The sequence below is a fragment of the Cydia splendana genome, chromosome 1 (genome assembly GCF_910591565.1).
Source record: "Cydia splendana chromosome 1, ilCydSple1.2, whole genome shotgun sequence".
In the NCBI taxonomy this organism is placed as follows: Eukaryota; Metazoa; Arthropoda; class Insecta; order Lepidoptera; family Tortricidae; genus Cydia; species Cydia splendana.
In genome coordinates this window covers 34,002,246-34,578,961 of record NC_085960.1, presented here as the reverse complement: position 1 = coordinate 34,578,961, position 576,716 = coordinate 34,002,246, and the positions used below count along the sequence as shown (strand labels likewise).

The window sequence follows — 576,716 nt, the reverse complement described above, 5'->3', positions numbered from 1 at the left end:
ACATTTCTTTCTTGTATCCATTGAAGACTAGAGCGACCTTAGCAGCAAATTCTTGAGATACGGCCATCAAACAGGAGTGTTGAAGTATTGAAGTCAGAGGTTCTTGGTAGCCTGGAATAAATTAGGCAAGTATTAGGAAACTTCAGAGAAAAGAGTTGAATAAGTACAGTAATAGTAGTAAAATATCAACAGTCATTCATTAGAGGGGGCGCGTCATTATTTTATTGTCAAATACACTCATAGGAAATATTAGGTTTCACAAAAGTAGACTAGACAGTACTTAAATTCTTCAAAATCCAAAAAAGTTTGAGAATCTTTGCCTTACAGGGCACATTTCCATAAAGTGAGGTCACAAATAAGCTAGATTAAGTTACTTAGTCAACAAAATCATAATAGGATGTAAGGTTAATGGCAGTTTTCATATCTCCGATCTTTCATCCGGAACCTCTTCGCTCATTATTTTGAAATATTAGAGTCAGACATAAGTTAAGAGTTTTTATAGCTTATGATAAGTTTGGTATTTATATAATGAAATAAAATACCTGTCATGACTGGAGACAGTCTATAGAAGTACATTGAAGGCAGGCATATTGTTACTGCGGAGCGATGCCATTTCTCCGGGAACTCTGAAATTGATAAAGTATAAAAGTTAGCTAAAGTAGGGTATATTTAAGAGAACCTATTCATAAGTCTCATTAAAAGTGTTTATTATTTAGTACAAGTAGGGTCTTTACAGTCAAGTTAAAAATAAAATCAATTTTTATTTTATTTTTGAGAGCGATGAAAAATTTTGAAGTTTGTTTTTCTAGGTACATATGTATATGTTACAGTAGTTTTTTAGTAGCATGGGTGTTATACTTACTAGGGGACTGTTGAAAGGCTCGGAAGAACCCATGAGGGCATCAATGGAAATTTGCTCCGCTCACTGACAACTAGGTATTGGGTTTCGGTTGCTGAAAAATAAGGGTTAGGCCCACAAATTATATTAAATTTACCGGAAGACTGCGGGATCCTTTTGTAAAGAAAATACATATTTATTAACAAATTTTCATTACCATGCAAGAAATCCTGTTTATTTTTAGTTGACATTATCATATAATTATGATTTTTATAATATGTTGCACTTCCAAATTTAGGAAGCTAGTATTTCCGAAAGAAATTGACCAGGGTCATCTTTTTAGAGCGACAACATTTTTCAAATTCCAAAAGCAGTATGGTCAAACCAGTGAGTAAATGTCTAATAGTAGAAATATCATACTTACGTTTCACAGTTGTTTTGATTTATCGAAAATAGCAAGGGAGTCTTCGCAGCAAAATTTCAACTTCTTTTCTTTCGATAATGATATATTTATACCGGGGTTCATTCTAATAAAGTTGTCAGTTTGCTGAAAAATCAAATATACTTTGTAAATCTTATTGCAGCAGAAAACAAACATGTAGTGAAGAACAGATATTACATTAGACAGACAGCATAAAATCAAAAATCAACATGTCATTCCTTTAATACTGATTTTTACTTTGATCACTTTCAAGTTTTGCAGAAAAAAATGTGTTTTGTTGCTGAACAAAGAATAAAAATAAGGCAACTCACTACATTAGGTAAAAACATTACAAGCGTAATGATATGAAATTAGGGAAACCTTAATGTTTGTCTGTATTCGATAAGACCAAATAGAAAGCAGATTTATTGATAGATAGGTCAATTTGTGATCAATTACTTTTCACTAGTTGATATTCTAATAAGCGAAACAGTTTTTAAATAGGAGCAACTTGTTTAATGAAGGAAAAAGAATAAAATCTTACCTTGCTCAAAGCAACAGTTTCCACATTTAAGTCCAATCCATTCGCACTATCGACAGCTAGACTCATTACACATCCTTTGTACTAGATAGTTCAAACACTAGGTCATAGTTATGGACACTAGGTTCACAGAAAAATAGAAGACGCAAGCTGAGAAAAGGTCAGCCATGCGGCGACGAAACAGAACTTTCACTTCATTCGTTTTATAGTAAATTCTTCAAGGGGCTATATTTTGGAAACCATTAGGGCATTCTTGGAGGCAATCCTTACTCGCTACATCGGGTAAAGCTTGCGTCGTGGTATTTTACTGTAGGAAATCATTGTGAAACAAATACAATGGCTTGTATTCAAAATGGCGTTTTAATTTTGTTCTGAGCATGTTTTGAGCGATTGTCAGATGTTTAGGTATTTGATCAAAATGTCACCGGAAACTGAAGTAATTTTAATCATTAACATCACGATTAGTTTACTTGTATTAAGGATAAATTAATTACGTTTCAAAAAATAAGCATAATCTGAAATGACAGCAGTTATAATTTGCCAAAGACAAAATTTCGTTTCACTCATGTTTCACTGTTGAACGTTTATAATTCAGTCTCGAATAGTTATTCAAAACCACTTAGTTATTCACGCCATCTATCGGAATTGTTACTTAAGAAGTCGTACTAAGAACCCAACCAAATTGAGTGGGTTGTGCTTGGTATGTTGCCGGGAGTATTAGAATGTGTTTTTGATTTTGTCGCATTGCATGGACGCACGCGCACCCGTTTACACTCTCGTTCCGTGTCTCGTTTCGCGGCTCGTCTCGCCGCTTGTCTTGTACGCGACTGTAAATTGGTTATTAGTATTTTGTCTATGCGTAAAAACTTGTTCACACGAACGATTTCGTTTAGTATTGATAATAATTGCAAAAATCAATAGATAACGATGGTAATGGTAGCCCATCACTAGGTGACAGAACGGGACAGTCTTACGTATCTTTCAGTAGGAGTGGCAGCGAAAGCGCTATTATTGGTTGTCCTTGTTACGGTCTCGTGTAGTTGCGTATGATTTGTCCCTCACGGACGCGCGAGTATAGCACGTCTATAGGATTCTACCATCTATGACGGAAGATCATAGAATCGGAAGATAATGGATGACAATCGTAATGGTGTTGCTACTTACAAAAACAATTATTGAAGAGTTATAGTTAAATTTATTCGCATTTCTATAGGATCCTATTCTAAAGCCCCTGCTACACGGCAGCCGACAAGCCTACTAACCGTCTGACCTTGGTCTGTCCTTGGTGTGTGGGTCCGTCTGAGTTGTCTGGCTAGACGGTGGCAAACCACAGTGTGTTCAGAACTCGCGGACGGACAACACGTATTGCAAGCGGACAAAATGGCCCCTAACCTTTCAGAAAGTTGGCGTGGCATTAGTACCTACTCAGTGGCGTATGGCCCTAAGGGCGGCGTATGCCACCCCTGGCCGATTGCATATTGTTTTTCTTCCTTCACTTCTGGGGCGGCAAAACTTATTGGCCGCGGCGCCAAATTTCATAACCTACCTACTCATACTAGTGCAATGACAAAAAAATAAGTTTTTGGCAAAAAATAAATTGTTGGTACAAGCTTTTATCGCTGACTGTACTTTTCTTTCCATAGGCAACTAATACTCGTCGAGACAATTCTAAAAACCCCAAACACAATTAGGTCGCGTTGTTCTATCACAGGGTTCCTATGGCCACCTCCTGTCTCCATCATCAGATCAGCTCTATGGTACCATAATAATGCATTGTCACCCGACTTATATATGTATGCAAATTTTCAGCTCCATCGGAAACTAGAAAGTGGGTCTAATTTAACTTGCAAGATTTGACCCGTACAAACATATTTATATACTTACGATTAGGTATATTGCAAGTTAATAAAAAGTTTGTTAAAAAAAGAAAAGGGTATATGAATGAAACACTGGCTCAAAAAACGGCATTTGTTGAGTCATTTCAACTTAATGAATTCGCTGGACTACGCTACGGGGACATACATAACTTTCTGAGAATGAAGAGGAAAGTATTTGATAAATTATTAGAAATGCTACTGAGTACCCATGGCATGGCTATTAACCACACGAGCGCACACGGCGCGTCCTCCAAGCGAAATGGCCTAGTGCGGTCGGCGTCGGGCGGCTACACGGTTCCGGACCGACCGCTCAGACCGCGGTCGCTGGCGCGCGCTCGCATGCCAAGGGCGTCCGGAGGTCAAACGAAATTTTGTTGGTAACAACTGTCTACACGGTCCGGGACAGACCAAGGCCACGCGGTTTGGGGGCTTGTCGGCTGCCGTGTAGCAGGGGCTTAATCGTAAAATGAGACTGTAGATGGTTTAATAATGGAAATCTTTATGTGAGATAAATGAAAATCATTGTGACGTTTAGTTTAAGTGCATATCAACAAACCGTGGCCATGTTGTCTGGTCAAAACGTGTTAAAATAAAATATTGCGGTTTCGTAAACGAAACAACTTTGGTTTGGACGGAAATATTTATGTTATTAAGAAGTGATAAAATAGAATGGACAGTGTTTAAAGCGAAAATAAATATAGATACTAACCTGGAAAAGGTCCATAATTGAGTGCAAATGTGTATTTGAGCGAGAAATGGTTAGTTTTACGTGCATTTTGCGGACGCAAGTAACGAGTGCATTTTGAAAACAAATAACAAAAATCATGTAGTTTTCTGTAGTAAATCTATATTGAATTAGTAGAATAGTGTAGTGGGTGAAATTAGTGACGTGATAAAGTGGTGAAAATAGTATTCATCTGCAAGAAACGTGCGTTCAACAAATAAACACGTGAGTAGAAATTTTGGCAAGCCTAGAACAATTGTAGGATATATTAGTATATAAAACGCATTATAGCTTGTTTACATTATATGAAATAATACTAAATTGACGTTCAGATCTTTCAAGCGTTTCAATATGAATATAATCACATGCTTTCTTGGTTTTTCTAAATGGAATTCGGTTAGTAACACGTTTTCAATGGATTCCATAATAATGTGTTCGTAGGTATATACATAGGTATTTGCATTATATGACATGGTTTTCATGTGATAAATAAAATTCTTTGTTAGTAATTTAGTGCGAAAAACACTTGAAAAATAAAACAAAACAATAAAACACTTTGTTATAAAAGCCATTGTTAAATTTGTCGTCACTTGTAACCCTCCCGTGGTCTAGTGGCTCTCAAGGTGGACAAATGTATGAAGAATATTTTAAGAAGGACTGGGTTCGAATCCTGGCGCGTAAATATTTTTTTTGTTTATTTTAGTCCTGTGGTCTTATGTTCAGTAGGCTATTTTTTTTTAATTATTTACACAAACTAATTGTTGCACAATGTTTAGATAAATACTTACCTACTTACTCTTTATATCTAAGGTGGACTTATTACCTACATAACCCTTCCAATGCAGTTGTATTTGTATTAGGAGCACCTGGGTACTTAGTTCTTAAAATACCTAGATGTTCACTCACGTATTTTTAATCACTGGCGCGGATGTTTTAGGGTGCCTAGGCCTCCATTTTTAAGCACTAACACTAACAGTGCATAAACGAGTTAGTACATCTCACAATAGTAATTTGAATAACATGGCTAATAATATTATGATTTGGATTTTTTTTATAGGTACGTTAAGTCAAACGGTGTGTGTTTTATAATGTAAATAGGCTGGTAAAAATGCATTAAAACGGATAATAATTTTATAAAAATTTAAAAAATTATTTAAATATGTTTTGCAGCATTTATGTTACTATACTTTATGATTCGTCGCTACTATAATTTTTGATTTATCATCATCATCATTCATAGAAATCATCATTATAAATGTCTTATAAAATTTATTTTTATTTATTTGTGAGCATGTTTGCATTATTTTGGCTGGCCAATGGGCTAATTATATAAAAACAACGTACAAGTAGAGTCTTTCATTATGGTTTTAAATGTATTAATCGCATAATCGCTTTAGGTCAGTTTTTTATATATTCGTGGCTGTGCCTGGGTTTTGGGGTATTGAGATTAGGGTCGTTTAAATGCCATACAATGTACGGTTATGGGCTTCTTATAGAGTGATAGTTAGACGTTACAAACAGCCGCGTGGACTGCCATGGTTTGGCAGCGGAATGGTTAAGCGCGTATCAAGTTCGACTCGTCATTGTCTGTATACTTCCGCGGTGGTTTATTGCATAGTAGGTTGTCGATGCTGCGCGTTGAACGACAGTAAGAGAGCGAAAGATAGGTATTATATAGAAATTAATCGCGAAGCGTTATCATAAAATCTAACAACAAAAGTGCAGATTTTTTTCTTTATGTGCGAATCATTTGATTCTAATACTTAGTCAAAGTACTTTTAACTAGTAATTACTAATTAAAATAAACATAAAATAAAATAATTAATTGGAAAATTGAGGGATTTTTAAATCATCTGGGCATCATCTAGAAATGTTGGGCTAGTAGGTATGGGGTTAGGACAAATGGAGTAAGTTTTTTTTCAAGTGATTAAGTGACTATATATTCTCATTTTGATTACTAATCGATGCGTTGACTGTCTGTAGAAATCAGTGTGAAAGTGTAATAGAGGAGGAATGAAAATGTGTGTGCATTGAGTGCTTATAGTTATGACTTTGTGGTGATCTATGAAAGAGATGTATGATATGAGATGACGGATGTCAAGTTGATGGGTGTACCTTTTTGGAAAGAACGGATTGATACAGATAGACAAAGGCTGGAGGGTAATCAAACTAGATTTGTCGGTATTTGCAGGGGAACAAACTGGGGGGGAAGGGCATACACAACTAGCCAGAAAAACCTTATCGGTAGGTTAAAATTTCGACCCATTCACAAGGGTAGGCTTTTATGGCTAGTACTACACAAGGTAATAAGACCCTTACGAAACCCACACACTCATATTGGGTGAGATATATCTGACACTCGACATATTTTAAGGGCCGTGAGCGTCTAAAAGGACGAGGCACTTTTCAAGAGGTTAATTAGATACAATTACATATATTATGTTGCTTTCAATATGAGGTATAATAATAATAAGCAAATATTTTGTTTATTTTGGTATATTTTTTTGAAACAAAAGTATCTTTATCATACCATATTGGGGTATTTACTTATGTCAATTTTAAGTTTGTTTATATATAAAAAAAAATACACATCCAAACAAACTTAAAGGTCGGTATATTTTATTCAAGTATGAGACACGCGCCAAGAAAACGTGGTTGAGGGTGATAAGGCAATGAAATTGGTTCGAATTTTGGCGATGGAACTTGAAAGCTTCGTACTTATAAAAATTAAAGGTCTCTTCGTTTTGCTTGGGGAGTTTTTGCTGTCTCATCAGATGCTCTTCTACGGAAGTGTACGGCGCAATTCGGGTATAGACAAGAGTAATACTCGACGCGGCCGGGTTGAGCTGGCAAGGACGGGTTAACTAGTAGCCTATTAGATTCACAACCTAATATCTTTGGTGGAGCGAGGTGACTGGGGAAAAAGTTGTCATGGTTCATTGACAGAATTCTGATGAACTAATTTCAGAGCTGAGTCATTAGCGGTCACTTAGTATTGAGACACACACTACACGTTTAGAAAAGGGGGGATATATCCGACTAATCTAGAGTAGATTGAAGTCTTTTACAAATTACTGTAGTAATTCATAAAACACTTAAATCGGGGGCGAACTGTGACTAGTCGTATGCCTATTGCCTAGTATTAACCACATTTTTCATTGAAACACAGAAAATAAAAGGAAATACCTTGTAAAACTAAAGACGTCTTCAGTCGCATATTTCATTAATGATTCCATCGAATATTCTAACAATTGAAACTTGAAGCAATTCCATGGTAATCCATAATACTTATCACGTGTCTTTCTTTTTTTTTATTCTCTATTTTAACTTAGAAATAAACAAAATAAACCCTCAGGAAATAATCAACAACAAATTGGTATTGACGTTGACAATAAAACTGATGAAGACAGCTCAACGTTCCGTTACGCTGATGCTCTAGTACAATTTCGAAACATACAATCTAAAAATTCATAAGATAAATAAAAATATTAAAATAATTAATTCTCTAAATTCTGGATGTCTTAAATAATATATTAGATACTAATAAACATAAAAAACTTCAATACAGGAACGTTTTTCAGAAGTAAACTAAAAATATCTCAAAGTAAAATAATGCTTACAAATTCGTACGCGATGAGTTTTCGAACGTTCCCTTTTATCGTAATTTAGTCTACTCCAACTGACTACTCGACTATTGCCTATGAATGTGTGCGTAGATGTCATTAAAAATAGCTCCGTCTTTCTCTAAACTGCGTGAGTAAAAAGGACATGATTTATACTCTGAAGTAAGCAATAATGAACGTTAATATTTAGGACATATGGTTCAGTAAACAACCTGTAACTTATGATCTTTCTTCTTGAATCGAACCTTGTTACACGCCACGAGGTTAATGACATCTTCCTCAGTTCTGGTATCCTGGTACTTTTGGTAAACGTTTGTCTCAATAAGACACCAGTTGTCGGTTACCCGCCCGAGGCAAACGACCTCTTCTGCAATTCTGGCATCCTGGTACTTTTGGAATAGTGTTTATGCCATTATGTCGCCGTTATGTCGCCGTTATGTCGCCGTTATGTCGCTATTATGTCGCCGTTATGTCGCTATTATGTCGCCGTTATGTCGCTATTATGTCGCCGTTATGTCGCCAATATGTCGCTATTATGTCGCCGTTATGTCGCCAATATGTCGCCGTGATGTCGCCAATATGTCGCCGTGATGTCGCCAATATGTCGCCGTTATGTCGCCGTTATGTCGCTATTATGTCGCCGTTATGTCGCCAATATGTCACCGTTATGTCGCCATTATGTCGCCAGTATGTCGCTGTTATGTCGCCGTTATGTCGCCATTCAGTAGTCGTTCAGTCGCCATTCAGTCGCCGTTATGTCGCCATTCAGTCGCCATTCAGTCGCCGTTATGTCGCCATTCAGTAGCCATTCAGTCGCCATTCAGTCGCCACTCAGTCGCCACTCAGTCGCCATTCAGTCGCCATTCAGTCGCCACTCAGTCGCCACTCAGTCGCCACTCAGTCGCCACTCAGTCGCCAGTATGTTTGTTTTGATTCAGTCGCCTTTCAGTCGCCATTCAGTCGCCGTTATGTCGCCATTCAGTCGCCACTCAGTCGCCATTCAGTCGCCATTCAGTCGCCACTCAGTCGCCATTCAGTCGCCGTTCAGTCGCCATTCAGTCGCCGTTATGTCGCCATTCAGTCGCCACTCAGTCGCCATTCAGTCGCCATTCAGTCGCCACTCAGTCGCCACTCAGTCGCCATTCAGTCGCCACTCAGTCGCCATTCAGTCGCCACTCAGTCGCCGCTCAGTCGCCGCTCAGTCGCCGCTCAGTCGCCGTTATGTCGCCGTTATGTCGCCATTCAGTCGCCATAGTAAAAGGTATAAAAGGCCGGTGCGGAGCGTTGGGAGAGGCATTCATTCTTCGACCGGGCTAGCAGTGACTCTGGTTTTCGGGTGTAACGTAGTGCGGGGAGGTGAAGTTTCTCCGCGACTTTTTCTGTGTTTGTTTTTTACTTGGAATTATCCTAGTGAATTTAAACTTAGAATTTGTGTCTGTGCTTGGTTTTGCGGGGATTTTAATCGTCGTAACGCTAAGTTTAGACTGTTGTGGAGATTCTTTACTACCATGTGTGGGTTTTTAGTTATTGTGAAGTTTTCTCTACGCTGTGTGTTCTAAGTGCCGTCATGTTATGCAGGGACAATGTCAATGCATAGCCGGGGCTAGGAATAGTGTCTGTGTTTGGTTTTGCGGGAAGAAATTCTCGTAACGTTAAATATAGATGACAGTGTTTAGGGGAATTTCACTTTTCTGTTGAGTTAGTTTAATTTAGTGATAACTTAGTTATTTTAGTGTTTTTCTATGGGGTATTTTTGCTATTTTAAAAGCCAGATCATTGTTTGGACTGACAGTTTGTCCAGCTAAGCATTCACTCCGCCTAACGGTGCCAAAGGATTGGATGGTTAGGAGTCTATTGCTCCAAGTTTGAGAGGACTTGGCGTCTCTTTTATATCAACATAAGAGACGAATTATCTCACTAGTCTCAAGGCCCAGCTGTTTAGATGGATGTGGGGACGTCACGTGCGCGTCATCCGGAGTAATCTGGGCCCACTGAAGTCGACAGTAATTGAGACTAGGTCTCCTATTAAATTTATTTATATATTTCGGTGCTCCGGTTCATGCTAGTGCTGGTTGCGGGGACAGACTTCTGTCGTGACTGATATTACACTTAGTCTTTGTTGCGGCAGAGTTTCCCTCGTGATTGGTGCATGTGTGTGCTAGGGTACTGGTCCACTTATATACACGGAATAGGGCGACTTATTCTTATCCACCATGCCCGCGGGCGATAAGGAGGGAGTCAAATACACTGGCCTGTAGGTTGCCTTCTCGGTTTCGCCTGCCGAACTTTACAGCTTCTCGTAGGGACCACACTTGCGTATATTACAAAGCATTAGGTCGATGGTAAGAACGAACTATGCTTTGAATGTACTAGATTAGGGACAATGGGTAGAGTTAGGGTAGAATCACACACTCATTTTATTGTTTATTAGGGTTCTTTTTTTAGTTCTGATCTATACAATTGATATGGTTGATATATATTTCTCTTTAAGGGTTTAAAAATATGGTTTCTTTATCCTAAAATATGCGTGTTTAAAAGGTAAAGGTTCAACTGCCTAAATCTTCCTAATTTCTAATTTATATGGGGAAAGAATTAATGCTTCTATAAAATTTTATTTCTACTTTTCATTTCTGGTTGTCTGGTGTAGGAACGAGGTACTGAGTAATAAAATCAGGTATTTACAACATGATCTCTTAATTATCAATCTGGATTTAGGAATGCAGACTATTCTGGGATTGAAGAACGGTTTGCTTTAGGGAACCTTTGTCAGGCAAGAGCAGTACAAAGCATATATTGAGTGAATACTCAATTTCGACCTCTACTAAACATAATAGTTAACAAATAAACTCGGTGCTTCGTTTATACATCTAGAGAACTAGGAATTCTGTCTAGATTATCAGCTTTGGGGAATGGGACTATGGGATTAGCATCCCTAGCTTTTGAATATAAAAAAGATAAGTAATTATGATGATTGATGGATACTTTGACACTTCTTTTCATCATCATCTAGGTGCGTTTAGGTTACGAAGTGTTGGTCATAGCCCGTCTGGCTAAACTGGTAGGGTAGGTGTTCCGATTAATACTTGCAAATCGGACTAAGAGCTTCCAGACCTGCATCGGGCGTACGGAGCAGCACGTGTGATTAAATCACACATCGTTTAGAAGATGATAGTTAATTATAATTAACCTTGAAATGCTAGGGTGTAAAAGAGCTTATCTCAGGAGTGCTGCTTCTATGTTATCCCGGAAGCTTAATAGGTGTGGCAGGATTTTACCAACAACATTTTTATATATTTTATATCATCATATATGCTGCAATACTTAAATACATCATAGTAAATTTACACCACCATTTACGTTGCACTAATAAATTCTGAATAATTTTCTATTTCTCTGAATAATTTTCTTTAGGTTATTTCTTACTTCCATAAATAATTATATTTATTACCATAAATATCTGTTCTCAAAATCTAGGTAATAATAAATAAAGTCAGAGTCCAAAATTTAGCTGATACTCATTAAAGAATTTGAGGTTGCTGCGGTTCACTTCAAGGGGTCCTAACTACTAGCTAGACGATCACATGGCCATATTTTAAGGGTAAATCTAAAGGGGATGTTATATTAAGGTAGGTAAGTAAGTAAGTTAGGGGGGAGGTACATGGTCTATTTTAAATCGGCACTTTTTAATGTAATGTGGGTGCGTCATTTCGTTTGCCGTATAAAGGGAAGAGATGCAACACAAACGTTTGGAAAACCCCGATAACGCGATAACAAACCACGGCGTAAATTGAAAGGCGCCGCATGAGAGGTATTTTCATGAATCGAATGACATCAATACTCTCAACTGAGCAGAGTTAGACCTTACGTCTTTGTAATAAGATTTATGAATTATCAGCTGTACTTTAAGTACCTAACAATGAGATGAACACGCCACGATTGCGACAAGACAAGTTATTGATAAGGGATTTATATATCGGATTGTTAAAGTTAGTTTGCAGCGTGCATGTACATGTTTTAAACATGCTTCCCTGGGTATACGCATGACTTAGTGACGATGGAGGTGAAATCAGTTTTTAGTGGGCTGCCTCGCTGGTTTTTGTGGTTCAGGACCTTATTTGGCTGTAAGGTAAGTTTTTCTTCTTCTTTTGAAATATTATTTCCGTCTATAAAGATTTCGCTAATGTCGTAGACTTCGTAGAGCATGACGTTGTTTGGTAGTTGCTTTTAGTAAATACATAGCTGGACTTTACACATTTAATAGCCACGACAGATTGCCGGGTGTTGACTAAAGAATACCAACGAACGTTGAACGTTTTCAAGCTGCGCGTTACAGTTGAGTCGCTCGCAGGCCTCGCAGCACAATACACGTGGTATCGCTTTTGAGCTCTAGTCAGAGTTTATAGTTTTTCTATTTCGTTGTTCAGGCTAAGAAAGAAGATGCCACAGCAAAAACCCGTCTTATCGCAGTCGGCGCGACAACACCTGGTAGACGACACAACGAAATCAAAACGTCCCAATACACGCTGCTTACTTTCGTGCCTAAGAACCTGGCTGAGCAGTTCCGTCGAGTCATACATGTTTACTTCGTGATAGTTACCATCATCTCTTTGGCTATCGGTAAGTGCTTATCCCAAAAACTGTGTGGAGATGACGAGTTGGGAGGGGTCAGGTATACTTACTTAGTATAAAAACTAGGGTCGAGTCCAAGCTCCAGATTCTTTTTGAAACCTCAATCATACATGTACTAGACAGCATATTTGCCAATTTAGATGTAGGGGTTCACCAGCAAGTATCTCTTTAATATATTTTCGTGTTGATTTGACCCACTTACAACATTTTACAGATAGCCCAGTGTCGCCACTCACAAGTATCGTGCCCCTCGCCTTCATGGTGATGGTTACGGCGGTTAAGACTGCCTACGAGGACTGGCGGCGGCACAGGAACGACGGCCGTGTCAACAACCAGACGGGTGAGCCAAAATATTAAGTTTTTAAAGTCAGTACTTGTTGTACTGAGACGACTGAAGTAGCATAACAAATACGAACGTTTCCGAGAAAATACGATGGGAAAAAAATATTCATTACTTCTGTAATAAAACAAAGCAAACGGAACCAGCGTCCTCTGCATTTGCGGCAGATACAGAAGGCCACCCGGACCACGGTGACATGGATCGAATTTTCACAAGTACCTATATGCAATCTCCTAAGCTACGGCGCCTTCTGACTAAACGGCCAAAGTGCCTATATTATATTTATTTCTGTTTATAGAGATAATTTATAGTAGTTTTCCTACTTGAAACAACACAAATTAAAATATTTTCATAAAAATACCTATTATGTGTACGAAAATCAATGCACTTCTTTTCCAATTTTAATTGCAGTGGAAGTACTTCGAGAAGGAAAGATTAAAGAGGTTCGCAACTCCGCCATCTCTCCCGGCACTCTGGTCCGCGTGAAGGAGGGGTCCGAAGTCCCAGCAGACTTGGTTCTGTTATGCTCTGAGGGAGTCAAGGGCAAGTGCTTCGTGACCACGGCCAATCTGGACGGGGATACGAATCTGAAGACGCTGAGGGTCCCGCTACCTCTTGTGGGATGCACTCCTGGTAAACAAAAAACTTCTATCCATCTGAGGATATTCCTTGACACTTTAAATTACTTATTTAAAAGTTGCGTTAGAGTGGTTCTAATTTGATTTGAGAAAGTGTCAGGTGTTCTGGGTGTCATAATGGTAGGAGACACTTAGATTATCAAGATTGTGATGGAACGCCCAAATTTTTCTCTGAGTTTTCATATTTCTAAATCTTTTTTCCTTCTCTTACAGAAAATTTACCTCTAGGTTTACGCATAGAAATACCGAATCCGATAGCAGACCTGTACACATTTTACGGGAGGCTGGAAATCCCTGGGACAGACAGTCTACCGCTCTCAACTGATAAGCTGATGATGCGAGGATCTAGAGTCTTGAACACGGAGTGGGCTCTAGGATGTGCAGTCTATACAGGTTGGTTTAGTACTTAAGTAAATTGATTTAGATGCTAATTGCCAACGCAAGGAATGAGAACTGTTTTGATTTATTAAAATATGCCACCTGAACACCCTTGCTAAAACAGAATAACCCACTTAATTTGACAACGAAAACAAACTTGAGTCATAGTTGATACACATTTTACTTTATGCTTATCTATTCGCGTCATTCCTGTAGACATCGCAAAGATAAAAGAATCATCACCTAATTTTTACGCTGCAGCCGTAAGACGCCTGTAAAGGCGGGAGACATTTTATCTCTATGTACTCGAGACAGTCGAGACTCAAAAAGAAAAACGTGATATACGAGTATATGTCGGGACAAGAGAACTTTTTTTGTATTTCACCCACTTTGCAAATGTAGCAACGTCTGTCAGAAAAAGAAGAAATAAAAAAGCTTTCACCAGAAAGTTCTGATAACTAAGCACCAGTTATGGTCTTAAATGTGTCACTACAAAGACTGTAAAATGGGTCTCTAATTAATTTCTCGCGGGTAAACCGTTCAGCATTGAAGCAAATACTTTGGTCCACTTTACGTGAAACAGAAATTACCAAATACCTATATGGGAATCAATAATTTCCGCGTGTTTCAGGGGAAGAAACGAAATTGGCTCTGAATGCTAAATACGTCAGCAACAAGTTCGCCTCCTGTGAATCCGCCACCAACCGATGCCTCTACATTTTCATCGGCATAATAATCTTACAGATTGCAGTTTCTTACATCGCCAAGAGATATATCGACGTTAACCAACAATCCAGAGATCTATATCTAGGATTGGGAGCCACATTTCCGCAACCATTTTCTGGTGTCATGCAAGACGTGTTCTCTTTCTTGTTGTTGTATTACTACATCATTCCAATGTCGCTCTTCGTTACCATTGAGATGTATAAGTTTATTGGTAAGTTTAGTTTGAAACTGTTTTTATGTAGATAAGAATACATGGGTAATTATTCTCAACCAATTACTCTTCAGGTGCCTTATATATTGGATGGGATGAAGAACTCCGTTGTAAAGACACTGGTCTAAGAGCACTTGCAAACACCTCCGATCTAAACCAAGAACTCGGACAAATCGAGATACTCTTCTCCGACAAGACGGGAACGCTCACAAAAAACATAATGGCTTTCAAAGGTTGTTCTATAAAAGGAAATGTGTACGAAGAGAGGAAAAAGTTGCTATACGACATAAGTATTGAAGAGCTGGTGGATACGGGGCAGGTCAGGCTTATAATTATAATTATGTTCGAATACATGTTATACCGGTGAGGACCACTTCTTATTAAAGAGACTGACATGTATTTAAAGTAGATCGTTTATTGCAAAGTTAACCACCGACTTTTCTTTCAGGCAGATATCAAATTATTTTTCTTGATTCTCGCTCTCTGCCATACTGCACAGACTTCCACGGCAGACATGCGTAAACTCAGTCAATGGCTCTCGGGGTCAAGCAAACAACAACCCAAAAACCAAACCAAATATGTGAAAAATGGTACAATCCCAAATGGACATGGGTTTCTAAATAAATCTTCAAGGGACATGATGAATAATATCTATAAGACTAATGTTCAGTATCAGGCTACCAGTCCGGATGAGAAGGCTCTTGTTGAAGCGGCGGACAGATTTGGTGTAACATTTCTTGGAGAAGAAGGAAACAATGTTTTCGTGAAAACTAAAGAAGACACTGAAGTGTACGAGAAATTGGGATCGGTTGAATTCACCTCTGAACGAAACATAATCTCTGTTCTTTTTAGAGATAAAAATGGAAAGGTATACATAAAGTATGTAATATTTGGAACTCCTTTCCAACAAATACAAAGATAATCTAAATTACGTCCTAAATATTTCTTCAACTTTATTTTCGATCGAATATAACTCCTTAGTGTCCTAACTGAAATATCCAAGATTTCTCTGAAGATATTATGCTTGTTTTCAGATATGGCTATTCTGCAAAGGGGCAGAGAGCTCAGTGTTTCCGCTTTGTCAAAATAAAGAAATGGTTGATAAAATAAACCATGATATTAATGCATTTGCTATTAAGGGGCTCCGGACGCTGGCCGTAGCATTCCGAGAGATACATGAGGAGGAATATCAAGAAATTCGTGAATGTATGTATCTTATGTATATTATAACTGAAAAGTCAGTCCTGTATAATACTACTCCAAATTAAAATCAGATGACACGAGGATTTATAGACTTATGAAAGAGCTTGAGGCTATTGCAGAATACATTTTTGAATTTAGAGGTCACAAAAATGTATTCTGCAATAGCCTCAAACTCTTTCACAAGTCTATAAGGGTGAATCAACTTTTATGTGTTCAACATCACACGTACAGAGAGAGGAATTCATTTTACGATTTTTATTTTATTTTTCAGCAATAAAAAAACAAACTGTAAAAAGTATTGAAGAGCTAGAACAAATAACTCAACAGTTCAGGATATTAGAGCGTGACCTGATCCTCCTTGGAGCAACAGCAGTAGAAGATTCTTTACAGGATGATGTTGTTGAAACAATAGCGTCACTGCGGAGTGCTGGCATCAAGTTTTGGGTGCTTACTGGAGACAAGGTGAGCTGGTAAGGAGCTGCTTAACTCAATCCCAATGTTTGACAATAAGTAGCTTAGAATTCAGAATGATTTTAAAAATAACGAAGAAAGAATTTTGGTACGTAATTTTAGGTAGAAACAGCATTGAATGTAGCACAATCATGTGCCTACATTTCGGAAAATACCAAGCAAATGTTCATCTTAGGCGCGAAAGCAGAATCGGATATAAAAGCCCATTTAGAAGAATGTAAAAGAATAGCAGACGAGGGTCAATCACTGGCCTTGGTTGTAGATGGAGCCAGTATCAACCAGATTCTGGAGAAGTCAGTAGAAGCAGATTTTGTCGAACTTGCGATGAAGTGTAATGCCGTACTGTGTTGCAGAATATCACCGATACAAAAAGCGAAGGTATGTGCCTATTCTAAGGTAGACGTTCGAGTGCCAGTACATGTTATCTTTAAACTTACATCATTAGTAATGGAGGTGTCATCTATTGGGAATTAGCATGTGGAACACTGGGACATTTAACTTAAAAGATCATTATTAGAGATTTTGGGTGGATTTTTATAAATAATACTTTTTCTATAGGATGGTGACATTTACTACGATAGGAAGGTCTGTCTTTTGGTCTTCTTTTAGGGTCAAACAGATCACTGTGTTATGTCTTTTCTGTAGACATACACAAGAGTTAAGGGCTATAAAGGTTAATTTTCTTATTTAACCCTTATCCACGTGAAAAGGTCCTCCTTTTATTTAGAGAACTATGATAAAATCATTGCTTACATGCCCACAAGCTGTTAACTATTGCCCACAGGAGACAAAAATGTACTGTTCGCGATAACACACTAGTTTTCTCTCCTGTGGGCAATAGTTAACAGCTTGTGGGCATGTAAGTAATGATTTTATCATAGTTCTTTAAATAAGAGGAGGACCTTTTCACGTGGATAAGGGTTAAATAAGAAAATTAACCTTTATAGCCCTTAACTCTTGTGTATGTCTACAGGAAAGACATAACACAGTGATCTGTTTGACCCTTTAAGACTACGTACATTGCCAAATTCCTCTTATAAGCCACTTTCTTACTGTTGAGAATCATGACTGCTCGGCAGTTCGCTATAAATTTTATAAGAAACTAAGCATCGGCCTGGTCAATGTATGATAAATATACATAATATATAGATACAATCGTTAATTTGATGAACTTGTTCTAGATAGTAAAATTAATAAAGAATAGTCCTGGTCGACCGATCACAGCGGCGATCGGTGACGGAGCCAACGACATCTCTATGATTCAGGCGGCGCACGTCGGCTTCGGGATCTTCGGCAAGGAGGGCCATCAGGCTGCCAGGTATGGGCACATTATTTTAATAAATACTGAAAAATTCATTGGTCGAAGTAGGTGTATCCCTATCTGATTATGGAGATCAGATAGATGAAATCTGATCTTTGAATGTTGAGGTTCAGACCCAGATTCAGTTCAACGGGAGAACTGTCATAATTGTGAACTGAATAGAACTGTGTACCTACTTACGTATTGTTTTCTAGGCAAGGGGAAATGTAGCCTGGAGGTATGAAAGCTTTCGGAAATATGATAAAGCTGTCTTTTAGAATACATATGCCTTTAAGAATAATTCACGTAGACAGTAAGCTGATGTAATATTTAAGAGGCTGACATGGCTCAACGAAAAAGGCCTTTTTTCCTAAATAAATTTAATAAAAGGGATATTTCAAGCACAACTCTCCTACTTTTTTACAGATCTGCAGATTACGCCTTCACGAAATTTTCGATGCTGAAGAGGATTCTACTGGTGATGGGTCATTGGTATTATCAAAGATTCGCCACTTTAATACATTACTCGTTCTATAAGAATCTAGTTCTAGGAAATTTAATGGTAAGGAAACTAGTAATGGATCTACAGCAGTTCTCATTGCGTTAGTAGCTCAGTTAATTATTATGTTATCGCAATAATTAAAATATTTTCAGCTAGCTTTTGCTCTTAGCCTCTTACCTATGGCTTAGGCCACTTCATTGGCCTAAGGTCAAAGCTAACTACCAACTTTTTATCATCAATATTTTGATAACCATTTACTAAGATACCGCGTTTTGTTTATGATCTTCTGTTATGATTGGATTAAAATCACTATCAGTGGCTTGTTTCTTTCAGTTGTTCTACCAAATAAACTGCGCGTTTTCTACCCAGTCGATCTACGATTCCATGTACCTGACCATATACAACTTGTTCACGGCATTGCCGTGTATGGTGCTCTCCGTGACCGAACAGAGGTGGCCTGCTGATTTACTTCTTAAGTTGGTTTTGATTATCTACCTAACACACACTACACTTTCTTGTCTTTAATCTCAGTCTATGTATTATTTAGAAAACCGGGTTACTAATGGATTACTGATTTTTTTTTGCCAGATTTTCATATCCCAAAGAATTTATCCCAAAAATATAAAAGCCAACTAACTAATCATTTCCCAACTAAACAAGTCGCATATAAATATTTTCCAAGAGAACGATATGCAAAAAAATATTTTGACATTTCCTTACTTTGGCAACATTTATTTTACCAAATTTTAATTGCTCGAAATTATTAGTTGCCAAAGAATACAAAAACTATAACAAAACATGACAAACGTAACAGTTATAAAAAAAAAGAAAAATGGTAAAATTTGGTTGGGAAACGAAATTTGGTCAAAAATTCACAGATTTCGTGCCTCACACGACTATCGAGCACATTGGAAATGAATCTACGGAATTCGAAAAAATATTGTCGCTGAGCGACGAGAAAGTCTGGATAAGGAAAAAGTTAAAAATAAAACTACAACGTTGAATGATAATTATTTTATTCTTAGACTAACACAAGTATCCTGGACATAACGCATGTGAACAAACAAATTGCAAAATTTCCACACGCGGATCGAAGTTTGAATAATTGTCGCCGTGGCGCATAAGTATAGGTACATATTTCATTTTTCGATTAATAAGCAGGATATATTAATTTTCAAGGTTCAAGAAAATTATTACACGGCAAATCCGTAGTCAACTCGAGAAGTGGTAGCCACATCGCCGTTATCGTCACTCGAGTCTTGATCGGCAGCGGCCCATTTGCTGCAAGATATGTATTTTTCTTGACAGCAGTTTGACGCGACGAGAGATGACCATAACAGCGTGTGCCTATGTTGCAACAAACCTGAGTTCCTTTAGGTACAGCCAGGGTTCAGCATCAGCTCTATCTTGGGTACTACTACTCTCCTAAGTGCTCATCGAGATGAGTCCGATGACCAAAACAGCAGCCTCTCCCTCTCCCTCTCCCTCTCCCTCTCCCTCTCCCTCTCCCTCTCCCTCTCCCTCTCCCTCTCCCTCTCCCTCTCCCTCTCCCTCTCCCTCTCCCTCTCCCTCTCCCTCTCCCTCTCCCTCTCCCTCTCCCTCTCCCTCTCCCTCTCCCTCTCCCTCTCCCTCTCCCTCTCCCTCTCCCTCTCCCTCTCCCTCTCCCTCCTCTCCCTCTCCCTCTCCCTCTCCCTCTCCCTCTCCCTCTCCCTCTCCCTCTCCCTCTCCCTCTCCCTCTCCCTCTCCCTCTCTCCCTCTCCCTCTCCCTCTCCCTCTCTCCCTCTCCCTCTCCCTCTCCCTCTCCCTCTCCCTCTCCCTCTCCCTCTCCCTCTCCCTCTCCCTCTCCCTCTCCCTCTCCCTCTCCCTCTCCCTCTCCCTCTCCCTCTCCCTCTCCCTCTCCCTCTCCCTCTCCCTCTCCCCTCTCCCTCTCCCTCTCCCTCTCCCTCTCCCTCTCCCCTCTCCCTCTCCCTCTCCCTCTCCCTCTCCCTCTCCCTCTCCCTCTCCCTCTCCCTCTCCCTCTCCCTCTCCCTCTCCCTCTCCCTCTCCCTCTCCCTCTCCCTCTCCCTCTCCCTCTCCCTCTCCCTCTCCCTCTCCCTCTCCCTCTCCCTCTCCCTCTCCCTCTCCCTCTCCCTCTCCTCTCCCTCTCCCTCTCCCTCTCCCTCTCCCTCTCCCTCTCCCTCTCCCTCTCCCTCTCCCTCTCCCTCTCCCTCTCCCTCTCCTCTCCCTCTCCCTCTCCCTCTCCCTCTCCCTCTCCCTCTCCCTCTCCCTCTCCCTCTCCCTCTCCCTCTCCCTCTCCCTCTCCCTCTCCCTCTCCCTCTCCCTCTCCCTCTCCTCTCCCTCTCCCTCTCCCTCTCCCTCTCCCTCTCCCTCTCCCTCTCCCTCTCCCTCTCCCTCTCCCTCTCCCTCTCCCTCTCCCTCTCCCCTCTCCCTCTCCCTCTCCCTCTCCCTCTCCCTCTCCCTCTCCCTCTCCCTCTCCCTCTCCCTCTCCCTCTCCTCTCCCTCTCCCTCTCCCTCTCCCTCTCCCTCTCCCTCTCCCTCTCCCTCTCCCTCTCCCTCTCCCTCTCCCTCTCCCTCTCCCTCTCCCTCTCCCTCTCCCTCTCCCTCTCCCTCTCCCTCTCCCTCTCCCTCTCCCTCTCCCTCCCTCTCCCTCTCCCTCTCCTCTCCTCTCCTCTCCCTCTCCCTCTCCCTCTCCCTCTCCCTCTCCCTCTCCCTCTCCCTCTCCCTATCAATAATTCACAACAAACACCGATAACGAACTCTGCGAAACATGAAGTCATAAATGTCATGTGAAAAATGTCGTTCTGACTTTTTGACTATTTAAAGGTTAGGCTACAGGGCAAACCCTTAACCCGATCGTCTATGTTTTAGGCTCAAATTGTAGCTGACTAAATTGTCCAGAGCCGTTTTTCTCAAATTTTTGATATCATTCTTCGTTTCCAAATTTTCGAGCACCAAAATCAAAAATTCGGAAAAAATTTAATTTTATTTTCACTATTTCGACCATAACTTTTTTTGTTTTTGACTTTCTCGAATAATTATTTTTGCACCTTACAGCTCTCGTGATTATGCGTCTTTTGAGCCTATTTTTTAATATCATATCTTCACAACTTTCCGAGATATAAGGGGATCGCACTTTTTAGTGAAATCGGAGCCTATACTGGAGCGAACGAAAAGACATTTCCAATGTCAAAAAGTTTCGGTAAATTAAAAGGATCCCTAGAAAACCTTATATATAGGGCGTTTTTAACCCCTAATCATACTTCAAAAGGTGAATAATATTAATTATTAATTATACTACAGAAGCGCAAAATGGCAAAAAAATGCCAGTTTCGTACATTTTAGCTAATAAAATCTCGTCAAGTTCGAGATGGGACATTCAATTCTTTTCAAAGGAAGAAAGAAGAAGTGATGCTTCGGATCCTACCGACTGCGCCATTTAATATGAGCAATATCTGGGGGACCGAGCTTTGCTCGGGAAACATATATCAAAAATGCGCGTTTTCCCAGAGGTAAGACCTAGCTGAATCGATTTTTCGCGCCCAAAAACCCCCATATAGCAAATTTCATCAAAATCATTAGAGCTGTTTCCGAGAAGCCCGAAATATATAAATAAATAAATATATACCTATACAGGGTGGCTAAAAAATAACGGCATTCCCGTTGCCAGGGAGGTTTTATAAATAATTGCTCGTTTAAAAATATAAGATAAAAAATGAATCTGCAATCACTATACCAAGCTTCCACTTGTAGGAGCCCTATGCTGTACAAGTCCATCAGTAAGAACAGCCTCATGTCCTGGTCCCGGTTTAGCGGCTGGATGTTGGCAGCGGTGTACCATTCTGTGGTGATTTATGTAGCTGCAGCGTTGGCCGTGGGTGACACAGCCATCAGTGCAGACATGAAGCCTGTGGATCTGTGGTAAGCTAAGTATAGCCCTTAAACAAAACTGTTGTTAAGGAGTTCTCATAATATCAAATACTTACTATTCAAATTTGTAACTTGTGTAAAGAAGATAATATTAAGGTCAATGTGGCTAATTCCGTCGTAGGAACTATTCCGTCCGTCAGTCCGTAGAATGTTTAACATTAAACAGTACACGTAAAGCAAAATCTGGCGCATTTCCACGACTCCATAATTAAGTGAAAAATTCGTGTGAAGATCACATGGTTTTATAAATAATATGTTATATGATTGATTATATTGTTATTGTCAAGCGCTGGTGGCCTAGCGGTAAGAGCGTGCGACTTTCAATCCGGAGGTCGCGGGTTCGAACCCTGCTCGATCGTGCCGGCGGCGATGAGTCTTTCGGAACTTATGTACGAAATGTCATTTGATATTTGCCAGTCGCTTTTCGGTGAAGGAAAACATCGTGAGGAAACCGGACTAATCCCAATAAGGCCTAGTTTCCCCTCTGGGTTGGAAGGTCAGATGGCAGTCGCTTTCGTAAAAACTAGTGCCTACGTCAAATCATGGGATTAGTTGTCAAGCGGACCCCAGGCTCCCATGAGCCGTGGCAAAATGTCGGGATAGCGCGAGGAAGAAGAAGATTGTTATTGTCAATAGAGTTAGACCCAGAAAAGTCTACAACTATTTTGATAGCACACACAGTGCAAGTGTTTTTCAAAGAAGTTTGACGGTTAAAATAACACGTGCACTGCGTGTGCTATCAAAATCGTTGCAGAATTATCTTGGTCTAACTCTATGTTATTGTTTCAGGTCTTTCGGAGCAGTACTGTACCACCTTTTAGTCCTGATAGTAAACCTAAAGCTGTGGCTGCAAGCCCGCTACCATACCGTCGCTTTAGCCGCGAGCGTCGTATTTTCCGTGCTCGTCTACGTCGCTTGCAACACCCTGTATGCTGCAATTAATGTGTGAGTAGAATTATGGATAAAGTAAATTAGATTTGTATTATTTTTAAGAAGAAACAGCTACATTAAATTATAAACTGAAACAGGTTGTCATACACGAAAGAAAACGTGACCTGAAGCTCTAGCGCGAAAAACAAAAATCTCACTCTCGCTCAAATATGCATGAGCAATAGAGAGGCAGATAAAGAAATATCAATTTCGAAAAATAAATTTACCTGTTCCAGAAACATCCACGGTTCAATCCTCGGCACGTACACACGCCTGCTTGCTTCTGTCACATTCTGGACCCTCAACTGTCTGGTCATAGTCGCTACGTTGGCACCGGATTACTTGTACAGATATCTTTCCGATAGAAAAGGAAAGAGATTTGAAAGCAACTCCATGGAAAATGTGTGACAAAAGTTAAAAATTTTGTTTGTAACTAGGGTTTGCACGACGGATCCGAAATGTATGGAGTGATCAGCGGATCCGTATCCAGATCCGGATAATTTCATACATTTCGGATCGGGATCGCAAACCCTATTTGTAACCCTGGCCAAAGGCTTGTCATTACGCGTTGGTCGTTGGCAACTGTCATAGGTTTCACCTCTCTCGTTTTGTTCTATGAGAGTTGGCTTAAAGGGCATCAAGGCGATAAAAAGTTAAAAACTGGACAGAGTGACTCGGACTCGCCCACCGAGGGATCCGTACTTTTTAGTATTTGTTGTTAAAACGGCAACAGAAATACATCATCTGTGAAAATTTCAACTGTCTATTAGCTATCACGGTTCATGAGATGGATACAGCCAGCCTGGTGACAGACAGACATCTTAGTAATAGGGTCTCGTTCTTACCCTTTGGGTACGGAACCCTAAAAACAGGAATTTAACACTTTTCATAGGATTGATAGGTAAAACCGGTTCTGGCGCCATCTGTGAAATACTTTGACCTGCCAACCCATTAATCAATAGGGGTTGCTGTTAGCTCGTACATCTCTTTAACATGTAGAGACCGTATGTAGCTATCCAGACACTCTCTTCTGTGAATGAGAGGGACTAAAAAACAATGTAATATATATATATAAAATCTGCCTTCCTTGCTCTTTCCTGGCTGCAGGAAGACCGGGTTATGATGGGATTATGTTATATAGATAGGTTATAGTCATGGACCTTTATAAAACGGACTTAGGTTTGCCCACTCTTTCTGCACTGCATATAATAGAGCTCTGCAAACTAGTTCGCCGGCATGTAAATAAATTTCCTGCAAAAAATAACTTTAATAGCGACAGACTAAACTTAATATTTGCTCGCGACATCCGGGCTCCTGTTGCTACGACAGCAATCTACCAGCGTAGCACTATCTATGTTGCTGTTAAAGTGTTTAATACGTTTCCCGTAGAAATTAAGTCACTCAATGACTTGAAATTTGTGACAGCACTTAAAAAAATTGACATTGAGTTATGCCTCTACAGCTTAAGTGAATATTATAATATAAACGGTTAGTTATAAGTATGTAAGTAAATATTATGTAGCTACACACCCACTGGGTAAAATTGTATTGATTCTCACTGTATTGCCTAACATCAACATGTACACATACAATTTATGACTTATAAATAATAATAAAAAAACCTTATTAAAGTTAAGAAAGAATTAAATTATTTGCTGACATGTTCCATCGTTTTTAGGGTTCCGTACCTCAAAAGGAAAAAACGGAACCTTTATAGGATCACTTGTGCGTCTGTCTGTCCGTCTGTCACACCCTATTTTCTCGGAAACTACTGGACCAGTTAAGTTGAAATTTGGTACACATATGTAAATTAGTGACCCAAAGATGGATATGTTTTTTTATAATTAAAAAAAAAAATGAAAATGAAAATATTTATTTCAGACACCAGGTATCCATATTAAAATACATAGGTTCGAAGTTATTTAAGAAAATAGCCAAAAAATGACCATCCCCCCCCCCCCCTTTTATCTCCGTAACTACTGGCTCTAAACTTGTGAAAAAAATACACAAAATAGTTCTTAACCTGTAGATAACAGGAAAGCCTATAAGAAATGTGCAGTCAAGCGTGAGTCGGACTTATGCACGGAACCCTAGAAACGCGAGTCCGACTCGCACTTGGCCGGGTTTTTTTAAATTACGCATGTATTAGTTCGTAAGTTTTCTAACACAATGCAACCAATACCAATAAGTTTTCGCAAAGCTCGCTTAAAACTTATAATTAATTAAATGGGTATTTGTTTATGTATGTTTGTTATTATTCCTTCTTTTCCCTATTTTATTTAAGATTTTATAAAACAATTCGTTAGCGTTTGGTGTTGGTTCCAATTTTAATTTAAATTGCCCACTGTACTTCGTGTAGAACTAATGGGTTCTATTAATAATAATTTAATGAAATTCAGTGTTTAAATATTTCTCAATGCAAGCGTTTTTTACAATTTTATTGAACGTAACTAAACAATTTCAATTAAGTATAACTAGGTAGTGGTAAATTAATTATTTTTTTACGAGCCTTCTTTATTAGTACGAAAGTTATGAAGTGTACAAAGCAAACTGACATGAGAAGGACAACGGTCAAAACCTTTCGGTCTTGTCAAGCAGTGAGTCTTCTGTGCGTAGAACCAGTATCTATTCTGATCTACTGATCACGAAGTCACAATATATTTTTTAAGAGGATAGAGAAAACTGCAGCGACACCACGGTGTAAGTGCCCACTATGAGCAGCAGGCGGAGCGGCGTGGTTGCGTCCACCACGCACACGCCGAACACGGACAGCCGTCGGAACACGGAGCGGTTGTAGCGGACCACGTTTTTACATGTTCTGCGCGTTTCTGTGAACAAAGTCAGAAAGTCGAAATTTATATAGGTTTTATCTGTCCCTATACTTAACGATACGGTCTTTAAGTATATCGTGTATGTTTGTATAGGTATACTGAGGTCGTAAAAAAATTCGTTTATACTTAAATGACCTTGGCAAGAGTGAAAGAAGTGGACTGAAATATCTGATGAATAATGATGTAACTTTGCTCGACGTCTTGATACTTGAAAAAAGTCGCGCATAAGATATGTTGTATTACTTATCACTGAACGAACTGTAGGTACAAAATTTTTAACTAGTATAAGCTTCGTTCAAGAATAATCCAGCCTAAAAGTTTAGGTAATCATTATCCGGTTTATATATAAACCGGATAACCTATAGGTAGGCAGAATCGAGAAACTTATTAAAACACTGAAGGCATACAAAATAATTCACGACTAAAACATAAATTATGAACTCGGTACGATACTCCATTTTTATTGCCTTCTTTTTCTGCAGGGTAATTCTCTTGATCAGTTACTTTAGGACAATGTAGCTTAAGGACTCAATTTTCGGTTCTACCCTAACTTACCCTCATTCACCTTCGTTGAACCATCGAGTGTCGTCGCTCTCACGCACACTAGCATGCTATCCCGCACGGCTTGGTAGAACCGCTGGCAAGCAGCACTCAGGATGGCTAGGACTAAGGCGCTCTTGAAATTCCATGCAAAGATCACCAATTCTCGTTGAATTTTATTTTCATCCTTAAAATGGTTCAAGTAAATTAATATTGTCTCCGGTTACTGGAATAGTTTTAAATAAAACTGAAACAATCCAGGGTTCGAAACCTCGGGATGTATTATAATAATTCATTAAAATAATTTAATTTCTAATAAATTACTTAAAACTAAACTTTTCAAGTACAAATATAAATGCATTTATTTCATTAGTTTTTTACAGCTGGACCTTTAGATATAAGGGTTAGTTAGGTAATTAGTCCACTTTTCCTTGTAAATCCCAGGTGCCTTCTAGAAGAACAAAATACATAGGTACATACTTAGTTTTCAACATTGAGTCGCTGCGCTGGTATTCGTAGATATATATTTTTAAATTTTCTTTACATTAAATAGGAGGAATGGTTATCATTTTGGTATAAAAAAAACTAAAGCTAATTCTGTCATTTGAACTAGTATGTATATGTAGCCGAATAAAACTGGACAGGACGGGGACATAACATAAGTATTACCTGCTCATAAGTTGTAGATTTTGAGATCTCCACATAGTACAGAGAGTTGAAAAACAAACTGATGAATTGGTACAATATCTAAAAAAAAATCACATGCATATATAAGGTTTTCAAGCAATTAATAAACAGGAGAAGTGTGATGATAATGTAAGCGTAGATAGTAGGTAAAGACATTAAATGTTATTATTATTTACACTCCTAGAGCTAAACCAAGATAGATAGCTCAGACTGTGCAAGTGTTATTTTAAACGTGAAACTGCTATGAAATTATGACATTTAAATTACACTTGCACAGTCCTGGGCTAACAAAATCACTGCAAACTTAGCAACAGTAGAGGTACCTAGGTATTAATTATTATTGTGGTAACTTACCGTGTATTGATATATTTTATTGCAGATACCAAATGCATTGATAATGTGCACATATGCTTCAAACATTGATTTCATCTCTTCTCTGTGCATACAAAGATATTTTTCATCACATTCATCAGTTTCATAAGTTTCATTAGTATACATCATCATCTTGCGATTCCATGATGCTAATATACTAGCACCAAATGAAATGGTTCGAAATGTGCAAATGAGTTGTACATCAAAAACTAAATAGCCCAATATTCTAAAAATTATTATATTTTGATTTTGTACAACATATATGACGCTCATTGCGAAATTAAAGCAAAAAACACTTATGATGCAAACGTAATTCCAAACCATGTAATCCTTTAACATTTCTTGCTTTTCCAAATTTATAATAAGCATAGCTTGACGTAACTTCAATAAAATTTGTAGAGCATTATGACTTTGTACTATATTAACAAAATAAATGCATATTACTGAGATACAGTATGTAATTGTATTCACAATTGCCAAGTAGACAATACTCGGAATAAAACGAATTCTCGTAAATACATCGTATATACCCGAGAAATAGATAATCCGAGCAATAATATGTATGCAAATTCCGAGAAGTGTTTTGATGCCACAAGTTTTGTCAACTGGAGTTAAGAACCCATTATGTACGCAAAATGGGGTAATTAAGAGCACGGATTGGAAAAGAAATAATGGCCTGTATGCGTTAAAGATTTCCTTTTCGATGTAATTATTAAGAAGGCACATTATGTTTGGTTGAACGCGCGTGTTTCCTTGGGGTTAAGCAACGGAATTAAGCATTATTGGAGTTGGAGTTGTTTAGGTAGCTGCTGTATTAGTAAAATATGTTTGTTAATATGATAATCATCATATATATCATTTGTTAATGAGTTGTACAATCATGTTTGTTTTATCGGTTAATATTAGATTATATCTGATAATAATACACTAAACTATAATCGAACGAGCGAGCGAAGCGAAGCGAAGTTCTTACATTCGACTTTGAACACGCGGCTGGCTAGCGGCACGTCCCGGCATTTCAATGTTTTTAAGCTGAACTGTCAGAAGATAGTTTGATACTCAATAACTTTAGTAAATTTGTTCTAATTTAAATGAAATTGGGTAAACGTGTAGTCGAGGGCAGTATATTTTAGTCATTAATTTATGAGCAGGCCCGATCAAGGGGTTATTGAGCTAGAAGAGCTTAGAAGGCCAAAAAGCTGTTTGTAAGAGGTCTTGCTATTCTGGTAATTTTTTGCAAGAAACATGGTCGAGTTTAGTATCAAATGAAAGTGCTCGACTTACACTTTTATAATATCGTTTTTAAATTTACCATTTTGAAATAATTAGGAAGATAAAAATAAAATAGAATAAACATAATATATGATGTATTTGACATTTGACAGGAAATATTTCGGCTTAATAGCACAGATACAGTTTATTTTAATCTCTATGGCGGTGACTTAAATCCACGGGAGGGACAGCCGTATAAAAAGCCCTTTATTCGAAAAAATAGCGCCATTATATTACTTAACGCTAAACTTGTAAATGGCGCTTCAAAATTGATACAAAAAAGCAAATCTGGTCAGTAGAAAAAGGCGCGAAACTCAAATTTTCTATGAGACCATATCCCTTCGCGCATTTTTTCTACTGACAAGATCTGCTTGATCAACTATATTATACATACTACTTTTTACTTAAATCTATCAGTTAAGGGCTTTATAGACCTTGCAATAAATCCACGCGATCTTTGATCCATTGCCGCCTATAGAGCGACATAAAATAGTAGAAATTAAATAAAATGGAACTCAAAATGTCCATACTAAATTGTTGCCATGTGTAAGCATTTTAAATACGTCAAAAATGTGACAGTTAGGTAGAAAGTGGCGCCCTCATTTATTTTCTATTATTTTATGTCGCACTATACGAGTACCTAAGTAGGTGCAACAAAGTCAATCGCTATATAATTTTTGGTTAACCGCGAGTTCTCAGTTCGGGGCGAACTACTAGTATTATAATTACTTAAAACGGGTCGATCGTCGCTCTCACTAGCCAGTGCGGCGAATGGGTAGGTATACATACCTAGTATACCTACCCATTCGCCGAGGCCGAAACCGGCTAGACCAGGATGATGATGATGAAAACGGGTCACTTAGGTACGTATTATTAATAGCTTGACATGTGTCGATCCAATTTTCGAGGATCCTCTTCACGGAGCAACGACTCGCCTTCACTGGTCGGGGGCGCACTGTGAACAGTTGATATGGCCGATGGCCGAGGGGAGGGGTAGGACATTCATTTTATTACAAATTTTATTCCCTAGGAGGGGGTGGCTCAGGTGGCTGCCCTGGCGACGCCCTTGAATTCCATGCAGACGTCAGACGAAGTCGCGGGCAAAAGCTAGTACATATTACATAGGTATATTATTTGTAAATACGTAGAAAATACCCATTAATTCAGAACAAATATTCAATAAATCAAAATTCAATCCCGCTTATCCTTACACTCACTAATACAATAAATAAAGTAAAAATACAAACAGTTTCTACTGGTTTCATTACCTATAGTTAAATTACCCATAACTATTAAAGTCTTGGACTTTGGACTACTCTTTGCCGTTTACAGTTGGCCTTGAACAAAAACATAACGATCGAAACTGTTAATTTAAAATCAAAACAATTCATTTGATTGATTACTTACTTCATTTGATTAATGACTTTACAAACATAATACCTTTTATTTGTCAATGCCTCACACCTCCTGCCTCCTCCTGCCTCCTAGCTTGAAAGTAGGTAGGTACCTACTATTTTAATATTGTTTAAGATTGTGTTCTTAGGATGGTGAGCAGTGATCGTTAATTTTCCAGCAATTTTGGTGCAGCATTGTTGGTTAAAAGCATTTGTATGCCCTACTCTAGGTGGAATAGATAATTAGGGTTAATAAAAGTAATATTAACCTTAACCAATCCTCTCCCTAGAAAAAAAGTGAAGATAATTCTTTATTTAGGCATTTTCATTTAACTTGTACTTTAAAGCGCGACTTATTAAGTCGTGTTTCAGTAACGTCTAAGGCCTACTGTCCGCGGAAGCGTAGCTGCATAGACGCGTATTCGTCATTGTACGCTTGGTGTACGCTGTACGCTTGCTTGCAGCCTACATACAAAACCGCACAACTCTGTCCACGGAGCGGCAACGTCGCGTCAGCCGCTCCGTGGACAGAGTTGTGCGGCAATAGGGGTAGTCGTAGATCCCAGTGTCCTCGCGCCCCAATGCTTTAAGCATAATTCGGCCACCAAAGGACCTTAAGGATGTAAGTAACTAAATTACTGATTTAAAATAATTTTCAGACATCCAATCCAACCAATCATAGTGAGTATCACGTTAGTTAAGTAGCCAAATACGTAATTCTATCAGTAATATCGTCAAGTAACCTATTTGGGATCAATAAAGCTTTCAAAAACAATAAAGTATCTGATATTGCGTGGAACGACCAATTTGATTAAATTGTCTCATCAAATCAGTGGACACAAACGCTAAAGGCCCCAGTACACAATGGGCCATCGCCGGCCACTCCAAGGGACGCAGCCATGCGGTAGAATGAGATAGCAATATCACTTGCTCCCTCTAACGCATAAATGCGTCCCTTGGAGTGGCCGGCGATGGCCCATTGTGTACTGGGGCCTTAAGGCTGGCCGATTTCGTCCGTCGTTTATGACTTTAGAGGATATAACCAACGGAGACGCCATGTCTAAAATTTTCGGTACAAAATAGTCTGCCGTTTTTTGCGGGGGAGGGGCACATCAAATGTATAGGTACGTCATGTCAGATAAACGTCAGTCCATACATATGGTTGACATGTGGTTGACCATTGGTCGCCTATTTTCGACAGAGGGGAACGCCTGTTAATGGCGGCTCCATTGTTAATTACTCCGAGTTTATGACCGATATTACCGATAAAATGGAGGTGCGTACGCAAGAATACCAATGCCCTGGGGACGGGAGGCGCGTGGGCTATTTAGAGAGCTCGGCAAGCGCCTAAGGGAAAAGGGGAATCACCCCCGTTCTGAGTCATGGCTTAAGGCCGTAACACACTATCGCACCGCACCAAGGTCATTGTGCGACGCACCGATAAGTAAGAGATATCGCTTTCTCGCTCTTACTTATGGGTGCGTCGCACAATGGCCTTGGTGCGGTGCGATAGTGTGTTACCACTATAAGTCCAACAGGTCTCCATGGCCATACAGCGGGGTAACGCTGCAAGTGTGATGGGGACCTTTGGACCCGGCATGGCTCAGAATGGGTTTTAGTTCTTAAGTTTTATATTATCAAATAAATACCAATTTGTGACGCTAGTAAGTATTCGCGCTTGGGGGCATTTTTTTATTTAGAGCGCATGAATATCACCATAAATCTAAAATTGATGATTGACGGCAATTTCTTTTCTGGTCAAATCGGTCGATTTGATCATCGGATCTCGACTGGCCTTATTAAGACGAATAATTTTTTGTTATCTTATTTTAATATAGTAACATTTTTGACAAACAACTGTCAAAAGTGTCAAATTAGGCTTGATTTTAGCTTGGCTTTCGCCTGCCGAAATACAATTTTATCATTACAATTGTTGAAAAAGAGAAGTAATCATTCAATTAAATGCTACAAATATAATGGCAGACTCGCAGTTTTGTTTGGAGTGGGACTCCCACAATAAAAACATTTGTAATGGTTTAAGTGCTCTACAACAGGTGAGCGTTAATGCAATTTATAGATACTTTCGGGATTATAATATAATATTATTGTTTTTATCCCTCTTATTTATTTTGGAAGCTTCTGGTTACGTTTAGAAGAAAAATAATGAAATGGCACTGAGCTTGACCTACGGTTGACGATTACTATCTCAATAAATTTCCGTGTCTTTCTATTTTGTTCGTTCTTTACAAACAATAATATTATTAAGTGTATTGAAGTCATCACTTAATAAACACGCAATAAATATATCATTGACTGTTCATTAGGAACCTGCAATATATAGCATAATGGAAATTTTGAACAGTAACGAACGATTTGTGAGACAAATGCAGAAGAGATGCAGTTGGTGTCCTCTGGTGATTGGTGGTCTTAGGGTGTAAGCAGACAGACTTTTGTCTTTAAATCTTGGCTTTTGAACAACATAAGGTGTTTTTGTAATTGTTGACTTTAGGTAAAAGTTGTCCCAATATAATATGCTCATTAACCTTTCAAGTCCCAGGCATAGACAATGTCTAAAGCTTCTGTGTGAAAAGTTATAAATCCTTTTTTACTTCTATATAAAATATTGTGTGCAATATTGCATCCATGGAACTTAAGGGTAATCTTTCTGACAATGTGGACAGCTGTAAGCTGTAGCTGGTGTAAGGGGTTAAAGGCTGGCGTCCACTAGACTCGCCGAGGCGAATCGCAATAATTCGCCTCCTATATTTCGGGATCCTACACAGGAATCGGCGCGCCGCGGCTCTTTGTCAATGGACGCAGTTGCATAGAATATATAGGAGGCGAATTATTGTGATTCGCCTCGGCGAGTCTAGTGGACGCCAGCCTTAAGATTACCCTTTCTCTACTGCTTATTAAAGTTGTGTATTTCTGGTATTGTTTTCTTTTTTTGAGGTGAGCTTTGTATTCCTCATTTCCGTTGTTTAACCATTTTCCACATATTCAGTATGTCTGTGTCTGTCTGTCTATAACCACAATTTGGTATGGGCCGTTTTCAGAACGCAGTAGAATTCAGTCATTCAAATATCTTTTTTGTTCAGAATGGGGAGTTTGTGGATATGACGCTGGCGGCGGACGGCCACCATGTGAAGGTGCATCAGATGGTGATGGCGCTTGCTAGCCCGTACATTAAGGAGCTCATCTCCACCGCCAACTGTCCGCATCCCGTTATCTTCTTAAATGTAAGTATCTGCTCAAACATGTATACAAGGATGATATTCAATTATTCAGCCACCCTTGCTGTAAAAATTAAATACTTATTTGAATATCAATAATTCTTAGTTCAAAAATTTCTCACACTCACCAATATTGGTGACTTGGGTAGGTATTGCAAGTTTCAATAATATTCATTCCCGTTATTATTTCAGAAAGTGTCATACAAGACGCTATGCTCAATACTGGAGTACATCTATACGGGACAAGCATTGGTTGCCGTTGATGACATCAGTGACCTGATCATCGCTGCCAAAGAGTTGCATATCAAGGGGCTGGAGGATGTGGTACATATTTTATTAATTACCATATGTTTACTCTTAATAAACTTGTATATGATGAAATTGATAAACATGCTCAAAAATTTATTAGTGACACATGTATATGTGTACCTCTTGGTAGATTAGATTTACCTATTCTAAAGTAGTTCACATCCCAAATATGGGCCACTGAAAAAACTATCCCATAATAATTGGCAACTTATACAGGGTACAGTCAGCTGCAATAATATGTTACACAACAAAGGCCGCAAAAATATCTGACACAATATTATTTGTAGAGCCATAAGACCGTGTCACATATTTTTACGGCCTTCGAAGAGTAACATATTATTGTAGGTGACTGTACATTCATTTAACAATGTTTACTTATAATGGTGTCATACAAATTGTAGTAAATCTACCAGAACAAAATATAGGCAAAAACAGCAAACCATCAACCTTGTGGTCCATAATAAAAGGAGACCACCAGGAAACGCAATTGCCAGAATTGACAACCCAAGACTGAACAACATGGCGCTAATATGTCATGAGATCCGACCCGACCCCAGGTAACGGGAACAGGGATGAAAAAAGAGTTTACTTATGATGGCATAAAAGTAATTCAGCTCTTATGAGCTATATTTAAAATGAGTCTTTAAACAATAGCTGTAAAATCTTTTAAAACAGCGCATTTTTCATTGACAGTAAAATCTTTCAGAAAGCAGCCGGCGGCGCACCATCCGTAACAGAAGTGGAAGTAGATTTCGAAGCCCCAAAAGAGGTCCCTGAAATACAAATTAAGCTCCAACGACCCGACACATCCACACCACAATTCTCAGCGTTAAACACTTTGAAGAGAAAACTCGAAAGTAACAAGTCGTTATCCAGTATGCCGATACGAAAAAGAGTTTTACTAAACAAGTCGGAGACAGAAAACAGAGATATGCCCGTGTTACAGAAGGATGGGAAAGAAAAGGAGGTTGATTATGATGACCCGTTGGATGGAGATGACCGGGATGATTATGATGATGATGGAGATCACGATCAGGACACAACTGTGGCAGTTAGTAAGCCGTCAGCTGATAACCCGCAAAGTAAGTGATCTTCTTGTATTCGTATTCTCAGTATCTAATAGATACATGTCTTAAAGTAATACAGAAAAGAAGTAACTGAAGAAAAACAGGTGCCCTATTCTACTCTAATAGTTGATCAACATGGACGAATGTCGAAATATTTATTTAACCTTTTGAATGCCAAGAACACCTAAAGTCGTCGTTACTAGTCGTGCCCACAGCGCCATGGAGAACTATAGGCGTATGCTGTCAAAGTACCCTTCACACTTCACACTTTCAAGGAAGATTTATAGGAACCTGGGCGTTTGACTTTCAAAAGGTAAAAATAATCCATTGTTTGGATTGAGACATTTAGAAGTGCTGCGATCCGAAGGGTTAATTTCGCAAAAGTGACGCTGCCATATTTGAGCAAATACCATAACGCAATGTGTTTTTTAAGGCATAATATTTTCAGCATGTTTGAAATGGTTTATCTTCTGATGGATGCATTGTGATATTTGTGATCTATACTTGTTTCGCATATTCCAAACATCATTTGTTTGGACCTTGACTCTAAACAACACTTTTATCTTCTTGTAAAATCCGGTTACTAAGAAGATTCTGAAGGGACCACATAAAAACGCATCTCAAGCGGGAAAACGTCTTAACCGTGAAAGTATGAAAACAAGTTGGAGGAACCATTGTAAAATGACGTATTACGCGGGAAATCGTATTAAACGTAATACTATTAAGCGAGTTCTACTGTATCCGGGTTATTTCGTAGTCTCCGCACACAGTCCCGTTCGCCTGTGTTTTACAATATCGACAGTTGTCTGGAATTGCTTTCTTTCCACACTTCTAATCACAAAATCTGATCAAATAAATACAGTATAGGTATGCGGTATGCGGTTGGATATTTTCGCATGATTCTGTTGGTTCAGATTCACTGCTTTTAATAGTAGTTTATGTGACTGCTACATAATGAAAGGCATTAAAATACGGGTGTGGGTTTATGAAACGAATGAAATGAGTTTCATAATAGTATCACACGAGTGTTTTAATGCCTAATTATGTACAGTTACATACACTGCTTTATCTACACACATATTATAAACTTTCTATGATATATTCACTAACCTCATATTACAGCCGAGTTCAGCCGACATTGGGGCACTTTCCTCTCTGGCGGATCTCGCGGATATGAGCTGGCGTCTCCGAAATATCTTTATCGCACATTTTACACGAAACTTTTGTTATAGTTACTTTAAAAACAAATTATTTTTACTTTAAAAACAACAAAACAAATTATTTTTTACTTACAAATTAATTAAAATATTAACTGTACGTCAAATGGCGGCAAAAGAAAACTTTTTTCACGCATGTCACGCATCCATAGTTTTTTTTTTAATTCAGAGACAAACTAGAGTCGGGGTCGATTACCATATCGTCCGATACCAACTTACATGCGGGATTTGTCAATATTATATGCAATTGTCATTTGATTTCGAATAAAACGTCATCTCGACTGATATTAGAATAGGGGTCAAATCAAATTGCTTTTTTTTTCAGAGATGTTCGAAATTTGAATGCATTACCAAATCGATTTTGATATAGTAATGAAGCTATTACCACATTTTCACAGATAAGAAATTTGCTAACAAAACAGTTTATCGTAATGTGGGCCATTATTTACGGATTTTGATTGCGTCATAGAGAGTTTATGATATGACTGTAGATAAAAATACTTAATCGCGTTTTTTTTTGTTTTAATGAAAAGTGTGCGTTTATTATGTGAACGGAGACGTAACTTCACCTGCCTTCCGGTAGCTGAAGAGGCGCTGTGAAAGAGCAACAGATAAGTACAGCTTTTTATTACTCTTTCACAGCTTAAACTTGCCTTACATTGAGCTCTTATATAAACATGGAATTTGTTTTAGCGAAATGAAATAAAATTTAAACCTCTAAGCCTTCAAGAAAAGAGCGTACTCCCATATTCAAGGCCAGCAACACACTTACAACCCATCTAGTGTTACGGGTGTCCATGGGCGAAGGTAATTGCTTACCATCATGCGATTCGCCTTCCACTGTTCCTCTGCCTCTTAAAGGCCTCTTATATCATAAAAAACTAAACTACTTATCTAATTCAAATTCGTACCGGCAAATTCTATTATAAGAGTTCAATGAGACGTGGTTTAGCGAATGATCCAACGATAAAATTTTCCAATTTTTGACAAAAATTCAACAATACCATCACGAATACAATAGTCTTTCGTTATTACCCACTAAACTTTGTCGAAATGTTTTATACTTTGGATCTTTAGCTAGCATGCGTATTCTTCAGCTACCTTAATTTGTTGTTTATTATTAGATTCATTAGAGTGATAACTAACGGCAGTTTAAAAAACAGGACACGTGAAGTGAATGTGTTAGTTATAACAACTTTACTTATGGTGGCAATTTGATCGCGAAAATGTTAGAAGCCTCATACAAAACATCTACATCTAATCAACCGCAATGTAACAGCAAAATAGTTTTACTAGTTTCGAGGACTCCAGTTTAATTTCATAGGTAATTGACCAATCACCCTTGTTGCAGTGTCCGTTCAATACACAGTATCCAACCAAGGCAGCCTCCAACTGATCTTGAACCGGTTCCTCTACTTCCTATACTACCAATATCGCGACAAGAGCCGGCAGTGGCGCTGCGTGGACAACCGTAACAACAAGTGCATGGCCTCCGTCTTTACTAAGGACAACATTGTGTTGAGGAGGTAGAGTATCTAACTATCTAATGTTAAAAAAATTACCTACTCATTATATCTCTTTCCTCATTTCCAATTTTTATTACAAGTATTTTCGCCTCAGGTTTACTTTTTTCAAGTACAGTAGAGTCCGGTTATAACGACGCCCAAGGGACCGCTGATATTACGTCGTACTAACCGGACGTCGTACTAAACAAACTGATAATTGTAATATTTTTTACTTATTTAAATTATTACATAATTTTGTATTTATCAGTATGTAATTTATCCGACCATCAAAGAAAAAAAAACATTTCAATGAAAATATTTGTGTAATAATTTTATTGTCATGTCATTTTCAGAGTGGGTGCCCATAATCACACATTCCACGACAAGAACATCCTAAAGAAAGTCCGCGCCGGCTCAGTCTATTCAGCGCTACAAGAAGCTGAGGCCAAAAGTACGCGCAACCTCCGCGGCCGCGGACAGAAACCGCGCAAATGTGACGAGGTGGATCAATCAGACAACCAGGACGCTGACGTTACTCAATAAATAATGCAACCAATAGCAACTGCTCATAGATTCAATATATTCAGCCCTACAAGAAGCTAAAAGTACGCGCAACTGCCGCGGCCGCGGACAGAAACCGCGCAAATGTGACGAGGTGGATCAATCAGACAACCAGGACGCTGACGTTACTCAATAAATAATGCAACCAATAGCAACTACCCATAGATTCAATGTATTCAGCCCTACAAGAAGCTAAAAGTACGCGCAACTGCCGCGGCCGCGGACAGAAACCGCGCAAATCTGACGCGGCGGAACAATCTGACAACCAGGAAGCTGATGTCATTCAATGAATACTGAAACCAATAGCAACTACCCACAGATTCAATGTATTCAGCTCTACATAAAATCAAAAGTACGCAAATGTGACGCGGCCGATCAATCTGACAACCAGGATAACCAGAAAGCTGACGTCATTCAATAAATACTGAAACCAATAGCAACTACCCATAGATTCAATGTATTCAAAAACCGCGCAGATCTGACGCGAACGATCAATATGACAACTAGGATAACCAATAAAATAAAATAAAACTATCCTATGCCCTTCCTTGAGATTCCGTCAAAAGGGAACTGACAGACACATACGGTAGATTTATTACCTGTCAAAATCGAAGCACTACTATTTTCGTAGCGTTTAGACATCTTATACACTAAATGATTTTTGCCCACACATTTAATATTACGCGATTTGATGTAAATACTCTCAGTATAAGTCAGTTTAGAAGTTTGGAAATTTAAGTCTTAAAACTTAACGTTTTTCTTTCCGACTGTATATTTAAACGTAAAAACGGTCACTAAAAAATATGTCTGCCGTCTAATTGCCTCAACCTATATATTTCCATACAAATTGTATGAAAAGAGTCGTGGCAATTAGACGCAACTGCAGATTCGACCCCAGAGAATGACCCAAAAAACATTACTGTTACGGACAGTAACCAGACCGGACGAAACCAGATTTTTTACCGAAATCAAAGGAGTTTTGATATTATTTCGGCCGAAGGTTTAGTTTCGATTTATGTGTGCCGAATCGCGCTAAAATCGGAACTTATTTCGGACACTATCGAAAATACAGTTTAAGCGCGGCGGAAAGGTTCTGCAAGTTTTTTGGCCGAAACTGAACCTTCGGCTCAAACATGATTTTTATGCCGAGACCTAAACTTTGGTTCGGACATTACAGTAGCAATCAATGCTATAGGTACACACCGTACATAAATAAGTAGGTATGTATGTACTAGCAAACATCCTAAGGGCCACCCCACATCTAGCGTCTTTCGAGCGTCGGCGTCTACAACTCTATGGCCCTGCTCGACGCAACGTCGACGCAACTGCGCAGCGACGTCATTTTCCATAGCGCTGACCGACGCCGACGCCCGAAAGACGCCAGATGTGGGGTGGCCCAGATCTTGATGTAATTGTAGGCACTAGTGATAGTTATTTACGAAGTATTGTATATCAATTTTTTATTGTGTTTTATGTGAGTAGTTTTAAATAAATACACAAAAGTATATTGTTGTATTTTTTATATAATAATATAAAAAAGCGTTCGGTTGGTAACCTCCCATCCAAAGGCCGTGGGTTCTAATTTGGTTCTAAGTGTTCAAACCCTGGAGAAAAATGGAGTTCTTCGGAAGTTAGTAAATAGCATACCAACATCTAATTCTACCTCATGGCTGCGTCCCTTGGACTGGCCGGCGCTGGCCTATTGTTTACAGGCCGGCATCGCACTTGCACCCCTCTGGTGGCCGTGGGCGACGGTAATATGCTTACCATCAGGCGATTCGTCTGCTCGTTTGCCACCGATATCTAAAAAAGAAGTGTCTGATTTCTCTTGGTTGGAAGTTCAAATCGCTTTTGTAAAAACTAGTGCTTGTTAGTACCAGTTCATGGGATAAAATACCCGAGCGTAGTCTGCGCGGAAAAAGAAGAGATGTGGAATACTTATACCAATACATTGTGTGACTATTCTCTTCCCGCATCCGACGACGTGGCCGATACGAGCCGTGGCTCTTCATAAACAAAATCACTTACACTCCCAGATCTCGGGTGCAATCGAGCTAATGTAAACCTTATTTGGAAGTATAAAGGTTACTTTGACAGCGTCCGCCATAACACTTAGGGCCGATGCAGGCGGACTGCAACCCGACTGCAATTTGTATGGAACTACACGCCGACGTTGCAGTCCGTCTGTACCGGCACTTATAGTTGTCCTTGGCGCTGTGGGCACGACTATAGTCTGTAATCTTAGGAATTTAAATAAAAGTAAACAAACAATTTGTACATTTTCGGGTAGTTATAACATTTATTGGTTAACCGACCAAATACAAAACCGCCTGGATCAGTCACTGAACGACCTGACTTTAACCTACATTATTTGATCGTGTAATGTTTTCTTCTACCCTCAACTGGCTTAAGGAGCCATTTGAGGGTAGATTTTGTTTACTTTTATATAAATACCTGTGACGTTCCACGGGAAAAGGTACCTTATGAGGGTTTCTAGTTTCGGAGATATGAAATGTTTTGTAAAGAGGTGAAAAAATGCTCAATTTTTTTTTATTGTGTGATCTGAAACCTTAATGCGTAACGTTTGTTTACCTGTTTTTATTTTTGTTATAAGTTAGTTATAAGCCTAGTAATGTCGTCTCAGAGTTTAGTAGAAAAGGTACCTTATGGAAAAAAGATTGAAAATTCCCAAAAAAACTAGTCAATACGGGAAAAGAAGTTTGGTAGAGAACTGTATTAGCATTCTGCAAAACTAATTTGATAATTTCAGTTCTGGTTGGGGCGCCTCGCAAATATTATAACCGTACATAGACCGACATCACAAATCCAAGTAGCCTGCTATTATACCAAAGTTACTCTCGTCAAGTCTTTCTTAACTAGAATAATCTTCTTTGGTTTGGTCGCATGCAGTAAATCAGCCATTGGTTTGCTGAAAAATGCCAATACCCGACGCATTACCTTATGGAATATCTGAGGTCATTGAACCTCAATGCCGCTTATCTTCAATAGCAACCGAAATATATTATTGATAAGAAATAGACGATTTATACCATTACCAAAATATTATTAGTTTATCCTAACTGTTCCATCATCATCATGCCTCATCATGTAACTTAATCACAAGGTACCTTTTCATTACATACAAATTATTGGTCTTTTTTAAGATTATTATGACGAAGAACTAATTAAATTTGGGGCAGTTTAATGTAAATTAATATTTTCTATTCATAAAAGATAAACTGTAATATGATTGATATTTTGTAGTGATGTATTATTAGATTTATTTCCATAAGGTACCTTTTCGTAAATGTATGGAGCAAATACTGTTATTGTTATGTAAGTTTAAAGTGGCATAAGGGGTTAAATATAGTATTTAGTTGGGGTTTTAGGATTTATTTCATTTGAATGACAGAATTTCTTTCATATGTGCTCAGAAAAATTGATTGTGTGTCACATTAAAAGTAAAAATATTCAATTTTGTGATTTTATATGAAAAAGTCAGAAAATACATTTTCACCTCTAAATCGGTATTGTTTTTTGCTTAAACTGTCTGTCAGTGTTGTTTTCTAATAGATAAAATTGAAATCTTGAGAGCTCATTGCAATCAATCGTGAAAATGAAATAAAACTTTATTTTCAAGAGATTGGTTAGTATACACATAAATCAGTCGATATCAAAAGTTTCTATTTGCATTACAGAACAAGTCGCAATATTTTTTTAATCTCAGATATATAAGGTATTATTATTTGTAGTCAACTATGTAACTTACTTCAGGAACATAGTTTTTTAGGCGGCTAAACTTAAAACTTCTCTATCGTAAAGTTGCTCATTTCACAACATTATTTTCAAAAAATCATATCTCTGTAACTACGCAACCTAGAAGGTTGATCTTTTGTGGTATCGATAGCTTATTTATTGTAGATTACTGAGGTATGCATAACTCCATACCCGCCATAAGGTACCTTTGACCGTGGGACGTCACACCTAAAGATACAGAGTATAGTTACGACTACTTTAGGTGCTCTTGGCGTTCAAAAGATTTAAATAAAAGATTACGAGCGACATCAAAAATGTTGATTCTGGCGCTGGCATGACTTATTCGAATTTAATTGACATATTACGTTCTCAATCTTGCTTGTGATCTTCTGATCTTACTTAGGTACATGGTACATGTGCCAAATTGTTTATCCAAGTGATTTAGTGACTGACAAGACGAGTGCTTTAAAACTATTTTTTTTTTGAATTTGCTGTGTCCATCTAAATCCACCACCAACCGCTGTTTTGCCTTTCTTTCGAGCTCCCATTTCAGACTTATTTCTGTGGAATGCTCAATTTTATGAATATATTGAATTGCTCATTGATTTAAAAATTAAAGGGCCTACCATCATCATCAACATCGTTATTTATCTCTCTATCGCTCAAATATGCGACCGCAATAGGGAGGCAGATAACAAAATTTCGGAGGTCGTGATAGGCCCTCGCCCTCGGTTTAATATAACAGTAGCCAAACAAAATTACGTCTATGTAAATGATCCTTTGCCTTTATTTACAATCTCAGTAACACACATAAAAATAGGTTGGTAGTCGAAAGTCGAAACACATCGACTCGAATCAGCGAAATTGGCCCATACTTATTTTGGGACCTAACGTGTACAATCGCTTGCCCGATAGTATTAGAAACGGAGCTACCACCGCGGGCTTTAAAAATAAATTAAAAATGTGGCTCGGACTCACTTATTTTATAGCTATGAAGAGTTCTATAACCTACCAATTTTAATATAAGTCAGTGTTGCGAACGTGTATTCAAAAAATGTATGTCTAAATTATGTATTATACCAAAAATGGTACCTATCTGCTATCTGACATGTAACTATTGTTATTAATAAATTATTTCATTTCATTTCTCAAATCAATCTTATTGTTGTAGGGCTATTAGACACGTCATTGCAATACACGCTATCGAACCAAGGCGCTGCGCAACTAATATTAAATCGGTACATGTATGTACAAGCGTACCGGTACACAGACAACAGAAGAAAGTGGAAGTGTATTGACACGAGAGACCGCAAGTGCCCTGCTAATGTCGTGACTCGAGACAACGTCGTCATACGGAGGTAAGTCGAAAATGGACCTTAAGCCCGCTCCACACTCGTGCGCGAATCGCGGATTCGCGCGGAGGGGGTTTTATTGTTGTCGAAATAAGCTCTATTATACCAGTACATGTATTCACAAACGTACCGGTACACAGACTACAGAAGAAAGTGGAAGTGTATTGACACGAGAGACCGCAAGTGCTCTGCTAATGTCGTCACTCGAGACAATATTGTCGTGCGGGGGTTCGTCGAAAATCAACCTTATTGTTGTCATAATAAGCTCTTTTATACCGGTCTGACACACGTGGAGGTATCAAGCTAAAATGAAAATCAATTAATCAAGTAGGTACCTATTCCAACACTTGGAGCACTGAAAAAGTCAAAGATCGTTGGCCAAGCAATCTGAAGATATTAAGGCCATTTATGACGCATTTTTTGACGCACGCAAGGGTATCAAAATCTACTTATAAAAAAAATTGGCTTCCCGTTGCCCTAGTTCCCACCAACAGCGCTGCATTACGGATGTTCTGTCTATTCTGATTTTGACACTTCATTTGGTTTTTTTTTTTCAGAATCGGCGCCCACACGCACCCCTACCACGATCAGAAGATTCTGAAAAAAGTAGTAGCTGGCTGCGTATATAGCGCTCTGAAGGACGCAGAGGAGAAATCGATGGAATTAAAACCGGAACCGAAAGTGTAGGGCCCCTGTTCTTATAGATATTGAATACACTTTTGAACTTAAGTATTTTTGTATTTTTATTTAACTAGCTCGAAACCATATGTACAAGATTCAAGGGACTGTGCTAGACGACACCTCACTGTTTTAGTTAGAAAAAATTAAAAATAAAATCTAGTTTTTGGTGAACATTTTTGTCAAAGGTGAGTTTCCTTGTGTCTTCTATAGTATAGTTTCGTGTTGTTTCTTCTTTAAAAAAGTCCTGTTTTAAAAAAAGATCCTAAAGTTACAATATACACATCGCAGAGTAGGGATAAAATGTTTACCTTGCGGCACGGTCCGTTCCTTTGAGTTTTCTCCATAAATACAAATCAATATAAGTTTTTGGCAAAAATTCCATTTTTGGTACAAGCTTTTATCGCCGACTGTACTTTTTTTTCCACAGGCAACTAATACTCATCGAGAGAATTCTAAAAACCCCCAAACACAATTAGGTTTCGTTGTTTTATCACAGAGTTCCTATGGCCACCTCCGGTCTCCATCATCAGATCAGCTCGATGACACCATAATATTGCATTGTCACCCGACATACGTATGTATGCAAAATTTCAGCTCAATCGGAAACCGGGAAGTGGATCAAATTTAACTTTCAAGATTTGATTACACACAGTCAGACAGACAGACAGACAACGGTCAGGTGAAACTAAATAAAAGCTTGTAAAAAGGATGTAAGTGCCGCAAAGTGCGTCTAATTGCCAATGAATTGCCACGACTCTTTTCATAAATTTTGTATGAAAATATGTAGGTCGCGGCAATTAGACAGCTGACATATTTTTGAGAATGATCCTACATAGGTAGGTACGTAGTTTTATTGTATTTTGCGTTTTTGTGTCAGTTTAAATTATGGATTCCCCCAGCCTTATATTACTAAAGAATAAGGTTACTTTGACAGCGTACGCCATAACATGGCGTTGTGGGCACTCACTACTATTAGCTATTAGTTACAACGCCTTTAGGTGTTCTTGGCGTTCAAAAGGTTAAAGTAAGTTTAATACAGTCCAAGAAATTTTAAAAAAAATATAGAAATACTCTAGATATATTATGTTATTTCAGAAACAGAAACGACAATGAACTATTCAGTATCGAAGAACGGCGTTCTCCGTCTGATATTGAATCGGTTCGTGTATTCCGCCGAGTACCGCTACAGCGACGGTCGACGCAAATGGCGCTGCAGTAATAGGAACCTTAACTGCAAAGCCTTTGTCGTTACTAAGGATAATTTGGTAGTAAGGAGGTTAGTACATACCTACACTACAACCTATTTAATAATAGATTACCGATACAGCGACTGCCGACGCAAATGGCGATGTATAGGAAGAGGAACCTGAATTGCATCGTTTGTTGTTATTACTAAGGATCATTTGGTAGCGAGGTTACACTACAACCTATTTACCTATTATATAGAGTAGGTACCGCTACAGCGACGGACGGCTACACGCAAATGGTGATGTAGGAGGACTGCAAAGCCATTGTTGTTACTAAGGACAACTTGGTAGTGAGGACCGCGACGTCACTTGTGCTGTTTTCATTTAGATTCCATAGTGGCTAATCGTTTTGACAGTTTAAAAAAAACAGCTAATTTGAATTTTTTAAAATACAACCAATATTATAAGATACACACTTATATTTTATTTTTATATTTCCAGAATGTTTAACCACATACATGCATTCCACGACAGGAAGATTTTAAAAATGGTGGCAGCAGGCAACGTTCTTGCCGCGTTACCAGAAGATTGTATAAAAGACGCCAACCAAAGTACTTTATCTAAGAAACCCTGCGAGCAGGAAAAGAAAATTAACTTTGCCGAAAGACCTTTGAAGAAAATAAAAGCTAAAAAGCCCAAAGGGCAGGGTGACCGAAGCGATGGGTTTGAAAGGGCCAGTGAACATTTTAAGCAAGGTCTGGACGAAAAGCCTTGTAAGAAAAGTACAAAGACAAAAAAGCCATATGGGTGCAAGCAAAGCGCAGAGGCTCAGATACCCTTTGAACAAGGAAATCAAAGCGTAGATAGCAAAAGACCCTTTAAACAAAGGAAGAAATTTGCAGAGCCCGAGCCATTTGAGCAAGGAAACCATAGTTCTGCAGCTAAGATACCCTGTGATCAGGGAAGTGTGCCTAAGTTACCTTGTAGCCTAGAAGAGAGGGCAGTGGCCGAAAGGCTTTGTGAACTGAAAAGTGCCGGGCAACGAGATAGTAACTTAAAAGTGGTTGAAAAGCAGGACAGTGGTTTGTCAATGCCTGTTTTATCCCCGGGTGGAGACAGGTTGTATAGGGATAGGATAGCAAAATGGTAAATTAGATAAGTACTGTGAGTAATATACGTAAAACAGATAGCCCCATGCAGCAGAGCGTGTATTAGTGTACGGAAACATAGGAAACTAATGTTCTTAATTTTTGTGTACTAAAAAATCTAATGTGAACAATAAATCTGTGCGCAACCCTTATTGATTTCAAATTTATTTTAACGAAGTGATGTTTATGAACCCTTTTTATTTTTAATTACATAAATGACCTTTATAAATTTTGGCGGATCATGGTTCGGTAACATTAAAAAACAGCAGTTAATTAACAGGTACATTCAGTTATAGGATTTTATTATTTAGTGCTAACTTTACAAATTTAACTACATACCGCAGAAGTGCCGCACAACACTTGCTGTACTGTATGTAGGTTGTATACAAGTAAATCCTAACTATCACCATCCTTCTTATATACCTACTGTCGGTAAAAAAGACGCACTAAATTACACTGAGATTCATAAAGTTTGCCGAGATGAAACTATTACTTCAAAACCCCGATTTTTTTGTGTTTACTCGTGACACGCACACATTCACAACTCGAAGGTTTTGTAGTGAATCTTATGGTTCAAAGCCGAATAAATGAATGCGTGCAAAATGAGCTTGCCATGAAGTGACACTTTTGTAATTTATAATTTTATAACTGTCTCGGATCTCTTGTGCCCTAATGGATTATTCCTCTTGTTAGGCTGTTAATTGCTGAATTCCTGGTTTTCAGAAGACTGCTGGGTACTGAGGGATTTGCTTTTGGCAGTTTTGACCAATCAAGCCCAGTTAGGTGCATTATTTGCTGGTCCAGGTTGAATTGGTGGGGTAATAGGGTTGATATCAATGCAGTGGCACCTGTGAAATAAATTGAAAATAGATGTCATATATTAAAGGAAAACTTACAAAGGCTTCATCTGAATTTTAACCAGCCAGCCAGCCAGTCTCACAACATAACAGGAGCACACTAGACCAGTGTGCAGACCAGTTTCCGTGTTCCGCCTTAGTTCAATGGGCTCAAAGTCATCATCAGATTTTTTTCAATCAGTCACCAAAAATTCGCAACACTTCCTGTCCAATGAAGACATTATATTTACTTAATAAATTCGGAGATAGCGAGAAAAATTACAATATTATGAAGATACATTATTTGGTTTGTCCATAATTACCACTTTTCCCAGTTTGGTACATTATGTACTTGCTCGGTGCTCATGTCATTAGCTTCATTTCTTCCATTATTTAGAGATGTCACTTCTGCGGTGCTTGCTTCGTTTATTAAAAGAGACTTGCGTAGTCACAGGAGCTCCGGGGCCTTGCGTTGGCCGAGGAAGAAGTGGCTCTAGAATTAATATTATTAATTTTATTTAAACTTTAATGAATAATTTTACAAAAACGAGTACAGACCAATGGCGGACTTAACGCCTTAAGGCCATTCTCTACCAGTCAACCATTGAGAAACAGTTTGGTGCAAGATTGTAGAGAGTGGATATGAGAGCCACTAAATAATTAATTATTGATCCAATTTCCAACCCTTTTTATGGAATTGATTACAAAATAGGTAGTTCTAAATTGAATGATATATATTTTACGCTACCTGTATGTATATTATTTACCTCCCAACATGACAGATATTTCATCAACGAGGCGCATCATCTCTGCCTTTAAAGCAATTTGCTGTACAGTCCTCAGTGTTGGGCGAATTTGGCCCGACGTCCCCCATTCATCAAACATAATCTTTGCACATTTTTCTTGAGTATCTCCAGCATGTTGTTCAATTTTTCTACATAAAAATATAATACAAATAAAATATATGGTTAATTGGAAGATTACATAAAATGTTTTACTACTTACTACAAACTTAAACAAAAATGTTTTACTATAAATCATCTCAAAAATATGTCCCATAGCTCTTATGTCAGCGAATTAAGAACTATGGGACATATTTTAGATAAGTTGTGTTCACCCATATTTTTACACTTGACTGTACAACATATTATGCTCGACTATGATATGGTTTAATTGTGGACTGTTAACCTATATTGTGTTATGATTATATTTTAGTGGTTTCTAGTTACTACTACAGAATGGTATCCAAGAGACAGCAAAAGAAATAGAGGCAGACAAACCAAAAGATAGGAAGACGACTTTAAGAAAATCGCTGGTCCGTATCGCTTAGCAAGAGACAGGAATACGTGGAAATCTTTATAGGAGGCCTTTGTCGACATACAAGCTGTTCTACACAAACATCCAGTTGCCGATAACATTGATATAAGTTAGGATTAAATTAATTTAGTTAGTTTTATTAGTAAGTAGGCACATATTAATTGTAAGGAAAGAAACAGCAATAAAGGTCATTTTATTTTTATTTATTTATTATTTATTTTTTAGTTACAATGAATGTAGGTAAGTAATTGAACTAGAATCAAACCCAAATTAAACTACTTTACTGGGTTACCCTACTACAATTTTGGAGGGATTTAAATCTTCTCAGGTTAGAGCCGGCGTAGCTTATCCAGTTCATAAGCGCATTGTAGTATGCCTACTTGAAAAATAAATATCTTTATCTTAAAACATTGAAGTCTCATTTAAGTGGTGGGGTTATATTAAATATATAGTTATTGGTAATCTGAACAAAATTCAGTATCTGCAACTATCCAACAAATAGTTAAGAAAAAGCGTGCACATCTTTCAAATTTTATATACAGCACAACATAAGTATCAGTTCAAAAGAGCCGCTTTTACTAACCTTATATCCTCACTGTTGTATTTTCGTTCGGAATTTTCGTTTCGAGGATTCTTAGGTATAAGAGACATGAACATTTTCCAGTCATCTACAGCGTGTAAGATTTCTACTAGGGAGTATATTTCACCCGGTCCTAATTTGCGAATTTCCTTATCTGTCTTTACTAACATCTTGCTGAAAGGATTCAAAGGATACCACTATCCACTATAACCAAAGCACTTAGTTTAATACGCACTACTTGTCTAATAAAAACAAAGAGGATATGATCACAACGATGTTAAACATTTACTAAATATGTTATCATTATCACTTATCAACTACAGCCATACGAATAGTCCAAATAAATATAAACAATTGGGATGTCAATGTCATGGGGAAATCCCCGTAACGTTTTGCTCTGGGTCACGTTCGTTCAGAAACACGCTAAGTATAATTTTAATTTAAGTGGATAATAAAGTTATATTTTATTTTGTATCACTCAATTATATCACTTATTTACTCAATTATATTTTAAACTAAGTATATACCCACTAACATATTGCTACTTAGATTCACCTTTATAATTAACGCAATCGGTTAGAAAATGTTTTTGGTTTCGGAACGATTCCACAGATAAAGGGCTAGACTGGATCGACCGATTTGATCAGAAAAGAAATGAAATTGGCGTCAATATCTAATTTAATCACCAATTTCAGATTTATGGTTATATAGGTATATTTAAGCGCTCTAAATTAAAAAAATGCCCCCAAACGCGAATATTTAGCGTCACAAATTGGTATTCTGACGTCCGTCCTCCGCGAAGTCGCGCCGCGATTCACGCACATAGTCTGGAGGGGGCTATATATTGCGGTATTTGATCGATCAATTGAATTCATATCACCTACTTAAATAGCTGGCAATATATGGAAAATCGCATATCATAATTTGTTGTTCGACACCAACCATGGCCTACTAAACTAACCTAGGGACCAAGTCAGGATGACAATCTTACACCGACAAACACCAAAGAAAAAGAACGAGTGGCAAATTGGCTATATGTTTAAAGTACAGTGACAGCGACGCCTCTCTGCCCTCAGCTCAGCCCAGCCCTCAGGTACACCGGTGTTGCCTATGAGCCATCCTAGATGTCGCTTTTTGTGGGGGCCTATCTTGTGGGAGCGAGTCACCGTCTGCCGGAAATAAAATTGTATACCGTTTTATTAGGCAGGCGTCCAGTTTTACATTCAATAGCCCAGTATAAATTTAGTCCATCGCTTTCACCCCAATAGCCTAGTTCATTATAGATTGTATCATCTCTCCATAGTCCTTATACACCCTGGCGGGTGTAGGCTCTGCGTGCATCCCATGACACGGGTAAGGGCAACATCCGATCGGTGTACCCCTTACATCTCATTAAAGTGTCATTCTTCTAAAATGTCCGGAACACCATTGTTCTGTGATCCGTAAAGACTTTTATAATAATAACTTTTGCTTTTTAGCGATACGATCGCCTGTTATTTACCTCTACTTGTGTCGCTGTTTTGTTTCTGTTGGTTATGTCTGCAATAAAGAGTACATTTATTTGTATTGTAATAATAATAGAAACATAAACTCCGCGCACGCCTCCCAAAGGTCCGGAACACCATTGTTCCGTGACGGGAAAGACACAGAAACATGAAATATTAAAGAAAACAACGTTGTTTCCATACTTTTGGCCTGGGCTGTATACGTCCGTCATCAATTATACCGACCCTATTTAACTATTCGCATTCCATCGTCTAATGCGCTGCCGATCGCCCAGTCACTCTCACTATCAACGTACGGCACAGTTTTTCTCGAGTGACCGTAGCGAACAGTTTGATAGTGAAACTGTTATATTTAAGCAGTTTTTATCTCATCATTATATGATAAAAGACTTTTGTCGATGGGAGTCTGCTCTCCGATAAAAGACTTTTGTGATGCTTAGATAAAAACTATTTTTCTTGTGCGTGTAAATAACAAAACAAAATAAAATTAACGGTGAGTTTTAAATATCTACCTACACCACTTAAAAGTAAACTATTTTTAAAGTTTTATGAGTCAAAGGTAAACATAATACCTAGGTAACACACATTTTTAGTGCTTCCAAAATTAAAAGCGAAAAGAAAGTCCTACCGATTTTAGTCAAAGAATATAATTCACCTGCCATTTCGTATGTACGAGTATAATAGGATTAATAGGTACCTAGGTCATCAGTTCATCACTCATCACTTTGTCACAGTGACATGGTACATACCTAATGAAAGTCGCATATATTTCCGTAGCTAGCTCTTAGACCAATAAGGGATCTTAATCTTATCCTAAAAATGTCAGAGAATATAAATATCTCCAACAAAAAAATCTTGGAGCAAAGCAAAGTTACCTAGGACTATTATTTATTCTGTGGTTGTGTTTATTCCCTTAAATTGTGTTAATGCTAATATTGATATGAGTAGCGGGTGGTTAAAAAAGTAGAATTTTAAAGTTCCGAGGATATCAAGGCACGAGATGGTTTAAAAAAACAAACTTTGGGAGTGAGTGAATCACAAAAAATTTCACCACACTTAACAATGTTCCCTTAGAATTAGAAGACCAAGACCAATACCAAAGCTAAGTTGGCAGCGGTTTTCATAGCCCAGCCAGACTGTGCAAGGGTTACCTATTTTAAACAATGGATTAAATGAATAAATGAATATGAATAAATGAAATAAAATAAACGTCAAGCTTCAATTAAATTACTTATGACGTTTAAATAACACTTGCACCGTCTGGGCTATCAAAATCGCTGCTAACTTAGCTTGGTCTAACTCTAGAAGTAGTCGGGTCACAAGTGAGAGTGTCCAGCGGCGTTGCACTTGCAACATCATTATTTTGCAAGGCGTTCATTGTCGATGTCGAATAAAGATACCTAGATATTCTATGACCTCTACGTAAGACGGTAGACTGTTGATTTATGTTGTAGTTTGTCACTCTTGTAGGTTTATTAGCCATTCAACATTGACCTCCAATGATGTTTACCGATCATTACAGTCTGTTCTCTGTCAGTATTGTTCTTATGACTTCTTAGTTAACTATATATATATGTGTATAGATTCTCTATATCCACCTCTGTCAGTCCGTCTACGACTTGGATCGGTGAACGTTAGTAAGTACTAGAAGATTGCAATTCTGGGGGCTTATCCAGTTGGCAATCGTTGATAGAGTCTGTGCGGAAAGAGAAGATCGTGGAATATAAAGGAACCAATACGTTCTACTACTACGACTCTTCTCTTTCCGCAGACTCTAGAAAACGCATGTATCCATGACATTCACATGACTTTTCCTAGCATAATGTGTCATCCCGATACATTTTTCGTTTGGCATTTGTCGATGTAGTGAGACCAAGCTAACTCTGCAGCGATTTTGATAGCACATACAGTGCTAGTGTTATTTTAAAATCCAAACTTCTATGAAATTATGACATTTAAAATAACACTAGCAAAGTCTGTTCTATGAAAATGGCTGCAGAGTTAGCTTGGTCTGATTTTACTTGTTTCTTTACTTTACTAGATGAAGCCACGGCGCGTCAAGCAGTGGGTTGGCAGTAATAAGTTGCTGATCGTGGTCGGATTGCTGGCGTTGTGCTTTTGCATATCCACGGTAGCACTCGCTGCGAGGGGAACTACTTGCAAACGGGACCTAGATGGGACAACTCGAATTAAACTTTCCCAAGTGAATAATAATGCTGTGGTGAGTGTTTTTTCCTAGAAACGAATAAGTAAAATGTTACAACTAATGAGATTACTCCTCAACTTTTTTTATTTCCCGGTTATATCTTAACCCCTGAGAGCCTACCGGGAAAATCTCTCTCTATCGCTTCTCCACATTCGTACGATAAAAGGCGTTTTCGATATTAGAGGTTCTCGTCCGAAATAAAAACCAAAATTTAGTTTTAATTTAAAAACTTCAAGGTGTTTTTTTTGGTTGGCAAGTACAGGTCCCTATTAGGCATCTCGACTAGGGGTGAAAAGAGGCCTAGATTGGTAACATAATAGGTACTATGATTTGGCACATGCACTAGTTTTTGCAAAAGCGAATGAATCTTGCCCTAATTCCTGGACGTGGACTTCGACCTGGAGAAACTATTGGGATTAATTTGCTTCGGTGATGTTTACTTCATGGTATGGTCATGATATTTTGTTTATTATACTTATATACCTATTAAGTAATACATATTAGTATTAATCATATTACGAGTTATATATGGTTCGAAAAATATAAGGTTGATGTTACTTATCAAGTTATCACATTAAATCTGTTGCACAAATTGACTGATAGTAGCTATTCCATTGTTTTGTTAATAACTTACAAATAGAATGCATAAAGTGTAAATTTTCCTTTGTCGACTACATACATGAACATAATAGATTAACACGATTAATACATACGTTGAGTTTTTATTTAGTATACCATCTCTAGTACCTACGTATTGTATATGTATAATATGGCGTTATGGTTATTAATGTTATTTATGTGATATGAAATCTAGTGTGAATTGGCCATAATTGATATTTTATTGTAATTATATAAATAGGTAGTTTTAATAGCATTTTTTAAAACTGGTTATTATTTAACTAAAATATCCGTTGCTTATACTAGTCTAATTCTTATACCAGTGGCCTATTTTATAAAGCTACAAGTTACAATTTACAAGCGGAAGTCTCTTTCTAACCCTATGTGTTAGAACGAGACTTCCGCTTGTAAATTGTAGCTTTATAAAATAGGCCACAGGTTGTATACTAGTTACGGCCACCCCACACTAGCGTCTCCCGAGCGGCGGCGTCTAGTCAACTCTTTAGCCCCCTCCAGACTATGCGCGTGAATCGCGGGCGAAGCCGCGAACGCGAGTGTGGAGTCGATTACGCTGTCTCCGAACATCGACGCCACACTCGCGTTCGCGGCTTCGCGCCGTGATTCGCGCACGAGTGTGGAGGGGGCTTTTGGCTGCTGCTGGCGCAACGTTGGCGCAACTGCGCAGCGACGCCATTTTCCAGCGCTGAGTAGACGCCGACGCTCAAAAGACGTTAGTATGGGGTGGCCCTTATACCTAGATTATGCCGGCTACACACGTAACTATAAATCGTAGCGATTAAACTGTGCAGTCCGACTGTGCAGATAAATCGAACGTTCCTAGTGTGTAGTGTAGTTAGTAGTGTGGAGGCACACGCCTCCGATATCGGAGTCGATCATCAGTTCTCCGCAGAAGCTCACGCAAGAAACATGTTATCCATGTCATCAAAGTTAATATGGTAGTTAAGTTTTCTTAAATTTTCCAATGTTCTGCGCAACTTTCTTATTTTTTTCTGTCATAAGAAACTTCTCCTGACAATAACTAACATATAGACAGTCAAGCAAATCTTGTCAGTAGAAAAAGGCGCAAAATTCAAATTTTCTATTAGACGAAGTTCCTTCGCGCCTACATTTTTCAAATTTGCCGCCTTTTTCTACTGACAAGATCTGCTTGACCAACTTTAAGACAACAAGAATTAGCGAAATTGATCCAGCCGTTCACACGTGATGCCGTGACCAAGAGAAATATGGATTCATTTTTATATTTTTCATTATTTACTTGAGGAACGAACGTGCGCAGTGCGCACACAAGCAAGCTACGTGAAGTACTGCCGAAAAGACCGATTGCCATCCACACGCAACGATAAAACTGTGCAAACGCATCGACAACGATTTTTCTAATAAGTATAATTTGCAACTGCCACCGATCAACGATAATCGACAACGATTTGTCATACACACGGCAGATAAAACTGCGCAAATCGGACTGCATAGTTTAATCGCTACGATTTATCGTTACGTATGTAGCCAGCATTAGACTTTATGTGGCGATATTGGAATTTTTCAATTTGATTTTATACTTCCAATGTAGGTAAATACACCGATATAAAAACCGTAGGCATATCAAGATCGAAGTTTTCCTATGTCCGTTTCTATCGCTCGAATATAGCCAAAGCGATAGATATCTATAGAAATGGACTTAGTCGTTAATAAAGAAATAAATCCTTATGACATGAGTAATAATTATTATGCCAATTTATTGCATTGCTGCCAATTTTATTGATATTTTTTCCTTATCGTATCTTCTCACCTGCAAGGTGAGAGTGATTAGGTACCTATTATTCTCTTTGGAGTAAGCCCCCATTCGCACGACAGCTTTTTCAACGCGCGTTAAAAAAGCGCTTGAATCTGTCCGCACTCTAAATTCGATTTAACGACCAAGGCTTAAAGTCGAAAATCTAACAACGCTTGATAAAAAGCGCCACCGCTGTCGTGTGAATACATACATGGTTATCCATTTGTGTCATTCAAACGCTTTATTAACGCGCGTTGAAAAAGCTCCCGTGCGAACGGGGGCTTAAGGTTTATGAGACTAGACTCCGACCATTGCAATTGGCAGTGATAAGAGGTTAAATAAAGCGTAGGTACATATCACATAGGAGAGCCATACTTGAAGTATAGCCTCCTCCACACTCGTGCGCGTATCGCGGCGCGAAGCCGCCATTCACGCGCATAGTCTGGAGGGGGCTTGTCACTTGGCATGCTTGGCGAGTTGGCGATCTTGGCTTGGTCGGACTATACTTATCTTTCATCGATATCGATGGTTTGAAGGATCAATCCCTCAAGATTGATCACTGTGATCGCTCAAATAGTATCTTTTATAGTCTGGCAAGCCAACGTTAGTAAAAAAGGGGCAAATTTGAAACATGTAGGCGCACAGGGTGAAGTTGCAATTACGCGCCTTTTCCCATTGACAACTTGGTTCGCCAGAATACATCTTATATTTAATTTACTCTCTTGTAAGTCTAATGAAATACTAATATTTCTGTTGTTTTGTAGAGCATGAATTACAGGCTTCCAAGACACGTAATACCGAAAAATTACAAATTGAGACTGGAGCCAACATTGAAGGGCCGCAACAAAACATTTACGGGTTCCGTCAAAATTCAGCTTGATATACTACAACCCACGCAAAACGTGACTTTGCATTCTAATAAACTCCGTATTACATTCGTGGATTTAAAAAGAGACGATGATTTGAATAAACATAATATCAGAACAGAGAATAATATCGACGACACAAGAGATATGTTAATAATAAGAACGGAGGAAGAGTTATCAAGAGGCCTTTATACGTTGAGGATAGTCTTCTCGGGTAAGCTTGAGGGATTGGTTGGATTCTACGGGAGCACACTAAAAAACGGCAGGTATGTTGGATTGGATCCCCCCTTCCCCCCTATGATATTAATATAGGTGTTGAAATTTAAAGAGAGGCGAATGAAACGAAATTATTAAATCAAGATATGTAAAAACATTATGGATAGAAAAATGAAATGTTTACTAACGCTCTATACTTACTACTTTATTTATCCAAAATAAATAAAAATGAAAAATGTTTCCTTTAACTAAAATGAGCTAACTAACTTAAGGCATTTTCCCTCCAGGACCCATTAAAATTTTCCACCCTGTATACCTACTACTAGGCTGCTACTTGGCTGCTACTCTTCAGAGTTGTCTCCAATGCAAAGTCGCATGCGATTTGTTGCAAGGTCTGTAGAGACCTATTGACAAAAATTAATGTTTAATTTAAAGACCAAATTTATAACACTTATAACACTCCTCTTTACTGTCAGCTTCAGGATTCTTTGGCGGGAATTTAAAAAAAGTAGTCGGAAAATTTTCGCTCCAACTTTTAAAATAGTTATTTATTAGATTAAAGTTGTTTAAACTAACTTAACTTGTATATATTTAATGTAAAAAGTTGTAAATAATTATAGTTAGTGTTTTAACAATGGCAGGTGACGAGGGGGGCGGGGAAAACCCGCCCACCCTCAAGCGCTCCAAAACAGACGGCCACGGCGGCACGGACGATGGCGGTGGGGGTGAGCAATCTAATAGTGCTTATTTACCGTACTTTAAACCGGACTACAAAAGACTATACCCTGAGAACTCGGGAAAACTAGAATTTAAAGTTTTTGTCGAGCATGTGGACGCAAAGGACAGATTGGGAAATAAAAGTCCAATATTTCTCAACCACATATTCACAAATGGCATTAAAGGTGTAACGGCTATACAGCGCGTAAACGCTAACAAAATTGCAGTTGTTTTCAAGCAATATAATAATGCAAACAATTTTCTAAACAACACTGCATTTTTGACCCAAAATAACATGAAGGCGTACATACCAGCGACCCAAATCGAAAAAACTGGGATAATCAGATTTGTGCCAGTCAATATCTCTAACAAGGATTTATACACAAAGTTGAGCTCTATTTATGAGATCATAGCGGTTCGCCGCTTCACCAAAAAAGTCGGACAGGATCGTGTTCCCTTACAGACAGTGAGCATTACGTTCTTGTCGCATGTACTACCGGACAATGTACAGTACGATTTATTCTCGTACAGAATCTTTGAATATGTGCCTCCACTACTGCAGTGTTTCAAATGCTTTAAATTTAATCATGCAGCTAAAGTATGTAACGGAAAACAGCGTTGCTCCATTTGCTCGGGCGACCACTTCTATAAGGAGTGTGACAAACCGAATGAGTTATGTTGTGCCAATTGTAGCGGACCTCACTTGGCAATTTCAAAAGCTTGTCCTGTAAAACTTAAAAAAATAATGGAAAAGAAGACAAACATCACATATGCTTCTAAGGCTGAAACGAGAAAAGTCGAGTTTCCGGCGATACTTGACAAAAACAAAACTGTAAGACCTGAAAAATCACCAAAAACACAATCGCAAAAGACTGTTCCTTCTACACCAGCAGAAATCCCGAAATTTGACATCAAAAAAGAATTGTTACAGAATACAGATTTAATGAATGCACTGGTTAACACTCTCATAGAATTAGCCAACAAGACTGATTCCAACCCAATCACTAATAGTTCTATTAAAGATATGCTTATTAAAAACATTAAATAATGGATCCTACACACATTCGTATTGCTCAATTCAATATTCAATCTCTTTCAAATAAAAAACCGTTGCTAATTAACTTTTTAAAACTAAATAATATTGATGTTTGTCTTCTTAATGAAACCTGGTTAAAACCAACTACTGCTTTTAGAATACCTAATTATAATATTTACTGCAAATATGGTAAAAATGGACATGGCGGAGTTGCTATACTTGTTAAAAATATATATAAACATACTTTTATACAGACTAACTTTTATGAAAGTATTCAAAATGTAGCAGTCTCAATAGTGACTGAACGCGGGCCTTTATCAGTTTTATGTGTGTACTGTCCTCCGAATCGTCCACACATAAGACTAAATAGACTTAAAAATATAATAGAAAAATTACCAACACCTATAATAATATCAGGAGACTTCAATGCACATCATACAGCGTTTGGTTGCGCTACTAACCAATCTCGAGGTAACACCCTGTTCGATATTATAAGTGACTTAGACTTATGTATCTTAAATGACGGAAACCCAACTACAGTTACTTACCCCAATCTAAATCCTTCAGCGATCGATGTTAGCTTGTGCAGTGCAAGTGTAGCACCTCTGTGCGAGTGGCAAGTCCACGATGACCCTATGGGCAGCTATCACTACCCGACTATAGTCAGTATATTGACCTCTCTTGAAAAATATCAAATAAGTGATCCAATAGATAAATTTATATATACTAAAGCTGACTGGAATAAATATAAAGAGCTTTCAGAAGAGGTATTCTCGAATTTTCCTTTAAATGAGAATGATCCTATACAATTATATGACAAATTTAGTTCTGAACTCCACCTATTAAAAATACAATGTATCCCAAAACTTACTAAAAATACAAACTTTATTAGCAGACCGCCGGTTCCTTGGTGGAATAAAAAATGTGAGGATAGTGTCATTAAAGCCTATGAGGCATTAAAATATTACAGGGCGAATCCATCTTTAGAAAACTATATTACGTACAAGAAACTTGTTGCTCTTAAAAAACGCACAATAGCAGAGGAAAGAACTAGTAGTTGGCGTAGTTTTTGTGCTTCTTTAAATCGATGTACACCTATTGGGTTAATATGGAATAATATTAAACGTTTTAAGGGATTAAAATCTAAGCAGATAATTAAAAATGATGAATTTATAGAACCATTTATAACTAAACTAACCCAAGGTTGTAGTAACGATTCTAGCTCTATAGAAAGTTTATTTGAAAGTAACAATGATAATAATGAGTCTAAGTACCTTATTGAACCTTTTACTTGGGAGGAATTCGTTGTAAGTCTGCAATCTAGGAAAAATACTACCCCAGGCTTAGATGATATACCATACCTGCTTTTAAAGAAGCTGCATGTTAATGGTCAAAAAGTTTTGCTAAGAATTATGAATCTACTTTGGGTACATGGGAAAATACCTCAATCTTGGAAAACACAATGTGTAATACCTATTTTAAAACCAGACAAACCTCCTAGTGAGGCCAATTCTTATAGACCAATTTCTCTATCATCATGTATTGGTAAGGTTTTTGAGAATATGATAAAGACTCGACTTGATTGGTATGTCGAGGCAAACAACATATTGCCTCCATTTCAAAACGGCTTTCGACGAGGTAGAAGCTGTTCTGACAGCTTCATATCTCTTATATCGGATTTAAAATTAGCTAACTATAACAAGTCAAATGCTGTTTGTATATTCTTAGATGTACAAGGAGCATTTGACAATGTTGATCCTACAATACTAGTAAAAGTTCTATCTAATATTAACATCCCTGGGAAATTATGCAATTGGATATTTAATTTCTTAGATGATAGAGAGCTATATGTAAAATTTAATAACATATTACATGGACCACGACAAGTTTTCAAAGGCACAATGCAAGGAGCAACGCTGTCTCCTTTACTGTATAATTTGTATACTAGCGAGATAAAGTCATTTGTAAATAGTTCTAATGTTAATATACTGCAATTTGCAGATGATCTTGTAATATATTCTATTAATTCTAATCTAGATGTAGCTAAAGCTCACATTAATAATGCGCTAAATGAACTTCATGTTTATTACAATAATTATTTAGACTTAAAGATAAATCCTGACAAAAGCAAGTTATTAATATTGAGCAAAGACACTACAAATGTAAATATTGTATATAATAATGAGATTATTAGAGAAGTCCCTTCTCATAAGTTTCTAGGTGTAGTCATAGATAATCATTTAAATTTTGACCTACATGTTAAACACATAATTTCTAATTCTGTTAAAGGTTTAAATGTTATGAGATGTCTTGCCGGTATATCTTGGGGTGCAGACCCTAAAGTACTGTCCTTACTGTACAAAACCCTAGTCAGAAGTCACTTTGATTATAGTTTTCTTGTACATATGAATACTGATCACACACATAAGTTACAAATAATTCAAAATAAGGCAATGCGAATAATATCAGGGGCAATGTGTTCAACCCCAATAAGAGCAATGGAAGTAGAGACTAAAACAATGCCTTTACCTGTCAGATGGGTGTTGTTAGCTTATAGATATTTAATTAAGATATATGCTAAAAATAATCAAAGTATAATAAGAAGAATAAAGGGTCATCCCAGAATTCCTAAGTTAACAGCATTACTCTTACAGGTGGAAGCTAAGTTTAGTAATATATATAAAAATGAAATTTGGCCATGTTATGAAGATAGCTTTAATAGTAAACTTTTAAACATTACAGTATGCACAAAATCTATCAATAATAATACTGATTTTCTACATTTCTTGTCACAAATTCCCAATTTTTACAAATTATACACAGATGGTAGTAAAGCAGAGTCTCATGTCCGAAGTGCAGTGTATGATCCTCAGACTAAATTTGTACAAAGCTTTAGGTTGCATGATTTATGTTCGATATTTACGGCTGAAGCATATGCTGTATTTGAAGCCCTGAAAGTTATAATAAGAGTGTCAGAATATAAGCATTTCTTTATTTTCACTGATTCACTTAGCTTAATTTATGGAATACAGAATAATCAATTGCATTATAAAGATAATTTTATTTTGTACAGAATTAAAAAGATGTTATTACAATTGAAAAATAATAATGTAAATATTAATTTTATGTGGATTCCATCCCATACTGGTATAACAGGGAATGAAGTTGCAGACAAAGCTGCTTATTTAGGTATTAATGAATTAGATGTAAGATGTAGTACTAGAATTCCACTAACTGATTGTCAAGCTTCTGTTAAGACTGTTGTCGCTAAGATGTGGATAGATTTATGGACCAAAGATAGAGAGACAAAAGGAAGATGGTACGCTAGTATTCAAACCGACTTACCTGGAAAGCCTTGGTATGAGAAGATAAAGATGGGAAGTCGTAGCTTTATTACCACCATCAATAGATTGAGGTTTGGTCACAACTGTGCACCAGCGCACTTAGCCAGATTTTCGATTATAGCCGATGGTACATGTCCTCACTGCCAGAATGGTAGCGTTGCAGATGTTGAACACCTTATATTTAAATGCCAAGTGTTTGCGTTTGAAAGACTCATCCTTGCAAGTGAATTAAGTGAAGTGTTTGATAATAATGTCCCCCGCCGCCTCACTGATATTCTTAAAAACGTTGACAGTTACGTTCCATTATACAAGTATATCAAAAATACAGTGTTGAAGATTTAAAGTGAAGTGTGTTTTGATAAAATTACTAGTGCATTCTCTGCCATTTAACTCTTTAAATGAAGTGTTCGAACAAAAGTAAAATAAAGACTTGGCTTAAAGGACTCGCATCCAGGCCATAATTGTTAAAAAAAAAAAAAAAATGTCAGCTTCAGCTGTCTTAACGTCACTGTCACTGTAGCGTCAAAAATTGTTTATCATTACTATTATACGACCATTCTTTTCTTTTCTCGTTTTATTTGTTAACTCGACAAATCAAGAGTAGCTGCGTGTTTGTACAGTGTTTAATAATGGGTCCGCCATTAAATATAACACTTTTCGAAAGGCTTTCTTCCCTAGTTCGTCCGGTGAACTACAAGCTGCTGTTGAAGCCTAACTTGGACACCGGTATTTTCCAAGGAAACGTTAAAATCAACATCGTTTTAAAGCAGGAAAAGAACTATGTGAACTTGCATACCAAGTTTTTAGATATAAGTAAAGTTCAAGTGTTCAGAGGCGATAGAGAAATACCGGTATTTAAATACATGGAGGTAGAGAAACTTGAACAACTTTTGATTGAGTTTAATGACCCTTTGAGCCCGGGTAGTTACCAGATAGATATTGATTTTGAAGGCAAATTAACACAGAAAATTGTTGGATTTTATTCGTCACGCCTAAGAGATGGCAAGTACGTAATGTTGATGTTTATAGTTCATAAAAATTTACAATATAACATTCCTATGTTTGCGATTTCCAGTCTTTCCTGAGAAGAAATTGTCGTATATCTTTAAAATTAAGTTTCATTATACAGACACCTATAATAACCATACAAAATGTAGACAAATTCTTACTAAACAACAACTAAAAGTGAAATCTGTGGGAATGGGAAATAGTATTTATTAGTTTTCTTTTTAAACAAAACAAAAGTACAGAAGACATAGAGTATGCAGAATATTATGTAATTTATTTCAATTTTAGGACAATGGTGGCAAGCAAGTTTCAGCCAACATATGCTCGGCAAGCGTTCCCCTGCTTTGACGAGCCAGATTTCAAGGCAACTTATGATATCACTCTTGTAAAACCGGAGAATTATATAGCCCTCTCCAATATGAATGTAAGTACTATAACTACTGTTTGTATGCTACTGCTGGAAATACTGTTAATCAACATAGATTTTAAAGGAATTCTGATGCACCGCCCATGATAGGCTTGGCGTTCGAAGTGTTAATAATATAAAATAAAAATAATAATAATTTCAGCCTATATACGTCCCACTGGTGGGCATAGGCCTCCTTTCATGCGCGAAAGAGCTTGGGCTATAGTCCCCACGTTAGCTCATTGCGGATTGGGGACTTCACATACACCTTAGAATTTCTTTTCGCAGATGTTATGCAGGTTTCCTCACAATGTTTTCCTTCACCGAAAAGCTAGTGGTACATATCAAATGATAGTTTGTACATAAGTTCCAAAAAACTCTTTGGTACAAGCCAGGATTTGAACCCGCGACCTCCGGATTGAATAAAATAAATTAGCTTAAAATTAAAATGTATTTTCTTAATCCTTTCAGGAAATATCCAGATCTCGTGATGATAAAACATCCTCAGATGTTGTGACATTTGCAACTAGCGTTCCCATGTCAACATACTTAGCCTGCTTTGTGATCTGTGACTTTGCCTCCAAAGAAACAGAGATCAACTCCAATGGTATAGGAAGCAACTTTATATTGAGATCATTTGCGCAGAAGGATCAGACACACAAAATTGATTTTGCTCAGAGTATTGGGAAGAGAGCGACTGAGTTCTATATACAGTATTATGAAGTGCCATTTCCCCTGCCAAAACTAGGTTTGTTAATACTTTCTTATTATGTACAGGTGGTGAAATTGCTCCATTAGGCTTCCCGCAAATGTGTACTTTGTGTAGAATTAATAAGCCGCTCGCGTCCAATCAGTCTGCGGCCTCAGCCAATAATTCTCCTATTAAATTGCAGACATGATAGCCATCCCTGACTACATATCGGGAGCCACGGAGCACTGGGGCCTGGTGACGTACCGCGAGACCTCGTTCCTAGTTGACGAGGCCACGGCCTCGGCGCAGAACAAGATCAGCGTGGCCAACACCATTGCGCACGAGCTGGCGCACATGTGGTTCGGCAACTTGGGTACGTGAAGGTTAATGGGGATGGCAACCTGGCAAAGGCCATATATAGGTGGCCAGTTTCCCGCGTTTCTAGTTTTGTGCTATGGGATTTGACCGCGAGCCGCTGGCATGTAGAGTTAGACCAAGAAAAGTCTGCAGCGATTTTGCTTGCACTGCGTGGGCTATCAAAATCGCTGCAGACTTTTCTCGGTCTGACTCTAAATGTTTCGCGCGCTGTTACATACATGGCTCCCGCGGCGCTCTTCGCACTAAAAGGTTGGGACATTCACAGCGTGAAGCGCGCTCATACAAACAGGGTGCCTGTGGCGCCCTCCATTCGAAAAGGTGGAGCGTGATTTCGGGCTCTAATATACAGGGCGCCTGCGCTGCGGCGCCCTTTACACTGAAAGGTCGGGTCAGCTCGCTCTTACATGAAAGGCGCCTGCGGGGCTGCGGTCAGAGCCCGGGGCAATGATTTCTCTGTTTATTTTTACCTGTCATCTTTTATCTTTTAGTACAAGAAATATTCAACATTTTCAAACTTCTAGAGTTCAGCGTTTCTATAATTAAAAAGAATGTCATTTAGCTGGACCTCCAAGTAGGTAGGTTATTAATAGGTACAATAGTGCGTATTTGTGGCCACCAGGGAAGGGTCGTTATGCTCCAATGAGGGAAATGTTCCTTATGCACATGGAGCAAAAGGACCCTTTTCTAATGGAAAGCGATATTTACCTTTATCTGTTCGCAGTGACTATGAAATGGTGGGACGACTTGTGGCTGAACGAGGGCTTCGCGTCCTACATGCAGGCCAAGTGTTTGAACGCCATCGAGCCTTCCTGGACTATGGTGAGACCTATTATTTTTTAACTAGAAAACTTACGTGACTCAATATTGAGATATTTAAAATGCATCACTCATGTAAATTATTGAATATCGTCAATAATTTACATGAGTGATGTCGAACATGTCAAGTATTTTACCGGGGCAAGTTCTTAGAGCGTTTTTCTCGTGAAATGAAAAAAAAAATATGTTAATTTTCAGCTGGATCAATTTTTGAAAGGAATGCACACGGTGATGGTGACGGACGCGAAGCTCTCGAGTCATCCCATCGTGCAAACTGTAGAGACGCCCGATCAGATCACTGCCATATTCGACACCATTTCTTACAAGAAGGTAAAACCATATTTGTATTATTTGCCAGCCCTACAAGGGCACTCCGTGATGGATGTCTGACATCCTGAAGACGCTGGACCAGGTCACTGCTATATTCGAGTTCATTTCCTATGACTGTTGTCTCACCCCATCTGAGGACGCCCGATCAGACCACAGCCATATTTGACTCCATTTCTTACAACAAGGTAAATTGCAATCATATTAGGATTGGCATTTCATAGCCCTACAAAGTTAAGGAGGACCTTAATTCAGAACCTAAATAAATAACCCTATACAAGTCTCTTTTAAAGCTGTATTCCAATAAGTCGTTGGCTAAAATGGCTAAAAATGTATTTAGTTCTATAATTATACTCACTGATTGGCTGACGCTCAACCAATCTCAGTAGGCCAAGCACATGATTGGCGCGACAGTATCTCGCCGCGAGATAGACTACCCGTCTTTCTCAAGAAATTGTATTTAAGAAAATAAAAGTATAAGTTGCTTATCTGTGTTTCTACGATTAATTACGAGTGCAAAATTTCAGTATACTAATAATTTCCACAGGGTTCATCAGTATTACGTATGCTGGAAGGTTTCATAGGCGAGGAGAGCTTCCGCAGGGGTGTATCGGACTATCTCAAGAAGCACAAGTTCGGGAACACGGTCACCCAGGACCTGCTCGCCTCGCTGGAGCCCTACTTCAAGAAGGGCAACCCCGATCTTAATCTTAGGTGAGTTTTTTATATGAACATTTAGAACCTGTCCTAATAAGTAACCCAGCCCTCCAGTGGCCGAGGCCGGAATTGAACCGGCGTGTTCAGCTTACGCGGCTAACGTCCTGGCTAACGTCCTGACCACTAGACTACCCGGCTACGTAGATGTAGATGTAGTGTAGGGACGCCGGCCGGAAGTAGGCGGGCTGTAGATCACGTGTCGCGTTCATTCAGCCCTGTTCCCTGGAGTTGGAGCTGCAGCTTACTGTTCCAGCGGCATTCCCATACTATTCTCCTCAAATCTTCTTGTTTTTCTTTAGAACAGGACATCTTTAAGTTCGACATCCTTTAGTTCGTTTTCTTTCAGTGTGTCGCTACCGAATGTATTATATCGCGGTACCGCATACATTTGATACTACATTCTGCTAGTAAGTGTGAGCTAGTCTCCTCCTTACCACAATGTGGGCAGGAGGCCACGGTGGTACCCGTCTCAAATTCTATAGTATATGCAATCTTTGAAGGGCGCTTTTCAAAAATCTTTGTTCATCCTCTTACTAAATATGAAATATGAAACCTTACTAAGTATTTACGTATTTCCCTAAGCCTGTTGGTTTAAATATGAATATTTTCCAGATACATAATGGACACATGGACGCGTCAGATGGGCTACCCGGTACTGACGGTGACCAGGACGAACACGTCCTACCGCGTCACGCAATCGCGGTTCCTCTTGGACCCGGAGGCTGAGTCACCTAATGATTCCGAGTATAAGTAAGATATTACATTTTATCACCCCCGATGCAAAAAGAGCGGTGTTGAGGGCTGTCTGTCTGTGGCACCGTAGCTCTCCAACGGATGGGTCGATTTTGATGCGTTTTTTTACGTGAAAACGAGTTTTCTTACGGTTCTCGTTTCCTAGGTTTGCGGGGTGCGAGGTTTAGTTTTTTTGTATTACCGATTGCATTGATTTTTTTTTCTACAGTTACAGGTGGTTCGTGCCTGTTACATACAAAACTAATAACGGCGTAAACGAAAAAGTCATCTGGTTCGGAGACAAAAAGGAAAACGGTATGTTATTGATTGAGTTTTATTTATTTCTAGCGTTTATAATATTTCCATATCACTTTTAAGTTTTTTTCACTAGTGGCTCTGTGAGCTGTACATCTCGCGAACCTCAATAGCTCCGCCACTATGAAAAAAAAAGCGACCTGGAAAGAAAAGTCGGACGAATGAAAACATTAATGCCCAAGCTGACACTAAGTCACGTCGCTCGCGCTTTGTGCTTGTTCGGTCAATAAACTGACTATCACTATTCTGTTGCAGTTGAAATATCGGAGCTAAACGCTACCTGGCTCAAGATAAACAACAACCAAGTGGGGTACTACCGGGTGAACTACCCGCAGGAGATGTGGCAGAGCTTGGTAGACCAGCTGAAGGCGAGATCTGATCAGGTAGGTGTCTACCGTTTAACTCGGGCGGTTGGTAAGAAGTTATTATGTCAGCTACGGCCTGGTTGACGGTTTGTCTGCATGAAGTTGATTTGTTAAGTAAAATGTAATGTATGTATAATATAACCTATAGCCGCCCAGAGGCTAATAAAATGGACTCCCGTTCCATTCTAATTTGAATCTGTATTGTGACAAATCAAAATTGCATTTGTATTGGCAAGTTTTATTTTCGATGTCTGGGCGGCTAGAGGATAAGGTTGGTATTCCACCTGTTCAATTTCTTGGTCCAATGTGTATTTGCGTCTCAAATTTTGCTTAATGAGAGAGTGAGACGCAATGCAAATTGGATAAAGAAATTGGACTGGTGGAATACCAACTGAACTGGTGTAAGACTCAGTCCCGCTACTGTATTTTTTTTCTTTTGCCTCCTGATCAACAGTCGACGTGATTTGACGTCCTTGGCGCTGTACAGGGCATTGTATTCTACATATATTGTTCCAGCTAACGATATCAGACCGCTCGCACTTGCTGGACGACGTGACGGCGCTGGCCGAGGCCGGCCTCGTGCCGTACTCGCTAGCCCTCCACCTGACCACCTACCTCAGTGTGGAGGAGGCCTATGTGCCGTGGCAGACCGCCGCCGACATATTCGGCGATCTGTCACTGAGGCTACTTAATACGCCCGCCCATGACGATCTCAAGGTATTTAAACTATTATTTATTTAGCTAATCAATCAATATTATACCAGGCGTGGATTACTCGGCGGTTTCATCGCGTCGCTACAAGTTGCGGCCATATGCGGCCCACACCAATTTTGGTGTCTAGCAGTAATAGTTGCCGCGCGCCGATACGGAACGGGCGCCTGCTCGCGCTTGCGCCACCTTGCGGTCATATCTGTCGTAATAGACGCGTTTTGTTAGAGTGAATCTTCTGTACCTAGTACTATTATTTATTCTGTGATTCTACTGGGTGATTTGAGGTCGAGATCACGAATGGCAAAAACGTATTAACCTCATACTGCAAACATATAAAATTATTTGTTTAAATTTGAACTTTAATAGCTGTCAATAGAGTTAAATATAAATGCCATATATTCGTATGCACTAAAGGTATGATCATCTTAATACATTTTTGATATTCGAGATCACCCGAAAAATCACCTAGCATTCAAAACAAATTACTTAATAATACTTTATCTCCCTAACTTTATTAAATATGTATTTATTTTATCTCCTTCCTCGTCAATTATTCATTTGCATAAAACGAAGAAATTCATGAAAACAGTAATATAATGTAAGAAAAACTAATTTATTATTATTATCGTTGACAGCAATACATGCATGAACTTGTCAAGCCAATTTTTACTAAAGTGGACGAAGGATCTGGCAATTCGGGAGTGAATGAGGGGTGAGTAACTTTCATAGACTAACGGCCAGATTCGAACTTTAATATACATCAAATATAGATACGACATGGATCGGAAATGTTAATTGTCAGTGTCAAAAGTGACGTTTTTTACAAGCTTTTATATTACTTTCACCTGGACTTCCGGTTCGAGCGCCATCTTGATGGCCCGCGGCGAGATTAATTGATTCTTTTTTTGCTCATTAATATTGTTTAAAGTGTAATATCGATAGCCTATTATACAGTAAACTAATGTGGTAGTGTGCAGTGAATGGAGAATTTATCTTGAAGCACGTTTAACCATCATTTTGGAGTCGACGGCCGGTTGTCCACGTGTTTCTTGTAAAGCCCGCTATCGCTTTACAAGAGCTAAATCACCGTACACTGTCTTGTACTAACCGTACAATTTCAATCGTTTTACCCTGCTACTACGACCTTGACACTGGCGAAATAGCCCCAATGGGCTGAAGCCATAATTTTAAAAGAATGAATGAATACTTTCACCTGTCCCGTTGTCTGTCTGTCGGTCTGTAATCAAATCTTGCAAGTTAAATTTGATCCACTTCCCGGTTTCCGATTGAGCTGAAATTTTGCATGCATGTATAAATCGGATGACAATGTATTGCATTATGACATAGAGCTGATCTGATGATGGAGCTGGAAGGTGGCCATAGGAACTCTGTGATAAAACAACGCAACCTAACTGTGTTTGGTGTTTTTGGAATTGTCTCGATGAGTATTAGTTGCCTGTGGAAATAAAAGTACAGTCAGCGACAAAAGCTTGTACCAAAAATGAAATTTTTGCCAAAAACTTATTTCAAATGTGGGCTGAGCAGAACTAAGTTTACTAACTAATATCAATCAGTAATCACACATATTTTACAGCTCTTTATATGAAGTGCCGTAAAATTTCCATACACATTTCGTTCATTCGATTACCGTCATGCAAAGTTTATGAAAAATATTAAAGGAATAAACTTTTCTTCATTCTCTTAGGATCGAAGAGATCGTCATTTTGAATAGAAACAACAACTAAAATACAAAATAAAAAAGTGTAGTGTGTGTCTGTGCGAAGCCTGCGCTGTAGATTAATATTGTTTTTAATTTGGTTCAATAAAAAGTGTGATTTATGTGCATTAAAAATAGTGTAGTGTACAACATTGAATACAATTTCCTTTTCCATTTTTATTACTTAGTTTAAATTTTAAACCTCAACAGTCTCCTACGTACCACGATCCTGTCGCTGGCCACTAAAGTGGAGCTCCCGGAGGCCCAGAGCAAGGTGCGACGGATGTTCCTCGAGTGGCTGAACAGCCACGGCTCCGGGCCCGTGAAGACTGTCGAGACAGACTTGAGGGACCTAGTATATTACCACGGTAAGCCAACGACGTCATATCACGTCAGAGCAAGGTGCCTGAACAGCTTTTTACTCAAATTTTCAATACATGCACTACAAAAAATTTACAACATATTTTTGGGCCATCCTATATTTATCGCATACAGTTAGAAGCAGAAGTGATTATGTCACTTTATTTTAACTTTTCCCATTCATTCTCTGTTTCTTGCAGGTATGAAACAGGGTACACAGGCAGAGTGGGACAAACTCTGGCAGATCTACAAGAGAGAAGAGGACGTACACGAGCAGTCTAAGATTAGGCAAGCGTTGGCGGCGCCGCGGAATACGGCTATACTCAGAAAGTATGATAATAAATCGATTTTCTCAGTAACAGTCGAATAATACACATGTACTCAGTACTAGTAATACTCGCATAAGAAAAGACAGTATGATTCTCTTTGCCTATGCTCCACGGGCAAACGACTCTTGCTATTTAGATCTTGAAGTCTGATTTACATGCGCGCCAAGCATCAGGGACGCAGCTGTGCGGTGGAATGAGTTAGCAATATCGTTTGCTCCCTCTAACGCATAACTGCGTCCTTGACGCTTGCCAATTCTTGGCACGCATGCCATTTATATTCGTATTTTCCTTCAAATCAGCAATATGTTTTCTGCCATTTTGGTGTCTTAAATTGACAACATTTTAGAATTTTAATTCGGCAAATAACATAATTTCACGAGAATCGTTTGATAAATACCTGCAGGGTAGAACTATTACTATTATTATTGTAATAAGTAATTATTTTAAGGTATCTCGACCTCGCGTGGGACGAAACCAACGTCCGCGCCCAAGACTACCTGAACGTCATCCAAACGATCAGCAACAACCCATCAGGCACCGATTTGATATGGGACCACATCCGCAATCGTTGGCCCTCGCTAGTGGAGCGCTACACGCTCAACAGTCGGAACCTGGGCGCCGTTGTACCGGGCGTCACTGACTCATTCAACTCGGAAAGGGACCTCAAAGAGGTGAGAACACTACAACCCTTCAGGCACCGATCTGATATGGGACCACGTCCGCAACCGCTGGCCCTCGCTAGTGGAGCGCTACACGCTCAACAGTCGGAACCTGGGCGCCGTTGTACCGGGCGTCACTGGCTCATTCAACTCGGAAATGGACCTCAAAGAGGTGAGAACACTACAAACCTTCAGGCACCGATCTGATATGGGACCACGTCCGCAATCGCTGGCCCTCGCTAGTGGAGCGCTACACGTTCAACAGTCGGAACCTGGGCGCCGTTGTACCGGGCGTCACTGGCTCATTCAACTCGGTAATGGACCTCAAAGAGGTGAGAACACTACAACCCTTCAGGCACCGATCTGATATGGGACCACGTCCGCAACCGCTGGCCCTCGCTAGTGGAGCGCTACACGCTCAACAGTCGGAACCTGGGCGCCGTTGTACCGGGCGTCACTGACTCATTCAACTCGGAAAGGGACCTCAAAGAGGTGAGAACACTACAACCCTTCAGGCACCGATCTGATATGGGACCACGTCCGCAACCGCTGGCCCTCGCTAGTGGAGCGCTACACGCTCAACAGTCGGAACCTGGGCGCCGTTGTACCGGGCGTCACTGACTCATTCAACTCGGAAAGGGACCTCAAAGAGGTGAGAACACTACAACCCTTCAGGCACCGATCTGATATGGGACCACGTCCGCAACCGCTGGCCCTCGCTAGTGGAGCGCTACACGCTCAACAGTCGGAACCTGGGCGCCGTTGTACCGGGCGTCACTGGCTCATTCAACTCGGAAAGGGACCTCAAAGAGGTGAGAACACTACAACCCTTCAGGCACCGATCTGATATGGGACCACGTCCGCAACCGCTGGCCCTCGCTAGTGGAGCGCTACACGCTCAACAGTCGGAACCTGGGCGCCGTTGTACCGGGCGTCACTGACTCATTCAACTCGGAAAGGGACCTCAAAGAGGTGAGAACACTACAACCCTTCAGGCACCGATCTGATATGGGACCACGTCCGCAACCGCTGGCCCTCGCTAGTGGAGCGCTACACGCTCAACAGTCGGAACCTGGGCGCCGTTGTACCAGGCGTCACTGACTCATTCAACTCGGAAAGGGGCCTCAAAGAGGTGAGAACACTACAACCCTTCAGGCACTCTAATATGGGACCAGGTTCGCAACCGCTGGCCCTCGCTAGTGGAGCACTACACGTTCAACAGTCGGTACCTGGGCGCCGTTGTACCGGGCGTCACTGGCTCATTCAACTCGGAGCTGTACTTCAAAGAGGTGAGAACACTACAACCCTTCAGGCACTCTAATATGGGACCAGGTTCGCAATCGCTGGCCCTCGCTAGTGGAGCACTACACGTTCAACAGTCGGTACCTGGGCGCCGTTGTACCGGGCGTCACTGGCTCATTCAACACGGAGCTGTACTTCAAAGAGGTGAGAACACTACAACCCTTCAGGCACTCTAATATGGGACCAGGTTCGCAATCGCTGGCCCTCGCTAGTGGAGCGCTACACGCTCAACAGTCGGAACCTGGGCGCCGTTGTACCAGGCGTCACTGGCTCATTCAACTCGGAAAGGGACCTCAAAGAGGTGAGAACACTACAACCCTTCAGGCACCGATCTGATATGGGACCACGTCCGCAACCGCTGGCCCTCGCTAGTGGAGCGCTACACGTTCAACAGTCGGAACCTGGGCGCCGTTGTACCGGGCGTCACTGGCTCATTCAACTCGGAAATGGACCTCAAAGAGGTGAGAACACTACAACCCTTCAGGCACCGATCTGATATGGGACCACGTCCGCAACCGCTGGCCCTCGCTAGTGGAGCGCTACACGCTCAACAGTCGGAACCTGGGCGCCGTTGTACCAGGCGTCACTGACTCATTCAACTCGGAAAGGGACCTCAAAGAGGTGAGAACACTACAACCCTTAGGCACGCTAATATGGGAGGATGTTCGCAATCGTTGGCCCTCTCTGGTGGAGCATTACATGATCAACAGCCGGTACCTGGGCGCCGTTGTACCGGGCGTCACTGACTCATTAAACTCTTAAAGGAACCTCAAAGAGATGAGAACACTACAACCCATCAGGCACTCTAATATGTGAGGATGTTCGCAATCGTTGGCCCTCTAGTGGAGCGCTACGGGAGCGCGAGCCCGACTTGCACTTGGCCGGTTTCTTTGTATTACATTTTCTACGCAAGACACGAAAAGTAACATTAACTTTTCTGGCTCCAAACATTATTGCCTAATTTCGCTGAGTGCGTCTTTTTTGTTTTTTCAGATGGAGGATTTCTTCGCGAAGTACCCCGACGCGGGCGCGGGCGTGTCAGCGCGAAAACGCGCGCTTGAAACAGTTCGCAACAACGTCAAGTGGGCCTCAAGTAGAGCCCCCGCTGTGAGCGCGTGGTTGCAAACAAGACGCGCGCAGAGCTCCACACAGAAATCATAACCTGTGGACCATGTAGTACCCATCAAAGTCAAAGTAAAGACATTATTTATTCACTGACCTAGCAACTAGCATTTTGGAATACATGGTAAATTGCGCTAAAAAAAGTTAAACAACTTCAAACGGCTGGACGCAGCCCAGCGCCCGCTGTAACCGCTAACTCGTTTCTCATTTGTCTAGTGGGAAAGCTTGACATTGCATATTGAAAATTGAGTAGATTTTGAATTATAACGTCATAATATTTAATGTCCAAATCAAAGTTTTTAGAACAACTTTCAATTTCTTTATGGTGAGACCAGACGGATTGCCTTAAGTTTTATGCATTTTCTAGAATGTTAAAGTTACCTATTGAAAGACTGCACAGATCTTTGAGAATGTTGTACTTATACTCGTTTTATTAATGTTTAAATAAAATATTTACCGTAATTAGAACTTCTTTTATTACTTGCTCTACAGTGAGTGCTCCAAAACGTACCTATAACCCAAATACAATCTAAAATACTAAATTATTAAGTAAAAAATCACAGGTAGGTACTAAAAAGATTACCGTTTTAGGAAATATGACTAGAAGAGTTTTGTTTGTGTCTGTACCTCGTACTATGGTGTCGCCAGATGTTTTGTAACCATATTAAATATATTAAAAAAGGGTTGTAGTGTTTTTCGACTTAAAATACGTGAGTGACCCGTTTTTAATATATTTAATATGTCTGTGTCTCACGGAAGTTTTGTTATTAAAATTGTTTTGTAACCACTTTGTAACTCTTTTTAAAACTGGGTAGCTTCATTTAGAAGTTTGTCCCAGTACGGCATAGTAACTGTATGCAGCTCGCACGATCTGTAAAAAAATAAGGTCAACGTGGCTAAATCCGTCTGCGGGAAATTCCGTACTGGGTGTATTTTTAAGGTTATTGGTTATCACTTTCAAGCTGTCATTAAATTTCATAGTAAAAACTGTCTGTCTGTCTGTTACCTCTTCACGCTTAAACAGCTGAACCGATTTAGATGAAATTTGGTATGGAGATAGCTTAAGTCCCGGAAGGGACAGGATACCTTTTATCAATTATAGTCATTATTCCACGCGGACGAAGTCGCCGACAGAAGCTAGGTTTCTGTAAAATTACAGCTCTAGTGTAGGTGTCATAAATTTAACCGGTCAATATAACCGGCTTGCGTGACAATGACAGTAAAATTAAGACATTTAGGTATATTTTTGAGCCCACTGTATCTACTTATGTTGTAGATAAAACAGGAAGCGTGTATTTTTGTGACATAAAGCATAATAATATGATATTAACCTAAACTAGTATGATTTGAAGGATATGTCCTTAATTTAGACACTGACGTATTCACTCACTCACCAATCATCAAAATTCTAAAGTATACCTACTTCTAGACGACATACAAGCTTGAAACTTTAACCACAAATAGCCTGTACGGAGAATTTAGCCTGAAAAGCATTGGTTGACTGGTAGAGAATGCCTTAAGGCATTAAGTCTGTCATTTGTACCTTAATGTATTGTGCAATAAAGATTAAAAACCGGCCAAGTGCGAGTCGGACTCGCGTTCCAAGGGTTCCGTATATTACACATTTTTTAACAATCAGTGCCGGATTAAGATATGTTGATGCCCTAAGGATTTCTAGGTGCCCCCTCTCCCTCGGGTCATCAAGATTACATTGATTTTTTGGTAAATTGAGAGAAGTTCATTGCCGCGTTACAGCTGAGAATGGAAATCAGTCACATCATTTTATCACGAAAATTGACAGTGCCGCAGCAGTAATGTTGCAACAGAGTACCTAATGCTGTTGCAGTCGCCACCCGAATGTCACCTTTATCATAGCTTAGAAAGTAATAGAAACGCGAGCGAAGCGAGCGCGGAAAATTTTTCGATATAAAAACGCAATATGATAGACAGTTGTAAATTTTTACTTTTAGTATGGAAATCAGTCACATCATTTTATCACGGAAGTTGACAGTACTGCAGCAGTAACGTTGCAACAGAGTAATGTTGCTGCAGTCGCCACCCGAATGTCACTTTTATCATACCTTATAAAGTTATTGAAAACGCGAGCGAAGCGAGCGCGAAAATTTTTCGATATACAAAAGCAATTTTAAATTTAGTCCCAACCAGGCGCGAATCCAGGATTTCATACAGAGAAGGGATGGGACAGTTTTCTATCAGCCTAGCTTCGCATAGGGCTCGATATTTCTTAGGCTTCGATATTCGAGGTTGTTTTCATGCATAAAATATGCAAGAAAGCAGAGCTTGGAATTGAATTGGCGAAGTGTGAGAAAGGCAGTAGGCCTAGCTGCGAAAGAGGAAAGCTTGGATTTGGATCCACGCCCAAGTGTAATTAAGGCAGAAGGCCTCGCATAAGACCTAACGCCGAACCGCAAAAGAGTGGGTTGAAATCGAATCTATGCATGTAATCACGACTCTTCTACTGCTACCGATTGTTTCCCAAAGAATTACGCGCCATTATTTTTGCAAATTAGCTTTTGGACAGCTAAAAAAAATCGTGTGGTAAAAACGATGTGTCTGTCCCTAATTTTAAAATTTGTTCACCTTTTTCAACCTGGTATTTTGGTGCCCCTTCTGAACGTGGTGCCCTAAGCACGTGCTTGTTTTGCTTATTGGTTACAAAGTCTTTATTAATTCAACCATTAAAGTCGACGAGTACAAAAAACTTTAAGCTAGCTCTCAATTTAACATTTTTTTTAAACATTATTTTTAATTTGACCTTACAATTACTCGTAAGTAGGTTAGACCGTTAAATATTTAAAATGATTATCTTATCAGAAAATTATCACCAATTACTCTAAGAAAACTACTACTCTAAGTAATCCGGCACTGTTAACAATGTATTTTTTATGTGAAACGTGAGTGAAATCTCTTTAAAAACTCCGTAGGGGTCGGCTTAAAAACTGTAATTAAGTCCGACTCACGCTTGACTGTACATTTCTAATAGGTTTTCCTGTCATCTATAGGTATAGACCTATTTTATGTATTTTTTTCAAAATTTTAAACCTAGTAGTTTCGGAGATAAGGGGGGGGGGGGGGGGGAATGGTCATTTTTTGCCTATTTTCTTGAATAACTGCTAAACTGTTGATTCGAAAATTATAAAAAAAAATATTTGAAATCCTTACAATAAGCTCTTTCATTTGTTGATATGTAACATGATATAATTATGAAGTTTGAAAAAATTTTTTTTTCATTTTTTCATTTACCCCCCAAAAGTGGCCCCCATGTTTAAAATTCATTTGTTTACGTTACATGTCCGTATTCGGGTCACAAACTTACATATGTGTACCAAATTTCAACTTGATTGGTCCAGTAGTTCCGGAGAAAATCGGCTGTGACAGACGGACAGACAGACAGACAGACAGACAGACAGACAGACAGACAGACAGACAGACAGACAGACAGACAGACAGACAGACAGACAGACAGACAGACAGACAGACAGACAGACGCACGAGTGATCCTATAAGGGTTCCGTTTTTTCCTTTTGAGGTACGGAACCCTAATATATATAAATAATAAAAACACATAAAAATTAAAAACACTAGCCTGCACGAAGGAGGGCAGGTCGAGCTTGTTGAAAGGTCCGGCATGCAGGGTGCGCGGCCGCATCATGCCGGCGCCGAGCATGGCGAGCTGCCGGCGCATGCGCGGACACAGCGACCACCATGCTGCGCCGAATGGACCCTCGCCCATGTTGAACGAGCTCTGCAACGTTCATTCATTCATGGTGACTACAGGTCTGACCTATTTGCCTGTGAAGCCGATGGTCCTGGGTTGGAATCCCGGTAAGGGCATTTATTAGTGTGATGAGTATTGTTTGTTCCTGGGTCATGGGTGTTTTCTGTGTAGGTATTAACTATTTAGCTATTTATATATGTATGACATATATCGTTGTCTGAAAATCCACAACACAACCCGCTTACTGTAGGTTTTATTTAAATGAATGTGGGATTTTATTTAGTTTATTATCATTATTTATTGTATTAAATTATTTTACAAGGGTGTTTTACCTCCTGGGACCCAGAAGCAATTGTTTTGTTTTTGAAATTGGAACCCTTAGTTACACAATAAAAGTTCAAAATAGATTTTGGAATATGTACAAAGAATTGTACGCAGGGACGTAGGAGGTTAAGTCTAATTAGCATACATTTAGGAGACATTTTACCTCTCGCGTCGAATGATGGTCCTTATGACAGTTTCTTCAAGTCTCTTTTGGGTGGGCTTCATTTAAAAAACAATTGAAGAAATATGTTTATTTATACCTACCGTATTTTGTATTAATTACTCAAAACGTTACATTTCTAAATAAATTGATGCGCTAAATAAACTTCTAACAAAATTTCTACAAACATTTTTCGTGAAAAATTAACTGTCATAGGGATCATCATTCGACACGAGATGTAAAACAATGGTTACACGTGTCCTACATATATTACTCTTTTGTTACACGTGTTGTCGGCATTATAAATTCGGTCGAATCGATGTACAATGATGTTATAACTAGGTATACTCGTAGATAGGTTATACGCGCTCCAAAATACATGCACTTATCTTGTGACGATTGTACAGAATGCTCTTAGTCGCGTCCATCGACTTTAGGTAACTACGACGCGCAAACAGTAACAATTTGACAAACTCTTTTTTACTTAGGTACTTATTCTTTTAATTATGCCTTCTCTTGTATGCCTTTTGCGTATGTAGGTGTACCTATGTAAACAATAAACATATTGCGAGTGTGTGCTGTCGTGACGTTGGAAGCATTTTTTTCGCATGTTAAGGTATGCCATAACTATGGTTAACATATCATTGAATCGATCATCCTTAATTAACGAGACAGTGAGAAAAGGATTCGATTTCAGCACGCGGGCGGAAAGTTCTTGAAACCCTCGTCTTATCGGCTGTCAGCATTGATCACGTAATTGAAAAGGTCAGGCCGGTGATTGTTAATTAACAAAAAGTCTGGTCAGATAAGGGTGCACAAACAAAAGTCGAAAATAGCGGAAATGTACAAACAATTAACTGGATAAACAATTAAAAAAGAATGTTTGTTTTGGTCAATATAACGTACCGAAACAGCGAACTAGAATTATAGAAGTCTGATTATAGAGCTCAAAAATGACCGTACCGAAGACAGCTCTGCATAAAATATACCAACAGGCTTTTGTTTAATAGGTTAAAAAATCATCTCATTATTTTCTCAACCTTTTTAGGGTTCCCTACCCAAAGGGTTCAATCGGGACCCTATTACTAAGACTCCGCTGTCCGCAGACTTTAACTCATGAACCGTGATAGATAGTTGAAATTTTCACAGATGATGTATTTCTGTTGCCGCTACAACAACAAATAGGTACTAATGATTCTTTGCCGTTTTTTGCGTAATGGTACGGAACCCTTCGTGCGCGAGTCCGACTCGCACTTGGACTATTTTTTTTTTGCTTTCATATGTGCTTCAAGCTTTCTAACAAACACGGCGTCAGGGTCGCCTCATTTGTCTTCATTCTGCACAAATTAATTTCACAATTGACTCATCCTCGCGTGACCATAACATTGTACAATTTCTAGAAATAGTGCATAAGCACTCGTAGTCACATTTCCGCCACACGCATGGTCACACGTGATAGTTGACGTCACTGTTGCAGCTTATCTTCCGACTGAATGTCTCGACCTTCACCAAGGAGTTTTGGCCGAAGGGTGTCAAGTTCCGGCGGTTCTGCGGCTGGTTCCCAGACACTGCGGTGCGGGGTTGCGAACTGCATCGCAGCCATAATTGTGTGTTTTTACTTTTAGATATATTTTGTAATTAATCAGGATATGCCATTATGTAGGTATGGTACTAGTTTTAGTTGTTAAATTAAAGAAAATAGAGCGAGTACTTTCTGTGGAAAACTAATTCTACTTACTCGAGTGACTCTTAACACTTTCACTGCTAAGAACACGCTAGGTGTGTTAATTCTGTATTAAAATGGGGCGTTTGGTACTGTAAGTGTTAAGTTATATTAAGGCTTTATCCTAGTTGCCTGAAAATAAAGATTGTCCATTTAATTTAATTTCATCTGAAGTCTGACCTCGTGAAAGACGGCATCTCCGTATCGGCAGAACAAGAAGAGCTGGGTGAGGGTGCCAGCCATGTACTGCAGGAGGGAGACGAGTTGCATGAAGCTGAGGATCTCCTGGCAATAAAAAATCTTTTTCTACTCGTCGACTTTAATGGATGAATTAAGACTATTCAGTATGGGCTCCCGACATAAAATAGATGGTCAAGCAAATCTTGTCAGTAGAAAAAGGCGCGAAATTCAAATTTTCTATGAGACGATATCCCTTCGCGCCTACATTTTTCAAAATTGCCGCCTTTTTACTGACAAGATCTGCTTGACCAACTATAACTAATGAATAATATAATGACTTCTTACGAGACGCTTTATAGTGTAGTAAATAAAGGTAGTGGACCCCGCAGTAATTCCTCAGCCAGAAAAAACTTTACAGTATGATAAAGTATCAATAAATAAAAATTATTGTATAAATTTCCAAAGAATAATAATAATAGAATTAAAGTAAATACCTAAAGTCTTAAATCGTTAATATTTTTTTAGGGAAAATTGCTCCGTTCAAACTTTCTTCACCAGACATATTCATGTAACGTATTGCAACAATATATGAAATATCCAAAAAATATCCCAGCAGAAATACCAGTATTAATAAAATAATTTTTTTTGGCGTGTCTTGGACCGGAAAATTGCTCAGTCTAATTTTTTCACTGGAATGCTTGTTTATTGCCGTTTTATACCTACAAAATGAAAATCTAAAAATTTTCCACTCTCAGTTTTTAATAGTTCTATAATACATACATTTCGATACGCATTTTTTTTGGATATTTTTACCCACTGCGCCAAATTATATTCTAAGATCATATAAGAAGAAAAAAATGACAGAGCAATTTTCATATGAAAATGAGCGTGAAAAAAAGGAAGTATCATAAAAAAATATTCTCAAGTTTGACAAAACTTTTAGATTTTTTTCTAGTATCACATACTGATACAAATAACTTATTTTGTAAAATAATTTTGGACTGAGGAATTACTCGGTTCAATATATAATCAGATTTGTGTTTTTACCTAACTTAGGAGTGTTTTTTTTTTGGATATTTATAATGTTAGTCTCGGCTCATACTATACAATAACCAAGCTAAATTTCATCAACTGAGAAATTAATGCATGGGTCTCCATACAACAACTTGCTTCATTTACTACACTATTAGTCAACTGTAATGAATTCGACCAATCACGTGTCGCCGCGGCCAAGAAGAATAAATCAAAAGACATCAACGCGCTACTTAACTATTACATGAATAAGAAGTGCGTTGATGTCTTTTTGTACTATCTTTTTATCTACTGAGATAGGTACCAGTGGCGGCGCGTATAGATTGTTCGTAGGCAAGACGTAGCTAAGTTGCCCTTCCTTTCCTTCATAAGGGTAAAGAAAATGGCCCATGAGCCTGAACATCAGACAAGCCGATGGGAATCGAGTTTTATGGACGCTCCGCCACTGATAGGTACTAACCTAATTCTGTTTAATTATTTAGGTTACAACTTAAATAACTAAACAACAAACAAAACTTTTTTTACTATACATAGTAGAAAAAATATTAAATTAGTTGATTCGTACTACTAAATAAAATAACTATACTAATGTAAACGCACTGGCAAGAGATGTCTGTCTTGAGATAGGAATCTAAGTCTTAGACAGGCACTTGAACAGGTGTTTGAGTTCTTGAATATGAAAGTTTTATTGAATCGTCAAAATTTTATGGACGATAATTAATGGATTTAATTGGAAGTTGGAAGAAAGAGATTGGATGTAGAAGCGTCTCTTCCAACAAGATACCTATTAAAATGTAGAAACAACATTTTAGTATTGTGGGATTCAAATCGTGACTGCTTGTTTAACTTTAACCTACCTACTTATTAAATAACACAGAACAGTACGGCTACCACCAGTTTTGACATTGACATAACGCTCACGTTTACGTAACTTACTTTCTATGCATCTCGCTCGTACTCGCATATGCGAGCAATAGTGCAAGCGAGATGTACAGAAAGTAAATTACGTAGACGTGAGCGTTATGTCAATGTTAAAACTGATGGTAGAGGCTCAGGGGGCTTAGCGCGTTCGCTAGCTGGCGCGGTTGTACGGAGTTAACGAAACGTAAACTGCAAAACGTAATTCAAGACCAAAAAAAGTAATAAAATGTTGCTACTTTTTACTAGCGCGTCTTGTATTTATGTAAAAATAAGTAAATAAAAGTACTTTTTAAAATCGTAGGAGTAAAATTAAAAAAAAATTAAAATATCTTAGCGTGATTATTTATCAAAAGGAATTTACTATTTTACATTTTTTTTTGGTCTTGAATTACGTTTTGCAGTATAGTATGAGAAACGCTCGCAGCACGGACGCGTGCGACGGATTTTACCTACAATGACACCCGCGTGCGTGCGCCCGCTCCGTGCACCCGCCCACGCTAGTGTAACAAAGATGAATGGTATGTGAAAATCGTTGTGTAAAGAGACAAGAAGAGTAAACTTACGGAGCTGAGTCTTACGGCCACTGAACACACGGTCAGGGTGGCAACCATGAAGTATACCCCTAGTATGCCCCGCAGCACTGTATCCAGTTCCTTACTGATGCTGAAATAAAACATTGGACAACATGTTAATGACATAGACTTTTAAAAATTAACAGACCTATTAGAATGCGGGCCAGGAACAGATTTCCAACACGGGCGAAAACTCGTAAAGTGGTTGAGGGCGAGGTGTAATCGTGGATGTCAGCTGCCGCTCCGTTGGTGGCTTGAGGAACTGTATCGACTCAGATACGTAAAAAATATCCAAACTATTATCTAACACAGTTTCAATGCTACGAGTATGTTATGCGATGGAAAATATTTTTACGTAGCTGCAATCCCACATATTTTTTACAGCTTGTTATTATCCCACGTAGGTATTTCATTTTCGTATTACAATTTTAATAAGATCTATCTAATGACACCCACCACTTTTCTTAAGTCTTAATCCATCCATGGACTTATTAGTGGGTAATCGTTAAGTGTCCGCAGCAAGCTCGGCCGAATTTCACCTTCCCATACAAATGGAGTTTCGTTCTCATATTAAAAATACGTGTTAAATGGTAGTGAAACTTTGCACATATAACGTGAGGTATAAGGTAAACGTACCAGTGCTCGACACGCTAATGCCCAATAGATGACACCTTGCCGTCACCTCTATTGACAATGACTTAAGTTTCAAGATGCCATGTACTGGGACTGCGTCGAGCACCAATACGTTTACCTTATCTATGCCTGTAATTAGTTTATTATAGTTCCAGTTTATAAAATAAACGAAATAGAGCAAAAACAAATTTTGTATGAAAAACTTAAATTCGCTGTATTTTTTAAATATGGTATCGGATCTGAAGCTACATAAAGTAATAACCTCCTAAGGCCCAGCCATATAAATTAACAATCCAAAATTTGTCACTGCAATTTGAACCTATACAGGAGAGTTGATATCGCTTTGTATTAAAATGTAACGACGCAAAACAAATGCAACTGTGTTCCAATTGGATGTGATTTAAATTTCATCGAACTGAATAAGTACTACAGGTAGAACCTTGGGCCTTAGGAGGATAACACACATAGATATACCTTATACATACCCAAAATTTCATTAGAATCCAACACACAGTTTTGAAATGAGAACGAAACTCCGTTAGTGGGTATTATGGGAAGGTGAAATTCGGCCGAGTTTGCTGCGGACTCTTTAAGCCTACTTGAATAAAGAACATTTTGAATCTTGAATCTAAGTAATCTAACATAGAGTACGTAATCTACGTAATCTTTGACGTAGGTTTAATCGCACAAATCTATATCGTTGCAACGTTATTACACATAATTATATTTTAGAGATAAAGGTGACCTGAAGGTTAATGTTCCATGTGCTTGATTGTTTATTGTAGAGATGATTACAATTTCTCGACTACAAATTGTATAAGTTTGGGTTGGTTTAAAAACGGAAAATATTACAGTAAATACCATTAGACACAGTGCTCATTTAACAGTAACGTAAATCAATCAAACTTGGCACCTACGCATACATATCGCTCTACCCTCCATACTTGACTAAGCACGTTACTTGGCATGAAAATTTAGTGTGGTCCGACTCTACAGATGTAGATTGTAGTACTAAGTGCCTACTGAGGATGACTGAAGTACTAACGTTTTCGAGAAAATACGATGGGATTGGGTTATTCACTACTTTGGTGTCTTTGATCTGTACTCAGGGATTACGGTCAACTATGTGACATAACAATCAAATTGACATGAAAATTAACTTTTTACAAAAAGGGTAGGTACTTACGTGCAAAGCGCGGTATGCGTGCCGTGGCTCTCAATAATCCTGAGATGAGCTCGGGCATCTCTCTTCGTACTCGGCATGCAATCCTTGCCGCTACCAGCAATGTCCTCAGTTTTCCGACGGAGCAACGAAAACTGCCCGCATATAAAAATCATAATCCCGACCGAAGTACAGTCAAACGCAACATGGACAAACACGCAGTACACAGATGCTACAATCTCGAAGATTAAAGTCAAAAAGTATCCTGTAAAACCCACGTTGTCCAATGGCGCCCAGCCTGGTAAAATGTGGGGGTAGTAACTAGCGTCAGCAGTCACCGCGTATTCCACGAATGGTGTCGCTATGAACACTATTGCGGTAATACTGTACAGTCTTAAAAGAATAGATGATATAAACGTGTGTCTTTGCGTGTATTTTGCGATTATTTGCGGGGAATAATCCTCTTCGATGCCAGAATCAATGCGCGATAAAAGTTTTCCGTGCAACTGTTCGTGTTCTAAATAGTTTACTTGCGTGATTATAGAAGCCCAACGTTTTCTGTTAGTATATAAGTTGAACAGTTTTAAAGTGCCCATGCCGCAGAAGGAGAGTACGCTGAAATACAATAAATAATAGAATAGAGTTCAGATGTTTAAACAACAAAAAAATAACTAACACATGTCACATGACTGTTAGATCACGCAGCCCAAGGGACAAAAACCCTTGTATAACGTCTCTGAAATGGTTTCCATTCAGATTGGTGTCAAGGTACCTTTTAGATGCCTTGACGCTGGTCTTCCGTGGAAACCCTTCCAAAAAATGCGACATAGCTATACGAATAGAAGACATATCTGTCGAAGTCTATTAGTCAGCACGTAGGTCGCTTACCGTAAGGATGAGATTTGCTTGTATCTTTATACGAATAACCTGTCAAAGCGTCCTTATGGCAAGCGACAAAGTGGGACTCATATTATGTATAAAATAAATACCTGAAGATCTCGAACATTCGCGTAGAGTCATCCCTATGTATTACCAGACTTACAACTTGCGTTAAATTCGTGGATATGAAGCAGATAATAGCGAATTTGGCGACCCAGTGGAGCCCTAAGCTTTGTGAGTGCCATATTCCGGTGTTCCGTATAAGGCGCAGTACGGTGTTTGCTAAGGCCGGGTTCTCTTGATTCCAGACTGGTATGTATCGAGACAATAAATTGCTGAATATATGTTTCATCTAGGAAAATAATATTTATTTTAGGAAGGTTACTTGTCTATGATATAGTAAAAAATATATAGTTGAGTAATTTGCTTCCTCATAATCGAGCGAAAATTGTGTAGTGTGCAGGATATAGATTTTTTTAAATACTTAGCTTTCCTGTTTTTTTATGTAACGAAATGTGACTGATTTCCCTCAATGTTCATCGACTTATTTAGTATCCAATTATTATCTACCAATAAATAAAGTCCAAATTTATTAGTCCCCTCTGTTCTCAGAAGTTTGGGCCACTAGTAGAGCCTATTAAATTTCAGGGATTATGTAATATCCCTCATATTTTAGCTCTAAAGTAATTTTGTCCTAAACTTGCGAATATTTGGGCTCCACCCTTGCCATTTACTAGGCTTCTATGTCTTTAATGAGTCGAAAACTTTTACAGTATGAGTTAAAGTTATGCGTTTTTCCTATTGACAATATAAAATAAATTGTCATCAAAGCACAATTTTCTTGCCGAACCTTTTCATTTCAACCTTCTTTTTTTTCTTAACAGCTGATTGATTAAAGTCACAGTAAAATGTACCCAAATCATTAATATTCGTGTTGTTTTCCCGAATGTTTTTGACCCTTATAAATACTTATCTATCTAGATAGGCGGTGGAAACTCTTACCATTTTATGTCCTTTTAATCGTATAAAGGTTTTTACTTTTTTTGTATAACTACAGTTTTTTGTCTTCCTAATCACTGTTGCAATAATGCAAACCCTTCTGAAGAATCCTTTTTCAGCTTCGTTTTATAAGTTTCCGTTGTTGCAGGCAATGCGCAAAATAGGCATTTCGCAAACGGGCTAAGCTTTTGCTCATTTACGTACAAGTATTTGCTTCAGTTTTGTTTACATTACGAGTCTTGTCTTATGTTAGGGTGATCACATGGTAGAGCATTACCCAAGATAGCTGATGCTGAACCCTGGTAGTACCTATTGGAACTCAGGTTTGGTGCAACATAGACAAACGCTGTTATGGTCATCTCTCGTCGCGTCAAACTGCTGTCAAGAAAATTTCATATTTTGCAGCAAATGGGCCGCTGCCGATCAAGACTCGAGTGACGATAACGGCGATGAGGCTACCACTACTCGAGTTGACTACGGATTTGCCGTGTAATAATTTTCTTGTACTTTGAATATAATTGTGCTAATTAATCGAAAAGTGAAATATGTACCTATACTTATGCGCCACGGCGACAATTATTCAAACTTCGATACGCGTGTGGAAATTTTGCAATTTGTTTGTTCACATGCGTTATGTCCAGGATACTTGTGTTAATCTAAGAATAAAATAATTATAATTCAACGTTGTAGTTTTATTTTGTAACTTTTTCCTTATCCGGACTTTCTCGTCGCTCAGCGACAATATTTTTTCGTATTCCGTAGATTCATTTCCAATGTGCTCGATAGTCGTGTGAGGCACGAAATCTGTGAATTTTTTCCATTGTTATGGAGAAATTCCACAGCTTGCACATATGTGAGTTTCTTGTATGTAATTAAGTAAGAATTTTCAGAATTAAGTGTAATTCGAACTAGATAGGTAGTCGGGAAATCAATATTGCATTGTCACCCAATTTATATAAGTAATATATGTATGTGAAGTTTCAGCTCAATCAATGGGAAGTGGGTCTAATTTAGTTTGCAAGATTTGACCCCAACACATAATAAACATTGCAAGTGAAAATACAAAGTCGAAAGTCAGCCAGTTCACAAAATACACAATACCAATTATCTACCGCCACCCTACGACAATTTCTAGGTAATTACACTAGTTTGTTTCCTAGATTATTCAAGTTACGAGTACAGGGACAAGGGCCGAAGGCGGAAACTAAGTATAGGCAAAGACATATCTAACTTCGTATAAGACGAATAAAGTCTAAGGAAAAAACGTGCCTCGGAATTGAAGCAAAAGTCATTCTCGAATAGATGGCGCACACACCTTTAGCCTATCCTCGGCTAGATGGCGTGACGACACCGTTTCATATTTAACAATTTTAACACATAGCTATTAGTTGAATGAACATGGATCAAAATGATATAAAAATAATAAAATCATTTATCCATATATATAAATTTTTTGATAACTTTATACGTTTTCATTTTGAGTTTTAGTCGTGTGTCGATAGATGTCAGTAAATTTACTGTGACTACAAAATTTACAATGACAGGACCCCTCTATACTATCTATTCTTTTTGGTATAGGTACAGCCTGTGTGTTGGGAACTTAATTAGTTAAATAACTGAATAGAGAACCAGGAGGATTAGATTAAATAGTTATTCTGGAACGACTTTCATTTCGACTTTTTCGTTGTTTTGGATAAAATTAGGCAGGTTTAAAGAGCTCCTTATTAAGTATGGGCGGAATAAATACGAAATTACAAATTGGGTCATTTTTTTTTTAATTTTCTGCTTAGTTATGAAAATACAACTTACAGGAAAAATTCCGCGCTTATATTGTACAGCATAGGAAACTATAGTATATATTCGCCAAAACTTTGTCGAAATCTGACTATAAAATAAAAATCGGCCCGTAGTAATAATATCATTAACTATGATTACTACGTATAGTAAACGGCACAGAGAACCAGTATTTTGCGCCATGAGTTGTTGTTGTTTTGACAACAAACCATAATAGAAGCGAACCATAGAAACAGAGAAGTTGCGTTTGTTAGAATTTTATTGGTTGGTATGCTTTTCTATAGTAATAATAACTCACTGAACATTAGAGATAATTTTTCTACTTTTTATAAAGCATGTTAAAGATAATCGGTAATGGTCACCCTTCTTTGTAGTAAATAAGTAGGCGTAAATATATTATAGTCTCAGACAAAAAAGCAATACCTACATTAATTAGGTAAAAAATGCCTATTCAAATTAATACACACAATAGGAAATGTCGATTATGTTATGTCAAATTACTATGAAAGTGTTCATAATGATACTCCCACACTTTGTTCTGTTCAAGTCAGTGCAAAAGTTAGCTTATTAACAGACTCTAATGAATTGCGGGTTCCAGCAGGACAGTACAGTACACCATTGTACACAAGTTCTGAAAAGAACTGTTTAATTTGTCCCGCTTGAACAAGTTGGAACTGAAATGTAAAACACCCTTTGTAACTAACTGCAGAACTCTAGTACGAGTGTCCTGAATGACTGCAAAACTGTTATTCCTAACGCCTTTTGTGCAAAGAACGCTTAATACAATACTATATATTTAGAACGCCATAGTGAAGGTGTATACGAGTTTCCAGCTTATCATTTTATTGTAAGCCATCAGAGGTCGCTCCAGCCAACGATTTAAATATGTAATGTCATCCTAGATCGTAGCCAAATTATACGTGAAAGGTAGGTAATTCCATAATTTTGCGCACTATGCCTACAGCTCCGTGGTACAATTAGCAATGTGCAAATTGCAGAACATTCCCAAAATGTCCAATTCTGCAACATGGAAATTTATTGTTCCGCCATCTTGGATTTTTTACAAAAATATTTTTTTGTCATAGGAATCTAGAGGCCTCTATCTCCCGCCATGCGAAATCTCAGCGCGCTCGGACCAACTTGAATAAATAAATAAAAAAAGTCAGTTATTTTAAGTTGCCATACAAAATAGAAGTGGCCAGTTTACCCGCAATTGTAGCATTTTTCCGAAAAAAATTTTTTCATAGGAATCTAGGGGATCCCGAGATTCCGTGACCAAAATTTCAGCGCGCTAGGACTAACTTGAAAAAAAAAAAAAAGTCCCACCTAGGTCTGACCGTTTGGCCGGGCCGTCATACATTTTTCTGACCGGAAGCGGTAGACCAAAAGTCGGAATTTTCTGGGGGTAAGGATACTACACCTAAACTATCGTGAATATTCATGGTATAAACTACGATAAATAAACAAATTCTCGTTCTCGAGAACATTCTCAGAAGTTACCGAGAAATTCTCATGTGGAAAGTTTCGCAACTGTGGAAAGTTCTCGTGCGTGCATTGCTAGGTACAATATTTACGCCCCGCCCACTGTGGCACGATTTACATATGTGGGGTCATTTTGTAGAGCTAGTTCGTCATCTATTGTTTACTAAATTTCTGCCTGCATCTAATTCCATCAAATGTCTGCCGTCCGTAGGCTGAAGATGGTGGTCAATCGCTCCTTCGGACCCACTCGTACCCTGGTTTTATGAGGCGATACGCTTAAGCTATGACAATAGTTTACGTAAAACATCCCGCCTTTTGCATGTCGCACTAACACCCGCTGGTGTCTCACATTTTATTTCACAATACTGGTTTAATGAAGGCATACGTAAAGTAGGGGAAGTAAGGAAGGGAACTGATTGAAACCAATATGCAATTGAATAATTGATTTATTGCACATTAACTTATAAGCACGAGCGAGCACACGATCTATAGCTTTGATTATATATAACGGTATAGTAACAAAACAGTGTTTTCGGCCGAGTACCTACGTGCCGAGATTAGCATTGTGCCAAAGAAATTTTTATAAACCGGTATTTTCGCATGAAATGTTCTGGGTATTTTTTCTGCATGTTTATTGCCAAGCCTTCATACAGTTAGTTTTGATTTCTCTGACACTTGAAGTAGACGCCAATGAGTGACGTAAATGTTAAATGAAACAGTCGTTCAACAGCAATTCAACAGTTAAGAACATTGAGTACCTAATAATCCCTAATCTTAACGGGAACTTTATAAGTGGAAACTTGCATGAGAATTTTCTTATGAAACTTTCCAGAAATTTCCGAAAATTTGAGAATGTTCTGCAACTTGTACATTGCTAGCCGAGATGCAAAGATTTCTTTATGTATTCGGAACACAGACACCGCTTTATGAAGCGTTTTAGGTACAAAAATCTCTAGGTACACACATTGGTGAAATTTTACTTGTAAAATGCTACAATTCGTGCAGCATAACTGAGTTGTATTATAGGTACACCTTTTTAAAAGTAACAGCCCAGGTACACTCCAAAAGCTTAAGTAATTACTGCAAATATTTATAATTTAGGTCGTAAGTGTGGGCACAACTGAAATATGCGGTCACGTTCCCATACTAATATACTAATTTTGAGCGGGACCTTGATTGTTTTATGTACTTCGTCTAGTGGTTGAGTTGGTGTGATTCGGAAGAAAGCTCAATTTTCAAAAGGACTCTGTATCTCTTTAGGACACTTTGTCATTAAAATTGGCTGGCGCATTTTTCAGTCCAAATGTCATTCGGACAAGTTCAAAAGATCATACTCTACCAAACCCTGTCTTGCTACTATACCCGTAATGCCTAATTTCGTAAGTTAGGGAGAACTGGCCAAACTACCAACCGGAAGACTGCCAACCGGAACCTGAACCACCAGAGCGCCCCGAGTTCCATCCCGAAGACCGCCCGAGGGAGTTAGAGTCCCACCCTCCCGAGGATCGTCCTTGGGAACTGGAGCCCCAGCCACCGCCGGAGCCGCTGCCTCCGAAGCCGCTGCGTCCGCTGACGCCGCCCCAACCACCGCTGTTTCGGGTCATCGCGGCACCTGAAAATTTATTGATGTGGTGTTTGATTCCTTTAGCGTTCATTTTTGTACCTTCGAATTTTCTTACGAACGTTACGGTTTTTAAAGAAGTTTTTCCCACACTGGTTTGCGGGGTTGGGAAAACTTTTTGGGCTCAAGGATATATTTTAAATGGTAAATAATACGCACTAAAGCGGCGTGTAGTTGCAAATGTCAATGCAAATCATACTGCTGGCACAGTGTAAAAAGTAACAGTGGTCCGACGGCCTTTGACGTGTACCGAGCTATTATAACAATGCGATGACAGCGATGTATGCAGCTCTACAGACTGCTGCTGGCAAAGGCTCGACTATTTAGAGTCCATAACTTCGAATCTCGCCTCAGTTTTAAGATTAGTAATTAAATCGTAGCACGGGTTCGTTTAATCTCTTTGGACATTTCAGTGTTTTAGGGACTCATAAAGCCATACATAAATGTACCACCGAGACTACCGAGAGACATTTTAATGACTGAGTCATAACAAGTATTATAAGGCTCAAATCTGTTTAAAAAGAGTTACGCATACAAAAAAAACTCGGTAAAGAAACGCCTTATGACTCAAGATATTTGAAGACTATTGAACCTAGTCTTAAAAACTATTTTTAGCTATGAGTTTTTAGAACCATACCGCCAGAGCCATATCCTCCGCTTCGGGCGCTCCCGCCGCCCCACCCGCCCGAACCGAAGCCTCCACTCCTCGCGCTACCACCAGACCCGCCCCACCCACCAGAGCTATGGCCGCCGCTGGATCTGCCCAGTCCTGAAACAGCCAACAGTAAGTATGTATAATAGTGTTGAAAACGAACATAAGATGACCTATACATACAGGTTGATATTTTTATCACCAGCTATACTCTGCGTAGTGAATTAAGGTCATACTGAACAATTTTTGTTAAAGACCAATGCCAAAATTGCAAAAAAAGAATGGTTGTCCCATAAAAATCAGCGGCATCACATCAGCCGGAATGTATGAAACAGCCAAATTTTTTTCGCGATTTCGGCAGTTCCCTAATAAAAATTGTTCAGTATGGCCTATAAATTCACTAATTCACATCCACAAGGGTACGGCGCCAGTCCTGCACGGAGCAAATAAGCTTTCAAATTCAAAAGCTTCTAATATCATAATTATAGCAGCGTCAGCTGCTTGTCTAAAATGTTGGCCAAAAAATAAGTGCATTCCCGTTGCCAGGGAGGTTTTGGGATTATACTGAGCAACTTTTACTATGGGACCAACCCCGATATCGCGAAAAATAAAATCTACCCTCCCATAGAAAATGGACCAGCCTAAATGTTTCATACATTTTAAAGTTCAAATCTTCTAGATAATAGCGTACCATCTTGAAGGCCGGCAACGTACTTACAACCCCCCTGGCGACGGTAATCGTTTACCAGCAGGCCATTCGTCTGCTCGCGATATAGAAAAGGCTAGTCTTTGTACAGGGTTCTCTCATGTTGTTTTTAGCGAGGCTTTCGGCTTCGCTTTCTTTGCGCGGGCCGGTCATAGTCTGTAGAACCTAGTTTGGATAGCAATACATACCACCAGATCCACCCCAGCCGCCGCTCCCACCACCGAAAGCAGAGCGAGCGACGCCGACCGACGGCTGACCACCGTAATCCCCGCCGCCGCCGAAACCGCTGCCACCGTAGCCACCGCCGCTCTGCCATCCACTCCCACCTAATTAAAATGGAAGCATTATATCCTCAGGCAGCAAAGAAAGGTAAATGGACAACAATATTCACCAGTTGCTTATCGAGGAAGAAAAAATACTTTGGAAAGCCTAATAAGGCATCGTTTTTTCTTTCGGTTGGAAGGTCACATGGCAGTCACTTTTGTAAAAAAAATAGTGACCAAAGGTAGATCCACAGGGCCGCATCGCACGTATCGAACGCATCGCACGCAACGGATCAGTGGACGAACTTGTGTGACTTTCTATACAAAGAATACAATCCGCGCGCTGCGTGCGATGCGTCCGATGCGTGCGATGCGGCCCTGTGGACGTCTACCTTAATAGGTACGAATATGTGACGTTATCTATGAAAAGGGACCTTATTGTCGATGGCGCTTACGCCATTATTAACGATGCTCCGATATAAATACAATGCCGCGCGATGCTGTGCGGCGTATGCGCCATCGACAATAAGGTCCCTTTTCATAGATAATGCCCCATATAATAAGAATAACATTAAGGTCATGAAAGTTACCTGGAGACCTCTTTTCGCGCTGCGATGGCGCGGCGGCGGCCAGACCAATGGCGATGAAGAGGACTAACGTTTTCAGCTGAAGACGAGAAGAAACTTGGTATTAAAATTAAGATATTTCATCAATTGACGTTGCGTAACATATTTAAATAATATTATGTCTTATGTATATGTTACTGTGAAAGCCACAAGTGCGATAAAACCTAAGATTTATTTAACGTAGATCATGATGTATAGATAGACAAATCGTTTTATAAAAATAAAACGGTGACTGAAGAAAAATATGCACAGGATTCTAATTATCCTAAACAAGCAAAGACGAAAGGTTAAGTTCTTTTTTAATGACTAAAGGGCGGCTTATTTTAATGAAGGCGGTGCGGTGAAATTTATGCAACAAGGAAGGTACTGGCCTTTCTTGCTTATGGCAGATATTTATGCCGAGATATTATAAATGTGACTTTGGAAAATTTTAGCGTGGTAAGAGCCTTAATGTTTTTATTTTTCTATATATTTTTTTTCTGGAAACGCCTAAAGTACCTACCTATTTACACCTGCTCAGATATAATTTGTGGCCAACGTAAAGTTTGCACGCCAAGTGAAGTCTCATCAAGTGTGGCACGGTCATACATTGTTACTAGTACAGTGAAACCTGGATAAGTGGGATCTCAAGGGACGAGCAAATTTGTCTCACTTATAGAGGTATTCCACTTACACAGGGTCTCAGTTAGCCAGGTATAAGTAAATTTCTCTCTCATTTATAGAGTGTTCCATTAATAGAGGTGAGAAAAAAGGTTATTTCAGTTATAGAGGTGATAAATGAGGTATTTTGTCAACATTATGTATGAGTTGTAATCATCAACAATAAATAAAGGTAAAATAATCCTTGTCCTTAAATTTTTATTCGAATTAATTTTGAATGATTCTACTTCTACAAAGGATAGATTTTGTTACATTAAATTTAAAACGTCATTGCGTCTTAGAACTTTAATCAATGAAAATTAATTTTTGGTTTTTCATTTCGATAGTTTTAACTACTTACTCAAACTAACTAAATAAAACTTGAAGTCGTTTAGACACAATTAACCGAATGCGGAATTTTTGGTTAGACTAAAGTCCAAGATCTTCAATAAAGGCCAAGTTAGACGTTATCTCAGATACAGAGGTAAATTCCTATATATAACATTCTAAAAAAACAATGAAGCAAATGTAATTTGTCAAATATATTCTCAGTAAAAGAGGTAATATACACTCGCTGTCTCAGTAATAGAGGTAAATACGAAGCTGCTATACGAACACGAGCTGAAATTTTCACAGATGATGTATTTCTGTTGCCGCTATAACAACAAATACTAAAAACAGAATAAAATAAAGATTTAAGTGGGGCTCCCATACAACAAACGTGATTTTTGACCGAAGTTAAGCAACGTCGGGAGGGGTCAGTACTTGGATGGGTGACCGTTTTTATAGATAATGATACGGAACCCTTCGTGTGCGAGTCCGATTCGCACTTGGCCGGTTTTTTTTAACTTCATTAACGCTCGGCCAACAAATAAACATAAATCTTTTGTTGTTTGTTGTTATGTTTTAACCACGTCATTGTGTATTTTACATATGCTTAGACCCAAGTCCCTCCCTGTTTGTGTAATATGTATTAGCATGATTAAACTGCATTTTTAACAATTAACAATATATATAATCAAATAAAATAAACCACATAACAATAAACTGACTTACCATCATATTAGAACTGCACTGTGACTACCAAACCATGGTCCTCCTTTATATACATCACATTCCTGTTCATTACTTTTTGTGGATGGGTCGGCAACATATATGAACAATAGCTATTTACTCATAAGGCACCGTGTCACGCTAAAACCATTACACTGATTTAGGCCGAGAACAGATCGCTAGCGCATTAGACAAAGCATTATCCATGAACAAAACAGAAGGTTTGACAGAGGCTCGAAGGTATAAAATGTAGGTAGCACAAATAGTTAAGTACTACTTAACTATTTGTGTTAATATTGTTACCCAAGACGGCGAAAATTTTAAACAAACTTTGCACAGTGAAACACTAAATTTTTCACAATATTTTTCGCAAAATACCGACATATTTTACACATTACAAATTATTTACGAATGAACGTACCTAATTAAATATGTATCATCCAAAATCATTACTTAAAAATCCATTCTACCAGCAACATAAGAAAACAACTCAAAATTTGCCAATCTAGAGTTCTAGAGGATAAATTGCAACTTAGTCTGTCTATCTGTGTTTGAAGAATAAAATGAGCCATAAAAGCTGGTGTGGTGCAAAAGTCTTTTTCTTACACTACTCACAATCTTAACTACAACGGACGATCTTAACCTAGAGCAATCTCTCAGACAAACTCTTTCATAATGCGACATCTATGTAATGTCATCTAAAAATCCTACTAAATCGTCTCGCGAAGGTCAATAAGCGTACACGTAAAGACATCTGGGGGCCTAGCCGAAACGCATTTCGAAAAAAGATATCGCTAACGAATCGATAAAAAATGTATGGGAATGACAGGTACCGTAGATGAGTCTGTCGAAAAATATTAACGAATACAAAAATGTTAGCCAAGTTGCAATGTTGTAACGAAACGCAAAACATTCGTTACCAAAATTCGATATCTGCCATACATTGTCTAGCCAAGTGACACTTTTGACAAGCGAAATCGAATCGTTATCGCCTCCTAGGTGTCAATATCTAGCGCGAGCTATCCCCTTGCAGATAACTTACCGAAGCACAAGAAAATACCGAATAATAGTGTTTGTAAATTAGAATTTGTAATAAAAAGCATACTTCAACATTATTGTGGGCGGCGAACAACGCGGAAGTGTCGCTTAGACGCAGGCGCCGTCTGAAAAATCGCCTCTATTGAAACTTGAAACTGCTTAGGAAAGGACTGCCCTTAGCTGGTGATCTTATCATGTATGCTACGATCAAAGGATTGTGGGCCGTACGCAGCATTTCACCCAAAGGATCCAATGTGACCGAGGCGCTGAATATCTACCTATCTATAGTGACAGTGTCATGGAAAAATGGATTATGCACCCACAAATGCAACACGAAACAATGTCCCTACAAAGGTAAGAGTGAGTCAATAACTTATCCCTACTATACCTACTAATAAGTATATAAAATATGTTATTAATGCTAAAATAACTAATGTGTTCCTGTTACGTCATCAAATATAAACCGATGAACGGTGTAGATTAAATTTGGTACCCATATGCGCAATGGCAAGCACTTGTTTTTCAATAGGAAAGTGAATTGAATGTGTAAAGGCAAAGGTATATAGGTAAAGGCTATACAAATATAGATAAAGACTCGGGAACAAAAGTTCTTCACACAAATAAATGCCCTTCCCGGGATGCAAAACCATCACCTTCATAGGCAAGGTCACTAACAACTAGCAATATTGTAGTGTCATCCCATTTTCTTAAATTGATTTGAAAGGGATGAGACTACAGTGTTGCTACTTTTTAATTTCTACAATTTCTAGTCGGACTCTACAGTAAGCTCAAGAAGACTTGTGTTGTGGGTACTTAGGGTACTTAGATAACTATATATAGATGGTCAAACCAATTTGTCAGTCAGTAAGAACCAGGAAAACTATACTCATACTTATCTTTTGGGTGCTAGTACTGGTATATGACAAAGCTAGTATGATTCTCTCTGTCTTTGTTTGAAATGAGACAGTCCTTTGACAAACTATACTTAAATACATAGACAACACCCATGACTCAGGTACAAAATATCTGTGCTCATTACACAAACAAATTTCCTTACCGGGGATTCAAACTCAGGATTATCAGCTTAACCGGCAGGGTCACTAGTCACTACCAACTAGGCCAGACGGGCTGTTGTCATACATATACATTATCAACCATATTAATGAAACTTTTTCATATTATGAAACATTGTATATGACTTCTTTTGGCAGGCGCAGATACAGTCAGCTGCAGAGAAAAGGTCCCACCCCTGCATACAAACTTCTATGTAGTGGTGGTACCTTTTCTCTGCAGCTGACTGTACTTACACACTATATAAAAATAATCATAACATGTACTTACACAAAACATTTAGTTTTTTTTTGTCATATGACTGGTAGAGAATAAATATTATAACCAAATGTTACAGAGTTTGTTGAAAAACTAAGCATTCATTTTGTTTCAGGTGACTTGGATATTCATTGCAGCCTTGGCATATGAACCAATACTTTATGGTGCTCCAAAGCCAGGGTCAAGGGAAGAAACTATGTCACATGTACAACCACAAAAATATATTGAGTGTTGTTTTACTATTTTAAAACACTGTACATAATATATGTACAAACATGGCTACTGATTTCATGCTGCTGGCAAAAAATACCTGCTGCATCTTTCATTAATAGATTTTCAATAAAATAAATATAATTTAACTTTTTAACCCAATCATTGTTTCATTTATTTATGGCATTTATTTATGGTGGTTACCACCTTAACTTATGGTATGCTTAGGAGCAGATCTGCTTCCATGTACTTACCTATATTCAACTTTAAAAAATGCAATAATTTTTAAAAGTTGTCTTTGTAAAACGACCGGTCTGGCCTAGTGGGTAGTGACCCTGCCTGCTAAGCCGATGGTCCTGGGTTCGAATCCCAGTAAGGGCATTTATTTGTGTGATGAACACTAATATTTGTTCCTGAGTCATGGGTGTTTTCTATGTATATAAGTTTGTATTTGTCTATATAAGTATGTGTATCGTCGCCTAGCACCCATAGTACAAGCTTTGGTTAGTTTGGGGCTAGGTTGATCTGTGTAAGATGTCCCCAATATTTATTTATTTATTTTATTTTATTCAATTATGATTGATATATAAATTACAAATTTTTGACAGGAGCATACAAAAGGTTAAATATGAACAGCCAGTAGCTTAGTGGGTGAGATTACCTTCCCAAATTTCCATTGACTATAAATAATAAAGATGTGTTTAATTCATTTTTAACGCCTCACTCACTTAGGTATTTCTATTACTGAGTAAACAAAAATCAAAGACAGGTAGGTAATAAAAAAATAATATTAAGTAACACTAAGTATGATTTATTAGTTTTGGTTTCACAGGCAGCTTTTATCTTATCTAATGCATCTTCTTAGTCGGCGTCTTCATTGCTGAAGGTCGTGTCTAGTTTGAAGAGTTTCCTGCGCGATGTACCATGCTTTTCCAAGTGTTCCTGTCCTCGGCGATCTTAATAGATAAATCTAATGCATAACATCTATGTATTCAATGTCCGCTTGACTTTTGATAATTTCGAAAATGTTTGAAGTCTATGAAGTAAATGAGTTCACTGAGGTTACACTGATTTGGGCAAACCTGTCCACAATATCACTTCACGGTTTGAATCAATACTAACGCTTAAAGTATTGTCTCTTCTGGTCAAGTAAGCCAGCAGTGCACGTCCTTAGCACTGGTAACTGCCATGAAGGCGTCATTGCAGCGGCAGCTCTGACTGTACGTGCCAACTTGGCGAGAACTTCTCAGCGTGGAAGAAGAGCCCGCGGAGCCGCTCTTGCCCGCTCTGGCTGCGTCGCCGCCTTGGTTGGGGCTGCGGGGACGACGGCTGTCTGAAATTGTTAAACTTTAGGTCAAAATTATATGCAATTAACAACGCACTCTTCAAATATTACACTATATAGAGTTATTTTATCACGAAATTGTGATAAACTAAGTTAAACAAATACCAAAATATTTAATTTGCTTACCGATAAAACAATTATTTTCTCCAAAATTAGATTCGCTGTTCACTTGATACTCTTGACAGCTGACAGATGATGTTTCTTGACGGTTTTGAACGAGAACCACAGACAAAAATTAATTTTTACCGACTTGGCGCGTAGAATGAGCGTTAACTAAAAAGATTGCCTCTTGGCTAGGTTATTGTAAACATTATCGACCAGTCGCTTGCGATCGTAGAGATCGAATCGATACGGAGCGAATGTAATTCGGCTACGCCCCCTGTAGCGATATTCGTCGTTTTGGATGCGCAAGACCAACACACGGAAGCGGATTTTTAACAAGCCTTTGATATCTAATCGTCGTATTTAAAGTAGTTAATTATGGGATTATCCCTATGTAGGGCGACGCGTGATGCTAACATGCCAATTATCAGAATGATATTTGAATATGAATGTAACCACTAGAGATGCCACGAATATTCGGCAACTATTCGGTATTCGGCCTATTCGGCCACTTTGCCGAATATTCGGTATTCGGCCGAATACCGAATATCTGTTGCACCTACCTAAAATGAAAAATTTCACAAAAAAATAACCAAAAACTAGGTATTTTAATATTTAAAATGTATTCTTGGAAAGTAGTTAAATACGAAGGCACCTTTTTGAGCATTCGTTGATTGCAAAATATTTTATTTTTATCATGAGTCTGATTTGCTTGACTCTAATTAAATTATTTAATTCTGTTCAACATAAAAATATGTCTTAACAAACTTTGTGCTTTGTTGGCGAACAGTTTTCATAATAATTATGATTCAAAATGTTCGCATGTCATGCCGAATATTCGGTCGCTGAATATTCGGTATTCGGCCGAGAGAGGGGCCAAATTGACTATTCGGGGCATCTCTAGTAACCACAGCCGGTTCCCTAACATAGTATCCACTTTTCTATACAATTAATATGGGTACTTGGGTACTTAAGTTGGGGCACCGACCGTACGTCTGCGAGCGATACCTACTACAAATTTTCACATTAAAGGAAAAAGTCACCCCTTCCGGCAAGACTCGAACTTGCGATCTTTTTGGAACACCGGCTCAATCTCTTAACCAACAAGCTATGGAAGTTTACTAATAGGCTGCAAATATTTCCTATAAAACCGTGCAAATATATTTATCGTTCCTTTATGTGTACAGTCAGCGTCATATAGAAGGTAGCATCCAAAGTATTCAAATAGTTCGGTACACCATATAATTTGTATGGCGTACCGAACTATTTGAATACTTTGGATGCTACCTACTATATGACGCTGACTGTACTCGCCATAAGGTGCCGTAGGCGGTGAATTTTTGTGTTTTCATTTAATGTGGAAATCAGAATGTGAGTTTCTATTGGCCTCCCTATCGTCACTAACATCTTATAAAATAAAGTCCCCCGCCGCGTTTGTCTGTGTGTATGTTTGTGCGCAATAAACTCAAAAACTACTGAACAGATTTTCACGCGGTTTTCACCTAACAATAGAGTGATTGTTGAGGAAGGTTTTGATGTATAATTTGTTACTATTTTGTGTAACCCGTGTGAAGCCGGGGCGAGTCGCTACTTTTAAAATAAGAGCGTGTCTAACATTGTGTGAGAGAAGATTTATTCGTGTGATTCTTAAAGGGATTTTGTATTTATTTATTAAGATGACCAACTGAAGATGCAATATACAATTTAAATTGATTATAATTGATTCCCTACTTAAGGGGCCCACTGATTAACAGTCCGCCGGACGGTATCGGCCTGACAGTTAGAACAAAATTTTGACAGTTCCGAAGAACTGACAGGCCGATACCGTCCGGCGGACTGTTAATCAGTGGGCCCCTTATAGTTGAGTGTGCTCAGAGCATAAAAAGGTCAACCACGGCGTTGCATAAACAAGAGATTTCCTTTGCCAGGATTGGTCCTTAGGACCCAAGGATAGATTTAAGAAGTGGAGCCACCCAGATTTTTGATGCAGGTGGGGGGTGGGGGGATTTTAAACGTCGGCGACGTCTGATGTTAATAATTGTTTAAGTTTAGGTTCTATGTCAAGTTTAGTATCATTTTCAAGTAAATCAAAGATTTCATCTAAATCGGTTCAGCCGTTATTGATTCCCCATACAATCTTACACCTTCTTTTTCACTTTTAAGACATTTTTTTTAAATAAAAACTATCCTATGTTCTTCCCCGGGACTCAAAATATCTCTATACCAAATTTTATCTAAATCGGTTCAGCGGTTATTGAATCCCCATACAAATTTCCACCTCCCTTTCCACACCCTTAAAGGATGATTTTTGAGATGTATTATATTATTTATTTAAGAGATTTATTTATTAGATTTATTATATATTTATATGTTATTCCCTGAAACTCGAACTATCTAGCTGTACCAAATTTTAACTAAATTGATTTAGCGGTTTAAGCGTGAAGAGGAATTAAAAAACAGTATTTTTTTAATATTTTATGTGTTTTTACTTCGGAATGGTGTCATTATGATATCAGAAATGAATTCGGTTAAACATGCGGTTAAACATGGTGCTCGAATAGCTTTTTCAAATGTCAAGTTTAAAAAATAAAAAAGGCGGCAATTTAAACATTTTTATCACTTATAAAAAAAATTGACTTGATTACAGTAGTTATTTTAATTATAATACTTTCTTACATTGTTTGAGAAAAGCACTATATAATCCTTGGCCGGAACAGGGATTGAAAGACTCGCCTTATCCGGCCTCGTCTACCGCAATCTCGTCCTGCAATCCCTTACTTCACGGCCTCTGCAGTAATGTACTACTGTTTCTTAGTAAATACATGGGGTTGTTCAATAAGCACTATTTAGGGTTCTCAAGGGTCGGCAACGCTTAAGTGGCTCCTGTGATGCTTATGTCCATGGGCGACGATGACCGCTTCCCATCAGGCGGCTCGACTGATGCTCGTTTGCTAAATATTCCAAAAAAATTGTCAGTGTTTTACGGACAGACATGACATTAAAAAAAAAAAAAAAAAACTATTTTGTGTATTTTTTTCAAATTTTTAGACCCAGTAGTTTCGGAGATAAAGGGGGGGGGGGTGGGGGTGGAATGGTAATTTTTTGGCTATTTTCTTAAATTACTTCTAACTTATTTATTTTAAATTATAAAAAAAATATATTTGAAATTCTCAAAATGAGCACTTTCATTTGATATATAACATAATATACAGGGTGTTTGGTCCATCGTTTGCCAAATTAAAATGGCGGATAAGTGGGGTATTTTTCTATCTTTTCACGCCCTTTAAAAAAAAATTGAGCCCACGACTTTTTTTTTTGCTTATTTTGTTGTTTTTGAAAAATCTTCAGGGCCGACTCGTTTAAACTTAAATTAAAAGAAAAGTAAGTGGTAGAGAGATGCAACGTTTATTGCGTCGTGATGTCTAACGTTAAACGGTTTTATCAAAGTCAAAATTACTGACATTTAACCTCTAGTTTTTTTTATTAACCCTCAAATGTTACGACTATTAAGGTACTCTTAATAGTACTTAATAGTGATAATTACATAATATATATTTTAATTATTTTACATATTATAGACATATTTATATAAATTATAAAATAGTACTAAACCATATACAATGTCAGACGTTTTTAATGCTAGTTTAGACAGTGAGTTTTTTTCTCTTTCTTCTTCAAGCCTTTATGACTCTTTGAGTGACGCGTCAGATCTGCCTGATTTGGGTGAACAATTGCAATATACGTTCAACTCTTCATGTAAAAACTTTAACGTTGTTCACATCAATGCACAGAGTGTGCCGGCACACTACCCTGGACTGCTCTCAGCCTTTAGCTCCAACAAGAACATTCATGCAATTCTCATTTCTGAGTCGTGGTTAAAACCTTCTCTTCCTTCTACGCTTTATCCATTGCCAGGGTACTGTCTGATACGGAACGACCGGACCGGCACCGGAGGAGGTGGATCGGGCACCGTCCGCGGTGGTGGTGTTGCTATTTATATTAAAAGTAACATCGCTTGTCGGATAGTCTCGCAGTCACCATCAGTCTATTCAAACTCTGCCGAGCACCTTTTTTTAGAAGCCACGTTACATCACTCCAAAGTCCTTCTTGGCGTTTTTTTACAGCCCGTCTTCCAATATAAATTATTTCGATGCTCTGCACGATGTTTTGTTGATTTAACTTTAACCATAGCATTATCATGGGCGATTTCAACACCTGCTAGTCACAGGCGATTGTCATTGCCAGTCCTTACTATGTAGACAAGCTCTCGGACATGGTGGTACCTGACATTTTGTTTGATAGGATTACTATCCCTCTTTCCTCTACTGTCCGAAATCTGGGTATCATCATGGATCAGACGCTTCCTTGGGCTCCTCACGTAGCCGAAGTGAGCAAAAAGATTTTTGGATCTCTCCATTCTCTTCGACGACTACAGAATTTCCTCCCTCTTCACACCAAACTAACTCTTGCTCGTTCTCTTTGCTCCCTCTTCTTGACTATGGTGACGTTGCGTTTTTAGACCTTACTGAGGATTTGCTGGATAAACTTGAGCGTCTACAAAATGTTTGTATCAGGTACATATTTGGCCTCCGTAAGTACGATCACATTTCTGAATCCCGCTCTCAGCTCGGGTGGTTACCGATCCGCCGACGCCGAAATGTGCGTGTCTTGTCGTTGCAACGTACTCTTTAACCCCTGCTCTCCATCTTACCTTACCGAGAGATTTAATTATCTGGCTGAAGGCAGTGAACACCGCTTACGTTCAAGTGCTAATCTTACGCTTGCTATTCCCCCGAATAAGACACGATCGTATGCGAATTCGTTCACGGTACGCGCTGTGAAGTTGTGGAACGAGTTGCCCCTGTCGCTCAAACGGTCGCAGTCTGTAGCGTCACTCAAGGCTAATTTGAAGAAACTTATGCTTTCCAACCAAGCGTGATTTGGTTAAGTACTGATGTTTTTTTTTTGTTGACACTTGTGTATATATTATTATATATAATTATATTATATGTAATATATGTTTAGTATTTATGTATGTAGCATGTATTTTATTTTATAATATTATTTATGTATTTTATTTACTTTTGGACGTTTTGGTTAGTTTACTTTTAAAATGTTACTGTGCATTCCGTAAGTTTGTCTATCTACTTTGAATTCTCCCCTCATCTACTCGAAGGTTAGCTGGAAGAGATCCCTTACAGGGATAAGTTCGCCTTTGTACCTTTATTTCTGTAAATATTATGTAAACCTGTGTTGTGTACAATAAAGTGATTACTACTACTACTACTACAAATGTTTTACAACATGTAACAATTTACACCAAGGTCAACTTTGATAAAAAAAAATCCCCTTTGCCTATCCACACGCGGGTTTTTTTTCAGCGATGAGGTTTGCTGGTTGTGAAGGTTTAAAACGTATCTTTCGTAAATTTAGTTGAAGGTGCTATCTCCCTCTTACATAGCACAAACGTTATTAGGTTCCGACGTCGCGTCGCGTCCATAGTTAATTTGTGTTTGGTTTTGTCTATCAAATTATAATTAAATGTGAACGCGCCTTATTAGTGGGAAACCGTTTTAAAAAAAAACTTAGGCGCGTAACGCGGGAAATGTGACCGATGTCGGAACTTAAAAAGCCATAAAAAAATCAGTAGGCAGAAAACTGAATTGTCTTTTGTTAGTGCTTTTATTAATCTCTGTTTTGTTCATTTGAAAATGGCTACTTTTTCGAATGAAGAATACGCGGACATGTTAATGGCGTACGGTAAAGCCGATGGTGTTGCACGAGCAGCGCAAAGAATCTATCAGGAACGATTCCCTAATAGACGCTTACCAACCCGCCACAATTTCAAAACACTTACCGCCGCTTACGGGAAAGTTAGGTAAAAACAATTTCGAGAAGCAGGCCAAGAGGAGGATCCAGCTGGACTGGGCAACGTTTGGGAAACTAGGCCGAGTCTTCTCGTCATCCATACCGCAATACTTGAAAACAAAAGTTTTAAATCAGTGCGGCCTACCCATCATGATCTACGGCGGAGCCAAGACATGGACACTCACGGTAGGGTTTGTCCACCAGTCCAAAGTCGCTCAGCGAGCTATGGAGAGAGCTATGCTCGGAGTTTCTCTGAAGTAGGATTCGCAACGAATACATCCGACAGAGAACTAAAGTTATCGACATAGCTCAAAGAATTAGCAAGCTGAAGACGAAGAATCGACAACCGCTGAGGTAAACGTGTTCTTGAGTGGAGACCGCGACTCGGCAAACGTAGTGTAGGACGCCCTCCAACCAGGTGGGATGACGATCTGCGAAAGACTGCAGGCAGATGCTGGATGCGGCAAGCTGAAGACAGGGCGCTATGGTGCTCTTTAGGGGAGGGATATGTCCAGCAGTGGACTACATAGCCTGATGATGATAGTGACCTAAGTCTCATGTTAAAGTGTATGGGTCAAAAGTAATTCAAACGTTCAATAATCAGAATCAGAATCAGAAATCGTTTATTGCCTGTTAGTGTTTACATCTTTCAGTTCCCGCAGGATTGTGTCAGCTAACTTGTGTCTAAAAAGATCTGTGTAAGCTGAAGGTGTCATGTCACAAGTGATGAGTTGAAGATGTCAGTATTTTGTGTTTCATATGTTACACTTTTATATTTTATTTTATTCTAAGAGGACGAGGAGCCGCCGCCCCGGGAGGCCAACGTCTCATGTCTTTATTAGTAGTATACTCTATTTCACCGATTCTTTTGTTTTTTAGTAGTGGGTTAAATTCTCCGTGCGCCAGGTAAGCGTCCCCAGGTGTGTTCAGGTCTTCTATTCCCAGCGATGCGATCTTGGCCAGCATTTTGTAATTCAGGTCGGCGGCTCGGAGGTGCCATGCTTCTAGATCTGTCATTTCCCAGAGCGTCTCTGTGGGTAGACGTCTAGGGAATTGACCTGCACTCTTCAGCGCCATTCTATATTGCCTCTCGATTTTTTGGAGGTTTGAGTTACTGTATCTGGATAATAACTGTACCACTCCATAGTCCATGATGGGAAGGATACAGGCTTGAATTACGGCTAGTTTGACCTCAAGATCTGTCTTGGCGTGGAAGCCGATGATGGATCCCAGGGCACCTCTTACCTGTTTTAGTTTCTTGACTACTTTGTCTGTGTGTGGGTTCATTTTGAGGCTCTTATCGAAGATGACTCCTAGATATTTTATTTCTTTTTTGTATGTGAATGTCTGGTTTTTTATTTTAACTGTCGGCTTGAATTTCTTCTTTTTTGTAAACAGGATGCATTCTGTTTTTTCTACATTGCATTTAAGGCCCCATCTTTCGTAATAATTAACAATAGTTTCGGCTGCCCATTCCGCTCTCATGGTAGCGTGGTCGGCGTTGTTTGCTCTATTTAAAATACATAGGTCATCGGCGTATTGGGATAGCTTGAGACCTCGTATTCTGTCGTGAGTATCCCATATGTCGTGAACAAACAGGTTGAAAATGATGGGACCGAGGATCGATCCTTGGGGCACCCCGTGAGGTATCCTCTTCGCTTCTCCATGGATGGTCCTAAATTTCCCTATGAGTGATCGGTCTTCCAGGTAATTTTCTATTATTTTAATGATGTTGATAGGGACATCGGCATTTTGAAGTTTCTTTATTAGGCCTTTATGGTTAATAGAATCGAACGCCTTGCTTAGATCCGTGCTTATCATCGATACGCTCTCCCCATCTGCCAAAGCATCCGTTATTATTCTACCAGTGCGGAGAATCTGAGTAGCGGTTCCTCTAAATCTAGTAAAGCCATGTTGGAATGGCGGTTGCAATTTGTCAACTGTGGCTTGCAGCCTTGAGAGAATCAGTCTTTCGCATAATTTACCCATTATATTAAGTAGCGTGATTGGTCTATAGGAGCTAGCTTCTTTGTGATTTTTGCCTGGTTTATGCAAGAAGATACATTCACCGACCTTCCATCGTCTTGGGAAGTAACCCGTCGTCAGGACGTAATCTGCTATGGGTCTAAATGCTTCAAGAAAGACATCTCCTCCAATTTTTAGCGCATCCGCACGGATCTGGTCTGGTCCCGGGGCTTTCTTGTTCTTAAATTTTCTTAATTCTAGACGTATTTCTCTATTAGACGTCCTGTCTAGTGGTTCAAAAGGGGTGAACTTCTCAGAGCCTTCGTCAGTTGGATTAATATAAGCTTCTTTCACTATTGCCGCGTCCACTAGCGCATTTATTATTTCCCCTTCAGATGTGCATCCTTCAATGTTAGGAAGTTTCATGTTTGGAGCTTTCATACTTTTCTGAATTTTCCACATCTTTGCCCTACTATCCGTTGGATCTTCGAGAGCTTTCAACCAACTATTTTCGATGAGGTTTGTGAGGGCCTCTTTTGTTTGATTTTTAAGTCTGTTATACTCTGAACGCGCGATTCGTGATATTTCTGGGTTGGCGTGATTTCTTTTCTTCCAGGCTCGTATCTTTGCTCGGTTACGTAGGTCGATCAACTTGTTTATTTCGTCTGGGAGGAAGTCTCTTCTGTTGTGTTCTTTGAGAGGTGCATGTATATCCAAAGTTTCAGTAATGGCCTTTTCTAGACTTTCTATATATTTGTCACATGATGCGTCGTCAGTTATTAGAAACAGGTCGGACGTTTTTTCACACAAAGTGGACTTATAGGCATTCCTCATCTCTACGCTTTGCAGTAACCTTTTCATATTTCTTGTAAGTTTTACCTCACGGTCAACGTTAAGTTTGATGTCCAGTGTCCAAGGAAGATGGTCTGAACCGATTGACGCGATTTGTGTCATTTTGAAGTCATCAACTTGTTGAAGTTCATGCGTGACAATAGCAGCGTCAAGAATATTAGTACCTTGGTTTGCTGGACGTGATGGTAGGCCTGTGTGTTTTAGTTCACAGACTCCTTCTTGTTGTAGTCTTTTCAAAAGGGTGCCCAGGCCAGCGTCCCTAGAGTGCCCAAGCTGCCTCATTCGTAGGTTTAGGTCTCCTATTATGAGTGCAGGTTCGTCCATGATTGTATCTTCGAGTTCCTCTCTAGCTAGGTGTTGGTCTGGGATTGGAAAGTAGACCCCTTTTATTTTTAAGTACTCTCCGGATCGATGATTGTAGACTAACTTGATCGCTATACCCTCGAGCATTCCTTCTTCTTCTTCCCATCCCGGTGTGAGCGCTGTTTGTGTCCATCTAAGTCCTCTGGCGATATACATCGCTGTGCCCAGATGTGTCGCTCTGCTGTGCGTCAGTTTATCGTAGTTTCGGATGTCAAATTTTACTTTGTCAAAGTCCACTTTGCACTCATTGATGATGATGATGTGAGGCAAGTGTTTGTCCACTAACGTTTTTAATTCTGTGAACTTATTTCGTAAACCTTGAGCGTTCACATGTAAAATTCTAAGTTTTTTGAATTGTGACTTAACGGCCATTGAAGAAGGCGTATATGCATTGCGCTAGTTTCATTGCGTCTTCTTGTGTCATGATTAGTCTGCCTGTTGCTCCGTTGGGTAAGTTGGGTTGTTGAACTGGCTGGCTCTGCTGAACTGGTGGAGTAATTTCTGCCGATACAGTCTCCCTTATTGATTCCTGTCTAGGTAGTGGTGCGGATTCATTGGCCCTATCAGCGAACGAAATTCCAGGACGGGTGTAACTATTAGCAACTCGTTCAATCTTCCTTGCTTCATTTTCTGCCTGTTTTTGTAATCTCGCCGCATTTTTATCTAACTCGTTTTTGAAGACGGGGCAAATAACGTTATTAGCTCCGTGGTCACTCTCTTGTCGACACGCCCGACATACTGTCACTTCTCGCCCTTCAATTGTAATTTGCATTCTCGGTGACAGTTGCGGTCCGTGACATGATTGTTTTGTGTGATCGAATCTATAACACTTTTTACACTGTGCTATTCTATTCGTATTTTTTCGAAATGGTTCTGCATAAATTTTCGGGGCTCCAAAGAATCTTTCTGAGGTTGATTTCATTCTGTCAATTATTTCAGTGGTCGTAAATGTTTTGCTACCCTGCTTAGAAGGGAAGATCACGAGGTGGAGATTGCCGTCCTTATTCATCTTTGTTATTTTAGATGGCTTAATATCGATGCATCTTTCCATTTCTTCGATCTGTTCTTGTTCTGTTTCTCCATATGTTTCATTTCTAATTACTATCAACACGTTGCCCTCTCTATCTGCAGGTGGTCTCGGGGCGACGTAGGTAATTCCTTCAAAACTATCCAGAGTTTCTATTAAATTTTTCCGGGATTTGTTTGACTTAGGGTAAAATCTTAGTTCCTTTCTGTTTTTTGAGAAATTGTACGGGGTGTCATTTATTTTCGCACATTCTCGTAACTTCTTTAATTTCTCACCCTCGTATAGGCCTTGAGGATTCGTGATTCTGATTTTGGGAATATGAGGGCTTTCTTTAGGAGTATTTGTGAACGTCGAAAGTTCGCTCTCTTCTCTGCTTCTTTTATTAATGCGCTGCTTTTTCTGTGGAGGCGAGCGCGACCCTCTGTTATTCATCTGATCGCTAGATTGAGCGGGCAGTGACTCAAATCTATTGCTAGTTGTTATTGATATGCCGCCGAGTGGCTGCGTAGTCGATGCGTTCGGGATAGCGGGCGACCTACTACGGGCCGTGGCCGGCGTAGCGCTGCTACGAGTGACGTGGGTCGCACCCGGCGTAGCGCTGCTACGCGTGACGCTGCGCGCGCGGCTGCTATCGCCTACGACGTATGCGCTCCTGGTAACTTACGTTTACGCGTTTACGGCTGCCTCGGGCCGTTGCTTTTTAGGAATAACATCTAACCTGCTTCCACCCGCTTGGTTTGTGATGTTTTGCGATCTACCTTCGCTGCCGTCTTGGCTAGTGCGTGAATGATAATGCGCTGAGGGTACATTTGTATTATCGGACTCTGTTTTGCGACCGTTTTTCTTATTTTTACGAGTAATTTGAGTACCGGTATTTAGGGCAATACTCATCACTTCCTGTACTTGATTTATCCCGCATTCGCATAGGAACCATTCTATATTTTTTAGGCCGACAAGAGGTATAATACGGCGCTTGTTTACCTTTTTACACTCCTTGCATTTCATATCTTTAGTGATGCACTTATAATAATCGTAAGTGACTATTTTGGCTGTGGTTAAGGTCTGTTTGTACTCGCCTTCGGGTGTTGTTTGGCAATCAAATTCGATAATACATTTGTAGCAGGTAGAATTCTTACAAGCGGTGCACCGTATACGACCCGTGACGGTCTGGTTACCTTTTTCCCACCTGAGTTTATGTTCTAATTTTATTGTGACATCGCAGTGCCAACAACTTAGTTCGCCAGCGTTGAATTTTTGAATGTCTATTATATTTATTTTAATATTTTTTTGCACTAATTCGCGAGACGATTCCATCGCACTGTCCGTGTCCATTTCACTTGATTCACTTATATTTTTTTCAACTGCTGTTATCATTGTTTGTGTTCCACTATGATCACGATTGTTCGTAATTATTAGGTCCTGGGGGGCTTGCAAGCCCCCCGAGTAGGTCCGAGTTCATCAAAACACCGAAGTTTAATGTAATATTGCACCGCAACGTAAAGTAAACAAAACGATAACGCACTATCTAAATAAGCAACTCGCGGCGGCTAGGCGATCAACACGTCCGTTCGCTTCGCTGTCCGCGCAGTCCGTTCGTTCGATACCTTGTACTGAAATGTAGTGAAATGCGTGTCTGTTGTTTTGGCAAAGAACTTTCCACACCTTCCAGATAGAAACTTCGAGTAATGCAGCTACTTATCTGATGCTTCTAGTCGGCTCTTCCTCGAACAGTGCCAAAATCCGGTTATCAACTTCAAGATTGTGTCGCACCACAATCCCTCTTGGTTCATTTACGTTCAAATTTCCAGTTTCCCGTAAGCGGCGGTAAGTGTTTTGATATGTGTTGCGGGTTGGTAAGCGTCTATTAGGGAATCGTTCCTGGTAGATTATTTGAGCTGCTCGTGCAACACCATCGGCTTTACCGTACGCCATGCACATGTCCGCGTATTCTTCATTCGAAAAAGTAGCCATTTTCAAATGATCAAAACTCAACAAAACAGAGATTAATAAAAGCACTAACAAAAGACAATTCAGTTTTCTGCCTTCTGTTTTTTTTATGGCTTTTTAAGTTCCGACATCGGTCACATTTCCCGCGTTTTTTTTTAACGTGCTCCCACTAATAAGGCGCGTTCACATTTAATTACAATTTGATAGACAAAACCAAACACAAATTAACTATGGACGCGTCGTGACGTCGGAACCTAACAGCGTTTGTGCTATGTAAGAGGGAGATAGCACCTTCAACTAAATTTACGAAAGATAAGTTTTAAACCTTCACAACCAGCAAACCTCATCGCTGAAAAAAAACCCGCGTGTGGATAGGCAAAGGGGATTTCAAAGGAGATTACAGCGTCAATGTTTAGGCATCGATCATTTTTGCCTGTTGCGTCCGTTACAAAACATCGGGAAAAAATGAAGTTCATGAAAGGTATTTTTGGGCTTATTGTACATCATTAGAAAAAGGACAGAACACAGAATTTTGTAAAGTAATTTCAAGATCGTGGTCTTTTTTTGTTTTTTTTTTAAGTAATTGAAAACCAAATTTGACCTTGGTGTACATTTTTACATGTTGTAAAACATTTGAGGGTTAATAAAATAAAAACTAGAGGTTAAATGGCAGTAATTTTGACTTTGATAAAACCGTTTAACGTTAGACATCACGACGCAATAAACGTTGCATCTCTCTACCACTTAGGTTTTTTAAATTTAAGTTTAAACGAGTCGGCCCTGAAGATTTTTCAAAAACAACAAAAAAAATCGTGGCCCCATACATTTTTTAAAGGGCGTGAAAAGATAGAAAACAACCCCACTTATCCGTCATTTTAATTTGGCAAACGATGGACCAAACACCCTGTAAGTAGTTTGAAAAACTTTATTTTTTAATTTTCTCATTAACCCCCCAATAGTGGCCCCCATGTTAAAAAAATAATTTGTTTACGTTACATGCCCGTCTTTGGGTCACTAATTTATATAAGTGTACCACATTTAAACTTAATTGGTCCAGTAGTTTCCGAGAAAATAGGCTGTGACAGACGGACAGACAGACAGACGCACGAGTGATCCTATAAGGGTTCCGTTTTTTCCTTTTGAGGTACAGAACCCTAAAAAACCGGACAAGTGCGAGTCGGACTCACCCACCGAGGGTTCCGTACAACTTATTTTTTAATTTTATTGTTTTGAGAATTTTCCCTGTTCTTGTAGTGTAAGACGATATTACTTGCTTTTCATAGTTCTAGGTCAACGGAAAGTACCCTATACATTTTGATTCCCTTGAGAGTGTCGAAATATTATTATAATTAGTTTATTCTGTTGAAAGAAAAGCACAGTCGGCGTTCAAAACTTGTATTAAAAACAAAATTTTTGACAAATAATATTGAATTTGAATGTTCAGGTCAAATTTTTTAATGTATGTTGATTGTATGGCGGCGCGGCGGCTAGGTCCGGGTGACTCTTAAGTGGAAGAAGTCGCGGGCAAAGCTGCGGGCTCAGCACGGTTCCATTTTTATCGACTATCACTATGCGCGTCCCTTTCGCACTTACATACTTGTTAGAACGTGACAGGCATGGTGACAAGGGATAAAAACGCGACCGTGCTAAGCCGCCTGGTGTGTATACGGTAAAGGATACGGCCTGTTAAGCAATTGGCGGGATAGTGCATAGTTCGCGCGATCGGCAATTTATCCATTTGGCGACATCTTAGTCCCTTTTGTAATTTAGCCGGTTGCTATTCAGATTACTGCCAGCGACGGAATATATATAAAACCGGGCAAGTGCGAGTCGGACTCGCGCACGAAGGGTTCCGTACCATAATGCAAAAAAAAAACGGAAAAAAATGCAAAAAGAAAACGGTCACCCATCCAAGTACTGACCACGCCCGACGTTGCTTAACTTTGGTCAAAAATCACGTTTGCTGTATGGGAGCCCCACTTACATCTTTATTTTATTCTGTTTTTAGTATTTGTTGTTATAGCGGCAACAGAAATACATCATCTGTGAACATTTCAACTGTCTAGCTATCACGGTTCGTGAGATACAGCCTGGTGACAGACGGACGGACGGACGGACGGACGGACGGACAGCGAAGTCTTAGTAATAGGGTCCCGTTTTACCCTTTGGGTACGGAACCCTAAAAAGAAGCTCTTAGTATATTTTGATTTCGGGAAGCTGCCACTATGACTGGCACTTATACGTATCATTGATAGTAATTATCCCTTCTCCATAAATATACCCCGCCCGCAGCTTTCAATTTTAACCAACACACAATGTCCCCCTTTAAAAAAAGTTGTGATTAGTAATTAAAAGTTTTGATTGGCTAAAATCAAAGAGAATAGAGTGTATAGAGGCGGATTGTCAAAGTAAATTATGTAGCCTCTGTAAATTTACTGCCATCTTTCGACAGAAGATTAACACTGTTAGAACGCCATTTGACTTTGATCCTTATGCTTTCACTGATATGTGTTAATTTTTTAAATATTAATATTAACGCTATGGGCTTGTGCACAAATCACGCGAGGATCCGATAGGGGGTGGGGGGGTTACGAAAAAATCACGATAGAACACGTTGGGGGAGGGGGGTATAAGGAAACCTCGCGTGTATTTTTCTACAGTGAACGAAACTATAAAAAAAAAACACCTACCACATGAGTAGATACTTTTTCTCGGTTTCGTTAAACATAAATCTTCACTCTGGACTTCAAAATAGCGAGTCTATTTAACGAAAATAGAAAAATAAACAAGATTTTCTATATACAATACAATTTTTTTTTAAATTAGGTGGTATGAATAAATTTCAAAAAAATACACACATATCACCAGGGGGGAGGAGGGGGTCAAAAAGTAGCCGAAAATACCTCGCGTGATTTGTGCACAACCCCTATCTACTCGACACTAGGCCAAAGGTATGGTACAATGTTTTCGAGCGATGGCGCATAACCTACGCCTACGCTCGAGTAGATGGCGTTAATATTAATATTTAACAAGTTAATAACACATACTTATCAGTGAAAGAATAATGATCATAGTCAAATGGCGTTCTAACAGTTTTAATCTTCTGTCGAAAGATGGCAATAAATGTACTATTCTTCTTCTTCCTCGCGTTATCCCGGCATTTTGCCACGGCTCATGGGAGCCTGGGGTCCGCTTGACAACTAATCCCATGATTTGACGTAGGCACTAGTTTTTACGAAAGCGACTGCCATCTGACCTTCCAACCCAGAGGGGAAACTAGGCCTTATTGGGATTAGTCCGGTTTCCTCACGATGTTTTCCTTCACCGAAAAGCGACTGGTAAGTATCAAATGTACTGTAGCTACATAATTTACCACGACAGTAACTCTCTATTTCAAATTCTCTTTGGCTAAAATAATATTATATGTCAAACACTTTGTTCGGCAGTACAATATTTGGCGTTGTCAAGCCGCGCGCAGTACAGAGGGCCTACCGCGAACCACGTTCGACGTGTTGCCTCTCTGTCGCACTTGTAATTTCGTACGTAAGTGTGACACGGAGGCAACTCGTCGAACGTGGTTCGCGGTAGGTCCCCAGTTGAGTCTCTCGCGGCACAATACACGTGGGGCAGACTTCGATAATTAGGTATTCTATTTTATTGATTAGTGAATTTACACATCGGTAACTCGTGGCATTTAGGTAGCACTTAAAAGATTAGTGATGAGCACACATCGGTAACTCGTGGCACTTAGGTAGCACTTGACAGTTTCTAACAGACTAGTGATGTGACAATGTTCTTCCTATACGAGTCGAGAAAAAGAAACCACTAAAAAAAGGAATTAATCTTTTAAGTGCTACCTAAATGACACGAGTTACCGATGTGTAACTGATTACTGCCCATGCATGACAACTGCAGGTGTCATTCCAAAGCTCGTTCATTTGTTTACTTTCCGTATTGCATGATAAAATATTACCAATGAATTTATTTTTAATTAACGGTTTTATTTAGCTTGACCCCGCATATTTGTTTTCATCACACCAACTCGTAATCTTTATTATTAAAAAACTGATGAGAAAATGCATTTTATTATGCAAATTTTGAGTTGCTCGACGCGGTCCCAGTACATGCCATCTTGAAACTTAAGTCATTGTCTATAGAGGTGAAAGCAGGGTGTCATCTATTGGGCATTAGCATGTCGAGCACTAGTACCACCACCTTATAAAATCTAAGTTTTGGGTAGACGCAGTTTTAGTTGTTATACAATTTGTTAATACAGACACCCCACGTTTTTATTTTAGTCTGATAAATACTTCCTATTTATTCCTAATCCACCGACATAGTGTCGAAAAGTGGCTTTTAAAATCCCACTTGAGAAGACAACATTGCTGCACGTCGAAATGCTAATCGAAATTTTATAATCTGCCTCTCTATCGCTCTTGCATATTCATGGGATAGAGAGGAAAATAATGGAAACCCTCAGTTTGATTCCTAAAGAGAGAGGTCACGGATAAGAACGGAGATAGCCCGACATTGAGCGACCTTGCGTGCACATGAGAGCATGCTACGGGCCACGCGATTCGCGAAATATCATATAGGTTCAAAGTACATTCTATTTTTATATGGAAACCAATTAATTTATAATTGATACAAAAACAATACATAAAAACAACTTAAAATTGCAATTGCAGGTACAAAAACAAAACTACACTGAATCTAAAAAGGGCCCCTGTGGCAAGGTTCCGAAGATGCGCGGGTTGCGTTAAGGGTGACTCACGCTAGTCACGCCAGAACGGCCAGGGTCCGGACCGTGGCAGCCGACACTTCATTTTCTAAGACAGATGACCGGTGATCACGTGATGTTTCCTATAGATAACCAAGATGCACCGGCCCGGACCCGGGCCATTCTAACGTGAGTCATCCTTAAGAAGCCGCTGAACTGCGAGACTGATTTGTTGAGCGAGGTACCTGCCGGCTCTCCGGTCCCCCGTTACGTCCTTGAGTCTCTGGAAGGTGATTTTTATATTGATTTACACATTCACGATTTTAACGAGACTGGAATGAATGAATGAAAGTTTATTCACACGAACATATGGTACAGTACACTGGATGTTATAAATTTACAATGTGGACCCTTAATATGTTCTGCCATAAGGCATGTGAAAATGGTTTATCCATGACATGACAAAGCCATGTATGTGAATATTAATTCCGTGCATGTAATATCTTAAGTACTAAGCATATTATGCTAATGTAACCCTTAATACCTAATAATAAATGTTGTAAATGTTGCAAGCCATGCATATTATTATTACATTAAATTAGTTATCTTGGAGGGCTATCCAAGATAAGATAACTATCGTTGATAGAAAACGCTATTCAAAACAATTAGCGTATGGAAATAATCAGGGAGCCGGCAGCGGAACCGCCGGAACTTGACACCCTTCGGCCAAAACTCCTCCTTGGTGAAGATCGTTAGACGTTCAGTCGGAAGTTCGGAACACTCACCACAAAAGAAGTGAAAGGACTATGCGTCAAAATGGCCCCAAAACCAACAGAGTTGAGAGTTAGGTCATTAGATATGTATTTCTCTGTACTTCATTTCGTTGTATGGACACCAAGCGGAATTCCATTGCAGAACTGAGATATTGGTATTTTAGTCAAAATGTTGTCACCCTTATTACCTAGGCAATAGAGTCCACCGCCGAGCGAGCGCGGCAAATCATTCAGTGTGCTCGCCCGGCGGTGCGCGAACATCTACCCGCAGCAATTAATTTACTTACTTGGACTCTATTGCCTAGGTTATAAGGGTGACGACATTTTGGCTAAAATACCAATATCTCAGTTCTGCAATGGAATTCCGCTTGGTGCCCATAGAACAAAATGAAGTACATAGAAATACCTATCTAATGACCGTACTCTCATTTCTGTTGGCGTTGGGTCCAGGCTCCATACAAAGTTGCCCATGGTCCTTTGCATTGTGTCGAGATTCCAAGTGCGCCACCCTCAGGGCGAATCCGGACTTGACTCGGATAAAGTCCGAATAATGGAATTTAAACTTTCATTGAATCATCGGTCGGTTTTACTCGCGTGTTTAGTCGCTACGCGCGACATGTTTCCGATAGTCTTAGGCCTATTCAAATTTGCCCGACTATAGTCCGAGAAATTTAATTAACTTTCATTTTAATTGTCACTGAGAGACAAGGTACGAAATAATACGGGAATTAAATTCTTTAACTGTACTTACCACTGGTATTTGCCAAATCTATTAGTGCATTTTAAATAATAAGGTAAGTACCTAGGCTTTTTGTTACTTTTATGTTTTTTAAGGTGTGTGTTTATACTGTTTATAACCATCAACATTATGACGGACATATGAATGGCTACGCATTTTAAGTTATTGACATCGAGACATAAAAATATGTATTCCAAACAATGAAATATGGATTTTTGCCAATTAACAATGGTCCCAACACTATAGGCGGGACAGATGAGCATCGCCTATACCGGCGTCGTAGTGGAGTTATACCCAAGTTATGTCTGTTTTCCGTGTTAGATACTTTAGGTTAGGTATTTGATGACGATTGTAATATTAAGTTTAACAGTACAATACAAAATCGTAAACTTTTCGGCTTAAAGAAGCGAAAAATTCACCTGCTACGAGCTCAACTATACCCTCACCTATCACCTATTCCACGCCTAGACGGGGATCGCGACCACCCCGCCACGGCCCGGGCATTCCGGGCAAGGTCCGCACGGCTTCGCTACTCGACATGCGCTTGCGATTCCCGCGGTGCGGCGCGCACGCGGTCTCGTCAAACATCTATATATATCGCGCGAAAGAAATGCTACGTTACAGTCGCGCGGGAAACGTTAAGTGACCATAAGGAGCTGCTGTCAAGTGTCGGAAGTAATCTAGTTTATTAATTGTAAGTATTTAATTTATTACCTGTGTCTTGAGGACGGATTTTGCATCGTAAGTTTAAATTTTTTTATCTAAAAAAAAAAGGGAGAGTTAATTACATTTTTAGAAAGGTTTAAAAGTAGAAAATAATATTTTTAGTCGTACTCTCTCTCACTCTTTTTAACCGTATCAAAATCGAAATACAAATCATAATTAACTTAAGAGTCTATTCTGAATTTAACATACTTAATAAAATATCAATTTCGAACATGTACCTAGTTTAAAATATTAAAAAAAAAAATAACGGTAGACGAGATACAACACACAGATACATACAGTTACCTACCAAAAGTTCAGTTTTGTGACAATTGTCAATGCCAATCTTTAATAGTAAATTATCGATTTGTAAGGTACCTAAATAAAAATAAATCAAGTGAAAACATATTTTCCAGCTAGTTGGCTAGCTCAGCACAAATTTTCCAGCAGGTGCAAAGTTCCCAGTTCTTTTAACTGCCGCTTGGCCTCTTATTTACTCTGCAAAGTGTTGTTTCGACTTCACAACTAGCTTTAACTTCAAAGCTGAAATAAAATTTAAGTAGGTGAACATTTTAGTTATTCTATCGTTGAACTTTTGGCTTCGTATGATTGAGAAATATTTTAGAAAATAGAATACTCTTTTAACATAGTTATATGTTAGTCATTCATAAATGTTAAATAAAATATACAACGACGAGTTATAGAATTACAGTGATATACATTTGCAGCATTACTTTTTAGTTGTAGCAGTGTTAAAAAACTACATATTTTCATACAATGATAGGTACCTACCTACATAATAATGCAAAAAGAGGACAAAATTGTATATCATTGCAAGTACCTACCTAATGATTAAAAAACCCAGGATTCTATTAATCAGCACTCGCCGTAGAAACAACTTTTGCCCTCTAGTTGCAAAATCACATATTGTCGCTATCTTTCATGCGTTTAAGAATTAACAAAAACTATCTAAAGTAAGAACAAAACTAGAAAAAAATCTAGGTAAACATTTACATATAAACAGTAACTTTATTACCTACACGTTTTGTTTTAACCTCTCGCTAGGTATCACGTGTTAAATAGATGAGGAATATTTTCAGTTTAACACCTTACTTTGACTTTAATTTATTCAGGAAAACACTGTATTTTCTTTCCTTTTTATGCAAAGAAACGTGTTTGTCAACTGTGCCACACTTTTAGAAGATGCGGTAATAAAATAAAAATAACATCACACACAATAATGGAGAGATACGAATTTAAAGTAGGTACATATTAAAGGACAATGACGATGACGTATTCGGGTATATACAAACCTACAGGACGTGTTGTTGAGTGTGTGTTTTGTCATTACGGTTAATAATTTGGATAGGTAGTAATGAAAAAAAAAGTTTAATACTTCGGAAGTAATAATATAACGAAAAACGCCTACTGACTGTTAATTGTCAGTTTCTTTACTAGTACCTAATCTTTAGTTTTTAGTGCTCCGTACAAAACTTTGTTCACGGATCACTTATTTTGTCAGTTATCATTATCACGGGAAATAAAAAAAAGTCCTGGTCTAAATTAAAGTAACTTCCAAAAACTACTAAAAGTTATCTCTTATAATATCGTTCGTAGGACGTTAAATATCCACAATGTATACTTTACCTGCATACAAATATTCTACAAGGGCCCTTATATTCCCTATCTCGAGCAGGCCGCGGGGGTCGGAGCCCGTTAAGACAAAACCGATAAGCCGTCGGCGTATTAGCGATCAGATAACACTAAAGTCGGGCCATTGTTACGAGACCCGCGATCTTAGGGAAGGTTAGGCAGGAATCTTATTGGCCATGTAATGCTGGATACGACGAAAAATCGTAGCGATTTAAAACTGTACAGTTAAATCGAACGTCTATAATGTCTCCAAGGGTAGGATGCTGTCGTTTTAATACAATTTTGCGAGATTTGGCGTTTTTAGGTTATGATTATGAATGGAGATGACAGGTGTTGCGAGAAATATGGCATTAACGAGAAAGACGAAATTATGCACAAAAGTAGCAAAATGTTGCATACAACAGACTCTATAGACTTTGCCAGCTGAGGAGTGATCCAATTCATTTTTAAGAGTGTCATACTCGTAAACCCTCCGCCAAACAGCCGTTCCCCTACAATGGAAATTACGCTCTCATTTTAAAACGAAAAGCTGAAATTACATGAAACTTGGCATGATGATTTTTTTTTATACGACAATTTTACACAGATCGACCTAGTCCCACAGTAAGCTCAATAAGGCTTGTGTTGTGGGTACTAGACGGCGATATATGTAATATACACATATATATAAATACTTATATATAATATATATACATAGAAAACATCCATAACTCAGGAACAAATATTTGTGATGAACACACAAATAAATGCCCTTACCAGGATTCGAACCCGGGACCTCCTGCTTCGTAGGCAGGGTCACTACCGACTAGGCTAGGAGGCCGATTTAAGTAACAATGTACCTACGTTTTTTTGACACTTACAGATCTGTATCGTATCGCTGTGAGATTGTATAAGCATTGTTCGGATTTGGCCGTTAGTCCATTCAATATTCCATTTCAATATTTTAAAATGATCATAGGTATGCGAAATCGCCACAATTTCTCGTTAGACAAGCAGATAACAAAATATGACGCGTATCGGTCAATTGATAATTCCCTCAAAAGAGTAAGGTCATATACTCATATGTGGTAAGCGGTCACTATGACATACGTTATTGTTATTGGTTGATCCATATCGCGCCATCTTTAGATCACGCCACGGAGCACGCACACATTCACGTATTGTGAAGCTGCAATCCAAACTTGCTATCACCATTACGTTTTGACCGGATTGTCCTCTAAAAATACAATAATCTTTCGGTTTCGGATAATTTAATGATTGCAGTCAGAATACAGTTATTGTAATAATTAATAAGATTGATAATGTTAGATGATAAATGTTATTAAAGTCTACGGCCCGATTCGAACTTTTCGTTCTTCAAACAAAAACGTCATTTGTGAGACTGACACATCTAATCCATAACCATATCGTTTCTAGATCTATTAATTGACGTATCTTAAAGTTGGAATCGGGCAGACAGTATTTTGGTTATACAATGTCTATAGACCTAAACTTACCTTATTGCTTTAATGTAACTAATACCATCACCGTCTTGCCTATTAGACGCTTGAAACTGCAGGGTGCCTAGCCAAGATGCCAATCGTTTGCGTTACGACAAAGAAACGCTATCAGTCTCTCTATCGCACAAATATGTAAGAGTGATAGAGAGACAGCGTTTCGTTTTCGTTAGGTTTCTCGGATAAGCAAAGTATTTTTTTGTGGTTTGTTGTTAAGTGATTTCCAAAAATCAGACGTTAGAGATTTAACTTCACTTATTAAACTTTAGAATATTTACTTTAAAAAGTACCATTTAAAGCATTGTCCGTTGATTTATATTTGTAATATTTCACCTAAATATGGGGTCTGCGATAATCCGTTCTTTATATTGCCTGCAATTTTGCTAGATTAGCAAGATTTAATATGTATATTTATAATAACCCCGGGTTAGTGGGATGGTGCAAGTGGCGCTTAGTCTATTTAATTATTTAAGTAAGTAATAAAATAGATTTATTCTTTCTGACGAGTTAAGGCACATCCATATTAGTCAATTGTTCGCCAATCTGATTCAATTGCCTGATGGAATTAGGAGGTGCGGATGCAAAAACCATTCATTTCTGATCAAATCAACCGATTTGATCAGTCCCGTCTGGATACCATTTTAAAATTAAAGTAGAGCCGTTTTTATCTTTATTCTAAACTTATTCATAATTTCATCTAGCAAATGATATCGATAATATTTATTTTGTAAGCGAAAAGGCTAAATAAACAAGTGATCTCCAGTTAAGCTCTATAAGTACCTATGATTTAAGCTACTTTAGAAATTGTCTTTGAATCTGTTGTACAATACAAAGCTTGTTACGCAGAATTAAATGATCTCAAAAAGAAAAACCTTTTTACCCTGAATATTATTACGTCTAAAAAGAAAATCGTCAGTTCTTTGAATTGATAGGAAAACCTTTGAGAGCTTTGAAGTTAGAGAAAGGTAAAAATTAGAAGGGGTCAATAGATATGGCGCGCCGTATGAAATTTGCGACGCGGCGGAAGATATGACCATCATTATTTAGGTATTTTAGAATGTTATTTTGTATGTAAAACTGCTATTCGCTCTATTTTTTTGTATTACAATTTCTAGCAACGGAAACAAGTACCACACATATTAGATATATGTGAGAAACAAATAAAATGAAATTAAATATAGTGCGACAGGAAAATGTAGAAAATTATTGAGAGCGCCACTTCTTATACCTAAGTGTCATATTTTTGACGTAAAATGCTTAAACATGACAACAATTTAGTATGGAATTTTTTTAGTTCCATTTAATTTAATTTAGTGTATTTTATGTGGCACATGTTCATGTCAAACTTCTTGTTATTTCTATGTCGTTAGAGTTAGACCAAGAAAAGTCTGCAGCGACTTTGATAGCCCACGCAGTGCACGTGTCATTTATACGTCATAATTTTATAGAAGTTTGACATTTAAAATTACACTTGCACTGCGTGGGCTACCAAAATCACTGCAGATTTTTCTCGGTCTGACTCTATTATATCGAGATTAGATTCGTGTGCCTCTTTATGAAGTCCGAATAGTCCTCCAATTCTTGTGATCATCCTTAATAGCTCTGATTGGAGTACAAAGGTCGCAAAACATCACGTGATCTATAAACTTTCCCAATTGAGTACGTGACTATCTCTCAGTAGGTATCCATTATTATTAGCAAATGATTGGCGCTTTGCAATGATCGATTAAGTGTAATCTTAATTAGACCACCGAACAGGTGTGTTGTGACGCCACTTAGGCATTGGAATGCATTAACTTTAATGGGTACAACCAGGTGCAATGCATTATCAATATCACTCAATAGGCTAAGTCAGGGGGCACAGTAGAAAACATAAGTTTTAAGGATGTCTCACGCTAGACCGGGCCGGGGCCGGGCCGGAGCTTCCGGCGCTTCGTTTTCTATGGAAAGCACCACGTGATCACCGATCAGCCGTCATAGAAAATGACGTGCTTCGCCAAAAGCAAAAATGTGTTTAGAAGTTTATGGCTTTGATTGATGGCAATGATTGCACATTATTCACCATGCCTGCGAAATATAACGTAGTTCCGATTATAGACTGGTTGCTCTAAATGACTAATTACTGGGTAGTTAAGAGCGTCTACTAGCTGTGTACCTGTAATTAGGTACATCTAATCACATAGAAACGCACAAAATTATCTGCTTCTTGGGTCTAGTTAATGTGCAAATTGCAGAACATTCTCAAATTTCTGGAAACTTTCAAGAGAAATTTCTCATGCAAGTTTCCATTTAGAAAGTTCCCGTTCAGATTAAGGATAATTAGGCTGAATGTTCTTTACAGTTGCCGACTGTTTCATTTAATATTTACGTCATGCGTTGGCGTCTATTTCATAGAGAAATCGAAAATAACTGTAGGTCAGAAGGTTTGGCAATTAACGTGTAGAAAAATATACCGAGAAAATTCATGGAAACATTGCAATTTTTGTAAATGCGCCATGGCACATTGCTACTTTGGTCAAAAACTTTTTTAGTAAGTACCTATGATTTAAGGTAAACATAGATAGACAAAAGTCTCGTAGACTTTCCTGTCGACATCATAAATGAATAGACTTTAAAACCTAATTTCGCACTGTATTCGTAGGCACGTTCGGTTAAAACATTCTAGTTATTCCTTAAGATTTGTCTGATGCAAAATGTATCTAACTCGATAACTTTTGTAATGTCCACAAAACAATGCTGGTTTTTCCGATCGTTTTTGTCTCATTTACGATTTTGTCTGTATTTAGTTATATTGTAGGCATATTTTTTGCACTTTCTTGTATCAACAACAAACAAAGTGTTTCTTGTACAAACTTCCGTTTTTATTGCCAAATTTACTTTGCAGTATGTCTAGTTTTAAGCTAAAATTACAATTAGATCGGGAAGAACATAGGTACGCCTATAGCCTATAGAAATGTTATTTTAGTAACATACTTTAGAATGTTCAACTTGTTTTGAAATAGGTCAATATGAAAGTATGTAAAAACGATTTTCTTTTGACGTCATCATGTACCTAAGTACCCGTAATAAAAGATAAAAGTATAATCAGTCTATTTACCCCATATTACGGTAGTTCTATTGTCCATCAAGTAATCATGCAATCCAGTAAAAATGTTTTACTATTTCTACCAACAAGTAATAGTAGTTTATATGACTGCTACATAATGAAAGGCATTAAAATACGAGTGGGTTTACTAAACGAATGAAATGAGTTTCATAAAAGGGTCACACGAGTGTTTTATATACTAACTTTAAACTAGTAGTTCGCCCCGAACTGAGAACTCGCGGTTTGCCAAAAATTATATAGAGCGATTGGCTTTGTTGGACCTACTTACTCGTATAGTTCGACATAAAATAGTAGAATATAATTTTCAAGAAAAAAAAAACCGACTTCTATGAGGGCCGGTGAAAGATTATTGTACCTACATAGATGGTGCACTATGTAGAAAAGGAGGTAAAACCACCCACTTTTCTAGTAGGTAGCATTTCGTGTCTGTAAGGGTCGCAGTTTTAGCCTCACGAACCCACTTCTCTGATAGCAGTTCGGTTCTGTGAGGATTGCAATTCGAACCTAACTAAAACCACTTTTCTAGTAGCATTTCGTTTCTGTAAGGCTCGCAGTTCTAACCTAACCTAACCCACTTTTTTTCGGTTCTGTGAGGATCGTAGTTCAAACCTAACCTAACCCACTTAACGGCGCGTGCGGTGCGGTGTACGGGGATTTGAGTGGGAGGGGCTAGTAAGTTTGGCATCATTATACTTTATACCTACATTTTATGGTAGGTAATCATAGTGGTTTATTTAGCTTAGTTATCAGTGGTTTTCCGGGTCAAGGTCCGAGTCCGTTCTGGGTCCAGGTCGAAATCCAGGTCTAGGTCTTGGTCCAGGTCCAAGTCCAGGGGGCCGATTTTTGAAATTCAGCGCTCGATTTCGTGTATTTCGTTCAATAATATCTCCACTACTAGGCATTTAAACTCTACTAATAGAATTGAAAACGAGTGATCAATACCACTCGATTCCAAATTTCTATCGCTTGTATTTCAAAAATTAGCATTTTGCCGTTTTCCATGAGTTTTCCGCCGATTTTCGAGTGACGAAATCGACCGATCGAATTTCAAAAATCGCCCCCCTGGTCCAAGTCCGGGCCCAGGTCCGGGTTCAGGTCCAGTTAGGAGCCCGGATGCGGGTCAGGTCTGGCTCCAGGGCCAGCTCCGTCAAAATCGTAATTCGAAATCGCCAAACGTGTAGTCATTGAAGAGTTCTATTCTGATCATCATCAGCAGTTCCACTTCATGAAATGCGACAGTTTTTAATGTAAATTCTTGATTTTCTGATGAAAATACACAAATCTCTATACGCATGCCTTTAAGATTTGAGGAGTTCCCTCGATTCCCCATGGATACCATCATCAGAGCTCGAGCTTGACAAAAATGTGGCTTAGAAAACTTAACTTGCTTAACAAACATAACGAAGAGGACAAATCGCCAAACGTGAACTATGCGTCGTTGTAGAGTTCCGTTCTGATCATCATCAGCAGTTCCACTTCATCAAATGCGACAGTTTTTAATGAAAATGATTGATTTTATGATGAAAATACAAAAATCACTATATGTATGCGTTTAAGATTTGAGGAGTTCCCTCGATTCCTCATGGATTCCATCATCAGAACTGGGTTTTGATAAAAACGGGACCAATCTGTATGCATATACATACAATCAAAAAAATAATTTTCAAAATCGGTCCAGTAATGACGGACATATGGAGTAACAAAAAAAAAATCACAATCGAATCTCCTCCTTTTGAGATTTGGAAGTCGGTTAATAAATGAGGGCGCCACTTTCTACGTAGCTGTCACATTTTTGACGTAAAATGCTACACATGGCAAGAATTTATAGTCTGTCAAGTCATTCCCGTCAGTAGAAAAAAGCGGCTAAAAAATGTAGGCGCGAAGGGTTATCGTGGCATAGAAAATTTGAATATCGCGCCTTTTTCTACTGACAACCTTGTTTGACCGACTATAGTATGGAAATTTTAGAGTTTCATTTTATTTCATCATTCAGGCTATATACGTCCCACTGCTGGGCACAGGCCTCCTCTCACTCGCAAGAGGGCTTGGGCTGGCTAGCCGCGTGTCCCAAGTCGAATGTAAGAACTTCGTTCGCTTCGCTCGCTCGTTCGATTAAAACATTAAAAATCTAATTGAAACCAACTTTATTAAATATTTACCATACATAATCGTCACTTAAAAGTCAATTCTGAGCCCGCATGAATTGCCACTCTTATGTATCAAATACAAGAGCTTTATTAACTCTTAAATGCAATTTATTCCAACTTCTATTGAAAATAATTGAAATCGAGCTCAGATTGGTTTCACAACATCAATGGTTTCCTTTGCAGCGTTCAAATAGACCTAAATTGGAATTGAATTGCACAGTTTGAGAAGCCAGACTCCCAGTTGCGATATTAAAGTCTGTATTAATGCCAATTAATTCTAATTGATAATAATTCTTAACTGTATAAAATTATTAATACACTTTAGCAATTAAGACAGAAACATAAATAATAGTTTCATATTTAGCAATTCAAATACAAACATAAATAACAGTTAAGGCTGAGGCTTTTATAGGGCAACCAATTCTTTTATGCGATTTCGGGGTTGATGGTTGAAGTACGACACACCTAGTTACTTATTTCTTGTATAACCAGGTCCATCTTAAATCTGTCCAATGTGTATTTTGTCTCACATTTTCCTTAATGAGAGAGTGAGACGCAATGACATTGGACCAAGATATTGGACAGATGGAATCCCACCCTTAATGACATAACAATTAAATACCCTTAGTTTGTAGAAAAGGAAATTATTAGGTATGTATAGATGGTCAAGCAAATCTTGTCAGTAGAAAAAGGCGCGAAATTCGAATTTTCTATGAGACGCTATCCCTTCGCGCCTACGTTTTTCAAATTTGCCGCCTTTTTCTACTGACAAGATCTGCTTGACCAAGTATATTTGATAATTATTCGAAATTAAAAACGATATGAATATTAATTTAATAGAATTTTTCAAGTCGAATCATGAATATTGTTTTAAACTAGACTTTGACATTTCACGTCAAAGCAGATGCTGCCCCCTACACGCACGCTCTCTTGCGCGTTATAGGTGCTGCCATCTTGTTGCCTAAATCGGAAACTTAAACTTGACATTGACATTCCACTCCAAAAAAACAAGGGCTTCTACCTACCCTCCTCCTACCTCCTACAGTTCATGCACGCTCCCGCTGCGTCCGTCCCTTAGAACGGCGTTCGTTGGCCCAATATGTGTACCTACTCGCAACAGATATGTGCATAACGAGATCCAACGAATATCTCTTTATTTGGACGGTCGCGTGAAAATTAAACTGATAACAAAGTTATTTGTCGCACGTTTTTGTTCTTATCAATTCACAAGTCGATAAAACTAAGGCCGATTAACGCATAAATAAAAAATAAAAACACTGTTATCGACATCAATCACTGTTATTTGTACGTAATTAAATGCCTTTGAAATCAAAAGGGAAGATTATTTTAAAAATAATAACCTAATAGATCTTTATCCTTCATGTATAAATATGTTGTTCATGCATTGACGTATGTAGTTTAAAGTGGAAAGTAGATGTAGATTGACTTTCTCTTGGCTTTGTGATAAATATTTGACATTTGAAGACTATTTCTGGAACAAGGTTCGATTCCTGATTTGGATTGATTATTGATATTCATTCATAGATATTACCTACTTTTAAATTTTAGGTAACGCGTTAGCAATTGCAATACCAGACGGGCTGTCCGCTAGTTTGCCATCATCATGGTTTATAACTAACTTTTTTTGCGCTTTTTATATTGAATAAATAGTTAAAATAAACTCCAGCGTAAATAAAGAGTATGACAGACACCTGGACACGTAGGTATTTATATTTATTAAGATAGCTACTCGAGATCTGCTCTATCCGATTTCCTTTATTTTTATTGCAAAAACACGTAAACGTTTTCGAGAATCGCAAAATGCACATTAAATTTCTGCCATGCATAAAGGATGACTCACGTTAGATCGGGCCGTGTCCGGGCCGGAGCGTCCGGAGCATCGTTTTCTATGGAAAGCATCACGTGATCGCCTGTCATGTCATAGAAAAGTAAGCGCCGGAAGCTCCGGCCCGGACACGGCCCGGTCTAACGTGAGTCATCCTTAACCGTCACAACAGCCATGTACAAAATTATTGCGTAGTCAAATTAAATGCGTTTTGCAACGCCTGTTGCACGTCTGTTCGTGTTTTTGAATTGTGTGTTGTATTTATAAATGTCGGTATGTATTTTTCATGTCACTATAATATCACTGTAAAATGTTGTATGGATTTGTAAAAGAGCCCTTGAGGCTTACTTGCAGAATACATTTTAACTTTTTTGAATGTTAATTTTCCTTTTATTCATTTATCATTCTTTTTTCCCAGCACAATGCCGCCTCAAGGGCAACCCCCGGCCTGGGTGCTGGACGAGTCCGATGCGGTGACCGAGGACAAAGATGTGGCCACCCCCGCCCCGGAGGCCGAGAAGAGGAAACTGCAGATTGTGTGGAGGAATGTCTCCCTGTTCGTGTTCCTGCATATCGGGGCGCTGTACGGCGGATACCTTTTCTTTACTAAGGCTATGTGGATCACCAGGATTTTCAGTGAGTGTTTAATATAAGACAAATGTAGAGTTATGTAGACCAATAGAAGTCTGCAACGATTGTGATAGTACACTGCGTATGCTATCAAAATCGTTGCAGACTTACATATCTTGGTTTCACTCTAGGTACATACTTATTTCCTTGGTTGGATTCAAACTCTTGACCGGTAACTGTGAATCACTACAAAGTTGTTTGAAAGTAGCTCAAATTTATATTCACGTTATCAACAATTATAAACATCACATAAAGGAAAATGTTTATTGTTTGAATGTTAAGTTATTTAGAAAATCATTTTAAATTCATTCCATTGTAATTGCTAATTCCAGAATGGTTTCTGATTACTTTTTCGATTTCATCCTAAATAAAAATTTACTCAGCTACGAGCATAGAATAAGTAATTGTATTTCATCTACAGGTCCAATTTCTATCCGACCATATAAAACAGCCGTTATTAACATTGGAAAACTAGTTTGAACTTAAACTTTATTGCACGAGGTTAAGGTACAAAGTTGAATGAGTTTACCAACGTTATCTATGTCTGTAAAAGGGTGTTAGGATAGATTTAACGAGAGGACACGTAGCTAACATACGGCAGTATAGTAAGTGCGCACGTAGGGATACTAGTACCACGACCTACTAAAAATATCCAATAAGATTCCTTCATTTTTGAAGTAAGTTATGCGGGGGTTGGTTAGTCTTTGGATATTACTAGAAATATAGGTAAAGGTTGAGAAGCTATTTGAGTTTGTACGTGCATGCTCACAAAAATAATATTTTTCCTACTTTTATGACAGATATTTATGATTCCACCCAAATAACATTATCAAACTATGCCCCTTGAACTAAAAGCTTATAAATATGTTTTTATAGGTATCCGATACCTGTGCTGTTATTTTCTTGACTTCTTAAATTGATTACATTTATAATTGATTTTTGTTTCAATTTGATTATTAAGGTTTTGTTTAGCACGCTCAGTTGATAGAATTGTGGGCCGGCGTGTCAGAATTCGAATCACACAGGCGAATTCGAACGCACACTGATATCAGAATACATCTTACTGATGTCATTCAGTTATCGTGCATTTCGCTCGTACTTGTCCGTACATGTATTGGCGATTTGGCGCGGGCGAGACGCACGATAACTAAATAACATGATTCAAAAATTCAAATATCATTCTGATGTCAGTGTACGAGTAAGTTCGAATTGCACTGACCCTCAGAGGCGATATCTTTTTCCAAAAGATTTAATTTTCATTCGGATGACTGACGCTAGAACTATCCGGGCCCGGGCCGAATCGTCCGACACTTCGTTTTCTATGACGGGTGACCGGTGATCACGTGATGCTTTCTATAGAAAACCAATCGTCGGACGCCTAGGCATGGACCCGGACCGTTGTAGCCTGAGTCATTCGTAAAGGATAAATAGGATAATTCGTGTATTTTGTCGTTCATCTGATATGCCAAGTACAAGAAATATATATTATTTTGTTCATTTCCAGCGGTTGTATTATACATAATGTCCGGCCTGGGCATCACGGCGGGAGCGCACAGGTTATGGGCCCACAAGTCGTACAAGGCGCGCCTGCCTCTGAGGATACTGCTCACACTGTTCAACACCATTGCCTTCCAGGTCAGTAAACATTCAATAGAACACAATTCAAACTTACTTTTTCATATCAAAATGATGTCTTTTTGTTATCATTCACCCGTGCGTCTCGCGCGCGTCAATATACGCACGGAAAAGTACTTAACGAAATACACGCGCGAATGATAACTGTTTATTGTTTTTCATTTTCATCCTATACTCCGGCGGTGTACTCTAATCATATTCATCAACTGGTAACTAGCTGTCGGTTCCCTAACATAAGTATCCATTTTTCTATACAATTAGTATGGCAACTTGGTTACTTAAGTTGTAAAACCAAGTGTACCAACCGTACATTTAGTGCGTCCTACACTGTAGTGCCCACAATAAACTTGCAAAATTTCACAAGTATGAAAGATTTAATTCATAGAAATATTAGCCGTTATTGGGAAAACTTTTATCGCTGAATTTATAGAATCATTCTATTTTCCTATATTAAATTGAATTAAATTGTTATCAGCGCTATGTTTGAAGCAATGAAATTCTAGATGTGAAAGCTACTAATTTGAAATAATGATCTAAATGTGTTTGGTCGAATTATAAATTCTAGACTATATAATTTAAGACATAATTAGGTGCTTTCTGTCTATTCAAGTCTGCTATAAATAGGTGGACTTAAATTGGAAACCTTTGAATACTAATTAATGACTACCAAGTATTAAACAAATTTAGCTCGATAGAAAAATAAAATTACGAGCGCACGCACCATTAGAAATTAGTAACAATTTTTGCACAATAGCTAAAAATATGAAAATTGCTTCATAAAATGCGCAATTTTATGTTTTCGGTGCAAACTCATCAATTACTATATTTTTTTTATTAAGAATTACTAAAAAATAACAATAGAATAACAATTATATTCGCAATCCCGGGCATGCATGGCTGTCCACTCAGTGCTTAGCGAGCTGCGACCAGGGGGACTAGTTAAGTGACAATCGTTCGCAGAAAACGAAACGAAACGCTAATTGTTTCTCTATCGTTCTTCTATATTAATGCGGTAGAGCCAGATAGCGTTTTGTTTCGTTTCTCTGCGAACGATTGTCATCTTGCCTATAGATATAGGCCCCCTGAACTTAAGGCGCCTCAAAATCTCGGTACATATGTATATGCTTAAGTAACAACAAGCCGCCTCTTAGAAATCATGTCTTATCATGGCTAAGTAATTCGGGTACAGCGTCATTTGTTTTTACCCGCGGTTTTTCTGTACCAAGTTTGACTAATAGGGGGTATTACTGCAATATTGTGCCGCCAGAGTGCAGCACTAAGCTAGCTAGTAAACCATAGAGTAACTTATACATACTGTGCCTTAAACTGTTTTTTGATAAGTTTTCACTGACAATAAAATATGACATTGATGCATCAAGGCGGTTTGTTAACAAGGGCCTACCGGGAAAAGCGAAAATCGAAATTTAGTTATCTGCCTCTTTATCACTCGAATATGCAAGTGATAGAGAGGTTAGGTAACGAAATTTCGATTTTCTTGTTTCGCGGTCGACCCCCAGATTGTGATGGATTGTGGTAGTAGCGCCCCCTACGCAGAGTTTAGCGTAATATTCCCTATTGTTATAAAAGGGTGTACCTATACGGCTACCACCAGTTTTGACATTGACAGATTAGGTCGCGTCTACGTAAATTACTTTCTATACATCTCGCTTGCACTAATATGCGAGTACGAGCGAGATGCATAGAAAGTAAGTTACTTAAACGTGAGTGAATATGTCAATGTTAAAACTGGTGGTAGTGCTTCTGCTCTGGTAGAAGTGACATCTTTTCTTTTAAAATATATGAAATACCGTAAATGTAAACAGTTTACCTCCTTGTTAAAACGCATCGATAATTTCATGATTTACCTCGTTAAAATAAAATTTTCGGGTGCTAACGAACCACGGGAATACGTAGTACGTAGCGCGATGCTGAGATTTTTAATTAACAAATGAATCATTTATTGTTCAGTCGTGTCGTGCTCACTCCCGTATTATGGAAATGTTTCTTAACCATACGTGGGTTTTTCCAGGAATTATTTCGTGTATTTATTTATTGTAAATTAATTAACTTTGTTTATTGAAAATTAATTACCTAACTATAAATTAAAAATAAGTAGTAAGCTCCAAATATGGTTAGAAATGTTAAAATAGGTAGTTTCTGTTTCTACAGTTTTTACCTACTTTTTGGCTAGTGTAGGTACCTAAATCATTCCCGCACCTTTTGGGTGCCCATCACCCCGATGGATGTTCTTAACTGAATAGCAAGGTATATATATCCCTTACGTAACTAATTGTTTTTAATAAATAATATAAATAATTATTGATAACCTGAAACCAATGATTGATTGTGTGACATTTTTTTGATAATATTTGAAGGTCTCAACCTTTTATGAACTTGATATATGAGTGGATATTATCAATATTACAGTTTCGGGACATTACCAAAAAGTTAGTATATGTAGTTCTTGGGAATTTCTCGAGTATTTTAATAGGAAAAAAGGAAGTTTCCATTTTAGAAATGGAAAATGGAAATGGGAAAATTCGTTCTCTATATAAATAATTAATTATGTAAGTACCTATCCGAAATTTTCCATGTGATAAATTACGAAATTTCCATAACTTTCCAGCATGTTGCTGATAAATTAATTATGTGTATCATTTCTTGTCATTGGCGATCATGACAAAAGATTAGCGATGTAGCTACGTTCCAAAAAAACAGTGACTTTTGATCGAGAACATTGTATGTGTCCATGTACACATGCAAAGATTAGGAAGCGCTGGTGGCCTAGCGGTAAGAGCGTGCGACTTTCATTCCGGAAGTCGCGGGTTCAAACCCCGGCTCGTACCAATGAGTTTTTCGGAACTTAACTATGTACGAAATATCATTTGATATTTGCCAGTCGCTTTTCGGTGAAGGAAAGCATCGTGAGGAAACCGGACTAATCCCAATAAGGCCTAGTTTCCCCTCTGGGTTGGAAGGTCAGATGGCAGTCACTTTCGTAAAAACTAGTGCCTACGTCAAATTATGGGATTATTTGTCAAGCGGACCCCAGGCTCCCATGAGCCATGGCAAAATGCCGGGATAACGCGAGGAAGAAGAGGACACAGGCAAAGATAGCGCGTCAGTTGTAATTGTTTGACCTAAATAACCTAATTTTCTAAAAGTTGTTTCTCCAAAGGTCAATCCGACGTCCGATATCGGATCGGACAATGTGAAAACGCAAAGGTTAGCACGTGACTATCCGACTTAAGGGGCTGTCAATGTCCTTGAAATTTATGTTACTTGCAGTTTTTTAAACAATAACTATTTGTTTTAGTAAAGCCTAAAATAATTATGTTAATATTCATTATATTTTAAAGATCGTTATATTGAACGAAATATGCACGATAGAAAATTTTAGGTATTGCGCGTTTTAGGTACCGTAAAATGGGGTGAGTAGGGTTCGCGGGGAGAGTTGGGTTATGAATGGGGAGGGAAGGGATGAAAGGGGAGTGAGATGGGATTTTAAGGCTACTGCTACAAAAATAATGTATTCCAATTTAATATGGAGCTATAGTAATACTCATAATAAAAATCACCTTTGTATGAAAACCCAACACACCCCAAATACGAGGGACTACGGGGTGAGCTGGGATTTCCTGTTTATCGTCAAAGTTATGAAATGGAACTACCCAAAATAAAATAAAAACTAAAATACAAACGCCCGGAACACTTATTATATACACCATTCAGTTTGCATATGTAAAAATAAAATGTTATCGAGGTTTGAATGTCAGTTTTACACGTACTCACCCCATTTTACGGTATTGACGGCCTCTTAACTTAACCGAGATGAGACACGTCACGTTTTCAGCCGTTCGTTATTTTATCACCACGCGCCCACCACGCTTGACCCCTCGACAATTAATCGACTGACGTGTCTTCAATCACAACGTACATTTCCTTCCATGTGAGAGACACGCCGAAAGGTCGCTCGAATGTTATCTGTGTGATTGTCATGTAATATGTGTTTTACACATGACTTTTATAATTAAGTAAGGTCAATACGGGGAAATGTGGCATACGGTCAAGTGTGGCTGGCCTCTACCTGGGACCTTTACACATTGATTAGGGTTTATTGCGGCATTTGCGTCATATATTTACTACTTGCTTTTAGTGGCAAATGTATGAACTCGCACTAAACACTAATTAATGTGTAAACAGGCCAAAATATGAAGGCCAGCCACACTTAACCCGCAGCCACACTTACCCGTATTCACCTTAGTAGCTTTGTAGTGTTGCCACATGGTCACAAAAGTTACATTTTTGGTGACTTTAACCCTCGTCTGTGACTTGTAGGTTTAGCCGCACTTGGTCGGTTTTTTTTAATATATTATAATGAAAGGACAAAAATATGACTTTAGCAAAAAAAGAGGCTAGGTACTTCTGTACCTACTTCGGCATTAGGAATCAGAATCAGAATCGGCATTAGGGATAAGGAGAAAGCGGGACCCTAGAACGATTTAATTTTTTTATTGTCTAATTACCTGAGGCGCTTCATTGGGGACCTAAGAATGCCTATCTAATTCTCAATTATGTTAATTTAATCTAATCTGTTATGTTAATTTAATTTGTTATCGGTGGATGACTGTTGATTATCATAAAATTTATATGTTTTGACATTGTAATTTATAATTAGTAGGTATATAATTACCTCTCTTGGCGATGATGTCTTTAATGCGGTTTTTACAACTTTGATTATACATTTCGCTCCCTTCAATTGTGAACGTGAATAAAAACATTAGAAATAGGTATTTACTAGGTATTTTTTAGTATTTAAAAAATGGGTTGGGGGAATGGGTTTTTATTTTTTCACATTAATTGTAGACGTATTAGTGAATCTTATGTTGAAAATAACCTAATTTCAACAATTATTTTAATATCTCCGATTTAGAGACACATCTGACACAACAACACACAAGTTCCTACAAAGTTCCTAATATATACCTAATAACCTAAATCAAACATTGAAAACACCTACAAAATCGTAACAATTATTTATGGTAGGTATGCACCTTGATTACGACAAAAACTGCAATATTGAACAACGTTGAGTAACTTTAGCGGAAGCATGCAACCGCTTATGAATTCGTTTATTTACAAACATTACACAGCTTGTACACTGTTCCGGTGTGCGAGCGAGCGCTGTCTCGGTCACACACCGAGGTTTCCGTAGCAATGTGATTACGGGAACTACTAAACAGTTTCGTAAAGATTGTTTGGCTTAGGCACTCCTTCGTAGACAAACGTGAATTAAGGATGACTCACGTTAGACCTGGCCGTGACTGGGCCGGAGCTCCCGGAGCTTACTTTTCTATGACATGACGGGCGATCACGTGATGCTTTCCATGCGCCGGAAGCTCCGGCCCGGACACGGCCCGGTCTAACGTGTCATCCTTTACTTCGCATTTTACGTTACACTGCTCGTGTCCGAACGAAACCGAACTTTTTACAAACACCGAAATCGAAGATTCCATTTTGCTATAGTTCCTGCCGAGCGTCCATAATTTATATGCCGAAACCTTCCAAAACGGAAACCGAAATTTCGTTCGGACACAACCAAAGGCGGCTGGGCTGACTTGAAAAATTATTTATTTGTTCAAAAGGGTTCACACAGTTGTCATAAAGTCAAAATCGGATGATGGGAACTTATAACCTACATTTATTGCTTAGTTTGTATTTTTATGACCTACACTTATATAGTTTGATATTTTTAAGCTATTCTCTCGAAAAGCACTAATTTATAAAATGTAACTGCTAATGAATGCCCTAAAACGTCATACTGTTTTCTAATGGTTCTTTTAGTTAAAGATTATATAATTGTTCCAGGATTCTGTGCTGGACTGGGCGCGTGACCACCGCATGCACCACAAGTATTCCGAGACCGACGCCGACCCCCACAACGCCACTCGTGGCTTCTTCTTCTCGCACGTTGGCTGGCTATTGGTGCGAAAGCATCCGCAGATCAAGGCCAAGGGACACACCATTGACATGAGCGACTTACTGGCCGATCCCGTGCTGCGCTTCCAGAAGAAGTAAGTAATGTGTCTGTCTTCTTCTCGCACGTAGGCTGGCTATTGGTGCGAAAGCATCCGCAGATCAAGTCCAAGGGACACACCATTGACATGAGCGACTTACTGGCCGATCCCGTGCTGCGCTTCCAGAAGAAGTAAGTAATGTGTCTGTCTTCTTCTCGCACGTTGGCTGGCTATTGGTGCGAAAGCATCCGCAGATTAAACCGAAAGGTCACACCATTGTTATGAGCGACTTACTGGCCGATCCCGTGCTGCGCGTCCAGAAAAAGTAATTGTCTATCTTCTTCTCGCCTATAGGCTGGCTATTGGTGCGAAAGCATCCGCAGATCAAGGCAAGGCAAGGGTCACACCATTGACATGAGCGACTTACTGGCCGATCCCGTGCTGCGCGTCCAGAAAAAGTAAGTAATTGTCTATCTTCTTCTCGCCTATAGGCTGGCTATTGGTGCGAAAGCATCCGCAGATCAAGGCAAGGCAAGGGTCACACCATTGACATGAGCGACTTACTGGCCGATCCCGTGCTGCGCGTCCAGAAAAAGTAAGTAATTGTCTATCTTCTTCTCGCCTATAGGCTGGCTATTGGTGCGAAAGCATCCGCAGATCAAGGCAAGGCAAGGGTCACACCATTGACATGAGCGACTTACTGGCCGATCCCGTGCTGCGCGTCCAGAAAAAGTAAGTAATTGTCTATCTTCTTCTCGCCTATAGGCTGGCTATTGGTGCGAAAGCATCCGCAGATCAAGGCAAGGCAAGGGTCACACCATTGACATGAGCGACTTACTGGCCGATCCCGTGCTGCGCTTCCAGAAGAAGTAAGTAATGTGTCTGTCTTCTTCTCGCACGTTGGCTGGCTATTGGTGCGAAAGCATCCGCAGATCAAGGCAAGGCAAGGGTCACACCATTGACATGAGCGACTTAGGTACTGGCCGATCCCGTGCTGCGCTTCCAGAAGAAGTAAGTAATGTGTCTCTCTTTTTTGTTACACCTTGTAGATACCTTGTAGATACCTACCTATAAATAGTAATTCTATAAAAATAATTACCAATTCATGATTGACGGGGTAATCGTAACAAACATACCTACAAAAACATAGTCTAATTGATATCCTCCTGCTTTTGTTTTTTTTAAGTCGGCTTAACGTAAATTACTCAAATAATGTAGCCTTGGCTAAAATCATCAATATTTAAGTATAGTCAATACAATATATCATGCCATTCTCGTAGCTTTAAAGGATAGGTAAACAATTAGGCACCTAAACAATATTTTGATGCCTAGTCATAATTGAATGGCAGGTAAATTAATTCTGAATATCACATTTTCCATACAAAACATTTTTGTTTTAACACAACGCTAATAGGTTCTAATTAGTTGTTGGATCCTAATTGTTTCGGATACGAGAGTAAAACCGTAATTATATATGTAGTATTAATAATAATGACTCACGAGAATATAAATTCGATGTTTTTACAAGTTTTTATTTAACTTCCAATAGGTATGTACGAGACAAATAAATATAGCAAGCTAAATTCGGTTCAAAGATCTTTAAAACACTTTCCCTTATTCGATTCAGTTGAAACTTCAATATACACGGTGGCTAAAAAATAACTGCATTCCCGTTGGGATTATACTGAACAACTTTTACTAATAGGACCAACCCCGAAACCGCGAAATAAATTCACTCCTTTAGAAAATGGACCAGCCAAAATGTATGAAACAGCCAAATTTATTTTTTGCGATTTCGGGGTTGGTGATAATGCAAATACTTAAGGTGTAGAGTAAAGCAAGTGTCCTTGGATGTCTGTATCGATTGGTTTTGATTTGCGCGCCATCTCTGTATTTATTCAAGAGTTAAGATCCATAGCGCTATTGCGACTATTGTTGAACAGTCGCGCGGCTCAATGAACAGATGGCGCTTATACAGGTAAGATAATATAAATAAATGTGAAATAAAATAAAATGTTTCTGTTCCACATCGACTGCTGATCTAACAACTAGAGTCAGACCAAGATAAGTCTGCATCGATTGTTATAGCATACGCAGTGCAAGTGTTATTTTAAATGTCAAACTTTTATGAAATAAATTATGACGTATAAAATAACACTTGCTCTGCATGCTATCGAAATCGTTGCAGACTTCCCTAGGTCAACTCTATACATGGTATAAAAAATCTATGGGCCCTGGAAGTACCTTTTAAATCTTTATAATATACTTGGTCAAGCAGATCTTGTCAGTAGAAAAAGGCGGCAAATTTGAAAAATGTAGGCGCGAAGGGATATCGTCCCATAGAAAATTTGAATTTCGCGCCTTTTTTTACTGACAAGATTTGCTTGACCGTCTATACTTAGCTTATTTTACGTAAAGGAAACATTCTTTTATTTAATTTTGCTGTAGGTATTAGTAAAACTGTATTCAGTTTTTTTTTTATGTTAAAAAGGTACTAATTGTACCTAAATTGAGCTATCTCAACATTTCAAGGTAGATTCCCTTCGGAGCCCATATTTTATTCGGCTCTGTAGGTATAAGCGACCGATGAGAATAATACTATTCCCATTTGTCCCCTATATCAGGCATGGTCAGTGGCGGATTTGCCCTAAAGCCTGGGCCTATGATATGATAGGTGCTGAGAAAGGGGCGGCTAGTATAGTCACGCTCCGTGATTGTTGATCCATTTAGGGATCTAGCTAAATTGGACATGTACGTATTGAATAAGCAATTTAGTTATAGTAGGAGATCCCACATATGGTCGACCTTCACCAATCTGTCTGACGGATGAAACTATGAAAATATGAAAGAAAATCTGTTCCAGAACATAAATAAATAGGGTTGCCTAAAGAAATATGGTCAAGGCAATTTTTAATAATTTTTTGAAAAAAAAATTTTTTCGGCAAATTTCACCGATTTGTCTGACGAACGAAATAAGTTTCAATGGAAAGTATACAACTTGTACAACATAAATCATCTAGGTTGCCTATCTTTTTCCGGTCACTATTATGTGGTTGCCGTGTTTAAAGAGGTGATTTTATATCGATAATTGCACTCATCTGTCTGATGCTTGAATTATACATCAAAATGATGGTAATTTTATTGCAAATACAATGGTATAGTAACAGCACCAGTCATGGGACATTTAAGAGGAAATTTGGAGTATTTATGATATTTCCCTTGTACATGTAAATGGTCTTCCGCTTAGCGTGTTAAAAGATGAAAGTCCTATCCGCCTTTCATGTTTTAGGCGTGTTGTATCAAAGATACTGCAATGAGTTTCCACATAATTAACAAATTAAAACTATGCTTTTTTTCTCAAGTCATGGACACCAAAGCTCCAGTAATGGGCCCCCGGTAATGGACGTGGATCCAGTAATGGGCCCCCTATAATGGACATTGCTCTATCAGTATAAAATTTTGAAATGGGGAATAAGTTATGGCAAAAAAATAAATTTTTGGTATAAGCTTTTATCGCTGAATGTATTTTTCTTTCCACAGCCAATTATTATTGTATTAGATTCATCGAGACAATTGTAATATACCCAAACACAATTAGTTAGGGTTTATTGCGATAAAGTTCCCATGGCCACCTCTTGTCTCCATCATCAGATCAAGTCCATGTTATCATAATATTGCATTATCATCCGATTTGCATACTAATTACGTACTTACACAAAATTTCAACTGAATCGGAAATCGATAAGTAGCTCAATTCAGCTACCAAGATTTGACCCACACTAACTAACAAGGCAAGTTAAATAAAAGTTTGGAAAAACGATATTAATTTATCCTAAGTCCGAGAATACTCCCTGGTTGACATATTTCGTAACTACATTTTACTTCTGTATTGTTTAAAACATGAAATTATGGCATGGCAAGCATCATTATGTCAATTGTCCCATCATAGGAGGTATGCAGTTTTACAGCTCCTATAATGGGATTGGGCCAAATACCACTATTTTTTTCACAGTCACAACATAGTGTGTTGTATACCTTATCTCATGGTAAATGCAATTAACAAAACACATTCTAGTTTTCATCAAGTATTCATTAATTAAAATTTAATAAATTAACTCACCTCTCTTAGCGAAGTTGTTAAGAATTTTTAGTGATATTTTTTTTCAGTGGCACGACAACTTTTGGGTTGACGCACATTTCTTAAAAAATAACCGAATTTAATAAAAATTCAAATATAATCAGCTCTAGGACTCTTATTTATGATAAAAATATATCCAGTGTTTATAAACTACTTTTATATACTTATTTTAGAGGAATTGTGTTTTTTTGTCCCATTACTGGTTCCGTGTCCATTATAGGGTATACTACTATATAGGGTTGCTTGCGAAAATCCGGTCACAAATAAATAAGGGTTACCAGGCTTTTAATTAAAATAAGAAGGGAAACTTTTAGCGATAACTCATAAACGGCTTAGCTGACCAAGTTTGTTTTAATTTTATTTGATTGAGTTTTAAGCACTATTTTCATGATTTTTTCCATATTTTTTGGACAGATGGTTCAAAAGTTAGAAGGAAAAACCTTTTTTTTTCTTTCTAAACGATTATTTTCGAAATGATTCACTTTATCAAGAAACGTTGTTTAAAGACCCCTATTTATTTTGAAAGGCCTATCCAACGACACCCCACACTATGAGGTTGAAACGGTAAAAAATTTGTCACACACATTTTGTTTCTTTCAAAGCGATTATTTCCGAAAATATTCACTTTATCAAAAAATGTTCTACTAAAACCCGTATTCATTTTGAAAGACCTTTCTAAGAATATCCCACACTATAGGGTTACCACGAAAAAAAAATCCTCACGTACATTTTATTTCTTTCGAGGCGATTATTTCCTAAAATATTCACTTTATCAAAAAATGTTTCCTAAAAAACCGTATTTATTTCAAAAGAACTATCCAACGACATGTCACATTACAGGGTTGAAGCGAAAAAAATGGTCACATACATTTTTTTCTTTTTTTTCGATTGATACCTACGTTGTAAGATGTCATTTGATATGAATTTTAAAATAAATAGACATTTTTTGATAAAGTGAATATTTTAGGAAATAATCGCCTCGAAAGAAACAAAATAATGTTAGGATTTTTTTTTCGTATCAACCCTATGGTGTGGGATGTTGTTGGAAAGGTATTTCAAAATTAATAGGGGTCTCAAAAGATCATTTTTTGATAAAGTGAATATTTTCGGATATAATCGCTTTGAAAGAAACAAAATGTGTGTGACAATTTTTTTATTGATTCAACCTCACAGTGTGGGATGTCGTTGGATAGGCCTTTCAAAATAAATAGGGGTCTTTAAACAACATTTCTTGATAAAGTGAATCATTTCGGAAATAATAGTTTAGAAAGAAAAAAAAAGGTTTTTCCTTCTAGCTTTTGAACCACCTGTCCAAAAAATATGAAAAAAATCTTGAAAATAGTGCTTAAAAAACTCAATCAAATAAAATTAAAACAAACTTGATCAGTTAAGCCGTTTATGAGTTATCGCTAAAAGTCTTCCCTTCTTATTTTAATTAAAAGCCTGGCAACCCTATACCATTGTATTTGCAATAAAATTACCATCATTTTGATGTATAATTCAAGCGTCAGACAGATGAGTGCAATTATAGATATAAAATCACCTCTTTAAACACGGCAACCACATAATAGTGACCGGAAAAAGATAGGCAACGTAGATGATTTATGTTGTACAAGTTGTATACTTTCCATTGAAACTTATTTCGTTCGTCAGACAAATCGCTGAAATTTGCCTAAAAAATTTTTTTTCAAAAATTTATTAAAAATAGCCTTGACCATATTTCTTTAGGCAACCCTATTTATTTATGTTCTGGAACATATTTTCTTTCATATTTTCATAGTTTCATCCGCCAGACAGATTAGTGAAGGTCGACCATATATGTGGGATCTTAGACCATTAGGAGCCTAAATGGCTCAACAATCACAAAGCGTGACTGTACTTACTTCAGGGCCTGGGGCCTAGGGCGATCATGACTGCAAATTCGCCACTGGGCATGGAAAGGCAATTAATAAAATAAAAAACCGGGCAAGTGCGAGTCGGACTCGCGCACGAAGGGTTCCGTACCATAATGCAAAAAAAAAACGAAAAAAAAAAGCAAAAAAAAACGGTCACCCATCCAAGTACTGACCACTCCCGACGTTGCTTAACTTTGGTCAAAAATCACGTTTGTTGTATGGAAGCCCCATTTAAATCTTTATTTTATTCTGTTTTTAGTATTTGTTGTTATAGCGGCAACAGAAATACATCATCTGTGAAAATTTCAACTGTCTAGCTATCACGGTTCGTGAGATACAGCCTGGTGACAGACAGACGGATGGACAGACGGACGGACGGACGGACGGACAGCGAAGTCTTAGTAATAGATAGGGTCCCGTTTTACCCTTTGGGTACGGAACCCTAAAAAGTTCCTAGTGTTCAGAATTACACATAATAAAAGCAGTTTGAAAAAATATTTAATAATGTCATTTTTGCATTACCTAGCAGAACCATTAAAATAAAAACCAACATCTCGGTTTTCTTTGTGTAATTTTGAATTTTGAACACTAATTATGTTATATTTGGAATAATACAAATAAACCAGTTTTCATCGTTTATTTATTTCGACGACGACGGCCGGGGGGCGTATGTTTTCACTGTTTTCAGCGGCTAGTTTTCTTTTTCTTGGTGGCGCAGATGTTTTCTTCCTCTCTTTCTCATGAATGGCTTCTTTTATGTAGGCTGGGTCTCTAATATGATATGATCTGAACTGATTTTAATCCGCAATTGAGAGGGCCATGAGATGATATTTCTTGCAACTTGTCAAAGAACTGGTCCACATTTGCAATCCTCCTGCCATATTTTGTTTCATGGCCACTGAAATTATAGAAAATTATTAATAAAAAAGCAACACATTAATTAAACCTACCTTTTAGAAATAAACTTATAGAAATATTTCATACAAATACAGTTTCACATGTATATCGCTTCACTGGGAGAAGGGAGTCAAGGCACATCTTAAGCCCCGTCTCCATATCGTGATATGGAGAGGAGGCTTTAGAGATCACAAAAACTTAAAGGTTCTCACCGGCCATATTCTATACAGAGTGAGGAAGAAAAATGTATTAAGTAGTTTGTAAGTAATAGGTTCCCTTTTTTCAGAGAAGGTTACAAAATCAAAGCCAAGTCAAATCCTTTATAATTTCAGGATTTTCTACACAGCACAGAACTTGGCACCCATATAGATCTCAATTATTTTGTCTGCGAGTTAAAAACGACAGTCATATTTTTAATATTGGACTTGGCTCTCATTTCACATTTATGTTATTGTTGGGATACAATTATTCACTTATTTTGAACCATTTAAATATATCTAAAGACCCATACGGGCATTACACTAAGAATGGTGCTGTTCAGCGGTGTCACTCACAAATTATCGCCCGTGTAAGGCCAGTCTTTAGATATATGTCAATGTTTTGAACCCATGTAATAAATATAAAATAAAATCTTTACTTACTGTTCAGGGCCAGTAGGTATATTTTCATGTGTTATATTAAAATCATTTCCTTCAGTGTCTTCACTCAAATAGTCTACATAAGCAGAAAAAGATCTGTAACAATGAAAAATATAAACAAGCCGTAATTAAACAAGTAACCATCATGCTCCATTATGTGTCCGACTCCATGTATGACAAACCAAAACATGTTTGTAATTTGACTTATTTACAATTTCCTGCTTAAAACAAGTCAACTCAATTAAATTACAGATAGATATTGGGACTGAAGGTATTTACATAGCCACCAGACACGGACCTATTTCACAAAATCATTTACTTGTATTACTTAAAACAAACTGCTTAGGGCCGGTACAGACGGACTGCAACACAACTGCAACTTGTATGGAAACTGCATGCTGACATTGCATTTGGCGTGCAGTTCATACACAAATTGCAGTTAGGTTGCAGTCCATCTGTATCTGCCTTACAGAAATTTTTAACTGCTGACCGACTTATTGACTACAGACACTATGGTACCTAATGCAATTTATTATCATTTGTAAGTAACAACAGAAGAAACGCACTGAAAACTTCAAATATGAACATATTACGGTTCATGACATACTGCTTTCATTCACATGGACAGATGGACAGACAAAATAGACAGCGGAGGCTTACTAGTATGGTTCCAATTGTATCCATGCTGTAAGGAATTTGTTAAATATTGACATGTGGGTAAGGTATGATGATCTGCGGGTACCACCAGTTTGGTTCTAGCTAGCAAGCCAGCATAAAAGCAGGCTAAGCTGGCTGTGAGGTAAAATTAAACATAAGTACCTACTTAATATTATTACTCATCCAAATAAAACTTACGGTTCAGGTTGATTTCTGGTTTCTTTAGCAGATTGACACACTTCACTGTCAATTTGGTCATGTGGATCAGGTGGCCTGGAAGAAGAATAAAGTGTAGTTGAGCTATACTATAAAGATTCCATGCAATTAACGAGATCATTAGATTCTTATTTCGTTAGGCAAGACATAAGGATGACAAGGAAATTCTTCTTTTGTACCTTGTTATTGATCAGTAAACGTCAAACTTCTATGAAAATATGACGTAATTATAAATAGCACTTGCACTAGTTGCACTGCGTTGGCTATGAAAATCGCTGCAGACTTTTTTTGGTCTAATTCTATGAAACGTGGCCTGCTAGACTAAACCCCTAGTATGCGGCCTGTTAAAACTGATCATTGAAAGTAACCTTGATAATCAAAACAATACTCTCACGCACGGATCCATGTCACGAGAGGTAAAAGTATGTTATTGTAGGTAGGTACTTACTGTGCAGCAGCTTTGTAACGACATTCCGGAGCATGTTTGCTTTCGTTTTCGCTTCAATCTCACTGATGCACTAGATTTTCGTCCCTTCTTGTTCCCCATTCTAAGGGATATTCAAACAAAGTACGTACGCACACGTGCGTTAGTACGAAACGACTTGCATCACACAAAACACTAAGTTCAATAACAAATAACAACAAGTAACAGGAATAAAACAATAAGGAATACACGCTAACTCATACGGAATCGTGGAACGATAGACAACACAATGTCAAGCAAGATTGACAAGTTTTCTCAATATCCAAACAACAAACAACGAACCAGTCTGGCAACAGTGCAAAGCGCTCGTGGCGATTTCGAACAATGCACGAACTTGCAACGTCGCTTTCTTTGCTACAAAATGCTTTATCTAGAATCTAAAACTTTTTAAAATCAAAGTATGTTCAAATCCATGTAATTTACTAAATTAATTTAGATCATTTTTTATTTTATTTTTGAATAATTTAAGCATTATATTAGATTTTTCTTTAAAAGAGTACACTCTATTCTATGTCATGGTATAGATTCGTGTAATAATTTTATCCTTACGCTACAAAAGCGCCTGCGCAATATGACAGAGCAATCGTAGTCCGACGAATAATCGTAGGCACTAGGTGGTTTTGGGTCTACAACCCCTATTACAACTATTTGGAAGAAAACTGTTATACTAGAAAATAGACAAAGGTCTTACAAGTAAGTTAAAAAAAAATGCTGTCGTAAAATTCTGTCCGGATGGAATAAAATGCATATAAGTATTTATTAAAACTAGTTATGAAATGTACTTTCTAGACTTCATTATAACAGACAGACACATAACGATTACAATATCCAATACTTGAGTGTATTTTCGACAGGAATAATCACTTTCCAGACCTCCATATGCCATAATATGACCAAACTATTTCGACAAAGACACCTCTTTTTTACGGTTTTGCCCACCCCTTCACCTTAATGCAATATTATGGTACCATCGAGCTGATTTGATGATGGGCACATGAGGTAGCCATATGATTTTTGTGATAAAACAACGCTACTTAATTGTATTTTGATTTGTTACAATTGTCTCGAGATGTTGCCTGTTAAAGGAAAAGTACAGTCAGCGATAAAAGCTTGTTACAAAAATTATTTTTTTGACAAAAAACTCATTTTTTCAGATACTACCTGACCCTGATGCCGCTTTTCTGCTTCATCCTACCCACATACATCCCCACTCTCTGGGGCGAGTCTCTGTGGAATGCCTACTTCGTCTGCGCCATCTTCCGCTACTGTTATGTCCTGAACGTCACCTGGTTGGTCAACTCGGCCGCCCACAAGTGGGGAGACCGTCCCTACGACAAGAACATCAACCCCGTCGAAACCAAGCCTGTGTCTCTGGTCGTTTTTGGCGAAGGATTCCATAATTACCATCACACTTTCCCTTGGGACTATAAAACTGCTGAGTTGGGAGGCTATTCTCTCAATCTTTCTAAGCTCTTCATTGATACTATGTCTAAAATCGGATGGGCGTATGATCTTAAGTCAGTTTCCCCTGATATTGTCGAGAAGCGAGTGAAGAGAACCGGTGATGGTAGCCACCATTCTTGGGGATGGGACGACGCGCCGGCGGACCAGAAGGTGGCGGCGACTATTGTCAACCCCGACAAGACTGAATGAACTGATTACATCGGTTGACATACGAGAAGTCTCTATTGTGATGTGAAGATTAGCTTAGTATAGGTGTATCTGCTGTTTAGCACCATTTAACTATAAAAATCATATGTTTTTTCATCAACGCGGCCGATACGTTTTGGCCCTATTTCGACTCCTTCATTAATTTCATTATGTAACACTGAAATATTTTAAAATTGACCATTTAGAAAGGCATCACGACTACAAATATTTAAGTAAATTTAAAAAATCTCCATATACCTATGCACCTATCGGTTGGCATTTGTTTTTATGCTGTATATGCATTTGTTTTTATACATAGTTAAATAGTGTTAGTATGACTCACGATACTTTAAATGTTTTTAAAATAGTGTAGAGTCGCTGTTTACACTTTGCTATTAATTATTGTGACGAGTTGTGATAACTATTTTGTCGATAATATTTAGTTTATTTATTTAGGATTAGGAGTTACCAAATATTAATTAACATATTTAACATTGAATGTATAATTTATCTGCACGTAACATTGATAGCTGTGAAAACATTAGTTTTAGGTATTATGCTCAATAAATACGTTCTGAAAGATCTATATTTATCATTAATTTTATTTTCTTAGGACTACTTTGGGGTCATCCATAAATTACGTCACACGCATTTCAAGATTTTTTGACCCCCCCCCCCATCCTTGTCAAGGTTGTACAAAAAGTAAAAGAGTATAAATACCTAACGCGGCAATCTTGTGAAACTGATCTGTCAGTTTACATTACACCATCTAATTCTGGATACCACTTTGCTTATAAAGAAAACATTTCCGTTTCCGCGAAGGTCTCTTTCGGCTTGTGCAAAAATGCTTTCGTATGTCCGAATGTTCTCAGCAGAAGCGGTATCATGGTCGCATTTTTATCACCTGTCATGCCATGCGTCACTTTCGCACTTACATATTTGTTAGAACGTGACAGGCATGGTGACAAATGATAAAGAGCCGACCATCTTAGCCCTACAGGTCGCATTTCTTCAGTTTGCGCTGCTGATACTATTAATATCGTTAACCCGCTCAACCACGCCAGCCAACAGACGCCCTAAGGGCCGATACAGTCGGACTGCAACCCAACTTCAATTTGTATGGGGATTGCACGCCAACTGCAACGTCGGCTTCCAGTCCACCCTAAATCTGAACCGGGAGGCGGGATCTATAAATCATCATTGACCGTAAGCACGCGTGGCTCACTTCGCGATTTCGTCGCTTTGCAACAGGTAGCTACAAGTACATCCGTTCCACACCAATTTTGGTGGCTAGCCATAAGCCGCGCTTGGCGCTGTCGCCACCTAGCGGCCATATCTGTCCTGATCGTAACAGACGCGTTTTGTTAGAGAGTGAGTCTTCTGTACCTAGTACTAATATTTATTCTGTGCCGTAAGTAGTTGTTTTTATTTACAAATATATTCCAGTAACGATCTGTTTTACTGATATTATTGCACGTGACGTGTTTGTTTTATTAAGCGTCGCACAGTGTTCGATTTCCCTCAAAAAATTTCCCTATGCTGTTAATTGCATAAATCAATCAAGGAATGCATTTGAAATGCAAGACTAGAACACCCAGAAGTCTATTTCAAATACTTTTTTTAATAAAAAATAAATTATATTTCATGACCTTGACATCGAAAAATTACTAAATAAATTCTACAAAAGTATCTGATGAAGAAGTCGCTTTTTAATCAATGTAGTTCGATAAAGAAGCCTTTGGCGCATATTTTCTAGTTCTTAGTTTTGGAATTTACCCTCTGGTTATCGAGTAATTCATATAAATACAGATTTTTTATTTCATTTTTTTCTCCTGAAAAACTCGAAAGTGCGACTTGTAACTAGCACTGAAAGATGGCTCTTAACTAGGTCAACCACTGGTAAAAAAATCACGTTCCACTATCGCGGCGTTTGGGAGTTATCGAATTTAAAAATACAGTGTTAGGGTTGACCCTCAACTTGACCTTTAATTTTTAGTCAGAATTAATTCAAAATTTTCCTCTATTACAAAACTGTATATTGTTTAGACATACTCCAGGTACATAAATAAAAATACAGGAACACTGGATTGACGGGGGCAAAAGTGCACCAGTGCTAGTGATTAATTAAAAATCGACTAATCGTAAAAAACAATTTTATCCATCATTATCAAAATGGCTAAGTTTGAATACATTTAATTGTGTGCAAACCTCTTTCATTTATACTTACAAAAATCGTCCAGTAGGATTAGTCTACCAGAAGCAGTTCGTGAACTTCTGAAGCCGATTCATGAAGAAAACTTACAAGAAGAAGTCGATGATGAAGATCTAGCTAATGATGGATCTTCGTTAATAGACGGTGATGAAAATCCATCCCATGTTGACGACTGCACGTTAGTTCTCGAAAATGAAAATGATTTGTATGAGCCACAAAATACATAAAATCTGAGACCAACTTGCGAAAAGAAACTATAACTTGACTTCTGAATTTCTTTCTTTCTTTTCTGAATTTAATGACTTTATTGTTTAACAAAGTGCACTGCACTTAAAAGTTTCTGCGTGGCCCAATGGTTGACTGGTAGATAATGCCTTTTGGCAAGTCTGCCATTTGTAATTTCTTGTATTGTGCAATAAAGGTTAAATAAATAAATATAAATAAAGTTTCATATGTTGTTCCTTAATTTAATTTAATCAGATTTTTTAATTACTCCGACCTTTCATATTTGTTTGACCTTTAAGTAACAACCCTAAAAAGTATAATTTGACCTTTATACGTAACTCCCAAACGCCGCGATAGTGGAACGTGATTTTTTTACCAGTGGTAGACCTAGTTAAGAGCCATCTTTCAGTGCTAGTTACAAGTCGCACTTTTGAGTTTTTCAGGAGAAAAAAAATGAAATAAAAAATCTGTATTTATATGAATAACTCGGTAAGCAGAGGGTAAATTCCAAAACTAAGAACTAGAAAATATGCGCCAAAGGCTTCTTTATCGAACTACATTGATTAAAAAGCGACTTCTTCATCAGATACTTTTGTAGAATTTATTTAGTAATTTTTCGATGTCAAGCTCATGAAATATAATTTATTTTTTATAAAAAAAAATATTTGAAATAGACTTCTGGGTGTTCTAGTCTTGCATTTCAAATGCATTCCTTGATTGATTTATGCAATAAACAGCATAGGGAAATTTTTTGAGGGAAATCGAACACTGTGCGTCGGTGTAACAACACTGCGGGGCTCTCTCTCTATCTCGGAAACCTATTTTTAATCTTATACAGGAGGTAAATGTTTTTAAATAATTTATTATTAAGAGGAAAGGGGACAAAATCACGAGACCGCTGATTTTCCTCTCTGGATATTAACATCATAGTTATCCGTACTTTTGACGCTGACTATTCAGGTTTATCATCCGTACTACGGGCAAATAATACCCGAAAAGAAGACAGAAAATGTGTACCCACTGCGATTGTAGCCGCCGTCACAGATTAATAAATAGTTACTACGTAACAGATACTTCATTCCCAAACAAAAGCGAAAATACCTACGCTATAATAGCCTACAAAACCTTAATAATAATACCTGCTGCCCAGGACAAGAAGAAATGTACCATAAGTACGCGCACAAAGAGTCGAGACTGTATTGCCCGCCGTGCGAGTCACGTGCTAACGCGTCATCGTAAGAATGCGCTAGGGTTGTAGGCATCTACCTATGATAATTATTGTAATAAAACGAATGTTGCGGATCAATAATTTTGACATTGGAAATATCTTTTCGTTCGCTCCAGTATACGGTCCGATTTCACGAAAAAGTGCGATCCCCTTATATCTCGGAAAGTTGTGAAGATATGATATTAAAAAATAGGCTCAAAAGACGCATAATCACGAGAGCTGTAAGGTGCAAAAATAATTATTCGAGAAAGTCAAAAACAAAAAAAGTTATGGTCGAAATAGTGAAAATAAAATTATTTTTTTTCCGAATTTTTGATTTTGGTGCTCGATAATTTGGAAACGAAGAATGATATCAAAAATTTGAGAAAAACGGCTCTGGACAATTTAGTCAGCTACAATTTGAGCCTAAAACAAAGACGATCGGGTTAAGGGTTTGCCATGTAGCCTAACCTTAAAATAGTCAAAAAGTCAGAACGACATTTTTCACAGGACATTTATGACTTCATGTTCAGGGAGAGGGAGAGGGAGAGGGAGAGGGAGAGGGAGAGGGAGAGGGAGAGGGAGAGGGAGAGGGAGAGGGAGAGGGAGAGGGAGAGGGAGAGGGAGAGGGAGAGGGAGAGGGAGAGGGAGAGGGAGAGGGAGAGGGAGAGGGAGAGGGAGAGGGAGAGGGAGAGGGAGAGGGAGAGGGAGAGGGAGAGGGAGAGGGAGAGGGAGAGGGAGAGGGAGAGGGAGAGGGAGAGGGAGAGGGAGAGGGAGAGGGAGAGGGAGAGGGAGAGGGAGAGGGAGAGGGAGAGGGAGAGGGAGAGGGAGAGGGAGAGGGAGAGGGAGAGGGAGAGGGAGAGGGAGAGGGAGAGGGAGAGGGAGAGGGAGAGGGAGAGGGAGAGGGAGAGGGAGAGGGAGAGGGAGAGGGAGAGGGAGAGGGAGAGGGAGAGGGAGAGGGAGAGGGAGAGGGAGAGGGAGAGGGAGAGGGAGAGGGAGAGGGAGAGGGAGAGGGAGAGGGAGAGGGAGAGGGAGAGGGAGAGGGAGAGGGAGAGGGAGAGGGAGAGGGAGAGGGAGAGGGAGAGGGAGAGGGAGAGGGAGAGGGAGAGGGAGAGGGAGAGGGAGAGGGAGAGGGAGAGGGAGAGGGAGAGGGAGAGGGAGAGGGAGAGGGAGAGGGAGAGGGAGAGGGAGAGGGAGAGGGAGAGGGAGAGGGAGAGGGAGAGGGAGAGGGAGAGGGAGAGGGAGAGGGAGAGGGAGAGGGAGAGGGAGAGGGAGAGGGAGAGGGACTTATACAGAGAAACATAAAAAAGAAAAAGTGCCACGAAATGGTCTCACCTCAGCATGTTGTCATCTCTCGTCGCGTCAAACTGCTGTCAAGAAAATTTCATATCTTGCAGCAAATGGGCCGCTGCCGATCACCACTTCTCGAGTTGACTACGGATTTGTCGTGTAATAATTTTCTTGTACTTTGAACATTAATATATCCTGCTTATTCATCGAAAAATGAAATATGTACCTATACTTATGCGCCACGGCGACAATTATTCAAACTTGGATACGCGTGTGGAAATTTTGCAATTTGTTTGTTCACATGCGTTATGTCCAGGATACTTGTGTTAGTCTAAGAATAAAATAATTATCATTCAACGTTGTAATTTTATTTTGTAACTTTTTCCTTATCCAGACTTTCTCGTCGCTCAGCGACAATATTTTTTCGAATTCCGTAGATTCATTTCCAATGTGCTCGATAGTCGTGTGAGGCACGAAATCTGTGAATTTTTTTTATTAGTCAATCAAATATGTTTTAGTTTCATATAATGATTTATATTTTTTTCCCTTCTCGGAATTCTCTGTTATTAAATTTTATAGTTGTAAATATCCTAAATTGCGTAAATAATTTTAATAAATACTCAGGAGCAAAGCAACGGAAAATCAACGGTTTTTAAAGTTGTAATACGGTGCTACCAGGCCGATTAATTATTACGTCGTCAAAATTATTTAAAAATACTTTTTCTAACCCTTCAATATAATTCTTAAACGTTTCAGGTGGGACCTTTAGCCCGCCATAAAAAGATGAATCTTTATTATAGGCTTTTTCCTTTGTTTTTTGACTTTCACACCCATTTACTGCGCAATAATTACGTGGTTTCGGCATTTCGAAGCGTAAGCGCGGGAAACGTGCGGTGAGAGCGTTCAGGCGGGCGTTCGGCGGCCCTCTGTCGGTTGTATCGTCGACGATACGCCGAGCGGTAGGCATATAGCGCGTGGCCTTGAGCGTGTGACGGAGGCCTGCCGCCGTGCAGGTCAGGATCTCGACGACTCAAATAAAAAGCTTCGATTTGAAGTAAACTATTATAATTTTCCAAAGTTACTGGTTTACAAGGGTTCCTTGATTAAACGGTTAGATGTAGAAGTGGTGTGGTTATTGTATGGAGGCGGATGAAAAAGTGATTTGCATAATTTGAAAGTACAAAATGGTGGTTTAGATTTAGATGCCTCTAATTGGCCGCGATACAGGGTATGTGGAGCGCTCCTATTGGTGCTTTAGAAAAAGCTTCCAAATACTAGCCGAGCCCGACGGCTGCGTTACTACTGCATTAGGTTTATACAAATAAAGGTTGCGTTCGCAAAAGCGATTAACAGGCAATATAATATGGTTGGAGAGCCGGCCGCAATATTTCGTACCGACATGACATCACGATGAAATGCACAATGGTTTCCCATAAATATGCCTTTACCCATCTGATACTGAAGCACCGGAAGTGGCCTTCTTTTTCGTACTTTCGGCAAGTTCCACAGTGGCAGACTATCAAATTCGGACTTAGCATTACTTTTATCGAAAACCATTGTACATTTCATCGCGGTATCAAGTCGGTTCGTAATTTTGCAGTCGGCTCTTTTACCACAGTAAAGGATGACTCGCGCTAAAACAGTATAGGCCGCGTAGCCAACATGCCAATCGCTTACGCTCCGTAGCGATCGAAACGCAACTGTCACTGTTGCATTATACTCGTATGGAAGAGTGATAGAGAGACACAAAGCGTTTCGTTGTCGAAGCGATAGCGATTGTCACCTTGACAAGGCCGGCAGTTACGAGGCGTCGGACACTACGTTTTCTATGATGGGTTAATCGGACTTATGGTGATCACGTGATGCTTTCTATAGAAAACGAAGTGTCGGACGCCTCGGCCCAGACCCGGCCGTTATGTCTACTGGTAATATCGTACTTCTTTCCCATCACGGAACAATGGTGTTCCGGACCTTTGGGAGGCGTGCGCGGAGCCGAAGCCAACACGTAGAGGCCCTAGTGCGTAAAAAACCGGACGCCTGCCTAATAAAAATATCGTACTTATTATTACAGGTCACTTAATTTTCCATAATCGATATTATGATAAACAGGCCAATTAGAACGTACACTGGTATCAGAATGACATCGAACTGTTGGCATTCAGTTATCGAGCCTTTCGCTCATACTTCCGTGCGCACAATAACTAAACGAGGCGAGACACTAAATAACATGATTAAAATATCATTCTTATATCAGTGTACATTCGAATCGGCCAGCTTGTCTAATTTGGAATATAATCCCTAATAAGCAGGAAGTAACGAGGGCGTAGGAAAACATCCTTCAAGTCAGCTACCTGTAAACAATAAACATAGTTACGTAAATTGCTTGTCTATCAACGAATATTAAATACCTAACTATACCTACCTGCCTTTCAATTATATTTATTTTAATATATACGTATACATAAGTTGAAAATGTAGGTAAGAACTGATGGACATCGGCTCTATAGGTACGAGTTCTGCCCTTCTAAGCTAAAAGGCGGTATCTCAAAAACAAAATGGATTTTTAATATTAGTAGGGACAGGTTGGTAAATGTAATATTTAAGGTTTACCGGAGCCCAGACCACTTCAACTATTAGACGGAACACAAGACAATCCACAAATAAGCGCTCCCGTACTAATTTAGTATGGAAGCACGACTGCTTATATCAGCTGCGTCCATAATTTCGACGTAGGTTTTCGTGTAAATTAAAAATATTAGGTAACAAAAATTTACCTTTGGGGATAACAGAACTCGCTTATTATAGTATAAAAAATAAAAATAAAATGCATTTATTTCAGACAAACATAGTCCATATTGTATAACATGGTGTTAAATATACAATTTACATGTAAAATTGTTCCTATGCTTTTTGTAAGCGCTTCAATGCGGTGTCTGTGTATTCCACGTGTATTCTGTGCACAGGAGACTTTCAGACTAATCGGCAAACTAGAGGTAAATAATGTTCGGCTTTTACGACAAGTGAATGGTGATAAATAATTAAAATGATCGAGCGATTAAACCTAAACGAAGTAATTTACTCTCCTTAAATATTCAGGGGAAAGCGCTTACTTTACGCAGATCACTTTAAAATTATCAATGTATTTTCTTCCCTATTTCAATTACCTTCAGGTATAAATTTAAATGCTTTGAGACCGACCTCGGAGCATCACGGAGGATTGTTACTCCGCGGCATCGAGGAGCACGCTAGAGGATACCGCGGCGGTAGGCGCCGGCATGCCGCGGCATCCCCCGGCATGCGCTGAGGCCTCCCGATTGCGCTGGAGTAGCGCAGGGACGACAGGGGAGAACTCGTGCACACTAGTCACTAATCCCTTGTGATAGAGTACACGCGGCGGCATGCCGCGGCATCCCCCGGCCTGCGCCGAAGTGCTCCCTGGTGCGCCAGCCGCCAGCGCTCGGACTGGCGGGCGCTCGCGGTATGGCGGGGGATTTTACCTCGCCGGTGTGCGCTGCGCGGCGTAAATCCTCCTCGGTGACCTGCGCTGCGCTCCGCCGGTTTGCGCTGGCCTTAAAGGTAGCGTTCTGATTACCAATGTGCTAAAGAGAATTTTCAAATATTGCAAAGTACCCATGAAATGTCTTTGAGTATTTAGTTGCTCTAAGTGGAATGTTCTCGGTATTTTTTCTGCACTTTTATTGTCAAACCTTCTGACAGTTAGTTTCGATTTCTATGACACTTGAAATAGACGCCAATGACTAATGAGTGACGTGAATGAATGAATGAAGAGGTAAATGTTAAATGAAACAGTCGTCAACAGTTAAGAACATTGACTGGAGTAATAAATCCTAATCTGAACGAAAACTTTTTAAGTGGAAACTTGCATGAGAATTTTCTTATGAAAGTTTCCAAATATTCTCGGAAATTTGAGAATATTCTGCAACTTGCACATACCAAATACCAAATTTTATAAAAATACTGCAGTAAATGCCTAATTTAATATGTACCTATCGATAAAATGACCTTTTTTAACGTATCTTGCAGCAATGCAGCGTACTCGGAAATACTACACCATCATTACTGCTGCAGTGTTGCAGTGCGACATGATTGCCGACTGCATTACTGCCGCTAATGTCAAAATCAATTGCCGCATTACAGCTCGGCCACGACATTGAGCGACTTGCGACGGCGGCAGCGACAACCATAGGTGGGAACAAAAGGTCCGATAGCTGAGTCTCGCTCCAATCTATGGTTATCGCTGCCGCCGTCGCAAGTCGCTCAATGTCGTGGCCGAGCCGTTACTGCAGCAGTAGGTAATGGTGGTGTAGTCTCTATTCGAACAGTACGTAAATATATGGCGCTACACAATGTTCCCAACTGCATTTGCAGTTGTGCCTCCGAATAACTCTCGCCGGCGACCATACCTACAGCCGTGGGACGGTACAGGACCGCGCGCGACCGCTGCCCGTCGCAACTCGCCGCTGTGCGACATGATCAACTCACTCAACGGGCTCCTGCGCACGAATCCACAAGTGGATATTTTCATGGATAAGTGGCCTAAACTAATGTCCAGGTGCCTCGCTTATAGTGAGGGTGAATGAACGTGTGATATAATAGGTGATGAATGGAAAACTTGTAATGTGAGATTTTATTGTTATAATTGTATAATTTTTAATGATGTTATGATGTGGTTAATTTTTTTAAATTCTATTGATATAATTGTATAAGTAGTAGCAAGTGTAATTGGTATAAGTACTGTAACCGTTCTTGTGATATTAATAATAAATAAATAAAATAAATGGCAAATTCGTACCTACAATATTTATAATTTAGATAGATTTATATTATAATATCCAAAGTTAAAGTCTAAACTTTATATAATATTACCTACTACTGAGTCTCCTTGATACGAAGATTGCGCCTTTCAACACTCCTTCAAACTTTTAACTTTGAAGATTTGATTGTAGGCAGGTGATATTATTCTCAGGTAAATTATTATATAATTGAATCATATCAACTTTTAACTAAGTATGATTAACAGGCTAAATATATCTTGTGTAATACGAGTAGAAAACACTCTATAGCGGGACTTAATCGCGTATAAAAGGGCTTAAATATAATTTACAATACAATAAAAAAGGTCATAATGAAGGTTATATAAACGTTATCAGGACCACGAAAAAAATCATAACAATCATTTATTGTCGTGTGCGAATTAATTAAGCTTTATACGTGATTATTTGATTAAGTCTCGTTTTAATTAATAGTAATGACCCATAGAGACATAAATAGGTACCTAAGTAATCTCTGTCCCTGAAGACCTTTAATTACAGGACATGTACACATTACGTAACGCAAATCAGGCATTTATCTATACGGGAATTATTATGACTTTACATGAATTCAGTCTTAAAAAAGCACTTGTTAAAAATATTCAAAAACATCACAGAACCTTCTTGTTACGAGTATGTCGCACTCATCCAAATTATCATGAACAAGTATTATGATGGCCTCTGGTTCGTAATTTCAATTAGGCTACTGTGTGCCCTCTATGGTTGCCGCAATTTCATCGCCGTCATCACTCAATTACATTTACGAGGGTGCTTCCTAGAAAAAAAATTAAGTTTGCTTTTGTTTTAAAGAGTATGAAAATATTTTATTTGGAAGGAAATGCCGCTTTTAGATAAATTAATCAGTTAAAGTTTAAGTTTTCAGAATTTCTAGGATTCTGATTTTGCAATTAGTGTAGAAGTAGATTAGGTACGATTTTTTGTGGAATGTTATACTCTGTAGTCGAACGGATAATAAGCACAAAATAAATGCTCAACTAATTAAGAACAATAATGAATAATAATTAAGATATTAGAGTTTTAATGTTCGTGGAAGGCATCCTAGGGGACTAGTCAAGTGATAGAAAACACCAATCAATACTTAAATAATGTATAGAAATGATCACGTGACTTTTCTTTCGCACATGTCATCCCGATACATTTTTTACTTTTGAATTGACGTTTGTTGATAAAGGAATGTCATTTTGTCTACGGGCCCCTGTTATGGTGGCAAGCCAACTTTGTCAGTCGAAAAACGCACAAGATTTAAAATTTATATTCGTGCCTACATTTTTCAAATCTGCCGCCTTTTTTTACTGACAATGCTGCCAGAGTGTAGCTTTCTGCTAGCTACCAGAGAAAGGCTAAAATGACAGTTGTCATTTGTTAACAGCAAGAAGTAATTATACATTATTTCCTTTTTGATTGGCGTTACCGATTGATATATATGCATTCGGCCTCCATTCGGCATATATGTGGGCCACGCCGTACTAACAAAATAAATAACGTGTAAAGATAGGGCTTAATATAAAAATTGCGTAGGTACCTACGTTCTTAGCATTGACCGCATCTCTACCCAGTTTAAATTTGGAAATTATTGCGAGGAAATACGGTAAGCAATGAAAATAACAATAGGTACTATTTCTCGAAACGGGCTAAAAGTAAAATAAGGATCAAAAAGGGTATTTAAGGCCCTGAACACAATAGGAAGATAAATAATTAAAATTGATTTAATTAATAATAATTACTATTATAGTCTTTGATGTGCTCGTTTCAGAGATTCATCTAGCGACTGAAATATTTATATTTTCATTCCAAATTAGTTTCTTCAACAAAGGCAACGACAAATATAGCAAAGGATATTCTTGATTTCAAGGCCAAAATTTCTTGTTCCCTCATAATAAATCTTTCATATCTTTATCAAATATTTTGAACCCAATTCAGGTCTCATCGTGCTCTAAATATAGCCAGCAACGCGTACTTGCGAAAAACTAAACGAAATCATCCTGTAGAGCTTATTTGTGGATATTCGCGCGGTTCTTTAGATCAATCAGTCTTAACGCCGCAGTAGCTTGTGAAAGATGTGCCATGCATTTTCTTCCATAAATGCTTAAAGACCTTTTAAATGGCTAGTGATCAAGATAGTACAAATAGTTCGTTCACGTGGTTCGGACCGATAGCAATCGGTGAAGATGGCGATGAATATGACGATGATGCCGTTAAGATTCCCGTCAGCATTCTCCTGGTTTTATGTTTTATAATGAGCGTGGTTGGGAATGTGTGTACTTGTGCTGTCATCATTCGTGATCGCTCCATGAGAACACCTACCAACTGCTACCTGTTTAACATCGCTATAACAGACCTGACGACCGCTTTGTTTATCCCGTTCGAGATGTATGTCATGTGGGCGCCTGATGCTTATCCGTTTGGAGAAGTGGGATGCATCATTCACTTTCTAGTGTGGGAATGTTTATCCAATTGCAGTTTGCTGACGATAGCTGCGTTCACGGTGGAAAGATATCTGGCGGTTTCCAAGCCTTTCCTTCGTCAGAAGCTGACTTTGAAACCCCGCGTGTATAAAATTGTTGCCACCAACTGGTTGGTCTCCGCCTGCTTCTGTTTGCCTGATCTCTTCCTCATACGTTTATATGAGAAGAATGACCAAGCCTACTGTTATATGACATTGCCTTTCTTTCTAAAACTGGTGATAGTGACCGAGATGTGTGTGTTCTTCATAATGCCGATGACTATGATATTTGTGTTATACATATTGATTGCATTTAAAATCAAATCGATGAATGTGCCGAATGGAACTAGTCCGGTGAACGGGAAGCAGTATCGAGACAAGACCATAGTGATGTTGGGTAAGACGTTAAGAAAAAGGAAGGAATGGAAATATTTACACGCTTCTGGCAAGGTTCGGTAGCTTACTACTACTCCATATCGTCACGTCACTTTTGACACTGACACATCTAAATGTGTCAGTGTCAAAAGTGACGTTTTTGTTTGAAGAAACGTCACATTTGACACTGAATTATCTAATCCATATCGTTTCTAGATCTATTAATTGACGTATCTTAATGTTCGAATGGGGCAGTTAGTTGGTTAAGAGCGATTGGATCGGTGTTCCGAAAGTTCCCTAGTTCGTGTCTTGCCCGAAGCAGTGAATGTTTAAATTTTTTTCTATAATTAAAAAAAAATTATGTGGATAATAAATAGGTATTCAAAGCGTACTGGAACTACCTATTAGAGAATCCCACTCGATTGTCGCTTACAAAAAGCATATAATCGATATAATATATGTTAATTAATTACATTATTTTGGTTTCATAAGTTACTTACAATTTTTTTCAAAGCGTTTTTCAAAAAAAAAACACATTAAAATCGTGTAGAGGTATAGTTAGGCGAATCTTCAAGCGTTTTAATCGCTTGGGTTAAATGTTATCGGTTTATTACCGCGTATATTATCGCGACGGAAAAGACTTAAAGAGAGATTATCCCCAAATATTTATTTATTTACTTACATTGGGACCGTGGTGCCCAACGCACACAATAATTAGGTAAATCAAAAAATAATTATCATAGAGGCAAGGCCTGTTCACTTCCTAAGAAAGTTATGTCCCCAAATAATTGCGCATGTGTGCGCCTTAATCTTCTATGTGTGCGTTGGCCTCCGGGAAAAAGTTGCGAGTAATAAAAATAAAAACATTTTTCTACAGCAACATTGCTCCCAACTCTGATTTAAATTATCACGAATTTTATACAATATTAATCATAAAACGGGACTTAAAACGCTTAAAACTTAATTACATGCGATTAAGTTTTATAATGAATATTTGCTTCCAACTGTCTTTATCAATGTTCATAAAATATATGGAGGGTAGGTACGTCTACCCACCATAATAAAAAATATATTTGTCAATGACTCTGTCCAACTGCTGTGGTTAAAGTTCATAACGAAAATTTTATTTATTAACTCTTTAAATAATACATACAACGTGTACCGCTACGTACCACTTAAGACTGTAAGTCTGTACCTACATGGATTACAGCAATGCACATAGAAAATGTGCTAAATGCGGAGCAACGGCTGTTGAAGCAGCCAGAGTGAAATTTACAACTTTAGTGGGTTCAGAAGGAACCGAGTCATAACGCATCTGGAAAGCGTATTAATTAACCGTGAAGAAATGTATGAATACAAGTTGGAAATCTGTGTAAAATGCCGTATGTAAAGTGTAGTGTATCTGTGTGTAAAGTGTAATAGGTAGGCATGCCTAATGTTATTTGTATAAAAGGTACTGAAAACTTTGTGAATGCGCTAATAATGTCTATTTTTTTATTAAGTTGCCAGTTGCCAGTTTTCAGTGTATATTTTTATATGTAAAACATTTTTTAATAACTAATATATATATAATGTTATAAACATAAACATGCCTTTTATTTAAATCAATTGATAATACCACAAACAAGGGGTAATATTTGCATCTTGCATATATTTCGTGATATGAAGATAACTAATATGTTTATCAACAGAATTACTACCTATACCTACCAATACCCGCCAGGCTAAACCGGTTGTCAACTTTAGTTACATTGGTACACAAAGACGGCGCCACTAGTATAAACGTATAAACGGTTGGGGACATTTTTAGGGTTCCGTACCCAAAGGGTAAAACGGGACCCTATTACTAAGACTTCGCTGTCCGTCCGTCCGTCCGTCCGTCCGTCCGTCCGTCCGTCCGTCCGTCCGTCCGTCCGTCCGTCTGTCACCAGGCTGTATCTCACGAACCGTGATAGCTAGACAGTTGAAATTTTCACAGATGATGTATTTCTGTTGCCGCTATAACAACAAATACTAAAAACAGAATAAAATAAAGATTTAAATGGGGCTCCCATACAACAAACGTGATTTTTGACCAAAGTTAAGCAACGTCGGGAGTGGTCAGTACTTGGATGGGTGACCGTTTTTTTTTTTGCTTTTTTTTTGTTTTTTTTTTTTTGCATTATGGTACGGAACCCTTCGTGCGCGAGTCCGACTCGCACTTGCCCGGTTTTTTTGTATGGAGTTACCGTTCTTCTCCTAGTGAGTATTATATTCTTTGCATAGAGGTCACCGGGGACCGTAGGGCTGACTCGTTCCTCGCCCCACGGATCGGCATAGCGATCCAAAGGAACGCAGCCAGCCTTAGGAGAACCCTTCCACAGGGGTCGGACCTGGGTGACATTAGCCTTACAATAAACATTTTAGGCTACGACATCCATGTTTTTATTTTTTTCTGTATATGTTTTATTTTTGTAGGTAGTTTTAATCTTAGGTTATATTTTATTCTAATTTTGTTATTAAAGTATGTTTTTAGTTTTAATAAGGGAATCCATTAATGATTTCTTTCACAATGAGCCAAGGTATAAATTAACTTACATATGTACCTACTTATATTTCCGATTATAAATTGACCCTGAGGGCGAACTTGAAACTTGATGGCAATTTCCATTCATTTTGATATCAATGCGTGCATCTCGCTCGTATACTTTTATATTCATGCGAGCCAGATGCGCTACGAGTACCAAATATAACATATCAACACCCAACTCAATAGTGGGTATAGAATTTTATGCTCGAATGCCGCTTCCTGCTTTTATTACTGCTCTTGACTCTTGAGATGGTATAGGTATATACTCGAGTTTTAAACGAATATAATTCCAATCAGAGTTTTATTTCCGACCTTCATTGCTTTTAGGGCCTAGTCAAGATGACAATCCTACATCGACAAACGCCGAACGAAAAAAAACATTAGGTATGTTAATAATAACCGAATTGTGAACTACTGTTCTACTTTTGTGAAGTCGGTTAAAAATGTATCGGGATGACAGATGCTACGGAACGTCACGTATATTTCCACACGTTAAGTTTCTTTTGGCGTTTTCTTTCAACGATTTTCAACTTGGCTAGGCCCCCAGGACAATTTACGGGTCGTTATCAAAGAAAACTAAAAAAAAAACAACGGGTTGCACTCCGGGAGTGCCGACAGAAGTGAAAACTCAATGATTAGTCCAAAATGTCTGCAGCACTATGTATAACTGACCCATCCTCCTTTCTATTGAAAAACTTTAGTTCCGAAATTGCTGGCCAGTGAGCTTAAATTTGTAGCGCTAATTGTTTAAAATTCGAATAGAAATTGTAAAGTTACCTTGCAGACCTCGCATCTAAATATATTTCGTCATGATATTTTGAGTTTTATTCACCAGTACTAGAGTTCACTTTTATTAGAGATTTCATCAAGATGTAGCTTTATTGAATTATATTGGAGTGATATAAAGTTATGTAACTGTGAGATCCTCGTCAGCCCGTACAAGATTAGAACATTGAGCTTTATTGCTTAATATAAAAGTCCAGTTTTAAATAATTGACCTGATTATGATACGTTATGACTAAAGTTCTTTGGTGAATAACATTGTCCGTCACACATGATGTCAGCGCGTTACGCGTTACGCGTTACGCTGTCTCGAGTTTATCATTTTTTTCCCACCTCAAAAAGTGCTCAGCGCCGCTAAAGAAGTTTTCACTTCAAAAACCTTAAACAATAATCAAGTTTAATAAACAATAAACATTTTTCTATTTCAACTTTCTTCATTTGACGATTCATAATTCTTAACCTCTTAGACATCGGTTACACGCTAATTCTGGCGTCAGTTCGGTCCATCAGTCCATTCGAGTTTTAACTGATGCCAGAATGATGGAAAATGGACACGGTTACACGATCAGTCCAGACTGACAACCGACTGATAAAATTACGACACAGTCGCCGTTTGGACACAGAGCGCAACACAGTCATTTAGTCTTGTCTAATATGGTGACTGACGCGAGAATGACACGAACAGGTTACACGATCAGTCTCCTATCAGTTTTCTGTCATTCAAAATGGACTGACGAATATTATCTAAAAATTTAAATTTTCATCAGTCCATCAGTCCGCGTGTTACACGATAATTCTCCCGCCAGTCTGACCACACTGATGGACTGAACTGACGCCAGATTAGCGTGTAACCGATGTCTTACAGAAGGATAGCAGAAGGTACCACTCTGTCACGCTTCTATTTTTGTCTTTTATCAAATAAAAAAAAAAAAGTTGAATGCTATTGCATGTCTCTCTACTAGAAAGTTTCTAGCTGTAGATTTTAAGTAATTCTCTTGAGACAAATTAAAAGCTATATTTCACCCCATACAAAAAGATGCACTCCATCACAATTTTTGGGGATAAAAAAACCGGACAAGTGCGAGTCGGACTCGCCCACCGAGGGTTCCTTACTTTTTAGTATTTGTTGTTATAGCGGCAACAGAAATACATCATCTGTGAAATTTTCAAGTGCCTAGCTATCACGGTTCATGACATACAGCCTGGTGACAGACGGACGGACGGACGGACAGCGGAGTCTTAGTAATAGGGTCCCGTTTTTACCCTTTGGGTACGGAACCCTAATTAAATAAGACAACGAAAAAATTTTGACCCTTTATATAGTTTATATGAACGTACTCATATACAAGCATTGACTGCATCGCTACCCAGTTTAAATTTGGAATGTCTTGCCCGGAAATACGGTAAATAAGCGACAAAAATAGATAGGTAGATAGGGAGATAATATTATATAATATTCGTTGTAATTAATAATTGTTATAATAATCTTTGATGTGCTGCCTGCTTGCTTCAGAGATTCATCTAGCGACTGTAATATTTATATTTTCATTCTAATTTAGTTTCTTCAACAAATGCAATGACAAATTTAGCAACGAATATTCTTGATTTTAAGGCCAACATTTCTTGTTCCCTCATAATAAATCTTTAATATTTTTATCATATATTTTGAACCAAACTCGGTGTCATCGTGCTCTAAATTTAGAGCGCTTTCTTGTGAAAAACTAAACGCAATCAACCTGTAGAGCTTACCTATTTGTGGATATTCGCACTGTCCTTTAGATCAATCAGTCTTAACGCCGCAGTAGCTTGTGAAAGAGGTGCCATGCATTTTCATCCATAAATTTTTAAAGATTTTTTAAATGGCTCATCAAGATAGTACAAATAGTTTTTTTACGTGGTTCGGACCGATAGTGATCGGTGAAGATGGCGATAAATACGACGATGATGCCGTGAAGATTCCCGTCAGCATTCTCCTGGTTTTATGTTTTATAATGAGCGTGGTTGGGAATGTGTGTACTTGTGCTGTCATCATTCGTGATCGCTCCATGAGAACACCTACCAACTGCTACCTGTTTAACATCGCTATAGCAGACCTGACGACCGCTTTGTTTATCCCTTTCGAGGTGTATGTCATGTGGGCGCCTGATGCTTATCCGTTTGGAGAAGTGGGATGCATCATTCGCTTTCTAGCGTGGGAATGTTTATGCAACTGTAGTGTGCTGACGATAGCAGCGTTCACAGTGGAAAGATACCTGGTGGTTTCCAAGCCTTTCCTTCGTCAGAAGCTGACCTTAAAGCCCCGCGTGTATAAAATTGTTGCCACCAACTGGTTGGTCTCCGTCTGCTTCTGTTTGCCTTTTCTTTTCGCCATACATTTATACGAGAAGAATGATCAAGCCTACTGCTATTTAACGCTACCGGTCTTTTTAAAACTGGAGATAGTGACTGAGATGTGTGTGTTCTTCGTAATACCGATGACTATGATATTCGTGTTGTACATATTGATTGCATTTAAAATAAAATCGATGAAAGTGTCGAATGGAACTAGTCCGGTGAACGGGAAGCAGTATCGAGACAAGACCATAGTGATGTTGGGTAAGACGTTAAAAAAAGAACGAATGGAAAATTGCACGGTTCAGGTAAGCTTCGGTAGTTTGTCAAGAGTGATTTGAGTGACTTGCCCGAAGCGGAGAATGTTTCCATTATTCCTTAAATTTCAAAATTTGAAGATAATAAGCGTATGTAGTTAAGGTACTTATAGATAATTCCAGTAAACGGTCGCTTACGAAAGCTTCGGTTTTAATAGGTTAAGTACTGTTTCCGAAAATACTTACCCGTAAAATATACTAAAATTTACGTTTTTAAACTCGAATATCTTTACAAAAATGATACAAAAAATTGCTGATTTTACATTCCTAGATTACTTTCGTGTGCTTGAACGTGATTATTGAACAAAAATTGCAAAATATTTTTCATACATGAAGTCAATTGCCATCTTGGCCTAGGCCTGTGTTAATTTACTTTTCCTACTTCTAAATATAAGTACCTATAACTCTGATTGTCACTGTAATTTTGTAATTAATTCAAGGAATGTTTGTAATTACAGCGGCCGTGGCGGCCACATTTTTCTTCTGCTGGTTCCCGTTCTTCCTTCTCCGTCTGGTGCTCGTGGCTCCCATAAATAAGTGGGCAGACTATGGAAAGGTAAGTTAGTCAAATAGTCATAGAGTTAGAGGCGTGGAGAGTTACAATCTCTGCAGGCTTTTCTTGGTCTAATTCTAGTCATAGTCATTTATAACATTTAAATTATTAAAATATAAGGATATGTAGATGCAATGTCAATTATTCATTTAAATACATTATTATTAATAAGTTTAATTTATAAATTAATTTGATGAATTATACGAAATACTTAACTATTAAGGTCCCACAACCAAATGGAAACTCGCATAATTTATATTTGTTTGTTTGTGTGTGTCTGTGTCTGCCAATGACCGTATACTTAGGTGATCTACACTTTACGGCGTTTAGTATTAACTTAGATTGTTTATAGTGCGACATAAAATAGTAGAAGTTAAATAAAACCTAGCTACAAAAATTCCATACTATTTAAATTGTAGCTATGGTTAAGCATTAAATACGTCAAAAATGTGTCAGTTACGTAGGAAGTGGCGCCTTCAATAATTTTCTACAATTTCGTATCGGACTATAATATATCTTGGTACCTTTTCCTTGAAAATAATAATAGGTTTTGTTTTAGTTCTCGAACAATACACGAGCGTTTTCCCGTTTGTTATTGGTAAATACCGGGTGCCCGGGCACTCGGCTTCTCTGTACAAAAGCAACACTCTTAGCCTGTCCATCGTTGGACCTTATTGCAAAAGGCATAAGGTCCACCGATGTGCAGTTAACAGTGTGGGCGATGGTACGAACAGCGAAGCCAAAAACAACCTAGCGCGCTCTAAGACGATATGAGGCACTGACAGTTTTTAGAATATAAAAAATATAAACCAAATTAATTATTTAATGTCACAACATTCAAGAAATATTCACACCTGAGTGTGCCGATTTTTGAATTTCGACCGTTCGATTTCGTGTATTTAGTTTAATAATATCTCCACTAGTAGGCATTTAAATTCCACAAATAGAATTGAAAACGAGTGGTCTTGATACCACTAGATTCCCAATTTCTAATACTCGTATTTCAAAAATTAGCATTTCGCCGTTTTCCACCGATTTTAGAGTGACGAAATCGAGCGGTCGATTCAAAAATTGATTCCCTGAATGATAATGATATCATTCAGGGAATCAATTTTTGAATATAATAATAAATAATATTTGAGTTCATTTTGGACCACGTTTTGGAATATAGTTGGCTGGTTTTACGACAATCTACAGTCCTTTTTTATAATTTTCACTTGTTTTTCTCTCCTGCAGATGTTGCGCACTCTGCGCTACATATGCCTGGTGAACGTGTACATATATACGGCGGTTAATCCCATTCTGTACAGCCTCATGTCTCGCAAGTTTTCACGAGCGTTCAAGGTAAGACATTATGCTTATAGTGGCCACAGATACCTCACTATTGGATAGAGCAAACCTCTAGCCGCCCTCTAAGTAAAATTTGCCATGAAAAATGCTATTTTGATTTATCTAAATGGAGATTCTCTTTACAATGGTAGAGATGTTTTTATAGGCCTCTGGGTGGCTAGAGGTTCACTGACTCACTCATTATCAGCGCTCTTGGAGGGCCTCATTTGAACGATGCGCCTCGGCGTTTGGGCTGCTACGAACATACACAAGTTTCAAAAGTAGCGGATCAGACTACCTACGCGTCAAAAGTATCTGTCATTCTCTATGAGCTTAACATAAAGAGATGTGTCTCTATATGTAAAACAATTAGACTGTGACGTACGTATATTTAAAACAATTAGACTGTGTGACGAACTGTACAGATATATTCCTATTTGGAAAAGTAATCCAAGGTGGCAGATACTTTTGGGGTGTTTCATCCGCTCAGGCGATTGGTCTGCTCGTTTGACTTCTACATTTTTTTAAATATAATAAACTGATCGGCGATTGGCTTTAGTCACACCTGATGGAAAGTGTATCACAAAAACATCATACAAAAACAACATCTAGTGGATGGTACTACGGGCTCTAATGTTACAGCTCTTTGACGGAACTTCTTTACGTGAGAATTTAACTTGTATAGTTTAAGTACCTACTAGAATAAAACGAAGTCCATTATCCATTAAGTATTGCCGTTGCTGGATAAGATAATACAAAGAGTTATATATATTAAAAAAATGTGAATACCTTGGCAGCTCATAAACTCATAACCGATGGCGACTGTAGGTACATAATAAATTCGGGTTTTAAAATAAAGGAAAAAATAGAACTGACCAACTATTTTTTTTCAGGATCTGCTCAAAGGTCGAAGACGCAACACGGTTTTTTCAACGTCAACCCGCCACACTGCCACTGCAGTGTCCTGAAGTAACAAGGGACTAACTTGGCCGATATTTACACAGTTTTAAATTAAACAACATACGTTCAACACAGATCATAGGTTAAACTAGATGCCGCAAGCAATTTAAAGTACTTAAGGTACTTGCCAAAGAAGGCCCGGTTCTTAAACTTGCTATTATAAAAATTTCATAGTTTTGTAAGTGTGAATGAGTTCAAATTTTACTTCGACGTTCGCTTGTATTGTACCATAGACAAAACTGCAAGTTCACATTAATATAAGAAAAATAAAGAAAGAAAAATAACGGTGGGCCTTCTTTGGCGCAGGTACCTTACTATAACGTTATCAGACCAATTTACGAATGGGGAACTATGTATTTAACCTCATTTAAAAACTGGGCATTAAATAATGCTCAATAAGACCTTTTTGTATTGTAGACGCCACGGAAGTGCGCGTACATAGGTACTTATCTGATAAAACATCGAGCATTTGCTGCGTTTTAGTTTAAATATGGTCTGTGCTCAAGAACAATGAAAACGGGTGTGTAGAATTTCCGTGCAAATTGACCCGTTTTACTTTTTGTTGAGTGTAATTAAACAAACCCATCGCTGTTTTATACAATACTTAAGGTTAAGAATAGGTACAGGTTTCTTTACTTACTTAGACTAATATAGTCAAACTTCTATGAAATCATGACGTATAAATAAATAACACTGGCACTGCGTGTGCTGTCAAAATCTCTGCAGACTTTTCTTGGTCTAACTCTACGCACACGCTAGTTAGTGTCAAGCTCGAGGTAGCATCTCGTAAGCACACGCTAGCAAATACGCCAGTGTCAAGCTCGTGGTAGCCGTACTCATCTAAAGCGCACATAACTTGATCCTACGCGCGAACTGAGTCATGCTCATGTCAAATCTAATATCAAATCAATCAGATTTTAAGTTTCGAAACCCGCTTCATGTCACAAACTATTATTTTATACGTAAAGGCGAATATAACCCACCATCAGCCACCATTTTGTCAAATTTACGACTTGTTTGTCAACTTTGTCAACCCTCGAGGTTTATTTCTGTTTTCGTAATTAGGCTTTGTAACTAAGTTTTGTTTTCTGTCGTGAGTCAATCCGATATTTGTTTGTTTCGTGAGTAAATAATATCCGGACCCCTTACCACGTTTACGTAGCCATATACGATTCTCTTCTTCCTTGTCACTATCACTACACCTTATAAAACAAAGTCCCCCGCCGCGTCTGTCTGTTTGTATGTTTGTATGTTCGAGATAAACTCAAAAACTACTGAATGGATTCTCATGCGGTTTTCACCTATCGATAGAGTGATTCTTGAGGAAGGTTTGTGTATAATTTGTTAACCCGTGCGAAGCCGGGGCGGGTCGCTAGTCGTAACCACATGACTGAGGGACGTGACGATTGTGGGCACTCTTTACCAGTGCTCTCCAAGCCGTTCTGTCCAGTGTGCCTGGGCCCAGTGCATGCTAACCTGCAACGACGATTTCAAGCTAATAATTGTGGTACATGGTTGTGTACCGAACTATAGTTGGATGATTTATGATACCTACAGATACATTGTTGCGAAATATGTACCTAATATACAACGTGTCCCAAAATTCAACGATAAGCTGGCACCAGAAGATGGACCTGCTCATGACTACTCCAGGGAAAATAATAAAAAAAATTGAAAAAAAATAATTGAAAAATGGCAGACATGGTCGTTAAAAATACCACTAGGGGTGTCGACTTTAATTTTTTTTTGTAATTCCATAATAAATTGAAATATATTTTTTTGTTTTTTTTTTCCTCGAGTAGTCATGAGCAGGTCCATCTTCTGGTACCAGCTTATCGTTGAATTTCGGGACACGTGGTATACTGCGAGTGTGTTGCCGAGTCGCTAGAGTCGAACCAAGCAAACTCTGCATGGTATTTGCAATGATTAAGTGTGCAATGTCAAGATTAAGGTCAAATTTCTAAGAAAATATGACGTTTTAATGACAGCCCCTCACTTAATTTGTACTGTTCATATCGATACAAAGTTATCTTTAACGGACTCTGGCGATTATAGTAGACGCTGTAAACTCATGGTAAGGGTACTTGGAAAACAACAATACGAAATAATCGGAGCACAAGAGTCGGCAAATTGATTGAAAAAGATTTGATCAAAGTCAACAGTTTCATGGCCTATCTATATTATGTCTGGATGATATATATATTTTTTAATTTTAATCAGGCAACAAGGCCTATATATTTCTTTATACCTTACAGAACATAGGTTTTATGTACATATTATGCATTTTAAAAACTTAAAACTAAACATTATTTAGGCGACAACGTTTTGTGCGTGGCTCCGTTGAATCGGCTGCTCTTGTGTCCGGCTGTCATTAGGCAGTTTGCCCGGGATCCTCCGAAACCGCCCGACCGCTCCGACGCCAATTTTGAAAACAGATTAAATTCAAATCGCTGATATGAATAAATGTGTGTACCAATGAATACATACAAAAATACCCCAATTAAGGTAAATTTTATAAGCCTTTACGAGTAAGGATGACTCACGCTAGACAGGGCCGAGGCCGGGCCGAAGTTTCTGGCGCTTAGATTTCTATGGAAAGCACTACGTGAACACCGATCAGTCGTCATAGAAAATGACATGCCGGACGCTTCGGCCTCCTAAAGATAATTAATTAAAGTCCGGCAATTCTAATTCTCAACACGTATTGTTCTGTCCATCTCGGGCGCAGGAGTGTGGGGACTCTATTATATACTTGCTTTTAGCTAAGAACACAATTTTATTAATCAGTTGCCGAGTCTGTAGACTTTGGTTTGCATCTTATCTGTCTGAGATTACTCCGGTCCAGACGGCTAGTAATGCCCTCGTCTGATGATTGGTCACGACTTTGCCGGACTTTGATAACTCACGCGGTTTACTATGCAACTATAACACTACCTACTCAATTTTGAAACTGTTATGAGGCATACTAACATTGAATAATTTTACGGCTTAGATTCACTTGTTGTTAGTCGCTCGAGAAAGGAGACTTGGGCTCTCCGAAACATGTCGCGCGAGTGACTAAAAACAAGTGAGTCTAAACCGTAAAATTATTCAGTATTATAATATGTACTAGTACTTTGGCCGTGTCGAGGGAACAAGAAGTAGAGGCAGAGCTCCCACTCGCTGTACGGATCCTCTCCTGGAGGCAATTAGTAGTGGCACACAGTCCGCACTTCATCAGGCTCAGAACAGAGCAGCCTGGAGACTTCTTACAGATAGAGCTACTTATGGTGGTCACGACCCTCAGCTGTGAGGATAACGACGAAGAAGAAGAAATACTAGTACTACTCGTGAGGCGCTTGAGAACATTCCTGTGAGTCTCGGATATCCTTTTATTATCTGTCGGTATGTCTGTTACTTCTTCACGCTTAAACAGCTGAACTGATATAATATTTGGTACGGATATTAGTTTGAGGCCCGGGGAAGGATATATAGGGTTAGTTTTTATCAATCATCATTATCATCATTCCAGGCAGAATGTCGCGGGCAGAAGTTACTTTTAAATATTAGGGATGTACCGACTAGTCGGGAAAGCCTATTATCCATCCTCATTTGTAGTCGGCGACTATACTCTGTATCTTTAGGTATTTAAATAAAGGTAAACAAATAATTTGTACATTTTCGGGTAGTTATAACATTTATTGGTAACCAACCAAATACAAAACCGCCTGGACCTGTCACTGAACGACCTGACTTTAACCTACCTACATTATTTGATCATGTAATGTTTCTATCTACCCTCGACTGGCTTAAGGAGCCATTTGAGGGTAGATTTTGTTTACTTTTATCTAAATACCTAAAGATACAGACTATAGTCAGCAAAAATGGCTGATTAGTCGGCACGGCACTTTATTAGTGAAAGAACGGTGGTCACTGCATACCCGATAACCAGATCGGTAAATCTCTCGTGAGGTAAATCGGCCAAGTGCATGTCTGACCACATATAATGAAGGGTTTGATTCTGGTAGGTGAATTTGTGTGTGATGAGTACGAACACTTTCCCGAGTGATGGATGCTTTCAATGTTTGTATAATTAAGTACTTAAATATTAATATCGTCGCATAGTACAAGCTTTGCTTATAGGTAAGACTAGTTCGATCCGTAGGTTGCTCCAAAGATATTTATAAAAGTTGTATGTATTAGGTTTAGGCTAACACAACAATACTTTCGTCTATGGCCTGTCTGATTTCTAAGATCTTATTTTTAGAAAGAAAAACTGACGGACTATAATACCTTAGGCACAAAACTGTCATCGCCATTTCAAAATTTAGATTATATTTATTTTCTTCTTCCTAAAATTCGAGACATCTATGATATGTGAAATAATCTCCTCCTTTTTGAAGTCGGTTAATAAATAAAAATGCTTTAATAAAAATATATTGATAGGCGTCAAAGGCGTATCCCATTTGTAGCGTGACGCAAATAACGTATCGTAAAAAAGTTATCTTTGTATCGTAACGAAAGATATGTGAACGAACTTCCTATAGATGATTTATCGCATTTGTAAATATAAATACGTTACGCCAATGTCAGGTTACAAATATGACGTTTCACGGGTAAAGGTACCTTCTGGCGGACGGCGCTTACGCCATTATTAACGACGCTCCAATACTAATGCGGTGCTAAGCAACGTAACCGCCGACCGCAATAAGGTACGTTTACCCGTGGAATGTCACATTAATATTTGATCTCATTCTGATATCAGTCGCCCGTTCATCTCGACTGTATTCTGAATTTTTTTTTTAATAAGTATTCGTTCGGATATATCGCTTCCGTAATCTCTGGTAAGTTCAGTCCACAGCTTACAACTAGGTATGTTCCAAATTCATGTTCGAGTATAGGTTTATAGTAACCTGAGTTTAGGGCTCCTTATATTGGTATAGCTTCCGTAAAATGTCAATGTATTTTTCAGCCACCATGTATTTACAATATTATTTCACTGAGCAAACGTAGGTATCCTTCATACGAGTAGGACATTTATGTGTAGACATAATATAAGTATCGAAAGTTATATCAACTGCGCCCTCGTGTCGAGGAAAAAAAAATACACCGTTAGAGTAAATCAGGCGTGAAGTCACACTTCATTACGCGGCCATACATTATCGCGTTAGCCCAGACAATAGGTTTAATTGACCAAAGGGATCTACTGACGTACTTACACATTTTAGGATACTTATTAAAAGATGGAGCGCAATATTTTCTTTTCATTTATTTGCATAGCCCGGTTTTGTGCAAGTGATTAATTAAATACCGATACTCTTACTCAACTTTATCGTTATCGTTATCGACTAGAGTAACCGATAGTTGTTAGGCTGGATACCGGATACCGGATATTCGGCCTTACCATCGGCCGAATATTTGTCCTGTTTCGTAGTGAACGTTCGCGCGTACTCATTTCTAGGTTCCGAATGAGTGCGCGTGCAAGTGAGTGGAGTGTTGAAATTGTTTTAAAATAATAAACGAGTACGATTATAAACCGTGAACGCTTCTTATTCCAATTTTGTTTACTCCGAAATCAAGCAATATTATCCGGTATCCGGCCGGATAGTAGGCCTCTATCCGGTATCAGCCGGATGTTAAAATAATGGTCGGATAGGCCGGATACCGGATAGTACCCGAATATCCGGTGCATCTCTATTATCGACATTATTAATTAAGTATGTTAGTTATTTTATTATCTAGTGACCGATGAATTGGTACCTACATAAAACATCACCATACCATATCATATCTCAGGAACAGCGAAAACGTGAAAAGTAGTCAAGTGGCTGGCGGGGCTCCGAGCGCCCACAGCGCGGATTCATAGGGTTTTACAATATCTACGCTTATCTTTGTATGACATTATACCAACTGGATCTCTAGTAATTAATGGATAACCTTCTAACCAACGACTTAGGCTGGTCCAGAAAATGCACTTACAGGCAGGTCCACCTATGCCGAGGATGCATAGAGATAGGATACACAGTATCTCATGTGGTGCTGGAATGCAACGGAGTGGCTCCATACAGGGCCAATCACGGATCTCCGAGGGATCTACTCAACATCAAAGGTTTAATAGGATTCCTTGAGGAGTTGGGGTAGCAGGACTAGCCTATAAACCCCCGTCACTCAAAATAGGCGCCAGTCATCGAGTTGCGGAAAACTACCCTTGCTACAATACAATACAATATATTCGGTTAACGAGGCGAAAACTAACAGACAACCTTGCAATAATGCAAGCATCAACAATACTTTTACTAGAATTATTTGTTTTTTTACAACTAATATCATAACTGTACTGACTCAATAAATTACAACAATCATTGCAATATCCCGTTTGTTTGTTTATAATTAAAAAATCGCCTAAGGTATTTTTTTTTGGGTTCCGTATTTAACTATAGTTTCCCTGTGTCCATCTATCTGTCTGACGGGCAATACAGCAGACATCTCTCTGTAGACGGATGGCGAAACTACATGTTAGGGTTTCTTGTTTGACTACAGAACCCTAAAAATGCCCGCCGCGTGTAAATTCTGATAATTGATGTGATTAATCACTTGTGCATTATTTACAAAATAATTAGACAATTATTTTAATTTTCCAGCGCCTTATGATTTTCACACATGAGTGAAATCCATATTACCTTGCAATCAAGGTTTGTTAATAAACGAGTTTAGTCGATCGTTGCCAGTGTGCATCGTGGCTCTGTTCTGGTTAGGATTGAACAAAAATTCATAATGTTTTCAAAGGTAAAACTTTACTTTAAAAATAGATCTTTAAAAGTACCGTAAAACGGGGTGAGTAGGTTTCGCGGGGAGAGGTGGGTTATGAATGGGGAGAGAAGGTTTGAGAGGGGGGTGAGAAGGGATTTTAAAGCTACTGCTACAAAAATAATGTATTCCAATTTAAAATGGAGCTATAGTAATACGCATAAAAAAAAGAGATCGATCCAACAATCTTCCAAAATCACCTTTGTATGAAAACCCCTCTCACCCCAAATACGAGGCACTACGGGGTGAGGTGGATTTCTTCTTTATCGCCAAAGTTATGAAATGGAACTACCCAAAATAAAATAAAAACTAGAATACAAACGTCCGGAACACTTATTATATACACCATTCAGTTTTCATATGTAAAAATAAAATGTTATCGAGGTTTGAATTTCAGTTTTGACCCTACTCACCCCATTTTACGGTAATACATAGTTTATAGTCTCATTGTGGATCAAAGTGTTCATCATTTTAGAAAATGATCACTTTTGTGGACAATAGAATACAAGTTAATGACTCTGGTACAAATACCTAAACATAATTATGTGACGTTCCACCCGTGAAGGTATCTTAAGGCGGCGGAGCTTACGATATTATTGACGACGCTTCAACATTAATGGTCACGTTCGGATGTCAACTGCAGCTGCACTGTAAATTTCCTTGACAAAATGAGTGACGGAACGACCGTCATAATCGCAGCAGTAATAGTTAATAGTTTCAAGTACCTACTTCAAAAAATATCTCGTCTGCAATTATAATAATTATCTACAGGAAAGACGCAAACGAGTTAAGCATACTATGAAATGTGTATGATCCTTACGGCCCGATTCGAAGTCTTGATTTCTTATAAGCATATAAGTATTGTTCGAATCGGGCCGTTATACGGTTTAATGAGATATCTAATTTTTTGTTTATTTTCTTTTTCTTATTAGGCCATATTCGCCGCTCTAGTGGCTTTTGCTATGGCGGTAGCTGAAGAAGAGTACAGGCAATACGGTTTGCTTCGCCCGCTGGCACATAGATTGCGTCACCATGATTTAGGACACCGGCAACATGACCCGCATCAGGCTATACATCACCAGTCACCTATGCCGTACCAGCTACATGGTCCGCAACATGCGTTGCATGATCATGCTCCGCACCACCAGTCACCTACGCCCTACCAGCTCCATGGCCCGCAACATATAAATGATTATGCTCGTCTTCGACATCAGATCCATCAACAACATGTAGTTCCTTCGCAAAGACATCAGCTGCATGGCCCGCAACATATCAACGAACATGTTCCGCTTCGACATCATGGCCATGGACACCCGGGGGGCTTGCATGATTATCCTCATCACCAGCAGGGCCACCGTCATCACGGGTCTGTCAGCCCCCATACATATTTCTTGGGCGTCGACGATCCCCAGGTCTGGACCGGCCATGCGGAACGTGGACGCATCGAAGGCCATGGACATATCGAGCACCATGCAGATACTTGGTATCACCATTGATGATGAACAAACGAACGAACTCACGATTTAAGAGTCACATGGACCTAGCCGCCGCTGCCGCCATACAATCAGAGTTACGCTCACATTTTAAAACGACATTCTGAACGCCATACAATCAAAGTTACGGTCCCATTTTAAAACACAACATTCAGAAATAACATGAATTTTTATATGTCAATTCAAGTAACATATATGTATATGGTGGTATGTTTTCATCACTAAAAACTGTTAGAAAGAAAATACTATTATAATAGTCGTAGCTTTCGGAGGAAACCTTCAGGCTCATGAAGGTACGACGGGAAGACCCACCTGCCACTTCGTCAGAGCGACGGGCTCTAAACAAGAGGATTGGCAAACTAGTACGACGTGACCTCCGGTGCACCAATACTCGCTTCATTGAGCAAGCGATTGAGCAGAATCGGGGGTCAAAAGTTTTTATCCAGTCCCTTGGAAGAAGCCACCTGACGAAGCTGACCACAACTGGTGGGGCTGTTGTATCGTCCCGGTCGGGAATTCTGTCTGAAATCGAATCCTTCTATGGCCAGCTATACGCTTCGCATGCATCTCAACCAGATCCCGAAAATGAGGATTCTAGAGCCACATTGATCCGCCACTTTACCGAAGACTTGCCAGAAATCAGCACTGACGAAATCGAGATGGCCCTCAGACAGCTAAAAAATGGAAGAGCCCCCGGCGAGGACGGCGTTACAACTGAGCTTCTGAAAGCGGGAGGCAAACCTGCACTGAAGGAGCTCCAGAACATCTTTAACGCCGTTCTCTTCGATGGGAGAACTCCAGAGGTGTGGAGTAGGAGTGTTGTCGTGCTGTTCTTCAAAAAGGGAAATAAGGCCCTATTGAAGAACTACCGACCCATTTCGCTCCTAAGCCACATCTACAAGCTGTTTTCGAGGGTCATCACGAACCGCCTAGCACGAAGACTCGACGAATTTCAGCCACCGGAGCAGGCCGGATTTCGAGGAGGATACGGCACCATAGACCACATCTTCACAGTGCGGCAGATTATACAGAAGACTGAAGAGTATAATCGGCCCCTGTGCTTAGCATTTGTGGACTATGAGAAAGCCTTTGACTCCATTGAAGTTTGGGCTGTTCTGGATTCCCTGCAGCGATGCCAAGTCGACTGGCGATATATCCAAGTGTTGAGATGTCTGTACAACGCAGCTACCATGGCCGTCCAAGTCCAAAACCAGCAGACTAAGGCTATCCCCATGCATCGTGGTGTGAGACAAGGGGATGTGATTTCCCCGAAATTGTTCACAAATGCATTGGAGGATATGTTTAAAACGCTCGACTGGAAGGAACATGGTATTAACATTAATGGCGAATACATCTCACACTTGCGATTTGCGGACGACATCGTCATCATGGCTGAGACGTTGCAGGATTTAGAGCATATGCTGACCGGTTTAGCTGATTCTTCTCAACGCATAGGTCTCCGGATGAATTTGGACAAAACGAAAGTTATGTTCAACGAACGTGTTGCTCCGGGACCTATTGCAGTACAAGGGGCTGTTCTCGAGGTTGTTCAGGAATACGTCTACCTCGGGCAAATACTGCAGTTAGGAAGGAACAACTTCGAGAAAGAGTCGAATAGAAGGATACAGCTGGGCTGGGCAGCATATGGGAAGCTGCGTCGAGTCTTCACGTCATCAATCCCACAAAGTCTGAAGACAAAAGTCTTCAATCAGTGCGTCCTACCCGTGATGACATACGGAGCCGAAACGTGGACACTCACGGTAGGACTGGTCCATAAATTCAAAGTCGCTCAGCGAGCTATGGAAAGGGCTATGCTCGGAGTCTCTCTGAGGGATCGTATTCGAAATGAAGTCATCCGTCAGAGAACTAAAGTCGTCGACATAGCCCACCGGATTAGCAAGCTGAAGTGGCAGTGGGCCGGTCATATTAGCCGTAGAACCGATAACCGTTGGGGTAGGCGAGTTCTGGAGTGGAGACCGCGCATCGGCAAACGTAGCGTAGGACGCCCTCAGACTAGATGGAGCGATGACCTTCGCAAGGCGGCTGGCAAGAGCTGGATCAGAGTTGCCGCAAATCGTGCTCAATGGCGTGCAATAGGAGAGGCCTATGTCCAGCAGTGGACGAGAGTAGGCTGATGATGATGATGAATAGTCGTAGAGCGAGTAGAAAATTTTTATGTAAAATTTCTACTCGCTTTATTTTTTTTTGTATTACTATTTCTAGCAACGAAAACTTGTACCATACATAGATATGTATTTATGTTACTTGAAATGTTTATGTCAAATTTCATTATGTTGTTTTAACATGAGAGCTTAACTTGGATTGTATGGCGACGACTATAGGTTCGTGTAACTCTTAAGGTATTAATATTAGTATTTTTTGTATTGTTCACGTATGCACTTAAAGATATTGATCTTTTCACTTACTAACCCACTACGAATATCATACTGATGTATTGTTTGTGTTTATTCTATTGTGGGACCTAAAATTTCTTAATTCAGAATTAAAAGAGTAAACTGACATTTAAAAGCGTGTATTTTCATGATTTTATTACATACCAGGTCGGTGGTAAGCAAGCATACGGCCTGATGGTAAGAGGTTACCGTAGCCTATTGACGTCTGTGACTCCATGGGTATTTTTGAACAAATTGAAGAATTTTTAACGGAAAAAAACGACTATACAAAACAATAAGAAATGCTATTAACATTATTTGCGACCATAGTGCATCTCATAACAATTAAGCATCCCCATGTATTTCACCATCAGAACTGGATTTTAGCAAAAATGGGACCATCTGAAAATACCTATATTATTTTAACCAAAAAAAGTTTTAAAAATCGGTCCTGAGATGACGGAGTTCTGAGGTAACAAGCATTGAAAATAATCATAATAAATATAGAGGAATTGAGAAACTCAATTTAAGCCTTCTGTAGTCAACTGGTTATCATCATCATTTTCTCCTCCTGTGGCCCACGGCCGAGCATAGACTCTCACCAAGTACGTCACCTATCCCGGTCCTGGTCCTGGGCTAGTCTCATCCAGAAGTGCCCTGCGATCTTCCGAATGTCGTCCACCCAACGAGCCAACGGACGCCAGGCGCTTCTTTTATCCGAAAACGGCCACCAATCCGTCAACATTTTGGTCCGTCCGCCATCACTCTGCCTGACATCATGTCCCGCCCAATTCCAACGACCCAACTTAACCAAACCCTTACAGTTTCGCCATTTCCGTCTGCCTGTTTCTCCGTCAGCGTCTTAGCTTATTGGTCATAATGCTAGAGGGTGGATTTCAGCACAAAAAATTTCACCATACAAAAAATTTTTTTTTTAAATGTTTAATTTAACACGATTCTAGCTGGGTAAAGTAATGGGGGGCTGTATATTGAGGATATGTATGGTATTTATACAATCATTTGTGGCTTATATTTGAAGTTATCGCTTTCGGAAAATAAAAACGCAAGATGGTGATGACAACCATGGTATGGTAATGACTCTTTTATAGACGGTAATGACACTGCATGTACGGTAATGACGATTTGGGAACTAATTTACATATGTATTAAAAACGTATTAAAAAAACAAAAACTTTTTTTAATTGTAAGACTTTAGAACTTTAATAAACATTACAAATAACATGTTTTTGAACATAAGACTAGCTACATAAATTATTTTTAGAAAATTATAAAAAATACATTTTATTCATATAAATAAATATATAACAAGTATTTTTATTGTATAATTTTAAATAATTTATGTTCCGAAATAGGCAATTTATGTATTCATTTATTTTTTTGGGTTTTTTCAATGTTAAATCATATTAACAATATTGTACTCTTATTATCAGTTTAAACCCGCATCTTCTTTTATCTACTGCATAACTTGGTATTTATGTCATATTATAAAATTACTGGCTTACCAATGAGCTTAATTTTTATGATATATTACTTTTTTTGATAGTTTGATTAATTGCACAAGTTTGTATTTTTGTTGTTTTATTAATTAACTTTAAAAATAGCTATAATGATTTAAATCCATATATATGTTGTTTAATAGCTAAACATTAATATATAATCAGTGTTTTATAAGTTGCAAGACCCCTACTTATAATGCATGTCATAAGTTACAAAATGTTAGGTATTGGGTCCGGTGACTACCCAATGGTATAATTATTAATTGCTGTAATTATATACATCAATTAATATAATATTATCAAAAAACATAAAGCCATCACGATAGTGAGCCAGTACCGTAGCCTATGGTCGCTTAAAACTTAATATATGTTGCTTGTTTAAATACTTTGTTTTAACACGACTAACATGCAATTACAGACTCTAAGTTGCACGATTTACATTATTAGATTATAAAAAATAAACATTTGTATGTTCTAAGTTCTAAATGACCTAAATTTTGCCTACTTCAGTCAAAATGTTAATTAAAAACTAAGCATCCTCTAGTGTGAAAGAAATGGTTTACCCTTGAATTGCCGACAGACATTTCATCGAATGTTATTTCGAAGACAACGTTTCAAGTATTTTCATTTCATCGACAAGTTATTGCGTCGAAGAATCGATAGTAGTAAATTTAAATCGGGGACTTTTAATTGGTACTTGAGTTATTTTGTATATAGTTTATATCGTGGTATTAATTTACGGGTTTTCTTATTTCATTTTGGATTGTATTTAATAAAATTTATTACGCGTAAAATTATTTCAATTTGTAATATTTCGTTATCGAAACTAAACGCAATCACGTCAGTCGGCTCACTCTGCGCGATTATAGCTATGTGCTCTAATTTTGAAGATATAATTTTACAAGGCTGCCATTTTCATTTTGGGCAAATTATAAATAGGTTGGTAACAATAATTTTACTTACTAAGCCGTTCATTTCTGTGTAGGGTCGCAGTTCTAACCTAACCTAAACCTACTTTGAAAGCCGTTCGTTTTTGTGTGGGATCGCAGTTGTAACCTAACCTAAACCTACTTTCATAGCCGTTCGTTTCTGTGTGGGATCGCAGTTCTAACCTAATCTAAACCTACTTTGAAAGCCGTTTGTTTCTGTGTGGGGTCGCAGTTGTAACCTAACCTAAACCTACTTTGAAAGCCGTTAGTTTCTGTGTGGGGTCGCAATTCTAACCTAACCTAAACCTACTTTAAAAGCCGTTCGTTTCTGTGTGGGGTTGCAGTTCTAACCTAACCTAAACCGACTTTGATAGCCGTTCGTTTCTGTGTGGGGTCGCAGTTCTAACCTAACCTAAACCGACTTTGATAGCCGTTCGTTTCTATGCGGGTCGCAGTTCTAACCTAACCTAAACCGACTTTGATAGCCGTTCGTTTCTGTGTGGGGTCGCAGTTCTAACCTAACCTAAACCGACTTTGATAGCCGTTCGTTTCTATGCGGGTCGCAGTTCTAACCTAACCTAAACCGACTTTGATAGCCGTTCGTTTCTGTGTGGAGTCGCAGTTCTAACCTAACCTAAATCTAAAATTCTTATAACAGAAAAATTTATAAATGTGTAGTACGACATATAAAAATGTATTAAAGTAATACGTCGAACAAATTAATTGCAATGTTAAGTAGTTGTGCCAATTAAAATAATTTGAAACGAACTAGCGATCAAGTAATATTCGTTGAATAGTATTTCTACGCATTAAGAAAAATTGAAATAAATAGTATATGAAACAAAATAACGCCAAACAATATTACTAGTACTAACGTTTCGATGAATCGTTGTCGATGAAATAATATTCGATGAAAAGTTTGTCGGCAAAACAAGGGTACACCGAAAGAAATAGTTATATCTTCTTCTACATTTATAAGGTAGACATTATATAGTGTTAGAAGACATAGAGAACGTTTTTAAACATACAGCTTAATTTCATAATGAATTATAGCAAAATAACTAGAAAAGTTTCTGAGAACCGTCATCATCATACACATGAAATCATCACCGGTCGTCATTTATTCCCGGTGATGATGGGTATGGTGTTGACGATTTGAGAGTTTCTTGTTTTTATTTCTAGAATACGAATAATAGTAGTTAATGTCTATGCTACACAATAAACTTCATGTAGTTTGCCATTCATTTCAATAATTATTTCTAATATATCATTTGTAACTTTTTTAAACCAAAGCATAACGGTGATGATGCTCTGTTGTGACAAACTTCGTTTTACAAATTTGTTCGTAATATTTCTCACGATTCAATCATGTGACTTTATAGTGAAATCATTTTTGGCATTCTATATTAAAGTGAAAAATAGGGCAAGGACCTTTAGCGGTATTTCGTTGTTCATACACGGAGATAAGCTCACATTGACATTACCATGACGGTGTTGACGAATATTCGTGACAAAATTTTAAATATTTTTAAATGTACTTTCTCGGTGAAGGAATTATTGCATATTTTTTCATGTGTTAAACAACAACATGGAAAAGATATAAGTAAAAGAAAAATCGCAATCGTACGATAGGTATGCTATAATTTTCACTGCAAACAAAAAGGTTCAGATTTTTCCGGTAGACGGTGATGACTTTAGACACATAAAACATTTTATATAAAAAAAAACTATTAAGTTATTGGAGATGGTAATTGAAGGAACATGAAGAATAGTTCTTAAAAACATATAAAAAAGTTGCAACTCGCACAACCTACTAGTTTTTTTTATAAAGACCGAACCATAAGTTTTCGCTGGATTTTGAAATCCACCCTAGAAAGCTGTTTGGCATGGATATAAAAAATAATCACGCCGTCAAAGTGCGGACAGTTTGTAGTCAATTTCATTTATTTAAGAAAAAGCCTGTGTTAATTATTAACAGAAGCCGAACACCAGAAAGGGAATTAACTTTTATCTAGCCTGCCATTATTTTATATAATGACTGCAGCAGGCACCAGTTAAGGGGGATTCACGCTGTAACGAGCCGGGTCCGACACGAAGGAAGACCGCTACAAGGTTATCAACTCTACGTCGAGTCAAATCATTGCTGCCATCGCTCTACGCTGCAACATTTTCATCTTCAACACTTAGATAAGAATAAGAAATATTTACTAGCACAAAAAAGAACATAATACATAGATGGTTGGCAGTCACCAACTGTTCGTTTCTCCAGAAGCTTCCTGCCTCGCACAGCTAAACTGTGGAATGAACTGTCGCCTGCGGTAATTCCGGGCCGATACGACCTTCAAACCTTCAAGAAAAGAGCGTAGGTACTCCCATCCCATCGTAAATTCCGGAAACGCACTTCTCGATTTTGCTAGAAAAAGTTGTAGCAGGCCTATTCCGATTTCGAGATAATCACAAGATCTTGAGACGATTTAGAGATCAACTAGATCTACATTAGATATCGACTAGATGTGACTTGGATATCTAAGTCATAACTTATCGAAATCGTTCAAGAGGACCTCCAGAATCGCGGAAATGTCAAATTTGACATATCTATCTTACAAATATCTTTAAATTATCCGTATCGTAACTTTTTGAAGTCTAGTAGAAATCTAATTCATTTTCCGAATCGAGCCGTAGGTCTTATATTACGTTTTTATAACTTACGTAAAAGACATCATTCAAATTAGCTTAAAACATCGAAACCTTCAACCTTTCTGTAACTAACCGATGATGTATGTGTATATTTTTTTCCTTTGTATTTTTACGGAAACGTACGAACGTGTCTTGCTATTTCAGTCAGTCTCGGCACAAAAAGTACTAACGTTGACTGAAGTAGCATGACAAATACGAATGTTTCCGAGAAAATATGAAGGAAAACAATTGTGCACTACATCTTGTACCAACCGCATCATTTAACCCTTGCAACGCCATCACCGCCATGGTGATGATTCTGATGATGGGGAGAGAGAGAGACTGAGACGCCTTTATTTTTACCAGTTTGGTCCCACCGCACTGTTTCTTTTCCAAAAACATTTCCTTCACAACTTAACTAGTGCGGTGGGACCATCCAAGAACTCGTCCGCGGTGCGTCATCATGAACCTTGTCGGAATGCACGAAGGTTGATATTGGGCTGTCACCGCGCGCGTCAGTTGACGTCTATGGCAGTCAAAGAAACGGTCTATAAGAATTATAAAAACCATGCCTTCGTATAGTGTAAGTTGTCTCCTATTAGGAACACACACCCGTCGAACGGCTGCCACCCTGGCAACTCGCCAGTATCGCCAAACTTATTTATAAGGGTATTTTAATAAATCCCTCCTTTCCAAACTTCGTGTAATTGAAAAAAGTATTACAGAGCCCGTGTGGAATACTTGCATTCGTAATAAGGGCTTGTAAATGGCTTGCTACTAACTTAACTTTTTAAATTGAAAAACATAAGGTTAGGTAGGGTAAGGCAGACATTAAGGCAAGAGAACAACTTTGTAGAAAATTAACAGTTAGAGGTAGTTTTAACCTACCAAAAAATAAAACAATGCATATAAAATGAACTTAAAAATTCTTACATAGAAAGACTTTTCTTATACTGTTTCTTTTGCCCCGAATAAAATAAACTATGCTTCATTTACCCCACCTAGTCAGGCAGGTGTGTGGTTACTTAATAGATTGAAAAACATTGATATATTGTCATCTTGACTAGGGGACTTCGTTGTGCGTTGTATGCGCTTGCATAAGCATAAGCAGCATTGCATAAGCGCAAAAACTCACTCTTAAGGATGACTCACGCTAGACCGGCCGAGCCCGGGCCGAGGTGTCCAACATGTCTTTTTCTATGACGGCTGATCGGTGATCACGTGGTGCTTTCCATAGAAAACGAAGCGAAACGAAGCTCCGGCCCGGCCCCAGCCCGGTCTACAGTAAGCCATCCTTTATAGCTCAGCTTCAAATAACATTCTGTAGGATATTTTGTTCAAAATATTACAGAAAAATATTTCAACAAAGAAAATCATTATAAACAGGCTTCGACACTAATTTCTATATCAAAAGGGCTACATAATAGACCTTCCCACCCGAACTGAATACCAATTGTATTTTTCCGTAGGAATTTAATCAGACAAATCTTGCGAGATTTTCGTAACCGTGCAATTTATTTAGCTAATCTGGCACGTTCGGCGACGCAAAAACCAGGGAATTGCGTTTTAAACTGGGATCAGATTTACATCGAGAGTGATCCAGAAGGTACAGTTCGGATTCAGACAGCACTAGCATTAGGTACTGCTGCAGTATTGCAGCGCAACATTACTGCTGCAAATCTCAAAAATTGGCGAAGCAATGTCCATTTAAGTCCATTTTTCGGCAGTCAAATTTAATATAGATTTCTCGATAAAATGTTCCTTTTGTCATTTCCTGCAGTGATGCAGTCGACTGCAGCAGTATTGCTGCAGCAAATGGCAAATTCGATGTTGCTGCCCGGATTTTCGCCATTTGCGGCAGCAATGTAGTCAGCAGTGATGTCCCGCCGCGGCAATACTGCAGCAGTAATGCTGGTGCAGTCTGAATACTAACGGTTAGAGGGGCTACCGCCACATCGAAGAATCGAAAAACGTTATCTGCCTCTTTATCGCTCTTGCAGTCTGCAATAGAGAGGCAGATAAGCAAATTTCGGATTTCGTTTTTCGCGGTAAATGGGAATTTTGCCTTCATATGGAACGCACCGAATGAATATTGGAATGGGGAAACATCACCAATATGTTGGAAGCGGGTGTGACGTGTTCGACAGTGTAATGCATAAATATGTGGAGCTGCACCATTACATATTCTTACAGTTTTTACATACATACGAGAAACAGCTCATCGAAAGGGCTTTGAATATATGTAAGTGCGTGTGAATAAAAAAACAGTAGGTCAATAGGAAATTGCCAACTAGAGCTCTGCTGAGCGAGGATAGATAAATGAAGTGATTTTATTCCTTCTTAACAAAAGCATCCCTCGCTTCGCATCCTTGCACATCTCTTGTGTAAACGCAGCCTATGGCAGGCAATAAATAAATACATTTTGAGTCCGACCAATGTCTAGAGATTACAATATTCTGCAAGTTATATTATAAAGAAAACCTAATCGGCCTAATCAGTACACGCGTATCGAGTCCCTGAGGCACCCTGAAGTAATAATATGTCCAATACTTAATGATGTACCAACAAGTAATTGGCAAATCTAATCCCCGAAGACCAGATTCATTGCTAACGATGTTTGATGGAGCGGGGAGAGCTAATTACAGTAATTACAATCACACGTGAATGAAGAACGAATATTAGGTAAGCAGAAAAATGGGATTATTTAGAAAATATCAACATTAATGCAATAGCAAACTAAGATCTGCTTAATAGCTTTTAAAAGTAAGTAGTAAACATAATTTTATTATATTGTACAATAGTACATTGTAGGAGAGGACGGAAAACCGCTAAAAGATGGATGAGTCGTTTGAGGGCCGACACGTTAGTGGAGGCCCTCAAATGATACGAGTCCATCTTTAGCGTTTCCGGCCGAGGCATTACTTTTATAGCGAGCGTAGATATACGTGTTTCTTGTATTTTTTAGTCAAACACAATTTACACTATCCAATTCAGTAAGTATTTTCAGATCCCGCCTTTTTTACTTTTTTTATCACTTATAAGAGGCGTTTTTCTGTTATTTGCTTCAAACCGACTCTAAATTTAGAAGCGTTTTTGCTAAAAAAAAACCACAAACAGCTACAAAAGTAAGAATCGCCTTAAGCGTGAACTGAATGGATAATTGTTAAAAAAAAAATGACCTGAATGGTTTTGACATTTCTTTTTTTTTAAACAAGAAATTGGTCCTATAAATTACCTAATTTTATTTTTGAAGGATAAAGTTGCGCCAAAAAAGACCTTTTATTGATTTTTATGTTTTAAATGATACTCATTGCTGTAGCGAACCGTCACCAATGACAGATGATGATAACAATGAAGCATTGTAGTAGTGGTAGTTCAGGTGCTACAGCTATTGCCTACTTTCCAGCTTGGTTTTAGACCATCTATTGCCACATTTCCGAACAGTGGCGTGAAATAGTATTTTGTGCAATAGGCAGGTACATAAAACCTAAGGGTTCTTAAAATTTAAGGGCCGAACTTATAAAACGAGACGAAGTTTGTAAAGAATAAAGATAAGCCCTAGAATTTTAAGATCTCCCTACTCGTAATTATGTACTCGTACCGTTGCACACCATTTTTTTTCTAATACAACAGCAAACACCTAAAATGTTAATAAAAGTGAATACCTATACAGGATTAAATCAATTTGGTTTGTAGAGTAAATCTTTGCCTAGATTAAAAAAAAAATACAACAGTTGTGTCACCAGAGTAGACGTGCGACTAAAAATAAGTAGATTCATAATAAGTAGAGTGCATAAGAAACAGTAGAAATATTTAAAAAGAAGCATTCTTAAGCGACATTGGTTGAATGGATTTAAATGAATGCAAGCGCTTATTTATGCGAGACTTGCCGGAGCGGTCAAACGGAACAATTGCTAATGTAATTGTTCAGGCGCCGAGGCTGGCATCGTTTATTAAATGCCTTATTCTGCACGACATTTTGTTTTATTGTTTTTTTTTAGGATTCCGTACCCAAAGGGTAAAAACGGGATCCTATTACTAAGACTCCACTGTCCGTCCATCTGTCTGTCTGACTGTCTGTCTGTCACCAGGCTGTATCTCATGAACCGTGATAACTATATAGACAGTTGAATTTTTTACAGATGATGTATTTCTGTTGCCGCTATAACAACAAATACTAAAAACAAAATAAAGTTAATATTTAAGTGGGGCTCCCATACAATAAACTGATCTACTTATTTGCCGTTTTTTGCGTAATGGTACGGAACCCTTCGTGTGCGAGTCCGACTCGCACTTGGCCGGTTTTTATTGATTTTGCAAGGGATACACATTTTTTAATACTGTCGTCTGTACTCACAGACCCACTTCAATTCTACTCCAAGAAGTGTACGTTGTAGGCAAATTTTTGAAAGTATTAGAGACGCTGTCATCATTCCCATGCCGACCACGTACCCACGAGTGTCGGCAATTTCTCATCATTTTTCACACTTCAATTTGTATTTCAACCGTCGCTCTACTAAAAAATATATATTTTGAAAAGGAAACTGTGGTAGGTAGATGGTTCCACAGAATATTTAATAAAATTTGCTATCATACCAAGCTATTGAAGGTCAACTACCTATCTAGCAAAAGCACTGAACTATACTGACACGTGTCTATTATCTTAGTGTTTAGTTAGTATGACTCGTGACAGTTTAAATTTAATTGTTCAATGTTGTTTTGGTTTACAAAAGGCTCTGACATCCTTGTTTCCAGTGAATTTCAAATGAAACGACGCGGAATGCAAACTCAAGCTTGTTACCTTTGACTTTTGACGTTAACCCGCAGTTACAGCGAAACGGATGCGATCGATTGTAAAGTGCATATACACACACTAATACTACACTACTATGGAGTAGTGTGTCAAATCACAAATTATAATAATTATAAAATAATTTGATTTAATTTTGCTCCCCAAGTTGTAGATTGTACAGATGTAGTGCATAATCCTTTATCTTCGTATTTTCACGGAAACGTGTACAAACGTGTCGCGCCATATCAGTCAGTCTCAGTACAAAAAGTACTGAGGTTGGCTGAAGAAGCATGACAAATACGAACGTTTCCGAGAAAATACTATGTAAAGGATTATGCACTACATCTGGTACCTTCTTGTAGTTAGAATTGTATTGGAATCCGGTGATTAGTAGCTGCAGTGCTGCATAGACCTTTTTTTATTTACATGTTTGTCTGAGGTCCAGTGAGTTCAGCCAGTTTTTGAAAAATCTTAGCGCTTTGTTAATAATTCTTTTTATCTTAGCTCTATTCGTAAAACGAAATCCACATTTGTTTACAAGTGTATCAGAGAGGCGTAATCAGCCAATACGCCCTCAATATGAGGGACAGTTATACATTCAGCCTATGAAAACGGCATTAATGCGAAATAGTTTCTTTGGAATGGCACCAAGAATATTTAATAAAATACCGATACATATGAGAAATCTCCCGGTTCATCGATTTAAGAAGCTGTTCACTACCTATTTGATCGATAAATGTTTTTACTCAATAACAGAGTTCCTAGAAGCTCCTTAACAAGTTAAACTAGGCTTGACTATTATTATATTATTATTTGACGTAGAACCAATTATTTGACTACCTGAATTATTAATTATTTGTATACTTTTCTTCTTCTTCTTCCTGCCCTTAATCCCAACTTCATTTGGGGTCGGGCCTTCTTGTGCGTTTGCGCCAGGCCGGTCTGTCCTGGGTTGTCAACAATGGGATATTCTGAGTTTTTAGGTCCCTTTCGACAGTGTACCACCAAGTGGCGGGCGGTCTGCCTCTGCCTCTTGATCGCTGCGTGCTAATGTTCAGCACTGTTTTTACGGAGTAGCTATCGTCTCGCCTCATGACGTGCCCGTACCATCTTAGTCGCCCCTCCTTGACCTTCTCGGCTATTGGTGCAACTTTGAAGGAACCTCTTACATATTCGTTTCGTACTTTATCCAAGCGCGTCACGCCTCCTGCCCAACGGAGCATTTTCATCTCTGCTGTGTGTAGCTTTTGTTCGTGCTTCTTCAAAGTTGCCCAGCATTCGGAACCGTATGTCATGGTAGGTCTGACGGCCGCCTTATATACTTTTCCCTTAGTTTTTATTGGCACTTTTCTATCACACAGAACGCCGGACAGCGTTCTCCATTTAAGCCAAGCCGTATTAACTCGATGGTCCACATCTCGATCGATTTTTGAGTCATCTGTTAGCATAGAGCCGAGGTATTTAAAACGCGAAACCTTTGGGATTTTATTGCCGTCCACTACAAGATTGCAGCCAACCTCCTCAGTTCCTCCGAAGTCGCATTCCATAAACTCCGTTTTGGTGCGGCTCACTCGTAGACCGTGTTTTTCGATTTCAGCTACCCATCCGTCTAAAACTTTTTGGAGCTCTGATGCGTTGTTCTCCACCAGCACTATGTCGTCTGCATACAATAAACTCCATGGGATCTCTTTTTGGATGTTTCTTGTGATGTAATCCATACACAGGTTAAATAATAATGGGCTCAGAGCTGATCCCTGATGAACTCCTACTTCGACTTTAAACGGGTGGGTTATACCAGCGGTGCTACGGATCTGGGTGGTGACATCCTGATACATGTTTCGGATCAAGTCAATGTAAACTTCAGGCACTTTCTGCGATCGGAGCGACTGCCATACCAGCTTTCTCGGTACCCTATCGAATGCCTTTTCGAGGTCTATGAAGACCATATACAGATTTTCCTTATTTATTTTATATTTGTCCATAAGTATTCTTAAAGTCTGTATAGCCTCTATGGTAGATCTTCCTGCAGTAAAGCCGAACTGGTTTTCTGTGGTTTTAGCAATCGCTGTTATCCGTGCTCCAATTACTCGTTCCCACAGCTTTAGGGTGTGCGATGTTAACTTTATACCCCTGTAGCTGTTACAATTAGCGACGTCGCCTTTATTTTTGTATATGGGACAAAGATAGCTCCTGCGCCAAGAGTGTGGTATTTGTCGCTGTATTAAAATCCTATTGAAGAGATCTGTGAGCCAGGGTAGTGAATCCTCTCCCAATATTTTCCAGATGTCAGCCGGCACGTTATCAGGTCCAACGGATTTGTGGTACTTCATTTGGCGTAACGCGAGTTTTATTTCTGTTGGTGATATACAGTCTATAGGTCCCTCAGAAGGTGGTAGCTCTGGTAGTGGCTCACTAGCATACTCTTCATTAAGGAGTGTTTCATAATATTGTTTCCATCTACGGTTTATTGATGCGTTTTCTGTCAGTAATCTACCTTGATCGTCTTTTATATATTTATTGCACTTGATATCCAGTGATGATTTGTGACGTTGTTTAGCAATTTTGAATATGGTAGTTTCATCCGGGGCGCTTTCCAATTTCTCATAGAACTTTTGGTTAGACATTGCTCTTGTTTGCGCGACTGCAGCTTTTGTTATGGTTTTCAACGTTTTGTAACCCTCTCGGTCTTCCTCTAGTCCAGATCTTTGCCATAGTTTAAACGCGTCGCGCTTAGCATTGATTAATTCTTTGATATCGCTATTCCACCATGTAGTGTCTTTTGCCATAGCAAGGCGGCCTTTAGATACGCCCAGTATCTTTCTTGCGTTTTCCTGGCAATACGTTTCGAAATCTGTCCACTTTTCGTGCGCCGGCTTTTCTTTGTCATCAATATCTTGGTTTAAATAGGTTTTTATGCGGTCGATGAAATGGTTACCCTTGGCACTGTGTATGTTCTTCCATTTTATTCGCTCGGTTTTGTCTACGTGGGTCCTAACCGGTTTCGGAAGTTGCATGACTGCTACTAATAGTCTGTGCTGCGCTGTTAGAGCTTCCCCTGGAATGACTTTGCAATCGCGGTACCATTTTAGCATCGATTTTGGGGAAATCATGTAATCAATTTGTGTTGCTGCCCTTCCGCTCTTATAAGTAATAAGATGTTCCTCCTTTTTCTTAAAACATGTGTTAATGATTTTATAGTTAAATTTAGTAGCAAAATTCAGAATATCTATTCCTTCTTGGTTCTGTTTTCCGTACCCGTACCCGCCATGTGCGTCCCGATGTGCATCACTTCTGGCTCCCACATGCCCATTTAAATCGCCTCCGATATGAATAGGCTCTTCCACTGGCACATTGAGCACAATCTCGTCAAACTCTTCCCAGAAGGCCTCCTTTTCCTTAGATGTGCATCCGGTCTGTGGAGCATATGCCGAGACTACATTTAGGGCCGGCTGATTATCCATCGCTAATTTTACTGCAATAAGGCGATCGCTTTTTCGCTCTACACTGATTATTCTTTGCTTGAGGTTTTTATCGAGCGCTATTGCCACTCCGTTGCGTTTTGTTTCAGTTCCATGGTAAATAAGTTGATATCCATATCCAATGTCGCGGGACTTGGAACCCTGCCACTTTGTTTCCTGAATGCAGCATATGTTTATGTCTCTGTCATAAAGTATTCGACTTAGTTCTGCACTACGTCCGGTCATAGAACCTAGGTTCCATGTCCCTAGCCTTAAACGAGTGCACTTCTTGGTAGTGTCAGGCGAACATTTGTTCTTGTCATATCCGTCGCTTCGGGGGGACGCCCTAGTATGTTTACATTTTATGTTCGCATTCGTTGCATTCACGTCGCTTGCGGGGGACGCCCTAGCCTCTATCGTTTTCCCTTTTGTTGTCTTTATCATTGCACAAGAAGAAATTTTTGGTTATAAGTTTTACGGCCGGTTACCACCTGACGCCAAGACCATCGCCTTCACAAAGCGTGGGAGCCGCCGTTCGCTCAGTTTGAGTTCATCCGCCGCCATCCCTTCTGTAAGCCAGGCCAAGCCCACAGCACTATCATGACCTTCTCTTCAAATATTTCGAAGCAGCTCGTGACAGGGGTTTGATACGGAGTGTCCTTCTCCGGCCTGTTGGTCCGCGGGAGGTATTTTATTTCCCTCCTGCCCGGCATATCTACCGAGCGTTCCCCTATCCGCCACCTGGGGACGCGTTCTCTAGGGGTGAGGCTCCCCCGAGAATCTAGGGGTTTATAATTATTTGTATACTTTTATTGAATGAAATTAATGTTTACTTGTGACTTCTATGATTTATATTTTTGATATTACTTATAATTTAATGTTAAATTTTAATGTACATAATCATTACTTGCATGCAGTTTAGGTAAGACTCACTATTTCTATGCCTATTCAGGCAGGATGTGCTGAACAAAATTCTGTTATTACATCTTTAATGTACCACATTCAAAGAAATAAATAAATGATTGATTGATTGATTGATTGATAATAAAGTACTTATGAATAGCAATCTTGAGGCCTTTCTCTCGTAACTTAATCGATTCGTAAGCTGTCTCAAACCATAAAAAGAGTCTAAAACCATTAAAAATTTGTTCTAATATGACATTTTAGTCTCTAAATGCGGCCGATAATACACCTTTTCTCAAAAATGGACGGCAAAGTCGACTTTGCCGTTTAAAAAATAGGTTGCGAAGCGCATAGTTTATGGTCAGTCAAAAATTAAAAAGTTAAAAACATTGCAGTCTCGATTTTGGGACTGCAATGTTGCATACAAATTCCATTATTTGTCAAGTTCCAAACTTTTTAAAAATTGAAATGGCCATATCAAATGAAGGCACAGGCCCATTAAACAGCCAAACAGATGTTTTTTTTTTTTTATAAGTTCTTTATTTAACATAATGTATTACAAGGTAATTACTAAATCTAGTGTACATTTGCATCCTAGACAGTAATATCAATAAATTAATATAGTTTAGTGAGCTATAGGCGCTCATTATAAACTTTTTAACAACTCAGTGTTTATAACTTTGACATAGGTAACATCATACGTATACACTAATGCTTATAAGTAAACAACAGCATAGCTATTAATACGTTCGCATAGATAGCTTACGTTTTTTGCATACACAATAAACACTTATAACTAAAACATTTAAGCTAAGCTAGAAAGATATATGTTATAATTATAAAGTAAACAATAAGCCACAACTAAACAGATGATTAGTACCGCGACTATTTAGCTGTCTCAAATAGGTTGGCGTATTTTCGGCAGAAAAATACACTTCTATTTTTTTATTAAAAAAATAAAAAGGCGGCAATGCTAACTTTTTCAATTGTTTCTACTTTTTTCTGTGAAAATATATACGTAAGAAAGTTGCTTTTGTAAAATATTTCTATGATATTTATATTTCTTGCACCATTTTTGAGAAAAGCACTATATATGACTCGTCTGGAAGGCTACTTGCTGGCTTCGGATTCAATTAAACGGACTCCCAAGGTCGTCCGTTTAAAACGAATCCTCAGCCTGCAAGTAGCTACTTCCGAGCCTCGACAATAATGTACTATTAAAGTCTGACGGGTTACTTGAGCCCACGGTGTAGTATTAATGTGTGTATATATATGCCCATGCATATACACACACTAATACTACACTACTATGGAGTAGTGTGTCAAATCACAAATCATAATAATTATAAAATAATTTGATTTAATTTTGCTCCCCAAGTTGTGTTATTACATATATAGATTTCACACACATCTCCAATATCAGTAAATTATATGCGGCAGCTCCGTCAAGCACGTTCCCAATTAGCTTTCTCAAATACAGAGTTAATCCAATCAAAGGCACAATCCTCACATATTCGCATATCGATGCCGAGTAATGCCACAATCGAGTACCGGGAGTGACCCTGCGCTAGCAAGGATTCCGTCAAGAAGCTTAAAATCACATGAAGATTGCATTTAAGGTGGCGTAAATTGGCGTAAATGATTTTATTTGAAAATAGATGGTTTTTGATTTGACTCTTTTGATTGTTATTGAATGAGGCGGACATCGTTGTCATTGAATTCTAATTTTAGTTAATCTTAACAAAAATATTACCAATTGGGGTGAATAAGGAAATAACTTGAAATGTGATTTTTACCTGACAATTTCTTAGAAATACCCACACAAATTGTATCATACAAAATGTACTCTATTATTTTCAATCGAATGATGTAAAATGTGTGGGTATTTTTTAAGAAATTGTCAGGTAAGTCACATTTCAAGTTTTGTCCCTATTCACCCCAGCCATCCCTATTCACTCCTGTTGACGGTACCTAATAGATGAGTTCAATCACACATAAAATTACGCATTTTTAGTAGGATTTTTACGAAGCTTTTGTGTATTATTCAACTTATTTTCGCCAAATGTTGTGAGCAGAATTTATTGAATAAATATTAAAATCTCTCACTTATCACATGCGATGCGAGTCAAGAGGTAAAGAAACCGGTATCGGTCGCGTTACACTGGTGTTTTGAAATCTCTACACGCATGCGAGTCCCAAACCGTTGGGAACTGTTTGAAGTGTCTAAATGCATGCATGGATTGCATGGTTCTTGCAAATTCCAATATGTACCGTAAAATGGGGTGAGTAGGGTTCGCGGGAAGAGTTGGGTTATGAATGGGGAGAGAAGGAATGAAAGGGGGGTGAGATGGGATTTTAAGGCATATGCTACAAAAATAATGTATTACAATTTAAAACAATCTTCCAAAATCACCTTTTTATGAAAACCCATCTCACCCCAATTACGAGGGACTACGGGGTGAGGTGGAATTTCCTGTTTATCGTCAAAGTTATGAAATGGAACTGCCCAAAATAAAATTAAAACTAAAATACAAACGTCCGGAACACTTATTATATACACCATTCAGTTTGCATATGTAAAAATAAAATGTTATCGAGGTTTGAATGTCGGTTTTGCGCCTACTCACCCCATTTTACGGTACACATTTGCGAAGTGCACCCCATCGGCCTTCGCATTCCGACAATGTAACTGCAAATCAGGTTCGATAAACCAATTTTTGTGTCAATACAGGCTACACTTCTAGATAATAGGCTACTCTTATTTAGGCTATGTTCGCTAGGTTATACAGCTCACAGAACCTCCCTTGTGTTTGTAGGTAAGTAAGGTTTCGAAAAGTTTACGACAAGAAACAGTGCCAATATAGAGGGCGCTACTTGGCTGGTTTACGTGAAGCCGGTTTACATCTGCACTTCGAAAACTTTTTGGTATTTTTTATTGTTGTTTTTTATTAGCATTCCAATCACTGCTACCACACAAAATTTCACAGTTCTAGGACTTCAGGAACCAATGTTTTCAGGTTTAAAGGTATTTTAGGTACCCCCATTTTAAGGGGGGGCGGCCGTGGCCTCAGATAAATGTACCAAATTTAATAATATTTATTGTGTTTTCCACTTAATTGGTTGCCCTAAAAACAAACATCACGGCTAAGGATCAGTCATAATGCTGAGCGGCATCCATTTTGGTGTTATGTATACTTATTAAAATAAGATGTACTTATTTATTAGGTTAAGCTTGTATTTCTCAATTATTTTTATTTCAGAAAGGTTTGTTGTTCAATGAGATTACGATAAATGAGAGTTAATATTTGTAGTAAGCTTTCATTTAAAACCCCGAAATTGTCTTGGTACTCCCAAATGTGTCGTTTTTCATTAAAATGTCTAGATTATTTATTTGTCGAAACAAATAAATAATCCCTTGTGTGTTTTAGTAGACAGTAGACACATACCTATAATATAAAAGGAAAAAGTCTGAATTGGAAAGTAGTGAATAAGTTCCAAGTCCCAGGTGTAAGACGCCACATATTTTAAGCGCAACGAAGCGAGAGCCAATACTTTTTAGGGTTCCAAAGTTAGAATGATCTACTCGTAGCGCTAAGAAAAGACATAATTAAGATAATGTGAGATATGGGATAAGTGTACGAAATTAATTACTACTCATATAGTCTTAACTTAAATAAATTTACCATAATCAGCAGATCTTATTTACGAAATATATTAATTGATGTTAATTTACTAATATATAGCTTTTTGGTGAAGGATGATATAGTGAATAAATCAGACTCATCCCAATAAGGTCTATTTACACTCTCAGTTGGAAGGTCAGATGGCAGCGCTTCGGTATACATTAGTGCCTAGGACAATTTTTGGGATTGTTGCCAAAGCGGCCCACGGGCTCTTTCAGGATGCAACTGGGAAAACGCTAAAATGAGGAGGAGATCTTACTAGTATCATTAATTAAGCTCTCAGGAGAGTAATATAAGCAAGTAACCTATATTGGATTGAAACGTGTAGCCACTCCCGCTAGTCGGTCAGCTTCATTCCGACCAAATTATTGATGACCGCAGCCACCGCAGGTGGCTAAATGCAATTTAGAGTTTGACACGTCTCACAAACGTATGATACAATTACACAGCTTGCTTCTAAATGGGTCATTAACTCATTATAGGTTCAATGTTTCTAGTATGTCTACATTGTCCCCAAAACTGCCCACAATTTTGATTCACTTCTTGTCCGTCCACAGATCTTGAATACCTATTAAAGATTGCTTATCTAAAGTATGACGAAAACCAGAATTAGGATGTCAATTGTCATTGGAAGTGATAACATGTGATTGCGTAAATTATTTGCTTTTGTAACAGTGTACTAGTACAAGTTATAAGCACCCACAGTATCTCCTAAACACGTTGTCCTATGTCTTACGTTTTGGGACAATCAAGCGGCTACTAGCGGCCGTTATGAAGTTCAAAATAAGTGGTAACGTTTTATCATTTGTAGTCTACCTCTTTCGCACTGATCAAATGTTTATATACGTAATGGCTTCCCCTTTGTACACTTTAATTATCCTTAAGTGAAAACGTCATTCTAGATCTGTGTGTCAGTCAGATCTGGCAGATGTGTCTGGTCAGCCAGACGTCGTAGCTAGCCTTCAGCGGCCACGGAACCCTATAAGCATGCATGACGTAATAGCCTGACAAGTTCTTGGTGAATAATTCCTCGAGGCTGAAGTAATTTGAGCCATTAACCGAAGTATTTTTCATGCTAGTGGGAATTGGATCTGTGAACGTTTTCAACTGATATGCAAACCACATACATGGTAACATGTGGCAGTTGTACGTTCATTAATATTAAAAACAAAACCCCTAGTGTTCATTTCATTCCATAGCGTGACGTGCGTTCGCGTTTGCGTTGTGTGTTTTTGTATGGGATTTTGAACAGCGCGCTAAGCGGGACGTTTTGGAAACTTAAAATCCCATCCCATACAAAATGACACTTAACGCAAACATGTACGGGACGTCACGCTATCGAATTAAATTTACACTAGAGGTACAGAGCTTACTTAACAATTCAATATTATTACATATTTAATTACACAAACGGGTCTACCGCGATATAATTTCATTGTTTTTACCTTTAATTCCGACGTTTCAGCTGAGTTGCACTAGCTGTGGTCACGGAAAGACTGACGTCCCAACAAATGTCAACAGAGATATTAATAAAACAACACTAAACTACCCGAAATTAGTTTATAAAAATGTTCGGGGTAATTAAATATGTGTACAAAACGCGAGAGTTTAAAGTGTTAGATTCAATATTATTGTTTAATACAATACCAATTAAACTGAAATAGATGTCATAGGTACTAAAGAAAGAGTGACCTTCCAGTGGCCGAGGCCAGAATACCAATATCAATTAAATTTATATCTTTAACAAAATGTAGATACCTTACTAACCTGCTTTTGTTTTACTACCTTACCTTTCCATCCCGCCATGGTGTTAAAGATGTTCCCCACATTCTCATTAATTTTATCATAAAGGCAACAACACAAACATCACGTACACATTTGTTATCATAACCTTTAATCCGTACTACCCCGTATTACAACTAGTAAGTTGCCCGACAGTAATAGAGGTCTCCATGACATCCAAGGGACCCAAAATTAAAGAGAAGCGTCCTTCGAACTATATAATAAATAATAATTTCAAAGTGTTGCCCTGATGTCGCACTGTGCGTGCGGCCATTGCGGGGCCCACTTAATGAGTTGGCGAGTCACCACCTGCCTTTTACAATTTTGAGACTGATTGTCACGACAGTTGTCCGCTAGTCTCCTCCCATAGCCCGATATCAAGTCCATCCAACATTCAAGCGTAACTTAAGGATGACTCACGTTAGACTGGGCCGTGTCCGGGCCGGAGCTTCCGGCGCGGCGCTTACTTTTCTGACATGACAGGCGATCACGTGATGCTTTCCATAGAAAACAAACCCGTGTGGTGACTGTACGTGAGACTCTTAACATTCTTAGAAGCAATGGTTTTTATCCTGTCTTGTGCCTGTGTTATGCCACCGCAGCGATAATCGTAACTAAAGCCTAAAATAAACTTGCAGATAAGAAGGTTGTTTTTTCTGCGTGAGCCCCGCGGGAGCCACAGATTAGTTTTATCCGCGTTTTATCTGACACTTAATATATTGATTGCGCAGATTTTGGTATTTTCTCGGCTTTAGGCAGTATTTTATGCATGCTAAAAGGTTTTCCAGCGATATCCTAGAGTTAGACTAAGCTATAAGTTGGCAGTGATTTAAATTTTCTGTTTAGTAAAAAACAGCTTAGAAATATTTTAACCGAATTTTAAATTATGTTAGCAAAAAAACAGCTTAGAAATATTTTAACCGAATTTTAAATTGTGTTAGCAAAAAACAGCTTAGAAATATTTTAACCGAATTTTAAATTGTGTTAGCAAAAAACAGCTTAGAAATATTTTAACCGAATTTTAAATTGTGTTATGTTGATGTTTTTTGTAACTGCCTAGTTACCTAACGTTTCTAATCCGTAAATAATGTTTTATTTTTCAAATAATAGTCATATAATAATAAATTTATAGGTAAGCATTTATTAATATGTACCTATTGAGTTTTTCCCTTTATAATGCATCCGAACCTTGAATATTATTTGTATAGGTAGATACACACTGTATTCTCAGACACAACAGACTCGTAGCAACATAACCGTTTGAATGCTTATCAAAGATATATACAAAATATTTGGTAAATGTAAAGTGTCTTGGGACAATTACGAAAATGGCTAAGCACGAAGCACTTGGTACTCTTGCAACACCTACTAATACCTTAAAGGTTTGTAATAATCGAATTTAAATTGTCGTGAGTCAGAATTTAATTTATTTTTAGTCACTCAGGCGATATGTTTCGGAATTGTCTTACGCAGGTACCGAACAGAGTTTCACTGTCGGAGTTTTGAAATCGAAAGATATTTTAATCAATTCAATTCAATTCAATTACTTATTTCAAAAGATAACAGTGATCCCATTGTGTTACATATACATATTGTAATACATATTATAAGATAAGGCTTAAAAACTATATTATTTAATACTTAAAAGTTATATTACACTTAAGTTATATTAACTTAATCAATATTAGTTTAATTTAATTTAATTACGTATTTTAAATGGGGTCGACATCGATCCAAGATCATTTTTTTTATGATATTGTAAGCAAACGAGCAGACGAATAGCCTGATATTAAGCTGACATGACATGTTATCTATCGATGACATTCATTGCTATGCAGATCATGCAGATGACAGTACTGGGGATGCCTATTACACAGGCCGTGCCAATATCCCTCGTTCTGTGGTGCTGGAGAGCTATGAAAAGCTTGTGTCGGACATTGAAAGCACTCTATCCAGAGTTTCGGTGTGGGGTCGGGACAATTTAGTGCGATTCAACCCCACCAAGACACAAGTTTGGGCGTTCACCGCTAAGAAAACCCCAATTACTGTGGTCCCACAGTTCCAAGGCACAGCCCTTACCATGTCAGGGAGTATTGGGATCCTCGGTGTCGACATTTCCAGTGACGTCCAATTCCGTAGCCACCTGGAAGGTAAGGCTGCGCTGGCATCCAAAAAACTCGGTGTGCTCAATAAAGCGAGACGATACTTTACTCCGGGGCAAAGACTGCTGCTCTATAAATCGCAAGTTAGACCCCATATGGAGTACCTACTGCTGTCATCTTTGGGCAGGAGCACCTGGATGCTAGCTTGGACACTTCGACTCAGTCCAAAGGCGCGCTGTACGAATCGTCGATGATTCCAAACTCACAAGTGGTATTGAACCTTTAAGTCTAAGGAGAGACTTTGCCTCCTTGTGTGTGTTCTACCGCTTGTACAATGGGCTGTGCTCTGAGGAATTGTTTGACATGATGCCAACGGCCGCTTTCTATCACCGCACCGGTCGCCGTCGGCAGGGTGTTCATCCTCACACCCTAGAACCTAAATGGTCGCGTACTATGCGATTTAAGAGGAATTTCCTCCCACGGACGCTCCGGCTGTGGAATGAGCTCCCTTCCGAGGTTTTCCCGAGGGTCTACAGTACGGGGTTCTTCAAAAAAGGAGTGTACAGGTTTTTAAAAGGTCGGCAACGCGCATGTAACACCCCTGGAGTTGCAGGTGTCCATAGGCTACGGTGACTGCTTACCATCAGGCGGGCCGTATGCTTGTTTGCCACCGATATGGTATAAAAAAAAGCTTCTCAGATACCTACTCATTATAATTTGAAAAATATTTATACCTAATTACCTACCTACATATTTTACTGGAACTTGAACTTGGACCAAAGTTGTGAGTTGTGGACTAAAGTTACCTGATTTTACGATACGCTCTTTTCTTGAAGGTCGTATCTAAAATACAAATCAAACAAAATAAAGTTAAGGTAATGTAGTGAAATGTAATAAAATGAAGGAACACCGTAAATAGTGTTACAGTAAAGTGAACCTACTTAAGTGTGAATGGAAAAGAAAGGTACGAACACGTAATAACCCCAACGCACCATATCGGCTTCGCGGAGCGGAAGCACGCACGGCTGCAGCCGTTTTTGTGCCCTAAATCACTTCCTATGCGAACGGTGACGTACTTATATAAGCGTAATATATTACCACTATTGTCATGCGAGACTCTTTTCACGAAGAGGAAAGTTTCTGAAGAGAATATATTATGTATGGAACGTGTTTGTGTATTAAATATGAGTAGTGTATTTTTAACCACCGACTCAAAAAGAGGGATATTAGGTATAAGTTTGACCCCTATGTGTGTGTGTGTGTGTCTGTCTGTGGCACCGTAGCTCTTAAAAGGGTAAACCAATTTGTACTCGGCATTTTTTTATTTGAAAGCAGGTTTTCTAGCGGTGGTTTTTGAATATGTTTCATCAAATTAGATTCATTGCGGTTGGTTAGTGTTAGCGTCAAATCCGGTAGTTCTGATTTTTTGCATACTTGTTTATGATGTTGGCCCAATGTATAATCCAAGTTTGTGACCTCGAGCGCCGAACGCAACATTGTCAAAAATCGAAATAACCGCGAAAATTGTAGTTTTTGATAACCTTCTCAAGACGTTTTTAAAGTAGACTAAATTTCAATACGAGACTAGAATTTGGGAGAGCCAGCTAACAATAATATTATAATGTTCCATTTTATTATAAAATTACCCACATCAAAGAGATTGACATAAAGTACTTACACATTATATTAATAACTTTGACTATGAGCGATCATCTTGTTCGTTAATGAAGTGAAAGAGAATTATTACATTGAATTAATTAACACAGTTTTGGTAATTAATCCGGATTAATGCGATTTAGCTATAGTCTAAGATAGATAAGACAAATAAACATGATACTAGTTTGAAATAAAAGACATTATTTAAAAGTATCATTTGAATATAAAATCAGGAAAGCATAATAATTATAATCTAAACGATCATTTATTTGTAAACTGCTTCCTTGCCTAGTCGGTGGTGACTAGGGTTGCCAACCGTACTATATTATATAGTATTGTACTATATTTTGGCTCTCTGTACTATATACTTTTGGAAAAATATATAGTACGCTAAAATACTATATTTCCGATTAAACGTATTTTACACTCATGTTTAGTATTTTATCTAAAAGTACTATATTTTTTTTGAAATGTACTATATTTTTGATGGCTTATTCTGGAAAATACTATATTTTACCAAAAAAAAGTTGGCAACCCTAGTGGTGACCCTGCTTACGAAGCTGGAGGTCCCGGTTCGAATCCCAATAAGAGCTTTTTGTTTATTTATCATCGATATTTGATTCAGAGTTACCGACGGATGTTTTATATGAATATAAGTATTTAATATAAATATTTTTTTTTATATCGGCGTTTAGTAGGTATCCATAACACAAGTCTCTTTAAGTATTATTGTAGGACTAATAGGTACGTTTGTGTAAGATTATCTAATATTTAATTGCCTATCTATCTATTAAGTAAATAATCTCTAGCAATCGTTTTACTTACATATTAGGCTACACATAGGCTATATTTTAGAAATTTTACTAGAAATAAATGTCTCTGTACCTACATATACGCCAACTTTTGATTTTGATTAAATACTTTATAATTATGTCTATACAAGATAACGAGTGACAAAAAACGTTAATGTTAAATTATTGTCACTTTCACCTTTGACACATACGGTATGTGGTATGAGAATTGACAGTATGCTTGTTTGCCACCGACGAGGATGGTATTAAAAAAAGTGTAGGTACTTAATTTAATACTCCCTTACCATTAAGGTTTTCTGAACTAAACGCTTTTAAATGTGCACCTGGGTATTGAATAGTTCCCTCGATTCAAATTGTAGTTAAATAGCCATTGATTGTCGTTAAAATATTCCTATTGGTTTTCTTTTCAAAGCAGCTCAATGAAAATAAAACGATTGGAATGACGATAAAATTCCATTTAGAGTTTCTTTCAAATGCTAGTTGATCCAGGCTTCGAGAGCTGTTCAACTGCTTTTAAATAAACTGCTGTGAAGTTTAAAAATCTTGACAATTTCTTTGACATTTGGTAGGTAGTTATTAATTTTCCGGTAGAAGTTCAAAATGGCGAAGTCGCCTCGAGACTATTTATTGTTTTTTTGCTCATTAATGTTTTTATTAAATTATAATATTGATAGAGCCTCTTTTAGACCAAGAAAAGTCTGCAACGATTTTGATAGCATACGCAGTGCAAGTGTTATTTTTATTTATACGTCATAATTTTATAGAAGTGTGATGTTTAAAATAACACTATACCTAAAACTATCTCTATACCAAATTATAACCCAATCAGTTCAGCAGTTTAAGCGTGAACTGACACCAGACTGCAGGCAGACACACTTTCGCATTTACAATAATTATTAGGTATAGTGTGGATATGGATATAATATGTATGTATGCCTGTATGTATAAACTCTTTATTGTACAAAACACAAATATATGACATAGGCAGTACAGAAGCGAATAATAGGCATAGTCAAAGGCGTATAGTAGGCATTAATTAAATAATAGTAGGGGGTTTCCGCACCTTAGCCACTTCATCATGTCAACACCTCGAGAGAGCGATGTATCTCAGCAAACTCACTGGCAGGCCATACGTTTCCCGGGTGATATACTAAGAACAATGGCCGTGCAATAGATAGTAATGGTTGTTTGCGCGCTTGATTGGACAAGCATCTATATTGCTTGAGAAGTTAGTCTGGGATACCGCTACGAAATTGTATATCCTGTAAAGGTCTGCATTGTGGTGGTGGTGGTTGATGACACTGCGACTTAAATGCAGTGGGGATTGACACATTTTATTCTATGGTTAACTCGACAATCATAACTCTATGGTTAACTTGCGTCTTTCCTGTAACATCGTGAAGATAAGAAACTTCGTTTTTAATCTCTTTTACTAACCATTATGGGCCACTGTTGTCTCTTTAATAAATGAATTAAATTAAATTAAGAAAATTAAAGCTAATTTTTACTCTGCAACTTTACAGGCGGCGTGATACATTAAATTTGTTCAGTCCACGGAAGAAAGAATGAGCGCGCCGCGCGTTCAGTCCTTAAGACTCAAATAATACCTGATATACCTATATATGCACCCGCCTGTACCCGGGTAGTTAACTTTAATTGTATTGTCTACAGAAAAGACCTTCTTGGTCGCGTCCATAAGAATCCTATGTATCACTTCTTGCGATTTTGACACAGCTAACACGGTGCACGGTGCCTCATCCAAATGTGCCAAATCTTTTATTTAAGAAGTACCTAAGTCCTAAAGAATTTCTTAAGTACCAATTCTCTTAAGTCCGTAAATATACAATGGTATCTCAAACTTCATAGTACCTACTAGCCAAAACAGCCAGCGTCTCGTTTATTGACAAACTTCAAATTAAATTACTCACAACTTATTAGAAAACCCTGAATAGAAAATTCACATTATAGCAATTTCGTCAACGTCGTCTCGAAGAAAATTCCTCGGAACTTCTTTATTGCAAAGAAACTACGCTCAGCGTTCAGTGAACCGATTTACGGCTCGGCCACGACATTGCACGACTGGCGACGGCGGCGGCGGCGTTGGTGGCGGGTTCGTGTGCCTCTTAATGCATAAAACACATCAAAATTGAGTTTCGTAGTTGCTTGCAACTTCCTCTTTCTACATTCGGTAACTTGTTTCAAAGAATGTATGTATGTAAAGTTTGTAAGCGAAAAACTTACATGTCTCGTATCGTAGAGTACTTACACGTATGTAAGTATCGGTACAGGGTCAAACATATATTCATGAAAATAGTCACTTCTGTGGACAATCACATCAAAAGTTTATGACTTTGAGTCTCAAGTGCTGAAAAAATGTATCCCGCCTTTACAGGCCTTTGCAGTTCAAAAACTTGCCTTTGATTCTCTTAACTTTGCGATGTCTAAAGGAAAGGCGCATACGAGTTAAGCTCTGAATACAATAAAATGTGTATGACCCTACAGTACAGTTTTACAACGGTTTGAGTACCAGCGGCCAATTCAAACTTAAATCGTTCGATTTGATCATCCCGTCTGGACTGGCTTACTGCCGTATTCGAAATTCAAGATATTCACAAGAGACGACACGTACTAGATCCATTCTAGATACGTTATAGTTTAGATATCAACTAATTCTCTTTTGCAGCGCAATTCGGGCAACCAATGTCAGTTTTACGTTAGATAGAGTAAGATATCTATTACATGTGAATTGGATCACTAAGTCATATCCTGTGGAAATCGTTCAACAGTATCTCCAGAATCGCGCAAATGTCAAATTTGACAGGTTAGATCTTAAACATATCGTTATCGTATCTTGGTGATGTCTAAAAGATGTCTAATAGATATCTATTTCAAAATCCGAATCGGGCCCTTAAACTTGAATACGAGGGTAATATTATTATAACTATGTGCTGTGCATATAACACGTGACGTCATTGCGTGGGCCGCCTAATCCCAAATTTGATATATTATATTGTTGACCCGCCCCTATGACTGCCATTGATTTCATTCCCTTGCCGCATTCGTTGTACCTACTTGTAACTAATTTCGCAACTTTTTATGTAGTTTCAAAGGTCGTCTGGTGTATTGTTATTTAGATGTCACCTCTAAACAAATTTGGTGAAAATTAGGCAATTTTACGGAAAGCTGTCTTCTTATACAACACTTTTTTAAGTTGAAAACTTTGTTATTTCTACTCTGAATTATATTTTTTTCCATTCTTACGAAAAAAAAGGGTTTATAGTTCTGTTACCATTTTTCATTGACTTTGTATGAGTTAAAGGGATCGACGCACAGTAAAACTGTATGGCCACATTCTTTTTCTTATTATATCAGGAATAAATTCAAAGGTACCTACGTGAAGTCCCCAACCTGCATTGGGTTAACGCGGGGTTTATAGCCCAATCTCACTCGTGCATGAGAGTAGGCCCGTGTCCAGCAATGGGACGTATATTGCTGGGCTGAAATATTATTTAATTTTATATATATCAGGATCAAAAGAGCTTAGGTTTAATGTTTTTTTTTTCAAATTTAAGTCTTAATAATATATATGGCTCAATTTCACAGACGGAAATTGGGTCATTTTATAAGTAAAACAAGAGGTAGGATATAATTATAGTCATTATCATTGTTTAAAACGAAATTATAACAATGAACACAGACCAGTTCATCAAGAATAAGACTAATCAGTGGTAATTATTAGAAAGTTGATTAAGTTAATTTCCAAAGAAGGCTCGTTACAGTAAATCGTAAACTCACGGGAGCGCGACATATATTCCAGCTTAGTACTTTAAGCCTCTACGAATGGCTTTAGAGGATCATATCCTAATATGTTGGCTGAGGGGAGTTCAAGGGATTTATGAACGTAGAAATTTGTTGGTGCAGTCACCTGCAATTAATATGTTACACAACGGAGGCCGCAAAGATATCTGACGCACTGAAAAATATTTGTAGAGCCATAAGAGCGTGTCACATATTTTTGCGGCCTTCGAAGAGTGACATATTATTGCAGGTGACATTACAAGAGATATAGGCGCGGATGTAGCTAGAGAGATAAAACATGGTAGTTAATGGCATCCAATACAACCATTTATTTGTCAACATATCTTTCAACGTTAAATTGTTTAGATAAATCCAAGGAAGAAAGGGAATCAAGGTTCTAGCTCCATTACTGTATTTTTTCGTTTTCTCTTTAAAATGAATTCAAATTAATATTTTTTATTTTTTTATTTTTTTTGTTACATAATTGTAACAAAAAAAATCAAATCATTTAAAAATTCACAGATTTCGTGCCTCACACAACTATCGAGCACATTGGAAATGAATCTACGGAATTCGAAAAAATATTGTCGCTGAGTGACGAGAAAGTCTGGATAAGGAAAAAGTTACAAAATAAAACTACAACGTTGAATGATAATTATTTTATTCTTAGATTAACATAAGTATCCTGGACATAACGCATGTGAACAAACAAATTGCAAAATTTCCACACGCGTATCGTAGTTTGAATAATTGTCGCCGTGGCGCATAAGTATAGGTACATATTTCATTTTTCGATTAATAAACAGGATATATTAATGTTCAAAGTACAAGAAAATTATTACACGGCAAATCCGTAGTCAACTCGAGAAGTGGTAGCCACATCGCCGTTATCGTCACTCGAGTCTTGATCGGCAGCGGCCCATTTGCTGCAAGATATGAAATTTTCTTGACTGCAGTTTGACGCGACGAGAGATGTCCAAAACAGCGCGTGCCTATGTTGCACCAAACCTGAGTTCCGCTAAGTACAACCAGGGTTCAGCATCCGCTCTATCTTGGGTACTACTCTCCTAAGTGCTCATCAAGACGAGTCGGATGACCAAAACAGCGTGTGCCTATGTTGCAACAAACCTGAGTTCCTTTAGGTACAGCCAGGGTTCAGCATCAGCTCTATCTTGGGTACTACTCTCCTAAGTGCTCATCGAGACGAGTCCGATGACCAAAACAGCGTGTGCTTATGTTGTATTAAACCCGAGCTCCACTAGGTACTGCCAGGGTTCAGCATCAGCTATCTGCTAGCAGCCGCCAGCAACATGCTGAGGTGAGACCATTTCGTGGCACTTTCTCTTTTTTATGTTTTTATTTTGTGTTTGTGCTCACGAATACAGTTATTTCTATTTCTCCCTCTCCCTCTCGCTCTCGCTCTCGCTCTCGCTCTCGCTCTCGCTCTCGCTCTCGCTCTCGCTCTCGCTCTCCCTCTCGCTCTCCCTCTCCCTCTCCCTCCCCCAAACAGGATAGATAGAGTTAGACCAAGAAAAATCTGCAGCGATTTTGATAGCCCACGCAGTGCAAGTGTTATTCTGCCGTCATAATGCCGATAATTCACAACAAACACCGATAACGAATTCTGCGAAGCATGAAGTCATAAATGTCATGTGAAAAATGTCGTTCTGACTTTTTGACTATTTTAAGGTTAGGCTACAGGGCAAACCCTTAACCCGATCGTCTTTGTTTTAGGCTCAAATTCTAGCTGACTAAATTGTCCAGAGCCGTTTTTCTAAAATTTTTGATATCATTCTTCGTTTCCAAATTATCGAGCACCAAAATCAAAAATTCGGAAAATATTGAATTTTATTATCACTATTTCGACCATAACTTTTTTTGTTTTTGACTTTCTCGAATAATTATTTTTGCACCTTATAGCTCTCGTGATTATCCGTCTTTTGAGCCTTTTTTTAATATCATATCTTCACAACTTTCTGAGATATAAGGGGATCGCACTTTTTCGTGAAATCGGACTCTATACTGGAGCGAACGAAAAGACATTTCGAATGTCAAAACTAATTTTTTTAATCAACAAAAAGGTTTATTATTATTTAATGCGGATTTTCAATCGGCAACCATTATCAAGAAGAAAAATATTTTTTTTCCGTAAGTTACTTACTAAGCATTTTACACAGCAACATTTCTATGAAAGACATCAAGGTAATTAAAAATACAATTTTAAAGCAGCATTTGCCAATGACTTTGTTATTTTAAAACTAAATGGCATTGTAAAATCTCGAACTAACAAGGCATTACTAAGTACAAATGCATTTAGTTCTAGTCTAGGTCATTACCATGAGTTTCTATCGAAAGCTTTTGAAGGCATTTTAGTTTTTAAGAATATAATTTGAAATGATTGTATGTAGGTTAGTTATGTTAAAAAATGAAAAAAAAAATTTAAAATATTTTATTTTCACGCCCATAGATAAATACCTTAAAACTAGCATACATATTATTATAAAAACCTTACAAGCTTAAAATAATTTCGACGACACGGCGGTTTTCAGTTATGGGCATTTGTTGCCTGACAATAAATCATTTTTGATTTTGATAACTTATCCAGTAGTAGTCGGGTTAAAAGTGTCTCGATAGACAGACGGACATGACCCATTATACATTAGGTAGGGTGACTGCTATAGTTATTGGCCAGTACATATAGTAATAATAACAGTAGGGCATACAAAAATTGCCTTCCAAATCAGAAAGAAACAAGCTAATTGAAACCTTATTATTAAGAGTGGCCAATTACTATATACTGGCCAATAACAATAGCAGTTATTGGCCAGTACATATAGTAATTGGGCATACAAAAATTGGCTTCCAAATCAGAAAGAAACAAGCTAATTGAAACCTTATTATTAAGAGTGGCCAATTACTAATTACTGGCCAATAACTATAGCAGTCAGGCACCCTATCTTTTAATGGATTTTCTAAACGTAAAGAAATCTCAGAAAAGATTGATGAATACTCTGAAAAAAAGAAACTTAGTTCCACTCGAAAGCTCTCACTGTGCTTCTTTACTTATTGTCGGCAAACTTTTTGAAAAGTTGTTGAACAACCTCGGGTTTTGAGCGCTCACTAATTTAATTTGGATTATAAAGCTATTGTTGTAGGGTTTTTTTGAATAACTGAATAATAATCAAGATTAAGCCGGTTATTGACCTAGCCATACATTAAATGTAGGTATAAAACGGGTTACTCACGTGTTTAAGTCAAAATTTGTTTTAATATAGGAAAATATTAAATAGTATTTTTTTATACCGGGTGGGCCAGTCAGGAGCGATGAACGCATATCATTATATTCTCATTACATTGCGGTATTTTACCAAAATTACATTGCGTTATTTAATGCAGTTTACCTTAGTAGTCGGCAATGTAACTTAAATTACATGCAAGATCTTGCTAGTCTACGCCTCGCGTAGGCTTTACTCCTCAAACTGACCAACATTTTGTTCAGCGACTTTTGAACCTTAATAAAAAAAAAATAACTTGACATACAAATCACTATTTGTGTATTCACTAGCAAACGGTCAATGAAAACTCATTTAAATGAAATGAAAATCTTTATTTTCAGGTAACTATTGGCAAAATACCTTTAAACCATTGGTAAGGGTACTGTTCGCTGAGAATTTTATCTAACAGCGAACACTGTAGGACTTCGCCGTGATACGAGTATTATAAAGTAGATACATTCTTGGAATAAATGGGAGACATGTTTGTACAATTTACGATTTTGCAACGACTGTGACTGGTGAAAAACGTTTATTTTGATGCAATGCTTTTACTAGTAGCCTCATGTAATTAGAAGCATTCTTCGGATTTATATAAATCATATTAACTCGAAAAGCAAAGTCGCGTTCATTTTTATGATGGGACCGTGTCGTACAGCTCTGCGTTCGTGACCCACAAATGATCTCACCGGAAGATCAGCGCTGACTTTTGGGTTAGCATTTATGCTGAGGCGGGACCATTTCGTGGTAAACTATTTATTTACTTTTATGTTCAACTTTCTTTGTTATTTCTTTACTTGTGTATGTTATAGTTTATCACGAATAAATGACATGATTTATGATTTATGAAAAAAAGCTCCTTCCTAGGATTTCGATTTTTTAAACGATTAGGTAGGGTCTGTTTAAACGGTTACCTAAGATCTCAACTTACTTACTTACTTACTTACTTCGCTGGCTCAGTGACCCGAAGTGGATCTTGGCCTCCGACACTATATTTCGCCATTCGTTCCTATCCTGTGCGATCTGGGCTATAACCGCGAAAATCGAAGTTCGCAAATTGCGGGCATTTTTCTCTGTCACTCTAATTACGCCTTCATTGGAGTAAAAGAGAAAGATCCCCGCAATTTGCGAATTTCGGTTTTCGCGGTAGCCCCTCTGACGTCATTCAGCCGCTTGACGTCTCCCAGTTGGTCGCCCCCAATAAGCTCTTTTTGCCGCACGATCCTCTCCCATCCTCTCCACATGGCCGAGCCAGCGAAGTCGAGCAGCCTTGCTCTCGCCGATGATGTTGGGCTCGCCCACCAGTTCTTCCACCTTCAGGTTCCTCCTCACTCTTTAAGAGCCATCCTCACGTCTTGTAGGGCCTAGGATCTTTCTAAAGATCTCAAATTAGAAATTTTTTATTCCGATTATTAAAACCCCGAAATTTTCATTTAACAAAACACGTATTTCTGAAAAAAAAAATTTAAAAGTGTTACCAATCCAACCTTACGTAACCCCCGGGCTATCAGGATGGCTTTTTTTTAATGGGAAAATGAAAAAAAGCCATCCTGATAAAAAAAACGCATTCGGTCAAATGAAAATGCGGCAAATGAAACATCGGGCAAAACATATTTCAAAGTTGAGATATATAAACGTAGGTATCGTTCGAATTCCGAGTGCCCCTGCATTACTGATGCAAGTGGTGCAGTATTTTGTATATTATATGTCCCTATAATATTATTATTATAAATTATATTATTTAATTGCACCGTGAAATTACCTATACTGCCCACTGTCGCGAATGTCAAAAATCCGGGCAGCAACTTCGAATTTGTCATTTGCAGCAGCAATGAAGTCGGCAATAATGTCGCGCTGCAATACTGCTACAATAATGCAGCCAACTTTCTGCATTGATGCAGGAAACGTCAAAGAGGTCATTTTATAGAAAAAAAAATTATAACGGTCGGTTAGCAATCGGCACAAATTTGACGATCAATGTTTAACCCCATACATTTTGTCAGGAATGTAACGGTTAGACGTTAATGAAACACGACTTAAGTCGCACAAAGTAGGTACACGTTAAAATGAAAATGCCCGTACATATTTTTAAAGGATACATAATGCGCATGGAACAGCCCTATAATTGCAGGTGTCCATAAGCTACGGCAACAGCTTACCATTCGGCGGGCCGTATGCTTGTTTACCACCGACGTGGTATAAAAAGATAGGTACTTATAAGTGGTTCTGTGAGCTGTAGACCTCGTGAACCCCCATTCCTCCGCTATTTTTAAAATTGTCCAATAACTTAATCGACAAAAAATAAACAACGGGTTGCACTCCGGGAGTGCCGGCAGAAGTGAAAACCCAATGACTAGTGCAAAATGTCTGCAGCACTATGTATAATTGAGGTTAACGCCATCTAGCGTTATTTCGTCGCATTACTTGAAACCCCTAAGCACATGACTGTGAGTACTAGAGTTATATTAGTACTAGTTTGAGGGAAACTCACTAGATGGCATTTAAATCAAAAAAGAAAAACTCGATGACATTGTATCAGTTTTTCGATCAGTGTCCGTCTTACGTCTTACGGTCACGTGACACCTGTTACGAGTTTAACATTTTTTCCCCATCGCAAAAAGTGCACACCGCCGCTAAAGAAATCATCACTTCAAAAATCAATTATTCATCTATTGAACCCGTTTACAAAATTTCACGAGAATCGTTTGAGAAATGCAACTTGTAGAGGAGAAAATCCTGATACGTAAGCATTTTTGCCCCAGCTTAAGCGGAGATCTTAGTTTCACTCGGTCTATTACAGAAAGTAATCTTGGTCGTGATTGTTCGTCCGATTTGAACAATCCACCACAATGACTTTAAAGAATTCAAGTCTAAATCCTCTCTGCCTAGTGGCTGACGAACACAACGCAAAAACCACCAAGTAACATTTCAAAAGCTCGGTCCTAAAATTTTATCTACGCCGATCCGCCGGCCGGAGACAATAACGGGCAAATAAGGGGGGTTCGCAGGCTCTAGTGCAAACCGGGACGCCACATTCAGCTATTTAGGGAAATAATCAAGACTAAATTGCGGAGGGTTGTGACGTTACCATGGGTAGCTATTGAACTTTTACATTTAAAAAAAATGGAAAAATTCACCGCTCCGTGCAAGACTCTATCTTGTGTCCTTTTGAAACACTGGCCCGATCTCTCTTAACCAACCGAGATACCGAAGCTTACCAGAGTTGTATCTTTCCATTTCTTTTTTGTTTAGGGAGCCGCATAACGACATCAGATCTACCGTAAGAATATTCTATCTTAACGGCATCGGTAACCAGTTCACCAGTAACAATGTACTAACCCATAATAAACTATTTTTTAGACGTATTTGCTTGAGTCATCTTGGGTGTATAAAAATCTGTCATTGTCATCATGTAACGCGTGTGACCATTGACCAAGCTCGGCGAGTTAACCAATTGGTGGACGCTTTCGGATGAAGGAAGCGCCTGGCGTCCGCTAGCTCGATGGGTGGACGACATTCGGAAGATCACGGGCACTTCTGGATGAGACTAGGCTAGGATAGAGATAAGTGGCGTACACCAGGAGAGGCCTATGCTCAGCAGTGGACGACAGGAGGCTAAAATGATTGATGATGATGATGTTGAAATTACTGTTGGACTCATAATAGTGATCTTTAAACACTGTCAGGCCAATTCGAACGTGCACTGACATCAAACCGGTATTAGAATGATATTGAAATCATATCAGATAGCTGCCATCTTCCATTGGAGCCGCTCCCCTGAAGAGTCTGTTGGACACAATCGGCCATTTCCCCAACAAAAGACTACAATAGTCTTTTGTATAAACAGTAACTATCATTCTAACATCGGATTGATTTCAACGCACGTTCGAATTGGTATGTGTGCCTACAATTCCCTTAACAAATCTTTTACGCTGAAGCAGGTATGGTCCTGCGAACTCGTAGTAAGGGTGTTGATGGCATACCCATATCGATACAATGTGATTTGAATCCGAGGAAAATCTTATTCTCCAATGTGTATCTTTTTGTACTAGCCAATTGTCATCTCGCTTGAATCTGGAGCAATCTAACTGGAGAAAAACCACCTTAAAATTAAAAGAAGACTTAAAAGCAATAATACCCGTTGATCATTATCATTAGATCATTAGAAAATAGGGTAGTTTTTAGGATTCCGTACCAAAGGGTAAAAACGGGACCCTATTACTAAGACTCCGCTGTCCGTCCGTCTGTCACCAGGCTGTAACTCATGAACCGTGATAGCTAGACAGTTGAAATTTTCATAGATGATGTATTTCTGTTGCTGCTATAACAACAAATACTAAAAACTATACAAAATAAATATTTGTAACAAACGTGATTTTTTTGCCGTTTTTTGCGTAAAGGTGAGTCCATTTCCAACCGCAGCTGCACTACTGTCAATTTTACTATGGAAATTGACAGTAACAGCGACGCGTTCAGTACCAGAAGTGCAGCTGCGGTCAGAAATGGAATGTTACCCTAATGGTACGGAACCCTTTGTGCGCGAGTCCGACTCGCTTTTGGCCGGTTTTTAAGCTCTATTAGTCAGACTGCTATAGTTAGTTATTCTAGTTTGTTGTATCAAAATGATATCAAAACCCTATCCAATTTGTTAGCTTACAATAAAATCGCCCTCACGTTTATTTGTTTCTTAGCAACACAAAGGTCACTTCATCATCATCATCATTTTAGCCTTCCTTCAGTCGCCCACTGCTGAGCATAGGCCTCTCTTCCGCCACTTGTCTCATCCAAAAGTGCCCCGCGATTTTTCGAACGTCATCCACCCAACGAGCCAACGGACGCCAGGCTAATCTCTTAAATATAAGTTTGTTTTAGCCCGAGGCGTGGTGAATATCATTTACAAATCATTAACCTACGCAGCTGTTTGCGTAAATATTTATTTGGTAAGGGAAAAACATTATTGCGAACCAATTTCCGTAAAACGAATCGTCTGACCGAAATTACTTGTGGCTTTGCTTCTTTAATGTTGTATGAATATTATATAGACAACTATAATATAGACAACTGACAACTGACAAGAGCGCCGCCATGATTTCGATCTCACTAGCTGTTATTTAATCGACAAATAAAAGTGCTAGAGTAGAAAAAGTAGGTATGAAATGCTTTTGGTTTAGTATATTTTAGCCATTTTCAAAACTATCCCGCTTTTGAAGTTACCACAATGAACATTATTCATGAAATTAATTTAATTTTACAATAAAATTAACATATTATCATGAATCTACTCTACACATTCAGATTATGCATCAAAATCATATATTATTCATGTGAGTGTAAGATTTAGTCGCTAAATGCATTGCAGGCTCTGGAAATGTTGTAACAAGGCGGAAAGTTGCCAAGTTTCATGAATGCCTAATAAACTTCCCGTGCTGTGGAATGTCATCTTGAATTTGGCGATTCAAAAGGTTACCTCCGTTCTACAAGACCGTAGTCAAGAAACACTGCATAATATCTAAGGGTGGTATTCCATCTGTCCAATTTCTTTGTCCAATGTGTATTTTGTCTCACATTTTGCTTTAATGAAAGAGTGAGACGCAATGACATTGGACCAATATGTTGGACAGATGGAATGCCACCCTAAAGTGCTCTATTTGTGACGTTACACGGGTAAAAGTCACTTAAGGTGTGCTTTGCGTGGTTGAGCGCGACTTCGTTACTTTTTTTATATCACGTCGGTGGCAAATAAGCATAAATAGGGCCGCTTGCAACTCAAGAGATGTTTGATGCGCGCAGCCGACCCTTTAGAAACTTTGACATATGGAGTCGCGCGCGACATCGCAAGTTATGCTAAGCCACACACAGGTCTTTAAAGACCCTTTGCGCGTTGTAAGCTAAAGTCTGTTCGTAATTTAAAAAAATCAGCTAGTTTTCTCCTAATATCCGTACCTAACTACCCACATTGCATCTCACGCGCACTCGGGCACCAAGCCTCAGAAGTCTTAATTTTTACCCAACTACGCTTGGGTTATGATTACAACAATAACTTTTAACTGATTTTAAAAGAGAATTATGTTTTTTACAGAAACTGTAGGGAGTTAAATTGTTCAAACGCTCAGCTTGTTCATAGCTCTAAAACGAATCGTCTGACCGAAATTACTTCTGGCTTTGCTTCTTTAATATTGTATGAATATTTAAGAACACTTTGTTATGATCCTATAGACAACTGACAAGAGCGCCGCCATGATTTCGATCTCACTAGCAGTCATTTAATCGACAAATAAAAGTGCTAGAGTAGAAAAAGTAGGTATGAAATGCTTTTGGTTTAGTATATTTTAGCCATTTTCAAAACTACCCCGCTTTTGAAGTTACCACAATGAACCTTATTCATGAAATTAATTTAATTTTACAATAAAATTAACATATTATCATGAATCTACTCTACACATTCAGATTATGCATCAAAATCATATATTATTCATGTGAGTGTAAGATCCCTTAGCACGCAACCAAGAGAACAAAACTGGGGAGAAGATTTAGTCGCTAAATGCATTGCAGGCTCTGGAAATGTTGTAACAAGGCGGCAAGTTGCCAAGTTTCATGAATGCTTAATAAACTTCCTGTGCTGTGGAATGTCATCTTGAATTTGGCGGTTCAAAAGGTTACCTCCGTTCTACAAGACCGTGGTCAAACTGCATAGTATCTAAGGGTGGTATTCCATCTGTCCAATCTCTTTGTCCAATGTGTATATTTTGTCTCACATTTTGCTTTAATGAGAGAGTGAGACACAATGACATTGGACCAATATGTTGGACAGATGAAATACCACCCTAAAGTGCTCTATTTGTGACGTTACACGGGTAAAAGTCACTTCAGGTGTGCTTTGCGTGGTTGAGCGCGACTTCGTTACTTTTTTTATATCACGTCGGTGGCAAATAAGCATACATTATGGTCTCTTGCAACTCCAGAGATGTTTGATGCGCGTGGCCGACCCTTTAGAAACTTTGACATATGGAGTCGCGCGCGACATCGCAAGTTATGCTAAGCCACACACAGGTCTTTAAAGACCCTTTGCGCGTTGTAAGCTAAAGTCTATTCGTAATTTAAAAAAATCTGATAGTTTTCTCCTAATATTCGTACCTACTCACATTGCATCTCACGCGCACTCGGGCACTAAGCCTCAGAAGCCTTAATTTTTACCCAACTACGCTTGGGTTATGATTATAACAATGACTTTTAACTGGTTTTAAAAGAGAATTATGGTTTTTACAAAAACAGTAGTGAGTTAAATTGTTCAAAAGTTCAGCTTGCTCATAGCTCTCGAGTGTAGATGTGTTCATACTTGGCTTAGCTTAACGGCCGTTAACACCGTTAACAATTTCCCGTACTTCCGTTTCCGCCACATCCGTATAACGCGGGAACTTCCTCTCGAGGCGGAATAGGGACGAATGGCTGATATTAAGACAATTTACGAAAATTGTAGTTAAAATGGGATGTATAGTACGAGGCTCGATGCAGTGAAGTTCGTCTAGTGAAAAAAGCATACCTATTTATTTTTATATTTTTACACACTCATGTCAATCCCCTCAAAGACGTCGTGCTGTGTCACGATGAGACGTCTTGACACCTTGCGACGTCGTGCTATGGCGCAAATAAGTATGTGACGTCGTGACACGTTGCGACGTCGTGTCGTGGCACGATGCGACGCCTTGACTCGTTGCGACGTCGTGTCGTCTAGGTACTACGAAAAAGTAGAAGAAACTTTTTTTGTTACATCCTGTATATTTAGTAATTGTTGGACTCCAACTTATCCAGTCGTATTTTCGGAGGCTGTACATTGCTCGTAATGAGTGTAACGTTGCCATTAATCACAGTAAAGTATTTCGGTCGCTTGCTTCTGTTAATGTTTTTACCGCCCATAAATTCCGGCCTCAGTGCGTCGAGCTCGGAGTGATGTTAATAGAGCAAATGTAGGCAGTGTTGCCATTTATGTAGATTTACCTACACTTTATACAGATTTTTGGACAATTACAGGTTCCAGACTTTTTAAATTTTTTTAGAATTTGTCAAAATTTGGAAAGTACATATACCGTATGGCCCTTTAAAATTTCGACATAGCCACGTAGTGTGCCAAAAAGTAAAGTAGCACCGTGTACCGAGACTACCGAGGGATCTGACTAGTAATACTTGAAAGAGAAATATATTTTCAAAGAAATTGAGATAAAAGGTAATGGTTACGACCTTTTTTGAATGATTCACGGTTAGTTTGACTAGAACTATATCGACCGGGATATGGACCGTGATTATCTTTTGTATTGTTTTCGAGCTCCCGATATTTCGACGCAGTTACATGCATCTTGTTCACGGTCGATATCCCGCAGTCGATATAAGTCTAGGTCCTTTAGGTCGTAAATATATGCTTATATCAAAGATTTCTTACCTTATCATCTGGCAACACTGGATGAGGGGCTAATTCTAATATAGCATGTCCCATTTGGGCACTCGTAAAATGTAGTGGTGCTTTATTCATTCGTGCAGACATTTTACTACTTTTGTTTTGCTTGACACTGCAGAATGAGAAAGCTGGAGTAGTTTCTGAAAGTATTTATTTAACTTAAATATAATCATTTTTTTTATTAGCTTACTTTGGTATCCCACTGCTGGGCAAAGGCCTCCCCTCGTTTTCTCCACTCGACCCTGTCATCGGCATTTTCCCACCATTTGGGGTAGAATGCGTCCAAGTCGTCCGCCATCTCCTTTTCCGTTTGCCTGAACCCCAGCCTGCACCGTCTAATCCAGTGTTTCTTAACCTGTGGTCCGCGGACCCCTGGGGGTCCGCGAGTATATGTACGGGGGTCCGCCGCAGTCTCACCTATTCTCACCAATCTGAAATGTATTGCTGATTTTTTTTATTAAGGGGTCCTTGGACTTGTGCTTGATTTCCTAGGGGTCCGTGGATGGAAAAAGGTTAAGAACCGCTGGACTCTAATCATTTATTGAATAATATTAATATTACATGTCAATTACTTACAAAAAATATTGAATATAATTAATTAATCATATAGGTAATAATCATTAATATACTTTTCGCGTTTATTCGTTATATTGAAAGTAATATGTATTGAAAAAAGTTAAACGACCCCTTCGTTGACTTTTTTCAATACTGTATTCATAGCTGGTTAATATAAACCAAATTGTGAAAAAATATTTTCCATAATGTTAACATCCAGAAAGGAAAATCAGGAATGAGGAAACTTCGCAATTTAATTTAAATCTCTAAATAATTTTAAAGTGTTGGTTTATTGATATATATGCCGATTTAAAGTAGACCATCACTACTATCATTTGGTAACACTAAAATGAGATTCTGATATAGTTTTCATATATAAATACTGTTAGAACATAATAAAATTACCCAGTGAGGTATAAAGTCAGCACATTACACTTTTGTTTTCCTTTCATTCCTTTTCCTTTCAAGTAAAAACAGAGGTTATTTCTTCAGATTCATTCTTCTAGCAATATTCTTAAAAAAACAAAATCAGTTTGAACTCCAATTACACATAGTAATTAAGAACCTAGGGTTCAACTTACACGAGCTAAAACTAAAGATAAAATGTTACATGACATAGGCAAGCAGGTAGGCAATTCAATATATTTTATTACCTGCCGAAAATATGCTTTACCTACATATAACGGGGGAATATTTCATTTTTATGGCTAGATTGGGAGAGAACCATCAGATAAATAGGCTTATAACAGTTATCGTTTGTGGTTTAGATGTTATTAAGTGATGACAATGCCATTATACGAATGGGGATTCTGAAATTGTATATAAGGGTATTGTAAAATTTTTATAGAAGCATAATTTATTGACTAAAATCTATTTCTAAAAGTCAGTCACGTCACAATTTAGTGCCAAATAATAATAATTCTTTCTTGCCTTTCCATTTGAAATGAAAATGGTTTGCTATAGACATAACATTCAAGCTTATTAGTCAACAAAAGGTTTGCAATCAGCAATTAGCCTTTAAAATAAGCCATCTTTTATTACAATGAAAAACACAAAAGTTGAGATTTTCCTCAAACAATGCTGGAGCTCAAGCAAAAAATTCTCGACGCACATTTTATTTGTTCAGCTGTACAGTCGCCATCAGATATATCGGAGCGGGCAAGGTGCTCAGAAATATCTGAGCACGCGTGTATTGTCAAGACGTTAGTGCGTGTTCGTATATGTTGAGCACCTTGGCTGCTCCGTATATCTCATGGTGACTCTACTTATAATATAGAATGATGAGTTCCAAATCTAATCTCCTAAGGGACGAAACCGTAATATTTTTATAAGGCCACTCGAGGACGAAGTAATACGATCGTTAAGAAGAAAGTGGAGGACCCGCGCGAAATCGCCTTTTCATACAAACGTAGTTCTCATTTTCCTCTCTGGATATATATATTAACGTTGTTGAAAATATTTTGACATAATTTGTTGTACATCAATCACAGCTATGCCCCTACGTTTGATTATTTTCGAATTTTTAATTATTATAAAAGTTAGGATCGTTTAAATAATCTCCTAATTTTTACAATAATCAAAAAATCAAAAAAAGTCAAACGTAGGGGCATAGCTATGGTTAATATACAACAAATTATGTAAACATATTTTCTATAATGTCAATATCCAGAGAGGAAAATGGGGACTACGTTTGTATGGAGAAGCGGCCGTCCCCTTTCCCCTTAAGAATATCCCGTATCGAAGGGAATTATCGTGTAGAGGTAATTGCCTAAGTTGAGACGACATCGGCCCAGTCGATGTTTATCGCGACGTTTCCTAATAAAACATGACTGTCCTCGACTTTGTAGCTTCAGACGTACCAGATTGGATTTGCTACCTGTGATTAGTGATGTGACGTTATTAGAAATATTCCCGGCACTGGGAATATTGAGCAGTTTCACATATTCAAATATATTTTATTAAAAAGACAAAAAGTTAACATTTTACTAGATCAATGAAAGTCTTTTGCAAAAAATATTGTATTACTGGGATCCTATAGGTCTATTGGGATTATATTTACTCACCGAGAGAGCTTCCCATATAACCATTCCAGTCGCAGAATCACAAAGTGGTAACGAAATGTCAGATGTGTCGTAACAGAGTCCACACAATGTGTCTAGAATTGTTTCGAAACAAAGTGTCGTCGCCGTGTCTACACTTTTCCGTAACAAGGTGTCGACACATTTGTGTGCACTTTGCGTGCGGTTTGCGACTAAATCTGACAGCAAATTTGTGACAGCAAATGTCAGTATAAAATACCACTTGAAAACCAAGGTTTGTCAAACTACTATTAGTGTCTCGTGTGCTCGTAATTCTAGTAAGTCATCATGGGCAATGCAAATGATAATAATCGACCGAAACCATATAAACACCCAACACCCGTCAACCTTTTACAGAAAAGTTTTTAAAGAAATTCAATAAGCTACTTAGCTCAGGCAACGAATGCTCCAAAAGTTGTAGAGGGAAATGCTCGGAACACAATTTTTGACTCCGTAACTCGGTTTGACAAGTTAGGAGGTGAACATATCAAAAGTCCCCGGCCGTAGCCCTTGAGCGGGGGGGAGAGAGGGGGCTTTGAAGGTCCCATTTTCCCGTTTTTCGATTATATCTCGGAAACTATGCATCTCAGCGACATGGCCACTTATACAAAATGAAAGTTAATTTAATTTGTTACAAGTTTATTCAGTTAATTTTTTCGATATGTTGAATAGTTTTTGAGATATCCGCTCTTGAAAGTTTATTTAGGGCTCTCAATTTTATCTTGATATATCTATATCAGTGAAGGTGCTAGGCCGTGTTTGGTATCGTTTTCGTATAAATCTGGGGTGCTGAATCCATTTAAGATATCACATTGACACCATTCCACAAAATAAAAATAAATCTTTTTAGGGTTCCGTACCTCAAAAGGAAAAAACGGAACCCTTATAGGATCACTCGTGCGTCTGTATGTATGTCCGTCTGAATACACAAAATAGTTCTTTACCTATAGATGACAGGAAAACCTATTAGAAATGTGCAGTCAAGCGCGAGTCGGACTTAATGTACGGAACCCTTAATACGCGAGTCCGACTCGCACTTGGCCGGTTTTTTTGAAACTCTTCTTGACGCTTAACCGCTGAACCGATTTCGTTGAAATTTGGTATAGAAATAGTTTGCGTCCCGGAACAGGACATAGGATAGATCTTATAACCAAAATCATCTTTTGAAGGTGTGAAAAGTGGCGTGGAAATTTGTATGGGAAATCAATAACCGCTGAACCGATTTATATGAAATTTGGGATGGTCTACATCTTTGATTTAGTTAAAAATGATGAAAAAACATGACTTCAAACCTAAACTTAAACAGTATTAACTTCAAGAAGTCAATTCTGAATTCCCCCCTACACCTCATTTCACACCTTTAAAGGATGATTTTTGAGATAACTTATTATATCCTGTCTCGGGACTCAAAATATATGTGTACCAAATTTAAATTAAAACTGTTCAGCAGTTTAAGCGTGAAGAGGAGTTTAAAAGAAAGTATTTTAATAAGTTTATATATTTTTACTTCGGAATGGTGTCAATGTGATACCTTAACTAAATTTGGTACTGCGAATTTATACGAAAACGATACCAAACATGGCCTCGTAGCTTTACTGTTGTAGAAGTCAAAATAAAATTGAGAGCCCTAAATTCTTATTACTTGGCCAAACTTGTGTAGAAGGAAAAGGTAAAATAAAAGTCTTCGGCAGGAATATAAAACACAAATATTTTTTTTTTTGCGTTACTATTTCATTCATCAAATATAAACATACCTTGATTATACTATTCTAGTGAGATCCTCATAGATAAACAAAAACATTTACTTAGAAAATTACAAGGTCGAAATGTCACGGAACTTGTGAGAGTAATATGTGAAAAATATAAACTTTTATGACAAAAAAAATCTGGACACAATTTAAGAATCACCCAATTGCGTCGAGGAATCATCTGTATTTTTGCTTGTTTCATTACCTCCTCGCTTCTTTTTTGTCCTTTGTATTCTGTAGCAATTTGTTAGATCTGAAAATAAAGATAACTTGCGTCGTCACGGATGTCGATTTATAGGTTTTAGGGAGTGCAGAATTCGAAAACGATGATCATTTTATAATCCAAGATGGCGGCTACGTATTTTGTCATAAAACTGGAATCCAAAATAGTCATCATTTTCGAAATCTGCGCCCCCTAAAACCTATAAAACGACATCCATGACGACTTTTATGACATAGTGCATGGCCGCCATCTTGGAATCCAAAATAGTCATCATTTTCGAAATCTGCGCCCCCTAAAACCTATGAAACGATATCCATGACGACTTTTATGACATAGTGCATTGCCGCCATTTTTAAATTGAAAATGTTATCATTTTCGAAATCTGCGCCCCCCAAAACCAATAAAACGACACCCATGACGACTTTTATGACATAGTGCATGGCCGCCATTTTGGATTCATTTTCGAAAGCGGGGCCCCCTAAAACCTATAAAACGACATACATGATGACTTTTATGACATAGTGCATGGCCGCCATCTTGGAATCCAAAATGGTCATCATTTTCGAAATCTGCGCCCCCTAAAACCTATAAAACGACACCCATGACGACTTTTATGACATAGTGCATGGCCGCCATCTTGGAATCCAAAATGGTTATCATTTTCAAAATCTGCGCCCCCTAAAACCTATAAAACGACACCCATGACGACTTTTATAGCATAGTGCATGGCCGCCATTTTGGATTCCAAAATGGTCATCATTTTCAAAATTGGGGCCCCCTAAAACGTATAAAACGACATCCATGACGACTTTTATGACACAGTGCATGGCCGCCATTTCGGATTCCAAAATGGTCATTATTTTCGAAATCGGCACTCCCTAAAACCTATATATCGACACCCATCTCGACTTTTATGACAAAGTGTTTTGCTACCATCTGCATGCAAGACATTTCTATTATTTTTACGTACAAAAATGGCCCCCTGTCAACTTTCAATCGAGATTTAATCGATAATTTATTCGATTAATATTCAGATTAATTCAATTTCAATCTATGTTACGTCGACTAAACTAATCGCGATTAAAATTTGAGAATTAACTTTATTTATTCCATTAATTAGTCGAATAAACAGTTAATCGATTAATGCCCATCTCTGACCACGGCATTTTTACACTTTGAGAATATCTGAAAACAAATCAACACAAGGAGCCATTTTGCAAATCCAGTAACATACCAGTAACTTTGTTATTACTTTTGACAGCGCGTGTCATGTGTCAACACAGAGTCGACACAAAGTCGAAACATTGCAACTACTTTGTGACTGCAATATTTCTCAGCCTTAAACCATATTTATACATCATAATTAACAAGTTTCGTAGTATGTAAAGCGTTATTTCTGTTATTTAAGTATAGTATACGCATCGAAGTACTAAAAATGATTCAAATAATATAGTTATGAACACAGGCACTGAGAAGTAAACAATTTCATTTCCGGCTAAACTAAAACAATGTGGTGGCGCGTTGATTATATTACACTTAGTTTATCAAATCACTCGAGCAGTTTAATTCCCCATAATAATTTAAGTCACATTGTAATATAAATGCAAACAATATATAATTACGTCTTGTAATCCGTTTTAGAGATGGCGTATTAATGTCACTTATTTTTATTTAAGTATTTTTCCATCTGACAGTTTCCATTTGACAGGAACAAAATGAACGAATGAACGAATGATTTTGGCATAAAGTAGTCGCAAACCCGAAACAATGTGTGCACACGGCGACCACACTTTATGTCACTTTGTGTCAGGTGTCGACCCTTCCCCATTTCTGGTAACTGTGTCGACACGGCGACGACTCTGCGACTGGAATTGTGACCGAAACAGACGGTGTCGACACAAGATGTGTCAACACCGCGTCGTAACGGCGACTGGAAATGGTTGTATGGGTTATATGTCCTTGTAATATTTCTAATACCATAATATGGTATTGATATTATCCGAAAATTTAGTCATATCAAATTAGAATTCCTTAGTTTAAAGTAGGTACAGACAAAGAAAATATACCTACTCATAAGTAGGTACAGGTAAATAGCTAAAGTTGTGATCCACTTGCTCCTGTCGATGTTTATCGCGACGTCTTGTAATATTAGTGGTGTGACTTTTTTAGAAATATTCCCGGTTATAGCAAAATCTTGGAAGACTGCGTCTGCGTTGAATAATGATGATGATTAATAAAAATTCTTGTTTTACATCGTTAACAGTTTAAAATCCCTTTTCATTCTCCAAAAAATATTGGCAAACTTGTTTACCATATTTAGTTAATGTTCCCTCGTTCGAGGAATATTTTTAGGAATAGCAGGTATTCCTATGGGAAGTTTTCACTTCACTGGTGATATATTTGGCATCGATACCGTCTGTGCCGGACTCCAGGCAATTGGAGCTTCGTTTCCTGTGTGTTTGCAAACTATTATATGGAATGGGTGTATTTTATTGTTCTTACGATAATGTCTGTCTGTCTGTCTATATGACAAGGGTAAACATTGAGTGACTAAAGTTATAACTAAGAAAATATCAAGAGTTCTTATAGGAATGAAGTTGGGTAGACATTAATTAGGGCGAGCAAAGCGAGCCCTATCACTATTCGACAAACTATGCATTCTTGTGGTACACTTTTCGGAAAACTACTGCACTGTTAGGTTTGAGATTTAACATAGTAATTTAAATTTATGTCTAGATGTGTTATCAAACATAAAAATATCATTTTATAAACCTAAAAAAATAAAATAATGTAAAAACACTTTGTATTACTACTAGCGCCATCTGTTGGCAAAATGATGAATTAACATTCGTGCTAATGTTAATTATTTCTTTCTCCAACAGATGGCGTTACTAAATAAATAAATAAATATTGGACATTGTTATACAAATTGACTAAGCCCCACAGTAAGCTCAAAAAGGCTTGTGTTGTGGGTACTCAGACAACGATACCTTAAATTTTTAATAATGTCGATGGCGCTTACGCCATTAACAACGATGAATACAAAAGTGGGTTAAAATTTTGGATTCAGACCCACCTCGCTTCGCTTGGTTTGATTCCCAATTTAGCAATTAAGTTTCTGTGAATACCTACTAGAACAATCAATCTTGCTGTACCTAAGTATATTCACTGCGGAGGTCAATTTACTTGTATGTTTTGTGACGCTGATAAACTGATCAGTCATGTTGTGTTAGCAAACTTAAATCGGGTATTTTTAGTTCGAGAAACAGTTTTGGCGCCATTCATTTATTACGTAAGACGATTTTGGGGCGGAGGGGGGTTTCGAAAATATCTTATTCTTTCCAATTTTTCTTACTAGGGGGAGGGAGGGGGTTTTCATAGTTCTGACGTAAGTAAGATCACAAAGATGCGATTTTTTTAAATTCTATGAAATTATGACGTTTAAAATAATAATAATACTTCCACACTCTATGCTATCAAACACGGTGCAGAGTTTAGCTTAAACGAGCTCAAGTACCTTTATCCTGTATAAACGTACGTACAAATAAACATTCATAAGATTTTTTTTTAATAAACACTAAAACAAACCAATCGTGTACCTACTCATTTTTTCCTTTAGATTCTTACGTAATATATGGTAATATAGGGGGTGGGAGGGGGAATTGGTCAGCCTATTCTTATTATTTCTTACATAGGGGTGGGAGGGGGTCAAAACTGGCAAAAATTGTCTTACGTGATTAATGAATGGCGCCTTTAGTGTTATTATTGCTTAGAACTGCTAAAATTATAAATAAAGATCATATACGTAATACAAACTTCAGTGCTTAGGGCCGATACACGACTGCAACTTGTATGGGAACTGCACGCCGACTGCACTCCAATTGCAACGTCGGCGGTGGCAGTTCCTAGTGGAACTCAGGGGCCGATTGCATAACAAACTACAACTAATATTACAAGCGGAACTCCTTTTCGTTTATTTGTTTATTTTGTTTTGTTTATTTATTAAAGTACAACCACATCATACATATTATAACTTACGCTAAAACATTTACAAGGTAATAAATACTGATACATATGACAATTATGGAGTACATAACATTGATAAAGTGTTACAGTGAGATCAAAGTTAACCTAAAACTATACAATTAAATCTAAGAATTATACTAATTAATTATAACTATAAAACTACAAACAACACGGAACTTTTTTTTTTTTTTTTTTTTTCTTTTTTAATTTATAATGAAAGAATGAGCAACAAGATATAAAATTATTTATTATTTACTTACTTATTTACTTGTTTTAATTTTTCTCGCCCATTATTTTGTTTTTGAACGCGGGCAAACGGTCATGAAAAATGTCGATGTCATCCCTTTCTTTTGTAAAGGCATTGTAAGCAGCGCAAATTCGTACCATGGGAGACTGCAGTCCGAGGTTGGTCCTAGTTACTGGCACCGAGAAAGGTTTCGTTATGGGACGCCGAGGATAATTATGAGGTGCAGTTATGCAGATTCTCTCAAGCAGGTTGCTGCATTTGATTTGTCCATTTACGACCTTGTGCAGAAAACAGAGGTCCAACATTCGTCGCCGATCGCGCAGGCTGTTCATATTATATTTGGCGAGGCGACAGTCGTAAGTGTTTCTGTGCGAAAAGCCTGGAGTACCAAAAGCAAGATATCTTGTGAAAGCCCTCTGTATGCTCTCAACTCGTTGCGAATGTATGTGATAAAAAGGACTCCAAACAATTGAGGCTGATTCGAGATGGCTGCGTGTTAGCGTGTTATAAAGGATTATTTTAGTTTTTTGATCCTTAAAACCAGTGGTATTTCTTTTAATAAATCCAAGCATCTGAGCAGCTTTCTTTACTATATAGTCGATATGAGCATTAAATTTAAGTTCACTATCAATTATTACGCCAAGATCGCGGACTTCATTAGCTTCCATTAAAGTAACCCCGCCTATCTCGTACCTATATTCAAGCGGTTTTTTTTTCCTGCAATATTTAATGAAAAAACACTTTTTTGCGTTGAGACTCATACGATTTTCATTGCACCAAGACACTATATTGTTAAGGTCACTCTGTAGCATTTTTGCGTCGGATTCACATACCACCGATCTGTACAGCTTAAGATCATCTGCGTACAAGGAATAGCTGGATTGCTTGATATGATCAGTAATATCATTTATAAATATCAGAAACAGCACTGGGCCCAGATGAGAACCCTGTGGTACTCCCGAACCGGCAAGATAGGTTATCGATTTATAGCCGTGTACAACCACATTTTGCGGTCTATTCATAAGATAAGACTTGAACCATTTTAGCCAATTACCACCCACCCCAAAATTATTAAGCTTTTGTAAGAGAATTGCATGATCGACTTTATCAAAGGCGCTGCTAATTTCACTTCTTTTCTTTTTTCACTTATTAAATAAGTAGTTCCGCTTGTAATATTAGTTGTAGTTTGTTATGCAATCGGCCCCAGGTTTGGTGCAATATAGACACACGCTATGTTTTGATCATCTGACAGGTCTTAATGAGCACTTAGAAGAGCAGTAGGTACCCAAGATAGAGCTGATGCTGAACCCTGGCTGTACCTAGTGGAACTGTGTGTGTGTGTGTGTGTGTGTGTGTGTGTGTGTGTGTGTGTGTGTGTGTGTGTGTGTGTGTGTGTGTGTGTGTGTGTGTGTGTGTGTGTGTGTGTGTGTGTGTGTGTGTGTGTGTGTGTGTGTGTGTGTGTGTGTGTGTGTGTGTTTATGTGCGGAGCAGCGTAATTACCGCCAGTAGGTAGACGGGATAGTTTTTCGCTCAATTGTGTGGTGTGGACGCAAAAATTAAATTCAAGGACATTGGCTCGCTGACCCAACATTATGTAGGAAAGCAAGTTGGTTTCCTTACAAAAAGTACTGGGCGACCGTGTAGGATGTAATAAGCGCTTATGAAATTGTATATTACGTGTAGATGATATTGGCAATTTGATTTTGTCGTCTGGACACGTTTTTGATGGACAAAGTAAAAGCTGTAACAGACAGGCGTACCGAACAGCAACCGGGGTCCGGTTAGTAGGTATATTTCTTTCTTGCTCTCACTTATAGTTGCGTTCTTAACGGACTTATTACGTAGTCACTCGATCGAACATGAAACAAGCCTTGGATTGGATCAAAGTCGCGGTCCAGTACGTTTAGGTAGAAAAACTCCGCGAGCCCTTACAAAGCTCTGCTTTTTGCTAGTAAAATAGGTATGTGCAGAGTTGTGCCATTTCATAATGCTATTTAAGTAGTAGTAAACTCTTTATTGTACAAAAAGACATATTAAAAATAACATACAATTAGTAAGAAGTACAAAGGCGAACTTATCCCTTTGAGGGATCTCTTCCAGTTAACCTTTGAGTAGATGAGAGGAGAAAGTGAAAAGAGGGTGACAAATGCAGCAAAATGTACAACAAGGTACCAGAAAGATAAAGGATATAAATACATACAAAATTTATAGGATAAACATACATATATTACACAAAAAGGAATGGGGAAAATACACTAAAAATTGGAAAGAATTAGAACGATATAAAGCAACTATACAATAGAAATATAGACAAATTAATCAGACAATTTAATGCAACAGTTACATAATAACTAAGTAGTAGTTCAACCCAAATTATGGAGTGAGCCCGAATAAAGTCATTTTCTCAAACATGCAATGAAATATTGATGTTATGTTCCTTAAAGGCTGCGAAGTATGACGTTTCAGGTGCGGCTAGGACAAGAGGTCGTTAATGGAATTTCATACAAATCTTGCAGTCCTAGGCCGGCAAAGTCCTCTTTTTTAATTTCCATTTCACAGATATTTGTGACACACCATCGTGGCATTCAGCCATTAAAGTTGTAACACACTGTCGCACCGCGCCGCGGCCTCGTCTCTCCTAAACCGTACGTCGTAGCGCAAAAATAATAAAATGTACGTTCCTCTGTAAGAAACCCCTAATTAATATTTAAAAAAAAACACATAAAAGAGAAAAAAAAATAACAAAAAAAACTTTATAAGGCTGTATCTCCTAAACCGTACGTCGTAGCGCAAAAATAATCAAATTTTCGTTCCCCTTTAAAAAACCCTTAAGTCATATTTAAAAAACACAAAAAAAAAGGAAAAGAAAAATATTTATAGGGCTGCATCTCCTAAACCGTGCGTCGCAGCGCAAAAAAATTAAATGTTCGTTCCTCTAGATTATACAGCACTAATACTATAATTGGCACATTACGTGACTATGTCGAAAATTTAAAGAGCTATTAAGATTTATTTATCCCCTTATTCATAAACGCGCTACAAACCTCAATTAGCTAATAATCGTTTGTCTAGATCTGTCATTCTGACTTACGTATTTGTAAGAAAGGGACAAAACATAATTTAACTATGTCAGGCCCGCAAAGTTTTATGAATAAAGGGGGTAGTATTAGCTCATATTTATAGACGGGTCTAACACGAAATTTATTCAAAACTACCTTTATTTACCGACGTTTCGGCACAGGTTTCACTGGTCGTGGTCGCGGCTAACACGGCCAACATGTAATATGTGTTAAAATCGCGGAAGTTTTAATTATTATAAAGGGGGTAGAGTCTGGCTACTGAAATATTACACACATTTTTGGCGGGAAATTCAAAAAATCTTGGGCTGGCCACACTTTGTGTGGTAGGAATTATAGTTTTGATAAGTACTAGAAAATATTTTTAATTTTCTGTGCACACGTAAGGAAATTAGTTAAATATACGATGACGTGCACTCAAAGTCAGCTCACATAATTTCTACCGCTATTTAAAGTGCAGTCAACGACAAACACATATGTTTACGTTCCATTGTTTTGATTTTATTGATATTTTTAAGAACTTCTAGTTTATCCGTTTCTTTACACACTTGTCCTGTTTATGAGATTCAGGTATTAATTAATTCACGTACTTAATCAATGTTATAGGGAAATGTTAGAACTAGTACTTAAAGTATCAAAATATTAATAGAGCACCAACCTACTAAATTGCTTACGACTTGTAAACATTGCAGTTTTTCGTTATACAACGCTTCACGTCGACTTTGCACATTGTCGTAATTATTTATGAACTTAAATAATACTTTCCGGACCTCACTGGGTATAGTCATTATCATTATTAATATTATTTAAAATAAACGCCTTATAAACCGCGAACAATTTGTTTTTTTTTTTTTTTTTTTTTTTTTTTTTTCGTCCATCTGGACAGGCTAAAGCTCTAAGCCATACTGCCTTGTCATAAGTAGATTTTTTTGTCTTTTCAGTAAGTTCAATCCGGTAAACGTCGCGAACAATTTGAATGAATGACATAAATTGACAACAGACTTTTAACTTTTTTTAAATCATAGACAATTGGTGATACAACAAGGAAATATTTGTCAACAAAATTTGGCTAGCCAGACTCTAGTATTTCCCGGAATCAAACCTAATAAATAGATCAAATTTTCAGTTTTACACTCCTTTATATCCCTACACCCTACTTATAATATATATAATATGTATATGTAGGTATATTATTATTTAATAATATTAATTTTAAAAACTTAATCATAGATTTTTCATTATTTTCCTTTTTAGACTTTTGTGTCATTATACATTTTATAATGAATTCTTAGTTTGTCACTTTATTTTATGTGGGTGATTAATTAATTAATTTATTATTAACAGAAGACAAAATTTCATACCTGAATGCACAGATTGGATGAACAAGTGACAATTAGTTACGGTAATTTTCATGTTTAGAACTCCCGAGGGACTCATCTCGTGTTCCGAGGGCTTATATATCTTACGTTGGCGAAGTAATAAAATTCACTCGTGTCAAGTAAGTTGTAGGGCATTCAGGTCAAGAAAATCAAGTAGTATACTTCTAAGCACGGGTCGGAAAGCGGTATTTGGTCCAAAAATACCGGTATTATTACGTTCTTTGGTTTATTATTTCATTTTTAATGGGACAATGTAATAATACAAAGTTGTTACCTAAATACATGATTCAGTCCTACGTAAAGAGCATAAAGTAATTCAAAATATTGGGCTATTTCGGGGTTTTTTACAAAATACCGGTTTCGAGCCCTGCTTAGAGCATTTATGTATAAAGAATTTGAAACGACAAATCTTATCTTAATCTTTTGTTGTCACGAAAGTATAATGGATCAAAGTGTAAGCGAGGCCTTTGTTCGAGGAGACTGACACACCGCTGCTGCAATGCTGTACAGCAATTAGATATGAGCGCCGCGCCGGCGCGCCGCCGCCGCCGACAAAATTTACGCGCCGCCGCCGCCGACGCTGCGCTATCGGCGTGGCATCGGCGTGACCTTGTTAGATACTACTACTTTCAGAATCATATAATATATATTTCATCTAGTTTAGATCTTTAACGGCGCCAGTCTGAATAGCTTATAGACATTCAAAAGGTATTTTAGGACCATATAATTCTAAAATATCGATGGTAAATTCAAACTTTTCTGTTTGGTAACCGCGCTACTAGTGTTAGAGCAACGAAATGACTAATTTTGCCAGCTGGCTAGCTCATCCGTCATTCACCGCGAATTCAATTATTGCAAGCATGGTTTAAATGTCTTAAAAAGGTGTAAAAGGGGGTTAATTTCAGATATTAAGCGTTTTCACGCCCAAAGGTCCGGCCGTTGGCTTTGCACGGAAGGCATCGGAAACGGAATCAGGTCTCATTTTAAGCTTGGCCATTGTTCAAATTTCAAGCTTTGCTCTCTCGCAGACCAATCTTTGGCCTCGCATCGCTCGCATAGAAGTAAGCCGCTATCTGAACCTCCAAGTTTTCGGCCCTGTTTGGAGCGTAACTTTTGGCCTCGCCTTTAAAATGCTTGGTTCTTCTCCAATCTTAGCTCCACTGCAGCACGGCCTTTGGCCTCCCACCAATGCAGCTACAGGAGAGCCCCAGAGGTCTTTAACACTGTGGCCACGGTCTTTATCGGCCTTCGGTCTTGCTTACACTGGACCAATTCCAAGCTCTGCCCTCTTGCAGCTTGGCCTTCGTCCTCGCACAGAAGCGCGCCGTAATCGGCACTCCGCGCATTCGGCCGTCAGCCAAGCTCACACTTGGCGTTCGATTCTAAGCTGTATGCTTACCTGCAGCTCAGCCTCTGGCCTCGGATGGGAAGGCGTCCGAATCTGGTCTTCGGTGTTAGGTGGAGCTCGGCCTTGGGCCTCACTTTTTGACATAAACCGGTTTGTTGGGTCGATATTGGTTAATAACGGAGCTTGATTTTCCTCACTTCGGCTCTTTGGACAGTCGACCAGATGTTTCCTGATACAGTCAATCCGCTACTTTTTACTTAGGGGTCATCCATTTATTACATCACACGTTTAGGGGGAGGGAGGGGGTCAAGAAAATGTGACATGTGTGACAAGGGGGAGGAGGAGTCACAAACTTTGTGACGTCACTTTAACTTCATCAGTAATCGAAAATTTATTTAAATTATTTTATACGCTAATATACATTTAAATAACAAGTTTTTGAAACGAGAATCGTTTTTATTCGTTTAATTTTATTTCTTAATCAGTTTGGGTTATAAAATTACTAATATTTCTTTTGTCAAAAATATTTTGATAAAATATTAAATAAATATTTGCCGATTTCGTTGAAGAAATGTGACGTCACACCAGGGGGGAGGGGCTTGCCAAATGTGACCAAGTGTGACAAGGAGGGGGGAGGGGTAAAAAAACCTAGAAATTCGTGTGACGTAATTAATGGATGACCCCTTAGCACAATAGATAAGGGCCTCGCAAAGATCTTCCGGCCAGGGCCTCGCCAAGATTAAGACCGCCTCTGATGCCGCTCGATACCGTTTATACTATATAAAACTTGTTTCGTACCTTTATTCAATAAATTTTGCTTGCAATTCAAAAATGCACTTATTTTATAACTTTCTTACAGTAAAAACGTGTAAATTCGGTAAAATTTTGGTTTTAATTATTTTTTCATTAATCAAAGGTGTTTCAAGGCCACGCCGCCGATTCGCCGCCGCCGCCGACCGATTTTGACCGGCGCGCCGCCGCCGGCTAAATGCCTATCGGCGCTCATATCTAACAGCAATACCGTCCAAATTAAAGTGTAACCTTAAATGTCATGAATGTATTCATGTGCTGCTGCGTGGGCCGGGCTGTGATTGGATTGGATTGCTATTGCGGAATCGGATTCCACAAATAATTCGCTAAGCATTTTGTCTCGAATCGTGTCTTAGCCTCTACGGAACTAGTTATACCAAAGACATATGTAACTCCGTATAAGATGAATAAAGTCTAAGAAAAAAACGTGCCTCGGAAGTCAAGAAAAAGTCAATCTCGGACAGATGGCGCACACACCTTCGGCCTATGGTCGGCTAGATGGCGCGACGACACCGTTTCATATTTAACAATTTTAACACATAGGTATCAGTGAATGAACCCATATAACCATTCCAGTCGCAGAATCACAAAGTGGTAACTAAATGTCAGATGTGTCGTAACAGAGTCCACACAATGTGTCTAGAATTGTTTCGAAACAAAGTGTCGTCGCCGTGTCTACACTTTTCCGTAACAAGGTGTCGACACATTTGTGTGCACTTTGCGTGCGGTTTGCGACTAAATCTGACAGCAAATTTGTGACAGCAAATGTCAATATAAAATACCTCTTGAAAACCAAGGTTTGTCAAACTACTATTAGTGTCTCGTGTGCTCGTAATTCTAGTAAGTCATCATGGGCAATGCAAATGATAATAATCGACCGAAACCATATAAACACCCAAGACCCGTCAACCTTTTACAGAAAAGTTTTTAAAGAAATTCAATAAGCTACTTAGGTCAGGCAACGAATGCTCCAAAAGTTGTAGAGGGAAATGCTCGGAACACAATTTTTGACTCCGTAACTCGGTTTGACAAGTTAGGAGGTGAACATATCAAAAGTCCCCGGCCGTAGCCCTTGAGCGGGGGGGAGAGAGGGGGCTTTGAAGGTCCCATTTTCCCGTTTTTCGATTATATCTCGGAAACTATGCATCTCAGCGACATGGCCACTTATACAAAATAAAAGTTAATTTAATTTGTTACAAGTTTATTCCGTCAATTTTTTCGATATGTTGAATAGTTTTTGAGATATCCGCTCTTGAAAGTTTATTTAGGGCTCTCAATTTTATCTTGATATATCTATATCAGTGAATTAAAACCAAAATATTATTTTGCTAATCCGCGAAAAGATAACGTGCTAGTCAATCAGTGCTAACCCGTTACTAGCACGTTATCTTTTCGCGGATTAGCAAAATAATATTTTGGTTTTAATTAGTATGGATTTCCGCAAAGTAACGCCTGATTCTATTCACTATATCAGTGAAGGTGCTAGGCCGTGTTTGGTATCGTTTTCGTATAAATCTGGGGTGCTGAATCCATTTAAGATATCACATTTACACCATTCCACAAAATAAAAATAAATTTTTTTAGGGTTCCGTACCTCAAAAGGAAAAAACGGAACCCTTATAGGATCACTCGTGCGTCTGTATGTATGTCCGTCTGAATACACAAAATAGTTCTTTACCTATAGATGACAGGAAAACCTATTAGAAATGTGCAGTCAAGCGCGAGTCGGACTTAATGTACGGAACTCTTAATACGCGAGTCCGACTCGCACTTGGCCGGTTTTTTTGAAACTCTTCTTGACGCTTAACCGCTGATCCGATTTCGTTGAAATTTGGTATAGAAATAGTTTGCGTCCCGGAACAGGACATAGGATAGATGTTATAACCAAAATCATCTTTTGAAGGTGTGAAAAGTGGCGTGGAAATTTGTACGGGAAATCAATAACCGCTGAACCGATTTATATGAAATTTGGGATGGTCTACATCTTTGATTTAGTTAAAAATGATGAAAAAACATGACTTCAAACCTAAACTTAAACAGTATTAACTTCAAGAAGTCAATTCTGAATTCCCCCCTACACCTCATTTCACACCTTTAAAGGATGATTTTTGAGATAACTTATTATATCCTGTCTCGGGACTCAAAATATATGTGTACCAAATTTAAATTAAAACTGTTCAGCAGTTTAAGCGTGAAGAGGAGTTTAAAAGAAAGTATTTTAATAAGTTTATATGTTTTTATTTCGGAATGGTGTCAATGTGATACCTTAACTAAATTTGGTACTGCGAATTTATACGAAAACGATACCAAAACATGGCCTCGTAGCTTTACTGTTGTAGAAGTCAAAATAAAATTGAGAGCCCTAAATTCTTATTACATACTTGGCCAAACTTGTGTAGAAGGAAAAGGTAAAATAAAAGTCTTCGGCAGGAATATAAGACATAAATATATATTTTTTTTTCGTTACTATTTCATTCATCAAATATAAACATACCTTGATTATACTATTCTAGTGAGATCCTCATAGGTAAACAAAAACATTTACTTAAAAAATTACAAGGTCGAAATGTCACGGAACTTGTGAGAGTAATATGTGAAAAATATAAACTTTTATGACAAAAAAAATCTGGACACAATTTAAGAATCACCCAATTGCGTCGAGGAATCATCTGTATTTTTGCTTGTTTCATTACCTCCTCGCTTCTTTTTTGTCCTTTGTATTCTGTAGCAATTTGTTAGATCTGAAAATAAAGATAACTTGCGTCGTCACGGATGTCGATTTATAGGTTTTAGGGAGTGCAGAATTCGAACACGATGATCATTTTATAATCCAAGATGGCGGCTACGTATTTTGTCATAAAAGTGGAATCCAAAATAGTCATCATTTTCGAAATCTGCGCCCCCTAAAACCTATAAAACGACATCCATGACGACTTTTATGACATAGTGCATGGCCGCCATCTTGGAATCCAAAATAGTCATCATTTTCGAAATATGCGCCCCCTAAAACCTATAAAACGACACCCATGACGACTTTTATGGCATAGTGCATGGCCGCCATTTTGGATTCCAAAATGGTCATCATTTTCAAAATTGGGGCCCCCTAAAACGTATAAAACGACATCCATGACGACTTTTATGACACAGTGCATGGCCGCCATTTCGGATTCCAAAATGGTCATTATTTTCGAAATCGGCACTCCCTAAAACCTATATATCGACACCCATCTCGACTTTTATGACAAAGTGTTTTGCTACCATCTGCATGCAAGACATTTCTATTATTTTTACGTACAAAAATGGCCCCCTGTCAACTTTCAATCGAGATTTAATCGATAATTTATTCGATTAATATTCAGATTAATTCAATTTCAATCTATGTTAGGTCGACTAAACTAATCGCGATTAAAATTTGAGAATTAACTTTTTTTATTCCATTAATTAGTCGAATAAACAGTTAATCGATTAATGCCCATCTCTGACCACGGCATTTTTACACTTTGAGAATATCTGAATACAAATCAACACAAGGAGCCATTTTGCAAATCCAGTAACATACCAGTAACTTTGTTATTACTTTTGACAGCGCGTGTCATGTGTCAACACAGAGTCGACACAAAGTCGAAACATTGCAACTACTTTGTGACTGCAATATTTCTCAGCCTTAAACCATATTTATACATCATAATTAACAAGTTTCGTAGTATGTAAAGCGTTATTTCTGTTATTTAAGTATAGTATACGCATCGAAGTACTAAAAATGCTTCAAATAATATAGTTATGAACACAGGCACTGAGAAGTAAACAATTTCATTTCCGGCTAAACTAAAACAATGTGGTGGCGCGTTGATTATATTACACTTAGTTTATCAAATCACTCGAGCAGTTTAATTCCCCATAATAATTTAAGTCCTATTGTAATATAAATGCAAACAATATATAATTACGTCTTGTAATCCGTTTTAGAGATGGCGTATTAATGTCACTTATTTTTATTTAAGTATTTTTCCATCTGACAGTTTCCATTTGACAGGAACAAAATGAACGAATGAACGAATGATTTTGGCATAAAGTAGTCGCAAACCCGAAACAATGTGTGCACACGGCGACCACACTTTATGTCACTTTGTGTCATGTGTCGACCCTTCCCCATTTCTGGTAACTGTGTCGACACGGCGACGACTCTGCGACTGGAATTGTGACCGAAACAGACGGTGTCGACACAAGATGTGTCAACACCGCGTCGTAACGGCGACTGGAAATGGTTGTATGGGAACATGGGTCAAAATGATATAAAAATAATAAAATCATTTATCCATGTATATTAATTTTTTTTATAGATTTATACGTTTTCATTTTGAGTTTTAGTCGTGTGTCGATAGATGGCAGTAAATTTACTGTGACTACAAAATGTACTATGACAGGACCCCTCTATACTATCTATTCTCTTTGGTTATACGAAAGTGTAAGTAAGTGCAAAAAGAATAGATAGTATAGAGGGGTCCTGTCATTGTAAATTTTGTAGTCACTGTAAATTTACTGCCATCTATCGACACATGACTAAAACTCAAAATGAAAATGTATAAAGTTATCAAAAAATGTATATATATGGATAAATGATTTTATTATTTTTATATCATTTTGATCCATGTTCATTCACTGATATCTATGTGTTAAAATTGTTAAATATGAAACGGTGTCGTCGCGCCATCTAGCCGAGGATAGGCTAAAAGTGTGTGCGGCATCTATTCGAGAATGACTTTTACTTGAATTCCGAGGCACGTTTTTTCCTTAGACTTTATTCGTCTTATACGAAGTTACATATGTCTTTGGTAAGTGTAAAGCTTTTTAGATGAGTTGTTAAGTTTTTATTCCGCTCTGTAACCGTACCATGAGTCACTGACAGTGTCAAAACTGACATATACTCTAACGTCTACGTAATTTACTTTCTATATATCTCGCTCGCACTAATACGTCAGTACGAGCGAGATGCATAGAAGGTAAATTACTTTCACGCTAGCGTTTATGTTAGTGCCAAACTGATGGTAGTTACCATGGACCTAGAATATTACGGACGTAATTTCGCTTAAAACACAACTGTGATTCCATCATCCACCAATTTCATAGTATTTAAGCGTGACACACACACATTGACAGCTATCTCTGTGGCCTCATCCACCAATTTGCCGTCAGTCGGATCAAAACATCATTGAAGTAAACATGTCGAAGAAAAATATTAAATATGCCGACATTCGTAGTTAAATCCTGCTAGAATTGTACCGATCGAAAGAAAAAAAGTGACGGAATAACTTTTCATACTTAAGTTTATCAATTAGTATGTAAAATCACGATATTTCATTGTTTATAAATTATCAAATTGCAAAACAGGAGTGTGACCAGTAATTTGAATAGGGTAATTTCCCGAAAGTAGGGTAGTTGATGCCCTTCTTATGAAATCATTATGTATATCATTTAGGTAAAGTTTAATTATTGATTGTGCATTTCAAACTAAGTCGGTATGGTAATTTCCCGATAATAAGGAGATTAAAGACGCTTACATGAATGTTTGATAGTTAACGTTTGTTTATTATGTATATTAATTAGTTGTTTAAAACCAGATATGTTTCAAGTTAAATGTATAAATTAAAAAAAACACGAACTGATTTCATTCCGATGCTAAATATCATTAGGTATTGAAAATAATATTTGCACAAAGTAATTGTGCAACAAGCTTTTTATAGACCTATAAAATCAGTTAGGTAGACTGTTTTTATTGTATAACGTAAAACTGTCCTATTTTAATATTTGAAAACAAGGATGATATTGAAAATAATTGTTTCACCATTAGGGGAGAATTTGTGTTACATGGTATCACTCGTCTACACGCACACTTTCGAACCGTCCGCCATTGCAGTGTCACAGTTTGTCTTAAGTGACATTCCCTCTGTCAAATATATAACTCTATGGTAGGTACTGGTTCTTCTAAATGATGCACGGGGATAACTTCGTGAACAACCCAGGACTGCGTGGCGTGGCATACTCAAATTACTCTAGTCTAGCTGTAGGATTTGTAGGGCTTTTAGTTTTGCTTTTTTAGGGTTCCATGTTCAAAAATGGGGTTACTTTCAAATAGTGGAACAGTATTGATGATTAGGTAATAGTACATTTCAATGCAAGTGTGGAAAGTATGTTATTATTTACGTGTCCCGAGATGTCTTTTATGAGCCGTAGGCGAAAATCCAATCTGTAATGACGACACAAATACATAGAAAATGACACACGTCAAAGACAAATCTTGCATACCTCGATCTCTTTTTGTGTACGGACGAGTGACAAGTATCACAACACCACACTAACACATTTTCGTTGAAGTATGTTATTGTATTCTGAGAGATGAGAAGTCGGATTTGTCGCTCGACCGATCCGCAATTTGTACTGAGCGAGCAAAATCGATAAATCCAACAATTACTTGAGACTAAAATATAATAATTGTGTTTGAATGTAATTAAACGTATGATATGTAAAAAAAAATATTACATGTGAAATGTAACACTTTCTTTTTGTAAATTTGATGTCCCCGACCTCTTTTTATAACAAAAAACCGAGCAAACAGGCATTTTTGTGCAGCAGTGTTCACGCGCGCGTCTGGACTCGGTCTAGTGAAAAATCCAAGTGCAACTAGTTTTATTACCCGCGCTAGATTAGATTGACGCGCTAATCTTGTACCTCGGCAGAGGGGAAATAGTGCGAATGCCGCCTCCCTTCCGTGTTGCTCGAAGCTTCCAAGGCTTTGTATTTTGGATTTGACAGCCGGCCGGAGATCTAAATATAAACCACTTCCTGACGTTCAATTTTGCTCTCTGTTATTACTAAAATGTAATTAACCCTTTACCTACGGGCTATTGAATCGCTCCGTCACCGCCCAATACGGGCATGTTTTGGCGAGAGTTAGGCATAATTTCACTTACTTGTAACTTTTGAAGTATTACAGCTACACACTTGGAACTTCACACACACAATAAGTATAATGTGTTTAATCAATAAATAATCACTTGGAGTAATAATATTCACTATTTTTTCTGCTATCAAGCAATATACCAGTCACTAAGAAATTGAAGATTTTTAAGTTACTACTCGCGGATTTCACAAGTTTACGTTTAAGAACATTAGTTTATAATATACTTAACACAAATAAACACTTAAATAACGATAATTATGAAAATAATGCATAAATATCAATCACAAAAAACGTTGCACTAAAACAATTTGCCACTTATGGAAAATAGTGATGTGCGTCTATCGACGCATTTGTCGATATATCGATAACCTAGTAAATGTAAAACTGAAATTTAACAAGTTATGAGTGTGGTGAAATTATTATTAGGTACATTAGTACCTAATAATGATTTCATAACATGTTAAATTCCAATATTTTAACCAAAAACGGTAAAAAAACACTAAAAGTAACACTCCAAACACTCCCACGCCCTACTCTCATATCGACAACAAGTTGATAAAATTTGAAAACAACACTATTGTCCGCCATATTGAATTCAATTATTAGCACCTCTGCAGTACGGGTGTCAACTCCAGTTGCCAGCAAAAAAGCGGTAATTTTAAAATTATGTTTATGTCAGAGCCATCTACCGAAATATTATGATATTTTTTTCTTTGTATCTATACTAATCACAGTGCATAATGTGACCGCTATTACCAAGCCACAAGGTCTCGTTTTGTTTTAAAAAAATGTTGAACACGACCATTACTTCGATCAACTATAGTTGACACCCGTACTGCAGCGGTGTTGCCTTACTGGCAACTCTGGTTGACACCCGTAGGTAAAGGGTTAAATATCACCAAGTGATCAAAGATAAACTTATTCGACCTCAGGAGGAAGTCAAGCCTAAAATAATTACGTTTGGCCGCGTAGGTCGAATAAGTTTGTTATCTTCATAGCGATCATAGAGATCATAGCGGTTTTAGTGAAACTTATTCGATAAGGACCAAAGAATATAATACTCACTAGGAGATAAGGACTTAGTTGTAACAATTTACAGGAATTGTTTTAAACGCTGACGAGAGCTTGATTCAAATTGATCAACTCGTTACGGCTTTGATCTTACTTATTTTGATACTACCTTGAAGATCGCTCACGCTGATAGGTGCATGCGAAATGAAGTGGAAGTTGCGAGTGAGTCGTGCGTCAATCACCAAGACAGGGGTGTGAAACTCCGCCCTTCGGGCAAACTCGGCTCCGTTCGGCTCAGCATTGCTCCGAGCAATTATTAGAGTTGGTACAACTTGACGTCCCTTTGCGTGCACGACCACAGATAAGATAATGGCTTGAATTTTGACAACCCTAAATAGCCGAAGGGATAATGCCATTTATTAGAAAGGGACAGCATGATTCGACCCTGAACCGTTGTCAAACTTCCGTTTTGTTGGAAGTTTTCCTTTCTGTACGGTAGCACTATTATTTATTCTGTGACCAAGGCCATCGTCAAGGACGTATCAAAACCAAATCAAACCCATAACAAATTCTTAAATTAGAATCGAGCTCCAGTAGGGTTAAGAAAGTTGTATTTTATAAACGATGCATTTTTTTTAACCTAAAAGAGGAATTTAGAAGTTTAAAATTACCCACCCGTTTCATTAGCAGTGTCATATAGAGTTCAAGATAAGGCTGCAACGATTTTGATAGCACACGCAGTGAAAGTGTTATTTTAAATCCCGTTTCGTATTTCCGTACCACTCATAAAACGCTACGTTATTACATTGTACCAAAATAATCTTATGACCAAAGATTAATTCTCTATATATATTTTTGCCGCGAGACGTAAATATGAAGTTTATGCTTCTAATGTAGCCCACAATAGAGATGGGTAACTCAGGAGTGATAGATAAAAAAGATATATATCTTTCTCGTTTCATGAATCACTCTTCTTGTCTTTACGAATCCGAATGTATCAGTATATCCATACCGCTCACTCCCTCGGCAACGATTTACTAAAGCGAAAGCGATGACTCGGTCGCGTGTCGACCGAAGTAACACGAACGAGCGACAGCGGTCCTTCAGGCGGATTCGGACGCGTCATTCGCTATTCCGCGGGAACGAGAAGTAGATAGTATAGTATTTCTCGCTCGCGCAGGATGCAATGCAAATTGCAATGAGTTATTAATTCGGTTAATGAGTTAAATTGCATTGCATTAAATAAAGTGTAAACAAAAAGCAATAAGGTATTTTATTAGGCAAATATATTCTTGCGCATGACAATACGAACCAAATCAACTGTAAGCGACGCGAATTTGTTTTGTATTTTTTATATTTTATTAAAATGAGGGTGCCTGGAAGTCCGAGTGGTATGTGCCGGTTCTGGGCGACCGAGGGGAACGGCCAGGGGAGGGGGACAAACGGATTTATGTCATTGGCTCTCAGCGGTCAGTCGATCTATACAATTACGCGCTAAGGTACATACTTCTCGCTGTCCAAACACCCTTACGTTTTGCTACTTTAAAACTGCATATTATTTCACCACGTCCTTTACAAGCTGGTCTTCGAACCGGATCCTGAACTCTAGGATTTGATGTTCCATACACCAAAGATGGTGAACACACGAAGCAGTGCTAAGAAACAAGAAGAAAAGCAAAAAGAGCTTAAGGCCGACAAGGAAATACCTACGCCGAAACAGGAACCAGTTTGCCAGGCGACTCAAAGCGACGAACCTACGAAATTAAAATCGATAGATAAGAAAAAGGAGCTACTCGATAAAACAATTACTGTCGATGTGGGTAGTGCAAGCGGAAAGTGTAAAATCGATGACTTTTCTAAATCAAAATCTATAAAATCTACTCGAAAGTCGAAAGCATCAGGTTCTGCGCGTTCTTCAGTCGTGGCCAGAAAGAAGTTGCTAGAATTAGAAGCGGCAGAAGCGAAAGCGCGTATACAAATGGAATTAATCGACAAAAAGCTAGCGGCGGACCTAGCACAATTGGATGAAGAAGACGAAGAATACAGTTCACAATCGGAAGCTAGTGAAATTCACACTAATACAGAAGTGGAGAAATGGTTGGAACGTAGTCAACTAGAACTGAAAGGGCAGCCTGTGCCACCAACGGAAAATGCATTGGATAAGGTGTGCCCGCCGCCTGCGCCGCCGGCTGCACCAGCGCGCGACGGCACCGAAGATACAGTTCACCTACTGGCAACTGCACTCAAGGACATAGCCGCAGTCTCCTCTACTAACGGACCTAACGCTCGAATGTTGAGCCGCCTCTGCACGCCGCGAGATTTACCCTCGTTTTCCGGTGACCCAATGGAGTGGCTCCAATTCAAGCAGGCGTATGACGAATCAACCGAAGTGTGCAATTTTAACGACAAAGAAAACCTGTGGAGGCTACGAAAATGCCTTCAGGGACCAGCTAAGGAAGCAGTAACCTCTCTGTTAATTGGAGCCACCGCACCAGATCTGGTGATGTCTACTCTAGAGCTACAGTTTGGGAATCCCGATATTATTATATCAAAAATTGTACAAAGCATCAACAAACTGCCGGTGATGTCTCAAGAGTATCACAAGGACATAGTGTCATTCTCCGTGAAGGTTAAGAATTACGTTGCAGCAGTAACAGCTATTGGTCATGATGAGTACCTAAGGGGGATGAAAATCATATCTGTAATTCTGTCAAAATTGCCAACTGTGTTAATATCTAAATGGGTCGACTACAGTTACCCGCTTATCAACGAGGGCAAGAAACCACGGCTCGCTATTTTGTCAGAATTTTTAAATGACGAAGCTCTGAAAACATCAAAAACAGCTGTTATCCTCGCGAACACTTACGGTGATACCAAACGTAAACAAAGTGACTTTTACCGCTCTCAAACCGTGCTCGTGCAGAATGAACTAAGTGACGATATGTGTAAATTTTGTCGTACGTCTAAACACGACTTAACAGACTGTAAAATGTTCAAAAAATCGCTTCGCAAAGACAGGTGGGCTTATGTGAAACGTCATGGATTGTGCTATAAATGTTTAGTGTCGCGCCATAACAAAGAAACCTGTCCTGCGCCCTGTTGCGATAAGGAAAACTGTGGACAATCTCATCACCGCTTGTTACATTACATTTCGCACGCTAATAATTCAAATCTTCAATCTAGTGTGAACATTACGGAAATAATAGACACCGATGTAAGTGAAGCGCGATCTGAGACTGTTACGAACATTAACTCGACAAACCGCAAAGTTTTGTTACAAGCTGTACCTATTTACATACACGGACCTAACGGTATAATTAGTGCCACTGCATTATTGGACAATTGCTCAACGGTATCACTGATAAGCGCCGACCTCGCCGCCCGCGCCGGATTGCATGGTACCAAACAAAATATGTGCGTTACTGGGGCATGGAGTAACACCGAACTTAAGTGCGAAAGTGAGGTAGTGGACTTTGATGTGTCAAACAAAGATGGACAGATGTTTACGCTACGTGCTCGCAGTGTTACAGACTTAAACTTACCTTCGCAAAATGCATCTAAAGTGAACCTTACGCATTATGACCTTAAGGTTGAAATTAAAAATCTGTTATCTAACACTCGTTATGAGAAGCCTCAGCTGTTAATAGGGCAGGACCACTATCATCTTATGATGCCACTACAAATAATAAAGGGCAAGTCCGAAGGATCTTACATAACTCAGACTGTCTTAGGCTGGTGTGTTCACGGTCGCGTCACAACATCGCGCGACAAGGGCCAGCGGCTAGATACGACCTTATTCATAACTGAGGACCTGCAAGTCGAAAATGAGCGAGCACTACGGGAAATACACGAAGAAGTACGCCGCTCCTTTGCCATTGAATCCATGGGCGTCTCATGTAATCCACGCCAGAACTCCGAGGACCTGCGCGCACAGGAGCGACTGGAACAAACTGCTAGATTGTTAGAAGGCAGGTGGCACGTTGGGCTTCCATGGAAAGATCTTGATTGCAACATGACGGAATCCTATGGCAATGCACTTTCTAGACTTAAGGGAGTGGAAAGAAAAATAAAACGGGATGTTGGCTATGCATCAAGGTACACTGAAAGAATAAATCACCTGTTCGATAACGATTACGCAATGGAGGTCAGTAACCCTAAGCTCACGCCAAAAACATGGTTTCTGCCGCATTTCGGGGTTGACAACCCTAACAAACAAAAATTAAGGCTCGTATTTGATTGCGCATCCAAAAATAATGGCGTTTGTTTAAATGATTACCTGTATAAAGGACCTGATCTGCTCATATCATTATACGGAATAATGCTTCGATTTCGCGAAAATAAAATCGGAATAACTAGAGATATCCAAGATATGTTCCTAAGAGTGAAAATCATCCCTGAAGATCAAGACGCTTTTCGTTTCCTGTGGAGAAACACATGTGAAGGCTCCGGTGCTCCTGACGGCCCTATAAAAACATATAAGATGACATCTTTAATATTTGGAGCAAATTGTGCACCATTTATTTCCCAGTTCATAAAAAACAAGAACGCCGTGCGCTATGAGTCATCGATGCCGGCCGCTGTATCTGCAATATGTAAACAACATTACGTAGACGATTATATTGACAGTTTTGAGGACGAAGAAACTGCAATAAAAGTGGTAAAAGAAGTGGCTTATATACATACACAAGGCGGCTTTAACATTCGTAACTGGACGAGCAACAGTGAAACATTAATAAACAGTTTACCAAAAGAGAACTTAGGATCAACGGCCATAAGGTTCAAAATTGATCAACAAGATGATGGCGAACGCACCCTTGGATTAGTTTGGTTTCCAAAGGAAGACTTACTTGGTTTTGATGTCTCTTTCAAACGCATACCGGAGGCAATCATATCTGGAGAGAAGATACCTACAAAGCGAGAAATGCTAAGAGTTGTTATGTCGATATTCGATGTCTACGGGTTCCTATCACCGATAACAATAAGAGGAAAAATAATAATCCGTGATACCTGGAAACAAGGATTACATTGGGACGACATAATTCCGGAAGAATTATTTAAAAAGTGGATCGAATTCCTCGAGCTATTGAAACGTGTACGTTTAGTGCGCCTGCCCCGATATTATCAGGCCGCCGTGCGCGCGAGTGAGACAGACGATGCACCGAATGCACCGAATAGTGAAGGACGCCCGCCGGCTATGTATACTAACCTACAACTGCATTTAATGTGTGATGCGTCATCGCAAGCCTTATGCGCCGTAGCGTACTGGCGCTGGATAGATAATAATAACCGCTGGCAATTAGCATTTGTTTCTAGTAAATGTCGAATTTCACCTACTAAACATAGAAGCATTCCACGATTGGAACTAGAAAGTGCATGTCTAGCAGCGAGACTGGCACATAGCATTATCAAAGAACACAAAATGACCACGGATAAAATTTATTACTGGACTGATTCGACCTGTGTGCTTCACTGGATATATAACGATGCACGTACCTATAAAGCGTTCGTGGCGCATCGGCTCGGGGAATTAGACGAATTAACTCAATCTACTCAATGGAGATACGTACCTACGAAAATGAACGTAGCTGATATTGCTACACGAGACACCTGTGAACTCAGAATGCTGGAAAATGAATGGTTTCACGGTCCCGACTTTTTGCATAGCAATGAGGAAACTTGGCCTTCAAATAAACAGCTGACGAAGCCTAACCCTTTGGATCTAGAGTATACAATGATTGTAAATGTATCGTCTGAAAACTTACCAGCTGTTCCTGAACCCGAAAGGTTTTCGTCGTGGTTAAGATTAGTTGGAGCTACCTGTGCTATACTTATGTTTATAAATAAATGTAAAAAACTTACCTGCGAGATTAATGGAGACCTGAAAGAAAAAGCGGAGCGCTTACTAATCCAATATTCTCAAGCGCAGTCCTTTCCTGAAGACCTGGAGAACCTGAAAAATAAAAGAAATTTAGACCGGAAAAGCAGATTACTTACCTTGACACCATTTCTCGATGAACACGGTATTCTGCGCGTTGACGGACGAATTGGAGCGGCCCTGGAGGTACTACCGGAGACAAAACAACCCGTAATCCTCGATGGAAGTAATCACGTCACTAAGTTGATTGTAAAACACTATCACGTGACGGCAGCACATGGGAATCGGGAAACAGTGGTAAACAACCTGAAACAGAAATACTGGATTATTCGAATTCGGCCAACTGTGAAACATGTGAGCAGCAAGTGCATGTTCTGTAGAATAAAAAAAGCGCAACCGCAACCACCTAGAATGGGTGACTTACCTCCTGCTCGCATGGCCCATCACCAGCGCCCGTTTACGTTCTGTGGCATTGATTTGTACGGACCAATGGAAGTAACAGTATTGAGACGCCGAGAAAAGCGGTACGGAGTTTTATTTACGTGTCTTACCATGCGAGCTGTTCACATAGAAATAGTCACGAGGCTCACGGCTGACGCACTAATAATGGCTCTGCGAAGGATGGCGGCGCGTCGTGGTTGGCCTCAGCAGATTTTCTCGGATAATGGCACCAATTTAAGAGGAGCTGATAATGAACTTAAAAAGTGTATCAGTGAATTGAATGACGCCTCATTAAAGGATTTAGCCTTGAAATATGGCACCACTTGGAATTTTTTGCCACCAGTCAGCCCCCACTGGGCTGGCGCGTGGGAGCGACTTATCCGATCAATAAAGGCATCACTTAAGGTGGTATTAAAAGAACAGGCTCCGCGAGATGAAGTTTTGAGCACGCTCATGGCAGAAGTCGAACAGATGGTAAACAGTCGCCCGCTCACACACGTCACAGTTGAACCGAAAAGTGATGAAGCCCTCACGCTGAATCATTTTTTACTTGGCAGTTCTTCCAACTTACCTACTCTCGGTTCATTTGATCACTCCGACATGTACCTTCGTAAACAATGGAGAACCTCTCAACGACTTGCAGACCTATTCTGGAAGCGGTGGGTACGAGAAGTACTGCCACAGATGATCCCTCGCCAGAAGTGGCACCAAGACCAACGACCCTTACAAGTGGGAGATCTGGTATTGGTTGTGGATCCTGCGTCACCCCGTAACGTTTGGCCTAAGGGAATAATACAGGAAGTAATTCCGGGGAGAGACGGACGCATAAGAGTCGTGCAGATAAAAACCAAATCCGGAACACTGCGTCGATCGGCTGCACGCGTCGCATATGTACCTACTGAGGTTGAGTAAGTGCTGATGCAGCACTGGGGTGGAGTATGTAAGCGACGCGAATTTGTTTTGTATTTTTTATATTTTATTAAAATGAGGGTGCCTGGAAGTCCGAGTGGTATGTGCCGGTTCTGGGCGACCGAGGGGAACGGCCAGGGGAGGGGGACAAACGGATTTATGTCATTGGCTCTCAGCGGTCAGTCGATCTATACAATTACGCGCTAAGGTACATACTTCTCGCTGTCCAAACACCCTTACGTTTTGCTACTTTAAAACTGCATATTATTTCACCACGTCCTTTACATCAACCTTCCTTGTGAATGTACCAATCTATATATATCCATCATGATACAAAATGAAAATGAATATGTCGCCACGTTATAATAACAATTCTGTCTCTCTCTCATTCATAAGATGACGCAAAGTCAGTAAGTGTCGATACAGTTACGAGAGGGACAATTGATACACACGGATATAAAGATATAAAAGAGTGATACATATCCCAGTGGTACAAAGATATATATCAATCTTTTCCCTCTACTGACACATTTCGCCCATCTCTAGCCCACAAGATCGCAGAACCTACTATGAACAAGAAAACGCACGAGAACGGTAGATGGCAGCACTTCCTTTGGCAATGTACATGTTTATGATTCTGTTTCAGGCCACACGATGGCAGACCCTCCAACGCGCACGGTCCCTATATTATACTGTAAGTAGCAAGGCCTATTGACTTCCTTGAAACGATGTGACCCTTCAAAATTGTACATGTGTTTTCCGTTCCCAGACGAGATTGCCAGTAATTAACATCAAAATATTTTACTACAGCAACATTGCTAGAACTGGCTTTGTCTATAGATACGATTTCTAGGAACAAATCAAATTATTTTATCAAATATATTTTGATTTGTATTTTATGAAGTAGTCATATGTAAATTATTATTTATTTTTTGATATATGTATATTATTATCTATTATATTTCAGTTTGTCTTTGTCTATGTTCATAAAATCTATGAAGGGTAGACGTGCCTCTACCCTCCTTGATAAAATAAAAAAAAATCTTTGTCAATTGGCCTCTTTGATAGGCCTTGATTTGGGTCTGGCCGGTAAGAACATAGACATGATAAAAGTCTGTAATGTCAATGCTGTCATTTAAGTCATTTAATGCAAAAATATCAATTTTCATATAAAACGATTTATTCACTTGAAATATATTTATTTACCTATTAATTTAAAAAATAAAAACCATTCATATGTACGAGCAACATATCTAAATGCGTCTTCGCACAGACTTAGTTAAATTTAAACCGTTGTCTCTCTTCCTTCCTTGCTGTATGTATCCGGCAATGGCGACTTTATCAACAATTCTTATTCGAATTATGGAAAGCCCTAATGTGTGTGTGGAAACCGTTGTAGTAAATCAGAAACAGCGATAATTTCAAGGTAAGATATATATTAATCTTTAAATAAAAATGAGCGTGCTAATTACCAAATTCAAATATAATAATTTAATCTTACTATCCCTGTAAGTCCCGCGGACGCTATATCGCGTCCGAAATTATAATCAAAATTCAACATAGATGTAAAACCCCACATTGTTTAAGCTGGTAACCCTAGGAATTAGCGACGTTAGTAATTAGGAAGATAGATTATATTGTTTAATTTTTTGACTATTTTGTTTTAGAAAGTGAATTAGCAGATGGCTTGAGCGTGAGATAATAATATAATCCTGGGCCGTCATATGATTTCTTGGAAAAAGCTCAGAAGGGCACGTATCTGCCGCGTATCCAAACTAGTTTCCCGGTGACCAAGAACGCTGCGCGGAGCTGTGAAGCAGAAAATGTCCGATAACCGGATAGATGTAATAACAACTTGTAACCATTTGCCATATCAGTGTATGTATTCATATGTATTATGAAAATATTTATATCTTAATAATACGTAACTTTTTGTTACCTTTTATATTTCACGAATTTCTGAATATAGTACCTAATCATTATCTTTTAACGTATTTTTTTACTTATTTGTGAAATGCTAATTTAAGAGCCCAACAACGTGCACACTAGCGCCACTGCTAAATAATCGTGATTATTTAAATTTAACGACATGTATTTAAAAAAGGGGCCGCTACGGACTGTATTGTGTATTTAGGTACCTTTTGAATACATCAAACTAGATTTTATGTTGCTGGATTCATCGATCTATGAGCTCAAAACAAAAACGGCCGTTTTAACTTTGGACGGGTAGATTGACGAATCCAATAACATAAAAACTAGTTTAATGTATTCAGCAGTGGCGCTAGTGTGCACGTTGATGGGCTCTTAAAAACCTGACCCCAACAAAAAAGAAAAAAATACAAAAAGAAATTCCCTCTCTGGGATTCGAACCCAGGACCATTAGCTTCCTGAACTGGATTACTGCCAATACCCGCTAGGCTAAACGGGTTGTCAATTCTAATTACAATGGTATCCTACCAGAGCGCTAGTAGTATAAACGAACTTTTGAAAGGGACATTTTTTTGTATGGAGTTATCGTTCTTCTCCTAGTGAGTATTATATTCTTTGGTAAGTAGTAACTCATACTGTCAAAAGTCGACTTTTTTTCAGCTGTCAAACTCGGTTACTTATCTACTGAAATCATTTGCAGGACTATCGCAAGCCTTTATTACCAACGACAAAAGAAACATCCCGAATTCAAAAAAAATATACGCGTCGACTTGAGAACCTCCTCCGTTTTTTTTTTGTCGGTTGAAAACAAACGAAGGGAGCCTTTTGTGCGTGATCGCAATACCAATCAGTTTTATTTTTACCGCCAGCTGCCGCGGGTACTATACTCGGGCCTATACTTTTAATCTGGCTTCGAATAGTTTTTGGCTACGTCATTAACTAGCGTATACCTACAAGCGGTGGCATTATGAACAGAGAGGGCAGAAAAGAGTCGACTTGGTTTATTTTATGATTGAATGAATACCGATTGAATGATTGATTTCTCTAAAACATACACTTTTTTTTTCACATTCAAGTGGCAAAGTTTTTGGAGTGTAAAATATTGAAGATATTTTCACATTGTTACTCAATTTAATTAAGGAGGTCATAATTATATATTATTGTGTTATTTGGTCAACCATATTACCTAACTTATTTGCGCCAAGTTGAATAAAATATAATGATTCTGAATACTTAAGTACTTTATTTTGTGTTTTGAGATTATCATCCATCACGAATAATGTAAAAATAAGGCTTATTTCTACAGATTGTATTTTATTAAGTTAATCCGTTTCTTTCTAAGTAAGCACTCTACTCTGAAGAAATAAGAATTACGTACTGATATAATATTACTTTCCCATTTCGCTAAAAAAACAGCGGAGCTGTATTACTTTCCTTCAACGACTGATTCAATAAACTAAATCGGCGGATGTTTGCTACTCATAGTATGTATTTGCTTACTATAGGTGGGTAGATAATAGTTTACAAGGAAACTAAGTTGTTGTTTACCCTCTCGTGCTGATATTGATATTTGATCGTTGCGAGGGCTTCAAGGCATGAGGGTTAAACACATACATGCTTTGAGTGCTACCGAGTGAAAAACAAAAATTTCGCCAACCCAACGCGTAGAAAATATTAACAATAAAAAATTAAAAATGAGACATAATGAACTTTATTAAATATTTATCATTAAAAATTTCAAAATCATCACTTGAATCATCACGTCAATTCTACCAGCCAAAACGAGGTAACAGCTGAACCTTTAAATCAAAATAATTTGTCACTGCGGATAAAATGCAACTTGCTCATCAGTTTTTGAAGAATACAGAGAGCCTTTACGGGCTGGTATGGCGAAAAAAACGTAAATAAAGCCCCGTTTGTATGTAGTGGTGAAGTGTTTGGTTTGATGATCCTTATTTTTTAAATAAACGTCAAATTATACCTATGAAAATATGATTTATAATACACTCCCACTCTCTGTTGTAGTCATGCGCAAAATGTATCACTGAAAAGAAATGATTGATATACATCTTTCGTACGCTGTGAAGTACTTCACTCTTTTAGTTCACTAGTTCACTTTAGTTCAGTAGCTCAACAGCAGGTCCATCTATATCCACAGTAAATACTGGTTTCATTTCACTCATTCGCGGATATATTGAGTTGAATGAAGGATTTGATAACAATTTCATTCATATGTAAATCACTCAAATCAATGAATGTATGAATTCTAGGTTTAAACACGGTGTCCTTGTCACTCTCTATCTATGTGAATGAGAAAGTAAATGACAAGATAAATATACTTTACTGCTGAAGTAAAGAACTAAATTAATTAAAACTAAACTAGTGAATGAAAGAGTGACATCAAGTACTTCATTTGAATCTTCTAAGTTCCCACAAAGTGCGTAGCCGTGTTTATATGGAATAGTGGCCCTTTCACCAAATAATTACTGTATTTTTTTTGAATAAGAGCCCTAATGACAAGTATCCTGTAAGTTTCAGCTTCCTATCTTTGTTGTTTTTTGAAATATTTTTTTTTTATTAAAATGCTTTGTTTTTTCACATTGGCTAATACAATTTACGCAAACTTTGGGTATATTATTCTATATATTAGTAGAGATGATATAGCCTTTGGGGTCAAAATAATTCCCACAAAGACGGGGTTTGATGTTTTTAGTTCTTTGGGTGTATCTTTTTGACATACTAAAAATATATCAAAATATATGCATGCAAAACGCATTTATTGACATTTCAAATTTGAAAAATCAAAAAAAATATTAAAAATCGTGTGTGGTATCAAATGACAGGAAATTACACGCTAAAAAAGGTCGTGAGGTTAACTTTACAAAATAAAAATAAAAAAAACAAAGTGGTGGCTGAAAAACTGTTTTTATTTCAATGTTGAAAATTATTTCCTACATTGAAAACTAAACTAAACGATTATAGTTTTACACATCAAAATACATTGTGTAAAAGAAAAGAATATTTAATTAATGAATACCTATTTTTAATTATATTAATATAATATGAAAAATATAGGCTCTATATTAATTTAAAAAGTTTTATCAATAAACTGAACGAACGAATATATAAAAAAAAAACTATTGTAAACTGGTCATATTTTTGTAAAACTCGATTTCGACTGGCAAATTATATAACTTTTTGGCAACCGGGTTTTTTACCCTAATTAGACCCCGCTGAATCCGAATTTGCTCGATCGAATTCTTGACCGGAAGTGCGATATTAGATATTAAAGATTCCTTTTTTTAGTGTGTCGTAAATAACTCTTAAACAGTGGCGCATAGCAAAAATGTTCTTATGCGTAAGTAATCTGCATAAAATTTCCTACAAGAAAGATTTCGTACAATTTTTCGCTAGGATCAATATTCAAAGAGATATTAACGCGGGAAAGTTTATTATAATGACTTCCAAGGTCGCTTTTTTTTTAGTTTTTCGTAAATAACTCGCAAACGGTGGCCAATATATTAAAATGTTGTTAAATGTTAATAATCTACACAAAATTTTCTACAAAAAAGATTCAGTACACTTTTCGCAGGGAATCATATTTAAAAAGATAATACAGAGGGAAAGTTAATTATAATAAATTCTAAGGTTCCTTGTTTTTATTTTTCGTTAATAATTTGAAGTATGACACAGCAAAAAATATCTTATACATAAATAATAAAAATGAAATTTCATACAAGAAACATATAGAACACTTTTCTCTAGGATCAATATTAAAAAAAAAAAACAAAGAAGCGGGTAAGTATATATTATTAGTATTATAATAAATTTTAAAGTCCCTTTTTAGTTTTTCGTACATAACTCGTAAACGGTGTTCCATTGTAAAATAGGTTTTTATGAATAAATAATCTACATAAAATTTTTGTCCAAAAACATCTTAAACACTTTTCTCTGGGATCAATATTTGAAACGATATTAAAGGAAGAAAGTTCATTACAATCAATTCACATGTCACTTTTTTTTTAGTTTTTCGTAAATAATTTGTAAAGTATAACCTATTTTGCTATGGGCCACCGTTTACAAGTTATTTACGAAAAACTAAAAAGGGACTTTAAAATTGGACTCAGGCCTCTTTGCTAATCCTTCATGGCGGCCTGGGCTAGTTGTCAGCATCGCCCTCCCAGGTTTTTTGTCCTCTTTCCACAGCACGCAAGATCTCGCCAGTAAAATTTTTTGCCCTCCCGCCGACAATATCTGCATCCAAATACAGATCGAGGCCAAAAATGCTTGGACGCAAGCCTGCCCGGAAAATCCAATCCCAGCCTTCGTTCATTCTCAAAAACTTTGGGATGAGCCCCTCTGCAGAGCCACCTTAAAAGCTCTTATTGATAATGCTCAAAGCCCTGCAGAGCGCGCTCGTCTCTTAGCTGTATCGGAGCCAGAGTCGGGGCTCTCGCTCCATGCATTGCCATCCCCCAACATAGGCACTCTCCTAGAGAGAAAGGCCCTCGCACTCGCTACCAGTCTGCGATTGGGGGTCAAAACCAATGAGCCCCACCGCTGCCGCTGTGGTTCCAATGTTGACGAGCTGGGCCACCACGGCTTGCCCTGCCAGAGAAGCGCAGGCCGCATCTCTCGCCACACCTCCCTGAATGATGTCATCCGGAAGGCGCTTGCTTCCTTTAGCGTGCCGGCCATCCTAGAGCCGAACGGTATCGCACGCGACGACGGCAAGCGGCCCGACGGAACTTCACTTATTCCGTGAAGGCTGGGGAGGACGCTTGTGTGGGACGCCACCTGCGTTGACACGCTCGCGCCGTCCCACCTACAGGCGACCTCCGTCAAGGCGGGACCGGCGGCTACAACCGCTGAACACAACAAGCGGCGCAAATATGCTGTCCTTTTTTTTTTTTTTTTTTTTTTATTTATTTACACAAAAGGTACATGCTCATAAACAAAATTTACAATATCGCCAAACTGTAACCAGTTTGTTGGCGAATGAAGCGCTCACTTAACTAATCGAATCATGCACCTAAACAAAACAATTAGTAACTTAAACAATAGGTAATCCTTATTATAATATAAAAAACTAACATGCATAGATGCCTAACAAGTCTTCACATTGTCTCAAAGTTTAATTTTCTAAAAGGTATGTTTTTAATCTCTTTTTAAGGATCGGCTTACTTAACCTAGGTTTACCTCTTAACCACCCTATTTCGTTAAACAGCCTAGGCACTAAATATTTATTTAACCTTTTCCCATAATAATTAACCGCCGCAGGCTGTATTAACTTCCCTTCGCGTACCCTCCTCGTGTTGTATTTATTAAATGCTGGCCGTTTATAATCATCTAAGTAATAGTTTTCTAAAGCAATCAGGTATTTAATTTTTTTTTGTACAGATAAAATTTTACAAAGTGGGAATAACTCGCTATAATCATTACACCTATTTTTTATTTTACTGTCAACTAAATATTTAACTAATCTGATTTGCAAATTTTCTACATCGTTTATATAAGTACTAAAGGTGCGGCCGTACACACTTAAACCGTAATTAATTATGGAATCCGCTAACGCATAGTAAACAACTAATAACACATTTTTACTCACCACTTTTTTCAGTTGATAAATTTTTCCCAAGACTATTCGTAGTTTCTTACAAAGTTCCTCTATGTGAAATTTAAAATTGAAGTTATAGTCCACCAGCAGTCCCAAGTGTTTACATCGGTCAACATATTCTAAAAATGAACACTCACAGTCTAATTTGTTCCTATGCAAACAGTCATAAGTATGTCCTACAATGCCAATTTGTCTATAATCCACTTTTTTTGCTATGCTGTTATACGGAGAGTGTATATGTAGGCACTTCGTTTTTTTTATATTGATTATGATACCGTTGTCATGTGCCCATTTTAGTATATTTTCAAAATCATACTGCAACTGACAGCGAGCCTCGTTAATATTTTTTGATGAATAAAATAGGCACATGTCATCGGCATACATAAACACCTTGCATTTCTGCACCACATTAACGACACTGTTTACAAACATTATGTAACCGACCGGCCCGTACACCGAGCCAGTCGGCACACCGAGCGTCACACTAGCCTCTGCGCCTTTTGTACCCGCAATCGCAGTTTGAATTGATCTATTGTTTAGGTAATTTTTAAACCACATGTTTGTGGGTCCACCTATGCCACATTCCGCCATAGCTTGTAACAAAACCTCGTGGTCCAAGGTATCAAATGCCTTTTTATAATCAATAAAAAGGCATAATACCTGTTCCCCACTATTTAAGCTATTGTTAATCACCTCCGAGAAGTGTGTCAAGGCCGTGGTTGTACTTCGGCCTCTCCTAAACCCATGCTGGTGGTCAGTTAATATATTATGGCGCTCCAAAAACGTACTAACTTGGCCGACAATCACTTTTTCGACGATTTTGTTAACAATAGACAATATAGCAATCGGTCTGTAATTTGTATACTCATAATGGCTACCAGATTTATAAATCGGTCGTATAATGGCTTTTTTTAACATGTCAGGATATAATCCTGATGATAAGCTTAAATTAACAAAGTTTGCTAGTACAGGGCTAATTTTACTTTTTATACACTTTAAGTCTTGTACTCTAATGTTATCCAAACCTGGTGATTTCTTGGAATTTAAACTGTCAATTATTTTCTCAATATCATGCGATGTGATTTTTACATATCTGAATGAAACGTCGTTCTTGGTTACATACGATTGTCTGTCTAAGAACTTAATATTACACACATGCTTAATATTTAAAATTTCTTTAGTAAATGTTTTCGCAAATTCACAACAAATATTGTATACATTTTCTTTTTTCCCTAAGTATTTTATTATTGTACTATCCAGGCTTCCCTTTTCCCGTCCCAACCAGTTATTTATACATGCCCATATTTTTCTGTAGTCCCCTTTACAATTTGTGATCTCCGAATTTCTGTAATTATTTTTAGCTGTATTAATTAATTTATTTAATCTATTACGAAATTTAGTGTACTCGAGCCTTTTAGTCATATTATGAGGCGACATTTTCCATGCCCGAAACAACATATCCCTTTGTACTATCATTTTATACAAATCTCGGGTCACCCATGGTTGAGTTTCCCGTTTATGGTTAACCGATTTCTCCTGTTTACATTGATCATAAATATTATTAAACACCTTATACATATTTTGATACAACATTAGTGGACACATAATACTTAGCAATTGCGACCAATCGTACGTATTAAGTTTATCGCGCACCAACTTTTCATTTATTACCAATTTACGTCCATAGCACGTTTTATCATAGTTTATATTATTAATCTTCAAATTTAATGTAATACCTACAATGTGGTGGTCCGATATGCTACTCTCGATAACAAACGCCGACGCAGGCGCAATATGCAAGCCGTGGCCGCGCTGTCCCGCTCGCACCCACAGGTGGTCGATGCATGACTCATCCGCCCGTTCTTCAACTATCGCTTGCCGCGTTATCTCAGTATCTGGTATTGCAGATAAGAGGCCCAGTTCACACAACGTGTTTTTATAGCTGGATACATAAGAATGATTCCTCGGTCTAAGAACATCAATATTCCTGTCACCAATAATAATTAAATCATCAGTGCTCGGAATCTCTCGTAGAAGTAATCTTAGTTGATCTAAAAATAGGTTTATATTATTTTGAGGCGGCCGGTATAATGCAATAATATGCAATGTTTTGCTGTTAGAAATCAATTTTCCTTGTAATCCTTCAAACGCAGTGGCTTTTAAAATTTCGATGTCCAACTGTAAATTTTTCTTATAGTACATTAATACTCCTCCACCTCTTTGAGTTTCTCTTGTATTAGCATAGCTGTCATATCCATTAATTGCATAAAAAGGAATTTCCTCGCTCTTAACATTGATTTCTGTCAATATTATTATGTGTATAGCATTCTTGCTTTGGTTTAATAACACTAAAAATTCATTAAAGTGTTTTCTTAATGAACGGATGTTAAGGTGAATAATATGGATGTTATTTCCACTATCTTCCCAATCATTACTCCAGTCTTGTATTTCTTTATACCTGTTATATTCTAAATTATGAACTATGTTATCGCTCTGATCTGTGAATTTTGTTAAATCTTGTAATCACCTAGTGTGTCCGCGCAGCTAATCGCTATTACTTTTAATTTGTAGTTTTAAGTTATCAATATCCTTATAAGTTCGTATTCTGTTGATTTTAGGTTCATGCTCTTTCCTGACTAGGATATTCGAATTTTGGATCCATATATACCGCCAGTTATCCTTGAGCTCGGTTTTCGCAGACCAAAACAGCTGTCGCTTAAATCTAGGGAGATCCTCATTAATAAATATTCTTTTTGTGTTTCCACTAGTGAACACGTCTTTGTTAGTTAGGATTGTTTTTCTAGCCGCCAGCCACTGGTCGCGGGACCCTTTCGATTTCAGAGTAATGACGACGGGCTGGGGCTTCGGCGACTCTTTTTTTTCTCTTCCTACCCTCTTGACTTCCATTATATCGCTTGGATTCAATTCTAGTTTATCAGCAATTTTATCAACAGATTGACGGAGATCTTCGTTGCTCGGAGTCTCCAGCCCCACTATTTCTATATTCAACTGCTTGTCTTTAGTCTCCAATTCTTGTATTCTCTCTTCCAATGCATCGTTACACTTTTGTAGGTATACGTTTTTTTGTTCTAGGGATTTGATTTTTTTATGTGCATCTTCTTTGAATTCTATCAACTCTTGATATTTTTCGGAGTAGAAGTCTACTGTCTCTTTAAGATCCTCCAAATTTTTTTCCATCTTATATATTACCTCCAGTTTATTATTCATTTCTTTAAGGAGCGTCTCGACGGTTAACTCCGACGGATCCATTGCTATCATTCTCTGCTTTGAACCACTTCCAGGACTATTATTCTTCTTTAAACACTCCTCACACACTTCTTTTTGCTCCCAACTTCTTATATTCCGAACACATTTTTTATGATAAACTGCACCACATCCACCTTTACACTCAATAGACTCGCCTTTTGTCATAGACAGGAATAGTTTACATTTTTTACACTGAACCATTTTGCACTGATACACGATCCGTGAGAAATCCAATTGCCTTTATTTTAAAATGCGTCCGCACGCCGAGCGCATTCCGCACGAACTCCTCGGCGAGGGCTACATATTTGCGCCGTTTGGCGTAGAGACTCTGGGACCGTGGGGGCCTAGCACAAAAAGCTTATTTAAGGAATGTCCCAGCGCCTCATGGACATCTCAGGTGACCGGAGGGCTGGCAGCTATCTCGGCCAGAGGTTAAGCCTGGCCATCCAAAAAGGTAACGCTGCCAGCCTTCTGGGCACCATAACTCATGAAGGTGACCTGGGGAGCATTTTTTACTTATAAGTTTAGTTTAAGATTTGTTATATTTTAGTTTTAATTTTAGCGTTTAGTTTTTTTTTTCACTTTGTTATTAATAAATAATATCTTTAAAATTTATTATAATGAACTTACTCGCTGCTTTGTTTTTTAAAATTATTAACGAAAAAATAAAAACAAGGAACCTTAGAATTTATTATAATTAACTTTCCCTCTGTATTATCTTTTTAAATATTAATCCCTGCGAAAAGTGTACTGAATCTTTTTTGTAGAGAATTTTGTGTAGATTATTAACATTTAACAACATTTTAATATATTGGCCACCGTTTACTAGTTATTTACGAAAAACTAAAAAAAAAACCGACCTTAGAAGTGATTATAATTAACTTTCCCGCGTTAATATCTCTTTGAATATTGATCCTAGCGAAAAATTGTACGAAATCTTTCTTGTAGGAAATTTTATGCAGATTACTTACGTATAAGAACATTTTTGCTATGCGCCACCGTTTAAGAGTTATTTACGACATGCTAAAAAAAGGAACCTTTAATATCAAATATCTCACTTCCGGTCAAGAATTCGATCGAGCAAATTCGGATTCAGCGGGATCTAATTAGGGTAAAAAACCCGGTTGCCAAAAAGTAATATAATTTGCCAGTCGAAATCGAGTTTTACAAAAATATGACCAGTTTACAATAGTTTTTGTTCCATATATTCTGCGAAGCACCTCCTTTGAGGTGCGTTCAGTTTATTGATAAAACTTTTTAAATTAATATAGAGCCTATATTTTTCATATTATATTAATATAATTAAAAATAGGTATTCATTAATTAAATATTCTTTTCTTTTACACAATGTATTTTGATGTGTAAAACTATGATAGTTTAGTTTAGTTTTCAATGTAGGAAATAATTCTCAACATTGAAAAAAAAAAACAGTCTTTCAGCCACCACTTTGTTTTTTATTTTTATTTTGTAAAATCAACTTCACAACCTTTTTTAGCGTGTAATTTCCTGTCATTTGATACCACACACGATTTTTAATATATTTTTTGATTTTTCAAATTTGAAATGTCAATAAATGCGTTTTGCATGCATATATTTTGATATATTTTTAGTATGTCAAAAAGATACACACAAAGAACTAAAAAAATCAAACCCCGTCTTTGTGGGAATTATTTTGACCCTTACATACAAATTTTCATACGACTCCTCTACTATATAGAGACTTATAAATACTATAAATAATGTTAAATATTAGTAGTTCGCCCCGAACTGAGAACTCGCAGTTAACCAAAAATTATTATAAAGGGATTGACTTTGTTGCACCTACTTAGGTACTCGTATAGTGCGACATAAAATAGTAGAAAATAAATGAGGGCACCACTTTCTACGTAACTATCACATTTTTGACGTAAAATGCTTACACATGGCAACAATTTAGTATGGAAATTTTTGCGTTCCATTTTATTTAATTTCTACTATTTTATGTCGCGCTATAGGCGGCAATGGATCAAAAATCGCCTGTATTTATTGCAAGGTCTGTGGAGCCCTTGACTGATAGATTTAAGCAAAGAGTAGTATGTATAATATATAGGACAAAGAGAGCCCTCTCGTGGAACTTTTTTGCATCCATTTTGAAGTGCCATCTGTAATTCTTAACCATAGGGGCATAAATAGCGTCTAAGTATGTTGCGAACGTAAAAAACTTTGACTTTGAAGAAAGGTTTCAGGATATTTATTAATAAACGAAAACAGATTAGGTACTTTTAACTTGACTGTTGATGTAAATAAATTACCTATCATTCACGGCTGGAATAACACACAATTGACCACGAAACACAATTACACGCAGCAGGTTGTGAATCTACCCGCCATATTTTTTCAAATTTTTTTGGTAATAAAGTTCTCAGCAACTGTGATGGCGTATGAAAACTTTGTTTCTTTTAACATTGTAAAACTGAAAGTATTTTTATTTATCTGAATTATGTCGTAGTACAGACAATTAATGGGGTGTTATAATATTTTGAGGTTTATTTGACAAAGTTGTTATTTTGTGACAATCGTCTCCATGGCAACGATGGCCATAAATAATCTGTTCTAACAGATGTTTTTTTGTTTGATCCATGCCCTGGATACAAGACTTTTAAGACGTTCTGACGAAATAAAGTGAAGCCATATTAAAAAAAAGTTTAGCGTTAAGTAATATAGATGTCGCTATTTTTTCGAATAAAGTGCTTTTATAAGACTGTTCCTCCCCTGGATTTAAGTCATCATAGAAATCATAGAGATTAAAATAAACTGTATCTGTGCTAAGCCGAAATATTTCCTGTCAAATGTCAAATACCTATATTATGTTTATATTATTTTATTTTAATCTTGCTAATTATTTCAAAATGGTAAATTTAAAAACGATATTATAAAAGTGCAAACCGAGCACTTTCATTTCATACTAAATTCGACCATGTTTTTTGCAAATAAAATGACCAGAATAGCTAGACACACAAACCTCTCACAAACAGCTTTTTGGCCTTCTAAGCTCTTCTACCTCAATAATCCCTTGATCGAGCCTGCTCATAGTTTAATGACTAAAATATAATGCTCTCAACTACACGTTTACCCAATTTAATTTAAATTAGAACAAATTTACTTAAGTTCTTGAGTATCAAACTATCTTCTGACAGTTCAGCTTATAAATATCGAAATGCCGGGACGTGCCGCTAGCCAGCCGCGTGATCCAAGTCGAATGTAAGAACTTCGCTTCGCTTCGCTCGCTCGTTCGATTACCACCAAAATTCTTGGATAAATGTAGAAAACAAAACTTCAATATTTTTTTTTCTTGCTTTCTAGAAGAGTGACACCAACAGTTCTTTGTTAAGTGATTGCGTAACTATATATATATATATATATATAAAGGCCTGTAACTTATATTTTTTTCATAATAATCCAGTTGGTACTTCATATTACAAAATGTAAAAATAAAGGATACGGCGGTATACCCACACCCGTAAACGAATTACACAATCATAGGTGAATGACAAATAATTTAGTCGCAAAATCATGCAAATGCAATGTCATCTCTTTTGCGACTTAATTATCTGTCATTCACTTTTCCATGTAAATTCGGCTACGCTCTCTTTTCTGGAAATGGCCTTCCACTGAAAATGTCTCTTCTATTCGTTTATAGTTAATAAAGACCAGGCGCGTTACGTGCTTCACGCATTACCATCGAGCACGCAACGCAAGCGATGTGACAGCTGACATATAATTCCACCCGTTACAACCGACAAGTGCAAGTGCGTGTCTAACTTAGCAAGGACATGAGACCAATTTCATTATTTAGTTTTCGTTTACCTTTTCATAAAAGGAAATAAAATAATTAAGAAATTAATAAAAAATCTATATATGAGAAATTAATAAGTATTAAATAGATTTGTGAAAATTTTTACACAGATCGATTTAGGTCCAGCTGTAAAGTCCGTCTAATCTATCTTGGTACTGAATTAAATAGACCAAAGGAAGGGATTGTCATTGTGTAAACGTCACATTTTAATAGAAATGTAACATTATACCTAACAATGACAGTGTCACATTTTACCACGCAGACTTAGCTTGGTCCAACTCTATCTGCGCGGAGCTCCGCACAGTCCTCGTAGTCAACAAACAATCATTCCTTTATTTTTATTCTACTACGAAAAATGCAGATTTCAAGCGGAATTCAACCAGGCCAGTCGCTCTTTTTTTTTTGTCGCTAGACAATGCTTAAAAGCACATATTAGGTATCTCTTTTACCCGGGCGCAATACCGGCGGGGCGGCAATGTGGGACTGCCTCATTGACGTATATCTTACGGGCACTAAAATGGTACTAGTTCAGCGGTGTCACTCACGAATTCGAGCCAATCGTGCAGTCTAACGGAACTAGTTGCGACCAATCGCGCGTATGATGCGAACTCATCAACCAATCGCGTTGTAGCAGTGTCACACCGCTGTACTGGCCCCATTCATGCACCATTCTTTGCCCGTGAGACCAGTCCTGAGATATACGCCAATGGACTTCCTACAATTACAATGAATGAATATTAGGCATATTTAGCAGTAATATGTGATAATAATATGACCAAGTCTGCAACGATTTTGATAGTACACTGCTACTTTATTTTGAACTTCAAACTTCTATGAAATTATAGAAATAGAAATATTTAAAAAAGACGAACAAAAATTTACGTAATACTTTGGTAATACATACATATAAGTAATATTTGAACTGCGTGTGCTATCAAAATCGTTGCAAAAATTATCTTGGTTTAACTCTATCACGTTTTAAGAAAACTGAATAATAAATATAGGTATTAGTCCAATTATGTTTCCTAGATATGTAGGTATTAGATGATGTAAGGTTATTATTGATATTCTGTGAAACAATGGATGCTTCAATGGCTTTAAACTTTTAATTGATGACTTTACAAACGGTTAATGAGCTCATTACAAACTGATGTGCAGTCTGTTATGGAACGCAACTTTGTGGGAATTGTCAGTAATCCTCTGTTCAAGTAATTTAGAGACGAAGCAATTTTAAAGACTTGCAACATTTCTACAAAAAACTTTGTACCTATACATCGAGGTTTTCGGTGCGGGAATGTTTACATTAGCCAAAGAGTAGGTATTATCTTAAAAACAGAAGTTGTTAGTGTCCGAACAAAGATTTTAGTTTCGGCGGGCTTCGGCATAAAAATCATGTCGACCGAAGGTTTGGTTTCGGAACTTTTGGCCAAAAAACTGTCGACCGTTACGAAACGAAACTTACAAGTTTGCACTTTCGGATTACGTTCGGCTAGTTTTCTATAATGAATAATGATAAGTGCATGAATCCTAACTAGTTTTTCTTAATTCTTAATTAGAATAGGCATCGTCCGACACGCATTTGGCTGGTCTTTTATACCACTTACATAAATTTTAGGTGTTTCATTCTTCATATGTATAAAAAGAAAGACAATGTATCTTCATATTTTCCATCAATCTTTTCATGTCATTAAAGTTTCGGATTCGGCAAAGGATCCGTTTTCGGTCGGACACTAATATTAGCAGTCCTTAATGTTTCATGTCTTCTATTATATTTGCCGTTTGCTGTGCAATTGAATTAAACTACCTAGTAAAGTTTTATGAGCAAATTAAGAGTCGTAATGAGAAAAATCAACAACATTGTAAAAATAATAAGGAGAAGGAATATGATCCATTCCATTTTAATTACGCTTGTTTACGAGTTTTCATAAAGCCCTGCTTATGAAGTTGGAGGTCATGGGTTCAAATCCCCGTTGTGTGTATTTCGTTATGAGATGAATTTATCATCTTATACTTTCCACATCACATCGTAATAGAACCACCGATAAGGAAAATTTCGAGTATCGATTTTCTTGATAGGCCCTCAGAAGCCTTTTTAGAGCTTATAATATGTGTGTAGTATGTTACTGTAAGTACATTGCTTTTATGAAACTCACTTCCAGCTCGTTTCATAAACCCACACTCGTATTTTAATGCCTATCATTATGTAAGTGCACTGTCGGCATAAGGTTTAAGCATTTACATTGTTTATAAAACTATGTTGGTTCTACATTTACATTTTAATGCGAGAGTGTAAGTGGGACATCGCTATATACGTGCATAGCGCAGTCTCGTTCACACATCGGCGTGTGGGTGCAGTGTGATATAACAGTGTAAAAAATTTAAATTTACTATTACTAAAATTTACTAAAATTTACTAATTTACTAAAAATAAATAAGTACGAAGAAACAAAAGGTGAATTGGTAGGTAAGTATGTTAACGTTTCCCCAATTTCGATTCAATCATGATACTTACACAAAACATTTTCCTGTTGACCGATATAAATATTTTTATGTTTCTGCTATATTATCTATAAGTAATACCGGTATATCCCTTCCACGTGGATATTTTCCAATCCACTTAGGTATTTATAGTAATTTATACTGATATTCAATACGAAATGTATTATGGTGATACGACGTAAAGCTGAGGCGACAGGCAAATATGAACAAGTATTTGAATTTTTAGGGTTCCGTTAGTTTCATTGTCCGTCTGTTTATATGTATGTCACGGTCATATATACTCGATTAACTATTGCAACTTGTATTTTATGAATAGAGGGTGCTTTATTAACCTCTGTTTTTTATGAGCTAGGGTCAAGGTGGAAACAGTATGGCTCAGCATGAACAGTGACTCCGTCACCCAAATATCAGCTCTCTCATGTTGAAATTAGGTTGATGGAGCCACTGTACCCGGCTTTTTTCTACCGAGCCACTGTTCCCTCCTTGACCCTACACATATATATAATATATAGGTACCTCATCCGTGTTTCGTTCACCGCTGCAGGGAACTTCTGACGCCGACTTCTGGCCGAAATTCGTTCACAGCATCGTTCCATGTCAAATTCGATGTTGCTGCCCTGATTCTTGACAGCATGCAGCACCAGGAATGCTGGTTTTTTTTTAAAGTGTTTACACAGTTTGGTCGACACAGTGACCAGCAACTGCTTTTGGTGTGAAGAGATTGGTGTCGTGGCCGAAAGGGCCGCGGCACCATCAAGGACGAAAGGGAAAGGAAATTTACAGAGTAAGGATAGCAAGGAAGAGAGAAGAGAAATAGGATAGAGAAAAGCATAGAATAGAGAAGAGAAGTACCAGGAATGCTGGTGCTGTCTGAATCCGAACGGTAGGTACATTTAAGGATGACTCACGCTTGACCGGGCCGTGGCCGGGCAGGAGATTCCGGAGCTTCGTTTCCTATGGGAAAGCACCACGTTATCACCGTTCAGCCGTCATAGAAAATGACACGTCGGACGCCTCTGCCCGAGCACGGCCCGGTCTAGCGTGATTCATCCGTTATGTTATAGTTATCATGCATGATAGCATTAAACTTTAGTAATCGTAATATATATTACACTATTTAAATCAATGTTGTAACTGAAATTGTAATACCTACGCCTCCTGGATGGCGCAATGCAAAATCGAGTAATGCCTAAATCAGGCATCAATACGCTCACCGAATTCACATTCAAAGGAATTAACGATTGGCTCGATTGCCTAAAACATTCCCAATTACTACCTTCCAAATCCATTTGCATCTAAAATTGAATTTTAGGGCAACCACTATATACTATTATAGACACCGTTTAATGAAAACTTTTTTTTAATTTTTATATATTACGACGGCGGCAAATAAGTGCAAGGGCCATTTTGTTTAAAGTTGTACTTACACTAAACTTTATTTTTTAATTCGGGATTTTTTTATCTTATTTCTACTCAGAATCAGTAGCATTTTCGAGCCTAATAGGAGATAGGTGGCCCAAAAATACCTACGTTGACACAAAAATGTTAGGAATAATTTATTTTGTTACTTTTCTTTCCGACGTTTCGACACAGCTTTCACTGCCAAGCCAGACACAGTTTCGATCTCATGTCAAATGCCATGTTTGTGTAAGTATATGTGGGTTATTCTGTAGTATGTTAGGTAAGTAATCTCCGACGACCGCAGAACTTTTAATGGTTGAAACTTGGTACAAAGTAGCGAAATAGCGATCGTGTGTGAGATGAAAATGCCGATGTCACTAAGGATGAAGCCAGACGAGCGTAATTTTGTAAGCTGCGTAATTTCTGCTGCAGAAATTCTAATGTACAGTCGCCATCAGATATATCGGTGCGGCCAAGGTGTTCGCAAATATCTGAACACGCCTCTATTGTCAAGGAGTTAGTGTTCAGATATTTTTGAGCACCTTGGCAGTTCCGATACAACTGTACTAATTTTTGTGGGCAGACAACTAATTTTTCGTCGCCATGCGAACCAAACAGACGGTTTGTATGAAACCAGGAATAGAGCAACTGAAATTATGCGACTTACAAGTTGTACTTGTAAGTTGTAACTTGAGTTGTAACTCAAAATATTACACTTGCGAAATATGAATCTGCAAATTCGAGACCATTTCGTGGCTTATATGTTATATTACGTGTTGTTTTCTTCATTTATTTTTTGCCTCAAATAAACGCTCTCTATTCTCTATTCTCTAATTTCTAAAATGGCTAAACAGTAGGCACCTAAGTAAAATATTGACGTGAAGTACTAGTGGCTCTGGGAGCTGTAGACCTCGCGATAAGGTTCAACATTAAAAAAACAAAAACTTACTTCATTGAATCATTGTCACAGCGAACTCACAATAGTCTTATAGTACCATAGTTACTGGTGCTTAAGACCTTTAGGCAAATTTCCGCCATTATATATTTTTTTGAAAAACGAGGTGACAGATGTTTTTTAAGTAACTACCAAACCTGCTCATAAAATTTCAAGAGAATCGGTTAAGAATTGCGGCCTGCAGAGGGAAAGATCGGATATACGAAAGCATTTTTGTTCAAGCTTTAATGGAGACCTTCGCTAACGCTCGGTCAATTACCAAAGCTTTTGCCTACTTATTCTGTGGTGTTATTTTAAATTTAGACTATCGCTAGGCCAGACAGGTCGTCAACCCAATATTTGAACCTAGGACCTCCGGATTCGTAGGCAGGGTCGCTACCGACTACGTTACAAGTACAAGGCCATTAATATATTGACCTACATATACCGAAGAAATTTCTCCTTAGAAATCGAAGTGGAAACGAGATTAAAACAAAAAACTCCAATTATATGAAACTTTTCAACTTTGCAACTTCTATCACACTTCCGATACCAAATACACAGATTAAATTACTGCAGTAAATACTCCACTCCACAGCCCGAAAATAAAATCAACTTTTACACCATTACCCAGCCAGTGTTGGGTAGACCTACTCGTAGATGTGTACGGATAAACGCCGAATACAGATTGTAGTACCTCTGTATATTTAGTTATGTAAATAAATGTACACATCAATTCAAGGTTTACAAATTAAAATTAACTTCAGTGGGTATAGTGACAGGAATTTGTTTGAGAATTTTAATATATATTTTTTATTTTTAAGCTTTGTAAACGCAGATAGTGAGTAAAATATGCAACCATTCATTGCCACACAAAAATAATATGGAGCGAGTTACAAAATATACAAAAATGATATAAGACAATGCCATTGATACAAATTTGGCAGATTTTTTCTTGTATAAGTATCGCTAGACGACTAAAGGATAAAGACACATTGAAACGAAATGTGGCGTGTCTATATTTCCGACAAGGAAAATCTACAGAGGACGCGGTCTCTCTTTTTGCCAAACAGGTCAGTACATACTTGGATAAGGGTAATCCATGTAGTGGCGTATTCCTAGACCTGTCCAAGGCATTCGACATAGTTTCGGTTCCTATACTACTGCAGAAACTCGAACACCTTGGAATCAGAGGAGTGGCCCTAACCTGGTTTAGTAGTTACTTGACTGGCAGACGTCAATGTACAAAGTTTGGAAACACGTTAAGCGAGGCAAAACCGGTAACTTTTGGGGTCCCGCAAGGGAGTATCCTTGGGCCAACTCTTTTTATAGCATATTTAAACGATTTAACAAATATTCCCATAAATAACGCGGATATTATTTGCTACGCAGATGATACTGCTATACTATTTCACGGTGACTCATGGCCGCAATGCCTAGAGCTCGCCCAGAGCGGTATTAAATCGGTTTACAGTTGGCTAAAGAGTAATCTACTAACTTTCAACACCACGAAAACGAAATTTCTTTGTTTTCACAAAACTGCTGCCTCAGAGGCGACAATCCGCCCTGAAATAAGAATACATGATATAAACTGCAAACAAGGTACACCTTCTTGCAATTGTATTGAAATTGAACGAGCATCATCTATAAAATACTTAGGCGTGACACTAGATGAAAAACTTAATTTTTCTAACCACATTGAATCAGTATCTGCTAGAGTAAGAAAATTAATTTATGTGATGAAGGAACTAAGAGATGCAGCTGACAGGAGACTACTTAAAATGATATATACTGCACTTTGTCAGCCAATTTTAACTTACTGCATCACCGTATGGGGAGGGGCAACTAGTTTGGCAATGATTACCTTAGAAAGAGCACAGAGGTTTCTACTTAAGGTAATCCTAAAAAAAACCCAGGCTTTACCCTACAATAGACGTGTATAGGGACATGGACGTGCTCAGCGTCCGTAAGCTTGCTATCATTAGGTTGACAATGATAATGCACCGTGAATTAGTCAAGTCTGGATATGGAACTTCTTATAGTAAACGTGTTTTTAAGTTGCCTGTTCCCAGGACAAAAACTGCTTTTGCAAAAAGATTTCAAAACTTCCTTTTGCCATATATATATAATAAAGTAAACAAAGATTGCGATATTAAAAACTGTACTGCTAGCAAAGCTAAAATAATAGTAACTTCTTGGATAAAAAGTCTTACTTATATTGAAACAGAACAACTAATGAAGACAAATGATTGGTAACTGGTAAAATCTAACCTCTCGGTAGGCTTTTAATAATGGAAATTTAACCGTCATTTTCGCTCCATCATATAACACACACACTCACACCACAAACACACTCACTTCACATGATTGCTGTCTACGATAGGTAATGGTATAAATTGATGTAAACTTTTTACTCTACCTAAATTGTGATTGTTCCTGTTAGATTAAGCCTGTTATTATAATTAAACATATTATTTAGTACTAGATATTTATTAGAAAACTAAAACTTCAGCGTAGGAAGTAACTCAATTTAGCATTGTTTTCAATCTGACTCCACAAGACAGGCGTAGCCTAGTGTGGCAGTCATAGGTTAAGAATATCTTGTAAACTTTTTGGCAAATAAAACTATTTTTTTTTTTTTTTTTTTTTGTGTAGGTAATCTCTGACCCAACTTTCTACTATCAAATAAAATACTACCATAAACTGCTCGAGATTCAAGCCAAATACTTGTAAAACTTCTTTACAACATTTCTTGTATAACCGATTCTTGTTCGATATAAGTTTGTATTCATTTCAAGTTTTCCAGTTCAGGAACATGGAATGAAAGCAGGAGCGTAAGTAAATGAAATCGGGTTTTTATTGATTATTTTTAGGAATTACGTCACTTATCCTTATGTTATACTCGTATATGTATGTACCGATTTCAATTATTTTGGGGTTGCTGGATTTTGGATTAGCAGAATCATCATCATCATATCAGTCAGAGGACGTCCACTGCTGCACATAGGCCTCCCCCAAAGAGTGCCACAATGACCGGTCCTGCGCCACCCGCATCCAGCGGACTCCCGCGACCTTTACCAGGTCGTCAGTCCACCTTGTGGGGGGTCTACCCACGCTGCGCCTTCCGGTACGTGGTCGCCACTCGAGAACCTTTCTGCCCCAACGGCCATCGGTTATCGGCCATTAGCAGAATATTTTACCAATTAAAATATCGAAAAAGTACGAATAAAATAGTGTCCGTAGCACCTGTGTAGTAAGTATAGGTACCTATAGTTTCCTGCTACCCTATGGTTGCCTGGATCACTTTTTTAAACTTTCACGATTTTTACTCATTATTATTCACAACGACGGGACTTCATCGCGTAAAATTTAGTTTAAAATTTACCTCCGACGTTTCGAGGACGGCGTTCTTCCCGTGGTGTCGGAGAAGACTGGCTAAAGTTGATTTCAACATCTTCTACCCAAACCTCTTAGATAGATTCTTATTGCAATATCATTTAAAAATAATTTGATTTGACATTGTGACACCAACAAGCGCCAATGAGGTAGCCAGATATCTAAATCAAATAATGTTGATATAACTATCCACCGAGTTGATGCCGCAAAATAAGCGCGGACGTGGCAGGCCCGGACGGATATGGCAGAACAACTTAGACACCTTCATTATTAACTGGCCGGAAAAAGCTCAACAACGGGAATCAAGGGAAATCAAGGGGAGAACCCTTTGACCAGTAGTGGGATACTATAACAGGCTATTAAAAAAAACGATTAAAGTTGGAATATTCCTATGCATCCTACCGGTCGATCAGCCTTGGAAGTATATCCCTGACTTACCCGATATCTCGGTGTAAGGTTACTTTCCCATTATAAGTTCTTTTGCGTTGTTTACCTTTCCTTTCAGTGTCAGATGTTCTACGTAAACCTGTGAAATAGAACCTTACAATGTATATTCACATTTAGGTTGTTTACGAAAATCGTAACGTTTCATATCAAATAACATTATTTGGAAAAGTTGTTGTTTAACTCCTTGTGCTAATATTGATACCCGAGTAAGCGAAATACTCCAAAATTGAAGCACGAGCGTAGTGAGTGGTTCGAAAAGTGGATCTTGAGTGTTGCGAGGATTTGAAGTCACGGGCCACTTGCACCATTCACTATCCCGGGGTTAACCGGTTAAACCTAAAGTTACCATGGTTACCAGTACAATTTAACACTGGGTTAACGGTTTAACCGGTTAACCCCGGGTTAGCGGGATGGTGCACTGCAAGTGGCACTAAGTCAAACACAATATTTTCACCACACCAACGCAACGGAAAATACTAATTGCAAAACATCAAATCCAAATGAATTCTGTTAAATATTTATTATTCAAAATCATCACTGAATAGTCAAATTATCTACCAGGAAACAACTCAAGAGTCAAATTATTGCATTTTTTCATATTTCCATTATATTATGTATATTTTAATTTAAATAATAAAGTACCTGCCATAAACTAAGTAGTAGGATACAATAATACATTATAAATTCGCTATACTAAATTTTTAGAACCAGTGGGCATGGCTAGAGATGACGGCAAGCGTCCCGACGGAGCAACGTTAGTGCCGTGGAAATTAGGAAGAGCCCTGGTGTGGGACGCGACGTGCGTTGACACCCTTGCACAGTCCCACATCGGGGCGACTCGCATCCAGGCTGGCGCTGCGGCTGACCAGGCCCAGATTCTCAAGCGCCGCAAATACTCGACCTTAGTCAACGACTATGAGTTTGCGGCGCTCGCAGTCGAGACTCTGGGACCTTGGTCATCCGACATGAAGGCATTCATGAAGGCTTTGTCGGCGCGGCTGGTCGACTCCACAGGGGACCGTAGGGCTGGCGCGTACCTCTCTCAGCGTATCGCCCTAGCGGTACAGAGAGGTAACGCCGCCAGTGTAATGGGGTCCATGCCGCAGGCCGAACTTTTAGACGGGGCATATCTCTTATGATTGGGTCCTTTGTAGGTTTTTTATACTGTATTTATAGGTAGTTTAAATTAGTACTAATTTATTTATTTAATTTTTAATTCTAGTAATATCTAGTTTAGTTTAAGTTAATTTGAATGTAATTTATGTATATTGTTTTTTTAGCATTAGAAAAAAGATAAACAATCTCGACGTGTTTTTTTTATTGAAAAATGATTTATAATAAATAGTACCTAACCATTACCTACTTATAAAACCAAAACAAATGTAAATGATCAAATAATTATGCTATATTACAATATTTACTATTGTTACATATTTGCTATGCCTTATCATTAAAAGTGTTTTTAAATAAAAAGGCAAATCAATATTTTTTACCCTTTTGCTAATGCTAAAAAAACGAAGTATAAAGAGAGCCTTTACGTGCTGGTGTGGTGAAAATAATATCTTAAAGTCATAATAAGCCTAAGTTTTTTAATGTCTTGTGTGCTATTTTCCGTAGAAGCTCCTTCTCAAATCTACTAGCGACAATCATAAGATTTATTTTTTTGTTGAGGGATAGGTACGTAAATAAAATTCATTTATTATCGTATCATATATTATTAAAATTCAGCGATTAATTAAATTAATGCCATTCATTACAGTGGTAGAGTTCTGATTTCAAGTACATTTATAAATCGCCATGTGGAAGAAAAAGTAGCTTTCTATTATATTACGAGTAGCAAGTAAAAATAAAGTACCTAACAATTAAAATTATTTTAACGGGTTTGTGCCATGCACGCCCGGTTTTTGTAACGCGCCGTCAACGCGCGTTTATATCGATAGACAGTAAAAACACGCAAATTTACTGACGTGAGCATAATATATCGATGCACACGCGCCTTTATATCGCTACAAATGCAAACAAACAGCTCCGTGGAATGAAAAACACGATGTCGACGCGCGTTTGGGCGTTAAATAGACGCGGTGTGCAATGGCCCCTTTTTTTTAGTCGAATTATCGCTCGATATACGAGCCCATGCCCGCAGTACACGTCGGGCACCCGCTGCAGGCGTTACTTTGGTTGAAGAACCTCGAAAGAGATCAAAATTATAAAGAGCGATAATTCGACTAGATAAATTACGTGTGTAGGTTCGTTTACAATGTTCTTGATTTGATCGAGTCTCACGGGAGTTTTATAGAACAGTTATTAGTTCACATGTTGTACCTACGTTAGAAATATACCTAAGTACGTGAAAACAGTCAGATTTGAAACATATAAATTTTGGTTCAAGCCATGACGATAAAAAATTCGTTGACATTAATATATTATTTATTTTCAATCACACATATTTATTCCTCACTTAATATAGTCTTATTTCGTATCATACATTTCATTCTTACATTGGTACTTTAAAAAAATCTCATACAAAACAATTTTCATAATTCGTCAGTCCCCGATAAACTAAATTAAAACATAAAATATTGTTCGATTGGTTATTAAAATAATTAACCAATGCACTCAAAAATATAGAAGTCACTTTTCTGTCGTAGGTATATAACATCTATTACAGATTATAATTTATATAGGTAAACTGTACAGTTTCAACTTAAAATAAAACAAACATAACATTTTTTGATTTGTTTCCTAATAATAAAAAAGGAAAACCATTTTTAAAATGCGTGCCACTCCACAGCGCCATTAATATTTGGCGCCCGCCTGACAGCTTTGGGACAAGTTAGTTGACATTTGACAAATGTTAAAATACCTATATGGGCGTGGGCTTACGAAATTTTACTCTTTTACTACGTCAGCATGTCAGCTTTCTAAAGCTCCGTATTGTACCGTATTTTCAAGTTAAAATTGTTTTTCCTTTGTCACTTCAAACTGTTGCTATGTGAGTTATGTATGACTGTGTTTTCTGAGAGATATTTAACTACCAATATTACCTTCCGTACCTATCTACATTTTATCACAATACTTTATCAATTAATAAGAAAACCATTCATACTTATGTTCGCCAAACATTAAATGCATGGATCTATTTACATTATAAATACATATATATTTATTTACAATGGATTAATTGTCTGTCCTAAAACCTTTTTATCATTTTCGCAGGACGGAATGAACAAATTGTTTAGGCCATTGGTAATTAAATTTATACGGCATTGTGATTCACAACATTTTATGCAAAATCAAACAACAATTTGCATAAATTTGATCCTTGTCGTTATAAGGGTTTACAATTTTCAACGGACTAGTTTGTTATTATAATGAACTAAAAGTAGGCTTACAGTATTAAATATGTACTACCCATAGTCTAATAAAACATGGTCTTCCATTCCCAGAGTGACACGGGGCTACGTCACAACAACATGGCCGCTATATATAGCGCTATCGCATATTATCATATAGTGCTGTCGCATGATGACGTAAGCCCGTGTCAGTTAGGTGACCTAGAAAAGACGGGAATGGAGTACCAGGCGGAGTATATTATTATACCATGGTACTACCTAGAGTTGACCAAGAAAAATCTGAAACGATTCTGATAGCATACGCAGTGCAAGTGTTATTTATATGTATAATTTTAACTATAGAAGTGTTATAGAAGTTTGACTTTTAAAATAACACTTGCATTGCGTGTGCTATCAAAATCGTTGCAGACATTTCTTGGTCTAACCCTATAAGTTTAAAAGGAGTAAAATCAGCATCAGTAATGGCACATGAAACAAGTATCTGCCATGCTAATTGATCTACGTATAGAGAGATAATTATCTCTTTTTGTTAAGTTATAATCAAAGAGAATAGATAGTATCAAAGACATATGTAACTTCGTATAAGACGACTAAAGTCTAAGGAAAAAACGTGCCTCGGAATTCAAGTAAAAGTCATTCTCGAATAGATGCCGCACACACCTTTAGCCTATCCTCGGCTAGATGGCGTGACGACACCGTTTCATATTTAACAATTTTAACACATAGATATCAGTGAATGAACATGGATCAAAATGATATAAAAATAATAAAATAATTTATCCATATACATATATACATTTTTTGATAACTTTATACGTTTTCATTTTGAGTTTTAGTCGTGTGTCGATAGATGGCAGTAAATTTACAGTGAATACAAAATTTACAATGACAGCACCCCTCTATACTATCTATTCTTTTTGATAGTATAGAGGGGTCCTGTCATAGTAAATGTAGTCTCAGTAAATTTACTGCCATCTATCGACACACGAGTAAAACTCAAAATGAAAACGTATAAAATTATCAAAAAAAGTATATATATGGATAAACGATTTTATAATTTTTATATCATTTTGACCCATGTTCATTCACTGATATCTATGTGTTAAAATTGTTAAATATGAAATGGTGTCGTCACGCCTAGCCAGCATAGGCCAAAGGTGGAGTGCGCCATCTATCCGAGAATGACTTTTCCTTGATTTCCGAGGCACGTTTTTTTCTTAGACTTTATTCATCTTATACGAAGTTACATATGTCTTTGGTTATTATAGAATGGTAGACACTTACGAGTATGACGCATAGTTCGGACACTGACTCGGACATCTATGTAGTGTAAATTTCATTCGGTACCTAGCGTGACAAGCGTTCGCGTTTGCGTTATGTCTATTATTGGATGGGATTTTGAACAGCGCGCCAAGCGGGACGTTTTGGAAACTCAAAATGGCACTTAACGCAAACGCGTACTTCGCGTCACGCTATCGAATGACAAAAAATTACATTTCCGATTAACAATTGACTACTCAAACAGCCTGCTTCATTAATACAGAGTATTCAGCGGCTGATTTCCGATTTCAAATTCAAATTATTATCGGACGCGGAGTACGAGAGAGACGCGGGGGGTGTTTTAGTTTCGTGAGGGTTGCGGATTTATTACTGACAATGGGTCGCAGTAACCTTACCACGAGTTTGATACTGACATCACAGGGCATGACAGGGCAGCGTGCATATGCTAGTGAGGCGTATTGGCGTAAAGGCTTTTCATTTAGTACCGCAATATGTAACTTAAGACAAGCAAGACGCAATAGGTAAGACGTAAGTTTTGCATTTATTTCGGAATATGTGGAAAAGGTTGGAGGATATATAGTGCGTACAAAGTGAAGGTCGACATTTAGATAGTGTGATTTAAAAAAATAAATCATTTTAATCTATTTTTTTACCAAATTTTGGTGTCATAAATAGGTATGCCTAAATCCAAAAGTGTGTGTGTGTGTGTGTGTGTGTGTGTGGAGTTTAGTTCTTACGAACGATCATAAAATACCATAAGTTGTAACTTTTCTCAATTTACACATACTTAGGGGATGCGCAAGATAAGATAACATAACCACAAAATAAGTAATAGACATAACGTAACGTTGGATTTTACTCCCTATAAAGTTTCATACCCCCGGGCTTAAATATGGAGGATTTATATAAGGAGTAAACTCCACTTTAATTTTCACTATTATGCGCCAGTAAACAAGGAATTCCTACGCAAGCCTACATTTTAAGCAAACACTCTGAAGCTACAATATCAAAGAGAAATGAGGAATGAGGAAATATGTCGAACATTAGATCGCATAATACACATACTCGTAGGTATCTAATAGGTAATGTATATTACAAGAGAATTTAATTATGCGGTTAACCTACCATCCTTTATTACGTGTATCCAAACACGTTCGTATTTATTGCAAGCAATATTGACTTAACCGCTACCAATAGGGGTGAGGTGGGATATATAAAAAAAAAAAACGTATTTCTTCATGATTAAATTTATTGGAACTATGTTAACTTTACCTTCAGTCATGTTTCCTTCAAAATAGTAAAAAATCAACTCTCTTTTTCGATATTGATAGGTACGTGATGATAATTATCTCTTTAATTGCGAAAACTTTATCTAAATTATTTGAAGAAACATCAAACACAAACAATTAGTGTTTATTGCTACATTAATTTGTCCGGCTGACTATTTCTATCACTAAAAGGCTTCAAAAATCTAAACAGGGAAACCGATCTGATGAAAATATTTTGCGTCAGAAATATGTCATTCAAATAATAATCACACCTAAATAAAGATATTCGATTTTATTTTGGATTATAGTTGGGAGATTTTGGACATGAATTGAGTGGTTTTACGTTATATTTTCAGGTAAATACAAACGTTGGCACAATGCGAAGTTAATGACTGTTCACAGAGAATCGAAATCCCAGCGAAAGTAGGTAAAAAGTTCCGAGAGGTGTCAGCGGGAACATTGATTGAACACTTTGCGAGCCGTGTAGGCGAACTGTAGTGCAGACCGTATCCGAGCATTGGCCTCAGCCAACTTGCGAATAATGTTGGAAGAATCGTCTTAACTTTTGGAATTTAAGTGCTGAGTAGGTATAAGTCATTACAATTAATGTAATGTTTTAACATTACCCTAAATTATATTAATACATGTGGGTGTGTATGTGGTAGCTAAATGAACTTTTAAGCTAGTTGAGTCTTCTGTAGAATTGAGTCACACAAACAACCGCCGCCATAAAATCGAAGAAAGACATATTACTGAAATTAAATGTTCACGTTCATAAAACTGCTTTCATGTTATTTCAGCTTGTCGTTTCAAATAACAACTAAAAAATGGATCCCGCCTATAAGAGTGCACCGTGCAATCTCTACAGGAAAGACGCGACCGATACGAAAACCATATAAAATGTGTAGGTATGATCCAATTGTCTAGATAGTGGGTGAAATAGGCGTCAGATCCTGTGGGTAACTCGCCAAGCAATGAGATTGACTTCTCTTCCGGCCCTCTAGAGACGAACTGATATTTATTTCATCCATACGTGACATACATTTAACATCCATCCTTAACTTAAGATACCTACAGAAAAGACTAATGGGCATTTTCAGAAAAACGTGTACCTATTAAGGTTAAATAAACAGTTTAAATGCAAATATGGGGTTATTGCGTCTATTTCATTACGTGCATTGCAAGAGCTCCCGTCATGTCGTGATAGAAGCCTGAAGTACGGAGAATAAAACGCATAGAGGGCGGTCAGACCAATCGTATTCGAGAAATAATGAATAGACGCAATAATCCCATAGTTGCATTTAATCCAGCTGCCCTTACTTATTTCCAAAACATAGAAAGTGTTATTTTATTTTTTACTCATAATCAGGAGTATTTACTGTTGAGTATTAACCCTAATTTTCTTTCCGCTTTTTATGTGAATAAAAAATAACCAAAATTTACTTCTGCATAAAAAAGTGGGACACCTATTTTTATGTCGAAAACATAGACTCAATACAGAAAGTATTCTCAATATAAAAGCTCAAAACATACGTATTTTTTTAAAAACATAATAAGAGGTACATATTTTTCCGATAATGCTATATACATTTGCGGAATGTGACATCTCTATTTAATTTACGTTTCTTAATTTTTATGAGTTTATGAAACATGGTTGTATGATTTTTGTCATTTTCATTACTGTATTTTTGACTTGTGTAATAATAAATAAATGATCGCCATCGCCCGCTGGTTTTACCAGTGCAATCAGTCAACGCAGGGCAGCTTGTGGCGAGCTGTTGGGGATTAGCGACCTCAGGTACCCGAGTGCTCCTGGGGAGTTCTGTTACCCGCAAGGAGGGTGGGTGGGACAGGATTCTCTGCCTCTGGCTTGCCTTAGCCGGCCGGCCAGAGTGGAGTCGTTAAAGCTATAAGCTCCAGGGGTGGAAGTGAAATATGCATAAGACGCGAGTTGGCACAGTGGCTGTTAACAGCCACTGGGTAGAAAGCGGCGCACACCTCTCGACACCCCTGAGCCGCCATAGCTCAGTACTTAGTCCATCGCTTTCACCCGTTCATTTTAGATACCATCAACTCTCAATAGCCCTTACACCCTGGCGGGTGCTGCCTCTGCGTGCGTCCTATGACACGGGTAAGGGCAGCATCCGCTCGGTGTACCCCTTACATTTCATTAAAGTGTCAAAAGGGCCTCTACGTGTTTGCTTCGGCTCCGCGCACGCCTCCCAAAGGTCCGGAACACCATTGTTCCGTGATGGGAAAGACATACAATAAATGATTTCATTTACATTGGCATAACAGCAACTTTATAAAAATATCGATTTAGTTTATGTTTTTCCAATTATACACATTATTACATCTAAACAGGTACACTTTCATACACAAGTCCTTAAACTTCATATTTTTCATCAATCACTCTTATTATTATATACGCGCTTGGATAAAAATAAACTAGCTATTTACAAATAACTTTTAACAATCTTACAACCAGAATTATAACAGTATGGGGTAATTTCGGGTCCCAAATATATATAAAGTATATCAAACGCTGGCATAACAATAGCAGTAAAGTTAAGGATAATTGACGCTATTAAATACAATTGTCAAACAATCAATTGTAAATTATGAGTTATCGTTCTTAACTTAGAATGTGACCAGATGGTTAGGCTAACTTGGAAAATTGCTTTAAGTTCAAAGATTCTTAACCCTTTGAACGTCACGCCTATTATATAAAACACTCCATTAAAATCCGTATCGGAATGTACCTACGAAGGTTGATCTTAGACCGTCAGTTGACGTCGTTAGCGGTCAAAGGATTAAACAAATCAACTTTATACTTTCAAACTATGTATTTTTATTGGCATATAACAATAGATATAAATAGATATTTTTGATATTTTTAACTTCATGAACGGTCCATATGACTGACACTTATCTGAAAAATCACTGATAGTTATCCCTTCTCCATAAATATATCCTGCCCGTAGCTGTGAGTTTACTCAATACACAATTTACCGCTAATAAAAAAGTTGTGATTGATTGGCTAATAATTTTTTTTAGGAATTTGAATCACGAACTCCAAGCTCCTTCGATTCTAATAGAAGAAAAAAAAATCAAATTTCCATACTTTTTTCATTCCTCCCTGCCTGTTTGTATCACGGTAACGGTATACCGTGATACAAACAGGCCTATTCGGATTTCGAGATAATCACAAGATCTTGAGACGATTTAGAGATCAACTAGATCTACATTAGATATCGACTAGATGTGACTTGGATATCTAAGTCATAACTTGTCGAAATCGTTCAAGAGGACCTCCAGAATCGCGGAAACGTCAAATTTGACATATCTATCTTACAAATATCTTTAAATTATCCGTATCGTAACTTGTTGAAGTCTAGTAGAAATCTAATTCATTTTCCGAATCGAGCCGAAAGTGTATGTAAAATGGTAACAGAATGAAAATAAAAATTTTCGTCATTTTTTTCTCTTATCAAAAAAAATCGTGATTAATAGTAGAAATATCATTAAAAAAAAAGTGGAGGTTACATCTTTAAATAAAGTTGGCTTGTACCCGCAAAGGTTGTAATTGGTCTACATAATTATTCGTCGCTTGAGTTAGACCAAGAAAAGTCTGCAACGATTTTGATAACATACGCAGTGCAAGTGTTATTTATACGTACTAATTTCATAGAAGTTTGATGTTTAAAATAACAATTGCACTTCGTGTGCTATCAAAATTGTTGCAGACTTTTCTTGGTCTAACTCTAGTTCAGTGTAACAAAGTGTACAATGATATGAAAAATACATAATCCATACCTTAAATTCCTTAAAACAATGTTCTGTGACTTAACTCTTCAATTAATCTTTGTATTAACGCTTTAAACAAATAATTCGCATTAACAATCAATTCGTTAACATAGTAAAGTTATAAGCAAAAAGTCCCCTAACTATGCCACAAAATGAAAAAAACATGTTTCACATTATCAGATTCATTATTGTCTAACATAATACTACTTAACTCCCGGGACCCAATTTGCTTTTCAAACAGCTCGAGCGGTATCCAGACTTAAATCCGTTACGATTCCGATATTGATATGATACGAATTCCTCTTATTGGTGCGCGTTCACTGTAAGCAGTGGGGAGACACTCCTGACTTCGGGCAAACTCGGCTCCGTTCGGCTCAGCATTGCTCCGAGCAATTATTAGGGTTGAGACAACTTGACGTCCCTATGCGTTCACGACCATAAGATAATGACTTGAATTTTGACAACCCTAAATAGCCGAAAGGGATAGTGCCATAAGTTAGAAAAGGATGTCATGATTCGACCCTGAATCGCTTTCAAACTTCGGTTTTGTAGGAAGTGTCCTTTCTGTACGGTAGTACTATTACTTATTCTGTGCTGTAAGTCTCAAGACTTCTCGTACTTATTCTTGTGCGCCTGCGTGTCGCGTCAGTCATATCATACCAATACCAAGATAAACTTAGAATCCTCGGCCATTCCATTCCCCCTAAAGCCAGTCCATAGCTTTAGAGGGGCGTTTCTCAAGTCAAACCCCCTATATTGCAATTCACTTGGTACATGTACGTGGCCAGTTCTTCGCCGGTGAGTTCGTCGTCGACTTCGCGAAGGCTGGAGTTGGAGATGCTTCGGGGGGAGCCGACAGAGTCCGAGGGGTCCCGGAGCCAGCGGCGCCCCCAGTGCCCGTTGCCGCTGGGGACTTCGTTCACTACTGTGAGCTCCCTTCCGTTGAAACACTGCAACAAGGCGATGAGTTAGTTTTTGCGGATAACTTTGTTTCACCCGACACCTAACCTTTCGTCATCTACTTAGGCATAACTAACTAAGGGTAACCTTCCATTTCTGACCGCATCTGCACTACTAGTACGAACGCGTCGGTGTTATTGTCAATCTCCATAGTAAGATTAATGGTAGTGCTGCTGTCGTTGGAAATAGACTGTCACCTTTATGGTAACATTCCATTTCTAACCGCATCTGCACTACTAGTACGAACGCGTCGGTGTTATTGTCAATTTCCATAGTAAAATGAATGGTAGTGCTGCTGTCGTTGGAAATGGACTGTCACCTTTATGCAGCTGACTTGCTGTAGTACACGTCAAAATTTAATAATAATATACATAGTGTCTCGATAAAATGACTTATTTGACGTTGTTGTTATTGAAGTGGTATTGTTTGGAATGGAACGGAAGCCTAAAAACAAACATACTCGTATCGTGCCGTATTCTGAAACTTATCCTTCAAAAGTCGGTTAAAGTGGTCTTCACAGATGGACATCGCTATTGCATAACGCTGTCTCGCTCACACAACGGAGCGGCGTGCGGAAAAAGCCAAGTGCAATATAACGTAACTTTGGATATCAATCAAAGCCACTAAGAGCTCTAAGTACCGTGAGACGCCCCGTAATGGCTCAACTAGGATTCGCAGGCTTTGCGACTTTTCATCTTCCCTACTTCGAAGTCAGTGAATATAATGTTACACCGAAATGGAGTACGTAATTATTTGTTATTTAAGTCAGCTCTTATTAATGTCGCGTCCAAAATGTACGATGCCAAATGGGTCATACACAGATTTAAGTCTCTATTAGTCCTGTCTGTACCCGATAGTAAACAACATAAAATGTTGTTTACTATCAGTAAAAATGTTGGTGAAGCAAATATGTACCTACAGATTTGCTAAAGCCTTAAGGAACCGTTCGAGTTCAGACTACACCAGCACCAATGTAGTTCTAAGTAATAAAGTTCTAATAGAGTATAATAGGAGATATTACTGCAATGTTCTGCCGCCAGAGTGCAGCACTACCGACTCAGTAAATTCATAGACTAACTTATACATACTGTGCCTTAAACTGTTTTTTGACAAGTTTTCACAGACAATAAAATATGACATTGATGCATCAAGGCGGTTTGTTAACAAGGGCCTACCGGTAAACGCGAAAATCGAAATATAGTTATCTGCCTCTTTATCGCTCGAATATGCAAGAGTGATAGAGAGATTAGATAACGCAATTTCGATTTTCTTGTTTCGCGGTAGGCCATGTGTCAATGTGGTTTGTTTACTGTATGTGCCACAAAGGTGCCACCTACGCAGAGCTTTGCCTAATATTCCCTATTGCGGCGTGACATTACTTCCGACTGCATTGAAATGTCAAATTCCGGGCAGCAACATAGATTTTGACATTTCAAGCAATGTTGCTATATTATATGGTGTAGTAAGCGGCCGATGTCACTGTCAATTTCCTAAATAAATTGTAAACCTTCTAATCGCGACAGTAAAGGACGTCTCACGTTAGACCGGGCCGTGTCCGGGCCGGAGCTTCCGGCGCTTACTTTTCTATGACATGACAGGCGATCACGTGATGCTTTCCATAGAAAACGATGCGCCGGAAGCTCCGGGTCGGACACGACCCGGTCTAACGTGAGTCATCCTTAATGCGGCAACGGCCTGAACGCAATTTATCCAGAAAATTGACAAGATTTTCTCGTTAAAACTGCGACTGGGCAGTGTCCTTACAGTTCCGTAAATGACATTCGATAGTTAGAACGTTAAAGAAAATGTACCGTAAAACCTCCCAACTATATACTGCAACTATGCTCCACAAGTTCAAAAGGAAATTAAATGTTAAGGCTGGCGTCCACTAGACTCGCCGAGGCGAATCGAATCGAATCGCAATAATTCGCCTCCTATATTTTCTATGCAACTGCGTCCATTGACGAATAGCCGCGGCGCGCCGATTCGACTCTCCGCGCGTTTTGCTCGTCAGGCGAATTTCTGCGGCTACGCGTTTCGGCTCGACTCGTCGAGTCTAGTGGACGCCAGCCTTTAAAGATTCAAATAATTTATTTGTATAGAAGACAGTTATGAGAAGGTGTTACAAAATAAAAGATTTCCGTGCATTCAGTCTGCATGCAGTCGTGCATGTGGCGTGTTACTTGGTAGGCGTGTTAATACCAATGTTCCTTTTGGTTTACTCTGAGTTTATTCTTCAATTTATAAACATACCTCACCTCAGAACTACTTACAAGTCACAGTAAAAGACACACCTGAACGAAAAACCGGCCAAGTGCGAGTCGGACTCGCGTTCCAAGGGTTCCGTATATTACACAATTTTTAACAATCAGTGCCGGATTAAGATATTTTGATGCCCTAAGCATTTCTAGGTGCCCCCTCTCCCTAGGGTCATCAAGATTACATTGATTTTTTGGTAAATTGAGAGAAGTTCATTGCCGCATTACAGCTGAGAATGGAAATCAGTCACATCATTTTATCACGAAAATTGACAGTGCCGCAGCAGTAATGTTGCAACAGAGTACCTAATGCTGTTGCAGTCGCCACCCGAATGTCACCTTTATCATAGCCTAGAAAGTAATAGAAACGCGAGCGGAGCGAGCGCGGAAATTTTTCGATATAAAAACGCAATATGATAGACAGTTGTACATTTTTACTTTTAGTATGGAAATCAGTCACATCATTTTATCACGGAAGTTGACAGTACTGCAGCAGTAACGTTGCAACAGAGTAATGTTGCTGCAGTCGCCACCCGAATGTCACCTATATCATACCTTATAAAGTAATTGAAAACGCGAGCGAAGCGAGCGCGAAAATTTTTCGATATAAAAACGCAATTTTAGTTTTAGTCCCAACCAGGCGCGAATCCAGGATTTCATACAGAGAAGGGATGGGACAGTTTTCTATCAGCCTAGCTTCGCATAGGGCTCGATATTTAAGGGTCTCAGCGAGGTTGTTTTCATGCATAAAATATGCAAGAAAGCAGAGAGCTTGGAATTGAATTGGCGAAGTGTGAGAAAGGCAGTAGGCCCAGCTGCGAAAGAGGAAAGCTTGGATTTGGATCCACGCCCAAGTGTAATTAAGGCAGAAGATCAACTTTGCCGTAAGGCAGAAGGCCTCGCATAAGACCTAACGCCGAACCGCAAAAGAATGGGTTGAAATCGAATCTATGCATGTAATCACGACTCTTCTACTGCTACCGATTGTTTCCCAAAGAATTACGCGCCATTATTTTTGCAAATTAGCTTTTGGACAGCTATTAAAATCGTGTGGTAAAAACGATGTGTCTGTCCCTAATTTTAAAATTTGTTCACCTTTTCAACCTGGCATTTTGGTGCCCTCCCTGAACGTGGTGCCGTAAGCACGTGCTTGTTTTGCTTATTGGTTACAAAGTCTTTATTAATTCAACCATTAAAGTCGACGAGTACAAAAAACTTTGAGCTAGCTTTCAATTTAACATATTTTTTTTAACATTATTTTTAATTTGACCTTACAATTACTCGTAAGTAGGTAAGACCGTTAAATATTTAAAATGATTATCTTATCAGAAAATTATCACCAATTACTCTAAGAAAACTACTACTCTAAGTAATCCTGCACTGTTAACAATGTATTTTTTATGTGAAACGTGAGTGAAATCTCTTTAAAAAATCCGTAGGGGTCGGATCAAAAACTGTAATTAAGTCCGACTCACGCTTGACTGTACATTTCTAATAGGTTTTCCTGTCATCTATAGGTATAGACCTATTTTATGTATTTTTTTTTAAATTTAAGATTTAGTAGTTTCGGAGATAAGGGGGGGGGAATGGTCATTTTTTGCCTATTTTCTTGAATAACTTCTAAACTGTTTATTCGAAAATTATAAAAAAAATATATTTGAGATCCTTACAATAAGCTCTTTCATTTGATATGTAACATGATATAGTTTGAAAAATTAATTTTTTTCATTTTTTCATTTACCCCCCAAAAGTGGCCCCCATGTTTAAAATTCATTTGTTTACGTTACATGTCCGTATTTGGGTCACAAACTTACATATGTGTACCAAATTTCAACTTGATTGGTCCAGTAGTTCCGGAGAAAATCGGCTGTGACAGACGGACAGACAGACAGACAGACAGACGCACGAGTGATCCTATAAGGGTTCCGTTTTTTCCTTTTGAGGTACGGAACCCTAAAAAAGACCATAGTTGGGAGCTCTGGACTATAGTTGGGAGGATTTACGGTATGGAGTAATTGTACAGTCAACTGTAAAAATATGGGTGCACAAATCATCTCAAAAATATGTCCCATAGCTCTTATGTCAGCGAATTAAGAACTATGGGACATATTCTTGAATAAGTTGGCTACACCCATATTTTTAAAGTGTACAGTGCCTCTACCGGCCACTTAAAGAACTAAAAATTTCAACTGGTACCATTACCGATATTACCAGAAATTACTAGGCTTCTGGGATCGAAAGATGCAACTTTTAGTTTTAAATGTGTGTGTATCTTGTTAAATGTTAATTGAAACTTTGTTATAACGACTTTATTAATAATAATTGCGAAACCTTTAAAACAAAATTTACAAGCGAAATATCTGGAACAAATAAAAAAAATGTTCATAAATGTGCGCCAACGTTTTATTGGTCCGGTCCGAGATCCGGCTCGATATTGCAAAATTAATCTGTTTGTCCACTTAAAACAAGAAATACTGCCCGTGGCAGGTATACGGAATTCAGATATAATATAAACAAAACAACTCATACTTATTAAAATATACTGGCCTGTTCAATGCTTTGAGTAAAAAACGCTACAAAAGGCTATTACAACGAGTAAACAAATAGTGGGGATCCAGACACTGATATAAAAGTAAGCAGGGAAAGTTCTTGTAAAAAACTAAGAGCATTTGAAGATCAGTTTAATCCAATTAGTATTAATTACTGATAGGGTATTAAGTTTAAAAGAAAGAGATACATTGATTAATTAATAATATAAATATTTCGAAATTTGAAATGAAATGATGAAGTTTTCTTTTCAATAAAATTTTAGTGACAAGGTTTTAATTTCAATAAGGCGTACTTATGTCTGTTTCTTCCCCGTATTAAGGCTTTATAGTGTGTGGGTTGACTGGCAAGAAATGCTACCATTTAATTTAGTACTTCGTCTTTTGCCTGTTTAGCCTTTTGCCTAAAAATACTCAATACATTTTTAACTGAATAAACCATTGCAAATGCATAACTTTTAGCAAAAACTATAATAATAAGCTACCTACTCTAAAGAAAAACTTCCAAATATACATTCATACAATTACGCCTATATCCATATAAGAAGAACTTTCGCCCGGTCCATTTAGTTTCATTACATTTTGCATGCATACTTGTGTAAGTTTAGGGTGCTCTCGACTTGACCTTTTCCTTAATGTTGCCGATTTGATGGATAAAACTTGTTCCGGAATGTTGTCCTTCGTCTCTTGTAGATATAGTCAGATTGTGAATAAATTAACTATAACGGCTAGACAAGTTGTCTGACTGGCCTTCACACCGGGGCCTGTTTACACATTGATTAGTATTTAGTGTGAGTACATACATTTGCCACTAAACGAGTAAACCTCGAGTAAACGCACGTAGCAAATGTATGAACTCGCAACAGATACTAAATAATCAATGTGTAAATAGGTCCAAATGTAAAGAGGGGGCACCCGCAAAATTGTAGGTTTTATTTTGAATATTTACACGTTTCAATGAAGGGCAAATGCAATGATGAAATTCATACGGAAACTAGACTAGATTTCCGAGGGCAGGCTCCAAGAAAAACCTTAAAAGGTTAAAGCTTCCTCCATAGAATAAAAATCACAAAAACATGTCTAATTTTCATTTAGCCGAGTGATTTTACCAGCCAAAATTTTTATTAGATGTATACTTTCAGAGTTATTGAGGTGAAACGTCAAAACCCGCGCGATCGTCAAATCTTCTGTCGCAAGTCCACTTCATACTTTGGCACTACAACACAAACATATAATGTTTCTAGTTTCGTAGATATTTGTTATTTTCAAATTTACCCCGTGTTCGAAATTATCCCAATACGAGTATATCTTAAGATACTTTTATCCCAGAAATTGCTGCAGACTTTGGAGAATATGAAAGTACCATAAACAAGTTCTACGTACCAAGCGAACGGACTCACGGACATTAGCTAATAAACTAAATATATGCTGAGTAGAAATAAAATCGCTCATAAATCCAAAAATAAGGCCCGCAGGCCTTCGTAGGGTGCAATAAATTCTAACTCCAATCCGAGCCTAATAGTCTTATACAGCCGAAAATATTCAGGCTCCTCTGACGTAAAATATTACTTTGAGGTTTTGCCGGGTTTGTGAACGAACGCAGACTGAGTGAATAGATGACGCAGGCGTTATTACGCTGGTGTTCCTGATCAAATTTAGCATTCGCCATATTGCGGATTTTCAGTAGTACTAAATTTCTGTAAACTCTGATCTAATGTAGCAGCTTTATAGCTTCAACATATCGACACTACTTGGAAAAATAAACTCGTATGTCGATCTGTCAATCAAAAGAAACTTGAGGTAGGTGAGTGACTGCCTTTCAACTTTGAGTAGTAGTATCAGATACCGTAAAATGGGGTGAGTAGGGTCAAAACTGAAATCCAAATCTCGATAACATTTTATTTTTACATATGAAAACTGAATGGTGTATATAATAAGTGTTCCGGACGTTTGTATTTTAGTTTTTATTTTATTTTGGGTACTTCCATTTCATAACTTTGACGATAAAGAGGAAAACCCACCTCACCCCGTAGTGCTTCGTATTTGGGGTGAGAGGGGTTTTCATACAATTTTTTTATTATGCGTATTACTATAGCTCCATTTTAAATTGGAATACATTATTTTTATAGCAGTAGCTTAAAATCCCTTCTCACCCCCCTCTCAAACCTTCTTTCCCCATTCATAACCCACCTCTCCCCGCGAAACCTACTCACCCCGTTTTACGGTACGAGATTTTTCAAAGTAGTGCCAATATGTATAGCCCAGACGCCTTTAATAAGGACTTCCATTTCATTGTGTTTCCGAATCATTATTTTGACCAATCAGTACCTATTGCATTTGTGCTTACAAGTTTTGATTTGTGGGCTACCTCTAGCCAGGCAAATGGCTAAAATTTAACCCCTCATAACGATGCGTCAATGGTACGGAACACTGGTCACGAAGTCGTGACTCGTGCTTGGCCATTTTTTTAGGGTTCCGTACCCAAAGGGTAAAACGGGACCCTATTACTAAGACTTCGCTGTCCGTCCGTCCGTCCGTCCGTCCGTCCGTCCGTCTGTCACCAGGCTGTATCTCACGAACCGTGATAGCTAGACAGTTGAAATTTTCACAGATGATGTATTTCTGTTGCCGCTATAACAACAAATACTAAAAACAGAATAAAATAAAGATTTAAATGGGGCTCCCATACAACAAACGTGATTTTTGACCAAAGTTAAGCAACGTCGGGAGTGGTCAGTACTTGGATGGGTGACCGTTTTTTTTTGCTTTTTTTTTTTGTTTTTTTTTTTTTTGCATTATGGTACGGAACCCTTCGTGCGCGAGTCCGACTCGCACTTGCCCGGTTTTTTAATAAAGCCCAACTAGAAGAGACTTGAAGGAACTGTTGTAGGGACCATCATTCGACGCGACAGGTATAATAAATCGAATAATTGATTATTTTAATTAATTTAAAAAAGGCCCTGTTTCCGAAACGTTTCTGACCCAGAAGTCCCAGAACCAATCACAATGTCAAATAAAAGTCACACAAGGGCGTGCGTTCGACCGCTGCCTACCACGTATCGACCGAGTCATTTGGCCAAGACGTTACGATCGGTCATCAACTCATCACATTCGTCGCGCTTCTGACACAGATCATACATTGAACTAGAATTCAGCCATACACAACCTCATAAAAAATGAGGGTCAAAAATACGGTTTTGCCTTTTAACCCCAGGCCGCAAGATAAATTATGCTTAAAAGTGACGTTCGGGTAGCTAGGATATCTATATATATATCACTGCCGCACTGCGGGCCGCAGGTTGAGTATGGCTGAACTAGATGCAGCAAATACTGGTAGTTTGTTAGTAATTTTTAACCGTTTAAAATAAATAATGAATTAATTAATCAACATTTTGGGGACAATCTTACACTGATCGATCTGGCCCCAAACTCAGCTAAGCTTGTAGGTAAGGTACTATGGGTACTAAGCGACAATATAAGTACATACATTACTACTTATACATATAAGTACGTATAAGTACATACTTATACGTACTTATATGTATAAGTAGTTCAGTACATACTTAGATACATGTATAATGGATGTTATCTTTGTATCTAAGTATGTATTGTTTTAGTAGAAGTATTTATGTCTGTTGGATATCCAACACACAAATAAATTCGATCTTTGTAATGCTACGCAAAAATGCACGCTTTGGTGGCACTATTAATTAAGAGTTGATGATACGTCTAGTTCAATCAATGGTCTGTGGCTTCCAAGCCATGAATCTTGTAAACATTGCGTCATAGATTAACAAATAAAACAAAACTGGGGCAACAGTAGGCTGATTTCCTTTTCTTCACGCTTGCACCAAAAGTGTTACTCAAGGAAGTCCGAAGGGAGTAATTATGTTATTTTATAACTTTGTCGTACGAACCTTATTTCCTTGCCTATATTTATAGCAATTTGTGGATTCGACGCAGCTTCGCATCGTTCCACAAATTCAAATCTCATCCACGAATTGCCTTTTTCCGGCCCGGTAATAATGTACTATTTTAACTCACTCTTCGGTTTTTCGGTTTAACTCACGTGTTTTATTAGTCACACAAACACGACATGTTTGGTAGAGCCCTAGGTCTCCAATTTCAAGAAGTAACAGTGCATGAGTAGCGCTCACGATAGCCGCGCGGCGCTTAACAGAAAAATTTACTTATTATTTGTACCTATGACTCATGACAGTTGAAAAAAAAAAATGTTTATGTTACAGATGAAGTGCACAATTGTTTTCCTTCGTATTTTCTCGGAAACGTTCGTATTTGTCATGCTACTTCAGTCCACCTCAGTACATAGTTTTTGTACCGAGACTGACTAAAATATGTAGCAAGACACGTTCGTACGTTTCCGTGAAAATACGAAGGAAAATAATTATGCACTACATCTGTATATCTCCTGTGCATTGTAATTATTTTGACGTTTTGCGTTGCGCAACATGCGCGCTGTACACGAGTTGCTCGCGGCATAATTTTCCGTAGGTTAATTTTTGCCCTCTAGTCAGACTTCTATTATTATGTATTCTAGTTCGTTGCATAAATATTATTAGTAAACACAAACAAGTAAACAATACATTCTTAGCCAAGCCTGCGGGCTGGTAAACAAGAGCCCATCATTCTAGCGGTTTACTAGTTCACCGTAACTTTCTACACATAAAAGTCACATAACAAAAATGTAAACAGGGTACCTATTGGCTATGTGACTGAAGAGCAAAAGAAACCCCTTAACATGTTCGCGGCATTAGTGTAACTTTGCATCAGTTCTTTCGGCACAGTGCCGCAGCGCAGTGAGCGTGTTAAGGCTCATACTGAAAACATTTAGGTATTTACCTACCTACTATTATTTTGATGAGATAAATAGCGTGATTCTTGTAGAATTCTTGTTTTATTGTCTTAAAATAGGTGATTTTTAGAATATCTCTTTAAATAGAGTTTTTTTACGCTACATATTAATCTCCCCTCTTACTCTATAATCAGGCTAATATATAATATCCACGGTGGCTAAAAAATAACTGCAATCCCGTTGCCAGGGAGGTTTTGGGATTATACTGAGCAACTTTTACTATGACACCAACCCCGAAATCGTGAAAAAAAATTTACCCTCCTATAGAAAATGAACCAGCCAAAATGTATGAAACAGCCAAATTTTATTCCGCTATTTCGTGGTTGGTCCCATAGTGAAAGTTGCTCAGCATACAACCAAAACCTCCCCGGCAACGGGAATGCAGTTATGTTTTAGCCAGGCGTCCCACGGCTATGCCACATGGAGGGAAAGTACCCTGAATATTGTAGATGGAACATTTTACTGAAAAAAGACATTATTTTAATTTAAACTAGTAGTTCGCCCTGAACTGAGAACTCGCGGTTTGCTAAAAATTATATAGAGCGATTGACTTTCTTGCACCTACTTATATACTCGTATAGTTCGACATAAAATAGTAGGAAAACAACGGGTTGCATTCCGGGAGTGCCGGCAAAAGTGAAAACTCAACGACATTGTAATTCAAAATATTAATAATTCAATAATAATAATCAGACCTCGAGCTTGACCAAAATGTGGCTTAAAAATTTAACTTACTTAACAAACATAACGAAGAGGACAAATCGCCAAACGTGAACTATGCGTCGTTGAAGAGTTCCGTTCTCATCATCATCAGCAGTTCCACTTCATCAAATGACTCTTTTTTGAATGTATGTACTTGATTTGTTGATAAAACACATAAATCACTATATGTATGCCTTTAAGATTTGAGGAGTTCCCTCGATTCCTCATGGATTCCATCATCAGAACTGGGTGTTGACAAAAACGGGACCAATATGTATGCATATACATATAATCAGAAAAATCATTTTCAAAATAGGTCGAGTAATGACGGAGATATGGAGTAACAAACATAAAAAAAGATCACAATCGAATCTCCTCCTTTTGAGATTTGGAAGTCGGTTAGTAAATGAGGGCGCCACTTTCTACGTAGCTGTTACATTTTTGACGTAAAATGCTTACACATGGCAACAATTTATAGTCTGTCAAGCCATTTCAGTCAGTAGAAAAAGCGGCTAAAAAATGTAGGCGCGAAGGGTTAATCGTCTCATAGAAATTTAAATATCGCGCCTTTTTCTACTGACAAACTTGTTTGACCGACTATAGTATGGAAATTTTAGAGTTCCATTTTATTTTATTTCTACTATTTTATGTCCCACTATAGGCGGCAATGGATCAAAAATCGCGTGGATATATTACAAGGTCTGTGGAGCCCTTAACTGATACTGTATCTGTGGTAAGCAGAAATATTTCCTGTCAAATGTCAAATACCTATATTATGTTTATTTTTATTTTGCTAATGATTTCAAAATGGTAAATTTAAAAACGATATAATAAAAGTGCAAGCCGAGCACTTTCATTTGATACCAAACTCGACCATACTTTCTTGCAAAAAGATGACCAGAATAGCAAGACCCCTCACAAATAGCTTTTTAGCCTTCTAAGCTCTTCTAGCTCAATAACCCCTTGAGCGAGCCTGCTCATAATTTAATGACTAAAATATAATGCCCTCAACTACACGTTTACCCAATTTCATTTAAATTAGAACAAATTTACTTAAGTTCTTGAGTATCAAACTATCCTCTGATAGTTCAGCTTAAAAACATCGAAATGCCGGGACGTGCCCCTAGCCAGCCGCGTGTCCCAAGTCGAATGTAAGAACTTCGTTCGCTTCGCTCGCTCGTTCGAAAACAATTTAAGCATTCATAGATTTTTAAATAATTACATGGTTGAATCGGGAATCGAACCCGCTACACGAGAAAAAAAATACCATGTAGCTTTATCGCTTATTATACCGATCGAAAGGCTTCATCATCAGGATTATTTTTATTTGCTAAATAACAGAGTGTCAGAAATAATAAACCATGTAATTATTTAAAAAGTCTATGAATGCAGTTTAAATTAAAATAATGTCTTCTTTCAGTAAAATGTTCCATCTACAATATTCAGGGTACTTTCCTTCCATGTGGCATAGCCGTGGGACGCCCTGTATAATTAAATTAAATATTTCGTGCAACTGTTACCTTTTTGATCTTATATTGATACAACTATGAAAATCGCTCACGCCGATTAATGCTTGCGAAATAAAGTGAAAGTGGTGCGTGATATCAAAGTCAAGGTCATATCAAAACCAGTTCAAGATTATAACGTCAGGTGACAAGCAAAATTCACTAAGAACTATCAAAAAATTAAAGTAACAATGCACTTTATTACACTTGTAACACGGTTTATTGTCCAATAATTTCAATGATGTTAGTTAGTGACTTTTGCTTGTCACCCGACGATAACAAGTTGTTAAATCTGAAAGGGGCTGTTGGGCTAATGAAGTTGTTGTATAAATTGTAAATACAGATGTCAATCACAATGAAAAAATTAACGATGATCAATTCTGGCCAACGTGGGACTCGAACCCACATCTTAGGATCGCCGGTCCAATGCGTTACCAGGCGGCCTAGCCATGGTGACAATCGCTTGGGCTTCGCCATCGAATCGCTTTGTGTCTCTCTATCGCTCTTCCATATTAGTGTGATAGTAACAGTTGCGATTCGTTCGCTCCGTAGCGATACGATTGGCATGTTGTCGCACGGAGCCAGTTCCGCCAGGTCACCATCCGTCAATCAACGCGAATTTAGTCATTGCAACTGTGACAACGTCACTAGCGGCATCTGTATTCTAAGGTTCGCAACAGGTTCAAGGAAGTTGTCGTTACAATGTTAAGTTGGTAGGTAGGTATAGATAAGTAGGTATTTCAGTAAATATGCTCACTCACACAGACATTAGTACTACATCAACCACAGCTGCCGCCCCGAAGTCATTTCCCTTGATGCTTTGTCTTTATCTACGCCGTATTTTATTCCACACATACGCATTACAATTGAATGAAGAAAAATATGAAAATATGTGTGTTATTTCAAAGGGACAGAAAGGTTATGGTGAAAAGATAATGTGTAAAGGAAAGTGAGTAGTGACGGGCGACGGGAAAATAGAATGATAGTATCATATGGGATAATAAAATTGTACGTATATATACATAAAAACTTTTTACAAAAAAAAGCAAACCGACTTCAAAAAGGATGAAAAAAAATATTATCCTTTTTGAAGTCTATGCGTTACCAACTGATATGTTTGAAGTCGGTGCCAAGCCAAATTTTGAAGCATACCATGATTTCGGTGCGATTCGATAAGGATGTACATACCTACGTTGGATTGCCTTACACGACGACAATGAACGTACTTTCTGTAGGTACAGTCGACGTTAAAAATATGTTTACACTTTTCGCCTTATTACAAAGGAGTAAGGTGCAAAGTGTAAACATATCTTTGACGTCGATTGTATCTAAGAACACACCTCAGAACACACGATCAAACCTTCTTGGCGTAGTCTGTACCATGTTTGTCGGCACATTAGTGGAAATCCAATGCATTTTTTTTCCGTCGTATATTTTAAAGAGCATTTCTTACTAATGCTCGAACAGTCTATAGCACGCAAGTGTGAGATTGGGACTGAGTAATTTCCCGTCCCTTATCCAGAGGACTACATTTCAAAATATAAAACAATTCAAGAAATTTACCTTCTTGCCAAATTTCACCAAAAGCGGTTCAGTTGTTTAGCCATGAAAAGGCGACAAAGAGGCAGACAGAATTACTTATACATTTGTAATAGTTATTAGTACAGTTCTAATGGGATTTATAGCAATAAAGCTGATTATTTTTGACTGGTATTGTTACTACTTGGCTTGGCACCGACTTCAAACATATCAGTTGGTAACGCATAGACTTCAAAAAGGATAATATTTTTTTTCATCCTTTTTGAAGTCGGTTTGCTTTTTTTTGTAAAAAGTTTTTATTTTTCCATTTTTAGTTTTAACGCATTGTTAAGAGCGCGACGCATGAATGAAAAACAAGATCATGTTTAACACTAAATTCGTGTACCTATTACTTTAATAAATATGTAATCAGGAATTTTCTTGAGTCCGTCTGGGAAATTATAATTCCTGTCACTACTACACTAAATCCGTCCTCTGCCCTCCACTGACCCAATCCCTCAACGCCCCGATCACTCAACCCCACAGCGCATCAACCCCTGATCCAGGAACCCCTCGACCCAGAACCAGGAATTTTCTCGAGTCCGTCTGGGAAATTATAATTCCTGTCAACTAAATCCATCCGCCCGCCCCGCCACTGACCCAATCCCTCAGCCCCCCGATCACTCAACCTCACAGCACATCAACCCCCGATCCAGGAACCCCTCGATCCTGAACCAGCAACCCTTCAACCGCCATTCCCCGACCCCTTAACTCCTAACCCTAACTCCCGATCAGTAGCCTTACCAGCTTACCACGAGTTTGACATTCATATATTCGCTAGCATGTGTGTAACTTACTTCCTATGCATCTCGCTCGTACTAACCTTAGTGTGAGCGAGATGCATAAAAAGTTACAGTTAGATGCATAAGACGTTAGCGAATACAGACAGTTGCAGTACATCAAATTGGTGGTTTTCGGAAGCAAATGCTCGAGTTACTTTAGAAAACCCCGAAATCACTTAACACGTGCCTTTAAAAATTGAGGAGTTCCCTCAATTCCTCATGGATTCCATCATCAGACCAGAACCAAAAATAATACGGAAACACCTTGGAGGTAACTTCTTCCAAACAAAAAAATAATTACTCAAATCGGATCACAGGTGCCGGAGTAATCGCTGAACATGCTTACATTTAAAGAAATCATCATCATTATCATCAAAATAATCATCATCATCAGGTCTACTTCATCAAATTGGTGGTTTTCGGGAGAAAATGCTCGAGTTGCTTAAGAAAACGCCCGAAACACCATGCATGTGCCTTTAAAAATTGAGGAGTTCCCTCAATTCCTTATGGATCCCATCATCAGAACAGAACCAAATTAAAATGGGACCAACTTGGAGGTAGCTCCTTTCAAACAAAAAAAGAATTACTCAAATCGGACTACGGATGTCGGAGTAATCGGTGAGCGTACATAGAAAAAAAAAAAAAAAAATAGCCACAACCGAATCCAGAACCTCCTCCTTCTATGAAATTGAAGTCGGTTAAAAATTATCTCGCTTAGTCAAGACAATTTTATTTCATTCCAGATAATATCTCTGAAGTTGTAGCGGCAGATCACAGCAAACTACTTCGATTTCAATACAACTCATTATACAATAAATGTATTTGTTTGTTTATCACTAATACTTGTTCCTGAGGTGAGTTATGGATGTTTTCTGTGTATTTAAGTATTTATATATCTATATATTATATCTATTAACTATTCTAGTACCTATCCACAACACAAGCGTTACCGTAAAAGTATCCCCTTTGCCCTTTAACATAACTTTGCCCACCAAATTTTACTTTATCACTTTTTTGCTTTTCTTTTCTTTTCTTTATTTTCTTCAGAAAGTGTATCTATAACTATTTTTAGTTATTCCGCTTTTACTGAACCGTGACGCGGTGGGCAAAGTTTCATACTTTTACTGTACTGAGCTTATAACGGGACTAGGTCGATCTGTGTAAAAATATTATATTTTATAATATTACAAAACGAAGCAAAATTATGTTGTTTATTGGTATAAATTGCGACGAGCTTGTTATGCGTTTGTGCATTTTAATTTCGTTTAATATTAGTCTGACATTGAAATGAACTCGTTTAGCAAGTTATTCATCAAATCTTTAAGTTAACCAATCTTCAATTCTTACGTATTCGTAAGATTAAAAACAAAGATTTCGGCTTAGGGCCATTTGCGCGTGCTAGAGTTAACCAACTAACTCGGAGTTAACCGTTTATACAGGGCTAAACTGTAGGTCCTGCATAAACGGTTAACTCCGAGTTAGTTGGCTAACCCTGGAACATATTATAAGTAGGTATCTTGTAATGAAAATATTTTGTTGAAAGCACAGACTATAGGATGTTATTGCATTTTAGTACCTTTATGGAATTAGTTCTTAGATTTGGTAAAGCTACTTTCAAATAACTAATTTCGATAGAGAACGTGATTCTTATCGTTTAGGTATCGATATTTGTAAATTACTTTAATTATTAATACTTGTTGGCAAGTCCAACAGAAGTAATTCCTTTTTACATTTATTTGTCTAACTATCTTTGATTTTGGTTACCATGTGAACGGGACAAATACTTCACATTGCCACCTAAATATGTGCTTATTATAATTGTGCTTTTATATTCAATATATTAATGTGACTACAAGACGGTTTTACTTCTTCGCCCCTACGGAACCAGCTCAGTCCACCTCACAGAACAGTACCTATTAATTTAATCTTTTTTGGCTACAAATATAATGATGACCACCAAAAAATACTTTGGTAACCTAAATTAAAAAATCATGCTCACCAAAAAAAATTACTGAACACCAAAAAAATATGGCCTAAAAATACAAAAGTATAACCGTTTTTATTACGACTGCACTTCAAATTGTATTAAATACCAAATATATTGAATGATCACCAAAAATCATTAACCCTTATCTTGGCAAGGCTCAAAATATCTTAAATATAAACATTTATTTAGTTTTTCGTCACCTATTGAGCATACTAGACTACTAAAAAATAAGGCAAAAAATCCAAGATTTTCCAGTTTCGGAAAATCATATGTATCATATTTGATACAATGCCAATAATAATAATAATAATAATAAGGAGAGTTGGCACAGTGGCTGTTAACAGCCACTGGGTAGAAAGCGGCGCACACCTCTCGACACCCTTGAGCCGCTCACACCGGTGTTGCCCTTGAGCCATCTTAGATGTCGCTTTTTTGGGGGCCCATCTTGTGAGGGCGAGTCACCGTCTGCCGGAAATAAAATTGCATACCGTTTTATTAGGCAGGCGTCCGGTTTTTTTACCCCATAGCTCAGTACTTAGTCCATCGCTTTCACCCAATAACCTAGTTCATTTTAGATTCCATCAACTCTCAATAGCCCTTACACCCTGGCGGGTGCTGCCTCTGCGTGCGTCCCATGACACGGGCAAGGGCAGCATCCGCTCGGTGTACCCCTTACATTTCATTAAAGTGTCAAAAGGGCCTCTACGTGTTGGCTTCGGCTCCACGCACGCCTCCCAAAGGTCCGGAACACCATTGTTCCGTGATGGGAAAGACATACAAATAATAATAATAAGCCGTCCAGAGAGGAGTCGCTAGAGCTATATGCTCCAGGGGTGGAAGTGTTAAAGGGCATAACGCCGCGAGTAACTTCGGAGAAAGCGCAGCACCACCTCTCGACACCCCTGAGCCGCTCACGCCGGTGTTGCGCCTGGCCGTCTTTACGATGGCGCATCAGGTGCCCATCTAACGAGTGGCGAGTCATCGCCTGCCTCGATAACTTGTGTAAGCAGTGTTATGGCAGGTGTCCGGACTTCTTTGCAATAGCCCAGCCTTTTTTCCACCCAAACTTAAACCATAGACCAGTACTCTGTCCATATTCTTTACAATAGCTTCCAATGCCTGCTGAAACCGGTTCACGGGTATCTATTGATGTAGCCGTGAATGGGTTCCAGCAGGCGTTCTACATGACATCAAATCTCTCCAAACGGCCTCTACGTGTTGGATCCATATCCCCACGCACGCCTTATAAATGACCGGGCTCGAAAGACCCGAGAGTTTTAAAACGGAGATACAAATAATAATAATAATAATGTGGTGGCAGTAGACAGGAACCTCACGCCGCTCTCCTTGGCAAACGAGAACTGGCGCAAACCTGTGGTACTAAGTACTGCGGATCGCAAGGCGGCATGGGAGAGTAAGGCGCTACACGGGCGGTTCTACAAGGCCCTCACGGGACCCGATGTGGACCTGCTCGCGTCGGTGAACTGGTTACGATTCGGGGACCTCTTCGGAGAAACCGAGGGTTTTGCCTGTGCAATTGCGGACGAAGTGATGATGACGAACAACTATCGGAAATATATCCTGAAGGACGGTACGGTCGACATTTGTCGGGCATGCCGCCGTCCCGGAGAGTCACTCAGGCATATCATTTCCGGTTGTTCTCATCTTGCTAACGGTGAGTACTTGCACAGACATAATCTCGTAGCCAGGATTATTCACCAGCAACTTGCTCTTCTATACGGCCTTGTGGACCGCGAAGTACCGTACTACAAGTACTTACCTGCACCTGTTCTCGAGAATGGTCGTGCCACGCTCTATTGGGATCGATCTATCATCACTGACAGGACTATTGTCGCCAATAAGCCTGACATCGTGCTGATAGACCGATCGCAGCGCCGGGTCGTGCTCGCCGACGTCACCATCCCCCATGATGAGAATCTCGTGAAGGCCGAGAAGGACAAGTCCAGCAAGTACCTAGACTTAGCTCATGAGATTACCGCCATGTGGGATGTTGACTCGACGATCATTGTTCCGATAGTCGTGTCAGCGAACGGTCTCATAGCGAAGAGTCTCGACCAACACCTAGAGAGACTCTCGCTGGGTGGTTGGATCAAGGGTCAGATGCAGAAGGCGGTAATTTTGGACACGGCGCGTATAGTACGTCGGTTCCTCACTCTGCGGCCCTGACCACCGGCAGCTTGGGCCCTGCCCCGCTGCCGGCGGCACCCTAGGTTAGGTTTTTTTATAATGTGTTTATATGTATTTTTTATTGTTTTGTAAGTGTTTTTATATTTTACTTTTATATTCATATTATAAAAATACCTAACTTAAGACGAAAAATAAATAAAAAAATAATAATAATAAATCCGTTTATTTAAGACAACATAGGTCCAACACATCGCATTACAATTTACATAGGATTAACAATAAAATAATAAACACTAGAAATTTTGAAATATTTGAACATTCCTGACATTTATAAAAAGAAAACAACCAAATCACATTTAAAATATAAAACTGTTTAGATAAAAATAATAAGTTACTTAAATTAGAATAAAATCATTAAAATATTGTAAAATCGTTGTCAAATAAATTAAAATATAAATAAGTTAAAAATAATAAAAATGTCAACAATTTCAAATTAGGCACAATCAGACGAATTCATAAATAACATGTTACTAATAAAATCCAAAATGAAGTAAAATATAATACCGATACATTATTTTTTTTTTTTAAAACCTAATAATACTATATACATACCCTACTTTACATTATTATTTACATGTATTAACATGCAGTGGTTCATGTAAGGGCAATCAAACCTGCTGGAGATCATGTTCAAGATGGTGTTGGGGCTAGCACGCACTCTGCAGAGCAAGGACTCTGCAGATCTCTGCAGGACTCTGCAGAGCAAGGACTCTGCAATCCCTCGACAAAATATTTACCTAGTTTTTAGAAGAAAAATGTGGATTTTAATAAAAATAAAACATGTAATGCAACAGAAATTATCATTTATTGCTAATTAAATGCAATCTAAAGCATCAGATGATTATTACACCTGCAAAAATAAATTATATCTACGAATACCTAATCACATGGGCGGAAAATTTGATCCCGTAAAGTTTCAGAAAAGTCGTCAGCAAAAAGTTGAGTAAAATATGAAATGTAAACAAATAATTAAAAGTAAAAAAAATCTTTTTTTTTACTTTGGGGGCATTTTTTGCCATACTCATTTTTTCCGTGCTACGGGCTACGGCGTAGCAATAATGCTACAGCGTACGAATATACAGTTAAATAACATCTAGTACTTAAAAAAAAATCAAAGTTCAATAACTAAATAATGCGACAACTAATATTAAATACTTGAAACATGTTTTGTAACCCCACAAATATAAAAAAAATAAAAAAACCTGTAAAATTATTTTGACGACAACTTGGCAACGTATTAAATGTAATACAATTCTTTGAATATGTACATTTCTGAGTTCTTGGCAATGTATCAAATATAATACATAACAGTTTCATGTAAGGTTCTGTGTATTAAATGTTTTTAAATTCGAACGCATTTTAAATATTTATGCACTAACAGATAGTAAATGCATCCAAATAAAGATTATGGAAAAATATATACTAATCTCAGAAATACATGCAAAACTTCCAGTGCGAACCGAAATCTGTTGTTTCGTGGCGCCATGTTGATTATTACTAATTAATTTACAATGACACTTGTGTCCATTATTTTTCTCTATAAGAAAGGAAAGTAACTCGACATATTGATGGCAGAATTATTTTGTTAGGTAATAAAGTGAACCTGCTAGATTTTTTAAGTTCCATGTATCACGGGTGTTACAATGCCAAGATAAGGGTTAATGATCACCAAATCTTGAAGACCAAATTAATGCGATATTTTCACCTAAATAAACCACTATGATTACCAAAAAATGTATACATAATACCAAATAAAGTGAACTGATGCCAAAATTACTCAACGGCCCCTCCCGCTCAACCCCCCGTACCCCGCACCGCATACCTACCTAACCTAACCTACTTTTCTAGTAGCATTTCGTTATGCTACTAGAAAAGTAGGTTAAACTGATATCAGTTTGAACTGCTATCAGTTAAGTGGGTTAGGTTAGGTTAGCACTGCGACCCTTACAGAAACGAAATGGTGCTAGAAAAGTGGGTTAAGTTAGGTTAGAACTGCGATCCTCACAGAACTGAAATGTTACTAGAAAAGTGGGTTAGGTTAGTTTACAACTGCGACCCATACAGAAACGAAATGCTACTAGAAAAGTGGGTTAGGTTAGATTTGAACTGCGACCCACACAGAAACGAAATGCTACTAGAAAAGTGGGTTAGGTTTGAACTGCGACCCTTACAGAAACGAAATGCTGCTAAAAAAGTGGGTTAGGTTAGCTTTGAACTGCGACCCTTACAGAAACGAAATGCTACTAGAAAAGTGGGTTAGGTTAGGTTGGAACTGCGACCCTTATAGAAACTAAATGCTACTAGAAAAGTGAGTTAGGTTAGGTTTGAACTGCGACCCTTACAGAACCAAACTGCTACCAGAAAAGTGGGTTAGGTTAGGTTTGAACTGCGACCCTTACAGAAAAGAAATGCTACTAGAAAAGTGGGTTAGGTTAGGTTTGAACTGCGACCCTTGCAGAAAAGAAATGCTACTAGAAAAGTGGGTTAGGTTAGGTTTAAACTGCGACTCTTACAGAAACGAAATGCTACTACAAAAGTGGGTTAGGTTAGGTTAGAACTGCGACCCCGCATCCATAGCGGCGAGAGGACACCATGGGGTTTAGTGGGTAGTGGGGCCTCTTTACAGCCCTGAGTCCCACATAATCGTCCGGGTTTCTCCCAGGCCCGGCGGTATGCGTAGACGCATTCCCCATGTAAAAAAAAAAAAAAAAAAAAAAAAAAAAAAAAAAAAAAAAAAAAAAAAAAAAAAAAAAAATTTCGTTATAATTTTACATTAAAATGGAGTTCTAATTTTGGTGGTAATTTACTATTTTTGGGTTTACAATGATTATTTTGGTGTCATTTTCTTTAATAGGATAGCAAGATGTAAAAATTTGGTTATCATTTCACATTGAAATGGGGTTTGAAATTTGGATTATTTACTATTTTTGGGTTAATAATGATTAGTTTGGTGTCATTTCCTTTAATATGATAGTAAAATGTAATAAAATTGGTAATCGTTTCACATTAAAATGGTGTTATAATTTTGGTGAGCATTTATTATTTTAGGGTGGTAAAATAGATTTTTTTGGTATTAAATTTTACTAAATCTGGTGATCAGTTAAATAGCAGCCATCTTTTTTGTAGGAAATGTAATAAGTTTTTTAGTATTGGGTGTTATTTCAACAATCAGCAAAAAAATGCTTACCTAACCTAAACCTAATTGCTCGGCAAAACAACATCCTGTTGTGCAAATCAGAATTTTTTTGAAGACTGTTTTTAAGACGTTTATAAATATTTCTTTAGTATTTAGAAGTACCCCATGCTTGAATTTAAGCAAGTCATAACATAAGTCATACTAACATGAAACTGATTTTACTACAGGACCTTAAATATCGCTCGGGCTGATTGCTGCATGTGAAATGTAGTAAATGTGTGTGAGATGCGCGCCAATCGTCAAGGTCGTATCAAAACTTGATCAAAACCATAACAAATTTGAAAATTAGAAACGACCTGCAAGTAAAAAACTTTGAGTGAAAATACGGGTTTATTTAAACAAAAAATACTGGAATAAAAAATATTCTCACAAAGGGGAAATAGTTATGTACGTGGCTGCAAATCTTGTAATATGAAAACATTTTTCAGCGGAAATATTAAATAATTATTATACTCGTATTATGTAGTCTCCTCTGAAGATACGTTTAAATTTTTTGCTGAAAAAGGGGATAGCAAAACACAGACTTGTAATATTCAATTTTGAATATTTCTTTTCATCATCAATTATCATCATTCACAGAATATTCTGGGTAGATGATGTAGATGTAGATGTAGTGTAGGGCTAGGGACGCCTGGCCGGAAGCAGGCGGGCTGTCGATCGCGTGTCGCGTTCATTCAGCCCAGTTCCCTGGAGTCGGAGCTGCAGGTTACTGTCCCGGTGGCATTCCCTCACCATTCTCCTCAAATCTTCTTGTTTTCCTCCGTCCGTTCGACGTCCTTTAGTTAATTTTCTTTCGGTGTGTCTTTACCGAATGTATTATATCGCGGTGCCGCATACATAATACATTCCGCTAGTAGGTGTAAACTAGTCTCCTCCTTACCACAGTGTGGACAGGAGGCGTCTCTGCTAATTTCCATTATCTTAATGTGTATTGAGAGTGTTATGACCAGTAAGTAATGATACCCATCAGAAGTCTCAGACTGCTCTTACCTAGTTTCAGAAGATATCTGGTTCTCCTGTGATTTATGCCCTTGTGCATCAATATCATCATCTTCGACTGTCTACATCCAGTTTCTTCTTCCCATTCTCTTTGTGCTTCCATCCCTTTTACCTTATCTATGACTCCCTTCGTGACGTCCGCTGACATAGGCAGAGCCGGTTCCGGACCAATATTATCCGTTTCCGCCCCCATCCTCGCCATCTCGTCCGCTTTCTCATGGTACCCATGCCACCGTGACACTTCTTCATTTGCCTATGGAGTTAAGCTCCTCTCGATATTCTCTCACGAGAGAGGAGGTAACCGATGTTTTCTTCAGTGCCTTCAGTGCTGCTTGGCTATCTGTATATATTACAACAGCGCCTTCTTGCTGCACACTCTCTTTAATTATAAGTGCACAGCGCGCTATTCTGGGTATCATTGATTGGTCACTGTTCAGTTCAACCTTTTATGGTGTCTATGAACTTCCATAATCCCGCTATACAACACACCAAATATTATTAGTTTAGACCAAGCGGCTCATGGGATTCTCGCGAGAACACGATAATATTTCATATCTAGCGGACATTGATGTGGCGATCTTGACATAGTTACCTACATAAAAAAATATAGATTTTAGCAAAAATTTGCAACCTTTATTTTGCAATACTAGTATTTTAATGACTGATATTTTAAGTAATAGTAAAAACTTTAGAAATGTTTAGTAATTAAGGCATTACGGTCGACATCTATCCATGCACTTTTAAATGCCACTGTACATACATACCTGTATTAGTGGAAACAAGTTATTTGATGCGAATTTTAATGATTTTTATAGTTCCGTACCTCAAAAGGAAAAAACTGAACCCTTATAGGTACTCCTTATAGGATCACTTTGTTGCCCGTCCTTTCGTCTGGCTCTTCTGTTGTCTGTCTGTTGAAATTAAACCATTTACTCATGTCTAGAATCCCTTGAAGCTGTCTAACTTCCGAAAATCCGAAAACTATGTTCAAAATAAAAGTAAAACAAAAATAAGTTCCATTTGTACGGAACCCTCGGTGGCCGAGTCTCAATCGCACTTGTTCGGTATTTTAAGAATATATAATTTTGTTAACGTTGTCAGCCTTCAACTATGAATTCCAATAATTTAAATACCTACTTACGAGTATTTATAACCCGGTTCGGTCTCATCTCATTAACGATATTGCATAATTAAGATATGAATTTAATATAATTAATTGGGACCAAGTATGTTAAAAGTAGAAAAAAAGTAAAGATCTTTGGTATCTTTAAGTCAGCATTATATTAAAGAGACCAAAAAGATCTTTTTTTTTTATGCAAGTCAGCATTATATTAAAGAGACCAAAAAGATCTTTTATTTTTTCTACTGTATTTTTTCCCCTGTATCTATATTAAATTTATATTAGTGCTACCTCAATTCTCAATAACAAATGATTGTGAAAATAGAAATATCAGCTATAGAAATTAAAGTATAAATGAGTACCTAATGAATTGTCTTTTGAGATAGCGCTTTTTGGGGCATGGGGCAGAATATTGTCGCGTATTTTAGATTTTGACAATTGAAATATTTAGGTACCTATATTTCACAATACTAAATTTCTCATTTATTTAATTAGTTATAATAAATAATTGGTTATATATCTTGCAATTAATATAAAGGCTGACAAACCAACGCAGCGACGGAATATATAAGATGAAGCTCTTAGAGTCAGACCAAGAATAGTCTGCAGCAGATTTGATACCCACGCAGTGCAAGTGTTATTTTAAACGTCAAACTTCTATGAAATTATGACGTATAAATGACACTTGCACTGCGTGGGCAATCAAATCTGATGCAGGCTTTTTATGGATCGACGCTAGTGCATTTTCGACTTCAAAAAACGGTCCATATGACAGGCATCTGACACATATCACAGAAAGTTATCCCATAAATATACCCCGCTCGCAGCTTTGACAATCACGCAATACACCATTAACTGCTATTAAGAAAAAAGATTGGTCAATAAAAGTATTGACTGCGTAAATTTTTGCATGGCATCACCATGGCATTAATTATAATTACAACATTTATTTTGATCCATGGTCATGACACTCATGACTCATGACATTAAATAAAAAATAAATAACATTTGACGTTGTCAACATGTGCGCAGTACAGTTTTTCTCGCGGTTATTAATAAATTGTAACTTAAATTTGAACCACTTCTAGGTGTCTAATTGAGCTGCAATTTGGTATGTTATCTCCGTATTCCCGATGACCAACATGGAGGTGATCTGATGATGCAATCGGAAGGTATAATGTGTAGCTTTCAAATAGAGCTCGACGGCTAATCCTATTGTCTATTGTTCAGTAAAACCGCACGTGCTACTTACCTGCAAAAAAGGGCCTTAATTATTCTATTTGGCACCTGAGCGCGGGCTAGTCCAAACCCTCAAAAAACCAGTGTAGGTGCGCTCTCCGATAACGCGTCTTTGTTACGCATCTCGATGACACATTTTAGACTGGTTCTGTAGCGTTCGACTCGCCGGCACTCAGTAACCGAAGTACGTATTTTTTATGCAGGTGGTTGTGGCACGTGGCACGTGCGATTTTACTTAACAATAGACAAGAGGATTAGCCGTCGAGCTCTATTTGAAAGCTACACTCTATAGCAAATGAAACTCTTCGATGGGAAAACATAAACACATTGAGTTTAGGCTCTTTAGAAAGATCTTGAGAAGTACCTACTCAATAGACATGAAAATAAAAAGTACAGACGGCAGTAAGAATGTATAGGTATCAAAAAAAACATTTTTAACGGTAACTTGTTTCTAATGAAATAATTGTTTGCCATACTATAAACAAGTACCTACCCAGTACCCACAGGTACTGAGAATGTCTAAATAAATCTAATACCCCAATTGCCGTCGTAGATTAAAAATAATAAAGACAAGGGTGTAGTCTAAATATAACCCTTCAATCTATCAATCTTAGGCAAGATTGAGACATTAATAATATAGGGATTAACGTCAAAGGTCGTTTATCCCTGTAGACATACAGTGTGTAAATCCAATACGGGCAATAAATTAAACCAGGTATATAATTTATCCGTGTTATCATTAATTAAGAAGTCTTTTAAGTTACACTTAATAATGATCGAGTAATCAATTTTTGGAAATTTACCGAGCAGCAATGTACCTGAGACAAAACAACATGACATTACGAGATGCGAGCTTTTTATACTAACTGCCAACAAGCTTTGACAGTTATTTTAAAAAGCTCGTATCTCGTAACGTGTGTGTTATTTAACATTGCGGAGTGAATTATCTTGAATCCCTGTTGATATTTTCATTGTATTTCTAAGTAAAATGTATTCTCAATCTACGAGACGTCTTAGTTCCTATGCTGACCATTGTTTAAAGATTCGCCCTTATCGGATTTACACACTGTATTCTTTAGTAGTATTTTTTTTTTGTTTCTACCTACATAGATTACTAGCTATAAATTTTTGACATTTAGCTTGTCGGACCCGACACCAGAAAGACGTATTGCAGCGTTATAGTTCATTATTTTAGACGCCTGTATAAAATCGATTAGCAATGTTGAGCAACGTATTATTTGGTTGTAACAAAATAAATAAAGTTGTGTAGAGAGTAACTCCGTCTATTGGCGCATTGTTGAAATAAAGTTGCGTAGAGAGTAACGCCATCTATTGGCGTGTTGTTGAACTGAGATGACAGGTAGAAGGCTTTGGAACGTCGAGAGGTTTCTCTCGAGTGAGCGTAGGCACGAGTTGGCATTTTTGTCGGTATGTTGGTAGACTGGTCGAGCAGGTTTGCCAACTTGACTTTGAGGCGGGAGCAGAGAGGCTCCGCCGCTGGTACTTCTTCTTGATCGGACCGCGCTAGAGATCGGACGTACTCGTTAGCCAACCTCGTGCCTAACTCGCTACGTTCCTGAAGGTTTATACCTGAAGGATTATTCTGATAGCTTATAGAATCCCGCGTTCTTTAACCATTTAGCTAAGTGTTTTATTTCAAGTTTTATTTTGATTTCTTATGTTTCATTAGAAGCTTACTTTTGTGAAATAAAGAAATGATGTGTTATGTGTTGTTTTAACTTGTTTTGAAAAGATTTGTCCCTCTGAGTTTGTTGCCGGTCCCATATAGGGCTAAATCTTCTCAGGTCAGATATGTAGGGTTGAAGCCGGCCTAGTTTGACTTGAATAAAGATTTAAACGGTTTCTTTTTACTTTCATATCGCTCCCTTGAGTTAAAAATAGCAATTAGTTCTTTTAAACATATAGTACTGAAGTATAGTAGGCACTAGTATGGTTAAAGAGTCCTAATGTTTATTTCATGCACTGGTAGCAATGGTAGCATACTGGTTTAGCTGTGAAGTAATACATTATCGTACTACCCCCACGCGCCCACCGCCTTTGAGACCATCGGTATTCGACAAGCTAAAAAAAATAAGAAAGGTCGTGCGTGGTGCGATATCCTATCCTTTGATACGTCCATCAATTACCTACATGAAAATCTTATAATTATTTTTTATTAATATCTTGATAAGATCATTAGATAAGGTACTCTTAGAAATATATAATATATATTTAATCAAGGGCGACGAACGCACCGAACACAAAGGTTAATTAGATACTTATTAAGGGATTCACACACTGACACCAAGATTTGCCGCAGCGAGCGACAGAATTAACAATGTGTGTTAAGGGGGATGTGCGCGGACAATTTTCCATACAATTTATTGCATGTTTATAGCGTACTGTTGAATGTGTTTCTGTTAAGGTGACGTTCGGTTTCAGTCAGCACAAGCATTAATCATTTCAGCCATTCAGCCTATACCGGGTGTGGCCTGTAACGCGAGCAAATAATTAAAACATAGATTGTACTCCTCAAACGGTGACACTTTTGTTCAACAACTTTTAAAAATTATGAAGTATTTAGACTCCCTATTTTTCATACAAAATAAATATTATCTTCAATGGACGCCATCGCCACGCCATATCACTGTGATTGACGTTGCTTGTCACGCCTTAAACATAACAAAATTCGCAATACATTGCGTCTTAGAATAAACTTTAAAGTGTATTAAAAATCAAACCACAAGTTATTTTTAAAAGTCGCTGAACAAATATTGGTCAGTATGAGGAGTACAGCCTACAGTTTAATTTTTTGCTCATGTTACAGGCCACACACGGTATACGTCCCAATGCTGGGCACAGGCCTCCTCTCATGCGCGAGAGGGCTTGGGCTATAGTCCCCACGCTAGCCCATTGCGGATTGGGGACTGCACACGCTTCCCACAAGCATTTCCGCTGCAGTATTGACATACTACAATAGACAGCGTACGCGACAGCGTAGCTAGGCGTGGGCTAAGCGGCCCCTCGCCCACGGCCCCATACTTAGGGGATTCCGCGGAAGGTAAGCCTTTTTATTAGCTTGGGAATAACCATTGAAAGAAAAGGACCTCGCAGATGCGATTATGCCCATGGATAGATTAGTGCACGATATGGCACTGCTGTTTAACTAGTTATATACTTAGGTACAGTCAAGTGTAAACATATGGGTGCACAAACCATCTCAAAAATATGTCCCACAGCTCTTCTGTCAGCGAATTAGGAACTATGGGACATATTTTTGAGTAAGGTCTACATCCATATTTTTACACTTGACTGTACTATAACTATAATAGTTATCTGCAATAAACAGTGTTGTTAGGTATAATGGGTATTAATATAGCTCAATTAGCCACCACCAATAACCACGGTTACATCTACATCTAAGGTCGAAGACCGGCGGCGCGGTGAGCGGCAAATCAAGGCCATTCATATAGCGCTCGAACAAACGTATGAACGGCCTTGATTTGCCGCTCACCGCGCCGTTGGTCCGCGGCCTTATGAGATATATCTTGAGGAACGATTGAAGAAGAATGAAGCCCAATTTATTGCGATGTCTGACCTCACCTGCGCTCGAGGCGGCGCGTCGTACAGCTGCGTCGTGGCGGTCGACAGGCGCCGCAGGCGGCGACCGCTGCGTATACGCTCGTCTCCCGCGCGTAAACGCTGCGACGCGAGCAGCGCGCTGTACGTGCGGCCGAGACGCGGCGCGTTTTTGCGACCGCACCAGGAGGATAGGGTCACCTGTACAAAAATGATAAGTGAGAAAACTTCGTAAATTATATACGATTAGTGGTAAATAGACAAGATAATAGATCTTATTTAAGATATATTAAGAAGGGAAAAAAAACTCTACAAAATGTGTAATTTTCATTTATTTTCAGTTGTATATCGTTACTCTGCGTGCTATACAAGTATAATCTTGGTATAAAATAGCTATTGGTATAGACGAGGTGCCGGATTAAGCATTTTTATTTTAAGCGAAGTACCTAGGTACTTTTAGAAATTTTCAGAGTCAGTAATTGAGATGAAAAGTAAAGACCCCCGCGAGTGCCGCAACGGCCATATCATCCGTCACAAGTTTCGCTCGGCGCGCCATATCCAATTTCCTGGTTTTAGATCTCTCTTACCTTAATATAAAATTGTTTTCAGAAGAACGAAATACGTCACGGAAAATAAAATCCTTTGCGTGTCCACAAGATTCGAATAGGATGACAAATAGTAGTGGGCGGTGTCAGGATGATATTTGATATTTACCAATAGCTTCGCGGTGAAGGAAAATACTAAATAAATAAGCTACACACCTACATCTGCGAAGAAATCGAAATATTCTTTTCTTGGTGTAACAAGTAATCTTTACAACATTATGAAAAAAAAAACGATATTAAAACGTTGGAGTTTGGAATTTCAGCACTATTTATTTATAACATTCTTATTTAGTATCGATATAATAACGTTATTAATGAACATGCTGTTGCCACTGCGTATATCTAAACTTAATAACTGGCCACAGCGGGCAAGGTTCAACATAATATATTAAACTAACTGTCTACCTACATACATAGCATCCCGGCTCCGTGGTCCTGTTCGAGGTTGTCAAAAACATGGCGAAAATTGCATACCGGTTAAATATAAATAAAATAATGCTTAAATAACGTGCTAAATTTATATATGTGACGTCCCACGGTCAAAGGTACCTTATGGCGGGTATGGAGTTATGCATACCCCAGTAATCTACAATAAATAAGCTAATCGATAACACAAAAGATCAACCTTCTAGGTTGCGTAGTTACAGAGATATGATTTTTTGAAAATAATGTTGTGAAATGAGCAACTTTACGATAGAGAAGTTTTAAGTTTAGCCGCCTAAAAAACTATGTTCCTGAAGTAAGTTACATAGTTGACTACAAATAATAATACCTTATATATCTGAGATTAAAAAAATATTGCGACTTGTTCTGTAATGCAAATAGAAACTTTTGATATCGACTGATTTATGTGTATACTAACCAATCTCTTGAAAATAAAGTTTTATTTAATTTTCACGATTGATTGCAATGAGCTCTCAAGATTTAAATTTTATCTATTAGAAAACGACACTGACAGACAGTTTAAGCAAAAAACAATACCGATTTAGAGGTGAAAATGTATTTTCTGACTTTTTCATATAAAATCACAAAATTGAATATTTTTACTTTTAATGTGACACACAATCAATTTTTCTGAGCACATATGAAAGAAATTCTGTCATTCAAATGAAATAAATCCTAAAACCGCAACTAAATACTATATTAAACCCCTTATGCCACTTTAAACTTACATAACAATAACAGTATTTGCTCCATACATTTACGAAAAGGTACCTTATGGAAATAAATCTAATAATACATCACTACAAAATATCAATCATATTACAGTTTATCTTTTATGAATAGAAAATATTAATTTACATTAAACTGCCCCAAATTTAATTAGTTCTTCGTCATAATAATCTTAAAAAAGACCAATAATTTGTATGTAATGAAAAGGTACCTTGTGATTAAGTTACATGATGAGGCATGATGATGATGGAACAGTTAGGATAAACTAATAATATTTTGGGGTTAAGATGGTATAAATCGTCTATTTCCTATCAATAATATATTTCGGTTGCTATTGAAGATAAGCGGCATTGAGGTTCAATGACCTCAGATATTCCATAAGGTAATGCGTCGGATATTGGCATTTTTCAGCACCAACCAATGGCTGATTTACTGCATGCGACCAAACCAAATGAAGATTATTCTAGTTAAGAAAGACTTGACGAGAGTAACTTTGGTATAATAGCAGGCTACTTGGATTTGTAATGTCGGTCGATGTACGGTTATATATAATATTTGCGAGGCGCCCCAACCAGAACTGAAATTATCAAATTAGTTTTGCAGAATGCTAATACAGTTCTCTACCAAACTTCTTTTCCCGTATTGACTAGTTTTTTTGGGAATTTTCAATCTTTTTTCCATAAGGTACCTTTTCTACTAAACTCTGAGACGACATTACTAGGCTTATAACTAACTTATAACAAAAATAAAAACAGGTAAACAAACGTTACGCATTAAGGTTTCAGATCACACAATAAAAAAAAATTGAGCATTTTTTCACCTCTTTACAAAACATTTCATATCTCCGAAACTAGAAACCCTCATAAGGTACCTTTTCCCGTGGAACGTCACATATTCTCTTTAAAGGTACAAAAACATGTCAATAACAATAAATAAAACATATTAAAATATAAACTACTTATTAAAAAATAAAACCACACTAAACTAAAACTAAACGTTATATTTATAATGTTGGTCGTGAAGATAACGTTATAAAATATAACCACAACGGTATTACAAGGTCTGAACATAGATTATTATGGGCCAATCCACACATATATATATATACTGTGACATACGTAGTCCGTGGCCCCTTTAATATTTACCTGTAACTAAAAATAGCAATACCAATAACATATTAAAGCCTTTAACGATCAAACTCAATAAATTCTTCTTCAATCGGTTTTTCATTACGGTATCTCTTCCCATATCAATGTCAACCCCCTTCTTGTCACCAATTTATTTTATTTTAGACACAGATCGTTCAAAACTCGATGGGTGAAAACAAGCAATATCGTAAACAAGCCATGTAAAATTTACCTACTTCATATAATTTTTGATTTTAATAAGAAATTTTGCAAATCGTTTTTTTTTTCAATTCTTTGTCTTAGTTACAATTTAATCCGAGTTTAAAAAAAATACTTTTATTGGCAACTCTAAATTTTCGGGAGACACTTTAAAAAATATAAACCCTTCTGTTCCAAATTTATGCTCCAGTAACTGGACTTTTAGCCTGAAATTGCCAAAGTTTCATACCGTATATCAAACACGAGTTTTGAAGGATTTGTGTTACTTTTTTAATGCTTGTAGTTTTTATTTTATGTTATAAGATATTTGCGTTAAAAACGAGAAAACGGCGCGTTAAAGATCGGAGGTAATTGGGACCAGGAAACTCCTTAAAACAGTCTCTTCTCAATTAACCCAAAAACATTGCTAATTGCGGCTATGAATCATTATAATCTTATTTTCAGCTACGTGCTTCCCAACTCAGGACCCAGGAGACAAACGTTACTTAATTTAACCCCACATTTTAAATAGAATAAAATCTTTAAGAGGATAGGGGAGGCTGAGCTCCTCGCTCCTTTTTAGATTTGAGATTTTTAGCTGAATCTGATATCTCCGTTGCGCTGACGATGACGGAGGCGGCTCCTAAAATTAGTGCAATAAGGACAACTGCAGCTAAGGCGAAGTCCTGTGTTAAACCTCATAAACCGAAGTTTTGTGCTCGACTGTTTCCTCCTTCAAAACTTAACCAATCGTAAAGGAATATTTCAATTTAAATGGTAGATAATGATTTTATCTGTGTCCGACTGTTTCTCTTTTTTGGCTAATTGATATCAGTTTTGAATACTATAATAGGGTAATACTATGCTTTTTTGTGGGCTAGTCAAAGGCCGTTTTTGCGATGTTTGAAGTGCTCTAGCGCTTAAAAAAAACAAAAATAGCAACACAGTCCGACAAAGATATTGATAATAATAATCTGTGTTATTTTAAAGATCATTGCTCTAGAATCAAAAATCACAGATCGAAGGAATGAGTCGAAAACGTTTGTATGGAGAAATTACTATTCCCCTATCCTCTTAAACTAACATCTACTCCAGCTATCAATAATGTGACGTCCCACGGTCAAAGGTACCTTATGGCGGGTATGGAGTTATGCATACCCCAGTAATCTACAATAAATAAGCTAATCGATAACACAAAAGATCAACCTTCTAGGTTGCGTAGTTACAGAGATATGATTTTTTGAAAATAATGTTGTGAAATGAGCAACTTTACGATAGAGAAGTTTTAAGTTTAGCCGCCTAAAAAACTATGTTCCTGAAGTAAGTTACATAGTTGACTACAAATAATAATACCTTATATATCTGAGATTAAAAAAATATTGCGACTTGTTCTGTAATGCAAATAGACACTTTTGATATCGACTGATTTATGTGTATACTAACCAATCTCTTGAAAATAAAGTTTTATTTCATTTTCACGATTGATTGCAATGAGCTCTCAAGATTTAAATTTTATCAATTAGAAAACGACACTGACAGACAGTTTAAGCAAAAAACAATACCGATTTAGAGGTGAAAATGTATTTTCTGACTTTTTCATATAAAATCACAAAATTGAATATTTTTACTTTTAATGTGACACACAATCAATTTTTCTGAGCACATATGAAAGAAATTCTGTCATTCAAATGAAATAAATCCTAAAACCGCAACTAAATACTATATTTAACCCCATAAGCCACTTTAAACTTACATAACAATAACAGTATTTGCTCCATACATTTACGAAAAGGTACCTTATGGAAATAAATCTAATAATACATCACTACAAAATATCAATCATATTACAGTTTATCTTTTATGAATAGAAAATATTAATTTACATTAAACTGCCCCAAATTTAATTAGTTCTTCGTCATAATAATCTTAAAAAAGACCAATAATTTGTATGTAATGAAAAGGTACCTTGTGATTAAGTTACATGATGAGGCATGATGATGATGGAACAGTTAGGATAAACTAATAATATTTTGGTAATGGTATAAATCGTCTATTTCTTATCAATAATATATTTCGGTTGCTATTGAAGATAAGCGGCATTGAGGTTCAATGACCTCAGATATTCCATAAGGTAATGCGTCGGGTATTGGCATTTTTCAGCAAACCAATGGCTGATTTACTGCATGCGACCAAACCAAATGAAGATTATTCTAGTTAAGAAAGACTTGACGAGAGTAACTTTGGTATAATAGCAGGCTACATGGATTTGTAATGTCGGTCGATGTACGGTTATAATATTTAAGAGGCGCCCCAACCAGAACTGAAATTATCAAATTAGTTTTGCAGAATGCTGATACAGTTCTCTACCAAACTTCTTTTCCCGTATTGACTAGTTTTTTTGGGAATTTTCAATCTTTTTTCCATAAGGTACCTTTTCTACTAAACTCTGAGACGACATTACTAGGCTTATAACTAACTTATAACAAAAATAAAATCAGGTAAACAAACGTTACGCATTAAGGTTTCAGATCACACAATAAAAAAAAATTGAGCATTTTTTCACCTCTTTACAAAACATTTCATATCTCCGAAACTAGAAACCCTCATAAGGTACCTTTTCCCGTGGAACGTCACAATTAATCTTCAAAGTTGTTGTTTAAAGACTAGAGTAAACAAGTCCATTTAAGCTTGTTGACTTTAAGTTTTCAAGTTATTTTTAGATAACAATATTTTGTTAGCTTACGAGATGAATATAGGATTGTAGGTTATAGGTACTGACAAATTTGCACCTAATCAGCTCGTAAAGACTCTCTTTACTCTTCAGATGGGAAAGTTGCACTTTTTCCACATAAGTGGCAAAATTTCGAGTTGTTGCCTCATGTTGTCTGGTGGAATTGACTTTTAAGTGATTATTTTAAATTATAAAAGCTTAATAGGATTTGACGACCGGTCTGGCCTAGTGGGTAGTGACCCTGCCTGTGAAGCCGATGGTCCTGGGTTCGAATCCCAGTAAGGGCATTTATTTGTGTGATGACACAGATATTTGTTCCTGAGTCATGGTTGTTTTCTATGTATTTAAGTATTTATATATTATATATATATCGTTGTCTGAGTACCCACAACACAAGCCTTCTTGAGCTTACTGGGGGACTTGGTCAATCTGTGTAAGAATGTCCTATAATATTTATTTATTTATTTTATTTATTTATATGGATTTGATTTGTAATTATTATTCTCGCGTTAGTATGGTGAATATTATTATTATGTATCATTCACTAAATAAAATATCTAGGAGACATAAAAAACTCAAAAATACGCGTTTTTCCAGAGATAAGACCTAGGTCTTATCGAATTTTCGACCCCGAAACCCCCTATATAGCAAATTTCATCGAAATCGTTAGAGCCGTCTCCGAGATCCCCGAAATAGATATATAAACAAGAATTGCTCGTTTAAAGGTATTAGATATTAGATAAATATTGTAGGACAATGTTACACAGGTCGACCTAGGCCCACAGTAAGTAAGGCTTGTGTAAGGCACCAGACGACGATATATTATATGTGTATAGTTAGTTATATATAAATACGAATATACCTAAATACATAAAAAAAAAACATTCATAATGCAGGAACAAATATTTGTGATAAACACACAAATAAATGCCCATACCAGGATTCGAACCCGGGACCTCGATCCTGCTTCGTATGCAGGGTCACTACCGACTAGGCTAGGAGGTCATTAAACATATTTTTTTTTTTTTTTTTTTTAATATTTTTAGGACATCTTACACAGATTGACTAAGTCCCACAGTAAGCTCAAGGAGGCTTGTGTTGTGGGTACTCAGACAACGATATATATAATATATAAATACTTAAATACATAGAAAACAACCATGACTCAGGAACAAATATCTGTTTCATCACACAAATAAATGCCCTTACTGGGATTCGAACCCAGGACCATCGGCTTCACAGGCAGGGTCACTACCCACTAGGCCAGACTGGTCGTCAAATAATAACAATCATAAAACATAAGTAACAATCGTTTTTCACAAACGCCAATCGAAAAGTAAAAATGTACGGCCAGTGAATTTAATTTCAGTACCATTCCGTACCTTGTCACGGTGACAATAGTATGAGGTCCCTAGCTACTTTCATATTGATTGTCACTATTTGCATAGAGAAATATAGTAAGACAAGAGTGCTCACTCCATACATCAGTTTTGGTACCAAAAATATTAGTATTTTCATAGTCGACATCTATCATCGAGTAGCGGAATTATCAGTACTTTAAGTAGCAGTAGTAGTACTGAGAATTCCGCTACTCGATGCTAGATGTCGACTATGAAAATACTTTTGGTACCAAAACTGATGTATGGAGTGAGCACTCTATGTATTTTTTTCTCTATGCTATTTGTCACTGTGACAAGGTAGGAAATGGTACTGAAATTAAATTATTTGTCTGTATCAGATTGACAAAATGCAACGAAGGTTTAAGTCGTAATTTCCTTTGTTTAAGTGGCCCCTCTTTTTTTACGATTTTGGAGCTTTCCCCATTGTAAAAATAGTTGTATAATTTACACCTATCAGTGTCAGACATAAGACATCATAACAAAATCACCCTGATGAATTTCACAAGGAGTAGAAAATTGCATTAAATTCTCAGGAAAAAAGGGAGAAATGGTATAAATTATTTTGGATCCGATATCTGACATCTGATCGTACCATAAGAAAGACAAGGGGTGACATATTATTTTCTTGCTTCTTCTGTTTACATGAGTAGGTACTGAAAGTACCTATAATATACCTACTCGTAGAGATATACATTGTGTAAATCCAATACGTCCGATAAATTTGTAAATTGCCTCTGTAAATTCTTTTGAGAATAATAAATATCTTTAACCCGAAATTGACTATTATGCCTTTTGTAATAAGTTCCACCGATGTACAGTTAACAGTGTGGACAATGGTACATAATTGTAACCCTCTCTGCCCTACGTTATATGTCCAAAAGTCTAAAAAGGTACAAAGGAACTTCAATAAACAAGAATAACTCCCGCACCCCATGGGACGTAAGTACTTCCAAGCTTCCGCTTTCATTTCGGTGTGAAACAACTCATAAATGTCCCGGGTACATAGACTCTCTCGAATAGACGTTTTATGAAGCCAAAAGTCTTGCGTCACGACAGGTGAACTCTATGTTAGGTTAAATACTTATAGAGTCAGATCAAGCTAACGTTGTTGCACAGACTTTGTTGTAATATTAGTTTCAATTCCACATTCAATTTGACCAGGAGACTCAGCAACGGTTTTGAATGATTCACGACTAATTTCACTATAGACTTAAATCGACCGGGATACCGTGATTAGGTTTTTTATTGTTTTCAAGCTCCCGATATTTCGACGAAGTTAACTGGGGGTCACGGGGAGTTACCCGTGAACAAGATGCATGTAACTGCGTCGAAATATCGGGAGCTCGAAAACAATACAAAAGGTAATCACGGTCCATATCCCGGTCGATATCAGTCCGATCAGGAGATTCAGCGTCGAAATAAATGAAGAAGCTATCAATATATTTTTGACTTCGAACAACGGTCCACTCTAAGTGTGTTTAGTGTGTGCATTGGCAAATAAGTCTTAGCTGACCTGATAGTTATATCCCTTCTTCATAAATATACCCCGACCGCAGCTTTGAATATTACCCAATACACAAATTCCCGCTGTTCATTTTTGAGTTTCTATTTTATGTAAAGTACTGATTTAAACTTTTATGAATTATTATTCACAACGACCGGACTTAATCACGTAAAATTAAGTTTCTATATGTACCTATATTTAATGTACTTCGTTGAAAAGATGCATCTTAATAATATATTGTAATGTTAGTTAGTTCATTTTAGATTCCATCAACTCTCAATAGTCCTTACACCCTGGCGGGTGCTGCCTCTGCGTGCGTCCCATGACACTGGCAAGGGCAGCCTCCGCTCGGTGTACCCCTTACATTTCATTAAAGTGTCAAAAGGGCCTCTACGTGTTGGCTTCGGCTCCGCGCACGCCTCCCAAAGGTCCGGAACACCATTGTTCCGTGATGGGAAAGACATACAAATAATGTAATGTAATATATAAACGTTTATACCAGACAAATAGTCCATATACATAACAAACATAAGTAATTAAACTAATTAAAAATGTATTTGGATGTATTTTATAATGAATGTAATTTTGGTGTAATGTTTTAATTTGTAATACTTATCTTTGATTAAATATATATTTATGAGTTTTTATCCACTACCTATTAAAAATAAAAATAAATATATATGTAGATAATATGCTCCATCTAGTTGGTAAGTCATCCATGTATTAATATAATTTAGAAAGTACGTCAGTGCTAAAAGTTGGGGCAGCATTAGCATAGTCCCAGATTTATTGCGAGACCTCTGGCATACAAGTACAACCACAGTGCTAACACAATCTAAACCTTAATTGCAAGTCATTAAGGTCCTCTCGTGGTCAGTCAGTGTTGTAATATTTTTTTTAAATTTAAATCAGGCAAACGGCCCATACTACAAATACCTTACAGACTAACATACATATGTATTCTATAAACTTAAAACTAAACACTATTTAGGCAACAAAACGGTTTGGCTCCGTTATAGTTATATAGAAGACGCAAGCCAAATTGACAACTAGGGACATATCACTATCTCTCACTCTACCTACGGCCACGCGAGTGGGAATGAGAAGTTTTATGACCTCGGTCGTCCGTTTGGTTTGGGTCTACTATAGTAACTAAGGTACAACATAGGTAAGGTCGTTTTGTTTAATGTGTGGAATTTGACGCATTGTTACATTTGGTACAATAACCGCCATTCTGACGTACCTACGCAAAAAACGTTGCTACCCTAAACTTAATCAGAGGATTCCTATTGTAGTAGACAAAGGAAAATTAATGGGTCTTAAAGTTACCAAAAATAATATTTCGGCATTGTTCTATAAAAAACGTTTGAAAGGATCTCTTTTGTGTACGGCAGTTGTTTTAATATCATTTCCCTGTTAAAAATCAATGCTCTAGTCTAGGGTCAAAAACCAAGGAGGAAATTAACAGTCGAGTATACCTCCTTGTATCAATAGATCAATCAATATTTTTTATTTGTCAAACATAGGTACATAGGTGTTACAATTAATTACTTAGTATCACCAAAGAGAATAGAATGTATAGAGGCGGATTGTCAAAGTAAATTATGTAGCCACTGTAAATTTACTGCCATCTTTCGACAGAAGATTAAAATTGTTAGAACGCCATTTGACTTTGATCATTATTCTTTAACTGATATGTGTTAACTTGTTATATATTAATATTAACTCCATCTACTCGACTGTAGGCCAAAGGTATGGGGCAATCTTTTCGAGCGATGGCGCCATAACCTTCAGCCTACTCTCGAGCAGATGGCGTTAATATTAATATTTAACAAGTTAACACATATCAGTGAAAGAATAATGATCAAAGTCAAATGGCGTTCTAACAATTTTAATCTTCTGTTGAAAGATGGCAGTAAATGTACTGTAGCTACATAATTTACCATGACAGTAACTCTCTATTTCAAATTCTCTTTGGTATCACTATGTCTTACCAGCATTAATTTAGGGATAAAAAATTATTTGCGTTGGTAAGTTTAACAATTGTATGGAAATGTATGTTGTATGGGAAGTTACCATTAGTCTTGCCTCTTAAGTTTTGAATTTTATTCTTTTGATAAATATTTTTGTTGTATAATAATCAACGATTTTACATGTGGATGTAAAAATTAACTTTTATCAAGGTTTGAATATCTGTGTTGTCCCTTCTCCCCCTCCCCCCTTCTTTTACGGTACTCATATCACGCTCATGGCAACAAGAAACATAATTTGACGCAGTCGGGGAAGTTTGATAAAGCCTATTTACATGTACTTATATAACTAGTGTTAATTGGTATGTATTAATTAAGCACGTGTTTATTACCTACAAGGGCGCAAACTGATTGGATCTTATTAAATTAATTAGGGTGTAGTGGGTTATGGGGGCCTAGCCAAGATGACAATCCTCAACAACACAACAACAATGACAAGATGAGATGATGAGTTCGCTTTGTACTGCCTATCCTGTGCCATAAATTTGTGTTTTGTACAATAAAGAGTTTATACATACATACAATCGTTGATAGGAAACGCCTATCGAATTTTTAATAATGCATGGAATAGGCACTTGACTTTTCGCAGTATCATATATGTATTTAATCTACTTTATTTTCAGAATAAAGCACAAATATGCGTTTTTATATAAAAGGCCGCAACCAATATTTCAATCCATCACTTCGTTTACCTGCGCCTGCGTCACACACCGCGCTTTAGGGGTGTTCTTGGATTATTATACAGTGAAACCTGGATAAGTGAGACATCAAGGGACGAGCAGATTTGTCTCACTTAAAGAGGTATTCCACTTACCCAGGCTCTCAGTTAGCCAGGTACAAATAAATTTTTGTCTCATTTACAGAGGGTCCCATTAATTGAGGTGAGAATAGATGATATATCTCAGTTACAGAGATGGTTAATAAGGTATTTTGTGATTATCTTTAAATGTTTAGGTAAAGTAATCCTTATCCCTAAATATTTTTTAAGTCTGTTTAAATATTTCTTTGAATTTATTTTGAATGATTTTCCAAAGGATATTTTTTTTTCAATTAAATTTGATACGGACTTCATTGCGTCTTAGAAATTTATTAAATGAAAATTTGTTTATGTTGATGTTTGATGATGTTTGATGTTTAGACACAATTAAGCAAATGCGGAGTTTGTGGATAGACTAAGAGTTAGTAAGAATACGGAAATAGATCAATAAAGTCCAAGTTAGAGAGGTCATAGATTGACGTTATCTCAGATACAGAGGTAATTCGTATAAAATTCTAAAAAAACAATTAGGAAAATGTAATCTTATAAATATAGTCTCAGTAAAAGAGGTAAAATACACTCTCTGTCTCAATTATAGAGGTAAATGTGACTATAAAATCACAACAACTAATCCCAGTTATAGAGGTTCGTTTTATCTCACTAACAGAGGTAATTCAGTGCTAAAGTGTCGGGACCGCACCATGAGTCCCAGCTATAGAGGTTTCTCACTTATCCAGGTCCCACTTAACCAGGTTTCACTGTAGTAAAAAATAGCGTAGAATACAACTCTATTGTGCTGCTAGATTCGTAGAATTTTACAAGTAAAACTGTACCTATGTGTGGTGATCTCGTGCTTTTTGTAAACGCTTCATAATGCGGTGTCTGTGTAGTCTGTGACCCGCGTTCAAACTTAAAAGATTTCACTAAATCGTATTAAAGTGTTTCAATGGAGGTGCAAAACTAAAGAACTAACTGCTTTACACCAAAACTGAGGTTTCGACGTCTCAGTGGAACTTTAGAGTTGAAAACTATAGTTGCGAACAGAACAAATGAACAACCTAATTTAAACTGTAACATACCTACATACCTAGGCTCTCCGAAACATGTCGCCCGAGTAACTAAAAACATGTGAGTCTAAACTAGAGATGCAACGGATAGTTGTTTGGCCGGATACCGGATACCGGATATTCGGCCTACCCATCGGCCGAATATTCGGTATCCGGTATCCGAATATTCGACCAGCGGAACTATACCTACATTTCGGTTTTTCAGGTTCGCATTGTGCAGATTTTGACCTGTTTCGTAGTGAACGTTCGCGCGGACTCATTTCTAGGTTCGAAATGAATGAATGAATAACGAGTACGATTATGATTATGATCGTGTTTGTTTCTTAAATCCAATTTTGTTTACTCCGAAATCAAGCAATGTTACTATCCGGTATCCGGCCGGATAGTAGGTCACTATCCGTAATCCGGCCGGATATTGAAATAATGGCCGGATAGGCCGGATACCGGATAGTAACCGAATATCCGGTGCATCTCTAGTCTAAACCGTAAAATTATTCAAAGACCAAGTGAAGCTCGTTTCCGATCAAGTTGAGTGTGGGGATCAGAAATTCGTATTGGTTTAATGTGACGATCGTCAAAACATTACACAGGAACATTACGATCTGCCTGATCTTACGATCGGCCTACGACATATATGAGTATGTACCTACCTATAGCTGTGTGCAATATAATAGCAGTCAATGAGTAAATGAATTAAAAAATTAAGGAAAATCATAATTTTAGGTCAATTATATTTCTTAAAGGAAGAGTAAAAAAGAAAAACCCGTTCACGATTTTTCCACATTTATATTATAACTAAATAAATTTTAAAATTACCTTTGACGTATCGAGGAGTGTGTCCTGTCTCTTCCAAAAATCGTTTTTTCCAGATTGATATTTTTGCCATTCGCAATTTTTACCATTTTACTTTTTCTCGATAGCTTCCTTTTCCGAAATCATATTTAACCATTCGCATATTTTCCCATTATTTTAATTTTCCAATAGCTTAATTTTTTAATAGGTTTTCATTATATTTCATTTGTTTATTATCACGGAAGACAGAAAATAGATAGGTGCGACGACGAGCGAAGCGAGGAGGAGTGTGTTAGGTGAACTGCGAGCGAAACAGTGCGCGAAGCTGAGCGAGCGAAGCGAGCGTGCCGACCTATTTGCCGAACCGACTTAAGTATTTTATTGTACGATATTGATTTACAAAAAGAAGTTATTTTTTAGTTAGTGTCTCGTTATATACGAACTAAAAAATAATAAGAATACATATCCAAATTATGCGAACAGTTAGGAAACCTATTAGGAAAATAAGCTACTGGAAAATAAAATTAATGGGAAAATATGCGAATGGTTAGAAATGCTTTCGGGAAAGGAAGCTATTGAGAAAAAATAAAATGGTAAAAATTGCGAATGGCAAAAATCGCAATCTGGAAAAAACGATTTTAGGAAGAGACAGTACACACTCATTTTCACTTAACTGGTGTACCATTAACGGCCGGTTAGCAATCGTCACAAAACTGACGGTCAATGTCAAATCCCACACATTTTGTCAGAAATATTAGACGTTACTGAAACACGACTTAAGTCGCGCTATAAAGTACAAGTTAAAATGAAAATGCCCAGCTGCGCGAGTTATTTGAACTAACCGTCTTGTTGTTGAAAGTTTTGCACACTAGGGATGTTACTTGGTCGAGACACAACACTCATACCTACTTACCTAATTTACGCGATTAAGTCCCGTTTTTGTAAATAACTAGGTACTAAGTAAAAATGTTTCCTTCAATAAGCAATCAAATATACCAATAAAATACTTCAATGAAAAATACTTCTACTCGATTGACTCTGCTTCATTTTTTAATGAACCCGTAAAACAAATGCCACCGTAACTTTTTATGAGCCATCAACTTTATTTGACTTTTAGATCCGTGGATATTTTTTATCGCAGAAGATTGAGGAAGTGATAGATTTCAGTTTATTGGGTCAAGTTTGTTGTTGTCTTGTTTGCTGCCCCTAAAGTATATAAATAACAAACGGAACTATTACTAAGCCTCCGCTGTCCGTCTGTCCGTCGCGTCTTATGGCCCGTAACAAGTAAACTTACTTTTGATGACGCCATCGCCATCTCGTGTTAAAACTTTTTTATTTTTACCTTCTCTATGGAATTATGATTACTCACGCTAAACCGGGCCTTGCCCGGGCCGAGGCGTCCAATATGTCATTTTCTATGACGGCTAATCGGTGATCACGTGGTGCTTAGAAAGTCAAGCGCCAGAAGCTCCGGCCCGGCCCCGGCCTGGTCTAGCCTGAATCATCCTTAACTAGGTAGGTGACGCTTTTAAAAACGAATATGCCTAAAATAATTTGGATCTACTTTTGTGTGTCATGGACAGCGGTTTTTTATCGAACTTTACGTTTACTTGTCATAAATAGCAGTAAGGTGTCAGTTTTCATATGTCCAAAATTAATCTATATATTTATCAAGCAGATGCGTCTGCATACGGTATTTTAATAAGGGAAAGGTAAAATGTTAAAATACACCGCTTCGGACAGGATTCGAAATTGCGACCTTTTGGAACACCGGTCCAATCGCTCGTAACCAAGTGATTTTCATCTTTCCTTCATTTTGTCTATGTCGGCGGCCGATCGTAAGATCAGGCATATCGTGAAATTCCTAGGCATATCGTGAAACGTGAAAATCTTTGACTCCTTCCCTGAGTCGACGGAGCCCCGCTACGCGGGGCTCCTATTTCTGGGCAGTTTGCCCTTCGAGCATCTGAAGCAACCTAACGAACCTAATTGAGTTAACGTGACTATCGTCAAAACATTACACAGGAACATTACGATCTGCCTGATTATACGATCGGCCGCCGACATCTACACGCCTTGGGCCACTTGCACCATTCACTAACCCGGGGTTAACCGGTTAAACCTGGAGTTACCATGGTCAGTACAATTTTACACTGGGTTAACGGTTTAACCGGTTCCCCGGGTTAGTGAGATGGTGCAAGTGGCGCTTAGAGAGGCGCATACACAGACAAAAGTGACAAAACATCCTCCAGACTGAGCATAGTCGCGCTACCCCCTCTGCCACGCATACGGTAATTTTACTCCATGTTCGAGTCGAAAGTGTCTTTGTGTGACGTCCGTGAACTCGTTCGTCGTTTGAACGGACCAATCACGGCACGGGACTTCGCTCACCTCGTCCCGCGCACCTCCGCATTTTTGGCAGCATCGGTTGCATGAAATAATTGCTCTAAACTCGGTCTAGAGGATTCCTAGTCTATGGGCGCATAGCATCCTCTACTGTAAGAATTCCATCTTAACAGTAACGGCACTGGAATCTCAAGTGAGCATTCACCAGTACCTAGGTACCTAATAATGACGTAGAAACTTGGACGTAGATAGTAGATATCGCAATTTACAACAATGATGAAGCATGTTTACTATATGTACGCGGTGTTGTGTCGTAATTGTAGGTCTTCACTATTTGTCAGACTCTGTTTGATAGTAACCACAGGTCTAGTACAAGATTGCTTGTCAAATATCAAAAGTGCGAAGAAAATCTGGATGGTATCAAGTGTCATTAGGAAGTAATAAATTATTTTCTTTTGCAATTCCAAGATCCATTCATCATATCTCGTGAATAGGCAGCTTTTAGTATTTTCCACGTTTTCACACTTTATTAATGAATTCATTCATAATTTTTCCACGCAATTTCGCAGCTCACTGTACATTCACGCGGCCGTTAGCGGCCGCTATGAAGCTCAAAAGTGGTCACATTTTTTAATTTGTAGTCTGCCTCTTTCGCAATCATGCTCATATACGTGATGGCATCCCTTTTGCACACTTCAGTTAACATTAAACGTAATAAGTCTCATTCTATATCTGTGATAGTAACAAATTGTTTTGACGCTTCATAAAGACTTAGCGCCACTTACACCAACCCACAAACCCGGGGTTAACCGGTTAAACCGTTAACACAGTCATAATTGTACTGGTAACAATGGTAACTCCAGGCTTAACCGGTTAACCCCGGGTTAGTGAATGGTGCAAGTGGCCCTTTAGTATTTTCCTGGTTAGAGTGGTTAGTACACTTCCCTATTGTACCACTTTACCAGTCTATTTTGTCTGAAATAAAACCATTAATTTTTTTCGAGGAAACATAGAACATTTAATGTTGTTGTTTAGGCGATACACCTTGAAATTAATTAACATTTAACGGTACCGTCTCAAGGTGTCGCGGGTCAAAGGGCAGCTCCAAACAACTAGCTGCCAGGTGAATGACTCGCGCGTGATGGCTTCAACGAACATTGAGGCCAATTCTGACTTACATTATGACTCCAAAATGATATCTAAATGATGTCAGTTGCCCTCGCGTCGCGCCAATACATGGTACGGACAAGTACAGCAAAATTTAGATATAATTTTGATGTCACGTAGTAAATTTGAATTGGTCTCATGGCTTGAACAAATATTCTCCATTTGTGTCATGATAGCGGCAAATATGTTTGTGCAATTAACATGGTGATGAGTAGAACCTCAATGGCATTAACTAAATCTCGAGGGAAACTACAAAACATTCGTTTTAACGAGTTTTCATCATCATCATGTTACATTTTAGAGAGGTTTTTAAGTTTGTCTTATAGAGATTTCGAGTTACAGAGGTAATACGAGTTACGAGTTCGTATTAGTAAAAAGGTTATTACAGTACATATGGCCCTTTAAATTTTCGACATAGTTACGTAATGTGCTTATTATAGCACCGGTGTCGTAATGTAGCACCAGATGTACTGTAAAGGTAATTATTAAACCAACGCGTAAAGTACAGTTTCGAGTTTTCATAAATTTCATATATTTTTCTTTCCTTCTATTCCGTTAGGTACCACCGAACAAAGTCTATGAAGAATGGTGACTGAATCGAAATAAAAATCTTGGGACACTTTTTTCTCTTATTAGGATCAAAAGAGCTCGTGGTTCTGAGTAGAAATAACATAAGATTTTTAAAATCTTAATAAAAATAATATGAATTATTAACTGAAATAAATGTCATATACTAAGAAAAAGTGACCAAGGCCTCCAGTGCTCCAGGCTGGATTCGAACCAGGGTCCTCTGCTATCGCGGCAGGTGGCTGTGCCATTCGGCCACCGGGCCACAGCGGCATAGGTCGAATTTTTCCAAGTATATGCACTGAAGGCTTATGGCGCCCCCTATATTTTCTGAAAATAATTTAATTTAATAGTAAAAATAATATGGCCTAAATAATATATATAGTAGGTACGTATTTGTAGATATCTAGTAATTATCCTCTACCCTAAACGGTAATCTAGGCTTAGAATTACGTTTTCGTGAAAGGTGATTTAGGATTTAAGCCATCTTCGGTATCCAGGGTCTGAAAGGTTCGGTAGAGAATGATAATAGTGCCAAAGCAAATCTATTTAGATTTTTTACAGTTCCTAATCCTACTTATGAATATGTATAGATGGATTTATCTTACGGTCGCAAGGGTAGTAAAGCCGAACGGGAGGCATTCGAAATTTAGAAATCCAACTTGATATAAGGGCTCGTGGTTCAATTTTAGAATCTTTCGCTTGCTCGGGTATCAATCATATTAGCACGAGCGTGACGAGCAGTTAAACAACAACTTTGCCTCCTTGTAAAACAAATAACTATTATAGCTTCGTTGGTTAGTGGTTACTTTTCATCCCTTATCTGTTCCAAGCCAACTGGATTTTAATTAAAAACCTCGTGGGTATTTCATCAAAGTCGATTTTTTTACTATAAATCTTAAAAACAGAAGGTCATTGATTGCAAGATTTCTTGAAAGGTTGAATATACTTTTTCTTCTGAAATGTACAATTAATTTATTTATCATTAGTGCTAAAAGACATTGAAATACTCAGCTCATGGGAGTCTAGTTCCGCTTGGCAACTAATCCCAAGAATTAGCGTAGGCACCAGTTTTTACGAAAGCTGATGTTTTCCTTCACCGAAAACCGACTGATAAATATCAAAGGTATTTCGTAAATAAATTCCGAAAAACTTACTGGTACGAGTACGAGCTGGACTTTGAGCCAGCGACCTCCGGATTGAAAGTGGCACGCTCTTACCGCTAGGCCACAGGCCACAGGCGTTTTTTTTGTAATACTATACTAATGATGTAATCAAAATTAGCAGGCTGGTTTAACGAAGAAATTGTCTTATCGAGGTTTAGCTTACCGTTCCAAAGTACAATATTAATCGTATGTAACTCGCTATCACACGAACCCCGGATTTACATAAGTGATTGCCGTCGTACATTCTAATCGTAGGTTTTGTATGCAAATCTGATAAATTATTAGCAATTTAAAGTTTCAAACGATCATTAAAATTTAGATGGTTGGTTTTGAATTTAAATCATCCGAATATATACATTTTGGTTATTTATAAAATATATGTACCTATATGTTTGCAAAGCTTCGATTTAATAAGTAAGTCTGGAATAATAAAGTTTGTAATTTAAATTTAAGTTAAATAGAATCTTACGCATAAAAAGTCTTTAATTTTACGTAGGTCGGTAATATGATATTTGAATAAGCTAAACGGCTAAACTAAAAAATATACCTACATATATTTACGAAACAGCGCTGACGCCAAGCCAAAGTTTTCATTATGGAATTCTTTCGAAAACAACTTGTTGAAGTCATCATCATAATCAAGTAGGTATTACAGATTTATAGCAATTTTATACTAATAATAAACTTTTATACCAAACACTAAAACGCTTCAAAGCACAAGATATAAGGAAGGGAAAAGTAAACATTCAGAAATTGAAATATTACTCCTACCGAAATACAAAGAAAAATAATGATTCTCGTGAACATTTTCCGGACAAAACCAATATTTTTATGAACGTTTTATTACCTGAACATCCCGCTTTTATCTTTAATGATTACAACCATTTTGATGTTTATAATAGGACTGATAGTTTTGTATATTTTACCATCTGTTTTTGAAATGAATTATCCCATCAAAAACAATGGGTCAAATTTGATTAAGATTTCTTTTTTTTTTTCATAAGATTTCGATTTAATTTGGTAGGTGGCTAGAGTTTCTCAATCTGTACAATATACTTGTGTAGCTAAACGGAAAATTATATACATCTTTTCGGGACAACTAGTGATTTCGCCCAAAATGAGGAACTCTTCAAACCAGCTAAATTTTATCCAAAATAGCAATCGGCCCGAATGTGACAATAGGAGCAAAGTTCAATATTATTTAATTTACCGACAAAGTAAATGAGATCTACTTAAATGTGCGCCAATTTGTATAGACTATAGATCATCAGATTAAAGAGATAACTTCATACAATTCCACAGCTGGACGCCGAATTTCAACTTTCTAGGCCGTGAAAGTCGAAATGGGTTAGGTCTTTGAACTAAAAGGGTTGGCTCGTATTTCATTACTTACTATATTGAAATTGAAATTATATCAATACTAATACTTCAAGTCTTTTATTGGCATAGTTTCTGAAGCCTTTTCTTACATTAATAAATATAGGTACCTAAATCAATAATATTATTTCAAACTGCTTTCAGTCTTCCGAATTCAGGATATTAGTTAAAACCGTTTTTAAACTATTAAATTAGTACAATGTCGGTTTAACTCCTAAACATGGCATCGTTGCGCTTATACAATAAAATAGCTGGTGATATAGCCACAGAACAAATGAATAATGTATTCCGTGGATATAGCCAAGGGATCTGCAGATCAAAATTTCAAACCAAAAAGATGTCCTCAGACTTATTGAGATAAAAGGTAAAAACACTCGCGGCGCGCCATATCTTTTATTGCCCTCTAATTTCTTGGCTTTACGCCCCCTCTTAACTAAGTATAATTGAATTTCGGTGTAACTTCTTACTGAACTTAGCTTCCGTGCAAGGGTCTTGGCTCAGAGCCAACAAATAGACAAAAATGGCTAAATTGGTTGACCAATCCGCTTACCTTGAAGGCGTTTCTGAATTTATTGGACATGATGTTGTAGAGGAAGGGGTTGATGGCCGTCGACAGGAAATACAGCACCCCCGACAGGAACGTCAACACGATGTACACCTGCGGACATAACGTTTTCTTAGAAAAAAGGGGTTAAATAAATACATCCTTATTTTTTTATTTGCCTTATAACGATCTTAAAAAATACACTTATAATAATACAAAATCATATATTATAGACTAATTTTTTAAAGAAGACATAAATTAATAAATATTAAATATAGGACAATTTTACACAAAGCGACCTTCCACAGTAGTAAGCCCAATACGGCTTATGTTGTGAGTACTAGAAGAGGATATATATAATATAATACCTATATAGATAGATGATAAGATGAAAGACATGCAGACAAACATACATTGGACGCTAAAATATAAATATAAGTATATTGTGCCCTATAAAGTTAAATTAAGTTAAATTTTCACTATTATTATTATTACACATACCCTGTTAATATTATAAGTATCAAAATATGTATAATTATACGATTACAGGTCGTGTCAAAACCAAATGTAGACCATTTCAAATTGTCTGATTCGGCCTTTCATACACGGATAAATTCGCAGGCAGAGATTATTATTATTAAGCAAATACAACAGTACTCAATCGCGAATTAAATTAACTAGGAAATTACGTCCGACGTTCATTAATTAAGCAAATTACTAAATTGACTTTAACGACTACCTTCAGGTCCTTTTAATATGCGCGAGTGTCCTGTTCTCATTAATAATATTTCTTGTCGCAAGACAAGATGTAATTTTGTTTAAGGATGGAAATGTTGTGTTTTAACTATTCTTCACCACTTACTCGTAGATGGTTGGCAGTCCGCAACTGGGCTTTTCTCCAGAAACTTCCTGCCTCGCGCAGCGCAACTGTGTTCTCCATCGTATTTTCTCGGCAACGTTCGTATTTGTCATGCTACTTCAGTCAATCTCAGTACTTCTCGTACCGAGACTGACTGAAATCGCAAAACACGTTTGTACGTTTCCATGAAAATACGATGGAAAATAATTATGCAATACAAACTGTACCTAGCCAGAGGTATGTCCGGATCCGGAATCCGGACCAATAAATACGACCTTGTTATCTTAATTATTCCTTTTATGTATCTTTGCAATGTTTTAATATGTATCTTTATGTGTTATCAGATCTGTCGTGGCATCACCGAATGGGCTCTACGGAAGACCAGCGCTGGCTTTATAGCTAGCATTATGCTGAGTTGGGTCCATTTCGTGATGCAAACTTATTGATGTCTTATTTCCTTGCTGTTGTTGTCTGTACATGTTTTGTGAACGTCACGAATAAATATCTCATATCTTTTATTATCTTTTATCTTCAAACTTTCAAGAGAGTACTTCCTATCTTAAATGCCGGCAACGCACTTGCAACCTTTCTGGCGTTGTAGGTATCTATGGGCGACGGCAATTACTTACCATGATGCGATTCGTCTGCTCGCTTCCTCCTATTTCATAACAAAAATTGTCTACTACAGCTTGTCCCAAGGAACATACCTAATATATCTATACGGATTAAAAGATTACCATGGTTTGCAGGCTAAGGGTGGTATTCCACCTGACCAATTTCTTTATCCAATGTGTATTTGCATCTCACATTTTGCTTACTCCACGAGGCAATGGCCGATGGGGTCGAAAAGTGCTCGAGTGGAGACCACGGACTAGCAAGCGCAGCGTAGGACGTCCACCCACAAGATGGACAGACGACCTTGTTAAGGCCGCCGGAGGACGCTGGATGCGGGTCGCTTCCAACCGGTACGAAAAGAGGTCCAAGAGGGAGGCCTATGTTCAGCAGTGGACGTCTTATGGTTGAGATGATGATGATGATGATGATGACGAGGCACATTGGACCAAGATACTGGACTGGTGCAATGCCAACCTAAGATTAGCATTGACGTATTATATTTAAGGACAGGCCTTACGGACACTAAAAATGGTACTAGTCCAGCGGTGTCACTCACGAATTCGAGCCAATCGTGCAGCCTAACGCATCTATACATATATATAGGTCAATGAAGATTAAGCTTTAAAAACATCCTATTTAAATATACGGAGGTCCCAAAGCCATAAATATGTTTATAGGACTGAGATCTAAAACTTGACCTCGATAAACTTATTACGATAGGACGAAAGCTTTTGATATAAGAAATACCAGTCTCTAAGTATATTTGATACTGAGTATATCGAGACATTCCTTTAATATTAAAAATTTAATATTGCCGATAACAGCGATACTATTAGATTAGTGATGTCATCGGGCTATTAAAATACAATGTTGAATTCCATAACTTCTCATAAGCGGCGGTGAGGAAGGAAGATCCAGGAAGGAGCGACGGTGGCCGAGTGGATCTGATGTCCGACTTTCAATGTGGATTGAAAGTCAGATGTCTGATCCACTTGACCACCTCGCTCCTTCGTGGAATTTACTCCCTTCTTCTTGGAACTTATGTGCAAATATCATTTGATATTTGATATTTACTAGCAATTGCTTTTCGCAGAAAGAAATCATCTTGAGGTATAGTTGTTTTTTAGGGTTCCGTACCCAAAGGGTAAAACGGGACCCTATTACTAAGACTCCGCTGTCCGTCCGTCCGTCCGTCCGTCCGTCCGTTCGTCCGTTCGTCCGTTCGTCCGTTCGTCCGTCCGTCTGTCACCAGGCTGTATCTCACGAACCGTGATAGACAGTTGAAATTTGCACAGATGATGTATTTATGTTGCCGCTATAACAACAAATACTAAAAACAGAATAAAATAAAGATTTAAGTGGGGCTCCCAATCCCATACAACAAACGTGATTTTTGACCGAAGTTAAGCAACGTCGGGCGGGGTCAGTACTTCGATGGGTGACCTTTCTTTTTTTGCCGTTTTTTGCATTATGGTACGGAGCCCTTTGTGTGCGAGTCCGACTCGCACTTGCCCGGTTTTTTTTTTAAGCTGACCGTTAAATATCAACTATAACTGAACTATTTCCAATAAGACCTATAGTTTCCGTGCTAGTTTAGAAGGTCAGATCAGATTACAGTCGCTTTTGTAAAAAAAACTATTAGGTCGGTAATTGAAGCGGAGCTTAGGATCATTTAGGCCTTAGGGCGTCCGCTAGCTGGCTACCGCTCTAGGCGAGTGAGGGGGTTAACGAAAATTAATATGAGCAATGTTAACTGGCGCGGACGCTTGAGATGGATTTTACATACAAGTACAATGGCATCAGCGAGCTTGCGCCCGCTCCGTGCACCCGCGTCAGCTAGCGGACGTTCTTAAGAAAACGTTAAAGATTACGAGAAAAGAAAGAGGTTGAATTTCGCTCACTCGATGGAAATGTATTATTTTAGACTGCCAATATCCTTTGATCAAAGTAGGTACACTGCGTATAATGAAAATATTGTAACAGTTAAGAGCTCACTTTTGAACCTGCATTTGACAGTTCATTTCAGTAACATGAAAGAAACATCAATTTCGAAATAAAATTTCCTGGCAACACTGTATTTTCATTTTTCAAACTACAATAGAATGTTCTACGCATTGTCAAATTCTATTCGACGCAAAAAAAATTTTAACGGTTGCGCTACTGTTATTGACGTGTCAAGTTCTTGACGGGTATCTAATAATATTATTTACTCCATTGCCCAAAGTTACGTTTTTCGAGCGTGGTTTATGTTATGTTAAATCTATAGTAAACACCCATGTAATAGAATTCGCACCGATATTGAGACGTAAACATTTCGTCGGGTGAGAATACGTTTGTGCCATACGCCACTTACCTGGTTTTCAGGAGAGCGAAAAGAAGCAAAAAAAAAATATTTATCGGAAAGTTTTACATTTAGGAAATATTGAACGTATATATCATTTAGGCATATATGTTTACTATTTATAGTACCAAACAAATATTGTGAATACAGTGGTAATCATGAAATAAAAGCATTTTTATTTTTGCCATATCCGTTTTTGATGACTAAATGTTAAACGTATAATGTATGATATGACATGGATATGACACAAAAGTTGTGGATATGTCACACTTTTGTTATCATTTTCTGTTGACAAAGTGTAATTATCCTATAGTAAATTGCGGATATGGCACAACATTTTTCAAAAATTGTTTTTTTCAAAAACCGATTAGTGTCAATTATAGCATATTTTTTGTTATTTTAGGAATCATTAAAAAACAATTTTCTCAAAAATGGATATGGCGCAAACGTATACTCAGCCGACGATTTAAGTAACACAAATTAAACTTATATAAGTTTACGTACGCGTTTTTGCGAAGGGGATTTAATTATTATGAAATATCAAAGGATCTATTTCTCAATTGCTCAAAAGTTAACTGGTAGAGGGATCCCTTACAATGATAAGTTCGCTTTTGTGAGAATGTCCTGTATTATCCTCTAGCGGCCTACAATACAAGAAAAATTGACAGAGATTGGCTGTCTTTAAATCAATGGTATTAGAAAAATTCAATTTGATTCGTTTTCAAATTGAACGAAAGAAAAACAACTCTATTCCATTTAGCAATGATTTCAATTTAACAGGGGTTAATTTGTACCAGTATTAGGACAGTGGGACACTGGATGATATATGTCTTTCCTTATATTATTTTATACAACAAAGTATTTTACGTCACCCTAGGCCCGTAAGTGGGATTTTCTTCTCGCGTCCTGGCCAAGGCAAGACGTAAAACTTTAGACAAACCACGGGCGGTAATTCACCTCCCTAGGTATGTAATGTACTATTACTACTACTACTATTATTTGTACCTAAATTTAACAAAACAAACGCTTGCACTCTGTCCAGTGTATCTAATAAATCTAATAATGTATAAACGCGAAGTTTATTAGCAGTAATAATAATAATTTTATGGGAAACATATTTTTCTGTCATAATCCGGAAAATTTACCGCTTCGGGTAAGATCCATTAATACACTCAAACCGTTTCGTCTACCTACTCAAAATTTTATATACATTTCTGTGTATTTTAATTGCTTTGTTATCCTTCTAAGTTTTATATCAATTAATATAATTTATGAAAATACGTTTTAACTTGTTTTTTTTTTTTAAAGTTCAGTTCGGGCGCAACAATATTCGCCAATGAGCGGACCGGAGCTCGCCTTAACACAGTGTCACGAGATTTTTCTCTGTAAGAAGACATTTATTGCTCGCAGATGCTGGAATGTTATCTATTTTATAATACATATATTATGACAACATGATATTAAATTATGCTTAAGAGGGACTTAATCGCCTCGGGTCGCGTTAGGTACGTCGGAGGTAAATCTCAAAACTTAATTACACGCGATTAAGTCCCGTTTCATAATTTAATAATGTGTAAATATCGTGAAACTTAAAATCAGTATGATAACATGTAGGTAATTAGACGCCAAATTTTAAAGAGCTAATCAAAGCTAGAATTTATTTGCAACAAAATATAACAGATATGACGTATACGAAGTCATATCTAGAATATACTGTTACAAAGGCATAGCATATTATATACCTAGGGCATTAACGTAAAAATGTCTCATATCACATTTAATTGGCTACTTTCCTACTAGTCAAATCAGCTTCTATTTTAGAACTGTCAAAACGATTTGCTAATATGGAATTTATATGAAAACGTGAGTGACGTCACAGTCAACTCACCTACTTTTTAAACTTCCATCCGATTTATTAAATAGAAATTGTGTTTAAAAATAACTGCTATCTATGTTTTTCTAATAACGATCTGGTGCTTATTTCGTGTACGGTGTGAAATAATTTATTTTAAGTACCCAATAAGGTAGAGGAAAGTACCCAATTGTTGGCCGAGGCAAAGCGGAGGTGGATAAACATGCGATCTGGCTTTCTTCTTTACTTCCCCAGGTGTATATACTATATTTCTGTTCGACACAGCAATATCATCATTCGCGTGCGATAGAGATAGGAAATGGCGTGTCAAAGTACGACATTCTTTGTGGTTACCGTCCTTATTTTAGTTTCATGAAGCGTTATTCTCAGTAAAGGATGGGACCCAGACCGGTGTCTTATCAAAGGGGCCATTAAATCATTGTCATAACGTTATTATTACATGTCTTCGGGAAATGGGCTCCGTGATTTATCTGATGGCCTGAAATAGCCAGTTTTGGAACCATTGTTGCCCACTGGACGTTAGTAAGTTTAGTAACTAAACTAATAAATATGTAGGTACATTAATTAATAAAATAGAATAAATAATTAGGTATAGTCTGACAAAAAAGAGTAGAAATTAAAAAGTGGCAATACTGTAGTGTCGTCCCTTTTAAATCAATTTATACATATAAGAAAACGGGATGACACTACAGTATGGCCACTTTTTAATTTCTACTCTTTTTTGTTTAGTTACTTGATTTTAAGGTACCAAAATTAAATTTTTCAGTTTGTTTCTTCAATATGAAAAAAAATTAAGTACCTATCGACACTACCACGCATAAACATAAAACAAAAATCCCGTTTCAGAAATGCTGCAGTACTCGCAGCCAAATGTACAAATTGTTTGTTTACTTTTATTTAAATACCTAAAAATGCAGACTATTATGTATCAGCAAGCATATTGGATTAATGAAATATTGCTCCGTTCCCAAATTCAGAGGCTTACCTTTGTGCCCCCTAAATTTCAATTTTAAAAGTAATCCCGTACTTACAGAGCCAATCGCCCAAACCGATCCCCAATATGTCGCGGTATTACCCAATTGTTGTTGACAAAAAACTGCGGCCCGCTATTTGGAGGGTTATTTGGTTGCGGCCCGCATTACCATAAAATTGCTCTTAGCACGAACTTAGACCACAGATTATATAGCGCTAATAGATACGCCACTCTTTGTTATAGATTCCTGTAACATTCCTACCTCGGTTTGACGGGAGCAATTTTGTTTGACACTTAAATAGTGCGAGAATAGGTGAAACTTATTATAGTTTGATGTCGATAACATTATGACGTAAGACAATATCGTTATGTAATTATCAAATATTAGAATCGCTTTTACAATAAAATTAACTAAATACTGTTTTATTTTTTTGTAATTTTATTTTTTGTCAGAATGACTGAACTCAATGTTAAATGTCAGATATTTGCAGATGCAATAAAAATCAATCAAAGAGGTATGCAAATCTTATACCTTTAAACGAGCAATTCTTGTATGTGTATATTTATTTATATATTTCTGGGATCTCGGAAACGGCTCTAACGATTACGATAAAATTTGCTATATGGGGGTTTTCGGGGGCGAAAAATCGGTCTAACTAGGTCTTATCTCTGTGAAAACGCGTATTTCTAGTTAGTATATCTTTTCCGAGCAAAGTTCGGTCTCCCAGATATTAAATAATAAAAGAACTAACACTCTTCATAAATATTATTTACTTTAAGGATGAGTTACATTTGTCATAATGATTTAGAAATTATACTTGTTATCGATATAAATAACACTGGAGTCTATAAATCACTAGCACTGGTTCGTTTTTGCCCTCGAAAGATCGGGCTATATCTATTCAAGTAAGTTCTGTATTTATAAAGACCGGCATATCTGCTCTACAATTATCGGTAATGCAATCTGTGGCCAGACTAAATCTGTCACGGAAGAGGACGAGGGTTGGTCATATAAGAACACGTCTATACACTCTTAAATGGCTATTTGGGCTTCACTGGGAACACTATTACTCCGCGATATAGACAGAGGGGATACATTAATTATCACCACACCAGCTCGTATATATAATATATCTCTTTAATAATCAAAAACTGAAGAGAAAATTGCATTTTGTCCACAAGAGCGGCAAAGTAAGTTTATATTCATTTTTATTATTTTCCTTTTCTTGGTAGTAGGTAGAGTTAGACCAAGATAAGTCTGCAATGATTTTGATAGCACACGCAGCGCAAGTTTTATTTATACCTACGTCATATTTACATAGAAGTTACCAGGGTATTACAACTACTGCAAGATAATTCAGATAATTCAGAATATTCAGACACACTTGTAATATTGTTAATGAATAAAAAATAAATAAATAAAAATGTATCGTTGTCGCTAAAGAATCTATAAAATTTTAATAACAAAACTTCCGTGAGACACAGACATATTACATATTTTAAAATCGGGTCACTCACGTATTTTAAGTCGAAAAACGCTTTTAAGTGAAACATGTCGAGCGTTTTTCGACTTAAAATACGTGAGTGACCCGTTTTTAATATATTTAATAAATCTATAAAATTGTTCATGGATTTATTCCGAATCCGATTTGCGCTATAAGTCTGCCCACTAGACAGTAGGTCAAGGAAAACGCTTTTTAGGGTTCCGTAGTCAACTAGGAACTATTGTAGTATCGCCATGTCCATCTTTTTAGCACGTAATATGGCTATTATTGGAAGCAATATTGTCATATTAATTGCAAAGATAGAAATATTGAATAAGTTTTATAAATACAGTCTGGTAAACTGATTTGTCAGAAAGTTATCCACATATTAAGCTAAATAAATATAAGTAATACATTATAAAACATTATCATTTCATTTCATTTACAATAAAAATCTAAACCTATCAATATATTTTTCAATCATTAATTTATGTTTATAAGCGTTTCTTTCAGCAAAAGATGTTTGAAATGTTTACACATGTAAAAATAAAATGGCTGCTCAATATTTTAATATTGGTTTCCTTACTTTGTGGATTGAATTTCAACCTACACAGTAAATAACATTCCGGAGATAGAAGAAAATGGAAAACTAATAAAATGGCGGCCATGAGAATGCATGACATTCTATAGGCGCCCGACAAAAACGTGTCTCGATAAAAAAATATTTATACGTTTTCGCATTCTGTATAAAACGTGGCTGCTAAAAACAAACGGAATAAAATGCAAGTAAATAAGTTTTTGCCAAATATTTAATTTTTGATGCGAGCTTTTATCGCTGACTGTACTTTTTTACCACGGGCAACTAATACTCATCGAGACAACCTCAAACACAATTAGGTTGAGTTGTATAATCACAGATTTCCATCTCCTGTCTCTGTCATTAGATCAGCTCGATGGTACCATAATATTGCATTAGGTACGCACTCTTAGAAAGTATGATCTAGGTCTCTGAGAACATCATTAAAGCTTATTAAATTCTACACCATAAAGTTATGCAGTATCATTGTGGATAAAATGAACCTAGAGAAAAAACGCTTGATTAAGCGAAGTTTAACATTACTCTATTTCCAGGGACGAAATAATTGTTTCGCAAATCGCGTTTTTAATCTAAAATCTATCTACTCTACCTAGTGTCTGCATAAAGGTTTTTTTTTATATAGGAGGCAAACGAACAGACAAATCGCCTGTTGATAAGCAATTACCGACGCCCATGGACACCTGCAACACCAGAGGGTTTACAAGTGCGTTGCCAGCCTTTAAGATGGGAGTACGCTCTTTTCTATAAGATTTGAAGGTCGCATCGGTCCGGATATACCGCGGCCCGCGGGCGATAGTTCATTCCTCAGATTGTGGTAAATTGGTAATATCACAAATACACTGTAGATAGCTGACGGAATAAATATAAAAATAAAGATAGTTTATTTTTAGAGTAGGCATATTACAATGCGCTTATGAACGTCAATGCTCGCGAGAACCCAACGCCGCCTACGCCGGCTCTAACCCTTACACCACTGATCGAGAAGATTCAAATCCCTCCTCAATTGGAGGAGGGTATCCCAATACGGGACCGGCTAGAAACTCGGCAGGACACATCTTTTCAAAACATTACATCAAAATTAAAGACGTTTCTTACCAGATAGAAAGTGTCCGTGGGATGCTCCAGACTCTTCCCGTAGATGGCGAGCAGCCTCTGCACGTGGAACGGAGCCCAGCATACGAAGAACGACAGCGCCACCGCCACTGGAGAACAAAATATCGGAATTAGAGGAGCATGAATTTTTAGAAGGATGCCTACCGTTTCTACTTCCCGAGAGATAAAAAAAATGTGTCTAATAAACCTGCATTATATTGTACCGCAGAAATTTCCAAATGACGAAATTAAATACTGTACCGCGTGTAAAAAGGCACTTTATACAAAAAGTGCCCGCTTTATGACGTCACATCACAAACGGCTGCGCCAGGTGGTAGCCAAAAGAATCATGAAAAATAATATCTTTACAAAAAAAAAATTGAGTTAATTTCGTGTATGTCTCTGAATTAGCGATAAATGGGCTATAACTAATAAAAATTTGATGCAAAGAATCAATTCACAATAATTTTACATTTTTTGAGAAAAAAAAAATTACGATTTTTTATGTGTGGAATCAAAATTTACCTAAATTAATAAATTATTTATAAAAGTATGTTCAAATCACAGATCTAGAATGACTATTGACAGATCTAGAAAGATTATTGTTATTGATTTTTGATTTTTGACGTAGGCAATCTTGTACATTCTAGACCCGTGGTTAAGACGGATAATAATTTTTGATTGCCGCCTTGACCTATATGTACATACAAATTGGATTGGATATGGGGGATAGATGGCGCTCGCGTCACGTAAACAATAAGCTCCGTGTTTTATATGTGATAAAAATAGTTTATATGAACAAAAACGATAAAAACTAGACTTGACGTGTGACAAACAATAAGTGGCGACTATGGAATTATTATCTCAGTGCAGTATAACTATTAAGTGGTGAAAAAATACTACAACAATCCTTAGGACCGGTTAGATTGATTACACGTTATTTAACCAATAAGTGCTCAATGGACGAGGATCTGTACGTATTTAAATGTGATTATAAACCGAACTTAAGAAAAATCAAAACATACAAGTGACAAATAATACGTAAAAACTATAATAAAGTGACCGTTTCAATATTTAAAATGACATGAACTTTGAACCCTCGGTTAACTCCGTCAGAACGAGTACGCCACCGTATCATTCCTATTCCTACCGACCATTGCCGATCTACCACGAAAGCACAATACTGTCGGCTGATTAGCAATCCGAATTTCGCCTACTTCGTTCAAGTCGCCTTAGTGGTGTGAAATGTGTTATGTCTGTTAAGCGGCGAAACCAGGTTCGAGCCCAGCCTGACTGTTGACTTTTTGTATTTTTTATTTCTACATTTTTTTTTTTTTTTTTTTTGTTTTATAATATTATTAATTTGGTGATATTTTTAATAGACTATTTAATAAGATGGAATGTTTTAAATGCAAGAAAACAATAAAACCTAAGGACTGTTTCTTCAACTGCAAAAATTGTAAAAATTTCTTTGACCTGACGTGTACAAACGTGACAAAAGCTCGTTTTAACTTGATGACAAATGATAATAAAAATAATTGGAAATGCTCATCTTGTGTACGACCAAAAAGCGCTTCCAGCGTCCCGCAGCCATCTAAATTAACCAGCACGCCAAAAATATTAGCGGAATCTGGCACCTCATCAGAAATGGCAGAGCAAAACAACACTACGCCAGAAAGAAACGTTACGCATAGGAAACGAGCCGCATGTACTGACAATACCACTACACCACAAGATGAAGTATCCCAACAAATGTGCAAAATGCCTCTTAGATCTCCTTCCTGTGAAAATTTGTCAATAATTTCAAACGACAGCGAAGATAAGATAAACTCTACTTTGAAAGATAGTACGTTTCATAGTCCTAGTAGCCTTCCAAATATGTCTACTTTGGACAATTCTCGAATTGTAGCATTGAAAGTACAAGTAGAAGAATTGAGCACTGAGTTATCGTGTGCTCATGAGGAAGTTGCCAGGTTAAACATAGAGAATAGTGAACAACAACAACAAATTGATAAGCTTAATAAGAGAATTAGTGTATTAATGCTGCTAAACAAAGACCCTGTAAGGAATACCACACCGACAAAAAATACTAGTCATAGCCCAATAATACAAAATGTACACACCGAGGATAACATGCAAATTTATGAATTAAAAATCAAAAATCTAGAGAGTGAAATAGAAACATTAAATAACAAAATAAAAACGCTCCAAATTAAACTCAGCAAGGCTCTTACATCAAATACTGTTTATAAACGGAAATCAGACGCATTGGCAAACCGAGAAGTGACTCTTTCTCGTATCCAACACTCTACTAAGGCATTGCAAAAAACTTTAAGTCAATTAGAGCGGCATGTAAATATAACTGTAGCAGAAAAAAGTAGTTTAGACTTATCAGGAAAGCCTGCCTTACCCAGAGAAACTCATTCAACACAAGCGATACCAGAAAAGACAACGATGAACTGCAAAATTAACAATGCAAAAAATCCAAGTAAACCAAGATTATTGCTTTTATCGGACTTTCATGGAGCTGATCTTCTACTACCTTTGTCGAAAATTCGTAAGAACGATTATGACTTCACGGCTGACATCATTCAATACGGGACTACTAAGCGTGTACTACTAAACATAGAAGAGAAAATTAAGGACTTTAAGAAAAGCGATTGTTTGGTAATTATGTGTGGAGGGAGCGATTATAACATCACTCCGTTAAATAGAATTATAGATACATTAGAAACTACTATAAAAAAGTGTTCTCATACAAATATTGTTGTCTGTGATATAGTACATAGTTTAAATAATTATGCCGAGGACTATAATAATTTTGTTACTAGGTTCAATGTTATGTTACATAAACAATTAGCGAAATTCACCCATGTATGGCTCGAAACTCCTAATAGTGTATATTTTGGGGCAAGGGACTATGATGCAAAAGGATATAAACTAAATTATAGAGGGAAATATAAATTAGCTCAAAATATAAATAATGTTCTTATTAGTGTTAACAAAACATTCTATAATCAGTTAAATTTTTTATGTGCAGCAGACCATCCTCCCAACTATCAGTTAATAGACCAGCACAAATTTTAAAAAATAATCTTATTGTATACAACCATATTAATGTATTGCACCAAAACATCAATGGTATTTTAAATAAGTCTAATCTGTTAAGTGTGCACATAGAAGAGCTAAAGGATAAGGACACTCAGGTTGATGTTATATGTGTCACGGAACACAACATGCAACAAGGTGATGAAACTCATTTGGCTATTCCTAATTTTAAGCTTGCAGCGTTTTACTCGAGAAATAATAGAAACGGTGGATCCTGCATTCTAGTTAGAAATATTCATAAATACCAAATGTTAAATGAATTGAATAATATTTCAATACCAAACGTAATGGAGTGCGCGGGAGTAGAATTAATTGACCACAAATTAATTATCATTAGTATATATAGGGTTCCAAGAATCAATAGTCACACTTTCGACATATTTTTTAATAAATTGGACCTGATATTGAATAAAATGTGCTTTACAGGAAAGAAAATCGTACTATGTGGTGATTTTAATATTGATATCCTCAAAAGAACACCGCAATCCATAAAATTTAAAAACTTGTTGTCATCCTATAATTTAAGATTAGAAATATCTGTGCCTACTAGATTATCCAGCAATACTTGTATTGATAATATTATACACAATGTGCGAGGAAGTGCAGGTGAGGTGATTGACTTTGCCCTCTCGGACCATACAGCTCAACTGTTGAAATGCCCGGTTAAAAAAAAACATGTATTCTTGCTTATTGGTTTAAGAAGCAGCGTGATTTAAGCCAGGAAAACATTAATAAGTTTAGAAATCGTCTATTAGAGTTAAAATTTAATGATGTTTATTTGGCTACTAATCCAAATGAAGCATACAACTGTTTTGAAGATCAATTCAAATTACTTTACAAATTGTGCTTTCCTATTAAAAAAGTTAAAGTTACTTCAACGTCAAAACCTAAATGGATTACCAAAGGAATAAAGAGTTGTTGTAAGCGTAAACGCCAATTACTTTGGAAATATAGATTATCGAAAGATAAACTACACGATAAAATAATTTTTCAAAATTACTCAAAGCGCCTGAAAAAAATTATTAAACTTACCCAGAAAGCACAAAATAACTACTTTATTACACAATCGAATAATAAAACAAAGGCATCATGGAACGTTATAAATAAACACAAATCTAAACAACCGATGGAAAATATTCAACAGGTAATATTTAATGACAAAACTATAAGATCACCGGAAAAAATTGCGCAAGCGTTTAATCAGTACTTTATTGGCCAAACTCTTAGTAAGTCAAAACAACAGAATCACATACAATCAACGCAAAAAAATAATATTGCGAGTGCTAAAAATGATAACTATAATTATATGAATACGATGACATGCAATTTACCTAATTCTATATTTATGAAGCCCACAAATTCCCATGACATTAAAATGATAATTAATTCTTTAAAAAACAGTAACAGTACGGGCTACGACGGAATTAGTACAAAAGTAGTAAAGGCAGTATCCTGTATAATTTCACCTTTGATCAGTCATATTACTAATTTATGTATAGAAAAGGGAGAATTCCCGGAAAGATTAAAAATAGGTATTGTTAAACCGCTTTTTAAAAAAGGCGATAAGGAAGATTTAGCCAGCTATAGACCAGTTGCACTGCTTTCCATTTTTTCAAAAATTATAGAAAAAGTAATTCATAACTCCATTTACGGATATTTTGAAAAGAATAACTTATTCACGCAAGAACAAATGGGATTTCGTAAAGGTAAGTCTATTAATATGGCTATTTTTGACCTTATGCGAGTAATAGTAACAAATGTTGACAAGAGAGTTCCGGTATCAGCACTTTACATGGATATGTCGAAAGCTTTCGATTTTGTAGATCATAGAATATTGCTAGATAAATTATATAAATATGGAGTTAGAGGTAATGTGCATAATTTGATTAAGTCTTACTTGGTTAATCGAAAGCAGTTAACTCAAATAAATAGACTATGCGTTGAAACGAAAACTGAGGTCACTTATTCATCGGAAGTTAGACAAATTCATTATGGCGTACCTCAGGGAAGCGTTTTAGGCCCTTTATTGTTTATTATTTATATAAATGATTTGCCAAAAGCCATCGAGCATCCAATGGTACTCTTTGCTGATGACAGCACCATAATGTTCACTTGTAAAGATCCAGAAACATATGAAACTGAAATATCCAAGACATTAGAGTCAGTAATAAACTGGTTAACTAGCAATAATTTAAAAATCAATTTAGAAAAAACTAAAATAATGACATTTAAACAAAGGCGAAATGATAAATGTAGTTTAAATATTTCATATAAGGGGCAACAAATTGAGAAAACGGATGTGACAAAATTTTTAGGAATAAGCTTAGATCATAAATTGACATGGAGAAATCAAATAGACATTATATGTAAGAAACTGCATCAATTTTCATATGTTTTATATAATTTAAGAAAGATTGTTAGTGAACCAGTTGTTTTGACGGCATATCAAGCCTATGTAACATCAACACTAAGGTATGGCATTATATTTTGGGCAAACTCAGTTGACAGAGAAGTAGCGTTTAAAGCGCAAAAAAGATGCATTAGATCATTGTGTGGAATTCAGCAACTGGGTTCATGTAAACCATATTTTAAAAAATTAGGACTATTAACTCTACCTTGTTTGTATATTTTCGAAATTGTAATTTTTGTTAAAAGTAATCCCCACTTATTTCAACAGTTTAAGAGTATACGTCTTAGGAACAGAATAAATTCAATGCCTTCCAAAACAGCATTATATAGGAAAAGTATATTTGGAATGGCCCCACAAATTTTTAATAAAATACCGAATGAATTAAGAAATTTGGAGGATATGACAAGTTTTAAAAGTAAAGTTTTTAAATATTTAGTTGACAAAACATATTATAGTGTAAGCGAATTTTTGTTAGACTATAATTAATGGTAACTGTGCACAGCATGTAGTCACAGTCCATTAATGACAAAAAATTGTACGCCTTATGGCACAACATAGTGATACAACAGTAATACTATAAGATCTGTACTTATGTACTATTCATACCTATGTTGGACAAATAAACGATTTTGTATTTTGTATTTTGTATTTTTTATATTTTGGTTCAAATACCTAACTACCTACTTTATTCTGATTTTTTGAGAAGGAAATAGACCGAAATCATGGCAGAATCGAAGTTTTTTGTATTCACACATCATCGCCAACTCACCTTTACCCATAAAATGTGATTGGATTGCACTGGGTCTCTCTTTTACACACACATAAACTCAAAAGGAACGACAACGCGTCACTTTGTAAATTTTCTTCCACATTGACCCCTTTTAATAATACTTTTTACTGTAGATAAGATATTCATGCATACCTACAAGTTAAAATGTTTGGAGCATCAGACAGCTCTGTAAACTGTAGAATTTTTTTTTCAATAACTTGATCGACGAACAAACAAAAAATATAATATAAGGTACGTAGGGTAAGTGTGACATAAGGATAGTGTGGCTGCCTGCCTTCACATTGGGGCCTGGTTACACATTGATTTGTGTTTATTGCGAGTTCATACATCTGCTACCTAGGTACTTGCTACTTATGTTTAGTGGCAGCATAGTAGTGGCAGGTAAACACTAATCAAATGTGTAAACATCAAACATACCTACTCACAAAATTTCACGAGAATCGGTTGGGCAATGCAACCTACTCGTATGGGATGTTTTGTGTGTTGATTTTTTTATGATCTATTAAGAAATTTAACTCATTTTATCGTTTTAAACACAGCTATTTTTTAAGAATTTAACTGATGTTTTAATGGCTTTACTGATAATAACAGTTTAAATAAAGTAGGCTCTCAATTTATACGCTTACAATAAATTAAAGAAATACTTAAATTTAATTGTTGGTACATTTATAACACAGATAACTTCTAGTCGTATTGTGAGGATATAATGGCCAACAATTTTCTCAGGAAAATGCCGCCACCGGCAATGAACATTTTAGTTGGTCGTAGCTCCCTTCATTTTTCATTTAATTTTAGGGTTTCGTTTCTAACACTTGTATTGCAGTAAAGAACCCTAAAAACATAGATCTATACTCATATTTACCTACGTGTATGCCGTGTATGTGTTACCTATCACTGTTACGAAACGATACGATAATTCATTGATAAAAAATATTTTTACATGTGAAGTGTTCTTTTTTAATTGATGTACCTATAGGTAAGAACTGTAAGAAGCATCCTATTCTAAATTAAAGTGTGACTATTTTTAACCTATAATAACTCCCTCGCCGTCACCATTATATAGTTTTTTTTTGTTTTAATGGCTACTCGTACATTTATACTATTTATATACTTATTAACCTCTAAAATTTTTACTTGGTCTAGCCCGTTTTTATGACTTTTGTTTTTCATAAACTGCTTACAGAATGATAATGTGAAAGGTTGTTTACGCCGGAAACTAATATATTTTCACAATTCTTACTGAGATAAATCTTTTTTTACTTTTTTAGTACAAAGGTATCGATTTTTTGTTAGTATGAAATGAGCTCCGTTAAACAAGCATTGGAATTTCATCCCCTAAGGGGGTGAAAATCGGGTTGAACGTTTTAAACTATTTCTACGCGAGCAAAGTCGCGGGCAAATAGTAGTCGGTTTAGTAAAAAAGATGCACGACCCAAACCCCAAACACGCTCTTATCCCCTAGCCTCCATTCGAAAGAGATTAAATATATTTGCATAAATATGTATAAATACGACACGGAAACGACATTAGAGTGGGCGAGGGACTCGATCTGTATATTATATAGCCTTCGTAGATAATGTTCGCGAATAGAGGCGCAATTTGACTTGAGAGTGACAGAATAGTACAAGATCCCAGAGCCGCCAGACCTTACTTATTTTCTCATGAATAAAATGTTTGGGTGTTAGTATAGTAGTAGTGTACTTTTAATGTGTGCATACTTGTTATATTGGCCCGACGGCCATTTGTCCGGTACAAGGTGCTAAAAGTAGTTAAAAATTATACAATTTTTTCTTAAATTCTCATGGCTGATTTTTATGTATGTTTTAAAAATATTGTTAGAGTCTGTGCGGAAAGAGAAGAGACTCTTTTCGCACAGACTTTAGAAAGGAACGTGCCACCACTTGAAACTAAGTTGATAGCACAAATTAACCGTTTCAGACTTTTTCCTTCACTTGTGCTGTACTTATGCTACAAGGCATTGCTTTTTGTCAAATTTCATTATTCTAGGGCAACGGGAAGTCCCCTATTGGTAGAGATGGGTAGTGAGTAAATACTCACGGGTAAATACCGAGTAAATGTATTTACTCAATATACCCGTGTTTACTCGTTTATACCCAAATTGGTGGGTATAAACTATTTAGAGTGCTGAAAGGGGCATATAAATTTGAAATATAGGTGCATTATGGAAGCCGCTACTGGATTAAGTACTCAAAATTGTAAGAAATGTATTTTTAAGGGGGGCACTCCATACATGTAACTAATTGTCACAAAAAAAATAATTCAGAAGCCACCAACGTGTTGCACATCATTACAATGGTCTTTAAAAATAACTGGAATGTATCTAAGAACATTTTTGGATAAAATGAATTATCTTGGAAAAAAACCGTTTGGAAAGGCCAAAATAATGTTTATCTCTCTATAACTTTAGAACCAAAGTTCAGTAAAATATGAAAACATATCGGGAGATTAGCCGTATAATAGAGTACAAAAAACAATATTTTGAACATCATCGGTTGAGCCATTTTTGAGTTTTCTTTAAAAACCCTTAATAAAAGGTCATATGTGCCGCGTAAACACGCACTTTTGCGCGACATGCAGTTATCTAGAACATCGATAGAATTGAAGTACCATATTTTTAAAGTAAATACCTTCTTATTCAAAACAAAATTGTTAACTATGCATTATCACAATTTGCCTCTCACTAATAATTACCTTTTTTTCCTCAATTAAGCGTCCTATATGCTTTTTATTTTATAGATATTGTTAATACACGTTAGCACTCTTCAATAAAAGACAATTTTGTTCTTAAATCTCACTTTTTGAATATTTTATTAGCAATCGTTTTTACCCATCTAAATGAGTTAATACGGGTATTTATCGGGTGCTTTGAGTAAATACTCAGTATTTACTCACCCCTACCCATCTCTACCTATAGGTTTTGATCCCCTTGTGTCAAAATGTCAATATGCGTCATAAACGGAGCTTAAACGGTCTTGTCTTTAGAGTTAGAAAAGAAAAGTCTGCAACATTCGCAGTGCAAGTGTTATTTATACGTCATAATTTCATAGAAGTTTGACATTTAACACTTGCACTGCGTGTGCTATCAAAATCATTACAGCCTTATTATAGTATTATTACAGTCAACCTTAGTCTAACTCTAGGTTGACTTAGAAGTTGGATTTTTTCACTGCTCAGGAGTAGCAGACCTGAGTGTTTGAAATTAATTTCAGCTTCATACCTCCACACGTTCCTGAGAAAATGGGTCTTGACAGACGGGCAGATGGACAGACAGAGGGACAACAAAATTATCCTATAAGGGTTCCGATTTTGCCGGATGAAGCCCAGAACCCAAAAAAAGAAAGATACAAATTACGATTCGTAAACACGCCCGTTATAGAGAAAATTATACAAATAAAAAACATAGATGAGAGAATGTGCCACGAAATCTACGAGCACACTTTTGACATAGGCGAAATCATCATAAATTTTGATGGAAGCTATTTTTAAAAGAAGAAGCCTTCTATGGTTGCAATATAGAAGCCAAAATAAGTGATTATATGTAAATGTATGATGTAAATTTTAGAACCAAAGTTAAGTCGCGAAGGACTGAGAAAATGGCATAATAACGCAGAATAATTTAACGAGTGAAGTCTCAAATGAAATTTTGCGTCAAATTTAATTATGCTAATTTAGTAACATAAACTTTGATGTAGTTTATTTTCACATGAATAATGATGAAAAAAATTTGACGCTTATTTTAAAACCCACACAATAATTAGAGCAGCGTCATCTGTTGTTCAACACAGACAGTACAGGTTGACCCAAAAATACGATGACAAAGAATTTTTAGGAAATGTTTTCTTTCTTTTTAATCTTTTTATACGTCTTTTACAAAATGTCATTAAAATTTTTAATTACAATCATTTAACTAAAACAAAACGTATGATCTTCAAATAATTCTCCTTTAACAAACGCAAACGTTCGTTATAATTATCAAAAAATGCCGTAGTAGGAAAATTATCAACGTATTATTATTGCACCATTCTGTGTAGTTAAACCAAGTGTTAAAAAATATTTAATAAAGAATTGTCTTCGGGAGCGGTAAAGACGGACCCGTCTTTCTCACTAACTCATATGGAAATATTAGTTTAGGAGATACTTGCCATTTCCATTGTCTATGGCAATCCTGGCGGACACGGAACCATAAAAGCAACAGATTCCATAAAACTTTCAAATTTAATCTATGCCAATGAATGAAAGTGCCATAAAAAGTTTTATTACAGCGTTTTGGGATGAAATACTTTCATAGAGGAAACGAATATTGCTGGAGTTTATGACAATGGAAAATGAAAAGCGTTTTCGTACGAACCGCCTACGGAATGATTTCTGCCCCAGTGTCATAGATAACTTATTTTGTCAAACCCACTAGTTAGTTACACGTTGTCAGTAGAAAAAGGCGCGAAATTTTTATTTTCTTTGGGAGCACAACGCCGCGGCTTCATTTTTTAAATTTGCCGCCTTATACAAGCTTTTATTTAGCTTCACCTGTCCTGTTTTCTGTGTATCTGTAAAGCAAATGTTGCAAGTTAAATTTGACCCATATCCCGGTTTCTAATAAGCTTAAAATTTGCATACAGTAGGAACTCAGTGATAAAACAACGCAGCCAAATTGTGTTTGGGGTTTGTTTTGTCTCGATTAGTATTAGTTGCCTGTGGAAAGAAAAGTAGTTACAGTCAGTGATAAAAGCTTTTGGTACAAAAATGAAATTTTTGCCGAAAACTTAGAATACTGACAGAAATAGTTTGCCAAACTATATTACAAAGTATAATGCAGACACGTCAGCTAGATAACCAAGCCGCGTAGCCAACATGCCAATCGCTTACGCTCCGTAGCAATCGAAACGCAACTATAACTGTCGCACTAATATGGAAGAGCGATAGAGAAGCACAAAGCGTTTTGTTGTCGTAGCGATAGCGATTGTCACCTTGGCTAGGCCGGCAGTGATACCATAATTTTAAGAAACAATTTTTCTTTTATTTCTCTCCTAACCTTCAACAATTGAGAGTAATGTTTAAAAAAGTAATAATAAAAAATGTTCCACCTAACAACAATTAAAAACAAGTGCGAGACGGACTCGCGCACGAAGGGATCCGTACCTACCGCTTTCACAAAAAAATCACGTTTGTTGTATGGGAGCCCTACTTAAATATTTATTATATTATGTTTTTAGTATTTGTTGTTATAGCGGTAACAGATTACATCATCTGTGAAAATGTCAACTGCCTAGCTATCACGGTTCATTAGGTAAGTACTTCCTGGTGACAGACGGACGGACGGACAGCGGAGTCTTGGTAATAGGGTTCCGTTTCCCGGGAACCCTAAAAATTACCGAAAACCGAAAACCCTTTAGAGAGTAGCGAAAATGACAATCGGTGATAGAAAACGCCAATGTTATTTATTTTTTATTTAGAAATTTAATTCAGGCAACAAGGCCCATATTACAAATACCTTACAGACTAACATACATATGTATTTTATAAACTTAAAACTAAACACTATTTAGTCGACAAAACGGCGTGGCTCCGTTGCATCGGCTGCTCTTGTGTCGGATTATGGCCATAATGTATGGAAATAGTCACGTGACTTTTCGTAGCATCTGTCATCCCGATACATTATTACTTTTCGTTTGGCGTTTGTCTATATACGATTGTCATCTATACCTCTATAGTCTATACCTCATTATCTATATAGGGACCGTGCGCGTTGGAGGGTCTGCCATCTTTTGACCTGAATCGGAACCATGTGCACATGTACATTGCCAAAGCAAGTGCTACCATCTACCGTTCTCGTCGGTACGTTTCCTTGTGCATAGTAGGTTCTGCCATCTGGTGGACTACATCGGAAGCATAAACGACATATATACGCCTCGCCCCAAAAATCTGACGCCTCCTATGCTGTCCACTATAGTTCATGCACGGAGCCTATAACGTTGTGAATGATCTATTTTTTTTTACAGTTCATGAAACCTGTGACAAAGGCACCTTTAAAGTCCCTCAAAACAAAAATACAATATCATTAGTCTCACAAAAGACACGAAACAATCGAGATGAAGACCGTATCTCGTAAATTAGGCTAAATAATTATAATCATAATGTAATTGCTACAAAGTCAGAGAAATAATTCACAGACATTGTTGAGAATAAAGGATTAATTAGTAGGTAATGTTCACAGATACACGACTTGAAAGGGTGTGCTTTCAACAAAGGACTATTCCGAATGTAGCTTTAGAATTAGTGATGTACTAAGACTGAGAAATATTATCTGATTTCTCTCTAGTAATATTCCCAGTAACGCTAGATAATTAATAAGTCATGTGCAATGTGTATCAAAATTGAAGGTGTTAATATCACAAATGTTTTTAACTGTCGGAAACAGGCTAGGCAAATGAGACCACTTGATCGATCTATATGAAAATGCAAGTCAGTATAGGATATTAGGATCATTATATATGTATCTGGCTCAAAAGTCGTCGCAAAACTATCAAACTATATTAAAATTACAATAATACAAAATATACAGCGAGCAAAGTAAATTAGGGGAAAAATCGACCTTTTAACCCCTGGAGCGCCCCAGAATTACCGTAGTATGGAACTCCTATACTAGTTACCAGCACACGTGTCTGTTTAGGGCGCTCCACGGGTTAATGAAAATATTTAGAGGTTTATATGCTTCATTATTTTAGGCCACCACATAAATTCCATTCTGAAATCAGTTTGATGTTTGAATTCATTGCGTCACTAAATAAATTGGCAAATAAAAAGAAATCGATCACAAAATACACCTCCCCAGTTCCAACTCAATTAAGCACGAGAACCATCAGATTTATGTCGATAGCTCACATGGGAAAATTCCAGGGAACTGGAGAATAATCCTACGGGAAATACTGCTTAAGTACGTCCCTTATTTGTTTCTCTAATTTATTGCTCGTCTTGTTTATACACAATATATCGACAGCATGAAAACCACGATGAAAATGATTTATTATACGAAGATATAACGAACTTATTAGCTACTAATGAGAAGAAATTGATGACAGAATGTTTCTCACCGAATCCAATTAATTTAGGAGCGAAAACCTTTATCTCGAAAATTGTAGGGATTACGAAAATGATCTTACAAAATTCTACGGGAAATCGACGTTTCTGCTTGAAGAAATATCACTTTCGACACTACGCCTCCACCAACCAATCTAGGGTAACATTGCTCCACCTGAAAATCATGTATAGAAGGGCGTAATAAATAATATACCAAGGGAAATTACGCTTAAAGACAACACTACTGGAGTATATTTAATGTATTGCTTGGCTTATACACAACACATAGCGACAGCATGAAAACCGCGTGCAATTGCCTTGAAGGGAATCAATTGCGAGGGTTTTGTGGCGAGATTTATGGGACTTGTGTGCTTTGTTGTGGAGATACGCGTATCGGCTGTGGGAAACATGGTTTATAACTTTCTAATATTACAAAGAACAGTTCTAGAAAACGTGAGTATTTACGTTTTTTTTTGTGTTCTAGTTAAGGACCATGCTGTCAAGGAGAAGGCAGAGGACCGACATGCATGGAAATCGCTCCACCGACAAGAGTCCAACTCTTAAAATATATGATGATGAATAGTTAAGGATATAAAAGTATTTTAAAGGTAAAATAAATCCATTGCGACTTCGTCCGGAAGAAATCATTAAAACAAAACAATCAAATTTGCACCCTTTCAGGAGTGAAATTAAAATAGGATTTCTTAGTGTTGATCCACACCGTTTGAACATTATGTTTCTTTCCAGGTCCTGCAATCAACTGTTTAGGCTGTGCGTCGTCTGTCATGACTTTAAGAGTAACATGAACCTGTTTTCATATGTTACTCTCTCATTTTAAAACGTTTATTTGTTTTTTGTTATTGTATGGCGGCGGCTAGGTTCATGTGACTCTTAACATTGACTATGAGGTATTAAGAGTATTATTGTCCCAAAGAGTATTGAAAACACAGACAAAATATTCCTTTGTCTCATTAAAAATCTGGTTCGTAATAAATCTCTGATTAAATATTTATTCTTGTATTTTATGAAACTCGTGGGCACGAGTTTGGAATTTAAATGGCAGCGTTTTATTTCCGATTTTATCAGAGAAAGCAATAACATTATTCTGAAAATGAATTAAGAGCAAACGATCTAATTTAGATTGTGATTGGCGCCTATCTCTGCGTTACAGAATGGTAAATGAAAGTGAAAAAAAAACAGTCTCTAATCAAGATCAATTTGTCAATTTTGCGTAAATAAGTCAAAAAATACCAACCCTCGAAGCTACGTTATTTTTAACTACGAAAATGACAAATGCTTCCATAGGACATGTGGACCTATATGAAGCCGAATGGTCCCGGGTTCAAATTCTGGTAAGGGTATTTTTTTGTGTGATGAACACGGATATTTGTTCCTCAGTCTTGGGTGTGCTCTATGTATTTAAGTACTTATATAATTAAATAAATATCGTTGTCTAAGTAGGTAGGCAGTGTAGTGATGTACCGACTATTGATTTGGCCGACTAGCCGACTAGCCGACTAATCGGCGCTCGAATGGCCGATTAGTCGGCCGACTAGTCGGCTAGTCGGCCAGATCATTAGTTTCAAAAAAGTTCAGGTGAAAAACAATAGTTTTGCTCCTTTGGTTGTGCTATTCATCATATTGACTTGGCTAACAGGTGTTCTTTAGAGGTTCAAAGACCTATTACAAGAATCCTCGTTTAATTTCTGTCTTTCTTTTATTTTGCGATCCTGAGCAGACCGTCCGTACAGCTTGTAGGAGGTATTTCCAAGGCTCTATTTCCCGTACGTAGTCACCAGTTAAGAACGTATCCCCTGTGGTCAGCGTCTTTACGAGCAACCTGCCCTGTCTAAGTCTCTAAATTTTGCAATAACATTAATATTAGGTCATTACCTATGAAATTGGCGTTTTGTCCGGAGAATTTCAACGAAACACGAATTTCCATACAATTAATTTTGCGGATATTTTTTTGATGGCTAATTCAAACCAAACAAAATTTTTCCAGTAATTTTTGACACCTTTAAGGTATGTTTTCAATATCTCCATTTCTTGAAAATTGGTACCATTAGAAAAATATAAGTAATTTTAATACTCGAACCGACAGCACATGAAAAGACCTATTTTCAAGGCTTAATTCTGAACACTTAACAATAAAAAATAACAATTAATTGTATGTAAAATCGTTGTTTATTGAGTGCACTGTAGTTTTATTGTAATTGTGTATGTACTTTTGTAAAAAAAAAAAAACTAGGATCAGACTTATATCTATGAACAAAAACGCCAATTTCATAGGTAAGGACCCAATAGTTCCCCATGGCTCCACCATTAAAAATTAAAAACCGGACAAGTGCGAGTCGTACTCGCCCACCGAGGTTTCCGTACTTCATCATGATTTATGGTGAATTTTCTATTCCTTGGTACCACAAACGAAAGTGACGCGATAGTAGGTATTAGTTTCGAACGATCTGTTTAGTGAACAACTTTCTCAAAGACTCAAACTTCCATAAACCATCAGGTATATTATGGATGTGCTTATCTCGCAAGATATGATATTATAGTATAGCGTTCGTATCGGGAAGTAGCTTCTATTGCGGACCTTGTATGGTGTCAACCGGGGAGCCATCGATTTTGGTGGCTGAATAGACTGATATCGCTTGTAATGAGAAAATAAACGTACATAGCTTTGCTGAATAATATAATAAATTTACGAATATTCGGAAGCAATTTGCGTGTTTATATCTTTTGTGCAAACATACTTACAACATTTAACGGTGCGTTTTAGACCTATGTTCGTGATCGTGTAATCAAGTTTCGAAAGTAGAGTCGAAGTACGAGTAAGCTATGTATAGAGATAGCTATTCATAGTTTTGACAGCCGAGTTATGATCTAAAACAAGAGCTACGTTTATTCAAACACTGCTGACTGAACGCACTGCATCTTAATTTTAGAAGTATATAAACTCACCTAACATTCGTATGACCCTCCTCTGCGAAGCGCTGTTCCTATACCTGGTGGCGCCCGCCGGGCGTCCATTACTCTCCACCGAGAGCTTCTTCACCGGGTGCAGGATCCGCGACGTCCGCAACTTCACCCCGATCAACGCGTACAACACGGTTATCACCGACATCGGCACCACGAAAAACACGAAACTAGATATCACAAACACTTGATGCACCCCGTGACCTTTCACTGTACACGCGCACACATTTTGACCGTTCTCCACATATGTCACCAATCCGAATTGCATCGCTTGTGGAACGGCCGTACACAGCGCCATGAACCATATCACTACGATAAAACGAACAGCTCTAGACAGTTTTGACATTGTATGTGACATAAACGGACGGCAGATCGCGATGTATCGTTCTACTGTAAAAGCTGTTATAGTTAACACTGTAGCGTTAGCTGATGTCTCTGAAGCTAGACCAAGAATTATACACGGCGCCTCTCCAAGCGGATAAGTATAGGGGTTCCATAATCGATGGAACTCAAAAGGCAGTCCACAGACTAATAACATTAAATCCGAGATCGCTAAACTGAATAAGTAGAAGTTAGTCGCCGTGTGCATGGAGCGGTTTCTGGCGATGACCACGCAAGTGCTGATGTTGCCAAGGATGCCGGCCACGAAGATGATGGCGTAGGTGATGCTGAGGGGAACCAGCAGGTCCAGGGACTCAGGCTCTCCGTAGCCTCCCGAACGCGTTGCGTTCGTGCTCGCGTTCAGGAACACGTCATCGAAGTATTCTTCCATCACGCGGCAATCACATCACTTTACCTGTTGAGAAAGAGAAAACAATTTGATAAACGCTAATTAAGGAGACATCTCAAAACATGCGTAACTTACTTTGCCACTCATGTGGATAAAATGCAACTTTCTCATCAGTTTTGGAATAATAAAGAGAAACTTTACGAGTTGATGTGGTAAAAATAACTATTCCCACGCCGTGCGTTGTCGCTTGTATTTCCACCACGCTTTCGCACAGTCAATAAAAGAGATCCAGTGTCAATTAATCGTTCCAATTAGAGAGTAAATACAGTATTTTCGGTGATTGAACGTTTTGTGGAGTTTATCTAGCTGATTGAACGCAAATATCCTATCAAGTTTCATTTTCTAAATGCTGAGGTTATATAATAATAAGATATAAATCTTGTTCCATCGTAGCAACGTAACTATTACGCATATTTTATGAACGAGGCATATATCATTATTTATATCGAATTGTTTATGGCCGGGTGGCGCTGGCGACATTTTAACTGGCTAAAAGAGCCTCTATCTAAAAAAAACCATAAATGGATTTATGATACAAGCTTCTATCGCTGACTTTTCTCAAATCTAAACACAATTATGTTGCGTTTTTTTTATCACAGAGTTGCTATGGCCATCTCCTGTGTTCATCATCAGATACCGCCATAATATTGCATTGTCACCCAACTTACATAAGTATGTGAAGTTTGGCTCAATCTAATAATGGAAAGTATAATTTAGCTTGCAAGATTTGACCTGAACATAAGTAGGTATGAAGACCGTATTGTTAAGTATAGGGACAGATTAAACCTGGTCTAACTGTTGGCATGTGTATTATTTTGTATTACTATGTTCTAAGAGTTTGATTTGAGGGTATTTTTAAGCTATATCTGATTTAAGAAGGTTTGACATTTTTTTTATTTTAGGGACTTTATGATGCTTTTAATACCGTATAGCAAATACAGCCTATCGAGCTGAATTTGAGACTATTTCACCGACCCTTTGGTACGATTTAAAGTAACAACAGGTTAATAGGCTGCCAAAACATGTTATCTAAGTGTCCTCTTCATGACTGTTCAATTGAGCAGCTGCGGAATAAATGTGGTGAATTTTAATTTTTACATAAAAACGATTTTTCACACCACGTTTTGGAATCCCTTCAATTTCTTATGCAAGCGTAATGACAGAGACAGCTAGAAGAATAAGCTTAAAACCAAAGCCTAACGGACATTCATGGCGCTGATCCATCGCTAGAGCGGGTCGATAAAAACACTCCATGATAGTTATATTAGACAAAGAATTGGTCAAAGTCATAGTTGTCGTAAGTAGCATGCCATATTCTCTAAAAGGCCACCATGCACAGATCCTAAACAATTTTTTTACGAAAAGAAATGCTTAGACTATGTCCAGATGTTTCGCTATACGAATCATGTGTAATTGCTGTTTACATTACGTTTTTTTTTGTGTGATATTGTCTTGTTCGCAAACCGCAAATTTTCTTGTAGTATTTGTCAGCAGTCGTAATTGTTACTCGAAAGGATTGGGTAAATTTTGTCCAAACCATATGCTTTACGTCGAGGTGCCAGGACGAAATGTGTTCCTTATTAAAGCACTAATTAAACACATGTGTAATTTTGAAATAAAAATATAATACCAAAAAAAACGGCTAAGTAAAGTTGTCCCTGGAATTAACGATACAGTCTTTACATACAAACATTGCAAGTAAAAAAAGTTTGTAAAAAAATTGAAGACGGTTTCCCGTTTTATATACTTTTGTTTACAGTCCGGTACTAAAAAGTAGAAAATTGAGGGCGCTACTGTATGTAAGCAGACTACATAAGTACGTTGCATTCATTTGATGTTTAGAAACACCAAACAATATTTAATGCACCTAGGTATTTTATTCTGCTTCCTAAATGCGTCCTACATAAGTTGGCTGTATGCCACAATATTTCTTTGTTGTAAATGCAACAATATTTGTTTGTTATGACTTATGACACATATGTAGGTACTCGTATTTGGCCAGAAAAGTAGTTTTCATCTGTTCAATATCTTAAATTAAAATCGTAATTACATATACTTTCTTGGAAATATTGGAATCTTCAACAGTTAAGGTGAGTTCGACTAAGATCGGACACCGGGTAAGATCGTATGATTCAAATTTCCGCCTGTTACGGGGCTTTTTTTTGATGCTGTCAAGGTGATGCAATGCGCTGTGTTGTCCCGTACCCCCCTTCAGGCCGCACTTCTTGTCGCTCCGACTAACAAGTCGCGAGATAAGTGCAAACGTCCAAAAAATTTGATTTTTTTTGTGTCCGGAAATACCCTCCGCCAGGTTTTCTTGAATAGCTGGCAAGTTGAAGCGTTATTTGTTTCTTTTACAGATTGCATGTTATTTATATTAAATTTGTGACAAATCTGTATATTTGGAATTTTGATACGATGCCTGTAGGCCGAGATCCGGTCTTACCCGAAGTGGTAAAAGATCGGATGCTAATCATCCGATCTTAAATTATCAGGGATGCTCAAACTTTATTCGTGTCACCACTATATCTCATTAAATTTGGTATTAGGTAAATGTGATTAATAGTAGATATTAAATCACAATAAAGCTCCCAAATCATCTTGTATTGATCGCTACACTTAACTAAGTAACGCCACATACTTAATTGATCTCTTATTCTTAATGTGTTTCCAACTTTATAAATAAACAAAAACGCAGACTGATTAAAAATGGTCGTATTCATTCCTCCACTTTCATATTATTTTATCCTTAAATCCTCTTTCATCACCTTTTTTCAACCTACCACGCTTATCGTGTCAATGAACCCACGTGGTTCATTGACCCCGCATCTAAAGTTTGACAACCATAATTTCTTGAAAATTGAGCGCATGGTGTAAGATCGGACAGAAAAAATGCAAAAAAAAATAAAAATCGCTCTATGATACCGGCAATAGGGCCGAACTTATACCACCAGGTAAAAAAATAATGCTGTCAATTTATTTTGTTTCCTATATTCAAACACTCATTACACGCTCATTACGACGTCTAGAAAGATAATAAAATTCTATTATACAGAGCATTTCATTATTATCAATTCTTACTTGAATCATGTCCATACCCTATCCACAAGCTGAGAAAAAAATTAAAATCCAACATCATCTCAACCCACCTAAAAACGTCCGAAACTTTGCCGAACTCACCTTATTTATTAACCGTATATTTGCCATATAAAACATCACAGTTCCTCTTCATTCAATTTCCGCTTTTTCTTATCTGTCTACACAGAAACAACACTCGACTTAAGAAAACTATTTGAAAACAATTTAGCGGAGCCGCTCAGGCGAGAGTTTCCGGGTCCTCAAAAGACACTCAACTTGCCTCCATTTTCCTCTTAAGCCTTTATAAGGCAAAGGGAATACATTACCCTCAAGGATATTGAACTTTACCTCAAAGAGATTGTGTTCAATTTAGCGTAATATTTAACAACCTATGCCTGTTAAAGGGTTTATCGGGAAATGGTATTTTATAACCCAAACAATTTACGGTTATAGCGTAAACCGACCGATTTTTGTAAGAAAATAAGGTGTTTATGTATGTATGCGTATAAAGTTTATTGGTTTATGGGCTCACAATAGTGGTACATATTACTGGAATAGGGATATACGACCATTACGACCCTCAACGGAATAGGTGAAGGGAGAGATAAAAAACTTTTCAAATGGTCGTTTATTTATGATAACGGAGCATATACATTATTAAGAATTTGTTTATTATGTGACAAGACAAACCTGCATGATGCAGCCACCGTGTGCACTGGCCGGTGGTGATGAAAAATATATGCCTTTTCCGCTTGTCTTTTGTTTTTTCTCGTGAATTTTCTTGGCAATTTGAAGGTTAGGTACGTTGTAGGTCAGTGAAGGTTACCATAAACGTAGTGATTTAATACTCTTTGGTTACCATTTTAGGGCCAAAAGAAGGTTAAATAAAACTTGGACTATATTATACCATATAATTTTTGTCGTCTGTAGATAATTTACTAATTTATATTCATAGCAATAAAACAAAAATCATTAAGTATACTAAACTTGCCAAATCTGCATAGAATTAAGTAATGTGACCACATGAAAAATAAGCAGATTTAGAAAAAACTTTGTTGTTATACTTGTTATGGAAATAAAAAGACTACAAAACCAGAAAAACCATAATAATTTGCAATAACGTAAATTTAAATGTTAATAAAATTCAAACACTAAATTTCGGTTCTTACCCTGTCCGTCTGTCAATGTCGTAGGTATATAAAATAACTGGAATTTGAAGTGGTAAAACAAGTTTTTGGATAACACTAGGTGGTAGCATAAACAACTGTTATCGTATATAGAATTAATATTATTATCCAATACAAAATTGTTGAGTTTTCAACTAACTTCGAAAAGGATTTCTTTTAACTCTTCGTTATCATTTTTATATGCGTGATTTGTTTGTTACGCAAATCACCATTTTGGTGGTCTGCTGATGAAAACAATAAAATCATCAACGGAAAATAATTTTATATCATATTAGATATTTTACATAAAATCGAATGAAATATAGATTGTTTGCTATTTAGGTTACATAGTAGTTTGCAGTTATTGTAACTTATGAATCTTAATGATTTTCTGTGTAAGTATTTACATACAAAATCTTATCTGAACAATATTATTATCTTATACAAACAGCTTGTCTGTGGTACAGATGTCCAATGTCCATAAATGTAATATCAGGTACTTATAGCTCAAAACTACACAACATTACTGCCGCTGTATTACCTACTTCCGCAAATGTCAAAATTCCAGGCAGCAACAATTTGACATTTACGGCAGTAATGCAGTCGGCAATAATGTCGCACTGCAATACTGCTGCAGTAATGTTGGTGCTGTCTGAATCCGAACTTCGCCTTTACCCTCCAATCACAATACGCTAACCTTTACGACGCAGTGTCAAGCACAAAAGCTGTCACTATTAAAGCAAATTTGTACACTACACTAGCAATAAAGAAAGAAAACATTTATTTAACGCCACAACATAGTACATAAAAAAATAAGACACGCAAACAAAAAAAACATTGACGCTAAAATAGAATCATAACGCTGCGGCAATCCGTGGCGCTGGTTTTCAGTGGGGACCTGAGTGGGAACACAACGATAAATTATTTATTTACTTTTCTGCGAGTGTATGATCCCTTACTCGGGTGAAATTCACCATTTATAACTATTGGCGTCTCGTCTGCAATGCGGTCTTTTTTCCCTTGGTTAACAAGGTGCCATTTCCACTACCCAAACTCAAAGTTATTTGTCAAATGTCAAATCCAATTTCAATGGTCATAATGCCGCAGACAGATGTGATAAAATCTCGAGTTTCTTAAAAAGTTAGAGGGAATTTGATTTTTCTTTCAGAATTCGATAAGTTTGCTGTCGTCTGATTGTTTGATTAGGCTGCATCCTGAGAATGTTTTTTATGTGAGATAGAGCTCATGGGATTATGTTGTTCAAAGCGATTTCACAATATAAATAAATTACTTTGGACTATAATCGGTCGATAACTTCAAGTGAAGTTGTTCGACATCGACTGACTTATCTGGGGGCCTAGGGCCTAGTCAAGATGACAATGGTACATGAACAAAAACCAAACGAAAAGAAAAAATGTATAGGGGTGAGAAAGGCTACGAAAAGTCACGTGACCTCCATAGATTATTTAAGTTTCGATTGGCATTTTCTGTCAATGATTGTTATCTTGGATAACCCCCCAGCCGGCCTAGCACAGGAGTGGCACGACAGTATCTCGCCCGCCTTTTTGTAAGTGTATTAATTAGAGAGGACGGGTAGTCTATCTCGCGAGCGAGATAAGTACTGTCGCGTCACTCCTGTGCTAGGCCTACTGGTGATATCGCACTTGTGACTTGCGTGTGTATGTTTTAAGATTTAATTTTTTTGTGAATGAAGTATGTAATAACAAACATTTCTTTCATTGATTTTGTGCGTCTTAGATTAAAATAGCCACTGGGAAGTTTATAAATATAACTTAGTGTTTATAATGTATATACGAGGGGCGTTCAAAATATTCTCGGTATTGATATCTTACAACCTCTTCTAAAATTTCTTTCGTTACTGGCCGCTAAGGTTTATTCGTTGACATTAAAAAAAAGTATAATTCGAACCGAGATGTTCTTTTGTTTTTCTGCAATTGCTGAACAAACACGGACATCATGTGCGAATTGACAATGTTAACAAAATTAGAACATCGATGCGTCATAAAATTCTTGACAAAACAGGGTAAAAATCAAAAAACCATAAAAGAGGAAATGGATTGTGTTTACCGCGAGTCTGCTCCTTCTTTATCTACCATTCAAAAGTGGTCAAGCGAGTTTAAACGTGGAAGGGAGAGTATTGAAGATGACCCTAGACCTGGCCGGCCTGTAGTAGCTACTTCACAAGAAAATATAGATAAAGTGGAAAAACTTATATTAGAAGATGGTCGAGTGAAAGTAAAATTTATAGCTCAAGTAACCAATCTCTCTATTGGTACCGTACATGATATTATCCATGACCATCTTAATATGTCAAAAGTAAGTGCAAGATGGGTTCCGCGAATGCTGACTCGGCTTCAAAAAGACATGCGTGTTGCTTGTTGTTCCGATTTTATTGACCTGTGCGGTGAAAATCCTGATGAGGTGCTGCAAAGAATAGTTACTGGAGATGAAACCTGGGTTCATCATTATGACCCAGAGAGTAAACAAGAGTCCATGCAGTGGCACATTAAGGGTTCAGCTCATCCCAAGAAATTCAAGGTCATGCCTTCAGCTGGCAAGGTCATGGCCACAATATTTTGGGATTGTGAAGGAGTATTACTAATCGACTATAAAGAAAAAGGTGTCAGTATCACAGGACAGTACTACGCTAATATTCTACGTCAGTTAAAGGATGCAATCAAAGAAAAGAGGCGAGGAAAGTTAACCAAAGGTGTTCTGCTTCTGCATGATAACGCCCCCGTCCATACTGCTCATATTGCCAAGGCAGCTATTGTTGAATGTGGGTTTGAAACTGTTACTCACCCACCGTATAGCCCGGACTTAGCCCCCAGCGACTTCTTTTTGTTCCCCAATCTTAAAAAGGATCTGCGTGGAAATAAATTTTCTGACGATGAAGCATTGAAGGCGGCAGTGGAGGAGCATTTTTACACCAAAGATAAAAAATATTTTTATGAGGGATTAAAAAAAATAATTGATCGATCTCTTAAGTGTATGAACATAGGGGGGGAGTATATTGAAAAATAAAAATATCAAACTTTTCGTACTTGTTTGTTTTCATTCTCATACCGAGAATATTTTGAACACCCCTCGTATGTGTAGCTAAACAAAAACAATAGCATTTATTTGAATCATAATGTTTATGTTTTCCTTGCATGTTTTGACGACATCCACGACCATAAAGCTGACATACATGATGGCGCAGTAAGTATTAAATATATATTTAAATGCCTATTATTACCATCGTATCGTACTATGTAGCCGTGGAGCGGACATATTTATGCCTCGAATTCAGTTTATGTTGCACAAGAATGAGTTTTTATTGCCGCTGCCCGCGACCCGTTTTACATGTTTAGTTCCGAGTTTATAAAATAAATATATGCGCAGGTAAATTTTGGCAGAATGTGCCCACTAGTTAATAATTCTGCTCCAACAGTTCTTTTTAGGGTTCCGTACCTCAAAACATAAAGTTAAAAACTAAAGTTTTTAAAACTATATCGTGTTATATATCAAATAGAGGAGCTCATTTTAAGAATTTCAAATATATTTTTTTATAATTTTACAATAAATACGTTAGAAATTATTTATGAAAAAATATCATTCCCCCCCCCCCCTTCCCTCTTTATGTCCGAAACGAATGGGTCTAAAATTTTGAATAAAATACACAAAATAGTTCTTTACCTTCATATATATGACAGGAAAACCTATTAGAAATGAGCAGTTAAACCCTTTGAACGCGAGTCCGACCCGCACTTGGCCGGTTTTATTTATTTATTATGGAAACTACCAACCTCATTTAAGTGTTACAACATGATAGTAGTGATGGTCTACTTTAAATAGGCAAATATATACCTACACATACCTACCACAATAAAATAATTTTATATTTTATTCAAATTTCTAATTTTGGAGCATATTTTTGAGCCGGCACATTTTACCTTGTTTAAGGAATTTTCTCATATTATTATCTACCTACTCAATGTCAAATTTAGTCCGTCACAACAATGTATTTATGCGAATATGAATAACATGTTGTTTCTGTTGAAATGTTTAGTTTAATATAATATCGCATTATGTGTTCGTCTAGTGTTCAATGTGTTCATCACGATGCGAGAGAGGCACATACATCTAAGTAGGTATTTGTCGTATGTATGTATATTCAAATACGTTCGGCCGTTTTTGAGTAGTTAGATAATAATTATTAATACCTAATGTAAACACCGAAATACACAAATTATCACGTTAATGATATTATTACGTTATTAAGAGCCATTTATTTTAATGGAATGTCTTTTTACGAAGTTTCAAGTAAGAAATTTCCTTTCCTAAAAATCTTTTAGGGAAATAATTATTAAAAATGCTTAAATTACTATTCTTGTGTTGTGACATTGTGTCTTCCTACGAAGTTTAAAGACCCTCACTCACAAAAAGTTTCGTTCCCGGTACGAACTCTCAACTCTCAACCCCTTTATCACCACTTTAAAGGATTAGTTTTTAATAACCCTAAAATTACTTTTCCTGTATTTTATTAAAATGTCTTTTTACAAAGTTTCAAGTTCCTCGAATAATATAAAACTTGTACCCTATATGACGTTCATTTCGTAATGTGAATGGGGCGCTTGACACTGAAACTGTTAATCATGGCAAATGAGTAGGTAACAGTAAAATGAGCAAATGAGTAACAGTAACAGGCCAATTCGAACGTGCACTGACATCAAACCAATATTAGACTGATATTGGAATCATATCAGTTATTCGCGCGTTCATTTTGGTGAAACTTATCCGCACAAATAAGTATTAGTGTACGCGAGACGCCCGCGCGAATGATAGATAACTAATATGATTACAATATCATTATTTTCTAATATCGGTTTGATATCAGTGCACGTTTGATTTGGCCTGTAAGACATTCATTTTTAAAACAAAAAACAGATAGTCATACCGGTCTCGCTGACACCGTACACCATTTCCCGCAAAGCTTTTAAGCGAACAAATGTTTTGAACATTGAAAACTTTGTGGGTTTATTAAACAAAATGAAGCCCGTACGTAAGTAATTAGGTGCGTCTACTGTTCACGGCCCTTGGACCCCAATTTGTCAGGATCTTAATTAATTAGGCTCATCATGGTCCCTATCACACGTACTTTATGGGAAAGTGGGATGTTTATCGGTGAAACATGGACTTCAGGTTGCCAAAGAGTCCATTATGATATTGTATGAACAGGGTTATTAGGTTACCTTTACGTCTAGCTAAGCATAGATGTACCAAATCAAAGCCAGTGTGTCGGCCACAGTAAGCAAATGCTCACGGAAAGCAGTTCTACGGGAGGAATGGCGACGTGTCGTTAAACGAGTCACTCAAAAGTTTACATAATGGCCACGACCACTCTGTCAAGAGGGTAACGAAGAAGAAGAAGCACAGATGTAGTGCATAATCCTTTACCGTCGTATTTTCACGGAAACGCACGAACGTGTTATGCTATTTCAGTCAGTCTCAGTACAATGATGAATAACTTAGGTCAGGGGTCTCCAAAGACCTCTGACTTAGGTAATTATACCTAACAAGGCCAACCCCGAAACCGTGAAATAATAATAATCAACCTGTAGGTCATAAGGAGTCTGTGATGTGTGATATAACTATTCTTATGTTACGTAAGCTACGTTGTTTTGAGTTAAAAAACTATTTTAATAAAAAGTATATCCGATCTCGTATGAGTATTATAACGTAACTAGGATACACATTCGATGATAGTCATATAACTCACACATCACCCAAAATCAAATCAAGCCGGCAAGTTGTAATATTGGGCACCGATTTCCGATTCGGCTCCCAATCCTCAAGGTCCAGTAAGTCTCGTACGCAATTTTGCATGAAATTGAGCGGAGCCATTCCGATAGCTTACCGAGACACTTGTTCTATGATGAGCATACGTGTGCTAACTCGGGACTCGACTACTAAGGCAATGAGTGATATAATATGCATTTGCTCATTGGAAACCCTCTATTACTGTAAAAAGGTTCATTAAGTCGCCAAAAAGCCGCTCTCCATCAAAATTACGGTCTCATTTTAAAACGACAGGCTGAATTAACATGAAACTTGGAATGAACATTTGTCTATGGTTCTAGATTTCGTTGCTAAAAATTGTAAATTTAAGTTTCACTTTAAAATCTAACTTCTACACTGCAAGACAAACGATTAGGTAATACGAGAATCGAGTAAAAAAGCGCTACGATTTTTCAAAACTCCACTGGCTGGCCTTAAGGTCACAGCTACACTGGTTATCCTAAGCGACTAAGTTTTTCAATAAACTACTTTCACGCAACGCTGAACAAATAAACAAATTGATTCTGACGAGCGCTCCTCCTTAAATTAACTTAAGAGGGATATTTTACTTTATATTAAGAATGTTGTGATTTTGCAACCTCATTTTCTCAATTCATCTGTATGAACAAAAATAAACCAGAGTGCTTATTTCTTGTAACTTTCAAAAGTTACCTGTTCTATTGCTGTAGGTACCTACTATTGGAGATAGTGTCGCTACAACAAGCTTACACAATGTCAATAATGTGCTAACGTTATGTACAGTCACCACACGGGATTGCTATGCCATTTAGGGTTCTTATTAAATTGGAAATTCTTTAGCGTAAGTATTGAACAACCAATTTAGCTAGCTAAATAGACTCTAAATGGTGCAACAATCGTGATGGTACCTAATAGTCAAATAAAATGTCCGTACTCCATAGGTACCCATCATATCAACGACTGGTTTCAAAACGTGTTCATATAACCTTCGCAATTCTTGAACCTTTTATTGATGTAAATGTTTTACAATTTGTTTGTCATTTTTATGGTCAGATCGTTTACAAATGCGGAAACTTCGATGCCTTTCAACGTCAGTTGTCAAAGATTCCTCTTGCCAGTAAAATAAATAAGTACTTAGACTACCACTGAAAATCCGCAACATCGCAAAGGCCGACTAAAGTCAGCAGCAGAAGTTGCTAAGCGGGTGAGGTGTTCAAAATTACCTTGACACGCTCTTATTCTATTACCAATAAAGTCGCGTCAAGATCATTTTCAACACCTCGCTCGCTTGACTGTACAAAAGTAACCAAAAACTTACTATGTCACGAATGAATACAACCCCTAACGTTTCTCCAATGAATCCGGAGGGTCTACCGTGAACACTGAAGTTCGCAAACGGGCATTTTTCTCTTTTACTCCAATTAAGTCGTAATCAGAGTGTCAGAGATTAGTTGCTCAAAATTTATGAACTTGGATTTTGGCGGTTATTGCCCTTGCCATTAGGCTGTACCTACCGAAGAATATTGTACATACCCTAAATCAGGAAATCTCTACAAAAAGAAAGTATTTTTCCTCCAACTTCCTGAATATTTTGAGCAAAGTTCGTTTATTGGTTCTTCGGTTTCCGAGAAGTTTACTCGTAATTTACTGTTTTTGTCCCAAATGTCATTATCAATGTTTTGATGTTCGAAAAAAACCTATATAATTATTAAGAAAATTTCGGAATGGATCGCGATATTTCGCGACGTTCAAAACTTCAAGAGAAGAGCGTTTAATGGTTGGCAAGCGAGTGTCCATGAGCAACGGTTATTTGCTTATAACCCAGGCTATTCGACTGCTAGTTCGTGCCCTGTATCATTAAAAACCGGTCAAGTGCGAATCGGACTCGCGTTCCAAGTACATAAGTCCGACTCACGCTTGACTGCACATTTCTAATAGGTTTTCCTGTCATCTATAGGTAAAGTACTATTTTGTGTATTTTTTTCAAAATTTTAGGCCCAGTAGTTTCCGAGATAAAGGGGGGGGGGGAATGGTCGGACAGACAGACAGACGCACGAGTGATCCTATAAGGGTTCCGTTTTTCCTTTTGAGGTACGGAACCCTAAAAAGGTTGATAGATTGTATTTATTCTAATTTGTTTTTTTTTTACTTTAAGAATGTAAAAACCCAACCGTTAAACTGAAATTTGAGCGATGGCTCCAGGAAATATCAGCTACATACAATATAGCAGACGTGATGGATCGCTCTCATGTCGTTACATCCAGGAGTTAACAGGTGCTCCGTCACCCAGGAGACCTACTCCGTCAGCGCCAGCGACATAAACTAATACAAAAATGGACCAATAAACTAAAATGGGCACTAAGCAAAAATAAAGTTCAAAAGTGTTATCATATGTATTTGACGTCATAGAGCAAAATTATCGTGAACACTCGCGAGCAACGAAACGGAATCACTTCACATGCTCATTCGATAACTTTCCTAGTGTGCAGCATAATTTGACGTTCATAAGCGCATTGATGCCTACTTGAATAATAAACTATCTTTATCCTTATTCAATCGCATTCCTGAAGAAAATGTATCAAATGAAAGCTGATCAGATTCTAATGTTGGAATCTTTCGCTTGTTCGGGTATCAATATTAGACAACAACTTTTTCCCCTTATAAAACAAATAACTATTGTTTATAAATGAAATAAAACGAATTACACAATTCTCTTCCAAATAAATATGATCGTGAGACTTAAGCCGACCACTGACTAACAGGCCGCCGGACGATATTGGGCTGTCAGTTAGAACAAAACTTTGACAGTTCCGAACAACTGACCGGCCGTTATCGTCCGGCGGACTGTTCGTCAGTGGTCGGCTTTATAGAATATAATTTTACAGATTAAAAATGTAAGTGTATGAAGTTAAACCCTTACTTTTAGGTACTTAAGAAAATATTCGTTTCTTTGAAAACAATCATGACACCTACGTAAACAACTTTTAATGTTACTATAACATTGGTAGTATCTATCAAGGGCGGGTTAATTGGTAGTAAATATAGGCAATAATCTGACATCATACTTGTAATGGATGTACAAGTAGTTAAATCCTCTTTGTAACCGCTGTCTTATCTTACAGGCCTCCCATAAAATCGCTACAAAGTACAAGGCAATAAAACTTAAAAAATACGTGATTAATCTGCAATAAAACTATTGTTTATGTTATTTACTCACTGCACATCTCGTTTGCACTAATAAATAAGTGATTAAGTAGTAATTACCTACTTATTAAGCGAGTTGTAGGTATGAATTATGTCAAATAGTTCAAATCATTCACACACCGTAAAATGGGGTGAGTTGGGACAAATCCGAAGTTCAAACCTCAATAAAAGTTAGTTTTTATATGTGGCACGTTGATTTATATAGGTACTTGAAAAGTGTTCCGGTAGCATGCTACTTTAGTTTTTCAATGATAATCTGTCGTTTCATTTCATAGATTCAACGATAAATACAAAATAGTAGGAAATTCCAGCTCACCCCGTAGTCGGGGTTAGGGGTGAATTGAGTGAGATGGGACAATTGCTAGAATTAACACAATATAAGCTTGACTTCTCAAGAGAATAAAGTATTTTCGTAACAATGTGATAACTGTGGTGTAAAAATACCATCTCACCCCCCTACCATCCCCCCTCACCCCATTCATAAACCAACTGCATGAAATAAGATCTTATAGAAAATATGGTTAACATAATCGCGGCAGTAACATACTTACTGGTTATGTGCACCACCCGGCAGCGGCACAGCTTGGCGCCATTTGTCCTCATTAATTTGACAGTTGACATTTCGTGACAAGTCATGTAATGAAAGCTCAGTCAGAAGTCATAAATTTATGTAACAGCGGGCACTGAAATACAAGTATATTACTTTTCTGGGCATTTCACTTTGAATAACGGAAGTGATATTTTTAAAGTTGCCTCTTAATAGTATGTTACCTACATATCTACATAGGGAAGTAAAGTAAGAAAAGTCCCTTAATCACATGTAATTGTCTACCGAAGCAAAGCCGAGGTCGACAAACATGTGATCTGAGACTTTCTTATTTTTATTTTACTCACCGCGGTGTTTATTATACTATTTTTCTGCTTGACAGAGCCGGAAAGCGGCAACTTCAGTGTTGCCAGATGGTCACAAAAGTCACATTTTTCGTGACTTTTCGCCTTCTCGTGTGACATGTGCGTGACTTACGATCTTGAGGCAATTTTTGTGACTTTTTAAGCTAGTCGAATTTTGGACAAGTTTAGTTCTGCAATTTGTATTATTTAGGAACGCGGTGAACGCACCCAAGTTGACTCTTGCACTGACACCTTGACGTTACATTCACCATCAGTACATAATAGTCGTAGCAAGATGAGACTTGTTACCTTGACATGACGGTGTCATTTAGTTTGATAGTAGTGGTTATTTTTTTTAGTGTATGATTCATTTCTTTTAGCCTCATATGTCGAATATCTGTACGAATAGCATTATAATTACTTCGGACAAAAGTTTTATCACAAAATTTTCTACAATATTGGTTATGTTCATTTTTACTACACTGAGCATTGCCCGACATGCTCTTGGTCGTTTTTTTTTATATTATATCAGCAGATCGCTTAGCTTGCTAATCCTAAACTATTTTTGTTTATGATGAACAATTAAGAAAAAAACGACGTTTTCTTAAATCGTCTATTTTTTATCTCTAATTTAACTTTAACAGCCTGAAGCTCCTAAAGTATTGATCGTAAGGTAAAAATAAACATAACCAAATTTGTAGGAAATTGTATGATAAAACTTTTGTCCGAAGTAATTATAATGCTATTTGTAATTTTGTACATATTTTCGAGATATGAGCAAAAATATGAAAAAAGGTACCTTTAACCCTCCCTGCACTCTCAGCACACCCCCTACCCTCGAGGACTTTTAGTATGTTTATCTGGCGGCTTAGCACGGTCGCGTTTTTATCCCTTGTCACCATGCCTGTCACGTTCTAACAAGTATGTAAGTGCGAAAGGGACGCGCATAGTGATAGTCGATAAAAATGGAACCGTGCTGAGCCCGCTGGACACCATACGGTATACCTGTACCAATTTTCAAAACTACACGAATTATTCCCGCAGATTTTTCTAATTTGCTTGGGTTATTGAAAACCTTAATTTTTTAACTTTCTCATTGACCCCCCAAAAGTAGCCCCCATGCTTAAAATTCATTTGTTTACGTTACATGACTTAGATGTTCGTCTTTGGGTCACTAATTTACATATGTGTACCAAATTTCAACTTAATTGGTCCAGTAGTTTCCGTGAAAATAGGCTGTGACAGACGGACAGACAGACAGACAGACAGACAGACGTACGAGTGATCCTATAAGGGTCCCGTTTTTTCCTTTTGAGGAAAAATCATATAAGGTTAGTAGATTTTTTGTAAAATATATCATTTTCTGAATTTCTTCTAACAAAATCGATTTACCTACCCATACAATACAATAATATAAAAATGTGACTAGAGCAGCAAAAACGTGACTTTTAGGGAAATGAAACGTAACATATTACTCCAGAGCCCTGGCAACACTGGGCAACTTCGTTTAGCGCAGCGCAGTGGCCCGAAAACGATTTCCAGCAGAAAAATCATTTAAAATATGAATAGTATGATTTATACGAGATTTAATCATTTTTCACGTACAGTTTTTATAGTGCGCGGTGGTCAAAATCAAACCTAATAGGTTATACTGTAACTGAAAAAATTGTTCTCGAAAAAGATACATAAAATTACTAAAAATTCAGTCTAGATTTTATCATTCATAGGTACCTAGACAAGAGGTTAATTGGAATGCCACTCGGGAACTAAACCTATCGATTTGACCCCCGTGTAGGCTTGTAATTGTATTTACACACATATATAGCCTTAGTGAAACGGAACTAGCTCATCAGGGGGCCTGGGGGCCTAGATGACAATCGTTAGCAGAAAAACGAAACGATACAGAGCGTTAATTTTTAAACTTTTTTTCTATGTGACCATTGTTTCCACTTTTGTTTTATACTATATGTTGTAGTAGAAAAAATGTGTCCGAAAATTTTCATACAGTTTTCAAACTTTCCTTTTTGTTGCCGCCATACAAAGTATATGGGGAAATGGTAACGCAATAGGAAAAAGGTCTGGGACATTTTTTTATGAAATTAGGATCGAAAGAGCTCGTGATTCTGAGTAGAAATAACACATTTTTTTATAAAAACTACAAAATTAATGAAAGTGGCATTTTTTTAAGTAACGCTCATCAAAACCATAGCAAATAGTTAAATCTGAATAGATTACCTTACACGTGTGATTTGGAAATAATATTTTATGCACCTAAAGTTAGAATATTTCTAATAATCCTAATGCATAGTCATAAAGATACTATTTATTACAAAACAAGTTTCAATAAAACTTAGTTAATTACCATATACATATGTATATTTTAAATAGGTCTACATTCTGCTCGAACAAAATAACAAGTTTACATAATTTAAATGCAAATATATAAAAAATATGGTTTAAGGTTAAACAGATATCTTATTTTTTTAACCCTACGCCGTATTTAATGTAATATAATCACTAATTTACCTTTAAGTGCTTGAATAAATGAAATACAATTCACTCAATGCCAAATTATTAATAATTAATTCCAATTATAGCCCTTGATGTTCATTCAAAGTTAACGTTTTAATTTACATATCCGGTATCACACGCGCTTTATAGTATGGTAGGTAATAAATGGAACGGCCTCCTAGCCTAGTCGGTAGTGACCCTGCCTACGAAGCAGAAGCAGTTCGAATCCCGATAAGGGCATTTATTTGTGTGTTTATCACGAATCTTGTTCCTGAGTTATGGATGTTATCTAAATATCGCAGTATGTCAGTAGTACATATGGTGCTATTTTACCGCCCTAGTGCGGTAATTAGCACAATACGTGCCTATGTCGAAAATTTAAAGGGCCATGCACACATACACGTGCGGAAAGGTAATTCGCATACTTTTCGCACTTGTATCATAATGTAATATTGTTTTGGCACTATTGCCGCGATTTTTGTTTTGTGAATGAAGTTAAAGTCGTGCGTAAGATGCGCGCCAGTCACCAAGACGATCGTCAAGGTCTTATCAAAACAAGTTCAAAATTATAACATACGGTTCTACGTTTACGGCCTAGTAAAGTATTTTGCCATTGATTCGCCTGATGGTAAGCATTCACTGTCGCTCATGGACACCTGTAACATCAAAGGGGTTGCAAGTGCGTTGCCGGCCTTGACGACGGGAGTACTCTACGCTATTTTCTTGAAGGTTTGCAGGTTGTATCGGTCCGGAAATACCGCGTTTAAAACAGTTCATTCCACAGTTTAACTCAGTTATTATAGTTCAGTCAACTTACTAGAAGACTCCAACCTTTACAACTGTACTCTTTTTACATTTTCATTTTTTCATACAAAAGTAAGTACCTATATAATACAACCTATCATTGCACCCATTCAGATTCATTAAAATGGAAATTAAGTGCAAGAGTCTCAATTTGATGGTAAGGTTACAGGGTGCGTAGCCAACATGCCAATCGTTTCCGTTCCTTAGCGAACGAAACGCAACTGTCACTGTCGCACTAATATAGAAGAGTGGTAGAGAGAGATGACTACGCTACGATACAGAGCGTTAACGATTAGCATGTTGGCTAAGCACCCTGGTTCCTCCTACTCGTGGCCTAGTGAAGTAATTAAAGTTGATATAAAATAATATCATAATTTAATATGATTCAAGCCCTGGAAACGGTCATAATTGGGAAATGCTTCACACCGGCCATTTGCCAATCATCGTCATCATATTTCTAGCCTTATCCCCTTTTTTATCACGGTTTACTAAGGATGCCTTGGGTCCGCTCGGTAATCTAATCTCAAAGATTAGCGCTGGCATCAGTAAAGTTGACTTTTGCCTTTGCTTAAAAAACAGAGGAACCCTAGAAAACTGTTTAATATGAATAAAAAATTCCACATTTGGGCGACCTGTTTTTGTTTATCTCGTGCGTAGTTAATCAGGCATTTGTAATACATCGCTGATATTAAAAATAGCCCGAAATGTTTATTCAATAATCACTGTATGTCAAGTAAAGTTGTAGGTAGACCACACTTTTTATTTTAATATGGGAATTTATATCACTCAGAAGCACGAGCTGTTTCGACCGTGGGTACAGAATTTCCGTAAATTTTTTCGTTCCTTCTAATCCGTTACCATTAAACAAAATCTATAAAAAATAGTAACGTCGTCCAAGTAGGTTCGTGAAAGATCTCGTGATTCTGAGTAGAAATAACGTAAGAATTTTTAAGTAGAAAAAGTGCAGGTACAATTTTATTTTAAATAAAATGGCCCGATTGCGGAGTTCCCTTCATAATGACCGTAAGTGACATTGGAAAACTCATTCGATTGTGTACCTGATTAACGAACAATAAACTCCGAGTTCAAACTGATTTTCCATTAATTTATTTTCGGTGGGGCAGTATATTCATAATTTCATAATATCTACCTTCCTTTTTTTAATTATTTTACTGAACCGGTTTTTTTTTATTTACATTAATCATAGTATATTAATTTCATGTTTATTTAAATCGACACTTAATCAAACCACACCGCTTGATAAATAAAAAACCGGACAAGTGCGAGTCGGACTCGCCCACCGAGGGTTCCGTACTTTTTAGTATTTGTTGTTATAGCGGCAACAGAAATACATCATCTGTGAAAATTTCAACTGCCTAGCTATTACGGTTCATGAGATACAGCCTGGTGACAGACGGACGGACGGACGGACGGACAGCGGAGTCTTAGTAATAGGGTCCCGTTTTTACCCTTTGGGTACGGAACCCTAAAAAAACACGCCCAAATATGATAAAAAACTTACTTCCAAAAATATTTTTACGTCTCTTCCTATAATATCCAAATAAAAAATACGTACTTCCAAAAAAAATCCTCTCCTCTGACAGCTCACAAATCAATCAAACATTATTATCACTTCACGTCCTCATCAAAGTTCGCACGTTTACGTAGATCGAACCGACACCGTAAAGGGCGCGAATGCGTCGCGCCTGACGTCTCCTCGAACACTGCCGCGTGCGGCGCCGCCACGCTACGCGTAAGGTCATTGCCAATAAATTAAACCGCACAATCGTCATTTTCTTTAATCTTTATAACGTCAATGAAAATAAATAGGCCCAAAATAAGCTTCCATTTTAATTCGGAAAATAAATATTGAGTGATCTTTGTGGTTTCCGGGAGATTTCCGCTGTCAAATATAAACTGTCTGATAAGTATTGCAGTTACAATTGATTTACGGGAAATGATCGCCACACTTAACATTCATCATTGTCACATATCAGTTCTTACGTTGTGCCGATTATTCGAAAAAGCGTTGGCAGCCTAGCGGTAAGAGCGTACGACTTTCAATCCGGAGGTTACGGGTTCAAACCCCGGCTCGTAACTTTTTAGGAGCGTGAGCGTGAGCTTTTTAGGAATGTACGATATATCATTTGATATTTACCAATGGCTTTTCGGTGAAGGAAACCATCGTGAGGAAACCGGACTACTACCAATAAGGCCTAGTTTCCGCCCTAGGTTGAAAGGTCAGATGGCAGTCGCTTTCGAAAAAACTATATAGTGCCTACGCCAATTCTCGGGATTAGTTGCCAAGCGGATCCCACAGGCTCCAGCCGTGGTAATGAGCCGGGATAAACGCCAGGAAGAATAAAAAGACCATGTGCCGACTATAATATTGTAAAGGTGTTTGTAAGAGAGTAAAGTATTTAAGATTAATGATTATAATCATTTATTTCAGCACCCACTCAGCTAGCATAGAGTGCAAGAAAAGTAATGAATGAAATAATGAGTGAATGAAGTGGTTCATTTAGTTGTTGGTCATTAGGTAAAACGAAATGGATTAATGGCAAATGCGTTCTCATTAATTTTACAGGTAACAAACCAAATGATTTGACATTATTACACTAGCCTATTGACTTAAAAGTCACACGAACCTAGCCGCCGCCATACAATTAAGTCCCTCTCTCATTTCAAAACGACTTTCTGAAGTTTTACATACAACACGTCCACTTGCTCTATTTTCTTTGTATAACTATTTTTAGCAACGAAAACTAGTACCAGATATTATTTATATAGTGGCCAGGGGCCTATTGCATAACAAACTACAACTAATATTACAAGCGGAACTCCTTATTTAATAAGTGAAACTAGAAAAGGAGTTCCGCTTGTAATATTAGTTGTAGTTTGTTATGCAATAGGCCCCAGATCTCAGATTCTGAGCGATTGAAAAATGGTAAATATAATTAGTGTCCGACCGAAACATGTTTTTTCGCCGAAACCGAAACCGAAACCGAATGTTCGGCTTTGGCTCTAGTTTCGACCGAAACCAAAACCGAAACCGAAACTTTTGTAGACTTGTTAAAATCGTTGAAAAAATGTCATAAAACCGCTTTTACACACATATTATGGGGCTGTCAACACCCAATGTCCTTGAAATTGATGTTACTTAAGCAGTTTTTTAAGAAAATTACTAGAGTTAGATCAAGATAATCCTGCAACGATTTTGATAACACACGCAGTGCAAGTGTTATTTTAAACGTCAAAACTTCTATGAAATTATGACGCATAAATAACATTTGCACTAGTTGCAATGCGTATGCTATCAAAATAATTGCAGAATTTTCTTGGTCTAACTCTATTTATTCACTAGTCAAGCTAACATGTAGACACAGGGTCAACCAAAAACGCGAGCGCAGCGAGCACGAATTTTTTGTTGACAATATCGCAAGGCCGGGTACCGATCTTCACCTGGGCCTAAACGTCCGAAGGGCCCCAGTGAGGCGAGAACTTTCATGCGAAGTCAAAGCCGTGCTTCAGAGTTCAGGATAAGTAGTTGAGCACAGACTCCAACCAATGTCCATTGTATTAAAAAGCGAGATATTTCCTTGAGCGCTGGTGGCCTAGTGGTAAGAGCGTGCGACTTTCAATCCGAAGGTCGCAGGTACAAACCCCGGCTCGTACCGATGAGATTTTCGGAACTTATAGGTATATACGAAATATCATTTGATATTTACTATTTGCTTTTCGGTGTAGGAAAAACATCGTGAGGAAGCGGACTAGTCCCGATAAGGCCTTGTTTACGCTCTGGGTTCGAAGGTCAGTCTGATGGCAGTCGCTTTCGTAAAAACTAGTGCCTACGCCAATTCTTGGGATTAGTTGTCAATTGGACCCCAGGCTCCCTTGAGCCGTGGCAAAAATTCCGGGATTACGCGAGGAAGATGATGAGTTCTCTTATTATTCCTTTGCCCAGGCCCAGTAACATGCGACATTGCTATCTCATTTACTCCGATACAATTAGACAGTGTGCGCGTTACAGGTATTAACAGCCTCTTAAAAGACTGCATCGACCGTCTAGTGGCGCCCTCATTAGTGGAATTATGTTTTATAATAAACCAATTAATTTCTGTACCTATACATGAATCAGTATATTATTATGTAGATACATATTAATATTGTTGTCCTACTTATTCCCCAACTTTTGGTCTTTGTCACATAGTTTAGTTTCATAGTACGAAGTACCATTTCGTAAGTTTCGGCCCGGCCGAAAGGTTCGGCCGTTTATTGGCCGAAACATGATTTTTTGGCCGAAACTGGCCGAAACCGTAACCGAAACCGAACCTTCGGTCGGACACTATAAATATTTCATGAAATTATCAAACTCTGTTTTACCTTACCTTAATTTTATTATAGCCAGGCCAAACTTTTATTAGCCAATCATAACTTTTTTAATAGCGAGAAATTATGTATTGGCTAATATTCAAAACTGCGTGCGGGCTATATTTACCTATGGAGAAAGGATAAGTTGCCTGAGCCACTCTCAGTGATATGTGTCAGATATGTGCCTTTCAGCCCTATGGAAAATTTCTCGAAGTCCTAAATGGCGAGAGTTCCTTCTATATATATTCCGTCGCCTGTCAAAAGCCACTTTTGAAATTCTCGATTACTAAGATCTTATAAGAATTTATGAGTTCTTGCCGACTTAAAACCGAGTCCAAGTACTTTAAGCTCTCAGATCTCAGGTAAAAGGCACTCCTTTAGTCATGTTGACTTCGCTCTTCTATTTCAAAGTAAATATCTATCTACCCGTAGGTACTTTAGTGAAGGGTGAGCTGGATATAAACGCTACAGGGGAAAATCAAATTGGGTCAGTATTGGGAAATCGGATACTATCAGAGATGGAAAATTTTTCGGAGGAACACGTGCAGCGGCAAATTCCGAGCTTCGGTGAATTAATAAATGTTCCCGCCGCTGTCCTTTTGACATTTGAAATACGCGTCACGCGTCAAGTTATTCAATTATAGCTACACTAGCTTTCGTCCGCGATTTCGTCCACGTCGAAATCTTAACCCTGCGTACAATTTTTTGCACATAATCCGCAATCATTTTGAATTTTTATTGAATAACTGAGGGTTCCAAATTCAAAAACAAACCATTTGCTTCTGGGTCTCAGGAGGAACACATAGGTACCTATCTTTCTATCTTTTTAATAGTCATTTGTTTTACTACTAGGGGTCAAAATAGTGGATAGTGACCCTGTCTGCTAAGCCGATGGTCCTGGGTTCGAATCCCAGTAAGGGCATTTATTTGTGTGATGAACACTAATATTTGTTCCTGAGTCATGGTTGTTTTCTATGTCTTTAAGTATGTATTTATCTATACAAGTATGTATATCGTCGCCTAGTACCCATAGTACAAGCTTTGCTTAGTTTGGGGCTAGGTTTGATCTGTGTAAGATGTCCCCTAATATTTATTTAATTCGCCACCAGGGTTTTTGACATTTGCGGCAGCAATGCAGTCGGCAGTAAAGTCGCGCTGCAACACTGCAGCAGCAATGCTGGTTTGCTGCTGCAGTCTGAAACCGAACGGCACCTTAAACCAGTTGTGTCTGATGTAACATCGTTAACATCTAGCCGCTTCTCAGTGTAGTGGATCTTAGCATAATAAACTCAGCAAAGCGCGTCAATATTTTTGCAAGTGGGTAACAAGAAATAACAAATCGCAAAACGTCTCGAATTTTGTATAAATAGGTAAAATAAAATAAATATCGTGGGACAATGTTACATACCTTTAAATATCAACCATTTCTCAAAGTAAGCTTAACATCGATTGTGTTGTGGATATATAAGGTAGGGTCGCCTAAGATCGGACGCTTTTTATCAATTTTTGACAGGATTGCAGTTTTATTTTTTTTTTATCATACCCTACGACTATTTTCTAAATGTGTTGTTATTGAAAGTAATTAACAATGAAACAATGAATTTGGTCATATTTTATTTATTTCGATAAACGCAATAGTTTGTGTGAGTCACGCCTTCAATGTGACGGATTTTTTTTTCTGGATACGTTACACGAAACTCTAGTGTTGCCGAAGTTCGGACTACTGCACTCGGAGTAAATATCTATGGAGCGGCCATTAACAGGCGTTCCCCTCTGCAAAAAGTCCGCGGCCGCCGGTCAAGGAGGTTATATAAAACTAGTTGCCACACGTCATACGCCATTCAGCAAACGTCAGTCTAAGCGGAATGATAGGAGCCGAAAATGCCGAATTGCAGCGTTTTCTCGTTCAAAATGAGATCGAAAACGTCTAGTCTACAAAAAGAACACGTTTCTTATCATATGTAGGTACTGTTACATCTAAATATTATCAAATAGTGCATTAACTTTGCAAATAACTAAAAAACATTGTCAATCTGACAGTGATACCAGTGATTTGGTATTAGATCTAATTTAGGGTAATTCTAAAGAAGACTTTCTAAATATTATTTAGGTACGAGTAGAATTTCTAATAGGAAATATTATGCGAAACTCTGCGTAGGGGGCGCGACTACCACAATCCATCACAATCTGGGGGTCCGCCGCGGAACAAGAAATATTAAATTTCGTTATCTAACCTCTGTATCACTATTGCATATTTGAGCGATAAAGAGAAAAGAGAAAATTTACTAGCTAGCTTAGTGCTACACTCTGGCGGCAGAACATTGCAGTAATACGCCCTATTTGCGTTGCTTTTTATTATATAATTTATGTAACACATTATTTTTATATAACACCTTAGTTTCATATCAACCTAACCTAATCTATTTAATCAAATAAATAGATCTATAAGAATAAAGAAAAGGGGGACGGGGGATCAAAAAGTAGTCGAAAACATCTCGCGTGATTTGTGCACAACCCCTAAATAACGTAAAATTACCGATAGACTATTTTTTGAAAATTAATTTTTCCTTTAGTTTCTACATATAGCTGGTCAAGCAGATCTTGTCAGTAGAAAAAGGCGGCAAATTTGAAAAATGTAGGCGGGAAGGGATATCGTCCCATAAAAAAATTGAATTTCGCGCCTTTTTTACTGACAATATTTGCGTAACCAGCTATATATTTTTATTTAACATGTCAAATATTTTATAAATTTAAGGTATTTACGGCTGTCACTTTCCATAAATAGGCACTTTTAATTTATTACTCTGGTATCACCGTACCAATATTAGTGATGGGACACCATAAAAACCAATATCGGTAAAATCGATATAAACATAATGAATAATATACAGATGGTCATGATGCCTAGCGAACACCAGCCATATCGTACAAACCTCAAGGAGTGATATTCCTAGGCAGATTATGATCTGCCTAGTGACCACCAGCCATATCGTGCTAACTTCAAGGTGTGATATTCCTAAGCAGATCATGAAACGCCGGCATGTCATGATCTGACTAGTGACCACCAGCCATACCGTGCAAACCTCAACATTTAGGCATATCGAATAAGTAGGATGTCCTAAATTTTAGCAAATGATAACCATTGAAATGGCTTGACAGCCTACTTATAGTACGTGTTTGGGTAGCGTATGATTTTAGTACCTACGCATGCTGCTCCAAATGCCACATAGAATACAGCACTAGCAGTGGCAAAAAATGCAAAAGGCAGATTATTAAATGGCGGCGTTTCATGATATGCCTAGGAATATCTCGATATGCCCGATTTTACGATCTACCGCCGATATATATACTAATTATCCCCTACTCAATATCCCTTAAATGACATCCTATGGCCGCGTTCCATCTCTGTCATTAGATCTGCAGGCTCGATAGTATATTGCATTGCTTCCAGAAGTAAACCAACATGTAAAATATTAACTAATGAACTGACAATAAAATATCATTCTATATCAGCTTGCAAGATTCGCCCTAAACAAATTGACAAACTATTAGAAATAAAATCTAAACAATACAAAAATTTAAAGTTAGTAAAATGCTGGTACAAAGACTTGATATTGTATTATTATAATTGATAAAAGCAGAAATTAAAATTCATTGTCAATAAAGTATCGACAATATTATCGGCGCGTCCCTCGCACTATCTAAGTTTACTTAGAACTGACGTCATCTCGTTCACGGACAGGGTTGTATGTGTTTGTTCTTGTACTTGTGTGAATATAGTTTTTGCTAGTGTTTGATAATTTTGTCGTGTGCGTGTGTAGCGACGCATGCTAAAAATGCATTAGTGTTAACGTTATTTGTGTGCGTTACCTCGTCCCCCGCGCCAAAAATGACAGAATTTTTCAGATAGAAATTAGTGCGCGTCTCTACTCCATAGATATTTACTCCGAGCTACTGCATAACTTCAACTCTGTTGATGCGGCATTAGAGTGCACAACAGGAAAATATCCGATCTTAAGTTAACAATAACATATCACAAAATGATCCTGATATTCCGCGTGGTGTGACTAGACCAACTAATTTTTTTTTTCGCTATTTTTTAGTCCGATCTTACCTCCTCAGGCAAATTGGAGCTAAGTTGTGAATTAAGACCGGATATACCTTGGTTATTTGTAAAAAAGGGCTGAATTCACGTATATATATTGTCTTGTCATGTATTACGTTTTTTTCATTATATATCCCTTTATTACGATCCGATATTTTGAGAACCGCTGAGTTTTTTAAGTGCCTCAGTGATTAGTCCAATCTTCGGCAAGGGGAGGAAAGTACGGATCTTTGCCTACAGAAGTCCTAGGCGTGAACAAATTATACAAATCTATAGAGAATTTGCTAAAACCACGCAATAATTAACTTAAAAAAAAAAAAAAAATGATAAATAGTAACCATAGCGTGAAAACAAACTCGACGAGAGAAGACCGGATCAAGGTGAAATTCTAAAAAACGGCAACTTTTTTTTACACGTCCGGTGCACACGTGCTGATCGTCGCAGCGCCGATCGCGAAATGACGGGAGGGGCGGAACAAAATGGCAAAGCAAACTATGTTGCCATCAGTGAAAAATATCGCTTCGTTTGCGGTAAATTCTATGCATCCGATCTTAGGTCACATCCGGTCTTACCTTACCGCTTCAGTTTTACAGTACCTAGAGCTAACCTAAGACTCATGATCAGTGTTATTTATATGTCATAATTTCATAGTAGTTTGACGTTTAAAATAACACTGCTATCAAAATCGTTTCGGACGTCTCGGGACCTTTCATAAACTAGAGTGACATATAGCGATCTGTCGCACAGCCGTTCATCGCATGTTTTTTTTATAATATAGGAGGCAAATGAGCAGCCGAATCATCTGATAGTAAGCAATTATCATTGCCGGTGGTTGCAAGTGCGTTACCGGCTTTTAAGATGGGAGTATGCTTTATTTTTAAGGTTAGAAGGTCGTATTGGCCGTATCGTTGTAAAGTTTGCACTCGCTACATGATTACTTAAACGATTCTATAAAGTTCTCAAGTTAGATAATTGGATAAAATGTTTCACATAATACGGCCTCGTCTCAAATTGATTTTGAATGTGCATTAATTTATCTTTAAAAGGTAATAACATCGAATTATCGGCGGGATTACCCTACTCGAGACATTGATCCGTGTTTATCATCAAGTTTAGGTATTACTCGTACCATACGGCGAAATAAATAAGTTTTTGTATGGTTTCGAAATATTCCGTCGGAGGTTGAAGGTCTTCGTCCTGCCCTTGATGCTGTCAATACATATATGCGTGATATTTGGCTCCAAATTAATGATTAAGTAAATATCAGATCAGAGCTATTTCACACGTATCTTGAAACTTAATATTTAGGCACGGTCAAGAATGTAATGTCACGTTCGAAAGATGGCCCTATTTCACCAACGTGACAGGTCCGACAATTGTCGACATCACTGTTACTGACGTCACAGGCCTCCATAGGCTACGGTAACCGCTTACCATCAGACGGGCGGTGTGGTTGTTTGCCACCAACATGTTAATTTAAAAAAACTCCACTATATCGCCAGTTAATAAGTATTTATTTTGCGAAGCTAATGACAATTGTCACAAGAAATACGACAATTGTCACGAAATTCCGACACAGAACTCATTTGCTGTCAAGAATTACCTACTGAAAGTTCTTTGAAATCTTGTGTCAATTGTCATCATTGTCATCATAAACATCGCATGAGAAATACCTGTTTTTTGCCAATATAATAAAGTTTTTTTAAATAATACAATGATGGTGACAAACAGGAATACGGCCCGCCCGATGGTAAGCGATAACCGTAGCCCATGGATGCCTGTGACGTCAACAACTATGAGACTTGTCGAATTGTCGCACCTGTCACGTTGGTGAAATAGGGGCCGAGAAATAATAGAATGGAATACAATTTATTCAGGACGTTTAAGAGGATAGTGGTCTACGCTAATTTTCGGGTGAGAACCCGTTGGAATCTTGGTTCATTGGCACTTTCAGTGCCAAGCGCCCCATTTCCAATGCAATTTGAACACCTAGCGTGTTCTTGGCAGTGAGCGCGTGTTGGAGATCATTCAGGAAAAGAGGGGAACTCAAAATATGCGTAATCACTGTTGCTCTAACTCGAGGGGCCACGAAATACGAGGGAGAGACGCTTAAAGCGGGCTTAAAGTTGGTGGCATCCAACCAGTCCAACCAGTTGGTGGGTGTCCAATGCACACTCCCGTGACTCTTTACAAAATGTGTCAAGGTCGTCCCGCCATCTCCGTTTTGGTCTTCCTCTGCCCCGTGATCCATCCTGTGGGACCCAGTCTGTAGCTAGTTTGGTCCAGCGCTCCGGGTGCATTCGGCAGACGTGCCCTGCCCACTTTAGCTTGGCGGCTTTCATGCCCACATCCACAATGCCGGTTTTGGAACGCAGTTCGGTGTTTCTAACACAGTCGCGGTTTTACGAACACCCAAATCGAATCTTTACGGAAATTAATTTACCAGTTTAATGGAAAATCGGGCAAATAAAATAACACCTCTAAATATAAAACTAACTATAATGAACACCATAAGGGCTGATTTAGACGATGCGAGAACTCGCATGCGAGTTTCATACCATTGCGGGTTTTGATTGGTCGGTTGAATTGGACGTAATCAACAGTCCGCAATGTAACTAAAATCGCATGCGAGTTCGCGCGCCGTCTAAATCAGCCTTAAATGAGACATCACTATGATAGCTCAAAATTCTACCAATATTTCCATGACCAGAGCTCGATTCTAATTTAATAATTTGTGATGGGTTGGAACTGGTTTGGAACGACCTTGACGACCGTCTTGGTGTATAGCGCGCATTTAACTCACGTATATCACTTCATTTCGCATGCACTAATCAGCGTCAGCGATCTTAAAGGTATCAAAATAAGGTCAGAACCATAACACCAATAGGGAATATTACGCGAAACTCTGTGTAGGGGGCGCTGGGCGCTACTACCACAATCCATCACATTCTGGGGATCTACCGCGACACAAGAAAATCGAAATTTCGTTATATAACCTCTCTATCACTCTTGCATATTAGAGCGATAAAGAGGCAGATAAATTTCGATTTTCGCGTTTCCCGGTAGGCCCTTGTTAACAAACCGCCTTGATGCATTAATGTCATATTTTATTGTCTGTGAAAACTTTTCAAAAAACAGTTTAAGGCACTGTATGTATAAGTTACTCTATGGTTTACTAGCTAGATTCGTGCTGCACTCTGGCGGCAGAACATTGTAGTAAAAAGGCTCGGAGCGTTTTCCCCGCCAGCGTAGCAACGCTTACAGCGTAGAGCAATTTCGCCGTTCGTTTCTTTCATGGCCTCAGCAGGCTATACTATACTTACTTGTGTTTTAGATATGATTAATTTGTTTAATTCCGGAAGCGAGCAGATTTCCGCCCCTAAGCGGTGCGGTGTGGCGCTTTGTCCGGGACACGGAAGTTCCCACAGGCAGCTGGGGATCCTTAGAGAGACATAATTCTTTGAACCGATTTAATAAAGGGTTTTTGGGTTCTATTCCAACCCTTAAAGTATTAACTTACGCTAGACCGGGCCAGGCCCGGGCCGAGGCGTGTCATTTCTATGACGGCTGATCGTTGATCACGGTGGTGCTTTTCATAGAAAACGAAGCGCCGGAAGCTCCGGCCCGGCCCCGGCTTGAGTCATCCTAATTCGATAACGTCCTAAATACCTTTGACTTGATATTGTAACTAGAAAGGTTAAAGGCGTTCCAAAACTGAAGCGCTTAAATTGTACAAATTGTACAGTTGCTCGTTAGTCGCGCCTAGGCAAGTTACAACTGTGCACGTGCTACCGTGCTCCCGCACACCGAAAGAGAGAGACAAGGAGGCCAATTCTAAATGATTTCATTTAGTTATCATTCACGCGTGCATTTCGCTCGTAGGTAGGGGAGACCGAGGTGAGTTGTGACAGAGGAGAGTTGTGACATCGTTGATTTTTTGGAATCTATTAACTAAAAACAAGGTCGCAATAGCGCGCGTTTGTTAGTTCAAGTTACGAGCTAACAAACGCACACGTTGCGAGCTCGCTAACAGTCATTAGATTCCAAAAAAATCGACAATGTCACAACTTCAATCAGTCAAAACTCACCTCGGTCTCCCCTACTTGTCGTACATGTATTGGCGCAAGTGAGGGCAAATCAGCAAATGGTAACTAAATGATATATAACTAAAAAATGCACTACATAAATTTAAGTTTAAGTTTTTTAAGAATGATTGGCCTCAAGCTTGAGTTCAACAACGAGTGTAACAAAGATGAATGGTATGCAAAAAAAATATCAATAAGAACAGATTCATTCTTAGATGCCTACTTAACGAAATAAAAATGAAAGTATTTCTTGTGCTCCTTATGTACCTACGTGTATAATAATGCATAGGTATTGAGGTATATTATTTTTTCTAATCAAAATCATTAAAACTATTGAGCGCCGAGGAGGAGGTTTGAACTCACAGCCTTCCTTGTTTTGTGTCGATTTATTTATTTATTTTATATTATTTGTTAGGAAAATTTACAGCTAGTGTAACAAGTTAAGTAATTACATAGAAACAGTAAGCCAATTACAAGTTTCCACAGGTAGAAACTGCGTAAAGTACGTGGCGTGCGAACTTACAAATCTAATAAATAATACAATTACTTCACTTTACTTAGGTATATTTTATTTAAGAGTTTTTTTTTAAACATACATACAGTTAGTCATACTTACAAACTAAACACACACAAGTTACTAACTAAACATTGCTGCCGCTCCTAGACGCTTCCGGTGCAAAAGTGCCCATAATACTCGCGGCATTGCCGCGCTGAATGGCTATGGATAGCCTTTGCACCAGAAACGACTCGGAGCGGGGGTCCTCCCCCTTCTGCCTAAGCCGACGGCCTATGTCGCGCACCATGTTTTTCGCGTCCGCCCCCCAGCAGCCCGCCGTTTCTACCGCGAAAGGGACAAAAATGTAACCTGCTCCCAGGGGGGCATACTTCTGCCGCTTCACTGCAGCCTGAGACTCGGCCGCCGCTCCAGCCGCGCGCACCGTGCGACTGATATGCGAGGCGGCGAAGGTGCTGACACACGTAGCGTCCCACACCAAGCACCGCCCTCTCTCCCACGGTACGAGCGTTAGCCCATCAGGCCTTTTGCCATCCGTGCGACTAAGGCCTGGAGGCTCGAGTACCGACGGAATGCCCGCCGACCTGAGAGCCCTCTGAACTATATCGTTGAGGGCATGGTGACGCGGGTGCCTGCCAGCACAACGCCGGCAACACAGAGCGTGGTGGCCGTCGGCCCCCACCATGGTACCGCAAATGCATATATGTGGTTCACATACCTTGCAGCCCAGGCGAAGAGCAACGGACACCCGCAATTAGTCACTATCCAGCAGGGTGCCTAATTGTGGAGAAGGCAGCGCATGCAACCATGCCCCGGATTCTGACTGCGATACAGCCAGAAGTCTTGCGTGATCCGTGCCCACAGCATTCCCAATAAGTCCGTTCAGCGTGTCCTTACACCCCACGTCATCCCACGCCCGCTGAACCTTCGGGTTTTCCGGCACGTTTGCTCCAGGATTGAGAGCCAACCACTCCCTCAGCGCGTCGGCCACGAAAGGTATGCTCGCCCTGTCGCCGTTCAAGGATAAAATATCAGCAACAAGGTCCGCCACCCCATGGGCCGACGCCAAGAAGGCCGGCAGACTAACGTCCAGGATACGTCGCACACCTATGCCCCCATGCCGGACCGGCAAAGCTGCCTGCCTCCATTGGTCATCGCTGAGAGAGACGTTGACAACCGCCTAGAACGTGGCTTTAATGGTGTCGTCGAAGGAAGTTATTTCGTCCGGGAACTGCCAAACTGGGGATGTACGTAGCAGGTACGTCATTTTCGGGACGGCAAAGCACTTTTGCATTAGGACCAAAGCTATATGCGGACTTATTTCTTTGAGACGCTCGCTAGCGAGCTGAAGAAGATCTCTGCTCACCCGTAGCGCTTCAGGAACTGCGGACGGAAATATCGGAGCCCCCAATAAATAAAAAGAGTTGGTGTCTAGCTGCCTGAGGCCAAGAAGTAAAGAAGAGAAACGAGGGAAAAGACAAGAAGACTCTGGCCCACAGGGGAAGAACTCACATTTAGAGGTATTCACCTCCAGCCCCAAATCCCTTAGACGCGGCAAAAGGATAAGTAAGTCTTGCTCCACCTCATCCGGTTTTCCTCCAATTGTGCCGTCGTCCAGGTACCAGATATTAAGGGGAGATTTGAGCTCGGTGATGACTTTGTGAATTGCCAGGCTGAAGGTAAGCGGACCGAGAGGATCCCCCTGTTGGGCACCTACCTGAGAAAGGATACGGTCAGAACCATGAAAGAGATTGGAAGGAAGTTGATACACCTGGTGAAGGAAAGGGAAGAGCGTTGGAATATTATTACTGACCTCATTTAGCAAAACGTCTCGCTCCAGGGAGTTGAACGCGTTTTTCACATCCAGTTTGATAATCACGCAGCCTGAATTTTAAGAGTTAAATATTAAACTATTTTTAAGCAGATACGTCTGCGAGCGATACTAATAAATAGAAAAGTGAAAAAATGGTAATGGCTACTTATGCACCGTAAAGGCGTGTCAAATAAAAGGGAAGGAATAGAAAGATTCGCAAGCTTCTAGTAAGTTGGTTAAGAACGATCGGACCGATGTACCGAAAGGTCGCAAGGTCGAGTTTTGCTCGAAGCGGGGAATTTTTCCATTTTTCCTTTTATTATAAAAAATGTAGTTAAACTCACGTTAGCACCTACTTATTGAAGACACTCATGAACAAATTTAGAACACCGCAAAAAAGTTTAATTACTAATTTATAATTTGAAGGTGCTGTGATTCAGTAATTAAACCTTTTTTTGCGTTCCCTATATTTGAAATGCGTCGGGTACCTACTCGTCATCAAGTTTAATTGTCGATAGGTATTTTTATCTCGCGACGTAAAACAAGTCGCGCTAATTATGAATTCAGTATGTGCAACTAACGTTTAATTTTTGACTGACTATAATTTCAATGCAAAAAAGGTACCTGTATCGTCAGGTAGGGTAATCCAAAAATTATAAAAGATTTTATGTAGGTATTAGGTAATGTACGTGCCTTTTTTGCAAATACACAATTTTAAGTTTGAAGTTTTTCTCGAACAGGGTAACCCAAAAATTAAAAAAAAATACTGTTTGTTTCGAAGAAAGAGATAGAAGGAAAAATTACGAACATAATTCTCTATACTTGTTTAGACTTTAATTTAGTTATTGCTAGTTAACTATGACTACATAGTTCATTAGACAACTGCTAAACGACCGAACATTTGTCGACTCGAGCCTTTTATACAAATTTTTAAATGCTCCTAACTCTTATAATAATTAAAGATTTAAAAAACTGTGGTTGATATGCAACAAACTGTGTCAAAATATTTTTAATAATGTTAAAATGTAGAGAGGAAAATAAACACTATGCTAGTAAAAGCACAGAATACCTAAATAATAGTACTAGGTACAGAAGACTCACTCTCTAACAAAACGCGTCTGTTACGATCAGGACAGATATGGCCGCTAGGTGACGACAGCGCCACGCGCGGCTTATGGCTAGCCACCAAAATTGGTGTGTGCGGTGTATCCTATTAAAGTCCCGAGAGAGAAGCGCAACTCAAAAGGACTCGAGCCTCCGAATAAAGACTCCGTCAACAAAGTAGATTTTATCTAAATATGTACAAAATAAACGTAACAGTAGGTATGGTCAAAGACATGTGTAACTTCGTATAAGATGAATAAAGTCTAAGGAAAAAACGTGCCTCGGAAATCAAGAAAAACTCATTCTCGGATAGATGGCGCACACACCTTTGGCCTATGGTCGGCTAGACGGCGTGACGACACCGTTTCATATTTAACAATTTTAACACATAGATATCAGTGAATGAACATGGGTCAAAATGATATAAAAATAATAAAATCATTTATCCATGTATATACATTTTTTGATAATTTTATACGTTTTCATTCTGAGTTTTAGTCGTGTGTCGATAGATGGCAGTAAATTTACTGTGACTACAAAATTTACTATGACAGGACCCCTCTACTCTATACGGCAGTGGCGTGCACTTCATAAAGGCAAAAAGGCACTGCCTACCCTATTATAATTCCGATGTCTATCCTCTTAAACTACTTAATTTAATTTATACTTGATCGTACTATCAGTAATCGATATAACTTAAAACATTCTAAAAATTAATAAGCGCTCCATCTACCGGTTAAGCTTTGTCATCAAGTCATCATCTATAATAATTCTACGCGACGAAGTTTACACCACGCGGCACTAGCGCCGCTACGTGCCTTGCACGGCAAAGACAGAAAACATTTCCGTCTAAATCTTTCTGTGTGTGCCTCTCCGTGAGTCGTCGTTACGCGGTTACAGTGTAGTGGGCCTTCCTATAAGTACGAGCACACAATTATACAAGTAACGCACACATTTAGACGCAATAGGCAGTGTCTTTCGTACCAAACCTAAACGAATGACGCCCGAAAGTTTCCGAATAGTTCCGATGTTTATGTGACTATTTTAAAAAGTAGCATTTGCTATGGTAATTTAGTGCAAATACGAGACTATTTTTTTATTCGTTTACAGTATTTGGTTAAGTTTATTTTCATTTTTTATTCGGTCGCCATTGTTTGTTTGTTTTGGTGAGTTTATGAGATAACAGTTAACAGTTGCCGGAAATTATAAAGTGCGATTAGTGAAAAAATGGATAATTTTAACTGTGAAAGTTGTGGTGGGTGTGTGTGTGTGCAAACTATTAAAAATGATGCGTTTTCGAAGCTTTCGTTTAGCCAAAAAAAGAAGTAATTGAAAAGACTTGACAACAAAATAAAAACCATCACGCAATTTTTTTGGTGAGTTAGTAGCTCTCATTTTTTAAGGTTCCGTATCCAAAGGGTAAAACGGGACTCTATTACTAAGACTCTGCTGTCCTTCCGTCCGTCCGTCTGTCATCAGGCTGTATCTCACGAACCGTGATAGCTAGACAGTTGAAATTTACACAGATGTATTTCTGTTGCCGCTATAACAACAAACACTAAAAACAGAATAAAATAAAGATTTAAGTGGGGCTCCCATACAACAAACGTGATTTTTGACCGAAGTTAAGCAACGTAGGGCGGGGTCAGTACTTGGATGGGTGACCGTTTTTTTTTTGCCTTTTTTTGCATTATGGTACGGAACCGTTTGTGCGCGAGTCCGACTCGCACTTGCCCGGTTTTCTGATATAATTTTGCCTACCCAGTCCCAAATCTCTGTGCACGCCACTGCTATACGGTCTATTCTCTTTGGTATGGTGTAGTACCTAACCCATAAATTTTACATGAAGACAATGCATTTTGATTTTTTCTTGCAAAAAATGAAAAGATTCTGAAAAGGACTTTGTTTTTTTTCCTACGAGTCTAAAAGCAGAGTGCAAAGGACTCAAGTGTTAACCAACACTAAGCGTTGGCACGTTATTTCCTATTATGTATTACGTTCATAAGTCGACCGATGATGTCTTGTCATCAGTCGTAAAACTTCTTATTCATGCTTATGTACTAATACGATATATAGAAGTTTTACGACCCCGGCCATCAGTTTGGTTGGGGATAGTATAGACATAGACGTTAATGAATAACGACACTTTAGAGCAGCGGTCGGCAACCTTTTAGGGCCACATTAACGAAGTTGACGCGGGCCGCACTTTTTTAATATTTATGACTTTATCAGACATTGTCGTTTGTCAATATTACATACAAAATAGCCAGGGAGGCTCTCGGGCCGCTTGTTGCCAACCGCTGCTTTAGAGTATACACGGTTGAAAAAAAATAAGTAAATTCCCGTTGCCAGGAAGGCTTTGGGATTATACTGAGCAACTTTTACTATGGGATCAACTCCGAAATCGCGAATAATAAATGTACCCTCCCATAGAAAATGGACCAGCCCAGCCAGCGAGCCACAATGGAAACAGCCAATTTTTTTTTTCGCGATTTCGGGGTCCCATAGTAAAAGTTGCTCAGTATAATCCTAAAACCTCCCTGGCAACGGGAATGCACTTATTTTTTGGCCACCGTGTATAATAGCTTGGACTTGGAGTATCTAGTTTTTTTGTATAATCTGTGGCCAAGGCTACTAGCCTGCATTATAAGGGTTTCTTTTTGTGAACAATATTTCGCACCAACCACAATGAGCCTTTTGTACTGTTAGCTTTTGTTCCAAGAATAACGGTAAACGTCGCCAATACTGGGCATAACGACCGTAAGTGACATTTGAAAATCAGTTTGAATCAGTGGAATCAAAGAGAATAGATAGTATAGAGGGGTCCTGTCATAGTAAATTTTGTAGTCACTGTAAATTTGCTGCCATCTATCGACACACGACTAAAACTCAAAATGAAAACGTATAAAATTATCAAAAAATGTATATATATGGATAAATGATTTTATTATTTTTATATCATTTTGACCCATGTTCATTCACTGATATCAATGTGTTAAAATTGTTATATGAAACGGTGTCGTCACGCCATCTAGCCGAGCATAGGCTAAAGGTGTGTGCGCCATCTATCCGAGAATGACTTTTCCTTGATTTCCGAGGCACGTTTTTTCCTTACACTTTATTCATCTTATACGAAGTTACATACGTCTTTGGTGGAATTTATTAACAATCGACGGTATAGGTATGTCGGAGAATGGTTGATTTGTGCCATCTATCGCCTTCAAGAGGTGTTTAATCACGCAATCTTTGACAAATAGAGCAAACTAGGGTGTTACGTACACCTGGGTGGCGTTCAACGCAGTTCCGCCAAGGCGTCATAGAGTGCGCTGTCAAAACAAATGCAACCGAGAACAATTGAAGTTATGCTGTCAATCAATCTTCAGAAGGGGAACGATGAGAACGAACGGGAGAATATGACGTCTGTGGCGGTTCCCGGGTCTAATCCACTGGTTTGCTTTAGATAAGAAACGTAACTTGTGCTATGCGTGTGCTGTGATTTGTAATGAGTCTTGTCCAGTAAAGACTGAGTTGAATATCGTATTTCATTGAAAGCCCTCGACATCCTCTATTGAAGGTTCGGATGTGCTGCCGATAGTATGATACGCCCACAATTCCCGACAGGTATATAAGTCAAAAATGTACCGTACCGAGAGCTTCGCTTATACCAAGCTCTCGGTACATTTTTGACTTAAATAATCGGTACATATGACTGATACTTATCTGATACATATCATATCACTGAAAGTTATCCCTTCTCCATAAATATGCCTTGCCCGCAGCTTTAAATATTACTAAATACACAATTTCCCGCTATTACAAAAAAGTTGTGATTGTGGTCATGTCAAACTTCATATTATGTTTAAAATGAGAGCGTACCTAACTTCGATTGTACGGCGGCTAAATTCGTGTGTATCTAAACAACTGCCTAATTTACATATTTATCGGACTTACATTTTTTATCCTTTTTATAGATTAAAATATTTACTCACAACCCACGCTGGGAATTCCCAACACTATATCTTACCTTAAACGATAATTATTTAAATTAGCCAGGGAAATAACCTAACCACTAAACCCAAGAACGATATAAAAGTACAGCGGCCCTGCCGCGAAAGACGATAATCGAAATTTCTCTATCTGCCTCTCTATCGCTGAAATACACAAGAGCAATAGAGAGGCAGTTATCGAAATTCCGATTTTCGTTTTTCGCGGTACATCCTCTTATAATTGTCTCTCGTCTCGACGCATAGACGTAACATCCATTGAAAAACTAGGTTAAATTTGGAATTTATTGCAGAAGAAACTGAATCAATTTCCCAGTTCCTCTCACGGCTGTTATGCGTTTATTAAATACGCTCCGCGCCTGCACTAAACCCAAAAAAGTACAAAAGTGCAGTTCTGCGCAACATGAATAGCCATTAAAAACGCCTAAGGTCAATAAGGGTAAATGTGGCTGCGGGATAAGTGTAACCTTCATACCGGGGCCCGTTTACACATACCTAACACACACACATAATAAACACTTAATTAGTGTTTAGTGCGAGTTCATACATTTTCCCTTCATTACGGTAACGGAATGGACGATACGAAATATGTATAAAAAAAATAACACTTTTTTCCCCTATTAGGAAGTACCCATGTTTCTGTGCATAAACAATAAAAAAACCTAAATCCAAATGTTATGTCGACAATTTTCATTAAAATGGCTCTTCCTAAATAAGCTCTCTGGATTCCGGTCGTTGGCCCTTCCTAAATAAGCTACCAGGGCTTCTGGTCATTGCCTCGGATACAAGTCGGGCCGTATTTAGAGTCGCCTTGGCCAATGTGTTGGGACCCTAATCACGTTCGAATTCTGACATGTCCAATGCTCATGGGGTGATTGGGTACGCGACATGTCAAACTTCTAAAATCAGAGACATTTATTATTTAAATATAGACTTCGCATGTATAGACCGACAAGAAATTTTATTGTAAGAAATTAAAAAGTGGAAACATCGTAGTGTCGTATCTTTCAAATCAATCTAAGAAAACAGGACGACAACACTACGATGTTGCCACTTTTTAATTTCTATACCTACGTACTGTTAATCCGAGTTCGCTAATTTTTAACCGAAATCTTTTTCTTGGTAAAATTATTATTTTAAGATTTCACTTGGGCAAAGTTGGGCGCCAACGGTGAAGTTAGGGTCCCCAATGGCAAACAGTTTTAATAATAACGAGTTTGCTAATGATGAGTCAAACTCAAATCAGAAACTTAAATGTTATGAAACGTCAAAATGGTTACTTTATATTTACCTAGGTACTTTCTGTCTGTGATAATTTTGCATACCAGTTCCTGGTGGAATGTGTGTGTCCTCAATATTTTTTCATATCATATTATTTACCACATTTTTAAGCAAAATAAAGATATTTTACTACTACTTATAGTAATATAGAGACGTGATGTGTAATAGAAACGGTTGTTTTGCAGAATGGAGTAGAGTTTCAAAGAACCCCAGCCGTTGCCTCGGATACAAAATTGGGCCATATTTAGAATCGTTACGACGATATATATGTGTAATAGACAGATATAGATAAATATTGAATACATGGAAAATATCCATAACTCAGGAACAATTAAATATCTGTCACAATTAAATGCTTATTCCGGGATTCGAACCCGGGACGTCCTGCTTCGTAGGCAGGGTCACTACCGACTAGGCTACGCCGTTAACATTCGGTTGGTCTGTGGAAAAAAATTCTTCAATGGACCTGTACACATTGGCTGGCACTATGAATACAGGGTGATTTCGGGGTCGTGGAGCAAGAGAGCCAGACATCATACAGAATCCAAAGATGAGCCTAATGATGTTGTTAATTATTGTTTATCACCAATAATGATGATTATTTTCCAAATGACAAGTAGGAAAAAACATTTTTGCATACAATTTGGTGACCCTACTCAATGTGACGTCTTGTCGCTTTCCATACAGCGTATGTCAAAAGTCATAGGGTGACCATAATTACTTAGTATAACATTAATTTTACTTGAAAAATAAGAATAATTCAAGTAATTATCTTTTAATCAAATACTACCATATGATAATGTGGATCATTTACAGAGTCAGAAAAGGTGGTTCTGGATCACGACCCCGAAATCACCCTGTATATGGGAGACCTATTTAAGTATGTCTGTGGTCACACTACTTGTCAGAGAGGAAAAGGTACGTTTCGTTATTTGCCGAGGGACAGAAACAGATTGAATCACTCTTCGGTCCAGTGGAATATTTTTAGTATCCTGAAGGTTGTTGTTGTAACTAAAAGTATTTGCAAAAATCAGTAAAAAAGGGAAAATTAGAATTCAACAGTCTGCTTTTTTGTTGCCTTTTTAAAAACATGATTTGTTTGTTAGCCAGGCCAAAAAGAATAGATAGTATAGAGGGGTCCTGTCATTGTAAATTTTGTAGTCACTGTAAATTTACTGCCATCTATCGACACACGACTAACACTCAAAATGAAAACGTATAAAGTTATCAAAAAATGTATATATATGGATAAATGATTTTATTATTTTTATATCATTTTGATCCATGTTCATTCACTGATATCTATGTGTTAAAATTGTTAAATATGAAACGGTGTCGTCACGCCATCTAGCCGAGGATAGGCTAAAGGTGTGTGCGGCATCTATTCGAGAATGACTTTTACTTGAATTCCGAGGCACGTTTTTTCCTTAGACTTTATTCGTCTTATACGAAGTTACATATGTCTTTGGCCAGGCTATAATAACGTCTTAATAGGACTAAGGGTCAATACCGATTAATATACTAACGGCAACACTCCTCCTAACCTGTACATCGGTGGACTTTATTACAAAAGGCATTCGGTCCACCGCTGTACAGTCAACATTGTGGGCGATGGTATTGTGATTATGTAATTTATGGGTAAGTGGCATTTGTAAGTACCTAATTATAGTAATTAGTAGTTGGGTAAGTGTTTATAAGTACAGTTTGCTCTTTTTTTATTCAGTCAATATATTTCTCTCTCTGCACCAATTGTAGGTATCTCTGTTTGGCCCTATGGTTGACTGGGAGAGAATGCCATTTGGCATTAAGTCCGCCATTTGTACATTGTTGTATATATTTTGTGCAATAAAGTTTAAATAATTAAATAAATAAATTTCCGGTAGCAATGCACTCGGCAATAATGTCGCGCTGCAATACTGCTGCAGTAATATTGGTGTACATAATTAATGTCATTAACGGGTGTAACGCGGTTAAATTTTTTTAATGTTATTAATTTAATTAGATTTTACCTTTTTTCCGACATAACAGCCAGGTTGCACTAGCTGTGGTCATGGAAGACTGACGTCCCAGCAAAATATCAAATGAGATTTTGGTAAACAACACTAAACTAGTTACCAGACGTTAAGTATGTGTACAAAAAGCGAGATTTTAAAGTGTTATAATACGTGTAGTTTGGATCCGAGCGGTACCGTAGAGTTTCGTATCTTCGCCTGGGTTTTGACACTTTTCCCAAAAAAATCTCTCAAACTTGAAAGCATTTTAATCCGTTAAGGCAAAAAAAACGTTTTTTAGTACTCTTAACTATCAGTATACACCACTAAAACTTTGAATTTCATCGGTTAAGTTGGTAAAAAATGGCCCCAAAGGCAATAGGCGATGTTTGGGTATTTTTCCCAATCTTCGCCTATGTATCTTCCACTGTCTAAGGCTCTAAGCTATCACGGTTTATGAGATACAGCCTAGTGACAGACTGACAGACGGACAGTGGAGTCTTAGTAATGGGGTCCCGTTTTTACCCTTTGGGTACGGAACCCTAAAAATGCCTTCATGGTCCAAAGGTTTATAAAAAGATCCCTCCGGCAATTAAGCAGGCCCCGAGTTACGCTTCATTTGTACTAGATCGACAAATGAAAGCAAAACTATTAGTTAAAAAGACGCTTTGTACAGTCGAGGGCAAAAATACCTTTACAGTTGAGTGTTACAAAAATACCTTTACATTTAAATACGTTTACACATTGCATGACAAAAACATGCTTACAACTCACATGACAGATTCTGCTTTTCAGTTAATGCTCCAAATTTCAGTTTATAATCTGTCTTCCATAAAAACATTTACAAAAATTGTGTCATAACAGATTTACATTGCATGTTACAGAATAAGATTTACTGTCAATGTGCCGTAAATACGTTTACATTTTCAGTGACATTAGAAACTTTACGATCAAGCTTACTTTTCGATTACATACACCTATTATTACATAAATATCTTTACAGATTTGATTAGCCCGTTCTTAATTTTAATAATGACATGAAATCGTCATGAATATCAATTTTGGCTTTACAATCGACTTCAATAAAGGTCTAATTCATTGAAATGTTTTCACACCAGCTACATGAATAAGGGTCTTTTCTTTCCTGCTAGGCAGGATCAAAGTTCCACTTTTCCTCGGTACTTTACTTCGGTGATGTATGTGGCCCGTTCATACGTATACTTGAAATACGTATACTCCATCGACGAATTTTTTTATTGTAATATATAGGTATTTATAAATGTTACATAAATACAAATATTTTAAAAAATGTATAAATATGTACTGTAAATGTATAAATATGTAAATATATAATATGTACGAGTAATTGTAAATTAAGTAGGTACTTATATTCTGAAAAAGTAAATAAGCCCATTCTCAGGGCCGGATTTGAACTCCCCAGTTACGGCAAAATTATAAAATCTATTTATTGGAGGTATATACAAATATAATCTGTAATTTGGAAAATGTAAATTTTATGAATAAATAATTGATTGAAATGATACGTCAAAATGTCAATTTATCGAGAAATTTATATTACATTTGATTTGACGTTTCCTGCAGTAAAGCCTCGCAGCAATACTGCAGCAAGTGCATCAGTAATACTGGTGAAGTCTGAATCCGAAAGTCACTATAACAATCGCTTTATGAGTTTCCTGTCTCAGAGGGCCGGCCTTGTGCAGGGCTATTAATATAAACCCAGAACTAGGTAGTTCAAAATGTGTTCCTTGAACATTAAACTGGCATTTAAGAAGCAATTAATAAATACCCAATATCCAACAATTTTAATAAAACGAATGACCTTGTTTATAATAAAAAAAGGAATGTTTTAATCTTTTCGACGCCGTGTCAAACACAAAAGTTGTCACGCGGACGCCACGTCACCGAAGTGTCAAAACTGAAATTGAACTTTATGCATATGCACGTAGGTCTATGTTGCTCTGTGGTCTGTGACAGAAGGATCGACAACGCGTATGTGATAGATTTGGAGTTGCTTCCATTGGCTAGGCTTTCCCATTCCCATGTCACTTTCAGTAGCTACCAACAAATCAGCATTACGTAATCGTTAGTAGTGTGTTAGTATTAGAGCAAGGCCTGTTCACTTCCTAAGAAAGTTATGTCCCCAAATAATTGCGCATGTGTGCGCCTTAATCTTCTATGTGTGCGTTGGCCTCCGGGAAAAAGTTGCGAGTAATAAAAATAAAAACATTTTTCTACAGCAACATTGCTCCCAACTCTGATTTAAATTATCACGAATTTTATACAATATTAATCATAAAACGGGACTTAAAACGCTTAAAACTTAATTACATGCGATTAAGTTTTATAATGAATATTTGCTTCCAACTGTCTTTATCAATGTTCATAAAATATATGGAGGGTAGGTACGTCTACCCACCATAATAAAAAATATATTTGTCAATGACTCTGTCCAACTGCTGTGGTTAAAGTTCATAACGAAAATTTTATTTATTAACTCTTTAAATAATACATACAACGTGTACCGCTACGTACCACTTAAGACTGTAAGTCTGTACCTACATGGATTACAGCAATGCACATAGAAAATGTGCTAAATGCGGAGCAACGGCTGTTGAAGCAGCCAGAGTGAAATTTACAACTTTAGTGGGTTCAGAAGGAACCGAGTCATAACGCATCTGGAAAGCGTATTAATTAACCGTGAAGAAATGTATGAATACAAGTTGGAAATCTGTGTAAAATGCCGTATGTAAAGTGTAGTGTATCTGTGTGTAAAGTGTAATAGGTAGGCATGCCTAATGTTATTTGTATAAAAGGTACTGAAAACTTTGTGAATGCGCTTTATTAATGTCTATTTTTTTATTAAGTTGCCAGTTGCCAGTTTTCAGTGTATATTTTTATATGTAAAACATTTTTTAGTAAATAATATATATAATGTTATAAACATAAACATGCCTTTTATTTAAATCAATTGATAATACCACAAACAAGGGGTAATATTTGCATCTTGCATATATTTCGTGATATGAAGATAACTAATATGTTTATCAACAGAATTACTACCTACCAATACCCGCCAGGCTAAACCGGTTGTCAACTTTAGTTCCATTGGTACACAAAGACGGCGCCACTAGTATAAACGTATAAACGGTTGGGGACATTTTTTTGTATGGAGCTACCGTTCTTCTCCTAGTGAGTATTATATTCTTTGGTATTAGAGTCAGACCGAGAAAAGTCTGCAACGATATTGATAGCCCACGCAGTGCAAGTGTAATTTCAAACATCAAACTTCTATAAAATTATGACGTGTAAATAACACTTGCACTGTGTGGGCTATCAAAATCGCTGCAGACTTTTCTTGGTCTAACTTTACCTATATTGTCACTGGTCTTAAATAAGTATGACAAGAATGAAGATAATATCTTTATTTCCGGCAACTTGTGGCCCGTCCCATAGATAAACCTTAAAATTAGCATACATAATATACACATACCTTCGGAGTAGCCATTAACGGGCGTTCCCCTCTGTCGAAAATAGGCAACCAATGGTCAAGCACATTGTATGGACTGACGTTTATCTGACATGGCTATTTTGACGTTACGCATACATTTGACGTGCCCCTCCCCCACTTAAATCGGCAGACTGTTTTGTACCGAAAATCACAGACATGGCGTCTCCGTTTGGTTATATCCTTTAAGACACATACATATATCAAAAAATAAAAACGTGTTATGGCAAATGTCAGCCCCATCACCATGTGACATTATGAACTGGTTCAAAACTTGCCTCGAAGTTTACCACACACACAAACCATAGTTCGGTTTTTTAGCATTAGAAAGAAGGTAAGCGATCTTAACATGTTTTTTAATTGAAAAACGCTTTTTAAAAATCAGTAATGAACTATTACTTCTGAAAGCAGAAGAATATAAATGATCGTATTAGATTCATTCATAATTGTTACATATGCCGTGACTTATTTTTAAAACGTATTTTTCAATAAACAGACACATCAAGTTTGTTTACCTTATTTCGAATGCAAAAAAACGAACTATAGATTAAACACGTCAAATAAAAGCTATACCTAACTATACTTCTATGAGGAACGGGGTACATATAATAAGCAAATTTGTTTTATTGAGATTTGTAAGTTAATAAAACAATTATAAATAACAAATTCCTCGTTTAAAATATGTAAATTACCATGTCAGCTTGAAATATTAAATAAAATGCGCTTATAAAACGTCACTCTAGCAGAAAAAGGACACCTGTTGGCCGGTTAAAGGGTCAAAAGGGTCAAATGGGTCAAATGGGTCAAATACTTATTTAAACATTGCCCATAACTAACCTTGTAATGTTTATTTTCATTCAAAGTCGATTGCCTGAGACTAATCCATATAAAATTAGATTGGTTTATTTTGTTTAAACGCGGACCATTACTCGAAACTGGCGTAAATCTGATCTGATAATCCCAGCGCTTGAAGAATGTTTGTCACAGCCAAACCATTGTATTTACAAATAGTGGATTTGTAAGAGATACTTTATTAAATATATTAAAAACGGGTCACTCACATTTAAGTCGAAAAAACGCTCGACATGTTTCACTTCGTACCGAGGAGTCAACGCAAGCTCCTGACGATACTCCTGAAACATGTCGACCGTTTTTCGACTTAAAATACGTGAGTGACCCGTTTTGAATATATTTAATATGTCTGTCTCACGGAAGTTTCGTTATTAAAAGAGACTTTATCATTAAGAAACTGAGCAACTATTAAGACGAAAAGGGATGACCGCTTCTACATACAAAAGTAGTTCCCATTTTTGTAAGACACATGTTTCTTTTTTAATCTGAGCAGTGATGGTCTATTTTAATCACATCATGATCTGAAGTGATAAGTAATCCAAACATTATTAACTCACTGGTTTAGTTTCTAAAAAAGTCTACAATTGCTTATACTCTTAAAATCATTTATTACTGACAACATTAGAATTATAAACTGAAATAAATGTCATATACTAAGAAAAAGTGACCAAGTTCGATTCCAGCCTGGGGCACTGGAGGGCTTGGTCACTTTTTCTTAGTATATGACATTTATTTCAGTTTTTAATTCATATAGTAGTGTTTCTACTTGAAATAAAACAAATTAAAATACTATGTGAAAATAATTTAATTTGTTCTAATAACATTTTTTTTAATTTAAAATAATTTATCTAATAAAGGGTACAGTATATAATATAATAACATTACAATTAGGTAGGTAATTTAAAAGCTTGACAAATGCAAAATTGCAAATTCGCAACGTAGGCTTCGTCGGGTGGGCACAACCATAAATCAGCAACAGGCGTCGTCATTACACGCAAACAATAAAGCTATTTCCGCAACAGGCTTCGTCATTTTGCCTTATGCTAATAATTCTAATAGAAAGTAATTTTAAAGGACCGCCCCCAATCGCATCCTACAATTTGATTTGATGAAATCTACATATACCTACTGTATTTGTCAGAAAATTTAAAGTCAAAGTCATTCTTAAACTGGTCTACAACTCTACAGTGAACATTCGCTAACAATTATTTAAGAGCAAGCTCTCGGCCTTCTAAAGTACCCTCAAGGTCACCCTTAAACCTTTGAGCAGAGCCACTAGGACACATTTTTACATACAAAGCACCACTTCCCGCAATCTTTTGGTCGAATAACCGCAATTTCTAAGAAAACCTCTTCAATTTCGTTATAAACTTGGGGCGGAGTTAAAAATAAGTTTCCTATTGCTGAGCAAGATCAAGATTCGTTATGCAAATATTAGTTTTAGGTATTTTTGCGGGTTGTCGAGAATTCTATATTTTTATTGGAAGAAGAATACTTTATAGGTGTATTTTCGAATGAACATTCAATTTAGCTGAAGGTTATATTAAGTATATTGTAACTGGAGTCGGACCTAGCTAACTCGGCATGGTATATATGATAGAACAAAGTGTGGAAATCTCATCATACCTACACGTCAAATTTCCATGAAAATATAAAGTTTGTAATGACATTTCTGCACTTTGATACGTAAAAGTCGGTTCAGAGTAAAATTAAGACGGACGCTTATCTAGATATACAGTGAAACCTGGTTAAGTGGGACCTGGATAAGTGAGAAACCTCTATAGCTGGGACTCTTGGTGCGGTCCCGACACTTTAGCACTGAATTACCTCTGTTAGTGAGATAAAACGAACCTCTATAACTGGGATTAGTTGTTGTGATTTTATAGTCACATTTACCTCTATAATTGAGACAGAGAGTGCATTTTACCTCTTTTACTGAGACTATATTTATAAGATTACATTTTCCTAATTGTTTTTTTAGAATTTTATACGAATGACCTCTGTATCTGAGATAACGTCAATCTAGACCTCTCTAACTTGGACTTTATTGATCTATTTCCGTATTCTTACTAACCCTTAGTCTATCCACAAATTCCGCATTTGCTTAATAAAATTGTGACTAAACGACTTCAAGGTTCATTTAGTTACTTTATGTAGTTAAAACTATCGAAACGAACCTGAAATCTTGATAAGTAACAAGAATAAACAAATTTTCATTTAATACATTTCTAAGACGCAATGAAGTCCGTATCAAATTTAATAAAAAAAAAAACCATCAAAAATATTTAAACAGACTTAAAAAATATTTAGGGACAAGGCTTATTATACCTAAACATTTAAAGATAATTACAAAATACCTTATTAACCACCTCTACAACTGAGATATATCCTCTATTCGCACCTCTATTAATGGGACCCTCTGTAAATGAGACAGAAATTTATTTGTACCTGGCTAACTGAGAGCCTGGGTAAGTGGAATACCTCTTTAAGTGAGACAAATCTGCTCGTCCCTTGAAGTCTCACTTATCCAGGTTTCACTAATACCTACTAGTATCTTATGTATTATGTAGTAGGGTGACCGCTATAGTTATTGGCAACTACATAGTAATTGGCCACTCCTAACAATAAGACTTCTTTTTGCTTGTTTCTTTCTGATTTGTTAGGAAAGGCCAATTACTATGCAGTGGCCAATAACCATAGCCGTCACAGTATGTATTACGACGAACTACGGAACCGTGGTAGGAGTCCTACGTAGGACACAATTTCACAAAGATGGATTTAAGGATATAGAATCCATTTAAAAAGCGGTAATCAAGCTATAAAACAAGAGCAACGAATTAATATTTATATTAAACCATAGTCTATTGGCTTCACATAGTCATTTTTGACATGGTTCTAAAATATATTTACATCAATCAAAAAAAAATTGAAAATAAATTTGAATTATGTGCCTACACTAAAAAAAATAAAAAAATATTTCCGAAAAAAAATATTTAAGTTTTTGTCAAAAAAATCATTTTTGATACAAGCTTTCGTCGCTGACTGTACTTTTCTCACCACATGCAACTAATACTCATCGAGACAATCAGAAATCGGGAAGTGGGTCAAATTTAGCTCCCAAGGTTTGACCCACACTAACATACATACTAACGAGGCAATAAAAGCTAGTATGTAATAAATGTTTTTCAGTCTCAACGCTTACGAGTAAATAAAGTAAACCCAATAAGCGCCACTTGCACCATCCTTCTAACCCGGGGTTAACCGGTTAAAGGAGGACTCACGCTAGATCGGGCCGTGCCCGGGTCGAGGCGTCCGACATGTCATTTCCTATGACGGCTGATCGGTCATCACGTGGTGCTTTCCATAGAAAAAGAAGCTTCGGAAACTCCGGCCCGGCCCCGGCCCGGCCCCGGCCCGGTCTAGTGTGAGTTATCCTTAAACCGATAACCCAGTGTCTAATTGTACTGGTAACTATGGTAACTTCAGGTTTAACAGATCGTGTCAGATATTTTTGCGGCCTTCGTTGTGTAATATATTATTGCAGGTGATCACAAGAACTGGTAAAATACCGGACCCTAGCCGTTACTATGTTACCCAATTTGAGCACCGAAGCCACCGAATTTACTACTACAATTAAGGTTTAACGACCCGTGCCACGTGTACGAATATACAAACTGCCGTATTCGAACTTCAAGATATTCACAAGAGACGATACGTACTAGATCCATTCTAGATACGTTATAGTTTAGATATCAACTAGTTCTCTTTTGCAGCGCAATTCGGGCAACCAATGTCACTTTTACGTTAGATAGAGTAAGATATCTATTAGATTTGAATTGGATCTCTAAGTCATATCCTGTGGAAATCGTTCAACAGTATCTCCAGAATCGCGCAAATGTCAAATTTGACAGGTTAGATCTTAAACATATCGTTATCGTATCTTGGTGATGTCTAAAAGATGTCTAATAGATGTCTATTTCAAAATCCGAATTGGGCCCAAAGTATTGTTTAATTTTGACAGTTAAGGCGCCGTGAGTTCAGGTCGCAGCTCGCTAAGCACTGAGCGGACAGCCGAGCGTGCCCGGGATCGCGGATATCATTGTTATTTTTTGGTAATTTTTAACAAAAAATAAGTAATCGATGAGTTCGGCCAAAACTCAGATGGCGCAATATAGAAGCAATTTGTAGTAATAGTAGTTAAACACTTTATTGTACAAAAAGAAACAAACCGTCCAAATACACACATCATTCGAACAAAGGCGGCAAAGGCATTTGTAAAATTTCATAGCTTTTGTGCGTAGGTATACCTATGTTCGTGATTTTTTTCTATTGAGCGAAAGTCAAGAAATCAGGTTTCGAATCGATGAACTTACTAGAAAGGCCTCAAGAATGCTAATTCAATTTATTGTGATCTAAAAAAGCACTCGTATTTTTCAAAAACTCTGATAGCGAACTTACTGCGCCTTAAGGAATCCTAACAATAACAATTATTATTTTATTATTATTTGTTAGCCTGTTGTGCCCCACTGCTGGGCAAAGACCTCCCTCTCCTTCTTCCACGCGTCTCGTTCTATGGCAACAATATCAAAACTTTAACAAAAAGTAAATGCGAATGTTTAACACGTAGTTTCACGTAGGTACTTCATCTTAGTTTTCAGAACTGGATTTAAGTATTACGGAGTTCTGGCTAAGCTACAAATTGCCTACGTGTGCGACTTGTACGATTCGAGGGACCTATTCGACTTTGTGTTTCGACGAAATATATATATATGTAATAGGTAACATTTAAAAGTGCACGTTTTTAGGGTTCCGTACCCAAAGGGTAAACGGGACCCTATTACTAAGACTTCTCTGTCCGTCCGTCCGTCCGTCTGTCACCAGGCTGTATCTCACGAACCGTGATAGCTAGACAGTTGAAATTTTCATAGATGATGTATTTCTGTTGCCGCTATAACAACAAATACTAAAAACAGAATAAAATAAAGATTTAAATGGGGCTCCCATACAACAAACGTGATTTTTGACCAAAGTTAAGCAACGTCGGGAGTGGTCAGTACTTGGATGGGTGACCGTTTTTTTTTTGCTTTTTTTTTGTTTTTTTTTATATGGTACGGAACCCTTTGTGCGCGAGTCCGACTAGCACTTGCCCGATTTTTGTATTAGTCCCCTTAAGACGAAACGGGAGCTGAGCTAAAAGTCAATTTTGAGATTTCAAGCTGAATATACCCGTCGCTCTGACGGGGCGTGAGAGACTGTATTTGTGTGTGTAATGCACGCACACAGATGCGTACGCTTGCACCCGCGCGCGCCTCATTGCCGACAATTTGCAATGTCATTTTTCGTGCGTTACTGCCACGAGGCGTTCACTTATTACTTACTGTGTTGCGATTGAATTTTTTGACCCGGCTTACGTTTACGGAACTCGATAATCTTTCTACTACTGTGACTTGGCTTTGTTTACTTGACTTTGCTGATCAGCTTATTGTTTTGGACTCCGTGAGTTGTGGTTACCTATTGGACCGCACGCAATTCATCTACCTTTATTCAAGTATACCTATACCTTTTGTTATACCTACGTGTTGTTTACAAAACTTCTGGTTATAATATTACAATAATTATGACATTTGTGTTGTACGTAGGGTACCTACTTATGATACTTACTTATAAAGAATTCATGATAACGTCAAATAATGAGTCAAAAGGGTAGGGAAAATAAATCGTGTACTTACTTATATATACTCTTACACTCAACAGCCAACTTTAACATTAGAAAAAGGCACTAAATTTAATTTATAATGGGAGGTCGATCATTGTCGATTACATTTTTTTTTAAGTGTGCTGCATTTTTCTAATGTCAAAGATGACTTGCCGAAGTATAGGTAGGTACCTACATACATATAGGTAAATCGTGTTTATTAGTTACACACATAATATTTAATGAATATGGCAATAGAGTTTGGAATTCATACTTACCTACTATTCTAAACAACTTTCCTAATAGAGTTTTACTAGAAATAAGTAATAAGCCTAATAAGATTAAGTATACAATAATAAAAAAAGAACTGAATACCATAGTACAAGAATAATTATTAGTTAAGTAAGCACATAAATATAATACATATACCTACACATAAATATACATTATGTATTTATAATGATAAGTAATAAATATATTAGAACTTAAGATTAGGGAATAAATTTAATATGTCCCCCTCATGCTAGTTACTAAAATCTTAAATATTAAAGATTATAACTAGGTTAAGAACGTGTAATAGTATTATTTTTTGTGAATTAAAAACAGATTTCATTAAAAAAAATTTAATGTAAAATGCCTATGTACGTTTATATAAACCTACTTCGATTTATGAAGCACATAATTCTTATAAGCACCATATACCTACTGTATTCTCATAAGGCCCAGGTACTCAAGAAATATGACCAATATTTGCCAGTATCATATTAGTTTTATTTTATTTGAAAATTTAAGGCACTAAAACATCTCTATTCCGATTGAAAGTAATTTATTTAAGTATCTAAATTTCAACGAACTTAACCTCTAAGTATTATACTATAAAGGTACCTGAGGGTATTATTATTATACGAAACATTATTTTAAGAATACGAGTATTCATTACTTTAGAAGGTACCTACTTATATATTTTATTGCGTGATGCACATATGCGTAATTAGCCGAAACCTTTATAAGAGTGTAATTCATAAGAAGTACATAAGATATAATTTATGTACTGGTTTGCTGTTAGCTTTTAATTGTATCACTTTACATATATGTTACTCAAATAACTAACACGGTTACACTGGTTGTAAGAACATTATTTTTCAGGTAGGCCTTATTATACCTACTATAGGCCTTATTACCTCCTAGTACCTTAGTAGTAGTAGTACTACTACGGAAATTGATTCAAAGACTCAAGACTGACTTAAGTGGCAGTAGGGTGTAGGGTTTTTTCTAGGCTTAATGAGTTCGCTGAAGCTTATTTTTTATACTTAGCGCACAGAACCACTAGTTTAACAGTATCAGCTCTAACCACATGTCACCATTTTGTCCTTTACGTAACAAACTCAGGGGCCCAGAATATCCGATGTACCTATCAAATCAAGGTTCTGTACCAAATAAGGCCCGGTTATTATAGTTCGTTATTTTTTAGCATTAGAAAGAAGGTAAACAATCATGACGTGTCTTTTTATTAATAATTATTGAAAAACGCTTTAAAAAATTAGTTTATATTACTTATGAAAGCAAAAGAATATAAAAAAGTATATGATTAATACATACATACATACATACAATCACGCCTATTTCCCGGAGGGGTAGGCAGAGACCACGGATTTCCACTTGCTACGATCCTGACATACCACTTTCGCTTCCTTCACATTCATAAAATTCCTCATACACGCTCGCCGGTTTAGGGTGCTCTTGCTCATTAATATGATTAATATGATTTATAATTCTAACATATTTGCTATGACTTATTTTTCAATGGTAATTTTTAATAAGACATGTCAAAATCTGTTACCTTAATGCAAAAAAACGAATTCAATAGTCATATCAAACGTCGATTATGCAGTTGATGATGAGCTTGCATTTTCTACCATTGGTGCTGCAAATGCATCAACCGGTGGCGATAAACTTTGCCCTCTTGTAAAACAAATTACTATTGTGATTGTGTCCAGCAAAAGGCCAAAATTCGGTTTACTTTCCTGTTTAAAATATTACTAATTTATTCATATTTCAGATTAGGTACATAGGTAACTGTCTGAATGTTACAATGCCAGCTGGCAAATTCTATCACATTTGTTTGTTTGGTAGTCATGGTAACATTCACTTACATTGATATCCTTATTAAGATCTGTATCTTATTATCCAGACCTTAAAATATTGCCACCGTTGCCCTTTAAAAAAATACTGTTTAAATAATTGGCTACTCAAACAATGCTTCTATAGTATAAATAATGACTACACAAAAATGGGTATATAATGCACGAAATAAAGCCCGATTCTTAAGCGGGTTTAAATTTTGAGGCCATGTCCGCTAATACTATAGACAAAATATCAAGTTTAATAAACACAAAAAAAAACATTGATGGGCCTTATTTTATAATTTAGGCCTTACTTTGTAATTTAAAGTAGAGTTAGGCGAAGAAAAATCTATAGCGATTTTGATAGAACACGCAGTGCAAGTATTATTTCAAACGTCGCTTCTATGAAATTATGATATATAAATAACACTTGCACTGCGTGTGCTATCAAAATTGCTGTAGACTTTTCTTGGTCTGACTCTAAAATATTCTTTATTACACCACAAACATAAAAACAAATTTAAAAAAAACCGGCGAAGTGCAAGTCGGACTGTCACACGAAGGGTTCCGTACCATTATTTATAAAAACGGTCACCCATCCAAGTACTGACCCCGCCCGACGTTGCTTAACTTCGGTCAAAAATCACGTTTGTTGTATGGGAGGCCCCACTAAAATTTTTATTTTATCCTGTTTTTAGTATTTGTTGTTATAGCGGCAACAGAAATAAATCATCTGTGAAAATTTCAACTGTCTAGCTATCACGGTTCGTGAGATACAGCCTGGTGACAGACGGACGGACGGACAGCGGAATCTTAGTAATAGGGTCCCGTGTTTTACCCTTTGGGTACGGAACCCTAAAACCGATTTACAATGTAGATAAAGGTAGCAACAGGCGGTCTTATCGCTGTTAGTTCTTATTCTTCGTTTATTTAGCATTAGAGTGAAGGTGACGTGTCTTTTTTAAGCATGCAATCGTATAATTATTTAGCTTTTTTTGTAATAGTTATGTACTTAGTGGTTAATATTAGTATTTACTTTTTTTTTTCAATAATGCTTAAAAACGAAGTATAGACATGACAACCAAATATTAACGCCATTGTAGGGCAGGATATACAGAACATGAATCATTTGTACTGTCACGCTCCGTGATTGTTGAGCCATTTAGGGTTCTAGCTAAATTGGACATTCCATAGAGCACGAGTAAGTATGGAACAACCAATTCAGCTAGGACCCTAAATTGCTCGACAATTACGAAGCGTGCCTGTAGGTACCTAAAAATTGTGTTAACCCATTTTAACCATGCAATAAAATATTTTTGATTTTGATTTCTAATTTGAAATATTAGAATCAAAAAGTTCATAATAGATTGTATATCATAACTACAAAAATGTGTCCCTACTCTCAACCCAAAACCCCTTGTATCTTAGGATCTAGATATTTTCACACAAGACGGTTTATCGATAACTTCTTACATCACTAGATTATCGACATTAAATGTCGACTATTGCCCATCACTTTTCTGGCTGTGTACGTATTTAGAAACTTGACTCCGCCCCTAAAATTAGTGCGATAGGGACAACTGCAGCTGAGGCGAAAAATCCTGCGTAAAAATGACAAAAATCGAGGTTTCGTAGTCCTCTTTTTCCTCCCCCAAAACTTAACCAATCGTAACCAAATTTGGAAATCTAAATGATTATGAAATTATCTGTGTCGGACCGTTTTGCTTTTTTGGCTAATTGATATCAGTTTTGAATACCACGCCTCTCATTGCGGCATAGTCTATTAGGCCATTTTGGCCGTTTTTGAAGGGCTCTAGCGCCTTAAAAAACAAAAATATCAAAAAAAGCAAAACGGTCCGACACAGATATTGACAATATTAATCTGTGTTGAAAAAATCATTGCTCTAGCTTCAAAAACCACGGAGGAAAACGAGGACTACGTTTGTATGGAGGAATGACCACTCCTGTTGGCTCTCGAGCGAAGCAAAGTCTTACATTCAACTTGGAACTTTGGAACACACAGCTGGCCCCTAGCCAACACGGCATTTCGATGTTTTTTGACTGAACTATCAACTGTCAACTCCTTTGCAATGCAAAAAAGCATGCGTGGCCATAGCGGAGGTACAGTCGAAAGTTTTAATTTATGACCCATTTTGTACCTTGTCACAGTGACAATAGCATGAGGTCTCTAGCGACTTTCATATTGGGTCATAAATTAATACTTGCGACCGTAATACATAGGTGGACCGAACACCGCACCAACGTCTCCATATTCCAAGAGCTCGGCATCAAGCAGCGTCTATCCTCCATCGTTCAAGCTCGCATCCTCACCTTCTTTGGACCCGTTTCTCGACGTGGAGATGTATCCATAAAGCGACTGGTGGTGCAGGGCAGAGGAGAAGGTACCCGAGCGCGAGGAAGGTTGCCCATGAGGTGGACGGACCAAATAAAGGCAGCAATGGTAGTGGGGACGCTAAACGCGCAGCCGTCAGGGAGGAGTGGAGGCGAGCCGTCAAACGTGTCACAAAGGGAGACTTCCAATGATGACCACGACCGCTATGTCAAGAGTGTCCCGATCAAGAAGAGACATAGGTAGGGTAGGTGGACTGCTGTCTGGACAATTGTTGTGGGTACGCGGGAAACTGGGCGTTTTAGGAAGTATATAAAATATTATAACCCTAAGCGTATGACAGCCTTCATCGTGGTTCAACTACGTGGCTATATGATATTATGTCACTAACAAAGTCGAATACGAATCTAATAAGAGCCTGCAGTCAACAGTAGCAAAACAAATGAAACTCTAGATACCTTCGTGCCATTTCAACGGCTAATTCCATCAACCTCGTATCTCTCATCTAACTGTCACCGATTTGTAGACCTTACCTCATACGTGGTAAGGTAGGCTTTACAATAATGACATTTGATGAGATATGATATGGGGATGTTGGAATTTGATATTACACGATGAAATGTCACGGCCACACACGCGCACATTTACCCCAATACTTTATTCGAATCGATACAACAAAATATACCTACGTCATGGAAATTCATAAACTGTATTTTAACCTTTAACAGGTAATAAATGTCCCTAGTACTTAGGTAATTGAGCAAAGTAAAAAATAACTAAGTAATAATAATAATAAAGCAACTTTTTAAAGTTATGTTAGTATTCATTTTTACTTTCACGTGAAATTTTTTTTTAAATCTACGAGCTTCCCCAATTTTTTTTTTGTATTTTGAATTTATAATAAATTCGGATCGGATCGGTTGATTGTCGTCAACAGGCATGTGCATCTCTTTAAGCGCCCATATATGATAATAGGCTATGGTGTCCGCTGGCCAGTGACATTTACGGCAGCAATCCAGTCGGCAGTAATATCGCGCTGCAATACTAAGTAGTAAAACTATTAGTACAGTCACAAACCGAACGGTACCTTTATGCCCCTTCTCAATTTACGTCACCCGACGTTAGAAATTAATCTATTTATAAGTGCGTAAAACACGCCATGAGGGCAACAGGCCAATTCGAACGAACACTGACATCAGAATGATGTCATTTTGTTCTCATTCGGTCGTGCGTCCCGCGCCAATACATGTACGGACAAGTACGGGCGAAATGCACGCGCGAATAATAATTAAATAACATAATTTTAATGTCAAAGTGTACGTTCGAATTGGCCGCCATATTTCGAAGAAAGTACGAACGGGAAGCGAGATTCGATCGAAACTCGATAAACACATTAAGGTTTATGCTTCGTCTAGAAATATAATAGTTTGTCGAAATATCGCGGCGGTTAATTCTCTTTAGTTATGTGAAGAAAAGAACCCTTCACCCATATAACCATTCCAGTCGCAGAATCACAAAGTGGTAACTAAATGTCAGATGTGTCGTAACAGAGTCCACACAATGTGTCTAGAATTGTTTCGAAACAAAGTGTCGTCGCCGTGTCTACACTTTTCCGTAACAAGGTGTCGACACATTTGTGTGCACTTTGCGTGCGGTTTGCGACTAAATCTGACAGCAAATTTGTGACAGCAAATGTCAATATAAAATACCACTTGAAAACCAAGGTTTGTCAAACTACTATTAGTGTCTCGTGTGCTCGTAATTCTAGTAAGTCATCATGGGCAATGCAAATGATAATAATCGACCGAAACCATATAAACACCCAACACCCGTCAACCTTTTACAGAAAAGTTTTTAAAGAAATTCAATAAGCTACTTAGGTCAGGCAACGAATGCTCCAAAAGTTGTAGAGGGAAATGCTCGGAACACAATTTTTGACTCCGTAACTCGGATTGACAAGTTAGGAGGTGAACATATCAAAAGTCCCCGGCCGTAGCCCTTGAGCGGGGGGGGGAGAGAGGGGGCTTTGAAGGTCCCATTTTCCCGTTTTTCGATTATATCTCGGAAACTATGCATCTCAGCGACATGGCCACTTATACAAAATGAAAGTTAATTTAATTTGTTACAAGTTTATTCAGTCAATTTTTTCGATATGTTGAATAGTTTTTGAGATATCCGCTCTTGAAAGTTTATTTAGGGCTCTCAATTTTATCTTGATATATCTATATCAGTGAAGGTGCTAGGCCGTGTTTGGTATCGTTTTCGTATAAATCTGGGGTGCTGAATCCATTTAAGATATCACATTGACACCATTCCACAAAATAAAAATAAATCTTTTTAGGGTTCCGTACCTCAAAAGGAAAAAACGGAACCCTTATAGGATCACTCGTGCGTCTGTATGTATGTCCGTCTGAATACACAAAATAGTTCTTTACCTATAGATGACAGGAAAACCTATTAGAAATGTGCAGTCAAGCGCGAGTCGGACTTAATGTACGGAACCCTTAATACGCGAGTCCGACTCGCACTTGGCCGGTTTTTTTTAAACTCTTCTTGACGCTTAACCGCTGAACCGATTTCGTTGAAATTTGGTATAGAAATAGTTTGCGTCCCGGAACAGGACATAGGATAGATCTTATAACCAAAATCATCTTTTGAAGGTGTGAAAAGTGGCGTGGAAATTTGTATGGAAAATCAATAACCGCTGAACCGATTTATATGAAATTTGGGATGGTCTACATCTTTGATTTAGTTAAAAATGATGAAAAAACATGACTTCAAACCTAAACTTAAACAGTATTAACTTCAAGAAGTCAATTCTGAATTCCCCCCTACACCTCATTTCACACCTTTAAAGGATGATTTTTGAGATAACTTATTATATCCTATCTCGGGACTCAAAATATATGTGTACCAAATTTAAATTAAAACTGTTCAGCAGTTTAAGCGTGAAGAGGAGTTTAAAAGAAAGTATTTTAATAAGTTTATATGTTTTTACTTCGGAATGGTGTCAATGTGATACCTTAACTAAATTTGGTACTGCGAATTTATACGAAAACGATACCAAACATGGCCTCGTAGCTTTACTGTTGTAGAAGTCAAAATAAAATTGAGAGCCCTAAATTCTTATTACTTGGCCAAACTTGTGTAGAAGGAAAAGGTAAAATAAAAGTCTTCGGCAGGAATATAAAACACAAATATATTTTTTTTTTGCGTTACTATTTCATTCATTAAATATAAACATACCTTGATTATACTATTCTAGTGAGATCCTCATAGATAAACAAAAACATTTACTTAAAAAATTACAAGGTCGAAATGTCACGGAACTTGTGAGAGTAATATGTGAAAAATATAAACTTTTATGACAAAAAAAATCTAGACACAATTTAAGAATCACCCAATTGCGTCGAGGAATCATCTGTATTTTTGCTTGTTTCATTACCTCCTCGCTTCTTTTTTGTCCTTTGTATTCTGTAGCAATTTGTTAGATCTGAAAATAAAGATAACTTGCGTCGTCACGGATGTCGATTTATAGGTTTTAGGGAGTGCAGAATTCGAAAACGATGATCATTTTATAATCCAAGATGGCGGCTACGTATTTTGTCATAAAAGTGGAATCCAAAATAGTCATCATTTTCGAAATCTGCGCCCCCTAAAACCTATAAAACGACATCCATGACGACTTTTATGACATAGTGCATGGCCGCCATCTTGGAATCGAAAATAGTCATCATTTTCGAAATCTGCGCCCCCTAAAACCTATGAAACGATATCCATGACGACTTTTATGACATAGTGCATTGCCGCCATTTTTAAATTGAAAATGTTATCATTTTCGAAATCTGCGCCCCCCAAAACCTATAAAACGACACCCATGACGACTTTTATGACATAGTGCATGGCCGCCATTTTGGATTCCAAAATGGTCATCATTTTCGAAAGCGGGGCCCCCTAAAACCTATAAAACGACATACATGACGACTTTTATGACATAGTGCATGGCCGCCATCTTGGAATCCAAAATGGTCATCATTTTCGAAATCTGCGCCCCCTAAAACCTATAAAACGACACCCATGACGACTTTTATGACATAGTGCATGGCCGCCATTTTGGAATCCAAAATGGTTATCATTTTCTAAATCTGCGCCCCCCAAAACCTATAAAACGACACCCATGACGACTTTTATGACATAGTGCATGGCCGCCATTTTGGATTTCAAAATGGTCATCATTTTCTAAATCGGGGCCCCCTAAAACCTATAAAACGACATCCATGACGACTTTTATGACATAGTGCATGGCCGCCATCTTGGAATCCAAAATGGTTATCATTTTCGAAATCTGCGCCCCCTAAAACCTATAAAACGACACCCATGACGACTTTTATAGCATAGTGCATGGCCGCCATTTTGGATTCCATAATGGTCATCATTTTCAAAATTGGGGCCCCCTAAAACGTATAAAACGACATCCATGACGACTTTTATGACACAGTGCATGGCCGCCATTTCGGATTCCAAAATGGTCATTATTTTCGAAATCGGCACTCCCTAAAACCTATATATCGACACCCATCTCGACTTTTATGACAAAGTGTTTTGCTACCATCTGCATGCAAGACATTTCTATTATTTTTACGTACAAAAATGGCCCCCTGTCAACTTTCAATCGAGATTTAATCGATAATTTATTCGATTAATATTCAGATTAATTCAATTTCAATCTATGTTAGGTCGACTAAACTAATCGCGATTAAAATTTGAGAATTAACTTTTTTTATTCCATTAATTAGTCGAATAAACAGTTAATCGATTAATGCCCATCTCTGACCACGGCATTTTTACACTTTGAGAATATCTGAAAACAAATCAACACAAGGAGCCATTTTGCAAATCCAGTAACATACCAGTAACTTTGTTATTACTTTTGACAGCGCGTGTCATGTGTCAACACAGAGTCGACACAAAGTCGAAACATTGCAACTACTTTGTGACTGCAATATTTCTCAGCCTTAGCCCATATTTATACATCATAATTAACAAGTTTCGTAGTATGTAAAGCGTTATTTCTGTTATTTAAGTATAGTATACGCATCGAAGTACTAAAAATGCTTCAAATAATATAGTTATGAACACAGGCACTGAGAAGTAAACAATTTCATTTCCGGCTAAACTAAAACAATGTGGTGGCGCGTTGATTATATTACACTTAGTTTATCAAATCACTCGAGCAGTTTAATTCCCCATAACAATTTAAGTCATATTGTAATATAAATGCAAACAATATATAATTACGTCTTGTAATCCGTTTTAGAGATGGCGTATTAATGTCACTTATTTTTATTTAAGTATTTTTCCATCTGACAGTTTCCATTTGACAGGAACAAAATGAACGAATGAACGAATGATTTTGGCATAAAGTAGTCGCAAACCCGAAACAATGTGTGCACACGGCGACCACACTTTATGTCACTTTGTGTCATGTGTCGACCCTTCCCCATTTCTGGTAACTGTGTCGACACGGCGACGACTCTGCGACTGGAATTGTGACCGAAACAGACGGTGTCGACACAAGATGTGTCAACACCGCGTCGTAACGGCGACTGGAAATGGTTGTATGGGCAGCTTTATCGAAATTACTTATCGAGTGACGCTGACGTCATTAAGAGTTACAAGAATCAGCCGGCAAAAAGCCCCTATACAGGTTTACGTTTTGTATGTGTAACTAGTGTGAAAACTAGTGTCAGATATTATGTTACTATAATATTCATGCCAATATCATGTTATTCCAGCAGGTGGTTTTAATAAAGGTTTTTAAAGCTATGAAGATATTTTGGAGGAGAATGTTGCGCATACCGTGGACAGCAAAACGAACCAACAAATCCATTCTCAATCAACTCAGGATCAAATCTAGACTATCCACAATCTGTTACCAACGAGTCCTCGGCTATTTTGGACATATTGCTCGAAGGCAGCCAGATAACCTAGAGAAACTGGTTGTTGTTGGAAAAGTGGATGGCAAGAGGCCGAGAGGACGGTCACCCACCCGTTGGTCCGATCAAGTAAGGAACATTACAGGACTTACTGTCACTACTGGCCTTAGACAAGCCGAAGACAGGGTGAAATGTAAGCAGCTCGTCGAGGCCTCGGTGAAGGCATTTAAAGACAGGCACGACCTTCAGTAATGAAGAATAAGAAGAAGAATAAGAAAGCTATGAAGAATTTCACACCTAATGTCTATCGGCAGACTGTTCCACAGGCGAACAGCTAAAACGTGAAGGAGATTCAATTTCGTAGAAGGAGGGGAAACAACATACCTATTACTTTTATATAATTGTCGTTAATAATAAATCTTTATTTCGAAGCACATGACTCCATAGGGTATTAGTATACAGTTATTAAATTACAATAATTAAAATAATTAAAATTATGTTAGTGCCCAGACTAAGATAGATTAAAATTAAAACTACAACTAAAAACCAAAAAACTAAGAACACATAGGTATGTTGAAACTATACTTAATAAACAAAAATATACTGCCACACTTTTTACTTGCCCTAGCCAGAGGGGCTACCGCGAAAACCGAAATTCGCAAATTGCGGGGATCTTACTCTTTTACTCCAATGAAGGCGTAATTAGAGTGACAGAGAAAAATGCCCGCAATTGACGATTTTCGGTATTGGCGGTAGCCCTACAGTATACAATGATCGGGCAATCAAACTTGTCAGCAATCACATTCAGAATGCTATTGGGACTCTGTCTAACTCGCCTCAGCAGGGATGCAATCATTTTTCGCATGATTGCAGGAATCAGTGCGCGCCTCGCAAAACATGCCTGACGCGCTTTACCTCACCCACAGGCTGCTCGAGTAAAAAGATTGACAATAACAAAACACCGACGACCGGTCTGGCCTAGTGGGTAGTGACCCTGCCTATGAAGCCGATGGTCCCGGGTTCGAATCCCGGTAAGGGCATTTATTTGTGTGATGACACAGATATTTGTTTCTGAGTCATGGTTGTTTTCTATGTATGTAAATATTTATATATTATATATATATCGTTGTCTAAGTACCCACAACACAAGCCTTCTTGAGCTTACCGTAGGGCTTAGTCAATTCGTGTAAAAATGTCCTATAATATTTATTTAAAACACGCAATTTGCTCTCTGACATACCTAAAATTTAAAAATAAATTACAATGGAAACGTGATTTCTTGGTAAATCCACAGACATTTTTGGTAGGTTAACGCCAGGGACGTGAAAAAGTGTCGATCTAGTTGATTCGCCCAGAATACCAGAGCGATCTGCGACCGGAACAAATAAATAAGTTACCTTTACCTCGAGATCGATAGTGAGGGTTCAGTGAGAGTTTCCTTAATCACGGCCATAAATCTCCAATTTACTAGGAATTTGTTGTTTCGTTAGACGGATAACTATTGTTTACCTTATTTTGGGCCCATTATATTGGCAATTTGGCAGCTGATTCTTTGTAGGCCTTTTTTACTTGCAATAAAGTTTAAGAATAATGTTTTCTGTATCGACAGAAGCGGCGGTATGTATGACTGACACTTATCTGACCCACTATCATTGAAAGTTATCCCCACTTCATAAATTTATCCCACCCGGATATTTGAATATTACCTACCCAATAGGTACCTACATGATTTCTAGCTATAAAAAAAATGTGTTTGGTTATTAAATAAAAGTTTGGATTGGGTAAAAAAAATCTATATGTTAAGCCTCTTGCGCGGCATTACAATTTATAACCGCTCAAACAACTTTGTCAGTAGAAAAAGGCGCGAGAATTTTCTAAGAATTATTCGTATTTAAACTATGTTTTTTATTAATCAAAACTAAAATAATAAACTTTTAGGATTATTAATAACCTATTTCACATTTGAGATCTATTGCATGGTTTTAGAGCATCATACAAATAAAACTGATGATTCAAAAACTTAACTAATAAAGTTAAGGACCTTTCTGAATTAATAAGAATAAATGTAATTTTTTTAGTTAGATTATTATTAATGATTAATAGCCATCATTTGACTATTTTCGGTTATTTATTTATGACTTAAATTCTATGTTTTTATCATCTAATGACTACAAAATCCTGCCTTTTTTGGCTGTGACGCCTTTGACTATTTTTTTTGTCATTTGTGTACTTTAATAATGAAAATATACCAAATTTACTTCCCTTATTTATGAAATATTTTTATTGAATATTGTATCACGTCCAAGGTCATATTTTACTATTACTGTATTTTGTGTGTTTTATTAAAAAACGAAGACTTATGACACATTCCCTAATACTGTACCTTTATTTTCGTATTTTTTTAATGACTTCATTGTAAATTTATCATTTTTTTTTTGAAAATAACCGTAACCGATTATAACCGATATTCGGTTATTTTTCGGGCATAACCGTAACCGAAACCGGTTATGAAGTTCGGCCGGTTATTGCATTCCCTAAATTATATATATGTACATAATTGTGGCCACAGAAATTATTATTGTTCTGTCGTACATTTCTAGAAACTTCAGTGATTTGTCAAAATCGTGCCTATATTATCTGTTAGAAGACTCATGACAGAACAAGAAAAGGGAAGTGCAGTACAAGTCAAGGCTTCACACGCGATGTTGATTGGCTTTGAAAATTTTCAACAAAAAAATGCTCTCGAGCTCGGACAAAATTTAATCATCGATCACGAGTTATTTACCACAAAGAAGTTAATGTTTTATATGCTTAGGGATAGTAAATATCATCTAGTTTAAGTATTTAAGATTCAACAATTGATACTAATGTACAGTTTTTAGTAGGAATTTTCATTATACTCAAAAACAGATTCCGGACAGGGCACGGGAGTAGTAATTTGAAACTTTAAGTATTTTTAAGTGTACCCTAAAAACAAATTAATCAGTGAATTCATGTTGACCGCGGTGTGGAAGTGTGACTTTTCTATGAAAAAAAATAAATAGTACGTATTATCTGATGCTTCCTTCCGATTTCCATCTCGGACACAAAAAAAATCGCGTTCAGAAAATGACCCAGCTGCATTGTATATTAAGCAGTTATTTCTTTCTGCAAAATATAGTTTTTATGTTATTACCAGGATGCAGCTGGTATTTTCTAATATTTAATTCATATATACTCTAGATATTTGGTATAAAACTAAAAATGCACCTAGAATTGTACGATATTCTTGCTTTTCCTTTGTGTGAAAAACACTTTCAAAGTTTGTTCTGAATCTGAATATTTTATTTCTAAATCGTATTTTCAACGCGAAATTCCATTTATGAACTTAATTTTATACCCATTGTTGCCCGACAATGTGCTAAATTGAACTTTTTTGAGACTAACTTTTTGATAAGTAGGTACCTACGCTGAATACATTGAAAATTTACCCAACAAATAAACCTAAATGTATCCATTTCCACTGAAAATACATTAGGTAAGTATTCTATGAATATGAATATTTTAAACATGTGTATACCCTCTTCTAATGCATGTGTTAACATAACAATTTATAAACAGCTTAAAGTGAAGGTATGCCCGCCTATGTTGGACTATATTTGACCGAAGCGTAGTTGACCGAAGCGTAGCGAAGGTCTACGTTTTAGTTACTTTCCGATAAAGATATTGCAGAGATTAAGAAACTAGCAGAAAACGATCTAAAAAATTACTCAATACCCTCCCAGCAGGCATACACACATAATAGCAGTCAGCGAATGATCTGGACCAACGAGATCAACGAAGCGATAATAAAGGAATACTACCGAATAACACAACTAGAAACAAATATAACAGCGTATAGAAAACCACTACATCAAGCTATTATAGCAATGCATCCTCAAGTATCTCACGTCTCCGAACAAAGAATAGCAGACCAACGGCGAGCTATCATTAACAATAAGTACATAAGTGAACAAAGACTCCAGGAAATAAGGGCTGAAATATCACAAGGCTTAGCTCTAGAGGGAGATAATCTACAAAACAGAAACAATTTACCCCATGTAACTGAACCCAGACCGACTGAACCTACTGACGATTTACCTATAAATGAAAATTTCTTTGAAATAAATCATGACTCTCCGTCTAATAATTTGGACCATAGTGAACCGTCGATACCACAATATTCGCTCCCGACAGCAACACAAGAGGAAATTGAACAAACTTTTTTAACTGCTGTAAGCCTCTTTCAAAATTCTGACCCCACAACCAGACCCATTATACCTAAACAAAAAATATCGAAAAAATTTACTTCTATTGTTCACTTTATTAATAACATAATATTGCCGAAATATTTACCCCAAGACTCAAATTTTGAAAATACCCATAGTACCCTCTACTGCGCAGTGTTTGCTACAGCCACACAAAACGGATCTAAGATTACTGACTCTCACAACATTCGCCAGCACAATAACCAACCGCCTCTATGGCAAAAAAGACTACAAAATAGAATAACGGATCTTAGAGCTAAAATAGGTAGAGTAACAGAGTTTATTAACGGAAACTCTAGTCCGCGACTTCTAAGACATATAGATGCAGTTAAGCGACAGTATAAGCTACATTCCCGACACGAAAACGAAAACACACACCTATCTCATTTTTTAGACACCCTTAAGCAAAAACTTAGTGCACTCACAAGTAGACTCCGTAGATATAAGCTTACAACCCTACGCCAAAAACAAAATAAACAATTTATCAACAATGAAAAAGTATTTTACAGAAATCTTCAAGACAGCAATACCAACGAGTTTGAACAAAATTCAGGCCCTGACTGCGTAACCCCGACTGTTCAAGACTTGCACCATTTCTGGTCCGAGATCTGGTCCAAGCCAGTAGAACATAGGAATGCCCAATGGATTGAGGCTGATAAAGAATCTCTCAAATCGGTTCCTGACATGGTTTTTGATCAGATTAGCATTGATTTACTACAATCAGTTATAGGTAAAGCACATAACTGGAAAGCCACTGGTTCAGATAAAATCCACAACTACTGGTTAAAAAAGTTTACTTATATGCACCCAATATTGCTCAGACAAATTAATGAATTCATTAATTCTCCAGAAACACTACCGAAATACATCACTCAGGGCGTAACATATATGTTAATTAAAGATAAATTAGATAGAACAAATCCCGCTAAATATAGACCCATTACCTGCTTACAGACCATCTACAAAATTATTACATCATGTATTAGCAAACTTATTTACCGTCATGTAGAAGCACACAATATATTGGCTGAACAGCAAAAAGGGTGCCGCCAAAACAGCCAAGGCTGCAAAGAACAGCTTACAATAGACGCCATCATCTCCAAACAAGCTAAGAGAAACAAAAAAGACATCTACACTATGTACATAGATTATAAAAAGGCCTTTGACTCAGTACCGCATTCTTGGTTAATCCATATCCTTAAGCACTACAAAATACACAGCTCTATCGTACTCTTCCTAAAAAATACTATGTTACATTGGTCAACTGTTCTGAAAATAATTAGCAATACCACTAACGTCGAAACGGAACCCATCAACATCCGCAGAGGAATTTTCCAAGGGGATGCCCTGAGTCCGCTTTGGTTTTGTCTTGCGCTCAACCCGCTATCCACTTTACTAAACAACAGCAAATCTGGATATAAAATCTGCTATGAAAGTAATCCGTACACAATATCGCATTTGATGTATATGGACGACATCAAACTCTATAGTAATAATATATGTAATATCCATAACCTCGCTGATATCACACAATCGTTTTCTTCAGATATACACATGGAGTTTGGCATTGACAAATGTAAAATCCAATCAGTTCGAGGTGGCAACATAGAACGTAACAGCTACACCCTCAACAATGGAGAACAAGTAGACCCTGTCGATGAAGAAACTGGTTACAAATATCTCGGTTACCAACAAACACAGCAAATCCACCATAAAATCACTAAAGCTTCACTTAAACAGAAATTTACAGGCAGACTGCACAAAATTCTCAACACTTACCTTAATTCAAGAAACACCATCAAGGCAATTAATACATATGCAGTTCCGATTCTAACCTACTCTTTCGGTATCATACAATGGTCACAAACAGACCTTTGTAATCATCAACGAATAATTAACACTTTAATGACCAAATATCGAAAGCACCACCCGCGAAGCTGCGTCCAGAGACTGACCCTACCAAAATCTGAAGGCGGAAGGGGTTTAATTGATATTAAAAATCTTCACAACAGACAGGTAAGCTCACTCAGGAATTTTTTTCACAACCGCTCTAATAATTCCGAAATACATCAAGCTATTGTAAACGCCGATCAAAAATGTACTCCATTGAACCTAAACGACCGCAGGACACAGGTAAGTGAGGTAATAGTAGATCACCAGCAAAAACAACAAGCATGGATCCAAAAGTCACTCCACGGTAGACACCGACTCGACCTGATGAACCCTAGTGTCGACAAGCTGGCGTCCAATATGTGGCTAAAGATAGGTGAGTTATTCCCGGAAGCCGAAGGATTTATCATTGCCATTCAAGATCAAATAAAAGAATTACAGAAAATATATTATCCGCGACAGTAATTTACAAACCGACTTGTGCCGACGCTGCCATGCTGCATCCGAGACAATACAACACATTACAGGAGCATGCCGATCATAGCCCAGACCGATTACAAACACCGCCATGACCAAGTTGCAGCTATCATTCACCAATATCTTGCATTTAAATACCACCTTATTAATAACAGGTCCCCTTACTATAAATACACCCCCCAAATTATTTTAGATTCTACCGACTACAAACTTTACTGGGACAGAACTATCATCACAGACAAAACAATACATTGCAATAGACCTGACATTACCCTCCACGATAAAACTGCAAAAACTGTGTATCTCATTGACGTAGCCATACCCAACACACAACCTAACCCCAACTCACACTGAAAAGATTAGTAAATACGCAGACTTGTCAATAGGGATAAAAACCCAATGGCGGGTGAATACCGTAAAGACTATCCCAATAATAATTTCTTCTACCGGTGTTATCCCTCGCACTTTGCATACCAGCCTCAAAACCCTCGATATACATCCACTCACCTACACTCTTCTTCAGAAAGCTGTTATATTGAACACATGTCGGATAGTACGCAAATTCTTAGCTTTAGAAAATTAGGATAGGATTACATATCCTTCTGTATTCGTTTGGCCAAAAGCCCGCGAATATGGAAGTAAAATCACCTCCAACTGGAGAGAAAACCAAATTAAAACAAATAAATAATAATAATAATAAATCATTTATTCCATCAACATCGATCCATAGTATACATTTAAGATAAAATTAAAAATATAAAAATTAGGTATAGGTATAACATTAAAGATTCATGACTAGACATTACAATCAAATTAAACTTAGCATATGATAACTGATAAAATAACTTGGCATTAATTAATAGGTAATAATAAAATTCATTGATTATTAAAAGATTAAAATTTAAAACTTAAAATAAAAATTAAAAATTAAGGTTAAACACTGTAAATATATGCGCAGTCCAATTCAATTAAAATGTCAAAACTTAAAACTAAAATCAATAAAAATTGGTATATAATTGGGTTTTGACTCGGGCATTTTGCTTTCGTATGTCCATCCGGATGTTCTCCTCTACAGGTCACAAGTCTCAACCGATTCTCGTGAAATTTTGTGACCAGATTGTATGATTAAATATTTTTTTTATGTCAATCCAGTTTTTGGAAATTTTTAAAAATGGCGGAGTCGTGATACCTCTCGCCTAAACAAATAGTCGTATCGATATCATAAGAGTTTTTTCTTTTTGAGATATGTTTATAGATTAAATGGCCAAAAATTCAGAAAATTTATTTCGCTGGTTTCGGAGGTATTGAGATATTGAATTTTAACTAATTTTAACTTGAGAATGAGTAGCTAATTTTCGTCAGCTTAGCCAAGAACTATTTGGCTCAGTTTGTAAACGTTCGGTTTTTTTGTTTGTTTGCACAGAGAGTCTGGCTTCGATCCCCAGTATTTGTATGCTGGGATATAACTTTTTTATTTTTTTACACTTAAATTTCGTATTGTTTTTTTTTTTTTAATTTACTATATTTAAAGCTCTTAGCACCATGTAATTTAAAGCTCTGCTCGCGAGGTCTACAGCTTACAGAGCCACTAGTTTTATCACGGATCTACTCGTACCATGAGACCATGACGCTTAATACCTAAATATTACGGAAACAATCAAGAAATGAAAGAGGCAAACTAAAAATGAAAAATCGTGACCTTATTTGAGGTTCTCTTCATAGTGGCCACTTGGATGTATCAAAACGTAAAGTGTAGGTACCTATGAAAATTTTGTAGTCGAGCTCTTTAATTTCTAAAGGTCCGACTAAACTCTAAAATTCACGTAAACTCATGTGTTTCGAAAGATCCCAAGTTTTGAGTCTTACTCGAAGCGGTGCATTTTTGCAATTCTCCTTTAGTGTCAAAAATTGAGTATCAACGCTACTTGATAAAAAATAGTTTAGAACTAAATTAAAACTGGAAAAATACGCGAAAAATTCAGTCTCGGGCGAGACTCGAACTCGCGATTCTGGATCACTAGCTCATCGCTCTGCCAACTGAGCTACCGACACTTCGCTCGATGACAGCGAATATTTCCACAATATCACATCGATATCATCCCATGTCATTTTTTTTCCATATCATATCGATGACAGTGAATTTTCCCTCTTTTCATATATTTCTAAGCTTTGTGCTATCTTAAATAGAATAGTACAATATTAAAAAATTGTTTATTTATAAAAGAATATTGGCCCAGCCATTACATGTCGTCTTTTTTTATTATTATCCGAATCAATGCCTTATTCATGAGGGAAACCCAATAAGGAAAATAGGGCATCGCAAAACTACCAACATTACCAACAAGTAAAGCATTCGTAAACACTTGTTTATTTTTTTAACCTCCGACGCAAAAAGAGCGGTACGTTGTTGTATTGTATTGTAGTTCGGGCGATTTTCCGCGACTCGACTTCCACCTATTTTGCGTGATACTTAGGGGGTGGGCTAGCTAGTCCTGCCAGCCCAGCTCCTCGAGGAATCCTATCAAACCTTTGATGTTGAGTAGGACCTCGGGGAGGTCTATCGGGGATACGAGATGTTTTGGCCTGTATGGGGCCAATCCGCCGCATTCCAACACCACGTGAGAGGCTGTTTCTTCCTTCTCCATGCATCCACGGCATAGGGGACTGTCTGTGACACCTGTTATAAAAAGATGTTTGTTAAATAGTCCATGACCTGTTATGACACTGGTTACCAACTCAGTCGAACCTTTCCTAGTTGAAGGAGCGCCCTTGTGAGCTTACCGTTGATGCCAGGCATGGCTTGTTTAGCCTGTCTGCATCCAGTCTGGTTTAGCCAGTGTTCTGTGTGTAGTTTCCCTGTACGTGCCAGCAGCACGCAGAGCGGAAGGTTACACCAATGTCTGTCTGTGGCATCGTAGCTCTCAAACGGATGGACCGATTGCGATGCCGTTTTTTTACGTGTAAGCGAGTTTCCTTGCAGTGGTGATTAGCCAAATATAATTGTTTGATAAAAACCGATCCAGCAGTTTGAATAGTATCTGCTCTTTTCGAAAATAATGTAAGGCATTTTTGGCATAATATTGTCTTTTTTTTTGTATAATGCATGGATTTTTTTTATAGCTATCATTGAAAGTATTTATTAAGCTTTTCTTGCACGATTTTTTACGAATTTGTCCAAGGTGCACAGTACAAATAAATTCGAATGGCTAAATTGAAATGGATTGCCGCGTCTTAATCTTAATTTACTGGTAATGGCATTAAACAGACGCAGATAATCGCCATTATGCCCCGTTCACATCTACTCCAGTAGCATTCCAGTGAAGTGATAAAATCCAGCACTGCAATAATGTGCACCGGAACTGGAATATACTCATTCCAGTGAACATTCCAGTCCAGTGATTAATCCAGCGTGATTGGAACAGTGTATAGACAGCCAATCCAGTGCTGAATGGAAAGTTAAATAATGAACACGTATTGTTTTTGTGGTAACAGTTTCCATAAATTCACTGGATGATCAAAATGACTGGAGTAAGGGTCGGTTGCACCAAACGGTCTGTCACCGTTAAAGCGGTCGCTAAATTTTATTTTATAGGAATTTTCGTAGTACTACCTATGTTGAGATGTTTAGTGTGTCGATCAGTCTGTTAAGTGTGGTTGGTGCAACTGGCCCTTAATGTAAACGATTCGATCCAGTCAGAGGCGCTAGGCGTGGGCAAAGTTGGCACTCGCCCACGGCTTCGCACTTAACCCCTGGAGCGCCCCAGAATTACCGTAGTATGGAACTCCTATACTAGTTACCAGCACACGTGTCTGTTTAGGGCGCTCCACGGGTTAAGGGGGCTTCGCGGAAGCCAACCCTTTTTATTATCTTGGAAATACACATTAAAAGAAAAAGGCCTCGCAGATACGACTTCGCCTACGGCTAGATTAGTTCACGGTACGCCACTGGATCCAGTCCAGCACTCGTTTCGGTCACTAGACTGGAATATATGTGAACGGGGCATTACGTCGGCTGCCGATGGCAGATTAAGTACGATTATTAGTTAGGTACATATGACCACTACGAGCCTACATTTTTATGTATTAGTTGTAAACATTGATTTCAATGAATATACCGTAAAATCGGGTTACATTGGCCCCGGATGGTAAATTTTTTTTGAGCTTGAACTTAAGCTTCTCATCATCATCATTGGCCTGTAACATCAATAAGATGATGGTTTAAACAGCGTCCATATTAAGAGTGCGGCACTTCCGCAAATGACTATCAAGTCCAATGCGAGAGCGGCAGCCGCGACCGCATAGCTGGCAGGAGAATGCCGTGCCCGGTGACGAAGGCTAATAATAAGGGTAAGCTTCTATGCATTTATATACTTACATAACTATAGTTCGTAGAACTTGTAAGAAGGTAAGTAATCTTAACATGCTTTTAATTGAAAAACGCTTTATAAAAATCAATAACCATTACTTATGAAAGCAGAAGAATATAAAAGATCGTATTAGATTCATAATTGTTACATATTTGCCGTAACTTATTTTTAAAATGTGTTTTTCAATTAAAAGACACATCAAGATTGTTTACCTTATTTCTAATGCTAAAAAAAACGAACTATAAACTGTGGAATAAACCTAACGGTATTTCCGACTCGATACGACCTTCAAACCTTCAAAACGGCGCCCCCTCGACCAGTGAAGACGAGTCGTTGCTCCGTGAAGACTGAAGAGGATCCTCGAAAACGGATCGAAACATGTCGAGCGTATCTATTCGACTCAATAAGTACCTAATAGGTACATGAGTGACCCTTTTAAAATTATTTTAATAGGTATGTTCGAGTCTCACGGGAGTTTTATAGTTAACACTTTAAGTGCCAAGTGAAAATGAAATTCCAATAGAAATTGAAAACACCTAGCGTGTTCTTGGCAGTGAATGTGTTAATAGTGGCGTATCTACCGTGGTTTTGTAAAATCCACAGCAGTTTCAATGTGAAACGGCAGTCGGCTGCCGGTTATTACCGCATTAATTTCGATGGAACTGCTCGCATAAATTGCGCACCGGCAAATGTGAGCAGAATTATGAATTTAAGACAGAACGCAAATTAAAGTAGGTAAAAACTTAAGTAAAGAGGCTCTTGTTGTACCTAGTATTCGGATAAATATTCTATATGTTTCTGTTTCTGTTTTTGTAACGTTGGCATATAACTTTTATAGTGTCTTCTTCTTCCTGGCGTTATCCCGGCATTTTGCCACGGCTCATGGCAGCCTGGAGTCCGCTTGACAACTAATCCCATGATTTGACGTAGGCACTAGTTTTTACGAAAGCGACTGCCATCTGACCTTCCAACCCAGAGGGGAAACTAGGCATTAGTCCGGTTTCCTCACGATGTTTTCCTTCACCGAAAAGCAACTGGTAAATATCAAATGATATTTCGTACATAAATTCCGAAAAACTCATTGGTAATACGAGCCGGGGTTTGAACCCGCGACCTCCGGATTGAAAGTCACACGCTCTTACCGCTAGGCCACCATCGCAATTATAATTTTTATAGTGTAAGTGTAACTATGTTACACTTATAATTTTTATAGTGTAAGTAACATAGGATGTATAATATTAAACATTACTTATAAGCGCCTAGGTTTGTAGACTGTAAGCTTATTTGTGAATAAAACTGAATAAAATAAAATATATCCATTTGTATATAAATAAAAATAACGTACGTAATGTTTGCTAACTAGAGACTTAATTATCTAAGAAATCAGATTCTATTTATCCGTTTATAATTTTGTATATAATTTATTTATTGTTTATTGTTCTTTAAATTACGACATTATCTCTTTGCCTGAGATACAGGATTATATTCCTAGTTCAGGCGCACGTAAACAATGTACGTTAAATGTAAAAGTTCACGCACAATGTAACATTAGTAATAAGATCTTCTCAATAAATTATTCTATATTCTATTCTATTCTATATTTATTTATTCTTTTGCACCCGGAAAGGCCAAAATGACCGAATGGGTCCCACGGAACACTAATATTAGGGTTGGCGTTAATCAATCTGTTCAATACCTACGGGGTAGGTACCTAATTATTTTGCCAAAAATGAATTATTAATTAAATAGAATAGTAGATATTTTAAGCACGACATAGTTACAGTGTGATATTTAATGTTAAAACAAGTAATATATTTACCTCAAGGAACCGATTCAGGAAAACTCGTAGGTTAAAATTTAAAATGTAAAATCATTGGTAATAATATGTTGTACAACGAAGCGCATAAAAATATAAGTACTGTACAGTCACCAGTAATAATATGTTACACAACGAAGGCCGCAAAAATATCTGACACGATCTTATTCGCAGTACAATAAGAGCGCGTCACATATTTTTGCGGCCTTCATTGTGTAACATATTATTGCTGGTGACTGTACCACCTACCACCAGTACCTACTGTTTAATATAGTCAGTGTTTTGTGATTTTGTGCGTTGTGTTCGATAGTCACACTTTGACTATCGTTTTAATGTATTGATTAAACGCAACGCAATGCAACTTTTGATTCTCAAAACAAACCGGATCGAATGATCCCATTAAAAACCTTGTCATCTGATTCATTAGGCCAACGGATAGCCCGAGCTCACGATACTCAAAGTTTAGGTCTCAAGAAAAACACAAATGTTAGTGAAAGCACGTGGAAAGCACTCAAAGATTAGTGATGTAATTTATTCTACTCTAAGCCCGCAATCTACCGTAATTGTTTTTATTCAAAGTCAGGAATTCAATTAACTTCACTGGCCGTGAAGCTCTGAGCGGAACTCAAATTTTAAACGTGAACCCTATTTGATCTCATTTTGACGCTCGCTCGTATAAGGTTACACAAAACGCGAAATGGGATCGAAAATACACATACGCTAACGTTACATTTATCGGGTAGGTACATTTAACAAAGTAGTTAGTCTGAAACTTCCTGTGATTTTATTACCCATCAAATATTATGATACCCTATCTGAGTATATCTACACACACATACAATCATATTACACACAAAGACCCAATTACTTATCTACATAAGTATACACATGTAGCTACCATCACACAATGATAAAATGACTTCAGGAAACTTTGATGGAGCTAAGTCTACGCATTCCGACTCATTTATTTAATACTCTTTGACCCAGTTTGTTTACTTTTCGTATACAGTGAAATCTGAGTAATTACGACGTGGATAAATGGGAAACCTCTATACTTAACCGTAAAATCGCATAATTTTAGTCCACAGCTCACAACTATGGTCCAAATTCAAGTTCCAGTAAAATACTTACGGCGCGATTCGGGAAATGAATTAGAGATTCACTAGATTTGAAATAGTAAAGATATGTGACGTTCCACGGTAATAGGTACCTATTGGCGGCTGGCGCTTACGCTATTATTTACCTTTTGGACGCCAATTACCGATATATCCGCACCGCAGGTTCAACGCCAAAGACCGATTAATCGGTCACAGACCACAGAGCAACATAGACCTACGTGCATATGCATAAAGTTCAATTTCAGTTTGACACTTCGGTGACGTGGCGTCCGAGTGACAGCTTTTGTGTTTAACACGGCGTCGAAAAGGTTAACGCCGCTCCAATATTCAGCCGGGGCAATGGTACCTTTTGCCGTGGAACGTCACATATCTTTACTATATCATATCTAGTGAATCTCTAATTCATTTCCCGAATCGCAGCGATACTTACATTTTGACAGAAATGTGACGGTTAGACGTTACTGAAACAAGACTTAAGTCGCGCTTTATTGTACAAGTTAAAATAAAAAAGCCTAATATATACACAGAGTGGTCTATTATCTATGGAGTGGTCCTATCACCAGGGGCAAAGATCGTCAGTGGTTATTTTCATTTTTTCTAGGTAGCTATAGGTATTATGGTAGCCATGTCGGTGAGAATTTGAGTTAGTTGAAACTTGAAAGGATATAGTGGTCTTATTTTGAAACAATCCAGTTGCTCGCGCTCGGTAAGCAGTACGAATCCTAACCCCTTTCCTTAATGAATGTCACAGAATCAAGGGGTCACGTATATCGGAATAGGTGATACTACTCTCTCTTTCTACTGGAATATTGCAAGTGGGTGGGAGTAGTGCTGAAGTTGCCAGGCAGTGTCATCAGGCCCCAATTTCACCACGGTGACAGGTGCGACAATTGTAAAATCACTGTTGCTGACGTCACAGGCATCCATGGGCTATGGTTACCACTTACCATCGGGCGGGCCGTATTCCTGTTTGCCACCATCATTGTATTATTTAAAAAAACTTTTTTATATCGGAAAAAAACAGATATTTCTTTTGCGAAGTTTCTGACAATTGTCAAGATTTAGAAGAATTGTAGGTAATTCTTGACAGGTAATGAGTTATATGTCGGAATTTCGTGACAATTGTAGTGTTTCTTGTGACAATTGTCATAAACTTAGCAAGAGAAATATCTGTTTTTTTCCGATATAATAAAGTTTTTTTTAATAAAACAATGATGGTGGCAAACAGGAATACGGCCCGCCCGATGGTAAGCGGTAACCGTAGCCCATGGATGCCTGTGACGTCAGCGACAGTGATGTTTTACAATTGTCGCACCTGTCACCGTGGTGAAATTGGAGCCAGATCGAAATGTTGTGATTAAAAATAACCTGTTTACTTAGCAAATATTTGTTAAGAGGAGGCTAACGAACTTATATGCGAGTACGAGCGAGATGCATAGAAAGTAAGTTACGCAGACGCTAGCGAATATGTCAGTATCAAACTGGTGGTAGGCATATAGTTCAGCATTACAAGCCAATGAAACTGGCCATAACCAGGGTCAAAACAGGTAGGTTGGGTAGATAGGTAGGTTGAATATTGTCATCATCCACTATTATGTTATTCATAGTGGATAGTATATATACTATATACTGTCCACTATTATGTTATTCAACATGAGCTGCGCTAATTGCTTCGTAAGTAAGTACGTTGCAACAGATTACTAGCAGATACGCCACTCACTTACATAAGAATTAAATCTTTTTCTGGCTGTTATTTGTAGGCAGGTCGTGCGGGTTCGAATCCTGGTATTCATTTCAGAATAAATTCAAAGAGAGTTTTTAAAGTCTTATAAAACAAATTTCTTTTTTTTTTCACAATAAAAGTACTGTGTCCAGCAGTACGTTTAGGTACATGGTGATGAATTGAGTTTAATTAATTTTAAAATAGTAGGTAGTACTTGTAAAATATTCTAGAAATAAAAAGCTTCGGTTATATTTTTTTAAATGTTTCTTACATCATATAACTCCATCATTTCTCGAGCGATATGAAAAAAAAAACATTTTTTTACTGAAAATATTGCTCCCATTTTTTGGAAAAAGATAGTTCTGATCTGATCTAATCGAGCATACTATAGAGATTGTTTTTTAATTTTAATCTAAAAATCAAGTACTTGCATTACACAGTGCAGTGCTATTCGGTGAAATGGAACTGCTCACGAAGGCTAGAATGGAACTCCTCCGCAATAGGTATTTTACGTCTTGGGGCGAATTTTACCTAATTGTTATGATGCACTTTGAATTGTAAATATTCATATAGATATTTCATTCAAATCGTTTTGTGACGTCGGTTTTATTTTCTTAAAGTGGCGTATCTGTATAATAAACTTTTGTATAATCTACAGCAGCGTCATTATCACTATCCAGAGGCGCGGGAAAGTTGCCAGATGTCCTCTGTATACAAACTTGAAATTAATTTGACAATAGTTTAACTTTAAGCCGTTACTGTAGTTGTGTCATTGTGTTCAAACTAAGCCGTTAAGGCTCGAAGGCTCCCTTAATGATCATAATTCGGACAAGACATCGTTTAAATGTTGTTATTTATAAATAGACATTTAAATAGACGTCGCATGTGCTGCGGTTTGTATAAAAGCCCGCCAATTTAAATATGTACTCTGGTCAGTACAAAAAGGCGACAAATTTGAAAAATGTAGGCGCAAAGGATCGATAGTCTCTCTTACAAAATTTTATTTGGTGCCTTTTCCTACTGACAAAGTTGATTAGCCTGCAGAGTCAATAAACATTAAATAAAAAATAAACATTATTACCTAATAATAATATCTTTATAAGTATCTTTATGATTCCTCTTTTTCGCTACATAATGGGAACAAAATTAAGCTACATGCTACAACAAAGCGCTATAACCAAAGCTTGGCAGTGTAATAAATATGATTTTATTTATTTATTTATTTTCTTTATTGGGGAAAAAACAGACATAGACAGATAATAAATACAAAATGAGGCCATAGGTTTATACATTAGTAAGTGCAATCCTGCGACAATTCCCACTAAGATTTGTAAACCAAGAATATTTGAGTTATCATCGGGTTGAGGTATAACATATGTGGTAAAATAGATACTAAACTAATATTGGTAGACTGACGATAATAATAATCATTACAGTGCTGACAAGATTCAATCACATGACATTCGAGCAGCGAAATGAGGAACTATTTACACTTATATTATGATAAATAAATATAGGACTAAGACATTATAAGACATTACACAAATTGACTAAGTTACTGTGGGACTACGTCGATCTGTGTAAAATTGTCCTATAATATTTATTTATTTATATTTTAATAATAAGAATGTAAGTTTATATTTAAAGATTGAATTTTCGTCAAAAGAATAAGTAAATCTCTGTCGGCACGCGTATTGGGTGTGTTAAGGGTCTACTTAGATACAAGTCTGCGATATGACTAGCCAAAAATAGGAACGGCAGGCAATTGTCTCGGATTCGGCCGTATCATTGCGCCCTTGACACCGAACGGGCCCTACCCTACCCTAATAGAATGATATTGTATGTTTCATTAAATTTAATTGACGGGGTCGGTTAAGAAGCACGATTGTCATAAATGGAGTGCTACTCGTAGATAGCCGTAGACGGAAATTAATTAATCTGCTCTGCCTTGGGTACCGCACATATTTAAAACGTTGTAACAAATTATGCACAAAAGCTAAAAATATAAGAATTACTTCTACAAATCGGCAATATCGTTTTTAAGGGAACGTATCGATAATTTTTTATTGATGAAACGTACAAAAATTTTAAATTTTAAAACATGATGTCCTCTCTCCCGGGCACGAAGTTCCATCTCGTTCACGCTTACGCTCAGTGAGAGTTAAAGACGAACACGAACTTACTGGGCCTTAAGCTGATTTTAAAGAAAAATGGAATAGATTGACATACATTTTTTTTAGTCATACCTAATTAAAGAGTAGGTACTTAAATATATTATTATATGTCAAAATTGTCGATTTTGTGACTGACAGTAGGTACCTACATTTTTTCCAATATGTTTAAGTGTCAATCGTCCTTCAATTAAAAAAGTTAGAAGGTCTCTTAAGACCATTTTTACGTAGCACTCCCATCAGTAACTCATTTAAAAATTCTACTCTGTAAAAGTAGCTATTTATGCATTGAAAACATCTAAAACCCTGAAAATATCCCTAATACTAAGAAAATATATAAATCTTATTACGCAGATTACATATTTTACTACATACTAAAGATACTATAATTTACGCGATATAACTTTGGCTTATAAACTAATGGGTTCCGAGTCCGCCATTTTCTTATCCCATCCAATTTGTGGTTCGTCATCAGGATTTGCCAAAACAAGTGTTTCATCTCTTTCCTGAATATGGTAAACGAAAGTGACACGACCACCCAAAACAAAAAGAAATGAGTTGTGGTACTTGTGGTAGCGATCGGGAGGGGTATTAAACAATATCTATCGTATTTGTACCCGCGAAAACACTTGAATTTATTATTCTTCGTATTTCTGCTTCTTTATTGGATGTTCGCGCGTGATTTTTCTTTTTTACGGCTTCGGCAACGCCATTCGTGTAAAATACAGCGTAACGAAGTACAAATGTTAGAATATAACTTCCGCGGTAGGTATAACTTTATCGACGGTTGCGGGAAATAAAAAGAAATTTATAGGGATAATCCTCGTAGATTGTACAGAATGCGAGGTTTAAAACGAAGTGTCGCTGTCGAATTTTCAGATGCAATCCTTTATTTTATAGTTTGTAGGTAGTCTTTGGTTTTCAAACTGAATTCGTTGAAGAAACTACTGTCTATTGTATTAGTTAATTATTATTTTATGGTAGCTCAACGCCTTTCATGATTTTGTTTTTGGGTTTAAAGGTGCACTGCAGTGAGTAAAGATTTGATGAGTGTGCTTGACAAAGTGTGGCAATGTCATCAATTCATCATTAAAGTCATGAAAATATAACGTTGATAATAACACTCCTTCACTTTGTTCTATTCAAGTCGGCACAATAAAATAAGATATAAAAACCGGGCAAGTGCGAGTCGGAGTCGGCAAAAAAAATCGGTCACCCATCCAAGTACTGACCCCGCCCGACGTTGCTTAACTTCAAAAATCACGTTTGTTGTATGGGAGCCCCACTTAAATCTTTATTTTATTCTGTTTTTAGTATTTGTTGTTAAGCGGCAACAGAAACACATCATCTGTTCTATCACGGTTCGTGAGATACAGCCTGGTGACAGACGGACGGACGGACGGATAGCGGAGTCTTAGTAATAGGGTCCCGTTTTACCTAGTGATCCAAAAGACTCGAGCCTTTGGAGCTCTATTTTTTAGGGCTCGCCTCATCTCTTGACGCCTAAAAGGCTAAAAGCCTATTTAGCTCTTTAGCCCCCGAGCCTAGTTCTATTTAAGAGCCTAGACTCTTGGGGCTAATAACCTTATTAAGCCCCTAAAAAAAGCCTATTTAGCTCTTTATCCCCAAGCCTTAATAAGGTTATTAGCCCCAAGAGTCTAGGATCTTAAATAGAACTAGGCTCGGGGGCTAAAGAGCTAAATAGGCTTTTAGCCTTTTAGGCGTCAAGAAATGAGGCCAGCCCTAAAAAAAGAGCTAAAAGGCTCGAGTCCTTTGGATCACTAGTTTTACCCTTTGGGTACGGAACCCTAAAAACGAATGTGTCTGACATAAAATCAAATAAAATGAACCACCAAACATTGAACTATTATTACTACTACGTATAGAACCGGCACTGAGAACCAGTACCTATTTTGCGCCATGAGTTGATGTTGTTTTGACAACAAGACATAGAAGCCGAGCGTGTAGGTGTCTGTCTAGCGACCTAAACGCGTAAGCGCCATGCATCTTACGGAGCTAACGACGTTTTGGTCGCGTGGTACAGGCTGCGATTGCCACAATTTCATTGTTTGGTATGGCTTCTCTATATTAATAACTAGCGACCCGCCCCGGCTTCGCACGGGTTAACAAATTATACACCTAAACCTTCCTCAAGATTCACTCTATTGATAGGTGAAAACCGCATGAAAATCCGTTCAGTGGTTTTTGAGTTTATCGCGAACATACAAACACACAAACAGTCAGACGCGGCGGGGGACTTTGTTTTATAAGGTGTAGTGCTCTAGAGGTGTAGTGATTACTCAATGCCACCAAACAATTGTTTCTTTCACAAAATTAAGACATACATAAAATAAGTACGTATATTCATATGCTTATATGAAGCATAAATAAGCAGCCTTATAAGATAAATATAATAAGAAAGCTGTGTATAGTAGATTGTTAACCAAGGGATGACCAATAGTCCGAGGCTGAAATGATGCCTTTCATCCGAGTTAAACACTCTACTTTTCATTTCGAACACGAGGAAAGTAAAATGCATGTGGTTTTTTTTTTAAACATGACTAAGTGTACATTTTTACAGTATTTTTTGAGGGTACTTTCAATTAACAATTTAGACAAAAGTATCGTTATTTATGGAATGGGGAGTCAAATATCAGAATGGAATATGTATAAATATTCCATCTATACAACAAATTTCAATTTCAATTGCTTATCGTAAACAAATTAATTAAATCGTACTTGGAACCTAAAATGCTCTAGTGCAGAAACGTATCATTTTCTGCACACCTTTTAGAACAACAATGACCCTCTTTCAGAGCATGAGAAATGTATTGTACGCAATAAATTTTAATTAGACATGACTGTATCCCAGTGGTAGACCACTCATTACGATCTACGCTCGACGGCGCAGTTATTTCATACCATTTTACTTTGCTCTGTCAGTTGGAAGGGTTTTACCATGATTGTTATTATAAAGGCAGAGACGATGGAATGATGAGACTGACTGGTCCTCATCAGGGATGTTGCGGATACAGATTTTTTGACATCCGCGGATGCGGATATTTAAAGGCTAACATCCGCGGATGCGGATGCGGATGTCACGATTCGTTACTTAGAAAACGTCAAATATTACATTTTCAGTATTTTTTTATTTAAAAAAAACGAAATTTTAGTATTTGAGCAAGAATATAGGTGCGTTATATTTAATAAACAGTAACTTGGCCGACTTTTCTGGGTCTAGACGATTTCGTTATAGCTAATGACGAAATTACCTAGCACTTACGCCACCGCTAAGACGTTCCTGTACCGACTTGGTTAACATCCGCATCCGCATAAGCTCCGTAACGATTTTATGCGGATGCGGATGCGGATGCGGATGCGGATGCGGATGTTCGCAACATCCCTGGTCCTCATAAAGGCGAGTGCCGCGTAATAGTTACAACTATTATATCGGGCAGGAAAAAACCATGCTTCAGATTTTCAGTGGTACAAATTTTACCGATTTTTTTTGTCTACTGGTTTGGCCTAGTGCGTAGTGACCATGCCTATGAAGCCGATGGTCGGACACCGACATCAAACATTTTTTTTAGTTAATCACTGTCACCAAGAAATTATAAAAAATTATTGAGGGCGCCACCTACGTAACTATCACATTTTTGACTTAAAATGCTTAAAAATAAAAAAATTAGTATGGAAATTTAGTTCCATTTTATTCAATTTCTACTATTTTATGTCGCACTATACGCGTACACGAATACAAAAGCTACGTTACTAATCGACAGAAAACGAACTAAACTGAAAATCCTAATTAGATTCCAAAAAAAGTAAGACAATGTTGCCACTGCAATAATATGTTTGTAAAATAGTAAATTCCTTTTTATAAATAAACACGCTAAGATAATTTATTTATTTGGTAATTTTACTCCTACGATTTAAAAAAGTACTTCTATTTACTTATTTTTACATAAAAGGGTGGCAACAATGTCTTACTTTTTTTGGAATCTAATTACGATTTTCAGTTTAGACCAAGTGCTCGTAGTCTTTATAATTCCCTCGTCTCTACTTTCACCGTTATTACACCAATAATAAACCTTATAAATGCGCAGCATCTGGCATTTTCCTTGTACCAGTACCTAGAAGTAGGTATTTGTAGAGGAAAATGAACATTTTAAACTCCATTGCAACCCTTTCAATTAAGTCCATTTCAATTATGAATTTTGCTGTAACTTTTGTTACGTTTTTTTCTCTTTAAATGCCTTTTTCACCGTACTATTCGAATAGAAAATAATAGAAACATTTATTTACAAGAGTACCTACATAGGTACAAGGTTTTACGGCATAGTGTAAACATCCCGCCATAACAACATGCTTAAAAAATATTCCGTTACTGAATAAAAATAGTTATTTGCGATACAAGTGCGGAAAGTAGGAAATATTGTTACGGTACATATGGTCCTATTTTCCCGCACTAGTGCGTAAAATAGCACTTTTCGTGCGTATGTCAAAAGTTTAAAGGGCCATATGAACTGTAAAACGTTGTACGATACATGTGCGAATAGGTAATTCGCAACTCGTGTCGCTTTAAAACACTCCCTTCGGTCGTGTTTTAATTTATCGCCACTCGTTTCGAATTTCCTCTTTTCCGTACTTGTATCGTAAATATCTATTTCACCACACCAGCTCGGAAAGGCTTACTTTGCACTTCAAAAACTAATAGCAGAGTTGCATTTTATTCACATGTGAGGCAAAGTAATCAAATGCAAATTTTGAGTTGTTTTCTTATGTTCGCTATGGTAGAATTGACTTTTAAATGATGATTTTGGATGATAAATATTTAATAACATTCATTTGAATTTGATTTGGTTTGATTTTGTTTGATATTTTACATTTAATATTTGCTTCGGGTTGGTGTGGTGAAAAATTTTGTGTTTCACTCGGGGGCAAATTTTGTTTAACCCTCGTGCTTTGAAACTCGCTCGCTCGTAGTTCAGTTTTGGAATCTTTCGCTTGCTCGGGTGTCAATATTAACAACAACTTTGCCCCCTTGTAAAACAAATAACTATTGTAGCCGCTTTGTTAATTTACTCCTTTATATTTACTCTTTTTCAGGCCGCAGCAATCTACGTTTTCCCAAAAATCCAAATATTCCAATTAATCCAGCTTTAATGATTCATTTGAAGAAACGTCACATTTCCTGAAAGTGCAATTGAAGCGTCTCCATTGCAGCTTGAGAAAAAGAAAACGGGTTGCACTCCGGGAGTGCCGGCAGAAGTGAAAACTCAATGACATTGTAACAGTTTATCGATCGTCACGTTTCCATCTTACGTCTTACGAATCTTACGGTCACGTGACCTCTCGCGAGTTTAACATTTTTTCCCCATCACAAAAAGTGCACAGCGCCGCATTCTAGTGAGCAAAGAGTGAAGTATCTGAGTAGGAATAATCTAGTGAGATTGAGCAGGTACAATAATTACATGTATGTTTATACTCTTTATATTATTATATATATACTTACCTACAGTTTTTTATTTCTTATTTAATGTTACAAGTTCCGAAAAATTATGACGCAATCGAACAAAAATATAAAAATACCTACTAAGATAACTCGAAACTTTAATGGCGGCATCTGGCGGCCTGGCGTTAAGCGTGCTCGTAACATAACGATCACCCTTGGAAAGCTTTCAGGTTCAGGTAGTACCTATTATATTTCTACGGAAATTTAATTACTTAGCCGGGTAATAATCTTGACGCTTCGAGCGCTGGGCTTGATAGACCAGTAAAAAGTATCATAAAGATCTGTCGCCTGTACGGCTATCACCAGTTTTGACATTGACAGATACGCTCGCATCTACGTAAATTACTTTCTATACATCTCGCTTACACTAATGTGCGAGTACGAGCGAGATGCATAGAAAGTAAGTTACTTAGACGCGAGCGTATCTGTCAATGTCAAAACTGGTGGTAGTGCTTCTGGAGTAGCTAAGTATTGCCGGACCGATACAAACCTTCAAGAAAAGAGCGTATTCCCATCTCAAATTCCGGCAAGGTAACCTTGGCCCATGGGCCCATTGACGCCGTCAAGGACGTAGCCAGCCGAATCGAGAGAGGGAGCAAGTTGATATCGCCGGAGGCCCGGGGGAGGCCGCAGAGAGGCATTGTATGTCAAATTTGAGCTCCAGGCAACTCCTCCCCCCTGCTCCTACCTGCCTTCATCTGCTCGTTTGCCTCCTATATAAAAAAAACCATAACAAATTCATCATTAGGTATATCACCCTACCCTACAGACGTAAGTACACTTTCACAATGTCAAGAATCACTCCCTAACTCCCTATAGTGCTGCTCCTTAACTCGCGCGACATGTTTCGGAGAGCCTAGCGGCGCGATTCGGGAAATGAATTAAAGATTCACTACATATGAAATAGTAAAGATATATGACGTTCCACGGCAAAAGGTACCTTATGGTGGTTGGCGCTTACGCTATTATTAACGCCGCTCCAATATTATTAGACTATAACATTTGGAAAACCTTCCGCAACTTGCATAATACCTATATACATTCTATAGATGCTAATTCTAGGCTAGCAATGATAATAATAGGCCAGGAGGCATCCCACCCGGGTCAGTCACTGGCTCAGGTAAAATAAACTTTACTTTTTAAGACAGCCGGAGGCTCAGATGTTTTTATTATTATTAACTTAGTTTAATCCTTGTACTTTGCCGCGTTATAATTAAGATTTTAATTCGAAACTTGTTAAGCCCGGAAAGTTGGCAGTTTGTCCTTCGGATTAATCAAATTGGAGTTCAGTAACCGTCGTCCTGAACTTCCTAAAAGGTCACAACCATGTCACAACTAAACTAAACTACAGGCGTTTTCACAAATTGTTGTGGGAAGTGTTCTAAGTTCCGAGAAATTTAAAAGCCGTAATAGTAGGAGATCCGAGGTATTCAATTCAATTCAATATATTTATTTCAGACTGCATAGGTCCATAAAATTATTAGTATTACAAGTACTTACATTTAAGAGTTAGTGCCTACATGCTAAACATACATTAAAATAATTAATAAATATATAATAATTTCCACGGCACAAAACTAATCTATCTATATATATATATATATAAATGCAAGTGTCCTGACTGACTGACTAACTGACTGACTGACTGACTGACTGACTGACTGATTCATCAACGCAGAGCCGAAACTACAAAAGATAGAAAGTTGAAATTTGCACACCAGATTACATTTATAAAGTGTACAAGAGATAAGAAGCGATTTTGAGAAATTCAACCCCTAAAGGGGTTAAAAAGGGGATGAAAGTTTGTATGGGGTTCACGTTTTATTTTAAGCTAGGAATTTGAAACTTCGTAAGAAGATATATTATTAAAATAAAAGAAAAGTCATTTCAGCGTTTTTTAAAATTCATCCCCTAAGGTGGTAAAAAGGGGGTTGAAAGTTTGTATGGATATTAAAAAAAAATCGAACGCGGGACTGCAATCTTTGTATTTGGGGATATTATTAAAAGACAGGAAAAGTAATTTCAGCGTTTTGTAAAATTCATCCCCTAACAGGGTTAAAAAGGGGTTGAAAGTTTGAATCCATTACAAATGCTTTGAAACTTCTTAGAAAGGCATAAAAGCTGATTACAAAAAAAAGTGATTGCAACGTTTGTGGAAATTCAACCCTTAAGGGGGTTAAAAGGGGGATGAAAATTCGTCTTGGGGTGCAAATTTTATTTTAAGCTAGGAACTTGAAACTTTGAAAAAAGGTTTTTAATTAAATTACAAGAAAACTAATTTCAGCGTTTTTGAAAATGCATCCCCAAAGGTGGTGAAAAAGGGGTTGAAAGTTTGTATGGATATTAAATTTTTTTTCGAACGCGGGACTTGAATCTTTGTGTTTGGGGATATTATTAAAAGACAGGAAAAGTAATTTCAGGGTTTTGTAAAATTCGTCCCCTAACAGGGTTAAAAAGGGGTTGAAAGTTCGCATCCATTACAAATGCTTTGAAACTTCTAAGAAAGGCATAAAAGCTAATTACAAAAAAAAGTGATTGCAACGTTTTTGGAAAATCATCCCCTAAGGGGGTTAAAACGGGGATGGAAATTCGTCTTGGGGTGCAAATTTTATTTTAAGCTAGGAACTTGAAGCTTTGCAAAAAGGTATTAAATTAAATTACAAGAAAACTAATTTCAGCGTTTTTAAAAATTCATCCCCTAACGTAGTGAAAAAGGAGTTGAAAGTTTGTATGAATATCAAACATTTTGTTCAAGCTTTCAATCTACCTATAGGAACTGCAAACTTGGTAAAAGGGCATTAACATTATATTAAAAGTTTGTATTATAATGTTTGCATCGATGAAAATTATACGTACTCAAGATGTTAATATGTTCAAGAGTCCACGCGGACGAAGTCGCGGGCAACAGCTAGTTAACATATAATATGGTCGACCTTCACCAATCTGTCTGACGGATGAAACTATGAAAATATGAAAGGAAATATGTTCCAGAACATAAATAAATAGGGTTGCCTAAAGAAATATCGGCAAGGCTAAATAAAATGGTAACATATTTTTTTTTCTTTTCATTTCGATTCATACCTATGTTGTGAGATGTCATTTGATAGGAGTTTTAAAATGAATAGAGTTAAAATAGTTATTTACGATACAAGTGCGAAAAAGAGGAAATTCGAAACGAGTGGCGATAAATTAACTCCCTTCGGTCGTGTTTTATATTGACACGAATTGCGAATTATCTATTCGCACGTGTATCGTACAACGTTTTACAATACATATGGCCCTTTAAACTTTTGACATCGCACGAAAAGTGCTATTTTACGCACTAGTGCGGGAAAACAGGACCATATGTACTGTAATTTTTTTTTTTGATAAAGTGGATATTTTAGGAAATAATCGCTTCGAAAGAAACAAAATGTAATTAAGGATTTTTTTTTCATTTCAACCCTATGGTGTGGGATGTCGTTGGATAGGTCTTTCGAAATGAATAGGGGTTTTAAGTAAACATTTTTGATAAAGTGAATGTTTTCGGAAAAAATCGCTTTGAATGAAACAAAATGTCTGTGACAATTGTTTTATAATTTCAACAAGTGGAGTGTCGTTGGATAGGTCTTTCAAAATAAATAGGGATCTATAAACAACATTTCTTGATAAAGTGAATCAATTTGGAAATAATCATTTAGAAAGAAAAAAATAAGGTTTTTGCTTCTAACTTTTGAAACATCGGTCCAAAAAATATGAAAAAAATCACAAATATAGTGCTTAAAAAACTTATTCAAATAAAATTAAAACAAACTTGATCAGTTAAGCTGTTTATGAGTTATCGCTAAAAGTCTTCCCTTCTTATTTTATTTAAAAGCCTGGCAACCCTTATTTGTGACCGGATTTTCGCAGGCAACCCTATACCATTGTATTTGCAATAAAATTACCATATTTTTGATGTATAATTCAAGCGTCAGACAAATGAGTGAAATTATCGATATAAAATCACCTCTTTAAATACGGCAACCACATAATGGTGACCGGAAAAAGATAGGCAACCTAGTTGATTCATGTTGTACAAGTTGTATACTTTCCATTAAAACTTATTTCGTTCGTCAAACAAATCGGTGAAATTTGACGAAAAAAAATTTTTTTTTTTTATTAATTAAAAATAGCCTTGACCATATTTCCTTAGGCAACCCTATTTATTTATGTTCTGGAACATATTTCCTTTTATATTTTCATAGTTTCATCCGTCAGACAGATTGGTGAAAGTCGACCATATATCTCGGATCTTAGACCATAACAGACTACCGCACCGCAACGCGACCTGGGTGCGGTGCAGCGCCAGTATCGATAGTGTGTATGGTGGTCGCCGTACGTTAAGGACGCAGCTATAAGTAAGAGTGTGAAAGAGATATTTTGTGCGATAGATGTTACGGCTTTTTAGAATCATGAGCAATTGACTCTACTTTTTACAAGCTTTTAACTTGCCTTGTTAATTACAACTATTGCAAGCTTTTATTTAACTTTATCCTGTTAATATTATATGTATGTAATGTACCTATGTTAATTAGTGTAGGTCAAATCTTGAAAGCTGGCCCACTTTCCGATTTCCGATTGCGTGATGACATGATTGAATCTGATGACAATGCAATATTATGATGACATGGAGCTGATCTGATGATGGAGACAGGAGCTGGCCATTGGAACTCTGTGATAAAACCACGCAAACTAATTGTGTTTGAAGTTTTTAGAATTGTTTAGATGAGTATTAGTTGCCTGTGGAAAGATAAGTATAGTCAGCGATAAAAGTTTGTTGGAGAAAACTAAAGAAAAAATATTTCTAAGTTATCAAATTGACTACAACCATCTCTGGAGCCGCCATTAACAGGCGTTCCCCTCTGTCGAAAATAGACGGCCAATGGTGAACCACATGTCAACCATATGTATGGACTGACGTTTATCTGACATGACGTACCTATACATTTGATGTGCCCCTCCCCCGCAAAAAACGGCAGACTATTTTGTACCGAAAATTTTAGACATGGCGTCTCCGTTGGTTATATCCTAAGACAACCATCCATTATTTATTTTTAGGCTTTTACTATTGGCGAAATTTCTATTAGGCCAATTGACAACATGGCGGAAGATTATGAGGCACCGCGGGAACTTAAAAAGCCCGACAAATTGTTAATAAATTGCCTCTTGCGGCCTTCGTTATATTTAGCACTTTTTGGGGTTCCGTGATCTGTAGAATCCTTAGTATACATACGTAGTTTCATAATATTCGTAGGATGCATGGTATAATAATATACTCCGCCTGGTACTCCATTCCGAGATTCGCGTATGACCTAACTGACACGCGCCTACGTCATCATGCTGTTTACAGGTTCTCAAACTTTGAAATGTGGGAGAATTTTAACCAGCGGTGAAAATTATTTTAACGGCATTAATTTTAAGTTATTCATGTAGAAACATAGTAAAAAAAACAAATCTAATGTATTAAATTAAACTTTATTTATCTATACAAGACAAACGTTTAAAAAACTAATTCACAGTTACACATTAATTACCAAGCTTACGACGTGAAAAGTTTGGAAAACACTGCGACTGCTGACACTGAGCGAGAAGGAAATAACAATTAACACGCGTTCGACAAGGATGACGGTCAGGGCATGAAGTTATCTAGATCCGAATTGTCAAATGTGCCCAGCGCTATCCTGTGTTGCCAGTAGTATAAACAGAATTACCCGAAAGTCTGAAATTTCTTTCGTGAATCGGAAGATATTGCTAACGAGTAATTAAAAATGACGTGTTATTGTAAAATTTAAGCTAAAATACATATAAATGAAAATTATAAAATTATAAAGAAATATTTTAACTTATTAACCATAGGTATAATGTACCCATGTAACATGTTATGTTGAAATAAAGTGGCAATGTTATTGTGACGTAATCGCGTGTCACTCTGGGAATGGAAGACCATGTTTTATTAGACCATGGTAGGATGTACGCTCACACCTTAAATCACCTCATAGCCATGGTATAATAATATACTCCGCCTGGTACTCTATTCCGAGATTCGCGTATGACCTAACTGACACGGGCCTACGTCATCATGCTGTTTACAGGTTCTCAAACTTTAAAATGTGGGAGAATTTTAACCAACGGTGAAAATTATTTTAACGGCATTAATTTTAAGTTATTCATGTAGAAACATAGTAAAATAAAACAAATCTAATGTATTAAATTAAACTTTATTTATCTATACAAGACAAACGTTTGAAAAACTAATTCACAGTTACAGATTAATAACCAAGCTTACGACGTGAAAAGTTTGGAAAACACTGCGACTGCTGACACTGAGCGAGAAGGAAATAACAATTAACACGCGTTCGACAAGGATGACGGTCAGGGCATGAAGTTATCTAGATCCGAATTGTCAAATGTGACAGCGCTATCCTGTGTTGCCAGTAATGTAAATAGAATTACCCGAACGTCTGAAATTTCTTTCGTGAATCGAAAGATATTGCTAACGAATAATTAAAAATTACGTGTTATTGTAAAATTTAAGATAAAATACATATAAATGAAAATTATAAAATTATACAGAAATATTGAAACTTATTAACCATAGGTATAATGTACCCATGTAACATGTTATGTTGAAATAAAGTGGCAATGTTATTGTGACGTAGGCCCGTACGTGTCACTCTGGGAATAGAAGACCATGTTTTATTAGACCATGCTCATAGCTTAACCACAAGGTTAACTCTGAGACTAGAGTATGGGGCCCAATACATTCCACGACTCTTCTCTTTCCGCACAGACTCTAATAGACGAGACTATACTCAATGGTGCTTTTCTCCAGAACACGAAAGAGAAGAGTCGTGGAATGTATGGGGCCCAATAGAAAGGAAGAAATAAATAAAGGGCCCAATCATGGTATAATACTATACTCCGCGTGGTACTCTCTTCCGACCACGTGACTGACACAAGCCTACGTCATCATGCGACTGCGCTATATGATAATATGCGATAGCGCTATATAAAGTGGCAATGTTATTGTGACGTGTCACTCTGGGTAGAGAAGACCAAGTTTTATTAGACTATGGGCCCAATACATTCCACGACTCTTCTCTTTCCGAACAGACATACCACAGACAATATACCGACACGTGTGTGATAAACGCACGGACCTAGAGAGTAAACCGGACAGAGTACATTAGCCAAAAAGTGTGTCCACATGAGAAGTCAAGGTGGGCCGTTGCATCTCTTTCTAATTAGGGTGACCATAAGTCATATGTGACGTCCCACGGTCAAAGGTACCTTATGGCGGGTATGGAGTTATGCATACCCCAGTAATCTACAATAAATAACCTATCGATAACACAAAAGATCAACCTTCTAGGTTGCGTAGTTACAGAGATATGATTTTTTGAAAATAATGTTGTGAAATGAGCAACTTTACGATAGAGAAGTTTTAAGTTTAGCCGCCTAAAAAACTATGTTCCTGAAGTAAGTTACATAGTTGACTACAAATAATAATGCCTTATATATCTGAGATTAAAAAAATATTGCGACTTGTTCTGTAATGCAAATAGAAACTTTTGATATCGACTGATTTATGTGTATACTAACCAATCTCTTGAAAATAAAGTTTTATTTCATTTTCACGATTGATTGCAATGAGCTCTCAAGATTTAAATTTTATCTATTAGAAAACGACACTGACAGACAGTTTAAGCAAAAAACAATACCGATTTAGAGGTGAAAATGTATTTTCTGACTTTTTCATATAAAATCACAAAATTGAATATTTTTACTTTTAATGTGACACACAATCAATTTTTCTGAGCACATATGAAAGAAATTCTGTCATTCAAATGAAATAAATCCTAAAACCCCAACTAAATACTATATTTAACCCCATATGCCACTTTAAACTTACATAACAATAACAGTATTTGCTCCATACATTTACGAAAAGGTACCTTATGGAAATAAATCTAATAATACTTCACTACAAAATATCAATCATATTATAGTTTATCTTTTATGAATAGAAAATATTAATTTACATTAAACTGCCCCCAATTTAATTAGTTCTTCGTCATAATAATCTTAAAAAAGACCCATAATTTGTATGTAATGAAAAGGTACCTTGTGGTCAAGTTACATGATGAGGCATGATGATGATGGAACAGTTAGGATAAACTAATAATATTTTGGGGTTAAGATGGTATAAATCGTCTATTTCTTATCAATAATATATTTCGGTTGCTATTGAAGATAAGCGGCATTGAGGTTCAATGACCTCAGATATTCCATAAGGTAATGCGTCGGGTATTGGCATTTTTCAGCAAACCAATGGCTGATTTACTGCATGCGACCAAACCAAATGAAGATTATTCTAGTTAAGAAAGACTTGACGAGAGTAACTTTGGTATAATAGCAGTCTACTTGGATTTGTGATGTCGGTCTATGTACGGTTATAATATTTGCGAGGCGCCCCAACCAGAACTGAAATTATCAAATTAGTTTTGCAGAATGCTAATACAGTTCTCTACCAAACTTCTTTTCCCGTATTGACTAGTTTTTTTGGGAATTTTCAATCTTTTTTCCATAAGGTACCTTTTCTACTAAACTCTGAGACGACATTACTAGGCTTATAACTAACTTATAACAAAAATAAAAACAGGTAAACAAACGTTACGCATTAAGGTTTCAGATCACACAATAAAAAAAAATTGAGCATTTTTTCACCTCTTTACAAAACATTTAATATCTCCGAAACTAGAAACCCTCATAAGGTATCTTTTCCCGTGGAACGTCACATATGTATGTGGCATAATAGGATAACATTGAATATATAGTTTGGCCAGGATCTTTTCTTATTCGTGCATAGTTATAGAGAATCATACTGTATTTTCGCTGTACTAGTATTATGGTCTGAAAAGGGATGGATATAGTTTTTTTCTCTTCTGTAAAACGCTTCACCTTAGGCACTTAATTTAGTTGTTCTAAAAGCTGTTGCTAATAGGCGCACTGGACCACGAACATGGTGGATCGTCAGGAATGTGGTCCGCCGTAACGTCTGTCAAGAACACGGGTATGAGTGAGAGAGATAGAGAGACAGATATGGTGACAGAACCAGAGGGTCTACCGCGAACCAAGTTCGACGTGTTGCCTCTCTGTCACACTTACGTACGAATTTACAAGTGCGCCAGAGAGACAAAATGTCGAAAGTGGTTTGGGGTAGGCCCTCAGGGCAGTGGGGGATTTACAGTATTTGCCGTCCTAGGCCCCAGGCCCTGTAGCAAGCACTAGACGCCCCTTTCTCAGCACCCATCATATAGACTGCCACCCTAGGCCCGGGCCTATTCGGCCTTAGAGCAAATCCGCCACTGCCTCAGGGTCGCGTGGATCCGCTACGCCCGTTTGTTATAGTTTTTAACTAGGACGCTTGTCACTGGAGCATAAATTAAATTAAAAAAATAAATATCATTTATTATCAGGCGACTAAGGCCCATAGATACATACCTTACAAACTAACATACGTACAATAGTAAAAATCTTACAAGCTAAAAATTATTTCGGCGTCACCGAAAACCATAAACACCGAAGTTCGCAAATTGCGAGCATCTTTCTCTGTCACTGTAATTACTCCTTTATAGGAGTAAAAGAGAAAGATGCCCGTAATTTGCGAACTTCGGTGTTCACGGTGGTAGGCCATCTGTGCGAAAAGAGAAGAGTCGTGAAATGTAAAGAAACTAGTGATGTGCCGTTCCCAGTAAATTTTCCAAAGAGGGTAAGCCCTCATACGCACGAGCGCTTTTTCAACGCGCATTAAAAAAGCGCGTTAGAATGAAACAAATGGAAACATGTGTATTTGTTCACACGATGGTGGTGGCGCTTTTTATCAAGCCTTGTTTTTTTTTCGACTTTAAGCGTTGGTCGTTAAATCGAATTTAGCGTGTGAACGGATTCAATCCCTTTTGTAACGCGCGTTGAAAAAGCGCTCGTGCTTATGAGGGCTAAATTCCCAGTAACGTTTCTGGTATCGTCCCAAAAGTCAGTAAATTACGATAAACTTCTATTTTTCTTTTATTATCTATGTGCTTTTTTATTATTATAACAATTTATAAATGTGTCTGTAATGTTTAAGGACTTTGGATTTCAATTTTTGCAATTATTTATTCTGTATTGGCTCTCATTTCACCAATTTAAACATGCCGAAATAAATACATACCTATTTATGAAAACTTACGTTTAAGTACGTAATAAGAATTGTGTAAAACCATAAAGGAAGTGGTAAAACTGGTTCTCATCGTGCCGACATCATGGTCACCCTAATGAGTTTGACAATGTCTAACTTGTATTTTTATCGTAAAATGTAATAATTGTGGCTTCCTTGTGAAACGATATTACACAATAAGAAATTATTTCACTCCCACAACCTTTAACGCAACATTTCTTCACCATTTTTAAGAAATTTTGCATTCACGTGTTTTGTAAATATGTCATCAGGTTAGGGATACCAATTAATATTCAAACTTACTACTACAATGTCTACCATATCAAAATTAGTGTTTTTTATTGTTGTGCACATGCTTGGTTAAATCAGTTAATAATATTGACATCATAATTATTTACAAATTTCCTAAAAGATATCAGAACCGTACTCTGAATATAGCACTAAAATAATATAAGAAGGTATTTAATTTCAGTAGTATATTGATATAAATACTACCACAATGGTATATTTTTAACATTGGCAACATGTGCGAGTGAGACACCGCGGCCCACCTTTGCTATCTCAAGTGGACCGTTTTCTCTGTACTGGTACGAACGTCTTTCTGGCTCTGTGATAAGGTTCAATTTAGTATGGCAAAAAAAGTGACAGTTCACTCCTTCTTATAACTCCATGGATAAACGGCGCATGTTTTTAATCACGTCAATATGATGGACTCATGGATTACATCAAAGAGATTATTCAAACTAAAAAACAATAATTATAAATACTACAACACAGCATCCTTTCTGAGAATTTGGTGAATTCTTTAAAAATGTTTTGGCTTAAAGGACTCGCATCCAGGCCATATTTGTTTATAAAAAAAAATATGTCAAGATCTTATTGGCTTAAAGAACTAGCATCCAGGCTATAGTAAAATAGTTTAAAACAACGTACTCGTAGCTGTCTTGGAACTGTCAAAAGGTCAAGCGAAGCGAAAAGAAACAATTTTCTAAAGTAAATAATTATAACTAAAACTTCCCAAAAAATGTGTGCTGGCTCAACATACGCATATTCATCGTGACGATGTATAGTTACAATGTTAAATTTCTGACATGCGACGAATCCATCACTCTGAAAAACGGGGACTTTAAAAGTTTCAAGTGAGTAGGTAAACTTGCTAACGTCGTGCGAAAGTTTTTTGTTGTTCTTTACTTAGCGGGATTTTGTTTATAGGTATGAAACGAAGAAGAAATCCGAGGAGTCGGTGTATGATAGTGGTAAGAGGAGTTTTTGTGAGCGTCGAGGCGGACATTGGACGGCGGTGAACCCTCGTCAGCTCAGGAAACTCGAGGCTAATTTTCGAGAACGCACAGCCGTTTACTGCGAATGGTTGAATGAAAACTTGATTGTAATAGTGTTTTCGTCTGGTGCCATCGCTTATCTCACTGTGAAGCCTAGTACATTGGATGTGACACAGATTTTGTTTGATAGATATGTTGTTGGGAAGATATCTGGACAGTCTGTTACTGGAGGTTTGTTATTTTACATTTTTTATTTCTAAAATTGACTTAGACAATGGTAGATGATGGTACAGTTAAGTTCACAAACATCTGTAACTGTCAATAAGATATTTTTGCCTTATTATTGCACATATTTGTAAAACATTCCTGTTGCAGTTGCATTCTGCAAGTCGCACTTACTGTTCACACATACAGACCGAACAGCGACTCTCATTACTTTTGGTAAAAGTGTACCGACCGCTCAACCATGCCGTATAAAAGACAGGGATCCACACATACAAGTAAGTTACATGCACATACTACTTCCCTATATAATTATTTCACACACTTGTTAAGAACCCCCTGCCTAAAATTGGCAATTTTAGTCACATTCTCATTTAAATCGACAAGTTGAAATAACATGAAACTTGGAATGAACATTTAAGTACCACACCCACAGATGTAGTGCATAATTGTTTTCTTTCATATTTTCACAGAAACATACAAACAATTTCAGTCAGTCTCGGTACAAAAAGTACTGACATTGACTGAAGTACATAGCATGACACTTTGCTGGCCCAATATTACAGGGTTCTATGTTTCACTATTATCAAACTGAAATTTGTACATTGTCATAGTGACATTAAGTTGAATTTCACTATCTTGAAAATGCAACATAGAACCCTGTAATATTGGGCCAGCGGAATAGGAATGTTTCCAAGAAAATACGAAGGAAAACAATTATGCAGACTGGCCAGGCAGAGGAAATACTGGAAAGAGTTGGAGGAGGCCTTTGCCAACAGGCACACTGAACTACGAGACTTCATTTAAAAATCAATCCAAGCAAACAGTTCAAAGTTCAGAAGAAGAGGCTATACAAATACAAATACATCTGTACCCCATATGTCTGGGATTAGTTAATGTTGCATAAATTGTAATACAAATAAAATGGAGCATGCAGAAGTTTTGTGTGTACAACATTCAATTCGCTAGCTCTTTTTTTCTTTGTAATACAATTTCTAGCAACAAAACCTAGTAACCAACTAACCAGGCATAGATTACTTACTTTGAATGTCAATGCCAAGTTTCATGTCATATCAGCAAGTCATTTTAAAATGATAGTGTAACTTCAATAGGGAGTATTACTGCAATGTTTTGCCGCCAGAGTGCAGCACTAATTTGGTTAGTAAACCGTAGAGTAACTTATACATACTAGGCCTTAAACAGTTTTTTGACAAGTTTTCACTATGACATTGATGCACCAAGGCGGTTTGTTTACAGGTGGCCACGAAACGCGAAAATCGAAATTTCTTTATCTGCCTCTCTATTGATTGAATACGCAAGAGTCATAGAGAGGCAGAAACCGAACTTTCGATTGTTGTGTTTCACGGTAGGCCATGTGATTGACCTAGTGACGCATGATGTCAATGAGGTTTGTTTACTGTATGTGCTAGTGGTGCCACCTACGTAGAGCTTTGCCTAATATTCCCTAACTATTATATGGTGGCTAGGTTCCCGGTTTCATTAGTTAGTTTAAAACTGCTATGAAAATCAATGAATATTTACAAAAGATTATACTTTTAAAGAGGTATTTACATTAGAAATGGTTCTGGTGTGAATTATACTAGATTAGTTTAAGAGCCCATCAACGTGCACACTAGTGCCACTGCTAAATAATCGTGATTAAAAGGGGGCCGCTACGTACTGTATTGTGTATTTAAGTACCTTTTGAATACATCAAACTAGTTTAGCGGCCCTCTTTTTTAAATACCTGTCGTTAAATTTAAATAATCAGGATTATTTAGCAGTGGCGTTAGTGTGCACGTTGATGGGCTCTTAAGTAACTTATATAAGTAACTAAACACATATGTATCTATTTAAACCAGAAATAAAAGGCTTTTTTATTATACTTTTAAAGGATTAACAGGAATATAAATTAACATACAACTATTTTCAGACAGTAGAACTGGGAGGCTCCCGGCGTACTGAAAGGAGGGTGTCCTGGTGTGAGTCCTCCGGCCCTGGCTCCGGCGTGCTGGTGCTCGTGTGGGGCGCCGCCGCGGTGGAGCCGGCGCCCTGGAGCCCCGCGCTCGAGGACCAGGCGAACTTGCATCTGTATCTAATACGAGGGTAGGTGGAAATATATTGGCTGGCAAAAAAAAACTAAATTTTGTTTGCTGAGTTGTAGACCCAGTAATTCCTCGTTTTGAGGAGGTTGTCCTCGATATTTAATGTGTAATTAAATTACCATAGATTATTCATAACATAATACAAAAGATAACCCAGTAGGATAGTAATAAGTCCGCGGACTGGACGGAAGCAGCGAGCGGCAAGTCTAATGCGGGCTGTACACACTCGTCGAGAACCCCCCAACAGAGCGAGAACGAGTGTGTACATACTGCTCCCGTCTCGTCTCGCTTCTCCTCGTCTCGTCGGGCACTTCTCCGATTGGATCGGACGAGAGGCCCTCGACTCGACGAGTCACTACGAGTACTGCTGGCATAAGTAACTTGTAACTAAAAGCTGTCAGTAAATTATCTGGAGGCCGTGCCCCCGCCAAGACATAAATATTTATTATTTCTCTGATTTCAGGCAGCAAATGAGCCTACTGGCGTACCATCAGTTGGAGAATGAAACGTTGTGCGCCGAGATCTCTTCGACCAACGACAATATCATTCACGTCATTGAACAGACTGCGTGCCATAAGGTAGGTAACATTCTAACGGCTGGGCCACGACTTTGCGCGACCGGCGACGGCGGCGGCGGCAACCATAGGTTGGAGCGAGACACAGCGGTCGGACCTTTCGTTCCTACCTATAGTTGCCACCGCCGTCGCCGTCGCCGGTCGCGCAAAGTCCTAGCCGAGCTGTACATACGATTAATAGCTACACTAGTACTAGTGTAGCTATTAATCGTATGTACAGCTGTCCCACGTGGGACACTAATTTCGGGTTGTCTGAGTCTACTCGTAATCTTTATTAGCTTAACTTTTTTTACACTAAAATGAGGAAGTACCTTGTACCATCGTCGCTCTTACCAGAGTTGGGCAAAAATTAACTTGAATAAGAATAAAAATAAAAACAGAAATTTTATTCTTATTCAAATCGATTTGAATTAGAATTATTCTTGCACTAGTTATTTTAGAATAAAATTAAGGTGAATAAATCATGTCACTCTTATTTTAAATGCGGAATAAAAAACAGAATAATTATTCTAGAAGTGGGCCTATTCTAACTAAGGTTTTATTCAATTAAAATGTTATTTAGAATTAAGTTAATTTTTGTAGTACAATCGGTTATATTTTGTTAGTTGATTTTCACCCTTCTATTTAAAAGTCCGATTGATTTGATATTTGTTACTAAAGTTTAGGTATAGTACACATTGAAGAGTTCCGCTATACACTATCTAGTTCTATCATCCGATCAGGGTGCTTAGCCAACATACCAAACGTTGACCCTCCGTAGAGTTGCGCATAGTCTCTCTCTACCACTCTTACATATTAGTGCGATAGAGAGACAGATAGCGTTTCGTTGTCGTAGCGCAAACATTTGGCATGTTGGCTACGCTCCCAATGTGCCTAGCCAAGATGCCAATTTTTGTTTTTATTTTAATAACCGAATCATTAGGTAAATTTAGCTGTTCTGGGGGCCTAGCCAACATGCCAATCGCTTGCGCTCCAACAACGAAGCGCTTTCTGTCTCTATCACTCTTACATATTAGTGCGATAGAGAGACAAAGACAGCGTTTCGTTGTCGTAGCGCAAACGTTTGGCGTGTTGGCTACGCTCCCAATGTGCCTAGCCAAGATGCCAATTTTTGTTTTTATTCTTATAATCAAATCATTAGGTAAATTAAGCTGTTCTGGGGGCCTAGCCAATATGCCAATCGCTTGGGCTCCAACAACGAAGCGCTTTCTTTCTCTATCACTCTTACATATTAGTGCGATAGAGAGACAAAGATAGCGTTTCGTTGTCGTAGCGCGAACGTTTGGCATGTTGGCTACGCTCCCAATGTGCCTAGCCAAGATGCCAATTTTTGTTTTTAATTTAATAATTAAATCATTAGGACAATTTAGCTGTTTTTAGCGCTTTCTTTCTCTATCACTCTTACATATTAGTGCGATAGAGAGACAAAGATAGCGTTTCGTTGTCGTAGCGCGAACGTTTGGCATGTTGGCTACGCTCCCAATGTTTCTAGCCAAGATGCCAATTTTTGTTTTTAATTTAATAACCAAATCATTAGGACATTTCAGCTGTTTTTAGCGCTTTCTGTCTCTATCACTCTTACATATTAGTGCGATAGAGAGACAGAGATAGCGTTTCGTTGTCGTAGCGCGAACGATTGGCATATTGGCTACGCACCCAAGGTGCCTAGCCTAGATGACAATTTTTGTTTTTAATTTAATAACCAAATCATTGAGTAAATTTAGCTGTTCTGGGGGCCTAGCCAAGATGCCAATCGCTTGTGCTCCGACAACGCAGCACTTTCTGTCCGTATCACTCTTACATATTAGTGCGATATAGAGACAGAGATACCGTTTCGTTCTCGTAGCGCAAACGATTGGCATATTGGCTACGCACCCAAGGTGCCTAGCCAATATGTCAATTTTAGTTTTTAATTTAATAACCAAATCTTTGGGTACAATTTAGCTGTTCAGGGGGCCTAGCCAATATGCCAATCGCTTGCGCTTCAACAACGAAGCACTTTCTGTCTCTATCACTCTTACATATTAAATAGTGCGATAGAGAGACAAAGATAGCGTTTCGTTGTCGTAGCGCAAACGTTTGGCATGTTGGATATTACGCTCCCAATGTGCCTAGCCAAGATGACAATTTTTGTTTTTAATTTAATAACCAAATCTTTGGTTACAATTTAGCTGTTCTGGGGGCCTAGCCATTATGCCAATCGTTTGCCCTCCGACAACGAAGCGCTCTCTCTGTCTCTCTATCGCACTAATAAATAAGCGCTTTGTTGTTGGAGCGCAAGCGATTGGCATGTTGGCTAGGGTCCCAGAACAGCTAAATTTACCTAATGATTTGGTTATAAAAATAAAACAAAAATTGGCGTCTTGGCTAGGCACATTGGGAGCGTAGCCAACACGCCAAACCTTTGCGCTACGACAACGAAACGCTATTTCTGTCTCTCTATCGCACTAATATGAAAGAGTGATAGAGACAGAAAGCGCTTCGTTGTTGGAGCGCAAGCGATTGGCATGTTGGCTAGGCCCCCAGAACAGCTAAATTTACCTAATGATTCGGTTATTAAAATAAAAACAAAAATTGGCATCTTGGCTAGGCACATTGGGAGCGTAGCCAACATGCCAAACGTTCGCGCTACGACAACGAAACGCTATCTTTGTCTCTCTATCGCACTTATATGTAAGAGTGATAGAGAAAGAAAGCGCTTCGTTGTTGGAGCCCAAGCGATTGGCATATGTTGGCTAGGCCCCCAGAACAGCTTAATTTACCTAATGAAAAAAAAAAAAAACAAAAATTGGCATCTTGGCTAGGCACATTGGGAGCGTAGCCAACACGCCAAACGTTTGCGCTACGACAACGAAACGCTATCTTTGTCTCTCTATCGCACTAATATGTAAGAGTGACAGAGACAGAAAGCGCTTCGTTGTTCGAGCGCAAGCGATTGGCATGTTGGCTAGGCCCCCAGAACAGCTAAATTTACCTAATGATTCGGTTATTAAAATAAAAAACTTCCTTCACTCGGAAAAGGGATCCCATTGTATTCAGTTACCGGCTCTGCGGCAGTTCTCTAACACGACAGCATAGTATACGTGACCTAGGGGTGCTAATGGATGCAAAACTAACGTTTAACCCACATATAGATCATATATTAAACAAAGCATACAAACAACTGGGTTTCGTTCTTCGCGTAGCAAAACCTTTTCGAAGACCTCTCACTTATAAACTTCTTTACAATAGTTACGTTCGTAGTAGATTGGAATTTGCCTCTGTAGTATGGAATCCTTTCTATAATGTCCATAAGACTCGAATTGAAAGACTCCAGAAAAAGTTTATTAAAGGACTGGAATTTCGAGTGGGTCGGAACTATGTAAATTACGCTTCCTCGGCTACACATCATAATATCCAGCCGCTTTCACTTAGGCGGTCATGTACAGATTTGGTATTTTTATTCAAAATTATTAATAATGTCGTAGATGCCCCCGACTTATTACATAAAATTGGCTTCCGTGTTCCCCGTAGGAATGAACGTAGTTGTCGTAGTAAGGCATTATTTAGCATTCCTAACAGCAGAACGAAACACGCACAGCATTCATATATTGGGCGCGCATGTAAGCAGTACAATGACAAATGTATGGACGCAGACTTGTTTGGCAGTTCATTATGTCTGTTTAAGAAAACTGTATATTCTTTGTTGAAGTAAAGAAAGTGTGAAATGTTGCAAGCAACCGCATACTTGTAATTTGAGTCTTTTCTCTTTTACATCTATTCTATTTTTATGTAATTGGGTACTATAAGTTTACACTAATTTTATTTTATACATTTGTAAATTATCTTTGTAAATTAGGGAACTATAGGTCTATACCGAAATTAATTTGTAGCTACTAGCTAAGTTGTTCATATGTTTATTTTAAGACTGTTTGTTTCTCAATAAAAAAAAAAAAAAAAAAAAAAAAAAAAAAAAAAAGGCATTTTGGCTAGGCACATTGGGAGCGTAGCCAACATGCCAAACGTTTGCGCTACGACAACGAAACGCTATCTTTGTCTCTCTATCGCACTAATATGTAAGAGTGATAGAGACAGAAAGCGCTTCGTTGTTGGAGCGCAAGCGATTGGCATATTGGCTAAGCCTCCAGAACAACTAAATTTACCTAATGATTTGGTTATTAAAATAAAAACAAAAATTGTCATCTTGGCTAGGCACCTTGGGTTCATAGCCAATATGCCAATCGTTTGCGCTACGTCAACGGAACGCTACCTCCGTCTCTCTATCGCACTAATATGTAAGAGTGATAGAGACAAAGCGCTTAGACCAGCTAAATTGAACCTAATGATTTGGTTAGTAAATTAAAAATAATACGGTTACTGAAACTATGCGTTATGCGACAGTCAATTTGTAAGATTTTATTCCATAAAATAGGTATAAATTAGACAAGAGACTAACTACTATTACATCTACCTAACTATACGTAATTAGTACCTATACGGTACCCGGACTACATTTTTATTCGTGGAATATTATTTCGATTAAAAATCATGATTATATTTATTTGATTAAGAATAAGTTATTCTCATTCAATTTTTTCTCATACGAATTATTCCCGACCAAAATTATTTGAATATTTTTGACGGGAATAAAATCGAGATGATTTTATTCCTACGAATTCTTATTCAAATAATGATTTTATTCTTGAATGCCCAACACTGGCTCTTACCAGGCGTGGCTCACTCCGCGATTTCCGTCTCTAAAAGTACATGCGGCCATATGCAGCCCACACCAATTTTGGTGTCTAGCAGTACCTAGTAGTTGCCGCGCACTGTTACTGAACGAACGTCTGCTCGCGCTTGCGCTTGCATCTCTCGTAATAGACACGTTTTGTTAGAGTGAACCTTCTGTACCTAGTACTATTATTTATTCTGTGCTCTTACCAGATTCCTAAGAGAATATTTTTACCGTTGTGTCTTTTCTTTTTTTTTTTTTTTAATCATTTATTTGTTTAGGGACTTTTAATCTTAAGATTACGACAGCCCCATCGTACCTTAAACTAAATTACAATCATCTACGGCCTGACAGTATACTGACTAACATAATTATACACAAATAAATATATCTCCTTTGCCTCTTCAGAGATTGGTGCCGCCAAGATGCTTTGAAATGCGCCTACATCTAACCTATTAAGATTTAGTGACTTCATCAACAATTGTCTATTACCTTCGTTCCGCACACATTCCACCAATACATGTTGAACATCCTCTACAACATTGCAAGCTTCGCAGTTTGGGGACGGCACTTTCTTCATCATAAAAGCGAACTTTTTCAGAGGAATGTGTCCTGAACGAAGTCTTAATCCTATCTTAATTAATTTCCTACTTAACCTAGCATTCATAAACCAAGGAATATGAGGAGGTTCACACTGCATAGTCCTGTACCATATACCTTTTTCTTTACAACGGTCATCAAAGTGTACTTTCCATATCCCACGTACATTCTTATTGTATTTATGTAATTTTTCTGTAAAGTCTGGTGTAATGTAAACTTCGGATCCAATTGTGCAGGCTTCTTTGGCTAAAATGTCAACCTCCTCATTTCCACTTAATCCTATGTGTGCGGGGATCCATTGCAGTCTCAAAGACATATCAGTAGGTAAAGAGTACAATTTATCAAGCACAGTGTAAGCTATCGCTGTACCTCTGTTTCCAGAGGCGCAGCGAGCTACATGTTGCAAAGCACTTTTACTGTCCGTAAAAATGACGATATTTTTGCATTTTAAACTAACTGCATAAGATATGGCCTCCGAGATCGCAAATAACTCCGCCGACATAGACACGTTTTGTTAGAGTGAACCTTCTGTACCTAGTACTATTATTTATTCTGTGCTCTTACCAGATTCCTAAGAGAATATTTTTACCGTTCCGTTTTACCGTTGTGTCTTTTCTTGTCACTTGCTTCCGATACATGCCCTCAAAACATAAGTATTAATACTTTATGGTGATAGAAAATCTTTAAACTCGGTTTATTTTACGTTTTCCAATAAAACCAATTTATGTCTCAGCGCATTGGATGTATCATTTATGGTTTATCATAAAAATATTGCACTTATTCCGCTTTGTAACTGCTAGTTTCATATTGCAATACTTTTCTATGTTTATTACCATGTAATATGTCGATACTATGTATTTTTAACCTCCGTCGCAAAAAGAGGGGTATTATATGTTTGACGCCAATGTCTATCTGCCTGTATGTGGCATAGTTACTATGATACTGTAGCCCTCCAACGGATGGGCCGATTTCGATGCGGTTTTTTACATGAAAGCGAGTTTTCTTGCGGCGGTTTTTAGGTATGTTTCATAGAAATAGAACCAGCAATTTGAAGAGTATATTCTTTCTTTCTTTCTTTCACAAAACTTAGCAACCTCTAAACTATAACCTCTACCTACCTGGCCCCAACTCGTAACTAACCTCTGTTAAATTTTGTCTCTTTCTAACAAACAAAAATTTCAAGATGAGGGACCAAAGATTATCAACGGTTTGTTAGATTTAAAAAAGTTTATGAATAACGCCATAGAAGCTAAATTTAGCAATTCTCGAAGCACAGTGAAAGCCAATACAGTATCTCCTTCACACAGAGCGGTGTAACCATAGAATGGTTGCGCTACACCGCTCCAACATCAGAACTGCGCGTGACCCGCCTCCGCTCGTCGGGCGGGGGGCGCGCCGGCTGCACGCTCCCCGCGCCCGCGCGCTGCGTGCGCCGCGCGGCCGCGCGCGCGCTGCTCGCCTGCATCGACGGCTCGCTGCACGTGCTGCACATGCACGCTGGGGTCACGCATGAGGCCAGGCTCGGCTCTGTAAGTACCTATCTGTTGCATTTTTTCTTGGTATAGAAGGCAAACGAGCAGATGAATCGCCTGATGAGAAGCAAGTACCGTTGCCCATGGACGCCCGCAACACCAGAGGGGTTGGAAGTGCGTCTCCGGCCTAGACGTGTGCGCCGCGCCGGCGCGCCGCCGCCACCGGGCTTTTTGACCACGCCGCCGCCGCCGATAAATGATTACATACATTCACAGGTAAAAAAGCATACAGATAGGAAATAAATAGTTAAATCGAAAGGTAATTTTTTAAATTTTTATATTCATCATATTGAGTGTTAAAAGTGAAAGACGCGGGCGAACCGCTTCCACTCCTCAGGCATGGAGCGCACCGCCTGCACAATCTCCGGGCCCCTATCGTTGGAGCGCGCGAAGCGCGTTGCGTATTTTCTGTATACTACTACTTTTTTATTAGCTTGTTAATTTTTATGTAATCGGTAATGAAACCATTCAATCGCCACTGTAATGAAATAAAGTCCTGTTTTTTTCTCTTTGATCTAGGTGGCAACGGACGTCCGTTGGGCGGGGTCGCTCATACTAGCGGCGTCCGACGGTTTGCAGTGCTTCGACAGCGCGCTCACCGCCCTGCCGCACCCCCCGCACCTCTCCAATATACTGCGGTAATAATTTTGTCTATAGTTCATAAACTATTAAATATTCTAATAGTTCCAAAATAGCGATTTGAAACCTTTTCTGTTTCGGCTAGTCAAGTTTCTTCCTAGTTATTTTTGGAACGGAAGCTCTCAGAATTTACATATCTGGCAATATAAAATTATTGTTATTTTCGAAGTCTGAATTAATTTAACTTGAATTTACAGGGAATGCTTAATTTAACGTATTTTTTTTTATTTAAATTAATCTGCCAGTTTTTTTTTTTATTTTTTTCAGAGAGCCGCGTCGAATGCATCTCCTGGGCACGCGGAGCGAACGCGGCGGGCCTCTAGTTTTGGCGTCGTTCAGCGGAGGGCCACTGGCGTTGATTCGGGTCTCGCATCCTGAACTTACGACGGTATGTCAGGAGCTACTATTACATAACCGCTTCGAAATTCCTAGCCGCGCGGAGCGAACGAAGAGAGCCTTTACTACTGATGTTTAAGTATCGTAAATATAATACTTGCAGGCGTGGATCCGCCTGGGGCGCCCTTCCAACGCCATATCCCTGCTGCGCGCCTTGGACTGGGACGCGGAGGGTGGCGTCGGGCTCCGCGCCGCCGCGGCGCTGGTGCGCGGCGCGCTGCGCGGCGCGCTGGCGCCCGAGGCGGAGGCGCGCGCGCAGGCCGCGCTGGGCGCCTACCTGGCGCCCCGGGCGCCACACGCGCCGAACGCGCTGAAATACGCGCCGGCGGTGCATGACCTCGCGAGAAAGTTTTTTCACCATTTGTTAAGGTTAGTGTCATTTTTATTACGCATTCGGTGCTAATCACGACACGTTGTCGTTTCGCATCTATGAAACATTTTCGCTAAGTACCGAGAAAAACATGTTATCGACTCCGACCGTGGCTTAACGGTGAATATGTTAACTTACGGGTACTATTTTCTAAGCGACTAGCTATATAAAAATAATGATTCCCAGGCGAGGCCGCGTCGAGAAAGCCCTAAGCCTCTGCGTGGACCTAGCGGCGTGGGACCTGTGTATGGACGCGCGCTGGGCCGCCACTCGCGCCGGGCAGCCCGCGCTGGCCGCCGAGGCGATCGCACTCGCCACCACTATCGACAATTGTCCAGGTCTGTACCCCCTCTTACCATTACCCATTGCCCCTCCAATCTTCCCGACAATTACAGTTTCAAAAGTACCGAAAAAATTTGGGTAGATTTTTTTTTAACCCCAAAATATAGAGAAAAAGTTACTAATTGACATAAGAAAGCTATAGTGTGAATCAAGCGATCTGAGCTAGTTTACTCAAAGAGTCTCAAGAATACAATACCATTGAGTGGTAAACCACAAATTAGGATAATCCCCTCGTAGTAAAAGCAGATTATAACCGCCTTGAAATGTTAGTATAGATTAACGACTCTATTTCTTTAAACAATAGACTACAAAATACACTAACTAAATAATGGCTAACCCAACTTTTTTTGCATTTAACAACCATCGACACCTGTCGTGGCTAAGCCGGCTAAGGTGCATGTGACTTTCCAAAAGATTGAATATGATATTATCTTTTTAGACCATTTTAACCCCATTCAACAAGAAATAAGGTTTAGAATTAAATATACATGCAATGTACTTCTAACTTATTTTGTAAGTAAATTGGTTGGCGCCTACGAGAACAAAAGCAGATAATAGGATTGTAATAGAACAATGCCATTGTTAGTACAGGTAAGTGAACAAGCTCAGTTGAAAGAATTTTATCTATACCTGTTACGTTCATTTACATTCTTTTGGTTTCATTAACTAATAGTTAAAAACAATTTTAAAGCGTTTTTCGATAAAAATACACGTCAAGTGCGTGTGTAGTCTTTTCTAATGCTATAAAGACGAGGTATAGTTGTAAAAAAATGACAATATTTCCAATATTTATTCATACTAGATGAAAACCCGGCTTCGCTCGGGTAAAATAAATAATAATAATAGATACTCATTTTGAATTGAGTAATTATTTACTTTTAGACTTCAAACCTTCATCATGGCGGTTACATACCTATCTCATCTCAGAAAACTTTAAATCCGTAACATACAGTTATAACTCTAAAAACTTACTATTTCGATATATCTAAAAACAAATATGTAATTAAAAAACCTAACCTAACCCACTTTTCTGGTAACAGTTCGGTTCTGTAAGGGTCGCAGTTCTAACCTAACCTAACCCACTTCTGGTTGCAGTTTGGTTCTATAAGGATTACAGCTCTAACCTGACCCACTGTTCTGATCGCAGATCGGGTCTGTAAAAGCCGCATTTATAACCTAACCCACTTTCCAATCTCAAAAGAGGGAACCCTTTTGTACCTACCCTTCATGGCACTAAAATAAAAGTACATATGGAAATTATGACTACGATTTCATTCTTTAATATTAAAGCCTGTCCGTTAAATATTAAATTCGATTACAAAAAAAAATAAACAAAAACTGGATAAGTCGGACTCGCCCACCGATGAGGGTTCCGTACTTTTTAGTATACGGCAACAGAAATAACTGGTGACAGACAGACAGATGGACAGTGGAGTAAACTGAAATAAAGGTTCCGTCACACAGGCGCGTTTTCCAGGCGGGGCGTGAGCGTTTTATATGAAAAAGCGGCGCGCCCCGCTCATGCGCCGCCCGCAAAACGCGCCTGTGTGACGGAGCCTTAAATGTCATATACTAAGAAAACCGGCTAAGTGCGAGTCGGACTCGCGCACGAAGGGTTCCATACTTTTTAGTATTTGTTCTTATAGCGGCAACAGAAATACATCATCTGTGAAAATTTCAACTGCCTAGCTACCTATCACGGTTCATGGGATACAGCCTGGTGACAGACAGACAGACGGACAGTGAAGTAAACTGAATAAATGTCATATACCTACTAAGAAAAACCGGCCAAGTGCGAGTCGGACTCGCGCACGCAAGGTTCCGTACCATTACGCACAAAACGGCAAAAAAATCACGTTTATTGCATGAGAGCCCCACTTTATTTATTTTATTCTGTTTTTAGTATTTCTTGTTATAGCGGCAACAGAAATACAATATCTGTGGCAATTTCAACCGTCTAGCTATCACGTTTCATGAGATACAACCTGATGACATACAGACGGACAGAGGAGTCTTAGTAATAGGGTCCCGTTTTTACCCTTCGGGTATGGAACCCATTAGGGTCTCTCTTATTAAAGAGTGTATAGATTTGTAACCCGTCAGCAATGTAAGTCCCTTGGAGATGCAGAGATCTAGTCTAAAGTCCCACTTACCATCGGCACTAACAGCCTTGTATGCTTGTTTGCCACCAACATGGCATTTTAAAACATATGAATAAAAACTTACTCATTTCATTTGTCATATCCAGTCTAGCATTGGCCCCGGTTAAATATTTATTTAATTTTGTTTTTAGTATTTGTTGTTATAGTGGCAACATAAATACATCATTTGTGAAAATTTCTACTGTCTAGTTATCACGGTTCATGAGATCATGGTGACAGACAGACGGATGGACAGATGGACAGCGGAGCCTTAGTAATAGGGTCCCGTTATTACCCTTTGGGTATGGAACCCTAAAAAGTGATCATGGCCTCCAGTGCCCCAGGCTGGAATCGAACCAGCATCCCCTGCTATAGCAGCAGGTGCCTGTGCCATTCGGCCACCGGGCCCCAGCGGCATAGGTCGAATTTTTCCAAGTATATGCACTACTTACTGAAGGTTTATGGTGCCCCCTGGCCATCCCTGAGCCTAAATTAAATATTTTCTGAAAATAATTTGTTTTGTGTTAATAGGACAGTGAAGTCTTAGTCCCGTCCCATTGCCCTCCCCGTCCCGTCTCCCGGGGGGTCCCGTATTTACCTTTTGTGTACAGAACTCTAAAAATCAACCTTGTTTACTATGTACTAAGCTTCACTATGACTCTGAAATTTTAGCAGTATATTGTTTTAGTTGTCACCTGACTATTTATTAAAGTCAAACTCTGAAGTTGTTATTTACACTTTTATTTGAATAAGCATTAAATATATCTTATTATATATACTATCTATGTATAATATCTTATTATCTTTTAACCTTATATTCAACTTACATTGTCTCCGGAGATCACTTATTAATAAATTAGCTTCATTCAATTCACTTTTCGATTCACTGATACGCCTCAAGTTTGATTCTTTGAAGCTAGTCTAAAGCACACATATCAAATATGTCCACCATACACTGTAGTTGTTCACACTGTTTTACACTGTCCATATAATCAGAGTGGAGTCAGCCGGTTCTTTAACTCGAGACTTTCTTTGAATTACTTTTGTGACTTCTTCTCACTTCACTTTCATCTCGCTCACTTATTAGTTTGTCATGCAAACTCCTTCAAGGTTGCTTTCCGTCCAGGTGGCTAGCAGTGCCATGTTTGAAGCCTTTCTGAAATTAAATACAACTTAGTAGACATATTCAATATAAAATGTTTGTCCGGTCTGGCCTAGTGCGTGGTGACCTTGCCTATGAAGCCAATGGTCTTGGGTTTGAATCATGGTAAGTGCATTTAATTGTATGATGAGCCCAGATATTTGTTCCCGAGTCATGGATGTTTTCTATGTATTTATTTAAGTAGGTACTTCCAAAGAGACTGAGATTTGTGTAAGAATGTCCCTATAATATTTATTTTTATTTATTTGTCAAATATATTTAAAGTGTTGACACTACATACATAATACTGATTATAAGGTAATGTATGTATGTAGGTGTAAACTATCTCATGTAATGTATGTATGTAGGTGTAAACTATCTCATACGTTAAGTGAAGAGAAATTGGACGTTGCTCACGACGCTATAAGTTATGAACTTTGTAACATGTAATGCTAATGTGTCTCACATATGCAATACAATGAGAACTATTGTCTTATAAACTAACAAAATAATAAAACAAATACTTACTCGCCCAGGTTAAATCCAAATTTTAACATCCGTTAAACTTGTAACTTCGGTTTCTACAAAGGCTGGTAAGTACAAAACGTAATGTAAATCACTGTTTATCGTTATTTATACAATTTTTACACTTCAAACTACACATTTCAGGGTGATTTCAGGCCTAACTGATTTTATTTAGTTTAGATTTCAACATTTCAACACTCAATTATTCAACACAATGTAATGACGTTGACGTGACAGAAGACCGTTCGGAAACTCAAACTCCTCTTTAGAGCGCTTCAATGTCACAATAAATGGGATGGGTGCAAGATGAGATTGACGCCAATTTCTTTTCGGTCGATTTGATCATCCCGTCGACGCCTTTTTAGGCGTAAATTAGAAAGAATGACAGAGATAATTTGCGAACTTCGGTGTTCGCGGTTACAATCCAGCTAACTAACATGCAACATATTCTGAACTGAATTCTGAACGCATTCATAGCTGTCAAATGTCAACCAACAAATTGAGCCTTTAGTATTGTTTGTCGAAATTTTTTCACTTTTAAATGCAAAATACGCGACAATACGAATTTTGCGGATATATGTTGTCGATTCAAAAGTGTTATTTATTTACGCTCTTTTGTTTGAGCATAATTTAATTTGTTTCTACCGTCAAAGCCGCTCGCGTTTATATATAAAGAAGATATAAAAATATATAAAACATATATATGTCGGGGCGTGACTCCAGAAGGACGTATTTCAGTTCATAGTTTTAGACGCCTGTATAAAATCGATTAGCAATGTTTGGCTACGTATTACTGAAGTTATAACGAAATTCATAACGTAGAGAGTAACGCCGTCTATTGGCGTATTGTTGAACTAAGATGACAGGTAGAAGGCTTTGGAACGTCAAGAGGTTTCTCTTGGGTGAACGTATATAGGCACGAGTTGGCATTTTTGTCGTTATGTTGGTAGACTGGTCAAGCAGGTTGACCAGCTTGACGTTGAGGCGGGAGCACTGGAGCAGCGAGGCTCCGCCGTTGGTGCTTCTTCTTGATCGGACCGCGCTAGAGATCGGACGTACTCGTTAGCCAACCTCGTGCCTAACTCGCCACGTTCCTGAAGGCTTATACCTGAAGGATTATTCTGAAAGCTGATAGAATCCAACGTTCTTTATCCATTTAGCTAAGTGTTTTATTCCAAGTGTTATTTTGATTTCTTATGTTTCATTAGAAGCTTACTTTTGTGAAATAAAGAAAGGATGTGTTGTTTTGAAAGGATGTGATCTTTTATTTTATTTATTTATTTATTTAAACTTTATTATACAAAGTATATACAAAAATGTACAAATGGCGGACTTAATGCCAAATGGCATTCTCTACCAGTCAACCATAGGGCCAAACAGACAACAAATCAGTTTGCATCGGAATAGTAATTGGTTCTTTTTATCATTTAGTACTGAAATATAGTAGGCGCTAGTATGGTTAACGAGTTCGAATGCTTATTTCATGCACTAGTAGCATACTAATTTAGCTGTGAAGTAATACATTGAGGTACTATGCCCACGCCGTCGCCCGTGCCTCCGTCATATAAAAATTTCAAAGCTTGATTTTACTTCGAGTGGGTATATGATTGACCTTAGGAGGTGAAATTTGATACAGATACGATCTTACCCTTTCTAAACAACCTTTTATTTTCAGAATCCGTCTGCTCCGACTCATGCTCGCAATGCTCCTCCGACTCGTCTTCCTCCACCCAACCCCCCCTCCCACGACCACCCCTACCCTCACTCCTCCCCGTACCAACCACCCCTACCCATCCCACCACCACCAGCATCAGACCCAACCTACACCAGTATTTGGAAAAGAACAATACTATATGGAACACAGATGTTAAAGATGACTGGCCTAATGATTATAGAAGAGAGAGTGCTAATGACTATAGGAGTAGTATAGAAGTAATACCGCGGCCGGACGCGCATTTTAGACATCTGTACCAAACTGAGTTGAGAGAAGAATCTCCTAACACCATGTACAGGTAAGATTACTCTGTATTTATTACTAATTATTATAGGAGTAGTATAGAAGGTACACGGCGCATAGACATCTGTATCAAACTGAGCTTGAATACTACACAGGCACAGGTGAGGCATATTAAGGTATACTATGTACCTACAGAATGAATGAATGAATGAATGTTTATTTGCGTCAAACAAGCGTATATATGTATATAGGTGTTACATTTACAGGTAATATATGTGTGTTTTTTTTATTATACTGGGTATTAATTTCAAAGAGGATAGTCACGGAAAATTATTAACTATAAAATATCGCAAAATTAGTTAATGTGACTTACGACACTCCGGATATTATGTGATATATACGAATATATGGGGTGCTCAATCAAAATAAGTTAAGAAAAATCAGAATCTATAATATGTATATCGCAACATTCCGAATACTATACAATACAATAAGACCACTATCAAAATAAAATAAAATCAGTAAATATGTTTTATTGGTACAACTTATAATTTTTACCCTCTAGAAATAAATCAGAAAAAATATAGTTACCTACCTAAAATCATAGCGGAGAGAGAAATCGGAAATATAGAAAAATATACGTGGAAATAAGTATACAATTAATTTTAATACAAAATCAGAGTGCAATCAGAAGATACAAAACTTGTCGAAGTCATTAAGAACATGTATAATAAAATTTTACACGCTTCGTTGTACAAGATATTTAAATAACATGTTGCGGGCGCGTCATTCGGCCCTGCACACATCCTAATTGTAGTTGAGCCGCCTATTCTATCCTCGGCGTCAGCTCAAATGTTTGGGGATTAGTTACAGAATTATTCCCCAACGCGTGCTGTATCTCCGCAAAACTCTTCCCTTTCGTCTCCGGTAATCTAAGCGCCACGAACATCGCTAGCACGGCACAGAACACAGCAGACGCCCAGAAAACCGGCGCCGGCCCCAAAATGTCTATCAGAGGCGAGAAATACCTCAGCGTCAGGAACGAGGGCACGATTCCTATAAGAAGGGTGGTCGCCATCCCGATACCGCGGGAACGATCATCGAAAAGTTCTGCTATAACAACCCAGAGTAAAGATCCGAGACCACCACTGTAGCATAACACTATTAATAGCAGAGATACGAGCGGAAGATAGTTCATAAACCCGGACACTTCAGCCCCCATATCACTCAGCTTAAAGTATACTCCCAAACCGACCATTCCTACAAGCATTCCAAGCAACGTACATATCAAAATAGGTTTTCTTCCAAACCTATCTGTAGTCATCAGAGTCGAAAAACTTGCTAAAAGGTTTATGGCACCGATGATGCCAGAAGCCACTTCAGACCTTATGTTTGTTTGCGTTATGTCCAAAATCGTCTGAAGATACGTCATGACGCAATTGAATCCAATCAAGTAAAGGATTATAATAATGAATCCAGACTTTCCAAGACTTTTCTGAAACATTTTATTACGGAAGATTCTCAGCAGACTTGATTTTTCGTCATTTCTGTTTGTGGAGTATTCCTTTAGTTCCTCATGAGCGTTGAACTCGGAACCTCTTAAGAAGATTAGAACTTTTTTGGCTTCCTCTTCTCTACCTTTAGAATATAAGAAGTTGGGACTGTCAGGTAAAAATATAGTAGGTATGCTGGTCACGAGGGTGAACAGAGTGAACATGAGATTCAGATTGAAGTATGAGATGAAGGGTCCGACGCTGAGCATGATCACAGAGCCGATGGAAGTAAATATCTGCAGCATCACTCCGAGAGCTCCACGGATTTCTTTACTGGCGATTTCCGAGGCGTAGACCGGTATTACACTCAATATGATGCCTTCTGAGAGCCCAACGATGGCCCTGCCCAATATGAGCATCCACACGTCCCTCGCGAACAGGAACAGAAGAGCTGCCGCCATCCTGACGACGCTCGACATGATCACGCATTGCTTCCGGCCTATAAAGTCCACCAAAGCAGATGAGACCACGTACCCCAAAGATCCAGTGAGGAAAGAAGTGGAAACAATCCAAGATCCTTCATCTTGCTCTAAAGGTTTACCGAGTACGGATTCTGTGTCGTTAGCCAGCTTCACCAGCACGGGAGATGGCCAGGTGGTGCCGAGGCCGAAGCTCACGCAGTTCAGGTTTATTGCGAACACCACCAAATACTGACGAAAGTACATATTTTTCATTTTGTATAGCACTTATTCACTTGATCACTTCACACAAAAACTACGACTGATTGAAAATAATATGTATTGACAATAGCTGGAGGGCCATGAATAATTAATTATAATCTTTCATAATATTTTTGCGAATGTAAAGACATTAGGTAATTAGCGTTAAAATGAGTTTTTAAAAATCACTATCGTCCATTTCCATAATAACATAAAAGGTTAATAACACAGTTAAGAGATGTGCAATGTGCATAAAATCACCTCTAGTACACCAGCTTATCTTAATTCTATTTGGTTTCATTGTTTTGCTAGACATTATCACAATAGCATTTATAGTTATACAGTATACATTAGCTGTATTTATTTCCAGATTATAACAGAGATAATACCGGCGACACTGAGCCCTTAACCGAGGCACAGAATAAGTAATAGTATACCGAGTTACCGAGGCGCCTTAGGCGACCATAAGGCTTCTTTGTGAAAATAAGGGTTCCGTTATGTAACGTTCAAAAAAAAATTGGCTGTTCATAATACATTTTGGCTGGTCCATTTTCTATGGGAGGGTAAAATTTTTTTTCGCGATTCGTGGTTGGTCCCATACTAAAAGTTATAGTATAATCCCAATACCTCCCTGGCAATGGGAATGCAGTAATTTTTTAGCCACTTTGTATACATTTCAAAACGAAGGAAATCTATTTAAACAGTGCTACTTATTAGGTGAAATGGAACTCCTCCACGACAATTATTTCACGGCTTGATGCTTTATTTTAAGTATTAATATTTTAATTGTTATGACATGCACTATATGTAGTCGTAAATAATTTTAATGGCATTTCATACCTACTGTTTTGTTAAGTCGGTTTTTACCCGATTACGGCAAAGCAAAAGGGTTATGATTTATGATTTCGACCGGTACGTATGTGGGTCTGTATGTTTATTTGTTCCCTCATAACTTCTAAAATACTCATTATAATTTGACAAATGAGTTATCATTCAAGTCCCCTTGATTGTCCGCTGGTATTTGATATTTGACTCTTACTTGTTGCAGGTACAACGGGTACAGACCGGGATCATCAGAGCGTACAATAAAAGTGGACGGGTACGAGCGACAGAAACCAGAGAAAAACAAGGTCAAGTTCTCGGACACCGTCACCATCGCTGTTGTGGCTTCAGTAAGTAGTCTGTGGTAATGGGTACAATAGGTACAAAGGGTACAAACCAGAGATAAATAACTCAAGTTCTCGGACCTTTTCTTACGTTTAGACACTATTTACGAGGGGTAAACATTTTTATATTGTTTTTACTGTATATATTAATCTCGAATCTAGTAAATTACAACACCTAAAATGTCACCTAACAGACATGCACATCATTACAATGTACAGTCTGCATTAAATAGATCGTCAGGTGACAAGAAAAAGTAACTAATTACTAAAAAAAAATTAAACAAAAATCGACCTTCTTGTAGTAGAATAGAATAAAATAGAAATACATTTATTTATGACAAACAAACACAGATGACAAAAACATGTTGACAAATATACAATGTATAACATTTAGTGAAAAATGCCATAAAAGGCAAGTACTAATATGGTTCAGTATGGCTATGAACTTGTGGTGGTAATTAGTGAGTTTTGCTTGTCACCTGACGAGATATTGTCGGCTAAAAGTGGCTATTATATCGTAAAACACCTTTGTTACCATAGAAATAAGAATGTGATGTATTCCAATATATTTGACCACTTTGGCCGTCACTACCCATTTGATACCTACTCCAGTTCCCGATCAAGCAGTTTAAAGGAATAGTTTTCGTAGATTTACACAATAGTAGTTTGTGTTACAAGGGATGAAAATGATATATTTCTGTCCAGGGTGTACATTGAATCCTGAATGAAGCGATGGATTCTACAATAGAATCCCGAACTTAGTGAGGGATTCTAAAGTAGAATCCTGAGCGTAATGAGGGATTCTAGTGTTAACGCCCAAGACGAAATAATTTTGATACCGTGTGACACATACTGTTTTTCACATCAACTATGTGGAAAATAAAAATATTAGTGTTGACGCAAATTATTGTTTCAAAATATTATTCAAGCTAAAAAAAGAATGCAAAAAATAACAAAAACAGTGTCCTAGAACAGAAAAGTGCCACTTTGATCCCCCCTAGCAGGGAGGAAAAGTGCCACTTTGATCCCTCCTAGCGGGGAAGAAAAAGCCGTTTTCCGAATAGGTGATGTGAAAATACTTTTATAATTCATTTAGAAAAAGAAACCCTTTTGTTTTTTTTTTCAGGAAGGCAACGTGGGTTCGGTGGCACGGGAGCTAGCGGACAGCCTGCCGCTGTGCGCGCCGCACAACTACCTCGCGGCGTTCGCGCCGCACGCGCCCGCGCCGCACGCGCCCGCGCCGCTCGCGCCGCACGCACCGCACGCACCGCCCGGTACCAACGACTACGTCGAAGTGTAGCACGCCACATGACGCACGACGCACAACGCTTGACGCACCAGCATTGCATGAGCACCACAGAATAGATAAATAAAACAGTACGAAACTCTGACTAACGAAACCGATGTATGACAGCGAAAGGTGGCGAACTACGCTGTCCCTGCCTATCGCATGACGCTATACGTGTTCAATTTCTCACTCACTAGACTGCCTTATAGACAGCTTGAAGCAGTCGTATTATACCATTGGTTGTACTTTAGGGCATACTGAAAATTCCTGGACTGGCCACTTAGAAAAAATAAGTATCTCATATATCAGAATCCAGAAACTTTCACTATGGCCCACGTAACGTACAAACAGCAACACTCCTTCGGTGGACCTTATTACAAAAGGCATGGGTACAGGTCCACCGATGTACAGTTAACAGTGTGGGCGCCGCACTATTCAACAACGCGAATTGAGTCTTCGGCACCATCACAGACTTGAAAAGTCGTATATTTCGACCAAAAATATTGGGTCACCGTTTTTGATTAATTTGCAGAAGGCTGGCAATACTAAATGTGACGCACGCATGGCGGACACGCACAGGCATGACGCACGGTACTCACACCGCACTTTGTCACCAAAACAGAGGGCCTACCGCGAATCACGTTCGACGTGTTGTCTCTCTGTCGCACTTGTAAATTCGTACGTAAGTGTGACAAGGAGGCAACACGTCGGACGTGGTTCGCGGTAGGAACCTCAGAAGTCGTCTCACAATTTAGCATGTTATTCCGGCTTTTAAGTTCAAAGTACGGTTCTTACCCGAAGAACGCGTGAAGAAACTTGGCATGCATGTAGCTTATGTACCCAAGTACGTAAGAAAAAGAATGAAAGTGAAAACAACTTGTGAAATAGGCGTTTAATTTTGTTTACATTTTTGCAGTTTTTACAAGCTTTTATTTACTTTCACCTGTCCCGTTCTGTCTGTAATCAAATCTTGCAAGTTAAATTTGATCCACTTCCCGGTTTCCGATTGAGCTGATATTTTACATACATACGTAAGTCGGGTGACAATGCAATATTATGGTGTCATAGAGCTGATCTGATGATGGAGACCGGAGGTGGCCATAGGAACTCTGTGATAAAACAACAAAACCTAATTGTGTTAGGGGTTTTTAGAATTGTCTCGATGAGTATTAGTTGTCTGTCGTAAGAAAAGCACAGCCAGCGATAAAAGCTTGTACCAAAAATGAAATTTTTGCTAAAAACTTATTCAGAATTACCTACATAAGCAACATGCATGCCCAGTATTATATGCTTTCTTCGCTTTCTTCCGGATATGTCTTTACTTTTAAATGTGTTAGAGAAAAGTTTGATTTTGTCACTACCTGTAACGTTTCAGCTTGGTTTGAGCCTTGAGCCTTTAAAATAATGTTTAGTCAGTGCCGATGACAATTTAATTTATGCAATATTACATCATCAGTCACTAAGTATACTTATTATTTTCATTGTGAGGCATGTGTTAAAAGTATACTTATTATTTTCATTGTGAGGCATATGTAAAAACCTCGTATCGAGTGATACCGCTACTCACAAGAGCGAAAGACAATCTCTCTGTTAGAGCGAAAAAGTAACACCTACTCAAATAGTTGACTTTCGGTCTTGCATGACCGTGAGTAGTCTACTAGGAATAAGTTAGACTTTTTAAAGGAATCAACTAGATTTACTAGATAAAACATTTGTGTGCTATTATATAGCCAAACTAGTGGTTTGGCCATTTAAAAATGTATGTTCTTTAAAAGTATGTATATTGTAAACTTGCATGCCGCGTTTATATATTGTACATATATAATGTATCTAACCCTAACAACTATTATATTTGTTACAGAAAACGCTGCTCAAAAACCGCCTAAAATTAAAGTAGTTCATTTTGGTATGGTTTAAAACCCCTTTCCGAATGTATAAATAACAGGTATTTTAGGAAAATGTTATCTTAAATGTTGATTGATATTCATGTAGTAGGCTAATGCTAATCCGTCCAGTTAGTTCGTAATGAAGACGTTTTAGGACAATTAAGTAATTATTAATTTAATATTCAAGTATTGTATTGATTTTAAAACACAGCACAAACTAATTTTTATATAGCCAGTTTATTAGAAATTATTTTATTGCGACTAGTAAGTATATGCTAGTACATCTGTCGCAGTCGGATCGTATAATCCGCCGTATTACATTACGGCTAGCCGTTTTCAAAAACAGGGGCGTTTTGAAATGCGGCGGTTTAACGATTAGCCGGATTGAATGCGGCTGAATGAGAATCCGCCGGAATGTATTCGGCGCCATACGTTCTTCAACACGGCTAGCCGTAATGTAATACAGCGAGTCATTAGCCGCCGCTTTGACAGTTTTTAGTTCCCATTTTTAACACCCGTGGCGCTGCCTGACAAACGCTGGGGTGTCCATCAAATCTGGAGTTCGTCGGACTGTTTCTTTTCAAAAAACATTTCTTTCGCAACTTAACTAGACGGAGCCCCGCTTCGCAGGGCTCCTATTTCTGAGCGGTTTGCCCTTCGGGCATCTGAAGCTACCTAACGAACCTCACCTACCTACCTATTGATTTAGTGAGACTTCCGTGAAAACATTACACTTTGGGGAAAAAAGCGTAGGTAGGTAAGTAGGTTAGGTTCGTTAGGTAGCTTCAGATGCCCGATGGGCAAACCGCCCAGAAATAGGAGCCCCGCTTGCAGGGCTCCGTCTATTTAAGTTGCGAAGGAAATGTTTTGGAAAATAAACACATGTAGTGCGGTGGGACCATGGTAAAAATAAATTAAATTGCAAACATTGTCAAACTCCGGTTACGTAGGCGACCGAAAGAACTGGTCACTCTACAATCTAAAATAGTAGTACGATGCGGCTAAACGTTGGCCGCCTTATTGAAGAACGTATCGCAATGACAATCCGGCTAATCATCGAACCGCCGCATTTCAAAACGCCCCTGTTTTTGATAACGGCTAGCCGTAATGTAATACGGCGGATTATACGATCTGACTACGACATATCTACAGTTGATGGGTTGTGATATTTACATAATTTACAGTTGTAATAAAACTTGTTTAACATAATCCTCTAAGTTTTTTATTATACCTACCCATTTACCCTATCCGACCTCTCACTTTGGCAAATTCTCACCTTAGACGAAAAGAACCTTCGGGTCCAGTGTCCACTGAACATCTCGGGAACAAATGTCTGCCCTATCACACAAATGAATGCCCGTACCGGGATTCGAACCCGGGACCAGGCTTCATAGGCGTGTCACTACCCACTAGGTCAGAGCGGTCGTCAATACGCCCCCTGAATAATTACGTCCACTTTAAAATAAATATCTTATCAAACCGTCCTCTATACCATGACAGTGGACACTGTGGACCCAAAGGAGAACCTTTGTCGAAAATATTTTGACGATTCGCTTTCGCAAACCTGCACACTTGAGCAAAAGCACTTTTGACATAAATGTTATGACGAATCGCGACTTTGGCAAACACTTTGACAGAGTATTTTGACGAAATGACCGTTTGCCCATAGGTCCACCCAAAAAAAACACCGTGTTGTGTAAGGTGTTAAACTTTAATTTGGATCGTTTACAGTTTTTATGTCAACCCGCAGATGAAAAGACAAAAATTAATCTAATCCTTCAGCTTCTTCTTGGGGCGGAGGTTGTTGGTGTGGCCACACTTGGTCTTGCGGCAGTTGGTGGCACGGGGGTGTAGGCGCGCGTAGCACTTGCGGCAGATCATCTTGTCGCAGTTGTACTTCATGGCCAGGATGCGGAGAGACGGCTCAATGGTACCTGAGGAGAAGTTTTGAATATAGTGCCGTTTTGATTATTTTGATTGTCTGGTAGGCCATCTTAGGGCATGAATACCAGAGGCATTCCAGAATCCCTAAATGCCAGAGTATTGGACGTTAGATTGTTACCAAATACAATACCAATACCGGTATTGGGCCTTGTCTGATATTGGATGCCCTAGCCACAGTACAAAATCATTGGGGAGTAGATTTACATAGACGGAGCATAGATACACCCCAGAATGGAATTAATGTTGCTTTCTTAGTTCATGACCCAGCCACAAGAAAATAAGGATTTGGTTTTAGCATAAATTAAATTGTGTTTAAAGTACTGGACTGTGATAATACAATTGAAGTGAGAGGGACTAGTATATGGGCCCAGCCGCAACACAAACAAGTTTCTTCACCAAATAATTTTAATTGTGCCTTAGGGCCACTAATCACTGTGTAATTATACCTAAAATTCCTAAACTGTAGATATTTGTCTGTAGAGTCAATTATAACAACATCTACTCTTAGCATAGGTGCAAGATTGTAATATGGGTGTTCTATTTGTTCATGTAATGACAGAAGTCTGGATAAAATAATTTATAAAACTAGCTTTATTCTGCATCATTCAAATATCTAGAATAATCTAATCTTGACAGCCTTGTAATTCCCTGCTCAAAATAAACCAAACTAGTTAAAATGAAAATGATTGCTCAGAGATTGCATAAACTTATGCGAAGACACAAACAACAGAAAACCTATTGGAATTTCACACTTACCTCCTCTAAGCCTGAGCACCAAGTGAAGGGTGGATTCCTTCTGGATGTTGTAGTCAGACAGAGTGCGGCCATCTTCCAATTGTTTGCCGGCGAAGATCAATCTCTGCTGGTCCGGGGGGATGCCCTCCTTGTCCTGGATCTTGGCCTTCACATTCTCGATGGTGTCGGAGGCCTCCACCTCAAGGGTGATGGTCTTCCCCGTGAGGGTTTTTACGAAGATCTGCATTGTGGGACTGGAAAGGTTATTGTACAAACATTTAGTTAAGTATGACGGTTGACTCTCGAAGTGAAGGCGGAAAACAAAAGAAAATCTGAATCGTCACAGTGACAACGCCACGCGGAATTTCAAAATTCGAACTTCACTTATATTATTGAGAATAGCGGTTTCACTGTATACATCAAAGAATGTACAGAATTTAGTAAAAAAAAACCTACTTGAGAAAGAACAACTAATAAACACGATTCTTGGTTAAAACTAGAACATAACCACTCACCTTTTCCAACGTGCTCAAGAAAAGAACTGTCAAAATCACCGACAAAAATATGGCGTCTTTTAGCAAATCGCCAGTAACAAAAAAAATGTCATTAGTTCAATAATATTTAAGTTGAAGTTTTCTACCTAAGACGCATAAATTTATTAATCTAAAATGTGTGAATGGGATTTTAGTTTCAATTACGAAAAAATCCAAAAATATTTTTAAATAACTATGAAGTTGCCATACTAGAAAATGACTAGAAATTATGTTGAGCACATGCAAGATTACTTTTATTTATTACAACATTGCAAATATTGCTGTTCAAACTTGATCTTTGCTGCAACGATATAAGTTATATTTTTATTTCGGCTAAATCAGTATATGTCACATTCACTAAGTTCATTAGCAACACTGTGTTCCCTGTGATAACTACTTGTTTCGTAATACTTCTACGATCGAAGAAAATCTTTTCCTCGACGGGCACTAATCTTATAATTCGTGTAAAAAAAATGTATCACCAACTGAGCAGAGCTACCGGCAGGCTGGTTGCCGCCAGCAACTTGCAAGCCCCACTGTTCCCAATTGTAAGTATCGTTATCTCAAAATAGGAATGTGAGGGAAGTTTTCATGTGGTCCGATTTGTCAATGAAGTGATTTTTGCAGGCACCAATTGCTTTGCAACGAGTGGAGGTGCCCGTGGTGTACAACACGACTCATATGTCGACGGTGACGGAGGCGGCGTGCTCGACTGGAGGCAAGAAGCGTTTGGTCCCTGGCACCAACATTCCTTACCCGGCGGTGCCCGAGAACATTCGCTCCCAGCAGGCACAGTTCCAGGTATATAACGTTTCTTTATTTACAATGAATAAGTAAGATTCAAACATCACATCATGATTTCAATATTGTATATCACATACCAAGAATATTGCTGAATTAACCAATTCACTTCAATTCATACTTGAAGGCAAATAATAATCTTTTTTCTATTAAACAGCCGGCAAAATAGTTATCAGAATTTTACTGTATTTATATGGTTATTAACTTTATTAAACAGAATGTTTTCCCATATTAGCATTAACTTTTAGTAAATATATTTGTTAAAACTTGTCCTGTTAGTATGTATGTATGTTGGTTAGTGTGGGTCAAATCTTAAAAGTAAAATTTGACCCACCTCCCGGTTTACAATTGAGCTGAAATTTTGCATACAAATGTAAATCAGATGACAAAGCAACATGATGACATGGAGCTGATCTGATGATGGAGACAGGAGTTGGCCATGGGAACTTGTGATTAAACAATGCAAACTAATTGTGTTTAGGGTTGTTAAAATTGTCCCGATGAGTATTAGTTGCCTGTGGAAATAAAAGTACAGTCAGCGATTAAAGTTGATACCAAAAATTTAATTTTTGCCAAAAACTTATTCCAACTCCATAAAATCCATTCATGGTATCCAAAATCCATCCATACTTGAATAATACTCTATTTTTTTTTTCAGAAAGAGAATGATGTGCCTGTGTTCCTGAAGGGAGGCCCCCTGGACGCTGTCCTGTACCGTTTGACCGTGGCTCTCTGCCTGCTCGGCATTGTCGGTTTCGGCCACACCATCTACTCTCACGCCGTTAAGAAGAACTAAATCAATTAATTTAAACTTAAATTATGTATTAGTCGCCTGTGTTATAGATTCCAATAAAAGGAAGGATTATAATCACAAGAGTTGTTTCAATGTAACATTCTCAGGCAAAAGGTACCTTTTATTAATTTTCTATATTATTTTTAGTGGAAGCTCTATATTGTAAGTAGAAACTTATTGAAAGTTAATATAAATGGTACCTTCTCGGAATGACAAATAACCCTGTTTTAGAGTTGTAATCTTTAAGGAAAATAAAATAAAATGAATGCTTGAACAATTCTATATTTCACATAATATACATGTAACATAACACAGATGCCAGCTATATTGCAGAATTCGTTTAACACTAACAATTCATAAAGCACTCAATAATTAAACAGTCTATGATTTACATTCGTGTGTTGTCATAAATCATAAGAGTCATAAGAAATGCTATAAGTTGCAGTGGGCTAACTTCAAAAGCAGAATAATTATGAAAATGGCAAATATCTATAAAACCAGAAGCATTTCACACTTTAGCAACACTTACGCTATTGCAACGCTTACCAAGCATTGACATATATCTAAAGGGCCTTTTGGGCACTAAGAATGGTGCTAGTTCAGTGGTGTCACTCACGAATTCGAGCCAACCGTGAAGTCTAACGCAACTAGTTGCGACCAATCGCGCGCGTGATGCGAAGTTGCGAACTTATCGACCAATCGCGTTGTGGCGTTAGACTGCAACTGCACGATTGGCTCGAATTCGTGTGCGTGACACCACTGTACTTGCCCCTTTCTCATTGCCCGTAAGGACTTTAGATAGGTATAAGATAAGTCAATGTTACCAAGGCATTTTGCTTTACTGTTGCTACAGTAGGAAGTGCTTCTAATTTAGTAGATATAAATTTGCCATTTTCTAAAATTATCCCGCTTTGGACGTTACCTCAGTGCATCTTACATAATGATAATGAATGTATATGTGATGCAACACCAAATAACCGTTGCTATTGTAGCAGAGACTAATAAACTGTACAGACTTGTAATATCCATATTAAGCCGCATTCCTCATCATTGCACACAGCTAAATAGAAAGCAAAAAAGGTACCAAGGGAATGAGACTTGAGTGCACAACGTAATTTAGCGAACTTCCCAAGAAATATATTGTCTGTTTAACAAAAATAGATGGCGTTCAAATTCTAAATAGAATATAATATATATGGAAATATTAATTGCTGGTCTATTAGTATGATAACAAATTGGCAAGCCAATGGGAATATTGGAAATCCTCCTCGCCAGTAAAAATACAACTGACATGATGACAGGCGCTCACAAATATCTGAATACACCTCTATTATCAAGGTGTTAGTGTGTTCAGATATTTGTGAACACCTTGGCCGCTGCGATATATCTGATGGCGATCGTACATACCTAGATAGATAGGTACATAATCATGATTTACATTGCCTATGTAAATATACCCAATTTTTCTACATACATAATGAACATCTTTACACCTCACTGGATTAAAATATTACAACAAACTTATTTTCTATAACAAATGCATTTTTGCTTATTCATACCATGTAACATAAGTAGTACGAAGATATTTTAAATAAAATAAAATATAAAAGTAAAAAAATAATAAGATTTATAAAACGATACAGAAATAGATCTTTGATACACAAGTTACACAACTGTATATTTCCTTGCATCTACAGAGCCTAGCGAACACCCTTAAATAAAAATACATCTCTACTTATTCAGAAGGTTAAGTGTAATGTAACGTAGTAAATAAAGACAGATAAATAGCAGCTCTTACTGCTGGATGGAATAATCTACAAATTATTCATATGTAGTTAGTTTTTTTTTGCATTAGAAAAAGACTACGCGATCTTGACGTGTCTCTTAATCAAAAAACCCTTTTTTTATCAGTAACTATTACAAGTATGAAAGCAAAATAATGTAAATAATCGTATATAATTCATAATTGTTACATATTTGCCGTAACTTATTTTCAAAAGTGTTTTTCAATAAATATACACTTCAAATTGTTTACCTTCTTTCTAATGCTTAAAAAAACGAACTATAAAACCGCTCGACAGTTAAACTTAGCGTTATAATGCATGTCCTTATGTAAAAAAAATACTAACAGGTTACATGACGGCTCAGCTAACTATAATCATATTTGGTATATCATAATACAAGATACATTTTAAAGTATTAAAAAAAATGTTGGTAGGTAGTAGGTACTTACCTATGAAATGGAACCTATTATTTAGGTACTTGCCTTAGTTACTAAACACCTATTAGGTATTCCTTAGTTGTTAGTTGCAACACATCAACACTTAAATTCATTTCATATTTAAATCTCAATTTAACTATTTTCTCGATGCATCTCTTTAAATATATACAAACTGGTTCTAGTGGTTCTGGTACAACTGGAAGGTAGGTATTCTGTTAGATAGCTATAATTCTAACTCAAAGCAGTGGCGTAACTAATAGTTATTATTAGTTATCTTATAGTTATTAGTTAGGTAACTAATAGCTAAAGGATAGCAAAGCTAGCAAAACCCTACGGGCCTCTGGATCGAGAGGGGCCCAATTCGACCGAAAGGCCATAAGCGTGGGCCTCTATGATCCCATTCGATTAATTTACCACTGATTCGAAGCACGGCATAACCACTTCTTAAACTTTAAAAAATATTGAGAATAAATTTAGATACTTGTACGTATTTAAATAGAAGTAATTATAGTACATTTACACAACATAATTTATCATTCCTACATAATATAGGTATATGCAAGAGAAACCGAGATCGTTAAATGAAATCATCTAATAAATTGGCTTTATTGCATCCACGTATACAAATGATCTATTTCGGCCTTTGCTCATTGCTAGTGCGCAATAATTACCCGACACGGCAACAGTCAAAATGAAGGGCTGCGGTTTTAGCTGGCTATGTAGGTATAAATTATTCAGCCGATTTTGATGAATGAGGTAATAATCGATTCGTTTTATGGCCTTAAACTCCTTCAAGCCAAGCCGTCTTAATGAATATATTATAAACTTTAACATTAATTGAGATATAGTGGTCCTATACTTAAAGTATTATACGTGTAATTTTTATGCATTTGATGAACCTTTGGATGAAGCTAAACGTCCGGATGGAAATGCCCATGAATAAATACACTAATTCTTAAACATAAGTGTTTACCCAAATGAAAATGATAATTTCGATTGGTATCGCACATGAGCTTCAAAGTGATGAGACCACTTATGCTGAACCTGTCATAAAAGAACCTCTTATAAAATTGTAACAATGTCTAACAATAAACGTATGTAGTATGTCTATGTACCTATAATTTATAAGTGATGAAAATCCGGCCTAGGTATATAAATGAGCTGCTTCGCACGCCTACGTCATTGCCAGCTTATCATCAGCCCGGGATTTGCTAAACACACAATGCACTACTTAACAACGCATGTACAGAATATCCAACCAAACTCGAAAAATCTTCAAGCTTCCACGACCTACATTAACTAACCTACAGCTGATATATTTTATAACAAAGTGGACACCTACTACGTAATCTAATGCAATAAATAACTTCAATAACAAATAAGTAAACAAAAGGAACGTATGGAGCTATGGAACACTTACCCGTGTACATGATTTGTTCGAGTTATTACAAATTCTAGAAATGTGTAAATGGAATTTATGAAGCTGGTCGCGGGCGAGCGGGTAGGGGTGGCGGAGCGCCCTGCCGCGCCGGCACCGGTGGGGGCGGACCGGCTGCCGGCGGAGGAGGAGGCGGCGAGCACGACGGCGGCGGCCCGCTGTCCGCCGGCGGCGAGGAGATCGGTGGCGGTGAAGAGATCGGTGGCGGTGAAGAGATCGGAGGCGGCGAGGCCAACGGCGGTGGTGCGGGCTTACCATTGTCAACAGCAGGCGCCATCGGCGCGGGCCGCGGAGGCGGCGGACGAGCGGGACTAGCCGCAGCGGCGGGCGCACGCGACGGCACCAGTGGCGTCGGCGACGGCGCCGGCGGCCTGCTCGGCTGCTGCCGGCGCGGCGTCGGTGGCGCCGATCTTAACGGCCGCTCCGCTTGGGCCTCACCGAACAGCGGAATCGTATTATTCGTACACAGATTCAACTCTGACCTGACGACCTCCACCCAATTCGGAGATTTTAAAGTGATGCGCAAAGGAACTGAGCAAACGGTCAGATGTTCCTTCTGCGCGGCAGCGAGAGCGTTCTGTCCATCTCGGAACGTTATTATCAACGAAGTCGAATGATCCTCAACGATCCTCACAAGAGTCACCTCACCTATAGTCGAGAGCTCTTGCAAAACCGCAGCTACCAAATTATCATCAAATACAGATTCACTGTTGGCATCGCAAGGTTGCACGACGATTGTCGCGTCTGGAGGTCCCAGATCATTGACCACTTCGTAAAACACTTCCATGCATTTCGTGTAGCTGACTTGAAGAACTTCAACTTCAAGAATCGCTATTACAGGTCGATGATCGCTCTGTTTCAGTTCCGCTCGGCCGTAGTGGAGTAACTTGCCTGCGGCTAATTCCGAAGTACCTTCCGGGTCGACAGTGTATTTCCGGCTTCGCCACAAAATGCGGTCCGTCCAGGCTGGGGCACGGCATTTTTCACTAGTGTCGTAATCATCGCTAAAGAGATCATACTTGTATGTCGGGGGGAAGGTAATATCACCCTCAAAGCAGTTTTTAAATACGAGATCTTGAGCTTTTTGTCTCGTTAGTTGGTCTTGCTCTAAAAGCCTCTGCATATTATTCTGTGAAACGAGTAATCTCACTTCATCTTTGTCCAGGTCAATGCGGTAGTTGAAATCGCCGCACCAGAACACGTAGTCGTGCGAGTATAGGGATCGTCCCATTGGGAAAGCTACTTTCCTCGTGATTTCTGTGTAGTCGGCGTTTCTTTCGGTTACTTGAGACTGGCCGGCAGCGAAATGGGCGCAGACGAAACACACAGAGGTTCCGTAAATGACTAGTCTGATAGCAACTGCACCTTTGTTACCAGTGGCGCCCCCGAGACCAGTTTTGACAGAATCGAGCGCCACATCTCGGATGTGAGGAATTAAATCTTTTCTAGCAAATACAAATAAACACACGCCTACTAATTGATGAGAGGAGAGAAGGGTGTAGGGTGCATCTCTGCATAAAACTTTTTCTAGCTCCTCACTCCATGCCTTTGCATTGTCAGAACTGGCGGCCATAATGTTGCTGGCGTTAAGGTCGACGATTTCTTCAAAGCCAATCGCAAATATATCAGAAGGATGATCCTTGCCTTGGACAGTGTTCACTAATGCATTGTTCGGGCAATCCAGCAACCAGTCGGCCAAACTGACGTCTTTATAGGCGAGACTTCTAAAGTGTTTACCACCATTCACATTGTATGTGCCGATTGTAATCCTTATAGAGGATGGTGTTGTGTACTCATTAACTCTGCGGCACATTTCTCTCAGCACCGGAGGGGATGCGTGCAGTAGATTAGCTGGTAAGAGGATCCTAGTACGATCAGCAAGTTCAGAGTTTAAAGTAGAACCTAGAAGCAAAATATCAATAGCTTCTTGCTTAGAATTGTCTAACAAGTTGTTCTGTATGGTGCGGGCTGCAGAACGAGCTCCATCTATCAATTTGGAGCCACCTTGGATAGCTCCAGTGCCTGCATAAATTTTCGATATTTCATTGCCGTTGTTCACCCACATCTGTTTAAAAACTTCCTCAAATCTATTCACATTTTGTTTCTTGTCAACACATTGGAGCAGCATAAGCTGTATATTGAGCATTTCAAGCCCAATAAATGTCTGAATAGAATTGGTTCTGTCCAGGCAATCGAGACAGTTTGTTCGGATAACACCTTTCTGGATATTGTAGATGTCAACACTTTTGGCACTGAAAATCCCCATTTCATCATAATATTTCTCTATTATCTTTTTGAATTTCCCTAAAGCTCCTTCAATGGATGAGGCTCGAACTTCCTGATGGTAATCAAAGATTATCTGAACAATATCCGCATGAGCAGACTCGTTAAGGTGTTTCTGAAAAGCATTGCTCAAAGTGGCTTCACCTTCACTTCCTCCGATCAAACTTGATCCTAGAAGATTTGCCACAATCACAGACCCATAATTACGCTTCATTGCAGAGAAGTGCCGATCGCAAGCACTGGTAGAGGCATCATAGCCTCTGGACATCTTAACTTTATGAGATCCAACTTGTACTCCTGGCTGCTCCCAAAACAGAGGAACCGATCCCCTGGTCTGAATATAAGATGCCACGGAATCATCTATGTAAATTGATTGTTCAGTTTCAACAAAATTGGCAACATTGCCGTCATCATTGCATCCTCTGACATTGAAACGAGTGCCAGCTCTTTCACAGCTCAGACGGGACACTACCACCGCTCTGGCTTGACGATGCCCCACATAGATGGTTCTTATTTCCACTGACCCACACATAGCTCTTGTGAGCCAATCTTCACAATCAATTCCATACCTTATCAAATGTATAAAAAGAGTTCTGTTCCAAAAGAATCTGTTATCAGGATTAGCTCCTTTGCTTTTGCGTTGTGCACAGAGGGTGAGATCAAAGAGATTATCGTTTGATTTTCCCGTGTTCCAAGAAAAATAGAAAGTTCCCGAATTGAGTAATTTCTTTACTTCTGAGACTTTGTCATCATTAGTCTGATAAAAGAGAGGTAAAAATTGTGTTTGGGTAATTTTGAAGACTTCGACATCGCCCACCTTTCCCACGGAGCAGCATCCGGTCACCAGCACTAGGTAGAGCAGACAGGTTTCCCCGGAATTCAGCTGCAGAACGCCTAGGCAGGCGTAAGCGTCAGCGATTTTGTGAAACTGTTTCCGAAAAGTTTCAGTCTCCTGGGGTGAAAGTGAGACCACAGCTTGAGATTCAAACAGTAAAGCAGTATCTTTGTTTCTGTGTTGTAGGATTATACTGTAGGGATTTGGTGGGCACGACTTTTCCAACACTTTAAATCCTTTGGACATAGCCATGGTGCGCGCTCAGTCCTTAGTTACGGCCACGCTAAACCCATCCGCCCCTTTTACTACATTCAATACACTATTTTCCACGGCCAACTTAACACAGCGTAAACTGATTATGATCTGATTAGAAATTTAACAGTGATTGCATTGCAATCGGAATATTGACTCGATTTTTGACAGATTGGATACTGACATGACGTGCTGTCACTAAAAAGCTGTTCGAATCACTAAAAAAAACGTTATAATTTAACCGATTCGTTGCGTGTTCACTTGGTGTTCACACACTGAATATTAACTTTTTCGATTGAATATTTTTGTTGTGATAGCACCAGTAGGGCTACCGCCAATACCGAAAATCGTCAATTGCGGGCATTTTTCTCTGTCACTCTAATTACGCCTTCATTGGAGTAAAAGAGTAAGATCCCCGCAATTTGCGAATTTCGGTATTCGCGGTAGCCCCTCAGGCGCACGCTGCTTGAGCAAATAGAATGCTATAGTCTGTCAAAGAGCGGCAAATTTAAAAAAATTACGTGCGGTACCGGACTATTTCTTGCATCTCATCTCATATTGATAGAAGCAAAATAGAACACAGGCACAGGCGAGTAACTGGCGTTTCAAGTTGTATAACCGGTCAAACAGCTATGTCAGTAGAAAAGGCGCTAAATTCGCGCCTACATTCCTGCCGCTTTTTTCTACTGACTGAAATGGCTTGACAGACTATATTATTATGTTATGAGGTACTATAGGTAGGTACTTATTTAGTCTGCTGGGTTTGTAGTACAGGTTTTAATTGAGTAAAAACACTTTTTTAGTGATAATTTGTTTTATTTGACATATAGGGCATAAACTATGAATAATATTATCAACAAAATAACATATTTAGAGACAGCACCCCTGGGATTGCAGGTTATAGTCTACTGTAACCGTTACTTACTTCTGGGGTATCAATTTGCAATGCAACCGCTTATCATCAGGCGGTTTCCTAAAATTGGATAATGAAACACAGACCCTAAAATATTTATTTCTTTAGATTCCTTAGTATTTGAGATCAATACACATTTATGACACTTATAATTTAGTTATTTTACATTCATTGTGCAAACTCGACATATCTCGTGTATATCTCGACGGTCTGTGGCGACACGAACGTCTTGCCAGTGCTCCTCCTGATATAGTCGCGGTACAGTTCGCGCGCGCCGCGCGTCACCGTGGGCGGGATGACGTCCGCCGAACTGTCGATCGTGAACGCACTGCTCACTGTCACGGTCACCGGGCTGGTCGGCTTGTATTGCAGGTTCGAGCGGCGCTCGAAGTTTACGTAGCGCCTATACCTGTTGAAATCGTAAATTATTATTGTCGAGGCTCGGATTCGTTTTAAACGGACGGCCGCGGGGGTTATTAATAAAAAAAAAGAAGTGTAGGTATTTTTCTGCCGAAATTTGCGCGGGGCAGCCGATGGAACAGCGCCATCTACCAATAAATCTGTTAACTAATAACGCTCACACAGTCATGTCGGCCTTGCTGGGGTCCCTGAGCGCGAGTCTGTGGCGGCGCTTGACGGCGACGAAGGGCGGCGGCGCGGGCGGCGCGGGCGCGGGCGGCGCGGGCGCGCGGCCGCCGAGGGAGCTGAGCTCGTCCTCCGTCGACGACGCGCTGTCTGAACTGCACCAACGTTCAACATTCAATTACCAAAGAGCAAATAATATAAATCCAGGACACGTTCGACGTGTTGCCTCCCTGTCACACGTACGAATTTACAATTGCGACAGAGAGGCAACACGTCGAACGTAGTTCCCGATAGGCCCTCTGCAGTCCCGGTCGTCTATTAGCTTCGAGCAACACGGAACGGAGGCGGCATTCGCACTATTTCCCCTCTGCCTAGGTACAAGATCAACTGATCTAGCGCGGGTAATAGAACTAGTTGCGCTCGGATTTTTCACTAGACCGAGTCCAGACGCGCGCGTGAACACAGCAGCAGAAAAAATGCCTAATTGCTTGGTTTTTTGTCGTAAAAAGAGGTCGGAGACATCAAATTTACAAAAAGGTGTTTGTAATATTTTTTTTACATGTCATACGTTTAATTACATTGGAACACAATTATTATATTTTAGTCTCATGTAAGGCCAAGCGCGCACCACGATTTTAATTTTTGCGACACGATTTTAGAATCGCGCTGTAATATATCGCAGAAAATTCAATGCGCGCACTGCGATGAAAAAGTCGACGATTCGTTCATTCTCTACATGGATTTTGTACCAGTCGTTTGTCATGAAACGTGTCTTTAATATGCGATCGCTGTATGACTTGAGCATTTATAACACAAAGGTGATCCCCGTCTATTTCCATAATTAAATGGTCAACAATTAGCGTCTCATTTTCTCATTCCGACATGTTGACGCTCGAAGAGCGAAATGCCGACTGAGGTCCGGGTGCGATTTTATTATCGCAGTGCGCGCGGGGCCATACAACTCCGTATGCTGCAATTCACTTTGCGACAATCGCGTCGCGAGTAGTCGCGGAAAAATGTGACAAATCACAATTTTAAAATCGCTGCGATTTTTTTGTCGCATATGCGCGCACTGCCATATAAACACATACGTTACATTTCTGCGACTAAATTATCGCGCGACAAAAAGTCGTGGTGCGCGCTTGGCCTAATTGTTGGATTTATGGATTTTGCTCGCCCAGTACAAATGGCGGATCGGTCGAGCGACAAATCCGACTTCTCATCTGTCAGAATACAATAAAATACTTCGACGAAAATGTGTTAGTGTGTGTGTTGTGGCACTTGTGACTCGTCCATACACAAAAAGAGAACGAGGTTTGCAAGATTTGTCTTTGACGTGTGTCATTTTCTATGTATTTGTGTCGTCATTACAGATTGGATTTTGTATGTAAGTGTGTGAGAAGTGCGACTGTGTGCACCTTTCCCCCCGCAAAAAATGGCAGAAAGATTTGTACGGTAAGATATCGCTTGGGCCCCTCCCTTCCGATGTGTCGGAAGCCGGTGTTGCTCGAAGTCTATTAGTTTTAATTAATTCAGATCCACTCTCTTTTCTCGATCGTTCAGATATTCTTGAATATACAGTTTAACTATTTTCGAAACCGGCCTACTCTATAAGGATGTCTCAAAATATACAATATATTCCAAATAGTTGTTTTCATGATTCATTTAAAGTCGAATCACATTTTGTGAAAATACAATCTAGTTTGAACCTTAATTCGGAAAGCTAAGGTTGAAATCCTATTGACGTATGTGCTCGTTAAATAGTGCTGTGCCTGGAATTGGTTTAAACACGAAATCCGTGGATTTATTGGGCATTCGGTGCAGGGGACAAGCGAATTGTAAACATCACATCTCAATTTATCAAGCCAAACTAACAAAATGCTCTAATGGAAAAACGTATCACTTTCTGCACACATTTTAGAACAACAATGACCCTCATTCAGATCATGAGAAATGAAAAAGTATTATGTACATATATATGTTTTAGTACTGACTCGCTAGAATTGTTAGAAGCGGTGGAGGCGCGTCCGCTGAGGCCGGGGTTGGTGCTGGTCCGGGTGACGGCGCGGCCTCGCACCACGAAAGGACTGAAGCTCTCCGCGAATGTCGGTGTTAAGTCGCGGAGCGTGTGACACATCTGCAGAAATTTCGTCATTTTTGATAGAATTATTATGAATGAAGAAAAATAACACTAATTTCTAAAAAGATGTTAAAACTTAATATTCTAAAAGATCGACCCGCATCCCTCCGGACGCAAAGATGCCCATCACGCTTGCTCGCTTACCGCGTTGAACCGGGATGGACATGGTTTGACCGCTGAGAAATTCGTAAAAAGTCCCATCTCACCTTGAACTCGTAACGCTCCGCGAACACAGTGTACTCGAAGGGCCTGTTGTAGTCGTGGTAGGTGTCCACCATTTCGAGGGCCCCGGAGTCCCCCCGCATGCCGATGATCTCGCAGCACAGCTTCCGCAGTTCGTTCGTCGTGTAGGGCAGACAATAGTCTTAGTAGATCAGCCGACTCACTCTAACTACACCCGCCTCACCTTGAACTCGTAGCACTCCGCGAACACAGTGTACTCGAAGGGCCTGTTATAGTCGCGGTAGGTGTCCACCATCTCGAGGGCCCCGGAGTCCCCCTGCATGCCGATGATCTCGCAGCACCAGCACAGCTTCCGCAGTTCGTTCGTCGTGTAGTGCAGACAATAGTCTTAGTAGATCAGCCGTCTCACTCTAACTACACCCGCCTCACCTTGAACTCGTAGCACTCCGCGAACACAGTGTACTCGAAGGGCCTGTTATAGTCGCGGTAGGTGTCCACCATCTCGAGGGCCCCGGAGTCCCCCTGCATGCCGATGATCTCGCAGCACAGCTTCCGCAGTTCGTTCGTCGTGTAGGGCAGACTATAGTCTTAGTAGATCAGCCGTCTCACTCTAACTACACCCGCCTCACCTTGAACTCGTAACACTCCGCGAACAGTGTACTCGAAGGGCCTGTTATAGTCGTGGTAGGTGTCCACCATTTCGAGGGCCCCGGAGTCCCCCTGTATGCCGATGATCTCGCAGCACAGCTTCCGCAGTTCGTTCGTCGTGTAGGGCAGACAATAGTCTTAGTAGATCAGCCGTCTCACTCTAACTACACCCGCCTCACCTTGAACTCGTAGCACTCCGCGAACACAGTGTACTCGAAGGGCCTGTTATAGTCGCGGTAGGTGTCCACCATCTCGAGGGCCCCGGAGTCCCCCTGCATGCCGATGATCTCGCAGCACAGCTTCCGCATTTCGTTGGTCGGGTAGGGCAGGTGCTTTAGTACGTCGTCGTCCCACCATTTGGTTAGCGATCTGTAAGAGAGATTCGGTCAGAGCGGAATCTAAAGCCCCCTCCACACTCGTGCGCGAATTGTGGCGCTAAGACGCGAACGAGAGTGTGGAGTCCATTTCGCAGATCTGCACGAGTGTGAAGCGGGCTTAACTTAGAAAAACCGGACAAGTGCGAGTAGGACTCACCCACCGAGGGTTTCGTACTTTTTAGTATTTGTTGTTATAGCGGCATCTTTGAAAATTTTAACTGTCTAGCTAACGGTTCATGAAATACAGCCTGGTGACAGACAAACGGAGAGACAGAAAGACTGACAGACGGACAGAGGAGTCTTAGTAATAGGGTCCTCTTGTATATTTTCAAATAATACAGGGGCAATTGGTGAGACATGTGTAATATAGATTGTAAAGTCAATTAAAATGTTGATTTATGGTAACCGTTAATTTTCTCAGTACATATGTACGGGATCAAATAGACAGCTCGGTGCAAGGTATTATTCAAAGGCCTACTAGTTTAGTCGTGTCCCTGCCTACGAAGCAGGAGGTCCCGGGTTCGAATCCCGGTAAGACAACCATCGGGTGTTGTAGATAGTAATTATTCCGGTACTCCCATATTTGGTTTGCTTATGTTGGTATTTCTTAGAACGCAATCTGCCCATTAAGGTGGTTCGATTTTCATACAAAATTCAATCGCATTGCATTAAGTCACTACACACTATTAGTACATAAATATTTCCGCATTTATCTACTTTCGAATATTCGTTTGCGCGAAATTAATAGGAAAACAATGTTTCATACAGAAATCATGCAATAATCATAGTTAAATTTTCATCAATTTTACGTATGTGTGTGTCACAAATGTCGTGTACAGATACATTTGCGACGTTGCCATACTATTTCCGACGTTGCCGGGCTGACCACGGCGCGAATTTGGAGTGCCGTCATGTTTAGTGCAATTTTGTTGACAGGTACTTAATTGACTGAAGCGAGAATAAGTACCCGAAATTCGTCAGCTTAGCTAAGAACTATCATGGCGTGTTTTGCAAACAGTCGCTTTTTTGCTTTCAATCGGAAAGTTCCCGGTTCGATCCCCAGCATTGTATGCTGGGATATAACTTTTTGTAATTTTTTTACACCTAAATTTCGTATTGTTTTTTTTTATGTTTATTTAATTTTTCTTATTTTCAAAAAGCGAATGACTACGCGTATTTGTTTATTTTTTACAAAGATAATTAGAAATTGTACTCTACCTAATCTCTTTGATTTTTACAATCAGGACATCCTCACTGCAATAAAAAAGAAATGTATAATATTTCCTGTGGTTGAAAATAATGGATTTTTTGTCCATGAATGAAGAACACAATTACAGTTACTACCAGGTAAGTAAATTATAACTCGATTATAACATTATTAGAATCCATATTGTTGCATCATCTTTCTTCCTATTACATCAGAGATTTTTTCCTATCATGATTCATGATATTATATTTCTTTCAGGTACAGGGACTACTACGGATAACAAATATGAAAAAAATGTACTTGTACTTGAATTCAAAATAAAAAAAATACTTAAATAAATGTTTTCATTTTATTTTAGGTAAAACCGGCCAAGTGCGAGTCGGACTCGCAAACGAAGGGTTCCGTACCATTATCTATAAAAAAGGGTCACCCATCCAAGTACTGACCCCGCCCGACGTTGCTTAACTTCGGTCAAAAATCACGTTTGTTGTATCGGAGCCCCACTTAAATCTTTATTTTATTCTGTTTTTAGTATTTGTTGTTATAGCGGCAACAGAAATACATCATCTGTGAAAATTTCAACTGTCTAGCTATCACGGTTCGTGAGATACAGCCTGGTGACATACAGACGGACGGACGGACGGACAGCGGAGTCTTAGTAATAGGGTCCCGTTTTACCCTTTGGGTACGGAACCCTAAAAGCTGTGAAAATCAGGTATTGAATATTTTTTTTGAAAACGTTGATAAAGTAATTTATTGATAGAGTCTGTGCGGAAAGAGAAGAGTCTTGAAATGTAGGGGAGCCCATACATTCTACGACTCTTCTCTTTCCGCACATACCCTAATACCAACTAATACTGAATATCTGGGGGAGCGGTGGTGGCCTAGCGGAAAGCGCGTGCGCCTTGCAATCCGGAGGTCGCGGGTTCTAACCCCAGCTCGTACCAATGATATTTGGTACGAAATATCATTTGATACCTATTTACCGAAACCTATTTATATACCGATACCTATTTTTCGGTGAAAGAAAACAATGTGAGGAAACTGGACTAATCCCAATAAGTTAACTCTCTGGGTTGGAAGGTCAGGGCAGTTGCTTTCGTAAAAACTAGTGCCCATGCCAATTCTGGGATTAGATGCCAAGCGGACCCCACGCGAGGAAGAAGAGATTGAATATCTGGGAGACCGACCAAAGCTTAGAAAACATATAAAAACTCAAAAATGCGCGTTTTCTCACAGATCAGACCTAGCTAAGAGATCCAACCCCTTATAGCAAATTTCATTGAAATCGTTAGAGCCGTTTCTGATATCATCCAAATATATAAATAAAAATATATATATAATAATTGCTCGTTTAAAGGTAAGATAACACAAAAAGACTAAAATAAACAAAAAGAAATTACCTACTCGCACCAGTCTTGAACCCCAATCCTCTTGCACGTATTTCCACGAACATACCGTTACGCTATTGCAACATACTTACGTTGTGTGAAATTGTCTACTACAAGGATCACGGAAACACTGTTTGCATGTGTGAGTAATAGTAGGAAAAAGCGTGACAGCAACACTCCGTCGAATTAAAAAGGTGGTTTTTGCACAATGAAGTATTCAATGTTTATTTTAATAGTTCAATATTTATTTAAAGAGTGCGCGAAACATACTTTTAAGTATACAAATACCATGACCATTTCACAAAAAAATAAAACCTGAAATTTTGCAAAAGTGGTGCCATCTAGCGAGAGTTAAGTTTTGAGTAACCTAGGCGAACCACCTTAAGCAAAAAGTTCGAAACGACGACCTACTAAGTATATTTTGTATTTTTTACCTGTTTCTCGGTATATACACGACCGCCTCCGGGTGGTGTAGATAGTAGTCGCTCGGGAACTCCCATATGGCCGGCTTGCCCGCGTCCGGTATGAACAGCCCCAGGAACAGGTTCATGGTGTTCTGTTTCTCCGCGTCGGAGAAGGTGTTGGAGTAGTAGCGGCTCAGGGTTTGCATTATGTCATTGCCGTGGGACGCCCAGGGGGCTGTTTTGCGGTAGGTTTTGATTCTGAAATTAGAAGGAAATTTAACTATAGATCAAAATAAAAAAAAAATCTACTCCAGCACTTTTATTTGTGAATTAAATGATTCGGCATATCTAAATCAACTTCAGTAGAAGCGCGGCGCTTGGGGCGAGCCGGCGCTTGTCTATAGGATCATAACAGAACTACTTAGCAAGTTAGCAATCATTTAATGAATATTCATACAATATAGTACAATTGTATTTTTATTAACGCTAACTTCTGGGCAAATATCTACAATCCACTTTGATTTACTCTTATGTATTTAATGGCACCCGTGCGCAGTCGCCCGCGATGTGCACCCCCGCTACCTACCAGGTGCCTTTAGACATAGAATTACAACTTATATGATTTTATGTGTATGTCTGTATGATACCTATGGACCAGTTGTGAGCCGCCGTACTGCAGGGCGAGCGTGTCGCCGTGGTCTTCATACAGCCCCTCCAGCAGGCGCGCGCAGTCCGAGTCGAACTCGACCACGGGAGACCCTATCAGGCCTAGAGCGTATAGCTGAAAAAAAAAACACAAAATTATTACTAAACTCTATGGCGTTTCGCTTCAGGAGGTCTACCGCGAAACCGAAATTCGCAAATTGCGGGGATCTTTCTCTTTTACTCCAATGTAGGCGTAACAAAAATGACAGAGAAAGATGCCCGCAATTTGCGAACTTCGATTTTCGCGGTTATAGCCCAGATTCTTGGTATCGAGATTCCACTGTATTTAAAAAAACCCGCCAAGTGCGAATCGGACTCGAGCACGAAGGGTTTCGTACCATTACGCAAAAACGGCAAATAAATCACGCTTATTGTATGGGAGCCTTTAAAATTTTTATTTTATTTTATTTTCATGAGTGACAGACAGATGGATAGCAGTCTTAGTAATAGGGTCTTGTTTTTACCCTTTGGGTACGAAACCCTAAAAAAAAATCACGTTAAGTATAGGCGGCATAATGCCGCTGGAAAGGCGCGACTACTCTAGGGATAAGGCTGTGTACACACCTGGTGAGCGAGCACGACCTTGCCGATGGCGAACTGCGCGGTGTTGGTGCGGTCGAGGCAGTCCACACAGTTGACGCGCACGAGGCCCGCCTGCAACACATAATATACATACATACCAACCCGCTTATTCATAAAACTTTACGGGCCTGATTTAGTTAAATTGTTTTATCCCTTTCTTATAAATACATAAGTAAAAAAGACAGATAAAGACAAAACGATTATTAGCTAATTGAGGTTTGTAAAGCGTTTATGAATAAGGGGGAAGTCTATACGAATGTTACATAAATAATCGAAAGTATTTAAGACGGAAGGGGACGACTGCGCGATATCTCCTTTCCATACAAATGCAAAATGTAGTCCCCATTTTCTCATAGAAACCAATAGTAAGTATATAGTTTGGCAAACCAATTTTGTCAGTACAAAATTACGCAAAATTCTAAAATTTCTATAGGTGGAAAACTTTTCGCGCCTACATTTCTCAAAATTGACTGCAGCCGGCCGCGCTCCGCTTGGCCTCTCGCTCTGCTAAGGAATACCCTTACATAGCACTACCTCGATGTCCTTCTGCTCTTCAGGAAAACAAGAAGATTTGAGGAGAATAGTATGGGGCCGCCGGGACAGTAACCTGCAGCTCCAACTTCAGGGAACAGGGCTGAATGAACGCGACACGCGATCGACAGCCCGCCTGCTTCCGGGCGGGCGTCCCTACACTACATCTACATAGCACTCCCGCTCGCGTGTATAGTGACGTTACCTGCAGGCGGCCGCGCTGGTGGCCGGGCGCGCCGCCCTGCTCGCCGTCGGCCTCGCCTGGGCCTCGCGCGCCGCTCAGAAATACCCCCGTGCGCCGTACTGCCGCTCGCGCGAATAAGGCTAGCCTGGTAACATTACCCTTTATTACATTGTGTCTTGTTATTTTTAAACAAAATCAAAAATTCATTGATAGCAACCTCGTGCCGCCGACCACACCTAATTACCTATAAAGGAAGTTTGAATCTACCTAAGTAGTTGTATTTTAATAAAGTTCATTTGTTCGAAAATTTTACGAGTCAAATTAATTGGTACATACTTTGTTTGTTACATACAGTCACATGGTCAGTCAGTCAATGGTACATACAGTCGGCAACAGTATTTGATTAGCACCTTTACATACAAACTTCTATGCAGGGGTGGTACCTTTGCAGCTGACTATACATTGGGCGGACGGGGGGTAGATTCATAAGACCTGGCGCGAGATGTCTACTGTCTACTGAACTGTCAATATTATATGAGTAAATCCTCAGACTAATTCGTCTTTAGATGGCGTTGTATGGATCCATACATTATGCGGTATTAACTCTAGTTTTCTAACTAAAGTTGATGCCAAAAACTACCCAAAAAGCTTAAGTCCAGTGGCCACAAAACACCATCTATTTCAGCAGTAAAACTAAGCGACAGGAGTGCGATATACTCTTAAATCGAAATTAAATAAATCGATGATCAACTCAAGTTACGCTAGGTGTACAATCATTGGCGAGGTTGCGGAAGAGTACTTCGGCGTTCCTGGGACCTCGCCATATAGCAGCGAGGCGGCAACAGAGGGGTTTTAGTGGGTAAACCTGGGGTCTCATTAGCCCACAACAGGGAGTCCCACATAACCATCCCGGCCCGTCCCCGCGCCGGGTGGTATGCGTAAAGCATTTCCCCTCTTAAAAAAAGGTGTACAATCATGTTTACTTTACTTACTTGTCCAAAACCTTAGCATCGGCCCCTTTATTCATCCTAGCCATATCCAAATGGAAGTACTGCACGCCGTGCTCCGGTGGCAAAAACTGATTCAGATACTTCACTGCATTACTAATAACGTCCGTCAATAACGACTCATGCCTCTTCTTCTCTCTCTTCTTCACCAGATTAAGTATCATGACGGGGGCGCCGTATCTCCTCATGAGGTTGTTGAAATGCTTGGCGGGTATTTCGGCGAAGGGGTCGCTCAGGTCGATGGAGATTTGGGGTTTGGGCACCATTTTGGAGATGTCCTGCGACCAGAAGCTGGGGATCGAGCCCCGCATTTGGACGAAGGAGCTGAAGCTGTAACAAGAATTTAATATGACTTGGAACTCCGGTAGCCGTTTAAGAAGTGTAACATTTACGGTAGATGTCGCTAGGGCGCGTCGCGCGCATAATCATAATCATAATCATAATCATAATCATTTTATTCGTAAAGCTAATTTACATGTCAGCCTGGATACAAATTTAAAATTATACGTAAAAATAAATAATCCTTACATAGTAAGCATAATCCGATTAAATATCAATTTGTAAATGTAATTCTATAAAGCTAGAACCTACAAAATAAAAAAGTCAATTATACAAATCTAATAATAAAAATGTCAACACTTTCAATAGAAAGTAATCAAAGTATTTTTTACAATAATTATTGCTTGGTCATTATGAACTCGTCATAATTGTAGAACGGGCGCTCAATAAGCCAACTTTTTAGGCGATGCTTAAAGGTGCTTACACTTTGGGCCTCAGTTATATTTTTTGGTAGATGGTTATATACCGTGGGACCCGTCACGTGACTCAATTTCGAGGACTTGGCAAGCCTGCGGCTGATAGCAATGAGCTTATCTGCATTTCGAGTATTGCGCCCATGTACCATGCCATTTGTTTTATACATGTGAATGTTTTCACGCACATAAACTGCTATTTGCATAATTACAATAGCAGGTAGCGTAAGTATGCCTAACTCTTGAAAAAGGTGTTTAGCTGGTGTATCAATTGGTACTCGTGCAAGGATTCTAATGGCGCGCTTTTGCAGGCGGAAGGCTCTTTCCCACTCGGCACAGCGACCCCAGAGTTCAGCCCCATATTGCAACAGAGAGTGGACGGTAGCGAAGTAACACGTACGGGCAACCTCTGGAGTCACTGTCCTAGCAACTCGGCTTAGAGCGAAGCAGGCACTAGCTATTCTGCTGCACAACTTGTCGACGTGCCTATCCCATTTCAAACCCGAGTCAATTTCAAACCCCAGAAAGGTTGTGGTGATGGTTTGGTCGAGCAATGTTCCATCGATCTGAACAGGGAGTGGTGACATAGGGCGGCCCGCTAAATTAAAGTGAATGTAGTGAGTCTTTTTTAGGTTCAGAGCGAGGCCGTTTGTTTTGAACCATAGAGCGAGCTGCGCTGCTGTTTCGTTTAATGCCTGACGGACGCCATCTATGGTTGAAGCTGTTACAATAGCGGCAACATCATCAGCATACATAAGGACGTCACCCGTTTTTATAGCGTCCGGCAGGTCGTTTAGAAGCAGAGAGAAGAGAAGGTTCGATACAGACGATCCCTGCGCAACGCCCATCTGTGCTCCGGATGGATCTGATCTCGCCCTCCCACCATCACCGACAACGACTTGCGATCTATTTTGCAGGAGGCTCTTAAATAGAGATAAGACAGTGCCCTGGATGCCATAATACTGTAGCTTGCCCTCGAGCACAGCGTGGTCGGCGACATCAAACGCCTTTGAGAGATCGCAGCACAAGACGGCCACTTGCATTTGATGCTCTCTGGCGGCCATGATGCGCCGAACCAGCTCGCGGGTCAGGGAGGTTGTGGATCGGCCCGCGCGGTACGGTGGAAATATTCACTGTCACATATGGTGGAAATATTCACTGTCCTCGGGTGAAGTCGCGGTAGCTCAGTTGACAGAGCAATGGGCTGATCCATTGTCGCGAGTTCGAGCCTCGCTCGAGACAGCGAATTTTTGACTTTTAATTGTGTCGCTTAACTTCGAACTCGGGTAAAACCATTCGTCCCTCGCAGCAAATATCTACCCTATTGCCTTATCTCAATACCAAAATCGCGTAATCTGACAGATGGATTTACCTGAGTTTGAAGTTAATCGACTCGATTTATGTTTAAGCTTAATAGCTTCGTTTAATTGTAGACGTTTCTGCTTGATACGAAATAGGTTAAAAAGTACAAATCAAATAAACGAGAAATATGTAGAGATGTAGTGCATAATTATTTTCCTTCGTATTTTCACGGAAACGTACGAACGTGTCTTGCTATTTCAGTCAGTCTCGGTACAAAAAGTACTGAGGTTGACTGAAGTAGCATGAAAAATACGAACGTTTCCGAGAAAATACGATCGCAAACAACAACAGGGTGATGTAGACTGGACGACCGAAGAAAGATGTTGAGGTTGCTCTGTTTAATGGGGTTGGCAACTGTCAAAGGTTTGCATAGATGGCGCCATCATAGCTTGCCCCTTTTTCTATGAGATTTGGCTTTTGGGCTGGCATCCGCAATATTAAAAACACAAAAATTTTACACATTTCTAGGGATTGACAGGGCAAGCTATGATGGCGCCATCTGCTAAAAACTTCGACCGGCCAACCCCATTCAACAGTGTTGGGCATTCAAGAATAAAATCATTATTTGAATAAGAATTTGTAGGAATAAAATCATCTCGATTTTATTCCCGTCAATAATATTCAAATAATTTTGGTCGGGAATAATTCGTATGAGAAAAAATTGAATGAGAATAACATATTCTTAATCAAATCAATATAATCATGATTTTTATTCGAAATAATATTCCACGAATAAAAATGTGGTCTGGGTACCGTATAGGTACTAATTACGTATAGTTAGGTAGATGTAATAGTAGTTAGTCTCTTGTCTAATTTATACCCATTTTATGGAATAAAATCTTACAAATTGACTGTCGCATAGTTTGAGTAACCGTATTATTTTTAATTTACTAACCAAATCATTAGGTTCAATTTAGCTGGTCTGGGGGCCCAGCCAACATGCCAATCGCTTGCGCTCCAACAACGAAGCGCTTTCTGTCTCTATCACTCTTACATATTTGTGCGATAGAGAGACAGAGATAGCGTTTTGTTGTCGTAGCGCAAACGTTTGGCATGTTGGCTACGCTCCCAAGGTGCCTAGCCAAGATGCCAATTTTTGTTTTTATTTTAACAACCACATCATTAGGTAAATTTAGCTGTTCTGGGGGCCTAGCCAACATGCCAATCGCTTGCGCTCCAACAACGAAGCGCTTTCTGTCTATCACTCTTACATATTAGTGCGATACAGAGACAGAGATAGCGTTTGGTTGTCGTAGCGCAAACGATTGGCATGTTGGCTACGCACCCAAGGTGCCTAGCCAAGATGTAAATTTTTGTTTTTAATTTAATAACTAAATCTTTGGGTACAATTTAGCAGTTCTGGGGGCCTAGCCAACATGCCAATCGCTTGCGCTCCAACAACGAAGCGCTTTCTGTCTCTATCACTCTTACATATTAGAGACTGAGCATTTCATTGTCGTAGCGCAAACGATTGGCATGTTGGCTACGCATCCAAGGTGCCTAGCCAAGATGACAATTTTTATTTTTTATTTAATAACTAAATCTTTGGGTACAATTTAGCAGTTCTGGGGGCCTAGCCAACATGCCAATCGCTTGCGCTCCAACAACGAAGCGCTTTCTGCCTCTATCACTCTTACATATTAGTGCGATAGAGAGACAGATACCGTTTCGTTGTAGTAGCGCAAACGATTGGCATGTTGGCTACGCACCCAAGGTGCCTAGCCAAGATGACAATTTTTGTTATTAATTTAATAACTAAATCTTTGGGTACAATTTAGCAGTTCTGGGGGCCTAGCCAACATGCCAATCGCTTGCGCTCCACCAACGAAGCGCTTTCTGCCTCTATCACTCTTACATATTAGTGCGATAGAGAGACAGATACCGTTTGATTGGTTATTAAATTTAAAAGAAAAATTGTCATCTTGGCTAGGCACCTTGGATGCGTAGCCAACATGCCAATCGTTTGCGCTACGACAATGAAATGCTCAGTCTCTAATATGTAAGAGTGATAGAGACAGAAAGCCCTTCATTGTTGGAGCGCAAACTATTGGCATATTGGCTAGGCCCCTAGAACAGCTAAATTGTACCCAAAGATTTGGTTATTAAATTAAAAACAAAAATTGGCATCTTGGCTAGGCACCTTGAGTGCGTAGCCAATATGCCAATCGTTTGCGCTACGAGAACGAAACGCTATCTCTGTCTCTCTATCGCACATTAACGTAAGAGTGATAGAGACAGAAAGTGCTTCGTTGTCGGAGCACAAGCGATTGGCATCTTGACTAGGCCCCCAGAACAGCTAAATTTACCTAATGATTTGGTTATTAAATTAAAAAGAAAAATTGTCATCTTGGCTAGGCACCTTGGGTGCGTAGCCAACATGGCAATCGTTTGTGCTACGACAGCGAAACGCTATCTGTCTCTCTATCGCACTAATATGTAAGAGTGATAGAGAGAGACTATACGCAACTCTACGGAGCATTAACGTTTGGCATATTGGCTAAGCACCCTGATCGGATGATAGAACTATATAGTGTATAGCGGAACTCTTCAATGTGTACTATACCTAAACTAAAGTAACAAATATCAATTCAATCCGACTTTTAAATAGAAGGGTGAAAATCAACTTACAAAATATAACCGATTGTACTACAAAAATTTACTTAATTCTAAATAACATTTTAATTGAATAAAACCTTATTTTTTTTATTCCGCATTTAAAATAAAAGTCACATGATTTATTCACCTTAATTTTATTCTAAAATAATAAGTGCAAGAATTATTCTAATTCAAATCGATTTGAATAAGAATAAAATTTCTGTTTTTATTCTTATTCTTATTCAAGTTCATTTTTGCCCAACTCTGCCATTCAATAGGATAGTTATAAAAGGAGTTGTTGGCCTTACCTGCCATTAGAGAAGAAGGATACCATAGAGTCGTGCACGATCTGCTCGGTCTCCACCTCGTCGGCCACGTCTCCGTGCATGTTGGCTCCCCGCTTCAGGAACCTGGTGCCGGCGTAGCGGTTGCTCCATTTGGCTACCAGGGTGATGTAGACTGGACGACCGAAGATGTTGAGGTTGCTCTGTTTAATTCAATGAAGTTATAAAAGGAGTTAGACTTACCTGCCATTAGAGAAGGAGGATACCATAGAGTCGTGCACAATCTGCTCGGTCTCCACCTCATTGGCCACGTCTCCGTGCATGTTGGCTCCCCGCTTCAGGAACCTGGTGCCGGCGTAGCGGTTGCTCCGTCTGGCTACCAGGGTGATGTAGACTGGACGACCAAAGATGTTGAGGTTGCTCTGTTCAATACAATAGGTTAGTTTACCTTCTGAATGTTATTCGTAGGTCGTACCTTTTCTTCAGTACCTAATTCTGTTATAAAGTACAGGAAAATAGAGATAGGATGCGAATGTATGGCGCTTGCAGTCAGAATAGAATTTTATGAAAAAGATTTTACGTAAAATAGACGTAACTTTACCTACCTACCGCTCTTTAGCGATAAGGCTGCTTGTCTGTCGTGTATTTGTTCCGTTGTAAAATTATTTTTAAGTAGAGCTATAAACCGAATAAATACCTGTTCAATGAACCCATGCACAATATAGAGGATCCAGTCGGGATGCAGCTGAGAATGCACCGGTGACAGCAGGTGGCTGTTCCAGACAAACCTCCACTCCGGAACAGTTCGGACACCAAATTCCAAGCTTGCTCGGGGCTCTGATCTGAAAATATCAATTTGTTATAACATTAAATTAATAAAATAAAAACTCTTCAACACACAAAACTGATTTTGAATTGAACAATTCTATATAGCCATTTATTTCCGATGGACATTGGTTATTAAATTGATATTATCATTTATTTTTATGTAAATTACAAAATGTCCCACAATTCGGTGTGCCTTTTGGCATAGGCCTCCTCCAACCTTCTCCACTGTACTCTGTCCTCAGTACAGTGGAGGACAGAGTACTGGAATAATGCGCCTTTATAGTAGCATTGGCAGTAGGGGGACACTCACAGAAACAAATAAAATATTTGTCAATTCAAATGAACAATCTGCACAGTGACAACTGCAAATGCAAATAACTCTTTAGTACCTAATTGTTGCTCAAACTAAAGAAGTATTTAATCACAAAAAAATCACCCTGATTTCTGCTGTCTCTGCTGCAACTGTTTCTTCCAAGTTTCAAATATATCTTCATCATCATCAACCGCCTGACAAGTGCACTTCTCCTCATCACTAGAGTGCAGATTTGAACGATACACCGCTGCCGTAACCGGCTCAGGGAACAATGCCGGTGCCAGCTTCCGAGGCGGTGCCATGTTCATTTGCAAAGTATGTGTTATATCGTAACTATAACTATAATAGAAATTCGTTGACAAATCGATAGCCAGGAACATTTTCAAGTATCTCTGTTCGTCAGGGTGCTGCGGTTTGTTGCTGTCGCTTGGTATGTAGATGGTTGAGGTGTCCTCGATCTTGTAAATGGAGTGGGCGCCAATCATGGCTATTTTACGCCTTTTCCTTACCAGGATGATGTAATAGCCCTCTAGAAATCTGATAAAACCTGCAAATAAATAAATAATGTAAGCAAATGCTCATAAAAAGGAGTTGTGGCTTAAACAATATTGGCACAGCTGAAATAGAATTTCAGTCTATACTATGTTATAAATTATTTTACTTTGACTTTATCATCAAACCCGTCAACAAAACTTGGCGAGACAAATGCAATTTAGATTAGTCAAAATAAAGATTAAAATTCACGGGGAGCCAGTTGAAGAAGTAACAAAATTTACATATCTGGGAAGTGTTATGAACCCCCTGGGAGGTGCAGAAGCGGATGTTGAAGCTCGCATCAATAAAGCCCGCGCCGCTTATGCGCAGTTGAAACCCGTATGGACTTCCACAGTCATCACTCGCCGCACCAAGCTAAGGGTTTTCAACTCGAACGTAAAGTCGGTCCTCCTATATGGATGCGAGACATGGCCCGTCAAGCAAGACATAACCAGTAGACTCCAGGTGTTTGTAAACAAGTGTTTGCGGCGAATCGTAGGAGTCTACTGGCCACGGACCATCTCCAATGTTAAACTATGGGAACTGACTGGCCAAAACCCTTTAGCTAAGGAGATACTTCTGCGGAAATGGCGCTGGATAGGACATGTTTTACGAAGGCCAAACAATCACCTATCCAAGCAAGGGCTGACCTGGAAAATTCCCGGAAAAAGAGGACAAGGTCGCCCACGTACCACCTGGAGGCGCACAGTGGAAAAAGAGGCGGCATCAGTTGGCCTCGGCTGGGCGGAGCTGGAAGAGGCCGCGCTGGACCGCGAAGAATGGAAATCCCTTCTGAGAGCCCTATGTCCCTGATGAGGGATAACAGGATATCATCATCATCAAAGATTAAAATTCGAATGGGAAACCGTTTCATAGGTCTCTGGTCGGCTAGAGGTTATAAAATCTTACCAACTATCCCAAAAGCAGAGACAAGTTTGTTGAATCCGGAGTTCTTCCCAGCTCGATTCCCGCAACCAATCATGTTCAGGAGCTGATGGATCTCCTGCTTGTTATACTCCACTTTGTCGTCTATCAGCGCCAGCTCTTTGGAGTCTGTCCTGTCTATTTTCAACACTCGAAATCTTGTTTGGGTATTGTTAGAACCAATTAGGTAAAATCTCTGGAAATCAAAATAAGTAAATAATTGAGCTTGTCTTTGTTCTTTAACTTTCAATCATTGTATATATCTAAGTGTTGTTTATAATAAAATGTTTACTACTACAAAGATTTGTAAATACGCCCCATTTTGCAATGAGTGTCCACGTCAGGTTATATCAAATATAATTTGTATTGAGGAAGTCAGAGCGTTTATAGTTGCTCTTACATTATTACTAAATCTATCTTGACTTACCGCTTTAGTTTCATAAAGAGCTATTCTTTGTATAGAGCTAATTATTGGATGAAACATAACATCGGGCTTGGACATTTTTGTAATCTCAATAAAGTTGTTAACAACTTTGCAGTTCTGATGTTGATATTTACAGCGAAATTTAGAGGCTGTTTATTAAAATCAAGTTAAATCAATTGCATGTTCTTTCTATTAATCTTAGATATAATAAACTAACATAAGTAAACGTATCAGCTGTGCCGTATTATTCAAAGAGCATATAATCACTACGTTGATACGTTCTAGTATTATTTATAAAATATAAATGTCAATGTCAATATTGACATAACATGCAAACCCACGTTCCAAATTATTAACGATCTCAAAATACTAATTTGGATAAAAAGGAAACATGAACTAAAGCAAAGTTCGTAGAATAAATTGTGTGTGTTTGTAATTTTTTTTCATTAATATAAAATGTTATAGTTTGTCAAAGTACTGTCTCATTTCAAACATAGACAGATAAAATTATACTATCTTTGTCTTACACGAGTACTAGCCCCCAAAAGAAAAGGATGAGTATAGTTTTCTTTTTTTTTACTGACAATTTGGTTTGCCAACTATAATATTTAAATTTCAGTAGTAAAAGGGCTACTACTTCTGCGTTATATTTATTAGTTTTGGAGCAACCCTACAACAAATGACAGAACGGTAAAATAAAAACTTAAAAAACCGGGCAAGTGCGAGTCGGACTCGCGCACGAAGGGTTCCGTACCATAATGCAAAAAACGGCAAAAAAACACGGTCACCCATCCAAGTACTGGGCTATAACCGCGAAAATCGAAGTTCGCAAATTGCGGACATTTTTCTCTGTCACTCTAATTACGCCTTCATTGGAATAAAAGAGAAAGATCCCCGCAATGGCCGCAATTTGCGAATTTCGGTTTTCGCGGTAGCCCCTCTGACCCCGCCCGACGTTGCTTAACTTCGGTCAAAAATCACGTTTGTTGTATGGGAGCCCCACTTAAATCTTTATTTTATTCTGTTTTTAGAATTTGTTGTTAACACGGCAACAGAAATATAGTCGCACCAAGAAAAGTCTGCAGCGGATTTGATAGCCCACGCAGTGTAAGTGTTATTTATACGTCATAATTTCATAATAGAAGTTTGACGTTTAAAATGACACTTGCACTGCGTGGGCTATCAAAACCGCTGCAGACTTTTCACGGTCTGACTATATATGTCGCAGTCAAAAGTGTGAACTGGTCAAAAGAACTTTTAACCGACAAAAACAGGCAAAACTGCTTTTGACTGAGCATGTTGGTCAAAAGTAGTTTCACCACTTTCACCTGAAAATCATTGGCTAATAGTAATTGTGACTGTTACTATCAGTCAAAAGTACTCCCAGAAATAGGTAGGTTAGGGTTATTTTTTTTTTTGCTACGCCCAAAAACGAAACTGTTCCCAGAGATAGGTAGGTTAGGGTTATTTTTTTTTGCTACGCCCTAAAAACGAAACTGTTCCCAGAGATAGGTAGGTTAGGGTTATTTTTTTTTGCTACGCCCTAAAAACGAAACTGTTCCCAGAGATAGGTAGGTTAGGGTTATTTTTTTTGCTACGCCCTAAAAACGAAACTGCTGCCAGAAATAGGTATGATTTTCAGGTAAAACTACTTTTGACCAACATGCTCAGTCAAAAGCAGTTTTGCCTGTTTTTGTCGGTTAAAAGTTATTTTGACCAGTTCACACTTTTGACTGCAACATATACATCATCTGTGAAAATTTCAACTGTCTAGCTATCACGGTTCGTGAGATACAGCCTGGTGACAGACGGACGGACGGACGGACGGACGGACAGCGGAGTCTTAGTAATTGGCTCCCGTTTTACCCTTTGGGTACGGAACCCTAAAAATAGTTATTTACTTACGATACAAGTGCGGAAAAGAGGAAATTCGAATTATGATATTTAAATCGACACAAGTTGCGAATTACCTATTCGCACGTATATCGTACAACGTTTTACAGTACATATGGCCCTTTAAACTTTTGACATACGCACGAAAAGTGCTATTTTACGCACCAGTGCGGGAAAATAGGACCATATATATGTACTGTAAAAAAATTTAAATACCTATTTTAGGGTAACCATACAAAATGTTTCTTTTGTTTTTTTTTTGCTTTGTCCCTATAATGTGGGGTATCGTTAGATAGGTCTTTTAAAACAAATAGGGGTCTTCGAAAACCATTTTTTGATATAGTGAATATTTTCGGAAATAAACGCTCCGAAAGAAAAACCGGACAAGTGCGAGTCGGACTCGCCCACCGAGGGTTCCGTACTTTTTAGTATTTGTTGTTATAGCGGCAACAGAAATACATCATCTGTGAAAATTTCAACTGTCTAGCTATCACGGTTCGTGAAATACAGCCTGGTGACAGACGGACGGACGGACGGACAGCGGAGTCTTAGTAATAGGGTCCCGTTTTACCATTTGGGGACGGAACTCTAAAAATATGTGTCCTCCAAAACTTTAGAACCATAGGTCCGAAAAATATGAAAAAAATCGTGAAACAAAAGCTTAATAAATACTTTCAATGAAAACTATAGCGAACATGATCGGTCCAGAACCTCTCTCTGTCTCTTCTCAGCATATTTGCGTCCACTGCTGAACATATGCCTTTTTCATGGATTGCCATGTTGTTCTGAATACAATTAAACAGACCTAATAGTCAAACGTGTTGTGTTTATACTCCAGGAGCTCGGCATCACACAGCGACAGCGTACACGTACAGTCGCGCATATTTACTGCATTACTTTGGCCATGTCTCTAGGCGAGATAACGACTCCATATAGAGCGACTGGTCGTACAAGGAAGAGTGGAGGGAATCAGATCGCGCGGCAGATCACTTATGCGCTGGATTGACCAAATAAAATCCGCATTGGGAAACCGCGTTGCTGACTGTGCCAGACAGTCTGCCAACAGAGAGAGATTGCGGGAGATCGTGCGAAAAGCTGTGTCCGCCTCTACTACCGATGCGGACGCATCAACGTGAACACGGCCGCTCTGTCAAGAGCGATACGACAGAGAAGAAGAATAGTCACTAACTAGCACAATACATATACATATGTACAACGTACTTAGTGCAGCGGCCTTCATCCAAGTTATGATGTTACGTTAGTTTTAAAGATAAACCGACGAGATCTCTTCAAATTAAGTGCAATATATGTGCATAAGAAATACGTCCGTTGAATCAATGGCCCTTGATAATTATTATGTAGGTGTGTTTGTGGTTTTGAATTGGATGATTACTTAATTAGTATGTGCGCTTGCGTCGGCATTCATTATCTACACAGAGAACCTTCTGTATTCTGTAACATGTGTTGTTATTGTTGTCAAAGATGTTTTCTTGAACAAACTTGATAAAAGTCATTCTATTTCCTATTTGGTATAGATACGCTGTTTTGCCGTAACAGGGCAGAATAGTTTTTTGTTTAACCCCTCGTGCTAATATTGATAATGATAACCGAGCAAACGAAAGATTCCAAAATGGAACCAGAAGCTCCAAATGGAACCATGGCACGGAAAGGGGAATGATTCCCCGTACCATGGTTCACTAGATTCCCCGGGAATCTTAAGCGTTGCGAGGGTTTCAATGCACGAGGGTTAAACAAACTTTTGCTACCGAGTGAAACACAAAATTGTTCACCTGTAAGTAAAACATTAATTGCGAATCCTATCCAAATGGACACTATTAATTAAATATTTATCATTCAAAACACAGAAAATAAAAATAAAAATCGGTTTTCCATCCCTCTTTTCCCAGTTATATTTTACATTGTACCTAACTACCTATAGGTATATTTTGTATACATAATATGCACATCAAAAACATTCGTAAGTACACAATTTATGCCCTCCGCATCGCAGCAGTCGCATCATATTTTAAACCTGTCATGCGGCATTTTCGTCACAACAAAGTAAAGGGCTTTATTCGGAATGTTGCCTACTGGCTTGGCATTAGATGATTAGATTGAAATCGAATTGGTAAATTTCGTTTTCATCGCCGCGATGTTTTCAAATTCAAATACAAACATATTTATTGCTCATAATATTACGATGAATACAGACCCTGTGGGCACAACATTTTTTACGATTATGTGTAGCCTGTGTAGGTACCTACCTAAAGTATGATGCTATAGAGTTAGACCAAGGGAAGTCTGCAACGATTTTGATAGCATACGCAGTGCCATAAGATAATAATAGAATAGAGACCAGCATTCGACGCGAGAAGTATTATGCCTATAATGATGATGATGGATTCCTGTTATCCCTCATTAGGGACATACGGCTCGCAGTAGAATCCTCCATTTTTCGCGATCTTGAGCCGCTACTTCCAGCTCTTTCCAGCGGAGTCTTAAGAATGCCCATATTTATTGCATTTGGCGCCGAATGCAGCTATGAATAATTAAAGTACCTGTACGAGAGACAAGCATTGTACCGGTTATACTAGCTATTATAATATAATATTTAATGTAATAACAAATTAGTAGCCTAATTTATTAGAATTTTGAACTAGAAGTTGTTAATGAGATCAAAACCAAATTGATAATTTTTTGCAAAAAATTGTAAACCTATGTAATTATTTATTCTATCTAGTTAGTCATTTAAAAAGTCGATTCTGACGGCTTTTGTTAAATCATGTTTTATCAGAATCCGACTATTGGATGTTTTACCTACTGAGATTTTCTTATCATAGGTATGTACCTACCTATACTAATTACACTATATGTATGTACCTATATTGTATAATTTTAAAGTGTCGGTATGATAATACTATTACTTAATCTGTGGTGTCGGGCAACGCTCATTGGCTCCCTGGCGTTGCAAACGTCCATAGGATACCGTAACCTCTTACCATCAGTCGAGCTGCATGGTTGCCACATCGACATGAAGTCAGAAGGGTTTTACAACCGCGCCTTTGGCAACCTCTTGACTTGACTACCTACTCTTGAGTTGCAAGCATTCATAGCTTAGGTACTCTACTCCCACCGGTTACAGGGAAGCATGTATCCGTGAAAATTAAGGTAGGTCAGGCACCTGTAAAAATCTGAGATATTTTCGCATTAATACTTAATACACCTAGAGTAATAAAAACGAGTCATTGTGTAGGCGTATAGTTATTTCCTTACAAAGTGTCTATGTGTATTGAGTATGGATAGCGTGTCGACACACCTAAAACCTTGTACCTTGGTATAAACATAGTACATACTTAACATTATGTAGACATCCGAGGCTTATTGTTAAGTCGAGTTGCCATTGCCAGTATTGCCACTCCCTCACTCAAATATTCGTGGGATACAGAACTGGGTCAAACCTAAAAACCTGGCCCTTTTCCCTATTTCCATTCTCCTCCCAATTTCCTATCCACATGTGACATTCTGGGTGTTACGAATACAATCATTGTGTAGGTTCGTGTGGGTTTTATAAAAAAATAAGGTACCAACCGGCATTTATTCCGATCGCTTTTGCGAGTATTGCAACTCGCGAAAACCGGTATAGATTGACCTATGATCACTCAAATTTTCATAGTTTATAAATCTCCGGAAATAACAATGTTAAATAGATATACTTTTTGCTGATATTTGGATTGTCGTATACATCATATATCCAAGATAAATCTCTTAATCTCCCAAACAAAAATTAATATCTCACACTTAGGTATGGCCTCTCCAAACGTCACCGGTAAATCGCATGTGATTGCAATACATTGCTGCATTTTATCGATCGATTGAATTCGTTGCTCCTACTTAACCATCACTAATTATCTAAGATCACATGCCATTTGTTTATTTATAGATCCATGGAAAGGGTGGGGGGAAGCATGGGGGTTACGACAATCCCCTGGGTCCTGGGCTGGCCCTAAAATGGCTAAAATTTGGCTATACGACCCGCGAAATGTGTCGCAAAATACTAGAATTTGACCATACAATATGACTGACTCTGGATCCGATTTGTTGCCTGTAAAATTAAGCAAGGTCTGTAGCCTACGGGTAGCGGTAGCTTTTGGAATAGTTATCCAGCGCTAAAAGACATGCGCATTGATGGCGCTAGCGTCGCTCGTACGCGGCGCAGCGCCGGGCTGCAGTCCCGCGCGCGCCGCCGCCCCCAACCCACCTGTCTACGCGTCTACCTGTCTCAGTGCCCGTATAACACCAAAACAACCATGCTTTCACCTTCTTAACTTAAAACAGTGCTAACACCCGTTCAAGTGACCATATTGGATATAATCACCTATTGGACTGCAAAGTGAACCGGTTGAAGTTGTGGAATGCGGCAATATTAACTACACTGCAGACTCCTGAATCTGGACCTCACACCCCTTAAGGTATGTGGGTCATCTAGCTTATCATTTAGTAAATAAACAGTAGGTTTAGATGGAAGACAAACCTTTGTAAATAGAATAAGTCGGACTGTAATTTAAATTCAACGAGATTAAGCTAAACTTATCCCAAAGTTCATCTGGTAGCGTCGCCGACTGAACAATCAATCTATGGTTTTTACTTATTTCAAGATGAAATCCATTTCACTTCAACGTTTCAATTCATCTTAGTTCTTGTTCCGTTTGGATCAAATAGGGCCCTATCGACGCATTGCTGAAATTTATTACTTACGAAACTTGCTCACGATTTAATGTCTCGAGTCCCAACAGTGATCCTTGAGGAAGGGAAAGGGAAAATGTACCTATATAGGTGGATTGTACAGAATCATGTATAGTTTAATTAATACAAAGGCTTTAGCTGAAAATCTAAATGTTTTTGTTTCAAAATATTGAGCTTTATGGAAAATCGTGACCGCACAAGAAGTTACATAAAACAGCGGAACGTTTGGAGCATATCAAAAAAGCATGTAGGTATAAGACGGATTAAGTGAGACAAATCACTTTCTTTTCGGCCAACACAGTCTTAGCAGTATTATTATGTATCCTAAGTCACGGTTTACGTGTTTCACTTCCTACCTGTCAGACGTACCTAGTTGTCGAGTTATTGAACCGAACGCGTGCTGTCGGATTATTCCGAGGCTTTTGGAAGGCTCTGCTCTCATTTTTTCAGGCCACGGATGTCTGCAAACAAAAAGAATATATTTACTACATCGCCGTTTGGCTTCTGCCATTTGTTTCGGTGTTTTTCTCCATAGATAAACCCAAAAATGTAGAGCGGAATATTATATGTATTTACCTAATCCGCTATCTGTACCGTTCATTAAAAAGTCACGGATTAGACATTAAACGGATGGAATTACTTGGAAATTCAGGGGCTTTGAGACTTAAATACCGAACTATTAGTGTAGTGTTCCTGTTTTCTTTATCTATTCCTTACCTATTTTGGCGCTATAGATCAAAATTTCCGCGCTTACTTTACATTCTTTATTTTGTCTAGAGATCAAATTTTTTGGGAATTGTTCAAGACGGCTCGCTTTCCAACCGCTATGCACACGGAATGACTCCATTGAGCACGATACCGGGACCTGAAAATCCATTCATAGATTACTATCTAATGGGAGAATAAACACGCCACCGTGAGAAACTAAATAAATAGCTCACTCACTGTTTGTTCTCATCATTTACGGGGATTTTGGCCTGTTAGTTTAGTAATAGGTTCCTTTTTTTTTTCATTTTCGGATTGAGTAGGCAAACATTGGAAGTGGAACATGCTTCGTGGAAAGGAAATAGTTCTAATCGTACTTGTGCTGGCATTGGTCCGGTTTTCTTTCGAAACATGAATGGTCTTTGAGGATTTAAGTGAGTTATTTATCTTCTTTGGGGTGTGTTGGAAAATGGTGGGTTGGGAAATTGTAAAGATCGGGCAAGAATTAGATCCCATTCATCTTACCTATTTATCTTGTGGAATATCCATTATTAGTGGCCGACATTTTATAGCAAACATCCGAAAAATTTCATGTGATTCCAGAAAAATATCAGTCCAGTAGTGTAGGTAATATTGATAGCTCACAAACAAACATGTTACAGATGTAGTGCATAATTATTTTCCAACGTATTTTCACGGAAACGTACGAACGAGTCTTGCTATTTAGTCAGTCTCGGTACGAAAACTGCTGTACTGAGGTTGACTGAAGAACCGTAGCATGACAAATACTTACGAACGTTTCCGAGAAAATTACGATGGAAAACAATTATGCACTAGGTACATCTAAATATTAGAGAATAGCATATACTTTTGACGCGTAGTCTCATCCGCTGCTATGGATGTATCGTTGCGTACACAAACATATCCAAGCCAAAGTTTCGTGGCATCGCGTGTTCACCCAGTAAGGCGAATAAGCGAAGCGTGGCCGTGGGAACGGGCCCTATAAATACTGCCGCCGCGGGGGAGGCTCTTTATCAACAATTATTCCCGGGGGATAAATCTTTCTAATGTTTTCTTTAAACGTTCAGAAAACCCAGAAAAATGTCCTTGAGGTAGAGCTGATAGAGTCGGACCAAGCTTCTGCATGGCATTTGCAATGACAAAGTGTGGTAATGTCATCATTACTCTCAAATTTCTAAGAAATTTTAAGACGTTTTAAAGAAAATAGTTTTTGTATGATTTGTGTACGTAACTCATGAACTTTAAACTTCTCTGAAAAGGACTCAAGTCTCTACAGAAGACTCGGGTCTCTAACAAGTTGAAAAGAACTTAAGACTTAATTATAAGAGTCTGAAAACGGAGTCAAGTCTTATAGCAGCGGACTCAAAAGACTCTGGTCTTAACCAAAACTATTTGACGTCGCACATGGCATGAAAACTTAACGCGATCCTACTATATGGAACGTATTTTCTAATCAATCCATTCAATCCACCCAAACCCATCATCAACCCATCTCGACACTGGGGTACCTCAAGTTAATAAGCTGGCATAATACTAATTAATTACATCTGAGCACGTTTTAAAACAGGGACACCGTTGATACAGGCATAATAAATAAAACAAGTATTATAAAACGTCCCGACCAAATTGGGTCGGACATGTCTGCACATACGAGAGTGTTGCGCCGGCTAGTTGAAATTCGTGCCGCGTAAGTCGCATGTGTGACCGGCCTTATAATCAACAATCTGTTTCTTCTCGTTAACTTAAATTCACTCGGGCCTAGATAAAGTAGGTAATCTGCTGAACTATTGTGGATGTTGTGCTGGTAATCGGAAAAGAGTCACTGGATGAATATTCTTTAGCTTTACTCGGTCAATGTAGAGAAGACAGTCTATCAGGTAAATCCACTACTTGACGCTAGATGTCGACTACGAAATAACCCGCGTTTTAGTAAGAAAACTGATGTGTGGAGTTAGCAGTAGCACTCTATCCTTACTTATTTCTTTATCTATGCTAACGGCGGCGGCGCAGCGACCCTAAATGAGTCTTGGCCTCCGACATGAGTACACACCAGTTGTCTCGATCCTGTGCACTCTACCGCCACGTGCCAGTTATTGGCAAAACATTATTCAAACAATATTCATTTCACTAAACTTTCTGTGATGTTTGCACGCTAATCAAATAGATAAATAAGCATACATATGTAAATAGATGTGTCCAAACAAGTATTTCACGCGCCAACACGTAGTCGTTCCAAGCATTTTATGGCTTTTTTGTCTGTATTTTTAAAATGGTCTGACTAGATCAGAATTTTGATCGGATCGCTTAAAAAAAGATCGATTAAAATGCTTTAGAAGCTTGGAATAGATGAGACTCAAATACCACGTCTATGGCTATAAAAATCCTCCTATCTTACTGTAATTTAGCATGTTTCGTGTTTTTGTTGATGCATGTGATTTTTTCAATTTTTAATTACCGATATTTACTACTATTTGTTATTATTTGGCTTGGCACCGACTTTAGACATATCAGTTGATATCCCATATACTTACTTAAATAGGATAACATGTTAATGTTATCCTTTTATCAATGTCGGTTTTCTTTTTTTGTCATTGGTTACTCTTCTATCCGCTTTACGTGCATGGAGAGCCTTTGTTTGTCATTTTCCGTACAAAACACAGTCTGCCGATTTTTATGGGGTGGGGCACGTCAAATGTATGGTTATTTTTATTTGTAGTACTAATAGCCATGTCAGATAAACATCAGTTCATACAAAAGTTTGCACAATTGTGCAAGGTTTTTGGCAGAGGGGTAAGCTATTAAAGGCGACTCCAGTTATTACGACACCTTAATTTGCGACAAAATAAAAGATATCAAGCCCCCCTATTAAGAAGTTCTGTAATGTCCCAAGCCCTAATCGTAACGAATCCATTCTCACGATCATTTTAATTGAGGGCATTAAGGATTCCCCGGGATAATTACTTGTAGGTATAAAAGAGCTCCCCTTCTGTAATGTGGTAATCACGACACGGCTAGTCTTTGATTTTCAGGTGCAGCGTGGCGTATCCTTTCTACGCGACTTTAATGGTAATTAAGTGGTCTAACTGTACTAACATCAGCGACGGACAATATACCGGGTGTGGCCTGTAATACGAGCAAACAATTTAACTGTATGCTTTATTAATACTCCTCATACTGACCAACATTTGTTCAGCAACTTTTAAAAATAACTAACTTGTGGTTTGAATTTTAATACACTTTAAAGTTTATTCTAAGACGCAATGTATTGCGAATTTTGTTATGTTTAAGGCGTGACAAGCAACGTCAATCACAATGATATGGCGTGGCGATGGCGTCCATTGAAGATTATATTTATTTTGTATGAAAAATAGGGACTCTAAATATTTTATAATTTTTAAAAGTTGTTGAACAAAAGTGTTAACCTTTTAGGAGTACAATCTATGTTTTAATCGAACGAGCGAGCGAAGCGAAGCGAAGTTCTTACATTCGACTTGGATCACGCGGCTGGCTAGCGGCACGTCCCGGCATTTCGATGTTTTTAAGCTGAACTGTCAGAAGATAGTTTGATACTCAAGAACTTAAGTAAATTTGTTCTAATTTAAATGAAATTGGGTAAACGTGTAGTTGAGGGCATTATATTTTAGTGATTAAATTATGAGCAGGCTCGATTAAGGGATTATTGAGGTAGAAGAGCTTAGAATGCCAAAAAGCTGCTATTCTGGTCATTTTATTTGCAAAAAACATGGTCGAATTTAGTATCAAATGAAAGTGCTCGGTTTGCACTTTTATGATATCGTTTTTAAATGTACCTTTTTGAAATAATTAGCAAGATAAAAATAAAATAATATAAACATAATATAGGTATTTGACATTTGACAGGAAATATTTCGGCTTAGCACAGATACAGTTTATTTTAATCTCTATGATTTCTATGAGCACTTTATTCGAAAAATAGCGACATCTATATTACTTAACGCTAAACTTTTTTTTAATATGGCTTCACTTAATTCGTCAGAACGTCTTAAAAGTCTTGTATCTAAGGCATGGATCAAACAAAAAAACATCTGTTAGAACAGATTATTTATGGACATCGTTGTCATGGAGGCGATTGTCAAAAAACATTTATTAAATATATTAATACGGGTCACTCACGGAAGTTTTGTTATTAAAACACCCCATTTATTATCTGTACTACGACATAATTCTGATAAATAAAAATACTTTCAGTTTTACAATGTTAAAATAAACAATGTTTTCATACGCCATCACAGTTGCTGAGAACTTTATTACCAAAAAATGTAGAAAAATTATGGCGGGTAGATTCACAACCTGCTGCGTGTAATTGTGTTTCGTGGTCAATTGTGTGTTATTCCAGCCGTGTATGATAGGTATCTAATTTATTTACATCAACAGTCAAGTTAATAGTAGATTGTACAACAAGGGCATAAAGTGACCCATTCTTACCCGAGGCAATTTTTTTCGAGGCAAAATACCCATATAACCATTCCAGTCGCAGAATCACAAAGTGGTAACTAAATGTCAGATGTGTCGTAACAGAGTCCACACAATGTGTCTAGAATTGTTTCGAAACAAAGTGTCGTCGCCGTGTCTACACTTTTCCGTAACAAGGTGTCGACACATTTGTGTGCACTTTGCGTGCGGTTTGCGACTAAATCTGACAGCAAATTTGTGACAGCAAATGTCAATATAAAATACCTCTTGAAAACCAAGGTTTGTCAAACTACTATTAGTGTCTCGTGTGCTCGTAATTCTAGTAAGTCATCATGGGCAATGCAAATGATAATAATCGACCGAAACCATATAAACACCCAACACCCGTCAACCTTTTACAGAAAAGTTTTTAAAGAAATTCAATAAGCTACTTAGGTCAGACAACGAATGCTCCAAAAGTTGTAGAGGGAAATGCTCGGAACACAATTTTTGACTCCGTAACTCGGTTTGACAAGTTAGGAGGTGAACATATCAAAAGTCCCCGGCCGTAGCCCTTGAGCGGGGGGGAGAGAGGGGGCTTTGAAGGTCCCATTTTCCCGTTTTTCGATTATATCTCGGAAACTATGCATCTCAGCGACATGGCCACTTATACAAAATGAAAGTTAATTTAATTTGTTACAAGTTTATTCCGTCAATTTTTTCGATATGTTGAATAGTTTTTGAGATATCCGCTCTTGATAGTTTATTTAGGGCTCTCAATTTTATCTTGATATATCTATATCAGTGAAGGTGCTAGGCCGTGTTTGGTATCGTTTTCGTATAAATCTGGGGTGCTGAATCCATTTAAGATATCACATTGACACCATTCCACAAAATAAAAATAAATCTTTTTAGGGTTCCGTACCTCAAAAGGAAAAAACGGAACCCTTATAGGATCACTCGTGCGTCTGAATGTATGTCCGTCTGAATACACAAAATAGTTCTTTACCTATAGATGACAGGAAAACCTATTAGAAATGTGCAGTCAAGCGCGAGTCGGACTTAATGTACGGAACCCTTAATACGCGAGTCCGACTCGCACTTGGCCGGTTTTTTTGAAACTCTTCTTGACGCTTAACCGCTGAACCGATTTCGTTGAAATTTGGTATAGAAATAGTTTGCGTCCCGGAACAGGACATAGGATAGATCTTATAACCAAAATCATCTTTTGAAGGTGTGAAAAGTGGCGTGGAAATTTGTACGGGAAATCTATTGATGCTGAACCGATTTATATGAAATTTGGGATGGTCTACATCTTTGATTTAGTTAAAAATGATGAAAAAACATGACTTCAAACCTAAACTTAAACAGTATTAACTTCAAGAAGTCAATTCTGAATTCCCCCCTACACCTCATTTCACACCTTTAAAGGGTGATTTTTGAGATAACTTATTATATCCTGTCTCGGGACTCAAAATATATGTGTACCAAATTTAAATTAAAACTGTTCAGCAGTTTAAGCGTGAAGAGGAGTTTAAAAGAAAGTATTTTAATAAGTTTATGTTTTTACTTCGGAATGGTGTCAATGTGATACCTTAACTAAATTTGGTAGGTACTGCGAATTTATACGAATCCATACCAAAACATGGCCTCGTAGCTTTACTGTTGTAGAAGTCAAAATAAAATTGAGTGCCCTAAATTCTTATTACTTGGCCAAACTTGTGTAGAAGGAAAAGGTAAAATAAAAGTCTTCGGCAGGAATATAAGACACAAATATATATATTTTTTGCGTTACTATTTCATTCATCAAATATAAACATACCTTTACTTAAAAAATTACAAGGTCGAAATGTCACGGAACTTTTTTTTTTTCCTTTATTAAGGGGCTTTTTCGATTGAACGAATATGTCACCCCATAAAAAACAGACTTAATTAACAAAGTTAAAAGAAAGTAAATAGCTACATCTAGTTTAATTACATCACACATTTCTGTCCCTCAGACCGCACTTAACAATATTTAGTACCTTTTCAACAACCTCAGACATGGGGTTCGAAAGGTAGGTATTACATAACCCAATGGAACTGTCATTGTCATGAAATATCTGTCTTCTAAGTCGCTCATTTCGGACACACTCCATTAAAATATGATACACATCCTCGACGCGATTACATAAGGTGCATAATTCCGAATTCACTTTACGCATGAGGTAGGCGAACTTATTCAATGGAATGTGTCCAGAGCGCAATCTCAATAATAAAACTAGATCCTGCCTACACAACACACTATTATCAATCCAAGGAGAATTAAAGGGTTGTGGCTGTATTGTCTTATACCAAATACCTTTGTCCCTAGATCTCTCGTCGAAATATTCCTTCCACAATTCGCGACACTTTAATTTGACTAAATGTAAACAGTCATTATTGCCCCCATATAATGTTTCAAGTGAAATTCAATGCCATCGCTGCATGCCTGTTTTGCTAATGCATCAGCTGTCTCATTGCCACTTATACCTACTTGCGATGGAATCCATTGCAATATTATAACTTTTGCCATAGATTTAGTAATATGTGAAAAATATAAACTTTTATGACAAAAAAAATCTGGACACAATTTAAGAATCACGCAATTGCGTCGAGGAATCATCTGTATTTTTGCTTGTTTCATTACCTTCTCGCTTCTTTTTTGTCCTTTGTATTCTGTAGCAATTTGTTAGATCTGAAAATAAAGATAACTTGCGTCGTCACGGATGTCGATTTATAGGTTTTAGGGAGTGCAGAATTCGAAAACGATGATCATTTTATAATCCAAGATGGCGGCTACGTATTTTGTCATAAAAGTGGAATCCAAAATAGTCATCATTTTCGAAATCTGCGCCCCCTAAAACCTATAAAATGACATCCATGACGACTTTTATGACATAGTGCATGGCCGCCATCTTGGAATCCAAAATAGTCATCATTTTCGAAATCTGCGCCCCCTAAAACCTATAAAACGATATCCATGACGACTTTTATGACATAGTGCATTGCCGCCATTTTTAAATTGAAAATGTTATCATTTTCGAAATCTGCGCCCCCCAAAACCTATAAAACGACACCCATGACGACTTTTATGACATAGTGCATGGCCGCCATTTTGGATTTCAAAATGGTCATCATTTTCTAAATCGGGGCCCCCTAAAACCTATAAAACGACATCCATGACGACTTTTATGACATAGTGCATGGCCGCCATCTTGGAATCCAAAATGGTTATCATTTTCGAAATCTGCGCCCCCTAAAACCTATAAAACGACACCCATGACGACTTTTATGGCATAGTGCATGGCCGCCATTTTGGATTCCAAAATGGTCATCATTTTCAAAATTGGGGCCCCCTAAAACGTATAAAACGACATCCATGACGACTTTTATGACACAGTGCATGGCCGCCATTTCGGATTCCAAAATGGTCATTATTTTCGAAATCGGCACTCCCTAAAACCTATATATCGACACCCATCTCGACTTTTATGACAAAGTGTTTTGCTACCATCTGCATGCAAGACATTTCTATTATTTTTACGTACAAAAATGGCCCCCTGTCAACTTTCAATCGAGATTTAATCGATAATTTATTCGATTAATATTCAGATTAATTCAATTTCAATCTATGTTAGGTCGACTAAACTAATCGCGATTAAAATTTGAGAATTAACTTTTTTTATTCCATTAATTAGTCGAATAAACAGTTAATCGATTAATGCCCATCTCTGACCACGGCATTTTTACACTTTGAGAATATCTGAAAACAAATCAACACAAGGAGCCATTTTGCAAATCCAGTAACATACCAGTAACTTTGTTATTACTTTTGACAGCGCGTGTCATGTGTCAACACAGAGTCGACACAAAGTCGAAACATTGCAACTACTTTGTGACTGCAATATTTCTCAGCCTTGAACCATATTTATACATCATAATTAACAAGTTTCGTAGTATGTAAAGCGTTATTTCTGTTATTTAAGTATAGTATACGCATCGAAGTACTAAAAATGCTTCAAATAATATAGTTATGAACACAGGCACTGAGAAGTAAACAATTTCATTTCCGGCTAAACTAAAACAATGTGGTGGCGCGTTGATTATATTACACTTAGTTTATCAAATCACTCGAGCAGTTTAATTCCCCACAATAATTTAAGTCATATTGTAATATAAATGCAAACAATATATAATTACGTCTTGTAATCCGTTTTAGAGATGGCGTATTAATGTCACTTATTTTTATTTAAGTATTTTTCCATCTGACAGTTTCCATTTGACAGGAACAAAATGAACGAATGAACGAATGATTTTGGCATAAAGTAGTCGCAAACCCGAAACAATGTGTGCACACGGCGACCACACTTTATGTCACTTTGTGTCATGTGTCGACCCTTCCCCATTTCTGGTAACTGTGTCGACACGGCGACGACTCTGCGACTGGAATTGTGACCGAAACAGACGGTGTCGACACAAGATGTGTCAACACCGCGTCGTAACGGCGACTGGAAATGGTTGTATGGGTAGTAGACGAGGGTAAAAATGGACATTTATGCCCTTGTTGTACACTCTGCTTTTCACTTCGGTAGCAAGGAAAATACACAAAAAAATCAAATATTTTAGGTTATTTTAACGTATTTATTCAAGACTAAAGAAAATTGTTCTTGGGCCGGTCGGAAGCGCGGGGCACGCCGATCGGGAGAGCGCCGGTCGGGGGCCCGCCGGCAGGGCTGGCAGTTTGTATGGCAGAATTTGGACTTTATTGCTAAGTCAATAAGGGTCGTAATAGATGATTTTACTTTATGCTCTAGAGCATAAAATGCGATTTTATGTCGTCTACGCACGACATAAAGGTGCACTTTTTGAGCATGAGAAGTGAAAAAGTATCTAATCTGTTTTCGTGTACTAATAAATATCCTGAAGCCTTTCTTCAAAGTCAAAGTTTTTTACGTTTGCAACATACTTAGACGCTATTTATGCCTCCCCCCCCCCCCCCCCCCCCTGATATTGACGTTGATATTTCTGGTTAAGAATTACAGAATTCAAAATGGATGCAAAGTTCCACGAGAGGGCTCTCTTTGTCCTATATATTATACATACTACTCTTTGCTTAAATCTATCAGTCAAGGGCTCCACAGACCTTGCAATAAATCCAGGCGATTTTTGATCCATTGCAGCCTATAGTGCGACATGAAATAGTAGAAATTGAATAAAATGGAACTCAAAAATGTCCATACTAAATTGTTGCCATGTGTAAGCATTTTACGTCGAAAATGTGACAGTTACGTAGAAAGTGGTGCTCTCATTTATTTTCTACTATTTTATGACGCACTATATATACGATACCTAAGTAGTGCAACAAAGTCAATCGCTCTATAATAATTTTTGGTTAACTGCGAGTTCTCAGTTCAGGGCGAACTACTAGTTATTTACTCGTGTTACAGGCCACACCCGGTATAGACGAAGCTCTCATGCTTAAGGCGGTCTACCACACCGGCTGCGTGTGCGTGACGTGCCGTGCGCGTGCGCTAAAAGGATGGAGCCGCACACGCACACGTCACGCAAGCGGTGTGCCGTCTCTCATAAGGATCTGTACACTACAACGCGCACATGCACGTCTTCGCACACGCATCCGGTGTGCACAGGCCTTTGTTTAATTTGCAGTCACCTGTTAAGATGATGGACAACCGCTTCTCCATACAAACGTAGTTCCCATTGTCCTCTCCAGATATTGATATTATAAAAGATATTTACACAATTTATTGTCTCTGCAGTTCCTGCAATTCTTTTGAAAAGCATTGGTTAAGGGCCCCCCCACATCTAGCGTCTTTCGAGCGTCGGCGTCTGTCGGCGTCTGGTCAGCGCTATGGAAAATGACGTCGCTGCGCAGTTGCGTCGACGCTGCGTCGACGTTGCGTCGAGCAGCGGCCATAGAATTGTAGACGCCGACGCTCGAAAGACGCCAGATGTGGGGGGGCCCTAAGGGATATTTGAAAAGCTTTCGGAATACACAGCAAGTTCGTGCGACTTATCGTCAAAATTAATTATGTAACGCATTTGCCCGCGGTTCCGATTTTATCAACCTCCCCTTCGATTACTGTATAAAATTCACATTAGGGCGCCATTGTGCGAATGGTCATTCGGTAAGGCTTTGTGAGGTGGTCGTTAAAGCAGCAGGAATACAGTGCATGTTTTAACAATGAAACACGGCGGTATTTGGGCAAGATACGTCTTCTGATTTACTTTTAAATGTTAATAGGTACCTACTACCTATAATAATAAGGTAAAGAGAATAATAAGGTAAGGTAAGATAAAAGTGGTAGCTATAGCTACCACTTTTATCTAGGATCATAAGACGATTTCATCACTATCAATACATATTATAACTAATACAAAGTGCCCCACCGTTCTGTCTGTATGTTCGCGATAAACTCAAAAACTACTGAACAGATTTTCATGCGGTTTTCACCTATCAATAGAGTGATTCTTGAGGAAGGTTTAGGTGTATTGTCTGTTAAGATTTTGTGTAACCCGTGCGAAGCCGAGGCGGGTCGCTGCGGACGGACTGACATACAAGATAAAACGAAAAGGCGTGTTGCTGTTGTCTAATAAACACCTAACCTAACCTAACCTAACCTAAGGATCAACGGTCCATCTATTCTACTGTTCTATATTTCAAACAAGCCAAGATTGAATCATCTTATTTCCATCACAACCCTGAGTAGGACAAGTGGGGTGACTCCGGGACAAGTGCCCACTCCGTCTGCCGCGGTCTCTGCGGTCCGACACACTGGCACTTTCACCTCCCCCGCTGGTTAGTGAAGCTTGCAGATTTGTGTCTATTTTGGCCTCTTATTCATTGAAATAGATGCCATATTAGAAAGGACCAATGCCTTTACTGCCCAAGGCTGGAATTGACACGCGTCTTCAGCTTTCGCGGGTGATGTCATAATCCCTACGCTATTATTACCTAAGTCGCCGACACTCGTTGAAATTGAGATATCTTATTGGTAGGTTCTTCATCATATCAGGCTGGCGTTCAATGTTGAAAGTTTCAAGGATCACGACACGTATACTGGTTGTTTGGTTATCGACGTAGAAAAAAAAAACAACGGGTTGCACTCCGGGAGTGCCGGCAGAAGTGAAAACTCAATGACATTGTAACTCAAAATATTAATAACAGCACCATCTAGTGCAAAATGTCTGCAGCACTATGTATAATTGAGGTTAACGCCATCTAGCGTTATTTCGTCGCATTACTTGAAACCCCTAAGCACATCACTGTGAGTACTAGAGTTATATTAGTACCAGTTTGAGGGAAACTCACTAGATGGCATTTAAATCAAAAAAGAAAAACTCAATGACATTGTAACAGTGTCCGTCACACGTGACGTCACGTCTTACGTCTTACGCTCTCGCGAGTTTAACATTTTTTCCCCATCACAAAAAGTGCTCAGCGCCGCTAAAGAAGTTTTCACTTCAAAATTGAAGTAAATACTCTGGTTGGCCCTAGGCAAATGCTCTGAATTTAGCGACAACAGCATACCCCTCATTAGCAATGCCACTCCGACACTCTTCTGTCAACACTCGACGTCTACAAATGTCCCCTGTGCAAGTGACCTCGCTGTTGTTAGCTGTGCCCGGTATGTTTGGTTAACATTTGAGACAAAGGTGCATATTATTGTTCTTACATAAGGAGGTACAAGGTAAATTGGGCGTAATTTAGGGAAAAGGATCCAACTAGGGAATGCAATCTCGATCTCGCAATTTCAAGATCTCGCGAGATCTCGCACGAATTTTTGAGATTTAATCTCTTTGACAGGAAATCTCGATTTTAGCAATCTCGGTCGAGATCTTGATTAATATTTTAGAGATCTCGAACGAGATTCAAATATTGATTCGTGTGAATTACTTTGTTTTGAGTAATCTTTTTGACCTTAGGTTCATGTTGTTCAGGCAGTGCTATTGTATGCGGCCGGCTTTAGCTGATGATAAAAGCACTGTGGCGCGCTCTGTACGGAAAAATCGGTCGAACTTAACGTACCCAGTCACAATTATTTATTATTTTTGCTCGCTTACCCTACATTTTTTTGTAAGTTGCTGAGTGCTTGTCAAAAATATCAACTGAGCATGTTCCCTCTGCTTACAATGTTGTAAAATTAAAAATAATTAGTACCACTTTTTCATAATTACATGCAAATTAGAACTACATACATATTAATTGTTTGTTTTTTAATAATGGTATTTTTTTTATTAAATTGATCTTCAAAATAAAACATCACGTAGGTACTCTAAATAAGTAGTATATACGGAATTCTTAGAGATTTTTGCTCAAAATAACACATTTTTAATTACTTTGTCAAATCTCGATCTCGTCGAGATGAATCTCAATCTCGAAAGTGTGACGGTCGAGATCTCGAAACACCCTATCTCGATTCAGATTTTTCGTGCGAGATCTCGAATTGCCAATCTTGGTGCGAGATTGCTTTCCCTAGATCCAACGCACAAAAAATTGTCAAAAAAATGAATTTTCACTCAAAAAATAAATGTCATTAGGTACCTAATTTAAATGACAAATGATTAGATAATTTCAATGATAGATTATTTTCGCTAAACTTATTACGTCCAATGTCCAAGGGGCCTATTTTGACTTGTTCTGCGAACATTGAAGGCGTGACAACATTTATTAAAAGTAGCGATATCATCGGTGGCTGTAAAATGCATCGACTGAAAGTTGAAGGGGACATTTTACTAATAACTTTAAATTCAAATCTCTAAAACTCCCCTTAACCATTCTCCTAGTCTCACCTGGGGGCCTAAAGAAGATGACAATCATTTGCGCAACGACAACGGAACGCTGTCTCTCTATCGCACTAATATGGAAGAGTGATAGAGAGACAGCGTTTCGATAGGCTTATGTTATAAAATTACCACGACATCAGCCAGCGTCGCCGCGGCCGGTCGAACTGGACCGAAACCTGCTTGGTTCGATGCCCGGGCCAGCACTTGTCTCCGAGTAACTTGTATCTCATCTCGTAACCTGACCTTGGTCGCTGACCGACATAGCTGATAGCCTCATTTGCTTTATTTGCACCTTTATCTTTGATTAATTAATGGATTTATGTGATAGGAGAGGATGATGACGCGTTAGTTTCCTCGATATTGCAATTTCACAAATTTTACAAAATTTTACAATTTTTTATCTCCATGCCATTTTTCAAGACTTTGTATGGCGGTAACGGAATGGAAGGAACAAAAAATAGGAAATTTTGGGACACAGCTTGTGACTCTAAGTAGAAATAACAAACATTTCCAAATCAGAAAATAAGTGTACATTTTTAAATAAAATAATAGCCAATTAATATGAAATAAATAAGCTGTCAAATAGCGGTTAATTTTAAAAACTATTGCTGTTATATAATAATACGAGCCGCTTGAAGTTCGCGCGTTAAAATCCGGTTGTAAAGCAAGTTTACGTTTTTTTACGCATGTGGTGCCATTTCAATTTGTAACGATTATTGTATCGTTGGATTGTATTGCTATGGTTCAATCGTTTCTGTAAACTAGTCATAAATAAATACTCGAATTGGTTCGATAAAATTCGCGTGCACTGTAGCATTGTACACGTTATAAAAGTGAAACTTAAGAGCCACAGAACTTAGCCGTCGCCATACAATACGTTACGCTCTCATTTTAAAACGACATTTTGAACATTCAAGTAACATATATACATGTCTGATACTAGTTTACGTTGCTAAAAATTGAAATAGAAAGAAATTAGAGCAAGTAGAAGTTTTACCTACATACAAAACTTAAACTTAAGTAGTGGCTTACAAAATATGTACATGTATAAATACCTACGTTCCAAATTTCATTAAAAATATCTTAGAGTTTACGAGTGAAATGGCTGTCAAATAGGGACAGACCGACGGACGGGCAGATGGACACGACGAAACTATAAGGGTTCCATTTTTGCCATTTTGGCTATGGAACCTAAAAAGAATTTCCCAAATTGGTTCAGCCGTCTACATCTTAGAAAAAGGGGCCAAACAATACAAAAAACCTGACTAATTGTAAACTCCTTGACATTTTGGTCAGTTAAAAATCAGCCAATTTTTGCTTCATTGTCTCCCAAAACAGATTAAAGTACCAAAGTAAATTTATCTAAAACCAGCAAATTAAATTCACACTTAAAGTGGCTCCTAAACTATTCACTTAAGAACTATTATAATATGAGGTAAAGTGGTTCGAAAACCGCTAAGTCGTAGTCGGTTTAAAGACGTTAAGAGTCTCACGACACGACGACCCTAGCAGCCATACAAGTTACGCTCCACTACCTGGTTGTCTGGAAGAGATCGCTCTTTAGCGATAAGACCGCCTGTTGTTACCTCTGTCTTGTATTTTGTATGTCTCTCTGTAAATGTTTTTTGAGGTTGTGAAATAAAGAGGATTTGTATTGTATTGTATTATCGTACGCTCATTTTAAAACGACAAGCTGAAATGACATGAAACTTGGCATGGACATAGGTACTAGTTTTCCTTGGTGGAAATTGTAGATGGCGACACCTTTTGATAGTTAACACATATCAGTGAAAGAACAAGGATCAAAGACAATTAATGGCGTTCTAAAAGTTATAATCCTGTGTCGAAAGATGGCAGTAAATTTACTGTGACTACAAACTTTTCTTTTACAATACGCCTATATTCTAAATTACCTTTGGTAATACAAAGAGAATAGAGTACCTAAGTAATTTGCATACAAAACTTGTACACACTCTATGTTTAAAATACAAGTTTCATGTTATTTCAGCTTGTCGTTTTGAGAGCGTAACTTGTATTGTATGGTGGCGGTTAAGTTCGTGTGTCTCTTAAAGACGTTAAATCGAACGGGGGTTCGAGACTGTTTGCGCTCAATAAGCCGCGGCAAACATTCTCCATTCAACCATTTTGTAATCTATTTCCCAACAGGCAAGACTTCGATTTAAACCCTTTAGGTACGAAAATTAGTACCAGAAACGTTACTTGACTTGAGTGTTCATGTCAAATTTAATGTTAAATATCATAATGTCATTTTAAAATGAGAACGTAACCAGGCGTGGCTCACTCCGCGATTTCGTCGCTTTGCTACAGGTAGCTAAAAGTACATCCGTTCCACACCAATTTTGGGGAAAGCCATAAGCCGCGCGTGGCGCTGTCGCCACCTAGCGGCCATATCTGTCCTGATCGTAACAGATGCGTTTTGTTAGAGAGTGAGTCTTCTGTAGTATTATTTATTCTGTGACGTAACTTTGGTGTATGGCGGTGAGGAGGTTCGTGTGACTCTTAAAATAACAATACTTGTAACTTTTGCGCGTAAGTACCTACCTACTTAGAGTTAGACCAAGATAAGTCTGCAACGATTTAGATTGCACACGCAGTGCAAGTGTTATTTATACGTCATAATTTCATAGAAATTTATTTATACGTTACGCAAGTGTTATTTATACGTCATAATTTCAAAGAAATTTGACGATTAAAATAACACTTGCACTGCGTGTGCTATCCAAATCGTTGCCGACTTATCTTGGTCTAACTTTATATAAATCATATATAAAAGGCGAGGCACCTAGGGCATACTTTTTAACGTACATTTTACATCCGTGTGTTTTGAGTGGTAATTTTGCCACCCAAGACATTAACTTCCAATAAAAAAAAAACTACGAGTAGAATGAATCTCGGTAGTCAAAATAATGACCCTTCCAACTCGAAGGTCCACTCAATATGCTTTGCGAATGAAAGAGAACTTTACTTACATAAAACCGTTACGAAATGAAGAGTTTCTACCTGCGATCGAGCAGGCTAATTGGCGAGTAATATTTTAACAATGAGATATCATCATGGGTCATGATGATACACTTTTAACAACAACATTTAACAATGAACAACGAGTAAGTCACCGCCATTTAATCGTATTTGGTTAAATTAATTCTAAAGATAGGAAGAAAAACAAATTATAATCTGGCAAACCAATTTCTCTTTGTATGTCTGGTACTAGTTGTCTTGGCTAAAATTGTCATAGCAAGAAAATAGAGCGACTAGATAGAAGTCTGACTAGAGCTCAAAAATTACCCCACGTGTACTTAAGAGCCAACAGGAGTGGTCATTCCTCCATACAAACGTAGTCCTCGTTTTCCTCCGTGGTTTTTGAAGCTAGAGCAATGATTTTTTCAACACAGATTAATATTGTCAATATCTGTGTCGGACCGTTTTACTTTTTTTGATATTTTTGTTTTTTAAGGCGCTAGAGCCCTTCAAAAACGGCCAAAATGGCCTAATAGACTATGCCACAATGAGAGGCGTGGTATTCAAAACTGATATCAATTAGCCAAAAAAGCAAAACGGTCCGACACAGATAATTTCATAATCATTTAGATTTCCAAATTTGGTTACGATTGGTTAAGTTTTGGGGGAGGAAAAAGAGGACTACGAAACCTCGATTTTTGTCATTTTTACGCAGGATTTTTCGCCTCAGCTGCAGTTGTCCCTATCGCACTAATTTTAGGGGCGGAGTCAAGTTTCTAAATACGTACACAGCCAGAAAAGTGATGGGCAATAGTCGACATTTAATGTCGATAATCTAGTGATGTAAGAAGTTATCGATAAACCGTCTTGTGTGAAAATATCTAGATCCTAAGATACAAGGGGTTTTGGGTTGAGAGTAGGGAACACATTTTTGTAGTTATGATATACAATCTATTATGAACTTTTTGATTCTAATATTTCAAATTAGAAATCAAAATCAAAAATATTTTATTGCATGGTTAAAATGGGTTAACAAAATTTTTAGGTACCTACAGGCACGCTTCGTAATTGTCGAGCAATTTAGGGTCCTAGCTGAATTGGTTGTTCCATACTTACTCGTGCTCTATGGAATGTCCAATTTAGCTAGAACCCTAAATGGCTCAACAATCACGGAGCGTGACAGTACTAATGATTCATGTTCTGTATATCCTGCCCTACAATGGCGTTAATATTTGGTTGTCATGTCTATACTTCGTTTTTAAGCATTATTGAAAAAAAAAATAGTAAATACTAATATTAACCACTAAGTACATAACTATTACAAAAAAAGCTAAATAATTATACGATTGCATGCTTAAAAAAGACACGTCACCTTCACTCTAATGCTAAACAAACGAAGAATAAAAACTAACAGCGATAAGACCGCCTGTTGCTACCTTTATCTACATTGTAAATCGGTTTTAGGGTTCCGTACCCAAAGGGTAAAACACGGGACCCTATTACTAAGATTCCGCTGTCCGTCCGTCCGTCTGTCACCAGGCTGTATCTCACGAACCGTGATAGCTAGACAGTTGAAATTTTCACAGATGATTTATTTCTGTTGCCGCTATAACAACAAATACTAAAAACAGGATAGAATAAAAATTTTAGTGGGGCCTCCCATACAACAAACGTGATTTTTGACCGAAGTTAAGCAACGTCGGGCGGGGTCAGTACTTGGATGGGTGACCGTTTTTATAAATAATGGTACGGAACCCTTCGTGTGCGAGTCCGACTTGCAACTTGCCGGTTTTTTTTTAATTTGTTTTTATGTTTGTGGTGTAATAAAGAATATTTTAGAGTCAGACCAAGAAAAGTCTACAGCAATTTTGATAGCACACGCAGTGCAAGTGTTATTTATATGTCATAATTTCATAGAAGCGACGTTTGAAATAATACTTGCACTGCGTGTTCTATCAAAATCGCTATAGATTTTTCTTGGCCTAACTCTACTTTAAATTACAAAGTAAGGCCTAAATTATAAAATAAGGCCCATCAATGTTTTTTTTTTGTGTTTATTAAACTTGATATTTTGTCTATAGTATTAGCGGACATGGCCTCAAAATTTAAACCCGCTTAAGAATCGGGCCTTATTTCGTGCATTATATACAATACTACCCATTTTTGTGTAGTCATTATTTATACTATAGAAGCATTGTTTGAGTAGCCAATTATTTAAACAGTATTTTTTTAAAGGGCAACGGTGGCAATATTTTAAGGTCTGGATAATAAGATACAGATCTTAATAAGGATATCAATGTAAGTGAATGTTACCATGACTACCAAACAAACAAATGTGATAGAATTTGCCAGCTGGCATTGTAACATTCAGACAGTTACCTATGTACCTAATCTGAAATATGAAAGTCGGTTAAAAGTTCTTTGGCCAGTTCACACTTTTGACTGCAACAGGTTGGGCTGGACATATGGCAAGGGAAGGTAAAGATAAGTGGGATAGAGAGGAAGCGGAATGGTATCCTAGAAATGGAAAAAGGAGAGAAGGGAGACCAATAATGAGGTGGTTGGATGACATAAAGAAGCATGCGGGACCTAATTGGATAGGGACGGCAAGGGATAGAGAGCTGTGGAGAGAGCTGGGGGAGGCCTATGCAAAGAAGGCAGACTGAAATAATTATTAAAAAGCAATGACATAAAAATTATTTAATAAAGTTACTAAGGAAAAAATATTGAAACTAATTGATATAAATGAAATGTGAATTTATTTAAATGTAATATGTGCTGAAATCTAATTTTTTGGTAAATAAAGGCTATTCTATTCTATTCTATTCTAATTTGACAGGTGACAACAAAAAAAATATTAATTCCTGCTAAAATTTCGGAGTCATAGTGAATAGTACCAAAACAAGGTTGATTTTTAGGGTTCTGTAGCCAAAGGGTAAAAATGGGACCCCTATTACGAGGACTCCAATATGTTATTAGATCAAATTATTTTCAGAAAATATTTAATTTAGGCTTAGGGATGGCGAGGCTCCATAAGCCTTCAGTAAGTAGTGCATAAGTATACTTGGAAAAATTCGACCTATGCCTAGGGTTGCCAGATCGAAAGGCGCTATTATCGGGAAAAAATATCAATTTTTCGGGATTTTGGGACTTAAGTCGGGAAAAAGAAAAACATTAAATTAAAGTAATTGTATTAAAAACAACGATATTTTACATTATTGGCACTAAGTCAGCTGCTCTGCCCATAGAGCCCTTCCCCGGGACTCAAACTATCTCTATAGGTACCAAATTTCAACTAAATCGGTTCAGCGGCTTAAGCGTGAAGAGGTAACAGACAGACAGACACACTTTCGCCTTTATAATATTAGTATGGATAACGTGAAGCTGTTTTTCGGGACAATTTTCACTTTGTCGGGAATCGGGAACACATGCTAAAAATCGGGAGAATACCGCCAAATCCCGACCATCTGGCAACCCTACCTATGCCGCCGTGGGTGGCCCGGTGGCAGAATGGCACAGGCACCTGCTGCAATAGCAGAGGACGCTGCTTTGATTCCAGCCTAGGGCACTGGAGGCCTTGGTCACTTTTTAGGGTTGCGTACCCATAGGGTAAAAACGGGACCCTATTAAATATTAAGACTCTGCTGTCCGTCTGTCTGTCACCAGGCTGTATCTCAAGATCTCATGAACCGTGATAACTAGATTAACTAGACAGTTTCAATTTTCACAAATGATGTATTTCTGTTGCCGCTATAACAACAAATACTAAAAACAAATTAAAGAAATATTTAAGCGGGGCCAATGCAATGCTAGGCTGGATATGACTGATGAAATGAGTAAATTTTTATTAATATGTTTTAATATGACATGTTGGTGGCAAACAAGCATACAAGGCTGTTAATGCCGATGGTAAGTGGGAGTTTAGACTAGACCTCTGCTTCTCCAAGGGACTCACATTGCTGACCGAGTAAATTTTTATTAATATGTTTTAATATGACATGTTGGTGGCAAACAAGCATACAAGGCTGTTAATGCCAATGGTAAGTGGGAGTTTAGACTAGACCTCTGCTTCTCCAAGGGACTCACATTGCTGACCGAGTAAATTTTTATTAATATGTTTTAATATGACATGTTGGTGGCAAACAAGCATACAAGGCTGTTAATGCCGATGGTAAGTGGGAGTTTAGACTAGACCTCTGCTTCTCCAAGGGACTCACATTGCTGACCGAGTAAATTTTTATTAATATGTTTTAACATGGCATGTTGGTGGCAAACAAGCATACAACTCATACAAGGCTGTTAATGCCGATGGTAAGTGGGAATTTAGACTAGACCTCTGATTCTCCAAGGGACTCACATTGTTGACCGAGTAAATTTTTATTAATATGTTTTAATATGACATGTTGGTGGCAAACAAGAATACAAGGCTGTTAATGCCGATGGTAAGTGGGAGTTTAGATTAGACCTCTGCTTCTCCAAGGGACTCACATTGTTGACCAAGTAAATTTTTATTAATATGTTTTGCGATACAGCGAGGAAATGCCGCCAGCATCCTTGGTACAATGCCTCAAGGGCCTATTTTAGATTTAAGCTAGTTATTAATTTCGTTTAGTAGTACCACTGTATATATATTGTATGTAAATAAATGTTTTAAATATGTTTTAATATGACATGTTGGTGGCAAACAAGAATACAAGGCTGTTAATGCCGATGGTAAGTGGGGGTTTAGACTAGACCTCTGCTTCTCCAAGGGACTCACATTGCTGACCGGTTACAAATCTATTACACTCATACTAGGGTTCCGTACCTGAAGGGTAACTAAAAAACGGGAACCTATTAGCGATTCCGACTCGCACTTGGCCGGTTTTTCTTAGTAGGTATATGACATTTATTTCAGTTTTACTTCATTGTCCGTCTGTCTGTCTGTCTGTCTGTCACCAGGCTGTATCTCATGAACCGTGATAGGCCTAGGCAGTTGAAATTTTCACAGATGATGTATTTCTGTTACCGCTATAACAACAAATACTAAAAAGTATGGAACCCTTCGTGCGCGAGCACTTGCCCGGTTTGACATTTCAGGCTCCGTCACACAGGCGCGTTTCGCGTGCGGCGCGTGAGCGGGGCGCGCCGCTATTTCATATAAAACGCTCAGGCCCGGCTCTGAAATCGCGCCGGTGTGACGGAACCTTTATTTCAGTTTACTCCACTGTCCCTCTGTCACCAGGCTGTATCTCATGAACCGTGATAGCTAGACAGTTGAAATTTTCACACATGATGTATTTCTGTTGCCGCTATAACAACAAATATTAAAAAGTGTTCCGTTCTTGATGGGTGAGTCCGACTCGCACTTATTCAGTTTTTTTTTTGTAAACGAATTTAATATTAACGGATAGGCATTAATATTAAAGAATGAAATAGTAGTGATAATTTCCATACTTTCACTTTAGTGCCATGAAGGGTAGGTACAAAAGGGTTCCCTCTTTTGAGATTGGAAAGTGGGCTAGGTTATAAATGCGGCCTTCACAGAACCGATCTGTGACCAGAAAAGTGGGTCAGGTTAGAACTGTGATCCTTATAGAACCAAACTGCAACCAGAAGTAAGTTAGGTTAGAACTGCGACCCTTACAGAACCGAACTGCTACCAGAAAAGCGGATTAGGTTTTTTTAATTACATATTTGTTTTTAGATATATCGGAATAGTAAATTTTTCGAGTTATGATTGTATGTTACGGATTTAAAGTTTTCTGAGATGAGATAGGTTTGTAACCGCCTTGATGAAGGTATGAAGTCTAAAAGTAAATAATTACTTAATTCAAAATGAGTATTACCTATTACTATTATTTATTTTACCCGAGCGAAGCCGGGTTTTCATCTAGTAATTTCATAGAAGCGACGTTTGAAATAATACTTGCACTGCGTGTTCTATCAAAATCGCTATAGATTTTTCTTGGCCTAACTCTACTTTAAATTACAAAGTAAGGCCTAAATTATAAAATAAGGCCCATCAATGTTTTTTTTTGTGTTTATTAAACTTGATATTTTGTCTATAGTATTAGCGGACATGGCCTCAAAATTTAAACCCGCTTAAGAATCGGGCCTTATTTCGTGCATTATATACAATACTACCCATTTTTGTGTAGTCATTATTTATACTATAGAAGCATTGTTTGAGTAGCCAATTATTTAAACAGTATTTTTTTAAAGGGCAACGGTGGCAATATTTTAAGGTCTGGATAATAAGATACAGATCTTAATAAGGATATCAATGTAAGTGAATGTTACCATGACTACCAAACAAACAAATGTGATAGAATTTGCCAGCTGGCATTGTAACATTCAGACAGTTACCTATGTACCTAATCTGAAATATGAATAAATTAGTAATATTTTAAACAGGAAAGTAAACCGAATTTTGGCCTTTTGCTGGACACAATCACAATAGTAATTTGTTTTACAAGAGGGCAAAGTTTATCGCCACCGGTTGATGCATTTGCAGCACCAATGGTAGAAAATGCAAGTTCATCATCAACTGCATAATCGACGTTTGATATGACTATTGAATCTGAGCTTTTTGATCATGAATCATGTTAAAACAAAATTTTAGAATGTCGCAGAATAGTGGATTTAAAATATTTATTTTCTGTGATCTCAAATATCAGGCACGATCATACAAATTGTACATTTGCTGATCTTGCCTTTGTCATTGAAAGACGTAAGGGTTTACACAGAGAATATATATTTAAGTGTAATATGTGCAAAAAAAAGGAAACGATACACTCTGAAGACCCAAAAAGAAAATGTTAGTAAATCTGCTCCTCCCCATGGTTACTTGGTTCCTTATTCAACCTACCTGAAATTAAACGAGTAGGTTAGTAAATTATATCATTTTACATTATAAAGTTAAATGTTTAGGTATCTCAATCACTTACTCACTGGTGGACATGGACGCAAAATTTTTGCCCATCTACTTATACTATCTTATAAAAAATGTAATTTTGAAAGTTAGCACGCTTAAAGTTCGTTTTTTTTGCATTAAGGTAACAGATTTTGACATGTCTTATTAAAAATTACCATTGAAAAATAAGTCATAGCAAATATGTTAGAATTATAAATCATATTAATCATATTAATGAGCAAGAGCACCCTAAACCGGCGAGCGTGTATGAGGAATGTTATGAATGTGAAGGAAGCGAAAGTGGTATGTCAGGATCGTAGCAAGTGGAAATCGTTGGTCTCTGCCTACCCCTCCGGGAAATAGGCGTGATTGTATGTATGTATGTATTAATCATATACTTTTTTATATTCTTTTGCTTTCATAAGTAATATAAACTAATTTTTGAAAGCGTTTTTTAATAATTATTAATAAAAAGACACGTCATGATTGTTTACCTTCTTTCCAATGCTAAAAAATAACGAACTATAATAACCGGGCCTTATTTGGTACAGAACCTTGATTTGATAGGTACATCGGATATTCTGGGCCCCTGAGTTTGTTACGTAAAGGACAAAATGGTGACATGTGGTTAGAGCTGATACTGTTAAACTAGTGGTTCTGTGCGCTAAGTATAAAAAATAAGCTTCAGCGAACTCATTAAGCCTAGAAAAAACCCTACACCCTACTGCCACTTAAGTCAGTCTTGAGTCTTTGAATCAATTTCCGTAGTAGTACTACTACTACTAAGGTACTAGGAGGTAATAAGGCCTATAGTAGGTATAATAAGGCCTACCTGAAAAATAATGTTCTTACAACAGTGTAACCGTGTTAGTTATTTGAGTAACATATATGTAAAGTGATACAATTAAAAGCTAACAGCAAACCAGTACATAAATTATATCTTATGTACTTCTTATGAATTACACTCTTATAAAGGTTTCGGCTAATTACGCTTAATTACTTGAATAAAGGTAGATGAATTGCGTGCGGTCCAATAGGTAACCACAACTCACGGAGTCCAAAACAATAAGCTGATCAGCAAAGTCAAGTAAACAAAGCCAAGTCACAGTAGTAGAAAGATTATCGAGTTCCGTAAACGTAAGCCGGGTCAAAAAATTCAATCGCAACACAGTAAGTAATAAGTGAACGCCTCGTGGCAGTAACGCACGAAAAATAACATTGCAAATTGTCGGCAATGAGGCGCGCGCGGGTGCAAGCGTACGCATCTGTGTGCATGCATTACACACACAAATACAGTCTCTCACGCCCCGTCAGAGCGACGGGTATATTCAGCTTGAAATCTCAAAATTGACTTTTAGCTCAGCTCCCGTTTCGTCTTAATGACCTAATAATGGCAAGGTGTCAGTGTTATGGACCGTTTTTTGAAGAACCGATTCAGAAATGTACTGAGAGCTTTCTTAAATATATGTATTTCGCCGCTGACCTTTCCAAATATGCCTTTGCAAATGTGTATAACCAATAGAACTTGACTTACATACAAAAGCGTTACGAAATGAAGAGTTTCTACCTGCAATCGGGCAGGCAAATTGCCGAGTAATATTTCAACAATGACCTGCGTCACCGGCATTACTCGTATTTGATTGTTACACAATGCTAGCTCATCGCGACCCGAGCGATGTTTCAATCTAAGCGTTCGGACCTATCAATTTATCAAAATCTAATATACTATTAGCAGACCCCGTTACCAATGTTGAAGTAGGTACATTGAGAATACGAGTAAGGGTTGGCAAAAATACGTACACTAAATTCGTGTTTTGTACATAACTTCGTCTTATCGTATAATGGGATTCACGGACCTATTCAATATTTAGGATATGTGATAAGTTTTAGATAATATTCATAGTAAAAAAAAATGATTAGGTGAAACTGGGGACGGGAGGCAAACTTAGGTTGTATTATAATTTTTATTAATTTTTATGCAGTTCTATTTATTTAGAGTCAATGTATCAGAAGAGAAGCGGTCATCCACAATCTTAAAATACATACTAATAACTCACCGTAACTGAGATCACGTTCACTGTTTTGCTTGCGTCTAACTTGGTCCCAATCAGCACAACACTTATCTGACCACAGATAGCCCCTGTGTCTTTTCGATAAGGTTTAGAATGGTCTAGTGCCGAACGGACCAGATTAGAATCGGACGCGGCCGTGACACGTGCTCTTCCAACGGTTTCTTCTGGCGGTTACCGATGTACTTGCAGGCACCATTGAACCATTAGCTAAGTATACCACAGGTCTAGAATGTACAAGATTGCCTGCCTAAAATCAAAAGCGCTACCTTCAAAAATCGGAATGTTGCCTAGTGACATTGCAAGTGTTGATTTCAAAATTAATATGTGATTGCTTATATTATTTGCTGTTATAACAGATTGCAAATTTTAACTAGGTAGTCACTGCATGTCCTAAATGCAGCTTTTCGTATTTTCCAGTCCTAATCTTACATTTTTAACATTCAAGTTTCAAGACAGTCTATAGCGGCCGCTTTGACCCTCAAAAGCGCCAACGTTTTTTTTTTTCATTTCTGCCACACTTCAGTCGAGTCATTTTAGATCTGTGGGATATAATACATGCATAGACTTGTCACAGATTTGTGACAGATCAGAGAGACACGTGCTTTAACTCTAAAAAGTTTTAGGAGAGTCGTGTAATGTATTGGGCCTCATACATTCCACGACTCTTCTCTTTCCACACAAACTCTAGTAGGAATAGGAAAGTTTCCATTCATACATCAGAGACTAAAAAGCTCCTTCTGAGACCAAAGCCTATTTAGTCAGCTCATAAGTTATAACACATGTCGTGTGACGTTATCGGAGAAAGGGCCTCCTTTCAACTGCTAACTACATTTGTCGTGTTCAAAAATAATAGTTTCACCATTTGCGTGTACACCTACGTTGCGTGTACAACATGATGGATTGCACTCGCTTCTAAATTTACATTCAGTTTTAATAAAGACTTTAAATTTGAAGAAATGTTATAGGTTTAAATAAAGTTCTGTTTGTGACCTTAATTATATTTTTGATTTCATGTGTGCTTGCGATTTGCATTAGCAGGACAAGACAACATCATTAATTCATCAACTTATATTGTATGCACATTCTATTAGGGTGGCAATGGTGGTATCTATGGCAAAAATGGTCATCAACTTATCATAGGTAGTTCCTATTATTGTAAAGACACAGCCATGAAAGACGTTATAATAATAATTAAGTAGGTATTTCAAAATTACTTAATGAAAAAAAATAACATCGAAAATGAAAGTGTTTATTTGCATTTCATTTTTTTCCCAAAACGAGGGCGGTGTTCTGTACTTTTTTCTGGACATTAAAATCATAGCACAAGCTAAGAGTATTGCTGGTACATATTACTAAAGTTACACGAGTCCAAACAACTGGACTTGATGACTCTTTGATTACCATCATTTTGATGTATAATTCAAGCGTCAGACAGATGAGTGCAATTATCGATATAAACTCACCTCTTTAAACACGGCAACCGCATAATAGTGACCGGAAAAAGATAGGAAACCTAGATGGTTTATGTTGTACAAGTTGTATACTTTCCATTGAAACTCATTTCGATCGTCAGACAAATCGGTGAAAATTGGCGTAAAAAAATTTTTTTTCAAAAATTTATTAAAAATAGCCTTGACCATATTTCTTTAGGCAACCCTATTTATTTATGTTCTGGAACATATTTTCATTCATATTTTCATAGTTTCATCCGTCGTGAAGGTCGGCTATATGGGGGATCTCCTACTAGATGGTATTACCAATAATTGGACAGATAATGGATAATGTGCAAGTGAGCTGCGAAGATACGCCCTTTTGCTTGTTATGTAAGTACATTGTACATGATTGTACTTATGGGTAACTATTACGGAACCCTACTCTTAACTTGGCCCGACATGCTTTTGGCCGGTTTTAATATTTTACTCGTATTTACTGTGTTACAGCTTTGGCCACTCTTTCTCAGATTACAGTTAACACTTATTTACGTTTCAAGTAAAATGTCAACGCACAGGCATAATAAAAACGGATGAGTTTTTGGGGGAGGCTTTCATTAAAATTAAGTGTTTTTTGTGCTTTCTGTATCATGCTGGTGCCGCGGTTGAGTATTTCAGAGGTTTTCCTTTTTAGGGATACGTAGTCGCACCCAAAAGGTGACGTTCGGAACCCTAAATAAAATAAGGGGGTTGGGGTTTTTGTGGTGTTTTTAAAGATTTTTCGTTCAGTGGTTATATCTAGGGAATGCAATCTCGATCTCGCAATTTCGAGATCTCGCGAGATCTCGCACGAATTTTCGAGATTCAATCTCGTTGACAGGAAATCTCGATTTTAGCAATCTCGGTCGAGATCTCGATTGATATTTTCGAGATCTCGAACGAGACTAAAGGAGTCATCCGTGTGAATAACTTTGTTTTGAGTAATCTTTTTGACCTTATGTTCATGTTGTTCAGGCAGTGCTATTGTGTGCGGCCGGCTTTAACTGGTGATAAAAGTACTGTGGCGCGCTCTGTGCGGAAAAATCGGACGAACTTAACGTGTAGTCACAATTATTAATTATTTTTGCACGCTACATTTTTTTGTAAGTTGCTAAGTGCTTGTCAAAAATATCAACTAAGCATGTTACTGCCTCTGCTTACAATTTTGTAAAATTAAAAATAATTATTACCACTTTTTCATAATTACATGCAAATTAGGGCTACAAACCTATTTGTTTACTTTTTTTAATAAAAGTACTTTTTTTTATTAAATGTTGAATAATTTTTTGTTTTTATCTTCTAAATAAAACATGACGTACCTACTCTAAATAAGTAGTATATACTTACGGAATTCTTAGAGATTTTTGCTAAAAATAACACATTTTTAATTACTTTGTCAAATCGCGATCTCGTCGAGATTAATCTCGATCTCGAAAGTGTGACAGTCGAGATCTCGAAACACCCTATCTCGATTCAGATTTTTCGTGCGAGATCTCGAATCGCCAATCTTGGTGCGAGATTGCATTCCCTAGTTATATCTGATAATATGACCGTACCTAACAGGTATACAAGATGTTTGAAATTTACAGTGTGTGTATTTCGATTGCCGCTTGAACCACAAATAATGTAAAAAAAATAAACGCAAAATTTAAGAAGGCCTCATACAAGAAACATGTAGGTATGTTATTGTTCTTATTCTTTATTACACACATACAAACCTCAAACTCGGTAAGTAACACGTAAGTAATAAAGAATATACATACCTACTGAACTTAGAAAACTGGGTTAGATAAGTGTGAAACAAACTTAAAAAAAAGTAAAGGTACAGTCTGGATCAAAAGTAGGGGGGGTCAGACTATGCGTCAAAATCGTCAAATATATAAAATAAATAAATCAATAATAAATGAATAATATATATATAATATCATATCATTTATCTATTAATAAATGAATTAATTATTATGAAATGTATTTGTATCGGTAGTGAATTATAATTGTTGAATTTTGTATTTTGTAAGCTGTTATTAATTTTTTAATTTAATTTGAATTTATTTATAATGTACTTTGACGATGCAAAAGAGATAGTAAAATCCTACTTGATTAAATGAGTTTTTATTCTATTAGTTTCTTTCTATTCTTTAGTAGTTCAGGGTGGCAGGGTGGCAGATACTTTTGGAAAGCATTGTTTTATACGCTAGTGTTATTGATGACAATGATGACTGTACAAAACCCTCAGAACCCGAGTCCGACTCGAACTTGTCTGTTTTTTATTTATTTTATGGCGACAGTGCTGCACTCTGCAGGATGTCGCTTACATTTGATTTAGTGTCGCGGTGAATTTAATGAGATTTCTCCGCGTCCACCGAGACGAGAACACTTCACAGGGAAATATTAACGCCACAAGTTCGTAGCTTCTTACGATAAGGAGTAATATGAGTGTACTTACCTTCTCTAAACAACTCGGATATAATACTTGTAACGAGTATATAAATAATCTTTTTAGGGTTCCGTACCCAAAGGGTAAAACGGGACCCTATTACTAAGACTTCGCTGTCCGTCCGTCCGTCCGTCTGTCACCATGCTGTATCTCACGAACCGTGATAGAAAAAAATGAATTTTCACAGATGATGTATTTCTGTTGCCGCTATAACAACAAATGCTAAAAACAGAATACATATAATAAAGATTTAAATGGGGCTCCCATACAACAAACGTGATTTTTGACCAAAGTTAAGCAACGTCGGGAGTGGTCAGTATTTGGATGGGTGACCGTTTTTTTTTTGGCTTTTTTTTTTGTTTTTTTTTGCATTATGGTACGGAACCCTTCGTGCGCGAGTCCGACTCGCACTTGCCCGGTTTTTAAAATATCTTTTATTCTTTTGGTCGTGAATGTTGTGATCTATTTTTTAATTCAATCGGGAATTATAAGCCAGAGTCAGAGAGAGATAAGAGGTAAAAAATAAAAATTCACGCCCGATGGCTATATCTTCCGTCGCAAGATGGTAGCTGTCCCGGTCCCGCCCCGTGCATATTCTACGTTGGTCAGTTGGTTGGTACCTTGGTATTTTAGTTAGTTGTTGGTATATTTGGTTGGTTGGTTGATCGTGCGTGGTGAGCCCCTCCCTAAGTCTATAAAAGACTTAATTTCGCTAACCACGACGTATCTAATGTATATCAGTGGTGCGGAAGTTTTTATATTACAATAACAACTGGGAGCAATAAGTCGGTATGATTGTTCGGGCGGGCGCAGAGTTTTCTCATATCGCCTTCCGCTCGTTTTCCCCCAACCATCGTTCCAATCGCTTTTAAGATGGGCGAGGCGAGGAATCACGGGAACCAGGATGAGTATTAAGGATGACTCACGCTAGACCAGGCCGTGCACGGGCCGAGGCGTCCGACATGTAATTTTCTATGACGGCTGATCGGTGATCACGTGGTGCTTTCCATAGAAAACGAAGCTCCGGAAGCTCTGGCCCGGCCACGGCCCGGTCTAACGTGAGTTATCCTTTACGCTCTCTGATTAAGGGCCGATACAGACGGACTGCAACCCGACTGCAATTTGTATGGAAACTGCACGCCATTTGCAACGTCGGTATAAAAATTGCAGTCGGGTTGCAGTCAGTCTGTAGCGGCCCTAAGAGTCACACGAACCTAACCGCCGCTAAACAATCGGAGTTTCGCTCTCACTTTAAAACGACATGGTAAATGATATGAAACTTGGCATGGACGTTCAAGCAACATTTATTTAAACTAAAGTAATGACACCAAGCAGGAAGAATTTCGTGCTTTGACCCGCCTGTTCCTATCTCTATCGCACGCGCGTAATTATACCTATTGCTGTCCCGCCAATATGCCGGCCGGCTGGCAAATGGCTTCTTAAGCCAGTTGAGGGTAGATGAAAACATTACATGATCAAATAATGTAGGTTAAAGTCAGGTCGTTCAGTGACAGATCCAGGTGATTTTGTATTTGGTTGGTTAATCAAGAAATGTTATATCTACCCGAAAATGTACAAATTAATTGTTTACTTTTTGTTAGTACCTAAAGATACAGAGTAGAGGCCACGGTACAATGGTGGCGTTCGCCTAAACTCGTCAACGGCTAACCAACAACCAGCACACAGCCTTATGCCGCTGCTCACCGCTAAACTTTGCCTTAATTAACTCTTCCCGCCGTACCTACAACAGATAAACTAGCATTATTACTTGCTAGTCTTGCTACGTAACTCTATTAACTTCGGAAATAACAAGGAGGGAACTATGCAAAAGAGTTACCTGTAGCGGAAGTTACGGTAAGATCAAACTTTTTAATTATATTACCAAAGAGAATATAAACACAACGTTTTTTTTTATTACAGTTAGAGCGTTTTCACATCGGAAAACACATTGAAGGAACCTAATACCTAATACTTACAATGGCGAAGAAATTCAAAGGTATATACGTGAAGTCTCCATGTCAGCATTGGAGCTACAAGTATAGAGACCGTGCGGTGCGTGTTGGGGTCTGGGTCTGCCATCTCGTGCCCTGAATCGAAAGCGAAAACAATTCAAGCTTCTAAGTAGGTGCTGCCCCCTACACTTCTCGTTGGCTCTATTTCACATAGTAGGATCTGCCATCTAGTGGCTTAAATCTAAAAATGGAAACTTGACATAATGATTCGCGCCCATGAATAGGGGGCTTCTGAGCTGCCGTCTACAGTTCATGCTCGCTCCCTATAGCCCAATCGCTCGCATGCATGGGAGACCTGTGTCCAGCAGTGGGACGTATATAGTATATAGATAGTGGGCAAAATTATGGATTATTATTTTATTACATGGCTACCTACTTTAATAAGAACGGATTTAAGGAAATTCAGCACGTAAGGGAGTGAAAATGGGGTTGAGATTTTTGGATGTACAAAGTCGCGGGTGGATGCTAGTAAATTAAATAAAAACAATTCAATTGAGTACCTAATGATTTCCTTTATATTACTTATGTTTATTTCTAATAACAGTTGTAGGTACTGAACTACAAGTTATGAAGCGAATATTGGTTTCCAGTCGATAGCACAAGAATGGACATTACTAGTTGGCGATATGAGATAATATCTAAGATATCTGGCTTACGATATACGTCGGCAAACATCGGCCAGCCAGGGTTGCCACCCATAAGTTTTTCTTAAAAATTCTTTCTGTCTTTATAAAAATGGCTTCCATCAAATTTATGATGATTTCGTCCGTGTCAAAGTGTGCTCGTACTCGTAGAGCGGGGCATTGTTTAACTTGGTAGTTGTTTTTAATTTAGTAAGTGATAGCCGGACTTTATGGATCGCCGGGTGTTGAAGAATGACTTAAGATCCTATGTCCCCTAGATGGGACTAAAGAATGGTTAGAGTTAGTCCAAGAAAAGTCTGCAGCGATTTTGATAGCCCACGCAGTGCAACTGATATTTATATGTCATAATTTCATAGAAGCTTGACGTTTAAAATAACACTTACACTGCGTGGGCTATCAAAATCGCTGCAGACTTTTCTTGGTCTAACTCTAAACACGTTTCTTCATTAGCTGCACACTTCCGCGTCAGGTCTCTGCATGATAAAGCTACCAGTATTACACTTTAATGAGATAAAAAATACACCTATGCTCAAAGGTAGGTATGTATCTCATTTATATGTACCAAGATATGTCCGGATTTTCTCACCGATAAGCACTATTTTAATTGTTGTAAATGAATAGAAGAATGTTAAATATGTACGAGTACCTACCTGGCATCCCTAAGTAAGCGGAGGTTAAGCAATTTTGCCTAATAGCAATAAGGGGTCCCATCACAACATCCCTCGCCGGGACTCGGGCTTCTCGGGCACGATATACGGGCAAAGTTGGACAGGTGTCCCGCCAACCGCCCAATAACTGGTTTCCCTTCTAATTGAAAGCATTGGGACAGTCCGTCTTAATAGAGACGTTTGGTTACCTTGCTTGTAGTAAATTAACCACGAGCCAGATGGTCGGACGACATTAGAAAGACGGCAGGGCCGACCTGGCATAGAACCGCCGCATACAGACCAACATGGAAATCCATGGGAGACGCATATGTTCAGCAGTGGACGCAAATATGCTGAGAAGAAGAAGAAGAAGTAAATTAACGTTTCTGTGATTAGCATACTCCGGGGTTTTGGGTATTTATAACTCTATTGTAAAATAGTTACCAACTTTGTTTACCTATTGTAAAACAAAGTAGGTAAGTATAAGCTAAAAATGGTAGGCAATAAGTTCCAAACGTGGTTAGAAATGTTAAAATAGATTTTGTTTTTAGAGTTTTTAACTAGGTTATGGCTAGTGTAAATCATTCCCGCATCTAACCCCGGGGTATGGTTATTAGGAAATTAAAATTCTACTAACACGGTGGCTGCCCACCTTACTACACCTACATTGCTCCCACACCCAATAGAAATTTAAGTGAGCTTTTGATCCTACAGGTGATGCTCATGGCAGCCAACGTGTTAAGATTAACCATTTTCCCGATCTTGTTAAAGTCAGTAGCAGAAGTAGATAAGCAAGCAAGGTGTTTAGAATTATCTAAGAAACCTTCATGGTCTAATAAAACATGGTCTTCCATTCCCAGAGTGACACGCGATTACGTCACAATAACATTGCCACTTTATTTCAACATAACATGTTACATGGGTACATTATACCTATGGTTAATAAGTTAAAATATTTCTTTATAATTTTATAATTTTCATTTATATGTATTTTAGCTTAAATTTTACAATAACACGTCATTTTTAATTACTCGTTAGCAATATCTTCCGATTCACGAAAGAAATTTCAGACTTTCGGGTAATTCTGTTTATACTACTGGCAACACAGGATAGCGCTGGGCACATTTGACAATTCGGATCTAGATAACTTCATGCCCTGACCGTCATCCTTGTCGAACGCGTGTTAATTGTTATTTCCTTCTCGCTGAGTGTCAGCAGTCGCAGTGTTTTCCAAACTTTTCACGTCGTAAGCTTGGTAATTAATGTGTAACTGTGAATTAGTTTTTTAAACGTTTGTCTTGTATAGATAAATAAAGTTTAATTTAATACATTAGATTTGTTTTATTTTACTATGTTTCTACATGAATAACTTAAAATTAATGCCGTTAAAATAATTTTCACCGTTGGTTAAAATTCTCCCACATTTCAAAGTTTGAGAACCTGTAAACAGCATGATGACGTAGGCGCGTGTCAGTTAGGTCATACGCGAATCTCGGAATGGAGTACCAGGCGGAGTATATTATTATACCATGGAAACCTTGCTCTTTATTGTATGCTGTTATAATCCAAAAAATAAAGTTAATTTTACTCTGAACCTCTGAAATAATAGCGAAGCAGTTGGTAATTAATTAAGTCTAGGAAAGTTAGGTTTGTGAGTTTGTCGGTGTCTTATTCTAAGTCTTGTAATTAATAAAATAGTACAAACCTTTCTTTCTTTCTCCTATTAGGTACTACTGCCACTGCCACCCCCTGTTTGGGAGGTAAACCTCCTTTTCTCATGTCGTTTCCTTCTAAAATGTAGGTAACATTACCTACAGAGCGTGTTCAAAGTGTAAAGCAGTGTTGACATTTAAAAAACCGGGCAAGTGCGAGTCGGACTCGCGCACGAAGGGTTCCGTACCATAATGCAAAAAAAAACGGAAAAAAATGCAAAAAGAAAACGGTCACCCATCCAAGTACTGACCACGCCCGACGTTGCTTAACTTTGGTCAAAAATCACGTTTGCTGTATGGGAGCCCCACTTAAATCTTTATTTTATTCTGTTTCTAGTATTTGTTGTTATAGCGGCAACAGAAATACATCATCTGTGAAAATTTCAACTGTCTAGCTATCACGGTTCGTGAGATACAGCCTGGTGACAGACAGACGGACGGACGGACAGCGAAGTCTTAGTAATAGGGTCCCGTTTTACCCTTTGGGTACGGAACCCTAAAAAGAACTCGGGTCACGCAAATAGGTTAATGCCCAACGAAAAACGGCATAGAGGAAGCATAATCAAAGACACAACAAATGTTACTTCTTTTGAACTCGATGAGCAAACTGAGGAGCAAACGACGTACTCGGAAATAATCATTTATTTACATACAATATATATACAGTGGTACTACTAAACGAAATTAATAACTAGCTTAAATCTAAAATAGGCGAATGGACGAAAGCTCAACTCAAAGCTAAAAATTGAAGTACCTAGTCTTCAATTACCCATGCCCATTTGAAAATTGGTGAGCTTGTTTGATTTTTTAGCGCTCACATTCATTTTTGCGAGGTATTTTAAGTACAGTTCGTTAGCTTATTGCATACTTTGGTAGGTTTTTTGAAGTGAAAACTTCTTTAGCGGCGCTGGGCACTTTTTGAGGTGGGGAAAAAATGATAAACTCGAGACAGCGTAACGCGATCACGTGACCGTAACATTAAGATGGCCCATAGACTAGGAATCCTCTAGACGGAGTTTAGAGCAATTATTTCATCCAACCGATGCTGCCGAAAATGCGGGGGTGCGCGGGACGAAGTTAGCGAGATCCCGTGCCGTGATTGGTCCGTTCAAACGACGAACGAGTTCACGGACGTCACACAAAGACACTTTCGACTCGAACATGAAGTAAATTTACCGTATGCGTGGCAGAGGGGGTAGCGCGACTATGCTCAGTCTAGAGGATGTTTTGTCTGTGAGATGGCCACTCATTTAGATGGCATTTAAATCAATAAAGAAAAACTCAATGACATTGTACCTCCCCCCTAACTTACTTACTTACCTAACCTACCTTAATATAACATCCCCTTTCGATTTACCCTTAAAATATGGCCATGTGATCGTCTAGCTAGTGGTTAGGACCCCTTGAAGTGAACCGCGGTAACCTCACATTCTTTAATGAGTATCAGCTAAATTTTGGACTCTGACTTTATTTATTATTACCTAGATTTTGAGAACAGATATTTATGGTAATAAATATAATTATTTATGGAAGTAAGAAATAACCTAAAGAAAATTATTCAGAGAAATAGAAAATTATTCAGAATTTATTAGTGCAACGTAAATGATGGTGTAAATTTACTATGATGTATTTAAGTATTACAGCATATATGATGATATAAATATATAAAAATGTTGTTGGTAAAATCCTGCCACACCTATTAAGCTTCCGGGATAACATAGAAGTAGCACTCCTGAGATAAGCTCTTTTACACCCTAGCATATCAAGGTTAATTATAATTAACTATCATCTTCTAAACGATGTGTGATTTAATCACACGTGCTGCTCCGTACGCCCGATGCAGGTCTGGAAGCTCTTAGTCCGATTTGCAAGTATTAATCGGAACACCTACCCTACCAGTTTAGCCAGAAGGGCTATGACCAACACTTCGTAACCTAAACGCACCTAGATGATGATGAAAAGAAGTGTCAAAGTATCCATCAATCATCATAATTACTTATCTTTTTTATATTCAAAAGCTAGGGATGCTAATCCCATAGTCCCATTCCCCAAAGCTGATAATCTAGACAGAATTCCTAGTTCTCTAGATGTATAAACGAAGCACCGAGTTTATTTACTAATTATTATGTTTAATCGAGGCCGAAATTGAGTATTCACTCAATAAATCCTTTGTACTGCTTTTGCCTGACAAAGGTTCCCTAAAACAAACCGTTCTTCAATCCCAGAATAGTCTGCGTTCCTAAATCCAGATTGATAATTAATAGTTTATGTTGTAAATACCTGATTTTATTACTCAGTACCTCGCTCCTACACCAGACAACCAGAAATGAAAAGTAGAAATAAAATTTTATAGAAGCACTAATTCTTTCCCCATATAAATGAGAAATTAGAAAGATTTAGGCAGTTAAACTCTTTACCTTTTAAACACACATATTTTAGGATTAAGAAACCATATTTTAAAACCCTTAAAGATAAATATATATCAACCATTTCAAATTTATAGACCCTAACTAAAAAAGAACGTTAATAGACATCAAACAAGTGTGTGATTCTACCCTAATCCTACCCTTTGTCCCTAATCTAGTATATTCAAAGCATAGTTCGTTCTTACCATCGACCTAATGCTTTGTAATATACGCAAGTGTAGTCCCTACGAGAGGCTGTAAAGTTCGGCAGGCGAGACCGATAAGGCAACCTATAGGCCAGTGTATTTGACTCCCTCCTTATCGCCCGCGGGCATGGTGGATAAGAATAAGTCGCCCTATTCCGTGTATACAGGGTGGAAAGGCACGACGATCCTTCCCGGAAGTATTAGGTCGTTTAAGTGATACAGAGACTATTGGTAATGGTAAGAATCGTTAATTGAGTAAAAAATAAAAATTGCAAAAATACTACTTTTTAACTGTGGTGATAACCCTATAGCATGTGCACATGACGGCTAGATTAAGGATCTCCGTCGGGAAAGCTCGGGACTTTACACTTTTTTCCGATCGTTGACAGTATCGCAATGATGTATGAATGACGCATAAATGTCAAATAAATCAAATGCATGCAAAAATATTACAAACAATTTTATTACTTTCTTAGATAATTACTTTTTTCCAATATTTAATACTATCTTCTTTTCACATACGGTGTTCAAATGTACCTCCGTGTATTACAACGCCGCCGCAGCCCGTACCCGAGTATGTCGATGCACATGCGATATAGTGTATGCTCTTCGTCATTTATCCTCCGCAGAAAGCACCAATTAGCCTTTGTCTCATTTCGTCCGCAGTTTCACGTTCCGTTTGGTTTGGTACACCATATCTTTTACACAGCCCCACAAATTTAAATAGCCACGAGCATCTAACATTTTTATTTGAAGAATATGACATTCAATAAGTATAGTTCAATGAAAATTTAATTTCAAACATCAGACGTCTTGTCTATTTCCTACCACGCAAGAAGGTTTGTTAGTTTGGTATTGAAGAAGTATTTATTCTTGATTTATTCTTAGTATTTCATTTTTGCAAGTTCATTTGGTGCAACTAACACAACCTACTTGTTATTTTTAATTATTTTAGATAGTTTCCAATTATTCGAAAATAATTTTGTGAAACGTGTTAAGAAACTAAAACCTTTTTATCAGTCAAGGAAACCAGAGATATTTATAAGACGATTGCGTACTTTTGAGTGGTTGTCAATGTCACCATTTGAACTGTCGTTGTAAACAATGTTGTGGTTAGTATTATTAATATTAAGGAATAACATAACTATTTCATTCAAGTATTGAACAAGTGGAACCACTAAGAAAGCGAAAATCCTGCAATGATTCTTACCGTGCTGTAAGCAGACCTAAAAATGGTTAGATGGCAACAAATTAGCATAATTTCCTGTCGAATACTGATTGTTTACAAGTAAGTTCATTGACCCTGTCACCTGTTAGGGTTAGAACAAAGTAGTTTTTTGCGTGGATGTTTAAAAGGTCATAATTTAGAAACGGTTGCCCATATTAACATAGTTTCTATGGAGAAAATATAGAGCTTAGGCTAAACTATCTCCCATTTCCGGAAAGGATCGTCGTGCCTTTCCACCCTGTATAAGTGGATCAGTACCCTAGCACACACACGCACTAATCACGAGGGAAACTCTGCCACAACAAAGACTAAGTGTAATATCAGTCACGACAGAAGTTTGTCCCCGCAACCAGCACTGGCATGAACCGGAGCATCGAAATATATAAATAAATTTAATAGGAGACCTAGTCTCAATTACTGTCGACTTCAGTGGGCCCAGATTACTCCGGATGACGCGCACGTGACGTCCCCACATCCATCTAAACAGCTGGGCCTTGAGACTAGTGAGATAATTCGTCTCTTATGTTGATATAAAAGAGACGCCAAGTCCTCTCAAACTTGGAGCAATAGACTCCTAACCATCCAATCCTTTGGCACCGTTAGGCGGAGTGAATGGTTAGCTGGACAAACTGTCAGTCCAAACAATGATCTGGCTTTTAAAATAGCAAAAATACCCCATAGAAAAACACTAAAATAACTAAGTTATCACTAAATTAAACTAACTCAACAGAAAAGTGAAATTCCCTTAAACACTGTCATCTATATTTAACGTTACGAGAATTTCTTCCCGCAAAACCAAACACAGACACTATTCCTAGCCCCGGCTATGCATTGACATTGTCCCTGCATAACATGACGGCACTTAGAACACACAGCGTAAAGAAAACTTCACAATAACTAAAAACCCACACATGGCAGTAAAGAATCTCCACAACAGTCTAAACTTAGCGTTACGACGATTAAAATCCCCGCAAAACCAAGCACAGACACAAATTCTAAGTTTAAATTCACTAGGATAATTCCAAGTAAAAACAAACACAGAAACAGTCGCGGAGAAACTTCACCTCCCCGCACTACGTTACACCCGAAAACCAGAGTCACTGCTAGCCCGGTCGAAGAATGAATGAAATCCCCAACGCTCCGCACCGGCCTTTTATACCTTTTTACTATGGCGACATAACGGCGACATAACGGCGACATATTGGCGACATAACGGCGACTTAATGGCGACATAACGGCGACATAATAGCGACATAACGGCGACATATTGGCGACATAATAGCGACATAACGGCGACATATTAGCGACATAACGGCGACATATTGGCGACATAATAGCGACATAACGGCGACATATTGGCGACATAACGGCGACATAATAGCGACATAACGGCGACATAATAGCGACATAACGGCGACATATTGGCGACATAACGGCGACATAACGGCGACATATTGGCGACATAATAGCGACATATTGGCGACATAATAGCGACATAACGGCGACATAATGGCGACATATTAGCGACATAACGGCGACATATTGGCGACATAATAGCGACATAACGGCGACATATTGGCGACATAACGGCGACATAATAGCGACATTACCTAGAAAGACTTAATGGCGACATAACGGCGACATAACAGCGACATATTGGCGACATGAATCAAAACAAAGACAACTGGCAACATAACAGCGACATAATAGCGACATATTGGCGACATAACGGCGACATAATAGCGACATAACGGCGACATATTGGCGACATAACGGCGACATAATAGCGACATATTGGCGACATAATAGCGACATATTGGCGACATAATAGCGACATAACGGCGACATAATGGCGACGTAACGGCGACATAATAGCGACAATACCTAGAAAGACTTAATGGCGACATAACGGCGACATAACAGCGACATATTGGCGACATGAATCAAAACAAAGACAACTGGCGACATAACAGCGACATAATAGCGACATATTGGTGACATATTGGCGACATAATAGCGACATAACGGCGACATAATGGCGACATAATAGCGACATAATAGCGACATAACGGCGACATATTGGCGACATAATAGCGACATATTGGCGACATAATAGCGACATAACGGCGACATAATGGCGACGTAACGGCGACATAATAGCGACAATACCTAGAAAGACTTAATGGCGACATAACGGCGACATAACAGCGACATATTGGCGACATGAATCAAAACAAAGACAACTGGCAACATAACAGCGACATAATAGCGACATATTGGCGACATATTGGCGACATAATAGCGACATAACGGCGACATAATGGCGACATAATAGCGACATAACGGCGACATAATGGCGACATAATAGCGACATAACGGCGACATATTGGCGACATAACGGCGACATATTGGCGACATAACGGCGACATAACAGCGACATAACGGCGACATAATAGCATAAACATTATTCCAAAAGTACCAGGATGGCAGAATTGCAGAAGAGGTCGTTTGCCTCGGGCGGGTAACCGACAACAGGTGTCTTATTGAGACAAACGTTTACCAAAAGTACCAGGATACCAGAACTGAGGAAGATGTCATTAACCTCGTGGCGTGTAACAAGGTTTGATTCAAGAAGAAAGATCATAAGTTCCAGGTTGTTTACTAAACCATATGTCTTAAATATTAAGGTTCACTATTGCTTACTTCAGAATATAAATCATGTCCTTTTTACTCACGCAGTTTAGATAAAGACGGAGCTATTTTTAATGACATCTACGCACACATTCATAGGCAATAATCGAGTAGTCAGTTGGAGTAGACTAAATTATGATAAAAGGGAACGTTCGAAAACTCATCACGTACGAATTTGTAAGCATTATTTTTCTTTGAGATATTTTTAGTTTACTTCTGAAAAACGTTCCTGTATTGAAGTTTTTTTATGTTTATTAGTATCTAATATATTATTTAAGACATCCGGAATTTAGAGAATTAATTATTTTAATATTTTTATTTATCTTATGAATTTTTAGATTTTATGTTTCGAAATTGTACTAGAGCATCAGCGTAACGGAACGTCGAGCTGTCTTCATCAGTTTTATTGTCAACGTCAATACCAATTTGTTGTTGATTATTTCCTGAGGGTTTATTTTGTTTATTTCTAAGTTAAAATAGAGATAAAAAAAAAGAAAGACACGTGATACCTATTATGGATTACCATGGAATTGCTTCAAGTTTCAACTGTTAGAATATTCGATGGAATCATGAATGAAATATGCGACTGAAGAGGTCTTTAGTTTTACAATGTATTTCCTTTTATTTTCTGTGTTTCAATGAAAAAGGTGGTTAATACTAGGCAATAGGCATACGACTAGTCACAGTTCGCCCCCGATTTAAGTGTTTTTATGAATTACTACAGTAATTTGTAAAAGACTTCAATCTACTCTAGATTAGTCGGATATATCCCCCCTTTTCTAAACGTGTAGTGTGTGTCTCAATACTAAGTGACCGCTAATGACTCAGCTCTGAAATTAGTTCATCAGAATTCCGTCAATGAACCATGATAACTTTTTCCCCAGTCACCTCGCTCCACCAAAGATATTAGGTTGTGAATCTAATAGGCTACTAGTTAACCCGTCCTTGCCAGCTCAACCCGGCCGCGTCGAGTATTACTCTTGTCTCTACCCGAATTGCGCCGTACACTTCCGTAGAAGAGCATCTGATGAGACAGCAAAAACTCCCAAGCGAAACGGAGAGACCTTTAATTTTTATAAGTACGAAGCTTTCAAGTTCCATCGCCAAAATTCGAACCAATTTCATTGCCTTATCACCCTCAACCACGTTTTCTTGGCGCGTGTCTCATACTTGAATAAAATATACCGACTTTTAAGTTTGTTTGGGTGTATTTTTTTTTATATAAACAAACTTAAAATTGACATAAGTAAATACCCCAATATGGTATGATCAAGATGTTTTTGTTTCAAAAAAAAAAAACTAAAATAAACAAAATATTTGCTTATTATTATTATACCTCATATTGAAAGCAACATAATATATGTAATTGTATCTAATTAACCTCTTGAAAAGAGCCTCGTCCTTTTAGACGCTCACGGCCCTTAAAATATGTCGAGTGTCAGATATATCTCACCCAATATGAGTGTGTGGGTTTCGTAAGGGTCTTATTACCTTGTGTAGTACTAGCCATAAAAGCCTACCCTTGTGAATGGGTCGAAATTTTAACCTACCGATAAGGTTTTTCTGGCTAGTTGTGTATGCCCTTCCCCCCCAGTTTGTTCCCCTGCAAATACCGACAAATCTAGTTTGATTACCCTCCAGCCTTTGTCTATCTGTATCAATCCGTTCTTTCCAAAAAGGTACACCCATCAACTTGACATCCGTCATCTCATATCATACATCTCTTTCATAGATCACCACAAAGTCATAACTATAAGCACTCAATGCACACACATTTTCATTCCTCCTCTATTACACTTTCACACTGATTTCTACAGACAGTCAACGCATCGATTAGTAATCAAAATGAGAATATATAGTCACTTAATCACTTGAAAAAAAAACTTACTCCATTTGTCCTAACCCCATACCTACTAGCCCAACATTTCTAGATGATGCCCAGATGATTTAAAAATCCCTCAATTTTCCAATTAATTATTTTATTTTATGTTTATTTTAATTAGTAATTACTAGTTAAAAGTACTTTGACTAAGTATTAGAATCAAATGATTCGCACATAAAGAAAAAAATCTGCACTTTTGTTGTTAGATTTTATGATAACGCTTCGCGATTAATTTCTTTATAATACCTATCTTTCGCTCTCTTACTGTCGTTCAACGCGCAGCATCGACAACCTACTATGCAATAAACCACCGCGGAAGTATACAGACAAAGAAGAGTCGAACTTGAAACGCGCTTAACCATTCCGCTGCCAAACCATGGCAGTTCACACGGCTGCTTGTAACATCTAACTATTGCTCATAACCGTACATTGTATAGCCTTTAAACGACCTTAATCTCACTACCCCAAAACCCAGGCACAGCCACGAATATATAAAAAACTGACCTAAAGCGATTATGCGATTAATACATTTAAAACCATAATGAAAGACTCTACTTGTACGTTGTTTTTATATAATTAGCCCATTGGCCAGCCAAAATAATGCAACCATGCTCACAAATAAATAAAAATAAATTTTATAAGACATTTATAATGATGATTTCTATGAATGATGATGATGATAAATCAAAAATTATAGTAGCGACGAATCATAAAGTATAGTAACATAAATGCTGCAAAACATATTTAAATAATTTTTTAAATTTTTATAAAATTATTATCCGTTTTAATGCATTTTTACCAGCCTATTTACATTATAAAACACACACCGTTTGACTTAACGTACCTATAAAAAAAATCCAAATCATAATATTATTAGCCATGATATTCAAATTACTATTGTGAGATGTACTAACTCGTTTATGCACTGTTAGTGTTAGTGCTTAAAAATGGAGGCCTAGGCACCCTAAAACATGCCGCGCGAGTGATTAAAAATACGTGAGTGAACATCTAGGTATTTTAAGAACTAAGTACCCAGGTGCTCCTAATACAAATACAACTGCATTGGAAGGGTTAGGTAGGTAATGAATCCATCTTTGATATAAAGAGTAAGTAGGTAAGTATTTATCTAAACATTGTGCAACAATTAGTTTGTGTAAATAATTAAAAAAAATAGCCTACTGAACATAAGTTTATTCATGACTCCAGTTTATTTTATAACGCTACTCGTAGATACATATCCAAAATAAATTTTATTTATGCATAGTTTTTAAGAATTTTGTAAACAAACAGACCACAGGACTAAAATAAATAAAATAAAATAAAGCTCTAAAGGGATCCTAAATATATTAATAACCTTGCAACCTGTTTAATAAATTAAAACGAATTATTAAAAAAAAACTAAACAAAAAAAACTTATTTGCTCGCCGGGATTCGAACCCACTCCACGTTCAAGTAATCTTCATACATTTGTCCACCTTGATATCCACTAGACCACGGGAGAGTTACAAGTGACGACAAATTTAACAATAAGCCTAACAAAGTGTTTTATTGTTTTGTTTTATTTATCAAGTGTTTTTCGCACTAAATGACTAACAAAGAATTTTATTTATCACATGAAAACCATGTAATATAATGCAAATACCTATGTATATACCTACGAACACATTATTATGGAATCCATTGAAAACGTGTTACTAACCGAATTCCATTTAGAAAAATCAAGAAAGCATGTGATTATATTCATATTGAAACGCTTGAAAGATCTGAACGTCAATTTAGTATTAAGCTTTGAACCGTTATTTGAAGCCTAACATAAATAAATAATTTGAGAGTAGCAAACTTGATTTCCTGTAACAGATCGGTCAAACCACGAATACTCCCCACTCCATCCCTACCTTGTGACGTCAGGTCCTGTGCACCAGGTGGGGCAACGAGGCAGGTGGCGCTCGGAGCCCTCGTCATTGGCGTCTTGTTTGCCGTAGCAATCGGTCGTTTATTAAAACTTTAACTTCATATAATGTAAACAAGCTATAATGCGTTTTATATACTAACATATCCTACAATTATTCTAGGCTTGCCAAAATTTCTACTCACGTGTTTATTTGTTAAACGCACGTTTCTTGCAGATGAATACTATTTTCACCACTTTATCACGTCACTAATTTCACCCACTACACTATTCTACTATTTCAATATAGATTTTCTACAGAAAACTACATGATTATTGTTATTTGTTTTCAAAATGCACTCGTTACTTGCGTCCGCAAAATGCACGTAAAACTAACCATTTCTCGCTCAAATACACATTTGCACTCAATTATGGACCTTTTCCGGGTTAGTATCTAAACACTGTCCATTCTATTTTATCACTTCTTAATAACATAAATATTTCCGTTCAAACCAAAGTTGTTTCGTTTACGAAACCGCAATATTTTATTTTAACACGTTTTGACCAGACAACTGGCCCCGGTTTGTTGATATGCACTTAAACTAAACCTCACAATGATTTTCATTTATCTCACATAAGGATTTCCATTATTAAACCATCTACAGTCTCATTTTACGATTAGAATAAGATCCTATAGAAATGCGAATAAATTTATCTATAACTCTTCAATAATTGTTTTTGTGAGTAGCAACACCATTACGACTGTCATCCATTATCTTCCGATATCTATGATCTTCCGTCATAGATGGTAGAATCCTATAGACGTGCTATACTCGCGCGTCCGTGAGGGACAAAACATACGCAACTACACGAGACCGTAACAAGGACAACCAATAATAGCGCTTTCGCTGCCACTCCAACTGAAAGATACGTAAGACTGTCCCGTTCTGTCACCTAGTGACAGTAGCGCCACCATTACCATCGCTATCTGTTAATTTTTGCAATTATTATCAATGCTAAATGAAATCGTCCATGTGAACAAATTTCTACACATAGACAAAATTCTAATAACCAATTTACAATCGCGTACAAGCGGCGAGTCAAGCCGCGGAACGAGACACGAAACGAGAGTGTAAACGGGTGCACGTGCATCCATGCAATGTGACAAAATCAAAACCACATTCTAATTCTCCTGGCAACATACCAAGCACAACCCACTCAATTTGGTCGGGTTCTTAGTACGACTTAAGTAACAATTCCGATAGATGGCGTGAATAACTAAGTGGTTTTGAATAACTATTCGAGACTGAATTATAAACGTCCAACAGTGAAACATGAGTGAAACGAAATTTTATCTTTGGCAAATTACAACTGCTGTCATTTCAGATTATGCTTATTTTTTGAAACGTAATTAATGTATCCTTAATACAAGTAAACTAATCGTGATGTTAATGATTACAATTACTTCAGTTTCCGGGGACATTTTGATCAAATACCTAAACATCTGACAATCGCTCAAAACATGCTCAGAACAAAATTAAAACGCCATTTTGAATACAAGCCATTGCCTTTGTTTCACAATGATTTCCTACAGTAAAATGCCACGACGCAAGCTTTACCCGATGTAGCGAGTAAGGATTGCCTCCAAGAATGCCCTAATGGTTTCCAAAATATAGCCCCATGAAGAATTTACTATAAAACGAATGAAGTTAAAGTTCTGTTTCGTCGCCGCATGGCTGACCTTTTCTCAGCTTGCGTCTTCTATTTTTCTGTGAACCTAGTGCCCATAACTATGACCTAGTGTTTGAACTATCTAGTACAAAGGATGTGTAATGAGTCTAGCTGTCGATAGTGCGAATGGAATGGACTTAAATGTGGAAACTGTTGCTTTGAGCAGGGTAAGATTTTATTCTTTTTCCTTCATTAAACAAGTTGCTCCTATTTAAAAACTGTTTCGCTTATTAGAATATCAACTAGTGAAAAGTAATTGATCACAAATTGACCTATCTATCAATAAATCTGCTTTCTATTTGGTCTTATCGAATACAGACAAACATTAAGGTTTCCCTAAATCATATTATTACGCTTGTAATGTTTTTATGTGAGTTGCCTTATTTTTATTCTTTGTTCAGCAACAAAACACATTTTTTCTGCAAAACTTGAAAGTGATCAAAGTAAAAATCAGTATTAAAGGAATGACATGTTGATTTTTGATTTTATGCTGTCTGTCTAATGTAATATCTGTTCTTCACTACATGTTTGTTTTCTGCTGCAATAAGATTTACAAAGTATATTTGATTTTTCAGCAAGCTGACAACTTTATTAGAATGAACCCCGGTATACATTTATCGAAAGAAAAGAAGTTGAAATTTTGCTGTGAAGACTCCCTTGCTATTTTCGATGAATCAAAACAACTGTGAAACGTAAGTATGATATTTCTACTATTAGACATTTACTCACTGGTTTGACCATACTGCTTTTGGAATTTGAAAAATGTTGTCGCTCTAAAAAGATGACCCGGGTCAATTTCTTTCGGAAATACTAGCTTCCTAAATTTGGAAGTGCAACATATTATAAAAATCATAATTATATGATAATGTCAACTAAAAATAAACAGGATTTCTTGCATGGTAATGAAAATTTGTTAATAAATATGTATTTTCTTTACAAAAGGATCCCGCAGTCTTCCGGTAATTTTAATACAATTTGTGGGCCTAACCCTAGACCTGTCATAAATATTCCTCTTTTTGCAATACATCTTACAATATATGCTGTTATTTTTCAGCAACCGAAACCCAATACCTAGTTGTCAGTGAGCGGAGCAAATTTCCATTGATGCCCTCATGGGTTCTTCCGAGCCTTTCAACAGTCCCCTAGTAAGTATAACACCCATGCTACTAAAAAGCTACTGTAACATATACATATGTACCTAGAAAAACAAACTTCAAAATTTTTCATTGCTCTCAAAAATAAAATAAAAATTGATTTTATTTTTATCTGGACTGTAAAGACCCTACTTGTACTAAATAATAAACACTTTTAATGAGACTTATGAATAGGTTCTCTTAAATATACCCTACTTTAGCTAACTTTTATACTTTATCAATTTCAGAGTTCCCGGAGAAATGGCATTGCTCCGCAGTAACAATATGCCTGCCTTCAATGTACTTCTATAGACTGTCTCCAGTCATGACAGGTATTTTATTTAATTATATAAATACCAAACTTATCATAAGCTATAAAAACTCTTAACTTATGTCTGACTCTAATATTTCAAAATAATGAGCGAAGAGGTTCCGGATGAAAGATCAGAGATATGAAAACTGCCATTAACCTTACATCCTATTATGATTTTGTTGACTAAGTAACTTAATCTAGCTTATTTGTGACCTCACTTTATGGAAATGTGCCCTGTAAGGCAAAGATTCTCAAACTTTTTTGGATTTTGAAGAATTTAAGTACTGTCTAGTCTACTTTTGTGAAACCTAATATTTCCTATGAGTGTATTTGACAATAAAATAATGACGCGCCCCCTCTAATGAATGACTGTTGATATTTTACTAGTATTACTGTACTTATTCAACTCTTTTCTCTAAGGTTTCCTAATACTTGCCTAATTTATTCCAGGCTACCAAGAACCTCTGACTTCAATACTTCAACACTCCTGTTTGATGGCCGTATCTCAAGAATTTGCTGCTAAGGTCGCTCTAGTCTTCAATGGATACAAGAAAGAAATGTTAGGTACTAGCGTGTTAGCTTAACCAATTATTGTATATTATTACTTAATAGCAATCAGAATACGATTGAAAAGTACCGTCAGCAGAACTGTACTGTAATCATAAGTTAACAGGCTACCTTCATACTACAAATATGTCTTTGTATGCACGCTGTTCGTCCGGCTAATTGGCGCGTTGCATTTCTCAATTGATTTTCATGAAATTATTTGAGCGGCTTAAATAATGACAATAAGGTACACAAGGCAGCTCGCAGGAGCTCTTATAGATAATAGTAATAACTATAACCAGTAAACTATACATATCTCAGCGCTGTTCTCGATAAATGTTGTGACTCTTAGGGTTCCGTACTGAAAAATATGTAGATAAACTTTCATACAAATGTGTATGTTCTACTTATGCTCCAATAGTGATTGCAGCATGTACTATTACTCTTTTCTTAACCTAAATATCTATAAATTGGTCTAAAAATAGTCTTAACATACGATTTCCTATTCAAATCCAAACTCATGCATACATATATGCTCATTTTTCTTATCCTACAGTAGCAAATGTATGATGTTTTCGTACATTAATGAAATTTAAGCTTATTACTGGCATGTGTGGTTGTCATTCGGACCCACACGTGAAGCAAATAAAACCTAACAGAATTATCTGTAATATCTGTTTCTTACTCTTACTCTATGATCGACAGGCCTATCCAGGACCGTACATACATATTATGCAATCTGTAACTTAACTAGTTTATTATAGTGACAGCTTATCAGTAAACAAAGCATGTAACAAAGATGGAACTCCAATGTTATCTATCACACACGAGTACCTAGCAATTTTTTTTTTTTATGATATAGAAGGCAAACTAACAGACATATACCCGGTGATGAATGATTGCCGTTTCCTCGTAAAGCCAGAGAGGTTGTAAGTGCGTTGCCGGCTTTTAAGACGGGAGCATAAGAAAGTAGTGAAATACGCCCCCTATGCCTTAGTATTCCTGCGTGTAAATGAACAATTACACGCCCCCATAATTTTACAACTAATGTATATATTTGTAATACGCCCCCGGTTCTGTAATATTACAAGTAAGCCTACGTGAAATGAACAATTTCACGCCCCCATGATTTATCGACTAAAGTACATGTTCTTACACAACTAGATATCTTATCTGACCACATCCTAGGCTAACTTAGGTAAACTAATCTTATCTCTAGACTATGGTAACAGCCTCCTAACCCAAATTATAGTAACCCTGTCTACAAATGCTGCCTGGCAAAGGCGCGTCTACCACGAATATGCGTTGCCAAGTAATGGCAAAGTTGATATGTGAAAGATAGTCCCTAAAATATTTATTTCATTATTATTATTATTGGTACCTGCAATGAAGCTAATTCCTTAATGAATCTATGGCGCACGAGAAATAAGTCTGATTCTTTTCGCTTAAAATAAGCGTTAATAAGTGCTAATGTTATACTACATGGGCTTTAATTCTGTTACTTTAATTTTCAGATATCAAAGAAGCAAGAAGATGGATCTAAAGTAGTGATGACAAACATCTTAAGCTGAGGAATATGAAAGTAAATCCCTAATTACGGCGCGCCGAGAACGAGTAAAAATGTAGTACCAAACTCGTCAAGAGATGGCGCCACCTCCGAGATAGAACGCGCCAACGATGTGTCGACGTAGAATCTTGATAATCTTGATATCCGAGATACAAATTACCGATCGTTTTTAAATGTTAGGAGAAGATTAATGCTTGGTTGGCTGCATAAGTGCATACCCCTGCTGAGGTCATAGCAGCCACGCACAAGTTATGAGTAATTGTACATAGTTCGTGTTGTAATAAATAAACCGATTGAGATAATTACGTTTTTTCGCCTGCGGGATAGTAACCCTTACTACAGTAGAATAGTAATAGTTTTTTTTTCCAACGTGTACATAGTAACTATTGAACAATAAACTTAATGTTTCATGACTTTTATTTAAGACCTTTCTACGTGTACATAATAACTATTGAATAATAAAATTAATGCTTCATGACTCTTATTTAAACCCGTAATAAAAGCAGAGTCCAAAATCAAGTGTAACCATTCCATTTCACGTACAACAAAATGTAGCCTGAAAGGCTACTTTCTATTATTTATTTTTAGGAACCTCGGTATCCAAAATGAACCTAAAAGGTGCATTTTAGATCCTGGTCACGGCACCAAAATGTACCTCCCCCCTAACTTACTTACTTACCTAACCTACCTTAATATAACATCCCCTTTCGATTTACCCTTAAAATATGGCCATGTGATCGTCTAGCTAGTGGTTAGGACCCCTTGAAGTGAACCGCGGTAACCTCACATTCTTTAATGAGTATCAGCTAAATTTTGGACTCTGACTTTATTTATTATTACCTAGATTTTGAGAACAGATATTTATGGTAATAAATATAATTATTTATGGAAGTAAGAAATAACCTAAAGAAAATTATTCAGAGAAATAGAAAATTATTCAGAATTTATTAGTGCAACGTAAATGATGGTGTAAATTTACTATGATGTATTTAAGTATTACAGCATATATGATGATATAAATATATAAAAATGTTGTTGGTAAAATCCTGCCACACCTATTAAGCTTCCGGGATAACATAGAAGTAGCACTCCTGAGATAAGCTCTTTTACACCCTAGCATATCAAGGTTAATTATAATTAACTATCATCTTCTAAACGATGTGTGATTTAATCACACGTGCTGCTCCGTACGCCCGATGCAGGTCTGGAAGCTCTTAGTCCGATTTGCAAGTATTAATCGGAACACCTACCCTACCAGTTTAGCCAGAAGGGCTATGACCAACACTTCGTAACCTAAACGCACCTAGATGATGATGAAAAGAAGTGTCAAAGTATCCATCAATCATCATAATTACTTATCTTTTTTATATTCAAAAGCTAGGGATGCTAATCCCATAGTCCCATTCCCCAAAGCTGATAATCTAGACAGAATTCCTAGTTCTCTAGATGTATAAACGAAGCACCGAGTTTATTTACTAATTATTATGTTTAATCGAGGCCGAAATTGAGTATTCACTCAATAAATCCTTTGTACTGCTTTTGCCTGACAAAGGTTCCCTAAAACAAACCGTTCTTCAATCCCAGAATAGTCTGCGTTCCTAAATCCAGATTGATAATTAATAGTTTATGTTGTAAATACCTGATTTTATTACTCAGTACCTCGCTCCTACACCAGACAACCAGAAATGAAAAGTAGAAATAAAATTTTATAGAAGCACTAATTCTTTCCCCATATAAATGAGAAATTAGAAAGATTTAGGCAGTTAAACTCTTTACCTTTTAAACACACATATTTTAGGATTAAGAAACCATATTTTAAAACCCTTAAAGATAAATATATATCAACCATTTCAAATTTATAGACCCTAACTAAAAAAGAACGTTAATAGACATCAAACAAGTGTGTGATTCTACCCTAATCCTACCCTTTGTCCCTAATCTAGTATATTCAAAGCATAGTTCGTTCTTACCATCGACCTAATGCTTTGTAATATACGCAAGTGTAGTCCCTACGAGAGGCTGTAAAGTTCGGCAGGCGAGACCGATAAGGCAACCTATAGGCCAGTGTATTTGACTCCCTCCTTATCGCCCGCGGGCATGGTGGATAAGAATAAGTCGCCCTATTCCGTGTATATAAGTGGATCAGTACCCTAGCACACACACGCACTAATCACGAGGGAAACTCTGCCACAACAAAAACTAAGTGTAATATCAGTCACGACAGAAGTTTGTCCCCGCAACCAGCACTGGCATGAACCGGAGCATCGAAATATATAAATAAATTTAATAGGAGACCTAGTCTCAATTACTGTCGACTTCAGTGGGCCCAGATTACTCCGGATGACGCGCACGTGACGTCCCCACATCCATCTAAACAGCTGGGCCTTGAGACTAGTGAGATAATTCGTCTCTTATGTTGATATAAAAGAGACGCCAAGTCCTCTCAAACTTGGAGCAATAGACTCCTAACCATCCAATCCTTTGGCACCGTTAGGCGGAGTGAATGGTTAGCTGGACAAACTGTCAGTCCAAACAATGATCTGGCTTTTAAAATAGCAAAAATACCCCATAGAAAAACACTAAAATAACTAAGTTATCACTAAATTAAACTAACTCAACAGAAAAGTGAAATTCCCTTAAACACTGTCATCTATATTTAACGTTACGAGAATTTCTTCCCGCAAAACCAAACACAGACACTATTCCTAGCCCCGGCTATGCATTGACATTGTCCCTGCATAACATGACGGCACTTAGAACACACAGCGTAAAGAAAACTTCACAATAACTAAAAACCCACACATGGCAGTAAAGAATCTCCACAACAGTCTAAACTTAGCGTTACGACGATTAAAATCCCCGCAAAACCAAGCACAGACACAAATTCTAAGTTTAAATTCACTAGGATAATTCCAAGTAAAAACAAACACAGAAACAGTCGCGGAGAAACTTCACCTCCCCGCACTACGTTACACCCGAAAACCAGAGTCACTGCTAGCCCGGTCGAAGAATGAATGAAATCCCCAACGCTCCGCACCGGCCTTTTATACCTTTTTACTATGGCGACATAACGGCGACATAACGGCGACATATTGGCGACATAACGGCGACATAATGGCGACATAACGGCGACATAATAGCGACATAACGGCGACATATTGGCGACATAATAGCGACATAACGGCGACATATTAGCGACATAACGGCGACATATTGGCGACATAATAGCGACATAACGGCGACATATTGGCGACATAACGGCGACATAATAGCGACATAACGGCGACATAATAGCGACATAACGGCGACATATTGGCGACATAACGGCGACATAACGGCGACATATTGGCGACATAATAGCGACATATTGGCGACATAATAGCGACATAACGGCGACATAATGGCGACATATTAGCGACATAACGGCGACATATTGGCGACATAATAGCGACATAACGGCGACATATTAGCGACATAACGGCGACATATTGGCGACATAATAGCGACATAACGGCGACATATTGGCGACATAACGGCGACATAATAGCGACATTACCTAGAAAGACTTAATGGCGACATAACGGCGACATAACAGCGACATATTGGCGACATGAATCAAAACAAAGACAACTGGCAACATAACAGCGACATAATAGCGACATATTGGCGACATAACGGCGACATAATAGCGACATAACGGCGACATATTGGCGACATAATGGCGACATAATAGCGACATATTGGCGACATAATAGCGACATATTGGCGACATAATAGCGACATAACGGCGACATAATGGCGACGTAACGGCGACATAATAGCGACAATACCTAGAAAGACTTAATGGCGACATAACGGCGACATAACAGCGACATATTGGCGACATGAATCAAAACAAAGACAACTGGCGACATAACAGCGACATAATAGCGACATATTGGCGACATATTGGCGACATAATAGCGACATAACGGCGACATAATGGCGACATAATAGCGACATAATAGCGACATAACGGCGACATATTGGCGACATAATAGCGACATATTGGCGACATAATAGCGACATAACGGCGACATAACGGCGACATAATGGCGACGTAACGGCGACATAATAGCGACAATACCTAGAAAGACTTAATGGCGACATAACGGCGACATAACAGCGACATATTGGCGACATGAATCAAAACAAAGACAACTGGCAACATAACAGCGACATAATAGCGACATATTGGCGACATATTGGCGACATAATAGCGACATAACGGCGACATAATGGCGACATAATAGCGACATAACGGCGACATAATGGCGACATAATAGCGACATAACGGCGACATATTGGCGACATAACGGCGACATATTGGCGACATAACGGCGACATAACAGCGACATAACGGCGACATAATAGCATAAACATTATTCCAAAAGTACCAGGATGGCAGAATTGCAGAAGAGGTCGTTTGCCTCGGGCGGGTAACCGACAACAGGTGTCTTATTGAGACAAACGTTTACCAAAAGTACCAGGATACCAGAACTGAGGAAGATGTCATTAACCTCGTGGCGTGTAACAAGGTTTGATTCAAGAAGAAAGATCATAAGTTCCAGGTTGTTTACTAAACCATATGTCTTAAATATTAAGGTTCACTATTGCTTACTTCAGAATATAAATCATGTCCTTTTTACTCACGCAGTTTAGATAAAGACGGAGCTATTTTTAATGACATCTACGCACACATTCATAGGCAATAATCGAGTAGTCAGTTGGAGTAGACTAAATTATGATAAAAGGGAACGTTCGAAAACTCATCACGTACGAATTTGTAAGCATTATTTTTCTTTGAGATATTTTTAGTTTACTTCTGAAAAACGTTCCTGTATTGAAGTTTTTTTATGTTTATTAGTATCTAATATATTATTTAAGACATCCGGAATTTAGAGAATTAATTATTTTAATATTTTTATTTATCTTATGAATTTTTAGATTTTATGTTTCGAAATTGTACTAGAGCATCAGCGTAACGGAACGTCGAGCTGTCTTCATCAGTTTTATTGTCAACGTCAATACCAATTTGTTGTTGATTATTTCCTGAGGGTTTATTTTGTTTATTTCTAAGTTAAAATAGAGATAAAAAAAAAGAAAGACACGTGATACCTATTATGGATTACCATGGAATTGCTGCAAGTTTCAACTGTTAGAATATTCGATGGAATCATGAATGAAATATGCGACTGAAGAGGTCTTTAGTTTTACAATGTATTTCCTTTTATTTTCTGTGTTTCAATGAAAAAGGTGGTTAATACTAGGCAATAGGCATACGACTAGTCACAACATTACATGAAAAAGGTTCTAATCTTGTACGGGTTGAAATACGAGGATCTCACAGTTACATTCTAACTTTATATCACTCAAATATAATTCAATAAAGCTACATATTGATGAAATCGCTAAGAAAAGTGAACTCTAGTACTGGTGAATAAAACTCAAAATAGGTACCATGACCAAATATATTTAGATGCGAGGTCTGCAAGGTAACTTTACAATTTCTATTCGAATTTTAAACAATTAACGCTACAAATTTAAATTTCGAATTTTAAACAAGCTCACTGACCAGCAATTTCGGAACTAAAGTTTTTCAATAGAAAGGAGGATGGGTCAATTATACATAGTGCTGCAGACATTTTGGACTGTTCATAGAGTTTTCACTTCTGTCGGCACTCCCGGAGTGCAACCCGTTGTTTTTTTTTTAACTGTGGTGTTTTTTTTACAACTTTGGGTTGTAGTTTTTAATGACAAATTGAGTAAAAAAAAACCGGGCAAGTGCGAGTCGGACTCGCGCACGAAGGGTTCCGTACCATAATGCAAAAAACGGCAAAAAAAAAAACGGTCACCCATCCAAGCACTGACCCCGCCCGACGTTGCTTAACTTCGGTCAAAAATCACGTTTGTTGTATGGGAGCCCCACCTAAATCTTTATTTTATTCTCTTTTTAGTATTTGTTGTTATAGCGGCAACAGAAATACATCATCTGTGAAAATTTCAACCGTCTAGCTTTTGTTCTCGTAGGCGCCAACCAATTTACTTACAAAATAAGTTAGAAGTACATTGCATGTATATTGAATTCTAAACCTTATTTTCTTGTTAAATGGGGTTAAAATGGTCTAAAAAGATAATATCATATTCAATCTTTTGGAAAGGCACATGCACCTTAGCCACGATAGGGACGTATTCTGGTGTTAAATAAAATATGTAGAAAGATAAAAATGTATAATTATTAATAATAAATTATTACACATATTAGTTAATGTCCACTTGCACTCGCATTGACCCACGGTCGCCACATAATTATTATCAAGTCCAGTAAAACGTAGCCAGAGTCGTTAAAATCACAAGGTACAAAATCCAATCGAAAGCAGGGAATGTCCGGTAAAACTTAGCCAAGTTGCGTAAAAGATCAATAGGAATTTAATAAGAACACAATCATGTACTGAACGAGCGAAAGCCAGTTAGACACTAAGATTTAAAACTACAATCATATCATAATGTGTCCCACAATTTGATAACAGGCCAGGTATTTTTTTTTATTGGTGTCTCGCTCGCTCTTTTATTACAATTGTAGTTAGGTATAGGTCAGAAAAAATTACCACTAAATAACATTCCGACATAAACAGATAAACCACGTGCTTATCAATTGCAACAATGCGAGTACGACCCTGGCGGCACATCTGTTATCTCTAAATGCAAAACGTGTGAATGTTATTCTTACCTTCAAAGCATATTTATCCTTATGGTAAGACTATAGAGCCGAAAATATAATGGAATTTTATGGTATCTCATAGCTGTTTTTCTACTGAGTGTGTTCTTTTTGAGTGTCGATGGTTGTTAAATGCAAAAAAAGTTAGGTTAGCCATTATTTAGTTAGTGTATTTTGTAGTCTATTGTTTAAAGAAATAGAGTCGTTAATCTATACTAACATTTCAAGGCGGTTATAATCTGCTTTTACTACGAGGTGATTATCCTAATTTGTGGTTTACCACTCAATGATGGTATTGTATTCTTGAGACTCTTTGAGTAAACTAGATCAGATCGTTTGATTCACACTATAGGTACCATCATGTTTTCACGTCCCGATTTTTTGTTTTTTAGGGTTCCGTACCCAAAAGGTAAAACGGGACCCTATTACTAAGACTTCGCTGTCCGTCCGTCCGTCCGTCTGTCTGTCACCAGGCTGTATCTCACGAACCGTGATAGCTAGACAGTTGAAATTTTCACAGATGATGTATTTCTGTTGCCGCTATAACAACAAATACTAAAAACAGAATAAAATAAAGATTTAAATGGGGCTCCCATACAACAAACGTGATTTTTGACCAAAGTTAAGCAACGTCGGGCGTGGTCAGTACTTGGATGGGTGACCGTTTTTTTTTTGCATTTTTTCCCGTTTTTTTTTAATTATGGTACGGAACCCTTCGTGCGCGAGTCCGACTCGCACTTGCCCGGTTTTTTAACATGCGTCAAATATTGAAAAACATATGAATAGCTGCTGGGTAACAGTCATATACGCATAACCAATAGGCTGTTGATGCTATTACGGTCATATTCTTTAATTGTCGATCCATTTATATTTCAAGCTAATTTTGTTGTAAGTATATTATACTTATATAAAAATTTACGCTGTTAAATGTCCAATGTAAAGAAAACCTAAATAGATTTTCAATCAAAGTCCGCGAATGTACCAAAAAGAACTTCAAAACGGTAAAATTTCGTAGCACATTTGCGTAATGTACTAATTCTTCTTCGGTATATTTTCTCTATGAATGGTTTCTCAAGTATGTCGTAAATGTAATCACGGTGCACGGGCCGCCGCGCGTAATAGGGCCCGATCGTGTTTAGAGTTCCGTTTCCAAAGGGCCCGTCTGTTGTTATTACCGTATTCTAAATTCAAGATTACCTATATTCGAAGATTTGGTAGGAACTCGAGTATTTTGAGTCTAGGTAAATTTGAAGAACTCGACTCTGTGCTAAAAAAAACATCCATAGTGTCTATGAAGTCCCGACTCGAGTAAAGCCTGACCATGATCACGCGTCATGTTTCGGAATTTCACTGGAGCTAATTTTTTCATACTATACTGAACTGTCACTATACAAGAGAATAACAGCGCCCTCTTGACAATAATCAAATTATTACTGGTCAGGCTTTACTTTATTGAGTCTTCTTTAAGCGCAACTCAAAAGGACCATGTGAATACCCCGTTTTTGATGGCCTCCTAGCCTAGTTGGGTTTTAGTACGTAACCACCAGCAAGCGAGCACGTCTCGCACTTAGACATGGTACCGTCTGCATGTAGCTATGATACCAACGGTCAGCAACAGCCTTAGGCCGAGTCATTACTCAGTACGGTTATTAATGCGTCTACTTGCCCTATTTACGTATACGTGCGTTGGTAATTACATACCTAACATGTGTATCGTATACACGCGTAAGATGATTGAATACTTGTAACCGCAAACTACGCCCTTCTTGTAATTAAATTATTATTTGAGTTTGAGAGTCAAATAGGCACATTTTGTATCTTAAATAGGCCCAAACTTTGTCATAACCGGTTTTTGGCGATAAAAGTCACAACCATATTAGGCGCCGCAACCTTTTTTCAAGAGTTTATAACTCTTGATTTTCTTATAATTATGTGATCCATCTTTTGAGCATCTTGTTTTAATAATATTGATAAATGAACACACTCACGCTACTGAAACGCTTGCCATAGCATCTTGCTTAGGTATTTGCCATTTTCAAAATTGCCCCGAATTCTAAATTATCCCATCGCACCATATTTTGAAGATTAGAGAGAGACGTTGGGCCTTTTCGGCGACTACAGGAACAATACGAAGGATCATGTTTGTATCTGACCGGACGCACCTGTCTGCATTCACGGAGCGCCCGACCGGCTGTTGCGTTGCGAAGCAGGGCTTCCATAAGGTGCTATTAATACCTAAAGACTGGCACTAAGGGCTGATTCAGACCAACGTTTTATACCAGCGTACGCGTACGCGCGTGTAAACTCGTAAAAACCAAATACGAGCATGTATAGGGAAATGTAACGCGCGTGTAAGCTCGTACCGCAACCTAGGACAAGGACGTATTAAACGATCTCCATATTGTGGAACTTAAACTTTTTTTAAGTAACACAGTTGCAGGCAATTTCAAAATTTTCCGCACTAACTTCTTATATGAAGGTGTTATGAGGTTAAGAAACTCCATTTGCTTTTATAACTATCACATCTCGTTTTCCACGACAATGCATACGAGTACACTCTATTTTACATTGCATGTTTACATGATATTTTTGTGAGGTTTGACATTAGATTTAGCGACCATGACGTGCGACGTTTTATAACTTTAAAATGTTTTTTAAGGACATTTATTTAAAATCCAAGTCACGACATTATTGTAACACGACGCTAAATTATACAACGTCTAACAGAGTACCGTTTTTAGAAGTTAATATTTAACATTGAATAATATTATCCGTCTTAATTCAATAAGCAACATTATGAGGATATTGACTCTTGTTAAAAACGAGTCCCCATTTACAGTTACGCAGTTACACATTTAAGTTGCTAAAATCGG

General features: G+C 37.9%; 14 protein-coding genes, 4 long non-coding RNA genes and 1 other non-coding gene across 26 annotated transcripts in view; 8 read left to right on the top strand and 11 right to left on the bottom strand.

Moving 5' to 3' along the window:
• Positions 1–953, bottom strand: part of LOC134806007 (uncharacterized) — a 2,868-nt gene extending 1,915 nt beyond the window's left edge. The window contains exons 1-3 of the long non-coding RNA XR_010146446.1: positions 863–953; positions 543–626; positions 1–111 (exon numbers count right to left, since the gene is read on the bottom strand). The exon at positions 1–111 is cut by the window's left edge and continues 3 nt beyond it. This is a non-coding gene — a long non-coding RNA (uncharacterized LOC134806007). The remainder of the gene's footprint in view (positions 112–542; positions 627–862) is intronic.
• Positions 954–12,427: 11,474 nt separating this feature from the next.
• LOC134798458 (phospholipid-transporting ATPase IF-like) lies at positions 12,428–24,780 on the top strand (the record flags this gene model as incomplete). Its single annotated transcript, XM_063770902.1, has 16 exons — positions 12,428–12,641; positions 12,868–12,993; positions 13,405–13,626; positions 13,845–14,024; positions 14,641–14,946; positions 15,021–15,265; positions 15,395–15,814; positions 15,981–16,152; positions 16,421–16,611; positions 16,723–16,998; positions 17,802–17,938; positions 18,347–18,482; positions 18,756–18,898; positions 22,173–22,340; positions 23,139–23,294; positions 23,516–24,780. Coding segments are annotated over 16 exons (3,264 nt in total), but the record flags the coding sequence as incomplete, so codon positions are not given.
• A 7,478-nt stretch (positions 24,781–32,258) lies between these two features.
• On the top strand, positions 32,259–46,546 carry LOC134794077 (protein tramtrack, beta isoform-like). 3 transcript variants are annotated; one of them, XM_063765775.1, is made up of 6 exons: positions 32,259–32,429; positions 33,474–33,614; positions 33,801–33,932; positions 34,624–34,999; positions 45,158–45,332; positions 45,745–46,546. In XM_063765775.1, the coding sequence occupies exons 1-6, from the start codon at positions 32,352–32,354 to the stop codon at positions 46,391–46,393; spliced, it is 1,551 nt and encodes a 516-aa protein (XP_063621845.1). In that variant the 5' UTR covers positions 32,259–32,351; the 3' UTR covers positions 46,394–46,546. The 3 variants fall into 3 exon arrangements, with proteins under 3 accessions (XP_063621845.1, XP_063621837.1, XP_063621854.1); XM_063765767.1 differs by having other exon boundaries at positions 45,152–45,332; XM_063765784.1 differs by lacking the exons at positions 45,158–45,332; positions 45,745–46,546 and adding exons at positions 37,553–37,727; positions 38,060–38,264 and having other exon boundaries at positions 32,275–32,429.
• A 201-nt stretch (positions 46,547–46,747) lies between these two features.
• On the bottom strand, positions 46,748–49,424 carry LOC134794124 (uncharacterized). Its single transcript, XR_010144638.1, has 4 exons — positions 49,128–49,424; positions 47,995–48,161; positions 47,551–47,720; positions 46,748–47,239 (listed from the first exon to the last, which is right to left on the bottom strand). It is a non-coding gene; the product is annotated as an uncharacterized LOC134794124 (long non-coding RNA).
• A 646-nt stretch (positions 49,425–50,070) lies between these two features.
• On the top strand, positions 50,071–73,841 carry LOC134794018 (glutamyl aminopeptidase-like). 3 transcript variants are annotated; one of them, XM_063765739.1, is made up of 19 exons: positions 50,900–51,122; positions 52,671–52,850; positions 56,010–56,325; positions 62,376–62,430; positions 62,721–62,856; positions 63,310–63,586; positions 63,732–63,902; positions 64,629–64,726; positions 64,922–65,053; positions 65,598–65,764; positions 66,380–66,517; positions 66,729–66,814; positions 67,070–67,197; positions 67,696–67,896; positions 68,526–68,602; positions 69,818–69,975; positions 70,168–70,297; positions 70,745–70,967; positions 73,251–73,841. In XM_063765739.1, the coding sequence occupies exons 2-19, from the start codon at positions 52,671–52,673 to the stop codon at positions 73,416–73,418; spliced, it is 2,841 nt and encodes a 946-aa protein (XP_063621809.1). In that variant the 5' UTR covers positions 50,900–51,122; the 3' UTR covers positions 73,419–73,841. The 3 variants fall into 3 exon arrangements, with proteins under 3 accessions (XP_063621796.1, XP_063621809.1, XP_063621800.1); XM_063765726.1 differs by lacking the exons at positions 50,900–51,122; positions 62,376–62,430; positions 73,251–73,841 and adding an exon at positions 50,071–50,217 and having other exon boundaries at positions 56,010–56,377; positions 70,745–71,177; XM_063765730.1 differs by lacking the exons at positions 62,376–62,430; positions 73,251–73,841 and having other exon boundaries at positions 56,010–56,377; positions 70,745–71,177.
• On the bottom strand, positions 60,772–61,897 carry LOC134794118 (uncharacterized). Its single transcript, XR_010144636.1, has 2 exons — positions 61,426–61,897; positions 60,772–61,031 (listed from the first exon to the last, which is right to left on the bottom strand). It is a non-coding gene; the product is annotated as an uncharacterized LOC134794118 (long non-coding RNA).
• Positions 73,842–74,484: 643 nt separating the features above from the next.
• LOC134798447 (uncharacterized) lies at positions 74,485–85,792 on the bottom strand. Its single transcript, XM_063770891.1, has 7 exons — positions 85,707–85,792; positions 84,815–85,056; positions 83,850–84,440; positions 82,022–82,121; positions 79,506–79,610; positions 76,934–77,145; positions 74,485–74,524 (listed from the first exon to the last, which is right to left on the bottom strand). Exons 1-7 carry the CDS (start codon positions 85,707–85,709, stop codon positions 74,485–74,487), a joined length of 1,293 nt encoding a protein of 430 aa, XP_063626961.1. The 5' UTR covers positions 85,710–85,792.
• Positions 85,793–117,342: 31,550 nt separating this feature from the next.
• Positions 117,343–147,209, top strand: LOC134794107 (acyl-CoA Delta-9 desaturase-like). The gene is made up of 5 exons (XM_063765817.1): positions 117,343–117,511; positions 128,189–128,406; positions 129,905–130,035; positions 135,904–136,109; positions 146,132–147,209. The coding sequence occupies exons 2-5, from the start codon at positions 128,193–128,195 to the stop codon at positions 146,628–146,630; spliced, it is 1,050 nt and encodes a 349-aa protein (XP_063621887.1). The 5' UTR covers positions 117,343–117,511; positions 128,189–128,192; the 3' UTR covers positions 146,631–147,209.
• An 11,197-nt stretch (positions 147,210–158,406) lies between these two features.
• On the top strand, positions 158,407–159,316 carry LOC134798437 (pyrokinin-1 receptor-like). Its single transcript, XM_063770881.1, has one exon. It carries the CDS (start codon positions 158,516–158,518, stop codon positions 159,314–159,316), a length of 801 nt encoding a protein of 266 aa, XP_063626951.1. The 5' UTR covers positions 158,407–158,515.
• Positions 159,317–164,352: 5,036 nt separating this feature from the next.
• Positions 164,353–168,200, top strand: LOC134806002 (neuromedin-U receptor 2-like). Its single transcript, XM_063779192.1, has 4 exons — positions 164,353–165,179; positions 165,691–165,788; positions 167,022–167,129; positions 168,008–168,200. Exons 1-4 carry the CDS (start codon positions 164,444–164,446, stop codon positions 168,080–168,082), a joined length of 1,017 nt encoding a protein of 338 aa, XP_063635262.1. The 5' UTR covers positions 164,353–164,443; the 3' UTR covers positions 168,083–168,200.
• Positions 168,201–200,823: 32,623 nt separating this feature from the next.
• On the bottom strand, positions 200,824–531,827 carry LOC134794132 (uncharacterized). Its single transcript, XR_010144639.1, has 2 exons — positions 531,784–531,827; positions 200,824–201,291 (listed from the first exon to the last, which is right to left on the bottom strand). It is a non-coding gene; the product is annotated as an uncharacterized LOC134794132 (long non-coding RNA).
• Positions 282,948–378,667, bottom strand: LOC134794097 (pyrokinin-1 receptor-like). 2 transcript variants are annotated; one of them, XM_063765797.1, is made up of 6 exons: positions 378,438–378,667; positions 358,583–359,393; positions 342,219–342,325; positions 332,387–332,494; positions 311,851–312,027; positions 282,948–283,244 (listed from the first exon to the last, which is right to left on the bottom strand). In XM_063765797.1, the coding sequence occupies exons 2-6, from the start codon at positions 359,367–359,369 to the stop codon at positions 283,032–283,034; spliced, it is 1,392 nt and encodes a 463-aa protein (XP_063621867.1). In that variant the 5' UTR covers positions 359,370–359,393; positions 378,438–378,667; the 3' UTR covers positions 282,948–283,031. The 2 variants fall into 2 exon arrangements, with proteins under 2 accessions (XP_063621867.1, XP_063621876.1); XM_063765806.1 differs by having other exon boundaries at positions 283,093–283,244; positions 311,846–312,027.
• On the bottom strand, positions 429,245–429,316 carry Trnat-agu (transfer RNA threonine (anticodon AGU)). The gene has a single exon. It is a non-coding gene; the product is annotated as a tRNA-Thr (tRNA).
• LOC134793990 (WD repeat-containing and planar cell polarity effector protein fritz) lies at positions 455,162–477,512 on the top strand. Of its 2 annotated transcripts, XM_063765700.1 has the most exons (13): positions 455,162–455,353; positions 455,427–455,725; positions 455,870–455,994; positions 457,650–457,822; positions 458,285–458,399; positions 465,015–465,236; positions 465,759–465,877; positions 466,146–466,266; positions 466,378–466,643; positions 466,831–466,982; positions 472,469–472,805; positions 476,011–476,134; positions 477,255–477,512. In XM_063765700.1, exons 1-13 carry the CDS (start codon positions 455,277–455,279, stop codon positions 477,426–477,428), a joined length of 2,304 nt encoding a protein of 767 aa, XP_063621770.1. In that variant the 5' UTR covers positions 455,162–455,276; the 3' UTR covers positions 477,429–477,512. The 2 variants fall into 2 exon arrangements, with proteins under 2 accessions (XP_063621770.1, XP_063621776.1); XM_063765706.1 differs by lacking the exon at positions 465,015–465,236 and having other exon boundaries at positions 477,255–477,510.
• Positions 473,483–475,058, bottom strand: LOC134794007 (facilitated trehalose transporter Tret1-like). The gene has a single exon (XM_063765716.1). The coding sequence runs from the start codon at positions 474,975–474,977 to the stop codon at positions 473,577–473,579; it is 1,401 nt and encodes a 466-aa protein (XP_063621786.1). The 5' UTR covers positions 474,978–475,058; the 3' UTR covers positions 473,483–473,576.
• Positions 480,998–482,599, bottom strand: LOC134793978 (ubiquitin-ribosomal protein eL40 fusion protein). The gene is made up of 3 exons (XM_063765693.1): positions 482,497–482,599; positions 482,003–482,235; positions 480,998–481,236 (listed from the first exon to the last, which is right to left on the bottom strand). The coding sequence occupies exons 2-3, from the start codon at positions 482,226–482,228 to the stop codon at positions 481,073–481,075; spliced, it is 390 nt and encodes a 129-aa protein (XP_063621763.1). The 5' UTR covers positions 482,229–482,235; positions 482,497–482,599; the 3' UTR covers positions 480,998–481,072.
• Positions 482,902–484,189, top strand: LOC134793969 (cytochrome c oxidase subunit 7A, mitochondrial-like). The gene is made up of 3 exons (XM_063765683.1): positions 482,902–483,062; positions 483,142–483,315; positions 483,974–484,189. Exons 1-3 carry the CDS (start codon positions 482,988–482,990, stop codon positions 484,109–484,111), a joined length of 387 nt encoding a protein of 128 aa, XP_063621753.1. The 5' UTR covers positions 482,902–482,987; the 3' UTR covers positions 484,112–484,189.
• Positions 484,324–491,361, bottom strand: LOC134793957 (synaptojanin-1). The gene is made up of 2 exons (XM_063765672.1): positions 486,423–491,361; positions 484,324–486,390 (listed from the first exon to the last, which is right to left on the bottom strand). The coding sequence occupies exon 1, from the start codon at positions 491,135–491,137 to the stop codon at positions 487,805–487,807; it is 3,333 nt and encodes a 1,110-aa protein (XP_063621742.1). The 5' UTR covers positions 491,138–491,361; the 3' UTR covers positions 484,324–486,390; positions 486,423–487,804.
• LOC134794054 (polyphosphoinositide phosphatase) lies at positions 492,115–510,208 on the bottom strand. 2 transcript variants are annotated; one of them, XM_063765759.1, is made up of 14 exons: positions 510,014–510,208; positions 509,572–509,782; positions 508,252–508,675; positions 507,685–507,829; positions 507,231–507,409; positions 501,980–502,324; positions 501,009–501,132; positions 500,255–500,344; positions 499,633–499,766; positions 499,016–499,243; positions 495,786–495,975; positions 494,630–494,772; positions 492,632–492,790; positions 492,115–492,459 (listed from the first exon to the last, which is right to left on the bottom strand). In XM_063765759.1, the coding sequence occupies exons 1-14, from the start codon at positions 510,086–510,088 to the stop codon at positions 492,219–492,221; spliced, it is 2,688 nt and encodes an 895-aa protein (XP_063621829.1). In that variant the 5' UTR covers positions 510,089–510,208; the 3' UTR covers positions 492,115–492,218. The 2 variants fall into 2 exon arrangements, with proteins under 2 accessions (XP_063621829.1, XP_063621828.1); XM_063765758.1 differs by lacking the exons at positions 492,115–492,459; positions 492,632–492,790; positions 494,630–494,772; positions 507,231–507,409 and adding an exon at positions 507,012–507,190 and having other exon boundaries at positions 495,755–495,975; positions 510,014–510,206.
• Positions 531,828–576,716: the final 44,889 nt, after the last annotated feature.

Coding starts and splice junctions, on each gene's coding strand:
- LOC134794077 (XM_063765767.1), top strand. CDS start 32,352: ATGGCAGACTCGCAGTTTTGTTTGGAGTGGGACTCCCACAATAAAAAC. Junction 35,000..45,151: donor GTCAGCTGATAACCCGCAAA/GTAAGTGATCTT, acceptor ATGTTATTTCAG/AAACAGAAACGACAATGAAC. Junction 45,333..45,744: donor GATAATTTGGTAGTAAGGAG/GTTAGTACATAC, acceptor TTATATTTCCAG/AATGTTTAACCACATACATG.
- LOC134794018 (XM_063765726.1), top strand. CDS start 52,671: ATGAAGCCACGGCGCGTCAAGCAGTGGGTTGGCAGTAATAAGTTGCTG. Junction 63,903..64,628: donor CATGTGGTTCGGCAACTTGG/GTACGTGAAGGT, acceptor ATCTGTTCGCAG/TGACTATGAAATGGTGGGAC. Junction 67,897..68,525: donor CCGCCCATGACGATCTCAAG/GTATTTAAACTA, acceptor TATCGTTGACAG/CAATACATGCATGAACTTGT.
- LOC134798447 (XM_063770891.1), bottom strand. Junction 77,146..79,505: donor GAGATGCCGTCTTTCACGAG/GTCAGACTTCAG, acceptor TGAACGTTGCAG/AGCTCGTTCAACATGGGCGA. Junction 74,525..76,933: donor TTTATATATATTAGGGTTCC/GTACCTCAAAAG, acceptor GTAATTTTACAG/AAACCTAGCTTCTGTCGGCG.
- LOC134794107 (XM_063765817.1), top strand. CDS start 128,193: ATGCCGCCTCAAGGGCAACCCCCGGCCTGGGTGCTGGACGAGTCCGAT. Junction 128,407..129,904: donor GTGGATCACCAGGATTTTCA/GTGAGTGTTTAA, acceptor GTTCATTTCCAG/CGGTTGTATTATACATAATG. Junction 130,036..135,903: donor TCAACACCATTGCCTTCCAG/GTCAGTAAACAT, acceptor TAATTGTTCCAG/GATTCTGTGCTGGACTGGGC.
- LOC134798437 (XM_063770881.1), top strand. CDS start 158,516: ATGGCTAGTGATCAAGATAGTACAAATAGTTCGTTCACGTGGTTCGGA.
- LOC134806002 (XM_063779192.1), top strand. CDS start 164,444: ATGGCTCATCAAGATAGTACAAATAGTTTTTTTACGTGGTTCGGACCG. Junction 165,180..165,690: donor CAAGACCATAGTGATGTTGG/GTAAGACGTTAA, acceptor TTGTAATTACAG/CGGCCGTGGCGGCCACATTT. Junction 165,789..167,021: donor AGTGGGCAGACTATGGAAAG/GTAAGTTAGTCA, acceptor TCTCTCCTGCAG/ATGTTGCGCACTCTGCGCTA.
- LOC134794097 (XM_063765797.1), bottom strand. CDS start 359,369: ATGGAAGAATACTTCGATGACGTGTTCCTGAACGCGAGCACGAACGCA. Junction 332,495..342,218: donor CCACGGACACTTTCTATCTG/GTAAGAAACGTC, acceptor TTATGTCCGCAG/GTGTACATCGTGTTGACGTT. Junction 283,245..311,850: donor ACGCGCCGCCTCGAGCGCAG/GTGAGGTCAGAC, acceptor GCCTTGTTGCAG/TGTTTCAACGGAAGGGAGCT.
- LOC134793990 (XM_063765700.1), top strand. CDS start 455,277: ATGTATAGTTACAATGTTAAATTTCTGACATGCGACGAATCCATCACT. Junction 455,726..455,869: donor TGGACAGTCTGTTACTGGAG/GTTTGTTATTTT, acceptor TTCCTGTTGCAG/TTGCATTCTGCAAGTCGCAC. Junction 466,644..466,830: donor TTTTTTCACCATTTGTTAAG/GTTAGTGTCATT, acceptor AATGATTCCCAG/GCGAGGCCGCGTCGAGAAAG.
- LOC134794007 (XM_063765716.1), bottom strand. CDS start 474,977: ATGAAAAATATGTACTTTCGTCAGTATTTGGTGGTGTTCGCAATAAAC.
- LOC134793978 (XM_063765693.1), bottom strand. CDS start 482,228: ATGCAGATCTTCGTAAAAACCCTCACGGGGAAGACCATCACCCTTGAG. Junction 481,237..482,002: donor GGTGCTCAGGCTTAGAGGAG/GTAAGTGTGAAA, acceptor ACTTCTCCTCAG/GTACCATTGAGCCGTCTCTC.
- LOC134793969 (XM_063765683.1), top strand. CDS start 482,988: ATGTATCACCAACTGAGCAGAGCTACCGGCAGGCTGGTTGCCGCCAGC. Junction 483,063..483,141: donor AAGCCCCACTGTTCCCAATT/GTAAGTATCGTT, acceptor TGATTTTTGCAG/GCACCAATTGCTTTGCAACG. Junction 483,316..483,973: donor CCCAGCAGGCACAGTTCCAG/GTATATAACGTT, acceptor TTTTTTTTTCAG/AAAGAGAATGATGTGCCTGT.
- LOC134793957 (XM_063765672.1), bottom strand. CDS start 491,137: ATGGCTATGTCCAAAGGATTTAAAGTGTTGGAAAAGTCGTGCCCACCA.
- LOC134794054 (XM_063765759.1), bottom strand. CDS start 510,088: ATGTCCAAGCCCGATGTTATGTTTCATCCAATAATTAGCTCTATACAA. Junction 509,783..510,013: donor CTCTTTATGAAACTAAAGCG/GTAAGTCAAGAT, acceptor TTTGATTTCCAG/AGATTTTACCTAATTGGTTC. Junction 499,244..499,632: donor GGCTCACAACTGGTCCATAG/GTATCATACAGA, acceptor TTCTAATTTCAG/AATCAAAACCTACCGCAAAA.